Here is a 457,698-nt window from a genome sequence, read left to right as displayed (position 1 = left end):
TCTTATGTGCTGCCAACAGTTTATTTCTTTATTTTCATCGGCCCATTTAAAATCCATGAATGTGCATTTACTCATGTTTGGGTCTTTTCACCTGGAGAGGTGAGTCATGCCCCGAGCATACATATGCATGACCATGGGTACCAAATGCCATTGTGTGCATACTAATGTTGCCTCTTTGGTGCTTCTTATGGGGCATTGGAATAGGCATCCATCGATTGAATCTGACCAGCCCATAGAAATACTTCTTTGAGCCGCCCAAACAGAACTGAGGTTTTGCCAATATCTACCTTAACCTTCAGCAACCTCAGAATATTCTCTTTTTGGGTTACTTTTTGGCAGATATATTTATATGGCGAAAGAAAAGTGTGAACGAGGGGAGTGACCCTTAAGCTGGAGACCGTTAAGTCTTGGCTCCATATCGATGATTCTGCGCTTTATGTAACAGATGGAAATGGTAATAATTGCTGCTCTTAGTTAAATAATGAGTTGTAGGAGTCTTAGGCCTCAAGAGAGCATTAAATTCGCCATTCACCTTGATCTTTGGTACCCATCCCCACCCAGCTTGGATATCCAATGAACTGAAAACCAGTCAAGCAGCCTAGCAGCGAGCGAATCGAAGTGCGCCAGTATCCGAATCTGGCTGACTCTGACTAATCTGTGGCAGCTGGCTCCACTCCACACCAATCCACATCCACTTTACTTGGCTGCAAGCTGGCGAATCTGTTGGTGCGGCCGTTGTCATGGCTCTCAGCATAAACTAAGGGGATTTTCGCGATCGCCGTGTGATTTATGGGAGATGAATGCTGCGGGAATGACATCATCATTGGCCATTCGCCTGGGGGAATGGGATGTGGAGTTTTGTGTATGCGCGAAAGACTCTTCACTGGGGTAGCCGAAAGTTAATTAAAAATAAACTAATTGTTTTTACTCTTGTTTCCTGAACTCCCCATAAATAAAGAGGCACAACGCATCGGTAGCCCTTATTCATTTCCAATTATTGTCGCCTCTTATCGTTTTGAAAATACCCCTGTTCTCGCGTGTCAAAAGGATCTAACACTTAGGAATATGCTAATTTCTGGCAGGGATTAATTCAACCCCCTGCTTGACGAAAAAAGGGACTCAAAGTACTCGAAATGCTTTTAAATTAATGAAACAGTAGGCAGTAAATGAGGCTGATATTTTTAATGTCAAAATATTGAACCGAGGAGTTGTCCATGGACAGAAAGTCATTTAAACGTACAGTTGCAATCCCACGAATAGTGGTGCTGTTTTTAAATATTAAGATGGTCTTATAAATTGGATAAATTTAACCATTGATTCTTCAATGACAAATCCTTAAGTAAACAAAACTCTGAAAAACAACAAAAATTTAATTTTAAATAAAATAACTCTTTTTGATAGTTCTATTAAATGTTTAAATGTTAAAAAAACAACATTTAGAGTCCATAGGATTCATAAATACATATGTGCAGTCTTACACTTACAAGTATTCCAGGCTGTTACAGAAATCGCTTCCAACAAAAGAAATTTACTCTTGACTATTGGATAATATAACTAGTGACATTAGAACTTTTATTATAACTTTTTTTAAAATTAAAATTAAAATTTTCCAAATGGATAAAAAATTAATATTAAAATTCAGATATTTTAATTTTAAGGTACCTATTATTTCGCCATACGACTGTGGCATTTATGAATGTGAAGTGGTCACGCAGCTGTGTGGAGATGGTTGTGGCAGGAGGCGGAGAAGGAGTTGCAGTCGAGGCAAGACTTTCGTAATTAATCTTATTAGTGCGACTGCTCAACTCACGCCGATGGAGATGCGTTCTTATGGAATTGTGCGGCATGTAATCCTTTTAATAAAGCCCGCGCAACGCAGATCGGGCGACACACTGTCAAATTAATCACCATCACAGTGCTGCAGCCAAGAGTACTGCATCTGCAAATGCGACTGCAACTGCAACTGCATTGAAGGTTATCCCAGTGTCTGAGCCCCTCACAATTCTGCAATTAAAGATCGGCGCGACACAAAAGACGCATTTGTGAATGCATCTGTATTTTTGTATCTTCGTATCTTTGCATCTACAAATGTGCCTATGAATGTATAGCTCTGCTGCCTTTGTTGTTTCCATACAATTGATGTCAAACACCATCTTACAGTGGAAATTTTAATATTTCTACAAGAATGAAAACCCAAACATACAACTTTTTCCTATCTCAGAATCATGATCCGAAAACATAATATAAAATCAACATTTATAAACATAAGTAAATAAAACTGTTAAAAACATTCTAACATACACTTAATGATTCAACAAAAACAAATTTATGGCTCAATATGTTACAATGATTTAACTATACAAAAGTATGATATATGTCAAGCATAAAACAAGCTATAATATGTAACACAATTCATTTATTTGGCCAAGCTTCTAAAATATTTTAGATAATTTATATTTTTTTGGAAATATAATAGGAATGCTTTGTTAATATCTAAAATATGAACTTTTTTCTGTTGAATATCTATGCGTTTTTATGAAGAATACAACCCATCTGAAGCCACAGTATCATCTGACGATCATGATTGTCTACGGAATCAGGGACACAATTCATCATTGGACAGAAGACATCGCGAGTTGGAGTGGTTGCCTCAGCATTTGTCTGTGTTTGGTTGCAATGACACCTCCACCTCCAACTCCATCTTCAGCTCGATCTCCTCGAGGCCCTGGCGAACAGACAACCGCCTCATAAGATGCAAATGCAACAGCCAGCGATGGGCATATTGTATATTGTATATGGGTATCAGATTCACTTAACCCAATCCGCAACGGGGTCATAAGTGCAGGGTAAATAAAACATTTTACTGCCGCGACGAACGTGCCGCCCAGAAGACCATAAGATGGAGCTGCATCCCAAGAAGACTGCGGATGGAAACAAATGAAGTGATTGAATGCGTTGCGCAGACGCAGCTGGTTGGGAATCACATATACGTATATATTTATGTAAATATATATAGGAAGAGGGTACGGGAAGCCCCAAATGACAAGAGCACGCGTTGGGTTCCCATTCCCTGGAAGCAAGATTGATTGGATTTTTGTTTCCTTTTCGAGTTCATCAATTCAGACAATCTAAATGAAAATACTCAAAAAACTCTTTTTGATGCTGGTCGTAAGTCAATCTAACACTCCACCAATCGCTTGTTCGTGTAATCGGAAATTGGGAGGAAGAGCTACTAATCAATCAAATGGATGCTCTGGGAAGCAGTTCTTCTTCTTTTCTGCTTATGATCACTGAGATCTATTGCCAAGCCTTAAACGATTTCTTATGCAGCTATTCTTGTCATATTTATTTAAATTATGCAAGGCTTTTGATTTAGGGAACTAAAAACAATGGTTGATTGGGCATTATCTTGCACACACACATTTGAACGTTCCAGCATGTTTGAATCTGACAAATATTGTTTTAAACAACCTTACCATTTGATTTTTTGGTCAAGGGATAGTTTAAGTTCAGTCGAATACTGCTTTTATACATATTTCCCCGCTTAAAATGTTTAAATTTTAAAAAGATGTAATACACACAAAACAATTTTTAGCAATTTTGACTTATATAAACTTAAATGGACTTAAATGAATTATTTTAATAGTAAAATAAAAAAATATAACTAAACAAAAAAAGAGATATCAATATCAATAAAATTACAACTTGTTGGGAGACTTTCTGTGAACCCACATATGTGGTGTTCACTGCTGATGTGAAACAGATTTCCGACGAAAGTGTTTACGTTATGGCGAATCGTATTTGATTTGGTAATAAAACTACATCGAATGTTGAGGGGCGTGAGCATAAGCCATGCAAATATGCTGAGAGGGGAGTGCATAAATCAAATAGGAATTCGTCACAAGCGACAGTTCCCTGTCCCATACTCTAACCCCTCTCGATCCTCAATATAGTGTGTACAGTACGATTTTGCTGGCAGGGACACGCAACATTTGCTGCAAATGAAGTAAGACACATGGGCCTTGGGCAATGCAACTCCAATGCCTTCGTTTTCCAGCTGGAATCGCAATTATTTTCCATTCCAAGCTGGCTGGAGGGTTACTGCTCCTTTAGTTCAACTAGAGCGAAGCTCTTCTTTTCCTGCGCTTTGTTTGTAGGGTGACTGTGGCAAAAGGAGGTTACAGTCGAACCCTATAAACACTATTTTTACTTGGGAATATAGTTATACTTAAAATATAGATTTGTTGTATTTTATATCCTTAAAATATTTCAATATAATAAATGTTTATCAAAATATATCTTTATTCTAAACATGTTCGGGATAGATTCCCCCACTCGGTTTAAAAAGTATATGTAATATTTATTTTATATTTCTTTTTTGATTTCTACTCAATAACTTTTTTTTATATCCTTTCCACAAATAAATGTTGGATCCGTCACTGATTATAAGTATGAAGTTCCTGCACTGGATTGCACAGTCTGCTTCGCAGAACTATTAATATTCGAAAGTTTCACTTACAGAAGCCCCTCTGTAGTTTTCTGCTCCACCTCGATCGCATTGCTTTCTTCATTCTCTCACATGCATCATACGAGAAGAACGAAGAACCTCGAGTGCTCGACGGCGTCGCTGGCTGTTCAAGTGGCATTCTTCAACTGCCATTCTTCTCCTCCGATTCTCCCAATGCTGCGGCTCCCTCTTTTCTTCGCTTTCTGAAGAGGCTTCCGTTCGGCTCTCCAGCATAATAAATCTTTGGTTGGGCGGGGCGATTCTACCGCAGCACTGCAATCGTGACGCATTTGAACTCTGCTTCCCATATTTCCAATCAATACCAGCCGATAATTTCTTCCTTTGCCTCGGTACAAAAACGGTCTCAATTGATAACTCATAAAAGTTAAGCACGCTGAATTAATTTGAGTCTGAGTGGTATTTAAATTTGATTTTGAAGTCCGAGTTCGAGGCTTAGGTGTGTTTAATGGCAGCTCCCAAAATCGATCCATTACGCACTTGGGAACATCTGAGAACACAATAATAGTAACTATGTATATTTAAAGGGAAGAAGTTCAACATTATACTTAATTTTAAAATTTTGAAGATTACCTAATCTATGTAGTTAGTAAATACAATATTTTTAGGATTAAAATATTATCCATTTCCGAGTGATGATAGTATTTTGCCCTCAAGTGTATACAATTCTACATATTTACCAAAAGTGCATTGGCCGCGCCGGCGCAAAGTAAGAATAAAGAGAGGAACATTTTCGGGAAGCTTTCAATTGCTTGACTTTAGTTCTGCCTCCCGAGATTTCTGTGCCCCCTTAAGTATTGCGCTTTTATGCCGGGCCTCTGGGAAATCTGTGCGGCGCATTATTAACAATTCCATTAATTTTTCTCCGAATCTCTTTCGGTTGCTCTAATTATGAAAATGTTCTTTATGCGGCTGCTTCTGCTGGGGTCCCTACTCACTCAATTGATTCAATTATTCAGAACAAATCACAGTTTTTCGATCCGCTTGCTGATCCAACGTATAGATATGGCATTTTCAATTGCACAATGCTGACTCAGGAAAAATAACCTCAATTTGTTCGCTTATGTCGATTAGAGGAAAATCGAATTTATTGCTCATGAAATTGATTAATGAACTACGAAACGGTTGGGAGCATTTTGTGTGAGTTGTTCTTAATAACTAATCCGTTATCAAAGTTTTGGACGTTGTTGCACTTTAAAAAAATCCATTTTTTATGTAGTTTATTTTGATAAATATATTTATTTAGCATTATTCTTATTCTCAAGTTTTTTATTGTTCCCAATTTACAAGAGACCCTTCATCATATGTACATTCGACTATATTTATGCGTATCTGATTGAACTCAAATCGTAACCAATTTGGGATCTGTGATAACCATAAATTGCTTCTTTGTTGCTGTAAGGAAAGTCTTTCTTTCCTGTCAAATTGTCAGTTTTCCCAACTTGCAGGAAGTTAATTTCAGAGCTAACTGTAGTGCTTTCTTTCATTCTATGCCAAGACAATTTTCCATGCTATGGGGTACTTATACTTTTATCTAGTATCTGGGCGATTTCATCAGGCTACTGCAAACGCTCCATTCGATTGATTTGTCTTCCTTTTTTTTCTGTAGCTATACCATTCTTCCCCCATTTGAGAAACGCCCACCCAAGACAATTGGCATTGTGTTTCTCTTTCTGTCTATTCCACATAACAGCTATCTATTGAATGTGTTTTTCGGCTCTGCCCTTTTCTCTTACTACTTCTCAAGATTTAATTGCGACTTTTGTACTTGTCATCGTTTGCGACTCGTTGATATCTATTGGATTGCCTCCGTTTCGATTCGTTTAGATACGAAAGTTTCCGTTTAACTGACAACGCCAAATTTGCGGTTTCTTTCTCAATTGGCTCTATATCACAGTATCTATGGGATCTCTATTGTTTGAAACCAAGAATTCCAAGAGAAATTACATAGATTAAAGAACTTACTTGCCTATTTTCTTTGTATACAAACATGTTTTTTATTCTATTTATTTTCTATTTTAAGCTGAATTTCTATTGTTGTGAGCTGGGCCATTAAAATTAATAAAAAGAATCTTCCCATTTCTGAGTGTCAGAACCTATTCCTCACCTCGTCGATTATCACTTTTCCACATGCCTCTCGATTTTACGGCTAACCGAGGAGATTTGTCGCTGACGGCACGGACCCGGTCTGAAAGTTGAAGAGGCAATAATTGCTAAGATCACGCACAACTCACATAAAATGTGTGTTCCGGTGGTGCGAGTACGTACACATGTGCGGTAGGGGAACTGACTTCCATTTGGGTCAAAATTATCCACCCAGTGGTGCAGTACATCCCCCGTCAATGGATCTATATAAGTCATCACCCTGCGTCACTTCGGTGTGTGTCATTAAAATTCGAAACAAATCAAAACCTTTTCCACTAATGTTAAGTTTACAAAATATATTGCCGTTTCCATTTCCATGTTTATAGAGTGTCAGGCGATAGAATTTATAGCCAACCCCGAGAGGACATTATTGAAATTGAATTTGAAACGCATACGTTCTCCGATTTCCTTCCAAATATGTCAAAAATGCACACAGGGCGGTTTTAAGTATGAGGAATACAAATTGATGTTTCGACTAATTGAATATAGAAAGTCATAAAATAAATCCGAATTTTACCCTTTGCAGGCTACGTAGTTCTTATAATTCGATTTCCAAACAGCCTCCGATATGTGCTGGGAATAAATAAACAAAAAATGTTAACAGACTTTGTTTATCCAGAAAAAAACCTCACACCGCTCCAGTTTCTTTTCCCTTCTGTTTAAAGGGAATTGCAAATGCAGTAACCATAAAAAATCGGGGGAAACTAAATAAATAGAATTACGTTTGCGCCATCAGGACACACTTACGGGTTATCCTGCGTTTGACTTGGCGCACGCGTCCTGCCAAAAAAAAAACTGGTAATGAACCCCCTTGGATGGCAGCTGCCAAAAAAATTACTTCTCAAAGGGCTGCCAGGACCTCCTGCCCCGTTCCGCTGGCTTCGATACCCATCCTCCTGGTCTGCAGTCGGCGGTCTTGTTAAGTCGTTGTTTATCCGCTCTAAAACCCCTTTTGGAGTGAAGCCAAAACAAACAAAACGAAGTCAACCCTCGGACTCTTTTGATATTTATTAACTGGCAAATGGGTTCGAGGTGAGCGGCGAAGAACTTTTATGAGTCGTGTCTTGAGTTATGATTTCTGTTTGCGTCCAATATTTATTCCGAAGAAAGCCAACAATCCCCTGGGAAGTGATTATTTATCTTGAGTTCTTATCAAATTAAAAATTCCGTTATTAAAAAAAGAAGCTTACGAAAAATATATGTGTATGCACAAGCGAAAGTCAGCAAAACGCTGTCCAACAATAAACATTAACCCGGATTAATTATGATAATAAACTATCATTTTCACCCAAAACACGAACCCGTACAAACGCACCAAAACCCAGACAAAAGAATCAGCAACCGGAACTGAACTTGGTAGATCTGTTGGAGCCCCAAAAAGAAAGTTCGTGTGTACGTACAGTATGAGTGATATAATCGTGCAAAACAGTTGCGATCTGTATAATAACAGCGCAGTTATAAGTGGTATTGTCTCTTCCTGAATCATTTAACTTTTAATATCATCAGGGGTAATACAGGTTTGATTATTATTAAAAAATGTAACCCAGTTTAAAGCCATAATATCATGAATATTGATATTAATGATTGCAATATACCAATTCTGTTTTAATTTAAACCGTAGAGCGTTCTATCATTTTTGGATTTGCAAAATAAATCGCATAAATTCCCGATCGTGGTTATCAAGCTATCCTCTGATTGCAATTTGTTGGTTGCCATAAACCAAGTTTGTCGATTTTCTCAGAGTGAGTTATGCAAATAAACTCTGCATAGGTTGGTCTGAGAGCTGAGATCTGGGTGCTAAAACTTTTGCGAAATGCTGTCACAAGAAATCCACATGTCACACGGCAGCACTCCCCTTCTTCTTGTTACAGTCGAGCGCGCTTGGTGAGCTCAGCATAAACTACAAAAAATAACTATAGAGTGGAGAGTCCCGACCAATAAATACCCTTTGAATAGTAAGAATTCATATTTTTTTGTTGATCGATATGAAATTTGGTATGTAAGTAAGAACTTATGTTTTGTCTTAGTTACAAAAATCACTATTCTATTAAACCGCCTGAATCTCATGCTTTAGCTAGCCCATTACTATAGTTTGGCTATCTATGATATCACATACCCATTTTACCCTAAGAATACCGCGCATGAAAACTTAAAAGATGGAGGCCTTATTTGGCATTGGACGAAATCGAAAGACTTTTGCGTGACTGCGACACACGCACCCACGAGCACAAACATTAAAACACGCGATTGTAAAGAAGAGTTGAGGGAATTTTCGTATTTCAATTTATACATAGCTGCAGTTATAATTCTTTTTCTGCCGTTAAATGTGCCTCATAATCACTGTTATGATACTGTTAAACAAAGGTAACTGACAATACATGTAGTTTGAATAACTTTCATCACAATTTGATTCAATTAAGAAGAAGTAATTTGTGTACAGATCATTAAAAATCATAATTATACATCTTTTATGGGCCTTATATAATAAAACTTAGACTTAAATATTTTTTTTATTTTTCTCCAACTGATCACTGTAATGTTTCCCAAGGATAGCCCACGCACCAGAAGAATTCGGCGTCACATCCACCTTACAATTCCGTTGCAGATTGAATAATTTATAATAATTATATGTAGGTTGAATAATTTTCATCACAATTTAATTCAACTAAGTACAAGTAATTTCATTAAAAATCATCATTATACATCTTTTATTCGCCTCAAATAATACAACTTAGACTGCTAACAATAATGTTTATTAAATATTATTTGTTTTTTTCCAAGTGATCACTTTAATGTTCCCAGGGGTCGCCTACGCACTAAAATTCGGCATCACTTCCATCTTACATGCAATTCCGTTGCAGATTTCCTTTTTGGCATTCCATATGCATTGTTCATACATAAAGCTGCATGTTCATATACAATTGTATATATCTTTTCGCATTTGGGGTCGCGGTCGCGTGTCGCCTCTGAGTTGTGCCACTTAAGTACATATGCATGCTTTTTGGTTTGTTTTCGTTTTTATTGCATTATGACATTTATTTATGGCCATTCTCCCACTCGAACTTTGTGGCTGAGACGGAGTGCACGTGCAGGCCAAAAATGCGGAGATGGTTTTGGGGTATGGGAATAAATGTTGGTGGGTGTTAATGGCGTGCAAATGCTTCACCTTCGGGCCTCATCTCTCCCATATGGGTATATGGCTATCACTATCATCCTATCAGCTCCCTTTCCATACGTGTTTGCTTTGGGTTTCATGTTGTGCACTTCCGTTTCCCATTCCCCTGGTTTTCCCCGGTCAAACCACAGAGCTTTCCGGGCAAATGTCACGTTTGTTTGCCCACACCATCATATGATTCTCCTTTGTGATCGGTTCTGACATGGGATTGCATTGGGAGAAATATGCCCAAAATTGTTCCTATAAAATGTTATTGAAGAGTTTGGAGGAAGCTAAACGGCCAACCGCATGAAATGTGTCAGAATACACCAAGGTCTATTCCATTAATGGATTTGCTTTATATCACACTGTATTAATGTTCCATTAATAAAGTAATCTTAAGAAAAAATTATATTCTCATTAAAAAAATTTGTTAATTAAAATAATATAACTATAAATGTTATGTTTAAAACTAAAATATTTGCTACAACCTTTTTTTTACGATTTCTCTCTCCATAGGTGCGATGCAGTTATGACTAATGGTTAGCGGGTGTGATAAATTGCATGTTACAAATCAAAAGAAAACAACATAGCATGTGGAATGCGTCAGACTTTTTCTTTATCGACCCCGTAACTGAAATACAGGGAAATGTGTTTCCCCCCTCATTTCCATTGTTTTATCGAGAACGCAAAACTTGCGTAATGCAATTAAAATACTTGTAAGCAAAACTGAGCTCTGCCCTTGACACAGTCGACTGACGATCAGCCATTCACAATAAAACTGGACGGTGGGTGGAATACCGGGGGGTATGGCAAAAAAACGAGAGAAGCTCATAATTGAAGCTCAACTGCAAAACAATTTCAATTCATTCAAGCCCAGCTCGTAAACCCAATTACTGATCACGACCATCCACGGAGGAGAAGCAACAGAGATGCAAAGTGCGAATTATAAGCGAAAATTAAACCCTCAATTATAAGTTAGTGTCAATGAAAAATAGTCGAGAGTGTCGCGTATAATTTGTTAGAGGTGGTCGCTATAAACAAATAGGAAATGTAATTCAATAAAACACAGTCTGTATTTCAAAAAAATGATTTTTTTTTTCACTAACTAAATTCATTCATAATTGTAAAAATTGTATTGGATAATAAATATTATCTTTATTTTACTTATTAAATAATGGGTTTCATAACTCTGGCTTTAAGAAGATTCCAAAGAGCAACTTTCTAATATATAGATATAATTTGTTAGGCTTCTCTTTCTTTTGCGTATATAAGTAATGGGTTTTATAACTCTTACCAAATGTAGATTCTAAAAAGAAAATGCGTAAGTTTTGTTGAGTAAATGCCTTGATGATTCTAACTTAAAATAGTATTTAATTTATTTATTATACATAATTTATTTCTCTTACCAATAGGAGCATGTTTATGCACCAAAAATATTATTAGGTTGGCTTTTTCTACTATTTTTTTGATCTCTGCAATATTTATTATAAAATACTAATAAGTGAATTCTGCAAAACATAAATGGGTTTCCTTGTTAGACATTGTCATAAGCTAAGAAAATGTAAAAACTGAAATTCCTAAAGAGTTATAGAGAACAGCTGCCCCTAAAACCCCCAAGGGGTTCTACCCTGCAGGTCGGGTATTTATATATACCCATAGGTATACCACTTCTTCCTAGTTCCCCACATTCCTTAGCATATCTGACCTGGCATCTTAGCCTGAAGCTTTATGAGTCCATTAAGCCTTCCAGATCCAGATTGTGACAGGCAACACACAGGCACTTTATGGCCAAGTTATTTTTATTAAAGCGCATATACACCACATGAAATTATAGTCAACTTTAAAGTATGAAAACAAAAAGAAAAAAAAGAAACAAACTAGAAAAACAAAGATAGACTGAAACTGCAAGCTTGGAAATATTTTTTGCATAAACAAGGTGCAAGATAAAAAATCAACAGAGTCTTGGCAGTCAGTTAGTCAGCAGTTGGCCTGGCTTGAATGCTGCAGCAGCTTTCTTAACTTGTGTAAACTTGAAAACTGGAAATCGAGCGGTGGAAAACTGGTTTTACTGACTCGCACTCGCCAAAAGCCCGAAATGAAATGGAAAAAAAAGAAAAATAAAAAGAAAAAAGAAAGACGGGCCATAAGCATAAACGCTGGCAATCAAATGCGGCCTGACCATTCGGACAAAAGAGGTCAAAGTTGATCATGAGCCCCAACTGGAAATTACTTGGCCACAAGCAACTGAGCAATCTGGACGCAAAACTACGAAAATAAACGACATGCAGACCCAGCTGGAGCCGACTAATCCCATCGAGACACTCATAAATAGCCTGGCTTGACACTAATCAGACTCCAGAGTCCAGAGTTTTGTTTTGCCCTGTTTGCTTGTTTACCCGCCGAGCACTTATGATCATCACCACCCCATTCCCCTTGGAATTACCCTTGGATGTGGAGATGCCGAGGATCACCCAGTCCCAGTTCAGTTGGGATATATAAATAGCTATCGGCAGACGGCGCTAAATGCAAACTCCGGCACACAGCACAGCCAGCAGTACGTCGCTTCTCCTCCAGATATGGGTGCAAAAACATTCGGTTTATTTATGGTTTAGGTACACTCCTCTTTGAGATTTGCCTAGACAAATACCAAGAGATTCGATAATGATCAAAGCAGCCATCTCGTTGATGTACTTAAAATTTGGCAAAGGAATGCATGCTTTATAAGGAGGGTAAGAATAACTGTGAAAAATATATTTTCTTTAATTTTAGAAAATTATATATTAGAATAATAATAATAATATAATAACATTCAAATAATAAATAAAAGTTTTTAAGAAATTCGTTCACTTAAGTATAAAATATTAAGGATTTAGTTTGAAAGGTTATGAAGTATGTCATATCTTCCTTAAAATGTATCGCCTTTATTTAAGAAGATAAAATTAATTTACCGATACTGCCTCTTTATATATCTATCCTCATACTTACCATTCTCCAATTTCTTGACTATTTAAAACCAAATAATAATAATGATAAGAAAATGGTTAACTAATTTTCCAATACAACTTCCTGAATACCTAACATGCAAGACCATTAAGCCCATAATGCCTAACCAGCGACATTGTAAGTGCAGTTCTCTGCTTATTTGGTGGCAATGAAAGTTGGAGCCAATTTATGAGACATGAAAGGGGCTGTTCTCCATTTCTGTCCTAATGTCACTGGCAGGAAAATGTCACTGGGCCATTGTCTGTCATCATTCAAATGGCAATGGACATTAAGTCAAATCAAATAGCCCGAAATAGGCATTCCGTCTACCAACTAGGCACGAACCGCGTTCGGGGCGTGTTAACGTGCGTCGTGTGGGTATTTCGGTAGCCTCCCGTTTCCGAAAGTTAATTGGATTCAAGGAAATCGGGAGGCGAACCTGGCCATACCATCACCGTCCACTAAATTAGCGCCAAAGTAGGCATTCACATTTTATGACAGTGAAGTAAACAAAAACGGCGGATGCATCGGTTGTGGGAGATCTGGGGGCGTCTGGTTTGGGAGTGAAAGCACTTGGCCCCGTGCCACCCCCTCCCATTCCGCAGAATCCCCACGCCCATGCCCCGATTCCTGGTGTCGTTTAATGGGCAACTGCATCTCGGAGGGCGGAAAGCGCCGTCGGAAGATTTATGGTTGAATGTAAATCTCCAAACGTGTGCAACTTTGTTGGGGGAGGAGCAGACGGCGGTTCCCAAGAACTGGGCATATATATGTTTGGGCAACTTTTATTATTGAAATTTCTCAGCTTTGTGTTGCACAAATAAATAGAGGGCCTTAGGCCTGGTGTAAACAGTAACTCCCCCCGAAAGGCCATAAATTATTTGAACTCTTCTAATTAAAAGGAATCCTCGCGACTGAGCTCAAAAGATTTTGGTTATGAGTGGGCTCTGGTTACCCTGGTAAACATAAATAATTCCCCTCTTAATTGATGGGAATATCGCTGAGCAAGATGCCCTAATAAAATTTTGATTTGAATTGGATTTGAATTTGAATTGTGTTTCGGGCAAATCTTGAGACTCCCTCAGACCCTGGCAAACAATAAGCCGCCATCTTTAGGTCTGTTAATAGACTTTGGTTCTCCGAATGCTCATACTCCCCAAAATGCTGATGCAGGGGAACTGAAAACTGGAACGGGGCAGCTGTCAATCATAGCGATCCCAGGACGGAGGGAGGGATTTAATTGAATTTAGAAAATCGACTCACTCTGACAGCTCAATGACGTTCCGACTGGCTTAGCAGGCTATGGGCTTGAACAACCCATTTTTGGAGAGTGTAAAGATCTCTGTAGCTTCGTGCCTCCGAAAATCTCTTGAGATTAGTGATATTTCAAGTTCGTTTTTAAATACTTGAGTGATGAGCCCGCAGGAAACCATTTGGAACCTAAAACATATTGAACATTTTTAGAAGAACGTCACCCTTATAAATTCAGATTTGCCAAACATTTACCACTTATAACTTAAAAGTGTAATTTCCTTTCAGGCTTTGACTGAGAACTTTATACCATTTGGTGTTAAGAGTAAATAAAGTCATATTAGTTCTAAGAATTTTCTTATACATATTTTGTGAAAAAGGGCAAATAGAGTTCTGCAGAACAAACATGTTTGTGAAGTTTTTAAACAAGAATCACAATAGTTCTTAAAAAAAAGATTATATATTTATTTTAAACTAATAATTAATTTCTTTAAGGTACAAAAAATCCTTTTTCGAACTTTTTAAGTAGCATTTGGAAAGTACTATATGAAAAGACTGTTCAACTTGGTAGATAAATGTAGGTCCTTATAAAAAATATCGACCTCTTGGTAGATAAATGTAGTTCTCTATACAAAATTCCGATATAATCTTCAATCTGCATCATTCCACTACCTGAAGGCCTACATTCTGTGGCCACTGGAAGTGCAGCTGCTTCGTGATTGGGGTAGCAAATAGGAATGGGACTGCGAGGGGTGAGCCGAGTGCACCAAATAAATAATACATGAAAATCTGCACGGCAACAAATGATTTCCAGAAACATAATGCAGGAACCCGGGCAGCGGATGAGGGGAATTGCAAAATGTGGGCAGGCAGCTGTGCCAACTGCAAAACTGTCAAATAAGCAATGGCGAGTGGTGTTATTGTTGTTAATTATGCCCAACAAAAGCAACATCAACAAACGAGAACGAGTGGGTAACTTATACACTCTGCATACCCTCGAAAATTAAATGCAGCTTTATATTAAAGTGATCGGATGTCGGACAGACGCAACAGGTTTTGCTTAAGTCTCCAGAATTGTATCTGTCACAAATACATCGTTTTTAGTTTAACAAGATAACATATAGCTTTTAAGTGTGACAAGAAAATTAAATTTACTCTAGCGCCTTGATATTTGAATACCTCAAATATTAGCAATTTTATACATTCTATATTTTTAAAACTATTCCAAAAACGTTCGAAAACCAATGCTGAGCCCAAACCAGTAAGACTATTGCTTCTGAATTTGTACGACAATTTCAAACTGTACTAAATATTTAGAATGCGATCTCTAGAACCACTTTTTCAAGATGTGTGTTGGAATAGAATTACATTTGGTGTTGTTTTTTTATAGATCCAGTTTCTCATAGACTTTACAATATTCCCAATTGTTCAGAAAAGCATTTCTATATCATAAAGTTAATCTGGAGCTCTGATTTAATACACCATGTTACGAATGGTGATGACAAATTTTTATTCTTTATCGCCTTTATTTATTCTCAATCGCAAACATTTATATCAGTAAATTCTTAGCCCTCGTAGGTGTTACATAAAGGCAATATACCCCTTGAAGAATGGAGTACCAAAAAAATGAGGGCTGGTAGAGTCAAGCCGCCGGCAATGTCCAGACAGAAATCGGAGTAGGAAAACGAGGTCGCGCCTGCGTCGAACGCTTTTAGAGGAGGCACATAAACGGAACTTTGGGCTTACTTTGCTTTACTTTTCTTTCGAACGGGCACGTGATCGGCGCAATGGCAGCTAATTGCTGTGTCTCAATTTTCAACTCTCGGCCCGAATTGCTTTTGGGTTTGGTCGTCATCGTCGTGACTCATTTGCAGGCCTACGCCGCCGTGAAATGAAATGGATTTAAGTCGAACCGAACTTCACCGAACGGACCTGGCATTCGAATGTATGTTGCATGTTGACCCTCGGCCCGGACTTAGACGTTGCCCGTTTCTGCAGTTTTCTGGGCTGACGGTTGCAGCGGGGGCTGGGGATCGGGGGTTCAATGGTTCAGCAGAGGTCCGCGGTTCAGCTCTATTGTCTGAGTCCGAGTTCGACCGTTTGAACAATCGGTTTGGTGCGCTTTCAGAAGGTATTTCCATTTTAATAATATTGTTAGGTGTAACTAACAATGGTAGTTCTTGAAAACTATAGGTAGTCACTATATTTAAATAATTATTTTTAATATTATATATATATATATGTATTATTATTATTATTTTTAATATAAATAAAATTGTATTAAGAAAGTATACCGTACCAGTTCGTACTTATTTGTGAGTTACACAAAGGTGACGGGTTATGACTCAAAGTGATAAGCTACTTTCTACTTTTCCCAGAATTAGAGGTGTCTCAACGAAATCTTAAAAGACAATTTTGCAAACAACCATTTATAATTACTACAAATTGAGAAATAAAGCTGCTTAACCTAACAAATTGTTTATTTCAGGGACCGAAAACATTCATTGTGAGTTTTATTTTGGAAAAACTCCTGTGATTTTTACAATTTGAAGAGAAAATAACAGTCTATTTACTCTTCTACGCAATGTATCTACGAATCAGCCTAATTGGAAAAAGATATAGAAAAAAATGGTCCCCAAATTATATAGTTATAACTAAACCCCCTGATAAACTTGTGTAGTTGGATCTGCTAGGGTATTTCCAACTTCGGTTGATCAGAAACCTTCCTAGTATTTGAATTTAACCGTCAGCTCTTTATCGTTTTGGTGTTTTTATGTTTTTGTAGCTGGCTTCGCATTCTATTGTCGCTTTGTTGGGTTCGATGGTGTTTATGCGCTGTGTACTTGGAGTTGCTGGTTACTTTGCAATGGAGGTTGGGCCGAAGTTGAACGAACCGTGGACAACGAGTTGTTGCCGTGGGTGCAGTGCCTCCGATATGGATACTATGCTACAATATGTTACAAGTACCTCTGCAACTCGGGATGTGCATAGCTCCTCTTATCGAAGTTCTGTGTGCTCAGATAAAAAAGAGCTGCAGATAAGATATGATTTTGCTTTCATAAGTTGAAGTGACTTACTGAGCTGACTTGTCCATCAGAGAAGTAAAATATTATTATAGGCCTTATTTTAGAAACACCGTCATTGCGCAAAGAAAAAAAGAAACGATAACTCTCACCCATACCCAAATGCAATCGATAAAAAAAGATCAGTGGGCTACAGATAAATATTGATCAATCGCCTTGACTAAGCTAGCCGTGTGAATATGGACAAAGCAACCGACTTATACGGTGGGAAGAATCCCATTTTAAGTCCAAACAAGCTCTGGCCTTATACGCAGAAGCAACTCTTGGCTTTTGTCAAGACATCTTCATTTGCATTTCTTTTAAATTGTTCCCCGCTTTGCTCTCAACCAACATAATGAACTAATTTCTTAATTATTCACGGGAAGTTTCGACAGGTAAGTCGGAACGAAAATGCGATGGAAGACAAGAAGAAAAGTTGGCCAAAGCAATTTTTGCAAGCTTCTGTTTTGCTTGTGTAATTTACTCGAAAATGAGTCAGCAAAACGCTTTCAACGCGAAATAGATCAAATTACCCAAATGGCGTTAACAATTAGCGATGTTCAGGGGAAAAATGGGAAATTCGAGCATAATGCAAGATGTACATATAAAATGGTACGGTCTGGCAAGATATAATAATAATAAGACCCCTGGCTCTGTTAGAGATTTACGTCTATGTATATACGTTTACCCTACCATTTGCCATGGCAACGGCACAGGTGTAGTTCCAGATAAACAGCAAAGCGGATGACACCTGTTCTCCACTCGGAACCACAGGGTCTTTGGGTTGATTCAGCGAGTTGTATATCACGATAATGACAGACCTGCTCGCAGTAACCCCCGCGTTGACTTTGGCCCGAAAAGTGGATTGTGAAAAATATAATTTGTTACCAACTTGCAAGTGCATTCGACTGTGTAAAACGGAGTCGCGTGAGGATGAGGCTTCCAGGGGACGCTCCGCTCCGATGGGTTTTGTACCCGGGGCCTGGGAAAGTGGCAATGAGCCGCTGAGCTGCCCCCCGGAGGAAGTCGCGTAATTGACCTTTTTCGGCTACATTTTTCCATACCACAAAAATAGTTTCTTTCTGTTTTTTTATGCCTGTCAATGAGGCTGGCACACCCATACTATGTACTCTTGCAGTACAGTTTAACAGCAATATTATGTTAATTTCATAGGTATACCTACACCATTTGCATAACAAAAAGGTTGGAACAAGTAGCCAGCAAGTATCTAATAAAATGTGATATTACTCAGCCTACATAGCTATAGATGTAGCTGATGACCAGACAATCCCAACTAATTACAACCATATGTGGGCACCTTTTGGGTAGTGTAAACAATCGCTGCCGAGGCATTCAAAACATTGCTTCTATTTTTCTCACCGAGGGATACGCTTGATTTCTGTTAATTTTATGGGAGATTTTGCAAGGCAACTAAGTGGAAAAAACGACCGGCATTTTTGCTTACCTTAGAGAAAATCCATGTGTTTGGAACGCTCAGTATGGGCAAATAATGATTCGGGGAATTTATTCCGAATTCATCTTACTCTCAATGAATACAAATTATATTCAGAAATTTTTTCCGAACTTTATTTTTGTTATTTCATTTGTAAAGTGATGGGAGATTTTGTTTGACCTAATATATCTACTTTCAATAAATTGAATACTTAAATAAAATATTTTAAGTCTTTCGCTTAACATAATTTTTGCATGATCTGATATTTGTACTTTCAATACTTGGAAAACTTATATAAAATATTTTAAGTCTTTCATTAACTTTCCTTTTGTTATTTACGTATTTTTCGAGTACATTATCTCTTCCCTTCCTTTTAAAGGTTATCCTAATCAATGTTTACTGTAAAGCATTTACTTTTCAATTTGAAATGTTTGTGCTTTCCTCAAAATTCCTCTTTGCCCATTTGTTTTGTTTGAATTTCGCGCTTCATTTGTTTTAACAGAACGCACTCCCATGCACACCGATCTATCGCTATTGTTTGGATTATAGTTTGTCCCGTCGTGTTGGCATCAGTTTTGAGTTTTCGGTTCAATAGAGGGCCTCCCGAGAGCAGCGATCCGAACTGCGCTCACAAAGGTTTCTAATTTGTGTAAATGCCGTTTTGAGGTAATTGAAATTAGACGAACAAAGCGACTGCCTCACGGAAGCACCTAATGCGTGGAAATGGAAGTGGAAAATCCATTGGTCAAAGCCACCGGAAATGCAGTGTCAGTCAAGTCGAGTTTGGCCATCGCTTTGAAGAGGCCGCCGCTTAGGATCTTCAACTTTTTGTGACGGCACGTTCGCCACCAAATTACCAACGACCATCATTCCATCGGCGGACTTGAAAAGCGCGGACAGCTACCGTATTCTATGGGCCATACACCATACACCATATTTTCCATAGACAATTGCACTTTGGGGTAATCCGAGAGCGGCCAAATAACCTCGTTCTTAGCGTTAGTGCTGCGTAAAATGCAATTTACGCAGAAACGCCCAGCAGTGCGAAAAAAGGTGAGAATGCAAAGCGGTCTATTGGCATAAATGAAAAGCAGTAACAATGTACAACACGCGGATTGCCTCACCAGCACCTTGAAGTTTCCCAACTCTGTCATGGTTCAAATCTTTCAGCTTGAAGCGCTGGACTTAGTGCACTTTAAGCAAAAAATAGTCTTTTTAGGTTTTAGGTTTTGTAAAGAAAAAATTAAAAAGAAAATAAATAAATTTTGAAACGATCTGCACTTAAAAGTACGTGGTTTTTTAAAGAAATAAATCTTTGTACTTAAATATTAAATTCTAATAAATCATTTACGTTATGATTCCTGCCGAAAATATCATTTTTTAGTTTATCCAAGACTAGTAAGTACCCTGAATGTTATTTAAAAAAACACCAACATTTTTTTAGTTTTAAAGAACTTTATTTTTTAAGTCTTTTTCTAAAACTTGACGCCTTTTTTTCTTTTACTTTAGAATTAATAATATGTTGGTTGTATATTAATCATCGAAATTAAAATGATTATAATCACCAGTATTTGATTTATAGAAAACGAAACCAACTTGAAAATTTCGAAAATTACACTTTTAGTACTTCTTTTTTTGAACTGCTGTGCGTCATCTATTGAAGTTCTGTAATGGTTCTAACCAATGTACCTTGCCAACATTGTAGGCTCTTCACAGAAGCCTTACGCACTGCACTCATTGCTTAAGTTGCGTTAAATCCAATTAATAATACCATGCGTTTACCCTCGACGTTCCAACCTTATCGTCATTGCCACAAGCTGCAACAGCAACAGCAACATCATCGACAGCAACAACATCAGCTGAAACAGCAGCAATATCGTTGACGGGACACATAGACCAAACGAGAAGCTTACGAAAGCGAGCTGTAAAAACAATTTGTGCTGTTGGGTGGCTTAAAGTTCGAAAGGTGCCTGCGATATGGCGGTGCACTTCCAAGGTAATTAGGGGGAATAGACAGCACGCATGTGCCCATCTATACCTCATGAACTGCACCCTGTTTTCCAGCCAGTCTGTTGCACTTAAAATTCTCAAATGACCGTCTAATTTGTCAAAAGCCTTGCTCTCTTCGGATCCCATTGAGATTTCCGAGTGTTACCATTACCCAGCAATGACAAAGATTCCCGACGAAGACTGGGCTATCATCTTACGGAGCTGTTATGCCATCCATATATCTCTCTTTTGTTCGTTTGTTTGCCTCGAAGTGGTTTTTATGATCTGCCTGGGTAGTAAATCTGAATGCATTAGGACAGGCACTTTTCATGTTTACCAACCTACTTTTGGTGATAATTCTCACGATGTGTGGTCCGAATTTTTGGAAAATTGAAATATCTGCTGGACATGGAAAATGAGTGATCGCCTCGAATATTTTCGAGGCTATTTCTTTATTAAGCCGCTTAACTGGCAGCAGGCTTCCAACTGCGGTCGCATTTCCCTATCGAGTTACTGAATTGCCAACAAATGCCGTTTCGGAGTGGGTTTTCCAAATGGCGTTTCGCCCCCAACCTCCAAAGTGGGTCGTGGCTGCACTTTCTACGGGCTGCACTTTTGGGCCTGCATTTCCTTAACCGCAAGACACTCAACGCCACTCGAGTCGTCACCTTTTGCCCGTAAAACGAAACTTTTGTGTCAATGCCTTCTTTGCCGTTGCTTTTTTGGTCGATTTATTGGTAATGTCGACTGGCAGCAGCCGTTCGCTTTGCCTTTTTTGTGCCTTTTTTGGTCTCTGGCTTTGGCTTTAAGTCGGCTTGGCCTGACCCGCCATCGCCACCAGCAGATTGTTGCTCCAATTCCCCGTCGCTGCTGGTCGAATCGTACATTTTGTTTTCAGTTGTTAAGGCCCTACACATTAAACAGCGAAATAAAATTGGTGGAAAATTATCATTCAGAAAAAATATTGAATGGACAATTTTAAATAAATTGTTTGAGTAAAAACTAAATAAATTAGAAAGTTTTATTATAAGTAGGTACTTTATGGAAAATCGTTACGATAATATAATATTTCTATATATTTATATTTCTATATCTTAAATTATAACCGATATTCTTTTCTCCTTACTTATATGGTCCATCAGACTAGAATGTTTTAGAAATATATTTAGATTTTATAAAAATATTATTTTTATTATATTATTTGTAACTTACAGAGAAGAGTATCTTTGAATAATATATAATCATAAGAACATTCATTGAAACATTTTGCAGATTGTAGCTGTATCCAATTTCTTTTGTCTGCTTTGGACGTGCTTTTCCGTTGATCATCGGAGACATTTCTGCATTGCTGGCAAATTTGTTGTGAATAAATATTTATGATCAAAGGGATTTGAGGAAGCTTGCCCAGATAGAGAGCGCCATTTATCAAACGATTGTCGGGAACACACAAAAAAGATATCCACTATCTAGAGCATACATCGTGCAATCTGCAAACAAGAATAGATATGTATGTTCCTCCAACCCGCTCGTCTGGAATGTTGAAATGAACAAAGTGAATGCATTCCAGTTCAGCAGACCCCATATTTCATGCGGTGCTCAGGGCTTATCAATTTGGGATCGGAACCCGAGCGATCCGAACTCGAACTCGAGCATGCAGTTGTCATTGGGCACTGAACAATTCACCTTTGTCATTGTTTCGGGGGTTGTTCTGGTACCCCCTGCACTTTCGAACGGAGTTTGGAGACCCACTCTTTGGCATTGCTGCTCTCGATTTTGGCGGAGAAGAGAGGGTTGATTGCTTCCCCCGCCGACGGACAGTTGTATTAGGGTCATATTTCACTTGTAGGGTTTCCAGCGAAGTTTCATTTTAATTTTATTGTTCTCGCTGTCCCCCATTCGAGTTTTGCCCTTTGTTTTGTTTGGTAGTTTTTGCTGTGGGAGTGCATTATTCGAACCACCACCGATACCGATGCCACCCTTCTGCGGTAAAGCATATTTTAGTCATACTTTCTACCAAACCGCTCCTCTAGTACAGCCGCATTTTATGGGCCTCGTGATTTGGTTTTCGGTAGTTAACTACAATATGTTTCCAGTTTTATAACAGACTTCACCCCGAGATATTGCAAGTTGGCTTACGTTCGCGTATTTCCGCTTTTGTTTTCATCAAATATTATGTCATGCCTAATGAATGTGTGTGCTATGAACAATATGCTCGATTTTGTGGGCTTGCTGCACATAACCAATTGATTAGATTGGCAATAAACAAAAAAAGTAAAGGGGAGTGTATGAGCTTAGAGATCTTAGCTGATATTTAATTAAATTTAAAAATAGATGAAGTGATCGTTGAATTTTTATGACAAAAACAAAAATGAATATTAAATACATTTTTATTTTAATTTATTTTATTAGTTTTATTAGTTGCCAATGTTAATTCAATCCCAATTTCAATTTTTAAATATTTATTATTATTTTAGTAAATTTTTATTGCGAATACTTATCTTATTTTGTATCACTATTATTCAGAACTAATTTGAATTAGCTAAACCTAGCAATAACTTAAAATATTTAGGGGTCTCATATAAGACTGTCTTCTAAAATAAATTTTAAAACTCTTTGAGCTTTCTTTCCTCCTTTTTTGCTGACTCAAAAATTTAATGTTATTTGCTTTTTTGTTTTGCTTAGTTCTGTTTTTGTTTAGACTGTTTTGCCATCCGCAATATTTGGACAGCGTTAGTGTCAAGTCAAGTGTCGGTCTCAATTTCAGCGAAAACGTGTCCAAACTAGTTTAAGACCATATTTTCTGCTTTGATTGCAATATTTTTCCAAAGTGTTTCGGCTTTCAGTTGAGCGATGGAATGGCCTGGGTAATGGAGACAAGGCACCTGCACAGAAACCCAAACACAAAAGCCACAGAATGAAAAAAATATGGGTATGAGACTGTGGTAGAGTGTGAATTTGCTCACCTTGGTTGCTGTTTTTTCTGCATTCCAAGAATCGGCTTTTGGTGGTTACGGGCACCTTTTCCCTAATCCCGGCCCTGTTATTTCTGCCACGAGTGTTTGACTGGCGATCCCTGCTGATCGCCACAAATCAGGCGCGAGTACGTGCCGGGCATCGATGATCGCTAAGAATCGACTGCAAACGGGCACGTCCCGATGGTCAGCATTTTATCGTCTTCTTTTCGTAAATTTCCCTTCATGAGCCTCCACCAGCCTCATCATTATGCATTCCGACTCCAACTTGGCAAGGGATAGGGTTCGAAATCGGCGGGCAACTAATAAGCGTTTTAGCACAGAAGCCACGTACCGACTTCATAGAGTTATTAGTGCCGTACAAGGCGTCATGGTGATAAGATGGCCAAGGGAAACCGTTTGCGGTCGCCATATATCATGTAAGTGCATAAGTGCATATTCCGCCCAGATCCGAGCAGCCAAACGCTGAATTTTCCCATGGGTTCTGGGAGTGCGTGCTCATTGGAGGAGAACGGCCAGAGGAACAGCGCCGACTGCAGTTGGTCAAATGCCCCAACCACCGGGTCACGGGAAAGTAACTGCCAGCGGATGGGGGAGGAATTAATTTGCGAAAATCTCTAGATCATCTGGAACCCATTTCAATATTCAGACACTGCATTTTGCCAGTATTTGCAGAACGGAAGAGGGAGGAGTTGAAGTCTTATGGGTAAAATTTTACACTACTTGTAGTATCCTAACAATAAGATATATGTATCCTTTTATAACCTACAATTAGGTTACCTTTAATATATTTTTAAAGTTATATACTTATTTTAAATAAATTAATAATAATGTAAATTGTAGCAGTTAGTTGTTTACATTTTCCACTACGGGCAATGATATACTAAGATTACAGGCTACAGGCGAAGAACTTTCTAGACTGTATTTCATAACGAGCTGTGAAAAGTATGGGTTGACGAAAAACCCCACTTAGGCAGCAGGGATTTATGGCCTACCAAATGCCAAATAATGATATACTATGTACTTACGCTCACTTGCCGAGTGTAATGAACTGGCCATAATACAAGTGTTTACGACGATGCCTTCTTCAATAATAATTCAAATCAATGCAGTCAGTTTGTCTGGGCAGTCTGGTAACTGAAACTGTGATGAATAATCAGCGAGTGCTAATAGGCATCTTGGCCGTCTTGCAATCGACTGTTCATCCGTGGACATTCCGACAATGGTCACTCCACTCCGTTCCACCGTAATTAATCAAAGCGAGACCTTGGCAGCAGCATCTTCCCCATCAACAGGTAGTAAAACGCCAAGACGTGCCCCATCAATACGTATCCATCTGCAGTTGTGAAGGTATCTGTATCTTTTTCTTCCTCTGTTTCTGCAGAAAGACGCGGGAGTCGTTCGATTCGTGCGTGACAGAAAGAGTTGAGTTCGAGTTTGAAGCTGAGTGATGCATCACGACGACGATGCATCGCAATGTATAGATCTCAGTACATTAATATCCATGATTTTACAGCTAATGAATGTTAAAATACATATATCAATATTAATTTCATGATCATTAGATGATTTGACATTTATAATATTTGTAAATTTATATTCTGTAACGTCTACAATAAAATCCATGTTGTACATAGCTGCTATTAACTGTGATATTATAATACAATAAAGTTATGGTAACCAATAAATATCCAAAATAATTATTGAATCTCAATCTTTAAAAAAAAACCCCTAACATTAACAACAAAGTATCAACCATCAGAACGCGAAAACCATGATCATTAGATGATTACTGAAAACAATCGACATTTATAATATTTGTAAATGTATATTCTGTAACGTCTAAAATAAAATCCATGTTGTTCATAGCTGTTATTAACTGTGATATTATAATACAATAAAGTTATGGTAACCAATACATAACCAAAATAGTTACTGTATCTCAATCTTTTAAAAACCCCTAACATAAACAACAAATAACAGCCATCAGAACGCGAAACCCTTTGGGTCAGTTGGTAATTCTGTATCTCAAGAACCAGGTGATGTAAGTGAGGGTTCGAGACGCGTTGTGAAGAAGTTGGAAGGCTTGCAACTTGAACCCAAAGAGAGACTCCGCGACCTGAGCTCAGCCAAGGCAGTCAAAGAGAAGCCCGCGCAGAGACTTCCAGCCAACAGATACACACCTCGATCGGAGCCGTTTCAGAAATACTGGTTTTTCCTCAAGCCAGGTTGCTTACAAAGATTTGCTTTCATTTTTCCGTTAAAATTTGCCCAGGTATGGGTGAGTATCTGAGTATCTTGCTCGGTACAGCTGTCGTTGGCGTCAAGGTGAGTTATCTGGTTACCTGTATCTGCTGTAGCCGAATGCAAGAATATCTGTGAGGTACCCAGGTAGCCGAAGACGCAGCCGAGTCTTTGCTCTCTCATTGTGGCTTGGGTTCTACCGACCCCTGCCTCCTCACCTTCTTGGGATTTCAATGGATCTTTGCTGCTATGTTAATCCACTGGCCAAACATCATATGCCCTGGCGAAGAATCGGTCCCATACACACCTGAGGAGTGCGTTGGCAGCTGCAGCTGCGCAGGTAGCCAGAAGAGGTTATTTGATTACTCAACCATTTTTCTTGCCGATTTTCGCCAGTTCTTCTGCGCTTCCTCTGGATCGTTCGGAGCTCAGAGCCACATGTTGCCGGTGAAACCTCACGTAGGCATGTCCGGCACAAATTCTTTTTTGTTAATTTTTTTTTTGCTGGAATTCAAGTCCTAAAACGCAAAATTGAAAAGACATCTGTCGTCGTCAGATCGATTTTTTCTGTCGGGCATTTCCGCAATGCAGACATATTTCGATACCAAGAAATGTTTTGGTTTTTGTATTTTGGAGTACTCAATACTTGAGGATGCATTTAATTGAGCCGAAATTTGAATATTTGATGGCCCCTTGACTTCTATACATATTGATCCCTTTGAAACTCTTGAAGTGAAAGACACTTGAAGGCCGCCTGAAGTTTCTTTTGACATCGGTGGCTTTCAAAATGTTGATATCTTTGAAGAGTCAATTCAAATTTAATTTCCAACGAACTTTGTGTTGGGCTTCAAAACAAATGAAGTATGGAATTTGTTTTATTTTGGTTTCAAGTAAGGTAAGTATTCAGTGTTATACATACCACAGGCTATTATTCTTCACCCTGAAAGGACATCCAGACAGCAGCTGCATCGCATCCATCTGGCCAAAATGGCATATCTAACAGATACCCCTGGCTGCCTTGACATATCAGGCATGCAAATCTTAATGAAGTTCTCTGCGTCGACGATCATAGATACAAATGCAGCTGTGGCAATTGAAACTGCACCTGCTGCAACGAATACACATTTTTTCTTTCCCACTTGCCGCTCGTTTACCCATTGAACTGCTCCAATTTGGTTCATTGACTAGTGCCGCAATCGATTTTGTTGGAAACGAACGAATCCAAAGGCAAGCGTAACCTACTTTCCGCTGATAAGATAATGACGCTTTTCCTCCGGTTACACTTTACAGTAGCGCTCGCCGACGCCTCAGTCAATGACTTACCATTTATATAAACGCCTATGTACCCACAGACAAATGTATTTATGTTTGTCTGGCTCTAGCACTTGTGTACATTTTCATTACTTCTAATAAAATCCACGGAACGGGGGTTACAGCTGTCTGAGATGTCTGGCTTTATATAAGAATAAGGCACCTCCAATCGAACATAACGCTTTCCCAATCCCCATCGCTTATCTCGCCCGTTAAATGATCAACACAGAATTGTATTCGATTTTATTATATTTTTTATTTTAACACAATTGTTGTGTTTGTGTGGCTCTTTCGTTTGTTGTAAATTACAAAATTAATATGTACTCTGTATATAAATAAAGTGTTTCAACTTTTCTATTATTGGTTGGCCTTAGCAGTAATAAATGTCAACTTACGGCTCTTAAGACTGATCTTAGTAGCTACGGGAAAAGACTTACAAAAATACATATCGCAATGATTTATTGAACATTTTCACTTACATATATAAATCTATGTATTGTATATTATACATCCCTTTTAATATAACATGGATATATAGATGCACACGTGTTACGTTCATAATTACAGGAAGAGTTTGGTTCTCCCTCGAGTTGATAAGTTTAAACTAGGTTTTGTTGATTTATACATGTACTAGAAGACAACCCTAAGAACTTATACTGATATTAATAGGGTTTATAGCTCTAGATAAATTAGGTTTAAAGTGTTAACTTAGATATACCGACTTGTCTTATCGAATTTAGTTCAACTTTGATTTTGTGTCTATTTCCATACTAATTGAAGATCTGTCTTGTCGAAGCGCTAATGCGATATAATTCTTCATACTATGTTGTGTAATGCATTTTTAACTAACATTAGTTCTAAAGTAAGCTACTATCTAGTGTTGGTATTATGAATTCTTATGCATATTGATTTCGAATTCGCTTTTTTAGGAATATTTCGGACATTTCTATTTCGATTTATATTTATATTTCTACCCCGTTTGTGTTTCGTTAAATGTGTGTGGAATCGAAGCAATAACAGTTCTGCAGAAATTTGTGGTTTGATCGCAGTTGCTTGGCTACATTAGTGGTTAGCTCTAGTTTAAATAGTTCATTTACGTAAGATCAAGATCACTTTTTGCATTTACAAAACAAAAAACAAAAACTTGTTCCCCAGGGCCCTTGCAATACTCCTCCATAAAAATATATGTATATATATAGTCTACCCACATGGGTATTTATCTCTGAACCGACGTTGGGACCGGCTAGGCCGGCGCCTTGTCCCCGACACTATCAACATCCGTACAACTCTTAGTATATAAAAAGTCTTTTCAATTTCTACGTCATCTTGCCGCGGCTGGCGAGGATTTCTAGATGCGCCAGCCCTGGTCGTCGTCCACATTGGAGTCAGTGTCTGAGGGCTCCTCGCCGTACATATCGGCCAGTTTGCGGAAGCGCGGTCCAAAGTTGGACAGGTAGTCGAAGTTGAGATCGCCGTCGTCGGTGCAGGACGCCAGACTGGACAGGCTGCCGTCGGAGTTGCCGTCACCCTCGTACGCATAGTGCCGCACATCGTCCACCGTGGTGGCGCCCACGTCCCGGTCGCAGTTCTCCTTCTTGTCGCCCAAGAAATCGGCGATGTCCGGTATGTCGTTGGGATCGCGCATGCTACCCTGCAACGCGTACGGATCCTTGTAGAGCTTCTCCTCGTACGGCTGGCTGCGCAGGACATTCAGGTCGTACTCCGTGTCCCGCTCGCCGCCACCTTCATCCTCGTAGTTAATGATCGTTTCGCGTATGTCATCGATGTCCTTTTCGTGCCAGCCGTTCTTCTGCTTCTTCTGCACCACCACGGCCAGAAGGATGATTATCAGCAGGGCCAGGCACACAATGACCGCGATGATAAAGTTGCGATCAATTCCAAAGCTGAAGGCCACGGCCACAGACTGCTGGCAACCGCTGTCGATGTTTCGGGAGTACGAGGGCATTCCCAGGTTGTAGGTTTGCTCATTGATCGTCAGGTTGCGAATGCATCCGAAGAATCCCTTCTGGTTTGGAACGTGCGTCCAATTTAGCTGCCTGCCCAGCCGCTCCAGGTCCACCGGAGTGCCGCCCAGCTGCAGTGGGGCATTTACGTTGAGGAACTCATTGGGGCCAATCGGGGCGCCCAGCGTCTGGCAGGTGGACAGCCGGCAGTTGTCGACCGTCATCTCGATGCTTTTGCGCTGCAGAATAATGTCCAGTTGGTAGGTGCGGTCGGAAACCATCTTAATGTGCTGATGCCGGATGCGAATGGCACCCGAACCGTAGTCCACAGTCAGCACTGGGTAACCATTGTCCAGTTCCAGGGCCAGGAAATCGGAGATGGCCAGCAATGGATTGAAGTTCAGAGGTCCCAGGTACATGATCAGGCCCTGGTCGATCTGGGGCGTGATCTCCAAGCTAATCTGCGTGTTATTGCAGCTGGCAATCGGTTCGTAGAAGGCATAGCCAGAGCCGTAGAAGGCCACGGAGACGAGTTCGCAGTGGGGTCCCGTGAACCCATCTATGCAGTCACACACATCGTTCTCCCCGAATCTCGGAGATCCTCCGTTCAGACAGGGTCTCATCAGAGGGGCCTCGCAAACGCATTGCGCCTGGACAAAAGCATTCACGCCCACAAACGAGGTCGTGTTCGAGTAGATCATATATGGCACCGAGCTCTTGTGCAGCTCATTGGTGCACGACTCCTCGCACTTGAACCGCTCTATCAGGCACTCGTCGATGTTCACCATCAGCATCTGCAGGTCCAGTTCGTTCTCCAAACTATTCTGGTTCTGGGCCACTATTCCGTTGAGCTTCTCGGGAGCGTAGTAGGGTGAGCCGTGGGCTGAGAAGCGCACGTCCAGGGTATGGTTTTCGTTCTGGAGCACCGTGAACACGTCCACGTTGGCCACCGAGGTGTTAAACAGCTTGGACAGCGAGAGCTGCAGGCGATCCTTGAGGGAAAGGGCTTCCGGAGACTGAATGTCTCGCGGCACACTGATAAACTCCTCCTTGGTTACGTTAATGAATCGAATGCTGCCGCTCTTGTCCACCGCCTCCTCTGGCAGTTCTCGGACCACCACTGTGACATAGGCATCGACGGAGTGACGGGGCACGAACAAGGACTCCTCGGTCACCACGAAGGACAGGTCGTACTCTCCCTCTTGGGTGTGAACCAACATAGTGATCATTCCCGTGCTGGGATTCAGCCGGAACTGGTCGTGCGGCAGGTCCTTCCATTCGAAGTACTTGTCCTCCAGATCCCAGTCGTCTAGATCATCCACAAACACGCGACCAATGTCCGTTTCCGGCGCCTCTCCCTTGTAATTGTAGATGAAGATGCGCGACGAGCCCTCACTCATGGCATTATCGTTGACATCGCCAATCACCAGGTGCAGGATGCTCACCGCACTCTGGCGCGGAATGCCCGAGTCACTAATGCGGATGGGGATGAAGTACTCCTTCTGGGCCTCCCTGTCGAACTGCACGTTCGCGTGCAAATAGTCACCGTCCATGCTGAACTTGGTCTTGATGTCCGGCGTGGCCTCGCTGTCGATGCCATAAGTGAAGTTACCCGCCCCCGGAGTGTCATCGTAGTCATTGGCCTGCAGCTGCACAACCAGGCCGGGATTTCGGTTCTCTGGCCAGTAGACGGGCATTTCGTTGATCAGGAATGGCGCGTTGTCGTTGATGTCCTTCAGAATGATCGTGACTTCCTTCAGTTGACTGACCGTGCTGCCGACTCCGTCCTCGTCGTTGGCCTTGATCAGCACCTGCCAGGTCTTGTGACCATTGGGTGGATCGCGATCTAGCGTCTTAATCAACCGCAGGCAGCCACTGTTGTCGATGCTAAAGCGATTGCCATCGTTCTGGTGAATCGAATAGACGATATGCTGGTCTGCATTGCGATCCTTAATGTCCGGATCGTAGGCCTCGACGGTGAGAATGCAGTCGTCGTAGGTGGTCTCCTCCAGGATGGTCACGCTGTAGTCTTGCTTGAACACCGGTGGATTGTCGTTTACATCCTCGATCTTAATGACCACCGTGGTGTAATCATCGTAGATTCCGTCAAAGGCTCGAACCTTCAGCTCGTACTCCGTGATCGTTTCGTAGTCCAGCTTCTGATTGACCGTGATCTTGCCGGTCTTCAGGCCAATCTTGAAGGCGTCGCCCACGTTGCCGCTCTCGATGCTGTAGAGGATCTGAGATGCATTGTCCTCGTCCTCGGCCTTCACCTCGATCACCTCCGTGTTGGTGTTGGCATCCTCGAGCAGTCGCTCCGCCAGATATCTGTCCTGCTGGAAGTGCGGCTTGTGGTCGTTCTTGTCGCCAATGGCGATGCGGAACACCTGGTGACCACGATTTGGCTCGCCATTATCGAACAGACTCGACGGTGAATTATCGCTGGCAATCACTTTAACGTTGTAGAAATCACGCTCCTCACGATCGAAAGTTGTGAGGGCGGTAATATTACCCGTATTGGGATCGATGGTGAAGTACTCCCGATTGTCGGCCAGTTCGAAGGAGACAATATTATTGGCCGCCGTCCCATCCATGTCGAAGGCTCGCACCTGCATCACTGGCGTGCCGGGTGGTTCATTCTCCAGGATCGTGCCCGACTTCACCTCTGTGTAGTAGGGAATATTATCGTTGACATCCTCCACCTGGATTTTGATCTGATGCTCCGTGCCCAGTTCGTGGGTGTTGCGCACAATCATGGTGAGCGTGTAGTCCGTGATGGCCTCGTAGTCCAGAGTCTTTCCCAGGCTAATGGTAACCTCGTTGCCGATCTGATTGAACACGAAAGTGTTCTTGCTGTTAGTCTGCTCTGTCCGCCCGGTGTTTAGCTCAAAGATCACCTCTGGCTTGTCGGGCATATTGGAAACTGCTCGCAAAGTGGCAATCGGATGGGTGAAGTTCTTTAGATTCTCCTTCAGGTAGATGGGTGTGTCGATGGGATTCACGAAGGAAGGTGGCTTGATAGAGGACTCCACCACACGGATGCGGACTTCGATTTCCGCATCCTGCGGCGGATCAGGCACTACGTTATAGGCTCGTACGATTATCGCATAGGATTGGCCGGGTCGCTTGTCAATCGATCGTTTCAGATAGATAATGCCCGACTCCTTGTCGATCTTGAAGTACTGGAAGTCGCGTTCCCTTAGGATCTCGTACTCCACCAAACTGTTGTTTCCATCGTCGAAGTCGCTGGCACTGATGGACATCACCACCGCGTCGGGCTGCAAGTAGAATGCAAAGATAAAGCCAAGGGTATTTAGGGGATTTCCGGTTTCCTTCTGCTAAACCAACTTTCCTGCAAGTTTGCCCAAACCAGCAGCAGGCACATGTCCCTCGACCTTTCCTTTTTTTCTAATGCTACCTGAGCGAAAGCCTAAGTTGAACTGAAACCTTTTCTTAGAAAATTTAACTGCCGACAAAGCATTGCTAAAATAGACATAATTTGTTGGGGTAGTAAAGAGGAAATCAATAAAAGGGAGGCATATAAGGTTGATACCTACATATCTGACAGAACTATTCTTTGGATGCTATTAAAGTTTTCCAAGGAAAGCATAAATGTTTTGAATGTTCTTGGAAACATAAAAACAACTAAAATCAAATGTTTACGTTGATTCTATATTAAGTGATTATTTATTTAAGGCGTATGTTTATCTCCTAATCTTAGAAATTATAAATTTTTTTAATAGTTCACAAAAAATTTTTACATATTTCACAGAGTATTTAGTTTTAATTTAATTTCATAAAATTTTTCCCTTGAGCTACTGTACGATTTTACGAGTTAGCTAAATTTAGTTTTCCTACCTCTGCTCTGCTAAGCCGTTTGGCTGCCCTTTGCTATTTGGCTCGACAAGTTTTTCTAGTTGCTAACATGGAAATGGCGTAGAAGAAAAGGCGCTGGAAAGGGTTTCAAGGTTTTCAGTATCGAACGAACGAGCAATGAACCCGAAACCCGTCTGCAAGTGGTCGCCCTCCTACGCCAAGCGAAAACTAGTTCCGCCCAAGAAGATGTTCGCCCATGAACTGGGCAAGTGGTTAATTAACGCTGCAGAAACTGCAGGACGTGCGACAGTTGGAGTCGCCGTCTAATGGAATGGCCAGGTGGGCAGAGGATGGAGGTTGTTGGTGGCAATGACCCATAAAGGCCAGCACTCAACAAAATACAGAATGGTTTTTAGGTTTCCTACAATGTACTTTAACGATATATTAGAAACAAAATGTTTCAAACAATCTATGCATTTCCCTTTTCTTATGAAGAATATTTAAAATTAAATAATCTAAACTACTAAATAAAGTATATTACATTTTATATTAAAACTTTTGAAAGAATTAACCCTGTACTTCCCCAGGGTGCTAGAATAAAATGATTTTTTCTGCACTCCGAAATAAAAGGTTTTGGAAATAAACGAATTCGTTTGGTACTTCAAAACATTTTCGCATTAAACCCTTGATTTTTTAACAATTAAAATTTTTTTATTTCCCTTGAAAATACATTTTCTAGTTTTTAAGGAAAAATTAAAGATCTTTTGCATTTACGATATTTTCCATTAAAATTAAAAAAATAGAACTATCTTAAAATTATACCCACAGACATTCTGCCACAGCCTAACCAAACTTTTTTCCGCTCTCAAAAGACAATTAAGTTAGGTATGTATGTACATAGTGGGCAAAATGGTAGAAATGACATCACTCTAGTGCCGAGCAACTAACTTGGCCAAGCCGCAGTAATCCGGGGTCCGCGAGCTTGGCCAGCAGTGGCCGGAAGAGAGGGCCAACTCCAAAATCAGTGGGCTGGAGCAACTCACCTGGGCATTTTCCGACATGGACTCGTCATAGCGCGCCTTATTAAAGGCGGGGGCATTGTCGTTGATGTCCTCGATGGTCACGTTGAAGGTGCAGACATCGTCCAGCGGGGGCAGGCCGTTATCCGTGGCCTGGACGGTGACGAAGACGAACTTCTCGTGGATGGGCTCGTCGCGATCGAAGGTGTGGGTGGTGAAGATCACGCCCGTCGAGGGGTTGATGAAGAACTTGGGCCGCTCGAACGGCGACTGGACGAGGCTGTAGCGAATGACCTGGTCGGGATCGGGGTCATCGGCCTGGACGGTGAGCACATAGGTGTTCTCCGGCTGCTCCTCCTTGACCTTTGGAGCATAGCCGGCGCAGTTTCTGAAGGCGGGCTTCCGGTTGTCGCCGGTGTAGGTCGTGTTCGGCGGCGATTGGAGTGCGAGGGCGGGTGACAGCAGGCTGATGGCCACGAGGACGCCCAGGAGGAGTCTCGCGGGGATTAGTCGCCTGCCCAGGTCGCGGCATTTCCGCTTGTGCTGTTGATGTGTCTGTTGCTGGGCGGGATTGATGGATTGGCGGTCGGTCGTTTGGCTCACCGACGACGACATGTTGATGCAGTGAGGCAGTGGCTCGGGGACACACTCGCTGCTGGACACTGTGGGACACACAACACTCTCCTCTAGCGGCGATCCGCCATCGCAAACTCTCTTCTTTTCAGCCGCAGCAGCACTTTCGAGCACTTCTCAGTGAATCACCCAGTATTATTTTGCACTCACACACCTTTTGCTTTTGCCTTAGCTTTATCTCTGTATTTTATTCTATTTGCACTCTTCTTCTCGCCGCTTTTCGCTCAGTGTGCCGTTTGTTTGGACTGCATTTTCATGGCAACCGCTCGATAATTATCAATCGAATTTCAGTTTCGAATTAATACTCGCGTACAGTGCGCGCCCTGATTGTAAACTGACTTATTCCGATTTCGGTGCAGTTGCCTGCCTGATATTTCGTTCACTTTTATCTTTCACTCGTCCGCTTTGGCACTCTCTTTCTACTCCGCTACTTCTCCTCTTTCGCTTGGTAAACAGGTAATACCAGGTAAAAAAGTGGTTACACGCACACCAACAAGCGCGCGCTTTCGTCTGCGTGTGCTTCGGTCCTCTGCGCTGGTATGTGTGTTACCAACTCGGAATTGTTGGTACAAAAAAAGGCACTTTTCGCTGGTATTTCGTTGTGATTCGTACACTTTGGCGAATTATTTCAAACAGAAAGATCGCAAAACGTATTTTCATTCACTTTGATCGTTTTAAATTTCGAAGCCGCGGGAGAAAACCGAACTCGAATCCGCGATCGACGTGCGATTTCAATTTCCAATTCAAATGCACTAAATTCTGTTGCGGAAAATCGCGCAATCGAAGCTCCGCACTTTTCTGCCCGAGAGACAAATTTGAACTGAACTCTTCAATTCAAACTGAAGAGAGGCAAGTTAACGTAAGAAAAACGTAAGTGTCGGCCGAACGTAAGTGTCAGTGAAAAAGGGAGACAGCCTCAGCGTAAGTGTCAGTAAAAAAGCGAGATGCAAGATGGAGAATGGAAGATGAGGAAAATCATGACCGCGGAGTCATCGACGCAAATATACCAAAAATAATCCAGGAGGTCACTCTGAATATATCGATATTTTCACTTAAGTTCGTGTGCGTTGAGGTGGGTGTACTCGCTAGGGTAGGATCGGAAACCGGGGTTCGGAGATCTGCTAACTATTTAAAGCAAGGTCGCTTCAAGAAGAAGGCCTAGTACTCACATCGACGAAAACCGCGAGCTAACCATAGGAGTGAGCGAGAGGCAAACAGGCGGCTAAAGGTTTTCGTCGGGTCTGTTTTTCAGCGCGGTACTCAGATGAGCTAAGGAAATACCAGTAAAAATACCAGATTTCGCGAGTGAATTTTCGATGAACGCCGTTAGCCGCGGCCCAAAGAATACGAAATTTAATCTTTGGCGGTGTTCGTACAGAATTTAAAAATTGAAGAAAAACACCAAAAACGGCTAGAGGAGGTTAGTTCAGATAAAAAAGGACGCCTAATCCAAGCTGTTGCCCATTATGTGGGACTTGACCGACAGGAAGCAATATCGCAACGGGGCAAATCCGCAGAATAGTTGAAGCGCTGGAGGAGATCCACTAGAGAATCCCAGAGGGAAGGAACATGGGACATCGCTCGATCTCCGACGAGCTCTCCATTGAGGACTACACCACCACCAGCTACTTGACAGCTAAAGCGGAGATGGAGGACGCGCCGGCTTCTATAGGGAGGAGAAAATAAGGTCGCCCGCTAAGGGACAGCTAGAGGAGCTGTAACCAGTCATTATTGGCCAGCTCGGAGCTGGACTACAGATGGCGCGGGAAAGTTGGCGAAGCATCCGTGGGACGAGAAGGAAGTTTTAAACTTATAATTTACATAAATAAAAACATTCGTTGAAAATTTCATTTATTTTTATTTTAATTTCTTTGTGCACCAGCAGACTCTTCTTTTTTAAATTGCTCCAATTAATTTGTTTTCCGTTTGACAACAACTCCAGCTGCTTGACAGTAAGAACGCTACATGCAATGCGGGTGAACTTGGAAAACTTCGGTCACACTACAAAGAATAAGATTTTTCGACTAGTGAAACTCTTAGCTGATCTGAGTACTAGGCTGAAGCATACAAAGTAATGGATCTTTAAAAAACTAAAAAATACTAAATATAATTCAATTGCTTTATTGTTAATGTGCCATGAAGTCCACTGCGAACCGCAGTCAAAGACTTTTACATTCCCTAAACTGCTAAGTTGCTTAATCTTTTTTCTAAACTTTTACTTTTTCTGAACCTTTCTAAACTCACTAGTTACACTCCACAGAAAGAACAAATACCTTTACTATTTGCCAACGAAAAAGAAAGCAGTAACACATTAAAAATTAGACAATAAAATGCATTGTAGTAAACTTTCAGCGCAAATAATTAATTTACATAGCTCGACTCTGTGTTTCCTTAATACTACTTTTTTGTTTGGTTTACACTAGCCAGACAAAAATAAAAGTTTATTGTTCAAAAATCAAGTATTTTCTCACAACAATTTAAATTAAAAATGTAGTTTTTGTTTAAAAACAGGAAAGAAACTGGCTCATGAATGGTTTCTTTTTTCAATTGGATACTGGGCTATTATACAGTTGAGTAATAATTACATAGTTAAATATTATTTGCGCAACTGTCCTTAAAAGCATTGAATAAGAAACAATTTTTACCTCTGATGAGTGTAAATTTCACTTTATACATTTTACAATAAATTCAAATTACCCGCCAAAGCGGTTGCCATTCACATGTCAGAGTACGGTGCAGTGGAGTCCGTCCATAACATTACGGCGAATTGCATCCGGTACAGGTACACAAGTATCTCCCATCCCTAGCAAGAAGTGAGAAAAAAAGTGAATCGAATCGTCATCGTCTTGGCCCATTAATTGCGAAGAAAAAGATTGCTGCGCCGAAGAAAACGGTCGAGGAAGAGTTCCAGCGACACCGCAACGCCCCAGCAGTCCACATCGCGATCCCGGCCAGAGGAAAAACGCAGGGCACCGGAAGGGAAACCAGAGCAAGCCAAACAACCGCCCCTGCCCCGATTTCGTGAATCACCCAGTGGAACCATGGAGCAGACCCCGATCACCGATGCGGAGAAGGTGCGCATTGTGTCCGACTTCATCCTGCACGCGCCGCCCGGCGAGTTCAACGAGGTGTTCAACGATGTGCGGGAGCTGCTCAAGAACGACACCCTGCTGAAGGACGGGGCCAGCCACGCCTTCGCCCAGTACAACAAGGACCAGCTGACCCCGGTCCGCATCGAGGGCACCGACCACAACGCCATCATATCGGAGCACAACGATCTGGGTGAGCCTATGCCCATAAATGGACAAAAGCCCGCGATGAGTCACCGGGGTTTTGTTTGGGTTTCAATCGATATCATATAAGTCAAACACTGATAAGCAATTGCATTCCAGGCAACGGTCGCTTCTTCGATCCACGCACAAAGCAAGCCTTCAAATACGATCACCTCCGGAAAGAGGCCTCCGACTACCAGGATGTGGATGCGGATGCCACTGCGGAGCCCTGGAGGGCAGCCCTGGACCTGGAGACACTCGCCTACACTGCCAGTCACTATAGACACGGAGTAAGCTCTGGGAAATCTTCTCTCTGCTTGTGCTAACCCCAGAATTCCCTCCACAGGTCAGCTCTGTCTTTGGAAAGGCGCAGGGCAACCAGATTACCCTGACCATTTGCATCGAGGACCACCAGTTCCAGCCGAAGAACTACTGGAACGGCCGATGGCGCTCCCAGTGGCACGTCAGCTTCCAGGCGGGCAACGGATCCGCCGAGCTGAAGGGCGTGCTCAAGGTGCAGGTGCACTACTACGAGGACGGCAACGTGCAGCTGGTGTCCTCGAAGGAGTGCCGCGAGAGCGTGGTGGTCAGCAACGAACAGCAGCTGGCCAAGGAGGTGATTCGCCTGATCGAGGAGGCCGAGAACGAGTACCAGCTGGCCATTTCGGAGAACTACCAGACCATGTCGGACACCACCTTCAAGGCCATGCGCCGCCAGCTGCCCATCACCAGGACCAAGATCGACTGGAGCAAAATCGTCTCGTACAGCATTGGCAAGGAGCTGAAGACGCAATAAGACCACGAGGTGCAAGCGGAAGAGGAGCGGACACAGTCGACGAAGCGGCCCAACAGTCTTCCACTTGCCATGGCCAAGCGAGCATAGGAACCGATCATCAGCATTACCACCACAACATCCAAAAACGAAGCAGCAGGCACAGGAGTACGAGAATACGAGAGCGAGCAGGCGCCTGCCCAAAATAAAATGTCTGTAATTGGCTATATACATACGAACATATACCTACATATATCTATATATACGGCGTGTATTTATACTGTGTTATATAACGACGAAAGTGCGTATACATAACGGCATATATAACGTTTACGATCGGAGACGATTTGATTGCAAGCATTTGGATGACTTTAGCCTGACGGTGAACGATGCACTGCTGCCTCGTCTGCGTCACGATCGCCACCAATTGTCGCCTTTATCGTTTAAGAAGAGCATTAAACGCGGATTTTATCATGTCCTCTAACCTATGTATTATTCTAATTTTAAACGAATCGAAAACGAGATCTGCGCTCTAGATGAGCCTGCAGCGGGACACCAACCAACCAACCAGCCGACTCTCGACTATTTTAAGTGGTATCATTAGAGCACCCATTCAAGTTTTCTGCTTTCCCGATTGTTCACCACCACCTAGCCTGAGCATGAATATTAACTAAGCTAAACCACTGATCATTTTTGCCAGACAAACAATAACTAAAGACTTTGATTTTATAAAAACACAATAAATTTGTAATTAAAATAACATAACTATACAACACTTAAGATTGCTTGAATTAGTCAAATTTAATGAGAATAAACTAATTGAATCGGAAACCGAGGTCACTTTGAATGCGTTTCGGATTGTTTGGCATTTAGCAGATTTGATTCGGATAGGATAACATTGGAATCCACTTGGGCAGGCTGTTTGCTCAGACTCTCGGGCAGATCGAAGGTGAGTTCCTCGGACTTCTTGAGCAGGAAGCGCTTCTCGGGATTGAGTTTGGTTTCCAGCTCCAGTCGGTCGATCAGCCAGCCTCTGTCCGGCTGATGGGACGCCCAAAAGAAGAGTGTGCCTGGGGAACCACAAGGTGTTGATTATAAGTATCTAATATAAGAATCTAAGGATCTACAAACCTTTGTCCTTGCTGCCCCTTACGGAAACCTCGAAATGCGCCATTTCCGCGTTGCAATTGTTGTTGGCATTGGACAGATCTATGCCCAAGTCCTTGATGGGTTCCCCCAGAAGGTTGGATGCTCCTCGATGGCTTCTCAATGCCTTCAAGGCCAGTTTATAGTACTCGCAGGATCGCACCCGATCCTCCATCTTCCATCTCATGTACATCACGGCGGAAATGGAGGCCACGGCGCCGTAGACGCAAATGTTGCCCAGCGTTTTGTTGGAGGGCATTCTTAGCCGGAGTCGGACCATCTTGATAGGGTATGTTTATTTCAAAAAATCTGCTCTTAACTTGTGTAATATTAGACAATAATAATATTGCCGGGTGCCGATGTTTGGAGATGACAGTTGGTCGATATTCTCTTAGCTTTAAAATAACTGACAAAATTTAAAGAAAATAACTGACTGAAATGAAAATATTTAAGATTTTTTATAAACACTTTTATAAGCACTTTTAAGTTTACCATTTTCGATTTAATAACATAATGTTTTGCAAAGAAAAAGGTTCATCTCTAGAAATGTTTACACAAAATTAATGACAGGAATAAAAAGTATTTCTATAGTAATTGGACTTAGCTAATGTTTATAAAGTCATATCTATAAATTTTTGGTTAAACATACCTTTTTATTAACCAAAATCTGTTCGATAGTTATTTGTTTTGAATAATCAGCTGACAGGTCGTATACTTTATAACCAGGGCTGCACAGTCGCATTCGGAAGATTATACAACTAAACGGGCGTTTTGTAAATAAGTTGCAGTAATTTAACAAATATTCGTCAATTAAAGTGACGATTGGGGAGGAAATAGAATAAATAGCAAACATGAGCAACTTTACGGCGGTTTTCCAGATGTTAAGGCAGCGATTGATAGCCCCAGCGATAGGAAACACGGCACGTTGTTATGCCGTCAAACCGGCGGCGCCAGGTGAGCACCCACATCCAGGTTAAGTAGTTCCCTCTATAACTAATAATATCCCGAACCCAAAGCGAGTAAGAAGAAAAAGCTGGGCAAACTGGGACCCATCATGGAGAAGAAAATCATTCCCGTGGAGACGGATGCCAACAAACTGGTGAACTATGTGTGCGGTAGCAACTACCTGAAAACAGGACAGGATGTCAAGGTGAGCGATTTACATATAAGGATTTCCCAGCATAGGATCGAATATATGTAACCTCCAAAACAGATCAAATCGGATGCGGAGTACCCCGACTGGCTGTGGTCCCTGAACACGGAACGCATCATCCCGCTGGACGAACTGGATCCCAACTCCAAGCAGTACTGGCGACGCCTCAGGAAACTGGCCTTGCGGCGCAACAACCAGCTGTCCAAGCTCAAGAAGTTCTAGACCCCGTAGCCCTAGGTGTTATCGTTGATTTTGGAGACCCGACCCTCGAAGCGACCATGTTGTTTGCCATGCTCTCCTGAGCAACAAGTGTGTAAACACCATGTTTTCTGCAAAAACATACCGCAAATACATATTACAACGTCATACCCTCCTTATCAATAATCGAAATGCTATAAAAGTCATGGAGTTGCGGGAAGTTTCAATTCATTGGTCAAGAAATGTGGAGCGGAACTGGTTTTATAAGGCTGCTCTTCGGGGCAATCCTGATGGTAGCATCCTCATCCGCCCAAGGCAACTCTTCAAGTAAGTAGCTGCCTTCCTTGTACACCGGATTATCCAAGGATCCCCTTGCAGAGAACGTTGTCTGCTACCAGGGCACTTGGTCCGTCTATCGACCTGGTCTGGGCAAGTTCGGCGTGGAGGATATCGATCCGTTCCTGTGCACCCACCTGATTTACGCCTTCCTGGGCATCGAGGAGACGGGTCAGCTGCGGGTGATTGACGCCTATCTGGACCTCGAGGATAATGGTGGCCGGGGAAATATCAAGAGCTTCAACGCACTCAAGCTAGTGAATCCCGTGCTGAAGACACTGGTGGCCGTAGGTGGTTGGAACGAGGGCTCCAAAAGATTCTCTTTGGTGGCCAGTGATCCCCTAAAGCGCGCCAAGTTCGTGGACGATGTGGTCAGGTTCCTGCAGCGCCATGGATTTGATGGCCTGGATCTGGACTGGGAGTATCCCGGCCAGCGTCACAGCCTGGAGAGCGCTGATCAATCGAATTACATAACGTTTTTAAAGGAGTTGAAGGAGGGGTAAGCTAGGCGGGATCTTTGATTAGTGACCAGTTTTGACCTGTAATCTCCTTAGGCTGGAACCTTTCGGTTTCCTGCTCACCGCGGCTGTGGGTTCCGCCCAGTTCTCCGCTGAAATATCCTACGACATTCCGGCCATGGTTCCATACTTGGACCTCATCAATGTGATGGCCTATGACCTCCACGGACCTTGGGACCAGGTTGTGGGCATCAATGCTCCTCTGTATGCCGCTGAAAGTGATGCCAGCGACGCCACCGGTCGGCAGCTGCAGCTCAATGTGGACGCCATTGTCAAGTATTGGCTGCAAGCAGGTGCTCCGCCAGAAAAGCTGATCGTAGGAGTTCCCTTCTACGGACGCACCTTCACCTTGACCACCGCAGAGGGCAACCAGCCGGGATCTCCGCATATAGGAAGGGGAATTGCGGGCAAATACTCCCGTGAACCGGGTGTCCTTGGCTACAACGAACTCTGCGAGCTGATGCAGCAGGAGGAGTGGACCAAGGAATGGGAGCCGGCACAGCAGGTGCCCTACGCCTTCAGGCAGCGACAGTGGGTGGGCTACGAGGATCCACGCAGCCTGTCGCTCAAGGCGCAGTATGTGATGGACCATCATCTGGGTGGCATTATGGTCTGGTCCCTTGAATCGGATGACTTCCAAGGCACCTGTGGCCAGCAGTCCTATCCCCTCCTGCACGAAATCAACCGCGTGCTCTTCGGCGGCGATACACCCACTGGCTTGACCCACGAATCCAGCAAGGACAAGCCCAGTGAGGGGTTCAGTTGTTCGGCTGATGCCCCTGAAGGATATGTTCGTGATCCGGACAACTGCTCCAAGTTCTACTACTGCAGTGGCGGCACGACCAACAATTTTGATTGTCCCAGTGGACTTAATTTTGACTTAAACACAAATAGATGTAACTACTCGGGATCAGTAAAGTGCTGATCTTTATTTTTACAAGCGAATATCTTTAGTTGTCTGTGCTTTTGGGAACTCAGTCAACAACCTTAAGGTTGAGTGGCATGTTTTTGAAGTTGTAAAGGGGCATTCCCGGTCGCCAGATGACAAAATTCTGATCACACTTGACTTCAGCGGCGGGTCGACAGATCACCTGAGCCTCGTCAAAGTACTCTCCCTCAGAGCACTCGTAGTAGATCCTTTCCCCATTGCGGCATTCGTGGTATAGCCGGCAGTCCCAAGAATCCCGCCGGAATCCATCCTGTGGGCAAAGTCCGGAGGCCTCAGTGGTGGGCTTTTCGGTGGTGAGGGCATTCTTGTCCCCCAAAGCAGCGAAGATCACGCGGAGCAAGCCATGACGTTCTCCACATCTGCCCTGAAAGTCGTCCACATCGACGGTCCAGGCCATGGCGCCGCCCAACTTGTGCTTCTGGAGCAAGTGCATCTTGGCCCAGATGCTTTGCGGATTCTCGTAGCTTATCCACTGATCACCTCTTGTGGCATATGGCACCTTGGCCACCTTGTCAAACTTCCTGGTCCAGTTGGACTGCTGCACGCACCACTCATTGTAGGTCATGAAGCCATCACGATGGGATAACCTTGTCCTTTTGCCGGGTCCCTTGGAAGGAGATCCTACCGCCGTCTGGATCCTATCCATGGTGTAGGAACGCACGAAGAAGGGGATGTTCAAGATGAGTTTCTCGGGCGCCTTTCCGTGCCTCTTCCAATATTTAATGGCATCGACAACGGTGTCTCCATATCCGTGCAGTGGAGCATTGTAACCCAGCCGCAGGCGGTAAGCGTCCCGTTCATCGTGCATCATTACATGGACAAAGTCGGAGTTCTTCACTATCCCGGGAATGTCGTAGCTCTCGAGGTTTTCCTTGTTGGTTCGTCCCAACACAGTCACCATGAGAACTAACTTGTGCTCCCGAAAGCTATTGGATGAGGTATAGAACCTGAAGAATATAACACCTCAATTGAGACTCACATTAATCCCAGCTCCTCTAACAGGAGCACAAAGTTCTTTCGGTCCTCAGATTGTCCACCGCGTTCAGTGGGGTAGCGCCAATCGATCTGAACCCCATCGAAACCCCACTTGAACAGAAAAGCTATCAACGAGGTGTAGAAGTTGTCGCGTTTGTTTGGAGAGGCTACCATCCTGGAAAAGTGCTTAGATTCCTCCTGCCATCCACCTACAGTGAACAACACCTTCTTGATGCTATCACACTTCATGTTTTTAACGCCGCTCAGCATGTCTATAAGGATTTTGAAATTTATCCTCATAATTAATAGCTTTGGCTTGGAATTATGTAAGAACTCTTAAACTTTCGATTTTAAATTCTATAGTTTAAGATCCTACAAATATTTGGAAGACCTATATTTCCACTTACTCTTCTCCAGAAGCAGATGTTGGTCGGTGATCTTCAATTCACCGGTCTCTCCATCAACTCCCACACCAGAACCAATGACCAGGTGAGTGCAAAGTCTGGAGTCCAAGTTCCAGTCAAAGAATTGACTGCGTTCTTTGTAATAGTAAGAGGCCAAGTCGTATTGACAGAAGACATTATCTACAGGAATAATTGTTAGACTGTACAAGAAATACTACGAAGAACTACTTACACTCTTTGGCTATAGAACCACAGATCAGAAATATCATTACCGTAAAAACACACTTAAAAGAAGCCATGGCTAAGACGAGCCTAATGAAGTTAACTTGAAATTTGTAAAATTTTTGCCCGATTGCAGATAAAACGAAATGGTCAAGTAAACAAAGTGTAAGTTTTTGTTAAAATTTGTTTCCGGACCAGTAAAAGTGTTTTGAGTTCCGTGTTGTTTCTGAATCAGTGTCATTTGAGAAATGGTAATGTAAAATACTAGTACATTAGAAAAGCACCGATAACTTGATGCCAAATTATACCTCTGTATCTGGAAATATTACATGAGACCTCTGCAGACAAAGCTTATCAAGGGTAGTAATGTTAGAACTCAAAGTCACGGCAATAATTGAACATGGCCTAGAACTTAACCTTCCTTAACACTACCTCAACCATTTATAGGTTCTTGTTGTCATTATCATTATTCCAATATTGATATTGTACCATATGTAGTTGCCTCATGAGCTTTACAGCTGAGTTAGGTTATGTCTGTTTGATGACTAAGTGTTTGTTTGTAAATATTGTTCTTAGAATCTAAATCTAATCAGTGTTTAGCTAGTCATAAATAAAGATTTACTTCATATACAATTCTTGTGGGGGTCCTCTTAAATAGATTTATTTTTTGGACTATTGCAATTTTTGTATATTTTCTTTGGCTGTTTATCTAATAGGGGCAATCGACATGCCACTCCCAGTCGCAGTTATTGGAGGTGGGATTAAAGTACAGTCCCGTGCCGCATTGGAACTCGTACCGGATTCCATCTGCACACTGGTAGTATTTGTTACAATCTCCGCCACTCATACAGTGACCTCCTTGCCCAGAGCTCGATTCATGGTCTTCAGCAGGGGATGGGTCTCGCCGCAGAGGCCGCGGAAGTCATCCGACTCTATGGACCACGTCATGGCCCCACCCAGGTTGCGGGACTCCACCAGCTCCAACTTCAGCTGGATGCTCTCGGCGTTGTCGTATCCGACCCACTCATCGCCCTGGAAGGCATACGGAGCACTGTACTCCTGATCGAAAACCGTGGTCCAGTTATTCTGGCAGATCTCGTAGTAGGCCAGGATACCACTCTGCTGGGTGTAGACGCCAGCAGTTCCAGAACCATTGCTAGCTGCGCCGGGCCAGTTCTGAGAACTATTGGACATTATGTAGCTGTGGCCATAGAAGCCAATGCCCACGATCAGCTTCTCAGCGGGGGCACCTAGCCATAGTACATAATGATTAATGGGATATCCAAATTTGTAAGGTTCCTCAACTCACCTTGAGATATCCAGTAGTCAATGGATTCGGTGACATTGGGCAGCGGAGCGTTGAGACCCAAATAGCCATCCGAAGCCATGTGATAGTCGTAGGTCATCACATTAATAAAGGTCAGGTGCTGGGAAATGCCCGGAATGTCGTAGGAGATAGTGGCCGTCTCCTCGGAGGCACCCACAGCCATACTTAGTTCCAATCCATACTTGTCAAAGCTGTTGGGAGATGATATATCATATTGCGACCCAAAGAATCCTCTCTATAACCATTTACGTTTCCTTAATCTCGCTCAGCAGGGTCACGAGGTTCTCGCGGTCCGACTCGTTGCCTCCTCGCTGACCAGGATACTCCCAATCCAGATCCAAGCCATCGAAGCCATATTGCTGAATGAAGGCCAGGGAGCTGTTTATGAAGGTGGCACGCAAGGCAGGATCGGCAGCCATGGCCGAGTACTTGGTGGAGCCCTCGTTCCAGCCACCAACCGACGCCATAATCTTCAAATTTGTGTTGTTTTGCTTGAGGGCAATGGTCTGGTTTATAAAGGCTGTGCAGAAAAATCAAAGTTTTACTTGGGTTCCTTACCTATATCAATATTTTCTAAGTTTATATTACCCAGTCCATCGTCCAAGTCCAGCCAGGTGTCCAGGGACTTGAACTCTCCCGCATCGGTGATCCCGAAGAAGGCGTAGCTGATGTGGGTGCACAGGAAGGGATCGATGTTGGAGGGGGTGAATTTGCCATCCCCAGATCGGTAGTTGGCCCAGGTGCCCCAGTAACAGTTGATCAGCTCTACAGGATCATAAGGTTCCAATAATACACCGATTTCTGGGAATGCGTCCAAAACTACTCACTTTCGCTAAAGGCCACTTGGCCGAGGCAAAGGCAAAGAGCTGCCAAGGCCCAAATCGATAATAGTTTCATGCTTCACTTAGTCGGTTAACATTAACAATAACTTCGAGCATTATGGTACTCCCTTTATATAGGCCACTCCCTAGGTAAGTTCTTATCGCTACACATCGACATGGTTGATAAATCGCCATTTCATCGCCTATATCTTTACACGTACCACTCTCATATTATATTATGCACATAAATTTTAACGTCTTGAGATTTGGACGATGGTATTCGTATTGTAACACGTACTTTTTCATGGTCCGGAATAGTGGTTCAAAACTGTTGCTAGCTAATCATAAAGCCACTTCGTAGTGAACTCAAAATAAATAAAAAAATATTCTTCTACAAATGTGACTACATTGTTACATTACAATGCATACATTACATCATTTAATGATGATTGATTTATTTAGCTGGAAAATGTATCAATATACGAATGGTAAACATTTATTTTTGCTTTGCTTGTAATTCTTCAGTAAAATGTCGTTACTTGTAGGCGATCTAATTTAACTGGTATATTGATCTAATTCTTTGAAATCGTTTTGAATATGAAACATGTCTGATGAGTAAAAAAGGTATACATTTTGGGCATTGGAAGTTAGGATGGCTTACTACTAACTATCAAAGTTCTCCGATTCTATAAATGAAAGAAGATTGTTAAGCAATACTACATAATATATCACAACTAATTTACGAAACACCCACTGACGAAGTCGTAGGTAAATACTGGTGTTATTCCCTAAACTGTTGAATTGTTGAATTTTGATCAGCTGTTCCATACAAAGTCAACTGTCAGAAATTTCAGCAATTCAACAGCCTAGGGGCTGTTGAAAATTTTGTTTAATTGCTGAAAACCAGAGTTGTCGCTGTTCTCGACTTAAAGTAAGAGTGTAACTCTGGTCACTTGTAAGCATGGAGGAATTGCAATCGTATAAAATGTGCATATGAAGGATATCTAATAGGATGCTGCCTGTTAGCAGTTATATTAGATTAGTTTTTTGGCTTATGTTCGGCATTTTCCTTAATTTTAAACATAATCTTTGATAAACACAGCCTGGCAATTTGACAATCTGACAAACAGCTGTCATCTTAAAATTGAAAATTCAACAGGGAACTTTTAGGGTCGTTCCCTTAATTGCTGAAATTTTCTGTTGAATTTTCAACAGTTCAGCAATTCAACAGTTTAGGGAATACCCAGACTATTATAAAAAAATTGTTGAGACCAAAAATAATTTTCTACCATAGATGTGAACGATATGGAATTTATATGCCTACAAACAAGCTTATCTGTGAAGACTAAAAATAGTGACTTTATAACTTATATCAGTAGTTTTCACTTTTTACTATGCTAACGATCGTTTCTAATAATTACAAAGCGACAAATTAAAGTGTATTGAGCCACTAACGATTTTTGTGTTGGTTGGTTTTTAAAACGGAATGAGTTATTCATATATAAAGAAACTATCTAAGCCCTACTCTTCGTTTGGTTTCAAATAGGGGTTTTCATACATAAATGAATTTTTCATTTTTAAACTTGGTTAGATCAGATTTCTGGACAGCCCCCTATAAGAGACTTTCAAAGTGCAAGGTTTTTTTTAATTTTTAATCATTTTGTCTACCCAATCGGAGTCCCCTTTTAGATATCCCAACGCAGCTTCATGTTGATGGCACGGAGCAGGGGATAGGCCTCGCCGCACTGACCACGGTAGTCGTCGGTCTCCAGGGACCAGATCATGGCGCCAGCCAGGTTGTTGCGCAGGGCGAAATCCATCTTGTACTGGACACTGAGCACGTTGTCGAAGCTCACCCACTGGTCACCGGAGAAGGCGTACGGAGCGGCATTGTCGTAGTCGAAGATGGTGTGCCAGTTGTTCTGGCAGATCTCGTTGTAGCCCAGGTATCCGGTGGAACCAGTGTAGGATCCGGCGGATCCCTCGCCGCGGCACGGTGCTCCCGGCCAGTTCTGGGAGGTGTCCGACAGCTGGAAGGAGCGTCCATAGGTGCCCACCCCAAGGACCAGTTTGTTGGCCGGAGCACCCTGGCTCAGCCAGAAGTTGATGGCGTTCTCCACGGCCCACTGGGGGGAGTTGAAGCCGGTCTTGCCATCGGAGGCCATGGCAAAGTCGTAGGTCATCACGTTGATAAAGTTGACCTGCTGGGCAATGTTGGCGATCTCGTAGGAGCCGCTGGCCAGGGACTCACCGGCACCCACAGCAATGCTCAATTCGTAGCCATAGGGAGCGAAGCTATAAAAGGAATGCCATTAATTAAGAACATCTCAGATCAAGATCCAGTACTCACGCTTCCTTCAGTTCGCGCAGCAGGGTCACAAAGTTGGAGCGATCGTCCCAGTTGCCACCGCGCTGGTTGGGGTACTCCCAGTCCAGGTCCAGGCCATCGAATCCATGGTTGCGCAGCAGGTTCAGGGCGGAGTTGATGAAGTTCTGGCGCTTGTACCAATCACCAGACATCGAAGAGTACTTGGTGGAGCCCTCGTTCCAGCCGCCAACGACGGCCAGGACCTTCAGGTTGGAGTTCTGGTTCTTTAGACCGACCGCCTGGCTGATGAAGCCCAGATCGTAGTCCAGCCAGGTGTCCAGAGACTGAATCTCACCATTGTCATTGATTCCGAAGAAGGAGTAGCTCAAGTGGGTGCATAGACCTGCATCGATGTTGGACACATCGAACTTGCCACTGCCGCTGCGGTAGTTGGCCCAGGTGCCCCAGTAGCAGTTGACGATGCCTGGAATTGGCGAGTTATAAACATGGTATTACTATTACCTCCAAGTTGGTTTCATACTCACGTTCAGCACCAATCACCTGACCAAGGCAGAGTACTGCAAGTAGTGCCAATAACTTTCCCATTGCAAGAAATGATATTTCACTCCTGTTCCATCTTGGTATTTATACCTTTCTAAGCGCACCTTATCACTTACCTTATCACTCTGGTTGACTACTCCACTCCACTTGTCTGACAAATTTATTAATGCACCGTCGCGTGCTTCTTGCTTTTTAATTTTAATATTTATACCACGGACTCGTATCTGTATCTCAAGTTCAGATTCATTTTGTTTACTTTCCCTTAAGTTATAAATTCTATCAAGAGGTGCTTCAAAATTTAAAATTCACTTTAGATTTCTAATCTTGGTAAAATTAGAGAAAATGGGTATACTAAATGCTTTGGGAAGAGTTATTGTTAGTAATTATGTTTCATAAGATTCGCAAAATATGAGTAACTTGTTATTTATTTATTTATTGCACAGTTCCTATGCATTTCTAGTTATAACATTGGTAATGGTAATTAATTGTTAGTTTCCAAACTTTATGAAACCCAAACTGTTTCAATGAATCGTATCATATTTGGTTATTTTAAGGGTTGATAAAAGGGTAACTATAAGTCAGGCATTTTGGCTCTAATGCAGGTGCTCCAGGTGTTCAAACAGACTGGTGCAGTTGTTTGTTGGTAAGGCATACTTTACGTTTTTCACCACCCCCTTCAAACTTGTACTTACACGACTACTTAATAAACTTATAAACTTATAGGTGTCATTAAAATGAAGAGTTGTCCGAATCAGGTTGCTTCCAATCATGAGATTAGATGATATGACCTGCTGAAGTCTATGAATATGAATATAATTAAGCTCTTATCATCCCATAACAAATTTAAATTCTATACAAAAGAAATAAATGGAACTACCATTTGTGAATATCTTGATAACGTCTCTTAGACCTAAAATAGATACCTTATTTAAATATTAAGGTCACCAGTACTAAGTAATAAAACATTGCTCGAAAATATCTTTATTTGATTTTGCAAAGTAAAATCTTTGTGACCAGGTTACAATCTTTTAAATTAATTATTTTTCCACTATTTTCAAGCATATTGGTTCACTGATAACGAGATAAGTGAAAAAAGATTTTCATTAAGTAGTAATAAATTATTTTGAATGGGACGCATATACTCAAGTAGATTCCAATCGTTCTACTTTGCTTTAGATTGTACCAAGTATGATCTCATAAAATAAAGAATGTGTGATTATAATTTGTAAGAGTTCGAAATGGTTCTTAAACTTATTAGCATTAGCGATTAAGCTACGTAAGATAATAAGATTTGATTTCATCATAAAAGGAACATTTGATGACAATTTTCAAAGCAATGACTATTCATTACTATTTGCAATTTGCCCTGTATAATACTAAAAATCGCTTAAAAACCATTAATTCCATTATAGTATGTCAATAAAAAAATAAAATTGTAAGCTCAGCTCAATTTATTTCATGCAAGCTCGTTCATTTCTAAACATTCAGGTTATGTGCTATAAAATCAATCATCCTAAATGGACTTTCACATAAAAACGTTTTGGGATATGTCATTTTCTTAAACATATTTATTGTTTATTAACCAATTCGGGTGAACAAAGTAATAACCTTTTCGGCATCAAATAGAGATTCTTCAACAGTATTGAGTAGAAATGCAAATATAAATAAAATTTCTGCGACCAGTTGAACTGTAAAGCGCTCAGATTAACAATTGTGGTTCAGTGCGTTGGACATTCGACCCATGACTCAGTTGGTCACGTAGATCTCGAACTCCTTGTAGGCCAGCTCCTCGCCGCCGTACGGAATGTAGCAGCATCCGTGGGAGGGCTGCACCTTTCCCACGGTGATGGTGCCATCGTGGGTGGCGCGTCCGATGAAGAGCGGCTCGCCCTCGGCAGTCTCACCGGCGGGTACGGCATTCGGCGGGATGTTTCCGGCCTCCACGGGCACCCATAGGCCACCTCCGGCGCAGAGCACCTCGTATTCGCCATGTCCATGTTCGCCGCCTCCCCAGGCCACATAGGTCACGCCGTGCGAGGGATGCAGCTTGCCGGGAATGAGGTCACCTTCGTGGCGGGCACGGGCGATGTACAGCTGCTCGCTGCTGTCGAATCCTCCCTCCAGGGCGTTGGGGGGAACCTCTCCATTGGCGGCGGGCACCCAGCATCCTGGTCCGCTTCCAGTGGGAGCAGCGAAGCCCATGACGGGAGCCGAAGGAGCAGACTCTGTTTAAAATAAATGGTATTAGTCAACTATGAAATTTGTATAAGAAATAATTATATTTATCAGAAGAAAAGCACACATCCTATTCATTATGGTATACCTAGCCATTCCATATTTGCTATATTCTGGAAAGTTTTTAGCCATTTAAGACTTACAATTGTTTCTTGTCAGTTTTTTCAAAGGAAGTATTTTCACCTAATCACTTGTACCTGAATTCTAACGTTATCATTGGAGTTGAAAATGTTCTTGAATCAAGTTGAACTGGTTCTTAAAATCTAGTTAAATCAAAATTGTTCTCAAAGCAAGAACGAAATGTTATACATTTTGAACGTTTTTCTTAAATATAATTCAATTTAGATACATGCATCTATAATATAGTTCTTAAAAAAGAAAAGTTTGTTCACACATTACCCAGATTATAAAAATGGAATAGATTCTCAAGACCTTTTTGAACAAGAATTAAAAATATTATTTTTTTTCCCCTAAATATTTAAAGAAAGATAGCTAATATACAAAAAAAAATAGTAATTTCAGCTAGCACAGCTGTCTTTGCTACCAAGACAATGGATTCCATAGAATAACCGTAGGACAATACACCTTGTAAACACTTACGATGGGTAAACTAATCAGAGAGGGTAAACACCTGTGCTATTGTTCTGACCGCAAAGGGCTATAAATGAGGTGTAAACTCACCATCCAGCAGCCAGGATCCGCTGGCACCCCATCCCGTGCAGATGCCCACGAAGTTCACTGGGAACAGGCTTCCGGCATCGTAGGACAGGAAGGCGGCGGCGTCTCCTTCACGACCCACCGTGATGACGTTGTCGTACCAGCGCACCCAGAAGCCACGGAACTCTCCGGCGTCCAGGATGCCCGGAGTGGGCACCTCGGCCACCTCGGGCTTCTGGCGATCCTTGCGGATCACCGACTTGGTGTTCTCCCATCCTCCCAGGAAGATCTCGAAGATGGGGCCGTTCTCCTCGGGGGCGGGTGTGAGGGCCAAATGGGCATCCTTTGGAGAACGCACCTTGAAGGTGAATACTCCTCCGCTGGCCGGGAAGAATTGGTACTCCAACTTATCGGGGGTGTTGATTTCTGCAAGGAAGACGTTGAAGAAAAGATTAGTCTACATAGTCATGGGTGAACTGTACACAGTTACGTTTTTGGAGGTACAGTTGCCTCCAAGATCTGTGTGGGATGAAAAAGTTTTGCGGTTTGATTTATCAACCTCAAAAATCTCCGTCAAGTCCCAGGAAAAATGTTGTCATAAAAAACACTTGAACTGGAAAGAATTTGTTGCTATTTATATGTTTGTAGATACATATCTGAATGTTTAGCGTCTGTTTTTGTTTCCCCTTGTTTATTAGCGCTATTCGCATGATGTCATTTGGATCGCCATTGGTTCTTCGCTACAAAACATTCTAGCTAATTCCACTCAAGCTCAATTTCGAGTTCTGAGCCGGCTCTACGGGGCCTCAAACGACAAACATTTGAATGGAGCTATGTAAGGTTGTGCTTTTTGTTTTCGATAGATAGCACGAAATGTTTCCCAAGCAACATTATTTCGCATGACATCATTAAAGGTGCATCTCTCGTCTGACCCTCGGTTCACCCTAGCGGAATTCTTATTGATTATTGCCAGAGTTCAAGGCGTAAACCAGTGACTCATCGCAGATGGTTCGTATTTTTGGGCACATTGCTGTGTAACCCCATCAAGAATCAATTTAATGGGTCACAAATAACACTAAAAAGGCAGTCGAGTATCACGTATTCCCGTTAATTGACTCTACTATAGACGATCACAAGGTGAAAGTTGTTCCAAACTCAAGCTCTGCACATATTTTCCACTGGTAAAAAACCCAACATAGATAAAGAAATTATATATTTTATTTACTTTGGATGTTTCGATTCTAGAAATGTGTTGACACGATTTAAATTTGGTCGTGGGCCAAAAGTTTCGCTCATCCGCGTCTCCCTATGTTTAAATTCACCCAATTATTTATTCCATTATCCAACTGCTCTAGCCACTCCACCCACTTGGGAACTCACCGATTGGCATGATGGCTGCTTTTACTTGACGATGTTCGCTTACTGAGATTCTGATTCAAACTGAAGCAACGGAACCCAAATACCGGCGAGGTAAGCACTGCTCAAAAAACAGAGGCAGTGCGAAAATGAGAAAAGCTCGACAAGCTCTCTCTTGATAAGTTGGGGATCGTTGGCAGTCTAGAAAGTAGTCGACTGTACCACTTGAATTGGGAACATACATATTACCATACTGTTCATGGTCTCGTTTTATCTAAAAAAAATAGTTTTATTATATATTATATAATATTATTTAAATATTAAAAAACTTAACATCATTGATTTAGATAAGAAAATATATATTCTTTTTTCATTCTAATTAGTATTCTGGCTAATCTATAAATACTTCTTAGCTGCTTGGTACGAGTTTGAATTGGGAACTTACAATATAACATAATGTTGTACTGTTCATGGTCACGTTTTATCTAAAAAAGAATAATACTCAAATTGTTTTATAATTTTAAGATAAGAAAATATATATTATTTCTTTCATTTTAACTAGTATTCTGGTAAAATTCTTCTAATCTTTTTGGTATACATAAATAAGAGCAAAATAAATGTTCTCACGTTATAATAATGGTAAAAGTTTTTTCTTTAGAGTTTCAAGTCATTTAATAAAATTCCAGTCTTTATCGAAAGGGTATGTTAGCTTTGTTAAAACTACAGTAGTTTTTCCACCTAGTTTTGTTTAGGGGACGCCTCTGACTCAGGTTCTCAAAAGCTGCTGCTGATGTCATCAAGACCAAACGGAAGCTTTTCAATGCTCTGAGTAAGGGCATGACAATTTTTCATATCGGCTAGCCACTAACAGATTTACATACTTATGCTAAATAAAACAATTAATACATAAGCTAGGAGAATATTAAATACTTTTTGTAGGCTTTGTTTTAATTAGCATTCTTAATATATATTAGGAACCCTTTTAGCAGAAAATATTTGGGAATAATCAAAACTATTGGGTAGGTTAGATTTGAATTTTCTTCGTATTTTCGGATTAACAAAAAATGTTTTGAATTTGTTTAAAAGTTATATTTTAAAGCATACATTCACAACACACAACATATTTACAAGGAGCTGAGAGATAGGTTCTTTTAAGACAGCAATTAATAGATCAAACCCATGGTGTAACATTTAAAATAAGATAAAATAAAAATATAAAAACTTTAGTCTAAGCTAGGGTACCTTCTATTCTATGTAAATTTTTTTTACATTCAATGTTTTCTCTTTTTATTATGCTTTGGCGTTGTTGTCGTCACTTATTTTGGCGTCATGTGCCGGTTTTATTTTGTGTTGTCACATGGTAAACCAAACCAGGGCATCAAAAGCCACTGCCAATGACTTCACCGCAAAGGTCTAGAATGGTTGATGCTGATATAATGATTTCGGCCACAATAAATAGGTTTTCCATTCGATCATTATTTATTTATGGCGCAAGGCTTACAATTTTGTTGTAATATCATATTGTGGCATACTTTTAGGGCGCCACAGAAATAAGTTTTAAATGCTGTGGATCAATATTTTTCAGCTTTACTGTCTTTTATCCATTCCTGTAACGAGGGATTATCTTTCCTTACGTCACAACTGCTTTGTTCTTGGATACTTGGGTTCTCAATGTCAGTCGGTTTTCTTTCGTCTCGCCGGTTGGTCGCACTTTTTTTTATTTAATTGTAAAACGTGCATGCGCAGAACTTCCCGACGAAGGGAAATTGTGTGAAATAAACAAATTGTTATTTGCATTCACAGAAACTAGAAGCCGTGCCAAATTGTCTTGTGATAAGAGTAGATCAATTGCTCACGCCGTGCAACTGGGGGTATTTATATCGGAGACACCTGAACACACAGCCAGACATACTTACTTTGCACAGCGGCAGACGAGTAAACAAACAATTCACTGCTTATAGAAGGCTTCCTTTTATTAATATATCATTTCAGCAAAAGAGCTTAAGATTTGAATTGGTTTTTTGGGGTATTACCTCTAAAAAATAGAAGATAAGGTTCCAAGAAAGGAAATACAGAGGAACTTAACTTTGATACTTAAAGTTTTCTGTACAACGAACATTATTCACTTGAAGTCAATTAGAGTTTAACGTATTAAGGTATCCATTAGTGAAGCTTATTATATAAATAGCTCATGCCGTTTACAACTTACATACGACTTACAGTTATTAAGAATGACACTAGACATATTAGAGCAATGGATTCAGTTATCAACATTAAGCTTAAAACACTCTGAAATTCTATATTTTATTTCATATCATAAATCATATTCATATTCATATTAAATAAAAATACACATGGGAATGTTAAAAATAAAATAAGTTTGATAATAATTTCCTTATCATATAGAGAAAACCGCAATAGGCGATAAGTTACGTAAAGTTGAATGAAATTTGGTATATACCCATGAGAACCTGATTACTTGCGACTCATAAAAACGGAATGAGCAACCGTAAAATAATGCATCATCTATATCTAATCTTCCAGATAACTTCCAAACAGAATGCACTTTTCCCGTTGACGAGCCCCCGAAACGAATACTGCGCAGATAAGCTTTCAGAACAAGTTAACTCTGTTTACACTTTCCCATTTAGTTTTATTGTTCAGTTTGCGTAACATTATGACCTCTGGAATGCTGAACCATCAGCAAGCTTGCCATTCAATTAAGAGATATTTTCATTCGTTAGGCAGAGGGCAAAGTGGAATAAATTAATTCGATTTAATTAACATTTCCGCTGCCGACTTTTGCGACATTTTCACAAGTGTAAATCTGGATGAGTTCACTCAATTGGATCCAATTGGGTCTCAGTACCAGCCTCCAACCACTAAATTTTCTCAAAAGTGTCAACGGCCAATTGAGCTTTAAGTGGCCTAGGGCAATCAACTTGGCATTAACCCCAGATGGAAAGGACTGAGGTTTTAATATAATACATACGATGGTAGTGCTATATTATAAGTGTCATAAAATTATATGTTTCTTTATCCAGTTTTTTAAAATAGTTTTGTTTTTTTTATAATATAGGGTTAACTATAGATACAGATGAGATCTCGTAGTCAACGAAAGGAAAAGTGAAAAAACGCGACCAACGATAACGTCAGATAAACTTATCGCGCATACGCCCTGTGGAGCCACGTGAAAGATGAGTAATTCTTATGAAATCGTCCGACCGGCCTAAAACCAAAACAGCTGAAAACATAAAAATAAACGGAAATGGATGTGTGTGTGCTTGACGAGCCCCCATACCTATAAACTTTACTCGTGCTCTTGTGTTAGTTATAAGTTTGCTTATCTGAGAAATGTCAAAAAACCCGTTTGACTTAACTCTCTCAATCTAAAAATCGGTCTGAAGGAAAAAATACGATCGTGATTGGCCGCTAATTCCCATCGATTTGACTTCGGAACCCTTTGATATTTAATTTTAACTTGTGAATAATGCAACTCCTGTTCAATATTGGAGTTGTCTGCTTGTTGTTCCGATAAGTAATGCTTATCTTTTGTTTATCTTGTGCTTTTTGTATGCAGGCGTATGTATGTATGAGTGTATGTTCGCGTGGTTGCCCAAAGGTCACAGACGAAGGTCGTTGGTATTTCGAGATGAAAACGTGCTGTTGTTTAGGCGAAACTTGGCAGTCTCTTTGGGTAGAGACTCTAGACTGGCATAATTTTCGGAACCGGTTTGTCTGGCAGAAAGTTACATTTCAGATAAATTGGCAAGGGCACCTTGGAAACGATTCAAAAATGCGACAAACATATCCATTAAACGAATCTATGTTAGGTTCCTAAACATTTTGTTTTTCTCTGTCGCCGTTTTTACTGTCAACACGTCACTTTTAAAGTGCAATTGTAAATTGCATTAGGGTGAGAAGGGGGGTTGCGAAAGAGACAGGTGAGAGGGGGGAGAAAGCGTGGACAAAGTTCGCAAAATGAGGAAGTGTGCGTGCACAGAGAGCGAGAGAGAGCCGAAGGATAGAGAAAATGTACCGGTTGACGCACGTCCCAAACTCTCACACACTAAAAACGATCTGGTAAAAATCCCTCTCCCAAATGTAAATGCCATTGTGTGTGTGAAGTAGACTTTTATCTCAGCAAGAGAAACCAGCAACAAATATGGGGTTCGCTCTCTCAAGCACGTTCGCCAACAGCTGTCATTTTACACTGACAAAAATAAGCATATGACGAAGATATAACTATATTCCTGACTGAATATTATAACACAGATCATAAGATTTTCAATATTATGTAGCCTACTTTCTGGCTAACTACTTTTGAACAATTAAGAAGCACCAAGAAAAAGATCGTCCTTTTGGTCAGATGGATTTTAAACTTATTAGTAAGCATTGAAAACGATAAATCATCCGACATTTTAAGGAAGTCTTGTATCTATTTCTCGGAAATGGTATCATATTATGTTTCATTTGTTTTCAACATTCGTATGATTCAATATTTGTAAAATATAAATCTATTAAAAGAAAATATATCGTATTACTTACACAGAAAATTTTTGGAATTAAAATGAATCAACAGTCTTTGGAAAATATTATCAAAATATGCTTGGCTTGTTTTTAAAATTCTTATGACTCAATGCTTGTAAAATGGAAATCATTGAAAAGGGAATATCTCGTATGATATACACAGTAAATTTTATTGTTTCAGTTAAGCAGTATTCAAAATAAAATCTTTTTAGTAGATTTCGGACCCCTATATTATAAATATTTTATATATCCAATGAATATGTCAGATTAAATTAATGTATTGATTGTTTAGTCAAAATTCGCGGACAAAATGTTTTGACTTTTGATTGAAATATTAGATGTGTCGTAATATTTTCGCACCCTAGTCCTAGCAGTGTACATCTCGCCGATAAATGTGTACTACAATCCGGTCGCTCTTTGTGTGGTTGTTATCCAAGTTTTGGATGTGAGAACGTCAGAGCGGAAAAGCGCGAAATTCGCCGAGCGAAAACTATTTAATAACCGTAAGTTGCACGGCCGTGATTAGTCTCGTGGCGCTGCTCGAAGGCGAAAGAACCGACCGACGGTGGAGAAGAGAACGGAAGTGATCGATCCGAGTGATAAATGCAAACAACGCACACTGAAGTGATAAACAAGTGGCAAACATAAACAAAATCATTTCAGTTAAATTGAAATCTCTGCTATCCGCACGCAAATTTGCGAGAATCTCTGATTATAAAGCGACATCTGGAAGCAACTTTCTTTGTCGCAACATGGCCAATCCAGTAAATCCCTCGAACAACCACAAAATGAACGGAAACGGGTGAGTTAGTTTAAATAGTTTTGATCGATTGGAAAGCAGGGGAAATTGCATATACATGTATTGCATAAGTCTGCAGATTGTGCACTGCACTTGCCAAGCGAAGACATCTGTTGTCTAGATACCTGCTTTCACTTTCCTGCCCGCCAGATATCTGGCAAATGTCTCGCTAAAGTGCCAAAACCTTATATATAGCCGCGTATAGTAAATAGTTTTATTTTAGACACCGCTATTCTGCGATTTCGTGCCAATGCCACTGTTTTTATTCGGTTTTGTTTTCTTTTATCGCTTCTCACGCACGCTTACGTTCGCAAATCTGCCGGCGAGCCAAAATATCGTTTTGTTTTATCATCACAGTGTTTCTGCAATAAGTATTAGCGAGTGTTTTTCCACCATATCTAGTATAATTATGTCATGTGCAATATTTTTTCACAGGCGAGTGTGTTAAATTCTATTTTGTTTGGAAAGACCATTACTATTAAAGCGCGAAATATTACATCTTATGAGTTACGTAAAAAAGAACTGACACTCTTGAGGTATCCCTACCGTTATTGCAATCTTTTTGCATCAACTAGGAATTAGCTCTTTCATATTATTTGAGATTTCTAAATAGTATGGAGGTGGGATTTTCTAATGACTATTTTTAATGGGTTATCATTCCTGTTTTAAGATAAAATCGAAAGAATGTTCGTCGCAGTCCTACAAAATAAACATTATTTGAATTACTATATAGAACTTATCTAGTTCAAGGCTTAGAATATTCAGAAAGGGCCTATTCGTATTTTTATGGTTGCCGGGCCATTATTCAAATAAAATTGATATACCATTTTAAGGCTCTAATTGGCTTTAACAGCTTTATTTTAATTTTTAGCAAATTACTTTAAAAGATTTTTTCAATGTAACCCCTTTGTAAACGAAGAGTATGTTTCATATCGTTAGGAAATATAACTAATTAACACTTTAATAAATATTATAAGGGTATACAAACTCCGTCTTCTAATTAGAGCTTTCGTTAATTTTTGCCTTTGTTTTGCTTTCGCTTTGTGTTCACAAGTGTCACTGTTGGCAAAAAGCGTAAATATTAAGTTACCGAAACCCTAACTATTCAGAGCATTAAGAGCTATGCAGAAAAACTTTCAGCGAAATGGTAAGTCTATGATGTTTCGTGTCAAAAGCGCAATATCTATAGGCATTGTAATGCAGTGTAATTACAAGCTAAATACCTCTATAAGTAGGGCCAGTAGTTAAGCACGTGTGTGGACTCAAGTCACATACGAATGTGTTCAGGGGAACCTTTGGAATGCTAGTGGGCGAGAACAGCAACAGGTGCCAACGGGTTACACTTAAAAAAACGCAACTAAATGGTGACTGGTGTGCAGGGCAAACCCAAACCCAAGGACAAACTTACCGCTACAAGAGTTCAGAACATTAAAATGTGTTATCAGTTCCCCGTGTTCGCTTATCAGTCAGTATAACGAGCCCCTCCTTTTGATTGTAGTTTTTATCTGTCAGCTAATTGTTCTGCAATCGTGGCATACTTTCGGGAGAGCCCAAAGGCATTGCATACTTTTAGGTGAGCGTTTTAAGAACTTTTTGTGTAACGATCGAATATGTGGTTCAAAATGTAGAATTAAAACTTTGTTCATGTTCTATGTTTTAACAACTGAGGGTATTGTTGATACATATAAGATGATCAAAGTCTTAATTATACATTTTGAATCACTTATTATTGCTTCGTTTATATAAATTCCATATCAGGCACTGTTATTATTTATGTATATTAACCAAAAATTGAGGGAAAACTGGCAACGCGAATGCATTTTAATATTTTTCACGTGAACCCCACTGGGTGAGGATATTGAATCGTTTCACAACAGAAAGAAATATATTTTTATTTTCAAATTTACCCAAATCCGCTTTTTCCACGTTATTTACTGTTATTAGGGAGGTACGTTGTTTGTTGTTTTGTCAAATAAATTCCAACAAAATGGGGAAAAATAAATCACGATATACATTTACAATTAGATCAGGTCAGTGTGATTTCGATCTGGAAACGACCTGCCTAGACCAGATAGAGCCATAAATAATAAGCAGTTCCAGAAATTCTGTCTATTTCTGTTCCACAAAAACCGCAGCGTTTTAAATTATTCAAAGTACACTTATAAGAACTTTACTAGATAGCCATTAATATTAACAGATTGCTTTCACATACCGACAGAATGCGAAACTAATGTACCTGGGAATTACTTAATATATCTTTCTAGTTATTGTCTGTCACGAACTCTGTTCAGATCATTATGGAAATAAAGTTTTCCGTTTATCGCTAACTTGCGATTGGTCGCAGCTTGGTGGTGTGTCCATGGCGTATACGTAATATGGAACAGGTTAACCCGTTAAGATCTAATTGCAACCAGCTGTCACAGTCACGCTTACAGATCTCTCAGAGAGTTCTGCGAAGAACACGTTGGTCCAGCTAAATTTCTAATTAATCCATTATCAGCCACTTTTCTTATCAGCTCCGACAATAACAGACAGTCAGACAAGGCATCACTTGTAGAAAGATCCCCCAGAGTACAGTTTATATTCAGAACTGACTATATTCACATCTTGACATGCAAATCATCAAGTGTCTGCCCCGATTTTCCAACTTCCAGGGTCACCAATGTTCGTCGAAAAAATTAAATGAGAATGCGATTAGGAGATGCACCAATCGTCGCAGGCTCAGGTGAGGCAAGTTTGTCTGAAACTGATTAAAGAGCCTGGACTGCCAGAGCACGTTCTCTGCATATAGATCAAGTTTACATATAAATGAGTCGCCTGATCTTGTGAACCGCAAACTGCACGATATCAGTCACCCTTTTTTAATGCAAAAATGTGAATGAAAAAATTGTTTTCTTACTCAATGGAATTTTTGAAGGGTTTTCAAAGTAGGAATATTTTTTGCTTTTCAAAATTATTAATATAATATTATTAATGGGGAATCAATTTACTCTTCCGATTAGTAATGTCTTACTTTATAATTAACTATTTTTTTTCATTATTTAATTAGTCACAATATAGTCATTTTTAGTATTGCATTGGTATTGAGTATAATGAGCATTATACAAATTAACAGATAGTTACAATAGTCAGTTCCTCAATAAAACCCGCTTCTTGCGTAAATTGAGTTATTCATATCCTTTGGAGTCATAAAAAAACTAATATGTTGAAATTCATAAAGCCCACTAACAAACCTTATTTAAATGCGTCCATATAAAATTATAAAATTGTTTGGAAAAAATATCGTTTATATTTATTTGTTAATAGTTCAATTCGTACCTTGCAAATCAAATGTCAATTCTAATAATTAGTTTTCAATAAGATAGCACATTTTTGATTACTTCTACTTTAAAAAGCCAATTTTCTGACTATCTTGTTAATGAATAATCTTTCTCCCAAATCAAAATGATTTATATTCCTTACTGCCAGCAATCATACGTTAGTGATAAATAGCAGGGCCTAAAAAACCACGTCAATTCATTTTAGAGTGATTCTATCTTATCGACCTATTTTTTTAAGCTTTTAGAAGAGAGCTCAAGGAAATCGGCGTTAAGTATTTACAATTTCCTTGCCTTGCCCAACAATAAAAAAATTCCATAATAATACCAATAATGCAAACAAGTGCTTAACCAATTGCATAACCCTTTTTTGCTGGCTGTCAATCAATAAATATTTACGCATCAATAAATATTATTTATTAACATTTGCAACTAAAGAGGCAAACAATTCGACCCAATTATCAACTGAGATTGATTCTTCCTTCCGAGGCAACACTTGGTAACTCTGTTCTGGTCGGATCTTTGTGAAAATCTTATTTAAATTTAAATCTCCGACACTGGGCTTGGGGCAGTCGGATCGTTGCCTTCAAACGCTCAACATCGGCGAGGTGCTGTGGAGCAGCGTTTTTGATTAGAACCGAGAGTACTTATATATAATCCGCGCATTCATATAGTAATCAGGTGCACAATAGAGATAGTGGCCGAGTTATAAAAACTCGTACTCAGCTCAGCGAATTGCCAATAATAAAAGTGTGTGAAATGCGAAAACAAACTGGACCTCAATTTAAAAATTCAAAAAAACAATAAAAACAATTGTAATTTAGTGAATTTAAATTGGCATGGAACTCCCATGTCGATGCAAAAACAGAATCCGCTAGCTAAATATACAAAAGCAATTAAATTATAATTTTCAATACAAATTGTTGTGGTTGCTGACATTTTCCCTGATGATTTCTGATAGCTGCTGATATTTTCCCTGAGCTTAATCGTGTTGCAAAAGTCGAGTCGCGCTTTTTTTACTCACCGACTTGCGGTGTCAGTGATCTGTGGTCCCCGGGTACTTAACATTTAAATGGACTGGCTGACAGACATCTTCCACTGAATAAAAAATAAAAGCTTGACTAGTAGTATTTTTTCGAGTCTCGTTTTTCTACTGCCAAATTTACGTTTTGGATTTTAATACGAATGGCATCACAAGTGTTATTAACAAAAAATATATATTAAAAAAAGCGGATCCGAACAGACTTGAAGAAGTACTTGCTGCTGCTAAACCTGTTCAATCCAATCGAATATCAATATCACTTGTTCTGTAACTTTCCTTGGTGTACTTGAAGATTATCACTTTAGAAAAGTAATCAGTTATTTGTCAGTATCCCTGAACTTGGTTGCACACGTACATATGTATATATAGTGTGTGAGAAGGGTTCTTTCAGTTGAAGAGCTTACAGGTGATAATGAACCTGCAATGTCGCAGTATCTCAAGAGAAAATACCGTCAGTCCTCTCATGAGTGGATTATTTCAAAATCTATTTTGAACATTAATGTAATAAACAATTCCTTTGATAATGAACAATCTGTAAGATTAAGTTCAACGCCTTGGATCTTTAAGGTAATCGATAAACCTTTATTGTCCACTCAAAATGACAGATTACAGTTCAAGTGGAATATTATGTTACTGGTTCAAAAAGTTCTTATTTAATTAAGAATCAGATCTAATGTCCCTGATTGTAAATCCTTCTTCTCAATTGAAAAGTTAAATACTTGTGTCTCGAGAGAATAATTTAATACATTGCTTTTTTGCCGCCAAGTGCAAACCTTTTTACGATTCAATAACCTTTTGAAGGTCTCTGTATCGGTATTTGATCCGTTAATCAAAGCACTACGCACAAAATCTAAAACAAGTTAATTCAGCCTGTTGCAGGCTTCTTAATGACATTTCCAGTTTTTGTGTGTGTTTCTTCGTTTTCCTCTCGGATCTAAACATGTCAAACTGTACGTATCAGGTATTTGTTTGAAATTTTTGGCTCAGCCATCAAACGGACCGTGCTTTATTATAGCTAGTTGAGCGATTAACTTAAACGGCAATTATACGAACGCGTTGAATGCCCCACATAATGATTAATATTGTCCTTGAATGTTTTTGGCAAAGTTCTGCTTTCGAGTGGAGTTCAAAAATCGGAATCGAGAGTGTTTGGGCATTGTATTCGCACAAAGACGTCACCTGAGGCACTTATCGCTCCCACCGGTGACGACAATGACGATTTATAATAAAGATCTATATAAACTGGCAAGCATAATAACCCAGATGAATGGTGAGAGTGTAAACGTCCATTCAATAGGCTTAATTATTTTGTTCACGAGCCTTAAAACGCGTATTAAACAATAGTTATTCCATAATGATCTGATACGATCTCTTGTTGCAATTTTATGAGTTATATGGAATTTAAGCAGGAATTGTCGGATTTCGTGTTATGCGGAATCGGAAGTTCCCGTCAGTTAAAGCAAGCAAGAAACAATAATGTTTTGAATTCAATTGTTAACTACATATTTGGAAATGCTCGGCACGTAGGTCAGCTGTTTACCCACTATTTGTCATCCACGGTTATATGAAGTACTGTCAAAAAACGATCTGTAAATTCAATATTTATTTAGTACGTTGAATTTGAGCAAAGCGGAAAGAGTTAAAGTTAAGTAAAGTTTGTCTTGTAGTGCTGCAGTGCGCTAGACAATCTATGATCTAACTGCAATAGAACTTAGAGTCTTAACATTTAAATGCTGAATAGCTTCGCTAATGGAATCATAAATGTTAACAGCTTGTGACGTGCCAAATCAATGATCTATCTAGTCGCACCTGCTAGCTGCTGTCGTCACAGAAAGACATAACAATGGGGTTCTCGGGGTATCGTTCTCTTTCAGGTTCTCATTCCCGTAAGGCTCAATTTAAATTGCACAATTGTTCCGTTTATTTGGATTCCCTTTGTTTTCCGAGCCATAGATGCTTTAACTGGTGTTATATCATCGGACTGTGATGATACCCGATAAAAGTAATTCATCATACACTTAATGTTTTATAAGATGCATATGCATATGTTGTGCAATATGTCGCTTAAACGATTTGTTTATTTCCGGTTTCAATGGAGGAATCAAAATAAAAACTTAGATCCCAAACCTAGCATGAAACCTTCTTTCTGCGCCTTAAATTTGCATCTTGATTACATATATATCCATTTGTTAATCTCTCGAAAGCAATCCTTATTCAGCAAATCAGTTCAATTAAGACTCGTTAGGGTCCACACTACGTAGAGCAAACATTGTGCGAAACGGCGCAATTTCGGTCCATTATTTGGGGTCAGACACGTGTCACAAACACATAATCCGCCTAATTATAGACTTGTATGATAAAGTGGAACTTGATGGATATAAATAAATCGTAGTCACTTTTCTTTGATGACCTCAAATCGGAAATTCCGTGTTTAAAAGGAAATCACTGTGGTACCCATTAAATCTTGGTATATTTAATTACTTAAATTCATGGAAAATTTAGCACACTTCTTATCATCCGTGACCTCAAGTCGGAAATTCCGTGTTAGTATGCAAATCACTGTGATATCAGGCCATAAATTTCTGGATAATTGGTTGCTTAAATTCCTAGAAAATTTAGCACACTTTTCTTATCCTAAGTGGAACATTGCCCATTAGCATTTAAACAAGGCCTAAAATCCCCAAAAAAGCTTGTTATCAGTAATACCTTGGCATTACAGTGGTGCCTTCTCGGCCAAAACAAGGCAAATTTTGCAATTAAAATGAATTTCCAAGCAATAATCCATCTCACAATGCGGGTGTCTGTTAAAACAGCTTATAATAAGTGATATAGTTATGGATATAATTATATCAAGGCTCAGCGGCATGAATATTCATACGACAGTTAACCATATGCAAATTGTATGGGTGTGCCAAAAACCCAGTCGAATGCCCTTTGCCATTGGGGGAAACTCTATGTAATTGACCCAAGCAGTTAGAACTGAGATACGAATCGACTGATCTATTGAGAGATGAATAACTATATGTTCACGAGACCTGTGAGCAGGTGAACCCGACAAATACGTATGTGGCCACTTTGACGGTTTTAAAAATAGACGGAACGCGCCCCCAAAGCGCGACCGTCGATCGAACAGCCCAACAGCCCAACCGACCAAACAACCCCACTTCGCCCCATCGGATTCGATGACTTACTTGGCTCCAGATATCACCTTGCCCCGCCCGACGATCGTTCGCTTGCCGATCGCTCGTCGTCGCACTCTCCGTCGCATTCGTAGATTAATTTAGTTTTATAAAAACGGAATCGAGCGGAACAATTAGAAGTATTCTTGCGCTGACTGGCGCTGGTTGTGCTTGTGCTCAGATCGAATTCACATTCAGGGATCGCGAGCATATCCTGTACGCGAAAAGAATTACCTCAGCAACGCAACATTTTGTATTGTTTTCCCAAGCAGATTGAACAAAGTTACTTTATTAGCCGCGTATAAGTGAAAAGGATGTCCAAGTTATATATCGTCGGTCTGCTCCTTGTGAGCTGGAGTTGCCTGGCAGCTATCTCCCAGGCAAAGTCCTTTGGTTTTGATCTCAGCACCGACAATGATAATGCCATTGCCAATTACGAGGATGATGATGACAAATTTCCAAGTTGGTAAGTTTTCCAATGACTTCCGGACTCTGATCTCCGATCGCTGTGGTTCTAGAGCTGAATATTAGCAAGTTTTCAGCTTGAGTGCTTTCCTTTCCCAGAGCCATAAACGTGACGTGTTGGTTATTCGTGCATTTGCTTTAGCCATATCTGATCAACTGATCAACAGATACGATACCTCGATGCTTTAGACAGGTGTTCACCTAACCAGCACCACCTGGATACTCGGGCTGGAGCGGTTTTATATCCATTTAACCCGTGAATTATTTGCACTAATTAGTGCCGTCAGAGTGTATACTATACTATATAGGAACAAAAGATTATATGCTCTGGCTTACGTAAGCCTCATCCGGGAATTTTCGGCGATGGCCGGACAAAAAAAAAAATTATTAACGAAATTCAAAACAGAGATCCTCCCTTGGAGCTACTAATTTTAGAAAGGGCATTTTCCTCTTTGTTATAAATAAAAGAAAAAAGAAAGTGGTAATGAGAACTAGATTACATTTGTAAATTACAAAGTGATTTTATTATAAAGCATACAATTATAAAATTGGTTTATTTCTTGTTTTTCAGTGAAATCTACTGCACGGGACCCCTATTGCACACTATCCAAACGGCCAACCCAAAACTGTTTGCTGATTCCAAGACATTTGTAGACATGAAACTGAATAACTCGCCCGATAAGACCCTAGCGGATTTTGAAGCTTTGATGCAGGCCAAAAACCAGACACCCACTAGTGAAGATCTTAAGAAGTTTGTTGACGTAAGTATAGGATTGGATTGGGATCCACTAGCAGGAATTGATGAACCTCCACCGTTTTGCAGGAATACTTTAGCCCCAAAGGCACCGAACTGGAAGCGTGGACGCCCACGGATTGGAAGGAGAACCCCAGCTTCCTCGATCTAATTTCTGACCCCGACCTAAAGCAGTGGGGCGTAGAGCTGAATAACATTTGGAAGATTTTGGGGCGCAAAATGAAGGACGAAGTATCGAAGAATCCCGAATACTACTCGATCATCCCAGTGCCCAATCCTGTGATCATTCCCGGCGGTCGCTTTATCGAGTTTTACTACTGGGACTCCTACTGGATCATCAGGGGACTCCTCTACAGCCAGATGCATACCACCGCCCGCGGCATGATTCAGAACTTCCTGTCCATTGTTAATCGGTTCGGCTTTATCCCTAACGGCGGACGAGTTTACTACCATGGTCGCTCTCAGCCACCACTTCTTACCGGAATGGTCAAGTCATACGTGGACTTCACCAACGATGACAAGTTCGCCATTGATGCCCTGGATACATTGGAGCACGAGTTCGAGTTCTTTACGAACAATCACAGTGTCACCGTGAAGAATCACACCCTGTGCGTCTACCGCGACTCGTCTGCGGGTCCGCGTCCAGAGTCCTACAGAGAGGATGTGGAGACGGGCGAGGAGTTCGCCACTGAGGAGGAGAAGGAGCTCCATTGGAGTGAGCTCAAGGCGGCGGCCGAGTCGGGCATGGACTTTAGCTCACGCTGGTTCATCTCGAAAGATGGCACAAATGATGGAAATCTCACCAATCTATGCACCAGTTCCATTGTACCCGTCGACCTGAATGCCCTTCTCTACTGGAACGCCAAGTTGATAGCCGAGTTCCACTCGAAAGCTGGTAACATCAAGAAGGTGACCGAGTACGAGACTAAGGCCGAGAAGATCCTTCAGGTAAGAATCACTTTTTAAAGAAAACCTCTAGTTTGTCCTTCGTCAAAATAAGTTACCCAGAACTTTCTATTAAAACAACCAAGCTATTGAATTTTTAGGGAGACATCTGTTAAAATCTAGATATACATATATTCTATACGTTCCATATTTATAGTTCAGAGGCTCTGTATGTAATTATTCACATGGATTGATGCTGTTAACGATGATTAAGTATGGGTTATTCATTATTTACATTATAGGTTAGGGAGCGCCTATGATTCGCTCTCGAAAGTCAGCAGATATATAATGACAAACTTAGCATCTTGTAAATTTTAAATGCACATTTTTAAGTAAAATTAGTTATGCAATTTAAAATGGGATACATGAAAGTTATATACGTCATCCATATATATAGGGACTTGCAATCTTCAAATATTGAAATATGTGTCATCATGGTGACTAACCATAATATGAATCTTGTTCAAATGTTTCAATACTCCCCGCATTACAGGGCATCCAAGAAGTGCTGTGGAACGAGGAGGCCGGTGTCTGGTTGGACTACGACATGAAGAACGAGAAGCCGCGAGATTACTTCGTGCCCACCAATCTCTCACCGCTGTGGGTTAAGGCCTACAACATTTCCGAGTCCGAAAAGATCTCGGCTTCCGTTATGGCCTACATTGAGAAGAACAAGCTGGACACATTCCCTGGCGGAGTTCCCAACACGTTGAGCTACACCAATGAGCAGTGGGATGCGCCCAATGTGTGGGCTCCGATGCAGTACATCCTGGTCGAGGGTCTGAATAACCTAAACACTCCCGAGGCCAAGAATATGTCGATGAAGTGGGCGACAAAGTGGGTTAAATCCAACTTTAAGGCTTTTAGCAAGGATAGGCATATGTACGAGAAGGTGAGTTCAGATTGTTCTTGGTATATTATATAGGTAACTGCTTAATTTACTAGGATTTGGTTTTTATTTTTGATACTGCGGAGAGTCCCAGATATTTTTTATAAGAAACACATAATATAATTAGCTATTTTTTCATTTCAGTACAACGCCGATCAGTTTGGTGTGGGAGGCGGCGGAGGCGAGTACGAGGTGCAGACGGGATTCGGATGGTCCAACGGGGTGATCATCGAGTGGCTCAGCAAGCACGGACGCGACATTTCAACCGGTGCAGCCGGCGGAGGCGGCGCAGCAGGTGAAGAGCAGCAGTAGAATGAATCTGCAGCCAGGCCAGAACGCAATCCATCAGACATCATTGTCAGAATCATCACAGGCTCAAAGCCAAAGCTTTTTCTCGAAAAATTGTATTTAGATATTTGTACATTACATAAGCATCCATCCAGAAGCGCTCATCAACTGCTCATCGCTAGGCTAAGAAAATGCTCTCTCTCTCTACGCAATATCTATACCTATACAAGCCGCTGTCTATAACCTATATCTGTAACGCGAACCATCGAAATCCCGAGCCAAGCACTACGAACCACAGCACTACAACCACAGTCACAGCACCGCCAGGAATCCGGATCTCTGTACTGTCCATCTTGTCCATGTATTCCACGTCCAGTCCACGTATGCACATATTCGTGTGACTTGTCCAAAATTCAAGCAAAAATCGAAAAGAACATTAAATGTCTCAAAGCAGGCCGAGCATCGCTATCAAGTTGAGGATTCACGAGTAAGTGTCCAATTGGCTCATTGTATTTGGTAGACTTTTGTTTGTGAATGTCAAGGCCATGTTTAGTGTAACCACCACCCAGCACGAGGTCCAGAACACACTGCCCATAACAGACTGATCCATGGTATTTGTCCTCCAAATATTTACTCCCCCTTGAATACTATATACAGGCTACAAAATCCTAACTACTTATTCAAACCTGGCTTACCGGCTTTCAAAATCTAAATATATATTTAACCCTGGCTTATCTAGCATGCTTAAATGCGAGCTTCAAGGAAACTGACCCTACTAACCCGGGAAAATTGTATAAGATCCAATCAAATCTATCAGTTTCCTTTGCTTTACATTTTCCCCATTAATTTTTCAATGTACTGATCTGAGTATTCATTTCTCCCCATCTAGCTACCCGGGTGATGAGCGTTGTGGGCGTGGCAGCTGTGACCATAGTAGCTCTGATAGCAGGCCGTTTTCTATGGTGAGGTAAGCGAAATCAGATCGGAATCTATCTCCGGAGACAGGCTAATTGGCGTTTAATTTTTCTATCTCTTCCGCAGACACTCTGTGCCAAACAACCCGTAATAGCTTCCCAACTAATGTGATTCCCCGTGTGTGTGCGTAGTGTCTGTTGTTGTTTACGTTTTTCGTTGAATGCGGAGATTGCAGTATTAGATTATCATTATTTGGTAGTTGAAGTGAGAGTTGTACATACTGAATTTATATGGGCATGCCCGACATTGTTATTACTTTTAATATCTAGCAAATACCTATACCAATCCTAGCTCCTCGCAACCAAATGAAGACACAAATACAATTGTTAACAATAATTTACAAACTATTTGCGTAGTATTTTTAAATAAACAATAACACAAAATATATGTTGCATGACTTCTCCTTAAATACACATCATCATATTTAAATGCTCCCTCTCTTGCAGGCAAAGTTGGTTCAAGTAAAGATGTGCGGCGACAAACAACAAACATTATTTGTTTTTTATTTGTATATTTGCTTTGAGTTCAATTCAATTATGAAAACTTACCTACGACAAAAGCTAACATAGACAACTCATCGCTTACGTTATATAGAGCACAAAGAAGGTACGGCTTAAACGAAATTAGACATTGGCAAATGGAAAGTGGAAATGACTCGCAACGCAGTGCGGCATTGGAAAGGTTTGACCTCGAATCGTAATCGTTTTATGTATACCGGAGCACAGAACAAGAGCAATAGAGTTTAAGGAGATACCAACTAATCGTAATCGTAGTTCACACATAACACACAATAACCTGGGCTTGGAGCCCGGCCGCCTAGTTGGACTGCTGCTGCTGCTGGCCTTGCTGCTGCTGCGGCGGCTGTCCCTGACTGAAGTAGGGAGCGGTGTTCGGCGTGAGCAGCGTGTGACAGATATCACAGACTCGGGTCACTCGCTTCCGGGGTCCCGATGGCACCGTTTTCGTTAGACACTTATCGCAGTAGATGTGGCCGCAGTGCCGGCAATGGATCTTGCGCACCATGACCGTGAAGTAGGCGTTGCACGTGGGGCAGTTGTTCACGTCATCGTCATCCTGCCAGCGCACCTCCGTATCGGCATGCCGCAGCTCCTCCAACGACATCTGCGGCATAACAACAGAACAAATTGTAAATATTTAAGTGAATAAACCATATTTTTATATCACACACACCTGAAGAGTTTGAGATAGTTTGACGAAATCCTTCTGAACCGTCTCCATGGTAGACAGTTCCTCCTGTAGTGTTTTTATCTTCGTCTTGTAGTCCGCGTTTGTCTTGGCGTACTTCTCCTGTAAAATGTTATATTTGGTGGCAGGCATACTTTGATAACTATAAGTCTTGACTTACATTGGCCTCTTGCAGTTCAATGATCTCCACGCGACACTCGGACAGCTGCTTATTGAGCTCAGTCTCTTTGCGCTCGAGTTGGGTTTTGGCCGTCTCGTACGCCTGCACCGTGACCAAGTGCTCCGTCACCCGGTCCCTGGAAAAGCAGTTCGAACATGAGACACAGTTTACTCTCCACTCAACAGAGACGGGCACTTACTGCAGTGACTTAATATCTAGTTGCACCTTGCGCTTGTAGGCCCGCCGATCGTTGTTGGCCTCCTCCAGCTGGGCCCGCAAGATCTGAATCTCATCCTCAGTGCTGGTGCACTTTTGGCGCTCGTACTCGCTGCTGACTCGTGCCTGGATCAGCTCGCTTTGCTGCCGCAGCATCAGCTCCTGGAGCTCGACGACCGTGTTTGGCAGGTTGATATACTGGTTGTCAATCTCTTGGGACGTGGCCAAATAGCGCCCAGACAGGAAGTCGTTGTCGGCCTGCAACGTCTCCAACTGCTTGTTGACCCGCTCCCGGTCGTCGGTGACGCGCTGGATCTGCTTTATGACCTCGTCCTTGGTCTCGAGAAACTTTTGCTGCATGTCCAGTAGACGCTGCTCGTTGGTTTTCGTCTGGTCGCGCAGGCTTTGTACTTCGCTTTTGTGGGCCTCTCGCTTCTCCTGCCACTGGTCCTCCAGATCCTTGCGCAGCGCCGCCTCCTTGGCCAGGGTCTCCCGAGATTCCACCAGCTGCTTTTGCAGCAAGTCCACCTGCTTCTGTTGCTTGTTTATGTGTGCATTGAGCTCATCCGTCTTCTTCTCTGCCGAGCTGCAGGATTCACAGTGACCCTCAGCCACATCCATGGACGTGGACTTGTGCAGGGCGGATTCTTCGGTCGCCGACTTGGCCTGCAGTTGCTCGTCCTGTTCGCGCAGCTTCACCTTGAGGGCCTTCATCTCCTCCTGCAGCTGCTCAACGATGGAGTGCATCATCTCCACCTCCTCGGAAGCCTGTAAAACGATAGTTTATTAGACCAGTGCAAGATCAGTGTCGGAAACTTACGAATTGCTTGCCATTGCCTTTGCTCGATGCCCGGGTGTCCTCCTCCTGCTGAAAGCTGCTGTTGAGCGAGTCTGTGCCCAGTTTGCGCACGGAGCCCAGCGTCTTCTTGACCTGACTCAAGACCTGCGGCGCTATGCCGCCCGAGGATTCCGGCTGAGGTGGATGTTGATGAGCCTGCGTATGCGTTTGCTGGTACTTGGCAAGCTCAAGCTTGAGATGCTCCAGCTCGCCTTTGTAGTGGGCGGACTCCTCGATGGTGTCCTGCACCAGCTGCTGCAGCGAGGAGATCTCCTCCTGCGCCTTGATGTCCTTCATCTGCAACTCGTTCTGGGACTTGAGGTCCGCCACCACGCACTTGGTCTTCAGCTCGTCCAGCTCCGCCTGCAGCTGGCGGCGCTCCAGCTGGCTCTGACTGACCTCCGCCTCCTTCTGCATGTAGAGCTCCCGCATCTTGGCCCGCTGCGTGTTGAACTCGTTCTGCATTTTGCGCATCTCATTCTGCAGGTGACTAAATTTGTGCTGGCTGGTCGCGTCATCCTCGCCTGCCGATGGAGTTATCGGTTAGTTTCCGCCAGTCCTGGCACCCTGTGCCGCTGTCTTACCATTGGCCAGGTCCGTGGGTTCTCTGGCCTCCGTCCTGGTCTCGTTTTCTTCCATGTTCTATGTTGATGGCCAATTTAATAGTTTATATGTACATATGTAAGCGCAGCAATTAGAACACTTTCGCGCGCTTTAGAACACTGGTTTCCGTACACTAGCGGAATTATCGATAGTCAGTGCCCACACCATTAGGTGATTGGCGCGAAAAAAATATGTTCGTATGTATGTTTAAAAAATAGTTTAAATCGGTTTCCGTTTTGTACAAGATAACTTCTTTAAGAGTCCAACACCGAATATCATCATTTTACTTTCTATTAACCCATAACCCATCATTAAATGGAAACGAACACAAATGTACATAAGTACATATTTAAAAAAAATTTCTTAAGCTCAATAAAAAATATCCACTTGTTATCAGTTACTTTCTAGTCTACCGAATAAATTTAATATTATTCTAGCACAGAGTTATGCTTTGAATGCTATTTAATAAAGCAGCGAGTTCGAGTTAGGCTTACCAGTAATACAAAATATGTTAAAAATAATTTATTTAAACTTAAGATCTCTAAACCTATATTTTAACTTAAAAATCCATTTTCAAATTTTGAAAATGCAGAAACCAAATATTTTACTGCTTTGATATCATCATCATTATTTACCTAAAAATAACAATAGAATGATTAATTGGAGAAAGCAAATTGAAAACAAAATATACTCAAATATATACTCATTTTCTTGGTCCAAACAAAATATATGAAATAAATATATAAGAGAAAACATTTAAATATTGTCTTAAAGATCCGTCCAAATAATTGCACTTAAAAACAGATAAAACCATTCGCATCCCCCGAATACTATACATACTCGTATAATAAAATTAATCTTAGTTGATCAGAAGATCTTCCCTGTTATTTAAGTATTTCCTAGAAAGTGCTTCACCATTTGTGTGTAAGACACAGCTCTATGAAAATATAAATGAGTGCCGGACATGAATGACTAACACCGTCCGTTGACTTAATTTTATGCAAATTATTAAGCGCCAGAAAGCGAGAAAATGCTTAATGCTGATAATTATGCGAGGTAAAATGCCTTATTCATAAGTGCCATCCAGAAGCTAATGAGAAAACATATTTTTAAATAACAACATAAAAAAGCATTTGAGATAAGAGAACTGCGAGTTAACCAGAACAGAACTCGATTTATGAAGCTCGGCTGCTAATGAACGCCAACAACACATAATTATAAAATAATCAGCTTGTGCGCTGAGATCAGTTGGGGTTCCTTGGTGGACCCGTGAGCTCATGACCGGCGATGTCGTCATAGTCGGCAGCCGGAGATTCGTGGCTGATACAAACACATATACGAATACTATACCATTCCCAGCGACAGCGACAACAGCACCGATGTTGGCCAAAATATTTTGCTTCAGTTCTGTTCAGTTCGCATTGGATTCATGAACGAGGCGGTCGGAAACGGGAGGAAACAGCCAGAGCATCGGGAAAACACGCGGAGAAATAAATGCGCGGCGCCGTGGAATCGCGACGGCAGTTCTACTTATAAACTTAAAAATAATACAAATATATAAGTACAATCTCGTGTATATGTGAGCGGAACTCAAGTAATGACGATAAAGTGCCCAATATTTTGAGGTTTTACGGTTCAGCCAGTGAAGAAAAAAGTTCCAACAAAAGAGTTTCTAAAATATTCCAACTTTTACCAAGTTATCCCGGTGAAGTCTTCGACCATGTCGCAAGGCCAAAGCGTAACGCCCATACCCAGTACTCCACCGCCAGGACCTCGAAGGGCCAACCGACCGCCAAGGATCAATATCCACAACCTGACCAGCGGATCGGCGATGAGCCAGGCATCAATGCCACCCAGTGCCCAGCCCCCTTATACAGCTCAGACGAACTTCACGGGCAATGGGACCCAGGGACCCTACTGGCCACCAATGGCCAATCCTTTCGGATCCGGGAACTTCATGACCAAGGGCTACGAGGGCTTCCTCGACCTCACCAAGTCGGGCATGAGCTTCGGCGAGAAGTTCACCTTCGGGATGTATAACAAACTGAGCAACTGGTCGCGCCGGTGGTTCACCCACATCTTCCTCCTTATGATCCTGGCCCTATATAACGCTGGCGGAGCTTTGCTCTTCATGTACATTGAAAGTGAGTTTCAGGAGATTCAGTCTCCATAGACCAATCTCCTTATCGACTTTAGTTCAGCCGCAGATAAGGTGTATCTTTAGCTTTCCTCTAGAGTCAAAAAAAAATTCCATTAGGGTTAAAGACATCCGGACGTGCAGAAGTGCACCGACTTTGTTTGCTTATCAAGCTCTTCGGCAATTGTTTGGAAAATAGTAAACAGTTCAGTTCCCAGCCATTCAAATAAATACACCTGCCGAATGTGTGCGCTGTATTGTAATCGTAAAAACAAGCCCCATCAATTTGGCAGACTGATTCAGTATCCAAGTCCAATGGAACACTCGAATCCCATGGGTACACATATGTGTCTGTATGAATCACAGCTGCTAGGGGATTAATGTGTCGTATAAACAACCAAGACGTTCAGTTGCAGATGATTAACGGGCGGATGGAGGAGTCCCGTCCTAGAGGCTTCATTGTAATAAAGAACTTCTACCAAGTGATGATGATTTGCTGATGAATAGCATTCGAAAATCCAAATCTCTTTGATTTATTGCAGTGTTAAATTTAAGACTCTGTGAATCTGGCAACTTTCCCAGTACAATTTCACTTACTTATTTATGCCAACCTTGACCCAAACCCTCTTCAACTCCTTCCACTTCCAATCTAACTTGTTTAAGACCACTTTGAACCAACCCAAACTCCTGCAGACATTCGAGAAGATCTGAATGACATGGAACTGCAGCAAAAGCAGAAGCAATTCTTCAGCGATATGAGAGAGATGATCAAGGATCCACAAACAAGCTTGGTAAGATTCTTCATTATCTCATATAAAATATCTCGAAGATAATCTATCATTTTGTTGTAATTTCAGGTGTCGAATACAGAAATCGATGGTAAGGTGCTGCGTGTATTTAACGAATATCCTTCGGTGATCGAATCACTAATGAGACAACTAATGCTCAATAAGAAGTCGAATGTATGGACCTTCTGGGACGCCATGGTCTATGCTGCCACCATTTACACGACCATAGGTGAGTGGAACTACAAAGATCCTTCTAGGTGAACTTTCGTAACATCCAAGAGTATTGGAAGTGCAGAAACGCCCACGCCGATAAGATATAGATGTTTGCTTGGGACGCAAGATGGTCTATTTATGTTTATTCTTCTTCATTATTAAGCCAACGAAATATGTGACACAAAAGATGGAAATAGTTTCGGATATTTTTGCGATCGTCGACATTTGCGAGATAAAAAATTTGTGTCTCTTCTTGTGCAGACACAGTTATGGGATCTCTCAAGAGGCTGTGAAATTCTTTGGAATACTGTCACTCCTCACAATTGGGACTTATAAATAACACACGAAACACTCTTTTACCTTATAAATGAATTTCCCCGAATATTCGCTTTACACATTCTTAATCAAAATTTGTTTTTAATTTCACTTTTAATTTGCAAAAGACTTTTCGCGCTCATAAACATGCCATGAAAATGGAAATGAGTTCAACCGAACAAATCTGTGCGGTATAATCAAGTTATGAGTGATTATTCAGCTTGGGAAAACTATGTTTCAAATTCATTGTATGGTTAATTAATGAGTTGATGGCCCTTTAATTCGATTGACTTGTTCTTTGGATTTGTCGAGAAGTTTATCTCTTGCCTGGCGACATGTTTTACTTTCAGTAAGATAAATGTGAAAATGAAAAACATATTTTTTAGTAAATAAATTCTTTTCTTTCGTCGCCAGTTTTGACAAGTTTCCAAGAGAAGAAGCATTAAAAAAATTTAAATAAATCTGCAAGTGTGGAAGTGGAAAACTTTGCACCCACATCAACAAAAAAAGCAATTAACACAAATTGCCAAGTTATTGCCACAATGCGACGACAGAATTTTCTGCTTAAACGTTCGCCTTGTAAGCAGAATTGCAAAGTGTGCTTTGTGAGTGCATTCAGTATAATCAACTTGTCAAAATTGGCACAAGTATAAACAAAACATAGGCCTAAAAACCACTTCTCGATGTGCCTGTATGATCTGGTACTCAATTTGGAATCGAGTCTTTATAATTGGTCTGCGGTTGCTCATGTTCATGACTCACTTGAGAACCAATGCTCACTATATATAGTATTTACTTATTTTTAGGGCCGATATGTCATTAAAACATTACCCATGACACAGTGAAATATTCAAATAATTTGTCTCCTGAATAGCTTATAACATTTTTGGAAAGGTCTCATAAATTATCTCTTGAGTGAGTAATAAAATGTCCGAATTTTACAATAAAGTCTTATTGATTTGTACGAGTAAACAAAAAATCGAACAGATCAAAAACCGGAAAACACTTTATAATACTCAAGCAGAAGCAATATTTGTTAGCCGTCATAAAACTGTTGCTAGTGCGATTAAAATAATACTTAGTATAACCATTCTATGGACTTTCGGAGGCAAAGGCCGGCTATTTTATAAAATGGTGCATGCCCAAATGGAAAACAAATCTCGAAGGCGATTCGGAAATGTTGAATGAAATTGCGAGGAATAAACAAACACAGAATCGCAGTGAAATTCCATAAAAGCGAATACGATCCGTCATCAACGTTTCAGAGGAGAAAGGGATGGGAACTGGACCATCCGACAGTTCGGGGTGAAGATTTAAGGGGATTCCGGAAAGTATCTGATGAAAATTTAACAAAACATTTAATTTATGTGAAATTTCAAAGTGGAGAAATGCTCTATTATGGCAACTATGACGTCAGTGGGGTTCAAGATAAAATAAGAGAAGCCAAGAAAAAGTATTTACAAATTTTGGCACATATAATTCCAATATATTTTCGTTGCGTTTTTGAGAACAGCTGCAAATTAAACAAATTATATGCACGAATCGAACAGCGGAAGGAAACCCCCATACCAAACAATATTGGGGATTTTAAACAAACCTCGCAGAATTCATAAAATTTCAAGGGAACTCGGATGAGTGTGATGCTTACATAAATCTGATACTTTATAATTCCCTAAAACCTAATCGGTAGTGCTTCAACCTTCCGTTAGTCATTCGTTTCTCACACTAATTCGCTCTACTCATTTGGTAGGCTATTAATTATTTCTTTTTCTGAAGGTGCCATCAGTTGAATCAGGTGTTTCTAACACAAAAGAAAATTTAGAATAAATCAAACAGAAAAAATCGAACCAATCGATTCCAGCTTGGGAATTGTTTAAGTCTTATCTTATTCTATTAGATAAACGAGCTGAAAATCTCTTACAACCAATTAAATCTTTGGCTTCCTCAGGCCAAAAAATTCCAACACTTACGAGTGCCGTATTGTGTTTGTTAGGCGATATCTTTTTTAAACACGAGAAATTCGTGACATCATATTATTAATTGCTTTTTGAACGGTTGAAGCAAAGTTATGATTCAAACATTCGAATGCCATTTTAGTAAGACGGCTTTTCTTGAAGACTTTGATCTTCCTTCAGTATTCTGGTTTAACAACTACTTTAACTTCATACAAATGTAAAACCATAGCAAGGTTTTCAAAATAGGGATATATACCATTTAGATTTCAAGTTAAACATGAGTATACATTTTTAGGAAATTTATTTTAGTAGCATTTAGGGTAAAATATTCGATTAGTTGGTCAGCGAACATTACCCAAATGAGCCTTTGCTTACAAACTATTTGGATCTGTACAAAATGTGTGTTGTACATTTCTTTAAATGTTTTAGTGCGGGTCAGATATTGAAAACTACCATCTACCGCGACCACCTCCTCCGCCGCCGCCGCCTCCTCGTCCTCTGTTGAATCCACCACCACCGCCTCCGCGGTTTCCTCCTCTGAATCCGCCACCACCTCGTCCGCCTCCGCCTCCTCGGCCACCTGTTGGAGATAAAAGTTAGTCTCTGTTTTGTAAACATTAATTTTAAAATATTACCTCCTCCTCGACCAAAACCACCTCCACCACCACCGCGACCACCGCCGCCGCCGCCTCCTGAGAAGGCTTTCTTCGCTCCTTTTGGTTGTGGAGGCTTTGGCAGAAATCTTGCAATTGGTAATAACTTTGCAGGGTCGATGTACAATGTCTGGTTTGGCTTGAAACTGTTGGCATACACGTTGTCCGACAGTTTGATGGACACGCTGTAATCACGAACTGTTCCAAAGATTTCGTCTATTTTGCCCACTTGTTCCTTGTTTTCGAGGAATATGGGCGCGTTGAAATATGGGACATCCTGAATACCAACTTTGCACACAAGGTCGTTTTGGCACGAGTAGACGAAGTCACCCAAAGGTATAACTCTCTCCGGGGGTCCTAAAATTAAAGAAAAAGAAAATCTATTAAAGTGTGAAAGACTAGGAAAATTTGGCAAGTTGCCTGAAAGTGGGATAATGGATATTTCAGACGACACTTCCAGACGATGTTTTCTTAATATATCTGAAGAACCATACAAATCGGTCTGGCTACTTATGAGCTTATAGGTATACCATAGTTTTCATGGGAATGTTCGGCGAAATATAAGTAAACAACGTGGTTTCTCTTTGGTCTATTAAAAGTTGTATTAACCAAAGAGGTACAAGTGACGTTGCTATCTTTTTTTACTCTTTTGTTGGGGAGTTCTTTGGGTATTTAAGTAATGCCATCAACATACCATTATCAAACGCTCCACGGCCACCTCCACGTCCACCGCCTCCTCCTCTGCCGAATCCGCCACCGCCTCCTCCTCTTCCAAATCCTCCACCGCCGCCGCCTCCGTTGGATCTGAAGTTGCCGCCTCCGCCTCCGCGTCCGCCGCCGCCACCGCCACCGCCGAATCCTCTTCCGCCGCCGCCACGAGGTTTACCGAATCCCATTTTCAAATATTAAATTATAAATATTGAACACAAAACACGTGCGCGTTCGATCAACCAAAATATTTAGAGACGGACGAAATTTGAATTTCGAAATCGATACATCGATTACTGCAGCCATGTGTTTCGGTATATACTATATGTCTTCTTTGGTATTTTGATGGTCACACTTGACTAAAATGGCGGAATTTTTAAAATTTCTATCCCAAAATTGTTAACTCTAGCAACGTAAAATATAATTGTTAACGATTCTCTGCCCTTTATTATGTTTATCTGTTTTCCACTTTCAAAGCTGAGTACGTTTTTGCCTTACTTAGATACGTTATTAATTTACATAACCGACATGTCAATGTTATGTAAAATACGTGGTCGTGTAAGATATTTGTAAATTTTAGACTAATTGACATCTGTGATTATTTTAAAAAACCGTTTTTATTTAAGTCAATTCGTTTCTATAATGAATCTGATATATTAAATTTATCTACTCCTACAAGATGGCACTCTTTCGAGCGATCATCTAAAGCTTTTTGAGGTCATGTTATTAACAAGCAGATTTTGGGTTGAAAAAGAATTTGAATATAAATTAGCGATTGATAAATTGTTTAGATTTCAGTAATCTAAAAAGCCACTCGTTGCAATTATACATATACAAAATTCCTATTACTCATTTAGAATATATTAAACAAGCACACTAAGAGAGAGAATCTCTCACATCATCGGATGCATTAGATATAGGAGATACTTTCTGACATAGCTATGGCCGAACAGCTGTTGGGATATCTACCAAAAATATAGACAACTGAAATTGAAAATCTTAATTTTCTCCACACTCTCAGCAGTTTGGTGCCAGCCGTGGGCGAGTCTGCTAAATTTATTAAATCGCGTTGAGCTCTACGTGCTCTACTCTATAGAAACAGATACCTAATTTCGTATATGCAAATGCAGTTTTCAAGTACACAAATATAATAGGAAAATAATAGGAAAAGTGCCGAGCCTTAAAGTAAAATCAAGTGCATAAGAAAAGAAAATACGAAACTGCAATCGAAAGTGATATAATTACACAGAGGCATATTTTCATATGCGGAATATGAACGCCTCGTTGGGGAGTTAAAAATAGATGGCTAGAGCATGAGCACGAGCACAAAGATAGATCGCGAAAGTAGCACACGGCAGCGGCTGGAGGGTATGGAGCAGCCAGTGGACGCCAGGCAGCAGCAGCGTCATCGGAGACGCCTGGGACGCAGCCACCGGGAGCCGACGCCAGTGACGGGGGAGGTGCTGCCCCAGGACGACGCCAGTCCGGAGACATCCCCTCCAGATCCCTTGCCTCAGATGGTGCGCATGCAAATTAGACCCCCCGGCACTATGTCCGCCCACGAGAGCAAGATCCTGCGGAAGCGGGACAAGAGCTTCGCCAGCTCCTCGGCACGCAGTCAATCGCAGCCCAGGGAGGCGGAGAAACTGAGCAGTCCGGATGCCAACCATCTCATCAAGCATCGCAGCCTCTCCTCGCCGCGCCACAAGGAGGAGTCCAGCGAGAGCGAGCTGACCACTGGCAGTAGCAGCCGCCGTCCTCTGCCCACCTCTAATCTCGGCCAGACGCAGGACACCCTCAGCCGGCTGGAGCAGAATCTGCAGCGCTTCGAGGACGAACGCCGGCGTTTCGATGCCGAGAAGCGTCTCTTTGAGCGCGAGAAGCGGGAGCACAAGATGCGGCATCGCCAGCAGCTGGACAACGAGGAGCGGAAGCGCCTGCTGCAGAGCTACCGCAAGCTCAGCGATCGCATCCAGCTGCCGCAGGACGAGGAGGAGCGACGGCGGCTCATCCACAGCTTGCGGCTGCAGAGGCACGAGGCGCCCAAGATTCGTGGTCGCAATAGAAGCAGCGGCTACGACGAGTCCTCCACGCAGTTCAGCTCCTCCGATGCGGAGGCAGTGGAAGAGATTCATCAGAGGCCAAGGGCGCCCAAGATTCCACAGGGCTTTGTGGCTGCTCCCATTCGCGGGGCACCACCACCACCACCAACGCAAATGGTGCCTCTAAAACCTCCAGAAAGACTGTCCGTGAGTCGCAACAACTCCCTGTCGCCTGTGAGACCCCAGCGACGTTCCAAGACCCCTGAGCAGCGGGAGCAGATTAGTCGGAAGCACGAGTACGTGGAGGTGGGCGAATCAAGGAACGAAGAGGTAAAGCCCAGGATCTCGGAGGCGGAACAGCAGTCGGAGCTGATGCAGAAGTACATGGAGGCTGCTGAGCGGGCGGCCAAGGCGGAGGCTGCCCTGGCGGAGCAGATCCTCTCGGCGGAGGGAGTGCGTCGCAGTCACAGCTTGAGGTTGGCCGACAAGGAGGAGAAGCCTCCGAAGCGCAGTTCCAGCTTGGAGCGACCGCTGGTGGCCAAGCGATCGGGCAGCCTGGAGAGGAAAGCTCAGGAGCCCCAAGTCACGGAAGAAGTTGTTCTTGATCAGCTTGAACCAGGTGCTGAAACAGGACCAGAACTGGATGTGGAACTGCCCTTGTTACCAGAGGAATCCAAACCGAAAACCGAACCAAAGGTAACCTTCCTGCAGCGCCTCAAGAATCTGTTCCGGCGAAAAAAGAAGGTTGAATGTGAGGATGTCACTGATTTGTCCAAGGAAACTCAGCCGGAGAAGTTGGCCTCCAGGGCCTTTCTATACCACTTCCACCTGGAGGCCCGGCATGAGTGGAAACGCCTCAAGCTGGACTACCCACAGAGGATGGAGGAGCTGCGTCAGCTGCGCAACAAGTGCGTGGCCCACCTCATTCTCCTGGCCATGCTCTTGGGTTTCGGAGGCCTCATATTCAGATACACGGAGGGAGCCGCGGAGAATATCTACAAGTGCGAAGTGCGCAAGGTCAAGCGGGATTTCATCGACAAACTGTGGGATGTCAGTCACAACATGAGGTAGGAACCTATACGGGTTGGCAGGCCAGTAAGTGATCCATTTGTATCTTTGCCAGAGAGGAAGACTGGAAGTCTTTGGCTCGCCACAAGCTGCGCACATTTGAGGATGAACTCAATAACCTGGCCGAGTTGGGGCTGCGACGTTTTCCGGGCCAAAAGTCATGGAACTTTGTCAATTGCTTTATCTTCTGTTGGACCGTGATCACAACCATAGGTAAAAGATCTATGGGAATGGAATTTCGGTTTGATATCCCTTGAAAGGCATAATCATAGGCAAAAGCATTATGTTTTACATCATGTTTGTTGCGTGGAATATGTTTCGGTTGTCAAATAGATATATGTATCTGTACCAAAAATGGCGAAAGCTAATCAGTTTTCGAGAAAGTTACTTTGAGAATGGATTGGATCATTTGATTTTACTTTCTTGACTTGTTATGTAAAAGGGTATATATTAAAACTTATTTTTTTGCTTTAAAAATTTCATACCTTTTTTTTAAGATCTTGTCTAGTTCTTTTTGCTAATACGATAGGTTTCTTAAATTGAAAACTTTACCATCTTATTATGTTGGTTACTGACGTTAATATGGTATATTTCCTCTTAAAATATTTGTTATAACTAACTTAGTTGTATTATTAACCTACGAAATCATCTTTAAAACCCACCTTGCTTCTTGTGCTCCCCAGGTTACGGCCACATCACACCAAAGACGGACTGGGGCCGAGCCCTGACCATCGTCTACGCCATCATCGGCATCCCCATGTTCCTGATCGTGCTGGCCGATCTGGGCAAGGTGTTCACGCGCTGCGTCAAGTTCCTGTGGGCGTATGTGCGTCGAGTGTACTACACCCGCTCCTGTCGCCGGATACGGAAGCAGCAGCAGATCCGTGACGCAATGACCGGATTCAACACGGTCTACGACATGGCCATCCGGCGGCCGAGCATGTTCTTTGGCAAGTCCAGTGTGGACAATGACGAGGAGTCGCAGGCGGATGCCGAGGCAGCCCGTTCGCTGGGTACCTCGCACCCAGAGACGCCCACATCGCCGTATCCGGAGACCTTCGAGGTGGACGACGAGTTCAATCTGCCCGTGTCGGTGGCCACGCTCCTGCTCATCTCGTACATCCTGCTGGGCGCCTTTGGCTTTAAGCTGATAGAGCCGGATTGGGGAAACCTGGACTGCTTCTACTATGTCTTCATCTCGATGTCCACCATCGGTTTCGGCGACCTTGTGCCCGGCAACCCGTTCCTCGTGATGGTCAGCATGATCTACCTGATCTTCGGCCTGGCCCTGACCTCCATGTTCATCAATGTGGTGCAGATCAAGCTGAGCGATCACTTCAAGCGGGCCAGTGCCAAGGTGGGTGCCACCATTGGCATGAATATGGCCAGTGAGTTTGGCGACGAGGGCGGCTCGCAGGTAAACCCTCCATCGGAGATGGCCTCGGTGCACGGTTCGCGGCTGGACAGGATCGAGGAGGATGGCCAGGAGGGCTCTCTGCCCCCGCTGACCTCCATTCTGCGAACACCTCGCCCACTGTCGCCAGCGTTCAGCGGAGTGGATGGCAATGGAAGTGCAGTTGGGGATGGAGAAGGGGATGTCAGTCCACCACCCCTGCTGCCCAGACGTCAGGTTTCCGTGGATCCCCAGCCGCCGGCGGAGGGGGAGGGCAAGAAGAAGAAAAAGCACAGGTTCTTCTAGAGATCTTGGCAACCTCTTCGAAAGAGACTCCCCATAAGGCCAAACTGACAACGCTAACTAGTAAGGAACCTCATAAATGACAAGGCAATTTCAATCGAATTTACCAGAACGCTGTTCTGATACAAAATCTTTTTCTTTTGTTATTTAATTTTACCTATCATCATCTTAGGCTAAGACTAATGTTAATGAAATAAAACACGCGATTTGACAAAGCAATTGCATTCATTTTCTTTATGGCGGAATAGGGAGAAAAGGGGGAAATATTAGTTTTGAAAAAAAAATCTAAAGGATTATACGACTAATTGAATCTACAAATTTCTGTACTTTGCCTATTTCATAGAATCATTTCATGAAATGAGCAATATCGGGTGTGCTGAATGTTTACTTCCGGTTCAACACTCTCTGTAAATTTCGAATAATCAGACATCTCTGCTGATATCATTTCATTGTCTGTGTTGTTTAAACAGAAGCTATTTTTTATTTTATTCAATCGAGAATGCAATTATAGCATAAACATAGTAAGTATTTGTTTATAAATTACTGCAAATGTGAGATCCCTGCTACCCACTTAAATAAAAATACGATTTTATAAATACAAACATGTTTACTGCGCTTTGCGGTTGTAGGTCAAAAGATTAATTGATAGATAAACATTAAAAACATGATTGTACATTTAGCAAAGAACTCTAATATTTGTATTTTAATGTGTTCTTAGGCTGTACCCATAAATATACCTTATTTGATGATTAAATATATGTATTATTAAGTATATTCTTTATTAATCACTTAATTTTTCAATGTTCTGAACAAACCTTCAAGATAATGCAATACTAGTTATAAAGACTTAAAAACTAGCTTTAAAGTTGCTTCAAATTAATTATTTTAATCAATTTACCAAATTTCTGTTAGCCGTTTGATTGTTCAAAATCCGGAATGCAATTATCAAATGGATGTGTGAGCATTACGCTGCTTTTGTACGGGAATGCATTCCGTAATCCTGGCGAAAAGGAGGCGGGGATTTAAATCCGAATGCACTCGGCAGCTGCACATCTGTCGCAGGATGTGGAAGAGGAAGCAGGCCTAGGCGGGGGTTCGCTGAGTGGAGAGAGCCGGTCTCTCTCTCTCTCTCCCGCTCTCTCTCTCTCTTCCCGCTCTCTTGCTGACACCCGACAGGATTACTTTGCTCGGCACATGGCATTCGTGCCCATTCGGCAATCCATTCCATTTCGCCCGAGGCCCTCGCTTGAGTCGTTGGCTTCTGGTAATCGCCAGTTGTTGTTTTGGCAGCGTGCGGCTCGGTCGACGGGATATTTCGCCTTCTCTCCGCTACCAAAAAAGAGGCGCCAAAACCACTCAGTTGGCAAATATCACACGGAACTCAGCGAGCACGAAAGTGTTTGCCGAAATAAAGATTATTGCATATAGTATTATAAGAATAAATATATATATAAATATTTTTGGGTGCCCTTTGAAAGCTAAAACAAACATTCAGTGAGTGCCCCCCCGATCGGTGAGCACTCCCGAGAAAAACAATCGATCGTGTTGGAAGAGAAGAAAGAGAGCGAGAACAGAAAGAGCCGGCTGTCGGCTTCAGTCTTCTGGCCCTCGTCCTCTCGAACACCCCTTGATTTTTTGTGTCGCGCGTGCTACAGTTGAAAAAACTACAATACTACAATACTACAAACTACAGTGGCACATACGCCATACACGCCAGGTGTCTTTGTGTCTCGATTCATCTGGTTTTTGGTTACCCCCTCGGTTTTTGTTTTGCTGCATTTATTCGCATTCCCCTTTGCGTCGAGTAGTCACTTTAAAATAAAACACATAAATCCAAAACAGCTGTTAACCCAAATGACCCTCATTCGGATCATCGGAATCGTGTAGTTGCGTGGAATCCAGCATAAAACCAAAATTACCTTCTGCAACTTACCGCCAAAGTTGCAAAATGTCCGCAATTAACAGTCGAAATCAGAAAATGGAACAACAGGTAAGTTTATTAAATAGAAAGGACCAGGAAAGCTAAAAATAATTGCTTTAAAGCGATTGGCGACAAACTTCTATTTTGGTTTTCCCATTTATAGTACTTATAGTACTTCCTCTAAAATAATTTTTAATTTGACAACATGGGGTCATGCAAAAATAATTTTTATTTAAAATCATAAAGAAGAAAAAGATGTCATTCTTTCACTGTTTAAAAACCTCCAAACTTGGGACGAATCATCAATTGAACAAAACTCAGAGGGGCAGAGGTGTTAAATGAATCCCAGCTGATGTAACGCGCTTTGTCCACGGGCAAATCGCGATAATAATCAAAATATTGAGCATTTAGATTACTAGAAATATATTATAAAAGTAAGCGGATGTACGCAATAAACTAAATTGCTCCCAAACAGTATGCCTGTCATAACGTAGTAAAGCTTTTTTTTACATGTAAGTATAAGTTTGCAAGTGGAAATATATATCACTGATAAAGAACATGGAATTTTAACTTTAGACAAGGCTGATAACCATAAATACAAACTCTTGAACTAGTAATGACAGTATTTTTGAGGAGAGCGATTGTATTTGATCAATATATACATACCTCTGTCCACAATCCTTATACCACCAAGCTCCGAGATGAAACTGTGCACAATGTTTGTTGTCGGTGTCATCATTCTTCCGATCGAATGTGGAGAACCGCTGGCCTTTGTTGTTTCTTAAAGAATCTCCAGCGGTTCCGGAGTAAGCTCCGAGGTATTTCAGGGCGAAGTATTCGGATTCACTGCCAATGAGAAACTCATCGTACTTGGCGAACACATTCTTCTTATATTCCCATTCCTCCAGGTGGATATAGAGTTCGAATGGCTGGTAGGCTGTTAGCCAATTGAGTTTCTCCAGGCCGATGAAGAAATCGCCGTTCGGGTCGCCGAATCCCGCCCTGTAATCACTCCAGTCGCGATAAAAGTTGACCAGTCCATTCCAGCGCCTCTGAATGACCAACCAGCCCAGTCCGGCCAGATTGGAATCGCAAACAACTGGGAAGGCATTGTGACCCGGCACCTGAACAATAAGACTGGTATGGTTGATGTTGTCTTTGGTCAGACAGGATGTGGGATAGATGACACCGCTGTCATTTGCGATGGTATCCTTTATGTGAATCAAGGACTGTCGGCGATCCTCCAAGCTGATAGATTTGATTAAGAGATTAGAACATGAGATTTGCATATTTTTGTACCTACCCAAGCAAAAGCTTATCGATAGCGGCTAGGGCATCCGATGTGGTATTGATTTCCTATTTAAATGGACGACTGTAGAACATGTTTATAAGCATGGGGGTGCCTAGCTCACCTCTTGAAGCTGTATGGAGGTTATGGGATCCGACATTCCTACGGATATACAGAAACCGAAAGCCACAAGGGCTAAATAGGCAGTTAAACAATGCATTTCCGACTTTAATGGAGAGGTTTAAGAAAACTTCTGAACCGATTGCTTGTCATTAACTGACTAAAATATAGATTTTGCAATCGCAACAGGGAGGTAAACTATAAGATAACAGGCTGTATTTATGTATTTACCCCTTAATAAAAAATGTTATTTATTGACTTCCGAATGATAACGAAAGCACAACCCGACAGAACTTTTGATTTCACCAGTCTCATTCGCAATTCAGTAAAAGTTGTTTAATGTCGAGTGCGCCAATAACATTTGGTCGCTGTGTTTTAATGGTATTTTTTAAATTATTGGACATTATAAAAATATATGTAAATCTATATATATAGAAATTCAACCCATGCTCCCGTGCACTTGTGTTTAACTGTGTTGAATTGACCTTAGTTTTTCAAGAAATTCTTTATATATTTGAGGTGGAAAATTGTAAAAATCTCCCAAAATAACAAGCCGTATTAATTTAATATCATAATTAAAACTAATAAATGCCACACAAATATTGCTTTAAAATCAAATAGAACTTTTGGGTCCCCTAGAGAACATTCCAAACATATTAATCCGAGGTCGGTTCACGAAAAATTGAAAAAGCGACTAATGTTAAAGTTGAACCCTTTAAAAAAGTCTTTTAAAACTTTTTCCATTTGACCATGAGTTAAGGGAAGTTAGCAATGTTTTTTTTGCTCTTTTGTTTTCTTTACCAGCCGAATTGTGAAACTCTGGTAGAAATAACAAAAACCCTTTCTTTCTTGGAACAATTGGGCAAAGCAGAGCAATCAGCATTGGCCCAAAAGGGGCCATCAGGCAACATTCCCCGGAATTGTTCACTTTTTGCCCTCGAATCTGACCGCACTAAATGTGCCGCCCTTTGAAAACACCCAAGTGGCCTAACGCCTTTTCCGAATGGCTTTGTTGTGCCCAATTCTTAGTGGCCAGGTGGCCGTCTGTCGTCCTGACAACGGGGTCCAAATAAATCGAAACGGAGCTTCGGTGGTGCAGTTCCTGCAGCCCGATAGGATTGTCATTGGCCCTAATTATGTGGGGTGGCACGAAACTTCCCAATCAACCAAAAATACCCCCTAACACCCACTGGAACTTAAATCGAATCACTTCGATGTGGTCGAGATTGGTTGCCAAGTATTGGCAGTTTTGAATCCTTCGAGTTGGTTCGATTCCGTGCCGTGATGGCTTATAAAGCATTGAAAAGCTATTCACAACTTGACGAGGGTCCTCAATGGAAGGGCATCATGAAAGCATAATGTTAAGTCATTTACCTTACGATTGCCTGCAAGAAATAAAACAATTTACTTCTTATTCAATACTAATTAAACCTTTATTCTTATTAAAATAACTCACAGATAACTAAGGAAATAAGACATTTCCTGATTGCCATTTTGTTCAGCTTATTTAAATAATTCCCTATGGACAGATTATGAAACTATGAAAACAAAGAAAATATGTGGGAAGTATTCTTTTCCCGAGGGAACCTCTTGTTCTTTGAGTCCAAACACCATAAATCTCTTTGAACAATCGTTTTGGGTCATTTTCTCAAGTTAAAGCAAACAAAAATTAACGTCTGCCATAAAAAAGAGGAAAGTGTAGCAGCAAAAGAGGGAGCGCTTGGGCCAATTTACACTTGGCATAAATCAACAGGAAGATATATGGCCGCCAACTCATAAAGTGGTCGCTAAATATACACAAAGGATTAATAAAGTCCTCGGCCAGGACTTCCGCTAACCCAGAATATTCTCGGCTCTCTGTTGTTGGGGTCCTGGGTAACTATGGGCAACTATGACACACAGACAGGATACTCGGGACACAGACAGACAGCCGACAACCGACTAGAAATAAGAACAATACCCAGTATTTGGTATTGTTTTCATGTCTGCCGTCGCCCCTGGAATTCAATTAACTGGGGACGCCTGGGGACACCAAGGGCACAAAATCGATGCCAGCCCGGTGACGGGTACTCGAGCTCCGCGAGGAACTAAGTCACTGGATAATGCCGAGTAATAAGTCACACAATTGTTGGCTCCTCCCACATGTGAGCATAACACCCGGTTCCCCAAATCGTTCAAGCTTTTCTTCACGCGAACCGTAAACAGAAACATTTCGGCCCAAAAACGGATATGACGCACCGCCTTCCACTTGCTTTAGGGTGAACCGCGTGCTTAAAATAATAATATATCATTATAATAATGGGTATATAAATGTTATAAGAATTTAATTTTTAAAGAGATGCTGGTATATGCCAATCAGGAATAGATAACTATATTGTTAGTAATTATAATTATTATTAATATTATTTAAGTGCTTAGGGAATTTAACAAGATCTTGTTTCTTAGGAAAAGACAAGTTGGGCTAAAAATAAAAAACGTCTTATTATAAAATATGACAGCTTATCTCAACACCGTGATAACAAAAATAAATGATAACCAACCTTTTAATAATTGTTTCAAAAACAGTTCTTATAATTTTAGAACCAGCCTTGGTCCACTCTAGGGTATTACCCTTGCTTCATTTAGCTCTACGGCTTTCGCCCTTTGTTTCAATCCCGTAATTTGCGTTCTGTTGCTTCAAGTCCGAGGTTCTTGACCTAACGAGAGGGAAATGCCGGCCAAAATGAAATCGAATTTTACCAAACTTCTCGACTGATGGCCACCAAAGTCAGGGCTTTAATATTTAATAAGTCTCGAAATGGGATGAGACAAGGTATTAAATGTCCATTTGGAGCTGTCATTAGGAAATGATTGATTGTTTCGTTAAGAGCTTTTTATTTCTCTGAAATAAAATACTTTTCAGGTTTTGAAAAAAAGTCATAGCATAACCACAACTATAGGAATAGCCATTTTGTATACAGCATTCACAACTATATGATTAAACATTTCGTGGTAATTTCCCAGTACCCAATTTTCCTGACTGAACTCTGGCAGAAGTGGGAAAAGGAAAACACGGCTTCACTTATCCTTTTCCCAAGGCCAACATTTTAGACAAAGTCAAAAAAGTCCTGTGATGTTTTAAAATTCATGTCGGGCTCTTTGCAAACATTTCACACCTAAGCCCCCTGAAATCCCGAAAGAAGTTCACATAAAATTCCTTTAAAAGAAAATGGCAGCGGGGTATGGAAATTCCATGATGAAAAGAAACCACGTATTGAAAGGAGCTTAGAACAAAGGGGAGCACTCGGGTTACCCAAAAAGCCATTCACATTCAATTAGAGCCAGCCAATTTTGACATATATACTAATAGCTGGAAATAAATAGCAGGATAGAAGCTTTTTCATCAGCTGTGTTGGCTTTTCAGCAGGTCTTATTTCAGTTTATGCTCCTGCCATTTTATTTGGCTCAAAACTGCAGTTGGCAGTTGCCAGCTTAGTGGACAAGCTGCAGACTCCAAAATTCATTACTCACTGGGAACTTTAAGCTTTTGGTTACCAAAAGAGGTATATCACTCAAGAGACAGGAAATATTATGCACAGAAGTTGTACAACCTCTTCTAGAACTACCATATTTTACGTCTTCTTATTTTCAAACTATTTCTGTAAAATACTAAAAAGTCTTGAATTGGATTTCAATCTCGGATTTTGAATGTAACTTGTAATAATAAAAAATGTTGTTAAATTTTTAAAAATATTTATTTTTGTAATATATTAAAAATTCATGTCTTAAGAGAAGAAAGAAGGAAGTTAAATGAAATTATAGAAATTATATGAATTAAATTAGCATTTCTATTTTTTTCTGCGAACATAATAAGAAATTTAACTTCTAAAAAGAAGACATATATATCAATATTTAGTAATATTTATATATATTTATGTATTTTTTGTATTATTTATTTAAGAAATCTATTTTGTGTCGAATGTGAAACTCTGATTTTTTCTATTAAAGTGCCACCACTTGAAATGTAAATTTTAATAATAAGAAATATTTTTTGCATTTTTAATAATTTTTATTTTGTTAAAATAATAAAAGTTTTTGCCTTTAGAAATCTATATTGAATTGAATGAGAATTTCACCTCCTGAAATGTAAATTGTAATAATACAAAATATTGTTCAATTTCCAATAACATTTGCTTTTGTAAAATATAAAAAAATTCGCGCCTTAATAAATGTATTATGAATTGAATGTGAATCTCGGTTTTTTTCTGTTAAAGTGTCACCATTTGAAATGTAATTTGTGACAATGGAAAATATTGTGACGTTTTTGTGATCCTTTTAAATTCGGCGACATGCCTGCCGGAGCTCATTTCAATTGCAGATTCCATTAACTGCAATTTGCCGGCGAGTCGCACCGAGGGCCACTGTAACCGTGGGCGGGAAACTTGATTCAATTTATCAGGTGCAAAGTTTCGGCAGCACCACCAGCCACTCTGGGGAAAGTTTTGCATATGCAGGATTCGAGGAGCAGGAGCAGGAGCACTCTGCATGTTGCAAATTAATTACATCCCAGGGAGCTGAGAACTTTCAGCATGGTTTTTGCCCACCAGACTGCCGCGGATTTTCGCGATTTCGCAGGCTAAACAATTTGCTTTCATCGCAAATATGAATAAATCCGTTTTAATTGCCAAACTTGTGCAGCAGCTTTTTTTGGAGTGGCTTATTTTTGTCATATTAATTTTAATATTTCACAGGAATCTAGCCACAAGCACTTAATTGACAATGGCGGAAATATTGAGCAAATATAAAGGCGAAATATTTTATGGCGTAAATAATTGGCAGGCAACACACAAATGAAAGCCGTTTCCCCTGGATTTGGACTTGTGAAATAGGGAAGACAATAAAGTTTTTTCTGGAAACACAGTTTTCCAGCATATAACCTAAAGTAGCAATACAATATTTTAATAGGGATAATTTCAAAAATATATTTCATTGCTTTTTTTAAGACAAATTGCTTTATAAAATTATTTATAAAAATAGCTTAAGTTGCAATTCTTTGGGAAAATTTGATAGCCAAGCTTAGGAACTTTTTTTAGTGTACTGAAAAAGAACAAATTTACATTGAAATGTCATGTAAGTCGTTTCCTCTGAATTTATACTTATAGAATGGGAAAAATCTACAATAGAGATTTTCCTGGAACACAGTTTTTCACAGTGTAAGCCGCCATAATAAAACTTTATTTTATAGAACATTTAACCAAAAAATAAAAATTTTACAAAATATCCCATTGCTTTTTTAAGACCCATTGCACAGAGGTTAAATCACTTTTAATGTAATTCTATATAAAAATTGGGTAGCCAAGCAGGGGAACTTAATTTTTCTGTGTTCTGAAAAATGACCAATTAAATTGAAATATCTTTAATCGCCTTTTGCACAGTGGTTGTGTTCGTGGTGCGCTTTCACACATGTGGTTTGATGTGGTTTGCTGTGGTTTGCCGTGGTTGCTGCAGCGGAAACTGCAGCTGACAGTTTGCCGAGCTCACGTCACTGATTAAGTGGTCGGGCGGTCTGTGGTTCATCCTTTTCCAAACAGAATCCCTGACCAAGCCAAACACTTTTTTCCCCCACTCCTACCATTGCAATCAAGATGGCTTTTAGTCCTTCTACACGGCTTTATTAGCATTTCAACAAGAATATTCCGGGCTTTATTAGCATTTCAACGAGAGTTTCGACATAAATTAAAGGATTATTTGTGAAATTTCTGCTACTAAATTGTTTGTTATGGCTGATTTAATATTTATGCAAATTCTGTTTGCCCACAACACTGGGCCGATTATTTGCACTCGTCTTTTTCAATTGGAAACTAATTAGAGCAGCTATCTGGTCAACTAATTGGTATGCATAAAGGTATGAAAATAATATGGCTTTGCACGACCAATTTTAAGCGAATTTCCCATGGCCATGCATTTCAATTGGTGGTGATTGGTGAAATCCAATAATGGCTTTTTTGCGAAATTAAAATGGTAGTGGATAGTCGAAGGGCAGCTGAAGGAAACGTTAATACAAATGGCTTAAAAAAGAGGAAGTCGCTGAATTACTTTGCTTTATTACAAAATCATATCTTGGCCATTCCTGGCCAACTTGCCATGTCCTTTCTCGAGTGTCCTTCACTACGTTTTTCTTCTGAGATTCAGGTGGGTGATGGGGATAATGGGGAGGTAAGTTGGCCCCCCATTTGCCATTCACTCAACTGAGATTTTCCTCGCCGCCTTTCTTCTTGTCGCACAAAATGAAAATGTCCGAATGGACTTTAATAGTCAGATTATTCCTTGTTGCCATCTGGCACAAGTCGTCAGATTTATGACACTTGCTTTTTGTGTCATTTTTCTTATATTTGGCCGGAGATTAGAACTTTTTCAAGTGACTTCAGATCGTGAATGGCTGCATAAGAAACTGCTGCAAGCCCAATTGAGCCCGGCTGGGAAAGACCACTTCAATTTGCATTTAAATCAGGCATTTAAGGACCAGAAAAGGCAAATCCAATTACTCTGCCGCCTGTGCCGTTTGCTTACGTTGTGATGACTTCTGTAATATTTATGGCAATTTCGAGTTTCAACATTTGCTGCCTGCGATGGCCCTCTGGGCAAATATTGTTTGTAGCTGTCACAAGCAAATATCTGTATTTATTTAATTTGATTTGCGTTTATTTTGGAAATTAATTGCCAGGCTTATGGGGGGCGGAACTCGTTGAGCAGCCCTCGCGGTGGAAAGTGTCCTTAGCCTTAGCAAGTGGACATCGTACCGGAGTTGTAAGCTAATTAAATGTTCATTATACGCCCCGTTGCCCCGCGGTAACGTCAAGAACCGACAGACCAACAGACACAGCTCCATGGCTGTCCCTCATTTAAAATAGAAATTTAATTAAAAGCAGCGGGGGAAATCATATAAAAATTCTGTTTTCATTTGGGTAATTAAATTGCACTTTGAGTGTCTGTTTACCTCTAAAGTTTCCGGTTTAGGCAGCAAAATGAATTATACTGAAACCGTTTAATAAAAATGTTTATTGATTTAAAAATAAACAGAGAAGATTGCTTTTTATTTGGCAAAACAATTTCAACAATTTGTTTTCCCATTTATCTATATATTTCCCGTTTAAATTGTTAACAGTGAAACCGATTAAGCGATAATAAAAAAATAATCAAATGAAATAACATGGCTTATTCATTTATAAAAAGTTGAAGCTGAAAAGTCTTTAACAGCTTTGGTTTTAATAAAGCTAAATATAATAAGAATCAAATTTATGGTTTTAAAGCTTGATACTTAATTTAATTTTCTTCCAACTGAATGGTATAAGATGTAAATGCTAAATTATACTATATTTTTAAAGCTGTAAATTTAATGTTCTGTGAACGTTACTACTGTAATTCCCAATAATGGTTTCGTTTTCAAATCGAGACATTTTGCGCTAGAAACGTGGGTGGGTTTATAAAAACGAGGCAACCATGAAACATTTATTGCCGTCGACTTTTCGGCGCTAGTGGCAGGCATTTGAAATAAAACGCCGGTCGCCTGGCATTTTCCCTCCGGGCGTTTTTCAGCCTTGTAAAACGGCAGTAAACCAAACATAAAAGAGGAAAATCATCGAACAACTGCGGAACAGGGCTTTTCCGTTCGTTTTGAATCTCTTGGGTGGCTGTCCTTTTTTCCCCCACTAGCTTTTCAGTGGTCGCTTATCCGCTGCATTTGGCTTAAAGCTCCTCTTAATTACACTTTCAGTGCCATTTTTAGCGGCTCTCCGGAGATTTGTGCGTTACAATTCCGGGCGACGAGCTGTCGACATCCGTAAATGGGCTTCCCTTGAGTCTTCAGGCGAAAAAATATACCCTTCATATACTTTTTATAATTTGAAACAAAAAGAAATCAGCATAAATGTATTTATGGAGTGTTGGCTTTCCGGTCAGTAACTTTTGATTGCCCCTTGAAGTGTGCAACAATTAACTCGCTTAAAGTGCTTCATCTTGGCCCCGCCCACTGCGCCCACTTTTCCCCGCTGGCAGGATCCTGTGGCTCTGACTCTTCAACTCATTTTCCTCATTTCCCCCGCCCCCGCCCCGCCGCTTGTTTTGTGGCCTGTGGCCTATGGCCTATGACCCCCCGCCTCTCATTTGCGGCCAGCCTCTGATTGTGATTGTTTGTTTGGTCGTGGTCCCACTGTACCGCCTCCCCCGGGGCCACGCCCCCCGCTGCCAGCTAATTGAGGTTAACCTTAAAGCGGCTCAAAACGAGAACTTTGTGTCGCCTTGGCCAACCTCATCGAATTTACCCCGAAATTACCGCCTCTATTCCCTGGCCTAATTAGTGGTAGACTTGTTTTACTGTTTCCATTGAGATTTGATGCCTGATAAAGCTGGCTCTGTCAACTTGTTAGACCTGGTAAATGGATTGGGTTATCTAAATTGAGCAAACATCAATTAAAATTGTTTAATCTGGTTGTTTAGATAGTTGTCTTTGGCATAAGACATTTAATCATTGCTTAGTAGCAGAGAAATGTGTATTTAAAAAAGCTGATATAAACATAAATTATCTAAATAAAAATCACAACTTAAAGATAGTTAGGTTTCCTAATTTCTGATTTATTTTGAAGACAATATAATCATTTACTCAAAACGAAATCATGTTAATAAAACCCACATCTTAAAGATTTTTTGACTTTCTATTTTCAGATTTTTCTTCCTAAGAAAATTATGACTCATTTTCTACTTAAAGAAAACTAAATTCTTAATAAACATAAAACACAAACAAAAACATCATAATAAAAATCCCAGTTTAAAGTTTGCTAGATTCCCCATTTTCTGATTTATTTTGGAGATAATAAAATCATGGGTTGTAAATCCCAGACATTCATTTGCATAAGTCAAGTCAAGTCAAGGAGGGCACCGATTTCTATAGTCTTCGATGAAAAATCAATTCCTAAAAAGTTTGTGAATAAACCGATGACGAAGGACCTCTGCATACCACTAAATGAGTTTGTGTGGAAAGGTCTTTCCGGAATTGAGGAGAAATGGTCAAGGCAAGTCCTCAACTTTCACCTTAATTACACGAACCACATGGGAAAGCCAAACTTAAACAAAGGCACTATCATTGAAATTGGAACGCGGTCTGTCAAGTTGGAAAAATCGAAGGTTCCACATACGTGATTGATGGGTGTGCAGGGAGTTCGGTGTTGGTTCAAAGAAATGGGAACTCGTCCTGCTGGCCCCTTTCATTTGGCAGGGACAAGGCAACGTTCCCGTCACTCACTCATTCAGTCATTCACTCATCCACCCATTCATTCATCCATCCGCTCGCTGGGCCATTCAGGCATGTCAGCGTTCAGGTTGGATTAGCTCGATTATCGTTAGGCTCCCCTCAGAGCACCATTTCTCCGCCCACCACCCATTTCCCGTACTACCATTAGTTTGCACCTGTAGTTTGCTTAGTTCTTTGACAAGCTTTGGTGCTCTGATTGCATAGGCGTGTCTTTTGACTTTCAGTTGGGAAGGCAACCAATTTAATAATCAAACATTTAGATCTTTATTCAAAAAAATTTATTTCATTCAATATATTATTATAAATTAATCTAATGATTTCCCTTTTATTTTTTAAAGACAGTAACATACAATATTACAACCTCAATGCTATTTAACTTAAGACTATCGATAACACAATCGATTTTTTCCATGGTTTTATAATTTTCGGAAGCATCGATAGTATCAGTGGTTATCGATCGTAAAGCTGAGTTTAGGTGTTATAAACTTGCTTTATTCTTAGTTAAATTGATTACGGATTCCTTTTTCCAATTCTTCCTTTTTCAATTCTTAGGCTACAACTCCTGCCACTTTGCACTGAATTGATTTCCGTGTAATCCTCGTAAGCCCCCCTTTTAACAGCGCCACTGACTGGGTGTGTTTTTTATCGATTGAGCGGGGCACTTGTTCCCTTGCCCCCTCTTTTCTGTTTGTTTTGACACTGAACCACAAACGCAATAACAACCACTGGCAAAAAGAACGCCCCTTGTCATGTCGCAACGTTCCACACGTCGTATGCGCGATTGCATTTCAATCAATCCCATTGCATTCCATTTTTTCCCCCAGCAAAGAGGTCTAATCTCTTTTTTATGCAGTTGCCTCTGACAACGACTTTTGTATTCCCGTCTATAGCAGCAGTAAACAAAAACAGGCCGAGATTGCCCATTAACGATGTCGAATCAAAATTAATGATTTACCTGTGACATATGACAATCCTATTGTCCGATTGACCCAGCCATTAATTCAGCTTTGATAAGACGGAATTAATGGGTAAAGTAATTTGTTGCTGGAGAATTAATTGGTTGGTACAGTTTACGTTTCTCTTTTAATATGGAAACCCAATCGAATTCCCTAATGACATTTGCATATTATAATCGAATTGCGTTGTTCCTTGGAAAAGGGAAATTCAGCTCACTCATCCATCAAGGACCCAAAGGACGATGGGGAACTATTCAAAAATGAGATATTGAGTGAGCACACAAACGACGGATTGTGGCACATTGTTATCGCCCCCTCGTCACTCTTTATAGGGTGGAAAAATGAAATGCTGAAATGGAATTGCACATCGAATTCCGTTTTGAATGCGAGCGGAAAGCATTCGACTTCTGAAAATGACACGACAGCAATGAGCCAAAGTCGAGGAAAAGTCCTGCAAGTTGGCATTGCAGCTGCCACGGCAGCAACATGCGATAGTGTTGCATGTTGCAGCAGCAACTTTCGAGGAGTTTCTTTTTATTGATAAAACTTTGCCCCAGTGACGCCAAGGCAACGATATCCTTGTGTTTGTTATCCTGCGTCCGTGTTTGCATACTATGTATACAAAAAAAGGATGCGTGTCAGCAGGTAGTTCTGAGAAACCGCTCATCCTTGAGCCCATCAATCAAATTGTATATTTAAACTCGTTGTTTATTTACGACCTTTACTGCATGATTTATGAGCAAGTCTAATGGTTTGCTTCTATCTAAATGCAGGATGTGTCAGTTGTTTAAATTATTCAATTCAAATTGCAACCTAATAAGTTGTAAACCAACTAATTAACAAGGAGACGGCTGTCTGCATTCCCACGCACGTCTGCAATTAAAATAATTACTGTCTGCTTAAAACTGTCGTCACTTGATGAATGCCCGTGCAACAGTTTCAAGGATTCGTAATCAGGACTATGACTTGCAGATGAAAGGGAAACTTTTCGTACTCAAGGCAGCGGGCCCTGCTAAGTAGGCTACAATTTCGCGCTTAAGTTTCGCCCGCACGAGGGGAAAAGCGGAAACGCTGTTTCCATAATCTCTGGCTTGGGTTTCTGAGTAAGAATTAAGGGAATCTTAAAACGTAAATACAGGCCAGCTGGGATTCGGTTCGGCTGTCACCATAATTAAATAACAATTTGGCTAAGCCGGTTAAATCGTTGTCCGCAATGCTTTGTCATAATTGCAAGTGAATTAGCAAATCCCTCCCTTGGGGCATGTGCCTAAACGATTGTATCATCCAGCCCATGCTCACTCCCGCCCCATGAATATTCAATCGAATGGTTTTGCTGGCCGACGACAGGCCATATTCATTGGCATTAAATGTGTTCAATGGGTATGGCAAATGTAGCGGAGGATGGAGATTGGAGGATGAATATTCGAGGATGGAGGTTGGAGATGGAACTTCCCGATTCCCTTGTGGCCCGTTGATGGCCCCATCCGTCCGGTTCCGCCGGACGTCTAAAGTTTCCCTCGCATTCGCATTCGGATTGCCATTTCCCAGTTACCGCAGTCAAAGGCACACAGAAGCATTTATATTGAAAGTTCCCAATTGGCTGCGAAATGCCATAGCAGATTTTCCACAATCCCTCACATCCTGCCTTCCGCCAATGCTGTCCAAAAAAACGTTCAATTTCTTCTGCGAAATTAAAGAAAAAGAAGGAGTATTTGTATATACGTTTGAACTAAAGCCGATTAAGTTAAGAACCTTGGTCAACAGTTTTTTGGGTTGCATTGCGACAATATGTTAGGGTTTTATTCGACATGGGTTTTTTTAGCCAAGGAAAAGCTGAAAAGTTTTAGCTGGGGACAAATAAAATAGGTATTTTATTACAAACACTTTAAAAAAGTTTTACGATTACGATTAAAAAAAGGTTAAAAAATTTTAAAATAAGAAAGGTAAACAAGTATTCACCTCCAAAATGTTTATAGATTATAAAAATATATTTTTTTAACAAACACCATTAAAAAGTTTAAACATGGTTGAAGGAGAAAATAGGATCCTAATGAATTTTCTTTGTTTATTTCTTTCTTTAAATAAAAGAAAACAAGCCTTCACCATTAAGAAGTTTATGTCATAACTTTCACGCTGTCGGTTTTTATTTTAGTTTCTTGAGACAACTTTAAGCAACCTACCTATACAGAGCAACCCTCAACTGAATACATTCCCCACATGGTATTTATCTTTTCCTACTCCACCGCAAAAGTCTCTTGCCATTTGTCACTTGCTTTTCGCAGCAACTTTGTTTATATTCCGCACAGTCTTGTCACCTTAAGGAACTTAGCACAGAGACCCCAAAAGAGGTTCCCAAATCCCATGCCAGGACCTCACCTCCGTTAACCTCACGCAAAAACTTTAGCTCCAGAAAAACATTTTTGCTATGCAACAGGAATATCTTGAGCCCAGATTTTGCAGTCATTTTTGTGAAAGTAAATTTATCTAGCAAAAAAAAAAAAGGAAGAAGAGCAGAAGTAATATCTCGTAAGTAGCAAATAAAAATGTGAGAATGTCGGGAACAGAAGGAGGATTTCCATATTGAGGACGGGGGAATAAAAACGAAAACCGAATAACTCTGCCAATAGACCACGACCAGCAGAGCTCGAAAAACTTAACTGTGGAATTGAGCAGGATGTGTGGGGCGATGCTCGTCCTTCGTATGTATTATTTGCCAGGACATGGAGAGATGCAAGGCACGTCTGCGTGTGTACGTTTGCCCCATTTAATGTGCCCACATAACGAGAGTCCTTAAAATGCCGCAGTTTTCGGGGACTTTAAACTGGAAATGCTCATTCGCCATTTACTTAAAAAAACGAGGTGGTTGCAAAAGGTGGGCGGGGCGGGGGTCAGGGGGCGTGGCGGATGGTTAAACGATGAAACAAAAGACCTGGCTGCAATTTCGGCTGAATACCTTAGAGAATTTCTGCACTTTTTTAAGGTCTTTCAACGGCTTCGTGGTCAACATTTTTGTTCGAACAATGGCTTACACTTTCATTAATTAAAATAATTTTTCTTTTCGGCTACTTTTTCGCAACTTAAGCTTATTCCAGTTGAGCTTCAAACTTTGTAAAGCTGTAAAAACTACTGAATCGCTGAATCGTTGCCTGGCCAAGAACAAAGCAAAACTTTTTTTCTTAGCAATAAAAATATTTTTGTAACCATTTGCAACTGTGTGCAATGGGTGAAACTAAAACTTTTTCAATTTTGCATTTCTATTCGCATTTCTATATGCGCAACATAAGCAAAACTTGTGTGTATACATTCGATATAGAAATATGGTTTTGGTTTTTAATGTTTCACGCAAGAATATCCCTCCAGAGAAATGGCACTCATTTTTTATAACTGCTCGTTACCTTCGTGTTCACCACCGCGGCAACTTACAATTATTGGAAAAAGAAGGGAGGAGAGTGAAAGTTGGTCTGGAGTTAACAATGCGTGAAATAATTGGAAAATGTGGCTTTTATTAAGTTGTTAATTTCCAGGGAAAGTTTTTCTTTTCCTTGTTATTTTATAAGCACATTTACTCCAGATTATTTAAGGTTTGAACAAGATTGGTGGACTCTTTAAGTTAATTACTCGAATTATTCCACATTTGTGCTACCTGCATGAATAAAGGAGAAGGCCAGGTCCATTAATATTTGGATTGCCAGCACCTTCGGCTTTATACTCCTGTCTTATCCCTATACATGTACCTCTTTGCAAACAGCCATCGGCCAGAAAGCGCATAGTATGAAGGAAAGTCTATAATTACACTGGGGAAAAGTACGCATTTTCCTTTTCGTTTTGATTTTTACAAGCATTTTATCCAACTCTGTTTGTTTGACCTGCTTGTTTAAACTTTCGATAGCTCTTCCCTCTAATTATTTAAATTATAATAAATAAGTAAAAAATAACATATATATAATATTTAAGCTCTAAAAAAATCTTACTATCACTCTTTTATATGGTAGATTTATGTGTGCAACAAATGTATTAAGAAACATTTAGGATTTAGACGCTGCTAAGTTTAGGCGGTATTAAAGTTTCAGTTTAAATTACTCATACGACAAGTATGCCCATTCATAAACTTATAGTTTAATATTGATTTTATTGTAATTACTTATAAAAAAAGGATGAGCTAAATAACAAGTGTTTTGTGGAAATCTATGCTACTTAGATAAAAATTATTGATTGGTCAAGGCCAACAGTACGTATGAGTAATAAACTTAAAAGCAAATGAGCATATATATATCTTAGATATATCATAGCACAGATGTGGGAAAAGATGATATTCCCAATTTGATATTTAAAGGTAAATATACAAAAGTAATTTATAAATTATTCCCAGTGTACATCCAATGTACTTTCATGTGGTCTTCGTATTCATATTCCCGTGGCAACAATAGCCAGGCAACCAATTCAGTCGTCGCCACCTGCCAACTCTTTGTGTTTGCCCCGCGCAAACAATTCTCGCCGAGCGCCCGCCGGGGAATGCGGTGCATGTGGATCCTGGGAACCGGGAGCCGGGCTCCGTGGGACACACGGATGGAGGTCCTGGCAGGCGGACACATGGACACGGTGCCATCTGATTTGACCTTTCCACGGGACGTGGGCTGCCGGCTGTTTGCTCAATGTCCCGGTGCAGGTGCAGGTGCAGGAGCGTGAACAGGACTTGCCACACTGGAGGGGCAGGTGGCAGGTGGCATGGAGCCTTGGCGCTAACGAGTGAAGTCATGGACTCTCTGCCTGTCAGCCCTCTCCCCTCCATGCGGACACATACCTTCCGACACCCACAAATATGTGGAACAAAGGATTGGAGGCGCCGCAGGCTATGTTACTTTGACTTCATGGCACAGTGGCTCAGGCTTCGTTTACATTAAGTTGAAAACTCAATAGAAGTACAGAAAATATATCTTTAAGTTACACAATCGTACACTGGCACACATAATGATCTGTTTTTAAGAAAATGTGTGTAAAGTTTATGAGTCGATGGACATGAGAATCGAACACAATTGTTGGTTTAAGGCAGCGGTCAGAAGAGCTCTGCTTGGCCTCTGCCGACACACGTACAGCGTATAACAGCAGTCATCGAACACAAATCGATAGGACCGATTAAAGAAAATGTTGTCTTATAAACTTTTACATATTTTCGCAAAGTATTTAAAATACATTTATTAACATTGGCTTAAGATTTTCATCTGACTTAATGATACCCACAAACAATACCAATTGTTTCTTGGGCTAAAAACCTCTGGTGTTTTCCTGGAATTTAACTTAAAAATCTTAGATAAAAGTTCCTAAGTAGAACTTTTATAAATTTATTATATTTCCAGTGTACTTAGTGTGTAGCCCAAGGTGTCATCGCGATTGTTTTCTATTCCTTTCACTTGTTCAGTCACTTGCCCCTTGTCACACACTCTCAGCTAAACTCACACATGCACACAGGGCCGCAGTCAATGTCGTTTGTTGTTGGCTTTTGTTGATATTCTTGTTATTGTTCGGAATTCGCCAACAAAAGGACGGGCATGCAAAGGGAGGAATTACACTAAAAACGTAACTAATTTGCGCCCGAGGATCTCACGCGTCTCAAATGTGTTTTGTGACAGGACTTTGGGTCCTTAAGTGGCTTTGTCGAGACTCGGAAACTTTGTCAGCGGGCTTGTGGCAAAGGAATTTGCACTTGTCAGACCCCCAAAGACGGAAATCAAAGTACTTGGCTGCCACATCGAGCCAAGGAGGAGCAAAAATATGTGCCAAGGGGTCGAAAGGACGGAGACTTGGAGAACCGCAGCAATTTTCTTGTTCCCATTTGTTGCTTTGCCTGCGGTTTTCCGACACACAGATGCCAACTCGCACAAAGGAAGCCTCAGATGCCAGTTGGTTACATGCAATCCTAGGCAGGATGGTCATTAGATGTGGAACAATGTATTGGATCTTAAAGATTCGAAGCCAATAAATGGATACCCAATATATCCTTTATTTGAATTTGAAGTAAAGCAGCTTAATAAATTTAAATACGTTCATATTTATTATATATCGTATATTCCGCATGTTAAATAAGCAACATAAATGTTCAAAGCATAAGTTCAAAAGCTTTTTAGGTATTTATTTTCAAAATTTGCAGGCTTCGATCCTTTTTTTCAATATTATATTAACTTCATAACTTTTATAATGTCTTAATTCCATATTTCAACCGAAAAACTGAGTTGTGTATAACCAATAATTATGTATCAATGTACAAATATCCCTAAAAATACTTATGTAATTTGAACATAGGTTTCTTTTTTCTTTCCTCCCAAATACCAATGATTCAAGGGATCACGAAATTAACTTGTTCCTTAGTCAAGCCGGAAATTAAATTCACCTGACCTTAAACACACAAGCTCAAAGCTAAAACGAACAAAAAAGCGTAGAGCAAAACATGCTCATTATATTTTTATTACAACCCCATATTGAGCAGCATGTTCAGCCATGTGTTAATCTATTTACAAAAACCACATAGAAAGTAAAACATACATGACTGTGCAAAATGAATGTTGAATAGCAATCAAAAGCTGCCAACTTTCACCGCCGGAAGTCGGCCATCGCAAAATTTCATGTGCATTTTTGTCCTCTTTGCAGTCTAAACTTTATTTCAATTTACGCTTCGTCGGCCTGGATCAACTAGTCAAATTTATTTATTTTATTTCGCACGTTAAATTTTTAAGTTTCTCTGGGAAATGAGAAATGACTAACCGCAAAGTAAATTTTCCGTTTCACTCTGCAAAAGAACCGCTTGGTGATGGACTGCTGTTGAAAACTTGTATTGCCGCAAATGGTAGAGCATTTTGTTATGCAGCCAAATCCTTGAGCCAATGTCCGCAAGCTCTTTATCACAGTTTGGGAACACATTTAACCGAAACCGACCCACATCCTCCAGTTTGCGATTGGGATTGTGTCTCCATTGTGAGGAGAACAATGCGAACATGACACGCCCGACATGGTCATGGCTTATGGCTTAATGAAGCGAGCACGTAAATGAATGTCAATATGGCCAAAACCAACAAGGGCAGCTGTGGCAACAAATAACCGGATGGAGTGGCATAGTGGGAGGTCAAAGGCAAGGGGCAAGTGGTGTTGATGCCCCTCGTAATAGTTGCCACGCAGCTTTGACACCGTAGCCCCCGCTCTCTCCAGGGGTTAATGGCCGGATCGGGGAGATGGAGATAGCCGGGCTATATCTATTCCCTGTTGGCCAGCCTGAAAATTGATGAGCATTCTTCCAGGCCATCGGTAATTCGATTTGGCGTGCGTGCGTGAATATAGTTGGGCCAGCAAGTCCTCCAGTTGGACAGCCCTTGCCAAATTCTATTCTAAGTTTTGAAAAATTAGAGCGATTCACACTCGCTTCATCAAGCCTGTGTTGTACAGTCGGAGAAACATATATTTCTTAATTGAAAATTTCAAGTTATTGCCTTAAATTGCTAACTTTGTTTTTTGGCTTTCGTCGTTTTACACACGGGGCGTATGAGTGATAATTTATATGGGCGTCCCCAAAAAGTATGCTATACAAAGTACTTACTTTAATCAAAAGTACAATTAATATTAAATAGGGATTTTTTTTGTAGCCTAGTGCTACTTTGAATGGCAAATTATACTTCTACGAGAGCAAAACGCATGAGTATACATGTACTTTGTACATTTTTAGTGCTCTTAAATGCTGTATTTTTCAGATATTTTAAAATTATAAAAGGCTAAAAAATTAAAATTTTATTTTTTCTTTAAATCTTTTATTCAACAAGTATGCTCAGAGATAAACTAACAGAAAAATATAATTTTGATTTTCCGATAATGGTGTCGGCGGGATTGTTGCTTTTTTTGGAGTACTTTATTTACTTTATTTTTTTCATTACTTACTTATCAAGTATGTATATAAAATAAATAAATTCACGTATGTTTAGTAGGTCCTTAGAAATTTTAAAAAAGGAACCACAAAAAGAAGTTTTTTGCCAAAAAAAAGCCATAACCCCTAACACAACGCGTTAGTTTGCTCACGTGGCGTATGAGTGATGACCTCAAAAAGTATGCTACACAAACATCAGTTAGCTAAGTGTAAAATTAAGTACCAGGTTTTTAGATACTTTTAATGGCTAAAAATATTTTTATTTTTAAAATTCAATTTTAAGATAATAGCATTTATTAGTTCTCTGTGAAATGCTAATAAATCAATGTTTTAAAGGCTTCTTGATTTTATTTCCCCACTGTACTTACCCCAAGTTCGAAATGGATTTCGCAATTTTTGGGCGTGTATTAGTTGCCTTTCGGCTTTTTGGCATGCGGAAGCTCACTTAAGCCGCTGTAATACGTGCATATAATCCTTTATGCCAAAACACATCGGCAGCCAGCAGCGAGTCCTTGCCAACTCAAGAGCTGTATGATGGTGATGGGGTTGATTTGCTTGTCCTGGCCGTTGTCGTATTTGCAAACAACAAACAAGAGGCGGCAACAAAAAAGCCACAATACTTGTACATTGTGATTCTGGGCTGTTTGGCTTGCTGACGCTCTCAATTTCCTTGTTATGCGAACGGGGCGTATGAGTAATCATTTTATTACGCGACCCCAGAAAGCAAGTCGCACTGCGAATATCAGTTGCCAACACATGTTGACCTTTCTGCAATGTACTTGTGTGTGTGTGTGTTGGATGTTCTTTGTGCGACCCCAACATTACGTATACGCAAATTTGTCTGGCCCCAAATTAAAATAAATGCTCTAAGCATGCCCAAAAAGTTGCTGAGAAACATTTGCACATTTCCTCGTTTACGACACTCGTCCTCCCAAAGTCGTATATTTTCGTTAATTCGACTTCCCGCCTAATATGAGTTTTGGTGCGAAATTGAAAAATAACAAAACCATATGATTAGGTATTAAACGAGGGCTTATGGCTCAAGAATATGAACTTTATGGTGATTTTTGGAGTGTTCCTAAGACGCATATCTTTTAATTGGTGAGCCACAAAGATTTATAGTGCTTGAGATGATAATATAATAATTATCCTATTCATTATAATTATTTTAATGGTTTCTTTTAAGTTAAGGAAATGCCTTAAACGTTACTATTCGATTTAAAGACTTATAGTGCTTGAGATAATAATATAATAATTATCATTATAATTATTTTAATGGTTTCTTTTAAGTTAAGGAATTGCCTCAAACACTACTATTCAATAAATTTTTATAAATTTAGTGGGTAGACAAAGGCATACAGATTAAGAGTTTTGTAGGTTTTCTCAAGACGAATATCTTTCAATTAATGAGCCACAAAGATGTACAGCACTTGAGATAATAATATAATATTGTTATTTATTCAAACTAAATTAATGGCATGCTGGCATTTTCTTAGCCTGCAACCTTAAATTAAAATAATGAAATGACTGGGTCGTAAACTTCTAAGCAGATACGCCTGATAACCATATGGCATAATAAAACCTAATGCCTTGCATCATTGACTGCCTCATCGGCTAGCAGCTAAACTTTAAGCATTCGCTGCTTTATAGTTGTTATTTATGTGGGGCCATAAACGGTGTTCCACTTCGAGTTCCCATGTTTCCCCGCCCAACCAGCCCACCGGATCTCCCAAGGCGACGTCACTCGTTTTTTACCCGCTCTGCATTTCCCCCACGGCTTCCTGTACGTGTTCGCTGCTTGAGTTTTCCTTGGCAGCCAACTGATTTCAAATTTTCACATAATCGCATTTTCCCCTATACTCGTAGAGAAAAAGAGAGAAGACCAAAAAATAAAGGGGGACACCTAGTGAACGTGCCCAGGGAGAGTAGATACCTTTGAGATGCGGCCAGCAATTGAAGGAGCTGCAAATCACGGTGGGAAAATGGAACCCCAAGCCACATAATATTTGTATTATTTCAGAGCCACCTCTGCTCTACCCACTCGAAAGCAAAACAAAACGTTACGAAATTCGTAATTGAGCGAAGCGGATAAATTACACGGACGTTGACAAACTTTCACCATGTAAATTGCTCGACTGGGGGTCAGCCACCACATAAGGGGAGCTCTGATTTCTGGTCTTCCATTCTATCCCATGCCACCCCATGCCACCCTATACCATCTCCATGCCATTTCAATACCATACCGAATCCACCCATTGAAGGTGAAGCTTTTGCGCAATACACGAAATCAAATTCATTTAAACTGGCACCGCTGATGACGATGACGTAGGCACCACCCCAAAGCTTTCGGATCTGAATCCGTATCTGTATCTGTATCTCAAACTATATATATATATGTATCTGCAACTGTAAGTGCACGAGTCTGGGGCACACGTGCATGAACAGAACGGGTTTGACCGCCGGCCAGACGAGACCGTGTTCCCATTCGCGCAGAGACTTTGATAGCGTGGACTTCTTATCGTCGCGACCACTTCAAGATGTGGCCAGTGTCATAAATCTCGAGGCAGTTATACCGATTGGTGGTCGAAATTCCAAAGCCCCAGTCCCAGTTGTACCGCGATCGCCGTGGAGCGCAGACATGTCGGTGTCCTGGTCGAAGACTTTCGTGGCCCTCACCGTCGCCTGGCTGAGCACCCTGTGCCTGCTGCCCGTGGCCACCTTCTGCGACACCTCCTACTACGAGAAGTACTATGCGGCCCGTCGCTATGTGCCCCTCAAGCGGAATGCCCCGCTGCTCTTCAACTTCACCCTAACCCTGCCGGATGCAGAGCAATTGGCCTCCTTCGAGCGACCCGCCCTGGTGGGCAACCTGCCGGGATTGGGCTCGTGGCAGGCGGGTCAGGCGGTGCTCCTAAATCGCACTGCCGCCCATAATGTGTGGACGGGCTCTGTGGAGATACCGCAGAACAGCAGCGTGGAGTATCGCTACTTTGCCGCCACCGTTGGCCAGCGTGGAGCCGTGCAAATCCGCCGCTGGGAGTCCCATGTCCAGGCCAGGACCTTCAACACCACCAAGTTCCATGGCAATCGCAGCGATGAGTTTGGACTGATTGGCGGGGAGCGCAGATTGTCGCGTGGTTGGCTCCAGGACTCTGGCAGCATCCTGCAGCTGAAGGTGTTCCACCAGGCTCTCAGTTTGGAGGAGCAGCCAGCGGATGTGGGACGTGGAAAGCTGCGCTTGCGATTGCAGCCCGTGGATCCAAAGACCCTTTCGCCCATCCTCAGTTCCGCACGTGCCAGTGTGGAGTATGTGCGAATGTCCTACGGGGATAGTAAACTCAGGGTGCCGCCGGAGTACGGGGTGCCCTACGCCGCCGGCGACATCCTCATGTTCCACGTGAGCCTGGAGCAGCTGGAGCGAGTGGCCTATGTGGTGGAAGTGTATGCAGAGGAGGCGGAGGAGGGCCTGGTCCGCCTGCTGGGCTATTCGCATGTGCAACCCACCTCCTTCTCCGGCAGCGAGGGCAAGGTCTCCGTGGACCTCATCTCGCCGCTCTGGCAGCGCGTGGTGGGCAGTCTGCAGCTGGAGTACCTACTCATCCGTCCCATGGAGAAGGATGGCTTCGATCTGCGCACCAGCTTTGTCCATTACTGGCGCACCAACTGGACAGCCCTGGAGATTGGCCACCGTGGGCTGGGCAAATCCCTGACGGTGACCACGAATGCGGCTCCACTGATCGAGAACACGGTGGCCTCCATGCTGGCCTCCGCCGAGATGGGTGCCGATCTCGTAGAGTTCGATGTACAACTGACCAGCGACCTGGTGCCCATCATCCACCATGACTTCTCCATACGCGTCTGCATCGACTCCAAGACGCCGACCAGCCGGGCTGACCTGACGGAGGTGCTGCTGAAGGACATATCGTATGAGCAGCTGAAGGATTTGAAGACCTACCAAATAGTGGGCAACAAGATAGTCGAGTATCCGGCGCACAACAATGTGGAGCCGCCGGAGCAGCGACTCTTTCCCACCCTGCAGGACTTCTTCGAGCGGGTGAATCAGACCACGGGATTCGACATCGAGATCAAGTGGCCGCAGCAGAAGGCGGATGGATCGTACGAGAGTGTCCAGACGCTGGACAAGAACCTCTTCGCGGATCGCATCCTGGCGGTGGTGCGGCGATATGGTTGCGGGCGGCTCAATGTGATCAAGAGCTTCGACGCCGACTTGTGCTCCCTGCTGCGCTTTAAGCAGCACATGTATCCGGTGCTCTTCCTGTCCAGCAGCAAGGAGAACTCCTTCACCGATCCGCGGACCAGCACCGTGGAGCAGAGCGTCAACTTTGCCCAGGCCATCGATCTGGGTGGCGTTTCCCCTAACGCTGTCTTTGTCAAGGCGAGTCCGGGACTGGTCCAAAGGGCCAGGGATCAGGTGCCCATCGTCCTGCTCTGGGGATCAGACCTCAAGGATCGCGACTCTATCGACTGGTTCCTGCAGCAGGGACCCACTGGGGTCATCTACGACCGGCTGGATCTCTGGCTGGGCGCCAACAGGACGAGTGCCTTTGGGGCGGAGCAGGATCTGCCCGGCTACTTCCAGCTACAATGCGATCCGGCGCCCAAGGAGCGCGAGGTCAATGCCACCATCGAGAGCATCCTGAGTAACGTTAACTTCCTGTAGTCCCAGATTTCTGTAGCGATATATACTACATGCAATAAACGATCTAGAAAGGACATATCTCGGTATATTTCTATGTAATATATTTATTTATTATATAAAAATATTTGTAATAGAGATTAATGGGGCCATTCCTAAGCTTCAAAGTATTACAATTGAAATATATCTACTGATGGGTTTTTTCAATTGTCTCAGTTTCAAAATTAAATATTAAGAACATAAAACCATGTAGTAAAAATGAACTTGTTGGTTTTACACTAAGATTCCCACCTCTTTTGTGTCCTGTAAGCGAAGAGAATAAGAGAAGCCATTAAACTCAGGATATTTCCCTTGATTTATATGCGCATTTTCAGCGCAACTTTTGACAGAAGCGGCTTTGTTTTTGCGCTGATAAACATGAACGTGAACTTGAAATTTAAATCTTTAATGAAATCATTGCCATCAACATCAACCGCTGTCCCACATGTCATTCGTCGGGCGTTCGTACCCACTTCCATTTGCATTGAGTGGGTTTGTCGGTGGGTAGTGGGTAGTGGGCGGTACGTAGTGGGCGGTGGATGGGGATGATGGATCAGCTTGGTGCTCTTTTTTCCCCCCTTCGGCATGATGCTGGGCCAATTACCTGCAGAGCGATTTGCTGCTTTTTCCGGCGGGGATTGGGGGTATCCATGCATATGCAAATATTCGGGCATTTATTGCGGTCATTTATCCGCTCCGTGGGTGTAAATTCTGTTTAGCAAATTTGTTGCAACTTGAAACTGGGCCGCCTAATTGGATTTTCAGAAATTCGCTTGCAAATTGCTTAGAATCGCTTAGAGAATCACAATATAACAGCGATTATGCCGCAACAAACATGTTTATCAGTTTGAAATCGTAATGATTTGATTTATTATCCTCCATATTACCTTAGGTGGTTCGTAATCTACGTAATCTTTGAGTGATTTAGATTTGAAGTAGCGTAAACAATATTTATTGTACGGGTTTTCTTTGCTTGCAGCGCCAGCTGATGGAGGCCTACATCCGGCAGAAGAGGGCCTCGCCGGGAATGGTCCAGGCCAGTGATCTGCAGATCAACCGACCGATGTCTGGAATGCGGAGCAACAGTCGGGAGCTGCACGCCTACGATGGCCCGATGCAGTTCATCAGCTCACCCCAGAATCCTGACCAGATACTGACCAACGGCAGTCCCGGTGGCATCGCTCCGGTTGCCATCAACACCAGTCGCAACCACTCGAACAACATGCGCAGCCTGAGCACCATCAACCAGGAGGGTAAGTGGCCGCACACTCGAAGAAAAGGTATTGCACTTTGATATACAAACATATGCACTTTGTTCTTAAGCGCTAACATTTAAATATTTCAATCTATTTAAGTACTTGTGAAGTAAAATAATTCGAGTAGCGCCAATGAAATAATTTTTGTCTTTGAAATGTATGCGAATTTATTAGTCACAGGGTGACGTTTTAGCCAAACTAAAGGTCGCCTTAGGCCAACACGAAAAATCCCGCGAGGAGGCTTCACTGTACTTCCATATTTTATTTTATGCAATCACCAACAGTAAATCGAAGTCTTGGTCAGCGATCGAAGTGGGGTACCATGCAAGATGCGCTATAACTGGTTGGGAATTATAGCGTAGCCGGACCGGAAAATTTACATGGCAGTCTTTGTTCTGCTTGAATCTATGATAATCTATGCTAACTAGTGCATATTTTTGGGCTTGCAAAATTTAGTAATACTTAAAAAAACTTTAGAAATATAAGATTTTCGTAATATGCATGAAACTTGTATACCGAAGTTTAAATAATTCTGGGATTTTGATTTGCACTCCTACAGCTGATCTTATAGAGGAGATCTCATCGCACGAGCTGGAGGACGAGGAGAGCAGTCCGGTGACGGTGATTGAGCAGCAGCAGCCAGCCTCCCACAGCGCCAACTCGACGCAATCGCAGAAGCCGCATGCCCGCCAGCATTCCTTCAGCGACAACCTGGACGAGGACGACTACACCAATCGCAATGTGGCTGGGGCAGCTCCAGTGCGTCCCGCCGGAATGGCCTCGTCGCCCTACAAGGATGCGACGCTGGACGGCAGCACCAATGGAACGGGGAACGGGGCTGGCGGGGAATCGGAGGGGGATGTCATCGGGAACATCGACCAGTTCGTGATGCAGCCAGCACCGCAGGGAGTCCTCTACAAATGCCGGATCACCCGGGATCGCAAGGGCATGGACCGGGGTCTCTTTCCCATATACTACTTGCACCTGGAACGGGACTACGGCAAGAAGATATTCCTGCTGGGAGGTGGGTTAATGGATACTCCTTCTCCTCTAAAGTCCCCTTAACAATTATTTCCTCAGGTCGCAAACGCAAGAAGAGCAAGACATCCAACTATATAGTCAGCTGCGATCCTACGGACTTGTCCCGCAATGCCGATGGCTTCTGCGGCAAGCTCCGCTCCAATGTCTTTGGCACGTCCTTCACCGTCTTCGACAATGGCAACAAGGAGAGCACGGAGAGTCCTAGACTCGACCTGGCCGTAATCATTTACGTAAGTATGGCCATAGCTTCTTCGAAATTGAAGAAATCGCACCAGTTACAATACTGTATGCATTGAGGCACTGTTACCTAATATCACATAATATTATAAGGCAGTTCGAAAAGTAAACGTAATAATACCTTTTTACAGGACACCAACATCCTGGGATTCAAGGGACCTCGCAACATGACTGTAATACTGCCGGGCATGACTGAGGACGATCAGCGTGTCAAGATTAGTTCAGCGGATCCCAAACAGCAGGGCATTCTCGACCTGTGGAAGATGAAGGTGAGAGGATTAGGATCACAATCACAAATAATCAAATATTAATTAAACCCACTTTACAGAACATGGATAATATTGTTGAGCTGCATAATAAGACGCCGGTGTGGAACGACGAAACGCAGTCGTATGTGCTCAACTTTCATGGACGCGTCACCCAGGCGTCGGTGAAGAACTTTCAGCTGGTCCACGACTCCGACCCCGAGTATATAGTGATGCAGTTCGGTCGCACCTCGGAGGACGTCTTCACCATGGACTATCGCTATCCACTGTGCGCCATGCAGGCCTTTGCCATAGCCCTCAGCAGTTTCGATGGCAAAATAGCCTGCGAGTGAGCTGGCTCGGATCCTCGCGTTGGCCCGCTGCCTTATGTACAGCTAAATTTCTGGAGATCGGCTACATTTCATGCCAGATCATAGTTGCAAATAGTATCGAAAATCTAGTCACTCGAAGAAGCCCGTCATCAATTTAAGTCGGGATCGATAGAACATCGTTGATATAAGATATGTAGTATATACCATTATGTGTCATTTATTCAGAATGTGCTCACCGATTTTATAGGAAATTATTTAGGACAAGTCCTATAACTTTGTAAATCTTAATGTGCCCCCCTAGCTTAGTATAAGTTTACTTGTAAGCGAACAGAGGTAAATATCATATAAGGTTAATATCAATTTTATAATCAGCATATAGCAGCAAATCAATGACGAATGTAAACTATTGAAAATGCGGATACTATTAGTCTGTAAAAGATAACTACTTACTTGTGCTAGGCTCTAAATACATTTAAGCAGCTATAAATCAAAGAATATATTTTCATTGTGTGTGCGGAAAAACATAACATTTTTATTTTTATAAAGTATAACAGAAAATATATTAAGTTTGATGGCCGAATGAATAATATCAGTAAGAACTGCTAATAATAATAAATATTTCTGGGGTTAATCATCTACTGCTGATCGCTATGCGGAGTCTTTAATTTATCACAAAATAATTAATCACGCAGGATTATATACTTTTACGGCAAGTTAAATTTGTAAGGTACGTTTTCATTATATAATTTCCGGAAACAATTTCGAATTCTAAAAAATATATGGTTATTTAAATTACATTTTATGTCTTTTGGCTATGAAATCTCAATTTAGATATATATAATATAAAAAGGTTAATAGTAATTATTCTCTTGTTTGGCACATTCATTTTCATTCTATTTGGCAGTTGACTTTTTGGATTGCTTTCAGGAATTTCGATTCGATTAAATGCAATGAGCGTTATGTAAGTAAAGCTTGTAAAGTATATATATTCTTGATTAGGATAACTAGCCGAACCGATCTAGCTGACCGACTATCTGTATGAAGATAAGATATCGGAAACTATAAGATTTGGGATTTGGCGTGTAGATTCTCGAGCTTCTTGCGCAGCTCATTCACAAAATTATCATAAATGTGCATCCATAATGGGCCCTATCACCCTAGCACTCAACGTATTCAATGACTAAGTCTTCTAAAGTGATATTGTCCTGAATATGAAGCTCGTCAAGTAATAAAAATAAAGTTCGTCTGCACTTTCCAATAGAGTAGTAATGAATATCTTATAGGTTCCATTATCTTCCTGGTTCGGGACATAACGTGATCGCATAATGCAGTAAAGTAAAAAATTGTAAAAAGAATGGTTGCCAACAGCCATTAAAACGTTTAGCCAGGTACACGAAAAATTAGAAACAACTAAGGCTAGGACAATGACTAGCAACGTGGTGTACACAACACGTCGGTAGAGAATGGCTTCGTAGATGTCCTCAAGATCCAAGTGTTTAACTGGGCGATCAACATGATGATGCGGGCCGAGGCAATGACAATGGTGTTCATGTAACTTATTTCCAAGGGCTGGTCGGAACTGCTTTCAGCAGTAAAGCGAGTGATACAGATATAAACTAATTGGACTCCAGCCAATATCTGCACCTGACGCATGCACACCAGATTCTTTAGATCCTGAAATTGCCACTGGTTTTCTCCGTTGAGTTCTTTGTCCTTTGTTTGTACATTGTCCTTCCTAAAAAAGTATACTAGACAGGTATTTACAAGGAATGTTAAGCCGCTGATAAAACCGGGCTGCGTGATGATGGTTTCTTTGTTGATGAAGTTCCAGCCGAATAAAACCAGGGTATAGCCAAGATATTGACCAACTCCAATCCAAATGGAGGTATAACGAACATTGCAGGGCTGGAGCACCTTTGAGGCCCACTTATGCACCTCGATAGTTTGGATGTGAGACAGAACGTTGACCAGTGAGTACATAAATGACAGAAGCAGGATACTTAAGGCACCTCCTTTTGCTAATAAAAAGCTGCTCCCGCGTAATAAAAGAACCACCGAGATGATAGCCTGGCCGGAAAACGCAAGTACCCAGGTTAAACGGCAACCAAAGGTAGGGATGATTGGGAAACTCAGGATGGGAGTCCAGAACAGGTTCCAAGTAACAGCCAACGGCACGAGCAACATAACTTGTTCTATATGCCCGACTCCATCATTCAAAGCCAGCTGTGCACTGAGCGCAGTAAGTCCGTTGAAACTACTTCCTAGTGCCGACAGGAATACAACAACAACCATTCTCCATATATCTTTACGAATCCCGGGTCTCTCTTTCATCGTTATTTCCTCTCCGATGAATATGGTATTGCTACTTGGAGAATTCATTTCTGCAGCCGACACCATGGAACCTGTTGGTTTGTATGACATAAAAAAGGATAACAAATAATTAGGTTGACCCAAACTTTACATGAACAATATTTTTTAGACAAAATGAATGTATTTATATTTTTCTAAGGCATAATCACTATATTTATTATACCCGTTACTCGTAGAGTAAAAGGGTATACTAGAATCGTCGGAAAGTATGTAACAGGCAGAAGGAAGCGGTTCCGACCCCATAAAGTATATATATTCTTGATCAGGATCACTAGCCGAGTCGATCTAGCCATGTCCGTCTGTCCGTCCGTTTCTACGCAAACTAGTCTCTCAGTTTTAAAGCTATCGGGCTGAAACTTTCCCAAAAGTCTTATATCTTTTGCAGGTAGTATATAAGTCGGAACCAGCCGGAACGGACAACTATATCTTATAGCTCCCATAGGAATAATCGGACAACAAAATTTAAAAAAATTATATCTTTGGTGTTTTTTAGCATATAACCTCCTAAGCTTGGAACTAACATTTTTTAATTAGTTTTGAATTTTGAATTGAATTTTATCGAAATCGGACGACTATATCATATAGCTGCCATAGGAACGATCGGAAAATTTGTGGAAAAATAATATGAAATAAATTATAGCTTCGGTGTTTTTCAACATATAACCTCCAACGCTTGGAAATAACATTTTTTAATTAGTTCTGAATTTCGAATTTAATTTTATCAAAATCGGACGACTATATCATATAGCTGTCATAGGAACGATCGGAAAATTGGTAGGAAAATAATATTAAACAAATTATAGCTTCGGTGTTTTTTAACATATAACCTCCTACGCTTGGAAATAACATTTTTTAATTAGTTCTGAATTTTGAACTTAATTTTATCAAAATCGGACGAATATATCATATAGCTGCCATAGGAACGATCGGAAAATTGGTAGGAAAATAATATGAAACAAATTATAGCTTCGGTGTTATTTAACATATAACCTCCTAGGCTTGGAAATAACATTTTTTAATTAGTTCTGAATTTTGAATTTAATTTTATCAAAATCGGACGACTATATCATATAGCTGCCATAGGAACGGTCGGAAAATTGGTAGGAAAATAATATGAAACAAATTATAGCATCGGTGTTTTTTGACATATTATCTTATACTATTGGGAATATCATTTTTTGTGTTTTTTTAATATAATAATTATAGCTGCAAGGGTATATAAGCTTCGGCTTGCCGAAGCTAACTTCCTTTCTTGTTTATCCTGTTGTAAGTAAAAGCTCACTTTTTATACCCGTTACTCGTAGAGTAAAAGGGTATACTAGATTCGTCGAAAAGTATGTAACAGGCAAAAGGAAGCGTTTCCGACCCCATAAAGTATATATATTCTTGATCAGGATCACTAGCCGAGTCGATCTAGCCATGTCCGTCTGTCCGTCTGTCCGTCTGTCCGTCTGTCCGTCTGTCTGTCCGTCCGGATGAACGCTGAGATCTTGGAAACTATGAGAGCTAGGCTATTGAGATTTGGCGTGCAGATTCCTGAGCTTCTTACGCAGCGCAAGTTTGTTTCAGTAGAGTGCCACGCCCACTCTAACGCCCACAAACCGCCCAAAACTGTGGCACTTACAGTTTTGATGCTAGAATAAAAATTTTAACTGAAATGTATTGTTCTCATCAATACCTATCGATTGACTCAAAAAAAAGTTTGCCACGCCCACTTTAACGCCCACAAACCGCCCACAAACTTCAAAAAATCGTAAGTATGAACGTGGATATCTCGGAAACTATCAAAGATAGAGAATCGAGATCTCAGATTTAGATTTTGTAGCTTTGTACGCAGCGCAATTTTGTCACGCGAATATGCCACGCCCACTATAACGCCCACAAACCGCCCAAACCTGTGGCGTCCACAATTGTTATGCTAGATGAAAAATTTTAACTGAAATGTATTGATCTCGTCAATACCTATCGATTGATCCAAAAACAAATTTGCCACGCCCACTCTAACGCCCAGAACACTTAAATCTGTCTACCGCCGGTAGGTGGCGTATTTAAATCTCGCTTTGCTGCTTGCATATCTCCATTTCCCTTTGGTCCCTTAAGCTGAGTAACGGGTATCTGATAGTCTAGGTACTCGACTATAGCGTTCTTCCTTGTTTTAGATTTGCAAAGGGTCAAATCAGTCTACTCTCCGGGTCCTGACGGAGTCCCTGGATGTGTGCTTAGGTATTGCGCTGAGACTTTGTGAAGACCATTGCACAAACTTTTTACTTTATCTTTAGAAACGTGAGATTTCCCACACAGATGGCTGGAGTCGTTTGTAATCCCCTGCTTCAAAAAAAGGTGAGTAAATTGAACGCATGTAATTGCATAGGTATTTCAAAGCTATAAGCTATACCGAAGCGCTTTGGGAACATTACTACGCCCCATTTGCAACACAGTTGAAGGTCCCTTATTTCCACTGATTTATAAAACTTAGGTCAACAACAACCAACCTTTTGGAGTTTACTTCATTTGTGATAAGTGGTTTAAGAAAAAATTGTCAGACTGATGTGGTTTACACTGATTTCAGTAAGGCGTTTGAATCTGTAAGTCACCCTATTCTAGTCCGGAAATTGGACCTTTTGAGATTCCAGGTGATCTTCCTAGGTGGATCTTAAGTTATTTGAATGGCAGGACTCAAATGGTCATTTTTAAAAACTCTTTTTCATCCCTAATCCAAGTTACGTCCGGTGTAACACAAGGAAGTAATCTTGGTCCGCTCCTGCTTACATTGTTTATAAATGACCTTCCTGTAGGCTTAACGAAGTCACGTACGCAGATGACGTAAAGTTGTGCCTGCAATATAATGATCCCGCACAAAGTTTAGCTTTACAATCTGATCTCAATGCATTTCAAAAATGGTGCATGGATAATGAGTTAAATTTAAATGGTTCTAAGAGTAAACTAATGACCATTTTTCGTGTCAGCCCTCAATATTCAACTTATACTTTAGTGGTTGTGTGTTAGAGAGGATAAAGCATGCTGACGAACTTGGAGTCTATATGGATCCTAAACTTAAATTTTCTGATCACATTACTACCATGGTAAATAAAGCCTGGGGCGTGCTTGCATTTATCAAAAGGTGGTCCAAGGTCACAAAAAGACCTTGCTTATTTCATTAGTCCGACCAATTCTTAATACTTGCCTTACGGGGACTTAACTGGGATACAAGCCTAATACTACCATCCTACTCTAGTAGACTACTTCTAATTAACTTACCATCATTAGCTAACCGTAGAACTGTGCTTGGAATTACGTTTATTAGAAATCTTATTCATAGTGATGTGGAGAGTCCCGAGTTACTGAGTCGCCTGCATTTTAATGTGCCAAATAGATTCACTAGAAACTATATTCCTCTAGTATTAAATCATTGTATCTCTAATTATGAAATGCATGAACCTTATAGAGTACTTTGCAATGATTATAATAGACTATATAACCTAATATCTACTACCGACTCATTGCCTATCTTTAAATCAATAATACCATCCTACTTAGTAACTAATTAGTTTTACTTTATGTATCCTGTCTATTCATATTTTGACCTGTATTTTTAATTTTCCATTGTTATATTGTCTTTTTCTTTGTCCGCGATTTCGTTTACTTGCCACATACTCTCGATTTGGAATTGAGCCATCCGAAATTTCCAATAGAATACTGGCCGAAGATCTTTAAAATGCTATGCGTAACAACATCTTCTAAAAGAGGTAGTATTTGGGAGTGATGAAAGACCAATGCATGATTTTAACTAAGTAAAGAAAAGTGAAGAAAAAAACTGAAAAGTGTATCATATTGTTGGTAATAAAAAATTTCAACCAAATTATAGTCAAGGCCACAATATGCTTTTATATGTATCATTTATTTTTAGTACACGTTCTTACGTTATTTCGGTAAATGCAAGACTGCTAGCCCACCACATATAAATTAGATAATCTATTTACAAAAGAAATATTAGTTGCCCCAATGAAAATGGCAGAGGACCGGAAATCCATACACAAAAGATGTATAAATATCTTCAAAATGAGTATATAATCGAAGTATTGGGATAATAACTAAGTACAACGGAATTATGTGGAGTGCACCACTTTTTCACTTTGTGTTATCTTTATCAGACTCCGTATATTTCACAGAATGTGGAACCTTTCGCTCCATCAACCAAACTCTTGTCTTTTTACATGCTTATACTGATCTTTAAGTCGCGCTTACTTCTGCTACGATCGTTTACGCGGCTTGTGCGAGGGTCGATCCTGGGGCAGTTTGAACTCAAGGGGGTCATAGTCCTCGTACGCAAGCTTCCGCTCTGCCGCCGACTCAGGTAACTTGTTGATTTTCTGCAAACGTGCATGAACAATCTGCAAATGCCGACCGATATAGTCCTCGGCGGGTGCCAAGCGCTGGGCGTACTGCAAACAGGCAGCGGCTTTGGCCAGCCTCTTGCGTTCCACGAACACCACGCAGAGGTTATGCAGGCCCTGAGTGTTGTGGGGATCGTAGTGAAGTATGCTTCGATAGCACTTCTCAGCCGCGTCCAGATCCTTCATGTGGTTGATATAAATGTCGCCCAACAAGATCAGACCCTTGACATGCGAGGCATGATGTCGAATCAGCTGATTTAAGAATGGAACCGCATCCAGGGGTCGTTTTGTATCTGCCAGTAGCAGAGCCAAATTAAACAGTGCACTACGGAAGTCTGACTTCAGGTGTATGGCCCTCTTGAAGAACTGCTCAGCCTCATCAAAGCTCGACTCGTCCATGGCCAGCATGCCCAGGTTAAAGTACACCTTCTCGTTCTGATCATCCTTGGCCAATACTTTGTACAGACGGGAGCGGGACACACGGCGCGCCTCCTCGCCACCCAGCTCCTGCAGGAGTATTGCTGAGTTGAGCAATGCCTGTTCGTGGTCTGGGTACAGTTCGATTGCCTTGTTAAAGTACACCTGTGCCTGCTGGCTCTTGCCCTGCTCCAGGAAAACCACTCCCAGATTATAGTATATATCTGCATTCTCGTTGTCGTACAACAGAGCCTGTTCGTACACCTCCTGTGCTTGAGCTGTGCGATTCAGCTTCATAAGGATGTCACCGCGGTTGATGTAAGCCTGTAAGCCATCGAAGTCAAGTGATTAAGTTGATAACCATGTAACAAATCAAGGGCTCTTACCTGAACATAATCACTCCTCATGCTGATAGCCTGGCGATACAGATGGTCAGCTTCCTCTAGTCGCGTTTGATTCTTCGCTATGAGATTCGCTAGATTGATAAACACGTTCAAGTGATTGGGGGCTATGCGCGCATGGTAGCTGACCCCCGGCTTGGCCTGCGGAAACAGAGACTTGGCCTGAACATAAGCCTGCTCCGCTTCGGCATACCTTTTGAGATTATTGAAGGTGCGACCCACATTGATGTGGGCTCCGATGTCATCGGTCTGTATGCGCACAGCCTGCTGGAAGTAGAGCAAGGCCTCTTCAAACTTTCCTTCGTTCTCCAAAGCGTGTCCCACATTGTTGTACAGCTTGGCGTTGCGCTGATTAACATGCACGCCAGACATGAAAAGGGAATACTCTGTTCGCCAGTCTGAGTTGCGTTGATGCGTTTTTAGCGCGTGCGTTAGGAGCAGGATTGCTAGAGTTGCTTGTCCAAAGCGACTCCATCTGAGACTCCCTCGACGCTGAAGCTGCTCGAAGCCGTAGGCCACCAGCAGACAATAGCCCATCGATGGCATGTACAAAATGCGTTCTGCCACCACAAATCCTACGGGAAAGAAGAGATTCGAGGCTGGGAGGAAGGGCAGCACCATCCAGCCGAGGCACATAATGAGCGTCCGCGATTGGGCCAGATTTCGTGTGAAGCAAGCCTTGGCAACCAAGGCTCCTAGACCAAGGAAAGTGAAAATGGTAATCAAGTTCCGTGCATCTGCAAATCCCTGCAGCATCGGGACAGTGCCTGAAAAAGGAGATCAATTAAATTAAAAATATGTTTATTTTAATATGTAAGCATGTTACTCACCCATTGTCCAGTCGCAGCAGAGCATTGAGGGGCAAAGCAGCAGCCAGCAGTTCAGGTAAATGAGGTAGCCGTAGGTAAGTTGCCTCTCGGGCGTATCTGCTGCAGAGGCTGGATTGTCGAACCGCGTGAAGATGGGCAGCTGGGAGCCCATCACATAGACGCGTCCCACCAGAAGGGCCAACGTAATGCCGGCCAGGAATATCAGACGTTTCCATAGCGTCGAAGAGGACCATCGCCGGATGCCCGAGGGATTTGTCAGCTTTGGTGACTGCTGTTCAGTCTGATCCTCGAACAGGCGCAGTACAAAGTGGCAAAGATGCAGCGGCCGCAGTTGATGCACCACGAACAACTCGTAGACCACGCAGATGCCGGCGATGGTGATGCCCTGCTCCTTGCACAGCATGGAGGCCAGCAGGCAACTGCCAAAGCAGGCGAAAAGCGCCAGCCAATTTGTCCGACGAGGGCAGCCCGAGTCGCCGACGGACTTTGCGTAGCTGAGAAAGGCGGCCAGGAAACAAATGGAAGAGAGCAATTCAGCGCGCCCGACGACGCCAGTAACGGCCTCCGTGTGTACTGGGTGCACGGCAAAGAGCAGCGAGGCCACAAAGGCGCATGTGTTGAGCTGGGAGACTGAGGATGAGGATAGGGCCGAGGTAGCATTACTGCCCGACGAGGCACACTGGCGCAGCAGCAGCCGGCAGACCCGACGCCACAGCAGGCACACCGACAAGTGCAGCAGCAGGTTGACGAGGTGATAGCCAAACGGCTCCAGCGCATGCAGCAAGTAGTTGAAGCGGAACGTCAGCACGGTGAGCGGGCGATACGACTTGTGGGACTGCTCCTTTCGCATCGGCGTGCCCCAGAAGTCGTTCAGGAAGACGTTGCGCAGTGGCGTGTGGGGTCTCAGGTCCTTGTTGTCCCTAATCGCACTGATGTCGTCGAAGACCAGGCCGCACTGGGTGCTGTTGTAATAGCAGGCGATGCAGGCAACGCAAATGCACAGGAACTCGAGCAGGTTGCGCTGTGAGGAGCTGGTAGCCCGTTCCCGTTCCCTCGGTGAGGTTGAGGGTGGTGCTTGCTGATGGGTTCCGTGGTTGGGGTTCGTTGACATGTTGACTTCGCGTTACTTCGTGAAAGGTTTCATGTATCCATAATGGGTCGTTCAGGCGGCGAAATGTTGCATGCAGGGTTTTCCCCAGCCACGGTAGGCAGGTCCCTAGATGTCCTGGAAGGAGTGGGGAAATGGGAAAAACATTAGTTGGTTAAGTACACAGGCATGTATTACTTTTTATTGTTTAAAGTATAGGAAGGGCTTTTTTAAGCTATGCTACATATGTATATACATATATGTATATCCAAAAGGAAATTCCCCCCCGAGAAAACAAACTTGTGCAGTAATCTATATGTAAGGTGTTTGCAACTTTTGTGGATACACACCCAACTCCTCTTACTTTCCGTAGTCCCCCCTGGCGTTACTCACCGATTTCCCTCAATTCAAATTGGTTTTAATGACAAACTTTCTACCGCTTTTTATGAGCACTTCAAGTCCTACAAAGAAGCAAAAACTGATTGCGGAAAAAATCAATTAATGCGCAACAAAGTAACTCCTTCCCGGTTACTGTCCTGGTTACCGACTGCTCACACAAAGGCCCGAAGTTAACAAAGTTGTAACCCGCGGCCCGACGGAGCTCCGGATCCGGACTTGGAATACGTACAAGTACAGAGACGGAGAGCACTCCAGAGAGGCGGAGAGCGCGCGCAAGAGATTTGTTTGCATAAACTGTTGTAAATACTGGGGGAACCCGCCGCTCCTGACCGGGACCATTACTAGGCGGGGCATATCGGTGGGCAGGTTGGCAGATGGGCGGATGCCACAATGTTGCACTCAATGTCATCGATTTTCCGGGCGGGCAGTCACAACAAACCACCACCAAGTAAGTGCTCGTAAAGAGCGCAGTCGAAGTAGGAGTAGGAGCCGGAGCAGGAGAGGATTGAATCTCAGCTGAGGGCAACTTTGTTGCACGACCGACTTTTCCCGAAGGACGACTGGGCTGGCACGTGCTCCGTTTAGCGCTTTCCCATTTTCCCGCCACGAGCGGCACATGCGCGCTCCCGCCTCCTTGCACTTTCACTTGCCAGGACGTCGCTCTTGCTGCTCACAGCTCTCCCGCTCTCCGGGCGCAAATTAATGGTCGTGTGTGTTTTTGTAAAATTACTTTGACCGAGATACGGGCGCCGGAGAAGGACATGGCGAAGGATCTGGCGATGGATGCAGGGCGCTGGAGCTGCAGCCGGAGCCGGAGAGCGGAGTGTCCTCTCCCGTTTTGAACAAGGACCGCCATTACAACGGCGGTGGCCTCACACACACGCACACAGTCACAATGGGAGCAAACAAACCCGATTTGCCAACTTTGTTGCAATTTAGCCATAGTTACAATGTTGCGGGGTCAACTGTTCACTAATCTACAATCCGGGCAGTGCCCATGCCATCCTGTCCATCACGTACTTGTTGAGGTAGTTCCATGACCACAAAATTAAGTTACATTTTTATAAAACAGAGCCAGCAGCGACTTGGACTTGGATTGTTGTTGTGTTATCGATACGCCGATAGGCAGCTTCCTCTTCTCCGCCAGCCATTCACAACGAACGCTTATCGATATGCGGCAATAGTTCTATCGTGTGTCTTCCATCTCTGTCGCGTTTTCCGAAAAAAAAAGTGAGGGAAAGAAAAGGAAAACAGCATTTTTCCCGAGAGATTTCCCAAAGAACCATAACAAACAAGGCGCCATCATGTCCACGGAGGACTTCTACTTGCGCTACTACGTCGGCCACAAGGGCAAGTTCGGCCACGAGTTCCTGGAGTTCGAGTTCCGGCCGGACGGCAAGCTGCGGTACGCCAACAATTCCAACTACAAGAACGACACCATGATCCGCAAGGAGGCCTTCGTCCACCAGTCCGTGATGGAGGAGCTGAAGCGGATCATCATCGACTCGGAGATCATGCAGGAGGACGATCTTCCGTGGCCACCACCAGATCGCGTGGGTCGACAGGTGGGTTTTGCGGCTCTCCACAGCAGTGGAGGTAACCTTACTAATCATGCGTCCGTTTTAGGAACTGGAGATCGTCATCGGGGACGAGCACATTTCGTTCACCACTTCCAAAACCGGATCCTTGGTGGACGTCAACCGGTCGAAGGACCCCGAGGGACTGAGGTGCTTCTACTACCTGGTGCAGGATCTCAAGTGCCTGGTCTTCTCACTCATCGGCCTGCACTTCAAGATCAAACCCATATAAGCCATGTTTTCCACCTTAAACATAGCCTATTTATCAAACGCATTGTATTTTGTAATGGAACCTCTACAATACTTGTACTTGTATTAGCTATAACGTCGTACTTTTGTGTACAGTTTACAGTGAATAAAAAAAAAAAATTGAAGAATAATCCTCTCTTTGGAGCAGATACATATTTAACAGTCAATCCTTACGGTTCGGCATGGTTTTTATGTATTGTTCATGATATATAATCAGAATAAAGTTGTTTGTGTACCCAGCAGCTTATGGAATACATAACGTCTAGAGAGGAAATCGAATTTCAACGATTTCACAAGCGCAAAGACCCCAGTCATAAGCAGAAATTCGAGCTGTACTCCAAAAGGGTCCATAAACATAAATGACTGAGAGAATACGAGATGTTTACAATTGCAAACGGATCGCCCCTTTGAAATCATAGCTTAGGAAGCATTATGAGCCAGTGGAGAGAACGCAGCAGCAACCATAACAAATCGCTCGGATTCTTAAGTAAAGTTCAGTACATATATGGTTAGTCTTTTACATATATGCCAGGAAATCGATCAAAACGCTGAGGCGGCTTTTCAAGCCTTGAAAACAGCCAGAGTGGATCTCTTATTTCAGTGCCCAAGAGCAGCTTAAGCAAAGCAGACCCCAATCGTAAACTGTGAAAACTTGGTTCGTACGGCGATCTGCCAGACTTCATAAACAATCCGAAAGAAATCACTTATCCTCCACAGATTTCATCATGAGTGGCTGGGAGCTAAACAACTGGGACTCTCATTACCAAGATGAGTTTGAGGACCAGAACCCATATAATTCCCAGGATCAATACGATTACCAGGACCAGGACGAAGACCCTTATAGCTACTTCGCCAATAACGACTACCAATATAACTCGTATGGCAATGGAAACTACCAAGGCGGAGGTCGCAACAGATCATCCACATCCCAACCCAAGGCATCGAACTCCAAATCGCGCGGATCTCGTGCAGCTCGCGGAAATAATCCATCTACTTCCCAGGGCACTTTACCGCAGACGGCCCATTCCGGTTTAATACAAGTCTCCCATGCATCGACATCTTCGCAACTCTCAAGCCCATCAAAATCAAACGGCAAATCCATTGTCGTAAACATCGTGAACATTAATCATGAATATTAATTTGAATTGATTTCAATAAAATCACTTGTTCAAATGGTGTGAAAAGGTTTAACACCTTATTTTCGCGATATTTTATTTGGAGGCCAGATTTTTGGGGGCTTAGCTCTGGTTTTAAGTATGTGCAATATATTCAAATTACAATTTATTATTATTTCTCTTTTCGTACACAGCTTTGAATCATTTCATAGTAATTGTTGTCGCATTGAAGGAGTCTTAGTAGATGCATTTAATGTAACACAACATTATCAAAATACGATTTGATTAGGGTAGCAGACCAAAAGAACATTTTAAACAAACATAAACGGAATAGTGTGGTATATGAAACAGATGATAGGTCAATCGCCATACAACAGAGACGATACCGACTATCATGAAAAGTGCTGGAAGAGAATGTTCCCAATAACTACAAGCTACTAAAGCAAATATTCTCCGAGGAAGTGGACAACCCGATGTACTTAACTGACTGGCTATATATAACAAGAAAATTGATAAATAAAACTCAGCTTGGATTTGACGAGCATTTAGATTTAATAAACATGTATAATATTATAGTATATACATATATAACAAAAAAAATATTCTTTGTATTATTTCTAAACAAACACAGCCCCACTACAACCCCACTGGAATCTCACTACCAAGTCACACCCCTCTCTCTAATATTTAAAATGGAACTCAATTAAACGGTTAAACTGATCCAAGCTAAAAGTCCCCAGCAACACATAGAATAATGATTATAGCTTTTTACATTAGAAGTCCTCAAATTCAGTTTTTACATACAATATGTATACAAAAAATTGTTGAATTTACCAGAGCCTAACTGTACTGTAAATTTAATAAAAGGGTTGGTTTATATGTGTGTTCGTCGAGGGTTTAAAAATATATAATTTTATTCCTACTATTTAATGGTAGATTTAAGAATTAGGCGTTACGCAATGTACATATGTACATATGAACTTAAAGTCTCATTACAAATTACTCATACGACATATTAGGTCCCCATTTCTAGTCATAGAACTGATTGATTAAAATAATGTTTAAACAAACAAGGAGGAGTGCAAAGAAACAAATATTTGGCTAAAATCTACGCCAAGTCTATCAAGGGCAAGAGTACGCATAAGTGATATATTATACTTTAAAGCGATATCCCATTTTCTTAAACTTTTTTTTTGGGTGCATTAAATGCCTTATATGCGCACCGAATACGTGGGTGAAAGTATGTGTAAATTTTCATGCGAGTGTGGACCTCCTCAATGTACATAGTTATATTCATGTATATAGAACAGAGCCGAACTGCTGAAACAGCAAATCCGACTGTAAGGATCGACGGTCTTCATCCAGCAACAGCTTTCAGTAGCTTGACGAAGCTGAAAGAGTACAGACGCGTTTTCTAAAATAAAAACTTTAACTGGTTCGTAAAATCTATTTTCAGTTACTTCAGTATAAGCAATACTATTTCATCCTAGAAATCAAGATGAGCGATCGACAACTGGACAACTGGAATGGTGGCCAGGGCCACTGCTACCAATACCAGCAGACAACCTATTCCAATCAAGTGGCTAAGCCAAGCGCGGCGACTTCTAGGCAGATCCAAGCCAACAATCGACGGGCTGCTGTGGAAGTCGAGCACATCACTCGGGCATTGTCCAATAATGCTTACCCCAACGGTGTCACCTACAACTACATCAATATCAACCATAGATATGCCAAGAAGTAATATCTTTTTGAAGAGCAACTTGATGGTTTTCATTTTCCTTAATACGTTTCTGGTACCAAGTTGCTAATAAAATAAACAAAGAGAAACGAAACTATACAAAAGTGTTTGTCCTATGGATCTGGGAATATGCTTACTCCACTACAAAGCATCTTAACCTCAATATATACTGGAAATAAGGCAATTAATACACAAAATTACCATACGATTACTAAGAAACCAAATATTTTGTTTATAATCTGTATATATATTTGATAAATGCATCTTAATGTCTAGCGTGATTGAATAACATACATACTCAAGGTAAAATATTTAGGTCCTTTACATTTGTACAATTCTTATGTATCTAAAACAGTGTATAAAAATCGGTAAATGTCTCACAAACTGGCCAATTCTCTCAACGATTAAGTAAAAGCAATAACTAAGCCTAAGACGGTATAGCGGATCTTAATAAAACTGGTATAAATAACGCAATTGCGAACCGTTTCCAGACTCGCAATCGGTTTGACTTATATATGCTACTAATTTCAGTCTTTGGGGTTAGTACTTTGTGGTCTAAAGTACAAACTATGGGCCTGCAATCGATCCAACACTATAGAAAGCTCTTGTAGAGCCGAATGCGTAGATCTCAGAGTCATAACTGTGGCTGCTGGTGCAGCGCCAATGTGGCGGCGATATTGTTACTGGGTCGCTCCAAATAGGTTCCATTTCCTGGCATCGGCATCGACATTGGCATCTCCAGATGTTGGTGGTGGTGGTTCAGCTGTGCCTGCTGAAGATGCTGCTGCTGTTGCTGCTGCGGGAGTTGCTGCTGGTGGGCGAGTTGTGCCTTCAAGAGACTGGGAGATGCCTGCATGGGTGTATTGCTGGCCACCCCGGCGCTACTGCCTCCAGGACTGGGACCGCCCTCCTTTAGCGGAACACCGATGGTGAGCCGCACATGAAGACCAGACTCCTTGATGAGATTCACCACATCGCCGTGCGACATGCCGGCTATCTCAATCCGATTCACTGCCACTATGCGATCGCCCACTTTGAGCTCTCCACAACGATCCGCCGGACTGCCCGGTATAAGTTTTCCTGAAAAGGCAGATAGGTTAGATAACTAGGTAAGAAGAATTGAATAAGTAACATACCTATTGTCGAACCGTAATAGTGGTTCGATGATGATATAATAACAAATCCAAAGCCCTCGTTTTCATGCCGGCTGACAATCACGTCATATGGATAACGACGCAATTGCGTGCTGACTGGAGCCTGCTGGAGTAGTGGAGTACGGCGCCGACGAAGGATCATGGTCACCTGTCCGCGAAGCGCGGATTCCCCCACCAAAGAGACCACTTTGTGGTGCGATGAGTTCAACTAAATGAATTAAAAAGGAGGATTAATTATGCTTGGACAGACTGGGCCAGGGTTCACTTACCACGTTGATGCCATCTATGCTGAGAATCTCATCGCCGGTGGAAATGCGCTGGTCCTGATCGGCGGCACCACCCGGGACTATGTGACCCACAGTAACCTGGGATCCTTCCTCGGTGCCGCCAACGATGCGAAAGCCAAAGCCCAGAGCCTGGCGCTCCAGGGTAACCTCGGTCAATTCGCACTGGTCCGCATCCTCGGAGGCGTCAAGCAGAGCTCCATTGCGCCAGCTAGGCGAGTGCTGCATCTGCTGCTGTTGTTGCTGCTGGTGGTGGGGAGGATCTAGGTTGGCGAAGCCCACGCGCCTTCGATCGCTGAGCAGCTCGTTGACGCGTCGCTGGATCCGCTCGTTTTGGAGATGCGCCGTCTGCAGCGGCGAGTACTGACCGGTGGTTGCCGACATGGCTGCCTGCTGGGCCTGGACAAAATACCCTGGGCGGTAGCGCTGCGCCTGGCAGTCATAGCAGTAGCAGGACTCGTGGTGAGCCAGTGGTAGAGGCTGCATACTGGGCGGCAACCCGTAGATGCCGCCATTGGCGTCTCCCTGGAGTGTCACTTCCGCTAGACGCTCGCTCAGCCGGCTAATCTTGGGATATGGATCCATGTAGGGTATGTCGTCCAGCTCCTGCAGACTGCTGTTCGACTTGCCCTGGGTCTGCAGCTGAAGCGGTTGCCTGGCCTCTCTTTCCGTCGCTGCCGCATCGCCACCAACACCGTCAATCTCATTGCTGGGCGTCTGAACCCGTGCCCGCCGCGTGTCCACCAAGGGGGTCTTTGGGCGCATGGGCAGCACCTCCTTCACTTGAGTGCTGTACAGATCTGCTGTGGGCGTCTTACTGCGGAAGAGGCCACTGCCAACAAAGTTCTTCCGCAGCTTGGCCACATTGCCCACTTGGTTGAGTTGGGCAAGCGTATTATTGGTTGGCTGGTCAGGCGGCGTTCGCTGAATCTTCACCGCTGTGGGCGTCGTCTGGCTGCACTCCTTCAGCAACTCCACCACATAGAAGTGCGGCTTGTTGCGCACATTCAAGCCGTTGATTTCCAGCAATACGTCTCCCTCCATCAACTGGGTGCAGCAGTTGCGATCGAGAATCTTCTTTACTATCTGACCACAGGCGGAATCAGCAATGGTGAAGCCGAAACCCATCGAGCCCTTCATGATTGAGAAAGTGTAGAGCTCAGGTTTCTTCATCAGAATGAAGCCACTGCTGGCACCACTCGCTTTTTTGGCTCCTTCACCGGACAAGTCCAAGAAATTGTAGTTGCCGTCCATGTTGAGGCGTCGCTGCTTCTCCGACTCCCGTCCATCCACCGCCATGGTGGTCACCACCTCGTTGTTGGGGTCATTTGGGTCAAAGGGCAGCGGGTATCCACGACATACTTCCAGGGATGCCCTCTCGCCGGGCAAAATCGACTGAAATATGTTGACCATGTCATGATGCGTGTAGCCCAACACACAGGTGTCGTTTACATAGACCAGGACATCACCCGTTTGCAGCTGACCATCCAGCCAGGCGGGCCCATTGGGCACCACCGTCTTGATCTGCAGAAACTCCTCCACATCCCCGCCAGCGCTTCCATCGCTTCCCACAATGGTGAAACCCAGCCCGCGTGATGACTTCAGCAGCGTGGTGTTGACACGCTGGCCCTGCAGCTCTGCAGGATTACGGGTGAACTTGTAGGGCAGCTTGATGGGGGCCTCCTCCTCCTGCTGTTCCTGCTCCTCAGCCGCCTCTGTGGGCAGTGTCTCTGGCAGCACAGTGGGTGTCTTGGACCGCTGTTCCTGACGTTGCTGTTGCTCTTGCAACTGCTGCTGTTGTTGGCTCTGCTCGGCAGCCCGTCGCTTGGCCTCCAGCACAGGGTTCTCGTACTGTGTCCGCCGGTTCACATGGTCAATAAAGTACATCCCGTACATGGAGTCCTCTATCTTCTCCCATCCATAGGGCAGCTCATCCTCGCAGCAATCCTCAAGCGACTTCTTCTGATACTTGGAAATCCGCGGATCCAGCCAGTGGGAGGTTCCAGTGTTATGACTGCAAGGGAGTGGATCTAAGATTAGTCATGATCATCGAATGTATGTTTAAGATAGATTTTCACATATTAAGGATTGCAGTTATTTGCAGGACAAGAAGATTGTATTATACTCACTCGATGAAGTAGAGTTCGCCGCGTTCGGTGTAGGCAGTCTCCCATTTGGGTGGAAGCGGTCCCAATCCGTCGCCCGGGTCATCGTTGTTCTCGAGGTGTTGGTGCTGGACATCTCCCACTCCGCACTCGCTGCCCAAACTGCTGTCCCCAGTCTCGCCATTATAGTAGGTGTTTTGCAGCAGGTTCTCTGTAAAATATATGAGAAACTTGATTAGTTACTTATCCATCAGTGCATCTATGCAATGTATTTGCTGCGGAAATCAATCACCAAACCCAAATCGTTCAATGAACCCAACTGTGCAGGTGGGATTTTGGCCAAAACGAGTCGCCGTGCTGGTGGAGTTGAATGCTCAGCCAGCCGCAAATAGTTTGGTGTGGTCTTTTGAAATCGAACCGCACACAAAAGCGAACCCCAATCCCTAGTCCGCATCTCCTGCCATTGGCCATTCCCCGCCAGCCAGCTCTATTGGGGATCCGGTGAAGCGTAAAGCGTTTTCGATTGGGGCAAGCCAGAATTATAATTATTATTAGCAGTTGGCTAAGCCTTCTGGTTAGACTGTGACCTACTTTTCAGGACTACGGCGATAATGGGACGAGATGGCCACTAAGCACTCACAGTACCCCACTCAAGTTGAATGAGTAATGGGGAAATTTTAATTATGGCCGAGCGAAAGAGTGGCCTATGCTTTTGACCAAGGCCGACGTGATTTCGCTTGACAGGTCGTTAAAAGATGATCGTATGATAAGCTCTGCGTATGAGTCAGGTTTCCTCGGAAATCGCTTATGAACCGTGTAAAAACTGAATATGATTTTAGGTAAGATTTGTTTTGGGTAGGGCCAATATTTCTCTAACTGTTCTTGTAATACAAAAATATTAAATGAAGAGAAATCTAAGTATATCTTAGTTATAACATTCTGAAATAATAATCTTCTAAAACTTTTATGAATTATTTGTTCCTATAACTTGTCTCGCTTATGACAGCTTGCATTATAGAAATAGGCCTAAGCCTAAGCCAAATTATGCATGGATGGTCATTAAAAAAATGGATGTAAAGCCGGCTTTGCTGTAGACCACTCGTCGTTAACCCCTTTTGAGGTGCATGCCCCAACCCAGATATACATATGTATATATATACATCCAGCGATAAAGCCATGCGAATAGGGCTAATCGAATGTCGGGACTGTTGGAGATCGAAAAAACCACCTGAGCATCATTCAAAACATATTGCGAATCATTTGCATAGGAAGATGAATATTTATGCCAGACACTTCCAATTGGAACACGGAAATGGGGAGCGAAAGGGAGGGCAGGTGACACATCTTTAAACGGTAAAAGCGCCATCGTCCCGTGTTTGCATGGGGCTAAGGGAGTGCGATAGAGATGGACAGAAGCTCGTTTGAATAAGTACAGAGAAAAGAATTCTAGGTACCAAACAAATATTTGCAGGTTAAATATATGATTATGATTAATAAATAAATTAATGGTATGAAAAGAATGTGCAACTAGGATATTTTAATAATACATCAATCTATGATTTATTTCAATGATATTGAACAGTTCGATTTAGACCAGAAACTTTCATTTGTATAACATTGATATTTACATTCTTCGTATCTTTTTAATAACGTAAAACCCTAATAAGATACTTATAATGTTATAATCATGAAATGTCTATATTGATTGGTATAATTATTTTTCGTTATTTACTTATTTTGAACACTATTCATTTTAATTTAATGAACAGATCGATCAAATGGATATCGCCTGCATTTGGTTCATATAAAATCAATATCATATGTACTAGGCTAGGCTTTTTAAAATAATAAGTACTATGCAATACTGCAATAATATTTATAATCAAAATATAAGTAACAACTAGAATAAATCTAATTTTTCTCTGTGTAGTCTACATGCTTATGCTGATGGAGTCTGTAGAATCCATAGAGTGTTGAAGAAAGGGGTTCTGGTAGAGGGGGGGCGTGGCGGAGGGAGATTTCCCAGCGCGGAAGTTGTTGCGGCACAGTTTGCCCTAACCTCCCACCACCCACTCTGCTTTCCTTTGCCGCTTCGCTCGCAACTTCACTTGCCTGCATTGTGTAAATATTTGTAGAATGCGAGAGCGAGAGGGCGTATTTGATCAACAGATGTAGCACAGAAATAATGCTCACAGCTGTATGTGGAATGAACCAGGGCTGCGAGCACAAACAAGAATCTGAACTAAGTGCTGTTTACCTTTCACCTATCCCCATCCCATTTTGTTTAGCACCCAATATGGCTTTAATTTCCGCTGGTCTTCGTTTATCTCCTGCTCTTGGACAAATATAGAAAAACAAATATGCGGCACACGTTGCTCCAAATCTGCTGGACATGTTTTCTTATCTGTAACTTCTCGATAAGATATGGAAATGTTTTTCTTTCTAATAGATAATACAGGATCGCGAAAAAACATGATGCTAAAATTGTTCACAGAAAAGTATTTTAAATATCTTATTAGCGGAAATGCTTAAGACTCACGCATTTATCTGTATAGACTATAACTTTTCTTTGGTCGAGAATCCCTAGAAAAAAAACCGAAAAAACCTTTAAGTATTTTCTTCCTTTAAAATAGCCCCTGCTCAATCAATGAAAATGGCTCACTCGCCCAAAAAGATCGCTAATCTTGAAAGTCTGTACACAAAGTGACTCATCTGCTGGGAATGTTGGCCCGAATGGATCTTGACATTAAAAGGAAAGAGACGAAAACGAGAAGCAAGGCTTTATATGCCACACAAAGAATATCCATTACTCATAATCACAGGGATTGCCATAGTCAGAGCAGATGATGATGGTAATGATTGACAAACGATTATTTTCCGAGATTGTGGCTAATTGCACACGAGATTCAAAGAGAAATTCGGGGAATCGTTTAGCCAAGATCATATCTGGACAGATCAATCTGAACTCTGATCGGGAGTGCATTAATGCTTCGGTAAAAGTCTAAAAATAATTAAAACAAAACATTAAAAAAGAGCCGGGGAACATGTGGCACAATTGAAGCAGCCACAAACAATCCCCGAATGTGCAGTGCACAAGTTACGTAAAGTCGAACCGAAATACCCGCCAGTTCATTGACTTTGACCCAAATGGAAAACAAAAGTCAAACGAAAAGCTACGCACGCGTCTTACGAGGGTCGGGGGGCGTGGCGGGTCATGAGCAGAGTACCAGGGGGCGTGACGGTAACGGTGTCGCGCTCCCTAAGTACCCCCAGTACTAAAAAAGTAGTATAACTACCTTTACCTAATTGCCAATTTTACCCACTTTGATTTCCTCTACATATCTTTGTACGGTTTCTCAGATCCGTAAAAGTGTTTCCAAATTAACACCGTTTATGCACCATGCACCATTACATAAAACTTAGCTTAATCAAAATAATAGATTTTTGAAACCGTAAATGAATCCATAAAGCTATCAATTTATTTCTAACATTTTTGGAAGCATTTTAATGGATAAATGAAACATATTTATAACCGATCTGTTACAACAGTGCATCCACTTTAAATTGGTTTCATGTACATACATTCGAATTTTCCCTTGTAAGTTGTTTATTCGAATCGTGGTTTTTTGCACGACCTTATGAGCAGTTGACAATATCAGAATTCAAGGAAATTTGTTTCTTGAATTTAAATAAGAGAGAAAGTGAGGTCACTCCAGTATAACTTTCTGTATTTCTTTTTAACTATTTACTTTATCACGTTTATTTTGAAATTGGTCAACAGACTAATAGGTATCTGATAGTCAAGTGCGTTTTAGCGTTTTGGTACCGATTTTCAATGGACCAGAAGAAGGTTTTTCACAAATGACTTCCTCAATTGTCCTTTCCATTTCCCAAAATAGATCTAAATCATCAACTTTGCTTGTGGTTTTTTAAACTTTTTAAATTTGTCCATATATAATGGGTATCAGATAGTCGATTGTGGCTTTTCTTCTTATTCCAAATTGCGACTGCTCCCCTGAGTTTATTTCCTGGTTCTCTTATTATTCTCGACTAGTAAGAACTTAAAAACGCTAAAGTGAAAGCCCCATGTTGCTCCAACTTTAATTTGTATAATTCCCGAGTAACGTCAACATAAATTAGCCAGTAATGGGATGTTTGTTCCGCCGCTTTCTGTCCCGTCTGGACCGCTAGATTTGGATAGCCTGGCCAGTGCAATTTGCCGAGTTACGCAATAAGCACTCCGGGTGACTCCAAGTCGAGGTTCAATTAGCGGAGAAGACTTTGCTTTGAATGCTCCCCGGCAATTACAACGCCCGCACTTGGAATGCAATGCCTCCTGGCAGAGGAACTGCGTCCAAAGACCGTTCCAAGCAATTGATGTCATCGGGCCGTCGATCCTCCCCACGCAAGAGTCAATGTCTTTGTTCTCGCCAGGGGAAAAAAGGGCGGCCCTGTGCGGTCTGTGTCATTTGTGACGACGACTCCTTCACGGACTCCCCGCTCCGCCTAATGATAGCATCTAATTGGCTTTGCTGCTTCGTTAACTTGGCTTACACATGGCACGCCATAAACTAGAGTTATGAGCTACCCTTCTGCTGTCGCAATCAAGAAATTAATAATCGCAGCATGTGATGCAGGGGACAGTGGAGCCTCAACTTCAACTTCAACTTCAATGCCGACGCCACCGAAGGTTCTGCTAATTGCCACTGACGTGAGGCGTAAATGATAAGCAAGTTACAATGTGCGGTGAGGAAAGGTGTGCGAATTCTCCAGGTGGGTGAGTTCGACTAGTCCACGACAAGTTCGTTGCCACCACTTGAGCTGGGGCCATTGAAACTCCTGGGATTCCTGGGTCAGACCCTGGGATAATACCACCCCTTTTGCATTCATCTTATAAAATCACACCTGCTTCACTAATTTAGTTGCTCAACTTAACTCAGACGAACTCGGGCTGCTTAGCAGTCCCCCAAAAAAAAAAGAGGTAACCACTTAACAATGGGACAGAATGGAAAGGGGGAATTAAGCCAAGCGGCAAACGCTTAACAGATGATTCAGATACATACTAACCAACACAACTTGCCCAACTTCCGAAAGCGATTTCCCATCTACACCTAGATGGTGTTATCCAAAATATATACCGAAATGAGCACGAAAATGTGTGGGTTGTGGTTTAAATGGATGATGATGTGAAACTTAAAGAGTGTTTATAAACACCAACATGTTAATATTGGACTGGAAGTTGTGCTCATATAGGGTTATGAAATTCTTAAATATCACATATCGAACTTAACCGCAGGTTAGCCAAATTCAAACACCCATTAGTTGAGCACAAATATGGAAACGCCGTAGCCAATAATTTGGCTGAACGTTTTAATTTAATAGCCCCAATCACACCTACAAGTTTAATGTCGATTGGTTATACTATCACATTCCCACTTGATCTAGACCGGCAATTAGACGACAAAATCGAGGTTACCTATTTCCCCCCGGCGTCCCACTCGTCGGCTCTTAAATAAACCAGCTTTCTGGGTTTCATTCATGAATGTCGTCTTACGATAATTCATTCGCGAGACGAAAGACACGAAACAATGCAACCCACTTGGGCTAGTTAGATGGATAGACTGGATCGACTGGGTTCATGGGGCTTCAAAGTCTTAGCAGCTGTGAGAAAGTGATGACAGGTGTGGATTAAATGAAACGGGAGTAGAGTAGCTAGTAGTAGTACCTGCTGGCCAAGAGGGTGAAACCGAGTGTAATATTGAAAGTCCTCTAAGAACTGGCTAAGAACGAAGACCCACAAGAGGGTTAACAAGAAAGTGGTGTGGAAACATTTGTGGCATTTCTTTTATGGCACGTGGCTGCCCCAAAAGTTCTACCCGCAGCTTTTTGGGAACATTGTGTGCCCTTTTTTTTTAACCACCCGCCGAAAGCAGACTAATTTAATGGCTCTTTACAAGTGCATTTCAAGTTGAAATTGAAACCGAAAACGTAATTGAAACTGAAACCAAAGTGGGAGTGTGTGTGTGTTATTTTTGAACGAATCACTCTCTTGGCCATATGGGGGCGGAAATGAGTCACTTGAGACGAACGCCCTAAATTAGGTTTAAGAGCCGGCCCAGTGCAAATTAATTTTAATATTTTATGAGGCGAAACGAAAATGGAAATTCGATTTGGAGCAGAGGTTCGGGGAATTACATACAACCACAGCAATCTACATAATTGATAGCATCAAGCGACAGTAAATTTGTATTAACATGTTTACATATTTAATCGCCAAATAAACAGAATTTAGCTGTGCTTATCTGGAAACTAAATATCAAATAGTTCTTATTTAGGCAACACTGCTTTAATATGTTCTATTTATATTAATATAAATGTAGTTGATGTTTCAAAAATGTGACTTTACTGATTAGAACTTTTGGAACAATTGGAAATGACTAACTTTGTTGATTTATAATATAAGCACACTTATAACTAGAGATATGTTAATTTTAAAGTTATAACAAATCAAAGAGAGTAGCTGCCATAGGAGATATTGGTCTTTTTCTACAATAATCTCCCAAAATCTACCTTAAAGAGATGTTTTTAAGGTCTTTAACGTTATGGTTCAAGCTATATTTGCTTCCTTACCCTTGCTGCCCTTCAGAATGCTGCTGGGTGGACCGCCTCGTCCGGTGGCTGGGCCTCCATTGACTCCATTGCTGGCGATGCCGATGCCGTTGCTCGGCAATCCGGAGATGAACTGATTATGCACCGACATCTGGCTGTTCAGCGAGGAGGTGCCACTCAAGGAGGCGACATCCTCGCGAGAGGCGGAACTCCCGATTGCCGAGGCGGGTGCGTTGGATTTCTTGAGTGCCGGCGGCGGTGGCGGGCGCAAATGATGGCCACCTGGTGGCGCTAAGCCGGCAGACTTGTCCCCGTTCCCGTTGCCAATCCCCATGCCAATCCCGCTCCCGTTACCAACCACATCTGAGCCAGGGGACAATGTCTGGGAAACTGCGGCAATTTCGCCGACATCGGCATTATCGTCCACGTTGTCGCGGCTGCAATTGAATTTTCTGCTGCTTCCGTTGGCAAGGCTAGAATTTAGATTCGAGTTTCCGTTAAATGTTGCAAAACTGGTCGGAGCGGCAACAGGATGTGGATGTGGATGTGGATGGGAGTGCTGGTGTTGGTGAGAAGCATTCAGAGGCGCCAACTGTTGCGGCTGCTGCTGTTGATAGAAGTGATTGCCGAAGTGCTGTTGCTGCTGTTGATGTTGCTGGTGCTGTTGCTGCTGGAGCATTAGGTAATCGGTGGGCGACTTGGCGGTGACCACGCCCCTGGCTGCCACACCTGCTCCTCCGCCGGCTGTCGCCGTTGTCGTGGCCGTGATTATTGGCATTTTAAGCCGGTTCGTATCTTTAGCTTCTACCACGCTCCCTCACACAATTGAAATGTTTTCAAACAGTCTAGCAACAACTAGCGTTTTTTCCTTCCATTGCATTCGAGTATCTTTATTTAATACTTGTTTTTTCTTTTTTTGTTGTTTTGGTTTCGCTTTGTTTCGCTTGCTGGCGGGAATGTTTAGATAAACTTTGAACGCTTCTTCATTTTGCCGTTTTATTAATTCATTTGTCATTGAGCTTCCATTCCGGTTGGGAGAAGCTGCAAAACAGAACAATCAACAGAGAAACCATTAATTAGCAATATGCAAAGTAATACCAATAAACAATTACCGTGTATATAAACAATGGAATAGTTATAACCACAGTAATAAACTTAGAAAGACGCTATTGTTGGGTTGGCAACGTGGTCATTTATTTTGGAAAAAATAAACTGGACTTAGACCAGGAAATACTATTTAGAATGTGCCATGTAAATAATATTTTATACATTTTAAAGAGAAATGGGTTTTTAAAGTTTTCATTTCTTATCAGTTTTATAAAGTGTAACCCATTGTACACCAAAAATTGAAAACCATTAATTAGCAATATGCTAAGTAATACCCATGAACAATTACCATGTATATAAACAATAGAATAGTTATAACTACAATAATAAACTTATAAACAACGCTATTGTTAAATTTGCGACATGCTTATTTATTTAAAAGCCATCTAATAATATTTTTATAATTTAAATTTGAGTCATTATCAAACATTTTTCATAAGAAAGATTATTCATGTTTTATAATTTTATAACATGTAACCCATAACCCAATGGTGGTAACCATTTGTGTATGTCTTGATTTAACTAAGATTTATGATTTTCTTTTTACACACAAAGACTAAGCTCAAAATTAAAAAAAAAATAAAAATATATTAAGAATGGTATGGTTTTGTTTTTTAAGAAAGCAATGATACGATACCAATTCAAGGTTCTTTTATAGATACAAATCTTAGGGTTTTATTATCCATTAAAACCAAAACTCCTGAGAACCACAATCTATTAAAGTTCTAAGACACTCCTCTGTTTCGGCCTTCAACTATCTTCGCAATTTAAGCTGCGTCGCCTAAGATGCTTTAAGATCATCGCCAGATACTTTGAATATCTAACATTGTTTGGACCCCCAACTCGACCTCCTCCTCCAAGCCGAGGCCCACAGTCCCAGAGCCAACTATCCAGTTGGACAGCTCCAGGCCAGACAAGCTCATTGTTCGGCGGACATTGTTCCAGACTGCAGTTCCAAGTGGTGCCAATCAACAGATTGTTCAGTTAGGCTAGTCACTCGCCAATCCCGAATCCCCCCTCCTCGGACCATTGTTGACATTGCAATTTTACAGAGGTTTGCTTCGACTTTCCCATGACAGACGTACAATTATAATTATATTTCTGTGCATTCCATGGCAAAGTTTTTCTTAAATTTTCGCCTGCTAAAGCCATTTTTTGCGGTCTTCAACTGCGTTATAAAAATTAAGCCGCTCGGTTTATTTGGATGTACATATATAAAAAAAAAAAACTTTCTTTGCTTAATTTGTTGTAGTTAAACTTTTAAGTAAACTGGTTTAAATACTGTTTTCGTTTTAGTAGGAGATTGAACCAATTTTCCCAACTCTCGCTACTTTTAAGTATGTATTTATAAATATTTAATCGAAGTGATGGTTTCCCCGAGAGAAATATGAAAATGTTGACTCACGACACACAATTATGAGCGAGGGGAAGGGAAAAGAATAGGAAAATTAACTGTGCGAAAAAAGGGGCATCAAACACGGCAGCAACATAAAATTCCTCAAGCGAAAAATTTACTCCAATGAGAAAAAAAGCCAGAAGACGATCGACGATGGAGGAGTCGATGGAGGGCAGAAGGAGCGCGGGTGAGGCACCAAAAGAGCTGCGGGCACCGCCAGCCAAGAATTCCAGAACGACAAACAAAACAACAGCGGCGAGAAACGAGTTTTTCAGAGCATGCCACCAGATCGCCAGAAAACCGAAAACTGAAAACTAAAAACCGAAAGGCAACCCCCACAACTACACAAAGGGAAAATAATGGTATGCATTCAAAATAAGTGGCTTTTAAAGTTATAGCCAATTTTGTTTTGATCAATTTTGTAATTTTCATAAGGATTAGTTATCTTATTTTACCCATATATAGAATAAAAGCCTGTCAAACAGTATGGGTTTATCCCTTAAATTATTGTCAAATAAGTTATACAATACAATAGTATTGTATTAAAAAATCCATTAATTTGAAATTAGGAAAGGTGTGAGAAAAGACTATTCTTCATAGGACACTATCTACCAAGGTCTAGACATAGCATAACAATAAGGTATCATGAAGATAAGGTGAATAACATTCACAATTAAGAAAGTTCTTTAAAAAAAATAAAAGTAAGTGACAGAATAAACAAGAAAATTATTTTTGAAGGAGTTCGCAGTTACAAAAACAGCTCTATAACGTTTCTCAAAATGCACAAAACCTTTTAGGAACTAAAGATTGTACTTAAGTTAAACAGTTTTGGTTTCGTATGTCAGCTTGTATCCTGATTTGATTCAAAGTAAGTATTTTGAATATTAGAGTTAAAAGTAAGGATAGTGCAATAAATAGAGATATTTTCTTTCTCTGTACGAACACGTAACAGGAACGATCTGCTTCTGCTGGTACCGATGGTGGTGGTTCCACTTGCCACAAAGAGACCTAAAACCGAGACCTTTTGCAGACCGCAAATGTGCCCAGCCACCTGTCGTTTGGTGGACAGCGAAAACTGCACGGAGCATTAGAGAAAAGCCGCGGAAGGAGCGGATAGGAAAGTAAGTTTAGGCAAGGTAAGGAAAGGAAAGAGGAGCGGGCCACTTTCGAAGACCAGGCGGCGCACGACCAGCAAAAGCGGCGAGTGCAAACCAAGTGAAAACCGTATAGTTAGGCCCACAATTTCACTCCATGGGGAAAATTCATCATCAGCGTTTATGGCCGCCTGAGGTTTTCTGCGAAGTGAGTTAGCTGCAGTTGGATGGAGATGCAAAACCGTTTAATGGCACTTTTTCAAGAAATGCTTCACACTTGTTTAATATATTTTTCATTCGATTTTAGGAACATTAAAATGGGTTTTAAAACATATTTAAAATCTTTAGATTATATAATTAGCACTCAAAAAAATATTCACACTTGATTATATTTCCAAAATCATATACCCTATGCCAAAAATAAGAAATACTAATTATTTTAGGTGCTAAAAACCCTATTAGGCTTAGTAAAATATTTAAAAATGTACTCGAAAACAAATTCAAAATTCACTATATTCCAGTACATGAACGGATTTTTAGGGAAGTTTTTTAAAAAAAACCTTGGTCTTCAGATATTTTTTATTTTGAAATCCTTTTTTAATAACAGAATTCATTTGATTTAATTACAATACATTTTTAACCACTCAAGGTTCGCGGGAAAACAGAGGTATAAGAAATGATATCATGTATAATCCGACGTCTAATTGTTATTATTATTTATGACCCTATGACACAAATAGTGAATTTAAATTTCATGACAAACAAAGACTTTTTTCAAAAATATTGGAATAACACATCAGAACCATTATTTATTAATTAAAATAAACCTTAAGTTATTTCGAATAAAAACTTTAAGCAAATTTATAACCAATCGTGCTGGTCAGCTTTCAACAGTCGAGTGGCAGAAACATGGGCAAATATTTATCTTTTCAAGCACGCCTCGCTAATTGCCATCGATCAGAGATAAACTTTCTATCGAGTGGTGGTCAATGCCATGGGCAAATATTGGAAAAATGTCAATGAGGATAATGATGATAAAAACAATTTTCAGGCACTTTCAAAATTCGCACCTCTTTTTTTCGTTGTCGTTTGGTTGGTTTGTTTATTTATTTGGCTCAAAAAACGGGCCTAAACTGATGATCGTGATCGTCGTCGAACACTTTCCATTTTCATTTCGATTTTTACGTGTTTTGAGTTGAGGTTTTTCTTCGAAAACGCGTATTTCAAACACACACATACACTTGTCAGCACAGAGATGCGGTGGCACTTGTTAACTGTGATATTATGGCCAAGTTTTAACTTGTTATGGGCCAAAAACCTCCTGGAAAACCCGTTGGAATCGCCGAGCGACGTTACACACCTGCGATGCCGAATATAAAAACCAAACGGGTTGCCAACTAATGGCTCGTCTCGTTTTCCACCGAACGCTGCATTAAATTGCAATTCGATTTTCCCGCAACGCGAACCGAACTCCACGGAATATCGAAAACAAATGAAAACTGAGTTGAGTTGGAAAACCTGTTGCTGCTGGCTCACACACACAGAGGCAGCTGCACACCGACAGCAACATTTAAATGCACTCTTCGTTGTCCTTCAAAGGGCAGTGGATTGGCGTGCAATTTCACTAGTTCGTTGTAGATAAACCTCTTATTTAATGATTGTCACAAATAAACTTGGAAATTAACAGGAAGAAAACTAAAAACACGAAACGAAAAACAAAACAGAAAACAAAATAACGCGACGCTCAACACGGTTGCATGGCAGGCAGCTATCGACTGTCGTCTATCGACTAAATTCCCCACGGTTGTGTGACCATGCACCCGATAACCGATATTTGGCGCCTTCTTCTATTTGCCATCGTAATTTTCAAATTCAGCATACAAACAGTAAGCCCTTAGATTTCTTTCAGTTGTAGTGTAACGCGTAACGCTCAATAAAAATTAGAAGTAAACTAAAAATTATCAGTGAACACCATTTGGAAGTGCCACCTAAATTAAATAGCTATTGAAACATATAACCGCCATGGAAGTTGGTGGTAAGAAATGTATAGAATCGACCATGTTTTCTGGTCTTAAACTAGCCATCTTCAATAGTTACCCTAAATAACGAACTTGAGGCTCAGATTTCGGAGGCATTTTGCATCTTTGACACGCATGGCGATAAGTATATTGATACCCGAAATGTGGGCAACGTCCTCAGGTTTTTGGGCTGCGTGCCCACTGAGAAGGAGGTCCAAGAAGTAATCAAGGCCACCGAGTCCACGGATTACCCAGGGGAGACCCATATCCTTAAGTTCATAGCCCACGTCTCCCAACTGCTCATGGATCGCCAGTTAGATATAGTTATAAAGACATAAAAAGGAAACTTTTAGCTTATTTTCTATATTCCTCAGAATGGAACCGGCGTCGGCTGAAAAACTTCTGGAGGCCTTTGAGACCCTAGATCCAGAGAACAAAAAGTATCTTACCAAGGAGTACTTTGGGAAACTGATGGCGGAGGAGGGCGAACCCTTTACCCAAGAGGAACTGGATGCTATGTGGCCAGTGGCCATTGATCCTATCACTGGAAATATTCCCTTTACCTTCTACATCAATCAACTCAGGGTGAGGAACACTATTTACAAGTTCTACTTTTAATATTGATTTTAAATTCCCAGCACAAACCAAAAATCTATGAAATCGCCGAGGTTATCAAAGAGGAATTGGCCCAAGCCGAAAGGGAGAAGGGCAAAAAACCCCAACAAACTATGTTTTAGCTGCGGACCAAAATATATTTCGTTTATTTGTACAAAATTTTGCGTAATGAGAAATGCTTAAACATATTATGTCTTAGGAAATAAATTTATATTTTAGGATATACGTTTTTGGCGCGTATTTTTTTGAAATTTTATCTCCCATTTCCATAGTTCCGCATTTTGAACTATATGGTCACACTCCAGTCCAGTGGTGGAACTATCGGTATTTAGAACTATTTGAAAATGCCAAAGCGATAGTGAATTTATAATTTAAATAAAAACCGTATTTTATATTTAAAGCTTGGTGTGAAAAGTCTTATTCAGTTTTAAGCGATTGGTAAAAATGAAATGTAAAGTCCAATATTCCGAATTTATATTTTAAATATATGATTTATGGTTGTTATTAAACATCGTTGCTATCGATAGGCCATCGCCGCTTTTCCAGCCCTAGACCCACCACCAGAAAAACACGTCATCTTTTCCACAGCCATTCGGAAAAGAACACGTCAGCAGAAAGGAAAACCAGTTGGTCGCTATTGCAAAGGTGGATGAGAAAATTGCGTGAGACGGAACCAGAAAACCCCGAGTCGGAGGCGATGAAGAGGTCCAAACCCGCAGAGCGTCCGAGAAGCGCAGTCGAAGCCCATGAGACGACCTAAAATAAACACAAGTTAAAGCAAGGAAAAGCGATGCAAATCTAAGTGGAAAAGCGCTTTTCACAATTGACCCAGCACACGCAGCAGTTATTGATTTACACCCAATCAGTTAGCCATGGCCCCCACAGCGAATACAGTGCTCATAGCCGTGCCGCGGACAGCAATCACATCGAATAATCTGCCCAAACTGCGCCCCGCCCCCTTGACAGCGGCGCTGCTAAAGGCGGCGGCGGCGACCACGCCCTCCGCCTCGCCGACGCCCTCGAGCTCGGGATACGCATCCTCAACCAACATGGAGGACGACAGCCTGGCTGCCTCGCCGCCCAAGGCCAAGAAGCGTCGCCTAGACCATCTGACCTGGGAGGAGAAAGTGCAGAGAAAGTGAGTTCATTGATCCCTTGTCTATGTGCCTTACCCTTACTAAATCCATTCAACCCACACAGGAAGCTAAAGAACCGAGTAGCCGCCCAAACATCGCGCGACCGCAAGAAGGCACGCATGGAGGAGATGGACTACGAGATCAAGGAACTCACTGACAAGACAGAAATACTACAGAATAAATGCGACAGCCTACAGGCCATCAACGAGTCGCTGCTGGCCAAGAACCACAAGCTCGACTCGGAGCTGGAGCTCCTGCGCCAGGAACTCGCCGAACTGAGGCAACAACAGCAGCACAACACCAGAAGCATCAGCCAATCCATCGCCATCGCAGGCGCTGAGGGCTGTGCGTCCACACACCTTGGATCTGCAGCATCCAAAGCTGACCCTCTGCCGCAGGGTATACAACAGGTGGACACACAGTCGTCAGCGCGTCCGCTGGCGGAGCAGCTGAAGAGCAGCAAGAGCCTGGCCTCACTCTGGAAGGTTGTGGCCCTCTGCCTTCTCTACAAGACCTGCTTGGCGACGACGAAGAGTTCGACGTCAAGCGCCTCGAAGAGTTGGCCGAAAGTCTGCTCGCAGATATCACAACAGACCTGGAAACAGGCGCTGGAGCGAGCAGCCCAGCTGCTGCCGAAGATTCAGGCAACGCAGAGCGACTGCTTGGACCAGTGGTGGGGACCGCAGCAGAGCGCCTGGAATCCGACGGGCATAGAGGTGATGGCCTGAAGGAGGAACAGCAACCGGAGGAGCACGAGCACAACAACAGCATAAATGTGCAGATGTTGGAGATGAATGGAAACCCACAGCAGGCGACAGGAGCGCCAGCCTCAACGATAGCCACAATCAAAGCCACAGCGGCCGCCTCTCTACTACAGGCCACTCCGGACACAGTGTACGGCAACTACGATGCCAAGACGAATTCGATCACCATCGTGATGGACGGCGATGCGGTGCCGGTGAATGAGGCCGTTGAGGAGATCTACTGTGATGGCGTCACCGCTGGCGACGACGCGACGGACGTGATCATGAAGTGTCCGCCGCCAGCGACGTCTCCGTCACAGGTCTACCTCAATGTGGTGAACGCCACCGACGATTCGGACGACGAGGACAGCTTCGATCCCATCGAGCGGTTCCTCCGTCCGCGCGTCAAGGCGATCTCCCCGCTGGCCAAATCACCCGCATTGTCCCTCCACTCGGCCACCTCGGACCATGGCTACGAGTCCATACTGGGCTCACCCATGTCCTCGGCCTTGACGTTGCCCACGGACGAGGATGATTTCTCGTGGGAGAGCAACTTCGACGAGCTGTTCCCCAGTTTGATTTAAGTTTGAAAACTTAGTTCTGTCTCTCTTGTATTGTTAAGTTTGGCCGGCCGCCGTTTGTTTAAGTGTCTTAGTTGATAGGCTGTAAATACAATCTTAATCGAAGGCTTTATATATGATATTGTAGTTGAGGCGCTAAGTTTAGCTGTATGTTTCCATTTATGTTTAACAATCTCTAACCACATAAGCTTACGTTTACTTGTATTGTGCTCAAAGAATTTGCGAAAACATTCGAGAAAAAAAAATACTATATTCAAAATATAAACCAAACCAAACCACAACTACTATTTGTTTTTGTTTACCCTTTTTATTCTAGGCAATATTTTAAAATTTGAACTACGCGTGTGATAAAATTGTCAATCACGCCATTTTTCTAGACATCACGCCATATTTTCTGACGCCATTTCCTCGTAGATGGTGGGGCTTTAAATGTAATACAATGAGTCATTTCTAATTACGCACTATATTATGAGACTGCGCACTGTTGCATTGAATGACTAAAAATAAAATATAAAAATGAAATTAAAACAACACATGTTCCCTGAAGTGAATTCAAATTACTTTTTTAAGAAAGTGCTCTTTTTTAAGTTCAGTATTGGGTATGCTACATATATCTACTTAATACAACATTTAAAAAAATCAAAGAATTTGGTCAAAGTTCCCCTCTACTGAATTGCTAACAAAATTATACCTATAATATGATAGAACATAAATAGTAATTAAACAACTATTTTCGACCTTTCTTAAATTAAATATATTATATTTTATATATAATATTTTTTAACAAACTAAAAAGTTAATGCAATACCTCTTTTTTATTATTTGCTAGAACAATAATCTTAAATCATTAAAATAATTATATTTTTAGATAAAAGCAACTACAAATATCGACCCACCTTAATGAGATTAGAATTCGAGTTCACTTATGAACTAGTTCCGAAAAAGTTGTTTATAGAATTGAACTAGATTTCGGAGCCGTGGTTTACCTGCATAATTTGCAACAAAACAAAACAATCTTTTAAGCAAATAGAGGCTAAGAAGAACCAACTATGACAGAGCCTGCCGAAGAGACCCCTGATGCGGTTATGGAATCCCCCGTGTCACTGCCAATCGCCTCCCAATCCCTGGACTCCGCCGCCATAGAAGAGTTCGACGAGGACAAACCGCTCAAAGCAAAGAAGAAAACCAAGAACCCAAAGGGTCGCCACTCGGAATCCGACCTGGGATCCGAGCTTAAGAAGCTTGCTCAGCGGCGGATCAACGTAGCCGGAGCTCCGAAAATGCCACTCAACGGCTACGTCAGGTTTATGAACGATCGGCGCGAGGAACTGCGTCGGGAGCAGCCGCAGCGCACTGCCCTGGAGCACACCAGGATCATCGGCGAGGAGTGGCACCAGCTGCCCGAGGAGCGCAAGGTGCCCTACATGGAGGCAGCCGCCAAGGACAAGGCCATGTAAGAGGCTACTCCAAGTCACATCTTTCAGAAATTTAACTTATTTCTCTGAATTTCCCTAGATATCAGGAGCAGCTCCAACTGTTTCTCAAGGAACACCCCGAAATTGTGGCCAGAGAACTGGCCAAGGCCAAGAAGGCCACCAAGCTGGAGAGTTCGCCCAAGGAGAAGACACCCAAGGGTGAGTCCACCATAGGAAAGGCGAAAAAGACCAAGGCGAAGCCGCTAAAGCGGCAGAGCGAGGACCCAGATGACGTGCCCCTGGCCAAGGTGAAACGTGCCCAGACACCGCCGCCTCCAACACCTCAAGCGCCTCCGGCTCCTGTTCAGCCCGCTCCCAGCAGCGTGGCACCCGCGCCACGACCCCTGCAGCCTGGCGAGATTCCCATCTACACCAACGAGTTCATCGAACACAATCGTAGCACGGAGAACGAGCTGAGGACACTGCGCAAGGCCAAGACCGACTTGGAACAGCAGAATGCGGTGCTGGAGCAGCATGTGGACAACACAAAGGCCGGTTATGCCAAGGTAATGGGCGAGGTGAACGAGCTTATGGAGGAAAATCGACGCCTTGAGACCTACGTGCGCGGTTTGCGCCAGAAACTGGTGGCAGCTCTCGGTGGAGTCTCTCTGCCTCCTCTGGAGCCCAGTGGTCCTAGTGTGGGCAACATTGACAAGTACATCCGACACTTGGCCGGACTCGCTAATCAGCCAAGCAACGTCACATTAATCAAGGCACGAGAAGCTCTGCGCAAGGTGGACACCGGTTGCCTGCTAAAGCCCTAAAATAATCCCATTTAAAGTTAAGACAGTATTCATAGACATACCCGTATTTATATTATAACTTAAGATAATTAACCCAAGGAAATCATGTATTTGCACGTTATGTTAAACATTTATGGTCAGCTATGGATTCGGTAAACCATATTCCATGCTGAAATAAATAATAATAGATCTAAGAGCGCTCATATCTGTACATGTATTTGCTTATCAGTGCTTCTGAAGATTATAAACCCAAGGAAATCAAGTGTGTGTGTCTGTTTTGCTACATCCTTTTGGTCAGTCATCAGTGGGTGCATCGTTGTCAAGATTGGAGAGGTTCCCGAAGCTGCGATAAGCGGGAAGGCGAGGAGTACGGGGCATGTTACGGATTCCAGCCTTCAGCCCGCCATCGCCATCGAACGAGTTCTCCAGCCGAGGGCTCTTGACGCGACGGTACCAGCAGTTGCGCAGAATATAGTAGGCCCCCATCAGCATGGGAATCAACATTAAGGGGTGGCAAGCTACGCCCAGCACAAACAGAAACGTGGACATCATCAGGTTGATCGCGGCCTCTGTGGGTTTGGGTCGTTCAGATGAAGAGGATCAACATGACCGAGAGCCATTCACTTACGTTCAATACTCCAAACGGTGGTCACTGTTGTGTAGATTGCATTCGATATGGTTTCCAGCATACCATATACCAAGTTTAGCAGCATTTTGAAAATGGATATTCTTATATATCCGAGATGTATAGCTTTGTGGAATGAAACTGGACAACGAAATCGGTTGGATGAAACCGAATCTTACAACTAAAGCTTAGGTTGCTGGGATACACTAAATCAAATCAAACCAAAATGTATAAGTAATCAAAATCATATGTACTTGCTTCTCGCAGCGAAAGGTTATTTTATTATTAAACAAAATAGTCGACTTTTCACTTCTCGTAAATAAACCAAAGCGTGTTTCTTAGTTCTTTTCGATTTTATGTTTCTTAGGAACAGCAGAACTTAACAAAAATAAATTAAAACTTAAAAGAAAATCGTTTTCCGTTTGATGTTTGTTTGTTTCAAAAATTATAAGTTCTAAGTAATAGCATACATTTAAGGTTTTATAACAAAAATAATTTAATGAGATAATAAATCAAGGGCGCAGACTTCAAAAATATTCCATTGAATCAGGGGGCATGGGTCATGCAGGGCAGCCGCCACCGCCCCAAGATCATGGCCATCACTATGGTTGGTCCAACTCTCTCACAGCGTTTGGTAAAAAAATGAAAAACATTGTACAAAGAATATTGGATAGTTCCTTGGCTTTCTTCTTCATCAATTAAAAATACGAATTGCCATTTTCATTTTGTTATTATTTTTAGAAATTTGTGTTCTGTTCTCTTATTGTTTTCAAATGTGTTTCGAGTTCTCGAATCATCTGGTTAAAGTAATCATTTACTTTTCGTGTTAGAGGGGGAGATACTGAATGTGTTGTGTGTTTTGTGTGGTGGCGGGGCAGCCGATTCAAAACAGTGGGTTAAATGAGCCGAGAATTTTCAATCGGAGTTAGTCATTAAGGCCTTCAAGAAAGAATTTAAATTGGAATGCCAGATTCAATGGGGAATCTGGTTGGGTTGGAGATTTTGAAAAGTTTTTGAAAATGTTCAGCAATTTTAAGCTGCATTCATCAGTGCTGCCTGCGCTTCTGTGGCGGTGTTTAGATTTTAAAGGAAACTGCTTATTCATATTACGGACATTCAGATATTGTATGCAAACTTTATGGAACCGGCTCCGGTTTTCGGGCTGCTCATCGTTTGCTGTGGCGACGGTTGTTTGCGTTTGTTTTCCCTAATTCATATAAAGTATAATAATCTCAAACTTGTCGTCGCATATGCAGGTGCGAGGACGACGACGACGATGACGACGTCAAGGACTGCTGTTGCTGCTGCTGCTGCTGCTGTTGGCGTCAGGCATCCGACCCGTTGGGGTTCATGCCCACCGGCGACACCACCATCATGTTGCCCGTCTTGGGCGTGTACACACTTGCATTGGGATCCAGCGTTGAGCCGCCATTTCCGTTGGCGGCAGCAGCGTTGGCAGCGGCAACAGCATTGGCAGCGGCAACCTGAAAGGCAGCAGACACGCTGACCGGCACCATTTGCTGCTGGGAGCCAGGACCACCGCCACCCTGCTGCTGATGCTGCTGGTGTTGCTGCTGATGCTGTTGATGCTGCTGGTGTTGCTGCTGTTGATGCTGCTGATGTTGCTGGTGCTGTTGGTGTTGCTGCTGGTGTTGCTGCTGCTGGTGTTGCTGGTGCTGCTGATGTTGCTGATGCTGCTGATGCTGTTGGTGCTGCTGCTGCTGCTGTTGCTGGTGCTGCTGATGCTGCTGGTACTCCTGCGCAGCGCTCAAACTGAGCATGGGCGAGGACGGTCCGGGACCCGACTGTTGCAGCGGCGGCGTGTCGTTCATGCGCAGAATGCTGCTCGCCGGTCCATGTGGGCCTGTGTTCATGCACAAGTTGTCTGGCATCACGGCCAGAAGTTGGGCAATCTTTGCCTTGAGATCAATGACCTCATCCTCCTTGGAGCGACGATGGTCTAAAGGAGAGAATAATGAAATGAATGAGGTCTCAATCCAACGAATTCAATACTCACTGTCAGATATTTCAATCTGGCGCTTAGCAGCGCCCAGAGCCGAGAACAAGTCCAGCTTGACTCTCGTCTCCGCGGAGAGATTCTTCTCCAGCGTTGCGTTCTTCTCTTGGACGACAGCGAGGGCATTCAATAGCATCTCGGGATCAGGCTGCGACGATTCGCGGTTCCGTAGTTTTGCCTCCAGCATGCGGTACTAAAGATAGGAAATACATTTCTTGAACTTAGCGAACTTTTATATAAAGCTATGTAATATTATTTAACTAAGGAGAGGATCAGTTTGACTTCTTAGGGATTTGCCAAACAAACTAATAGTCTGACTGCTTACCTCTTGTTCCACTTTTCGTCCGTGCTCGACGGCTAGTTGCTTGGCCTCCTCCGTCTGCTTAAGGTCGCCTCGCAGTCGTTTCTGCTCCTCATCCATCTGCTGGCGCCGCTGCTTGCACTGGGAGCTGCACTCCGGACGAGCCGCCTTGTCCTCGGCCACCTTGCGAGCCTTCTTTTCGTTGGCCAGCTGAGAGTCCAGGGATTGTTTCTGGCGGCGCTCCTCGTTGAGTCGCCGCTCCACCGTCTGCAGATTGAGCATATCGGCGTGTCGAGCGTTATTCAGCTCCTGGATGCGCTTCTCCAGCTCGTCGCACTCCTTCTGCTTGGCCTGCAGCGTTGACTTGCTGGTGAGATTGGCGTCTAGTTTTTGGCGCAGTTCGTTTTCGATTTGCTTCATATGGCTAATTTCAGTGCGATATTTCTTCACATCGGCCTCCAGTTTAAGACAGGTTTCGCAGATCTTGGAGACCACCTTGCTGGCCAAGTTGGCGATGGCATTGCTCGAGGTGGAGCTCGCCGACGATGATACTGAGCTGGCGTCGTTATTGTTATTGTTGGCCGTGTTCTCCTTGTCCTTCTCCTTTTGTTGCTGAGCCAGCTGCTGCTGATGGCTGTGATTGTCCTTTGCTGCATTATCCTTCTTGCCGCGATTGCGTCGACCTGCAAATGGAGATAGGGATTAGTCATAATGCACTTTATAACCCGTCGTTGCCTTTCTTACCCTTGGGTGCCTTTTCAGCAGGTGGTGCTGGCTCCACACTGGCCGCTTCCTCGACTTCAAGGTGATTGGCATTTCCGTTGGGGACAGCGTTGCCCGCCTTTTTGTCTGAAAATGGAAAACGAAGAAGGTCTTAATTAAATGAATATTAAAACAATCAATATGATTCCAGCCTTATGCTATTTTTATAGCTATAAAAAAATATTAATTAAAACTGCTTTAAAAACTCAGAAATGTATTTTACCGGGCTACCAAAGATAAGGGAAATGGTGAAACATTTAGAGTTCCTCTCAAGGGAAGCACGTTCTAATTGAACACTTAATTACGTTAATAAATAGAATCGATAAGATTAATAGCTATCTGGTTGCGCTTTTAAAGGCAATCAAATCTAGGTGCTAGCCACTCACCGTGCTTCTCCTTTCCTCCCTGCTGCTGCTGTTGTTGTTGTGGATAGTTGGTGCTACTATCCCAGTCTGACTTCTCCTTATCCTTATCCTTATCCTTACTATTACTTGATGTGGCTGTTACAGTTGTGGTTGCTGTGGCAGCGCCGCTATCGACTTGGTGATAGTTGTTGCTGCTATTTTTACCCCCGTGTCGCGCTCCATTGTTGTGCTCATTATCAGCAGCGTCACCCTTGTTGCGATGCTTATCCTTGTCCACGCTGCGTCGATGGTTCCTTGAACCACCAGCGTGACCATTGGAGGTTGCTGAAAGGAGATATATTAATAGATCATTAAGTGCATGTTTATATTTATATTTCTACACGTCGATGATGTACAACATAATTGTGTGTTTATTGATTCGTGAGGGAATGGGGTCGGTCTGGGGACGGACGTTATTAGTTGTTCGCGCCCTCCTGCTGACAATCGAAATTAGATTTGCATTGCAGCAGGAACATAATGATATGAAGGTAAGGGCTGACAACTCTGCCGACTGTGGTTGCTGTGGGTTAGATATCGCGCGAGGAAGCCTCGCTGGCGGTTACTATATATATATTGATGGATTCGTGGGTTTCATGCGCATACAGAAACATACAAATGTGTCTGGTACAAATTAATGGGTTCGTTCTTTGTTGCTGTTGTGAGGGGCAGCAGAAAGCAGCAGAATGCATTATTACCACCACAACAACCGTCAGCATCGGCACCGTCGGAAGTCGAGGAGGAAGAACGGGCAGAAGAAGTAGCCGGGGATTCGCCGGCCCCCAACTGATGTGGCTGCTGCTGCTGTTGCTGCTGCGTCGCCAAGCTTGCAGCCAAAGCAGAGAGAGCTGAGACGGGAGTGGAGGAAGTGGTTGCTGCACCTGTTGTGGCCGTGGATCCAGCAGACGCCGACGACTGCTTGCCCGCCGCCGCCGTCGTCGACGACGACGAGGATGTGCCAGAGGATGTGGACGCCGCCGCTGCAGTTGCCGCAGATCCCGTTGCCGATGACGCTGCAGAGTACGAGGATGCGGCCGCGTTTGTACCGTCACTCGTACTGTTGTCCTTGCCGCCGCCTCCGCCGCCGCTGCTACTGTTGCTGTTGTGGCTGCTGCCGCTGTTGCCACTATTGTTGTTATGATGGTGGTGATGGTGATGATTGCTATTGCTCGAGCTGTTGCTGCTGCTGGCGCCGGCGCCGCCGCTGTGATGATGCTCATGATGGTTTTGTGCTTGCGTGGCAGTGGCCAAAATGCCATTTGCCGCGTTTGCTCCGGATGATGCGACCAGAGCCGGCGTGGTGGCCGATCCGTTGGCCACCACCACGGTGCTGGATGTGGCTGTCGCCCCCGCAGCCGCCTCCTCGGCTGCCTCCTCAGCGGGCAGAGCCTGCTGCAGGAGCTGCATGTAGAACTCATTGTCCTTGGCCACTTCGCGCTGCTTCCGCTGGCGCATTCGGTAGCCCACGTAGCTTTTGAAGCCAAATCCGAGCGTGACAACCGGATAGCCAATGCTAAAAGCAGAGCAGGAGATGATTACAATAAGGTTCTAATCCAACCCCACGCTTTAGTTAGCCTCACCAATGCGCTGCGAACGGCCGGCAGAGATCCAGATGCGGCATATGGCGACTGTCCTTCCATCGTATGCCCACCTCTAGGTAGACAAATAACATCCAGAGTATTATGGTCGGCAAACAGATCCCCTTATCTGCAAGTAAATGGGTAATCAAGTAAGGAGATGTCCGGAGCACCGACACTGGCGGGGAATGACTCACCTGTGTGCCAGACGTACTGCACCCAAACGTATGTGCTGGCCGCGAAGAGCAGCCAGTGAACGGGTATGAAGAATAAACAGACCAGATCCGACGTTATCGCTATGCACACGAACAGCACGGAGAATGCCTGCAAATGGAATTGGCCCCTATAGAGTTTCACTCAGTCCGGCGATGGATGAAGCCATCTCCATTCCACTTACCAGTCCCTTGTACTTAAAGGAATCGTGCACGGAGCGAAGGAGCAGCCAGAATGGCCACAAGTACTCGAACCGGAACATGAACATGAAGTCGGCAACCATTACGATGGCCCAAAGGATCAGAAACTTCATGTACAGAACTGTTGTGCTGCAAATGGATAGGGAGAAAAAGGGTTAGAAATTGTGGATTGATAGATTTGTAATTAATATTATTATATGCTCTACAACTTGGAAAATGTTTAATCATCCCCTTAGTCTTTATGGTACTCTTTATCTAGAGTTCTGATAACTTAAATATAAGTATTTGGTATACAAAATGCTTGAAAGGCATCAAGAAAGGTGGGTGGTACGACTTTTTTCATAAATAAAATTTCCCTGGCTTTATAAGGTCGACGTGCCAATCAAATTGGCAATTAATTAAAGTCAAGACTGACAGTATCGAAGCAATATAAATTAGTTTAACTTAATTTAGTACTGGAAATCGGTAGCACAATATTATAAGTTTCTTAATTTGATTAATTGGGTACGATACCCACAATATTTTTTTAAAAATTCAACATGCTTTGACTCAAATTGACATCCGTATGCTTTTTAATCAAGTGTAGTGCCCCATTAAGCAATCAAAATGTGAACATGTAGGGGTCAGCTTTGACATGTTTTCAGACCTCAGATAGGAATCAGCATCCATCAATCAGGCAGTAAAAAATGTTTAATGAGATGAGCACAGTCAAAGATTTAGAAATCTGACGAAACAAAACAGAAGCGCTAAGAGGCGGGTAAAATGCCAAAAACGAGTAGCGTCCAAATAGATTCAGGCATAACATCATAAAACAACAGCACTAAGGCGCAATCAAAAAGTAAACAAACGTATAAATAATAAAAAGCGAGAACAGAGGAGCACCAGTTCCTCCACATGAGCAGCACACTCTCGGAATTTCGGTGGTTGTTCTCTTGCGACTCGAGAAATGTGATAATCAAATCATCAAGTTGACTTGGGGGGGCAGTTCGCATGCCAACAAATCGAAAAGTATCTTTATTACCTCAATTAAGAAGTTGCCTTATCGTAGGATAAACAATAATTTAATTGATGGGCTGTGACAAAATTCGATTGGTCTTGGAATTAATAAAGATTTTCAAGAGCTATGTGTAGCACATAAAGATTTAAAGTTTTATTTCATTGGAAATAAACAATCACAGTAGTTAAGGGAAATGTAAAATCGGAAATTTTATTTTAACACATTTCAATTCTATGGAAATAATCATAATCTAAGCAACTATTTGTATTTGTATTGTGTTTTTATATTTTGAAAAGGTTGAGAATCGAATTCTTTGGGTCAAACTAATTAAATAAGAACTTTATCTGCACTAAGTATTACTCATTAAAAGTCTTATGATTATCATATTAATTGAAACAAATTGAGATATAAAGTTTGCAGATAAATAAAACTTAAGAGCACATAGTTCATTTTAATTGCTGTCGTTAAATACTAAAATGGGGAAAAAGATAAATATTTTAATAACATTGTTGCTTTCAAAACGACTACTTTATATTCTTTTTGGAACATGGCTTCTTACAGTATAAAAATCATTTCTTATCATTTGAAAACTCTGACAGTTTCCCAGCAATTGCAGCCCTACAAAACCCTTTAAGAGTAGGAATAGTTTTGGAAAGAACTATCCCGTTTTAAGTCGAATCTTAATGGATTTTTATACTGTTATTAGGCAAATATTAACTCACCTGCCGTACATTCCCTCTGTGATTTTGTTGCGCTTAATCGGCCGCCGAAGTTTGCCGCAATCCGCGTTGCGTCGCTTCATCTTGGATGCGCGGCGTGTGTCCTCCGCTCGAAATGCTAGATCTCCCTGCTTCCCCTGGATAAGTTGGCTCCCCTTCCTTGGCCTCCTGGCTATATGTATATATCCTATGTCCTATATCGACCTATCGACTGCTGCGAACGGATTGAGTCCTCGCTCCACTACACTTCACTTGATAATCAGATGCTGCTGGGGCTCCTGGTATTTCCGGAGGCGATGTCGGCGTGGTTTTGCTTGCTGGTGCCTCTGCTGCCGGCGCGACGGCATCTCATTTACATCTGATGCGTTTGGAAAATGTTTTTCGCCTCCTGCTGAGCCGGCTTTTCTTCGCTTTTCACACTGCAAACAGATGACACAAGAAAAAGAAAAAAAGGCAGGGGATGAGTATGAGAGATGCGAAACAACGAGAGCAAAGACCAGAGAAAACGTGAGAATATGCGACCAATACGATCTGATACGATCCGATCTTCTTGGCATTGAATTCTCTGCCGAAATTGAACAAGTGTCACTACTCCTATTTAAAATCATCAAGCATCTTATATCGTATAATAAGTAAAAGCAAATATGTTATTTTTAGGCCTGCTATTCTGTTGAATGCACTTTCGCTTTGTTGCAAGTGCGGGCGTTTGAAATTCAGAGAGGCGGTTTAGCACTTGAAAGATATCCAAATTTCAACGCCCCAACTATTGCCAAAACAATTTAAAACAATGGCTAAGAAGCTAAACAAATTGACTCATTGGGTTGTTAAGTAATCCATTTCGAAAAAATTATGACTAATTGTCATTTATCAAATGGGCGTCTGCGTAGAAATTGAGAAGTAAAACCATTTCAATTTTGACAGATTTAATGCGAGCTAGGTTATTTCAATTTCAAAAGAGGTACAAAATTTTGAAAAATTTACAAATGTGAAATATAGGTGGTTTTAAATGCTGGTTCTCTTAATTATACAGAGCTTGTACATTTCAGTTATTGAATGGAATATCACCTTCTGATGCAATAATATTTCAGATAAGATTTTAGATTATTCTGATGAAATTCCATGGCAATGCTAAATAAACCTAGATATGCAATCGAAACCTTATATCTATCAAAATAGTCTCTCAATAATAAATTGCTTATACATGAAGATATGCATGAGCTTCTGGGAGATTGAAAAAGCGTTAAAAGCACACCTGTGGGCCAGAGAAAATAAGATTATATGGAGGTGTGTGTACTCAGATACGTGCCAATAAGGCGTTCTGCGAATTGCTGGAGATTGGTGGAATTCAGTTATTTCGGATGACATTAAAGACTCTGAAGTACTTTAGTTTAGGGAAATACCCAAGGGATGAAATGTACTCCAAGGAAAATTTGTATTTGCAAATTGCATACTTAGTCTTTGATAATCACAGGATTATTTTCTTATTTTCTTCAGCAAGTGATATAGGGATTACTTATTGAAATCTTAATTTCCAGTATGGATGTTTTTTTTATTTTTTTCCAATAAGACAGGACACATTTTTGTTTAATTACCAACTTTTGTGCAACTTTAAAACATCACTATTTCAAAAGAAATAACTTTTTCGGTGGTAAAACAATTGCACAGGCCTAGCCAATGGAAAAGCACTAAAATAAATTCTGGTAAAAGGACTTGAAAAATACAAGTGCAGACGGAGAACACGCACACTCACTGGCGAACACAAACAAATCAATGCAACGACGGGTATTTTGAGTGTGGGAGTTGAGTTTTGGGACGTACGGCAATCCGGGAAGGGAAATGCGATGTGCCCACTGCTTTTCAACATGTGGATGTGGATGCTGCCCGGTAAAAATTCGGTGGAACGTGAAATACACTCTCTGTTGCGCCAATACAAGGTTTGATGGATATGGCTATGGCTACAGAGCTCTATGGCTTGGATATGGGATATGGGATATGGAACGGACGTGGCAATGCGACTGCGCCAACTCAATCGGAAGCGGAACTATGCAGATTTCAAGGAAGCAGAGCAGAATCACTGGCCTGGCATCCTTGTGTGTATGTATACGGGTGAAAAGGTTTATAAATAGCATCCAAAAGTGGAGCGCATCCATGGCATGGCCACATGGCAGCAAAAGCAACAGAAACAGAGCTGGAGCAAGGAAAAGAGGAAGCTCCCTTTGCCAATGACGTCTGGTGCTGTTGCTCGAATGTCCTGTTCCTGTTCCCGTTCCCACTTCGGTTTCTCGTCCTGTGACGGACCACAAATGGACACCTGAATGCTCAATGTGCTTCCCTTTCTCACCACCGTTTTCCGGGCTGCGCTCGTATCCGCCATTTTGGAATCCCCGTCTGCATCGGCAGTCGAATATACATAATTGCCCAAAGGGTTGTCTCAGATTGGGCCTAATTTCATTGAGTTTTGCCTATTGGCCACTATACATTTTTTTTAATTATCTCTGTTAAAGTGCTTGCCGTAATACACTAGGTTGTTTAAGTGTCTTTCTTATTATGGTGTTCAAGGTCTATCTTAACTACAAAAGTAAAAGGGTTAGATTCTTTTTAATAGCTTTATTAAATATCCCAAGGTTTGCAAAAATCTAGAAACCATTAGTGGCAGTAAATCGCAATAAAATTAGTTAACCTAACTTAACCCTAACTAGTATAAACTTAAAAATCTTAATGATTTACCAAAGTACATTTCTTTAAAATGTATTAATAAAGTAATCAATAAATTCCTGCCAACAATTTCTTGGAATTTTTATTTCATATGTGGCTACTGAAAAATAAGAAAATTCCCGATTCTTCGGATTGGTTGAGGTCAGCGTCTGGGCTTACATAAATAAGCGCTTCTGTGACTAACCTTTTTAAAAATAAAAAGCAACATTTGACTGTTAATAAATGTTTATTTGGAAAAATGCCTAAGGCTCGGCTGACAAAAAGCCTGGAATCATCTTTATTAGCGCTTGCGCGAAACTAATTTTTTAACCCATTCACTAAGCGTTAAAGCCTATTGATAAGGTTCTTAAAAATTGTTTTGATTATCAAATTTGTTAAATTATATTATTGTATTTTATTATGATAAGGAGAAATGTAAAAATTGTGTTCTTTTAAAATAAACTACATACTTTAGAATTTTGAACCAAAAACAACAACAAACTTTATCGCGAATGACACAGCAATCTTTCCCGAAGAATTTCAAGTGGAATTTCGTCTGATGGGAATTTTGTGTCACCCCTTAGATTCCCAAAAACAGTGTTTCTTTTCCAAAATAATATCTAAAACAATGTTTATGGACCCCAAAATCTTCGTATTTAGAGGTCCCTAGGAAGATAAGGACAAATGAACCCACTCCACAGCAAGATAAGAAAAATTCTCGTTTCTACAGTTACCATATAATTAGGTTCTTTACTTGAGATTATCCGATGAAATGATCGAGATTGTAACATTAAAATGACCCACAGTTTTCAACGGCTCATAAAGTGCACTGATTTCGCTCTCGCCTGTTTTGTTTCTCTCCCCATCGCTCTCTCATGGCTCTCCCTCTCTCTTTTGTTTCACACTTTCCCAATTGCATTTCGTTGGCCAAAACGAGATCGCACTGACACACTCCCACGCATAGTGCACACACACATATATATACATAGCGCTCATCGCATTTAGAAAAGCCACAAAAACAAAAACGAAAAGCGAATCAAGAAAAACAACAACGTCAGGGCGACAAGATTCGACGCGCAACAAAAGGCTAAAGAACTTTGATAAAATGCGGTAATTCGGTTTCTGTTTCTGTTTCTGCTTTTTGCATAACTTGGGCGAATTTGGCGATAGCAGGGGCTCCAATAATGTTGGGCCCTCGGTTTTTAATGGTTGGGTAGGGTTCTTATCGGGTGTAAGTAGCAACTAGATAATAAATAAAGCAAATAAATAGCGAAATCCATTCATGCCGGTTGGCTTGATCACCTTCGTATTTTTTTCCGAAAATAGCTAGAATAAAACAAAACATCTCTGTGTGCGTGTGTGGGTATGCATGTTTGTGCAGGCGGAGAGCAGCAAAAACAAAAACAACAAAAGTGAAGGAAGGGAAAGGGGAAAATGTGAAAAGTTGCTTTCGCTGAGCTTTTCAAACAGCATCCACATTTTAGCCCAGGAAGCATCCTTTTCGGCTCTCTCTCTCTTTCATCTGCTTCTCCGCCAGGAAGCATCCTTTTTGCTCTCTCTCCCTGCTCTGCCAGCGCCGACTGCGGTTACGTATGCACGAGTGTGTGTGTGGTTTGTTGGCGGCTGGCACACGTACAGGGACACCTATGTATACACCTATATGTTTCTTTTTTCACACTGCTCACCTACACGAACACTACGATATACAGCCAAAAAGCACTGCAAAATTGCACACGTTTTGTTCAGTATTTTGGGCTCGCTTTTGGCATTTTCATTCGCACACAGTGCGCTTCTGATTATTTCACTCGTTTTTTCACTGGGATTGCTGCTCAACTTATTTACTTTCGAGCGGATTTCTGATACAATTTGCACATTTCTAACAAATGCGCTGTGTCCGTGAGCATGTGTATGTGCCTCGGCCTGCGTGCCTGCTGTGTGTGTGTACGAATAGATTCTTTGGCACCCGAAAATTTTTCTCTTTTTTTCCACTTTGACAACTCCTGGGATGCTTACACTCAATTAGCACTGCATTTTCTGTCCGCGTAACCGTAACCGTTTCTGCACAAATATTCCGGTGATCGTATCGATTAACTTGCGTTTTGTATATTTTAACACTTTTACTTCGAAATTGGAGATGGGACAAAGTCGATGCTTGTGAGAGGCCGTCGATGCTTACCGTAATTTGGTTATATCGATGTTTTCTTGCAACTATCGATAAGCAGATTATCGAATAAAATTTAAATAATTTATTAAAGTAACTTGATAACTTTAACAGTTAAAGCGGGCTATCCTTTGGTATCCTATTTTTAAACAACATGTGTAGGCTTGAATATCTTCCCTGGGATAATAAGGTAATATTTGTAGAGCTTCTCTAATTGGTGGAATTGCCTTGTAGAAAATGTGCATGTAAACTAAGGTTTTCGTGTAAAATGTTTAAGAAATGTAAAATTAGACTATAGCATTAAAAATATACTTCAAACAAAAAATTAGCAAAAATAAGTGAAAAACAACACATCAACCTCAAGGAACCAATTCTTTTGTAACTAACTATAGAATGAAGAGTATTGAACTTTTGAAATCGTGTCGCGGAGATGGCAATCTGAAAAAATCCTTCGATTCAAAAAGAGAGCTTCAAAAAAAAAACACTTTAAACTTAATATTATTTAATTATTTTCGTGGTTTTGCCGGATTTTGAATGCACAAGGTTTTTATTCGATAATCGACTGTCAGCCATGTCCTAAAATAAACCAAGCAAAAGGAAAACATCGTTTGGTTTAGAAATTCGGTTTGCGTTGACACGAGCGGGTTTCCAAACCGTAGTTGTCTACCGATCCGTTTCATTTAAACTTATAGAAAAAAACAGTTATAAAAAAACTAAAAAAAATATCACATTGACCCCGACGTGATTTGAACACGCAACCTTCCGATCTGGAGTCGGACGCGCTACCGTTGCGCCACGGAGTCAGATGCGGGGAGGGGTGTGGAATATCCCTTATAAGCGAAAGATCACAGGATCAAGACTTCAGTAAAACCCGAATTATAACGGTACCAAATAACTCAACAGCATCGGTGGTTCAGTGGTAGAATGCTCGCCTGCCACGCGGGCGGCCCGGGTTCGATTCCCGGCCGATGCAACCAATTTTTTCACTTGTATTGTTTTTTTTTATTAATTGTAAGGAATTTCCAAGGGACATATTGGCCCGTTTCCGAATATTTTTTTATTGCTTGTCGAAATTTAATATAATAAACGATCTCTCTCAATTTCGAGGGGAACGGCAAACTTTTTGTACTTTAAAATGATCGAATGGCTTAATGTATTGTGACGAATGGACGAAATATATAAAATCATACACATAGAAAGGTGTCGATTAAACTTTTAATTAAACATCACTAGAGACAGTGGCGGATCCACGGGGGGGGAAATTAGGGAAATTCACCCCCCCCCCCCCCCCCCCTTGGAACCACAGAACCTGAAAATTTTACTTGTTTGCTAGAAAAATATTCTCTGCAAATATTCTCTGTAACCACTTTGTTTACCTAAAAATTGGGATGGATAATTTTTGTTTTATAATTTGTACTGTATTTCTCTCGCAATAATAAGTTTGAACCCCAAATCGAAGAATAAGTTCAATTTCCCCCCCCCAAGAATCGTCTCTGGATCCGCCACTGCTAGAGAACTAGTTGTGATAAGCTAACGAAAAATAAGTGAAGATCGTTAGAGCTTAGTCTAGTAGACCCTCAAGCAGAATGGTTCTCAGGTTTTCAACAGCATCGGTGGTTCAGTGGTAGAATGCTCGCCTGCCACGCGGGCGGCCCGGGTTCGATTCCCGGCCGATGCAACTTACTTTTTTACACGCCGAGCATCGGAAAACACGTTTTATACCTCGATTTATATAAAGAGATGTCCAGTCTGAACCATTTTTTAACGCAAGGAAAAGTTTTGCTGTTGCTCAGGTGAACATTGATATCTTTCTTGGTTTTAAGGACTGTATTAGACAAAACTGCAAATATGAACTTCTAGTTTTACGCATTATTCTATGAATGCCAGTTGAAATGTCAAAAGCACTACAGAAATCATTTCTACCAAAGATGGTTGCATTGATGTACGCAATTAATTTTGACCTGAGCTATACATTCATAATGTTCTGACGCATTTATTAAATATTACTACAAACACCACAAAACACAATCTAACTAAGGGCATATACACCAGATAATAAAACCAGTAAAAGAAAAATCTCTTAATATCATAGACAATTGGATTGTCAAAAGATCTTGGGTGGAAGAGATCTTCGGCTCTTCCCAATGTTTAAACATTCGTCGAACTTGTTATGCAATTTTAGATATCTTAAATAAAAGATTGTTTTCCTATGCATCGTAGCGACTGATCGTCGATCATACCATACCTAAGATCAGTGTAGTTTAATTTTAAAAAATTAGAGAACGGAAAAGTGGTGATAAGTAAACGCAGTGTTAGAAGATCATGGGCCCTGGCTCCAGTAGAAACTGTAAAAAAATGGTTCTGCAAATTTCAAAAGCATCGGTGGTTCAGTGGTAGAATGCTCGCCTGCCACGCGGGCGGCCCGGGTTCGATTCCCGGCCGATGCAACATAATTTTTTTTTGGGGTCTTACACAATCTTTTAGAAATAATCTTAATTAAGTAAAATTCAAATACACTGGCCCATTGTGCACTGTACATCGGGGGTACAGTGGAACATTGGTCGAACAGTTGTTCGTAGACTCCGTGGCGCAACGGTAGCGCGTCCGACTCCAGATCGGAAGGTTGCGTGTTCAAATCACGTCGGGGTCAACAGGTTTCATTTTTATTTTGTTTGTTTTCCAAAATAAATGTCATCTTTAATTAGCTGTAAGTTAATTTAAAAAATCTTTTGGATCATAACAAAAAAAATATAATTTAAATTTCATTGCTATAAATCCTTTTGCAAAGCATAAGTTTAACGCGCCGTTAAAATACACATGCGAGTGATATTTTTCAATTTTTATTTTATAGTATTTGATAATATAGGTATATTTGAATTGTACATTATTATGCGTGTACCTAGAATCTGCGCATTAGAAACAATCTGAGTTTTAAATATACTCTTAAAACTAAATACATAACAAAATAATAAACATTTCAAGTTTTGCGATTGCTGATTTGTTTATGATTGGGCTTCTTCTTCCACACAAGCTCCCCTGTCAATTTCCTGTCCATACAATCCGTATTCTTTGCTAATTATTTGCTATATCTGTGTGTATCTGTTGCTCCACGTAGTCCTTGGTAGTTGTGGTTCCTATTGTACGATAAGTTAAATTACGCGAAGTGAACTGAATCTGATTTTAAAAGCGACCGCCCCACTTTAGTCAACAAATGCTGCGTAATCTCAGGTTAAAAATGGTAAAATTTTTGCATGTATGGAGTTACACTTAAGTTACTTGGTAAGGAAAAATCATAAATTACAGTTTCTCTTGAATTTGCTCAAAGATGCGTTTGTTTCCTTGTTGATCTGTCTGTCGCCTATGCATCGGCTTCGCTTGCGACATCGGCGGAAGCAGCTTGTGTTTTGGGTTCCTCCGCAGATGGAGCCTCCGTTTGGAGTACAGCAGCCGGCGCTGGAACCGATTCCTCTTTGGGCGCAGCCTCTGTGTGAATGACTTGCGGCTCCGGACGGGGCGGAGAAGCTTCCCTCGAGGGCTGAGCTTGGGCCTGGGTAACCGCTGGCGGTGGCAGCTCGTCATACAGGGGCGTGCAGGCGGCTGAAGCATCCGTTTGGGATTTCTGAACCGAGGAATCGCTCGACACGTCAGCTGGCTTGGCAAAGTTTTGGTTCTCCGCAGGAACCTTATCCTGTGGCGGACTGTTCGCGGACTGAGATGCGTTTACACCAGGCTTCTGGGCCTCCATTCTCGCCTCGTAGTCCTGAAGCTCCTGATCCCAGTCCTCCTCGGTGTCCACCCTAGTGTTCGCAGGGGGCGCTCCCGTGTTGGTGTTTGCTAATGCCGCTCCAACATTTTTCGGCCGGGACTCAGGCTCCGGAGTCGGCTTGCTGCCATCGTCCGTGGAGCTTATTGAATGACGATTGCTGTCGTCTCGTGAGCCGCGTCTGTTTCCAAAGCCTGGACGTTCCCGATCTTCGCGCGGTCCTCCGCGACCGCCTCTCGGATTGTTACCGCGACGATCGTCCACCATTTCGCCTCCGCGATCGCCACGGAATCGATTACCGCCAGGCCCACCAGGACCGCCACGCCGCTTAAAGTTGTTTCCGCCCTCGTCTTCATCGTCGCTCCAACGTCCGCGTCCGCCAGGGCCACCACCGCCCATGCCACGGCCTCCGCCACCGCCTTGGCCACCACGTCCGCGTTGGTTGTCGTTGAAGGGATTCCGAGGATTAAAGAAACCTGTAATTAACAAAGCATTATTATGCCGAACCAGACTGTATTGTGAAAGGGAGAAAATTAAACATGTTGTGTAATAAAAATGTACTTCTTTATACCGTATCTAGAACTGAACTTTTTAGTTTTAAGTTAAAACTTTTAATATTTTGTTATGTGCAACTTGATTTCTTCATATTTTTTTTAGATTTGGTTTTTAATTCGTCTTTTGCAGTTTCTTTACTCTAAGCTAATTAAACTTTATTCAATACTAGTTTAATTCAATATTCAACATTCAACATTTTTGTACACTTGTTAACAAATTAATTTGGTTCAAAATATTCAATAGAAATGCCTGCCATGTCTTCTCATTTTAGAATTAAAATTCCATCTCAATCCTCGTTTCTCACCTGGTCCCTGCTGTCGTCCACCTGGGCCGCCGTTGGGTCCCCCACCTCCTGGTCCACCACCACCTCCTCCTCCTTGGTTCCGCATGAACATGGGCCCACCGCCATTGCCACCATTACCAGGTGGTCCGCCCATACGCTGGTTAAAGGAGGCCGGTGGTGGGATGCGCATCTGCATCAGGCTGGTGGGCTGGTTGAATCGATTATGATTCATGTTGGGCGGGAAAAAGTCGCCTCCAGGGCCGCCGTTGTGGTTTCCACGTGGACCCATTCCCCGAGGTCCACCCGGTGGTCCACCGCGACTGTCAAAATCTGCAAGGCAATGGTAGTTTAGTTTCCAGAACAGTTTATTCCTTCCTATCTTTACTTACCCATAAAGTCCGGCCTTGGCATTCCGTGATCAATAGGATTTAGGTTGAGTCGCGCTCGTGCCTCGTTGAAGGCAGCATTTGGTCCAGGTCCAGGTGCAGGGCCAGGTCCTGGACCACCTCCGCCGCCACCATTTTCGGCGCGCCAACGTTCTGCCGCTTCGACGACGTCATCTCGTCCGCCCCAACGCGAACTTCCCGGTCCCCGAGAGCGATCCCTCTCCCGGTCTCGCTCTCTGTCCCGTTGCTGGAACATCTCGTTAGACAAGGTCGCTGGTGACAGCTCAACATTGTTGGGCGACGGGTTAAAGTTAGCTTGCGGCTGCGGCGGTGGAGGTGGGGCATCCTCCAAATCCATCTCAATATCCATTTGATCATCGCTCACGTTGCCACTATTGGCCGACGACTGGCCTCCGCTGGGCATGGGCGGTGGCACGGCTCCAGGTGGTGGGAACGGAGCTCCGGGTGGCAAGCCCATAGGATGCGGGGGTCCCCCGAGGCCTGCAGAATAATGGAAATAAGTTTCAAGATCAGTTGTAGGAGATTTATAGCTACCTGGAAAGACAGGCGGCATCATGGCCGGTGGCATCATCATCGGAGGAGGCATATTGGTCGTTGGCATCATCATTGGTGGCGGCATATTTGTTGGCGGCATCATCATGGGCGGCGGCATATTAATGCCCATGGGCGGGGCCATAGGAAATTGTCCCCTAACCATGCCCAATAGTCCCGGAGGAGGTGGTGCTCCAGGACCAGGTGGTGGGCCCACCGGGCCGACTGGCCCAACCGGCGGCGGTTGGGTCGTATCGATGCCAAAGATCAGACCTGGTGGCGGAACACTAACCCCCGGCGCAACAGCTGCCTCCGCAGCAGATGGACCCTTATTGTCCTTGCTGGCATTCTTTGCTTGGTTGATCTTCTGCTTCATTTGGATGGGCATGGTGTCCTCGTCAAACATGCCACCCTCCTCCAGGGCGTCAAAGTCCGTATCCGCACTAAGTTTGGACCAAGGAATGTAGGTTACACCCAGCTCTAGATCCCAGAAGTCCTTCCACTCCTTGCTTTTCACACCCTTGCCGGCCGCCCACGAGATGGTGATGGCGCGTCCCTGCAGTTTGTGGTTTTTCAGCGCTTGCATGGCCTTGTGGGCGTCCTGCCGCCGATTCATTACAATGAAGGCGCATCCGCGCGGCACAATCTGGTCGATGCTCACTATGTCGCCATACTCGCCGAAGGTGTCAGACAGCTCCTCCTGGTAAACAAGCTTGGACAGGTGGCCCACCCACAATGTAGTGCTGCACACTGAAAGTCAAAAATAATTGAACACGACATTAGGATTTAATAAATAAACGTGTTACAAGCTCGTTTGCCTTGTTGAAGGTGTGCGTGCCAATTATAATCTTGTTGTACTATAAATACATATCTTGACACACTAATTAGAATGTAACAGGCAGGCATCTGTTTGACAATTCGATCAGTTGAATTTAAAAGTAATTAAAAGTGGAATATATTTTTGGGTTCCTAAAAACTCTACTCTTAAATTGATAGACTGGTTGTTTTGTACATATGTTTAACTTGAAAATGGTCTATATATCGTTTAGCCAACCTTTAAACGAAGTATAACTACGTGAAATCCAAAATACTCTATACGTTTAGTTATATCTACAACTCGAATTGAAAGTGTTTTTTCTTTTTTTTTGGAAAGGCTTATTTAAAAACGCTCTTTTTTTTTTTTTGAAATTTAAACAAAGTACATTGTGCAATTCCGATGACCTTTGTCACCAGTTAAAATGTCAACCTGATTGGTTATTTTGTAGTCCTATCTAAATTGGCCTATATTGCTGTTTTCTTCCGAAAACCATTATGTAACCCTGTCCTAACATTTATCTACTCTCTGAGAAATCGAAAAAACTCTGTGGGTCTCGCCGATATAATGATAAAGTAATATTTATCTAGAAATTGTATATTATTTAATGTTAATAACAACTTTTTTAGAATGAACCATACTTGGTTCTTAAATAAAAATAATATTTATCTCTCGCAAAACTTTGTGTATTAAGGCACCATAAAAAAAACATACATATGACCAATTTTACGACTGGAATTTTTCGAATGAAAATTTTCATTTAGATTGATGTTATAATGAAGTATAATGCTTATGTCATTCTCTTATCTTTTTTCAGGTTTTTAACTAATTTCTTTTCATAATAATTAATCAGCTTTTTATCACTTTCATAAATGCTTTTTCAAATTTCATCCGATTTTTTCACTTTTCAATTGACATTATTTAAATAATAGTTTTGGAATTAAAAACTTGAATTCTACGGCAAAAAACCTTTAACTTAGATCTGTATAATAGGTACTCCTTATGTTTAAGTATGTAAATCGGGAATAGTCCCAAATAGATTGCTCGAAAACGCATATTTTTATAGTGAGGGGAGTTAAAAAGATGTTCCCGATACTATGATCAAGAACCACTAAAGCAAAACACACACACACGTCAACAGAGACAAGGAGCTGCAGAGAAAAAAAGTCTTTTAAATTAGTAAAAAAAAAAAAAATTAAAATTAAAAACGATCGATAAAAACGGATCTCAAAGAGCTTCATTTTCAGAGCCTTTTGAGACCCATTTTTCGATTGGTGCTTCATAGTTACCACTGAGGTGCTCCTTTCTGATGTCCGGTAATCCCTTCTTGCGTCGCTCTCGCTCGTGCTCGCGATCCCTCTCCTTGTCCCGGTTGTTCCGGTCCATGCGCTCCCGGTCTCGCGATCCTCGACGACGGCTGGAGCGAGGTGATCGGCTGCGCGATCGGGAGCGAGAGCTGCGTCGCCGTCGGTCGTTGCCGGCTCCTCCTCCTCCGGCACCTCCAGCTCCACGTCCACGGGGAGATCTCGAGCGGGTGCGACTACTCCGGCGGCTACGCTTGTAGCGATCGCGGTCAGGCGTCGGACTGCGTGAATCGGCTCCATCCAGGTTGATCACCTATCGGAGACGGGAGTGTTGGCAAGAAATTTGAGAGAAGTGATACGTGATAAAAACGTTAACATTTTGGTAAGCATAAAAATTGATTGGGTCCGGGATGGCTGGTGGTTGAGGTATGGAAAGGAAACGGGATTGGGATTGGGAAATGGATAAGTGGCTAGCCACAGTGGGGGAAAAACGATATTATAGACTGAATAAACTGCATTCTTTGGCGTGTGTTGACGTGTGGTTCTGTTTCGCTTTAGACTTTGGTGATTCTTATAGTTCTTTCGGACTAGTTGGCATTTTGCGTTTTCGAGCAACATTTTGATTTACATATTAGGAACTTACCAAACGTTGTTATAGCATCGGGTACCGGGTTGTTCCGCCGGACATTACGTGGCATTTAAAACCTTACCTTTGGCTTCTCTTTAATATATTTTTTTTACAATTTAAATTTTCATTTACTTATTTAAATATTGGCAATCGTTAGGGACGTTCATATTGATTCTAGAAACTGGTTAAGGGATTGCCCAAAGGCGTCTTATTTTTCACAAAATAAAGTTAGTTAAAGCAATCCCTAAAAACGGATTGCGTGTTTTATAGTATATGATGATAGGTATTAAGTATATAGTTTAAAACCACCCCGTTTCAACTTAGTTGGACTCGAACACGCCGATACTCTATCGGTTATAACAACATTTTGGGCACATTAACCGGTTTAACTTCACGTCAGCACAAGGCAAATGGCATCTACCGATTACAATCTAATATGTTTATGCTTTTAACCAGCAATGACAACATGGCCGCAGTGAAAAGCATACACACAAGTCCCCAGGAATTAAGATAGATAGGAATAGTTGAAAGTTATACCTCAATGGTCTGTTGCTCCGATATAAACTCGACATCCTTGTTGAGGTCCATGCTGTCGTTCATGTTGATGTTCATGCCCATGCCCATGCCCATTCCCATGCCCGGCGGCATACCAGCATTTCCCTGAAAGTATATTGTTATGACAACAGGGGTAACCATGTAAATTAAGAGAAATGTACCTTCATTACGTTCTGGAAATGCTGCTGCAGTGCCTCATCCGGATAGCGATGCTTCTGGTTCTCCTCCTGCTGCTTAAACTTGTGGAAGTTCTGAATCGTCTGCAGTTGCCGCAGCACATTGGGATCATTCAGCAGCTGCTTGATGTTGTTGTCCTGCAAGAGTCGGTCAAGGATATTTAATTAAATCGGTTCAACCAAGAGTAGCTAGCAATAAACGAAAACTAAAGCGACTAAAACTAAACCAAAAATATCTAAATGAAGGGTTAAATGGGGCTCGCCATACGTCTAACAGCTTGGATGAAGTCGGCGGTGAGTCGTCGCCCATGCAGTGGTGGTCATCGGCCATCATCTGCATGCCGTCATCCTCGTCCTCGATGATCTCCCGCACCTGGTAGTCAAGGTCGTGCGAGCTCTTGACGTACTCCCGCTTATGATGATGCGACTTGCTGGACTTGGACGAGCTCGATGCCCCCGACTGGCGCTTGGAGTAGTGCTGCTCCGAGTAGTGGCGCTTCGAGCTGCTGCTGCCACCGCTAAACTTCTCGTGGCCCAGCTAGCGAGTGGTGAGGTGCGAATAGTGTGGTTAGTGGGCAAGACATGAGAGACAGAGAAATGTAAATGCAGCAGAATGGTAGATGGTGGGTTAGTTAGCCATAGTCCAAAACCAAATAATCCTAAAAGCCTGCACCAGGAGCTTAACTCACCGACAAGTCGGGCATGGCCCCGCCCATCTTATCCTCGCCCACGGAGCTGTTCATGCTGAGCTCCATGGCGGAGCTGTTGAGTCCGTTGGGTCCACTGGATATGTCCGCCAGGCTGAGAGCTCCGCTGCTGCTGGGACCGGGACCATTTCCGCCACCCTGTCCACCACCAACGCCCACCGGCGGCATCTGGTGATAGATCGGATGGTTGGGGTCCGCCAGGTCAAAGATCGGTTGGATCACCTCCGACTTGAAGACGTTGTTCTTCTGCCACAGGTTCAGCACACGGATAATGCGGCTCTTGTCCTCCGGAGCGCAGCGAAACAAGTTGGCGAAGGTCTCCGTGAGGTTGCGCTGAAAGCGCGGAGCGAACAGATCCTTGTCCATGCCGTACTGGTGCCGCGACTGGCGCACTATCGAGTCGATCACGTACAGGCCGGGCACCTTGTACTCCGGCTTGCACTTCAGGATGAACTTCTCCACGCTCTGGACGACGTGCTTGTACAGCTTGATGGCCCGCATCGCCGACTTGGTGATGGCGGCCATCTTGGCCTTGGAAATGGGCGGCCGGCTGTCATAGAGTCCGGAGAGCTGCAAGACGGAAGGAGTTAGTACAGGGTACACATATGAAGTTTCTACGGGTTTGCTGGGACATCTGGGGTTATCGTTATCGGGTGCTCGCGAGAAAGCAACCCTGGTCGGGAGAAAATTTCGGGGCTCTTCCTGCGCCCCCGGGAGGATCTCTAGTGTTTTCCTGCCCACCTAGTCCTAATCCCAATCCCGACTTTGAGCAGGAATTGTATAACCACGCCGGCTCTATAACTCACCTCATTGCAAAATGCTCTATAGCTTACCTCATTGTTAAAGGCAACCACTGTTTCCATGTTCGATTGTTCGGTTCACTCACGGCGCGCACACACAATCTTTAGTTTTGCATACTTTGGTTGGTCCACACGATCGTTTGACACTGGTCAAGCGCAATTTTGTTGACTTTTCTGCGGATTCCACGGCTTTTAAAAAAACTTTTTACAAAGCGTGAAAAAAATGGCTGCCCTATTGCCTCGAGCGTTGCCACACCTGTAAAGTTGACAATTTCCATGGCATTTTCAGAAACTGTGCTGTTAGGCGCATGTTAACAGCAGTGTGACCGTCAGCGGAATGTAACATTTCGGTATTTTTTCGTCCTTGAAAATTGAGTGATTTAAAATCCATGAAACCAACATATTTGTTAAAAGTATTTTAGTTGCGCTTTCTATTCGTAATGAGACTGAACGACTGTATATCATTTTTATTTTTATACTCAGTTATCCCATAACTAGACTAACTACACTAGTAAAGTTTGTTGTCTATAACCTATCAAAAGAAGACATTTTTTGTCTATAATTATAGATTTAATATTATTTCACTTTTGAAATGCACATCGATAAAAAAGAGTATATACAAAGAAACATATTTAAATAAATATAACGGTCCGTTATTAAGTTTTCAAAACGTAGTAGCCCTCAAATATACCAGACTAACTTTATATTAGATTTTTGGTATATTTTCAAGATGACGGGTAGGTATTTTCCTGGTTGGTGTTCATGGTCACACTGAGAGGCAGCGAATTTATTTTCCCCGATTTTCCAACAAAATATTAAAATAAACAATTTGGGAAAGATATTTGAGTTAAACTTTGTTAATAACTACAAGTATTAAATCATGTCGGCCGATGTGCGCGATATTCTGGACATGGAGCGTGCCAACACGCCCGAAGTGACGAGAGATTCCTTTCTGGCCACCAAGAAGCGCAACTTTGAGCGGTAAACAAATGAATTCACATGTTTTTGGTTCAAGATTTATTCAATTTAATTTATTTTAGGACCAAGACGGCATCCCGTCGTCCGGAGGGAATGCACCGGGAGGTGTTCGCCCTGCTCTACACAGACAAAAAGGATGCTCCTCCACTCCTGCCCACGGACACGGCCTTGGGAATTGGAGCCGGGTATAAGCAGACAAAGGCTCGTCTGGGGATGAAGAAGGTGCGCAAGTGGGAGTGGGCTCCATTCTCGAATCCGGCACGCAACGATTCAGCCGTCTTTCATCACTGGAAACGGGTCACCGACAATTCCACCGACTATCCCTTCGCCAAGTTCAACAAACAGCTGGAGGTGCCCTCCTACACGATGACAGAGTACAATGCCCACCTGAGGAACAACATCAACAACTGGAGCAAGGCGCAAACAGATCACCTCTTCGACCTGGCCAGGCGGTAGGCTGCATTTCTCTTGTTCATTAGCATAAATCTCATCGTCTTTGGTTTCCAGATTCGATCTTCGTTTTATTGTGATGGCGGATCGCTGGAACCGTCAGCAGCATGGCGCCAAGACCGTGGAGGAGCTCAAGGAGCGCTACTATGATGTGGTGGCCCTGCTCGCCAAGGCCAAGAATCAGACTAGTGAGAAGAAAGTATTCGCTTATGACGCCGAGCACGAGCGGCGGCGCAAGGAGCAGCTCGAGAAGCTGTTCAAGCGCACCACCCAGCAGGTGGAGGAGGAGCAAATGCTCATCAACGAGATGAAGAAGATCGAGGCCCGTAAGAAGGAGCGCGAGCGCAAGACGCAGGACCTGCAGAAGCTCATCTCGCAGGCAGATCAGCAGAACGAGCACGCATCGAATACGCCCAGCACTCGCAAATACGAAAAGAAACTGCACAAAAAGAAGGTTCATACCCAGCCGCGGCCCTCCAAGGTAGACTCGGTGGTGAATGCCATAGAGATCGGTAGCAGCGGCATTAAGTTCGCCGACCTGCGCGGTTCCGGGGTCTCTCTGCGCTCGCAAAAGATGAAGCTACCGGCGAACATTGGTCAGCGCAAGGTGAAGGCCCTCGAGCAGGCCATTCAGGAGTTCAAAGTTGGTGAGTGCTGAGCGCTGAGACATTCGCCCTCTGGCGCTAACTGGCTTGTTCTTTGTAGATCCCGCTCCGCCGCCCACGGAGGAGATATGCACCTCCTTCAACGAACTGCGTTCCGATATGGTATTGCTCTGCGAGCTCCGCACGGCCCTGTCCACCTGCGTCTACGAGATGGAAAGCCTTAAACACCAGTATGAGGCCGCCTGTCCGGGGAAGGTAAGTCGCTAGACTTTATAGACCGCAATGCATCTTAACAAAGGTGGCTAATTGGTTTTCCCCCTAATCAATGCAGACGCTGAACATCCCGCCCTCACTGGTGCCCATCAAGACCGAGGCCCTGGACAATAGCACAAATTAATTAAGTTAACGCGGCCCGTTTCCACTCAGATTCTCCAGACGCCGTGGTGTGTGCGGCGTGCTAATCATTTGTAACCCGTTTTCCACTGTCCATATTTGTGCATTTGCGCTACTCCCAGTCCGCATGGGGAAATAAATGGATAAACAAGAAAATTGTTTTGCGGCACACTCAATGTGAAAATCAAATAGCCCACGGCCAACGTTGGCCAAGCAGATGCCATGTCGAGTGTGAGAACTTTTTCCACAGTGCTTGGTTGATTTATTTTCCAGCTACATAGCCATGCTCCTCGCTTAGTGGCTCTTATTTGGGTTAGGTCGGCCAGCAGAAGCGCGGTATGCGATCTTTGGCGAGCCGAAAAAGAGAATCGAGCCATGTTCAATTCGACGTTGTGCCTGCCCACACAATTCGGATATAGATGCAGAGGCGGAGGCGGCAGTCGTCTGTCCATTCATCGGACCAGTATTTGTGAATGAACCGACTGCGAAGGCAAACAAATACACAACACCCCAGACGAAGCAAAAACGAGAAACGGAGAGGAAAACGCATATGAAATCATTCTGTTGGCGGCTCGACCTGCCTTACCTGAGCGTAGGCCGCTCAGTCGAGTTTCAGACGTCGTCGGGTTCAGTTCGTGGCAGTTGATTGCGCTGGAAACACACAAAACAAAACAAAAGTTCTGTAGCTGCCCCATGCAACTCGAAAACCAAGTACGTCTCGGCTCTGTGAAAATGCAAATGCTAATTTGACCAAATACTCGAGTGGCTCAGTGCACAGTGCTAGTGCTACCTGGTCGTCGCTGTCGTCGTCGTCGTCGTCGTCATCATCATCATCCCTCCCTACCTAGCCCTTCGAAACTCTGGGAATCCTGGCGGGGGGCAACACAAACAACAACGCATCCGTTTCCGGTTCTTTCTGTTTTCTGTTGATTGTATTAGCCATACCTGCTGCTGCTGCCGCTGCAGTCGCTGTCGTTTTTCATGAATGAAATTTTAATTTCGTGTGTGCGCGAGTGTGCCTGTGCCTGTCCCAGTGAGTTGTGAGTGCCGCAAGTCCAGTTTGAGCCCAAAAACTCGAACTCCAGCGGTGTCAACTGTCGGCCCACCGATCGCATTGTCGCCGGTGCACCGTGAAGATCTTTATCGCATTTTAAATATACAAACGTTCTGGAGCAGGCAACGCAGGTAGAGAACGGAAACCAAACATCGGGGCCGGCCAGGTTAATGCGGTTTATTGTTCTATGAACGCTGCTGGTACCATCGCTCTGTTTAAGTTTCGCACGCTGATAAAGAGGACCTCCAGGCCCAGCCCAGCCCTCAGAATGTGGCCAAAGCTCAGGTGAGTCGAGACTCGTTTTTTGGGTTAATGGTCGCTCGCCCACCACGCTTAATGCGATAGAAATCAGACTGATCGCCATTTTATACACACTCTCTAGAAAATTAGCACCTTTTAATCTAATAATAGCTGCGGACTCGAAGGCAACCCAATCGTAAACTTAACTCAGCCGCGGGCTCGCATTAAAATTCAGAGATATAATGATTTCAATCAGCTAAAAGTCATTTAACGCCGCCCAGCGCATGGCACTTCCGTTGTGTGTTCGTCTCGAATTTCGTATAATTTCACGGGCTAATGTTTTCCCAATTCACCTGGCTTTGCCCACGCACATTTCGAGGGCTCTGGAGAGCAGAGACAGTCAGACAATCGAGGAAACCCACACGCCGAGGGCTCCACTGTTTTCCCCGCTCGGTTTACGCGCAATTAGCGCTTTGTTGCTGCCTTCTCCAACCTCTTCTAATTTCATATAACTCATCATTTTCACAGCGGGCAGCTCTGGATCTTTGGGTTCAACTTACGGCGACAATGGGGAATACGAAAAAGAAAAATAACTTTTTATTTACATTTCATTTTCGAACGCCCACAATAACAATGAAAGCAGAGGGGGAAGAAAAAAAGAAAGAGATTGCTCATAATTAATGTTTATATAATTTTTTACTGCTTTACATGCGGCTCATTAGCCGCCAGGCTGTTGGATTTCGGATGCCATAGACGCTGGGTTTCTGTTCTTCTCGGCAAGTTCGTTGCCTAAGTCTTTTGTTTCGCCAACCGTGGGCGACCGCCCGATGCGGGACAAAATACATATATATATATCCAAGAAAAAGAGATAAAATAAGAGACATTTGTGCTACTTACTTGCCGCAGTTGCTCCACAACCAGTTGCCAAATTTGGCAATGGGAGCGCAACAACAGCTGAATGCTGCCCACTTACTTTTTGTGCTCAAAGTGTGTCGCTGTCATCTGACAATGATCCAATGAGCTAATGTTTCTTTGGATCGCAAGAAATACAAAGACGAAGATGATGCTTGGCTGACTAAGAATGGGACTGTTAGGACCCTTCTCTATAGGGAGGGCAGTTCCACTATTTTCTGGCAGTGCATGGCATAACTTATACAGCCCCATTCACTTAGCATACTCCTCCGCAGCATCCGAGCAATTTCTTGCCATACAACTTCGGTCTGCGTCTGGCATTTGCATTCGTGTGTGGGCAGCTCTTGGTGTGGGCTAGACCAAGATCTCGAGCTTGGTGGTATCTATCTGCCAAGTGATGTCGCATAATATGTTTAATTTAGTTTATTTTCCAAAACCATTTTCCTGCCCTGTCGGCTTTCTTCACCGTTCCAGATTTTCCTCCCAATTTTTCATTGATTTTTGATATCGAGCCAGCAGCGTTTTCCATTTTTTATTGGCTTTCTGTGGCTGTTTTGGCTCGACTTGTCTCGGCTTTCGAAATGTCGCAATTAACAGTCGATTTAGCATTATGCACATGCGTTGGCGGTCCCGCGTCTCTCGACTGGATTTCCCAGATTTGCGTGGGCTGTGAACTTGGTTTTTAGGTTTACTGTTTGCTCGGATGTGGAGGTGTTCGGGGAGGATAAGTAGGGATATGGCAAAACACCAGGTTCTTCAGAGGTGTATATCTCTGGGCGGGGCTACTGATAATGAAATAATGGGAATTACATATACCTAAATGTTTCATGAAAAGAATTTCCTAATCTATGGATTAGAATTTTATTAAATGTGTTTATATGTAGAAATCTATCTTGATCTTGATTTTTATGAAAGGGATTTCGTAGAACTTTTTGTGTTTAAATGCAGAGGTGTTCGGGGGGGATACCCTACATACAAAACGTCTAGAAAAATACTTTTTTAAAAGTCAAGATTCGGCAGAACACCAGGTTTTTTGGAGGGATATATCTCGGGGCGTGGATACCGAAAATGAAATAATAATAATAATAAATATACTTAATTTCTGAATCATTGGACTAGAACTTAATTAAATGTGTTTTTTTTTTTTATATGAAACCATCTTGATCTTGATCTTCAAAATAGCAATTTTATGGAACATTTCGGTTAATAAACAAAACATTTCAAGCGTAATAAGTAACCAACTTTATTGGGGATATAAAAATGGAATGATAATGGTTTCTTGTTTTACCCAATATTGGCACCATATACACATTTGGAAATATATATTTAAACCTAATAATTTCTTCCTGTCCTGTCCGCTATTATGATGTTTTCGTTTATTATATAGTATGGCGATCGTTGCACGTTAAGAATATTTAAACACCCTTATAAGCATTAAATAAATGACCCAAAGGCAAGTGAAATGGGCTGCAGGAGCGGACCGAGCAGAACCCAAACAATGTCCATAAATTTCGAGCTCAAATTGCTTTTAGTTGTTCGCAGCGGCTGCCGTCGGCCATATTCATATGCAAATGGCATACAAAAAAGTAAAAAAAAATAAAGAAGTCAGGCACACTCGGATTTTAAAACAGTTTTCGGGCCCAAACGAAGGCAACAAAAAATCCAATTTAATTTAAATTAAACACAGCCTGGTCCAAGTTCATTCATGTTCATGTTCAGCGGAGGCTGAGCGGGCCATAAAGTGCAAGATTTGGTAAATAAAAATGAAAAGAAAAATGCAAGCGGACAAAACCCGGCTTAAGTGGCTTAAATTCCGAATGGTCGAATGGTTTGTTTACCTTGCTCCAGGGGAAATCGCTTCGAAGCGGTTCGGATTAGCCAACTGTTCTTCCCTCGGATATGCACCTTTTTTATACTTTTATTTTTCCCAATTTTGTTTTGTCTTACATATTGCCCTCATCAAAACCAGCCAACAAAAGAGACAACTTGCAGGCAAATGCCTTTGCATTGCTGTCAGTTATTGGTTACTTTGTCTGCGATTTGGTTAATTGTTCGAGTGTCGGTACTTGGCCGAGCAGCTGCCCACGTGTGTGTTCAATTAAAAAGTAATTTGCCCAGCACAGGCAGCTTGGCAAACAAAGCAAAGGCAGTAAAAACAGCAACATCTGAACGAAAAAGCAGAAAAAAACAGCCAAAACCAGAGACGACAGAGTGCCACCCACACGTTTCCGTTGACTTGTCGTCGGCCCACTCTTAAAAATAATACTCACTAATTTTATTTCTCGGATTTGTTGCTTTTGTGTCGTCTGTCGTTTACAACCGAAACAAGTTTGTCAGACCTGTGATTTGCAGTTCGCTTTGACAATATTACCAGCTATTTGAAAATACCAGCGAACCCACATAAAAACAGATGTTGTTAAAAGAAAAGATATGCTATACATGTAAGTTAAGGCATTTGGAGTAAAAATCCACTTATAAATTAGCTGAAATCAGTCAGATTATTCAAATGGCTTCCCTTACAAGTAACAGCTTACTTATTTTTTAAAAAAGATTATACTTAACATTTAATATCTGGTAAATTTAACTTTTGTCCATTTTAGAAGTTTGAATTAAAGTAATATCAAAAAATTAAACACTACACTAATATTCTGACATCATTTAAGAACAATAATAAAACCGGGGTTCTGAATTATATAGACTTTATATCTTCCTTAAGCCAATACTAATTTATTTTTATAAAGACCATGGGTCTCAGTTGAATGTTAAAAACATTTATGATTACTCATCACTTGTTTGCAATTTACAAACCTCAACTAAACTAAATGTTTATCAAAGCAAAAGCGTAGTTTTCAGTTTGTTTTTAAGATTTAATAATTGACAATACTAGATTAAAACCCGACAGCTTTTGCCACCGTTTCAAATGACTGTCAAATAAATAAAAATAAAGTAAAAGTCGTACATGTATTGACTCATAAATGTATATGGAAATATAATATTTGAAATCCTTGTCTAAATATCAGCATCCGCTTCCGTCTTAAAAAATATAAAGACGATTAAAAGAGTCCAGTCATTCAAGCATTCGATTCTCGCTCCTCGAGAAAGGGATTCGGGACCAGAGGACCAGTATATCATCACAATTAAATCCCTTTAGCAGGCTTCCCCACACAATCCTGGGTTTTCTGTTTCCTGTGCCCTTTGTCTACTCGTTTTTCCCTTTTCGGCATGCTAAATACCCAGGCAGACCACAATGCTTGATGTTGGTGTGGCTACTTCAGTTTCGAAAGCAGCTGTTTTGGTTTTCCAATTTTTGTTTCTTCGATTTTTATGTGCCTCACGTCTGTGGTTGCCACTTTTGCGTGACATTTCGACCTTTGGCTGGCTTTGGCAGCAACTTTTACTATTTCCATGCTAGGCATAAATTTCATTTGCCACACACACACACACACACAGTGTGTGCCGCATTTCGATGCGCTTTCAACACCCGAACAATGCCCCAGCAGGTTGATATCCAATATGCCCCAAACCAAACCGAAATATAATAAAATAAAATAGCAATTTCGCCTTTGGCCTATGCAACATGTTGCTGTCATTATGATTAGCTACATGTTGCCTAATTTGTTGCTGCAGCTGTTTTTTCTTTTTCTGCGGTTAAAGCTACTTAAAAATAAAAGAAAAATATTTTACGAATAAATAATTAGGCAACACAACAGCAGCTGACGCCAAAATTGCACTCCACAAGTTGCTGCACCGGAAAAAATGCAGTTTACTAGTTAAGTCGGGTTATTTATATATAATAATCAAATTAAAAGTCTCAAAATAATTATTTTCTAAGTATTGGATCTAATAATTATAATAACCATGCCCAAAATATAAATTATCTGTCGTTATACTAATCTATTAAACTGAAAGAGCAACTACCATTCGTTTTCCCCCCTATCTACAATTACTTGCTATCTTTTTCGAGCTTTTTTTCTCATTTATTGCCAAAGAAGGCGAGCTAACGAAAAACGCGTTTTTAATTGTTCGGTGGCTTATCGCATGTTTTGGCCATTTTGGGAGCTCAAAAATGTTTAGCAAACGGTTAGAGGAATAAAGACAAGAAACAAAATAATAATTTGTGCCAGTTAAGCCTCAAGTTATGTGCAAAATAAATAAGAATCGCTTTTTTTTACGATTTGTTGTTAGCGAATGATTGAAATTTTCAATCAGTTTTGAAGTTTGTGGCGAGTTTTCAGAGTCAGCTGCAAGATTTATGTACATATAGCACACACTCACACCCATTTTGCGGCGTCATTATCATATCGTTGTATCTCCCGATCTTCATGCAGCATCATCAGGCAGCACAGTCGTTCCGTTCCGTTTCAAAGAAAACGTTGCAATGCCGTTACCAACGCCATCCACTTCCAGCCATATACCATATATGATATACCATCGCACAAGATGTGTGCATGTAGGTATACCAGAGGGTTTATTTCCGTTGACGTGCCTTAATTTCAGCCAGTTTGGGTCTGGCTCTTTGGCTCTTGCCGCATTTCAGTTGTTCCTGGTGTTTGGCTCTCTGTTTTTGCCCAGATGATGATAATGGCTACGCCGATGACGATGGCGCTATGAACCGAGCGCCTACACAGCAAACAGCGCAGATTTAGAGATCTCAGAAGAAGGGGTTTCTTAGCTAAGATACATAAATAAAATCTACGTAAAATAAATATATCCCAAGAAATTATTTATAGAGATCTAAAATGATCGCCACTACAATATATTGGGATAGCTTTTGAGGTTATAACTATTTTTATTTATTTACTAAATGTAAGAGGATCTTTAAGCTTGATCAAAGTATAGCCTTATAATTGGTTTCACAAGCAACCCTCTTAATTTTTAATGATAAAGACACAAACTTAATAAAGTAATTTCTGTTAACTTAAAGTAATCAATAATAATTTCAAGGACTTATTAAGGATGATATCCTTAAGAAGAAGGATCTTAAAAACACATTTAATTTCTTTCTTCTGTCTACTATATTGATTACTAAAAATATACCTTTTTTAGAGAAATATACAAACTTAAAAAAGTAACCTTAAGTAATCAATAAAAAATATCAAGGACTTATTAAGGATGATATCCTGAAGAACAATGTCCTTAAAAACACATTTCATTTCTTTTCTCTGTCAACTATATTGATCACTAAAAATATACCTTTTTAGAAAAATGTGATACAATTAAGATATATCTAGATATATGTAGACTTAGAACTTTAGTTTTTGAGATAACATTTTAGTGTGGACTATTATAAAACACCATTAAGAAAATGTATGAAATATTAAAATATATATAGCGTAATACTTATTATAGGTCATTTGAAATTCGCCTAGAGCCCGACTTGGCCACTTAGATGTGTGGGAGCAGGCAGCTCTTGAATAATCAACCCAAACTGGCGTCTCCAGTCTGCACACATAAAGGTGACGGGATGGCGACGATTGCTTTTGGTTTTCTTTCGGATCCAAAGATTCAGAGGAGCCCAACTGGTTGCGGTGGCTTGATTAGCGAGTCCGTGCTAAGTCCAAAGCCAAACAGTCGCCGAAGAGGCAGCTAGTTGGCCGATGGACATGGGATGTGTTTTGATTGAGTGCTCCTGCTGAGTCACCGGCGACAGGTCAGCGATGGTATCTGGGTTCTCGTATCTGGGAACTGGGATCTGGGATCTCCGCTCCTGGAAGGTGGGAGGTGGAAAGTGTGAGGCGGGGCATTTTATGCATAATTAGCCACACTGAGGACGGTGAGGAAACCAAAAAATCGGACAGGGGGACAGCGGAAATTAAAGGCACTCAAACGTTTCGAATCGTTGACCAGTTAGCGTGACAGAGGTGGAGTTAAGCTGAGCTGCATTTTAAAATATTTTTATTGTTGAGGATGTGGCCGGTGTGTACGCAATGGTCAACACAACACTTGACTCGATGTTTGTTGCACAGAAAGAAACATTTATTAATCTAAAACTATTCCAATTGAATATATAAGTGACTTAAAAAATATTGATTCAGATATAAATTATGAGAGCTGGTAATTGATCGGAAGTACAACTTAGTTTAACTTTTCAGTCGGACCATTCCGCATTCCGTTTTCGCTTTTGTATGGGGGCAAACGGGAAAATTCATGGGATTGTTGCTGAATTCCCTTGTGAGTGGTAAGCATGGTACTCACTAGCAATGTTGTGAGCGCCACGCTTACCGAAATTTCTTACCGCAATCGCGAGTTTTGAAATACTTATCATTAAACCAAAGTTCAGATTAGATTTATCAAATATCATTTCAAATGTTTGTTCCATTAGAAATAATTTAGCAAATATGTTTAATAAAAATCATTAATTATCCAATTACCATGGGTATTATGAGCAATTTGATGGCAATTATCCTGCCCTTTTTTTCCTTGTGTGATGTAACCAGCAAAACTCTGATTTATTTTGACCACGTACATATGCAAAACCCATTCTAATGGAACCGGCGAGCCAGTGTTTCCTCTGCCCATGTTTGGCCATTGTACTTTAGTTGGCAGTTACGCTCTGATTTTTGAGCCTCCACCTGTTATTGTTTGCCTTTGGCTCTGGCTTTGCACGCTTCCCTGATGCTGATGCCCTGCGGTGCGTTGGCAATTGTTGTCATTGCCCAGCAACAGAAACAGAAACGGAAATGCCGCCTTTTGTTGAGCGGAAATGCAAAATGATATTGTTCGCCAGGCGGGCAGTGGCAAGAACCCAAGTTGATATGATTGACTTTGAATGGGTCTCGGGTTGCAATGGATTGCCCTGCAGCTGTAGCTATCATTTACCATAGGCCTCACTGACAGACGCAGATGTCATTGGAAAGTAGCATCAAGATCCCAACGCCCAAACAGAATGGCAGGTCGCCCACTTGGAAGCCCTCTGTCTCCGATTCGCACTCCCTGTGTGGGCACCTAACAAATGCAGAGCCAAACAAGCAATTATGCAAAGCATTCACGTATGTCTGTGTATATATCTCTAAAGTTAGATGCTCAGTTAGTACATAGGAATAGGTGTTCAGCCGGTGAGGAAACCGCGAGGTGACCGCAGAGGAGACAGGCTCCGCAGGTTGCACACCACGCGGAGATTGGGCAGGTTCTGGGGATTGCGGCAGAAGCGATCCCAGCCCTTCCAGTACTTGAAGCCCTCGCGTTCCTGGATCATCCTGGCACAGGCGATGTCGTCGCCTATATCGTCATTGGAGAAGTCTAGAAATAAACAGAATTTTAAATTTATAACAAGTCCTGACGTAAAATTAAGTTAACTTCTGATTTAGTTATTAAATATTATTAATATATATGATTTGTTTAATTTGAGCCCGATCTTTTCTTTACCTAGAGATTAGATATAAGTATTAACTACTTTTTATTTTCAACTTAGAAACTAGAAATCTAAATAACACATGATTAAAAAAATTTGATTATTTTGCGAAGAACTTTAAATGTCTCCGGCTTAACTAGTTTAATAAAACCTCGACTTTAAACACCCACGCTATTGGATATAACTAAGAAATCTAATAAAGTTAACGGAGTTTAATGTAGACTACAAAATGAATGTTGCTTTTAAACTCATTAAGTGTTGCATATATTTATTTCTATTATCCATTGCTGTTTCTAAAATAGCCTTGAAATTAAATTTAAGTAAAAAATGTTAGATGTCATTTTGGATGTCTAAAAGTATGCAAAAATATATTATAAGCTCAGTAGTAGAATGATTGATTCAGAAAAACGAATATCTTTTATACACTGCATTCTTTTCTATTTCTGTGGATCCCCCAGTAAAATATAACTATTTTTACCTTCACATTTCTTATTGCACTGTCCTCCCTTTCGTCCTTCGGTGCAATAATCCCTGCTGTTGATCTGGAACAGACCATAGTTCTTGCTTTCGTTCTCCTTCGTCGTTATCTTCCTGGTGTCCAGGTAACTCTCGTGCTCCACCAGGCAAATCCCTATCCAGAATATCTTTTGTTATATACTTCTTAACCTCAAATGCAGATCACTTACAGTTCGATAAGAAAGTTTTATCAAAGTTGTAATTCTCCACTAGTACACGGGTTAGTTCGCATCGTTGATATTTCTTGGATTCCACTTGGTTTGATCCCAGCAGCAGTAGGATGAGCACTGGTATGAGCCACAAACAAAGGGTTTTCATATTTGGCTGATCTAAAAGTAGAGGCCCATCATTTAGACTATAAGCTGCTTAGCAAAATACGATACTCATTATACATGGATTTACTTAACCATTCACCTGAACAGTTCAAAAAGTTCTGCTTTGCGCATAATTTTCGTATTCTTCTATATGCACTTTCCATTTGGCAGCTATAACACCTGATTTCAGCTCGATGAATACATACAAACTACGTTAGATCGTGCATTTAACGATCTTTGAAAGTGTTAAAATACTTCTGCACACTTTTTGGGGAAGATTCTTTAGCAGCTTTTTAGCTTTTCACAGCTTTGCATGACATTTCTTCTTTTTAACACCAAACAAGAAACTCTGATTTCTGGTTAATTATAAAGCCACTAACAAATTTGCATTATTTATGCCTTTGCTTACCCCCACGCGATTGAATGGCCTTGTATGATTATTGTTTTTGCATCTTGGTTTATTATTATCAGTGTAAATATCAGTCATCCTATCTAAAGATATGACTATTTAAGATCTAGGCAAATACACGCACAAAAATATACTTGTTGTAAAGGCATTATCTGGTTTAAAGTACTACCAATTGGCAATCATAACTTAACATTTTATACATTTTATTGTTTAGTTCTTATAGTTCTAGCACTACAATGAAACATTCTAAACAATATATTCAGGTTGTATAATACGCCTAGTTGATTACGTGTAATTCAAGCCATTAAACTGGGAGGCTTAACGACTTTCATTTTAAGTAAGCATATCATTTGTATGTAAATAATAAATGGCAAAGGCATGATCTATACACCAATAAACACACTTTTCAAGGTCACCGCAAACCAAAAAGCAAATTCATGTTTTTGGGCTTGTTCTAAACATTCTTAAATTGAGTATACGCACTGTACACGTTTCACTTTTTCTTCAAGACTCGCATGCAAGCGAATGTAATAATGAGATTGGGATTACTTCCTCTGGCAGAACACTTTTACTTGAGCAAACTGTTTGTTCACTTTGTTTACCTAATTAACGCAGAACAACAGCGATCTCGGCAACAGGAAACGAGTTTGCTGGTGGAAAGTATGCGAGTATCTGTATCTTCTACACCGTTTCGTGGGTTTCGTTTTTGCGATGGCGTGCTTTCAAATACATATGATTTGTACAACCGATCGGTTTCGGATCCGATGAGAAGCTAGCCCGCCGGTGCGACGCTGCTGACCCGAGTTTAAGTACTGAACGCCCAAGTATTTCTCAGATACAATTGCGACTCAGTTCGCATTTGAGTCGAGGTAATTCTCTCCCAAAACGCCGATCGCCGAGCACAGCCCATGTGAATTTGCTCGGCAGTCTGATAAAGCTGATAAGGTGCGCGGTTGTCACGGTTGACTTGCTACCTGAACTCTCTGACAAATCAGATAATTTAGGGTGACTCGGAGAGGGGGTAACAGACTCCCCGGGTTTCGGGTGGGTCTGTAATTCCCAGAACTTTTTTCGTAATATTTGCAATATTAATCAATTGAATAAGAAAAAGTTCATTGATCCAAACATATCATCTTTATTTATTTTATCGGTATTTCACGCAACTTTATTTAGCAAACGATAATGCTTTATGATTACCAACTATATTTAGATTTTCATAAGAATTTTAATAATTATCAAAGTGTGCGAAATAAATTCCCAGGTCTTGGTATAATAAGTAGAGATAATCTATACAAAAATGCCGTATAAAGTCATTATTTAAATTATTGCTGTCTTTATTAGCAACATTTATAATTAAAAATTCCCTTCCCAAACATATTATTGTTTAATAAAGTGAAAGCTTTACTTTTCGATGCGGGATTCCAAGAAACATATAAAATGAATATTCTATATGATACTTTTAATTTGTCAAAGGTGAGCGATTAGCATTCGGGGAAAAACACAAGCTTTGCAATAGCTTCTGCAACTGATAGCGTGAAAATACTGAAAATATTTTAATCACGCTACAAATAAATACACATTTTTTCAGACATAGTGACTTAGGCTTTATATGATGATTTAGTAGCTATGCATAGAGTTAGTTAAGGTTAAGATCGAGTAGAAAAGCAGTCCTAGCAGCGCGAAACATCGGGCAGCGTGCGCCCACGACATTTGCTCATCCATCCGGGCCAGGCCTGAAATCCGTGGCGGTTGAAGATCTGCATGGCACAGCGTGAGTCATCCGAGATCTCGTCATTGAGGAACTCTACAATGGAAGGGGGGTTCAAATTCATATTTTTTACGTGGGCGTTTTGGGGAATGCGGACTCACCTTCGCATTTGATGTTGCATATGCCTCCACGACGACCTTTGCGACACCAGTTTTTGCTGTTGATCTGTGAAATTTTCGGGATTAGCATAGACTGGTCCAAGTAGATAGGGAGATATGGTTAACGCACCTGGAAAAGTCCATAGCTGACGCTCTGGTTGGGCAGTTGCATGGATTTTGACGTACTGCGTCCACTCTCCGCCTCCACTAGACAAACCCCTTAAAATAAGAGAAAGGGATTATAGATGTGCTTATTCTTACAAAATTATAATATTTTGTCTTATCTTATAATAAATACATTTGTTTTTCACGATTTACAACTGGAACTTGAGTTAAGTAGGTCATTATACTCTTTATGGCCTATAAAACTTTATTAGGGTTCTACTGCAACACAATATAACGCGCGTTCAAAAAAAAGCTTTGTTTAAAATCCTATAAGATATAAATCCATAGTCCTGAAATGCTTCTTTAATTAACAACCTTAAAAAATTAAAAAATTATATTGTTTATTGGGGTTTTACTGTAGTACGATATAGGGTTTCCTATTTCCTATATAATATAATTCCGATATCAAAAAACTTGCTAATTTATTAAAAATCTTTAAAACTTAAACTTTTTTTAATGTATTGGCTATGAAACACTTTTAAAACTTTAAAAAACTTTTACACCAATGCCTTCACTAACCCTATATTTGGTAGAGCTCCATCTTTGGGTTAGTTATATTCAACTATACTTACAATTGGACAGATAACTGCGGGGAAAGTCGTGACGCAAGAGCTCCTTGGCCAACTGGCAACGTGTCAGCAGCTTGGACTCCGTCTCCCACTGCGAAAGCAGGAGAAGATTGAGAACCAGGACGAGGGCACCACCTTTGGGCAGGTGACTAGCCATTTCGTTACAGGGGTATAGATTGATTGGGACCACTGCTAATCCTTCGGTTCGGAGAGATTCTAGAGCGCTTCCCTCCGCGGCAACTGCGAGTACTGGGCACTTTGCTGCGGAATTATTTCTACGGCACTGGATGCGTAGCGCCCGAAATCTGGGTTTTTAAAGCCTCGCACGCAGTTATTGTTTTCTTCTGGAAGTGGGAGGCGGCACTCGGGAGCGGTCTGATGATATGGGAAAAATGTACGGGTTACTCGCCTATAGGGGTGACTCATATACTAAGCAATTGTCTTTAAAATACATATTTTCCTAAAAATTTGTTTAGCTATCTCTAGGAAATATCTGATATAAAATCGTAAAAAGTATATATCCTTTTTTTATAGTATCTTAGACAAATAAGATCCCAAGACATATCTCTCAGTGCATTCAATAAATCGCTTTGATTGCGTTAAGCTCTAAATTGGCAAATTGTCTTGCAGAGATAACAATGGGAATCTTTAGACCGAAACGCATCCACATCCACTGGATGCTGGACACAGATGCACTGCGTGGGTGTTTGTGTGTCAGAGTGTCAGTGACAACTGCGGCTTGACCTAAAAACGCACGATCTGATGATGTGCGAGGGGTGTGGGGGAGTGCCAGAGCAAGTGCATCCCTCCCAGCTTCCAAGTGTTTTCGCTTTTCAATGCTTGTCCGACTAATTTCCATGAAAATTTTTCCATTTACAGCCCAATTCTCATGCTCTCGCTGCTGTGCGCCCTGGCAGCGGCCAGTGACCTCAAGGATCTGCTAGAGGACAGCACCACCACGACCAGCACGAGCCCCTCATCCTCATCCTCGCCATCGCCCACCACGCCCATCGCCTATGTGGTATCCGCAGCAGCAGTTCCCGCCCCTGTTCCCAGGGAAAGGGGAAAGACCAAGTCCTCATCCGGAAAATATGTCAACAAGAGCGCTCCGAGGAAACGCAAGGCAGAGCAGGTGTCCTCGTTGCCGCTGCCCGTGGACGACAGCCTCATGGAGTGGAAGTGCCCCAATATCACGGGCACCCGGAACGCGGAACTCGAGTGCGGATGCGATCTGCCACACACACTACGGTGCAACATTGACCTGCACGGAATGTTGGTAAGGCCTTTTTTAAAGAACTTCTAGATTACTTCTAGATTATATACTTTAACTTTCCAAGTTCTGGAGTTAAATAAGAATTTCCTATTTTGAAAAGTTGGAAAGAGTCATAAAGACATAAATATTTTAACATAAACTAAAGCATACTGTGGCCAATAGATTCCAAGCAAAATAAAAATTACTTCCATTTAAGATTTATTTTTTAAGGGCGGCTTTCAATCAGAGAAAGTGTAAAAAATAAAGGAATTTCAACTTGTCGTAAAATTCCAAAGACATGGGTAATGATTCAAGATGGGGACTATTTTTAAGCAATGCCGTCATGTATTGAGAGTCTGTTTCAGCGAAAATATTAAAGATAGGTCCAATTATAAAAGCCTCATCATTTAAAATGTCTGCAGACATCGGTTTTTGTATTCTGTGATGAAACACAAGATTGTATGGGACTTTGGCTCAGGAGGATCCAATTATCATCGAAAACTAGAAGTGGTTCATGGAAAATTTTTGCTGTGTACCTGTGTTATTTGTATCGAAATAGTCTGATCAATTTAAAAGTTAGCTATTTTATAAAAAAAATTAAACATTTGTCTAAATGTTTAACTTTGACCCCGACGTGATTTGAACACGCAACCTTCTGATCTGGAGTCAGACGCGCTACCATTGCGCCACGGAGTCCTGTAAAATCCACAATGATTCTTTAAACTAATCAATAACTAAAGTTTATTGATCAAAAACCTTTTAGAAAAACTGATAAGATAGGTGCATTCAGCTATGAGAAACCCTCTTTCTCGCCACGTTTGTCTTTTAAATAAATACAAAAACAATAGCTTGATTATTTGTGTACCTAAAAATAAGTCATCTGATAAAAAGTATCGCATTCAATCAGTCAGATCAAGACCTTTAAGGTTAGGTTATGATACAAAAAAAAAGTTTAAACTTCCCATATTGACCCCGACGTGATTTGAACACGCAACCTTCCGATCTGGAGTCGGACGCGCTACCATTGCGCCACGGAGTCCTGTGAGTGTTGCACTTCATGTTTGTGATGATCAATTTATAATCTTTTTATTTAATTAACAAAAATATGTTAAATAATGATATGATAGGTATAGGTTCCAATAATAGGCAAAAAAATCAAAACCAAAATGTATGCTACCGGCCTAGCTAAACGTAGTTACTCCCTAACCTTATCCAAATATATATATCTTCATAGCTAACTTATCTATATCTTTGATTTCGATTTTACAGCTCCTGGCGGACAGGCTTCGGACCTCTCCCTACTCGATCTCTTTGCTGGACTGTTCCTTGCGCAACGTGACCTTCCTGAGCGACGCCAAGATCTTTGATGGCGTTTCGCTGCATGGCCTGGTAATCTCCTCGGGCGAGATCAAGCGGGTGCACAAGTCCGCCTTCCTGGGAATCCGCGGACCTCTGCAGGCACTTGGTCTGCCCGGAAATGCCCTGATGAGTGTGCCCTGGAACGCTTTGTCCACGCTGGGAGCCCTAGAGCGTCTGGACTTGGCCAACAACAAAATCAAGGCATTGGGCACCGCCGATTTTGTGGGTTTGACCAGCCTGGTCTATCTGGAGCTGAGCAACAACCAGATCTCAAGCATTTCGCAGCGCACATTTGGGAATCTTAGGAAGCTGGAGGTGCTGAAGCTGGGCGGAAATAGGTTGGGTGACTATGCCCAGAGCTTGAGATCACTGAGCCAGTGCTTCAGTCTACGCCAATTGGATCTGCAGGCCAATAACCTGAATGGACCGCTGAGTGAGCAGACTCTGCCTGGAATGAAGAATCTGGAAAGTTTGAATCTCAATCGGAATCTGATCAAGAGCATCCAAAACAAGGCTCTGGCCAATTTCTCGAGACTGGTGAGCCTCTCCCTGCGCCACAACCAAATCGATGTCCTGCAGGATCACGCCTTCTTCGGCTTGGGAGCTCTGGACAGCCTGGATCTGAGCTACAACGGCATCGTGGCCATCTCCAGTGCCTCGCTGCAGCATTTGTCGCGTCTGACCGTACTGGATCTCACCCACAACTTTCTGCGAGCACTGACCTCCGACTTGATAGCACCGCTACCGTCTCTCAGGGAGTTACGGCTGGCGGGAAATGATATCTCCATTGTGGCCCGGAATGCGATGGACGGAGCTCGGGAACTGGAGAGTCTGCAGATGCAGGAGAATCCTCTGTCCTGCGACTGCAGCATCCGGCCATTTGCCGAGTGGTTGCAGGAGTCCCAGCTCCATTCCAGCCTCAGTGCCTCCTGTGTGACTCCGCCAAGGCTGGAGGGAGCTCCGCTCCTCCAGGTTCCCGTGGAGACACTCAGCTGCGACATGGACAACGTGGAGAAGGATAACAACAACATCATGCAGCACCTGGAGACGCTGGCCAAACCCAATCAGACGTCGCCCATCAAGGATCTGTCGGAGGAGGTAAGGGTTGCTCTTTGTAGAGCTAAATATCTAACATATCTTAATTAAAATGAGGCACTATTTAGTTACTTGACTTATAAAAAGTTTAGAAAATACCTTAATAATAATAACTATCCATTTATAAAAATTCGGTGTTTATTAAAGCAGTAAAACCCATTTAAAGATCTTTATTAAGGTTCCATTCAGAGTTCCTAAAGTTTTTCTTATCACAAGTTCAAGGTCTTTTTATACTATACTTTATATATACTACTTTACTATATTTACTGTATGCTATTTACTCAGCAATTTGTACTATTTACTACTGCTTTCAAAAACCATTATAAACTATTATAAAATAATAAAAAAAATACAAAATGTAAAACGAAATTCTCTACCCACAGATTATTCTACACGAGCTGCATTTCTCGGCGGACTACGGCCTGATCCTCACCTGGCTCCTGAATCTTAGCAAGAAAGACTATATGTGTGATGCAATTTTTGTCTACAAGGAGGAGCACATAAACGAGATTCTTATAGACAATTCACCGGTAATTAGCTGAAATAAACTAAACATGAAGTACAATTTTCTGATTCTTTAATATTATCATTTATAGATCCATTGCGAGAGTAAAGTGGTCAATGGTCAGAACACAGTGAGTGTCATAGTGCCGGACAGTTCATCCCTGGAAATAGGCGAGAGGTGAGATTGCCTTTGTTAAATTACCTGATTAAATTACTAACGTTAACCATTCCTCCTTCAGCTATCGCTTTTGTCTGGTGATGATCCAAGAGAAGAAACCCGAGGCGGAACTGAACATCGGTTGCTCCAACATCACTCAGCTGGAGAGGAGCAGTCCGGGCTCCGTTCCCGTATCCCGTCAATACCAGCGACGTCCCTACTACACGGCCAATGAGCTAAAACCGGAGGCAGTTCACGAAGCTGGTGAGGATTACCAGCTGAATCAGCGTCGTTTCAATTCGGTGGTCGGAAGTCAACCGCAACAGACTCAGCAATCCACTTTGCTGCACAGTTACACGGTGATTGATTCGCTGAACAAGAGTTTCTTGCCGGGATTGGGCCTTGGAGTGCTGGTCACCTCCGTGCTGGTCCTGATCTGGGGAGCCACTAGGATTCGGCAGACGGGTGGGAGTGGTAATGGCAATGGCAGCAGGAATAACGATAGTATTGGCAGCAACAGCAGCAGCATGCACAATAATAATAATAACAGCAGGCCGGGCACTCCAACGGCCACCACTTGCTACGCCGCCTCGGATCACATAGCCCGCCTGGCGGATGCGGAGAATGGGACGCGCTACCTCAAGCTGCAGGCCACGACGAGCCTGTGAGGCAGCAGAAGCAACCAGCAGCAGCAGCAGCAGGATGTTGCACCTGCCCACTCAAAAAACCATGTGATAGTACGGTTCCGACTGTACCGACTTGAGTAGTTTGTAAGCGATATGCATACGTAGCCCTAAGGTCCACTGCACTAATCCAAATAGTTGGCCCACACTAACCCACTCGTGCCATAAGCTAATCGATACGTATCCCGAAACTCCCGTATATCAAAGGAAAATGTACAGCTGAGGTCGAAAGAATGGCAATAAAATCTATTCTCCGAAATTGTATACGATCCAAAATATTAAGAATCCTGATAGATCAAGATCGAGATAAAGTAACATCATGTGGACTATCCATTTCAATTCAAAATACCTCTTAATTGATAAAGTTAAACTATAAACTAATCGTTTCCCTTTATTCTTTTGACCGCCGCTGTAACAACTTTCCCAATCGGAGACCCCTCCGGTCTCCGCAAGAACTAGTGTTAACTTAGTTTACGCCTCCTTATTGTTAGGAATGGAGCTCGTAAGTCATGACCCCTTAGAATTAAGGCTTTAATAATTTATTAACAAATTCAAAGCACACAATAGAAAAGAAAAACATAACATCAAGTAAATAAAAGTGAAAAGAGAAATAAAAGCCAATTGCAATCGAATCGGAGTTCCTAAGGTCACTTAAGCAATTTTTCGGGGGTCTATTTTTGGGCAGGTTACAGCCGAAAGGGCGCATAATGCTAAGTGGGCTATTAACCCCACAACCATGACGTTGCGTTTGGCACGAACATATGCGATGTGGAGAGCCGTCAACCGAATTAGTTAATTTCCATTCAAATGAGCTCATAGCTCATCCCTTGCTCCCGGGGGAGAGTGTTTAACCATACGTGTTACTCTATTTTGTCCCTTATCATTAAGGGGTATATTCTATTGTCATACATATAGGGAATTTTTAATGCTTATCCAGAAATCAAAGTTGACAAACACTGGAAACGGACTCTGAAAGCCCCCATCCTTTGGACACCTCCCACTTGTTTCCACTGGGTTTCTGTTGTGGCCATCCGCTGATATGGCGACGGTCCCTCGGCAGCGCCGTTGCTGTTCCGACTTTCTGGCTAACTGGCCAGTTATGGGTCAGTTGTTCTTGTTCCGTGCCAGTCGTCGGGCGACAACAATGACCACTCGACGCCGCCAACGTGACAGCATTTATCGATTTTTGGCTACCCCTGTGGAGCGCTAGGAGCAGTCTAGGAAAAGTTACAGCCTCGCAGACCCTCTGGGTCTGATTAACGGCCTTCACATGAGCATGCTGGGATTCGTCTATCTGGTTCTCATCCTGGGTTGGATACTGATCGTATTGTTCCTCAAGTGCAAAAAGTCCTTGGCAGCTCCCTTTCGCTTTGGCGAAAACTACACCGATGCCATTGCCGATCCAGGTAGGGTTCATTTAAAAGAAAAAATATAATTATAGTACATATATAAATAAACATTTTTAACATTTATATATACTCACATCACAATTCTTTGTCTATGAGTATTATCCTGACATCCATTAGATAATAACCCAAAATAGTAATTCATATCGTTCTTATCAGCTAGCTAAAATTAGAATCAAATTAATAACTCAAGTGTTTGTTATATTATCAGAACGACGTCCCTCAGTCCATGTGATCCAGCTGCAGCAGGATGATGTGGAGCGCGAAGATCATTATATGAACAACTTTCACCGAAACACGGAGAATCTGCAGCGGTACTCGCATCGCTCGCAACGCTCCACCTTGGAGGAGCGGACAATCGAAAGAACATATCCCACGGATGCGGTGATAAATCCTGCTTATATGCACGATGAGGACTATGTGATCAATGGTGAGTTTAGGTCAGGTCTTCTTTTTTTCGCCAACTAGTAATGATTTGTATCTAAAGCCCCACCACCATCCTACGAGGAGGTGATGCGCCAGCCACAGGTGTATCCTCAGGTGCGCCACAACAACCACAAGATCAGCGATGCTGACATCTAGCCCATATATCCCGATTATAAAATTGTATATAAGCATGTATACTTCGTCTTGGTCATCTGTGATTAAATTCTTTTTGGTTTGTTCTTTTATTTCTCTTGCACCCAAAAAACATAATCAATTCGATTGATTCAACTTAGGTGGCCTGCGCCCTCTTGCACAGCGAATAATAGTTTTACATAAAAAATGTACAAAATGATTTTACATAGGTATGGTTATGATTAATGATTACAAACAAACAGTCAGTCCACGTGTGCAGTTGTTACAGATTGTAATTGTAAATAAACTAAGAGTGAAAAATATTAAATAAAATGTGTAAAAAAAAATAAAACATTTTCCTTTGCATTCTTTTGGCTAAATTAAGTCGCTAAATTCGATATATATCTCGTACATACAGACACCCAAGCTTGTACATATTGATACATAAATGTGTTCCCACGTGGCCCAGTGTATTCACAGTTCTAATTACTTCAGTTGCGGTTCATGCCGTTGGCAATCTACGGGAGCACCTTGTGCACGCTGTGCATTTGTATGAAGGCCTCCAGTTGCGTGGGTATCAGACCCTTGAAGTTCAGCCGATTGGTGGCGATGGTGCGGGCAGCCAGGCACTTGAGGCTGGTGTGGGCATTCTGATGGGCGTGCAGCCGATTGGCCAAGAGAGCTGCAAAGTGAAATCGTTTTAATAGGGTCAAGTGGAATCCTATTTAATAACTTACGTTGCTTGCAGGCCATGGCCGCTGTCTGTCCCGCCGCATTAACCGCGTCCAAGTGGGCTCCTGCCTCCACGAACAGTTGCAGGATGCGCGCCATCTCCGCCTGGCGATCCTGGGCGGTATTTATCTTGGTGACTAGGATGTGCAGCGGGGTGTTCCTAGCCGCATCTACGGCTACCACAGAGGCGCCGCAGTGAACCAGAACCAAAGCAGTTGCATAGCAGGGGAATCTGTGGTGGAAACAAAAGGTTTAGTCTTGAAATTTAACATCCATCAATCTTAGTCCTACCGGCACATTTCATTGGTGTAGAACTCATCCACCGGCATCACTCCGTTGACTGCGATGTGCAGCAATGTCTGTCCGTCCTGCAGACGAGTGTCGTTCTGTATGAACTTGCGCACCACCAGGAACAGCTGCTGAATGTGCTCCTCGTCAATGTGCTGGTCATTTTTGCGTCGCGCCAAATGGGTAACGATCTTGATCAGATACAGCGCCGTAATGCAGTTCTGATTGTTCTGATCCTGCCACAGTCTGGGGCAAGTGTTCGGCTTGGCTTCCTTAATTTTAAACTTATTGTTCTCGATCTCCTGCTGGCACTTGGCCAAAACCGGCAGAACGTGGTCCAACGTAAGGTTGTGGGTCTCTACCCGCAAAATCTGAGCGAATAGCTGGGCAAAACGTAAGAGATCGCGATCCACCGAAACCTGGCAAAGATTAAACAAAAATGATCATAAAGTCGACCTATACACATATTATGTATACGTTAAACTCACATTATTACGCATTCGTAGATCTATGGCGTAGTTCCAAAGCACCTGGCACTGGTAGAATCTGCCTTGGTCCGCCATCACAGCTCCGCGATAGATGATTGCCTGAGGCAACTCCGGATTGTTGCGACCCAGTATACGCTCCCTTATGGCCAGCGATTCCATGTGAATGGAGTGGTGATTCAGTTTGATGGCATACAGTTCGGGCAGGTTTTCAGTCTCGAACCAATTGTCGTAGGCGGGCACCGTGGGCTGAACTTTCTTGCGAATCACACCGCGTGGATTGCTGTAACGCAGCTGCATGGCCCTCAGCAGATAGCTGTACGCCTTATTCACATCGTATTTGGTTTTGTCATTCGCATAGGTGGCTCCCATTAGCTCCAATGCTGTGATCTGCTCCTCTAAGCTCATCAGTCCTGGCCGCTGGATAAATGCCTCGAGAACATCCTCATTGAGTCGCTCAGCTGCCTGCAGGGCGGGTGTGATTCCCAGTTCATTCTTTTTAAGAGTGGCTCCATGATCCAGCAGAGTCACCACCACATCCAGGTGCCCGCTCTCCGCCGCATAGTGCAAGGCAGTGGCTCCACACAGGGCCTGATCATTGGCCCTAGATCCATTCTGAAGCAGGGTGTTTACCACCAGGTGGTGACCCTTGTAGGCGGCAATCATAAGCGTGTTGTTGTTGAACAAATTCGTGGCATTTACGTCAGCTCCATTATGTATGAGGAATTCGACGATGTCCAAGCGACCTGTGGGGGAAGGTCTTATTAATAACATAGTTCAATGTATATAGTTTGTATTTGGGATATTAATCCTAATACGGATTGGATGGAGACACCATCGATCGATTCTCACCCTCATAGCAGGCAGCTCTCAGCGGCGACGACTGCGCCTTGGTGTTGTGATTGATGGCCGCTCCCGCTTGGACGAGCATCTTGACAATCGGCAGATGCCCCATTCCGGCAGCCACCCACAGGGCAGTGGCGCCGTAGACCACCATTCCGTCAAAGATGACATTGCACTCCCGCTCCAAGTCCACATCGTAGTGCGATAGCAGGGTCTTGACAAATTTCACATTTCCCGACATCGCGGCCATCGTTAACGGGGTCAGCGATTGTCCATCTGGCTGATCGAAATTCTGGGGGATAGAGTACAGAAAATAGAACGTTAGACACGGGGGGAAGTAGAGAACTTATGATGTGCGTGCGCAGCCGTTTCACAGTCAAGGTTGGACGAAAATAGTGCGTCGCAAGTGATAAATGTAAGGTATAAGATCTGTGGGAAAACGTGCATGCTTTCTTTGTTCTTTGTGCTGTAGCTTTACATGGGCGAAAATCGGGCAAAACAGCAAAACATCCAGGCCAAAGTCCATAAACTTGGCGCAACTGCGTTGTGCCACGGAAATAGCAATAGCAGCATCTGGATCTGGGTCAAGAAACTGCTGGCCAGGGACACTCACCGCCGGATACGTGATGTAGTTGGTCACGGGCAGCGTGTCGTTAGCTCCTCGCCAGAATCCGGCTCCTGGCCAAGCGGACTCATACCAGCGCTTGCGAGTGCTGCAATTAGTTTGGGGAAAATTGGATTGATTTGAAGGCTTTCCTTGCTGAAGCTGGGAATTAATCCATCTAAGTATTACCGATACAGCTCCGCGTGCATGGCCTGGAATCTAAATTTTAACTGGCAGCTGCCTGGACAGTGGAGGCCCGAGCACCGAGCAAAAACTCGATAAAACTTCGCCAGGCTCACGATTCCATTCTCAACCCTAAGTTTGCATACGCTGCCAGTTATTTTGGGGGTTGAATCGTATCGAAGGGAAACGAAACGCATCGAGAGGGAGCGGTAGATCCTGCGCAGGACCAAACAGCTGTTCGCGGAGAGAGGTCCTTGAGGGTTTGTTTACCGCCCGCAGCTGTTCGCCTGCATTCCTGTGAGCCATTTCTCAAAGAGAGAACGAGACAAACAAGAGGGGGTGTGGAACCAGAGTCAACCACATTTCTACACAGCAAACAAATGTTGATATTTTGTTATATCAATAAAACATATCTGATTTCAAAAATATCAAATCTATTTATAGGGAGAGGAATGATTGTAATAAAAATGTTCTAGCTAGGATAGATCTCTAACCATAATCATAAAATACCTTATTTTGTATCAGGGTTTGAACTCAAATTTTAATATTCATTTCTAAGAATATTTTGGATCAGCATCAGCAGCTGAGTCATATTCGAAATAAATGTTTAATACAGAAATCGTTAACCTATATGCCAAATGTGATAAGAAACTGCCTTTTTTCCTAAGAATTATTCCATATAAATAGAGGAACTACTATAAAATTGGATCAAGAGGTTAAATAAAATGAACATTTTTTTCTGTTTGTTAATCTTCAATCAATATTCAACATCTTTAAATATAATGCAATGGAGTAGCATTATTTATGAGACCTATGTATGCTTTTCCAAACACTTCGATTAGATTACGACGCAGCAACAAAGGTGTCGAAAACATTTTGTTAATAAACAAATTAATAAAAACGCACGTTTGGGATTTCAGGAAACTGCAAAGCACTCGGGGTCTGGCAGCAGGCCAGTTCCGTGTCCAGATAGCCATGCCACCCCTGAGTAATTGGTTAAAGATGGACCGAGTGTCATCCGTTTGATATACAATTGATTGTAAAAGTGACTTTAGGCGCCTTAAATAGGGTTTTCCTCCCAATTGTTCAGTCATTAATTGCCTGCGATTTTGCTTGTCTTTTTGGCAGGCATTAACGTTATAGAAACACAACAGGTTCTACTACTATATTCCCATTAAGAAGATTTCATATTCCTAAGATGAATGTTTCCCATATTTCCTCGGTTCAAAAAGTACGAGTATAACCAAAATATAATAGTTGTTGAAATTACATTTTGGTACATATATCAAAACAAAAAGTGATCAGATTTTATGTTCTTTTTCTTGGTCAAACAAAGAATTCAATAACAATTTTTTTTAGTTTAAAAATCTTTCTTTATCATCCGTTTGCGGTTTTACAATTTATATAAGAAAAATAAAATTGTAAAAATAAAATTTATTAATAGGAAATATAAAATTAATGAATATTATATTTCCCGGTTAGCTGGTGTTCCCTGTACAACGGGAAGAACACTATTTCTCTTTCTCTCACTCGTTCTCTCTCATAAACAATGACAAACCAAGTAAATACCTAAAGCTAAAAACCAGCAATGGAGCGTATAGACCCGCTCTATTCGACAGCAGAATTTGTTTTTACATATAAACCGAATAATACGTATACATGCGGCGGCGATTTTCATTAATGACGCAGTAGTAAATTAAGACAATTACGCAAAAAGGCATTCCATTAACAAGGTGTCTCGTCCATCGGGTACTCACTGTATTGACCAGGTGGGACTGCATCGCCCGGCCGCCAACGGAGTTCAGAATCTCGACGAATCTCAAAATCTCGCCACTTCGGGACGCCAGGTGAAGGTTGTTCAGCTGGGAGAACTGCAGACGCGGTTCTTTAGGGAACTTCGCACGAAGCTCCTCGGAGATCTCCACCAGCATTCCGTGGGACATGTTGATGTACCCGAAACCGATCGGGTCGAATATAAAAGTGCGCTCCAGCACTTCCACCGGATCCTCTTCCATTCTGGCCGAGAATTTTTTTCATACAACTGATCGAGATCACAAGGAATGGGAGCTATCCACGGGCTCGGTGTTTTTATGCGCGAGTACGGTCACACTTAGCGATACACCTGCTTAAGTGAAAGCAGTGACTAAGCGATAGTTGCACTTGTCAAACTATCATCAGGACTCGTGTTTTTATATACATATAAATATTATTTTTAAATAGACCAAAATTCAGAAATGATGATAACTGATCACTTTTGCGATTGCTGTGCACAATGCTTAAATTGCATTGGCAACGGATAAAGTTTTTTCAAACGCATTTTTAATAAAAATAAATTTGTTTATAAGTCAAAAACTTATGGTATGACCAATTTAAAATAATTAAAAATTGTCTGGTGCAGTTCTTGAAGTAACATATTTTTGCCATCGTGAGGTATCATGGGCGTTCAGCAGAGCAAACCTGATCGCTAATTACTTATCCAACAGTGATCAGTCCCAATCTACGTTGATTATTTTTCTATTTATTTGTGAGTTTTGGAACTGTGGATATACAGGGTTATTCTTTCAGATCTTCGATTCTTCAGAATTTTGTAAATTTTGGAACTGTGGATATACAGGGTTATTCTTTCAGATCTTCGATTCTTCAGACTATTTTTTAGGACGCAAACTGGTGTTCTCTCGTAATATGGAATATTGCAAAATAAGATTAGGCATGCCAAATAACGACTTTACTCTTAACAAAATATATTAAACCGATAGTTTAAAGTATAAAAGTAAATATGAAAAATTTGAAATCTATATTCTGTAGTGCATTCAAACAAATATATATTTTGAAAGGACTTAAATACCGATAGGCAATGTTAACAGCACCCCCACTCGCTGTTAACGAAATGTAATCGGCAGGTGAGCTATCGACCGTCTGTCATCTCTAATTCGCGAACCAACTGCGAACTCTATTTTTCTGTAATTCTTATTGAAATAAACCAAATTGCAAAATGTTGGGCCGCAGCAGTGTGATTGCACGCAACTTCTCCCAGTCGATGGTTCGCCTCAGCGGACACGGCGGAGTTCCCGGCGAGGTGAGTACCGGAAAACAGGCGCTACCCGCGGGTTACATAATATCCGTGACCACATTAGGATTGGGTGGAAAATCAATCCTAACACCGGAAAAAAATCTATAATTTTGCAGAACCTGCCCTTCGGACTGACGAACAAGTACAGGATCACCGCCCTGTTCACCATCGGCTGTGTTTTGGGCTTCGGATCGCCCTTCCTGATCGTCAGGCACCAGCTGCTCAAGAAGTAAGGTGCTCCCCAGGCGACAGCAACAACAAATGTAAGGTTAGTTTGGTCGATTCTGAATGTGTATTCCATTTATCATATAATTATTTACTTTTCAGATGTAGCGTTATCTGGTAAAGCAGCCGGGAGGCCATTTCAGTGTGTTACAGCTTAAATTTAAGTCAAAAGTGGAAACGAAATAAAGTTACCCGTAACCGTAGAACCGAGCGATGGATGTTTTCATTTAAAGGATGGTTATATTATAAGGATCATCCGATTGGAATGACTGCGCATTAATATGTGTATCTAGACGTGATAGGACCATGGATTAGTACCCAAGTCATTTAACAATATCATATAGAAACTATCTTCCTAATCGTGTTCCTATCGGTTAGCAATGAATAATAATCTAATTCAATGTTTGTTTAAATTTTAAAACATAGTCATAGAGTACATCATTCATATGTATCATAATAACCCTGTTACTTTTCAACATACCCAAAACAACAATGGCAATAGTAGGCGATAATTCAAAGCAAGGAACTTGTCATTCAGACGTTGGAAATCAGGGAGTCACTTCTCATTCGCTAGCTATCAAAGAACTTAATATTTTTGTCTCAAAAAGCTTTTTAAAATTTAGTTATGTGGTCCTCACTTCGTAAGCCCATTAGCCAGATATGCGGGCCACTAAAGCGCCATGGACACGGATATGGAGGAGGTTGTCCCGGAGCGGTAATCTTACCAGTTTTACCCATGCTTAGCAATCTTAGAGCTTCTATAATCTTTTACAGAATTTGCCCTTTGGCTTGGATAGCCCGATGCGCTTCACATTATGCTACCTCATTGCGGGGATCGTCGGATTTGGAGCTCCGTTCCTGGTTATCCGCCACCAGATGCTGCGTAATGTCACCGATGAACCGTAAGTAGCAGCGGAGTGATCCGAAAAACATCTCATCCAACACGTTTGCTTTACAGCAAGGAGGATTAAACCGAAAATGATATTAAGCACTTACTCGTTAATAAAATATTAAAGGCATTGCACTTGGAATTTATTGTCGTATCTAATTGATAACAATTGGCTTGGTGGTTTTCTTTTACTTTAGCTAAAAATAATTTTCGTTCGAAAGATCAGTACAAGGATCAGCACTGTCGGCGATCAAGGAAATTCGTTAATTGACTAGGCTATCACTGGGACAAGCTACAGCTCCTCCTTGCCATCAAAGTCGTACTCCTCCTGGACGGGCGCCTCATCGCAGTAACTAGCCTGCTCCGAACAGATCTTGATGTCGAGATCGTTGCCGAGCTCTTCGGCCTGGAAGGCCTTTACGAAGATCTCATCGTTGTCCTCCAGCACCTCGTTGCAGAAGTGTCCCAGGCTCTTGTTAAGATCGCCGTCTTGCACAAAGTCCACCAACGAGGATTCGGGATTCATTTGGCCATTGACGATCATCTTCAGGAGTGTGAATTTACCATTGCTCTTGTAGGTTGCCTTCAGGTAATCTTCCATTTTTTCACCTAATAGAATGAGTAATTGAAAACAGGATTTAGTAGATTTCATAATAATATAATAATTTAAAAACTCGTTTAAAGGTTAGACTTAATAACTGCGTGCACGTTTAAGCTTCTGTTATATTTAATACGAACACTAGTTTAGTGAAAATACAACGTGGAATCACATATTGTTATAGAGCTTATGGGTGCATTAAATTGAGATAGATATGTAGATATACTCACAAATACCCTCCATCAGTTCGGTAAGGTACATCTCAGATTTAACGAGGCGGACCTTCTTGCTAATCGAATTTCCCTGGGCATCCAGGCGGAAGCCACTGACATCGGCCATCTTATGGGAATCCTCCTTGGCAACGGCCTCCTCCAGTTCCGTCACCACGGCCTTGCACACTATAATTAATAGAATCCCGTTTACATGGTTCCAGGGCCAACAAGTGCAAAGCCGCCTGTTGCTGATTTATAAAGGTTATTTCCTCACCGTGACACTTGACCTCGCGGGAGGTGAAGCTGTATCCTTGGGCCAGGGCCAGCAGGCCGAACAGGACTAGCGCCTTCGTCAGCATATTTTTAATTGATCGATTAAATATTATAATTGTGAAAACTAATTGCAGCCACCACGTCAGCACAAGCGCGTTCCGTTTGAAAGTGCGGCGTTGATAAAGTCGTGTGCTGTACTGTATATTTGCGATGACTTAAGAGCGACGTGGTCCTTAATGTTTTTTGGCGATAAGTGGGGAATTCTTTTAATTTATAGCCAAGAGGAGTCGGCGGGGGGTGTCGGTGGTTCAGGTCAGTTGTCAAAATAACTCTAGTAAATATTTCTGAGAAACCTTATAGGTAATATAAGCTAATATCGATAGGCCTTATCAATCGTCACATTTAGTTCTAAAATATTTTTAAGGTTACCAACTCTTGGGAATTTTAGATGAATTGGTTTTCAAAAATCCATTACATTCTAAATAATTTTTTTATGAACCTTAACTTTTATGAACAATATATATAAAATATTTGAATGTATTTATGATAAAACATTTAACGTACAAGTTCCCATAAAATTGCTCTAAAGAATATTTATCTATTCCAAAGTAATATTATTTTATACCAAAATGATCAAACATAATATTATAAAAAATAGTATCCTTTTTTAATTAGGGTTTTATTATGTATTAACAAAGATATTTATTTAAGTGAGTAAGTATGATTTTTGAAAACCTTTAAAATATCGATAGTTAAACTGCGCGCCAAATTCAAATCTCTGTCTTTCTCGCATCGCAGCAAGAAGAATGTGCAACTATACAAATTTTCGGGAGAGCTGCGCTATGTTCATCTCGTGTTTTCTCTAGCTCTTGATCGAGAACGTCTGCCATCTTGAGATTATATAGTGTGCTGATAACTGAAGAGTCAGTCCAAATGGGGAATTGCTCGCGAGTGGTTGCACTTGCCATAAAAGGGCAAAGGCAATAGAACCGCGTAAATAGCCGCCAAAACGTTCGGAAATTAAAAGAAACCCACAAGTCGGTCGCGTTCAGCGATAATTTCTACATACTCTTATTAACCATTGTAATTGGCGTTAATTAAGTGTCGTGTATCTCGCTCTCTGCGCGTGTTTCTCTTTCTTTTTCCCCAGTTTGTTTGTAATGTCGATCATTTCTAGACGTCTGTTCGTTCGGTTAATTGATAAGAACGAATTGTAGTCGCACTTTGCCATATTTATAAAGCAAATCCGTAGAAAAACGGAAGTGCAGCGAAAATTGTTGCTATACCTTTTTTTTTGCTTGGGTTCAATTTTTTGACCCTGCTAAACGAATGCGGTGATAAGAATTCATTCATTATTCTTGCTAAAGAATACTTTTGGCTCTTGGGTGAATTTAAGAGAGATTTTATTGCGGTTTTATATAGATTTTGTTTAGATTTCAGTATACTCTTAACTAATATATTCACTGGTCGTTATTTTATTATAAGCCTTTATGCAAATAAAAATCATGCACAACGGCACCTCTTTACACAGTAACCTATCAAGCCCTTTTTTGAACAGAAGGCATTACAATCAGGTTGATTACAGTTGGCCCGTTTCTGGCGAACGTTGGTGTTCACATCCTGGATGAGATTTCTCTGAATATCCTGCTGCAGAGGATCCTCCGGAATAGATTGAGCCTGCAGTGCGCAAATTGCAGCTAAAGTAACAACCAGGATAATAGTGATCTTCATCGTGTGATATCACATTTAGAACTGTTTACCTGGTTCAGCTTTCAATTGTCTTTTATAGTAAAGTTAACCGCTACCGGTTTATGATAATAAGTCTAATTGTTGTAAGACTTGGCAAAATGGCATTGTTTATTTGAAAATTATGCGGAAAACAATATATACGAATGCAGTTTCCGATTAGTGCATAACTAGACACTGACAAATTTAGTCGTTATATGACATTGTAAATCTAAACTTTAGATTCTAAAGTTTAAAAGTTCTAGCCTAAAATCTGTTATTCCTTTTTTTAGTAAACAAAAAATGCTAAACTTTTTTTTTCATTGCTTTAAGGCTCAAGCCACCAATTAGAAAAAACCAAAAATAACGATTTTGATCATCATGTTGAGTTCTTAAAGGATACTTTATGTTGTTTTAACAGCCTTTTATAACAAGTTTAATCCACTCACCTTTAACTAAAGGATATTACCTAATTTTTCTTTTTTGCATAAAGGACCCATGTCTTTTCTTTATGATCGCGTTTTACTAATAGCATAGTCGGAGCTTTTTTTTTTAGATATTTTTCTTGAATACTTTAATTTTGTAAATTGATGGATTAAATAGATCGTATATTTCTAAGATATTTACAATTTTTGTATAGTTTAATATTTTTATTTTGATAGTTTTCCGGATGTGTGTATTTCGACCAGACTATCCAATCCAATCCAAATCAGTGACGGCACACACAGACGGCCTTGTCGCTGCAGTAGCCTCCTTTGAATCCCTTGGCAATACAGTGGGCGGCACAGGCGGTATGGTTCCAGTTCCACTTGGAGAGAAGATCGCAGGTAGCCCTCTTCTGGCGACTGTGCTCCACCACCTCCTGGTGGACTTCCTCATCAACCAGAGGATTAGCCGCTGGAATCTGATCCTCATCAGGAACGGGCTGAGCCTGCACCAAACAAGCCACCAAAGCCAGGGCGATAGCAAAGAATACGAAGAACTTCATGATGGAATATCAGTGGAGATACTGTTGTGGCAGATCGTGGTTCTACTGGGTTTATATAGCGATCCGGCAGCCAGATCGATTGGCCCAGGGATCCCCATCGGTGAATTTCTTTTCCATTGTCTCTTCTGCTATGCAGGAACACACGTCTCGGGGGTTTTTAATTTTTTCAGATCACTGACAATGGGTGAAACCCTTGACTGGAGTACAGTTTTATTTGCTTTGCCTTGAGAATATTGACAGTTTTTCATATTTAACAGGAAAATATTATTGGCAAAGCGAATTGTTGCAATAAGTCATGATTTTTTACGGCCCTTAAATTTTAGGCAGTAGTATAGCGAATGACATGTATATGACAGAAAGCTAAAGCCGCAGATTCTTTAAAAATAAAACGCATTTGAATCCATAAGTAATACAATTTCAACTTTATGTCACTCCCGAATAGTTTAAATTCGCTGATCTAGGGGAATCCGTAATCGTCTCGATTTCTAGCTAACTGTTTAATTGTGTCCCACTCAAAGGGCTGCGCACACAGATACACAGTTACTCTGAGATACTCGAACACTCGGATACGCAGATACATAAACACAGGCGACAATAAATAATTTCTACCGAAAAGTCTCTTCATAAAGCCGGGCAAATAAACAAACAAGAATCACACAATGATTAGTTGGGCACTCAGCGGCAGGGGCGGGTGCACTCGTATCTGAATCCGTATCTGCGCGTACGTGTATCTATATCTGTATCTGCATCTGGTTCTGAACCCAGTTGGGCTGAGCCGACAATCCCGATCGAATCCCACGACCGAGGCTTTTTCAGTCGCTCTGCTCCTTGGTTGCCCGTTGGCCGTTGCCTGTTTACCTTTGTTATCGACCAGGTTGTCTTGTCTTGCATTTTGGCGTCATACTGTCTGCCAGTCCACTCCACTTGAGTTTTAACCCCGCCCCTTATAACCGTCTAGAGTCTTCTTCGTTTACCCGTCCTTACACGAGGAGAAAATACATATATCAGAAATTCGTAACATCAATTTTGTGTCAGACAGTGTATTTATTTTCTTTGATATAAACTTAGTTCATATAAAATATGTTTAGGACTAGGATTCAAAATATATTTTAGCTTAGTAAACTTTACTTTTTAGTTTCGAACTTTAAGCCCAAAATAATTTTTACGACATCTAAAGACAAAAGTGGTCGTAATCATAATTTTAAGCAAATGGAATATGCGTTGCTTTTGTAAGAGGCTACATCCCAAATTTCGTATTTCTAGCTCCTAAAGGTCCCAAGATATTATCATTAATATGGACATGCTACAATAATAATATCGTTAGGGATTTTTTTCCTAGTGATCTCCGAAGAAGACCACAAAACGGAGTGTGGCACAGCCGAAAACAAAGGGGCAACAGGGGCGGGTGTTCGAGGGGTTGGGGTATAAAATTGGGGGATAGGAGGGGGCAGTTATCGCCGCCGTCAGACTGTCTGGCAGGTTTCACACCGAAACGGAGACGGAGACCGGCAACTCCACTGCTCCTCGCTCCTCGCCCCTCCTCATCCCCCCCATCGAAATCCTCACCAGGCGGACTCCTTAGCCAGCGGCTCTATAAATCACAGGAGCGGGGCCCTCGACGGCTCACGTTTTACCCTGACCCCCCCTCCTCCGCCGCCCCTGCCCCTCCCCCGCTGGCTGAGCAGCTGGTGCAACTGTTGGCCGCTTTGTTTTAGATGTTTTTTGTTGCTTTTGTTGGTGAGGCAACCTCTTGAGATGCACAAAGGAAGATAAATTTCACACGCACACACAAGTGCTCTCTCTGTCTGCCGGTGTGTGAATGTGATCGTTTTTATGCTGCCACAGCAGAACGTCGCTAAGTAAAACAATTCTACTTAAGAACAGAAATCGATCTTCTCAAAATCACTTAAAATTATTATTAACTATATTCTTCGACTTTATCAATGAGCCAATGTGATCTTACAATTTCTAGGGACTTTAATTGATTGTAAATCATTTCTTATTATAACCATTTTGTTTTTTCATTAAGTGGATATTACATTTTTTTAAATAAACATCCATATTGGTAATATCATTTTCAAGTTATGCTAGTTTTAACAGATTTTAAAGCATTATGCAATAAATTTTGTTGGCTTGCATCCTTTTATGGTTACTTTTTAAATGTACGTTGAGAGAAAGATCTGAAGAATTCGCGGTTAATTTTTTTTTGTAAAAATGGAAAACCAAGTAATTTCAACTTTGAAAGTAACGTTCCTAACAGAACTAATTAAATACATTCTTATAAAATTCGAATCCTTATGCTAGTTCCAATGTAATGATATACTGATGATTAATTGAATCCCTCATTAAGAAATCATCTAAGAATTATTAGAAATGCACTGGTTTAACCTAGCTCTGCAGTTTAGTGGTTTGTCTTGGGAACGTTCCACTGTATTGGACGTCCAGTCTCCAAGAGTCGGAGTGGCAAAGATAAGATATTGGAAGCGACACGCCAGACACTCTGGCGGCGACGGGATCCCGCTCTCTCCGCCGATCTCTCTGCGTGATTCCGATTCTTCGCCCACTACCACTACCTCTCCGGGGCCTCTCTCTGGGGTTTTGGGCCACTCCACTCCAAGGCAAATGGCCAGTCTTGTGTGGGACTCGGCTACGAACGGTTGCCTTTTTGCTCAGTGTTACTCGCCCCTAGTTCCTCGCTTTTTCTTGATCGTTTTCGGGCGGTTTTCCAATCGAAACGAACCAAAAATCGCACACATAAAGAGTCATTATATAAACAGAAGATCTACAACACCTTAATGCACACGCACACACCTCTCTCACTATAAATAGCCCACGGAAATCGGTAAATAAATAAATCGGAGAGCGGCAAAGTAAAAGTTCTAGGAAGAAAATCTAATTGCGACTTTGCGAAAAAGATGGTGAACTAAACGAAAAACGTTGATTATAATGAGAGAAACGCACTTAATATAAGGAACACTCGTACTTAAAAAATCCGTGACCACAAGAACAGTTAATTGAAGAATTCAAGCTGCAAAAGTGAAATGTTGGCGAGATGTATTTTGTTTCTCACCTGGCTGGCGGTTTGCAACGCGACTGGGAAAACGGACGATCAGTTGGTAAGTTTTTTCAGAAAAAGTTCTCAACAAACCATATAAAAAATGCAATTTGTCAATCCATTGAAGTAAAATGATTATAGATCATAGATCATCCTGGATGATGATGATTATAACCAAGGAACCATAAGTACATACATCATATCATATGTGTACATATGTATATGTTATGGTTATTTTCAAACCAAAAGAGGGATCTTGAACTATATAACTTAGTAAGTTTATAAGTACAGTATGAAGTAGGATAGTCCTTGATTGAGGTATCGAACTCTAAGCTCAACTTTTAATCCCATGAAAATTATTGTGCTTGTAAGCATACCCTGCCAAACTTTCTGCCAAGACTTTCATATATACAACATGCATACATGTGTAAAAATGATCACTTCGTAAATCCTAAGAAAACACTTGAATATTCCAGGTATCAAAGGTACCAAAAGTCAGACAAAGAAGAAGCTGCGGCCGTTCTTCTTCTCCTCCTCTTTCTCCAGCTTGTACGCCGCCGCGCTGTCTGCCAAACTCCGAGAAGAGAGTCTGCCGGCTCCGTTCTCCTCGCCCTCTCCTCCTCTGATCTTCTCTTCTCCTGTCTTCAGACCCACACCTTGATTTTTGTTTTTGTTTCATCTGACCGACGGACGAACGTGTTTCTTGTTCCTGCAGAAAAAAAAAGAAAAAGAATCATAAGAGGAGGCGCAAAAAGGAGAACACAAAATGGTCACAAGTTAAAAAGCGATTTCTGTTCCAGTCTTTTGGCTCCCCTTATTCCATACCCTTTTTTAAAGGGTTATCATAATTTAATGCCAAAATATGCTGAAGAATTCGCGTTCTGTTTGCTTCATAGTGCAGTGCTCAATTTGTTATCCCCAGCCTTAGGTCAGTTTTCATGTCTTAAAGGTAAGCTAGCTAGGTTATAACATATTTCTATAGCAAATATGAAGAAGATAAGAAAACAGTCTTTGGAATGATACATGTTTCTTTAAGAGCATCCCAGCTTCGTCCTAAAAAAGCTACCAGCCCTTCTTATTTTAATTCTACTTTTTTAAGCTTATTTCTGCCAATGCCACTAAGCTGGCTGATGATGACAAAGTGTGAAGAAGTATTTAAAGTGTGGAGCTTGTTCTCCCCGTGATTCTTCTCCGCCTATCGCAGCCTTCTCTTCGCCTCCTCGTTCGGCGAGCGGCGTGAGAACTGTCAGTCAATAATTTTGTCGTTATCTTGGTAACAATCCTTGAGCTGTCTCCGTTTATAATTTGTGGCCCAGAGGGCGAAAAAAGGGCGGGGGAAACAGGGTGCCCATGGGGAGATTTTCAATCCAGGCACGTTTTCGGGATAACGCCCTATTTAGAACTTAGATGATGACAAGCGAAACAGTCATTTGCATTCCCCATTAGACATTCCCAAAAGCAGGGGTATTGCAACCCATATTTCGAGAGGGTTTTTTAATACTTATAGGATTATAACTTGAAAATGCATTTATTGGTATTTAGCTTTTCAGAACCCAAATTTGCTAATTGGCTAATGAGTTATTCATGTTCAACATTATAACCAGATGTGCCCCACACCCCAATTCTAGGTACAGCAAACCGATCTGCCGATTGCAGCAATATTCTCTGTATTTATACACTTTGTCCGATATATGTCTGTGCCCAGTCGGGAGTCGAAAATCACCTGCGCACTCCGGTTTCCAGCGCGTGCTTCGCTGATCACAAAAAGAATTCGAATTGTTTACAGACATTCTAAATTATTTGTGTATATATGTTGGGGCAACAAGATAACACTGGGACAGGTATTATTTGTGCTTCTCATAATTGTATAACATTTCTTGTCGAGCTTCTAGTGTTTAGTATCATTGGGGGGATATCATATTGATTTTTGTTGAGTGTCTACATAAAAGCATTAAATTACTAAGCTGGTTTATGAAGTTCTGATAGCCATAATACCTTCTTCTTCATTTGATATTATGTGGAATTTATAAACAGCTTTCTCTTTCTGCCCGTAATACCTAAATATATATAGGTTTATCTATGCTTTCAAAAATATTTCAAGTAATTATCTTTTATGAAATTTTAAGTTGGATCTTAAAAACAAGTGCATTTGCCAAATGATCCGAAAATGGTAATTTCGTTGGACTGTAGCTGCAAAGCTCTCATACTTTAACTACCATGAGCACCTCAATTAGTATGCTCATATCTTATCCGAAACATGTTTCAGTTATGGGACATTTAGATGGCTTGACGCATTTCACTTTTCAATAACAGCGAAAACTAATTAATGTCCGAGCGACACGACAAATAAATATCTGTGGGCTGGCCGCAGCAAATTGGCGACAAAAGGCGCTGCAATACCATATCCCAAAGTGCTGGGCCTCCCCATCTATATATGTATAATATATATACTTAGATACAGACATATAGATACAGATATCTGCGATTTACATACACGCGTATGTGCGATTTTCTGGGCTAAACAAGAATTTGCGCACTCAGCAGCAAGTTGGTCGAGAGCCATAATTTTGGTGCGGATTTCGGGGCGTTCGAGTTATGGGCCTGACAACTTTGATTTTCACATTAGCCGGTTGGCGGGCAGGGGGGCATTGGGCATCGGACAGCCCACCCCCAAAAACCCCTTTTTTGCGCCCCCCTCAAATGCGCCGCCCCTGCCAGACGTTGCCAACATTCGTATTCCAGTCAGCGGCAAAGGCCCAGACGCTTGGCGACTCGCAGACCTGGCCATAAATGCAGTAAATCATTTTACGCGTGTTTGCCAAAGGGGGAGCGGTACGAGCAGTACCCCACCCCCTCTGGAGCCACAATATAGCCGAGAGACCTGGACTGACACCTCCTCCTCCCCCTTCCGATCTTCACCTGCAGATGAAGCTCCCCGCCTGCGCGGCCAAACAGGGCGAGTGCGATGATAACGAGGGTCCCGTCTGCGGCACCGATGGCCAAACCTATCCCACCAGGTGTCATCTGCTGCGGGCGCAGTGCGGCGGTCACCAGGTGAGCCTCAAGTACAGCGGCTCCTGCAATGGTAAGTACTATTAGATCATCTTTATCTATAGACATTTTTTAAGTCAGGCGATGTATCCCTAAATAGCTTCCAAATCTTTAATAGCTCTTTAATTAACCCACTCTCAAAAAAAGAAGCTGTCACAAAACCCTTCTCTCGAACTCAAAATTGAGATAAAATTTATTCAATCTCAAAAACGTTTTCAAGACTACTCTAGTATATTTTTTAAAATCGCTTCACTTCAAAAAGGGAGCTAGTGGGCGCTTCCGTCTTGATCTCAAGAACGTTTCTACTCGAATAAGTAAGAAGACGACTTGTGAAACTGATATTGTGTTCTTAATGCTTTTGGATGCCTATAAATTCCTAATATTCAACTTATTCTTAATGATTAGACTTCTTATTCACTTTTAAGACCAAATATAATCCCTTGTTGATATATGAAGCTTTACAAACAATCGAAAAAGTTGAATGACCCTAACGAAAGGATTTTTATTTAACAAAGGATTTAATGTTAACCTTTACTCAAATATTTTCTTTAGACTAAACAATCTAATCCTTCAATCTTTTACCATTTTAGCCTGTCTGGAGGCGGTGAAGTTCGCTCGTCGTCAGCAGGAACGTGATCCGGATTACTTTGTGCCCCGGTGCCGGAAGGATGGCAACTTTGCGGCGATGCAGTGCTATGGGAACAACGGATGCTGGTGCAGCGATAGTCAAGGTAGGCCCATCGAGGATGCCACCAAGCAGATCCGGCGAAAGGGGAAACTCCGCTGCAGGGCCAATAGACGCGGTCGTCGCCGCCTGGCATCGCACCAGATTGGCTATAATCCGGACACCTCGGCCTCCAAGGGAAGTTCCGAGGCAGGATCTTCAGCCCACCGACCCTGCAGCAAATCTGATCGCTTGCTGTTCAACACTAACCTGATGCGCATGTTCCGAAACGAGGCTCAGAGCTTTTTCCGCCAGCCATCTTTGTCCGACTCCCACATCCTGGAGTGGAAGTTCTCCAAGCTGGACACGAATGGCAACAAGTTGCTCGACCGCCAGGAGGTTAGAGAGCTGAAAAAGGTCCTCAGGCGGGTGAGTAATTTGATTTCTTTGGTCCCAATGACCAATTAATCCCTTTCGATTTTTGTTAGAACGTTAAACCTCGTCGATGTGGACGCACCTTTGGGAAATACTGTGATGTTATCAAGGATTCGAATCTAAATTGGTTGGAGTGGAGCATATGTTTTACCAAGGAGTTTCATAACCGTGAGTAAATCTGAATTATATGGAATGGGAATTAAAAATGTAGCATGTTATGGACGGAACTTTGTGATAATAGTAACTTTAAAAATTAAAAAAAAAAAAATAAGGGATCATCTTATAAATTTAGGTTTAGGTTATTTTGTATAATAAATTATATTTCTTTCATATTCTATTTGAAATGTAAATATATCATTTTGCTTATAATACAATTTTGAAAGTTTTTTGTATGAATAGTTCCATTTCTCTAATAAAATGTCATTTAGGATTTAATTACATTATAGGACAGTTATTTATTACAATCTCAATCTTCATTACATTCAAAAGAGTTTATTTTAGATAGAATACTAACTTTAACCGCATGTACTTGGATTTGCCAAGCGGGAAATCATGATCCATCCATCCCAGCCTTTAAACCATCTCCTCCCATTTGTGTCTCATCTAAATCTAGGTAGTGCTGTTGTAAATCTTCTGGCAAACAGTGCGGCCACCGCCCCACCCCACTCCACCCACTATAATATCCACAACACGCACGTCAATGACCATCACCGAGGTCATACCAACACCATCGTCAGTGGAAGCAGTCCGCACACGTACTCCGAGGATGCGAGTGGCAGTGAGGAGCACGAGGACAACTACGAGGACAGCGCGACGGGCTACGGAGGCGAAGAGGACGACTCTCAAGGATCGGATCTGCCCAGCTCCCGAACCCACATCCCATCATTATATAGTACGTAGATTTGTGTGCAAGCTAACCCAATTCCAAATCGTTTTGATAACGAAAAGATTAATCGATCTTAAGAATTTTCGAACTACTTTTTGTTTGTATCCCATCATTATCCGATCCTATATTATCATTATATAGGTAGTATGTTGACTTGTGTGCCAACTAACCAATTTCCAAATCCTTATGATAATGAACCACTATCCAAAACATAATGTTCTTATCCATTTCCATTAAACTGCATGTCAGCATTTTTAAGCATGAAATAAGATCCGATTGACCCTCATATCATACAATTTTCCTTCTGTGTTCGTTATCATTCTGCATGCTTTCAAAGGGCAGAATAAAATGTATGTTAACGCGCAAATCTTTACAGTGCTCAACTCGAAGCCAGAGGCGGCCAGTCAGGACATAGAGAATGACTCCAATTGCTGGATGGATCAGTCGGTGACGCTGGAGGAGCAGGGTGTAAGCTATGCCACGTTCTCACAAAGGAAACTTTTTAAATTTTATAATTTTTCTACAGCACGGCGGAAAGAACGTGTTATTCGTGCCCCAGTGCCTGCCGGATGGTCGCTATCAGCGCATCCAGTGCTACTCCTCCACATCCACCTCGTACTGCTGGTGCGTCAACGAGGATACGGGCAAGAGCATTCCGGGCACATCGGTGAAGAACAAGCGGCCTCAGTGCGACGAGAGTGTGGTGGTGCGACCCATGAAGGGATGCACCGAACCGCGGAAGACGCAGTTCCTCAAAGACCTGAAGGCCTACCTCAACACCTCGCTCCTGCCCAGCAGTACCACCGGGTAGGTTTATTTTCTTTTAAAAAGATTATATTTAAAGCAAATTTAAAACAATGTTCTTTGGATCTATTCATATTTTTATAGACGTATCCTATTAAAGACGCTTATATAAAAACGAAAGATATAATAGGCAGCTCAACTACTATTATTTAGGAAAGGAGTTCTAATATGTGGCTCTATACACTAAAACAAATTTTTAAATAGGCTTCTTTGTTTTCTAAACGATAAATATATATCCCAAATATATTATTGTAATCTAATAAATTATTATTGATATTATTATCGATCGAAATATAATAAAATCCATATTATGGCACTTTGCAGCAGCAATTCCACCATGTGGAAGACGGATGACGAGCGGATTGCCACGCTGAGCTTTGTGTATCTGGACAAGAACAAAAACAAGTCGTGGGATCGCCGAGAGTGGAAGAACTTCCGCGATCTGGTCACCAGTGCCAGGTGAGTCGCCATTGTCTATCCATCTATATCCCTATTCCTAAATATCATCCCATCCAACAGCAACTTGCGCAGGTGTGGCAAGAAGATGCCGCGCTACTGCGATGTCAATGGGGACAAGAAGATCTCGCTGGCTGAGTGGCTCAACTGTCTGCAGGCAACCCCGCGGGAAAGTGCCACCACAGCCAAGCCGGCACAGTCAAGTGGGTTATCCTTACCGAAAATATCTAGGCTCAATACTGACCCAAGACAAATTCCAGATGAAACGGCCAGTCCAAAATTCCAGGGGGTTAATCCGGTGGAGCGATATCTGAAAGATTAATTGGGAATAGCGATTCCCTAACCGTGCTGCTGCTGCTACTACTACTCATTAGATGTCGTCGTGCCATGACACACACAAAACCACACGAAAACACATCCTACACATCCACAATAGGGTGGGTCGATTTTTTGGATTAACTCTGAAAATGTAGACATTTTTGCAGTTTTATTTTTTTTTGAAGAAATATAATTTCTAAATGGAGTTTTTGAAGATCCTTATTAAAAGAACAATACGATAAACCTTAATTTATAATTTTCGCCACTTTTTTATTTTTTAAGCATTTAAATTGTAAGATTTTTGTTTCATTTTAATTACAAAAAAATGGTACAAGAGACTTAAACGAATATGTAACACACTAAAATGTAAAAATGCAACAATACTGGAATATCTGATAATTAGTATGTCATCAACTGGATCAGTTAGGTTTTAACTGTTAAATTGTTTGTCTATAAATTATACATGTTCTTTGGTTTTAAGAAAGTTTTAATATCTAAGCCCAGAATATGTGGTCCATAAAATCGATTCACCCTTACGCTCACCTACACACAGACACATTCCTAGCATTAGATTCTATAATTTACATGTGTATGTTACTAATTCTTAATTAGTGTTGTAAATATTATCGGACATAAATGTTTAAGCTAAGCTACAAGTTTGGTCAAATCGGTTTTAAGGCTAGTGATGTTTGGCGCTAATCACATCCCAGTGTAAAAGGCGCAGTGGCAGCTTTTTGATGTCGATTTCCTTCCATGGGATAACTCGCAGCAGCTGCTTGGCGGTGTAGAAAAGCAGGAGGATCACCAGCGTGGTCACCTCCATGATGACGAAGTGGGATATGGACGTTCCGATGTCCAGCCAGGAGCCCTGGTTGCGCACCAGGAACAAGAAGTTCAGGCCCATCACATCGCAGATGAGCAGCAGGCAAATGAAGATCTGTTCCTCGTGCTGGCGCACAAACTCGCTCTGGGCATAGACAACCGACATGTTCAGGACCACCGGCACCAGTAGCTTCAACAGCACCAGACCCATGATCGCAAAGGGGGCAAAGTGGCTGAGGTAGCAACGAGCGATGTTCGGGTCAAACGAGCTGATCGAGGCTATGTTGCCGGATCCGAAAAGCGAGAAGAAAGTGTACAGCAGCAGGGTGAAGGCCAGTCGAAGCACTGATTTCTCAGCCTGGCCATTCTGCGCCTTCAGCGAGAGACCCAGTTCCAGGGCCAGCAACTGGACAAACACAGCTTCATAAGAGGTACACAGTGTTGCGTACAGGGATCCCAGATTAAAGCCAATCTGGGCGAGACGCTGCTCCAATCTTGGCTCTTTGCTCAGCACAATGGATGTGAAAGCGTATATCAGGAACATCCAGCTACACAATTTAATGGGAATCGGTGTCTTCCTTCCGATTGTGTGAAGATAAGCACACAATATGGTTTGCAGCAGGATCAGGGCATTGCAGTATTTGGTGTGATTTTTGTAGCTTAATCTCGCCCTCGTATTCCAAAGTGAGCTTATGAGGATCGTAATAACTCCAGCTGCAAGCAGGTATCCATTCTGGTAACCCACTGACAAAGGCAGCAGGGGAAAGCAGGCCAAGATCAGGACCAATGCCAGCCAGGAGAAGAACTCCCTGGACTTTGGTGGAAAGCTAGACCAACCATTGTAGCAGGCGAAGACAAAGAAACCGAGCGAGATCAGGCGGCGCTCGAAGAAGGTGAAGACCATCAGCTCCGCGCAGGCAATGATCAATATGAGCTGCCATATTGTGGTCTGCAGGGCGGGAACACTGTACGCCGATGCTGGCGAGGAAGAGAAGTTGAGGTTCCAAGGCTGCAAAGCCTTCAGCCAGACGAAGTTCGGGAGCAGCAGGTAAAAGGATATATCCAGCGGTGTTCGTTGGCTTAGCAGACAGACCACTAGCAGGATCACATAACCTCCCAGGCTTAGTCTCACCAGCTTTGTGTTCCTCTCGAGGATCAGCTCCACTTTGCTAGCCCTGTTCCTGGACAGCAGGCGATACAGGTAGAACATCCATCCCAGGAAAGTGGATGTGGTGCTCAATAAAAGCGCTCTACGGTAGTATCCATGATAATAATCGATTCCCTCAAGAGCTTGCGACATGATGACTTGGCTCTTTGCTATAGAATGTAAGTACTCTCTTTTCTTGTGCAGTTTTAGGATTTCTTCCTTGTATGTCTTGATTGCATCAGATGGGAGAACTTCGAACTCCGATAAGACCCCTGCGAAAAATCCTTTTTTGTGCTGCTTTTGCAGAGCCGCATACTGCTCCAAAAGCTGCAGAGCGTTCAAATGGGCAGATATGGCCTCGTACTCCTTGCTAACATTCATGTAGCCCACGGGCAACGTTCCAAAGTTGTTCATTGGCGGTGGGAGACCCACCAATGCAGACATCAAGGGTGTGAGCTGTGCTTGCTCCAACTCGTACATCGGCATAGCTGGACCTTCGTTGTTGGGCATAAAGGTTCGACCTCCAGGATTGGGGGCCGAGCGGGAAACTCCGGCGCCCCAGAGGATAAAAGGAGTGTCCGTTTCATGGGGGGATCCAGCGCCGTGGGCACCTATACAAAGAAACATTAGAATATAAGTTAAAGATCGAGCTATGTCTTGATTGCATACCCGAGTCAGTCATTCCATGATCAGCGGTCATCAAGTAGGCAGTTCGCTTGTCGGGAAACACCCGCTCGAACTCCTTGTAGATTTCGTAAACTCCCTTTTCCGTCTTGTCCACAGTCTGACGGAACTTTGGCGCCCCCGGCTTGTGGACATGCCCGGCGGTGTCCAGTCCCAGGAGGTGCAGAAAGAAGACCACGTTCTTGGCGTGCAGCAAGGATTCGCCCTTCCGCTGCAGCAGGAACCTAACCCGCTTGAACACCCACTCGTCCTGCTCGTAGGCATCGTAGCCCGGCGAAAAGTCCAGCTCGTGGTCGTAGAAGCGAAAGTGCATTTTCCCGCTGCCGGACAGATGGGAGAACACACTGATTACATCTTCGGCGCCCCAGGCATAGGTCTGTGAGCTACGGTTGAACACCGTGTCGAAGTCAATGGGGTTCTTCTTCCAGCCACGCAGCACGGCCGATGGATCCTCGTAGAGTCCAGCGATAAGGGTTATGTGTCCTGGCCTGGTTTCTGTGGGCACGCGGGTGCGGGAAATACCCACCAGGCCCTCGCGCAGGAAGATCTCACGCAGGTGCGGCACATAGCGGCAGTTCTCCTCGAAAAAGGAGTCGGCGCGGAATCCATCGGTCACGATCAGCACCAAGCGATTCGCCGGTGCCTCCAAGCCATAGTACAGAGGATGCTTCTGCGGACTGAGGCCCGTGATCACCGGCGAGCGGAAGTAGATCACGAATATGGAGCCCAGGAGCAGTACGTGGACCACCAGGGCGTAGGCAATCCACATCTCGGCCGGAATATTAATATTTGTATTTGTTTTCAAATGCCAATCAGCTGTCAGAGGGGGTAAATGAGTAAGTACTCGAACCAAACTGGAAAGCAGTCAGTGATGCCCGATTCTTGGAACTAGTTGATGTAAATGTAAGATGTATACTGACATGTAAAATAGCTATTTTTATGTGTCAATGTAGGTAAACTTATTTCTATCAATTAATGTAAACAATTTTTCTATTTGTTCAACTTTTGAATTTTGGTAAAATTACTGGATGCTGCTTTGGTACTTAATAAACTTAAGTTATTAGTAGACACCGGTTTATATTTGGAAACAATTATTTTTCATTAAACTATAATTATATTTAAGGTTGAAATTATATATGATTGGTCAATGATGTTTACAAAACCATTTTACATATAATCTAGCTACTTCTAGCAAGCCATTAAAATGAAGACAAATACCGCCAACAGAGCAGCACTGCTGTTCCGATAGTCCTCCAGCTGTTTAGCTGCGTGCCATCTCTAGCTGTAAAAATGTCAGCGGCACGTTTATACGGAGGTTTTCGTCTATTTTCCTCGAGCGCCGTGCAGCGCAATGCCGTTGGTGGCAAGAGCCTGGTGGAGGCCGTGGCGGTGACCAGGAGTGGCCGCACCATTGTGGCCTGGCACCCGGACACGCCTCATCCCTACGAGAACACCCAGCCGCTGCCGAAGATCGCCGAGATTCAGAGCTCGGCGGTGGTCAAGGAGTCGGCCCTAAAGACGGCGATGCAGGCCTTCAAGAGCAAGCATCCCGAGGTGGCGCGCCAGGAGCTGATGCAGCTGACGCACACGACCAAGCACCGCTGGTTTCCACGCGCCCGCGACAGGAAGGCCAAGCAGACGCCGATGGACCGGCCGTATCTGTAGCTTTCCCCACTCAGTACATTGCATAATGTTCAAATAAATTCGTTCTCGTTTAATCCATACGCTGGCGCTTGATGAATACATTGAGCAGATCGGAAATTGGAATTTCTGCGGGCGGCTGGGCAGGCGGAGGAGGTGCAGAATTGTTCCGGTGCTGCGGAAAAGTGGGCATCATGCGGGGATCGCAGGCTAAAGGCAAAATAGTTGCGTTGTTAGGGATAATCATTTGTCCACCTATGTATGTATAAGCGCAACTCACCCACTGGCGGATCCACAAAGTACTTGCTATTCAGGCACTCCTCGGCAGTGGCTCTGGTATTTGGGTTGTAGATAAACAAAATGTTCAGGAGATTCCTGCCCGATTGGCCAATCATGTGGAACTTGGTTTTAAGATTATTGTATGGCTGCTGGCTTAAGGTAAAGTTTTGCACGGCAGGCAGGTCGGCAAAGCCAGGCCAAATGGACTCCGAGGGGGCTCCCAAGAGATCTATAATCATGTCCAGCTGAGCAATCTCCGAATTGCCAGGGAGCAGTGGTTTTCCGAGCAGCAGTTCACCCAGAATGCAGCCAAATGCCCACATATCCACCGCCGTGGTGTGCGTGCGGCAGCCCAGGAGCAGTTCCGGTGCTCTGTACCACAAAGTAACCATCTGCGGGGTCATGGGTTTCGGGGGATTGCTGAACATACGGGCCAGGCCAAAATCAGCTGGAGATTGGAACTGGGTTAGCCAAAAGTTGACATTCAAATAATTCCTCTACTTACCAACTTTGATGCATCCCTTGTCGGTCATCAGGAGATTGGATACCTTCAGATCCCTGTGTATCATGTACCGCGCATGAAGGTACTTCAAGGCATTTAGCACCTGCAGCGTGATGCACTTGACCTCGGACTCTGTAAAAGGCTTCGCCATGTTGTCCAGCACGGAAGCCAAGTCCTGTTCGCAGAAATCCATCACCAGGAAGATGCTGTCCAGGCTTTTACCCACAACCACCTCTCGCAGGCGGACAATGTTCTCATGATTACATTGCTTCAGGATCATAATCTCGCGGAGTCCGCTGACGGGTAGGCCATCCTTCTCCTGATCCATGCGGACCTTCTTCAAGGCCACAATCTCATTGCTGCGAGTGTCACGTGCGCGATCTGTAGAGGATTGCAGGTTAACAAAGTGGGTTAACTGCCTCTTCAACCCAACTTACAAACAATTCCGTAGCTGCCTTCGCCCACGCGATTTAGTTTCTCGAACTCGGAGACAGGACGACAGCGGCCAAACTGAAAAAAACCGCTTATATATTCAAAATTCTGGAAGGGATTACCTAGAACGTACTATATTCTGCTCGGGAATGGGCATTGGAGTGCCGCTGTTCAGCGACATGAGGAAGCCCTTACGGGTAATGGGCGCCTGGGGATCCGGAGCCGGATTGGTGTCCATATCACTCGACTTTAAGCTGGACATGATTCAGGAAACCGGCATTTATTTACAAGACAAGTTGGAAAATGTTTACAATATTGTATTAGAGATGGAGGTTCTTGCCCGATAACAGCCTGCGCTTTCGATAGCCCATTAGAACTTCTAAGGTTAATCGGTAGCGCGTTTGGCGTGCATTTATATAACTTTTGAAATCTGTTCTGGGAAAATCGCCAACCGACAATTACCTAAAATGTATGCTCATGTTTTGTAATAGCTACTAATTGAATCGAAAACAAAGGCGGCTAGAAACGCCGGCACGACTTATGAAAGTGAAATTGCACCAGTTTAAAGAAATTTCAAATGCATGTCTTGGACATTAAACTCGTCATCGCAGCCCATACGCATGTGTGAAAATCTGCGCGCAAAGCCACCACAACGGCGGATTAATTATCACTTTGAACTTGGAGCTGTTCGCCGATGGCTGTTGGTATAAAAGCTGGATAACCGGCATCGGACTGCATCATTCGGTTCTGCAGAGACCAACCAAAGCCAAAGGGATACCAGCTTTTAATCTTCGTTACGCCGGAAAACTCGTATATCATCTACAACATGCATAAGAACACCATTTGGTACGGAGCCGTGCTCTTGGTCGTCTACTTCACACTGGTCTTCTGCGAGGAGACGAAGAACGAGGAGCCACCGGCAGAACTGGATAACCAAGCGGAGGACACCTGGGAGAATCTCGGTCGGGAGCTGATAGAGTTCGAAGGACGCACCCGTCGCCATCGCCACCACATGTGGTGTAAGTAAAATAAAAAAAAATATAGACTTCATAAGTGATAGATCAGATAGTTTAAAAAAGATTTTTTTGAATTGGAAATTCTTTATTGTAACTAACAATTCAAGATTACCTCTTACAAAGTTACGAAATAATAATCATTCAGAAACTTGCATACGCAAATATCATATCCTAACAATCTTCAGATGTTATCAAAAAAGCCCAATTTATATAACAATTAGCGATCAAGTATTACCATTATTTTGATCGTTTGGTATCAATATAATCATACCTTTTGGGCGTGAACCATCGCACTTTCTTTGGAAAGTTTCCCCATAGATTTGAACCAAGCCAGACGCACCTCATCCAAATTGGACGATCACGTATTGCTCTCAATTAACACTTTTCACTTTCAATCTTGGGCATTGATATTGTTTAATACATATTCGTGAAACCCTCCTTAAAATGTAGAATATCGAGCAGTGAAAGTGTCTCAGATCTGATGCAATGGAAAATTATTTAATCATCTCCATGTTTGTATATCTTCTATGACAGATCGCCACCTGTGGCCCATTGCCATTGCTTACTGGATCAAGGTGAAAGTGGTGATCGTATCCTTCTTCGTGGGCAGCGCCATTTACTTGGGTCTCCGCTACTTCTGGCCTCATGCCAGGTGCAACCAGGAGATCATCCTGGATCATCCGTGAGTGGTTTTCTATAAAAGGTATATGATATTTGACAATTGATTAATATTTACTTTTTCCCATTTAGTCCTTCATCCTTCTCCCATCACGATCACATTCCCTACTCCCTGGATCACGATCACTCGGATCACTATGATTCCCCCACTTCCTTTGACTCCGGCGCCAGTTTCGAGCCCTATTCCGGCTATAGCAGCTATGCTGGATCGGACATTGTCTCCGATGTGCACGGCGACTACCACGGCGATTCTCCCTCGGGTCCAGGCCCAACTGGCCCCGTGGACACCCGTCGTCGCGGCAGGCGTAGTACCAAAGATCAGGCCCATTTGATCCAGGATGATGAGCAGCAGCAGGAGGAGCAAGTGGAAATTGTGGATGAGGAGATTTCAGAGAGTGTGGCTCGCCAAATGCCCGCTGAAGAGCAGTAAGTTAAGGATTTTTAAGTATTCACTGTATGTGATTACATGACTTCGATTTCTCTCCAGGATTGCCGACTTCATGTTCGCCTTCTTGGGTCTGGACTCCAAGGCCTGTCGTCGTCGCTTTGTCTGTGAAATGGAGTTCCGTTCCAAGCTGAATCCCATGACCAGCATGGCCTTCCGCATTGTGGGCCGGGGTTTCTTTGAGAAGTACACCAATGCCAGGAATCCTGAGGCCAGGGCCACCAACTTTGGCGAGTGTGCTGCCGTTAATCCCGAGTGCATCTTCGTGGAGAACGATAACCCCGAGGAGATCCCAGAGACGGAGACGCATCAAGAGGAGCAGCAACAGGAGGAGCAGGCGGCCACCGAGGAATCCGCCGTCGAGGACTCCGAGAACGAGATCAACCTGCAAGCTGAAAGGCGACATGCCAAGCACAAGAATCGCAAACTCAGCTCCGTTGCCGAGCACATCCTGACGCAGTAGAACAGCCGTGTTAAACTAATCTATTTATTTGTATTTATTTATTTTAGCTATAAGAGTGGATAACGAACACAAATTAAACTTGCCTCAATCTATGTATGGAAAATGAAAAAATTACAAAGTCTTTCTTAAATGCAATTCAAAATAAAAGTTTAAGTTACAACAGGGTTAAACACAATCTCACAGAAAACAAAACCGAATGAATACCTACCGCGAATACCTCGAAATGTGACTAAATTGATCAACTAATGCGACTATCAGTCGGGACTAAATCTTCTTGGTCTTTTTCTTCTTGATGGCATTTATCTGGTCGGCCATCTGCTCGATCTCGCGCTGGTTGATCGGCTCGTTCTTGCGCACCTGCGCCTTGCTCTTCTGTCGCTGGGCGAGATCGGCGGCCACGTCGTTCAGCTTGCTCCACACAAAGCTGAGGAAGTTGGTGGCCAAATCCTGCTTGAAGAAAGCAATGGCCACCAGGCCGATAAGCACCAGAGCCGAGATGGAGTTCTGGTTAAGATCGGCTTCAGCGGCGCGCACCTCCGGCTGGAATTCCAGCTGGATGAACACGGAACCCCGATCAGCCACAAATGTAGACGATGGCAGCTTGTAGGTGTAAGTTTTATCAGACAGTGTGGACTGCAGCTCGACCACGTAGCTCTTGCCGTCCAGAGGAATGCGAGGGAAGTAAACGGTGATGCCCGGATTCAGTCTGGCTTTAGGATTCACTGGAGTGCCCACCCGCTGTGAGAATACCGGGGAATCGGAGTTTCCTTTGCGGTACATCACAATGCGCAGAGTCTTGTAGTGGTCGTTGAGTGTGGCCGTCACCCTGGCAGTGATGTCCACAATCTTCAGGGGACTAATAGCCACCAGGTTTATGTCGCGCACATCCTCGCTGCCCACCTTCACCGTGTGCTGGCCGGGAATGGATCGCTCAACGTTTTCCTTGTCGGGCACCACACGAACGGAGTAACTGCAGCCGGGTTGGAGGCCTCGGATGCGGTACTGTCCGTTCGCCTCGCTGGTGGCCTCTTCTTGCTGCTGGGGGCAGCCCTCCTCGGCGGTGGCCTGCACATTCACGCCGGCGAAGGGATCACCGTTTAATGAAGTCAGCGAGCCAAAGATGGAGTAAGCATAGCGCTTGCCACTGCAAGATTTAGGATTTGCTTAGAATTTGCTTAAGAATTACCTGTTATTTGTACTTACGTGAGGGTTACAGTAACAGTCTCGCCATCTTTAATCTCAATCATCTTGGAGTTGGGCTCGAATTTGTATTCTTTCATCATGGGTCGCAGGTAATATTGCGATGGCGACAGGGAATGGAAGTTAATGGCACCATTATCACCGGTTACCAGGTTTTTGCGATAGCTCTCGCCTCCGCTTAGCGAAAGGAGGACTCCGCTCAATGTCTGACCAGCTTCATCCTTGACAATCACGGATATCTCGCATAGTTTGTGGGCGCTGAACGAAGCCGACTGGCGGTTGTAGTCGCTGAACACATACGACTCCTTTTCGGCTTTGAGGTCAAAGGCCAGAGACTCTTCAATGGGACCAAACTTAAATTCTCCAGTGACTGAGGTAAGAACTTCCAGGCTCTGCAATTCAGGCTGATCGGGGAAAGACAGTGTGATCTTGGCATCCTTAATGGCAGGAACCACCTTTCCACGCAGAATTAAACCCCTGGTGGCCACAAAGTTAAAGGCAATATCCACACAATCGCTGCTTCCGACAATCTCCTGTTGTTGTGGCGCAAACAGCAGGACATCGCTCACCGGTGTAATGCGAAGAACCTGTTCGGGCTTTAGATATGTGTCATAACGATAGGCGAACTTGCCATCTACTTTGTGAGACTCAGCAGTGGGTGTGATGACCTCCTGTCCCACCGACTCCGTTTCGAGCACAAGCTTAATGGAGTCAGCAGTGGGTTCTGTGGACAGAACGCGAACGCCAGTCTTGTGGGCCACTGCATTGATGATCAGGGTTTGAAGCTGATCAGGCTCCGGAGTGATGAATTTGCTGGGAAGCGAGCTGTCATACGTGTGGCAGCCTTCCAGCTTGAAATCGTAGCTTCCGTACTTGTTCACGCAGAATGTGTTCACTCCTGAAGCAATCTTTAGGGTTTCAGTGGGCGCCTTTGGCTCAGAGGGTCCAGTAATGTGAGTGTATTTCATCTTTAAGGAGAAATGTGCCATTCAGTAACTTTAAGTTTTTAGTAATATTACAGAACTTACCAATGCCCGATGACTGGAGATGATGGACACCTCGTAGCCCTTGTGCACAAATGGCGGCGCATCTTCTTCTGCGGAGGCAACGTTCAGAAAAACGCGAGTTGATTCGTAACAAAGATTTCCTTGTGGGATGGTCAGTTCATAGGGTCCTGGCAGCATATCCTTAAACACGTACTTGCCACCTGCGATTCAAAAACGTTAGTTGGTTGCCAGAAAATCGTTTTCTATGATAAGAATTAGTAAAGCGGAAGACTACCTTGAATAAATCTAAGCTATTACGCCAACTATACTTTTATCTATGTTTGTAATCTATGATACTTATCAGCGTCAAGTGGCTATGTGGTAATTTGAGTCAGTAATATGGCAAGTAAAAAATGTCAAAAATAAAGTAATTTCTTTCATACCAAACTAATTATAAAGTTCTTTCGTAATTGTCATTGCAATTTCTCAATAGAACAGACCTCTACACTTTTCCGGAACTTTCCGTCGGCCTTTTATGATATGTTGCTTAAAAAACTTCCCCTTATTTCTTCTGTTAAGTCGAAGTATCAAACTTGCAACTGAACTTATAGTTTCTAAGGCTTAATAATTTAGAAGAATATATACAATGTCTTAATTAAGGAACCTTACGATGAGCTTTGGCCTTCCACTTGTTCTCCGTTGGCTGACCGGTGGCATCCAAGGCTTGTAGAGTGACCTCGGCGGATGTACAGGTGGCGGTGGCATCAGACAGACACTGGAGTTCGCCGCGAATCGTGGCGCGCAACTGAGAGAAGGTAATGCCGTTGACAGGTGCATCGCGCACCTCCGTCTGCTGCTGAACAGGGAAGAACTGGACTCCAGCCGCCTTGTCGGCATCCGTGGTGAGGACTTCAATGGTATATTTTCCCACAGGGAGGAAGGCACACCAGCTTCCGGTATCGGCCTTTGTAATGGCCGTCGTGTGGAAGGTGGAGCCGGTCTTGGTCAGTCCCACATTGTGTGATTTCGGCGAGACCACCTTTCCGCACACCTCGTAAGCAGATGGCACAATGGTGGGCAGGGTGGCGGTGTTTATCTGAGCCTTGACTTGCAGGGGAGAGAACTGTAGCTGGGAGGACCCCACTTCGATGTTGACAGTGCCCGCCTGAAGGTTCTCCAATGTATACGATCCCTGGGCATCAGTTTCGGCCACCTTCTTTCCATTTACTTTAACGACCGCCGACTTCAGAGGAGCACCACCTGCTGAGGATAGAACCAGACCAGAGACTGTGAAGCCTGTGATCTTGAACTCCTCTTTCAGTTGCAGCGTGTCCTTGCCAACTTCTAATTCCAAAGACTCGGGACTCAAGTGGAGCTTAAGTTTAGAATCCAGGTTGATGGCCTTCAGCAGGTATTTGCCGGAGGGCACATTCTTAAAATTGTATTCTCCGGATTTGTCCAACTGGGAGAAGCATGAGGCTGCAGATTCGTAGACGCTATTGGCACTATTTGCCGGCGCTGAGGAGGATTTCTCGCATTTTGGCACTAGAGATTGCTGAAAAATTGATAGTTTTATATTAATAAATAATATTAATAATGAGTACTATAATATCAATTAAATTGTATACAAAATTTAACAACTTTCTTATCAATAATGAGAATAAGGACTTACTCCTTTCTTTTTGTAGAGGGCCACACCTAGATTTCCGGGAAGCTGTGCGCTAGAATCGAAGCGACCGACCACATCGAATCCGGAGACCACAAGGGAGTTAGCCGGCAGCTCGGTATTACCACTGACAACCACCACATTGTGCTCCGCCTTGGAGAAGTGCCACCGCGAATGGGAGGCTTTGACCACATATTTCCCGGGAATAATGGGTGTGAAGGAGAAGACGCCGCTGGCATCGCTCTTGGTGCGCCGAACCTCGCCCTGCTCCGAATGGAGTTCAACGTCCACGTCACGGGCTCCGCCGCCAGTGGCGAGGGCCACCTGACCGGTGATGCCAAAGCCCTTGAACACAAAGTTCACATCGCGACCCTGGCTGCAAACGTCCGTCTTGCCGTCAAAGTTCAACTCCACCTGCTCCGGATCGAAGCTCCATCCCGGCGGCGGTGAAATGCTGAGCAGGTAGTCGCCCTTATCGTAAATGGGCAGAAAGTAGTACCCATTCGACGGTGAGCAATCCGTCTTGTCCTTCAGGGATCCCTGCTTGGTCAGTCTGCGAAGAAGGTTGGAATTAGGTTAATCACATATCTGCGGGTTGGTTCATTTATTATTCAATTAGCGGCCACCATGCGCCGAAAATCTTATCAGGTCATCCCCGTTCGAAGGGAACAACTACTTACAGCTTGATCTCCACCCGGGAAAAGTCGATGTCGGCGTGGCTCTTAATGAATCCCCCGCAACCGACGACTTCCACCTCGCCGGCGTGGGCATTTTGGAAAAGTTTAATTAATAAAATTAGGAATACGCCGGAAAAAAACCTCATTTTATTTTTTGACTACGTGCCCAGAGTGACCAGGGCTGCACTTCGTATTGAATACGGGCTACAGTATGACCGTATATATATACCATGCTGCTAACGATAGTATACCACATATACTTTTCAATTTTAAAAAACTACCGCCAAAATACTAATAAAATAACGGTTTACAATCTTCTTGTTATAACTAATATTTTATTATTTAATTAATACTAATATGATTTTGCTTAGTTAAAAAACTAAAAGATCGTTTTAAAACTTTTCGCTTTCATTTGGAATTACAATAACTTTTTTTTTAGAACTTACATACTTCATTACATTTACAATTTGGCATTTTTGTGTTCTTTATCTTAGTATGATTTGTTCATATTGTATACTCTCTACAACATCATTGAAAAGGCGTTTAAAACATTATATCTGTTACCGAACACTATCCGCATTATCGTTTTGGTTTGGTCATTGAATAAATGCGATCGCCCGATAAAGTGGATAGCATTATCTTTAAGCTTTTGCCATTTGGCGTGTCGACATTGAGCACACTTCGTTGAAACAGATAATAGCTTGTCGTATATTAATTATCGGAACCAATTTCCATCACCCCAGACCGAGATAAAGACACACACCCAAATGTACAAATGTACGTACATCATACATGGATGAGTGTGCGAATCAATCCGAAGTAAACCGATCTGAGACCTCAGGCCCGCGATATAGTTGCAAAGATATTCATTTCAAGCATCGTTGGGGCTGTTGGGGTGCTTGTCTAATAAATTTTGTCGATAAACGACTTGCACATAAAGAAACCACAATATGGAAGACACTCTGGGACCGAGATCCAGAGTCTCTGATCCAAACAAAGCCCAAGAGCTTGGAGCTCTGACACATGCTGTTCTATAGAGGGGATGGAACTCATATAATGGAATGACTGTGTGTCTGTACATTTGCAACGTCAATTGCCCGGCATTGACTTTGAAAAGTGCGCCTTGAGATCGTCTTGCTTCTTGGCTATGCTCGATTATGTGAGTCTCGGACTAACCCTCTGTGTAAACACGTGATATGTGTATCTACAAAATCATACAAGGTGAAGCATTAAATGGACCTAAATTTGTATCTTGGGAGGGGAGTTAGAAACTTAAATTTGTTGAAAAGGGAGTTCAATTATGTATATGTAAAGCTCTGTGGATTATAGAATGTTGTTCAAAGATCATATTTTAAAATATTGCTTTATATGCACTATATGACCTAGATTTGAATCTTGAGAGGGGTGTTGAAACTGAAATATGATAGATGGTGAACTGAAATTATTATATTTAACGCCATTTTGATTTTCAAAAGCCTATATAAAATCTTTTTCAAGGATTATATTTTTAAAAATGGGTTTGATTTGTTTGAAAGACTAAATTAAAAAATTAAGATTAATGGGTTAATGGCAGCACCGAAAGCGTGTGCCACTCTGCTCCCCGCTGTTTTGGCCTACCTGTCGTCGCCGGCGATTCGAAACTAATTAACGCCGGCATTTGCACCATTCCCGGTCCACTGAGGGTGTCGGTCAGATTTACGATACCCTACTTTTTGGCAGCCGGCCGGACAGACAGATTGTCGCGACGGTGGCAGATCGGATCGGATCAGCATTAGGTTTATGTTTATGGCTTCCCTGCTTCTCCCGCAATTAGAACCCGTACTTACCAATGGCGGCGATAAGCCGACGAGCACGCTTAGTTATAACAAATACGATTTTAATGAAATTCTAAAAGTACAGTGGCTTATCTACGGGTTTTGTCAGCAATTCGACGGATTTCGGAAGCCAATTAGCTGCGCCTCGGGGATCGAAGTTCGGGGATCTGTTCAATGTCAAAGTCATAAAGGGAGCCTCAACAAAGCAAGCCACAAGAAAAAAGAAACCCTAGGGATGTGAAGCCCAATTGCTTACTGTGGTGCAGTTTTCAAAAAGCAATCAAACAACCCCTATTCAAACCCAGGGGGAGGTTTTAAATACCCGAAACACACATTTAAAAAGAAATAAAGGAATCAATGGAAAACACTGCGTAAAAAGTCAAACATGCTTTGCTACTTACGATCGACAAGGGTAACCGAATGACAGTATATATTGACTAAGAACAATTTTAAATACAAGTTTATTTTAGATAATTTTAAAATCTAAAATATAATTTAAAGGGGATACAAACCAGGGGGATGCATAAATAAAGGGAAAGCATTATCTTAACTCGTCTAGAAATTATGATAAAACTCAATGAAACTCTTAAAATACTTTAAAATGTGGGACTATCATCCCGTTTGCATCTTGGAAAAGGTATATTATTGATGCATAAAGAAAGGGATAGCATAATCTTAACTCATATTTTGCTCGAATCAAGTTGAATTGGCGGTAGTTATGTATGTACATTATATATCTCAACAAATAAACTATTAGTTCAGTCCGTAGTGTATACTTAAAAGATTTTAAGTAAACTCAATTTAACTTTTATCTTCTCACCATTTTCTTCTAATATTGAGAACATTGATACCAAAATGTACTTACACGGTTCTTAAGAACGAATTTTCTCAATTCAAGAACAATGTTTTTGGATAAAAAATGACTGAAGATGGAAAAAATTTTCAATTTGTACGTTTCGATCTTGGCTAGTATCTTTCTGATATCATTTAAAAGAATTTTAATTTTTTTGTATGTTATGGTCCTATATTCTTTATCCAGTGCCCACTGTACCACCAGAAACACCACCCCCGGGAGAGCCTTGCGAAAAATTAATTACACAAAGTAAATAGCGCAGGCGCCCTTAAGTATGCCCCGCATCCTCGACATGTGAGAGAGGGAGATGGGCCGACTTGCTCTATCTCGCTTGCTCGTCTGCCTGCACGCGCATGAGAGATCAAGTGCCGTTAGCTCAATTCAATTCAGTTCCCGTTCTCAACTCAATTCAAATCATTCTCTTTCGAACCGCCGACGCGAACAGACGTTCAAAAAAAACCGGTAAAATCTGAGATCGAAAGCGAGCGCGTGCGTGCGTGCTCAGCAGAAAAAAGTAAACCGTTTCAGTTACCAAGTTACCAAGTAACTACCAAGATCGAATTTCGCCATCGGGCCAATTACTAAAAATATAAAGTGCAGCTCTTCGTAAACACTGTGTTTTCGCATGGCTTTTATCTCCGACAAGAACTGATAAAACGAGAAAAATATCTCGCGAAACTCGTTCTCGCAGCTCTCTTGTGCAAATTGCCGATCGCGGAAGGGAAAAACAGTCCACAGCGCGAAGAAAATCTGCCCGTCTAGACAAAGAATCATCATATCATCTCTCAAAAGGGCATCGCCAGGAGTCCGAGAGGTTTATCTATATAGATGTTACAGTTTATCAACTGTTTGTGAGGGTGTTCCGAGTGCTTGTGTTATATGGTACATAAATAAAGTTCATATATAGTGTATATAGTGCGACAAAGCTCGAGTGCGAACAGCTGCCGAGTGCCCTTGAGTGGGTGGGCAAGATCGTCATTAATATCATCCGTATCTGGAGGCCCCGGCCCCGGCCGCTCTAAGATCCGCAGTGTTCATCAATTATGACTGCCGAGACCCTCAAGCCGTTCATAACGCCAACGAGTGCCAACGATGGTTTTCCGGCCAAGGCGGCCAGCACGGCGACCGCCCAGCGACGCACCCGCCAGATGATCCCCTTTGTTTTGGGGTTCATCGGACTGGGTCTGGTCGTTGCCATTCTAGCTCTAACGGTAAGCAAGCCCGAGAAGATACCACAGTCAACAGATCTGCCAAGATCAAATATTGTAAACCATTAATTGCAGTACTTTACATACCAAATATTCCCTTTATTACGGCATAGCAATGTTCTATATCTAAACTAAGTACCAAAAGATTTATCTCACCAATCTCATTTTAAGTTATAGATACAGTAATATTTTTTTTTTATATTAATAATATTATATATGTTATTTGTTACGATAAGATAATATTATCTCTTTATAATTTTGAAGTTTAACTATAACTTAACCGTGACAATGCAGAAAAATCTCCTCGGCCCGATTTCGTTTCGAATTTGTACTGATTTACTTAGGAATTCTAGCCGAACTTCTCCCTTAGAGATGTCTGTGTCACCCAGATTGTATTCGTTTTTATAATGTTTTCATTGTATCTTTCAGTACCATAGATAAGGTTTTCTGCCATTTAGTCATGAGTAAATTTGATTTTACTACTTTTTCTTTCTATTTAATACCGCATTTATTGTTCAAAAATATCATTATGAAATATCTTTATTATTATTATTTATATCTTCATTATAAAGAACTTAATTTGTTGTTACCGTGTGGCAATCAATGATTGGTTCGAAATTCAAAGGTATCAGTTATTGTGGGGTGTTTCCCAGAATAAAGATACGAATGAGTCGTTATTGGCTTTGTTGTTAAATGATATCTTGGGCGTCGTATGACCGTTTTAGGTAATTTTTTAAAACCAGTTAAATATCCCACAATCATTTTAAATTATTACGCTGAGCAAATATAGCCAGTTGACAGGAGTTTTGGCTTAGTTTTAATCATAATTCCCAGAATGGTTTATTTTGTTAGTTAGAGAAAATAATTTATGATTATGACGACGGCATGCGCTATCTGTCTGAAACGAGTTTTATTTTCAAATTCGAAACAAGATTTTTTTCAGTAAAGCAAAAAGAGCCCATTTAGCCATGAACTGCCCTCTAGACTCCTATTCTTCGGAAATGTTTATTTCAGTAGCTTGCGAATAAGTATAAATGCAAATTGGACTTTAACAACCGTTCAACATATATAGACACCCCCGAAATCGCAATCTAAAAATGAATATTTAACCTCTGGCACGCTTCTGCTTATAGATCTGTTTGTCACAAAGTCATTGTTGATGCCAAATTAAAAACGAAATACCCCCCGAATGCATAAATTGAAATGAAAACAGATTTTATGATCCGTGACCGTCGCAGATAGGTTAACTATAATTTGGCATGAAACTATATTTAGAGCAGAAGAGTCGCCGGTCTCTTGGCTGATCAATCGATGTCATCACCGACACGTCTTTAGGCCAAATCAGCTCCTAATGATCCGGCCAATCCAAATAAAGCGGATGCAGATGCTAGAGAAATGTTTATCGGTACATGTCTGTTTTGTTTTCGTTGAACCAATTTAAATGCCACTGGGGATTTTTCTATTCATGCACTCAAAACCGATAAATCTTTGACTGGGATGTTGGGTCATGTTTTTCTGTTTTATTCCGCTGATAACTTTGAAAATGACTCTACGGAAATGCGGATTTGAATTGCAAAGAATTAAGATTCTAGTGCTGAATCGACCGCTTCCTTAAAAAATCCCACATGACCCACTCAACTTTGGTTTAAGTGAACGGAAATCGTACAATTGACAATTGACTTGTAAATGATTGGCTTCAGCCACTGACGTCTGCCATAAGTTTGGTTTTCCTCATAAATCTCTGTTAAGTCTTGAAGTTTTTCTGGGTTTAATTCAATTTTGCTGCCCCCTTCCAAATCACTGACATCCAATGAAAGTGACCTCAAAGCATGACCCTCATCATGTGGAGGCCTCTGGGAAAGTGACACACTGCAGGCGCTACGATCGATCTACAGATCGGTCGATAAGCCCTAATGGAAAGTGGTTTACTGGAATCCGTAACTCAAGCCACGAGCCTCAAACAAGTTTCTCGGGTCGCCGTACTGCCCATAATTTATACAAGAATTCAGTACAAGTTTTTATTTGTACCTACATATGTGGTGGCTCAAGTTGAGCCATTCTTTTCTGATTTCGGGTGCCAGTGGAAAAATGAGAAGTGTCTGTATATAAGACTTTTGCGCGGCCCGAATGTTAATGATCCATTAAGCAGATTATGTGCCTGAGTGGTGGCGTTGTCGGAACCGCGACGTATTCCCCCAGAAAGTCTCGTCTCTCTTCTATCTGTTTGTTCAGTTATGTTTTATATATTTTCGGGTGTCAAAAGTTCGCGGCCCTGGGTGTTATATGACGAGCTGATACACACACTATAGATGTTTAATTGGGGCTGATTAAATTGATTGCCAAAGTGCTGATGGCTGAATGATTAGAAACGAGTTGCGATAAGTCTATATCAATTGAATTACTTTCCAGATCTGGCAGACATCGCGGGTCACGCATCTGGACAAGGAGTTGAAGAGTCTGAAGCGAGTCGTCGATAATCTTCAACAGCGATTGGGCATCAACTATCTGGATGAGATCGACGAGTTCCAAAAGGAGGTGAGCTATCTCAAGCATCATTTTTTGTATTTGCCTGAGGCAAATAAAGATCTCACATTGTTTACAAAGTCGGAAATAATTTTGTTATTCCCAGAGGCGAATACTTGAGTTTTTAATGGGGGTATAATGGTCTGTTGTGTAATTATTAAGGTTTGAACAATTTGTTTTTATGCGGTTTAAAGATTTTATTGAATTTTTTTTTAGCTACATAAATACACATGAGGTACTTTTTAGTCGGTAAGGCAAGCGCTGCTCTTTAAAAAGAATGCCAGACATACTTTGTGGTTTTTGTGTGGGACCGAGACAAATATTTATAGAAATATGTGCTAAAATATAATTTCGGAGCGATTTCATCTGTTTTTTTTGTTCTTCAGCTGTTTCTTAGCTCCCTTACAAAATGCGTGTGGGGAATTGTGATAATTTATTTTTTTTATAATGTCTCTTTTCCCAGAGAAACACTTAATTAAAGTATGATATACATTTGGCATGGATAAGGCGCCAGCCGGTCCGCGTAATTTATGAGATACAAATCCTCAAGTGACAAAAGGCAAAAGCCCCAATAATTCAGGAAAACTAGAAGAGACTATCCGTAAATATAGTCGTTCAAGGCGAGCGATTGCCTTCGGTTTTATGTGACGATTGATCGGATCTCATCAAATGGCCTAATGGCCAGAGATCGTTTCAAGATTTTAAGATTTATTTATATTTTGATGGCTGGGCATCTGTATAGGCAATTCTCTTGAGAGTTGTTTTTTCGCTTTTAAATATATATGTACATATATATATTATGTTTCTGAGGAAGGCGCCATCAATTAGGATGATGACGAAACAGCTTTTGCTGCGGGCGTGTGTCTAAAAATGAACGTCCCAAATGAATGTGAGATATGTGCCAGGACTGTGCCAGCTGCAGTCACGTACTTGGCCAAGTGTTTTGACCCAAAATGCTGACCCCATCTCTTCCTTGCAGTACGAAAATGCGCTCATCGACTATCCGAAAAAGGTGGATGGCCTCACGGACGAGGACGATGAGGATGATGATGATGGCCTGGATCCCATGGCAGTTGGGGAGGAGGACGACGACGATAGCTATAGCTCTGTAGATGATGGCGTCTCAAGTTATGACGACTACGACTATACACACTCTGAGACCACGCCCACTTCGAAGACCACAGCGGAGACTGCCGGCGAAACTGATAGTTCCTCATCCGCCTCCAATGATGACAATGTTTTCGATGACTTTACCAACTATAATGCACACAAAAAGAAGATCGAGAGGTGAGCATGGCGGAACTTTTCAGGGATTTTAATTGGTCTTAAAATAATATTTGATTTTCCCCCACCACAGAAAATCTCGCTCGATTGCCGATGCTAGCAATGAGCAGCAGAATATTCAGGGAAACCACACGGAGCTGCAGGAAAAGTCATCCAGTGAAGCTGCTTCCAAGGAGAGGTGAGAAAAAAGTTATTTGAAAATTAAGCGACAGTCAAAATAAAAGCCGTAAAAATATAAAACAAATAAAATTATAGGCATTTAATACAAATACCACATTTCACCACAAGAAATTAATTAAATTTCTTGCTTTTCAATGAAAGGAAAAATCTGAAGTTAGTCTATTTGTAATAAAAATGTAGTTTAAAGACAAAACATTTAATTGCCTTATAAAAATTAAGTTTATTAACAAATTTAACATTAGCAAATTTAATTTTTACTTAGCTAAATAAGGTTCATTTTAATAAAATAATAACTAAAAAATATTTTGTCGAATAATTTCTTATAGCCATTATAAAAAAATCCTACATTTCAAACAATAACCAATAAATTATTAATAAGATTAGGGTAAAATAAGGTTAATATTTAACTACCCTAGTACCTATTAAAACTTATCTTTCATCTACAGCTCAACTACCCTTCATCATCGTCGCAGAATGCATTCCCGTCATCGTCACCTGTTGGTCCGAAAAGGTGTGTAGTCCAGAAAACCGAAATACAATTGGCAAAAACCGAAAACCAAATCTCAATTCGCACCTCTGTTAATTTCCAGGTGAATCTCTAATTTCAGCCAGATCCCAGGACTCGAAGCCAGCCGCCCATTTTCACCTGAGCAGCAGAAGACGACACCAAGGAAGTTCGGGTAGGATTCTTTATCTGACAAGGCTTAGTTGTCCACTTTAATAAATTTCCCTTTTAAAATTCGACAGGCTATCATGGAGACATGTATATCGGAAATGATAACGAGAATAACTCTTATCAGGGACACTTTCAAACGCGCGATGGCGTCTTGACGGTGATGAATCCAGGCCTATATTACGTATACGCCCAGATATGCTATAACAATTCGCACGACCAGAACGGCTTCATCGTCTTCCAAGGAGACACTCCCTTCCTGCAGTGCCTGAACACGGTGCCCACGAATATGCCCAACAAGGTGCACACCTGTCACACCAGCGGGTTGATCCACCTGGAGAGGAATGAGCGGATCCACCTGAAGGACATCCACAACGATCGCAATGCCGTTCTGCGGGAGTCGAATAACCGAAGCTACTTTGGCATCTTCAAGGTGTAATGTGTAATGTGAGATTATCCGTGGTCAAAACAGATAGTAACAGCTTAAGCTTTAGTAGTCCCCGCGACTGCTCGTGAATGCGATTCATCGCCAGCGTGGATCCATTAGTTCGTAGTCCCTAGTCTTAGTCACTCATAACCTAATCTCAATCTGAATCATATTTCATATTTATTTTGTATATACTCCTTCGACTTTAACTGTACGCTGAAAAAGTGAATAAAAAATATAGTTTAACTTAAGAAAAATGTCTCTAAAACGTTGGTTCATATTAAAATACGATGAAAAGTTGGGGATTTACAATCTGAAATATTTTTATTTTTACTTAGATATTTGTTTAATATACTGCATTCAGCCGTATAGTTTTGATTCCATTGCTTGTTTGCCTGGTCCCAAATGAAATTCCAGCATGTGGTGTTCTTTATTAAAAATCGTAATAGGAGGTTCGTCAAAGGGCCGGGGAGAAGCATTGCAGCTGGATAATATCCGGAGCGGGAGCTCCTGTCCCGGGCAGCATCTGCATCATTGTCATGGTAACCACAGGAAAGCATCGCGCTCCGGATTTCCCCCTTTCCTTTTCGGGCACCTGGAGAACCAGGCCACCCGGTTCCCGGAACTCCGACAATTGGACCTTCGAGGAGGGGAACGAATGACGGAGATTACCAGGGTCCAAAAGTACAGTCATCAGTTTATACATAAATCACGCATACACATAGCATGCACATGAAAATATTATGCTGTTGTTGTGATAAGCTTGATTGCTCTAATAATCAATTATCAATTATCAAATAGATATTGTGTGTTAAAATAATTGACACAGCAACTAAGACTTGTATTGATAAATTCCTTTTAAGTAAGGTAGGTTTAAAAAATATATTTTATTTAATAACAATAGTACTTTGACCCAATTATATTTAATAAAGAAAAGAAAACTTATTAAATTCAAGTGCATCCCTTAAAAATGGGTCTATTATACATTTAAATTATAAGTGGAAATCGCATTAAATTTCATAAGTTAAATCCCATTTAAATCATTTTATTGTAATAATAGGATCTTCTCACCGCGGCTTATAATAGCTAATAAATCAAAGTATCACATACTTTATGATTTGGAGTGGTTCTCCTCATTACTCCACGCACATAAACATTTTTCGAGTGCTCCAGGCATCGTTATTTTGTTAGTAAATGCAATTCAAGTGGGATTATTTTCCAGTAACGTCCACCCCAGAGGCGAATGTCGATTGCCAGCGCCGGAAATAATTGTATGGCAAATGCAGGCCGATTGGCGAGCGGGCGGAGTAACAGGTGGCTGGGAATGGGCTGGTAAATGACTGGGCTCCTGGTTATGGGGAGCAACAGTTCGTTCCCGGAATCGGTATGTGCTCTCGGCCTGGCCAGAACGTACGTACAGAACGTGTGTACATAATCCCCAGCTGCAGCTCGTCACATGTTCCTGGCCATGCGCACTGGCCGGGAAATCGAACCCGGACCCGAAATCGATGGGGAAATGCCAGTCGGTCGGCCGGGAAGCTTTCGCCTATTTACCTGGCTATTCCCTTTTTACCCCTCGGATTTCATCCGCATCGAGGTGCATTTATTTTTGGTTGCACAGCCAGATAATTTACAGTTCTTTTCTGGTTTCGGTGCAGTGCGGGTTGACTTTTACTCCGTATCGCAAGTATCGTCCTGGCTGGCCGATCTGCAAGAACTGGGTTGTCCGGAATGGTAAGTCAACAAATTATGTGTACAGTCACCATGGCAGTCAACAGGTGACAACTAAATATATTTATAAGAATGTTATATGTCAATACTAGAAATATGTTTTGATCAACTAAGTCATATGCCAAAGATATTTTTAGTTGATTGTTGGTATTTTTTTAAACCTTCGTTTCCCGCAATTGTAGACTGGTTACAAATTCTTTGTAGAAAACCATAATTTGATTAATGCTAAAACTAATTATGATTTGATTAAGAATATTTCATATCATTAAATTATCACTGAAAACTGGATGTTGAATTAAGCTTTTAACATAAGAATTAAGAAACGTAAGGGGCTGATACATTTTTGTGATAGAACTCTGCTTGAATTGACAGAATGTTTCGATCAACGCTGTGATTCGAAATATTATTCTTTCTTTCTATTACGCAGCTTGTACAATATATTAAATTTGGTGAATTTGGGTTATAAGAAATATGGGTTATAGAAATAAGAAAGAATTTGGATCTAAAATAAATAATTTCAAATCGCTGGGTTTTTGGACATCCTTTCCTGAAGAATTCCTTTTCTTTGGTTCGATAAGACAATGAAAACAGCGAACTCTTTAAAAAGGATACCCAACGTGTAAAAAATTCAGATTTATTTATTTTACTGATATTTTTATCGGATTTCTTTGGACTTACCTTAAAAAATATCAAAATATAAATCACCGGAACTCCTCGCCCCTTAAATATGTACATATAATTTATTATAGTTCATATATATATATATCTCCAAAGAGACCGAAAAATGTACTACTGATTTTCTATAGCAGTCTATAGGAATCTTGAATATAACACGTACTTAAAGTAGATTTTGGCAAGAGTATTGATCTTAGATATGTTTCTTGAAACATTTTGAGTAAGGTCCGAGTGGTTAGTTTCTGGGTTTCAAGACTCCTTCTTCTCGCCCAACTTGGCCTGGATCTCATTGAGGGTCTTGCCCCTCGTCTCGGGAATCAGGAAGAGCACAAACAAAAAGGCGGCCACCGCAAAGCCACAGAATATTCCAAAACAGGCGGCAGCTCCGATATGGAGATTCAAAACCGGAAACAGCAGGGTAACGATGAAAGCACACAGCCAATTTGTAGTTCCGGCTATCGATCCTGCCAGTGCTTTAACATCCTCCGCGAAAAGCTCGGCCATCATCACCCAGGGAATGGGTCCGAATCCCATCGAGAAGCCGATGATGAAAGTGCAGACGGCCATTAGGGCCAACCAGCCGACTCCAGACGTCATCAGCAGGCCAAAGTAAAGGGCCATTATAAGGGTGCTAACACCCATCATGGCAGAAGAAATGAGCAGCAATAACTTGCGACCCAGTCTTTCGATCAGTACGATCGAGATCACGGTGGAGACCACCATCACCACGCCGACTATAATCGTAGAGAATCGAGGTTCCAGTGTGGATCCCGCTGTCTGGAAAATAAATGTACTATAGAAAATGATCGCATTGATGCCGGTCATCTGCTGGAAGATCATCAGAAAAATGGAGAGGAAGAGGCCCTTGAGCGTGACCTTTCGGCAGAGCAATTTCCCCGTACTGGTCGCCTCCTTTTGGCCCTCGGCGGACATGTCCTTCAGCTCGCCGCTCACATCCGCATCCTTGCCCCGAAGGAATCGCAGTGATTTCTCCGCCTTCTCCGTCTTGCCCTTTTGGGCCAGATAAACAGGCGATTCCGGCATCCACATAAACATAAGGAAATAGATAATGGGCCAAATGGCACAGGCAATGCTGAAGTAAAGGGTGTTCGCAAAGGCACCCACGATGAAGGCATACAGAACGCCATTAACGATCAACAGCTGAAAGAAACAGCCCATGATGCCGCGATACTGGATCTCGGCTATTTCGGTGGTGTACATGGGACCCGCCACACAGAAGCCTCCGCCGCAGAATCCCACCACGAAGCGTCCGATCAGCAGCATGGATATGTGCACCGCCAGAATGATCAGCAGCCAGCCGATGAAGAACGGTGGCAGCAGGCTCAGCATCGTCGTCTTCCTCCCGATTTTTCCGATGAGCACGCCCACCGGAATGCAGGAAAAGGCGGCTCCCAGGGTCATCAGGGATCCCACCAGTCCCCATTCCGTTGTGTCCGGGTAAAAGTCGTAGGCCCCCAAGTACTTGACTTCAGTCTCCACGGGTCCCGACCATCCGATAACTGCGCCCAGGCAAAAGGCGCCCATGGCGCCGATTAAGCCCACAATGAACTGAGTGGCTTTTCCCATTTCTGGTTAAAACAATAAATGTGTTGTGCGTATTTAGTAGTTTGTTTTTGAAAACTAAATAAAAGGTATATCATCATTGGTAATGATTGATTACAAAACAAGGGAGAAACCTGTAGTCGATGGCCTCGACTATCAGATACCCGTTACTCAGCTAGACTGAGTGCGAGGGAGATGGAGATATGCAAGCAGAAAAGCGACTGTTCCCAAGATTTCACACCACACCACTGCGCCACCTAGCGTTGATTTCTTTATTTGGTTTTAACTTTTTAATGGTTGCTCCGATTCAAACCATTTGGCATGTATATAGATATTTATAATCAAAACATAATATCATTTATACTTTATCAAAGTCTTCAAAAATGTAAGCAGGCAATGTAGACAGGTTTTAGTGTCATGCGCTACGCAAGAACCTCAAGAATCTGCATGCCAAATCACAATTTTATAGTTTTTATGGTTTCCAAAATCTGTCCTGATCAAGATTATAGAAAATAATATTTTTATAGGGTCGGAAACGCCTTCTTCTACCGGTTACATACTTTCCGACGAGTCTAATATACCTTTTTACTCTATGAGTAACGGAAATACATATAAATATAATACAGTCAGGACTCTTTAAGATAATGTCATATGTTTTTTCCATATTTTTTCGATACTTTCAAATTCTATAATAGTATTATTTATAGAATTTGTTGAGATATGAATGTTCACTATTTGATAGTATTGAATTTGTCTTTCGCCGAAGCTTGGCTGCAGCTGAAAGCTTTCTCTCCGTGCCTCCCTCCTGCCTTCCCCCCTTTTTCCCCGTTTCCAACTCCCACACACGAGGACGAGGCTCCCGAAGAGCTTCGTGTCCTGTCGGTCCTCGCGGGTCCTGTATAAAACATGGAAGCTCCAGAGACTGGCCGACACTCTTGGTTCCGCCTTGGGTGAGCACAGAGGTGATACAGGTACAGTGGCTACTGGCTAACAGCGACGAGCGCTTCCTTTGTGGTTCTGGCGTAGGCGTGACGCCATGTTGTGAAAAGTGTCTGGCAGAAAAGTTGAAAATTCGCACGGAAAACTGCACTCGAACGACGCGAAACAAGCAAACAATATAATAAAAGCAATACAAGTGAGTTGAGAAAAGTGCAACTTTTTCGGGCAGTGTTCTGTGTGCGGAGGGCAGGAAAATTACGCAAATGTTGCAGAGGATTTTCCATTTCCATTGATTTCGCTGCTGGTGGGCGTGTGCATACGTATATATATATTTTTTATGCGTGGGAGCAACAACCAGAGGCAAAACAATTGCGTATAATTTATTATTTGCAACTCTCTGGAATTCGCTAATTGGACAATGGAACTGCGGAATTGTTTGTTGGCCTGTTGACAAAATACCTCGGGCAGTTGCCTGAATAAATGATACATACACACATGCTGGCAAAAAACTTGGCTAACAAGTTGCTAGCCTCCCCGAGGACAGGACATCGCCTTTGTTGGCTTTAAATATTTAAAGCCTGAAAGCTTTTTCCGGCCCCCCTAATTAGACTCTTCCTCTGCCGACAGAATGCATTCACTTAGTCCGCCGGCCAAAAGCCCGATTCAATTTGTCCCAATTTTCACAGAAAGGATCTGGCATATAATACGTATATACATATAGAATGGTAGTATCCATGGTTGCTGCGACAAATTCAATTAGGGCGCTAATTTAAATGCCCTGCTGGGTCGCATTTGTTCGGTCTGGAAATCAGATTGCCGGGGAGGAGATGCTCTTCCACTGAAACTCGATGAATTATTAGCACTGACTCCGTTTGATGTAGGGAAACCCGAGAAGACACAGGCATCACTCAATATTAATCATACGCCCCGTGAGGCTCTGGATGCTCTGATTCCCATGCTAGCCCGCATTTCTTGAAGTCTTTATTTCCCGGAACTTAATGTACGGGTTGAAAAGCAATGGCTTTATATAATTCATGCGTCCTGAATACAGATTTGAAACGCCGAACCTTGCAGAATAGTTGTTCTTAATAACTTAATTGACTGCACAACTAAATCTTATTTATTCATTTTGAAATTTGTTTGTTCTTATAATTTTTGGAGAGTATGTGTTCCATATATTTAAAAATTATTATTATCTAATGCTATTTTATAGTTAAAATCATAAGCTAACAAAAGGGGGATTATAGAGATATAGCATTAAGATATATCTAAATGATAGGGCAATCATTTATTATTGTTATTTTACAGTGATTAATATATTATTTAGAGCATATATTATATTTTTTTGTGGGTTTTCGAGAAAATGGTTCATATTAGCGGCTTGCCACTTAATATTTATTATTTTAAATATTGTTTTTGCAGATGAAACTATTTTATATTTAATCATTTTTTCAATTTAAAATTGCATTGTGGGTTTAACAGCACATATGTATTTATATTAATCATACGCCCTGCTGGCCACTAAAACTGTTTCGTTAGTAGATAGTTCTAATAATATTTAGCTTCCGATTTTTATATTATTATGAACCTTTTTTTTATAATGCTACATAAGATTTTCAAAAACAATCAATTTATTAAAAAAGGGAATTCAACAAAAATAAATATTAAGTGTTGAAAAAGCATAGATTTATATAGGAATTTTATTAAAGCTTTATGAAAATAATACTTTAAGATATGTAAATCATTTAACTTGATTCTATAACATAACCACTTTTCAAATTTGAGTTAAGTTGAGAGACTTTAAGCATTCTGAACCATAGAAGAATGAGTTTTAATTTTCCGATTCATACGATGTGATACAGAGTAGCTAAAACGAAATCCTCTGAGCAACTTAAGTGCTCCGCAAGTTCAGAGGGTCTGCAGCTGCATCACCCCGAGCAACAGGCGAGTGTCTTGAAAGCAAACCCCATTGCAATTGAAGGGAAATGAAATCTGCTCTATGCAGCTGCGTTTAATCTGGATTAGAGCGGAGGCACAGACACAAAAACATCAACAACTAGGGGACTGGTTGCCTTAGACAAAAGCCAGTCAAGCAGCAGTAATACAATGAGGGGGCCAGCACCGAACCCACAGAACAGCTGGGGGCGAGACGCAAATAGGGTTCTCCACCAGGACGGGAGTGGCCATAGAAAAGCGCTGGAAAAAGCCAAAGAAAAGCGAATGAAAAGCGACGGCTGCGGCTGCCTTGACATTTAATGGAAGGGAGAAATGAAAAGCAAGCGTGGCCACAGGTACGAGATAAGTGAGAAGAACTATGGAGCCGAGTGGTGGGAGGCACTATGTGATTACCATATATTTTCCTTCCAAGTCCCACATACATTCTGTTCTCAGAAATGCGTAGCATACTTATGTGCGCCACCATAAAACCGAGAAAAAATCGCAGAAAAGTGGAGAGAAAGCGTAGAGAAAGCGGAGAAAGACGGGATGAGCATTTCAATGGCAGTTGGCATCCGAGCAGCAATTCAACTTTCCCATAATTGTCAGCCTGGCTTTTGTCAGCGACCAAGAATGCCAAAGGTTCCCCCTCTAATTTGCCAACAATGCTGGATATTTGCAGGCACATTGGAATTTTATTGATTTATTTTATATGCCCTGGTTGTCCTTTCTATATGCATGATGCTGAGGGATTTGCTTCATTAGTCAGTCACCGTGAGATGGGCAGATTACTCAAATACCTTCGGCAGGATACTATATAGTCGGGTATTTGGGGTACCTGCTGCTCGTTTGCATAATTAAGCGGGGAAATATGGAATTTCACACGCCATCAAGTGGCCGCGAAAAGATGACACCTGATACACACTCACAAATACCAGCACAAGCTCCACCCACACACACATACGTGCAGAGAAAGGACCTTTCTTTAAAGTGCAAATGTAATTAAAAGTTTTTACGCACCTGTCGGAAACGTGTCGGGCATTAAAATCCCTTTCAATGCTTTTTTTTCCACCGTTTAACTGGTTTTTCTCTAACACAGCTTTTCCCATTTATATTAATCGATGGAAAAAGTTTCACCATTCAAGGGAGTTTTTTCTAAAGCCATAATGCTTTTTGTATTAAGTAATAACATTCTCAATCTCTTGAAAATGATAAATAATTATATCAAAAGTAGAAAAATTATTACATTATTATTATTATAGTACTCAAGTATTATTTCTTAAAGAGTAAAGTAAAGTATTATTGCTTTAATTATTATAATTATTATCATAATGAAAAATTAAAGTGTTAATGTAAGACTTGTTTAGTTACTTATCTTAAGTTAAAAACCTACTTTTGCATTAACATTCGGTTAATAAAAAAGCTCTGGGGACCAAAAAGAAGATCAGTTTTAACCAACATATGGATTTATGGATAATTTGTATATAGTTATAATTATACTCCAGAGAAATCAAGCAATATAAATACACTTACATACCTTATTATGAAAACTAAAATAAATATAGCAACATACTTTAAGTCCATATTTAAGAGCATATATCTTAGGTCAATTATTAACTTTCAATTATTATCTTTGTATAAATGTTTTGATCAATTATGTTATAAGTATTCAAAGCTTATTATGATAACTTATTAGCTTATTATGATAGCTTATTATGATAAGCTTATTATGATAACTAAAATAAAAACCAAATACATTTTTTATGACCATATGATGCCACAGCATATAGGTCAATTATTTATCTTCAATTATTATCATGATCATTATTATGATCATTTATGTTGGAAGTATTAAAAGCAAAAATTAAAAATATCAAAATTTACATAAATTATTATGGAAAACTAAAATTAATATCAAATAAATATTTTAAGACCATATGATGCCACAGGATATAGGTCAATTATTTATGTACAAGTATTATCTTCATTATTATAACAGCATTATGTTTTTATATGGTATTTAATTTGCTAATAATAATTATTATATCATATTACTTTGTATCCATACTTGCAGATTTAGAACTAGAGCCCTAGTGACCGAGCGAGAGTGAGGAGGCAGCAGCTAGCGAGGCAATGGCCATCCGATTTGTGGTGGTGCTCCTGGCGGTGGTGCAGTGCATCCAAGCGGTTCCGCAGCGCACCGCCGCCTTTTCGCTGCAGGCGGCAGTGGATGAACTGCATCGGCGGGAAGCGGCCAAGTACCCACTAAATGCCCCACCGCCGCCAACTTTGGATGACTGGGACGAGGGTGAGTGAGATGGGGTGGGCTGGCGTGGGAATATCTGGCGGGAAATTGAATTCCCTTGGGGAAAAGCCAAGACCTTCACCTTTCCGCACACGTTAGCTGGCGTAAGTTAATCAAGCAATTCCCCCAAGAAATTTGAACTTTGATTAACCTTCAAGGCAACGCAGGGAGGGACCTTTTAAACGCTCTTACTTTGTAGTAGTTTGTCAATATTTAAAGCATACCCTGTATTTGTTGATTAATTACCCTGATTTTGTTGAACGAAGAACTATGTAGCTGGATAATTGATTATTTATAGGTTATTTATATCCTTTTATTGTTTGTAGCGAGCAATGTGAATGTAAATCAATCTAGATAAAGGCTTGAAGCTGTGGTAATATAAATTTCAATTATAGTGTGCCCAAAAACCAGAAATTCTTTAAAAATATGTGGTATAATTCACAAAGGTATTTTTTAGTGCATATATAATGGTAAACTTATCTTAAGTTTTGTTTATTTTTATTAAAGATCATCTTCCGCTTAGGAAAACATAACACACAAGCCTTTTAATCTTAAACCACTGACGTTTTCGTGTTCAGTGATGCATTTTTGTATCTACTTGCCAATTTTGAGATATAATATTTTGTTGATATAATATTATTATTAGATTTATGTGCCTGTGGCTTAGGATGGTCTGTCGACCGCTTGTATATATAGGTTACATAAACGCAGGTCGTGGCAGAAATCTGAAAGTGATATCCATCGCGGGCAGATGGAGAAGGCAGGAGAAAAAAAAAATAGGAAACCCGCATGAGGAGTGCACGTGCCTTGGATAGCCGAAACCCTAAGCACAGATTTTCCGGATTTTCCCCCTCACAGTCACATGTACCGATGTTACTTTTCCTTTTCCTTTCTATTTTGGCCACACCAATACCACCTCCCCCACTCCCCGCACAGATGGCGATTTATTTGGCAAGAATAGGAATCGGAATCGCCATCGAGTTAATAAGGCACTTGGCAAGTACTTAGAACGCGACGAGGACAACTACGGTCAGGATCGCAACATGGGATTGGGCCTGGGTCTGGGATTGGGACTAGGATTCGAGGACAACGGCGATTTGGGGCCCAGTAATCTCCAGCTGGCCGAGGAGAAGAGAAAGCGCTTCTCCTCTTTTCGGGAACGTGACGAGCAGTTCGGTAAGTAAGAACTACGGCACTCAGAAGCACGCACCATGAAATGGATACCCACTATGACGGTCCTTCAAATAGCACAGCACCTTAATCACTACTTTTTGTATTATATAACTATGGTATTATATTTCATTTTATTATTTCGATTGCTTACCTTGCGATACCTAAGTTTAATCGATTTAATTGGAATAGAAGTAGTAAAAGTAGATTCGTCAAGGTTCAATCACCACCTCAGGATATATGTAGATACATTTACAAGTTTTATTTTTTAAAACTCCCTACTTTACGATACATAAGTTTAATCGGTTCAATTGGACTAGAAGTAGTAAAAGTAGGTTCGTTAAAGTTCAATCATCACCTCAGGATATATGTAGATACATATGTATACAAGATCTATTTTTTAAAACTCCCTACTTTACAATACCTATGATCAATCGGTTTAATTGGACTAATTGTAGTAAAAGTAGGTTCGTCAAAGTTCAATCATCACATCAGGATATAGAAATATATACAACATTTATTTTTTAAAACTCCCTGAAAGTTGAAAGTTAAAATAAATATAATAAGCCATTCCCATTTAATTTAAATCAGTTAAATGTAAAATGTAAAAACAGTTTAGAAACTTACTTTGCACTTAAAAGATATATTTATAAAAAATATTAGTAAAGTATTAGTAAAGTATTATAATTTTTAAAATCAAATTAGAAAATGTAACTTTGAAATGATCATAAATTATTATTTTCGTGTGTATATTATTGTTTCTACTTTATTCTGCTTTCAAATGTTTCTATCATTATGTTTACTTTATTTGAATGCCCTGAATAAATTGCAATGCTCTTAAGGGAATGAGCCCTAATATTTTACGAAAAGCTTGATTGAGAGCCGCACTAATAGAAAGTTTTAGCACCTTCTTAGAGTGGCTACTTTTGAATGCGAATTGCCGAAAATAATTTATGGGTCCCAGTCCTTAAGTGCTATTATCCTGACCCAAACTGTGGACAGCTAACCATGCGAGCATGTGTCCACTCGAGGCTCAAATGGTAATGGCGGGAGCATGGAGTGGATAAGGCCAACAATGGGCTGGCTAAAACCACTTAGCTCCGATTAACTTGTGAGTGGTGAGTGGGAAGATGGCAGAGGGTCCGCTCCAGAGTCCCGATGATGAATGCAATCAGCTGGAAGCCGCTCAGAGCCGACAGATCCTGCCTGTCTTCCTGTCATTTGATTTAATGGCCGGCCCAACCAACAACTTGATGCATGTCCTCCACACAAACACAAACCCTTGGCCAAGATTTATCGACAGGCTTTCTGGTTTTGCCAAGGTCAAAGTTAAGTCATTGCTCATTGATTGGGCGAACTAATGGTCGAAAATCAAGATATTTATCATGTTTAAAATCTTAGTATAATGGAAAACGTATTTCATTGAAGCTAAGATGGGATAAATGTTATACAAAGCAGGGGTTTGTTTTTATGTGCAACCATTTTCAAATTAATTTTCTAAATCGAATTTTCTTTTTGTTTCTCCACTGCATTTGAAAAGGAAAAATGTACTTTATCTAATTTGATATATTCTTTTGAGTTAATAATACTTTTTAAGAAATATCTACTAAGTAATTAACAAAATATTATTGCTTTAAATTAAATATTTTTTTTATTTGTTCACAAAAGTATACTTAAGTACATTTAATATATTCGTTTGAGTTGATAATACATTTTGAATAAATATGGCTTTATATATATTACCTACAAGCTAAATAAAATAATATAATAATGACATAATAATATATTATATACAAAATGCTATCCTTACTATCTTTAGCTATAAAGAAGCTTAAAAAAACAACTTAATCAAAACCGATGAATTTTGCAAGCCTAAATTCTGGTTAAAAATTCTGTAAATTAGTAAAAACAATTGCCTAACCTTTGATATACCTTCCCACACAATCTCTTCCAGATGGACCCGTACCCTCGGCCTTCCGGGAGCGCGAGAACCAGCCATTGAACGCAGAGCCCGCGCACAATGAGCTGACGGAGCAGTTTCTGCGCGAGATCGAGGAGGCCAGGGATCGGGATGCAGTGCGTCAGTGGTGGCACCACCTGGACCAGGCCAAGAACCAGCAGGAGCCAGAGCCCCAAGATGCCGAGCTGTTCGAGCAGAAGAAGCGAATGCGAGTGCCCCCGTACTACCTGTTGATGCAGAAGAAGCGATCCTATCCGGTTCTCCCATGGCTGCCCTACAATGGCGACAAGAGGAAGCGTTTCCCGGTGGCCAAGAGGAGCACCACCAATGCCAATCCGGAGGCCCCGCTGGGCAGAACCGATGAGCGAGTGGCCCAGGAGCTGAGCGAGCTGTTTGGCAAGCCAGGTGAAACCCAATCGCATCCCGAGGAGAAACGCAAGCGATCGGCGGATGAGCAGCCAAAGGTGACCACTAATTTACCCGAATCCCCGCCAGCCACGGCCACGGCTACGGCTGTGGGCGACATGCGACTGGAGATCAACTTCCAGCGGGTGAATGTCACGCCCAAGGAGGCAACCACATCTGCTCCCACGGGCGCTGGTGAAATGGTTCAGCATGGTGGACATGCCGGTCATCATGGTGGTCATGTGCCTGGAATGTCACCCGAATATCGCCACCGGAAACGCAGTGATCACGCACATGGTGAGAATGTCGAGGATCCGGAGGCAGATGAGCACGACGAGGAAGGTGAGGAGAGTTCCGATGAGGATGACCACGACGAGTTCGACGAGGAGGATGGCGAGGGTGATGTGGAAGCGGAGGAGGCGGAGGAGCGAAGGCGCAAGAAGAAACGGGCTGCTGCCTCTTTATCCGGCGGTAATGATGGCTCCAAGCGCCTTCATGCCCCCACTGTGGGCCACCTAATGCTCCGGGCCAAGAAGTCCATCGATTGGTCGCAGTACTTTGGATTGGATCGCAAAAAGAAGTCGGTGCAGAAGAAGGAGTGAGTACTGCATATACACTGAACAAATTCCTTAAGTTCATGGTCAATTTAAATATTTACCCCTTGGTTTTTATCCCTTCTAGTTCCTATTTATATTAAATATGCTTATTTTTGTTCATTTAATTAAAAAATACTTCAAATAAATAGTAGGTATTTAATAACTTCTACCTTTGTTTTAAATATTTTCAAATTAAATCATGTAATTTAATATGTTTAGAATTGAATATTTAATAGCAAATTTAAAATCTATAGAACGATATTTACTTTTACTATATACTTGTAAGTGTATTTCATAGGACATTTTCAATTCCAAATGCATATGTATTTTAATTTTTTTTTGGTATCAATTTTTTTATCTGTGTATAGACTTACATTTTTAAAACAGTTGCAAATTGTTACTATTAATTAATTCAAATTTATCACAGGGACCTGAAGAAACGCAGCGAAAATGACAGTAGCGCCAATGACGATGACGAGGACGACGATGAGAGTTCCGATGCGGAGAAAAAGAAGCGAGACTTCGATAACGAGAAACTGGACAGCATGGACAAGAAGCTGCAGTCCATCGAGGACTTCATCATCGACGAGACCATCAAGTATACTGGAGCCCACGAGGGTCTGAACAGCAAGGATGATATTCGTCGGATCAAGGACCATGTCCTTTCCCGTTTGGCAACCGCTTATAGCCTGGAGAAGATGCGTAGGGCCCTGGACAAGCTGAGGAGATCGGTGGACAACGAAAATCATCTCATGCGTAACACCATCGAACCGGAATCGGAGGAGAATGCATTGGATTCTAACTACTGGTTGACCAAGAAGTCCGTGAAGAAGGAGCAGGCCGAGCAACTGGCGGAGTAAGTAAAGGAAAATATCTCAAATATATTAATATAATGGTTTCCAATTCTCCAGGGACTCAAAGCGCCCCAAGGACATGGAGAAGAAGAAGCGAAGTGGCTACCTGCGCTACCCGGAGCAGCCGAACACCATGGACGAGGCTCTTAGCCTGGGCAGTGCTCCCTACGAGACCCTAAACGACGCCTATCTGGGCAACAAGAACTACATCGTGGGCTCTAATCAGTGCCCCATCATTGAGTCCATGGCGGAGCGCTGTCGGGGCGTGGATCTCATCTCCGGGGATATCAACCAGGAGCTGCTGCCACTCTGCGGGGTTCACCAAATTTGCTACTTATGTGTAAGTACTCTTTGCCAAAAACAAACATTTGTTCTTGAGTTAGAAGATTTTAAATAATATTAAGGATGTCTGGGAATATTACATTATAATAGGGGAGTCCCTATACGCGAATTCTTCGGAGAAATAAGATTTAAAGTTTTATACTTAATTCTTAGGATGTATAAAATCAAAAATTGTTTATCCGCGAATTCTGCACCTCAAATCAAATAAGATTAACGCTTTAGATAATATTTAAAATTTTGCTAGGAGTAAAAGAAATAATAGGGGAGTACCTTTATCAAAACGCGAATTCTTCAGAGAAATGAAATCTTTGCATATTTAAAATTTAAAATTTGTTATTTGTTAGGAGTTAAAGAAATAATAGGGGAGTACCTTTATCGAAACGCGAATTCTTCAGGGAAATAAAATCTTTGGATATTTAAAATTTAAAATTTGTTATCCGCGAATTCTTCAGCTCAAATTAAATAAGATTAATTTTTAATTTATAGCCTACATTTCTTCTTAAATTGAAAGAAAGTAGATAATATTTAAAATGTTGCTAGGAGTGTTACATAATAATAGGGAAGTACTTACATATATCCAAACGCGAATTCTTCAGAGAAATAAGATTAAAAGTGATCTAATAAATTCTTTGGATATATAAAATCCTAATTTTAATTTTTATACCGCAAGATCTTTAGATCAAATATATTAATAGGAAATCAATTTTAAAAACTTAAAATATACCTTATAAATTAAAAATATTGGCTTAAGCTAGTATACTACTAAATTCAGCTGGTTGAAGTTTAGTTGCTATAATATTTTGTAAGCCCTCCAAATTCTATAAATAAGAATTACTAAAAAAAAAATATTCCTTTTGCAGGGTGCCTCGCAGGTGGCCTGCGACTATCAGTATTTGGCGGAGGCGGATGGCATTTGCGGCGACAGCAACGAGTGCCAGTCGGCGGCCCGCTCCATCCTGATGATCCTGCGGGGATCCCCCGGCCGGCAGCTGGGTCCTCGGGAGTGCTTGAAGAACCCCTGCTTGTACAGGGCCATGCGGGAGATCGGACTCTAAGCGGTCTACTCCAGATTGCCGCCCAGCGTTTTCCTAACGTCTTTTTGTGTGCGTTTAAAAAGAAAAACAAAAATCGAAAAAACTTAAATGAAATTGAAAAAAACCGTAATGCAACCCCGAGAGAGAAGATAAAAATATGAGCCCAAAAAAAAAATAAAAAAAAATCAATACAAACCATGCTGAACTAGCGAAAATCAAACAATTGATTCAAAACTAAATAGTCGTCACATATAGGACATAATATTTTGATGGATTTTCCTGTCCGCCCCTCGAGGCGGCAGCAGCCAACTAGAGTTTACCAGATACCTAAAGAGATACATAGATATATATATACACAGTTCTGATTCAGTTCATCGCAGTAGACGCCCGATTGAGGCCCGATTGATATCGTTTTAAATGTTCAGTGTGAAGTGGACTTTTTCGAAACAAATTTTATGGGTGTTTAAGTGTACAAACGTGATCGTAACCGAAACATACATATACATATGCGTAACCAAGATATACAAGTAATTAATCCAAAAGCAGCTTTTTAAGTAACTTAATTCGCTTGACATTCCATGGAAAGCAGAGCTCACATTGGCAGCTAGTCCTTCAGAGTCAGAGATAGAATTAGAATGCTTCAATTCGGTTCGACTTGGATGTGCGTACACACCACATCTGCAAACACACAATATATAACGATTTTAGCCTACAGCGAGGAAAAAAAAGTACTCGTTGGAGTAACTTACTATCTGAGACTTCTCTCTCGCCCCGCATTACTTGTCTACTCTTCAGATGAACATATACATAAATGTGTTTCAACGTGCTTACAATAAATGGACATAACTAAGACAAATATTTAAAGCTCTAACAAATCTATAGATGTGATTATTAATATACAAGGAGTTTAATAAATGTGTAAATCTTTTAGGGCAAGCATATACTTATACCAATCTGAACAACAGCAAGACGTTTGGTTGCGAAATCAAAATATTATTAATGTATTTACATAAACGAATATATATATTTGAACTTGATGTATATGCTACAGTTTGAAAAACAAAACACACAAAAAAAGCCGTATTTGAAAATATTTATTGCTATACAGTTATCATAAATGTCGAATATAAATATATCGGGGATAACCCAAAGATCGATGGTTTTTTTCTGGGATTTTGGGTTAGTTTAAAGACAGCTGGGTATTCTTTGTCAGAATTTTGTTTTCATTTGGTTTGCATCTTACAAAATCATGAGCATAAATGTTTTCCTGGTCCTTCCCACATAATGGATCCTTTTGAGCGGCTTGTGGTGCCTGTTGAGAGGAAATATTATAACATTCCAACTCTAAAACGCATTTCCTCTCCTATTTACCGTCGCCCTGGACTAAAATTGCCTCTTCTTTTACTGCAAAGCATCCGGAAAAAGTGAAGAAAGCTATGAAGGACTAGTGGAAACTTTATTTGTACTCACCTTTCATAACATTTAATTAAAGATATTCAAAATCTTAAAAATTTGTTGTTTCATTTAATTGGCGGTAAAAATTTGAATTTGAATGGTAGTGCGCCCAATATGGTTTGAGTCTCCGCTGGGCTTTAAAGTGCACGAATCAATGCTGCCCATCAACACAGTTAGCGAATGCACACTCCAATATCGATATATAAATATCAATGTTCCGCCATCGATATATCAATAGTATGCAAATTTTGCCCATCTCTATCTAACAACCACTCTGAAAACAAAAACTTTGCGCGTAATAAATATTTTTATAAATAAATTAAACGCAATTAAGCAACCAAAAAAACCAGTGAGCTAAAACTGGTGATTAAAAAGTGTTTAAACAAAGGCGAGCAAACACAGATTATTCTTATCACATTTCGCGACCTCAAAAGTTCCCACCCTCTGGTGAGTAAGAAGAAGAGCGAGTTATTCGCATGACTCATCGCGAAACGAGTTTTTATCAAATTTGTTTTTTCTGTTTTAATACGAATCCGCTTGACGTCACCGCATTGCAGGGCAGGCAAAGATGAAAACCCCCGTTTCCGCAGCTGCAAATTTAAGTAACTCGAACGCAGGCAGTGCCGGAGCAACCGCCGTGCAGATCGTACCGAAAACAGAGCCCGTCGGAGAAGAAGGTGCCCCCATGTCGTTGGACTTCCAGACGCCCAACCTCAGCTCATCCACCCCCAATCCCAACAAGCGACCGGGTTCCCTGGACCTGAATGGCAAGGGTGCCAAGAACAAGCGCATTTTCACACCGCTCGTCATCAACTCACCCGATCTGCAGGCCAAAACCCTGAACACACCCGATCTGGAGAAGATTCTGCTCTCCAACAATCTCATCCAGACCCCGCAACCGGGCAAGGTGTTCCCCACCAAGGCAGGTCCCGTCACCGTGGAGCAGGAGGCCTTCGGCAAGGGTTTCGAGGAGGCCCTGCAGAATCTGCACACCAACTCGCAGGCTTTTCCGGTCGTCAACCCCACGCCAAATACCACAACAACTGCGACAGCCATGACGGCTGTGAACAATGGCATCAGCGGTGGGACCTTCACCTATGCCAACCTCTCCGAGGGCTTCTCGGTGATCAAGGACGAACCCATTAACCCAGCCGGTTCGCCCACCGTCAGTCCCATCGACATGGAGACGCAGGAGAAGATCAAGCTGGAGCGCAAGAGGCAGCGCAACCGTGTGGCCGCCTCTAAGTGTCGCAAGCGCAAGCTGGAGCGCATCTCTAAGCTGGAGGACCGAGTGAAGATCCTCAAGGGCGAAAACGTCGATCTGGGTAGCATTGTAAAGAACCTCAAGGACCATGTGGCACAGCTGAAGCAGCAGGTGATGGATCACATTGCCGCCGGTTGCACAGTGCCGCCCAACTCGACGGATCAATAACATTTGGAGTTGTCCGCCGGGGAGGAGGAGGATGATCAGGAGCACGTGGCACTGGAGACCAAAGCCCCATCGAATCAAGAGGTTTCCGAGCAGCCCATGCCTCTGGAGCTCTTCCTAAGTGCCACTACGAATGCCTTGGAGCTGGAGTCCGCTGCCTCTCAGGACATCTCCCTCAGCAACAGCGATCTTCTGGAGGAGGATAGCGAAAACGAACGGCCTTTGGTGCTCTACATCCTATCGGACGATGCAACCTGAAGTTTGGTGCCTTTCTTGGTCTTAGCTGCAATATCTGAAATGCTTCTTAAGTGTTTTGTTTACTTAGTTATTAGGAATAAGCTACCATTAATCAAGTATTATCTGTGTTGAACGTAAGATAATATGTAAAGTACTTTAAAAATCTACGTATATATATTTTCTGTACTTGATATATACATAAAAAAATTAATTCTACGCCTAAAACTAATTTATTCATCATCCTCCTCCTCATCGTCGTCGTCGTCTTCCTTGTCATCCATAGCCTCTGCCTCTTCCTCCATGGCGCTATCTGCCTGCTCCTCATCGTTCACATCATCTTCGACGTGCAGCTGGAAGCCATCGCTTTTGGTCCACGAGCACTTCATGGTCAGGCGGAATTTGGCCATGGGTTTGCCCACCAGCTTGAGGATTCTCGCCTGTTCGGGCGTCAGTACTTTGCCCTCCTCGCAGACCGTGTAGTCGCTGTACAGCGTTACAATACCCTTCTCCAGCTTGGTGGGCAGGCCCAGTGATCGCAGATGCGGCTCCATGGAGTGGGCAAAGTCCTCCAGGGGACCAGCTGGCAGGGTGACCGTATCCGTGGCCACAAAGCCACTGCGGGCATACTCCACGGCCCAGTAGTTTTCGGCCCAATCGAGCACTTCCTGCTTGGATTTGTCCGTGAAGAGCAGACCCACCTGGCCGGTCAAACGCTTGGAGAGCTAGTTCAGATAAATATAATTAAAATCAGATATGATTTTTATATATATTAACAAGCTATTACCTTGTGCAAATCCGACTCCACTTCCTCGCTTTTGGTGCGACCCAAGCCAATCTGCATCACGCGGTTCTTGCCGAAGATAAAGCGTGAATTCTTTTTCCACTCCTGTCGCAGATCCTTGAGCAAGCTATTCCTCATATTCTGCACTTGGAAAACGAATATATTGGGGTATTTGCCCACACAAAAGCGAATGTCGTCCACAATTCGCTGTTTCCAAGCCAGACCCTTGCGGTCGGTTTTGGTCAGGGAAACTAGGGAAAAGAAGATACCACTCATTAGATTTGAAAATCTTACACCTGAATATCCAAACTCTCACCTTTCTTATCACGTTTGGAGCGCGGCATGTCTGTTTGTGTTAAAAATCAAACTTTTTCGTAGCTAAAACCAAGAAATAATTCCCACACAACGTAAACACGTGCGGCTTGCTGGAGATGGTAGAAGTGTGTGCTATCAACTATCGATAGTGGTCTTGTGTATCGGAATTCCGAACCGCGCGGGTTGGGTTGGAAAATTCCGGCAAGCCCATCCCTACTCCCAGTTTCGACGTTTTCCAACACAGCTGCGCGTTAAGAAGAAGAAGAAGAACCTTCAGGTCCGAGCCGTAAGAGGTGAATTAACTAATTAATAAGTGATTGCTCGTTAAAAACTAAGTTAAACTTGGAGTGCTGTGAGCCCAGGGAACACGCAGATAGTCGAAAAACGCTTGAAAACCTCGGCGCAGTGAGTAAATTCAGCTAGTGCGTCGTGTGTCGGCTTGCGACCGCCATATTGTCGGCGGATAGAAATTTTCCCCGAATAACTGCGCCGCCCACGCACTTTATCGATTCGATGGCCTCCTAATTGGATGCCAGCTGCCCGCGGGGCCTTCAATATTGCGTTGCGTGATGTATTCGCATTGCGAAAATCCCATTACGAGTGGAAATGGACGTAGCAGTTTTTCATTACCGCAAGCAAATAGGACGCCGATGACGTAATTTTCTCCGTCTTGTTCTTTGTGAGCTGTAGTAAAAAGTAGAGATGGGCGCGTGAGCGAAGTTTGTGTCGCGTCAGCCACGAGTTGGGGAATCACAAAAAATATTTATTTATGTGAAAATATTTTTATGTCTATAAGATATTTTGGCTTAGTAATGGCATTGTTATAAATTTATGGCAGTTTCTAGAACTTATAAAAACTCCTTTAAAGTTCTCCCATCTTTAGTTTTAACGTTAAGAAAATGCTGTCTAATAATCAAAATTTCTTAAATTCTACTCCTGACTTAAGTAAAAATTAAAGTCTTAGTATTGCTAATTTTACAAGTATAAAAAAACTAACAATTTCTTCAGGTCCACCTAGAACTTAAGTTCGAAATACCCATCTTAACTTCACGCCCATAATTGACGGCCCTTGCTCACGACTCGTAAAAAGCATAAGTGTCGCTGATATCGCGTTTCCATGTGTGAGTGCACGAATTCAATGAAATCCAAATTAGAATTAAGGCAATTTACCGCACCCCCTTATCAGTGGCATACATCTCGCGATTAGTTTCCTCCTTGCGGAGGCCATAAAGTCAAGATAAAAGCGTAATCTGGCAGCGAGATAAGCGCACGAAAGTTTCAACAGGTTGGAAACGAACTCTAAACTATTGCTTCAAGAGCTGATAGCTACGCAGACTTGATAATAAAAGCTGGCTCATTTTTGTGAGCAAGCTTTTTATCTACAAGTTCGTAGAAGGCTGTTAATTAGTATATATAAAAATTGTATCTCAAAGTTTGGTTTTCTAAGTATCACCTGCACACCTGGCAACATTACTTCCGCGGGCAGGTTGGCAACCCTGAAGCTCGCTCCCTCTCTTTGGCGGCGCATGTGCCGCTGTGTGAGTGTGGGCAGAGAGCAAAAGAGAGAGAGGCGAAACACAGATACAGCGGCGCGCCGAATGTGTGCAACCTTTGCCGTCCGTCATTCTCATTCGTTCGTTGGTTGTTCGTTGTCGTTTGCCGTTTCAGTTTCAGTTAATCGAGAATGTAAGTAACATTTTTGCTGGCCCAGAGTGCCTTGTATCTATGTGTGTGCGCCTGCCAGTGTGCGGATTGGAATTATAAAACGGAAAAAATTGCTAAAATATCCAAAGGAGAAACACACGTGTAAAACCGCCCATGAGTAATCACTTACATGCATCTATACTTCGGCCCGCAGGCAAATCGAATTACCTCCATCAGGCATCGATCCAAAGTTGAAAAAAGAAAAAAAAAATTCTACGCAAAAAGTAAAAAGTGTGAATTTGTGCAAAAAGAAAAAAAGAAAGAAAAGAACATTCCCGAATTGCCCGAGTATTGGTGCATGTATGTGATGCGGTGAGATTCGCTTGTAGCTTCGTATTTCTCATCATCATCATCATCAGCGGTTCATCGGTTAAGTTGTAGGCGGCGGACATAGCCGACTTCTATATATACGCATATATAGTCAGCTATATGTACACACAGTACGGCAAGAAAGATAGATATATATATATATCTCAACTTGGATGGGGACACGCGGTTAGGTGGGTTTGCTGGCCAAACTCAACACACTTGGCGGCCGCCTGTGGTAGATACATTTTGGCCGCTCTCTCTGCGGTGTTCTCTGTTCTCTTTTCGGCTCCCCGCTCTCTCTCTTTCTCTCTCTTCGCCCAACCCCCACACCCCCTTTCTCCCGATTATTTTTATAATTCTGTAGCGCCGCACTTGGAAACACGATTGGCGGCCCCACCAACACCATCTCAGCAAACCCAATCCCCACCACACCACCACCACCACCCAGAACGCACCAACACACACACACAAACGCAGCGAAAGGCACGCACACAGCCCCCAGAAAAGTTAGTAACTTTTTCGCCCCATGTAGAGCCGTACTCGTATTCGTATAGCGGTATCTACAGTGTAGAGGAATTTCTACATCTCAGGGGAGAGGATTTCTGGGGGTTCTTAAGCTACTGCGCATGCTGTGTCGGCCGGCGCAGATAAAGTTTAAAGTATCCAAAAGTACCGACATGGATTTTGCAAAGTTCTCTAGCCCCGGAATTGGCCTAACCATATGGATTTTACCCTTTGAAAGGGTGTATCTAAATAACACCAAAATCACCTCCTCCCACCTGTAAATTTCCCCCCTGTTTACCAATTTATTCATTCAAGCAGATGAGCAATATGCGTGGTTGAAACAAGTTTTTTTTTTCACTGGCCTTTTTGATTTAGCCGCTGAAAACTACAAACATATTTGTGCCCATTTAGGGGAGTGTTACGTTAATTTACGTTACGCCTGGCTTAATGTTTTGGCATTTGCCGAACAGCCAGCGAAACATGTCAATTGACCTAAAAACGCGTTGGCAGACCGCACCCACCCTTTACCCTCCTCTCCCCTCCCCTTGCCACGCCCCACGCCGCCTATTGTTTTGACAAAGGGTCAATGCTTTTTCAATTTGGAGGTCGATCGCAAAACAAACACAATTTGCCTTTCATATGTTGAAAACATCTATCAGATGATTTCTATGTAACTGCGCAGCATTCACTATTTAAGTAAAGTATCTACAAGTTTTAACAGGTTTCAACTTCAGTATCTTTTAACACACTTTTAATTATTAGATGTTTGTTTATTTATTTCAAACTTATTTTTTTCTTTATATTTCGATCTCTATCTCTTGGATCTTTTTATTGGCCACATGTTGTGGTCGCCGTTAGCCAAGCTGGCCTGTAAATCCAATTGAATGGTGTATTTGCGGAATGGTCGGTGGTGGTGCTTCTATGACGCCTAGGTGCCGAGATTTTTCCATTTCAATCATCGGCTGGCTGCATTAGCTGGCATTCTTTTGCCTGGTTTTCGAGGTTTCCGCCGGGGCGGGCAAACAAAATGTTTTTTGTCCAGAGCGCAAGTTGTCTAAAAATACCAGCAACGCCCATGTGCATTTCCACACACCGATTTTCACCCCTCTTTGGGATGACTGCTGGCTTCCAAGCTTTCTCCCGTTTGGGCGGAAATTAATCGATTTTCTTTCCCTCACGTCCCTATAAAAAAAAAAAGAAAAGCCCAAGCCGGAAATTGATCCTACGTTGAAAGTTTGTTTAGATCCTATCGCAAAATTTCTAATTGGATTACGTGCGAGTGGATTAATGACTGTTGCATATTTCTCAGTTTTATTCTTTTCGTCTTTTGTGTTCTAATAATTACAACACGTCTAATCGATAGAAGTTCACTGAGTGGGCAACTAATTGAGTGCGTCACTGTGCGGGGAATACAAACAGACAGTCTTTATGCACGTACATAAATATCTATCTTTGGCACACACACAAAAATATATGAAAACGCATTAAGGCGAGCCGACTTTTGCTCCATTTCTCCCTCTCTCTTTTTTTTATTCATGGTTTATTTTTATCGCTGTTGTCGAACTTGTGTTTTTTCACATCTATCTGCCAGATACTCTCTATATCTCTATCTCTCCACCTTCGGCCTTCCATAACCCATAAACTGGGCTCTAAATAGTTGCGCACAGTTGTCACACGTGCGGCCATGTCCCCAGTTGTGCTGGCTTTTTCCTTTTTATATTAGCCATTCCGTCAGCGATTAGTCAATAAAGACCTGCTGCGAGTCCATGAGTCATCGCAGCTTTAAATTCAACACTTTCGTCAAGCGGAAGCATGACAACAAACTAAATTCGTACGATATACCCTGGAATACTTGGTGCAAGTGCATTTGGGGTATATCGGAATAATTGCATACCCATAAGTAATAACTATTACCAATACAAATTCCCTTAATTCGATTTAACAAGTATAAAGAATAACGATCCAGTTCTTTGAACACGGCATACTACTAAGTATTTATGAATTGATTGTATTATAGTATTCATGATATATGATTTTATTATAAAATATTGCTATTTTAATATAGAATAGAATAGGATTTCACAAAAGCATTTAAAAATATACATTTTTTATAAGGTTCATATAGTCCCAATATACCCCTTAAATGGGTACCTCACTTTACAGAAATTATTGACCAATAAAAAATTCGCAGTGTTGTGTAACTACTGCTGCCTGTGGAATTCAAGCTAAATAACAGCCAGGTAGTCCGCAACAGAAGTCTGTTAGTCAGTCAGGTGTTTTTGTAAAAGGCCAACTGCCAAGAGCCGTTGGCCGAGATAACGCTTAAAGGTGGCCTCACCTACATTTCTCCTCCACTAAAAAGTAACCCACTACTAATACTCTTGTTTACGATTTTATTTATTGCAGAAAGCCATCGTTAGCAACTTTTGAGCGGCATATCGAACTGTGTGGCGTATTTTATTAGTTTTGTGAAGTAACCGATAAAAAAAATCAAACAAAATGTCGACAGTCGATAAGGAAGAGCTGGTCCAGAAGGCTAAACTGGCCGAGCAATCAGAACGGTAAGTTTGGAGTACTCTAAATATGATCTTAACATGTCGCAGAATTGCTAAATTATTTTAGTAGCCTGCTTAATAGTTTAAATTAATTAAAATGAAGAGTTTTTATGTTCTGAAGTAAATAAGCAATATATATTTTAGACAGAACAATATTTGTTGCAATATCACAGAGTTTTCAATTGTAAATTTGTTCGAATATCACGTCGTGATATCATAATTGTTTTATAGCTCCTTAAACACTTCGTAGTAAGACTGAAGTTCTACGGCCTTGTTTATGAAAAGCTATTTCTGTGCTATGCCAGATTAAATGTATTTTTAATTACTAATTGAGTGTTCTTTTTACAGCTACGATGACATGGCCCAGGCCATGAAATCCGTCACAGAGACTGGCGTTGAGCTCTCAAATGAGGAAAGAAATCTGCTCTCCGTTGCCTACAAAAATGTGGTCGGTGCCCGCAGGTGAGTCGATCAATCAATCACCGCTTGATTGATGTCGCGCCGTAGATTGGAGTTAACCTGCTAAACTGTATGTTTTTCTTCTCCCCCTGCCCCCATCTCCGGGTGTGTGTTTAACATGCCCAAACCAGGTCATCGTGGCGTGTCATCTCCTCCATCGAGCAGAAAACCGAGGCATCCGCTAGAAAACAGCAGCTCGCCCGTGAGTACAGAGAGCGTGTGGAGAAGGAGCTGAGGGAAATCTGCTACGAAGTTTTGGTAAGTGATGGTCCACAATTCTGCGCAAGTCTCTTTCTGACGGATTTATGGGGTTGTAATTGGTCCATCTAATTATTTTTTATACCCACAACTCACTTGGGTGTTCATCTCAATTTGCGGTGATGGAGCTGGCAAACCTGTCAGCCTCCTAAATATATATATTATGTATATGTATATAAAGACCCCCGCCCTTGGCAAGCTTAGCTGTCGGTCGGTCGGGCGTCTTTTCCAGAGGGTGGGCCCTGTTCTCTGCTCTTCTTCCTTGCTCTAGTGAAATATAAAATTTGTTACAATCAATAAATCTATTTATAAAATGAACATTTTCCACACATTTTCCCCACACACAAAGGTTTGGCTTGTGTGTATATGGAATTTATATTGCCATACACGGATCAGAAAATAGACCACGGCCAGGGTTGAACTTGGGGTTTCTCCCCAACCATTCGATTTCCTTTGATTGGGGCTTTTATATTGGATTAAACTCAACGCGTGCTTGATGGATTTTTAAATGGAAAATGAGCCGGAACAGCCAGTTTACCATATAAGCCACTGGGCTTATTTGATTAATTGTAGCGGTCGAGGCGCGTAATTGATTGGAATTTAATTGAAATGCTTGTTCTCTTTCACTTGCAGGGACTTCTGGACAAATACCTTATTCCAAAAGCCAGCAATCCCGAGAGCAAGGTGTTCTACCTGAAGATGAAGGGTGATTATTACAGGTATTTAGCCGAGGTTGCCACAGGAGACGCACGCAACAGTAAGTATCTTGGAGAGGAGCACCCAATCACAAACACCCAAATCCCAATGATACACCCCAAATTATACGATATAACAAACTCTTTTATAAACCAAACAAACAAATATTCTTGCAAACACAGCCGTTGTCGATGACTCGCAAACCGCTTACCAGGATGCATTTGACATTAGCAAGGGTAAAATGCAGCCAACACATCCCATCCGTTTGGGTCTGGCCCTTAACTTCTCAGTCTTCTACTATGAGATTTTGAACTCGCCAGACAAAGCTTGCCAATTGGCTAAACAGGTTAATAGCACATACTCTGAGGACTTGGCTCGTCAAATCGAAATGTATGGCAAGCGAGCAAAAGGCACACAAAAATCTAATCACTCTCCATCGATATTTAAGAACTTTTACGTTTCCCTTTTTTTACAAATGGTTTTCCTAACATTTTGGTATTTGTTTCTTACTTTTTTACATAACTGAATCGTGTGTAAATCGTTAAGCCGTCGTTGAGGACTCGAAAAAAGCCTATCAGGAGGCGTTCGATATTGCAAAAACCAAAATGCAGCCCACACATCCAATCAGATTAGGTCTTGCACTCAACTTTTCCGTCTTCTATTACGAAATTATCAATTCACCAGCGAGGGCTTGTCACTTAGCTAAACAGGTTCAGTTCAACTTATACAAGTCTCTTCTGTGTATACCCAATAACTCGCTTACGAATACTAATCATCCGATGAAAAGATACAAATTATTGTGTTGTTCTGTGACTAAACCGAGTAAGAAATCCAGCGACTAATGAACTAAATGAGCTTTAACCAAGTCTAACACCAGGGCGTTTCAAGAGTTAGAAAAAAGACAGAATTTTAAGACAAACGCTATCACATTTCCCTAATTAATGACTATTAAAATGTTAAACTTTTGGACTGTTTAAACTTCCAACTTTTCCACTTCTGTAACATGTTGAAAACTAACTTTAGCAACTATTTTTTTTAGCAGACATACTTTTTGTACTCTACTGAAATTCCAAACTTTCTGAAACGCCATGTATGCTCCCACTTTTCCCCCGAACTGCATGAGAAATGCCAAAAACTTTGCCTGTGAAATATTTTATGCGGCCTTTGCTGGTGAACACTTTTCGTTTTTTATTTCGTTAAGGTCAAAAAACATACACTTTTGTTACTTTTATTTTGATTTACACACTCTGCTTTCAAGTTTAGTTCGATGAAGTTGTTTTAGTGAAGCCAATTATGAATGTATGATGAACCTAACGCCACTTTGAAAATGCTTTTGTTCTACCAACTTGCATTCGCCTTGCCAAACATTTCCTTTGACACGAAGCCTTTGAGAATAAGCACTAATACAAATCCCTTTTTAATTGGCAACCTATGCAGGCGTTCGATGATGCGATAGCCGAGCTGGACACACTCAACGAGGACTCCTACAAGGACTCGACACTCATCATGCAGCTGTTGAGGGACAACCTGACCCTCTGGACGTCCGACACCCAAGGCGACGGCGATGAGCCTCAGGAGGGCGGCGACAACTAACCAAACAACTAAGCAAATGTTTCCTTTTTGACTATGCAAATATTATTCAGTAATACAAACAAACAAAAACCAGAAACAACAAAGAGAAACAAATATTATAAAAACGCAAACAAAACCAGCAAAGCAAAACAATTTGAAATGAAACGATAATCCAGGCGAGAGAGAGCAGCAGGCAGGCAGGCAGAAGGCAGAAAGCGCGAACATTTGAGACATTTACATACGAATTGAGGGCAGGATGCTTCACAGTTCATTTGGGGCCGATGGGCCGGCATTTGAGGCTGTTTCGCCCGATTTTCACGGGTAGTTCGTGGCCCCCCTTTATACATATAGTCAAAATGTATGGGAGGAGATGCCGGTCGATCTGACTCAAATGTAGCCACTGCAACTGCTTAAGAAATACAGAAAAATACAGCATCGCTGTGCGGGCCAAGTGAATGCGGAGTATTTCGGAGTTTGGATGGATATTTCCGGTTTTTGAATCAAATTAATGTAGAAGATATTTCGCAATCGAGTGTTTTTCTCCCCCCCCCCCCCCAAAATCGAAACGACCAAACTCTGGATGCTCCGAATTTGTTCGCCCTGGCGATGCCTCGTGTGGATTTCCTCCTTACAAAACAAAGAAATAAATAATATTCCTAACTGTATACACAAGAAATGAAATGAGATAATCGGTTATTATACATGTTTTTTGCAAGAGTCTAAATTGATTATTTAATTTTCGTATGGCAACCAGAAACAAATGCAAAAGATACAGCAACAACAGCAAGAGCAACAGCAACCAAGCGAACCAAATGAGAAAAACAAAAATAAAAACAAAAACTTATGTATTATTTGTAATTCTTTTTCTAAACAAATAAAACCAAAAAAAACCTAGTTTCCCCGTTTTATGTTTTATTTCAATTCGAAATTGATTTGATTTTCGTTTTTCAACCTCCCCCCACACACACAGAAACAGAAGCAAACACAGACACACACAGACAGGGCTGCATTTATAATGCATGTGCGGAAATCGGTTCAAATCCCATGAATCAGGAACCATATCTGTTAAAGGAACGTGGAGAGAACGGAAAAGTACAGAAAAAATATATAATTGTTCATTGCTATTTTTTATACATGTCTTACATAAAACAAAAGGGTTAAATCTACAATTGCAATTTCTTTGTTGTTTTTTCTTGGTATAAACAATTGTGAAAAGCATAACTCATATAATACATACATATAACCAGCTGTCTGTCAAATGAATTATTCCAAATCGAAATGGAAGTCTAATTAACCGGTAGCGGAAGTCAAGTCATGTTTATTATTTTATGTGCAACATGGCGAAAGCACGAGTTTTATTGTGCGCAATGTGTCTGCACAATCTTCCAATTAATTTCGTTGGTTGGGCGCAACTATTCGAAGTGTGTAGGCCCAGAGAAACGTTTCCCCCAACTAAGAAACAGCCATCAATTGTTCCTAAAATCTGGCGTTTGTTTCTCAACGATTCATTTTATCGTTCGAAAGTGTTTTCGACTTCTTCAATATATATGACAATTGCAGCCTGCGAATCAGCAATGGATATATTAACAAAACAAAAAAATATTACATGAAGATCGAATCAAAATACATAAATATTGTGAACTAAAACTATTCAAATTTTTCATTTAAATACAAGAAAACTTTGCATGTGTATTGAAAGAAAATATATTATTGTCCAACAAAACGGTAACATACAGAACATATGTATGTATGATACAAGTAAATGTATATTTTCGCAATTGAATTTATCGCTATATTATGAATGTGAGGAATATAAATAAAAAACAACCAAAAAAAATATATATTTAAATAAATGAAACACTTTTGCCGCAACGCTAATAAGTCGAATCCCAGAACATATAAAATAATAATATTGTGAAACTGCAATACATTCATGAAACAGAGAAATTAACAAGCAGATGAAAAAAAAATACCGGGTGTAGGCGTAAATTGTATGCATATAACAGAGGCAAAGATTGATGTATGAGTGGAATATTTAAGTTTATTGAAATTACAGTTTCTTAATTACCAACAAAAAAACCAAAAAATTAAATAAATAATACAAAAAAAACCAACAGATCGATTTTTATTGGAGTTTACTTTTGAATCACAGTTCCCTTATGGGAAATGTCAAAAATTATAAAAAAAGGCCAAAGATATATAGAAAAAATTGCTAAGCTTATAAAAATGTTAAAAATTTAGGAGCAAAATTTAATTTGGCATGCATTCAATTAAATTTCGAGTATTAACTAAATTAAAATCATTGTAAGTGGCAGCTTTGAAACAAGATATCCTGATATACAAGTTTCTTGTTTTTCAAGTTGTTTGGAAATTAATGGGACAATACCAAAAGGGCGTATTTTTCATGGGCCACAACCTATAACTCTTTTTCCACGGAGCACCACCAAAAACCGTCTAATCAGACAAAAGGTAAAAAATCAAGGATAATCGATTGATTTTTAAGGATTTCTCGTCCATTAGTTGACCATTCCAAGGACCGATCACCGTTGTACACAAAGTCGTTCGGGCGATCTATTTTCTGAGCCGTATGTAATTTCTTCATTTTTAGAAACACTTAAACTCTATTCTTTTACAGCCATAAAGAAGTTGTTTTCTTAAAGAACAAAAAAAATGTTAAGCTTCTTTTTATAAAGTCATACAGTGATTCCGGTGATCAAAAGGACGATGGCCCTGCTAAAGAGAATAACCAAGAATATAGATTTCCAAAACCATGTGGGCGACACATACCAGTTATTACAAATTTGCACAGTGGATTTCTTAATGCCAAAAACTTCTCTGAAAAAATTGCTAGAAAGAAAGAGAAGGATGATCCCAAAAAGAAATGTAGGAAAAACCTTGATGAGCTCCGAAAGAGTTTGAAAACATATCAAGATGTTCTCGATTGTGCACATCCTATTAAGCCTTATGTGAGTTCTTCTATTTTTTTTATTTGACACAGAGAAGATAAAAGGTATCTACAGTTTTAAAGAATTTTCGTATATTATAACATCTTAAAGTATAGATTTTGCGACATATATTTTTAGGATCTAAAAAGAGGTAATTAAATGTTTTATGATTTTATTTAATTTATCTCCAAAACAAGATTAAATATAGCTTATAAAGACATTTTGTGTAAAATAATAGCTTAATGTATAGATTCTTTGACGTATACATATATTAAAGACCTAATTAGTAGCATTTTAATATTTAGATAAGCCCCAACAAATCAGTTAAAATTTAAAGTGCTCCGATCATAAATCATATATTTTTTAGATCTAATATCCATTTTATTTATCTTAAAAAAAAATTAAAGATTTATAAGATAGCTACAAAGACATTTCGTGTAATATACCATTATACCCAATATGTATTATTTAAATATTTTGAAAAATCCTTTCAAGCCCACAAAAATCCGTTAGAATTCAAAGATCTCCCATATCGATATCCCTCATCGCACACCCAACCCACCGATGAAAACAGCTCCAAAATTTCCCCCATTCCCAGCGGTGAAAGCTCGCGAAAGCTTTTACTCGCCCAGTGACTAACAGCTGATCAACAGCTGACCGACTGTGGGCTGAACGTAAACAAATTGCTTAAACGCTATTTTCCGCTCGTTGCTACTCGCGAAAAGTCCGTTCATAACAGATAGAATCCGCTAATTTTCAATCTTAAACCAAAAAAAGTGGATAAAATCGTATTGCGGTTAGCAAATAGGGGATTTTAACCATCCAAAGTTTGCATTGCATCAGTACGCACTCACGGAAAGCCCGTGACTGTGTGCGTGTGTGTTGTGTATGCGTCTGGCCTGAAGGTCACCTTGAAACGTCAAAAGCAAAAGCGAAACTTGTGAATACCGCCTCCGAATATATATCGCTAGTAACTGAAAAGCCACGGAAAGGAGCAGTAGTAGTATTTATAGCCCATTTGGATATAGGCCAGCTCTCCAGCTGCGTGGTTAAAATATTTTAAAAAGAAATACTGATAAGTGGTCAATAGGGAACCATACCTTCCCGAACCCATAGTGCATAACAGTTGGTTGTTCCTAGTGTGTGTGGTGCTTTGTGAGATATCCCTTAATATCCGAGATACAGATATAGTTAAAAGAAAACATGAATTCCGAGATTAATCAACGATTCCTGGCCCGCGGCTCGCAGAAGGACAAAGGATTGGCGGTCTTCACCAGCGGCGGGGATTCCCAGGGCATGAATGCCGCCGTGCGAGCCTGCGTGCGAATGGCCATCTACTTGGGCTGCAAGGTGAGTTGGTGACCTCTGTCAAGTACTTTCCGCCCCCGCAGCATCGTGTAGCGTGTACCCAAACCCCAAAGAACCCGCCACCAACCCCATGTGAACTCCAGAACTTTACGTAAAACACCTGGTAATTTGCTTATCAGCTGCCATTGAACCACATAGGCAATCGGTCTGTTAAGCCAGTTAGATAATCTCTAATCGGTGCGAAAAGAAATTCAAGAATATATGTGTATATGCACATTGACATTGGGTTTATTTTCGGTACTTTCACATGCGATTTAATTCGGCTAATTTGTTTCGTTTTTTGTTGTCGCTCTTGGTTTCGTTTCGGTTTATTTTCCTTTTCAAATGAGTTCTTACATGTTATAGGGAAATTCAGGCTGTTAAGCACTTTTTTTGCCCTCTAAAATAGGCAAATAATTTGTCAATTGGTGCCCAATTTAAATTGATTAAAATCTATTAATTCAAATTCAATTTATTGGGGGTCAAAAAAAGTGAAATTAATGACACGCGCCGAAAGGCAATTGTCTAGCTTTCCTATATTCAAAAGTTTAATATGTAGGTTATGAGTATGCTTTGTACTTTTTCTATTTAAATGGCGCCTAAGCGGTTTAACTAATCTAATCGAAATAATCAAAAGGTGTCATGGCATCATTATTGTTTATATTAATTTTTCAGACTTTGCTTTGGAGCTTTAGATTTCGATTTTTAGAGACCACATTTTATAAGAATTAATTTTGTTCCCATTAACTTGACGGTTATTTAAAAGAATACAATTTAAACTTTTCCTTAGCAATGTTTTAATTTAGTAAAATTATTTAATACATTTTTATGTATAAGACACATTTCATACAAAGTGTCATTTTGTCAACTTTTATGGGTTCTTAAATAATGATTTTTCCTTAGTCTTATACAAATAATAATCTAAGCAATGTGAAAATTAATCATAATTATTTTGTTGGGAATTTCATTAACATTGTATGCTGAATCATCATGTTAAATTGTGCTAATGATGTCATGCGCTATAAAGATAACTCTTCTGGTTTTCATAATTTTTATAAAAATTTCGAATCTCTGCCAAGGTCTACTTCATCCGCGAGGGTTACCAGGGAATGGTTGATGGAGGCGAGTGCATCCAGGAAGCCAACTGGGCCTCGGTCTCTTCCATCATCCATCGTGGTGGCACCATTATTGGATCCGCCCGCTGCCAGGACTTCCGTGAGCGCCAAGGTCGCTTGAAGGCTGCCAACAACCTTATCCAGAAGGGCATCACCAACCTGGTGGTCATTGGAGGCGATGGCTCCCTCACCGGTGCCAATCTGTTCCGTCAGGAGTGGCCCAGCCTGCTGGATGAGCTGGTGAAGAACAAGACCATTACCACCGAGCAGCAGGATAAGTTCAATGTGCTGCATATTGTTGGATTGGTATGTTATAAAGGGGGTGTTTTTTGGATATAGATACTTATAGGTATTTATTTACAGGTCGGCTCCATCGACAACGATTTTTGTGGCACGGACATGACCATCGGCACGGATACGGCCCTGCACCGCATCATCGAGGCCATCGACGCCATTTCCAGTACCGCCTACTCGCATCAGCGCACCTTCATCATGGAGGTCATGGGTCGTCATTGCGGGTAAGTTGATTCTTATAAAATTTTGAAAGCGAATTCGGGCTGCCCCTGCATTAGCCTAAGTGTCAGTGATTAATTGGGATTTTAGCTAATATCCTGCCACGAATATCTCTAGCTATCTGCCGGTGGTAGCCGGCATTATCTCCGAGGCAGACTATGTGTTTCTGCCCGAGTCTCCCCCACCGCAAGATTGGCCCGATCGACTTGTCCTCAAGTTGGAACAGGCAAGACCAAAAACGGAAATCTGTTGAGTGTCGTCGGCTCATTCGTTGGCCCATTTCTGTTTTTATGGCAAAAACACCCCGTCGATCGATCTTAGTGTCCCCATCCAACCCCAAGAAAAGAAACCCCCTTTCCCCCACCCCTTTGACTAATATCTTGTAATGTATTTTTGCAGCTATTTAGCTCTTGTGGGCGGACTGGCGTGCGAGGCGGATTTCATTTTCATTCCCGAAATGCCGCCCAAGGTCGATTGGCCAGACAGGCTCTGCTCTCAGCTGGCCCAGGCAAGATGCAGCTCTATTAACCATTTCTTCTGCACTGAGAAAATCGCTATAGTATCAGGAATACAATCTCGACAGCTCTTGAAAAAAATTAAGAATATATAAAAGTTTAGAAAAAAGAGAAAAAGCCTATTCTGTTCGTTTAAATTTCCGTGATGTTAAAAAATAATATTTTAAAAGTCCATATATTATATTATGATCTTTAAAAAATTTGGATCTTCTCTTTTAATGTTCCTAAAATCTTTAAAATATAATATTCCACATTATATTTCGAACTCTAATTAAAGAACGAATATTGCTATTATATTATTAAAAGGTAGTTGTCCAGATATTATTCCTGTTTTTCAAAAAAGTTTTATACTTCAGTGCAGTTGTCGTCGCTTAATTTAGATTTCAATGCCTAAGTAGTACGCTGGTACCTTAAGTACACTATTTTTTTGAAGACACTGATTTACAGCGATACATTCTACACACAAGCTTTATACTATATATTCTGCCTATTGCACACACGATTTTTTCTCTAAATACGAACAAAGATACGGAATGTATTACGCACAGTTTTTGTCTGTACCAGCATATCCTAATCATATTGTAACTAATCTTAAGTTTATCCCAGACAGTCCCAATCCGTAAATAATGATCCTCCCCACATTTGTGACACATGTTTTATTTTGTACTTAATCTTCTGTTTTTTAGTTACTTAGCCATATCAACTGCCATAGCCACCGAGGCTGATTTTATGTTCATTCCCGAGGAGCCGGTGTCCGTCAATTGGCAGGACGAGATCTGTGCCAAGCTCCAGCAGGTCAGGCCTAGAGTCCTAGCTATCCAAAAAATTTCTCGTTAATACTTTGTCTAAATTACAAGTTTTCAAATTTTTCACTGCTTTGTTTTTGGCCTTTTCGGTGTGCCGAAATTTCCATGGCAATAAACGGCTTTAACAGCTATTTGATTTACTTGTTTGGGTCTTTGGGTCTCTGTTTTATGTACTCATGATGTCACTGAGTTCCTGTATTAACTTTCCCAACTCCACTAACGCTCATCCTCGTTTAATCGATCTGTAATTCTTCATAAATGTTATATATCTCAACTTACTGCGACTTGTGTGATTTTTATTGTAGCTATATGTTTCAAATAAAATCCTTTTCCACTAGAAAGAATGAAATCATTCATCGCCATTTTTCTCAACATTTTATTCATTTGACTTTTAAAATATGTGTTTGAAGTACATAAGCTTGCTGATACACACTTGGTTAAACATACATATCACACATCAAAAGCAAAGCCTGCATAAAATATTCGTACATCGTAGTATAGATGATGTCTATTCATCTAGCCTCTTCATAACTTGTTTGTGCTGTTGTAGTTATTGTTTCATCCAACAACAGAATATTCTATGTGTATCATAACATATATTTTTACTGATTTCCTAACAGGAGCGTTCTGCTGGCCAGCGCCTGAACATCGTGATCGTGGCCGAGGGTGCCATGGATCGGGAGGGTCATCCCATCACTGCCGAGGATGTGAAGAAGGTGATCGATGAGCGCTTGAAGCACGATGCCCGCATCACGGTTTTGGGTCACGTGCAGCGCGGTGGCAACCCCAGCGCCTTCGATCGTATTTTGGTGAGTAATTGCCTTAGGATTATCTAAAATATATGATTTTTATTACTATTCCCAATCAAAGCTTCGCAATCCTTGGTATTTTGTTTTGTTGCATACTTTTTAACACCAACATAATTGTAAACGATGCAGCGTTTCGAAGTCTGAGGCTTAGATATTAATTTATCATTTTGGAGAAATAATAACCTTAAACTAAAAGTAGATTTATCAGAAAGATGCGATTTTATGACTGTACCAAACAAAACATCGTTATACTTGATAACTCCATTTTTGTAGCATACTTTTGAATGCATAAACTGGCATTTTGGTATTAAGCGATGCAGACATTCAAATTCTGTGAGGTTAAGATATTCACTTATCGTTTTGGAGAAATAATAACCTTAAACTAAAAGTAGATTTATCAGAAAGATGCGATTTTTATGACTATACCAAAACAAAACATTGTTATACTTGATAATTCCATTTTTGTAGCATACTTTTGAACGCCTAAGCTGGTATTTTGGTATTAAACAATGCTGCGTTTTGAGTCTGTGTGGCTTAGATGGTCTTTTATGAAATATTTATTATTTTGGAGATACTATAAACTATAACGATTATATGCTTCTTTCCCTTGCAGGCCTGTCGCATGGGTGCCGAGGCCACCTTGGCCCTGATGGAGGCCACCAAGGAGTCGGTGCCGGTGGTCATCTCCCTGGATGGCAACCAGGCGGTCCGCGTGCCGCTGATGGAGTGCGTGGAGCGCACCCAGGCGGTGGCCAAGGCCATGAAGGAGAAGCGCTGGGCGGATGCCGTCAAGCTGCGCGGTCGCTCCTTCGAGCGGAACCTGGAGACCTACAAGATGTTGACGCGCTTGAAGCCCCCCAAGGAGAACTTCGATGCCGAGGGCAAGGGTATCGAGGGCTACCGCCTAGCTGTGATGCATATTGGAGCTCCGGCCTGTGGCATGAACGCGGCGGTGCGCAGTTTCGTGCGCAACGCCATCTACCGTGGAGATGTGGTCTACGGAATCAACGACGGTGTCGAGGGTCTGATTGCCGGAAATGTCCGCGAGCTGGGCTGGTGAGTTCAAGATCTGATTCCCTATAGAATAAACTTTAGCTTAAACCCCTTCCAGGTCCGATGTCTCGGGATGGGTTGGTCAGGGTGGCGCCTACTTGGGCACCAAGCGCACCCTGCCCGAGGGCAAGTTCAAGGAGATTGCCGCTCGCTTGAAGGAGTTCAAGATCCAGGGTCTTCTGATCATCGGTGGCTTTGAGAGTTACCATGCCGCCGGACAGATTGCCGATCAGCGGGACAACTACCCTCAGTTCTGCATCCCGATCGTGGTTATCCCATCGACGATCTCGAACAATGTGCCCGGCACAGAGTTCTCCCTGGGCTGCGACACTGGTCTGAATGAGATCACAGAGATCTGCGACCGTATCCGTCAGTCGGCTCAGGGCACCAAGCGCCGAGTGTTCGTCATCGAGACGATGGGTGGCTACTGTGGCTACCTGGCCACCTTGGCCGGTCTGGCCGGCGGTGCTGATGCCGCCTACATCTACGAAGAGAAGTTCTCCATCAAGGACCTGCAGCAGGATGTCTACCACATGGCCTCCAAGATGGCCGAGGGCGTCTCGCGCGGTCTGATCCTGCGCAACGAGAAGGCCAGCGAGAACTACAGCACGGACTTCATTTACCGCCTGTACTCGGAGGAGGGCAAGGGCCTCTTCACCTGCCGGATGAACATCCTGGGCCACATGCAGCAGGGCGGCTCCCCCACCCCATTCGACCGCAACATGGGCACCAAGATGGCCGCCAAGTGCGTCGACTGGCTGGCCACCCAGATCAAGGCGAACGTGGACGCCAACGGAGTGGTCAACTGCAAGGCCCCGGAAACCGCCACCCTGCTGGGAATTGTGTCGCGGCAGTACCGCTTCTCGCCCTTGGTCGAACTCATTGCCGAAACCAACTTCGAGTAAGTATTTTTAGTGTTGGGATTGGGTATTATCATCCATTACACAACAAAATCTGATAATAGTATTTCAACAAGAAGAGATATCTCAGGTTTTCTTGCATAATTAAGATTATATAATACTTCTTATAAAGGGGGAAGATTTTTTGGTGAAGGATTTAACTAATCCAATTTCATGCATCACACAAAAAATTCTTAAAAGTCTTGTATCAAGATGGGATATCTCAGGTTTTCTTTCATAATTAAGATAGATAATACTTCTTATAAAGAGGGTACATTTTTTGGTGAAAGATCTACCGCTTGAAAGAACGATTTAACATTAAAATCTAAACAGAACAATTTAAAACAGAACTTTAAGATTAACTTGGTACAATAGTACCCCAAAGTACTCCAAAATGAAAAATTCTATATTCTTTTTTCCCAAAAATAGATAATATATAATTATTGTATCATTTTGTAAAAATATTAAAACTAATTGGGATTACCAATCCTTCTTCCAGCCAACGCATCCCCAAGAAGCAGTGGTGGCTGCGCCTGCGTCCCCTGCTGCGGATCCTGGCCAAGCACGACTCCGCCTACGAGGAGGAGGGTATGTACATCACCGTCGAGGAGGAGTGCGACACCGACGCCGTCGCCTAAGCGGACTCGGACTCGGATTCGGATTCTAATTCCCCACTTCCGCTTACCGCCTCCATCGCTGCATCGAAGCATCCATGTTCTCCTATCCGCACCCTCGAATCTGTCTCTGTGTTCGCTTTTTCAGTTGTTTTGGCACCGCATCCAATCCGTCTTATGGTTTTAACTACGATCTGACGAAGAGGCCCATGACAGCAGCACATACGAAAGTATTTCATCATATCTACAGACGCATACAATACGCACAAATACATAACTTATTTATATTGCCCGCCAGTTGATTTTCTTATGATTTTCCCACATATCGTGTATTCTTGAACCCTTGTGTCTCGAATACTGAATAACGTTAATAGTTGATTCTACATTGCAGCCGTTCCGAAGAGTATACGGACCTGTTAGCGGACCCCGTTTCGTATGTTATCGTAAATTGTTGGTTCTTCAGCCCAACTAAGTTAAATGTTAAAGTATTTACACAAATTACCCAGTCAACGGAACAAATTCTATCTGCAAAGTGTTTTTCGAGTGTTGTTATCGAACGAAGCAAAGATCTATTTGTATCGACGTGCTAAATACATAATCAAAGACCTGTAGGCACACTTTAAGCCAGATATGTGTTTTAATGAGTTTCGGGCGGTGAAACCTGTATTCCAGTTTTACTTTCGGTTTGCCAAAATGGACCTAATATTAGGATTTTTAAATTTAATGGTTATAAAAGAGATTGGTCAGTCTTCTACTGTTATTTAGGAATAGCCTCAACATATTTTGGCCGAAAAGATTTCTATGACAACCCCAATCTACTTTTCCCTGAAGATTTTGAATAAGCGTTAGAATGTGAGAGTTTTGCTGCCAGTGGAAACCTTTTATTACCCACAAGCGAATTCGGATGTATCCAAATATCTGAGTAGAAGCTGTCTAAATGTTCCACAAGGGTAATTGTTCTCCATGCCAGCAGATTATATGTAATACATAGACTATCCATTAGTATTTTTCAACAGATTAGCCAGTGCTTTATGGCTATTCCTACCATATGCAGTAAAAACAACTACATTCAAAGTGCTGCAGTGGATGCCGATCATAACGAAGAACCGATGACTCCGCAACCGCAATGTTTGTAAACTATCGGTGCAATCGATGTGGCCATCGCTCATCGGCCAGCTCTAGCCACTTTGACTTTTTTTGCCACGGATTTGTGTATGTAGTTTTAATTGTGCTCGAAAAAACTGACTTAAAGTGGATGTCAGCGTAAAGAAATTGCGCCCGAAAGTACTAGAGATTTTAGTCCACAGTGAAGTGCGGCTGAAAACGATGTTAATGCACTAGTTCCACTTAGTAAAACGGGTACGAAGCCAGCTCGAAATCGAGTTTCGAGAAGTGCGTAGCACGAAATTTCAAAGAAATTTGTACGGGGGGGAAAGACCAGCAAAGAGACGCTATATGTGTATACGATGTGGTATTAATGGATATACTCGCTCTGTTTTCTCGTGTATGCTCCATTTTTGCAGCAACTCCAAGACGCTGCTGCAAACGAATTCTGTCCATTGAGAAGCGAAGAGCCACTGGGAAGAAATGGTGTCCACCCGCCAAATGTGCAGTGGAGGCGGTACGACCGCTTCGGAGGGGGTTCCCCCCTTCGGCGGCTCGGGATCGGGATCTGGAGTGGCCATCGGATCGCCAGTGGCAATCGGATCGGGATCCTCCGGGCCACAGGAGCCCGCCGAGACGTCGTCCGCCAATCGAACCTCCGTCCTGCGGCGAACCACCAGTTATCAGGGTCACCAGAGCCTGGGATCTGGGCAGGTGACCTCGCCGGCCAGCCTGGCCTACTCCGCCAGCGTGGTGACCCGCCACCACTCGTACACCATCCAAATGCAGCGGCAGAGGTCACCAGCGGTCAATCTGTTGGATCTGCCCAACGAGCTGCTTGAGAAGATCCTCAGCTACACGGACTTTAAGAAAGTTTCAAATCTCAGATTGGTAAGTGCACTGATACCAAGACCTCAGGGGGTGAGCCCCTTTGGTGCCACCCAAAACGTTGGCTATTAAATCAATAAAAAGCAATTTGCCCAAGTGCAAGCGTGGTACCGTGGGCCGCCCGGTTATCCAACCAACAAACTACCTGCACTTGTATGCCTGTTTTGATATTCTGCTGTTATGTGCATTATTTTCGCCATGCGTCGCACTTCCCTCAACGGATTTCGAATTTCCCTTGGCAGGAGGCAATTAAAACTTTGTCACGAGGGCACATGCACTTGCAATTGTTTATATTTAGCAGCGCACTCGGCATCTTGACTTCGGTTGGGGGGCAGAACGGGCTAATAAAACATATATTTTAACAGGTCCATTTAGGGGTTTCCACATTTCTGTAGAATGCCTAGCAGCCATCTAAGAATAAGTGTTTTAAAACCCACTAAATGAATGCCATTTCTCATTAGAAAAGTCATGTGCTCTGGGTTAAAAGATAAACTGACTCTTTCAACGCAGAAAATGAACCTAAAACTGGAACTCATAAGATAAAATGCCATTCGAATCAATGTTCAGTTCCACGGACTTTTTTTTAAATTTTTATATCAACGTTCTATGAGGATTTTTTGTTAATTTTCTCAACCTATTTATTAGTATGTTTAGTTTAAGGCTCTACAAAATGTATACACGCACACTTTAATACAAAGACACTATTATTTTCAGTAAATATGTGAAATGAACATATTCTCCTATCACTTTTCAAAAAACACTTAGTTTAGAGTGAAAATACACTTATTTTTAGTACCAGTTAGGGGTACCTAAATAATTATAGTTAAAACACCTAGAAAAATATAAAAAACTTTGAAGAAAAAAATAATATTTTAAATCATGAATCTTATTACAATTGTATTGGATATAACTGGGTCTTAAATATTTTTATTAATTTTTTATTACTCTTACATATTGGTCTAAAACAGGAGTATTTTCGGAAATGTCTAACGTAACTCAGTTACAAAGTCACAATTAGCGTAGGTAAAAAATAGTTCCATTGATGGGTTTCGAGGAACTGCTCGAGTTCAAGGTCCTGAGGGTAACTACACTTCGTTGTTTGTTTCTCGTTGGCATTTTTGCCTGCACCCGCGTCTCCCTTCCACAACGCGTTGTGTATGTATGCATGGTTATTTGTTGTAGGTAGCGGCGACAAATGTAATCTGATATAATTTAATAACAGGCAGAACCACTAGCTGGTGAATGGATGCGGGCACAGCAGCCGAAAACGAATTTGAAATCTTAGCTTAGCCCAAAACCCCGATCATTTTTATCTCTGTACCCCCTGCTAACTCGAATCCCGGATGTGCTTATTTGCAGGTGTCCCATCGCATGAACGACATTTGCATGGCCATGCTGAACGCAGCCTTCTCCAGGCAAATCAAGACCACGTTCAGCCGCTTCCAGTCGATCAAGGCCAGCATGCCGCGTCGGGAGTCCGCCCGTCGCAACCATCCGCTGGCCTGCGAGTGCGACATCATCGAGACATGCTACATGCGCCTATCCTTGCTCCAGATGTCCATGGGCAAGCACATCGAGCGGGGTCACTGCTGCTTCTTTCCGGGCGCCGTAAGTCCAGCAATTAACCCACCCATCTCCGCAAGATCTAATCAGAAGGGTTTCCACTTTCAGATTCTAGACGAGGTGCAGACGATTCTCAACTATATCAGTATTACGCCCAGGCTGCAGCGACCTTATCGGGTAACCGACGAGCTCTTCGATCTCTCCACCATGGCCATGGAATACTTCAAGGACCGCATAGAGTCCACGCTCCCGGGTCTGGCGTACTTCAACAAGGACTTCTACACGCTGCCCACCACCACAAAGCGACGTAAGAGTCCTGATCTTCCTCTCTCCTGGTTGCCCTCAAACTAATCCTTGTTTCCACCTCACAGCCACGCTTGCCATCAGTTCAGATCTCGAGGACAGCGCCAGCAATTCGCCGCCACAGAACCACATGGTGCTCCGAAAGGGCATCCGCAAGATCAAGCAGGGCATGAAGATGTACAACAACCAGCTGTCGGTGCTGCGCACCGAGCTTCGCAACTGCAAGCGCAAGGCCGCCGAGCAGAGCAAACAGCTGGCGGAGCAATCGAACCTTCTGGCCGAGCAGCAAAAGCAGACCCTGGAGTATGCCAATCGGCTGGACGAGAATGACAAGAAGAATGAGGAGATGTCGCGAAAGTTCTCCACTCTTTTGCAGGTGAGTGAAGACGGGATCTTCTATAGATTGACATTGATTCTCTTTTCTTTTTGCAGGAGCTCAACAAGTGCAAGACAGAGCTGCAGTTTTGGCGGTCCAAGAGTCCGGCCATTCCTGCCGTGTGCAGTTCGTGCAATCAAAAGGTGGCACCTGTTGTGCCGCCCGAGGATTTCCAAGTTCTGGTTAACCAGGGTGTGGATCCCGAGCACTTTATCATCATCAACGAGGATGTGGATGCCGAGAGCGATGTGAGTGTGGGCGAACTGAAGGAGTTTGCCTCGCCAGACGAGTCCACCACGGCCAAGCTGCTGGCCGTGAGCACCGCGGCCAAGAATCTGAAGCGCAAGCTGCCATCAGAGAGCCAGTCCAATGCCATAGCGTCCACCTCGAAGGCAGCGGAGGTTGCCCAGTCCCAGCTGCTGCCGGTGGCCACCGTTAACGGAGGAGCGGCCAAAGCTTTGGGCGGCTACTCCCCGAAACTCTTCTACGGCAATCATCAGCGCAGCGGCGTGATTGTCAGTCCAGTGTCCAAGAATCTGGCGGTGGCCACGCCATCGGATAATGTGGCGTCCGGGTCAGAGGCTCTCGAGGAGCCGGAGGAGGCGAAGAAAGCACGTAGAGTACAAAAGGCCAACAGATATGTAAATACGCCCGGCAAACGCAGTAAATAAGCATTAGGACTTACGCATATACACTTTACATATTTTTTACCACTTATTTACATATAAAGCGTGCATGCCCTCGTTCACCTGACCCCCAGGATGCGGGTTTGGGTCCGGGGCATGCGCCGTAGTGTTAACGGAGGAATCAAATTAATATATACACATATATCTATTAATGTCAAATGCATTAGGCATTTCGAATATTAATCATTATTATTATTATCAAGTACAAGAAACTTGTCTGTATGTTCTTCGGTTTTAACGCCCCGCGAAAAACAATTCTAGTTAACCACCACACTACACGAACAACACACGAATCCCGTAGTTATTGGCAGAGCAAAACAGATAATAATAATTTAAAAGCAAATTAATTTTAACTAAGAAAAACAACAAAAAAACAAAAACGGCAAAGAAATATTTTAAATAAAACTTTAAAAGCAAAGTCTTGGTGTCTCAGAAAGGAAAGGGTTTTTAATGGTAAACAAGTATGTACTTAAGAACCTAAGGTTACAAGAAGTTCTTATCATAAACTAGTATAAATGACAAGCAACTTGTATAAAAGATAATTTATTTACAAGGTCAACAAAAGGTTTTAGTTTATAATTTTTGGGAGCGCTCTTTGCCAGCCAGTGGCTTATTCCGCTCATCCCAAAGGGTGACTCCATCACAGGCACAGATTTTCTTGAAGTTCTCCAAAATGCCAGCCGAACGGGCAATTATGCCACAGGCAATCCTGTGGGGAAAACAAGTCAAGTCAAATAATGACAAGGAAAAGCTTGATGATTCACTTACCTCTCCCCGGAGTTGCCATCGACCAGGCTCTGTTGGTTGCCACCACATCCCAGGTCATCCGCATTGGCTGTGAGGACAACGGCTCTGCCGATGATGTCCCAGACCTGCAGCACTGGATCCACAAATCTGAAGGTGGCCCTGCCACTCTCATCGGCCCGAATGTTGCCCAAATCCCCGGCATGACGCTCCTCTGCCCCAGCTGCGGGGCTTCCATGTGGCGACTGGCGGGGATTGTAGTGATCTCCGACGGAAGCGCAGCCGAAGGATGTGTCTCCGCTCTCGTGGATGTGTAATCCGTGTAGACCAGGCATCAGGCCGTCCACCACGCCATCTACCACCACTCCAGGCTCCTTTGCCGTAATGGTGGTGAACCGAACGACTCCCTGGATCGGCGTTTTGTCCACCACACTGCCGGTGGTGTTGATGAGGGCCACCGCCGACTGACCCCCGAATCCCGAGAGGACGGCCTTGCGCCCGGTGGCCTCTATCTTGTCGTGAATCTCTGACCAGGGTCGCTGGGTCTGCACAATCACACGGCCCTCCTGGGTGTCGATCTCCACCTGACCCACGCCATCCAGCGCCGAACGGAGCACTCCGACGTAGGCCCCGTCGTCTTTGCGCATTTGCACTGCAAATTCAATCTACACTTTAACATGGAAGCGTGTTTTCCGTTCCGGAAGGTGGATACTTACCTTAATGGAGCTCATTTTGACGGTCAAAGTGCCGACTTGCAATGATAAACAAACTTTGGCCCTATATTGCAGTGTGACCAGATGACCAAAGCTCAATCAATAAGAAGGAATAGTAGGGGGATTCTTTGAATTAAATTCAAAAATCAATATCGTTTTTGGCCAAGACGGTTACAGGCCAAAAATATGATTTTAAACTGATTACTAAATGATGAAAAAATTGTTTGTCATTTTGGAAGCAAACGAAAAATTAAATTATTACCTAAAATGCTTTATTATATTATTTTTTTTTTATTTTTAAGCTGAATGATTCTATTATATGAAATCTATTAAATTTATAAAATATTCCTTTTTGAAAGTAATTCTTCCTAAATCCTTTATTGGGCTTTTAAGAGTATTATTATCATCTGACAACTGAAAAAAAAATCGGCTATATATTTTTAAAAAAATTCACGTCCTCCGATTTTTTTTTTAATACGCAGACAATGGCGAAATAACTGATAAATAACCATTAATATTTTAACACATTTTGGAGTCTCCTAAATATTTGTCTGATTAAACGGCGTTGCCAAACTTTTTCATTAAGCATTGCAAAGCGTCTCTGTTTTGAGCGCCCGATTCAAATTGGTAACCCCAAAGTAACTCAGATGTTAATTATTCTAATTTCTGTGCTAATTTTCGAACCTGTAGCTCCATTCACTTCATATTACGCTTTAAAATTTTTTATTAACTTTTCTTTATGGCCGCCGACAGTTTTAATCAATGGCCATAAAGAGTATTTTTAAGCCCAATGCTGCTAATTTGTGCGAATTGAGAGCGCTAATTAAAGTCCCCAAAAAAACCTAATCGACAGATGCTGCTTTAGTTGTGGTTAAGAAAAACAAAACGTGCATCCAATATCGATGAAGCGTTTCCATGCGCGCCAATTTATTGCAGCAAATTGCGTCTTTGACTTTCATTGTGCAAAATAAATTAATTTCACTTGGGTCCCCGTTATTGATGGCAATTTAAAAACAATTGAGAAGTATTTAATATTGCCTTCAATTGAAGAAATGTAAAAGGAAGCACTACAAAAGGGAATAATAACAAAGCCGAGTCCAGTCAATTACCAAAAATTCGGCAACTCGGCACATGGCTTTGGTCAATTAAGATCTCAATTAGCACCGCATTTGGAGATTGAGATCTTGAGATGAATGGAATCGGTAGACAACAATTAGTCAGCATTAGAGTACCGTTACTAGGTTAAAGACTATTTTATTTCAAATCGATTAGGTCCACACAATTTTTTGGGTAGAGTGAAACCAAAAGATATGCTCAGGTTGATTTAGTCAAGAATTTCAATCAAGGGTTTACAACATTAAGGGGACTGACCCGCAGGAACAAAAAATATAGTGTTTGAGCAAAGACACTGAGTTTTTTTTACTTATATAAGAATTATTGCCTTTGTATATTCAGAATGGGCAGCTTAAGAGTTGTCTTTATAGAAGAATGCGATCTGCAATAGGCTAATTGCTTAAAGAATCATGATTGGAAGGGGCGAAAAACCAAGCCTATAATGGGTGTACCAAATATTAATGTAAAAAATAAAGTAATTACTACAATTAAAGTTTACTGGTTCAATGATTTAACATGCTTTTAGAAAAATACGTGAAATAGAATAATCATTCATAGTTAGATAGTGCATCCTATGGATTTAAAATGCTTATAAGGTCCACCCTATCCATGGATCGACGCCATATGCCCCGAGCCACTCTGAAGAGCGCCTGGCGCCCACACACAGGAAACGCAGGTGCGCTCTGCAAGTACTCTCTTTAGTAGCTGCTCTTTGGGGCAGCGACTAACGGCAACAGCTGTTCTTGTTGATAAATACCAATAGGATTCTTTGTTGCTTTTTTTGAAGAGCAGCAAATGCAAGTCAGCCTCCGAAAAATACTTTAGACTGGAAGCGAAAAACGAGAAAGTTTGGCTAGATGAGTTAGCCTGGAAAAGTGCGTGCCAGGGCAAATTAGCCTTGCCTTTGTTTTTATTGCATTCCACAAGACGACGCACACACACACGCATTGGGGGGCAACCAATGCGGCATTGGTATTTGTGGGGCCGAAGAGAAGAGCGCCAATTGCATTGTTGTTGTTGCTGTTGCTGTTGCTCTTTTGGAGCCGTGCGGGCGGGAGCGAGAGAGAAAGAGAGAGAGCGGGAGAGGAGAGAGAGCGATATAACGGGCTAGCTAGTGAGTTTTAATATTAGCATTGCGACCGTTCGCTCACCAAATCAGTATTTTTTGTACTTTTGGCGTTAAAACACATGTTCAGCGTTTTGTGCGGGAGTGTAAACTAATCTGGAAGAGCAGCCACAGCAACAACAAGAGAAACAACAACAACAACAACAACAGCATCATCAACAGCAGCAGAAAATTTTAACACGTTGACGGGTTTTCCTACTAGTGTTTATCGCGAGCGGAAAAGCTTAATTAGCGCGTACTAGCGAGACCCCGAAATCTTTTTTCCTCTGGGCCTTTACGTCTTTGAGTCTTTGAGTGTGCGTGCCAAAATTTAAATACGTCATCGACGCGCGCAGCCTTAAAACAGCGAACAAAAAAAAATAAAAAGAACTGATACACACACACACACAGCCGAGGGAAATATTGAAATCAATTGCAGGAGCAAGCAAACAAAAGTTGAACAAATTGAGGAAAAAAGTTCCATAACAACAGAGCAGCAATTTGAATTAATTAACTTGTTATTGTGTAGCAGCATTTCTGCTTATTTGCCATTCGCCACGAAGCGCGGCCACACAAAAGAACGTGCCAAACAGCTGAGACGAGACTCAAACGGAGAGTAACGGAACGTCGAGCAACAAGTGCAGCGATAGCAGCAGCAGCAACAACAACAACACAAAGCCCTTTCAATTGAAAGAGAGAGAAAGCCAAGCGCTATACATACATATGTGTGTGTGTGCACTGCAATAAAAACACGAGTACAAACGGCAGTTTGTTGTTGCCACAATCAATTAGAGTGATAGCAGCGGGCGGCAGAGGAAAAAGCAGCGCAGCAGCAGCATCCGCATCAATTGCTGGCAGCAGCAGAGCATCACGGGCAGCATCTTCGGGCTTCGGCTTAATTCCGAAAAGTGTCACTGTGAGCGTAGTTGCTCCCGATCCGCGTTCCGCCTCCGTAATCGCAAGTGCTTGTTGTTATTGCCGGACTCGTCCGCCGCCATCCGCGATCTGGGATTCTTTCGTTGTATTTGTAGCGCGCCGTCGTCTTGATTGGAACAACGCTCCGTAGTACATTTTTCGTAATTCTTCATTTTTTTTCCTACTGATTCCGAACCGAAACTGGTGTATCTGTAGTTTCCCGCTAACGGCGAAAATTCACACAACTCATTGATATTTTAACCTCGTGTCCGCGTTGGCTGCCGCTCGACCAAGGTTCTGCCGCACAAAATGCTCGTCTCTTTGGGCTTTTCGAAGCCTCGCTTCGTCGGACTAAAAGTGCTCCTCTAGCACGCTGAAAAACACAAGTCCGGCCAATCCTAAAAAAAACAAGGAAACCTACAAAAAAACCCAAAACTATCTATACAACCCATTGAATTGGCAGCCAAAGTTATCACCACCCACCGTGCACACCGTTATCGTTATCGCGTTAAACAGAATCCACAAGATAAAAACAACGTTCCGTTCCGTTTCGTCGTAAATACAGTGCTAAATCGTGTGAACACAGCCATCAACAAAAAAACAAAAACTCCCTAATTCGCCTAATGAAAGACGAGAGCATTTTTTGTGTGTGAATAATTAGCCCCGAAAAAAAACCAGTTCGGAGCCGCAAAAAATTAGGCCCGCAATAAAAAAAAAAGTGACGATCCAAGAAACAAACTGGCATCTCGCCCCGCTTGATATATAACACCCCAATACAAACGCAGAGCCCGCGATAACACCCATACTAGAAAAAGAGCGAAAATCCAATCCAGCGAATCAACTTCACAGTAACGTCGCAAACTCAGTGCAAGCCAGAGCTAAATCGTCGAGCAAACCGAGTAGTTGTGTCTAAAAGCGTTCCAAGTCGCGCCGAAGAGTTATAACCAAAAGAAAGTAACACCACCCCCACTAAAAATCTCGTCATCAGTGATCAGTCTTCAGCGCCAATAACTGCGAAATAATGTCAGCCTTCTGACAGTGTCCTGAAAAAAGAGAATAAGGAAATACAAAAGTTACATAACTAACTTTGAAAATCCAAACCAATCCAATTTTTTTACGCAACCGAAACCACACAAGTGTCCCTAGCTTCAACTGCTAATTGGAATGTCGCATATCTGACAGTGACCAAATAAAAAACGACGAAACCCAAAAGCTACCCCCCCGAAATAAATCCGAAAAGAACTCAAACAGCGAACTAACTTCAAAAGCGTCGTGAGGAAATCGCCCAGGAAAACTACCAAGAAGCCCTGAGTTATCAGTGATATATATTATATATTCGTTTCCAGCGTCAACAACTGCTATATAATGTCCGTCGCCATCTGACAGTGGTCCAAACAACCAGCGAAAAAGAGCTAGAGAGGAATCACAGCAGCTAGACGACAAGTTTCACCAGAGCGAGTGAAACCTGTACCGTAGGAACCAATCCAAAACATTTGAACTTGCAAACCGGGCAAACCGATTCAGAAATAAATGGAGAAATCTGAAATACGACTGCAGCGCATGTCAAATGAATATCAGTCGCAATCGAGCTATATGTATCTTCGGACCAAAATGCTGTTAAAAATCGAAAACACCCTACTTCGAAGCCATCGTCAGCGCGAGACCACCGGTATCAAGAAACTATACAATTCGTTTTTCGTATTGTTTTAACTTGCCCCGGCCACCCCCGACCCTCCCAAAGGCCCCAAGAACACAATACGCACAAAAGCAACAATTCCAATTCCACTCCAATTGTGAGCCAAGTTAGAAAAAGTTACAAAAAAAAAGAGATATATAAAGCAAGTTATACATGTTTTACCTATATTAAATACATATATATTATATGAATAAACTAGAGATATTATTTGGTTGTTAGTAGAACTCACGTCAAGTGCATATTGTTAGCCCTCGTATATCCAAGTGCTGTGCGACGAACGATTTAGTAAGTGTGTCATATGAGCATTTTGAACAAGCCAAAATGTTAACCTAAGCAAGTAATCAGTAAGTGTCAGTCGATCAATAAACGTTTTCTACTTCGAATATTACTATTACCATCAATCATACTTTGGTTGCATTTCGCGTTGCACCGAAAAACTTGAGCAAAATTGCTGGCGAAAGGACTCCGGTCGGAAGCTGTGTTCTCTACATTTCGGTTGGACACAATCACTCCAATAATTCAGGCGGCTATCTATCAAAACAAGGGGGATAATAAAGGACTAAGCAGAAAAGAACGCGATTCCAACGCCGTTTACTCACTTACCGAATGGCGCTTTCGTTTCTATCGCAAAACTCCGGTCTGTTGGATTTACAAAGCATATTTGATCCACAATATACGCATCATCATCAACAACAACAACAACATTTGAGCCACCACCCACAACATCACATTCAACCACAACAACAACAAGAGGAACACATTCAACAACAGCGCACCCTTTCAACGAAGTTCGATTTGAACCTATTCAACGAATTAGACCAAATGGAATTCAACAACAATTTAAATAGAGATCAGTATCAGAATAACAACATCAACAACAGTGGCAATAATCAGAACACCAACAACAACACCAACACTAATAACAGTGTAAGTGAAAACCTTAATCAGGTGAGTTTAAAGGCCACCAACGGTGTAGTTTCCCTGTTTTCATTAGGACGCAGTATTAGATATCCAGCATTGACATTTGTCACTAACTAAAAGTAATATTTAAAAACGATCTATCGATCTCAAAGTCTCAGAACTTAGATGGAACTAAAATCTCTATTTCGAGAGTTGGTTCGTCTTGCTTTCAAGAACGTTTCTTCTCAAAAAGTGTGAAGACGAAATATCAAGATGCTGCGTAAATGTTCAATTTCGCAAACACAGTAAAAACAAAGGTTTACAGATTTCTCATAAAAGTGGGTTAAACACCTCGCTCGAATGATTCGTTTTAATGAAACGTTACTCTCAGTGTAAGGTATTTTTTCATGTTAAAAAACCAAATAAATACGAAATTCTACAGAATCCAGATAGTTATAGACATAAATGTTTATACAACTGTTTTCCAAGCTAACGTTATTTTTATTTTTTATAAGATTCCCTACAATCGAGTAAGAAAACTAAATCTGTTTGCCTTGGGGCAAATATAAATATATAGTTCAATTGCTAATTATACTATATGGCGGGGTGTATCATATAACAAAGTTGTGGTAGACAGATAGAGGGAAAAACAACAGAACAGCGCTTAATAAAAAGTTGCAAATGTTACGTCAACAGTCCCCGCCTCATCGCCGAGTCGATATTTGTTTTCTTGTTCCCTTATTTTTGGATGTACATACGTTTAAATATAGCCACAAGTTCTGGGTCTTCTTTGCCCAGCTCTTCAAGCTGAAACGTTTTCCGTTTGTTTACACACATCGAGCGTGTTCGAACTTATCTTTCAAACGCATAAATGTATGGAATCAAGCCGAGTGCGAGTCCTCATCGGCAAATAAACATGAATCGATGGGTGTTTTTACCCACTCTCTCGCCCAAAAAAAGAAACAAAGAGGGATTGGGGAGAGCTCACGAGAGATTTTTAGCGACCTTATCAGCAAGGTTCGAACCCACATATATAGTAATCCAGCTGGACTACAGAGATAATGCTGAGAGGGCATAGCCTCGTTGGCGGCTAGACGCGCTTTGTGGCTGCTTCTCAGATTCCGAATAGGTTCTACACTTGATTACGGCGTCGAAATTCAGTTTTCGAACTAAAATCCCTCCGTTTCGGCTTTCCAGATCCAAAACCGCCACTTCATCAGCGGCTATCATCACCAGCATATTGGTTCGGATTATGAGCAAGTGATCAACTTTGTTGACTCGCCGCCAAACTCTGAGGAATCGTGGACAGGTAAGCCAATGCCGCAATCAGTTTACCCATATCAGCGGGCTATGCACCACATCTCATCTCGATTATCATTATCATCTCCTCCCACATCCAATGATCTCGTAGAGAGCAGCTCGCTAATCGAACAAATTACAATTGTCGTAGACGCCCAGTCGAAGGACTCGCCGGGACCGCAGATCATCGACGTGCAGACCATTTACCTGAACAGCGGCTCACGCAAAAGACGAATGGATTGGGACTCTTTGGACATTGTCCAAAGCGAAAACTCACCCACGGCATCGCAGAGCGGCGAGCTGCCCACCAAAGTGGCCCATCAGGAGAAGGACAAGCACAAGCGGGAGAAGCACTCTGGTAAGAATTCTACCAACCCATCATTCACTGTAAATTGCTATAGTAGAAACCCATTTAGTCATACATATGATGCTTTCCTGGAGTCCAAGCATTATAATATACCATTATTTACCACACACTAGTGCTATAAGCTTAGTTCCTAACTGTCTGTGCAGATAATAAATTGGGATCAGTCGGAATTCCCCACAGTGACTAATCGTCATACATATAAAGTCCCCTTACCAAACTTCAGTGTTATCACCAAATTACGAAGGCCTTCGTTTCGATGCCTTACGAATTTCTAAAATGGAGATGGTATTTTCTCTGATATTTGATCAAGCTAGTACAGTATTTCATTTGATCCTAAGTAAAGACAAGAAGCTTGATAATATTTTCCTGCTAATTTAATCCCCTGCTCAAAACAGGTCCACCACAATCATATTAAAGCCGAAAATTCTATTGAAAAAATCAAAATTAAAATGTCACACTCTCGTCTAAAAGCTAAAACGAAAGTATTAATTCAATACACGTACAAAAGATAAAATTATACAAAAAAGTGTCATTATTATGATCGCTGTTCAGTGAATTATCTTGGTGATTTGCATAAAATGTAGGGTGACCCACAATCAATGAAAGCAAGAAGCAAGAATGAAAGTAGCCTCGATCGGACTTGATGATTCTTCCTGGGACTGTAGCTGGAATCTGGGAGCGAGTCACAAACCCGTTGCCCTACCGCGTGTGCAGGCAAATTAGAAGCCGCCGTAATGGATAAACCCGTTTTCCAGTAGCGCCTCTTTGATTATACAGCCCTGTACAAGTACGAATATGCATATCTATATATATATACTGGAATGCTAGACAGATGTACCCAATCTAACGACTAATTCGATCGTAAGTCCATAAGACAAACGTGAGTCTTTCTGTTGTTGGGTGCTAAGTGACGTATAAACAATGGAATATGATCGCTAATTAGTCTGTATCTATCAGACATTGGAGTTATACGACATATGCGTGAGATCGCAATTAAAGGTTGAGCTCGGAAAAGGGTTCAACACTCAGTTGTGAGTGTTTGTAGAAGTTGAGCAAACTTGACGCAGGTGGAGTGCACTTCGAAAGACGCAGTCTTTAAATAGTTTCATAAACTGATTAACATTCGACCGATTTTAATTTCGGAGCATCGGTAGCCGTAATGAAATTAACAGATTGCGATGGTTAAAACACCGCCATAAAAACGTAATTAACTTAGCACCTCCGCTTGTGTTAATCAATAGGAGCTTTAATAATAGAATGCCAGTAATGAAATAAAAATCTTCTCTCAGTACTTTTCCAATGGGGCCCGAACAAGCCCCTAACCGAAACCCTTTAAACCTTGTAGATATGCCCTCGAGATTGCTCCAAAAAAATCACGCAGGGTCCCCGGACTAATTACCCCGAAACGAGTGACTGGCACACTGATACACTTCGGAACAAACAGATTTAGGTAGACAGGCTTGTGTGGGGCACCCGACCATATAATTTGGACTCCAATCTAGTGCTCGGCCCCTCTCTCGCTGATGGCTTATCATCGGCCAGGCGGCACTCGGCGCAGATAAGACTAAATGCTAGCGTTTTGTCGTACGAACAACAATCCGCTATTAGGAAAAAAAAACCTTTTCAGAACTCCACGATTATAGGGCGAACGTCGAACCACCCACCGATCTTAGATCATTCGACGGGCCTAATGGCCCCCTGCTTTTGTCCCGGCTTTTTCCCACATTCGCACATTTATATAAGCGAAGGCTATAAGATGATATTGAAGCCATTTCCCCTTGCCATTTGTCAAGGGAACTAACCGGGAGCATCCATTCTATTTGGTGCGCGCCTATGTGTCCACATTTACAGATACTTTTAATCAAACAATTGACTGTGACACTATCGCGAATGTGAAATGCGACTGGGCAGCGGCAATTCGATGTGCGTCATTCGGGTCTTGGATAACTCTGAATCAATTGTGATCGAGATGTGTATTGTCCGATAGAACCCACACATCCAAATTTTCAGTCTGTAGACAGATTAAATCAATTGACGAGGCATCACAAAGCATGTATTCATTAAAGTACATATTTTTTTTCGAGGAATTTTGTAAAGGCAATTAAAAGTAATGGCTTTCAAATTCTAGGTTGTATTGGTTACTTTACATTTAAGGAAGGGGGTTGGAATAGTACACGTTTCGTAAATTAATCAAAATCTTTTAAAGATAAGATGAGTTTACCTAAGTCTCAGCTTTCTTATCGCTAGACCAATGCGCGGAAAAATCAGTTCTTTAAGTGTGGGCACTTAGATAAGGTGGATATTTTTGGTCTACTCAATTGAAATGTTCTTTATTTAGATGCACATGGTTATAACTGAACCATCTCTGAAATATTAATACTTCAAAATTCCTCACAAGAACATATTTAGACATTATAACATTATAATAGGGGACCGGTCTTTAAAATAGCTTTAGCTGAAGCTGTATACAATTATAGTTACGTGTTTATTAATTAATTATAAGTTGGCCTTACAAATGTCGCATGCTAAAAATTCCTCACAGAATTTATTTTGGCCAAGACACAAGTTTGACGTCAACGGTTTAAGGTCGTTGATGGTTGTCGAGAGCGTCACTCTGTGATAACAGTTCAAATCTAAAAGAAATCGCAAACGTGCCAGATATGGATGGAATTATAGTTTTTGGTATTCTTCGAATTCCCAGGTCGCAGCAGCTGGAGTGATGATATTGGCTTCGATTTGAACGCCGAGTTCAACAGCAACTCGTACTTGAACAAGTAAGATAAGCCCCCGAACTGAATTCAATCTGAGCTAATTTACGTTTACCCCCCCTTGCGATCAGTGAGAACTTCCTGTCGTTCTCGCCCACGTTGACCACCCTGAAGCAGGAGCCCCAGACGGAGCAGATCAAGCCGAGTCCCAAGGTTTCCCTGGACAATGCCGTAGGATCGCCAGCCGTGGCCATTGCCAAGTTGGACGAGGCCCAGAACTCGCCGAAGCAGGCTGCTCCGGGCCAGGATTCGGCCACAGGATCGGGACCGGCTGGCAATGGCAAGCATGATGTGAACTCTGGGCTCATCTGCGGATGTGGCTCACCGCAGGGTTCGCCATTGGCCAACACAGAGTACGAGTTGAACGAGAAGGGCAAGCCCCAGCAGCAACTCAGCGTTTTGGATCCAGCTAAAATCGAACTCGTCTCGACCAATGGAGCTACCCATGCCGAGGATCACAAGTAAGTATAACAAATTCTTAAAGAGGAAGAGGGTTGCAGAAATAACACATAAAAGTAGTTACTTTGAAATTCCCAAAAAAGAAGTACAGTCTTATTTGTCCCTCTAAAGATCGTATTAATATATTTATAATATATAATATATATATCTATATATATAAGTAATATAAATGAAACCAAAATCTTTAATAAGCCCTACCCAAACAAATTTCTGCCACACTTATGATCTAATATTAGCATACAATACTAGACTACCAGATGATAATCCCTCCCTTGCTCTTCCAGATTTCAGTACATTTTGGCAGCGGCCACTTCGATTGCCACCAAGAACAACGAGGAGACCCTGACGTACCTCAACCAGGGCCAGAGCTACGAGATCAAGTTAAAGAAGATCGGCGACCTGTCCCTGTACAGGGATAAGATACTGAAGGTGAGTCCAAAGTCCCTGTCCGCAGCCTCCAATTGAGCCGGAGAGTCATGTGATGCGGTGAATTATTCGACTGTCGAGTGAGCGACTTGGTCATCGAGTCTGTGCGACCGAATGTGTGTATCTGGGGGGGCTCAATTGATTTTAATAAGCCCCAATTAAGCCGGTCGACTTGAGAGATCTGACTAGGAGGCAAACAAGCCCAAACCCAAGCTCCACCATGTACATGTGAAATCTGCGTGTCCGAAAAAAAAAAACTTTCCGAGTGACTTCACTTCTTGCCACCACTCACAACACCCCCATCTCCCCCTTTTGGACTTCTATTGCAGAGCGTGATCAAGATATGTTTCCACGAGCGCCGCCTGCAGTTCATGGAGCGCGAGCAGATGCAGCAATGGCAGCAATCCCGCCCTGGCGAACGCATCATTGAAGTGGACGTACCGCTCTCGTACGGCCTCTGCCACGTGTCGCAGCCACTCAGCTCCGGCTCACTGAACACCGTCGAGATCTTCTGGGACCCGCTGAAGGAGGTCGGCGTCTACATCAAGGTCAATTGCATTTCCACCGAATTTACCCCCAAGAAGCACGGCGGCGAGAAGGGTGTGCCCTTCCGACTGCAGATTGAAACCTATATAGAAAACACAAACAGTACTAACACCAGCGGCTCGGGCGGCAGCAACAGCAGCGGCAGTGCCAGCGGCAACAGCACCGCCAGCGGGAACAGTGGCTCCACTGCCCCAGGATCTCCGGAACGGACTCCAAATGGTGGCAACAATGCCAAACAGGCGGTCCACGCAGCTGCCTGCCAGATCAAGGTGAGTGGGGAGTGTCCCTCAGCGAAAGCTCTCTTGAGCGGACAGTATCTTGTCCGTATAGAAAGTCTCCAATGTTGCCTCTTGTTTTGTCCGTAAAAATGTATAGATTCGTCCTCAATTTTGTTTTTAAATTTCAAATATAACTAATGAAATATTATGGAGAGTTAGTAAACAGAAGCTAGTTTATGAGGTGTATGTACCTTTTCTGATAAAAAAGAACAACCATTAAAATTTATAATTTGCTTAGGCCTATAAAATTAATCATATGTGTGACTAGCAGCTATACTAGAGTTATATGCTTTTTATTGTTTTAAACGTATGCTATCTTTAAGATTGTCAAATGACAAAGATAAGCGGGAATTTCCTATTTGAAAAATATGTAAACGGAGACTTTAAACTATATCGGCTTGTCCGCCCAAGAGAGCTGTCCGCTTATCTCCTACCTTAAGTCCATTGAAATCTTATATTAAATCTATAATATTGACAGGTATTCAAGCTAAAGGGGGCTGATCGCAAGCATAAACAAGATCGGGAGAAGATCCAAAAGCGTCCGCAATCGGAACAGGAGAAGTTCCAGCCCAGCTACGAGTGCACCATCATGAACGATATATCCCTGGATCTGGTGATGCCTGCCACCACCACTGGCTGCTACAGTCCCGAATAGTGAGTATTTAGATTCTCCAGAGAAGCGTAGAGCTACATGTAGAGATATTGTGGGGGAGAGTGAATCTCTCCAGCTGGCATAGCTTCTGCTCCAGAATTTAGCAACAATTTATTTCGCTGCGCAGTCCCGCAATCTTCCAATTGAGCCCGCAAATTTTTCCACAAGTCTTATTTATGTGACAGCTACGGCCCGAGCTTTTTGATTTACGAACCAACCGACTGCAGTCCCAACCATTTACATAACATCCAGTTAAGATCAAGTGCATATTACGTATCACGTAGATACTTGTTCCTTATCTATCCGTACAGTGCGGTTCAGAGCCCTAAGGTAGGGTCGCGAACATGTTTAGATAAAGTACCTAACATATCTGCTACATAGGTTAAGGTTAGAAGGATGCATTAGGTTTCATTTATATTTCATTCAATCAATTTTGCTATGCCAAGTATTTACGGATTCATACAACTACATTCATTTTAAGAATTTTGTTTTCAAGTAGTATTTTCTTTTCAAGTAGTATTATGTAGGAAACAAATGGCCTGCTCTAATATTTTTCTTTTTTTTTAACAAAAAGTAAGGAATAGAAGTGAATTCTGAAAGGATCATCATTAAATTTGGTGGAGTGTTTTCCATTCCTTATTGGGTGCTAGTAGTACAGTCTTGCTTTGCGTGGGAACTGAAAAATCTTTGAGTACAAAGATCATATGCATATTTATTAATTTGAAAAATAAACAAACAATCCAAACACACTTTCGACTTTGTGGTATCATTAAAAGTGTGTATTGCTTAGAATCAGACAGTATAATTTCTATAAGGGATATGCCATAAAGGACTACCTTTACCTATACCATATGAGCCATTGCCCTACAATTACGAAACGCATTTTCCAGTGGAAATTCCCCATAACGAGTGGCAGAGGAAATCATTTAGTTTGTCATTTGCATGATCGCCAAATCATAAAGATCAATCGAATTGAGAGCGAGTATAGTAGATAGATATATGCGGAGAGTGCCCCTCGATTGGCGAGAGATCGGTAGAAACGGGAGAAAGAGATATAGTGAGAGGGTAGAGATCTCGAGAGATCTTTTGAGCACCACTGAAGGATCATTGGGCACTAAGAGATCAGGTAAGAGCATTTGGCACCGTGGACTTTGTTGTTTTTGCCTCTGCTCCAAGCTATTTTTAGTTTAAAGTTGCTTTTAACCGGTTTTCGGTTTTCGTTTCTGCTCAATGATTTTGTTTGTTTGCAGGCCGAGCACTATAGATAATAATGGCAAATGATATGGGGATTGTATAAGGTCTTGTTTTGTTAGGATCGATTATATCGATCAGCGGCAGAAAAGCCATCCTACAGCCGGGCATTATCCATTCAAAAAACCGGAAATGACTGTGGCGGGGGTGGGGTGGCAAAAGACGAAAGTCTGGAAAAGTTTCCCCGATAGAAAGGCAGCCATATAAAATAGTTTCCAAACGGGTTTGAATGGCCAATCAGCCGCAACAGGGCGTATCGGGTGGCTTGTAAACAAGGCGAGTGGTTCACCGAAGAGCAAACCAGATTCTGCGGGCAGCGGGGCGATGGGAAATCTGAAATGCGAATTCCGCGATGGAGGAGTCCCTCGCATTCGTGAACATGCGCTTGCATCTGAAGGATCGTCGCTCCTGCCAACGCCAGATACAGAACGAGCTCTATTGGATTTGTAGGATCTGCAGGAACCGGTTCCAGACTGGCTTATACTAATCCTTACTTTATACTACCTCTTTTGCAGTATGAAACTCTGGCCAAATTCGCCCGTGCACATACCCAAGTACGATGGGATGCTTCCATTTGCGCCAAGTGCACCATCGCCGGCTACCAGCAGCAGCCCCATAGCCATCAACTCGGTGACGTCGACCAACTCGCCCACCCTCAAGCTGATGGACGCCACCAACATGGTCTCACCGCAGCATGTGCCCGCCGACATGGACGACTTTGTAGGTGTCATCGCCCCACTGCCCCCCCAAAAACAAAAAAACAAAATCAAGCGAGTTAACTAACTAAACAACCCTTTATTGTCCATATCAGAACCAGAACATAATGCCGGAATCGACGCCCTCGCAAGTGACGCAGTGGCTGACCAATCATCGCCTCACATCCTATCTCTCAACGTTCACACACTTCTCGGGAGCGGATATCATGCGGTATGTGATCCAGTACATAGGGTTTAAGCAATATGTAGGGTAGGGTTTTAGCACGGTTTTTTAATTTGTCATCTAAAATTTAACAGATAGTTCTAAGTACTTATACTACTAAGTACTAAGACTTTCTTCTTTCTTTTCTTATATCATGTCCTTAAAGTTCTTAGTTTATAAGCAAGACTTTAACTAGTTTCAACTAGTGACCCCATTTTATAGCCACTCATATTAAAACTCATATACCCACAAATATATTTTCTAATCAAAAAGGTTTCCTGATAACCATTGTTTGTTATACCCACTATGATAACAGTTACAACGCAAAAAACACTTATATAAGTTTTGAAAGTTGGTTAACTCCCAGACAATTTGTCAACAAGAACACCTTTGTCTGGCAAACTAAGAGTACTTGAGTTTTTTTGATTACCATTCTATTGGGTAGGGCTATTTAATACAAAGTTTCAATCAGTTAACCACTATTTGGGTAATCTTGTTGACTGACATCTAAAATATAGCCAAACGAATAGCAAAGAACTATAGGATACCATGATTCCACAAAGAATTTATAGCGGACCCTAAACTCTTTTGATTATTATATGACTTGATAAGATAGCCGTCCTACCGCATAAGATACTTGAGTGGTTGCTAGTTATTACCCTGTGGTTTATATATGGGGCTTTTATGGCTTATTTATGTATAAAACTGCTATTTTTATCTCGCTCTGCAACGCGCATATTTCATATTTGTCTGGCTGTGATTTATTTATATTCTGTGATTTATTTATAGCATGTCCAAGGAGGATTTAATTCAAATCTGCGGCCTGGCCGATGGCATACGTATGTTCAACATTTTGCGCGCCAAGTGAGTGTTTATATTTTTGGGAATTTAAAAAGCTTTTATTAATCTATCTATCTATCTTCCTATAGGACCATTGCACCCCGGCTAACGTTGTATGCAAGTTTGGATGGGTGCAGCTACAATGCCATCTACTTGCTGTCGAACACGGCCAAGGAGCTGCAGCAGAAGCTGTTCAAGATGCCGGGCTTCTATGAGTTCATGGCCAAGGCCAGTGCCCAGGAAAATGGAGCCGGAGGAGCTGCCGCGGCTGCCGCCCTGTTCAACAACTGGGGAATGCACTCCAAGTACTCGGGCAGCGGATCCAACATATTCAACGACGCCAACAAGAGCTGCGTGTACATATCGGGGCCGTCGGGCATCCTGGTCACCGTCACCGACGAGGTGCTAAACAACGAAATCAAGGACGGCAGCCTCTATGCCCTCGAGGTGCAGGCCGGCAAGGTGATCCTCAAGCTGATCAACAAGCAGGACAACAATTAAGCGATCTTATGGTTACGTAGATCCACTGTAGTAGACACCACCCGAGCAACCAAGTATAGTTTATAGCATTTACACGCAGTTCGATTAGTACATCGAAATCGTTTTCTATATAAGCTTCAATTTGTATGAGATTTCGCGCAGCAATTTTGAACAAGTAATAAGCCAGCAACCCGAAAACCTTGTTCCCCAACAAAAAAACAAAAAAAAACCCCAAATCTTCGTTAAAAAACTAGTGCAAAATATTTAAGATTTCGTTTTCAGTCCTCACCTTAAGTTTTGTTTATTTTATATGTATTTTATACCACCTACGATATACGACTACATATGCACATTTAATTCTCCGATGCGATTGCATTTCGATTCGTTCTTCTCTACTTTTAATTTCTTCTATTTCTATGGCGTATGCTTATCACTTATATAACGATTATATATTTGTTTGTAGAACCCAACCAATATCAATTATTTGAAGTAGAAAGAAAAAAACCCAAAAAAAAAGCAACATAAATTTACAATAATGATTATTATCTTCAAGTACAGTACCACGAATACAAGAATTGAGCAATTGTTTCGAAGCAGAGTTCAACTAGCAACCAAACAACAACTTTTGTATGTGATAGAAGCAATAAAGTGTTATCCACAAGTGGACTGTCAAAAAAAAGGGCTATGTGTTTTAAATATATATTTGGAATGGGTACTGGAGCCAAATGTTTGAAAATGGGAATCGGATTTACATTCTAGGACTTTGATTTCATGGAGCACTAAAATAAATCGATAGAAGTCTGTTTTGTGGGGAATCCCCTAAAATCTTTTTCATTAATTTAGTTCGTGTCTCGATTTGGCCTAATATCTTCCAAATTTAAAAGTATTCAAAATTCGAAAACAGATGGATGGTTTTTATATCATAATACTCTTTTACCTATTTTTAATCTGCTCGCTGGGTGAGTTAAACAAATATCACGGAAGATAATCTCTTAGGATATTGTGTAAACTTGACAGCATGGGAAGTGCAGGGCGATTGTCGCATAGCCCAGTATATGGTGGAGCAATCGAATCGCATTTTCACCTATCGCGATGCCAGTGGATCCCTCCATCTGCAACGTAGGGAAACTGTTCCATCGGGTGTCACTCTATGCATGTACTGCAGTCCCACGGATATGGTGGAAACCCTATGCCAGGACAATGGACAGTTTTCAGTTCCGCTCCCCATGAGTTGTTACAATCCAATGAAACCGATGACAACGCGGATTCGGGATAGCGAATGTTCGGGTAGTTTATATGCCGTGGGTTATACGATAGACGGCAGGAACCTAGAGCTATATCGCACCTGCTTCGATGCCGGTCAAGGAAGGGTCTTGTACTCCCAGAGTGATGTCTACTTCAAGACTTTTTGTAAGTGCACCTAAAAACCATTCTTGTTATATCTCTATTATAATAAAAGTTTTAAAGTTCCAAGGAGGCCCTTCGTGGACTTTGTAACTGATGAGATGTTCAGCCCCCAGGAGGCCGCCGCTTATATGAAATCCAACATATACTTCGCCTTCAAATGCATTTATGGGGATGGCCAGTCCTACTTGCCAAATCCCCGCTCCCTGGTGATCAATCGAGGGCACATGGTGGCTTCGGCGGACTTTCTGTTTGCGGATCAGATGGGCAGTACCTTTCGCTACCTGAATGTGGTGCCGCAATTCAAGTCGATCAACGATGGTAACTGGGAGAAAATTGAGAGATGGGTGCGAAGTCAGATTCCGGTGTCAAGCTATTTCCGTATCAAGTCCGGCGGCATTGGCATCCTGAAATTGCCGGATGCCAGGGGCTTCCTTCAGTCGGCCTTCCTTGCCGGCTCCAAGATTCCAGTGCCCGAGTGGACCTACAAGGTGGTGCGAGATGCCAGTGGTAATGGGCTATACGTCTTCCTCACCTATAATAATACCTTCCGAAGGGAGAGGCCACCATGCCTGGATATTTGCCATCCACTTAATTGCCCCTTGGGTCTGCCGAATAACCCTGATGAGGGATTCACCTTCTGTTGCGATCCCAAGCACTTTCCTCTCTAAGAAGGGAAAAAGTTATGCATATTTTATCGGAGGACTATGCCAAATTGTCCTGCGTAATAATCGGCAGATGAATAATTTAGTATTTTTATTTAACAGACGCACATGAGCAGAAAATGGCGAAAGTCCTTTGCCAAGGGACATGCACTGCAAAAAAAGGGTTTAATAAAAGCATACGATTATTTGACCATTTGGAAAATTCCTCTATTTATTTAATATAAAAACTTATAGATAAGGTGGACCAAAATCCTTGTAGATATATAAAATACAGTCATTTTTTGGCTTAAAAAATGAAGACAGCACTTCTTTTGTTCCCTAAAAAATATTGAAAAGTGTTACGATTGATACACTATTTCTTAAAAGACCTTTTCCGATAAACGTTTTTTTCCATATTGAATATTGGATAACTACACTCAATTTTAATAATTTAATTACCCTTGCTTAAACCACACCAGTACGATTAGCCAACAATTAGAACCCTCTAACGACTTTTTAAATGCTTTTAGGGGAATCATATAAAAACTTGACCAAATCAATTATCCTTAAGTTCAAACAGAAATGAGCAACAGAGTGGAAATCTTTTACAAGGGGCAGAAGGCCCTTCTGAACGTATTCTCGCTGTGGCCCCAAAACGAACGCCATTGGAGAATCTTTCATCAGGTTAACCACGTGCATGTGATGGGATTTTGGGTGCTGCTCTTTGATCTCCTGCTCGTGATGCATGTGGTGGGCAACCTGAGTTCCATGTCCGAGGTTGTGAGGGCCATCTTTGTCCTGGCCACCAGTGCGGGACACACCACCAAGCTGCTGAGCATCAAGGCCAATAATGTGGAACTGGAGGAGCTCTTCAAGAGGTTGGACGAGGATGATTTTCGACCAAGGGGCGTTGAAGAGGAGTTGATCATGGCAGCTGCCTGTGAAAGGAGTCGGAAACTCAGGGATTTCTATGGTGCTCTCTCGGTGGCCGCCTTGTCCATGATCCTTATTCCCCAATTCGTGGTGGACTGGTCCCAACTTCCACTGGGCACATATAACCCGTTTGCCGACCATCCTGGTTCAACCGGTTACTGGCTCCTATATTGCTATCAATGCCTGGCCCTGACCGTCTCCTGTGTCACCAATATAGGCTTCGATTCCCTCTGCTCCTCGCTGTTCATCTTCATCAAGAGCCAGCTGGATCTTCTGGCGGTGCGACTGGATAAGATGGGCCGGTGGAGCAGTGCCGGTGGCTCCGTGGAGCAGCAACTGAAGGAGAATATCCGGTACCACATGGCCATTGTAGAGTTGACAGCAACTGTGGAGCGCCTTCTTTGCAAACCGATTTCAATGCAGATCTTTTGCTCCGTATTGGTACTCACTGCCAATTTTTATGCTATAGCTCTGGTAAGTAAGAAAAAGATTTTGAAACTAAATAGCCATATAGTTAGAGTATTTACTATATTTACGATCTTGAACTTTGTACTAACATACTAAACACAATTACCAAAAGACAAAAATCAGCTAATCCAAAGTAATCAAGTTAGATGTCCATTGCAACCTTTTATAAACGGTATTAGCATATGATTTTTTTTTAATTTTATCAACTTATTAATCCTTATTGAAACATTATCATCAATGATGTTGTTGATGATTCTATTACAAAGTATATAGTTTTGTATTTATATAAGATATCTAGGTCTGGTTACGAAAAAACGGTGAGGGCCTTTAAGAGCTGAGAGATTTTAAGAACGTTAAAATATCTGCTAGTGCTATAATATAATATATATATACTGACTGCATTTAATGCGTTGCATTTATTAGGTCCTATAAATACAATTCAGAATAATACAATTACACTTTAAAAGAATATAAACGGAAATTTCCATATACATAGTTGTCCGACGAGAAGCTGGCGCTATTTAAATATATTACCTATCAGGCGTGCATGCTGAGTCAGATTTTTATATTGTGCTACTATGCCGGGTGGGTATAACTACATTCCAAATCTATTTCAGATTAGTAATCTCTTTCCCCCCTCCACAGAGAGGTAACACAGCGCAGCTTGGACCTGCCCCATGAGCTTTACAAAACATCTTGGGTGGACTGGAACAAGGATTCCCGTAGGATTGTCCTGCTCTTCATGCAACGCCTTCACTCGACTCTGAGAATTAGGACCTTAAATCCCAGCCTGGGTTTCGATCTAATGCTTTTCAGCTCGGTGGGTTATTTTCGTAGTTCTACCGTTTTGTGCACTGTAGCCAATTTCCATAATGAGCCTCATTAGCCGCTTGGGTTTGTGGCCTATAAAAGGCTTTCCATGAAGGGGCTTAGCAGGAAAAGTGAAAATCGTCAGCATGTCTCAGCATCAAATGGTAACGGAAGACTTTTACAAGTACCAGGTGTGGTACTTTCAAGTTCTGGGAATTTGGCATCTTCCCATTTGGGCCACAGATGAGCAGCGTCGTTTTCATTCCATGAGATTTATCATTATCCTGATTATCCTTTGCATAATGCTACTGCTCTTTGCATTGGAACTGCTGAGTAATATCTCCCAAGTGCGGGAGATCCTGAAAGTATTCTTCATGTTTGCCACCGAAATATCCTGCATGACCAAACTATTGCATATGAAGTTGGAGAGACGTAAGCTCGATGGTCTGGTTGAGATGATGATGTCCGAGGATTTCGCTGTGAAAAGTGAGGAGGAAAGGTGGATTTTGGAATCGGCTAGAAAGGCGGTTGTTCATATGCGGAACTTCTATGGCATCACGTCCTGGGGAGCGGCTTTGCTGATCCTTCTGATTCCCTGTTTTGCCAACTACGAGGAGCTCCCGCTGGCCATGCTCGAGGTGTGCAGCATTCAGGGAAGGATCTGCTATGGCTTGCAGTACCTCTTCCACACGATTTCCTTGCTGCCGACCTGTGTCCTGAACATAACCTACGATTCGATGGCCTTTTCCTTGCTTTGCTTCTTAAAGGTTCAGCTCCAAGTGCTGGTCCTAAGATTGGAGAAGTTGGGACCTGCAAATTGTGACCTAGATCATGAGAGGATCGCCAGGGAGCTGCGTGAATGTGCCGCTTACTATAACAAAATTGTGCAGTTCAAGAATCTGGTGGAGTTATTCATTAAGGTCCCGGGATCCGTGCAGCTCATGTGCTCTGTGCTGGTACTGGTTTCCAATCTGTATGACATGTCCACCATGTCCGTTGCCAATGGGGATGCCATCTTTATGGCCAAGACCTGCATCTACCAACTGGTAATGCTCTGGCAGATCTTCATCATTTGCTACGCCTCCAACGAAGTGACTGTTCAGAGTTCCAGGCTTTGTCACGGCATCTACAGCGCCCAGTGGACGGGTTGGAATAGGTCGAACCGACGGATTCTTCTGCTCATAATGCAGCGCTTCAACTCACCGATGGTCCTGCACACCTTTAATCCCACCTTTGTTTTCAGCTTGGAGGCCTTTGGTTCTGTAGGCCAGCTGAAAGGTTCTTATTGATTGGTATAACTAATAATATTTCTTTTCTTCCAGATTGTAAACTGCTCTTACAGCTATTTCGCTTTGCTGAAGCGGGTCAACAGTTAGATTACGAAAAATTGATAAAACAACCTTCGCATAATGAGAAGCATTCAGTGGATGGATATTCCTTCAAGATCTGGAGAACAGAATTAGATGAAGTACTCATTTCTTAACATGAGACCTTAAAAAGTAGAAATCAAAGAAATTTAATATTAAAGCACTTTTTAGTAGAAGTAGCTGATTGCAATTGTGTTCTTGTCGAAAGTATTTATAAAAACTCTTAAAACATAAACAACTTTTATAAAAAAATGTAGTAAACATAATATACTTTGAAGCTTTTAGAATGTTTTTATCGTTGATTCTAACGTTTTTATTTTAAAAATTGGCGCCATATGGTCACACTGAAAAATACCAGATTGGCAGCGGGAAGAAAATGGTACGTAAGATAAAACGACCTACAAATGCCTTAACGCGTTTAATCTGCTGACGGACAAAGATTAAGATGTCGGAAAACGCGAAAAACAATAGCTGCCTGCATTGCAGCGTATTCAGTACGAAATACCAGTACCAGGAGATATTCGATGAGTTCGGAATCGAGCTGGGACTGCAATCCCTGCTGGCCAAGCACTTCCAGTTCGATGTGTTCCCCGATCCGCAGAAACAGCAGCTCCTGTGCGAGGTGTGCGTCAACAATCTCATCCGCCTGTTTGATATTGATGAACTGGAGAGGGAAAGGGATGCGGCCAAGCAGGTGGTCCAGGACCAGGTCCAGGTCCAAGTTCAGGATGAGCTCCCCACGCAGGAGGAACCAATTATCACTACCGAAGTCCAGGCATCTCCGCCAGCTGCAAGACCCGCCAAGAAAGAAGCGCCTCCAAAGCCTCTTGCCAAGGTTCTGCGTCCTGTGCCCATTATTCCCCCTAGGGCACCAAGTGCCCGGTTGAGGAAATCAGTAGTTCCAGCTACCCAGATAATACCTAAACCAGCTCTATCTCCTGCGATAGCCAAGGAGCCTTCGCCGGAACTTCCTACTCCTAAAAGTGAAGCCAAGCTGGCAGATCAGGAACAAATCAGTGTCCTTATGCAAAACATCCTGGACGAAGACGAGGCTATTGCTAACGACGAGTCCATTGTTGAAGAGGTGACCTGTGAAGATGCCCAGTTCCCAGAGCAAACGGAAATCGCTGAACAAATGGTTCTCCTGAACAGCGAATCCGTTGCAGAACCTAATCTGGATGAGGATGTATACATATACGAGCAAGAGGGTTTGTTTTATATAGTTGCTCCTTCTAGAAAACATAAGCTGCAACATTAAATTTTTATAATTAGATATTTTAGATCCAAATTTGGAGGACGTGAAGGTCAAACCAATGGTCCGTCCATCAAGATTGATAGCTGAAGCAGAGGAAAGTCAAAGTGAAGGAGAACTCGATGAGGGAGAGCCCAGCAATATAGTTCTCTTTAACTTCGTTGATATCAAAGAAAGTAGGTAGAGTCTGCATAAAGAATTACGCAACCATAACCCTTTTAAATCTTATTGTTTGCAGAGGATGACATTCATGATATTCCGGAATACTTGTCCACCGTTGTAAAGACCAGCTTCGAGAAGCTTACATTTGAGTGGTGTACTGTGTGCAAGCACTGCTCCCTGAAGTGTCCCACATTTGAAAACCTTTTCAGTCACATTTTGAAGACCCACAAAACCCGAAGAGATGTCTTTCAGTGTCCCATTGAAGGCTGCAGCAAAGAGCTGAAAGGACGCCAATTCCTAGCCATGCATCTGGTTCTTTTGCACGCACCCGTGGCTGAGTAACTAAATTATTATTATTATACATCAGATATTATCTAATTAGAGTTTTTGTCGTTAGAATTCCAATTTATGGATGCTGTCCGGAATGTAAAATGACATTTTCTAACATTTTGCAGTACAACAAACATTCTTGTGCTCATGTTATCAAAAAGAAGAGAGGTATTCGCTCGTTTTGTGAAATGTGCTCCCTGGAGTTTCCATCCTGGAAGCGGTAAGTTGTCTTCTCTATTTTAAAAATGCATAATCGATTATATTTTTAAAATCTCAATTACAGTTTCAATTTCCACAACCAATTCCACCTGGAGAAGCACAGACCTCGCGCTTGCTTCGTCTGCGATTTTGCCAGCACCAACATTGATGAGCTTTTCCAGCACTTGAACTACGCCCATGAACCAGTGGGCACCTTATTTTGCGACCTGTCAGTGGTTTGAATTATTTCTTGTCTTTACCATCTAATGCTGTTTTTCTTCTAGTTGCGACCGTACCTTCCGGGATCCCGCAGTTTTCATGGAGCACAACAAGTCGCATGCCAATGTGAGCAGCACAACATACTCTTGCGGGGAATGTATGGCGAACTTTGAGTCCAGAGGTCGATTAAATGGGCACATGGTAATATAACATCTTATTGCAAACAATTTATCCAATATTTAATTGGTTTTTATATATTTTAGAGGGCAATGCATGGCAGCGTTATTAGCTGCGAGCTCTGTTCCCGCGAATTTGCCACCGAAGCCACATACAACATTCACATGAAGAAGCATCTGATCATTGAACGTGATGTTCATGTGTGCGGAAATTGTGGTTTTTTAAGTGACAGCCGCGATACCCTGCTTGCTCATGTGGATTCCGAAAAGTCTCCCTGTTTTGGTACCAAGAGATACGTGGAAATTCTTCGGGATGCTTACATCTGCGAGTACTGCTCCTCGTACTTTAAAACCAAGGAAAATCTGCAAGCCCATCGGGACTCGGGAGTTCATAAGGATGGATTGTACTGGTGCCAGCCCTGCGGCAAGGACTTTCCGCACATGAAACTGTACCGCCATCACCTGCGCAATTACCAACAGCTCCGCTCGGACTCGACACATCGCAAGCTTGAGATTTGTGTGTACTACATGTGCGATCAGGAGGTAAGACATCCTACATTTTGTCATCAAATATGGGAAACTAACTGAATTTTTGATCACAGAACTGCTCAGAGGCTTATGTGAACTGGAACTCCTTGTACACACACAAGCGACGCACCCACGAATCTTCGAAAAAGCAGGCGGAGAAGAACTCCAAGACTGCCCCAGAATGGATTTGCCAGTTTTGTCTCAAGGAGTGCCGCTCGAAGATGTCCTTGTCCGTTCATGTGGCAAGGAGCCACAATAATGGTAAGTGTGGAGTTTCTTTTTAAATTAAAGGAGTTCATAATTAATTATTATACTTTTCAGACAACGTGGTTTGTCCTTTGTGCAAGGCTTCTTACAAAAGCCAGGAGGCTCTGGCCAAACACCATGCCTATTGGCATGAACCTATTGAGTGCCCGGAATGTTTTAAAATTGTCAAAAATCGAAGGAATTATGACACTCATGTTAATGTAGTGCATTCGAATAAGAAGCGCTATTCCTGCAGTGTCTGTCAGAAGGGTTTTTATCACAAGAGTGAAATGGAGGCTCATCAGAAGGTGACTGTAATATAACCTATTTATAAACGTTGTTAATAGTATCCACGCTTTCCTGCAGCTTCATGGACAGTCATACAGCTGCGATCAGTGCAGTTTCACCACCAGGAACAAGAAGTCGCTTTCTGTTCACATCCTTGGTCAGCACTACAAGCGTTTTGCTTTTGAGTGCAAGGAGTGCAAGAAGAGGTTTGGACGTCGACAGGGTTTGAATACCCACATGCAGCGATCTCATGGTGCCAAGTTAATGTGCCGTGATTATTTCGAGGAAGGCTGTGGACGCACCTTTGCGAACAGTTCACAGTTAAACGTTCATGTCCGAAAGGTGCACAAGGGAATCATTTTACTCCAAGAGGATGTGGTCGAAGAGGATGAATATACCGCCGACGATATGCCATCGACATCGAAAAAGCAATGCATTCGAATCGGCGATGACAACGTTGAATTTATAGAAGAGGTCGGAGATGATCAGGATGGCATAGAGATGGAAGAGGGTGAAGAGGAGGAAGATGAGTTCATCGACGAGATACCAGAAGAAGACACCAAGAATTGAGGCTGACAAATTTCGGTGATGTAAGACTTTTTGCTAAAGCAGATTTATTTGTTTTGGTTTTCATTTGTTTGCTACCAATTAATTGAACACAAATGATGTCCGAAAATGACATTAATATGTTTTCCATAGTACATAATACATAATTCTAATGATAATGTAATAACTACATTTAGGCTAGGTTTAATTGCAATTAACTAGCCAGAGTCTGGCGGAAGCAAATTTGATTTATTAAGCGTTGTAGTTTGGTCATTTAATTGCTGAAGATTGTGTGCGGAGCTTACCTGAAAGGGATTTAAAGTTTAAAGAAACGATTACAAAACAAATTAAGGTGAATTTCCAAAACTTACTGGGCTAATTGGTGTTATAACAATGGCGGTGCGCGTGGCACACTGCAGCAGGGCTGTGTCCTCGGTGGACTCATCACAGTCGCCATCGGCATCCGCGTCCACGTCCACTTCCACCCCAATATCACTGTCGATCTCCCAGGAGGGGAAATGATCCAATTCGCCCTCACAGTTCAGATCCTCCTCCTCGAAGTCCTCGTACTCATCGATTAGTATAACTAAATGGGAGATTTGTAAAGTTTATTCAAGCTCTCTTCTTTTTGTTGAACAAAGAGTTGTTGTAAAACAGAAAATTATAAGTGTACTAATAAAAGAAAAACAATTATAAGGATAGGTTTAACTTTTTTTTTTGAGTAATAAGAGTAAAAGATTAAAAAAAATAATAATAAAACCAATTTCTAAAGAATAGCCATATGAAATCCTTTTAAGTATTTATTCATGTTATTTTTTGTTCGGCAAGCAATTTGCTAATTTTACTAGTAATCCAAGTTAAATAATAAATTCTAGGAAAACAATAGTTAACTAATTTTTAATTACTTGAACTATCTGGCGGCGTTGGCTTAGCACTGCTGTCCAGGGACTCGGCTCCCTCATCGGGTATGTTGATCCGCTGCTCCTGCTTGCTATACGGCTCCGATGTGGATCTATGTAGGCTGAGATTGAAGATGTTAATACATATAAGTATTATAATATATAAAGATCGATATTCACCTTAACGTTACGCGTTTTTTGGTTCTATTCTCTAATTCAGTCATAAAAACATCATTGTGCTGCTGCTTCTCAGACCCCAGCTGATATGAGTTGAGCACGGAAGACTGAAAATATAGTTAATATTTAAGATCACTTAGATGTTATTGCTTATAAATACTATTATATTACCTTTGTATTGGTCGCTGTATGCTGCATGTGCGGCGGCAAGGGGGTTTGTGTGGCGATCGCATCGGTTGTCGTCGTCAGCGTTTGCGTGGATGTCAGGGATCGCAGCTCGGAGCCATCTGTGGCCGAGGCATTCAGCAAGGGTGTGGTGGTCACCTGCTCCGGATGCACACTGAGTGCCGCGGTCCGTTTCCACACATCGATCATCGCCAGGTTGTGGGCGTGGTGCAGGGGTTTGTGGCTAGGACTAATGGAATGTATTTTGGGCTTGGCTGGCAGCGGAAGAGCCAGGAATCTATCACGATCCTCCATGTACGCCTTGATCAGCACGTCCAGCTTCTCTTCGATATCAGCCACCTATTGGGGGTTATGGGAAGGGTATTATATGATATTAGAATTATTTTTTATCAGATGTTGCTCACCTGCCGCTCGACTTTAACCACGCGGGAGGCTAAGCTTATTTTGGATGCATAGACATCCTTGGCCTTGGAGCCTTGTTTGCCCAGGATTTGATCCAAGCTGTGGGTTAGTTTTGGGTTAGTTAATACAGGTTAATCAAGGGGATATTGTTGTCTAACTCTCACCGCAAATGTAGCATTTTAACGCGACCCAACAAGTCCACGTGTCCTTAAATAAAAGAGTTTTTTACTTAGATATGGCAAAGAAAAAGGAGAAGATTAATGTTTTAATAACTCTGTTAACTATCGTATCACAACCTATGGAAACCATAATATAACTTAACTAATTTCTCAACATTGCTTTAATGATAGAGTTTTAATAAAAAAATTTTAATAAGTTTGTAGAATGATCCTTTGGGATTTATTTGTATTAGGGTTATATATAGGAATACCTATAATATTATTTCTAATCAGAACTTACCGGCTGCATACTGCTCCATGACATCCTTAACGTCGTAGGGTTTCAAGGCCTCCTTGAATTTCCTTCGCGCCACAAAGTACTTGAGCTGTTGGTTAGACAAGTGCCCGAGTTTTAGATAAAATCCTCAGTAATTCAGGGTATCCCCGGGGTCTGGAGCCTCACCTTGCGTATAAACCTGATGGCGGTTTTGTGCCGGTTGGTTAGCTGCGTGCAGCGCGGCTCGTCCTCCTCATCTGCGGGCAATTTGTGAATCAGAGAGATTGACTTTTGCGTTAGGTTTGGGTTGCTAGCTTCGCTTGTTGGTTATTGGTTTGGTTTTTTTTTGGTTTTTTTTTTTTGGATATGGTTAATCAAGTCAACGTCAACGCAAATATACAACAACACATACAAAAGTACCGTTACACACATATATGGAACAATTAGTAAATACACATGGATTATCATTAATATATATAGAGATAGAGAGCTTAGTTAGTTAGTAAGTTAGATAGTAAATGCGAGGCCGAAGGATCCTCCAGCCCAGATACTGAAGCAAGCGTTGTGGTGTGAGGTGTCGCAGTGTGATGGAAGGGGGGGGGGGAGGGTCTGGATACCAGGTCAGGTGGGTCAAGGTGGTAACAAATACCTACATCAACTACAAATCAAAGGGGGAGATACTCTATTGGTGGTAGACAGCATGCAACCCTAGCGCAGGCGGAGGAGATACTTTTCGAGATACTTTCGGAGATACGTTTCTCTGGTTAGCACGCACTTGCCACTTCGATCGTCGGATTTGGGTTGCTGAATCCGGTCTCCAGAAAGTGCGATGCAGCCGCAAAAAAGCGACCTGTCCGTCCACTGCCCGGACTGGGATTCGGACTGGAAGTGGGACTCCCACTGCCCTCTTTAAGGGGCAGCGGCAAGGTGTTGCTCCGCTGGCAAGTATCTTTGTGGACCTCTTCCTCCTCCCGGCCAGCCTCCAGATCCCGATCGTCGGCCGGAGCCACCCGTGGATTGCGCAGCGAAAGCGTCGAGCCCAAGAAGTTGCCATGCAGAAAACCGTAGAGCACCACCGGAATGGTGAGGTTTCTCCAGGAACCACTCGCAGCCTTGGCCTGCTCCTCAGCCTGATCCCCATCCCCATTCCGATCCTGATCCCGATCCCGATCCCGATCAGGAAACTGGGCCAGGGAGCCGGCACTCGAGCTCAGCTGGCAGTTGGCCAGCGACGCAGGCTGGCTGGCTAAGTTAGGTTAAGATTTCTGGATTATAGGACCCATTGGGACGGGGGGAGTAGTAGTCGTGTTAGGCAACCAACCAACCAACAAACAACATCAATTCAAAGTTCAATCAATCTTATCTCTGGGATGCATTGGATTCACAACATTGACACAACCACAACACTCAAATACAATAATAGTGTGATATAACAATCGTTTTATCTTTGGTTTTTTTTTTTTTTGGATAATCGTATTGTAGGACCTGGGGGAGAGGACCTTGTAGACTTACCGTCTGAATTTTTAATATTTTTTAAGCAAGTGGTTTCAGCAACTGAATCTTCGCTGAAACTTGGATTCATGGATTTGCCGTTTTGTACTACCTCTGCAAAATTTCAAATCAAACGTTAAACTCGACAATCAAAACTCCACTCATTGCGAATCGGAACAGCGTTTCTGTAATTGTAACTGGAATCGGAATTTTGCCAATATATATCTGCGATTCGAGAGACACGGTACGGTACACTCTATATATGGGTCGTACAATATTGGACCATTTAACACGATTGCGAGAACAAATCAAAAGTAATGCGCCACAGTGAGAAATCAAAACATCCAACTTCTAGGAACAACAACGAAAACTTAATTCTTTAAGTGGTTAATTGTTTTTTTTTTAGATTAGTTTAGTTATTGCATTTGTTTGTTGGTAAATTTAAGAAAGACTTCGGTCTTGATGGGAATTTATTTTGTATGGGTTAATGATTGTTTATGGCCTACAACGAATTTTATATTAAAATTGGATTTACCCTATCGAATCGAATATTCAATTTAATTTATTTATAGGAAGCCAGATGGCCTATCTAAATTAAATTAAATTAACATTTTTAGTAACTTGTAATTATTATTAAAATTGAAATATTATTATTATAACTTTTTTTTTTGTATTTGTTGTTTTACTTTAAATATTAGTAGAACATTTGTCAATTTTTTTGATAATGTTATAAAAACAATATCTTTTCAAACAACGAACAGCAAAAACTTAATCTCTTATTAATGGTTGCCAAAAAAATAATTTAATTGCTTCATTCGAAAACATTTTTAATAGACTTGCAGACAAAACAGGACTGTAATATTTCAATTATTATCGCATATAAACTGACTAGAATGCTTTATTGTTTGATTAATGAGTAGTTTATTGACAATTTATTTAAGTGGAATTTATTGCAGAACGCTGCATGCATAACAAAACAAAACGGAGGAAAGCATATTTTCTTGAAATAAAACTGGCCTTAGATAACATTTTTAAGGTTCGGTCAAGCCAAATGTTTTTAAATTTAACACGTGATATATTTCCAAGTCATCTTTCTTATAAGTGACGATTGTTTTGTTGTAAAATTTTTGGAACTGTGTAAATAGCCAAAGAAATCTTGAGTTTTCTGCTATTATTTGTTCAACAATAAAGTTTGAAAGAACAACATGCTTGGGCCGAACAGTGCGTTTCGTTACTTTAAGGACAAGTTGGGCTTTTACTTTCAGAAATAGATATTTTTATGTTTTTTAAGGGTTCTTTTGGGATAACTTTAAACATTTATAGTTTTAATTACTTTTGTAATAAAATAAAAATATAATTAGAGTGTGTTTTTTATAAAATATGAACAAGTTTGCAGAAGTTTTGCACAAAAAATGTGATTGTGGGACATTGTAAATTAAAAAAAAATCTTTTTACGATTTAAACTTTAAGAAAAATCGATGTTTCTGATATGTCATGTGAAATGTTAGAAGTTTTTCAAAAACCCCGCCTTACAGCCTCGAAACGCACTTTTGTATCCTCGAAAGCTGTGTGTGTGTCTGTGCATGTGGGCTGTGTGCAAACAGAAATTCGCAATGGAATGGAAATGGGAAACATAAACGGAAATCGGAAGGATCCGCCCAGGGTGGCCCACCAACTTACCCAGATTCTCCACGGACGCATTGATGTCCCGGATGGTGCGGGTGTACCTCGTGGAGGCCCTCGACGAGCCCGGCGGCTTGGACACTCCGCCGCCGTCACCTCCGCCCGGAGTCTGGATCGTCTGGCTCTTGTGCCGCCGGATGGTGGGCAGCCGGGCCACGAAGGATGTGTTGTGCTTAAAGCTGGAGGACGCCCGTCTGCATCGGAGGGGGTGGATAGAAAAGGGTCTTTCAGTCAACACTCAAATATTAACACTTATCAGATAGTTGTATTTATAGTACGGAGATAGGTTATCTGGCAAATATTTGGTTAACAGGATACGACTGTGGTTCAAAGTTAAGGTGTAGGTGTGTAGCCGTGTGTGTGTTTTGGTGTAATTGCGCGTACATACATACATACATAGAGGGGTGAGGGTAATAATATTTAAGATTGGCATTTTGGTGCTGAGGCAAAAACATTTAATATTAATTCCAACAGTTACAAGAGAGAAATGAAGTGCTAAGGAGTCGATGAATTTCCGACTACTTTCCAGTAATTCAAAGTAAAAGCATCGCTTAGTATATCTCTGATAAGCTATCTCCTGTTTCTCTACAAATATTGCCATATTTCATCTGAGTGTTTACTATGATTCACCTTTTAAATACTGTTTCTATTGTATTTGTCTTTGGAACTAATATTTGAACATTAGTTTGTAAGGCAAACGGAATTTCTAAATAACATGTTGCACATACATAGAAGACTATTTAAAATTATTAACTTTCCTTAAAATTATACTATTCGAAATATATAAGGATAATATGATATATGCGTATTACAATTGTTTGAATATTTATGAATATGTTACTTAAATAAGATTCATTATATAGGTATCATTCAATTTTATAATATTATACATTTTCATACCATCGGACTGGACTGTATCTTTACATTCTTAGAACGATGCTTTGATCTTTGAAATGCGGGGCTGTGGGATAAGAGAGGTCGTGGTGCCAGGGTCAAAAATCGTAAAAGTTCAGGGAAGGAGTGAGTGGGTGGATAGAGTCTTTATTTGGCATGGTTTTAGGGGGTAAAGGAGCGAAAGAGAGAAAGAATCGAATAAAAAGCTTTTCACTCATTTGGCTTCATTGAACTCACGTGTTAATTATAGATTATACACACATTTATATGCATTTTTATGGAGTTTTTTGGGCGCGGGGCAGCAGAACACACAAAATGAGAATCAATTCGTATCACATTGATTAATCGTACTTCGGTCATTGGGAAAAGTTTCAAAAATTTAGCAAAGAATTCTTTCGAATGCAGCGAAAGACAGAGATGGAAAGACGAGGCGACAGAGCGAGAGCGACAGAAAGATAGAGAGATAGATAGAGACTGGTGCTGATGGTAAAAAAGCTGCGAATTAACTTGATTCGATTTAGATTTTAGATGTGGGAGGCCATGTCTACGGATGTGGGTGCTTTTAGGGGGCTGAGGAGCACCGCCCGTACAGAATGATTGGCAGATTGCTTTGAGTCTTGCTTGGCTTGATATTGATTGCTTTTTGTTATGGTTATCAAGTTTTACCTATATTCAGTTATGTTTTTTAATAATCGCTCCCAGTTTTCAGAACTGAAAATGTTTACAAAAATTATATTATCTATGGGAATAAGTAAATTATATAGAACTTAAGTGATTAATCGGGTGGAGAGAAAAAAGACGGATAGAGAGACAGTCGGGTGGGTATAGTTGATTGGGCTACACTCTAGATATATGCTGAATACTTCTAGTTCTACCTATGCTGAGTGTTTCAGGTTGATCAGTGTTCTTGTTTTGTACACATGTTAATGGGTTTTCAAAATTTCCAGCTTCATGTCCTGAGCTGTAGCCTGGCCGTTTACCGAATTCAGCGCCTTTCTATGCGCTTCTCACAATTTCTAGCTGGCCAGCTCATAGACACACCTTTAAGTTTTTTCTTTGGTTATGCACACCAATGCAGATTGTGTTCGTGTAAGTGAGTGTGCGAGAGTTTGGGACTGTGTAAGTGTTTTTCGTTTCTGTACAAAAGTCGTTGAGCTTCTCCTCTGCAAAATATCCCCAAAAGAGACTTCAGTTTCATACAGATGTTCCGCCCCACAAAGGTTCAGTCGAAATTGATTCAATACTTACGAAGCCGGCGGACTGGGCAGGGCAACCCGGTGGATATTCCACGTGGCCACCGACACGGAATGCTCGTCGGCCGCATAGCATCGCCACACGGCTTGGATTAGAGTGGCCGCCGGCTGGCGACGCCGGATCATGTGCTTCTGTCGCTGCTGCTGCTGCACTTTCAGAGCAAATCCACTTCCAAGGATGCCCTAGAATGAGGTACGATTTGAAAATAAAGTGATTGAAATTTCATATCATAAATATCCAACACTATCATTATGTTAAAAAAAGCTAGAGTACATAAAGGTAGTACCGTTATTATTATATCAAACTACAATTTGTTAAGATACTTTGTAAAGTACACAAGTAAATGATTTTTGATAGTACATATATAAAATGACTTACCGCAGGAAGAGCGAAGAAGGAGATTCCCAGAAGAGCACAGCAGGAGGCAATTAACTTGCCCTGCCAGGTGATGGGCACCATATCTCCATAGCCCACTGTGCAGAGCGTTATCTGGAACAGCGAATAGTCTGCTTATAATCAAAATATTTACTAGAGATTGTAACAACTTACCACTCCCCACCAGAGGGCCTGGGCGAAATTGCTAAACTTGTCATTTACGTCCTTCTCCCACATGTAGACCAGGAATGATGCAAAGATTAGACCTAAGAACCCTATGTACATGGTTGTTATCAGCTCCTGCATGAAGATATAACAACAAATATATATAAGTGGTCTTTATAACACAAGTTGTTTTTCATGTTAAATTTATTAAAGCACTTATAAAGTGTATTTATTTGATGATTAAATCGCCCTTGATATTACTATCTATTTATTATCTTTATTACTATTATCAATTTCAACGTTAGAACATTTGAAGCCCTTATATATTGTCTTAAAAGTGCTTGACATAGAAGTTTAGTTATACGCATTGTTTTTTTTTAACCTATTATAAGGCATTAGGACTTGTTAGATAAATGTCTAGCTAACCCACCTGTCTATGTGCGTATACAACCGATCCGAGCAACTTCCAGGTGCCGCCCCGTCGATCCATGCGCACCATCCGAAGAATCTGAAAGAACCGGAGGCCACGTAAAGCACTCGTGGCGAACACCTGGCCCGAGGTGCCCATCCCTAATACTACAATTGAGGCTAAAATGGTGACGATATCTGAAACATGGAAATCCATTTTAGTTTTATAAGACTCCTGTGTTGTAAAGTTAGCCCACCTATAATACAGAATGGTCGCTTCACGAACTTCATCCGACCCAGGCATCCCTGGTATCGCGATCGGCAGCCCGATGACCACAGTCGAGCTCCGAATTCCATCGTGAACCAGATGACCACCAGGATCTCCATGCGGAACAGGATGTAGACGGCGTCGTCTTCGTACTCCTTGATGGTGGAAAACACACTGAGCGCCAGGCAGGTGAACACCATCAGAAATCTTAACGGAGACAGGGAGAATTTAAATTTAATTTTAAAACCTATAAGGTATATTTAGAAAATATTATTTTTAGAAAAAAGCTGAAGAACTTCGAGTTTATATGAGTTACATGTATTTTTAACAAAACTTCAAAATAAATTTAATCTTTAACAACATTTTTTCTATGTTGAAAAACGAACTTATTATTTTAGTGCAAAACTGTTGTATCTTTAAAATAAAATTGAAATGTAATAAAATATTTTAAAGCATTTTCGAAGTGTCAATTCAATTTTTTTTTGTATATTTTGTTTATTATGGAGGAACCTTGTTTATATTTTAGCTTTTACTATAAAATAATGTGAAAGTTGTGGGGAAAATATAATACGGAGCGAAATAACTCAATAATAATACGACATTTCATCAAAACAAGTATCTTCTTATCACTTTTAGTTGCACTTATAAAAGTTCCGAGAAAGATCAAGTGGTATACATATTAAAAATGGTATCTGGAGTGTACTTACACCATCACATGGTAGAAGATGGCGTGCAGGCCGCGGGGCCGCTCCAGGAAGTTGTAGAGGCGACTCTGGAGGCGCCGGTAGCGAACATCGCGGCGGGTGCCGCGGTTGTAGTTCAGCGGCTTTCCTAGGAGTGACATTCGCGGTTGCAGGATTCGTTCCGAGTTCGGCCTGCCCGGTCTACATTTCCTGTAATCGAAAAAGATCCTCTTAGTTTTTATTTTTATTGATTTGAAATAGAACCTAAGCTGTTATTATGGTTTCTAGTGTACCCCTTGTACCCCCTTATGTCGTAGAAGGCATATATATCGTTGTCCGGATCCATTGTGATCTCATTCCACCCGTATGCGTTCTCGGTAAATCTCGGCTAATATTTTTTTGACACTTTGGACACGTCTGGCTCGAACGACGATTGAACCGCAACTCGATCGATGGCTGAGCTTCGGCCGGTTAAAAAACCTTCCCTAACAACTAGACTTTCAAAACCCCATGTGTAAATTTTATTAATTATCTACATAAACAGTTTTTTCGTTCCACACACCTTGCATTTTTACGATAGCCCAAGTCTGCGTAGACCTCTATTTGATTTTATTTTAATATATACCCTATATACCCAAGTATATTGCACCTCGTCATCAACAAAGTGCCATAAAATTTCGCGTATTTTAGCGACGTTTTCGTTTTGGTTCTCCTCCGTTGTGGGCGGGTCAGGTTCGCTTTAGTCACGATCTCCCGACTTTGTCTTTGCCCAACGTGCTGCCAAACGATCGTACGTCATTAACATTAGGCACTTGCCATACCCATACCCCACAAACAACCCAAATATGGGTGAGTTTTGGCAATTAGTTCGGGTGTGCTGGAAAATTACCAGCTCAAGGGAGAGTTCCATTGAATATTGATATTGGAGTCCAGAATTCCTTCAAAGAATAAAAAATAATATTACCGGAACAAAAAAAAACATAGGATCGCATATTAAGAACAATATTTCTTAGATCGTAAGGTAAAAAACATTTCCCCTTTTTCAATTTTCAGAAGGAATTTTTATACCCGTTACTCGTAGAGTAAAAGGGTATACTAGATTCGTCGGAAAGTATGTAACAGGCAGAAGGAAGCGTTTCCGACCCCATAAAGTATATATATTCTTGATCAGGATCACTAGCCGAGTCGATCTAGCCATGTCCGTCTGTCCGTCTGTCCGTCTGTCCGTCTGTCCGTCTGTCCGTCTGTCCGTCTGTCTGTCTGTCCGGATGAACGCTGAGATCTTGGAAACTATGAGAGCTAGGCTATTGAGATTTGGCGAGCAGATTCCTGAGCTTCTTACGCAGCGCAAGTTTGTTTCAGTAGAGTGCCACGCCCACTCTAACGCCCACAAACCGCCCAAAACTGTGGCTTCTACAGTTTTGATGCTAGAGTAAAAATTTAAACTGAAATGTATTGTTCTTATCAATACCTATCGATTGACCCAAAAAAAAGTTTGCCACGCCCACTTTAACGCCCACAAACCGCCCACAAACTTCAAAAAATCGTAAATATGAACGCGGATATCTCGGAAACTATCAAAGATAGAGTATTGGGATTTCAGATTTAGATTCCGTAGCCTTGTACGCAGCGCAAGTTTGTTATGCGAATATGCCACGCCCACTCTAACGCCCACAAACCGCCCAAGCCTGTGGCGCCCACAATTTTTATGCTAGATTAAAAATTTTAACTGAAATGTATTGGTCTCGTCAATGCCTATCGATTGATCCAAAAAAAAATTGGCCACGCCTACCCTAACGCCCACAATGCTTAAATCTGTCTTCGGCCGGTAGGTGGCGCATTTAAATCTCGCTTTGCTGCTTGCATATCTCCATTTCCCTTTAGTCCCTTTAGCTGAGTAACGGGTATCTGATAGTCGAGGTACTCGACTATAGCGTTCTTCCTTGTTTTATAGTTAGTTGTTCAAATCTTGATTATTAAAAGAATGTTTATAAATGCTCATGGCGGAACTACACTCAGGGAAAAACACCGTGCTAAAAACAAGTACAAACAGCCTTGATTTAAGTAAAATTGCATGCTTAACATTTAAGAACGTTCGTGCTCAAAAAATTCTCATATTAAGCACATTTTGGAGTTTTTATGTCTGCCAACTCTAATAATTCCCAACTGTTTATTCTGAAAGTACTCAGTATATAAGGCGCATAAATTAGGTAGTGTTAATGCCCGTGAGCGGCAAGTCGTAAGTAAACTTAAAATAATAATATTATTTATATATATCTCGTTTATTTCGTTTCAGTTTCCAATACTTATTTCTCTTACTAGCATAAAATAAAAACTCATTTTAGTTTCATAATATTTATATATTGATTTAAGAATTATTCGTCCTTAAATCATGCCTGCAAATTTCTTACTTTATTATTAAATCGTTCTTGTTTTTAGTCCAAATATGACTTGATTTAAGAATTATTCATACTTGATTGAAGACCGAAAGGTTCTTAAATCTAGTATTTTCGGTCTTGAAAATTCGTGCTCAAAAGTAGTATTTTGTTCTCGCGTTCTGTGTTTTCCATGCTTGGCGAAGTTTTGACACCGAAAATACTAGGTTCAAGCACGAAATACTTGATTTTTTTTCTGAGTGTACCAATATTTTTAGCATAGACAAACTATAACAAAAAGGAAGATACACATTTTATTATTTTATTGGAAACGCTTATTTAACGCTTCTTTCAAATTGTTATTCTTAAGTAAATATTTCAAGTTTTCTCTGTCTGAGAAAACATAGATCTTATAACAAGGAAATCCCAATAAATAGCTTTTGTTATCCATATTGATGCATTTGAAATGCTATTTACTAACAAAACAAAGAAAGACTAGACAAGGAAAGATTTATATTGGCTCATCTTCAATTTACTTTATAAATCAATGCAAATTTGATATGAATCAGCTAAAAACACAACTACCGATGATAGACACGCTAATTGTTGTGATTTCTCTAACCAGAACGTGTAGATTCCTCTACAAATGAACTACATACATTTTATACTCATGTGCGTATAAATATAGCTACAGTGTGGTTTTAAAATTTTTATTTTTATTTCCCTTTATTATAACTCATTTATAATAACCTAATAAAGTAATACTTATCTAGACAAATTTAAAGAGATAATATTTCCTGCGAATTCACTCCCAAAAATATGATGAAAATATATTTAAAAAAATACTTTTAATTATCATTTATGGTCCATTCTATAACCCCAAATAAACAATACAGTTATAATGTCTTAAATACTTCATGTTTAAAATTTAATCTTAAATAAATTTATGTAAAAGAATAAGAGTATATTTAATTTAATTGTATATTACAATAATATTTATTATTAATATTCACCTTTTGAAAATACTAACAAGATTTTTGAAAACATATTAGTAGATAATTTTAAGAATTCTGGATACTTATAAATAATTTTTTAAATGGCCGAAGTACTCGAGCCCTGCTCATTTCTATGCTAAATGGACATATAACCATCATCGATTGTTATTACTCTGCTAATTTTATGTGGGAAGCTGGAGAGCCAGTTCTCAGGTTTCTTTTTTCAGGAAACTTTTCAAAGCTTCACCGAGATAATTGTGCTGAAGTCGTTATCGACATATAGATCGCGAAAGCTCCACGCTATCCACGATCCATGGAAATGCGCTTGTGTTGCGTTGTTTTGATTCCGCTCCATGACTCATATCTTATCTTCCAGCGATCCCCAACGGAAAGTGCTGCCCATCACCATAAAACGAAGATAGTCGGTAAATTTTAAAATTGTTTAATGCATTCTTGCTTGTTTTTTTTTGTATTCTTTTGTATTGTATTTTGTATTTTATAGTTTTGTATTTTATAGTTTTGTATTTTTGTGTGTGTGTGGCTTAGGTTAGGCAGTAATTAAAATATACGATGTGGGTGCGCAATAATGTTCGCTTGGCCGTTTCTCAAGAACGTATTTACAAAGTGGTTGGCTGGGGAGAACAGAACAGCATTAACAGTAGCAGTAGAGTACGTTAAGTATAGATGAATCGCGTACAAGATCACAAATTGTAGCACCAGGCGGGGGCAATGCTAATCCTCTCCAGCTTCGGGAAGGATTACGGGGGGCCCTTAACCCGCCTCACTTCTTGGCATCGATGATGATCTCGTCGCCCGACTGGATGTTATAGCTGTACAACTGCTTGTTGGGGAACCTCATCTCCTCGGGCCCGAACTCCTTGTAGTCCTGATCCAGATAGTAGAGCCGCATCTTATTAGGCGCCAGGCTAACTAGTTTCTCCAGCTTCACCTTCAGATCGTTGACGGTCAGATATATGTCCACGAACCGACTCTCACTGACATCGTTGTACGTGAACAGGACCTTGACCCGCTTGTCCGGCTTCAGGCTCACATTCACCAGGGGATCCAGCTTGCCATGGATGCGCTGGAGCTCCTCGTACCGCTCGGGTCTCTCATCCTCCGGCTTGTCCATATAGTAACGCACAAAGGCCCTCTCGGAATCCACCCGCTCATCGCTGCTGATCTTGCCCCCGCCATTGAGCATCTCCACATTGGGCAGTCGGGCTATGAGCAGCTGCCTCCTCTCGTGCTCCGTGCACTCCAGACTCTCCCACAGGGGCCAGTGTTTCACGCGGAGATTACGTAGCTGTCCAAACTTGGCCAACTGATCAATGGCCGTCCAGCTGTCCAGTTGGGCGGAACTGAGATTCAGTAGCCTCAGACTGGGGAAGTACTTGTGGGTCTCGCCGCCGCTCTCCTCGGCCTGCAGCGTTCGTATGGGACAATCGGCCAGGACCAGGGCCTCCAGATTGGGAAACAACCGGCCCAGCCGACAGATCTCCTGCCAATGCTCGACGGGATTGCCGGTGAAGTGCAGGGTCTTGAGGGCGGGATGGGCCTTGGTTATACGCCGCTCCGTCTCCTCGGGCGTTTCCTCCTGCTGCAGTCGCTGTTCCGCCTCCTCGGCATCGATCAGCACCTGCCTGTAGTTGTTCAGGCTGAGATGCAGTTCCTGCAGCACGGGCAGGTGCTTCAGCAGTGTGTCCACACAGGCCCAGTCCAGGTAGGTGCCATTCAGCACCAGGCTCTTGAGATTAATCGTCGGGGCCGTGGGCAAGGTGCTAATCGGACTGGCCAGCTGGTTCTTGCTCAGGTTGAGGAACTCGATGCGCGGCATGTGCTCCAGAATGCTGAAGACCTCCGACCAGTCGCTCAGCTTGTTCTGGGCCAGATCCAGTTCCCTAACCCGCTGGCACTTCTCCCGGATGCTCTCGAAGTCCCCAGCCGAATCGATGTCGCAGTCATTGAGGACCAACAGTGCTGGCACACTGGTCAGGGGCGATAGCCGGGGTATGAAGATGGAGAACTCCATGCGTCCGCCGCACTTGGTGACCGTAAAGTCATTGGGCAGGTCACTCCGCTTGTGGAGTTCCGGTTGGTGGGCATTCTCGAATTCGCATTCTGCGAAATACTTGCGCTCCAGCGCCTCCAGCAGCGAAGGCATGGCGAAATGCACTTCCCTCGGAGGGGTATAGTTTATATGGGATGTGTGTTTAGATGGGGTTTTTTTCTTTTTTGGTCCCCCCCCTATTGATTTTCCACTTTTCCAAGCTCATACGAATTTTTCCTAGCCCGTACCGTTCTGTGTGCTGGCTATGATGCAATTTTTCAGTTTTGCGCAGTTGCAGTCTTCATTGATTTTAAACAAATTATTGCGCACGTTTCGTTGTATTTGTTTTCTACTGTTAATTATTGCGCACTAATTCGAGTCTCTTTTTTTTGTTGATTTCGAAGTGCTTCAATGTTAAAAACGTTTGTAACAAAGAAACCCAAAGTGCGTTGGTCTGGGCTTGATTTTTTTTTTCGAAACTCTCCTCCAGCTTAGATGCGTTTTCCCTTTGTTGTCGTTTTGTGTGTTGTTGTCGCTGTTAACCTTTGTCGCAGTGGCCAGCTTTTCCGCTTTTCTGGTTTTCTGCTTTTCCACAACGCTCTCTGTCCGCTCGCAGTGCCACCAAACGCTCAACTAACCACCGAGAACCGCGAAAACTCCTCGGCGGTGCAGTGGCTATACGTATATAGTGTATATGGGTGAGTCGTGTGCTCGTGTTCGGATTCGGATTCGGATTCTGGCCTGTTTAGTGCTTTTAGTGTGTAGGTCGCTCGACATGCGCACAGGAGCGGTTCGGCGCTATAAAGGGGTAATCCCACTGAATTTTGGTTCCTGGAGGGGGAGGTTTCACTAACCCACCTGCGATAAGTTCTCGTCTGATGTGCGTCCGAAATCCGATCAGACAAGAACTTATCGTTTAATTTTGACTAAGCCCAGAAAATACTAAAAAAAAACCAACCCTGGGGCGTACTTCTCACGGCCCCCTATTTTAGGGTTTGAAGTCACCCTGCATGAACAATACAAATTACGAACTAAATATTGTGAAATAATAAACAAAAAATGATATCATTAATGATATTAAAGAGAGCTCTCGTAGAAGTTTAAATACAACGCAGAACTCTTTGTTTATTATAAAATATTTTTTATCTTAAAGAAACAAGGGCTTAAGGCATTAAAAACAAATTAGAAGATTGTAGAATTGTAAGTAGTATACAAAGATATATATTGTTCTTGATTTGAGAACATTCGTTTTTAAAAATCGTGTAAGTACATCAATTATATCAATATAAGAACGAAATGGGGAGAAGAGAAAAGTTAAATTGAGTTTATTTAACAACTTTTCATAAAGTTTACTTTTCTAACTGGACTAATAGTTTAGTTGTTGAGATATACAATGTAAATACCACCAATTCGTCTTGATTTAAGCACAATGAAAACATTTTCATCTTCAAAAATTTCGATCTCCTTTTAAGAACATTCTGAACTTAGATTAGAACGTTAGAATTCTCTCTATGTTGTATTTCATAAATCGACTCTTTGTGGGCCCAATTTTGGGCGCTGCGTACGTCCGCCCCCCATGTAAACGATTTGACAGCGACCTTGCCGACAAAAATAAATACGTTGTTTCAATTACGAAATTTTGTTTAAACTAAGACGGCAGAACAAATAATTTGTTTGGCTTGCTCTCGCTTTTTTTTTTTGGGGTTTCTGGCGCAGGCCAGAGCACAAATAGAATGCTGAGCAGATGGGCAGGGGAAATATTAAAAATAAATAAATACATTTACAATGACCTTGTCCCGTGTGCACTTGACAGGTGCCCTAGAAAATACACAAAAAAATTAAATAGAAATAGATAATACATTCTTTTGGCTGTCAAATTGGGCGCCCCAGTTTCACCCGTGGAAAGTGAGTGCGCCTCTGGCGGGCCGTGAGGAAAACCAGTTATAAAGTCAATGGTCATGCCACAGTGGGTACTCGTTACGAGTGACGCACGGCCAATTGTGATGACGAGTGACACTAGCAATTGCGAATGGCATGGGGCAATGCAAATAAATAAATTAAATAGATTGATTTAAATTTTGTGTGACCTTGCAGTTCATAAAGTGCCGTTACATGGGGGGTAGGAATTGCATGTCAAAGGGGTTCCACTTTACAGCTTGAAAGGTGCGCAATAGAAACGCGAGAGATCGGAAAGAGAGAGGGGGGTGAGCAAGGGGAGCAAATTGAGAGGGGTTCAGAGAGCAGGAGAGCAGAGCGCACATTTACAACACACAAAGCTCGCTCTCTCTCTCCCTCTCTCTCTGTATCCCCCACTCAGCTGGGCCTTGTTGTCCCACGAAAACAAAGCAAAAACAAACAAAAGGGGGAGAGTGGAAATCACCACTCACATGTTTGTTTGCATTACGGTGCTTTAACGGACAACAAAAAATTACGCAGCATTTGTGCTGGAGCTTTGCCAGCCACCAGCTGATTGTGTTTTGGGCAGAAAAGCTCCCCCACCCCCAACAGGCTCCCCACCAATTTGGACCCCCCAAAAAGCTTTCGCGCCATGTGCAACACCAATCAACAAACAAAGAGCAAACAGATGGCAGCACTGTGTCCGCTCTTTTTGTGCTTTTCCTTTGTCATTGGGGGGCGTAATGGTTTTAGTTGTTGTTACACCGTCACCATATCGAAGGTTTCGCTATACGGTGAGACCTCGATAAAGAGTGCGACTAAGTTTAAAAAAATGTAAAATTTATTTAACAGCTAAAAACGTTCCGTCTTTAAAGTTTAAACGCTCAGAAGTATTATTACTATTTTAGTTATTAATAATAACTTAATCGCAAGCTCAAAACAATAAAAATATTAAAGCTATTATGCTTTTAAAACTAGGTCACTATATATATTTTTTAAAATTCTGTTTTCACCTTTTTATATTTTCTTTTTCAAAATGGGACGACCTTCAGAAAGAATGAAGATGGATCTATCTGGAAAAAGTTGATTTGTTATGCTGTATATTTGCCTTTTATTTGTTTATATTATGCTCAAAATATTTTGTTTGATTACTTTTTAAGAGCTTCAATATAGAAGATACATCCTGTGGATGTGTACAGAACCAAAATAAAGAGATATCTCCGCTCATTTGAAAATCCGATTTTTAGATTAAAAATAATGCTCATAAGCTTGTTTGTGCTAGTAAATAAACATTTTTTTACTTAAGGGAAATAAAAGCCAATCACTTTAAGAATTGGATTTTAAGATATATTGCTTTAAAAATAGTTTTCACAACTTTGTGTGAGCAAGTAAATTCAAGTTTACTGAAGTGGAAGTACTATTATTCCAAGCTCACTTTAAAAACTCAATTTCAAATTTAAATTAAATTCGCTGGATTTCTCGTTACTGAATTTCAACTGCATTGGCTCTGTTTTTTTTTTCCGCCACCGTTCCGCATGACTGAAGACAATTTGCGAATATTTCACTGTGCAGACGGCCATAAATATGCTTGATAGATAAAAGTGCTTGAACAGAGTACACACATGCAAGCTAATATTCCGGATTGACAGCCGGTTGCAGATTGGTCAATGCCTGAGCTGGGTTCAATCAGGTTCCAGCGATATTTCGCTTTCCATTCTTTGCCTATTGTAGTCGTATGAAAAGCATTTTGGGAACATGAGGAATGGAAAAGTCAAAAATGTTGACAGCTTGAAAAATACCTGTATCATGCAGGGCATACATTTTAAAGTACCTTGAATTTTGCTTAAAATGGGGGCATTATAAATCAAATAAAATGGATTGCTTATTTACTTACAATCAAATGAAGGATATATCACCTTTAGAAAGGTAAATATGTGTACATTAGCATATTTAGGAACTATTAAAATTATAAATAAAATCAAACCAATATTTTGTCAGCAATTGGAAATACTTAGAGTACCTTCTATAATAATAAAAACAATTATCTTGCTAAGATTTATAAATACAAAACTGCAATCTTCTTAAATTCCTATTAAAATTTCCCAAGAGGTATAAAGAGTTTCTCAAACACACTTTGTCATCAAAAAGCATTAAAAGCCACGTAGGGAAGTGAACATTCACTGACCATTCCTATACCATTCTCTTTATGGGGCTCTTAACCCCAGAAGTCAATCACTTAAGTAGGCCTGAACCTGGCCATATAGCCAAGATGAGGACTCGTGTGTGTTTGCATCTATCAAGTCATCAATTATGTCGACGACCCACATCGCTCATTAGCTATACGCCACATGCGTTTTTTTTTGTATACATATATACCTAGCCGATTCCAAGCACCCCTAAGTATCTATATTTAACCAAAATCGTTGAGACTTTTGCGCTTAGACTTCTTGGCATTTTCGTTCTGTGCGATAATAGTTGAAAATATAATTTGCTGTTATGGTTTGCCGGCGAAAGTAGACGGGCGAATAAGTCATTTGTCAATAGAATTTTCATTCCATTTGACTTTTCCCCAGTGACCGGTCCATAATTCAGTCCGGTCCTCTGGGCCACAGGTCATTCGGACCATCAACATCGTATATTATATCATGTATCACATATCATGCATCATGTATATCAACCAAATTTATTATTTGCTGATCTATATGCGCATTGATTTGCCTTTATTGGGGCCTTTTTTCATGAAGATGGATGCGTTTGGAGGTAATTAGGAATTCTCTGTTGCTTTGCAGCGGTATAAATATTGCTTTTATGGCCACAGAAAACGCTGGCTTTTGTTTACACATGGGATCGGCGCAAAGGCCTGGTATAATCCAGCCCATTGAATTTTCAAATCGATTGCGTCAATTAATGCAGAAACTAGACGAGAGTTTTTGTGGGTGGGTCGTAAAGTTTCTAAAAATTGTGCTGGTGTCTGCGACGTTTAACGACTTTAAAGCGAATGGCACACACAACCTCAGAAATGGCAGCGTAAACAATGATATGAAATGGCACAATTTTCCCTGGGCAGCATCTTTATTTCTCATCTCCTTTGTCTCTCTTGAAGTCTAGACGGTTTTTTGAATTATTGCACGATGTTTCCAGTGTCAACAGCATCCACTCTCTGTGGTTCGGAGTAAATGTGTCTCGACGGCGGCTAACCTTGCGTATGAGTAATTTCATTATGATTAGCCGCCATGGGCTGCATTTGAAATGAGGTTTGCGGGACCATCCAATGGTTTTGATATATGAACAGTTGGGAGTCACATAAGAAGACCATAAAATAATGGCTGTCACAATGTATTAATATTTTGACATGCCAACCTATATTTCTTGGCTAAAAGGGTTGGCTTAAAATGTTTCTGTACATCTTTTGATAAGTATGAAAAGTGGGGAGTAGTTGTAGGATATCTTTTTATATAAATCAAATTTAATCACCCATTTAAGCATTTTTTTATTGTAAAACTCATCTTTAAGTTTGCAACTTGTATCATTACCCTAGTTTCAGTTGACTTTAAGAACATAAGATTCCGAGCTATAGTCATTCTGCAAATCTTGATATAATGTTCCAACCTTTGCTGTTCTAAAATGATATGATGACTGTTACTCGTTGACATATTTCTCAGATGACAAAAGCTTGGGTCGTAAATTCTGGAAGGGAGAAGCAAATCAAAGGATAGAAGAAAAAACCATGTTCCCCCGATAAGAGCAAACAAATTACACCGATGACAAGTCAATATACACTTTTTTTACTTTCGATCAGCGATTTTTAATTCCATTTTATCGTTGTGGCTGTTATGCTCTGCTTCTTCACGCCTCGACTAATTTGTTTTGGACCCCGAGAGCGGGGTTACGGGGTGTTGTGGGTTGGGTCCAAAGGGTGCCTGTCAACTAGCAGCGTTAATTTAATATGCGACATTTGCACTTTTCGGTCAGGCACCACCACCGTCCCCAAGACTTTGGTTCATCGGTTACGCTATTGCCGGCGGTGTCATGTTCTGGGAAGTCGAGGACTCGAGAACTGGGGGTTTGGGAATGGGTCTGGGTTTTCCTGGGGAGGTGTCTCTGCGGTTCGACCCTCCAGCGGCAGCAGCAGATTGCGTTGGCAGCGCAAAAGTTCAATTTAAGCAATGCACTTTATGCACTTTCGCTGGTCTACCAGTGGGGGAAATTGTGGGAAAGGGGGAAAGTCAGTCTGGTATATTGCTCATCGTTTGTCATCATGACGATGATGACGATGATGGTTGCCATAGTTGAGCATCACGCATTTTTATGAAATGCAAGCACTCCAAGAGAATCTCTTTTAAGGAGTGGCGGGTGTAATGAAAATCGCTCACTTTTATGAAATATGAATTTTGCGACAGTCAGGGACAACGATAATGAATTTATTATGCAAATGTGGAGTATATTCTGTATGCCTGTAGACTATGTGTAGCTGCAAGGATCCCATACTCCGGATTACATAGTTTTTGCTATTATAACTAGACGACTTTAAATTTAAGAATGTAAATTAATTAACAAAACATTTAAATACCATTTAACTAATTCGATTCAAATGAACATTTGAACATATTTAACTTTTTCCTTGCTCAAATAATCCGATTAAAATTTTACATGCATTAATGGTGGCATTAATATTTAAATGTCCATCCGGTTAGTTATATAATATCTTTTTTATGTAACTTATATTAATTAAATCTATTTAAAGCCATATTACACTTTTTAATGCTCTTTATAAATTCTGTTGCTCAACTGAATGTAAATGAATATTCTGGTTAAATATGTCTGAGAGTGCTTTTTGAGTATTTCTGCTTACAATAATCCCATATTTTTTCTCATTCAGATCATATTTTTGCTTCGCAGAAGGATTTCGCATGCTCGACTGCCCCCATCCACTGCCATTCCATGCTTTTCTCTGTTATCAGCTTAAAGTAACATTTTTATGGCCGTAATACTCGGTTTAGTCACTGAGAGCCAGTCGCACCCTCTTAGCCTTGATAAGGCTTATGCTGGCTGGTTGGCTTCGCCAGAGTTCTTGGGAAAGTTTGCAGATAATGCCAGGGAATGTCTCGTATAACAGTCAACTTGATTAGGCTGAAAATAGCTTAACTGAATCATTTGTTCAATGGGTGGGGGAGAAAATCAACGGCGGGCGGAGAAAGTGGTCTCCAAGAAGGTCACTTTGCACTGCCTTTAAAACCCTTTCTTGGTCCGCAATAGTGGCTCATTACGGGCAATTAGTAGACGTCCTTTGGCAGGCGTGGGCGTGTCTAGTCGGTCAAGCAAACAGAATTATTCATAACCCATAGTTGCACTTAAAAAAAATAACAGAGAATACTGTTGCAAACAGAAAAACTGAAAACAAAGAAAACCTAGCTTCAAGATAAGATATTCAAGAAGATTCTTTCTTAAAATCAAGAGCAAAGTGCTCTTAAATTGATTTTTTGATAATTACTTTTGAGTGCACTGAACAAATTAAAGGAATTTTTTTTTAAATAAACTTCAAATTAAAGTAAATAAAAAAAAATAAAATATAACTTAAGTTGACTGACGACCTAAGCACCTTTTTCTCCAAGTGTATGGGTAGCAAGCGAGTTGTGTTGGTCTCGGTGTGCAATTAATTTGCTGGCAATAATGAAATCTGGGACAAAATGCTTGCAAAAAGGAAAATCGTTGACAGTTGACTTCATGCAGCACTCAGTCCTTACCTCCTCACCAAACCCCCCCCCCCAGATTTTTCCTTTACATTTCTCCATTTTTCTTGTGCATATGGAAAAAGTTTCCTCGTGTTTTATTTTCCTTGGCATTCAATAGTATAATTCCATTCGCCAGGTGTGCGATTCTGAGTCTGTTTGCAGAGACTTTGCCGTGGCCTACATAGCAACCCTGGCAGATGCAGAGTTGCCAAGGTGTTGGCGGTAAATCCAACTCCATCCGCTACAGTCCCATTACATATATGTATCTGCATATCAATCGCCAGCAGGCGCAGACTGATACTGTGTAGTGTAAGGCATTATAGATAATACCCAACTCCCGGCCACCACCCACAGTTCCAGTTTCTTCTCCTGGGCCATGTTTTTAATCAAACTAAAATGCCTGGCAACGTCGAGTGTATATTCTCAACTCCCACTCAACTGAAAAAGGAGCAAGGTAAGGGAAATGATTTCAATGGAATGGGGATTCCCCGGACTCGGGTTTTTGATTTGCTTAGGGATGAGTGATTCATGGCAGGACTTGTTTACACAGCACTCGATGGCAATGCGGTTTCCTGCCCTTAATTTGTTCACTTAAATTTATATATGCAAATTGGAAGATAAGTATGAGAATGCATTCCATGGGTTGAAAGTATATTTCATTAAAGATTTCTGTAGAAATATACCTTAATATATAATTTAAATAGGTTTTCATATCCGTGTATTGTTCTTTGCCTGTGACCTAAATACTATAAGATATGTGTTTGCTAATGTGTGGCATTTCTTCAATCCTATGTTCCTAACCAAATTTTAGAAATATATAAATACATATTATAAAATTATGTTTATATGTTAAACATTAAATAAATAAACGAACTTATCTTTTATACAAAACATTAAAAAATATCTAATGGGATACTCATTCCAAGAATCCTACGGTAATTATATAGTAAAACTTTATGTTTATTTTGTAAACATTAAATATATGATATAAGGGATATGTTATACAAAATATCATAATTTAATGGGATAATCAATCATATTGCAGTTAAAGTTGATTGAGAGCCAGTCAATCAGTGTGATTGCGCATCGGTTGCATCTGTCGAAGAGGAAATGCCGGTTTAACCGTGTCAGACCTATTTTCCCAGAACCCAGACCCTGATTACCCTGCACCTAATGCCATTAACCCATTATCCATGCACCTGCCAATAGGCCCCCCCCCTGCCTTTTGGCCTTTATTTTGGAATATCTCTTTGGTGGCTTTTGGCCCACTTCGATGGCGTGTGACACTGATTAGACCTGCTCCGCTGATGATGATGATGATGATGGTGATTGGTCTGGGGATTATAACCATACCGACTTTGTACGATGGCGTGCCAAAAACGTATCAATGAATCACTTTAAGTGCGCTAATTTTACCCGCCCTATTTGCACTTTCTCTTTCCCCTTTCACTGCTGAAATTTATTTTTGGTGTTTGTTGATTTAAATTGTTAAGATCTTAATGCCATTGTTGCTGGCGGTACTTGTTGATGCTCTTTCATCAATCAAATGTCCGCTGCCCTGCAAGAACAATTGCGAATTTATTGTAATTTGTTTGAACAGCTGCCAAAGGCAAACACCAAAAAGGGTGGTGGGGGGTGTAGGGAGGGGGCGTGGTCACCATTGTTTGCCAAGGGATTAGGTTGGTTTGACCGAGGACTCCAAAGTCCTCGGGTCCTAAGTCCTGAGTCCTGAACATCGTGTACGTGCGGACACGCAAAAATTGTTTAGCAATGTCTCTACTAATGATAATTACATTCGACGTGGCCTTGCTCCTTTCGAGGGGCGGTTCTTAGGATTGGGGGGCTAGGAGGCCTATAAGCCGCTTAAAGCGTTCTTCGTGACACAAACTCACCCGTAAATCCCCCCCTTTAGATAGCCAACAGCAGGCATAATTTTAATTATCGCCAAATTACGTTACATTCTCAGCAGGCTTCGGCGGGCAATTATTTTACTTCCACATATTTGATTAGCTTCACATACAGTGCGTTTCGTGACAAAAACGAACCTTTAAAGATGGTATCGTTTCGGGAATTCAGCAGATCATCAACATTTTTCAACTCCAAAAAAACCTATTTCTTTTATTTGTAAAGAAAGTGTTTCATAAGTAATGACAAGTATAAGATGATATATTTTAAATGGATACCTTCCAAAACAATTACTTTAAGCAAATATATTTGGAGACATTTTTAAAAATAAAAGACAAATATATTAGTTACAGATAGCCTTTAAATTCCAATTCCCTACAAATTCTCTTAAGATTTTCCTCATCTTTGCTTTATCTTTAATATTCATGCACACCATCATTGCTCATAGTACAAAAACAAACTTTTCCCTGCCAGTCAAAAGTCAATATTGCCCTAGAAGAATTTAATAATTAGATTTTCCCTGGCTTCACTCAATCGGAAAACTTCCCCGGATCGATGATTTGTGTAAAGTGCCAAACAATTTACACATTTTCCTTAAACTGACATTTTTATAAAGGTCACCCGCTGCCAAATTGATTAAAAATATTTCAACTATTTTATGGTTTTCGGCATGTTGTTGCTGGAACTTTTTCGCTGCCAAGTTATTGGGCCAAGTGACAATGGCCAAAATGCAATTTATATTGTCAGCAAAATATCCCGCCACACCCCCGCACTTTTCCCCCTTTGTCACTTTATTACGTTCCACATCAAGAGACGGGAACTGAGATATATCGAGGGTATGGGTTGAATATATATATATAAAGATATATGTGAAATGGAGGACCCACCGCAGCAACGCTTGGCAGCCATTGAAGTGAGTTAATTATTCAAAGTTGCTCATACGCAACGTTGTCGCTGCCAGCCATGCACCATATACCCCGATATGCATGCACCATCGCCATAAAGATCCATATAGTACCATATATAGTACCACATGTAGTGCGACTCGGGTTACGTAAGAGATGGCTTGCCAGGAATTGGCGGCATCTCTTGAGCTCAAATTCCCATTCCCATTCCCGTTCTCAGCGTTCTCACATTGTCCATTCTGCTAGATACTCGGATCATGAATGTTAAATAAGCTGAAATTGATTGACAATTAAGATTTCGCCGTCGCTTGAAGGGGATATCAGGTTGTGCAATAAGTTGGCAGGTGGGTGGCAGGCGGGACAACAGGTAGCGGTAGCCAGCCCTCAATTAGTTCGTTTATATAGCTTCGTTTAATTAATTAACAAGGCCCGATTCGCCTGGTTATATATGTATCTTTGGGGCTATGGAGATTGGTTTCATTACATATGATACATTAGTTGGTAATGTTGTAAAAAGACTTCGGTTATTAACACAGAAATCCACCAGGATTAAAGATAAAAAAATATATTAAATAGATTGGTTACATTTCGATGTATCATAACATTTATAATGTTGTAAAAAGACTTCGGTATAAACTTCGATATAAAAATATATTAAACAGAGGGGGTTTTCTTTATCCAACAAGTTACCTAATGCTTATTTTTGGGATGCCAAACATTTAAGCGAAAGAGATATATCTTTTGTATACCGACTTTATATGGTATACGATAAATTTCTGTTAATTATCGGTTATTAAAAATACAAAATGAGCAATTTCTAACTTGTTAAACTTAAATATACCATGGATTCCAATGCCTGACCTTCCTTACCACCCTATTTAATTCCTTTCACTTGACAAATCCTTGTCGCCTCTTTCCAAGGCAATAATTATATAATTGTATCATGGGAATCATTTATAGTTATAGATATATATATATCTTGTTTGCATTGCTTGAGTGCTGGGATCGATAATATTGATTTGATATTTGCACGACTTATTGCTATTTTCCCTTTCTTGGTGCATTATGGCGGGGTTTTGCAGGGCGACCAAGTGATTTGAGAAAATATTTGCACTGTTTGTCATTACACTTGATTGCTGGCAATCAAAAAAGCTCAAAGCACATGTCAGTTTTTCCGGAACACCTCGAATGGAAATTAAGCCAAGACGCCGCGTGAAAAAGGGGGGGGGGGGATTTATGGGGATTTCCACAAAGGCCAATTCGATCTATTAAAAAATGTGTGCTGGCATCAAAGAAATTGCGTCTGCTGAAATCAAAACAAAGCCAAGACATATGAACCACTTCCCCTAATCTTTTTTGAGGCCTGACAAAAGTTAGTTTGGCGTGAATAATTCCACTAAATACAATAAAAGCATTTTGCGCCTGCGGTAATAAGAATTTGCATAGAAATGAAAGCCTCGCAGCCGGAACTGTGCCACAAAAAAGCAAAAAAAAAACATAAAAAAGGAGGGGAAAATGCAGAAAAAATAAAGAAACGTTGATGAGTTTGCGGTTAGAGGAAAAGAGGGACTGCCTGCTTGTTAGGGGCTGTTTTCCCAGCTCCTCGGGCCGCGGATGTAAATAATAAAAAGCACATTAAACAGCATTTTCTTTCATTTCGAAACGAAAACGAAACAATTCCCCACACAGAGAGATATGTATATAATATAGTACATACGGACTGACCGCTCGAAAAGTATGCTACACTTGCGGCTGGCGACGCTTTGACACTTGGGCAGAGGCAAAGGCAGACGAACTACTTAGAGTGGGCCACGGTCCATTTTCCGCATTTCCCATGCACTCTAAAGTCCATCGGGGTAGTCGGGAAAACTGGTCGGCTTAGGACCCCGCTGCTTATCCCCCCACTTGGAAACTTCTGCCATAAATATTCTTTGTTTCCCTTCTTAAACCCCTCATCTATTCGCTGGGAATTTAAATGTACCGGCTAATTCGCTCGATAGCTTGGCAAAAATAAAAGTCCATCAGCGATTGGAAAAAGTGTTTATCGGTGATGACTTTCATCGAATTCATTGGCATTATTTGGACAAAGGTTCATTTTTTTTGGTCAAATAAAATTCTATTATGATGAAGAATGCTTAATGGCCAGAAGGTGATTGATGCTACTTTTAGATGATGATGAAGGAAAAAGTTCATACAATTTCAAGTGATTTCTTGAAAAAATCAATCTCTATGATTAGCTAATATAGGTAGAAAAAGCATTTTGCTTCCCTACATGACTTAAATTTACTTTAATCTTTTTCATGGTATCCCAAAATATTTCTTTTTCATTTTATATGGTTTTGTATTTTGTTTAAAGAGAAATGACAATCTCTTTTATTAGGCTTTTCTTCAATTTTAATTAATTTTATTAATATCATATAATTTTACTAATATCTTATGTTTTTATTTTAGCCTTTTGAAGATTTTTCAAAAATATTTTCAAAGACAAATACTTTGTATTTTTCTTTCGTCTAAAGATTTCTTTCATTATTTGGATTTTCCTAATTTTTATTTTGTTCATATGTTTTTTTATGTGGTTTAAGTTTATTAAGTTCTTGGTATTTATTTTGTTTAAGAAGCGTATGAACATTTTTTCTTTGGGCTTACTTAAAAATTAATGAATTTTTTTCTTTCACTTCGTTTTACTATCAACATATGTTTTCCCTTGACTTTTTGAAGTGTGCAGATTTTGTTTTGACCCGGCAAGCTGTGGTCATCTAATTTGGGTCCCCAATCTCCTCGAGGGCATCGCAAGTTCGTTGGGGAGTCCGGTCTTGTTTCGTTCTGCAGCAAAATGTGGCAGCTGCTACTTGTGCCACTTGCTGCTGCATTACTGCCACGTTCCGTGCGCTTTTCCTCCGCCTTTCCCCCGCCTTTCCCACCCACTCCCTCCCCTCGACGCCTTTCATTTTCATGTCCAATTTCCACGAGCTGCGCCTAAAAGAGCTGCTGCCTGGCTGCACTTGAAAATTTAGCAGTCTCTGCGCCACCTGACTGCTGCCAGTTTGCCAGTTGCCATTTTGCCAGCTTGGCTTTCCCGCTACTGTCTGCCACCCCTTTTTTTGGGTCGGGTGGTTTTGTGGGGGGGAAATGTGAAATGTGAAATGAAATGAAATGTAATCCAGTGTCATGTGCCATGTTTATTTGCCTGCTGGCTGCGGAAACTCCTTCTCCCTGTGGTGGCTGTGCCAATTGGGTTTAATTCGTTGAATGCTTTTTGACAGATTCCAAAATTAACTGATACCACACTCGAGTGCTCCGACAAAGCCAGCAGAATGTTTGCCAGGCGATGCCAACAATTCCCAAAATCAAATTGATAGTGCACAAACAAAAATAAAACAGTTTAAATCATCTCAATAGGTTGATATTTTTCGTTATAAGCATTTTAAATTGTGTTCCTTTGCACTATCATATAACTCAATATTAATAATAATCATATTATCATTATCATACACCTCAATCTTAATTATAATCATATTTAAAATTTGAAAATGATTCCAGTTGCATTAACATATATTAAAATGCCAATCTTAGTTATATTTATAACAAAATAGAATCAAACTTGTAATAGAAAATCAAATTGATAGTGCACAAACACAAAAAAACAGTTTAATCATCTCAATAAAATTATATGATTCACAATTAACACTTTTAGATGAGTTCCATTGCATTTGCATATTTTTATACCTTAATATTAAATATAATTATATTGAAAACCTGAATAAGATTTAAGTTTCATACAAAACTTTATCTTACAACAACTGGCAATATAAATAAACTTGTAACAATAATTCCTAAAATCCAATTGATAGTGCAGTTAAACAGTTAAAATCATCCCATCTCAATAATATTATATGATTTGTAATAAAAAATGTAAATTTATATAACTTATATTTTATTTTTAATTATTAACAAATTTAAAACCTTAGAAACACTTATATTCAATTGCCTTAACATACATCCAAAAATGAAACTGAATTATATAGATATATAGATGAAATATATGTCAACTCATTTTTATTCATCTTAATAAAATGATATGATACGTAATAAACATTTTAAATGGGTTTAATTGTATAAGCATATTGGTATACCTTAATTTTAGTTCTAATTATACTTAAAAACTAAAAATGATTTAAGTTCCATAAACATATATAAAACTTGATCTTCATCACTTTTAAATTCAAATAGAAATCAACTAGTCATCAATAAAACCTTTTTCCAAGTGTCTCTAAAACCCCAGAAAGTTTCTCATGTGGCGCACCCCGAATTTCCCAACTATTTTTTCGGCTAGTTCTCGGTAATCATTTGGTCTACCTGAAGTTTGCCAAACTCTGATCCGATTAGGGTTTCCTTATGCTTGCACATTCTCAGGATTTTGGGGTGCGGAAAAATCGGGCTAAGCTGATTTAACGGAGGCGAATTGCATTGCCTTGTTCGAAGTTTTTGGCCCAACAACTTTTTTCGTAAGCTCGGTCCGAGCGAATTTCAAATGCAAGTCAAGTAATCAGAAATTCAGCCAGCCTCTGGGTATATTTGCATTTCAGTTTCTCTTTTCTTTAAGCGGCTTTGCCCCGCTTCGTTATACTCAATTTATAATTAATATGATTTAAACGAACTGGGAATAATTGATTTCGAGGTTAAGAATAAGATGAAAAGCGGAAACCCCCAAAAAGGGGGAGTAAAGCGGGGGGAGGGGCAGGAAGTGAAAATGAAATTTCACAGATAATAATTGTTTTCGTTGTGCAACCCAAAATCTCTTCATCAGCCCCTTGAAACCACCGAAGCATAAGTTCGAAAGTTTTTCTTGCAGAAGTTTCAAGGAGATTTCAACTTATTCGACGTTTAAGTCAAATCTATCGAACGTTTGCTTTGCTTTTGGAACGGTAATCAATTTTGATGGATATCCTATTTATAGTAAGTGCATTGATTGCTCCATAATAATTGATGATGATGATAACTACCCGTATAAGGTAGATACATTTACAAATCTTAAAAATGAAAATTCATTCATTTCATTTTTTTTTTTAATTATATTTCATACCTCAATAAAGCGTTTAAAATATTTGTGTTCTTTTCTAGAATTTTAAGCAACCGTGTGTGCAACTTGTGGATAATTAAGTTTGATTGAGATGAATCAAAGAGCACAAGATCAAAAACATTTAAATTAATTAAAGCAACTATTAGACAGATTTGCCATCATCGAAGATTTGTTTATTCTGGCACTCACTAATTGACTTATGAATTCCAATGAGATGACTTTGGTTTGAGCTTATCGGCAGGCAAAACTATTTAAATATAGATACCTGAGCCGATGAGGGCTTACTGAAAATTGAAATAGATACGTTTGCCATGCCGATTCCCATTCTCGGGTATCTGGATCCAAAACATTAGCATAATCTGCTGACCTATGATAGATGGCTGGCTAGGGTCATTTGCATAAGCTGATGCCGCAGTGCAGAAGCAATCTGCTAGGGAAAATCCTGCCCATATAGCTGCTTATATATGTTTATCTGTTTGTATATATACATATCGTATTTATGCAGATTTCTAATGGCCAAGTACAACAAACGGAGTCAAGTGCAGATTTCCTTTGGCAGCAAAACCACTTCCGACAGTGAATTTTGATGAGCGACGAAGTGCAGTTAGCTGGATGGCTAAAAATAAAGTGCGGAAAAGTATGGAAAAGTGCGGAAAAGCTGCGGAGGAAATTGAAAGAGCGCTGGCTTGCAACTCGAGAGACTTGCTAAATATGCAAATTAATGAAACCAAGCCAAAAATGTTGCCTGCAGGTGAGTTTTCCCTTTGAACTATTTTCTGCCGCCATTCTGATGGCGCTAACAAATGTTCAGAAACGCGGCTAACAATGTCATAGAAATCTATGGGGCGTACAAGGAGGTTTCGAGGGGGTTTTTCCGTGGAAATTTGTCGCCAACCCTTGACACAACAAGCCTCAATAACGACTAACTGGAAAAACAAAAGCCAAATGCTATATACCAAAAACCAGAAGCCAAAGGACGAACAGCGAACTGCACTAATAACTAACAGGCAGCCATAACAATACAAACTGAAACCACAGGGGAATAGTTCTAATAAACACTTGAAAACGTGTTCTGCTTCTTGGCCCACTCACACACACTCAAACACAAAGTGACACGTGTTTTTAGCCAACCCAATAATAACTGTGACCGCATTGCGTATACGTCATGTGTTGCAGTCAGCAGAAAACCATTTGATTTGAAAACAGCAACTACAACAAGAGTGCTGTAAACTGTGAACTTTTCCATTTCCGGTGGAAATTCATTTTAATTGCAACAACTAACACAGACAGTGTGTGCTGTGGCTTTTTAATTAATGAATAGTTAATTCTGGCAATGGCAAATGCTGGCTCTCATTAACGCGATATGCTGGCGAAATATATTTCGATTGCTAATTGAGTAATTTGTTTGCCTGGCATTTCATTTCATTATGATTGAATTGCACTTTTTTTGTAAGCATTATTTGTTTTGCTAATTGTTTTTATATTATTTGTGGTGCAATATTTAAAAATAACACTTGTTTATGGCAAATAATGGTTTATTTTTTTTAAGGACTCACTGAACTGAAATAAGTGCCAAATGTATTCTTAATGAGCCTCTTGAGGATTTTTAGTCTCCATGGATCCCGGAAAATCAATTGAATGGTTCCTCTGTATGAATGACCAATTTCCCAACAATTCGTAGAGCAAATATTTAAGGATGTCGATTTTTAAATACCCTTTAATACACGGTATGTGGAATAAAATTATTTAAGTTCGAGAAAGTATAGCAACACACTATCTAAAATAAGAATTTTTTTATAAATCATATAGCTAACATAAAAGGGTGACGATTTTGAAGGACCTCCTAACATTTTAAGAAAATAAATATAACTTTTTAAATGTATTACGTTATATTATCATCAAAAGTATGAAAATTAATATTCATTCATATTAAAATATACTACTTGAAGTAAAGACGGTTTTAATATTATTATTACTAACCTTATAGACAACTATAACTAGTAACCAGATAATAAATACGGCTTAATCAATAACCCGCTCATTTTAAGAAAGGAACTTATATATTTAAAATTTACGATATTTTATTATCATCGAAGATTAATAATATTAAATAATATTACTCAAGTTCTATAAGGTATAATAGTACACCATCTGAAATAAAAACAGTTTCACTATTTTTATTACTAGTCATAAGAGAATAAAAATGGTTTTACTATAACTACAGCCAGATAATAAATTCTATTTAATCAATAACCCTCCCTATAGCATTTTCTAGCTCCTTTCAACACTTTTCCTTTCTATCCCCCTCCATAAAAAAGCCTTATCTAAGGAAAAACATCTATTGAACTAGCGTTTTATAGGCTGTAGTTAGACGGATGGATGTCTTTTAATGCTAATAAATTATTTTCAATGCTCCATCACCTCAAAGTCCTATCTTCACGTCATTTGTCATTCCGTAATGGTGGCGATATAAACGTTATCGAACACCCCGACTAGAAATGCCTCATATTGTATGTTTGTTTTCATTCCGTGTTCGATTCTAATCGTCAATATAAATCACTTAGCACATTGCCCGCTATCGAATTCTGCCCACGCCACTTAGCAATCGGTCGAAAATTAAATGCTATGAACTATATGTACACACATAGAGTTGTTATTTGCCTTTGCTAATTAACCGCACCGAATGTGTTTTTAATATTTAATAGTAGGTATGTGGGCAATCAAGGGAACTTTTAGTTTAATATTTACCCTAGCTTAAACTGTACTAATTAACTGGTTTTTAATTACATCTGGTGAACGAAACGATTAATATGTGTCCGTAAGGTAGTGCTAATTGCTGGTGAGGAACGCCCACGGGGCGCGAGGGAATTACCTGAAATTGATGGTGTTCAGATCCCGTGGGCAAGTACTGAAATTGTAAATTTATACCAAAGTTGGTGGCGCTTCAGCTACCTGAAACCTTCGATTTCTACATACATACACGCAAAAAAATTGTATGGCTAGAATTAATCAATTACGTAACTTTAAGAAAAGGTTAACAACTATTAAAAATAGTTATTGGGGCTTTGATTACTATTTAATAGTAAAACTACTGTAAAATTGTAAGTTGTGAGTATTTTATGGTGGCGTTGGTTACTATTTAATAGTAAAACCATCGTAATAAGGTAAGTTTTGTATTTTGTTGTTGGGAGAGTAACTATTTCGTTGGTAAAATTGACAATTCGATGGGCCAGAACATTTAATTTATTATATTAGTCACTTTTACCTAATTTTTAATTTTTGTTTTTTTGTGTATATGGGAATTGTTTTGTATGTTTTTAAAGATACTTATTCTTGTTATTATTATATTAAATGAAATTTGTGTTTTAATCCATTGAAGCCTTTATTTAAATATTATTTAATAGTAAAACTACCATAAAATGGTAAGTTGTGTGTATTTTGTTGTTTGGAGAGTAACAAGTTCGATGGTCAAACTGACAATTTAATGGTTTGGGACCATTTAACATTTATATTGGTCAATTTAACCAAGAAATTTTTTTGTGTGCACATATACCTGAGGAAAGAATATGTGCCAAAGCTCGACACTGATTTGGCTTAAACGATAAAGCCAGCAGGACTGGGTCCTTTGTGCCCAGTTCGCAGCAGACCATCGGACCAGGCCAAGCATAACAGTTTAAATGCGAGCAGGGTCTATTAAAAAACCAAATGGAGTACACACCGGCACATATCCAGTTGGATGATGGGGCGGATAAGGTGGATAAGGGGGGTCCATGGGGTCCTCGGGGTCCTCGGTAGCGACATGCCAACACAAAAGCCAACATGCAATTTATGAACAGCTTTTTGCTGGCGGGCCCAAAATGCTCGTTTGAAGCTAACGAAACGCTCTATTCCTGTTCTCCTGGTCGAGGAAAAGCGACGGGGATGGGGGCAACTTTGGCAAGAAGCGTAAAAAAACATCAAGTACAAGAATGCCATTTGATCAACGGGCAGCCAACGAAGCGGAAATGCCCTTTCAATATGCAATTGGCCACTCTCGCGATTTTTGGTCATATTTTTTGTGCATTTTTTGGCCCACTGGGAGGGATTGGCAGCTAAATTATTCAGTGTGAATTTAGCAGACGGTAGTTTCTATGCATATTTTACCAGAAATTCAATAACAGGTTTCTACTAAATGTATTTTTCCATTTTACAAAATACAAACTATTCTTTGTTCTGTTTTTCAAATATGAAAAATAAATGAGTCAGCCAATAATTTCTTGAAACTTTTTGAAATTTTTCAAAGTAATGTATTTTTCTTGCTCTTTCTAATATTGTTATACGTTGAGTTATTATTTATTTAATAAACATTGCATTTGTTTAACAAATGCCACAAAATAACTTCATTACAGCAGATCAATTTGGATTAAATATTTCAAATTTCCCACCTAACAGTAAACAGTAAATTAATCTGATTTTATGCCTTTAATTGGATTACCAAATGGGAATAAATACCCACACAAACTTTGTAACACAATGAACTGATGTCTCATTGTGGTGTTAACAATTGTGTATCTAAATTATGTTATAATACCGAAATTTTGTATAGAAATGGAGGCAATTAAATGAGTATTGGAGTATGGTAGCTATTAAAGTTTATTGTTGGCGAGCAAATTGAAACCGATGGAAATGAATTAAATAAATCAATTGAGTACTTCCTAATTCCATTTCTAATTGGAGGGAGTCCTATCTATATATATATCTCATCTTTTGTAGGTGACAAGCTCGCCAAGTGAAGGAAACTTTTTGCAAAGGGTAAGGGTATGTTTGCACGTAAGGATAGATGAGGCAGGTCCTTAAGCCAGGGGGTCTGAAAGTTGAGGGCGGCGGTTCTCAAGGGAACCCAGTGAAGTCGTGGCACGTTCTCTGCTTGAGGTTCTTTTTGCTGAGCCCATTGTTTGTTGGGGGCAAAGTGCACAGCAATGGAGATCCAGAACTCTCTAATTTACAAGACTCATGAATTTATCAGGCTCGCAGGCCTAATCAATATCAACAGAGACACGGTAATTGGAGCAACCAGCTCTTTGTTCGTTTATCGACAAACCCAGACAAGGAATTTTTAAAATTTGTAAAGAAAGTGCAGTGCATGCTGCATCAGAGCATTGTAATCTATTTATTTATCTGTGCATAACCAGGGACTAGAGAGCATTTTAAAACGGATTTTGTTAAAACTTTTATACAATATATTCAGGAATGTTTTTTAAAATCAGCTTATAAAATAATCACGCTTGAAAATGCCTTTACAAAAATGCTGTCCATGAGAGCGAGCCCCCACATGTTATTATTAAAGTTATTTAAGCTCGGGTTTCGGACCCCAATCCCAAACTTTTTCACGTGGCATCCGTGATCCGTATCTCACGGAAGCCGAAAAATGTTTGCCTGGGGTGAAGGGAAATTATATGTGTGCCAGGTCAGGGAAAGTGGAAAGTGGAAAGTACCTGGGTCTCGACTCCACTGAAGTGTTGGCATTATTTTTCGAAATATCGATGCACGGGGCTTCAAGTGCACTTTTCAATGCTGCATTTATTACGGCCGCAATGTTGCAAAAGTTACTCATTTTCCACCGCCCACCGCCCATTCGAGTGGTTCCCCCGTTTAGTTTCCATGTTTCATATTTTATGGATGGCCGCAACAATAGGTGGCTCTGAAATTGCTTTCGTGCCGAAGGCTGCAACTCTCTTTTCGGGCTTCTATTCCAAGTTCTTTACTTTTTTTCGGCAATTTAATTACAGCTCTCTTGTGTCCAGAAAATGAGGGCTTTGTATTTGGATTTGGAAACTATTTCGTTAAGGGCAACACAGAGGGCTAAAATAGAAAGTTTACCTTCAACCGTTTTCTGTTTGAGCTTAGTTTTCGTTGGGTTAAAGAAATGGTTTTGTTGGGAAAAGTAGTTTTTGCGCTTTCTGCACAAAAATGGCTTTCGATTTGTGGGCATCAAACTAAACTTAAGTCATGTAGTTATTCTTTGTACAACTAAATACATATGGAAAATTGAGTGGATTTATTTTCAGTTGATTTTACATTATCTAAAGAGCTTAAATATATTTCATATTAAATTTCCCTTTCAGAAAGGTTTATCAATGCGTCAAAAGACCATCCATTCGAATCCCCCAAGTGCTAAGCTTTATTTAAGCCCTTATCCCTTGGCTTTTCGCCCCCTTTTAGCCCACTTTTGCGCCTAAAAGTATGCCACACATTTTGTTGTGTTCCGATTTGGAAGGGTTGGCCTGCGTCCACCCAGATTCCTGTTCCATTTCCCTTTTTCTGGCTGGCCAACAAACAATTGTCCGCGACCTAGAGCGAAAAGCAAATAATTTTGGCAGGGAAATGTCACATTTTATTGTTTGCTCCATCATATTCGGCCAGGGAAAGTGGAAATGTGGCAAAGTGGAGCAGCAACTTCGGTCAAAGTCAGCGGCATTCCATGCCACGGGCTAATAAAAGTGCGAACCTGGCTGGGGAAAAGGAAAGTTTCGCCATGAACATTTGAGCAAAACACGACCCAATTCCAGACGTGCCTTATCGCTGCCTTCTTCGCGTCGGGACTTCCCAAACAAAAGAGCACCCCCCCAACGGCAGTATAATATTACGAAAATGAAAACAAAAATGTGTCACGAATCAAGACTAAGGACTGAGCACCGCGAACTAAAAGTCGTCAACATTTACAAGTTATTATGTAGATTATGTGAAATTCCAATGACTTTCGGTAACCCATTTGCCTGGGCTGGGAAAACCCCGTAGTTTTCCCCAATTAAGAGCTATATCCGCGACTCTGGGGCACACGCTATGTTAAATCAATTATACAAATTGCACACCCCCTTTACTTCGGCCCAGTTGGAAATCAATCTGATAACAATTGAACATAAATTTTGGGCCCCCTTGCGAGTCCCTTTCCCCCAAGTGTTTTATGCAAATTTTGATAAGTACGCACACGTGATTAACCACTTGGAGAAAATAACAAATTTGGGGTAATTGCATATTATCGTCGATAAGAATCAGTCTTGAGTAAAGTACAGAAATACTTTGCAACTGTATAGCTTAAGAACTAGCACCAAATATTTGTGGAATGCGATATTATTATTTAAATAAATCATTTGTAAAAAAGCTTTTTGTTGTTCAAATAAGGGTAAATACATTTTTAACGCTTTAACTTTTAGCGATCATATTTCATTGTTCCTAAAAAATACGACCTTTAATTTATGATTTATTATTAGTTAATTGTATAATTTAACTCTTAAATATGCATCGACTTAGGAAAGTTCATGTCATAAATTTCGGACTTTATTAAAAAATATGACTTCGTTAAAATATATACTTCTCTTCAAGATCTTTGAAGTATGTTGTGGAAAAAATTTAAAATGGAACTAAAATTCTATCGAATAATTACAGTTGGTGATAAGATATATTTTAGTAAATCTATAGAATTCTCGTTTTATTATTACAATTATTACAAATCTAATTGGGACAGTAAATGCAGCTTATTTAGTATACGTGTTTTCAAAAGTTTTAACATTTTTCAATTTTGTTTAAGTATAGATACCTTTTTGATTTATTTAAAAGTCCATAAGAACAAATATAATAATAATTTATAGGCAGAAGGCAAAATTAAATTTTTTTTTTGAAAACGTTACACATTTTTTCTTAGTGTATGCAGCACCCTGTTTATGACAGGGTGTGTCTCACCCAATAAGGCTGTAAAAGGGGAAGGAATATCGGCACACAAATTAAAATCGAAAATAAAGTTGGGCGTAAATTTTCAATTTCGTGCAAAATGATGGGAAAATTATATTGAAAATTCAGCGTCGGCAGCGAGTCAGAGGAACTCAAGAGCCCCACCCACCACGTCATAACCGCCCCCCCAGCCCCCGAAGAACTAACCTTAACTGTTTGTGAAGGGTTTTCCTGGCCGCAAAAGCCGACAACGTAAAAAGTTTTCATTCATCAAGGCAAATAGCTTTGAAGTTGCCACGAAGAAGTTCTGGCGTGCCGAAACTGAGATGGAAATTAACTTATAAGTTGCAACAGCGAAGTTTGATGGTCTGTTCAGCTAGCGTCTTGTGACGTCATCTACATAATTACGTATACGCCGCGTTGGTTGCTGCTGATTCTGCTGCTGCTGCTGCTGCTGCTGCCATTGAATGTCATAAAAATGTGTTTGAGGTAAGGTTAACAATAACAAATAAACACGCGTCGCTGTGTGTGTGTGTGTGTGTGTGTGTATCTGTGTTAGCCCGTATAAACACACATGCAAATGTGCAGAGAAGAGGCGAAAAAGAGAGAAACGAAATTGTAAACAAACATAAAGTGTTGGGCCCAAGGAAATGTAAATGTATATGTGCATGTGGGCTTCTATTCATTTACAAAATGCTGGCAATAAGACCAAGATGACGGCTACGACGTAAAAAAGGTGAAGGAAATCCAGGCAGGAGCAGCCCCTCCCCTTTCCCTCAGCGATTTTGAAGTCTAAGGCTCTTATTTACACGTGTGTGGGTTATACTTCCCTGAAAGCATCAGGTGGAGAAAGGGAATAAACCCGGCCATATGCCAAAGTGAATGTTTTATATTATTGAAGTCGACTGGCGAAAGGCGAAATGTATCTATGCCATTCGATATCCATATTGAAATGGAACTTTTCACTCTCCGTAGGCTTGTCTATTTTTATTTCAATTATATCAAAAATGCAAATAACACTTATCGAAGAACCAGCATTAATAATTGTTCTTAAAATATAATTTTTACATGGCAACCGTAAATGATATTTTTTTTATTTGCAGGTATCATCATAGAGCTCTCTTGACCTACCTTAATAAAAACTGATCTGAAAATATGCCTAACAAATTCTTAACAATCCCAGCTCTTTAGTTATTAGTTTAGTTATTAAAGCCAAAATAACTAAGTAGCTTAGTTAGTAAAATATTTAAAAAAAGATTTTAGATGCTGTAAACTAATAATACTTAGAATTCAAAATTGTTTTTAAAATAATTTTAAACAATACAACCGCAAATGTTAATTATTTTAAATGTTTTGTTTTATCATCATAGCTCTTTATAACGTATCTTAATAAAAACTCAACTGAATTTATGCCTAACAAATTCTAAACAAACTCAGCTATTTAGTTATTTTCGCTTTAATCATAAATAAAATACTTTAAATTAATTTACCTAAAAATGAAAAATGATGTTTCCATAATGTATAAATTTTCCCTGTATTTTTGGCTTTAGAAATCAGCAAATATGCAAACCGCGATAAATTTGATTTGGCTAATATATTCAGGGTTTGTGTTTACCCGAAATGGCGACACCCCCGGGAATATTTCCCCTGGGTTTACCCCATGTATGGGTAATGTGAGATGTTGAACCATTTAAATGCCAGCGAATGCTTTTCATTTTTGCGATGCTCTCGCAAAAATAATTTCAAGTTGCTTCATCTCGAGATGAATTCTGCTGCCAGCTTTTGTGAGACATATCATCCTTATATGTGTGGATGATATGAGGCAACAATTAAGTGAGAACGAAACTCTTTTGCCCCGGAAAGAGGGGGGAAAAGCGAGAAAAAGGAATCGGGAAAGCGTTTTTCCTAGCGAAAATTATGTATACATGTGCGAACACATCAGCATAATTCCAAAACGTCTGCACATACATATAAGTATATACATACAGGACGACGAAGGAACATGTCTATTTGGCCTCACTTCTGGCCTGGTTCCATTTCCCCGCCCCCTCAGACGCGTGTGGGCGTGTTCATAATTTATTTCTGGGTAATTGACAGACGGGCTAAATGCTTTACGAGTTTAAGAGAACCCCGAATCCTGCGTATTTCACCTTTAAAGAATCTCCTCACTCGCCCTGTTAAATGGTGCGTACACTTTCACACTCAATTTGTGATCCTTCCGGGCATTATGCTGGTGGTTTATTAATGTCAAATTTATGTAAATACTTCAAAAATTGACAGTCGTGGACTATCAAATTAATTAATGCCCCATTGGGCATCATTGAATAGATTACCCGCTGAAATACTTGTGGTCAGCGGCGATGGGGGAAATCGGCGAGTTCCTTTCCGAACTTTTTGTTTTCGACTGACTTTCGGAACTCGTGCCGGTGCAAAAGTTTTCATTTCTTCAACATAAGTTTTCCGGCTCTTTTTTCTTGCTTTTCCTTCTGAGGAATTTCCCAAAGAATGCAGCGGGAAATGCACAAAAGTGAATTAATTCTGGCCGAAGGTAACTGGCGATGATAAATAGTTGCCGAGTCAACGGAAGCCTGGCTATAAGCAGAGGCATCCAGTCGACTATTTCTGGTAATATGTCTTATTCCACTTATTTTCCATTCACTTTCCAACTGGCCCGAAAAACTTTTTCTTTTTCATTTAAGAATGATTAATAAAGGCGAAATATTGTCACAATGTGATTTATTTAAAGCCTAAATCATTAGAGGCAGACTTTCCGAATATTGCCATAAATAAGGTCTGGTATAAATTGGTCCAAATGCATGTTGATTAAAATTACATTATTCAAGATTCCCAAACAGCCAAACTCACATTAATTTTTGATTTATTCCATGTTGCCAAAGTTTCTTGCATTACAAATATTTCTTTATATGTCATAAATTGCTTGAAATATTCAGATTACACTTTGCCTTATAAGGCTATTTAGATTTGATTCCAAGTAAAATTAAAGAAATATTCGACTGATTCACTCAATTTGGCCATTTAATAATCTTTTTTGCATTGAATTTTCCTTTGAACTTGCTAGAAAAAAGTCTAGACTCTTATAAACATAAATCAAATTTGATTAAATGAAAATCTCTTTATATTGGTAATGGCAATGAAGAAATTATTATGCCTATATTGCTCACTTTTTAATCTGGCATGCCAAGTTCATTTTTATTTAATGAAACACTTTATTATGGCTTCAGAAAATTTCTGCATTTCTCGCAATAATTCTTAAATTTGTATACGCTTAAATTTGTATACTTTTTCATAAAAGAAACTTTGATTAAAATGTCATTAATCCACCATACTCAACGAACAACCCTCGCTTGTAAATCATCGATTTTGGATTTATGCGATTATGCAAAAGTTCTTCACAATTACTCCCCCACCATCAATTAAAAATTGCTTAAGGGCTAAACATTTTGACGGGTTTTGATTAACCCAAATAGGTTTCTGCTGACGATGGAGATTTTTATGGATCCGAATACTTTGTAACTTGGCTGCAAATCCAATTGAATTCGCATTCTGGTTAACGACACATTGATTCCCCTCGGAGTCATTCGCATTTATCAAGCGAATGCAGTTTGACAAGTTCGTTTTCGTTGTGCGCTGGGCAAGAACTTGTTGTCAAAGTCGTTATTATACACTGTAAATTCACTGGCTTCGCCAAAATCCAAAAGAGAATAAGAAAAACCCATTCAAAGCTACGGTTTTTTGTTCATTAATTTTTATCAAGGGCTACTTACTTGGGATTACTTTATCTATGCATTCGTGGGTTTAATCAATGAATGCGGGCATTAATCCGCAACCAAATATTTTTTCTGTCTCATTCATGGCTTGATTACTCCCACTTTTGACCTTCATGGCCTGGGTTTACATTTAGATGGGAGCTTTGCGTTTTTTACAGCACAAAGATAGCCTGGGAAATTGGAAGTTGGGGGTCATTCGTTGGCAACATCCCTGACATTTGTCAACTGTGAAATGGCCAAGGAAGCTTAGCCTGAGCTAACCAGGCCAGCAGATGGAATTGTCTCTGGGATTAGCCGGGAAGCAATCGAACTGATTGTACAGCAACTGTTGCCAAGACGGGGGGCTATGGCATATAACATAGATGACCAGATGTCTGATTGATGGGTGCAAACGTGTGAAGTGCAGGCACCCAGAAATCGGCCTTGGGCCGTAGCCAAATGTTTTGCCCTTGTGGGTGGCTGGTGGGTAATTGATTTACCAAATGCAAATGTCATTCCTAACCCTTCAATCTGCCGGAGAGCCGGAGTTGTGGCCCCAATTTGGATGTCAGCCAGGCGATATAATTTCAGGCACGTACACAATCCTTACCCCCTTGTATATATACATTGTATCTACAACCCCCTCTGTTTTCATTGCTTTAAATTTGTGTCTCCGCTTCAGTTTCTGTTGCTGTTTCGGTTGTAATTGCCATATCGCAGTCTGAAAGGGGGCTAAGTAAATTGGTTTGACAACCGCAAAGGGCACGTGGGGCGCAGAGCAATATACCCGCCCAATAGGCCGAGTTTCAGTTTCAGTTTTGGACTCCCTTCCCTTCAGTTGACAATCCCCAGCACGTTCTGCCCATGAAAATACTTTTTCTGACCAGGAATCCAACACGTTTCAATACCCTGTGGATGGTCTATTATAGTTCTGCCTCAGTTTTGTCAACTATTTTTCAAACTTAGTTGCGAATTAAAGGTAATCTCATTTACAATATGACGGCTGCTTTAATAGTGAAAATGTCACAAGGTATTTATTTATATGCCTTAATAAAATATATTTTTATGGCAGTACATAAGACGGAATATATTTTAAAATGAAATTTTTGGAAACATTAATTTTTTTTGATAACAAAAATATAAATCACTACTATTTTATATTTTATCTAAAACAAACAAATTTTAAAATATATTCCGTCTTATTATATATATATCTTCTTTGTAATAAACTTAATTTTGTAATTTTTTATTTATTAAAAAATGTTGGTTTTCAAACTTTAACTTGTAATTTTTAATAAATGCAGATATGTTTTGTTGCTCAGTGATATTTAATCATCTGAAAATTGCGCCTCTAGTTAATGTAAAAAAATTCACCAAGTAGTGGGAGGACTTTATCTTAAAGTGTCAATTCGACTTTAAACTGTCTTATAGTTGTATGTTTTATGACTGCGATAAGATGTTCATATGGGATTTTCCAGGCTAGCTGAGATAAATGGCATTCCTAACCGAAGCAGATATCATTCTGACATAATTTCTTTAAGGGTATCAACAGTTTCATTTTGCCAAAAGCAAGTTTTGATTAAATTTAAACACTCTATATATCGGAATTTTATGAGCACATTTCTGTTGTCGTTGGCGCTTACTTGGCGCATTCTTTGGGAATTATTAATGATGATTCGGGTCTACATTTTTCGTTACTCAGCTCACAGGTTGCGATTTATTTTTGCCCACTTTTTCAGTATTTTCTTTACTTACAAATCAATATCGAGCATAGGAACTGCGATGGATCTCTAACGATAATTTGCTATGTTCTGCTGCTGGCCAAGAATGCTGCACAATTTGCTTTAACGAGCCGTTAACAACTGAATATTTGGATATTTAAATAAAATCTTATAAATACGAATGTGTTTTGTGGTGTATACAAAACACCCGTGCCTCGCACGCATATATTTATATAGATCCCAAATGCAGGGGCAGACATATAGAGCTGTACTATATCGAATAAAATCGGACGTTGTTTCCGCCGCCAAAAAGATCGAAAAACGTTTTCCAACAAAAATAAACGCGCTCCTTCGCGTAAATAAATTCTCAACAAAATTTGGTAATGCATTATTTGCAATTTACTTAGCCTGGCATTATTTCTATTTGTTATTTGTTTAAATAAGTATTGCACGCACCTTTCTGACTGGATTTTTGCTGTTTTGCGTTGGCTGCTTAACTTGTTTGTTTACCCACACAATACGTTTTGGCCGAGTATTATTACTCTTATTTTCTATTTGGTTACACTGCTGTTTGAGCGTCACAGATACACTGGCACACAAAAATACACTTGTTATTTTACGATCTTTGTTTTGGGATTTATTTGTATATTTTCTTTTTTATTTTATCCCTCGCCGCGCCGCATTGAGTTTTGAACTTGATAATTTTCACGCTGCGAACAGAGGCTATTATCGCCGTCCGCCGGCTTCTTATCCACTGGATGAGATCGCGGAAAACCGACCAGAAGTATCTCAGAGAACGAAACGTAGCGAGACGTAAGCTGGCGTAACGTAACGTAACGCAGCGGAGCGGACACGTAGCAGCCAGCAGCAGCGTTGGCGAGCGAGTGAGCGGAATCCAAAATGCGTTCGATGGCAAAAAGTAGCGACGTCGAACATCATCGTCGGCGTTAGAGTCGTCATCGCTCGTTACTTGTGCGAAAAAGTGTTGTTTTCTGCCAAAAGATGCCGACAAACAATATCAACCACCCGCCCTGTTGGCCCGTTGGCCTACGTCATCGTTGCGGCCAACATGTCGCATGCTCGATGTTGCGGCTCGAAACTGTTGCCTTTTGTAGGTTGCTGGGTTGGTAGGTCACCGCATTTGTATCTGTGTGTTTGTATCTGTATCTGTGTATCTGTGTATCTGTGTAGTCGTTCCCACTCATAAGTTCATTAACGCAACAGTTTCGTTCGCTTGTATCCGTTACCGTTACAAGCCACCACCACCAAGCGACCGAGCAAGTTAACCCCCCTGAATTTCGGGGTAATTGCTTGAGGCCAAAACAGCAAATGCGTATTAATGAATCCGCTCAAAGTGCACGTGATGCCACAAGTTCGGTTTCGTTTGGCTTCTTTTGTGCGGTTTGTTATCCTCGAAAGGGTTCGGTCCGGTTCGTTTATTTACTGTACTCGAATATAATGGCATTCGCTGGACTAAAGTTAGTTTTGGAAGGGTTCGTAGTCCCAATCCATCAGTAAATACTAATAAGTCCTGATTGAAAGGGTTTCGTGGTATATCCTTGGCTTTTCTAGCCGTGCTATTCTATGGACCTGTGTATCTAAGCCGAAAAATGCAATTATTTTGATGAAGTAGGAATAGATATGGGACTGGCAAGGACAGCTTTTCTAGGAAAGTATTATCTTCTTTGAATTTATTCTAGATATAACAGAAGGCTGAGAAAATAAATAGAGCCTCAATATTAATTGATGATGAAAATTCTAAAGTAAAACATGATTTCAGATATAAATACTGTAAGATATTTGTTCTGATGTCCCATATATTTTTAATGAAAGTATTATCAACTTATAACTCAGTTTTTTTCAGTAAACATTTTCAGCATTTAAGTGGGGTAAGCTATTTGTTTTGATGTACCAAATATTTTTAATGAAAGTATTATAAAATTGCGGATTGGCTTGTATATAATTAAAAAACTCTGTTTCTCCAGTTACACATAAGGATTAACGTATTTATTTATCTGAAGTACCACAAAAATATTATTATTTCTACCAGTTTTCTAATAAAAATGGGTAATATTTCTGTTTATTTATGAAGGCATAAAGTTCCCTTCCATTCGCGCCAGCAGGTAGTACGAAACCCCGAAAATACGCATTCCCCAAAACTGAAAAATACCATTTGGCTCTTAATGAGTCGCCAATTTGTTGTTGGCTTTTGTAATGGTGCATTTGTTTTCCCTCCGGTTGGCTGTGCGTTTGAAACTTTCATTTCCAGTCCGTAAAATATGCAACTAAATTTCGGTTTCGCCAGCTGGGCCACGGGGTAAAACAACTATTTGTAATTAATTTGTGCATGTGACGAGCGCATTTATTGCCGGAATTGCGACGCACGCGGCAGATGCTGTCCGTCCTTCCCGGCGGCATTTAGCGGCCGTTTTATGGCCATCTAATTAACTGGTCGCAGAGCACTGGCCAAATCCCAAATTAATTGGGAATTAAACGGGCGGCGTAAAGTTCCCATCGCTAAATGGGGGGCCATAAAACCAGTATGCAAATAATAAAACCGAATCCCGAATCACATTGATTCCATTCCCATACCCATCCTCTTAAGCATGAGCAATAAAATCGCATCCCATCCCCAGGATGATGAGCTTTTGCTCATTCAGCTCGACATCCTCCCAGAATCGTAAAAGAAATATGAAAAGTCGGTGCCCATTTCCTCTGCTGAGCCTGCGGCATATACTATATTTAACAATCTGTTTATGTGGACTATGTTTGCCTTGCTTTATGCTCTGAAGTCAGCAAATCTGTACTTTTATGTTTGTATTTCAAAAATGACCAGGGAGATGGGGTTACGGGGATTCCAGTGATGGCCGGCCACTCGAGACAAATGTCCTTTTGGCCCCAGCTGCTGCTTTATTTTTGACCAACTAGAAAATTATGGCTGATGAGGGAGGTATGTGGAATGATGTATACCCTGGGGTGCGTTGGCCTAATCCAGGCATAATAAAATTGATTTTTGTTTTCATTGCGTTGAAAAAGTCAAAGGGTAGCGATGAATGACCCTCTTATTGGTGGCCTTGAACGCTAAACATCTTTGGGCGTTTATTTTTATTTGATCCTTAAATTGACATTTGAATACATTTTAATGCAAACTTTTATAAAATTGGAGAATCTAGGATTTTTATAGATATTTTTGTTGCATCTTTATTTTCTTTTGTTTTTATTAAGTACTATTTGATTTATAAACTGACATTTAAATACATTTTAAACGTAAATTTCTATAAATTTTAGACATCAGATATTCTCTAATGCTTCTTTAATTATTGTTTTTTTTTTTTTTTTATAAATATTTTTTTATTGGTACTATATTATTATTATTTTTACACACATCCTAAGATATATAATTTAATCTAACCATTACCAAATTAATTCAATGTAAGCGTTCACCAAATTGTTTATCCCAAGACTTAAGATAAATCCTCCAACTTCGTGTCGATGGCGATAAATGGAAATTAGTCAGAGGATTTGTAACTTGGCCAACGAACTTCGTGTTCAGGCTAATCCGCAAATCTAGTTCCCATTCGATTAGCCAGCATATTTATCACTAAGTAGCCGAAAAGTAGTTTGTCTAGGCCCATTTCCATTCACCATGGCACCCCGAACTCGAAATGTTCTCTCATTGTTATGCGTGCTATGCACAATTTTTGTGCTTGTGGTATTGTTTGTTTGTTGCACTTAGAAAATTATTTTTCAAAGTTTTGGGAAAGTTTGTTTGGGAAAAAATAAAAGAACCTCTTTCTAAGTATATATAGTATTTTAGGATAAGCAGTTTCTTGTTTATAAAAATATTTACTGGGAAAGAAAAAGTGGGAAGCTTGCTTAACTTTTCTCAGAGCTAATTAAGTAAGCTTAGGTATTTAATTTCAAGTATTTATTTTAATATTAAAAATCTTTACTTTAGAAATTTATATTTTATTTTTCTTACGGGAAATTGTATGTCCTTTTCGAGTGGAGTTTTTTTTTAGTGGATGGCTGGGCGTCGAGCACATGCGTGCGATTTATTTGCTGTCACCGCAAACACAAACATCAGCGCAGATAGGCACACATTTGTATATATATGTACACACACAACCACTAACAATGACTTTCGCACCCTGGGCCAACACTTTGGGCCACAAATTAACCCAAGCACGTAGGTCGCTTAGGCGGCCTAATCAAATAGAAGCGCCCAAATCAAACAACAACAACTGGCGGAGCAAACGCAGCTACACGAAGAGCTAAGTAAATATATGGGCTTCACACCAAAAAATATTCAGGAGTGCGACTTTCGCCCCCTAAACGAGGTTGAAGATCCTGGGCTAAACTGGATTCCATTGATTTGCAACGCATTTTTATTTACACAGATTCATCCTCCTGTCACTCAAAATCTATTTTATTAAAAACCAAATATATTTGTTCCAAATAGTATTTTGAAAAATATATAAGGATAAAAGTCCTTATTGACTTAAATTAAAATCAGACAATTGGAAAACAAGCAATCACTTTTTTAAACCTTACAAAGAGTATTATTGGATCAAAATGTGCGGTACAATATGTTTTTCTGAAAATCAAAAATGTGCAATTTAAGAATTTATCCAATATATTTATTTAGATTCCTTAAACAAAATATGTGGATAAAGCATTTAATATTCTTAATCTTTTCACAGTTTGCAAAAATATTGTTAATGTAGATATTTGGTTTTTTATTTATAATAACAAATGATTTATTTTAACTTTGTTAGTAAGTAAGTAAGTAAAAATAGATAACTAAAATAAATATATTTTACAATACACGGTTCAACAATTTGTAAAAAATATAATGTTATTCAAATGAGCTTTCATTATGAATTGAATTTATTTGTTTTGTTGCTCATTTTGTTATTCTAATTCTGGCATATACATTGAAATACAAATATTTAGGTTTTATTATAAAAAGCACAAAAAATAAAAATAAAAACCATAAATAATAAACACATTTATAAAATTTTACTTGATCCCATTAAGCACCACTGTAATTCAAATATGAAAGTTATAAAGATTTTTTTCGTAAAAGCTTTAAGTATGTCTTCTGTAAATGTTAAAAGAGATCACTTAACAGTGGCTGGCTGAGCAGCTAACAGAGGCTCGGACTCTGGTCATTAACAGCATGCAGTATACACTGCTTTATCGACCTGCTTTTTGGCCCGCTGGTGATTAGGTTTCTGTTTCCTTTCCGTTCGCACAACACCCATTCTTAAGTGTGCCTCGCCAGCAGGTGGTTAGTGGGTGGTGGTGGGCGTTGGGGTGTGGTTGGGTGGCCGGAGGTGGGTGGTCGTATTAATTAGACCCCCCGCCAGTCCGATTGGCCCGCTGATCTCATACAGAGCCGCTGAGTGCTGCGTAAATTGAGTGGCTCTACATGACGAGTGGCGCTTGCGTTGGCCGCCTTTGTTGCCGGTTTTGTTGCTGCTTATGCTTTCGCCTCGGCTTTGAGTGGCTGCCACTTGAGTGGCGCTAAAGTCGTGGAAAATGAGCCATCAACAGCTGCCGCCCCGGGCCTGTTTGCTCGGGCGAAAGGAAAACGAGGGGTACATTCAGAAAAACAAGGAGCCATGTATGTTAATTTAAGTAAATTAAGGGGAAAAGAAAAGAGGAAAATATAATATTTTTTTAATTAAAAATAAATTGTAATAACTATATTATTTATTTATATATTATTTTCTATCATCATCCTTTTTTATATCATTTTTTAAGATAAGTTAATAAATTTGAAATCTTGCAACAAGATTTTTTTTTTTAATTTCTAGATCTGTGTATTTTGACTTCATTAAATCTTGTGGAAGCATGTCTCTTAGTAAAGTGGTGTAAATAGGGCAAGTTTCAAACCAAAAAAGGGTCTATGCCAAAATACATTTCAGCAAATCCTTAATAATATGCAAGTTCTTATTAAAATAATATATTAAATAATTGTAGAATTTTGTTAAAATAATGGGGATTTAGTATGCAACTTAATACATTTAAATGTTGTTAATTAAATGGCAATATTTTAAACTTAGTTTTAAAATTATTAATCGTATATTATGGGTCATGACACTGCTTTATGGCATTATGACACTTGCTTAACTTTTGACTGAACTGCTTGATTTATTTAAAAAAGAACCGCTCAACATTTTATGAATTTATATATGGAATCAATGCAAACCTACATGTTAGCCAATTTAAATCCATTAATTTTTTCTAATCTTAGGTAAATGTCATATGGCCTTTATGTTATGGAAAATTAAAGTAGGATCACCTTACTTTAAAATAGTAGTTATGATTTTAAATAGTTTAATTAGGTGATCCTTTTTTTCCAGTGCTGACTGGGGGGAACAGGCAACAGGCGAGCAGTTGTTGACATTCTTTTCAGCCTGGCTGTTGACTAGACGCCCCAGCACGTGCTGTCGCTCCGCTCCGGTTCGTCGCCTCGCCGCCCCAAGTGAGAGCGGGACAGAGAAACGCGAGCGGGACGCAGCTGAGCATGCATATTTCATGGCGTTAGTTCGGTCCCCGGACCCCTTTTCTCCCCTTCCGCCCGCAAACCTCCGGGCAGAGGAGGTGGATCCACCGGAGCCACAACATCATTACAAACAGCCCGGCACTGGGTTTACTTTGCTGTTTCGCATGTCGTTCGCCTCATTTATTTATGCACAAATATCCCACAGAAGGTGCAGGTGGTGAGGCAGCCACAGAGCCACGGCGACAGCAGCAACATCAACGGCAGCAGCAGCAACATCACGGGCAGCAGCAACAGCAACAGCTGGAAATGTTCAATTCAATCAGTTTAAATCTCCTCGCTGAGTCCCCAGGAAATGGGAATTTCCCTGATTTTTCTGCCGCAAAAGTTCTTATTTCAGGACTATAATATGACAGTAAAAATGTGCTGTATGTATATTTTATTGTCCCGACGCAAGGGGGTAAAATATACTTGAAAACAAAGTATTTCAAAAAATGAAATTAGTGTCTTTAAGATACTTTTTAAGCATTGCAAAAGATTTTTTTTTATAATTTTTAAAAGGGAAAACTAAGATAAAAATTAAAAAAAGAGTATAAAATGAAATGAGCTTAAAATACTTACTTATGTACATATGAAATATTTTATAAAATGCTTTCCTCTCCAAAACAGTTTTTAGTTATGCAAATTGAAACCGCATTACAAATTCTGATGTCTGTTTAAATAAATATATGTAAATATAAATTTCCATACATTTATAGTTTTAAAACCTTTATTTAGTTTAACATGCGAACTGGAAAAAGGACTTCATAACTAAATATGATGATATGTCCTTTCCTTTATTTTAGGAAAAATAATAGACTTTGATATTGTAACGTTTATTTATAGCCCACCCACTCAGATTCCAATACTTAGGCCCCAAACACATGTTTATCTGCCGAAACTTTGTCGTGACTGAAATGCGAATGAAACTGAAACCAAGAGCAAAGAAATAACTTTTCGACGCCGGCTTTAAATTGTGCTTAAGTGTAATATTTGTTTATTTTATTGCACTGGAATGTTCCTCTTACATCTAAGGGTTCTTTATTTTATTTTTACGTATTTCTCTTACGCACTAAAAACAGTGACAAATCAGACCCAGGATTGTGTTGGCCTTCCCTTACGTTTCGTACTCAAGCTGCCTCGTATTTTGGTTTATTTTCGTCTTAATCTGCGTAAATTGTATTTCATTTGATTTCATTTTTCCCCCGCTGAGTGGGTGATTGGGTGGCTGGGTGGCTGAGTGGGTGGTTCAGTGGCTCAGTGGTTCAGTGGGTGGCTCAGACAAAGGGATGCCGCGTGCGCCGCTTGGCCTTGATGGGGTACTCGTAGCCCTCGAAATCGTCGTCCTGGTCGTCCTCGTGGTTGTGGTGGTGGTGGTGGTGGCTCCGGCTGCTGTGGTGCTTCTTCGGCTCGTGGTGGTGCTCCTTGACCGGCACCGGAATGGGCAGCGGGACCTTCTTAATGACCGTCTTCGTGTGCACATGTGTGTGGTGCTTCACCGGCACGTGTATTCGGATCCTGTGAATGGTCGAATGGCCCATGAACATTGTTGCACAGCAAAAAAATATATAAAGCGGAGGAAGGGAGTCTATCAATTGCACTCAGAGAAATTATGTATACTTTAATTAATTATGTATACTTTTTGGTCTACTGAGATTTTTAGTTATTATGTTTTTTAATTGAATTGATTTCTTTTAATTTTTGGGCAAGGGTAAAAGTAACAAAAATCACAGAACAGTCACTTGTTTATGTCTAACACGTTTGTAATTCACTTTCCATTGTTTTTTTGTATAAATAAAAAATATTTTAATTCAGTTGCTTTGAAAAATATTTTTCTAAATCGAGATATTTCTAGTATTGTAAATTTTTTTAAATTTGTGAATAGTTAGTTTTGCATTTAAATATTTTTTTTATTAATTTAAAAAAAAAAATTTATTCAGTTGGCTAGAAATATATATCTTTTAAAACTGTATATTTTTATAATTTAAAATATTTTCTGCCTAGCTAAAAGGTTAGCTCTCCCTTTCTGTATTCAGTTGCTCTTAAAAGAAAGGTATTTCTTTAAATGCAAGACCAATAATTTTTTTTATATTCATTTCCTTTTTTCTTATATAATAAATTCAGTAGTTCTTTAAAGAAAGGTATGCCTTATAAGGTAAAATATATATCTCCCTTTTGTATTTAACTTGCTTTATTTCTCAGTGTGGTCGTTAAGGGGGCGTGGCTGGTGGGCAGTTACTTACTTCAGCTTGTCGCTTGATGGATGGCCGTTTGCCAGTGCGAACATCATGCATGTGATGAACAGAAAGCTTAATGCCTGCAACGGAAACAAGTATAAAGATTACGATTGGGTCGCCAACGTAAAGAGGTTATCGCCCCCTGTTTTTCCCCAAACAGCTCATAAACATCCGAACAATACAATTAGCATAATAATACGCATCCAAGGAGCTCATCTCCCTGTGCTTATTATTATTGGCAGGCGGATCTAACGATTCATCTCCAGATTCCTTTTTATGTGGGCGTGACAGAGGCTGTCAGCCGCACAGGAAGGACCATTTGGGCCCGGTCAACTTCAAATTGGTTGAGGCAAAAATAAAGAAGCATTTTTCTACGTTTGCTTCCTTGGAAAATGAAAGACCTCAAGCAAGACTTAATTTTTGATGATAACTAGAGTTGAACAAAGTTATGCGATAGTCTAGTTACAAGGCATAAGATAACCATTTCAGAAAAAGGATATTTTAAGACATTTTTTTCTAAATATCTATCTATTTCTCACACACAAAATATGAATATAATATGGTTTTTCTTGATCATTCAAAAATTGCCATTATAAATTTTAATATCGTAGGTATATAAAAAAATTTAAAAATCCTTTTGATTCATTTCTTATCTTATTTGAAGTCCCTTACTAAACAGTTCACTAATATCTTTTCCATAAGCTTATCACTTGGTTGGGAAAAATATTTTCTCAATTTTCCGACCTTTTCACAATCACAAATTAAGTCCCTTTCACTTTGTTGGTCCCTTTACTATTTCACAAATGTGACTTTCCCTTTGTTGCACATTTTCGTTCAATTAACCGTTTATGGCCAACCTGAGAGTTCTTTTCATGTTTCCACATTTGGCGATCATAAAAAACAAATTAAGTTTTTGTGGTTATTGTCATTTTATTTTTCCGCCTTGTTTTATTCATTTCCCGCGCGATTGGAGTCAATGAGTTCGTTGCGAAATGAAAGCGTTTTATTTGCATATTTTTCGTGCACTTAACGCGGAATTATGCGGGGACTTTCTAAGCTGGATTTAAATTTAAATATTTATTATTATTGACTTTTTTTTGCATGCCAACACAAATATGTATTTTTTTGAATGTTTACGCGTGCCTCTTCATTGTTTGCTCGTTTCGAAAATGTAATTAACACTTACTCCTTGGGGCAAATGCATTGTTATTCGCGATGATACTCTCGTTTTTTGTTTATTTTTTGCTATCTGCTCGATGTTGTTTAATTGGATTAAAAGTGCGGATTTCGGCAAACCATCGTCGACGGGCGTAGAAATGGAATTGCTCTGGGACGCGGCGCCTGCATCCGCTTAAATATGAGGCAAAAAGCGAAGAAAAAAGTTATGAGCTACAGTGAAACGTGCCACAAACGGCCGAGCTTGCAGCACTTGCAGCCACAAAGCGGTGACGGTGACACGAAGTTGCTGAGTTGGAAACGAAGTAAAAACAAAAACATAATCAACTTGGCCCCAGGAGCCGGCGGAGGGGCGACGGAAGTGGCCGGTCGGCGGGGTCTTGGCTTAAACTCGGGCTCGGACTTGTGGCCATGTTAACTGCCGTCGACCAAATCGGTTGGGTCTGGTCGACTTGCCAAAGGCGCTGCAGCAACTCTGGTCATTACAATAACAATGGGTTAATCCAAATATTTTGTTTGAATTTTTCATTGGGCTTTTTTGCTTTAAACAATTTGTTGTAACTAGCAGTATATAATAGAATTCTTAAAACTATAACTTAAATAACATAAGAAAAATTCAATGTAACTTTACAATATATACAATTGGAAACGGAAAAAGGTCAAGCTCAAATGATCATTATTTGAGCATTGGACTTCCCACTTAGTCAAGGAGAAACGTTCTTGATATCAAGACGAAGGTGCTCTGTTTCTCGATATAAAGAAATTTTGAATGCAAGATGAATGTAATCCCAATTCTGTTTTTCGAGATGAAATTGAAATCACTTCATCTCGAATTTTCAAAATTTAAGAGAGATATTGAGAACGGTTTTTTTTGTGTGAAGCCATCAAGACGACAAAAAAATTAAAATAGCCTTAAATAGCAGTATTATAATGATAGTAATTAAGAAGTATTTATATTCGATTACAAGTAAATTCTATATTTTCTGTAAGGAATATAGTCATTTTATATTATAAAAGGTTAAAATATTATAGTTTCTTTAAGTACCTATTTTATTTACCAACTGAATTAAAATTTGTATTAGAATGGTATATCATTTTTATTACAATTCCATAAATTCTAGCAAATCATGATTTAGTAGGGTATCTAGTTATCCCGACTTGATAGTGAAAACAAACGCTGCAAATAAACCGAGCCAAAGCCAAAAAGCAAACCCAGAGTAACCAGCAAAGTCAGACGACAACGGCCATCCAGAAACTGAGGCCCAAAGCCACAAGCTCTCGTACCGCCTGTCCCCCTCTCGCTCGCACTCGCTAGTTCCGCCGGGGCGACGGAAAAGCCGCCGAACATGAAGACACTTTTCCGAACAAAAGTGCGAGAGCAAGTGAGATGGGGCCACGTGTAATTGAGGCCTGTGCCTGAGTTAAACGCAGCGATTATGTCGGTCTGCCCGCCTCCAGCGGTCGGAAAAATGAGGGGGCGGCCCAAGGGGGAGGGGTGCTGGCGCCGGCAGCCATTTGCAGTTGCAGTTGCAGTTGCAGTTTTCAGTTTCATTTCGCAGTTTTCAGTTGCAGTGGCTGCCGCAGTGGCAGTGGCAAGGATTTGGCCAGCTTCCTGGTTAGGCATTTCGACTCGCATTCGTTTGTCGCAAATTGAGTTGTGCGCTGAAATATGTCGTCGTGTCAACCGCAATTCCACAAAGAGAAAAAGTATCTGAAAGATTCAACCTATGATTGATTGGATCTTTCAGATACTTTTTCTTATATCTAAAAGATTCATCCTATGATTGATTGGATCTTTCGGATACTTTTTCTCCTAAGCGTTTCAAATTGCCATTTATTTTTTAAGTTGACAAGTAGGTGATTTGGGTGGTAATTAATCGGTTTATTAGTCGTAATTCATTATATTCCTGCTTGTAAGTAAGTACTTGTCAGCCAGATGTATTTAATATTATTGGGGTATTTGCACATACTAAAATAAATTTTTAGAATTTTTAGGGTACTTGCAAATATTAAATATTGAAATAGATGTAGACGATTTTAGTGGGTAAAACTTATTTTCTACATGTTCTATTATTTATGTTGACAGCTATTATGGAAAAAGATGCACATATATATTCAACAATAAATTGGTACTTAATATTTGAAAAATATTTAAAATGGTAGGAACCTAGGTCGGAAAATAACGATAATGATAATAATATTTAAGATGATCTTAAATCTTAGACCTACTTATTTACTTATGTTAATAAAATTTATTTATTTATATCTTAGCTTGAAAAGAATTCTTAGAAATTTATTGAAACAATATCTTATATCTACTTATTAACTTATGCTAACACAATTTATTTATTTATATCTTAGCTTGAAAGTAATAATTATAAATTTATTAAAACAAGCCAACAAGATAAACAAAATATGACAATATAAAATCTACTTTAAATTAATTGCGTGAATCAAGATCGTATTAAGATTCTATTATTTTCAAATATTTAAAATGTTACTGTACATTTAGATTTTTTTTAATATATTTGTAATCTCAATTTAAGATTAGATTTTATAGCAAATATTTGGATTGGTAATTTAGATCCAATTTATTTTTAAATATTTGAATTGCAAATTAAACCAAATTTTTCGCAGTGCACCTGCACCCGCTCCGACCTGCATTTGATAGCAATTTAAATGTGCACCGCGATGGCAATCCATTTGATTGGCCATTCTGGCCGCTGGGCCCGAATCGTAGGTACTTTAGCCATAGCCATGAATGTAATGCAGGAAGCGCTCCATTTCGGCCATTTCTACCATTTCGACCAGCTAATCAACTGGTTTCACTGGCACGCCGCGATTGCATAACAATGACAAATCCAGACCGGCACGACACTTGGTCATTGTCTTCGCCTGGATGGAGACGGGCTCATCTAACATCCAACTAGTTTGGCTTTTCTGGCCGCTTTTTCTGCACTGTTCCGCCTGACATGATATAACTGTGATACCACTTCCATGGCCAATTGTTGGTGGTCGGCGAGGAAAGTTTTCTCCTCGCGGGGTTCCATCGCCAGAAGTTGGGCAATTAACACACACATTTTGATGATATAATCATAAAAGCGAGATATTTGATCGGGCCATTTGACCGGTTCGGGCCACTTTTCCAGCATGATCGCGCAATTGCGAAAAATTGTCAAAATTAATTGCATACAAAGTGGCTCGATTCGATGTGGTTGTTGGTTGCCATGGGGTCATTAGCACCACATTCGCGTGGCTGATGGCACCATCAGCTGAAAAGACTTTTCTATTAATAAGCCAAAGAAAAATCGAGAGTGGCGAGTATAAAAAAAATATATAACAGACTTAACGATATTAGTATTATTAAATCTTCACAAAATAGTTAATATTGTGACCGTTTGAAGACAACAAGCTTAAACACATATATATCATTGATAATAAGATATAAGATAAATTCACGGTATTTATAACTGCATTAAAACAGTAAATACTATTACATTTTAAAATTATTGTTTAATTACTACATGTACTAAAAAAGCAAAGTGACCTAATATCTCGGTCTTTATATTTCTGAAAAAACTTTCCCAAAAATAAACCGTGATAATTTCTTGGGCAAGTAATTATTGTTGAGCATTTTATTAAAAGATTATTCCTTTAGGAAGGCGGTTCATATTTTTACTACCACACAATTTTTAGTAAAAAAGCATTCGCCATAAAAAAGCATTCTCTAAAAAAAACAATTTAGCCATGCATTTCAAAAATTAGGGGTCACAGGTGGTTTTTATTTTTTTTTAGAATACATTAGTTTATTTAGTAAATTTTCACTATTTAAAAAATTTTGTTTTTGGCAGAAGAACATTTGTATTGTTTATAAAAAAATAAGCTTTATTTGAAATAAATTGTTTTTAGCAGTGACCATTTTATAATTTAAAAAAAAAATCTACCAATGTCGAATACTATTCTGAGTGTATTTAATTTGGCTTATTTGTTTCTAATGTCAATATAACTTTATCGACTTCTAGAGCTTCAAGAAGTTCGGCTTAACTTTTTCAACTAAAGACGTGCCTTTCATTATGTATTATTTTAATATTCTGTTAACTTTTGTGAGTTTAACTGCAAGAGTGCAAGCCAAGTTGAAATGTTTATGCATATTTTACATTTGGCACAAGGCCAGGGCGAACTTTTCGCACCCTGACCAAAGATGAATATTGGAGATGGCCAGGGGCGAGGCCGCCAATGCAAACGAAAGCGACGCTGCCAAATTTGCTTAACCTGTTGTGCCCGCGGCCTTTCACTGCGGAATGGATTGGCCGGCCCAAGGATTATCCAACCGAAAGCCAAAGCCCCGGAAACCGATACATCTGGCCAGGTTGTCTCGCCACTTCCTTTCGCAATAAATTTTCACTTAACTATGTCGATCAACGCCGCATATGCGATTGCATACAGCATGCAACATGCAACATTCATGTGCAACATCACCAGTCACCCCTTTTCCGAATTTTCCGACTTTTCCGACCACCACCCCATTCCGGTGGGTGGGTTTTGGGTGGCTGGTTGGTTCACTATTGTGTGTGACACAATTTTCCAGTTTACCAGTTACGCCTCGTAAGTTTAATTGACGGAAGCGCGTTAAAATTGCAGAGCCAAACCAGAGCTAAATGAAAAAAAACATGCTTGGGGAAAATCAAAGTGGAAACAAAGTGAAAATTTGTGTATGCATTATGCATTTGCATACGCCAGTCGGCAGCCGCCAGAGTTTCCCGCTTCATTTACCCATTTGTAATTGATGACCATATTAAAGAGTTCGATCGGGATTAAGCTTAACTTTTGACCAGAAAGCGAATCAGGTTTCGAAAGAAGGAAGGCTGATATAACGCTTTTCACACGCTTTTCCTTAATTAAACAAATACGAGTTTTTATTATATAGCTATAGCTGTAAGTGTCGTTAATCGCCAATTAATGTTAGCATATGTATCTAAGGAATTTTTGGACTGGTAACTGATTAAACCACCTAATTAATTTGGCTGCGTAACATTATATCTATGTTTGTTATAAAGTCAGTTAACAGATTTATTTTTGTAATAGTAGGCATAGGTATTTAAGAATGCCTTTGGGTTAATCAAACTAGTTATTGCCAACTATACCAACTTATAGTCAAAATTATGGGTATGGGTATACTTGGGTAGCATAGTAATTTTTGTCGCAAGATTGTTAAAGGAAATGTTAAGACATTACACTAATGGTCTTAATAACTTGTGTGACAACTCATTTATTTTTAATAAGTGTCAAAACAAGCCTATAGTTTGTTAACGGAAGTACCAGTTTCAAGTTTAAGCTTTGGTAATGGTTTTGGGTTTATTAAAGGGAAAACTAGCACAAAACATTTTAAAAATAAAATACATTTTTATTCACTTGCTTTAACTTTACTTATTTATAAAGATCTTAAATTCCAAGCTTTAAAATAAAGCATCGTTGTGTTTGACCCAACTATTCCAGTATAATCTGAATAAGGTAGATAAATTCAACCTTTTGTCGCAGCAGCATCAGCAATTCCTTAGACGTCCTTGAAACTGGGATTCCCATCTGCCGGTGAATCAATTGCGAAGATTTAAGGATAAACTTGGAGTGTTTCTTGCATGGGTAACTATTTGCCCTGCTGACATCATCAAAAGTGACCTTGCCACAAGAATCGCAATAGGAATAGAAATCGGAATCGGCAACTTGCCTCTAAGTATGTATGTACAAGTGGCCATAAATCTAGTGCTGACCACATGCGTACGTGTGTGTGATTTCGTGGGGGGGCTAAAGTTTTACTTTGGCTAAAACATGGATTTGCCTTTAACGGGGCACGCAGGTGTCGTTGTGGTTGTTGCCACTCTGCTGTTGCGCATTGAAAAGCAACATACAACATTCTCGACTCTTGTATGCAGCACGTTTTTATGGCCTCAGAGACTGAGAACTGAGAAACTGAGAATGCCGATTGACCAACATGGGGGTGCATTAATTTATGGCCATCAAAAGCGAGTTAGACGATTGAGCATTTCGGTTTGGCCCCACAAGTTTGCTGTACTTAGCAGAAATCCAGCTTACTTGGGTCCACAAGCCGACCGCAGTGTTTTGGCCTTCTGGAGACATTTTCCTCCGCCCAGCGGGTTTTCCCTCCATTGCCCCATGATCGCATACACTTGACTGCAATCGACCTAAATAACATGGGAATTTGTGTAACCATTCCTCTAGAATGACTTTGAGTTAGCTTTACGAGGTTAGTCCCCCTGATTTATTTACCTCCGGCTTATTTAACTTGGTGCTTATGTGTGTTTTCGGTCTTAACAAATGTAAAACTTATTTAAAAGCATTTAAATGTCATGCAAATTTAAGTTTACATATACAAGTGTGATGCAGGAATAGCTTTAAACAAAGTTCCAACCGAATTTTTGTGACCTTTAGTTCGAAATTGAATTTAAAGTTAACCAAGTGTTCAATATTCCATCCGTTTAAATTTGATACCTCGGAATTAAAGTATATTTTACTTACAAGCTGTTCATACTCCCATTGAATGGTTCAAAATAAAGTCTATGTTAATATATACATATGTAGGTATACAATATTATTTTATTTAATATACCTATTAACATATACGTATTTAGGTATCTAATATTAATTTATATCATACACCTACCTTGAAGCTTAACATCCTTACCATTAAGATCAGTATTAAAATAAGTATTATAAAATATACTATATTGCTTATATAATTTTTAACCGAGTAACGAAAATATCCAACGTATGTTTAATACCCGCCTGTTGATCCTGCAAAATTTTTCGATTTCTTTAAATAAAGATCTGTATATGTTGGCTTAAAATTCAACCTTAAGAAGCTGAAAAATTGGATAATCTTACTTGATACCACTTGAAAACCCCAGATGTCTCACTGTTAGTTTCGAGGATGGCTGATTTATAGCCACTTTATAATGGGGTAACCCCTTTGTCCACTTCCGTGCGAATATCTCGACACATTTCCTGTCTTTGATGGCCAATGCCTGCACTTCCCATCCGAACTGATTGACGTTTTATTAATGTGGATTATAAACGCATCGAACAATGCCGTTGGCCAATTAATAATATTTTTAATTGGAAAATCGGCATAATAAAGGCCATTAAAAGTCGTCTTCTCCCCTGACCCGCCATCCATCGATTTTCCCAAGTAAACGCTTTTGAAAATGTTTTCTTTATGATTTTCTTTTGTTTTCTCTTTTGGTTTGGTGTTGTTTTTTTTTTGTTTCGTTTTGTATAATTCAGATTACATTTTATTGTTAAGAATGAATTGAATTACTTCGGCTCTTTGCCGATCTCTGCATCTTCAATAGCGGCTTGAAAGGCATTTCCAGCACTTTTTTGTCGGATATTCTGGGATTTTCTTGGTTTCACCATTTGATGCTTGCCTTTTTCTGGGTTCTGTGTTGAATCATAATAATCGTAATAATCATAATGCAGAATGACATAATATATATATAATCTGTTCCATATATATGCGTGTATATGTATCGAGATTCATATATATATATGTGTGTATATATAATTCGATTTACCTAAAAACAATTTACAAATATATAAAAACGAATTCACCTAGTAAACTAAAGCTACACGTGTGTGTGTGAGTGATGTGTTGTGTTTGTGAGAGTGTGAGTGTGTGATAGTTTATAAAAAATGATTTCCTCGCCTTTTTCTGCACGTGGTAACATATCTTTTATTCCTGTTTGATGGCTAATGTTTACTCGGTCTCTGTTTTTATGCAACATTCGTGTGCCTCCACCTTTGTATTTGTTTACAACCGATCTACATACACAAATAATATATCGGTTTATCTGTTGAATTCAGTTTTATTTATGTTCGTGCCCTGGCATTAAAAAACTGAATAGTATTGTTTGAAATTAAACGTGCTCTGAGTCTATCTGCCGAAATATAAATAACAAAGTTTGCAGACCAATGGATGTTACTCGTACGCCACGTTTTACGATTGTGAAATGTCATAATGTTGTTTAAAAGAGTTCGAAATACTTAAGAAGTACAGTGGTTATTGGGTAAGAAAATAAATTAACTTGTTTAAAAATAAATAAGGTAACAGTAAAAGTATCACTGTACTTCGTATTTTTTAATTTACCTATAAAAATAGCAATTATTTTTGCAATTATTGTAATATAAAATATTTTTAATAGCTGGAATTATTCTACAATACTTCCAGATAAACAACTGCTAATTGTGTAATAAAAAAGTCACATTTTTGTGGAAGTAAATATAATTTAAAAAAAAACTCTGAAAAGCAGTTTAATTAATTGATTACTTCAAAAAATTACAAATATAATTCTTTCTAGCCAATATTCACTGTACCCCTTATTTCTTTCGACTGCTTTTTCGTATTGCTTCTTTGTGCACCGTAAAAAATGAATGATTTTATGCAAATGTGTGTGAGAAAGCTCCTGTTTGCACTTGATAATTTGTAACTGTCACTCGCAGCTTTTCCCATTAGCCTGTGTGAGTTTGTGAGAGTGTGTATCTGTGTGTGAGGTGTGTGTTTATGTGCAACAGTCGGCCTAATGCTACTTAATCATATATATAATATATAATTTGCCTTCTCTTCTTTATAAGTTTTTTGGTTTTGTATAATTAATTGTTTACCTCTTTCGGTTTCTGTTATTTTTTGTAGATCCAGAATTCCCCTTTCAGTTTATAGCTTCTGTTCATTTTATTTCACTTTTTAATATGGGACTTCTGATTTTTGTCGGTTTCTCTTGTTTTTGTTTTTCTGTTTTATATAAATGTAAATATCGTAACATAATATTTATGCCGTATATATGCTAAATTTAAATTTAAATGTACTCATTTTACACCTTGTCGAGTTCGCGATCATCTGTTATTCTTTAAAAATTTAACCGTTTCTCTCTCTAAAAACTTAGCATACAAATTTAACAATACATATATCATTTAAAGATACATTTATGTTTTTCTTGCCATCGACCGCTCGAACCAACTTAACTTCAATTTATATTATAGATTAACTTTGTGTCGTCGGTTTATTTAATGAATTTTCTTTATTATGGGTAATTTTTAACAAAGTTTTTGTTTTTTTTGGGGATATTTTTGTTTTGAGTTTGAAAGCTGCTCCCTTGCTTTGTATAAATTAAAACTAGTTTTGTATTCTCTATATTGTATATATGGTTTGTATATATATAAAGTACTTTAGGTTTCTTTCTTTTTGTTTTTTGTTTTGTAAGGCCAAAAATGTCGAACTTAAATATGTCCAAATCGATCGATTACATTAACATACATTTTGTTTCAATTGAAATATTCATGTCCTCGTCCCAGTTCTATGTAAGCTAGTGTAAATATTTCTCGCTTGGTTTTGGGGTAAAGGATTTTGAGAGAATTTGCAAAATAATGTTGTTCTTTTTGTGTGGAATTCGCAAAATGTAATTTATTTCATTTGTTTTTAGTTTTTGTTGTATACATTTTATTTATAATTTTCCTTGCTATAATTAAAGTTAATTAATATTTATGCCTGCCTGCTGAAATTTCCTCTTGAATATTTACCAAAAAATGTTTTGATTAAGCTTTAAATTTAGTAAAAGTGTGGGTTTTTTTGGGGGAGGGGGCGTGGGGCGTTAAGCAAGTGGGCGGGGCGGGATGGGGGGCAGGGTTTATTTAAGACACACCAATTATCACCTACTATCCAATGTGTTTGTTGTTGTTTCGTTTACTCTAAGTTTAACTAATTTATGTAATGTAAGCATGTGTGTATATGCGTGTATGTGTGTGTATGCGTGTGTGTGTAACGTCTTTGTATAGTCAGTCAGTTATATAATTGTATATAGTTAAATGTATCAACCAAAAAAGTTGCCGTTTGCTTGTCTTTATATTTTTTTTATTTCTGAAGATTTCTTTCCTTTTTTTCTCGATTTGTGTATTGAACTCCATTTGAATTTCTGCCAGGATCTGCGAAGGATGGGGGCGGGGGGAGGGGCGTGGCATGCTGTCGGGGTCGGTCCGTCAGTCTGTTTTGGTTTTCATTTTATTTAAGTTTAAGTCTTAGAAACAATAAAAGTTTGTAATTATGCGTAGGATTTCATATCAAAAGTTTTTGTTTTTCGTTTTATTTCACTTTATTTTTACTAAACCTTGGAACCGGATTGGGATTTTTCTATCATGTATATATATATATATAGATATATATAGTCCTATATATACGTGTGTGTATGTACGTAATTATGTTATATTTAAGAAACTAATAAAAAGTTGTTTTTAAACAAAATATTGCATACTTTTATGTGCTTGCTTGAAATTTTCTGGTTTTCTTTCGATTTCTCGCTCACTTTAACTGCTACTTTCTTCACCTCCTTAACTTTCTTTTTTGCTTCCTAATCCTTAATCTTCTCTCTGTTTCCTTTCTCTTCGTCTTATGTAAAATGTAAAAACGTAACGGTAAATTGTAAATATATTGTAATTGCATTAATCAATATAATTATAAGAACACATTTTCCGAGATATTCGATTTAGTTGTTTACAAAGAAATAATGTTGTTGGGCATATAACCGATAAGACATAGTTATACATACAACTGCAGTATATATAATACACATACTTTAGTTACAACGTAAGGCAAAGACAACCTAGGCGGGATCGGAATCGGGATTCAAATGGGGGTTAACGTTAACCGAACTAAGGTTTTAATGGGGGGACCCATGGGTTCTGGTTCTGGAGTATGCGGTGTAGAGAATTTCGCTTGGTTTTAAGTACTTAGTCGATCTGATTTGCTCGGGTCTGGATATGAGAGTTGGGAAGTTACATGCATACTTGTGTATAGAGTATAACCTCGAAAATCAGAGTTTTGATGCCCCTTGCTCGAAATGCAATCGGTTACGGTTTCGGTTTCGGTTCTCTACGAAGCAAAAGTCTTAACTGAGTTAACAATATTTTTGAAATATTTTCCCTTCCCTTTTTGCGTCATCCGCTCTGTCATATATAATATATATATGTATATAGATAGAGTTCTTTTTAAGTGAGTCCTTGGCGAGGATCACATCCTTGGTTGTATGCTAGCTTAAATCATGATAAAGTTCTCTTGTATCTGCTGCAATCGCAATCGCTATTGCAATCGCAATCGCAATCGCAGTGCAGTGCAGTTTTTTACGCAAATAATTATTGTTGCCGCATCCTGCGGCCCTCAGTCCTCGAGCAGCGGTGGCTGCTGCTGTCCGGCAGGGGGCGCCACCGGCGGCAGGACACATCCGGTGGCAGCCGCATCCTCGGCAACGTCGTCCGCGGTCGTCTCCAGGAACGGCTGCTGCTCTTGTTATGTCAGGTCCTGCTGCGAATCTATCGAGAACAGCTCCTTGTAGAGCGCCGGGAATACGACGTTCGGGTGCTGCAGCTTGAACTTGCTCAGCGATTCCATGTGCAAGATGGAAATGTCGCTAGAAAATTGTACAAAAATGTTGCGTTATCAGTATGTGTGTTTTTTATAAGGATACCTTCCTAACAAGTGCTTTAAAAAATTATTATACCAATATATTAAAACTTTGTATTCTACTCAATCTTTTGGTTGCTAAGAATAATATCCTAATAAAAGGATTTTATTATAATGATCAATGCTTGTATGAGTTTTTATAGGTATATTTTAGCTTTGGATAGGGAAAATTACATTACCAAAAATAATCATTTAAAATCAATATTGAAACCAATGCATGGGCTTTAGAACTGTCTAAATGAGTAGTATCCATAATTTTATATGATTTATTTAGAGGTTATAAATTGAAAAAAAAAAACAATTATTTATATATAAAACTATCCTTCTGAAGCTAAGAATCAACGTATAGTAAAATCCACTTTAAGGATTACCATAAAATTGAATCTCATTTAACTTTTATAACTCTAAATAGATTTGCTAAGGTAAATAGAAGATCTGTAGTAATATACAATTACGGAAATTCGTATACATGTTAGTGTTAGATTTTTAAGAAAAAGCTTATTCTTCAGTAGGATCTATTCAATTCTGAATTTTTTGTAGAATCTAACATCGTTACTGGTATAATTTTTTTAGATATTGATCTAAAAAGCACTGTGACTATCCCTTCTAGTAACCTACCGGAAATTGGGTATGTTGTTCAGCAGTGTGTCCAGCACGGTGACATCGCCCTTGAGCGGCGCATGATTCGTTTCCAGCTCCTGCCGAATCGCATTCATGCTCAGATTGAAAAGCCTCTGTATTTCCGTATTACCACGCACTCCATTGCGTTCTAAAGACAAGAGATATTAGATATGGGTAGATGAAATAAGAAATAAGATAATCCCACCTGGCCAGAGCAGCACTAAGCTCTGATACAGCGCCAGTTCGGTTTCAGTCAGTTTGAGTTCGGCTATCGACTTGGCCGTTTGGAAGATGCGCGACACCAGACGCATCTCCTCCGAGTCGGATGTGTAGAAGGCCTCCTGGGGCAGCATCACATCGCCGTAGAGAACCGCGTTCTGTGAGAGATCTAGCAGTCTGGACATGCGAACAATCGCCAGCTCAAAGGAGCCCGTCTTCAGCAGTAATATCTGGGGATAAACGGGGAATTAATAACCTATTCACTGTACTTAAAGATACTATCCTCACCTGATCGTCCTGACTCAGGCGCATGAATCCCGGTATTAGCTTAGCAAATTCGATTATGTTCTGTATCATTTGTGTAAGCTTCTCGGCGCAGTCCAGCCAAAGTTCCTCTTGGCCCAGATTCTTGTAGTAGAGAATGCGCGACACATCCTGCACAGCAATAAATAATGCAATTTGTATTTATTCAAGGTATACTTTCAGGGTTTATAGATAATATCTTACCGGCTGCTTTCGGAACATGTCGTGCACAGCTTCCAGTTTGGTATTTGTGTTGGCATGCGCCTCCGCCAGCGTCTTGATCAGCACATCGTTGATATCGCCATCCGCTAAGAAGGTATAGAGAAATTATTATTGATGATTTTAAAAATTTTATAGGTTATAAATAGATTTTTTAATATATTTTATAAAGGCTTCATTCGCCAGTAAACCCTATTTATTCTTTTTTTGGTATATCTATGTAGATCTTCGTACTAAATATATTTCTTAACCCGAAACTAATAGAGAGTATAAAGAATTCCTGTAAAACTGCCTGTTAAAGTTTATTATTAAAGACTTGACAAATTTGTTAAGCAATTAAAAAAACCTTATCATAAGACATTAACACGTTTTAATATTAACGTAAAGTCCCTTGCCTTTTAAAGGAAGTAGATATATTTGAAGGCATCATATTTTTAATACTTTTATTGTTATTGTTTTTTTCTTTTTTTTTAAATACTCCAATTGAGCTAGTTAAGACCATATTTCTTTAAAAAAAATGTTATGAACACCCAATTAAGTATAAATCACATTGGAGTAGAGTTAAGAACATTACTTATAAGTATTCTTTATAAAACACGAACTAAATAATATTATATTTTTGAAAGAACTTTAGTACATGGAATCCAGAGGAAATATTTATAAAAACCAATCCTTTTTAGCACACTTTTTGGGTAATCCCCTGTGAATACAACCCCACTCACCGTGACTAATAAATTCGGGATCGATTATTGTACTGCGCGGCTCGTAGGTGGTGCTGTCCACGTAGTCCGCCGAGATGTCGTACTGCATGGTCTGCTGGGGCGTCACGGAGGCCGAGTATCCGTAGGGACTGCCGTAGCCCACCTCGTTGTTCGAGTAGCCGCCGCTGTAGCTGAGTGACAAGAAGGGCATTACGGGTCGGGATCGGTGATGGCGGGCGGGGGAGAGAAGAGCAGACGAGAGGAGGGAGATAAAGAGCGAGGTCACCAGGTGGATAACGGTTCAAAGGTCGAGGGGTCAGGGGCAGTGGCAGGGGTTCAGGGGCGAATCAATATGGGGGGTCATTCTCATATCGGTCATACTGCACCTGTTGTAGTTGTTGTGATGCAGCTGGTCGCTGCTCGAGGGCGTCTGGGTGTCGTAGACGGAGCTGTCGGGTGCCGCGTCACTCTGGGCCCTCATCTGGGCCTTGTGGAAGCGGACCTCGTCCTCGACCTTCTCGCGCTGCTTCTTGGACATCCTGCCGAACTTTACAGCTGCAAATGGGGGTGTGGTCAAGGGGGCGGGATTAATACATTAATGTAGTGCTGACAAAGGTCACTGGCACCCAGGGAGCAATGAGGAAATTCAATTGGGAAGAGATATGTTGAGGGAATTTATAAAATACTTTGGCTCAAAAAGGAATCCATAAGAAAACCAATTGAACTCCCTAAGAATTCCCCTGAGTGCTCTGCTCAACACTTTTTACAGACCATCACGACTCATTCCCAGTTTTAGGCACTTTTGCAGTCTACAGTATTGACAGCGGTTGCGATTAACGCGGTCCACCACACATTGCTTGTTGCGCGGACACTGGTAGTTCACCACGGAGCTCTGCGACCTTCGGAAGAACCCCTTGCAGCCCTCGCAGGTGATCACGCCGTAGTGAACGCCGGATGACTTGTCGCCGCAGACTTTGCACGGAATTATCTCAATTTGAGCTGCAAAGATAGGATGCGAAATAGTGTGTTAGGGAAGGTTTTTAAAAATATTTAAATAAATATATGAATTAAAATATTCAAGGATCCTAAATAATTATTAAAATACTCATGAATGTGTATAGCTTGAGAGTATTTGCCCCTAGTTATATAACAAAACGAGTTTACATACATTTCGAATCTTTTAATGATATACAGTATAGTTATGCCCATATGACACCTGCTTAAACTTGAAATAACTCACTGGATTAATTTATGGAAGTCAGAATTATGAATTCTTAAAATGTTCTCAAGCTGTAGAAATCTTATTAAGGAATTAGGTTTGTACCTTAAAAAATTGTAAAATGTTTTTACCTTGATTATATTAAGATTTATCTTTAATAAATAAATATAAAGTTTCGAAACCATTACAGCATTTAAGGCATTATGTTCATCCACTAATATCTTGAAGTTGGGGGCCTCAAGTAATTTCCGATAGTGAACGCCCCGCAATTACAATCAATAGATTTCCCGATGCCAGCCTATCCATTGTCGGAGTTCAGACAAAGCCACTTCGACCCCAGAGAACTATTGCGCAATATTGTAATGTTTTATCCATGCAGCACAATGCAGGCGGTACCTTAAGCCACTTGTCTGCCCAGACAATAAAGAATACCCATACCCATACCACAGCTGCGGAAAAGGGAGGGGGGATGGTCGGAAAGGGAGGGAGATAGTGCGACAGCTGTTCGGATTTCCCTTGCAATCCGCAATCCTTTCAGCGGTGATGCAATTTCCTGATCAACAGCAGTGCACCATCGCATCGCTGAGAACTGGTTCACGAAGAGAATTAAAATTTGCCGCAATTTACACTGGCCGGCACAAGGCACAAGTATTCTTGGCAATTCGAGAGTTTTCATTTATGTTTTTATTTAACAATCCCACCAGATTAAATCTTAAATTTTGAATATTAATATATAGCTGAAAACCAGTTTTTAATCAACACTGATTAATATATGTAGATAATTTTGAATAACGAATCTATAACTATGAACCTTATTAGAATTTCCATAACTCGAAGTTCCTTAATTTAAGGTCAAATAAAAGTCAGACAAGATAGATAGATAGATAGATAGATAGATAGATAGATAGATAGATAGATTGATAGATAGGTAAACATATAGATAGAAAGATAGATAGATAGATAGACAGATCAATCCCATGTAATGCATTCTATAACTCTGCCTCCATTATTCCATATTTTTATCTGGCAGATTTTCTCTGGACTTAGTACGATCATATTATTTAAATCAGATATTAGTTTTAGATACAAACTTAAGATTTATGAAAAGTAAGAAAGACTTGTAGATAAATCAAGATGAAGTTCTTGAGATTTCATCTTTAAAATCTTTGAAAAACATTTTATTGATCAATCACTATCCCATGCATCTAACACTGGATTCAGTCTTAATGTAGCCCCAACTTTTGCAGCCCAGTGTAGACTTAAAAGCCAGTATGCGAGAGCGAGAGAGTGGAGGAGCGAGGGAGAGAGAGCGAGCGGGCAGATTGGTCTCGTCTGGCGGCGGTATTGTGTAATCTAGGCGCTTTGCCTTGCGTATTTGTGTTTGTGTTTGTGTTTACCCACGAGGATGAAAGATGCGCGCTGGACCGAACGCACACAACTACAACGGCCGACGCAGCAGCATCCGCAGCAGCAGCGACGCCGGCAGCGCAGTCAACGTCGGCAGAATGGGGGGCTCACAAAAAAAAAAAAAACAACAGCGCAGCTTGAAAAATGTGCCAAGCGCTGACGCTTTTTTCTTTTTCTTTTCTTTTTTTTTTGTATCGGATCGGAGAAATGTGTGACAGATGATGAGTGAGTGAGTAACCCGACTGGCTTTGTGTGAGTGAGTGACTGAATGTTTTTCAAGTGTCAATGAACTTTTCCCACACGGCAGTATCTCACACACACACACTCGGATGCCAACAGCATTCTCGGCGAGCGAAGAAAAAGAAAACAAAAACAAAATCGAAAAGAAAGTTCTCTGCGCCGGAGACTCTCTTCGATTTCCCCTCTCTTTCGCGTGGGGGCTCTCTCTTAGATCCAAAGAGAGAGAGCCACTCTCTTACGTTGCAATTGAGCGGGCAGACAGATATTTAATTATAATAGAATGTGTGTCGTCATCGGTAAAAAGGGGTTTTAATGGGGGCTTTTAAGGGGGGCTTTCGGTGGTGTGAGGCTGGACTCACTTAAGCCGCCTTAAACTTTTATCGTTCTCGCGCATTACGAAATACAACTCGAAATACTTGCACGGAAAGTGCAGTATTTGTAAGGCCTTTCCCCCGAAAACATATAAATCTTTATCTCAAGTACCAGAGGAATGTGCGTGTTTATGGGTCTTCAGACAGATAAGTCGGGGGGTAACTGCACTAAAGAGCGAGGCAAAGAGAGGGGCGCATTTACCGTTATGACAAGTAAAAGCTTCAAAACCTTACAGGCCATTCCCACTCATTTGTATGCAGTTCAGGAAATCGATAACTCAGGCGACAGCACTTACTCACTTACCTTTAAAGGTGGAAATATCTTTTTTCGGCAAAAAAATATTTTGTTTCTATGTATCTTTAACCAGTAAAAAAGATATTCTTTAGCATACTATATTTTAAATCCAATATTTTTATTGGCACCAATTTTAATATCTTTTTTCCACCTCAAAAAATTAAAAAACCATTTTATTACTAGAAGCCAAACTGTCTGGCCGAAACTTACATGGTAACAAGTCACCTCTGGGCAATTACTTGTCGCCTACGCACATTTTCGCCCGCATTTGGGTTAACAAATATCAGGCGCAAATATTTACTTAATACCCGGTGCGGAAAAGTGTGTCATGAAATACATTTTATTGTCTTATTTGGCATTTTTTGCGTTGTGTACTTTGACGGCGTGAAAACAAAATGTATGACATACTTTTCACAAAATAAAGGCAAATATTGGGTGAAATTGTTTGCAGATCAGAGGTAAAAGGCAGGAATAAAACATTGAATTTAGTCTACGCAAACATAAATATTAAATGCATAAGAGTTTTTGGTAAATTTTTAAACCAACTGCGACTGTTTTATTAATTGTTCGCGAGTGGCACGAACGCCTTTGCTCAATGAAAACGCATCCATTCAATTATTAGGTAATTCCACATCATCACGTACACGCACCGTTGACGGGTATAGAAAACAAGTTGCAACTAATGAAAACTGCATTTTGTGGTTGATCAACCAACAAGTTTGCAACGCCTATTTATATGCAGCCTAAAATAAAACAAGGAAGAACGCTATAGTCGAGTACCTCGACTATCAGATACCCGTTACTCAGCTTAAGGGACCAAAGGGAAATGGAGATATGCAAGCAGCAAAGCGAGATTTAAATACGCCACCTACCGGCGGTAGACAGATTTAAGCGTTCTGGGCGTTAGAGTGGGCGTGGCAAATTTGTTTTTGGATCAATCGATAGGTATTGACGAGATCAATACATTTCAGTTAAAACTTTTCATCTAGCATAACAATTGTGGACGCCACAGTTTTGGGCGGTTTGTGGGCGTTATAGTGGGCGTGGCATATTCGCGTGACAAAATTGCGCTGCGTACAAAGCTACAGAATCTAAATCTTAGATCCCAATTCTCTATCCCTGATAGTTTCCGAGATATCCACGTTCATATTTACGATTTTTTGAAGTTTGTGGGCGGTTTGTGGGCGTTAAAGTGGGCGTGGCAAACTTTTTTTTGGGTCAATCGATAGGTACTGATGAGAACAATACATTTCAGTTAAAATTTTTATTCTAGCATCAAAACTGTAAGTGCCACAGTTTTGGGCGGTTTGTGGGCGTTAGAGTGGGCGTGGCACTCTACTGAAACAAACTTGCGCTGCGTAAGAAGCTCAGGAATCTGCACGCCAAATCTCAATAGCCTAGCTCTCATAGTTTCCAAGATCTCAGCGTTCATCCGGACGGACAGACAGACGGACAGACGGACAGACGGACAGACGGACAGACGGACATGGCTAGATCGACTCGGCTAGTGATCCTGATCAAGAATATATATACTTTATGGGGTCGGAAACGCTTCCTTTTGCCTGTTACATACTTTCCGACGAATCTAGTATACCCTTTTACTCTACGAGTAACGGGTATAATTAATTGCCCACCAAAAGCGGCTCAATAAAATAAATTCTGAATGGCCAACGGCAGCAAACAGTAAAAAAAAAAAGAATATGAAAAAAGCTATGCGGAAAACCGCCCAAATATTTTGCATATGCAATTTATTTGCACTGCCGGCGGGGCTTTCTTTTCGCACTGCTTCTGCTGGGTGCAGCAATAACCAGAAGTCAAAATTAATATGTTCTTCTTTATTGCGAATGCATGCCCGCAAAAAATGCAGTTCGCCAAGGGGCGGCAGAAGACGAGTAAAAAGTGTAAAAAGCATTCGCACATGCATGTGTGCACACTTGCATACGAAAATTAATATGCAGCGACATGTGCTAACGAAAAAAAACCACATCCATATATATATGCATGTAGAAAAACCCGGGAGATCGGGCGGGACGTAAGGTGGCCATGGGCGGGGGCAGGGGGGCCGCCGGCCGCAGGGGAGGGGGCTGCTGCATATGAATTGCAGCTTTTGGCACTGCGGCGAACGGCAAAGTCAAATAAAATAACAATAACAGCGCCCGAAACTATAGCAATGATATAAAAAAAACTCACACATAATATCTCACAAACAGTCTGACCAAATGCAGGAAAAAAGGTAATCATTTGTTGTGGTATAGGGTTGTTTAAAAGTAAAAAAAAAATATATTTCCTTAGAGGCAATAAATTTTGCAAAAGTTAATTTTACAACAAGTACAATACAGGTTGAATTGTAAAAAATATAAAATATACGGAAAAAATACAATTTCCTTAAATATTAAAGTTTGAAAGGTTTTTACCCATACACCTTAGTTAATGGTAAACTAAACTTGATTTTTTTCTAATCGTCGATTTGAATCGACTAACTTTGATTTTATAAAAATGTTTTTTCTCATCTCTCTTTATAGAAAGGGTAAGCTTAAACAAATTTTTATTTTTAAAATTAAAATCTAATTTTAATATAATATATAACATAGCATAAGCAATGTGTATATATAATATATACAATAAAATTTAATAAAATGTAATATTTTAAAATAATTGTATCTTTCCAATGTTTTCCTAGTTTTCAATGAAGGTAGTGCGTCATTGCAATTTAGTTAAGATTTACTAAAAAGAAAAGCTTGGTAATATTAATCACGTTCAGTGCTATCACCATATGCACAGATGTGGATTAAGATGGGAAAAGATAGAAAACAGGGTACGAATACAACTTTCCTAAATAAATAAAAGATTAACGGAGTTTTTCCGGCTAGATCTATTCTGAATATATAGATAGAAATGGCAACCCTGGTCAGAATACAAAAATTTAACAATTTAAGGTCTCACAGGAATCACTTCCGTTGGAATGCTTAAATACATCAATTCAAATTCCAACTGAACAACATATTTCGTTGCACTTCTGCCAATTTGCAACCACTATGCTGAGGCAAAGAGTAAAGCACAGTAGATCTGTTCTTAATATATAGATAGAAATGGCAACCCTGATCTGAATAAATAAATAAAATCTGTTAAAGTCTCACAGGAATCACTTCCGTTGGAATGCTTAACTACATCAATTCGAATTTCAACTGAATGATATATTTCTTGTGCTGATGCACTTTCCACCCGTTTTCAACCACTGTGCTGAGGCAAAGAGTAAGGCACAGTAGATTTTGAGTTGCCCATGTGGCAGCGCAGTCGGCTTTGCTGCGACTGCGACTGTTGTTGCTGCTGCTGCAGTTGCTGCTGCTGCTGCTGCGACTATTGCACAAGTTGCTCGTTCGGCGACGCTGCCGGCAGCGACGTCGACTGCGGCACGAGCGCGCCGCGTCGGCAAATCGCAATTCGCAACTCGCATTCGCAGTGGCAAAAAGCAGCTTCGTAAGTGGGTCAGCTAGCTGTGGGGTCAATGCACCAGCCGCCTGCCTTGTGGCCAAAAGAGAGCCCCGAAGAGAGCGCCCAGCTCTCTTCTCTGGCTTTGTTTCTCTTCTGCCGCCGTGTTTCATTCTTTTGCCGCCAAGCAAATGCTAATAGAAAACTGGTTTTCAGCTTTCACAAAAAATAAAAAAAACACTAGGGTCAGAGGGGGTGGGGTATTGGCTTTAAGGGGGAGCCTTTTAGCCGGCTGTGCGAAATGCCGTTAGAGAAGAAAGAGCATTAGCATTAGCATGCTGGCTACGTAATTTGTCGCTTTCTTTTCGGCCAGCTCATTGTTGTTATTTTCTCCTAACCCCTACCTAACATTTTATTCGCGAAAGCTCCGTAGAATGCCGTTAGAATTTCGTAAGATACAAAATTCATTCATCTCAAGATACACATAATATATATTATAATAAGGCAGCTGGGGCTATAAACTTTGGGCTAACGGACCCGTACGAATTCGGTTCTTTTTTTGGCCACATGATGAAGACGTTGGCTTGGCATTTTTGTAATGTTTACATTTCGCACTCGCTCTGTCTCTTTCTCTTTTCCCCCCTCCGTCTGCCCTCTCTGTCGCACTGCCGGCGTACGTGACGCGCTGGTTCTTTTGTTGCCAACAAAAGAATTTCTCATATACAAATTTTTGACTGGGCCCACAAGTTTATTGACCCACGGAACAAAATAAAGAGGAGGCTGAAGAAACAGCGCAAGAATTTGCCGTTTTTAGTCGATTTTAATGAAATGCTAAGCATTTTCACCAAATGATGTAATTTCTCTTCGTAATCCGATCGCTTTCTATACGGTATTTCATACAAAGTAGCGAAGTGAATGACCAAAAAATACAAATGCACCTCAATTAGTCAGGTCGATGGATACATGACGTATGCGCAATTTATTATATTGCTTACCAAACATCACGTATACGCCGCTTCACGTGATGATGGCAGGCGAGAACAATTGCAAATATATTGGGGAGAAAGGGGCACAGAGAGTGGGTGAAATTTACTAGTTTTCTCCGAAATGAATCACAGTTTGGTGGAAAATTTCCTTGTAAAATGTCGATTTAGATTTACAGCCAATTATATGCCGAGTTCGACACAAAAAAAGTTTGTTTGCATTTCTACACATATTATGACTTAAGTTTACTTGGGGAATATTAAAATATTAAGTATAGAATAATATGTATGCAACTGGAAATATATTTTTTCGGGAGATTCGATTTCAAGACCCCTTTTAGATTCCTTAGGAAATATTGTGTTATGCATAATATAGTATTATTTGTATATTTTGGTTACAAGTTAACTTAATATTAGGATTATTACCAAGAAGATAAATATGCATATAAAGATTGTGCTTATATGCTTCAAAGAACGTAAGCAAGTTTTCAAATCTTAAGATTGCTTGGGGAATACTACAAAATTAAATACAGAATACTGGAATTTTATTTTTTCGGGAGATACGATTACAAGACCCCTCTTGGATAACTTAGGTAATATTTTATTACGTATAATATGGTATAGCTATATAGTTGCTTCCATATTTTGGTTACAAGTTAACTCATTGATAAGATACTTAACATCAAGCTAAAGATACATGTATAGATTGTACCTATGTGCTTTACAGAAGGTAAACAAGATTTTAAATCTGACTGATTGCTACATTAAGCCACATTAAGCCTTAAAATCGCCTGGAAAATTCCCTGAACAATGGTCTCAGCCACCGGTTCCCATAAGTAAATGCATATTTATGTGCCTGACATCGACGAGTGTGTTTACCCCGCCCCGAAAACAAATACCCCAACCGCGCCGCAGCATAAAAAGTAGGCCTGCGGCATTATTTATGCACGCTTCAAATGCACCAGCTACGCTGCAGCATAAATGAAACTCAACAAAAAAATACAGAAATATATAGAAAAAACACCTGGAAAATACCTTGAAAACCTCAAAAGCCACACACAAAGCTTGTAAACTGACTTCTTTGGCTGCTGATTGTTTTTGCTTTTTTCGGCTTTGCGCAACAAATGCACTTAAGTAGCCAATTATTTATGGTATTTAAGTGTTTTGACTAAAGCATCAACTTTTGCCGTTTTGCAGCTTGCGATTTGGCCAAAACAAGAATTTTCAAGTTGAGCCAGCCCAAGACAGACTCGAAAATCGCACACAACTGTCTGTGAAAAATGCAATCTGTGTGGGGGAAAAAAGAGTTCTTGAGGAAAATCCATTCATAGTGGTCGTTGGGTTGATGGAAACCAGGCAAACTCGTTTTTCCACCATTAATTAAAATTCGTTTTTTTTTCTGTTTTTCGGCTGAAATGTCTGCAAAATTAACAACAACCATTATAAAACCAACAACGATTGCAGTTTGCTACTGAAAAAAAGAGGCAGAGGAAAAACCCGAAAGAGCGAGCGAGAGGGGCGAGTGAGGGAGGGAGACGTGGCGAGAGGCAGATAAAGTGCTTCTATCCGCCCTGTTGGCTGTACTGAAAATGCCGCTGCCGCTGGCGTCATGCAAATTGTAATCAACAAACAACAAAATTTTCTGTAGAGTTGAAAACTATTCTACAGGCACAGTGAGCACTCGTCTTTAGATGGGCAATGTGTTCTTAAAAGTATCTCAAAGTATTTCAAAGGCCTTAACTTTATTACTTAACAGAAACCCAACAGTAACTATTTATTTATTGTTTTTATTTTTTAAGCCCCTTAACTAACTCTTTAAAGTAATTAAAATCCTCATCTGCTAAAATATCTGAAATTAAACACATCTAATAACTTTTTGGTATCTATTATTTATTACTATATGTATTATTATATGTTACTATAGCAATAGTCATGATAAAATTATGTTTATATTTTCTTCTGTAATTCCAAAAAGAACCATAAGATCTTTCAATGTTAAAATTATATAATATAAACAGATTATTGAGTATTACTACATTTTAAAATTTATCAATCTTATATATTTTTCTAAATTTCCAAAAAAGGATTAGAAAAAAAAATGTAATCCTCTCGCATCATCTTTGAATTATAACCAAGTGTTAAATACATTAGTATCATTACATCTTACATAATTGTAATTTTAAACATTTTGTTAATAATTAAAAAGGAAGCTACATCAAAAAGAAAGCAGGTAAAGTTTTATTGTAGTTAGAGGGAAATTGTTTTATTGCAAAGGTACATATTATTCGCAAAAGTAGATTTCAAATAAATTTACATAAATTAAAGTTGTACTATTCATAAGAGATCAAATAATTTCAAAGGTAGATAAGTTGCATTACATTTAAAGTTCATTTATGTGGGGGAAATGAAAATATTTTGATAATGTATTGTAAATAAGATCACTTAAAAATATTATATTTATTATATTGATTATATTATTGTATTTATTTTTCAATTTTTATAGAATACCTTTTTAAATATCTATTATTATGTAGTCCCCTGAAATGGAGTTGTATCTTTTGGTGGCCCAATGTACCTCCACTGTACTTTGCTGTTGGACCAGCAACAACATTCATTTTGTTTTTCCACTTTTCGCTGCCAACTTCACCGACGCCCCCCTCCCCAGCCCGCCGCTCCCCTCCTTTTTGGGCCCCTCTGGCCCCCCGAAACCCCCCCGAGCCCCCTTCGCTTCATCATGCAACTGTTCGCGCCGCGTCGCACTAATATCCGTCCTTGGCTCGTCTGTTCAACTTTGTCCCAGTTTTTCGCATTTTGTTGGCGCGCTTTGCCTCCACAAATGTTGGCGTTGCATTCTGTCTAAGTGTGTGTGTGTTCGAGTGAGTATCTGTGTGTGTGTGCTTGGAGCTAACCTGCAATTGTGTGCGTGTTTCGTGTGTATATACGTATGTATATTTGTCTATTCATTTGGCGACGCGACTCAAATGCAATGTCTGTGAATCTGTTTGTGTCTGCATTGTGGGGCACATGCAATCTTTTATTTGCTGCCTATATATATGTGTGCATATATATATGCACACACTCACAAGTAATCACGCGAATATACAGATACACACATATAGTATCCCCCAGATATATACCTCGTATATATTTGTGACAAACTCACGCACAAAACGTTAAACTATGCGAAGAGTTGCATAGATAAGATACGCAGCTGTGGGATAATAGTTGTCTGTGTGTGGGGGGGGGGGGGGGGGGGGGGGGGTGTTTTTCTGGGGGCTGTTGCATTGGGTGGATGGTTCAGGGGGGAGGAGAAGGGGCAGGGGCCCACTCATGCATCGCATTTGATGTCTGCTTTATAATTACTAGAATAATATCATTTAATTTATTTTTTCGCCGCTGCCTAACATAATGGAAACGTTTGTCATTTCGGTTATTACATTTTTTCGAAAGCTTACTTTATTGAACGGATGTTCATTATATGCTCTCGTGGTGTATAGTGCATATTTTCACATTCGAGAAACTGCCATTAACCTAATATTACAGACCGTTAAATTATACTGAGAAGTTCCCAATTCATATGCATAGACAGAGACTATAAACAAAAACTCAAAGGATTCGTTGTAAGAAATAATAATAATATTAATTCGTTTGAAGAACTTATTTGTTTGTGGAAGAAAAAAACTACTTTAAGAATATGTATTTACCTTTAAATGATATAACATCAAAACCATATCCATTTTATTATTTTCTGTGGTTTTTGAATAAGGCTGGATTAAAATTTCAAACAGATTTGCTAAAATATCTCGGAATTTTTTTTTCATTGTAAGGATTTTGCAACCTGTTTTTTAAATAGTACCTTTGATAACATAGCCTTTATCTATAGAACTTTCTGGTTTCCATTCACCACTGAAAGTCTAGTATTCTATTTTGAATTCTTGTCTATAGCTTTCGTATATAGCATTGAAGTTGCGGTGGCCTTATGACACACATTCTGTGGTTAAGCTTATCTCTTGTATATGTAAAAAGTCTATTTTTGCTTTACTTGTACGTAAGGCTAGACTACAATAGTTTGTGGAGAAAGACAAAGAGATAGCGAATGCTCCATCTCTGTCGTTGATCATAGTCCGAAAATAAACCTAAAACAATCAATCGTTTCAGATAAATCGAATCGAAGCCAAACTTTAAGCGTGCCGCTGAATCAATATACCATATCTTCCTCTAAATCAATTGATAATTCCCAGACAATTCGATGGGTGGGTCTGTGGTTCTGACAAGTGGCCGTAAATGTTCCCTGTCACTTGTCACTATCTGCACCATTATGTTTCCCAGGGGTCGTTGAACCCATCGTCTGCTCACTCATATATTTGGCCACACTGTTGTTCTTACAAGTTTCCATAAATTATCAGAATAAATAAATATATGGTTTCTGCATTTCATGGTTTTCTAGGACACAAGCGAATGAACTTTTCGGGAACAATAACAACATCAGGGAAAATAACACATTACTCTATTTGCTTCCAGCAGACAGACCAGAATATTTCAAAATATTTGCATGCTCCACATACGGAATCTATATGGATACATGGGGGTGGGAATTGATGGGAAATTCCAAGCCAAATTTAGTTTTTTTTTTCGAATTGGAGAGATGCCTGAACATGCTCGCCGAAATTTGTGTGCTTAAGTGCGCCCATATTCATTACAAACATCTGTCAAATAATGGGTATTTGGCAGGAATTTAAATACTCTGGAGTTCCTGACGCTTTTATACCATGTGAAAAGTCTGGGGATTGTGAGTACGAACTATCATTACTAAGATACTTTTCTTACTTTTAATATATCCATTGGTAAGCACACATTTAATTTAATAATATAGCTTAATCAAGGCTTAAGATCAACAAAGAGTTATAATATATATAATAATATATCCATTGGTAAGCACACATTTAATTAAATAATATAATTCAATCAAGGCTTAAGATCAACAAATAGTTATAGATATATGTTATAGATATCTGTAAAAGATACCTATACATATATGCAACACTTTTATAAGAATATCAATAAATTGGAAAAATTGGTTAAAATAATAATGCATCATGTTATACGTATTGGAATATTATCTTAAAAATCATAATAAATTATGCAAAATAATATAAACGTGTTAAATTCTAAATTTCTTTCAAAAAGTACTAAAAAAAGAGGGAAAATAAATTCCTTTCCAGCGTGTATTATTTTCTGGACCTGTTATCAACATATTATTTTATACATATACATTTCTAGCACATTGATATAAAGTTTTGTTATTGTTTTAATAATTTCGGAGAAATCACAAGTTTTACTTATAATTATTTTTACTGTTTCAGATTAGTTTTTATGAATACTCTAGTAGTTTATTATATTTTGTAACACAGATCAGATTTCATCTTACAAGTTTTCTAATAACTCCGCATTAACTGATCATGCAGTTATGGTACAATCCTATTTATAAGCTTTTATAGCCGTCCAGTCGAAAAAGGAAGTCAAAAGTTCGGCGACTTTTCTACGATGGGCAATTAATACGGCATTTACATGAGCGATAGAAGCCGTAATCGTGGAAATTCACGCAATAATTGTCAAACAAAGAATTTCCCTCTTTCTCTTCCTCTTTCTCGCACTCTCTCTCTCTTTCTCCCGTTCGCTTTTATGGCTCCAAAACTTTGACTGCATAAATAATAATTTCGGTTTGTTTGAAAAGAGAAATAGAAATGGGGGAGAAGTGGAAAAAGCCATAGAAAGTAGTATTGCCCATTGTTTGTTGTGTTTTTTTTGTATTTATTTTTTTTTGATGTTGTAATGTGCGTGGTTTGGGCAGCGCTGCCGGCGTCGCCGTCGACGTCGACGCACGCTCCCGCATAACAGTCAACGAACGCTCCGCTCTTACGCACTCTCTCCCACTCTCCCACTCCTGCTCTCCCTCTCTCTCACACTCTTCCCCCATTTCAGTTGCTCTATCAGAAAGTGCGTAAGTGTGCGTGCGTGCGAGTTGAATGACCGCCGAAAATAATTTTTTCCTCGATTTTAGACTTTTACTATGTTGACGCTTGGCGATGATGATTGTGGATGTGTGAATGTGTGACTGTATGGATGTGTGTGCTTTGGCGCTTCTCGCACAGACACACAGAAAGAAACTACTCATGCACAGGGGCCCTTGAAAGGGGGGTTTTGGGGGGCCTAGAACTAAGATTTTTTTGTCTTTTGTTGGTAATAAATTGTTAAATATTACAAAATTTAATTTTATAAATTTATTTTCTTTAAAAATATTTTGTTTATTAACTATTTAATTAACAGTCATTTTTATACCATTTTAACCATAATATGAATTTAAAAATTATATTTCAAGCCGAAGGACTTTAGCTTTCAGCGCCCCTTCTTTTTTTAAATATTAATTTTAGTATTATATACTAGCTTTAATTTGTTAAAATTAAATAAAAAATAAATAAATAAAATTATATTTATTCTGTAAGAATTGAGTAATATTAATGAAATTTCTTTTTCATACCAACATATCTATAATATCTAAAAAGTATTTCAAAAATCCACTCCTTAGTCTTAGCTTAACCTTATAGAAATCAATTTCTCGAAACCCCCTTCTACGCCCCTGTGCACACGCACACTTTCTCAGGCAGTCAGAAATTTTGTAGCTTCATAGTTTTTGGTTTTCGTTTGTTTCGAGTGTTAAACGGGCGTTCGCACTATCTCGCAGGGGCGTTGGGTGGCTAGGGGGGAAAGGGGGCGGGGCCGGTTTGGGCTTGCATGGGTCGCTTTTTTCCACACATTTCTTTTTGTTTTATTTGGTACGCATGTGTGTTTGTGAGCGGACTACACAATCAGCCAAAGCAACAGCAGCATTTCACTTTAACAAAACTTTTTCGGTCTGGCGTTTTTGAATATTTTTTTATTGTTGCCACTTCTCTATCTTTCTCTCTCTCTCTCCCTCTCTCTCTTCCCCCCTTTCTTCTTCCAAAGGGCCAATGTTGTCAACTCTTTCGCTTTTTAAATTTCATTTTTGGCCGCTTTCTGTTTACGCCGCAAAATTTCTTTCTTTCACTTTGCCTACGTTTCTATCTGTTTCTCCGAAAGAAAGGCAAAAACAGCGAAAAAGTGAAAATTTAAATAATAAAATAAGAGTGGATTTTGCGGAAGTCATAAAGGCAAATTGCATGCCAAAAGTAACAGTGACCGGAGTGAAATAAATCTGACCCCCCTTCGACACCCATGCAGCTGCCTTAATTACTCACACGCAACTTTGAAAACCGGGGATAGATTGCTGGCCGCGATTAAGATTTATGTTAGAAATAATATCCTCCTTGCACCCCACCAAAACCCTAATTGCAATCGCAGTTGACCCGCTAAGGGGTCAAAGCACCCCAATTAAATACGTATTAATTTGGTCGTCCCCCTCAAACTTTAGGTCCTTAAGTCCATTACATTAACCCACTGAAGTTATAGTTAATATTTATACTAAAGTTTGGAAACTTTACTTTTGTTAAGGAGCACTAAAAGTGATGTACCAAAAAAAATGTATATCTTAACTTATCAAATGTTAACTCATTATTAAAATATCACAAATTTGTATATCAACTTAAGAATATTATATGTTGATGATTCATTGATATAAAAGATCCATCAGGAAAAATATTGATCCTGTAATATTCCTAAAAAATGTTTGATTTCTTTTCAAGACGTTACTTTCTTTTCCACCTAATTAAAAGTTCCAAAAATACAATTAAGTCAATTTTAAAGAGCAAAAAAATAAACAAATCTGCCCAATAATATTAAAATAAATGATACAAGCTAATTAACTAATACCTACGTACAAGCCAAACGCATGTTCGAAAATGTGCAATTCATACAACATCACTCACATAGTAAACTATTTATTTATAAGGCTTGTTGAAACTTTGTTGGCATTACAATATCATATATATACGTATGTTTTTATGACTGGTCCGCGAATTTTAATTCGCAAGTTTCTTTTCCATTTTATTTTATTATGATCTCCAGCTGTACGCTTTTTATGACCACCATGTTACATATACAATTTGTATCTTTGTATCTTTGGCAGGGGCAAGAAGAAAGGGTCTGTGGCCGTCTCTTTCCTGTTCTCTGATTGCCATTTCGAATTAGTTGAATTGTCAATGCAAAAAGGCAACAAGCCACTCGCACACCACCGCAAAAACACACGCAAGTGGCTTTGGGTTTCGTAATATTCATTTGGCTGTCTTTCTTCATTTACGAATTTCATGGATTTCCCTTAAATAATTTTTTTTTTGTTGCTGCTGGTTGAGAAACCCAAGTGACTTTCACTGCCAGGCCAACGAAAATACAAAAATACAAAAATAACGAAAAAGACCAACTGACTGACTGACTGAGTGACTCTGCCACATAAAACCAGCAAGTTAACTGGATTTCATTAAATTTATACTTTATTTTGTTGTTGCTGTTTTGTGTAATTCTCTTGTTACTTTTAGCGGGATGAAAGTTCACACTTGTCGGTTACTTCATTTGCTAACTTTGGGATAACTGAATAAAAGATAGATTTATTTAAAGGACTCACAATTGCTTTGACAAAATGTATGCCTAAAGTTTGCATAATATTTTTGAAAGCGGAACTAACACTTGTTATTAAATTTAGCCTGTGGTTGGGATTATGGCAGTTTAAATATTGTATAACTTTATAAACAAGGTGAGAAGATATGTACTTCACATATGGCTTTTAAAAATATATATTATAAATAATAATATAATTTATATCTTATTAAGATTTATAATATTATATATTATATTTGATCATATATCATAGGTATATATATTTTATCCTATTAAAACTGGTTTTTTTTAATAATAATAGATCTTAAAACGTTTGATCTTTAAGTTTACTAAGCTTTGGCTTGTTCATTGTCTATTTATTTCCATTTTCGATTAAAAAGTTTTTTGAGAGCCCTGAATAGTAAAAAATATAATAATATATCAAACAGCTTCCTTTTTAAAAGTGGTATTCATTTTTTCATCTTATAATTAATTTTATCAACTTTATATTATCTAACATCTATAATGTTTGATACTTCATTTCGCAGGATATTTCCAACAAGCGATTATTAAAAGACCGATTTCGATTTAAAAATTGTAGTTTTCTTTTAATAGAACCGCTTGAGTGGTTTTCTTCCACTGGCGATTGGACGTTTTAATAATAGTATTTTTTTATTTAAGCTTTTTTATATTTGTTACCTTTTTTACGTTGGACGTTTTAATAATAGGATTTTGTTATTTCAGCTTTTTTTACCTTTATTACTGTTTGTACTTTTAAAAATCTATATCGTATATCATACAAATTTGGTCCTATACCATTTTCATTGGAGGGTTCTTTCAACTTACGAGTATATAAGGACTGATGTCGATTTAAAAATTGTAGTTTACCTTTAATAGAACCGCTGGAGTTGTTTTGTCCCACTGGCGATTGGACGTTGCTTTGACCGAGGTTGTTTGCGTGTGCTTCCAGTTTCGAAGTGACGCTGCTCCACATGTCAAACATACGTTGCGTATACATAATTATTAATGGGAAATGCGAAGCTTTGGTGACGTTTGTAACGTTTGCTGTTGCTGTTGTTGTTGCTCTTGTTGCCGCTGCAGTTGATTGGTGAAATAGTTATGGTTATAGTTGTGGCTACGGTTATGTACACTTGCTATCAGTTGTTGCAACCGCCGATGAACACGGGCACTCACACAGACGGCCATACGCGGCGTATGCGCAATCTTTTACTTTTCTTCTGCTCTCTGCAGCTGAATGAATTCGATATTTTGGGGTTTTTTTGTAAATATGTAAAACGTTGTATACAGTATTTAGTATATAGATATATATATATATATAACTTTATATGTAGCTGCCCTTCGGATCCAATTGTATTAGCCAATCAATCGTCTTATTGCACTTGGTCTTTAGCTTTTAGTCCGCAGATTGATTTTAATATTTTATGAATGAATTTTCAGCGCTTTTCGCATTCAGTGTGAATCAAGAACTATCACAGTGTGTGTGGGTGTTTTTTTTTTGTTTTTGTTTTTGTGAGACGGGGCGGGGGGCGGTGTGGGGGGGCTTGCCAATCGATATATATATGTGTATATATATTTTATATATTTTATATCTATATGTATGTATATAATGATCTAACGTTGTCAGGCCTGTAGGTACTAAATTGTTGATGTTGTTTGGATCTGATGTTATATGTTGCTGCTGCCGCTTAATTATCTGCTTATTTGTCTGTTTTTTTATTTTGTTTATCAAACTATTTGTTAATAAGACACTTGTTCGCGTATGTATTAAACTTGTTTTAGTTATCTATCGTTATCGCTATCGTTATCGTTTATTTAAAGCAATTCTCTATGATTTGATAATATCTATTTAAATCGAACTTGCAACTTTAACCCTTTTGCAGTATGTGCAGATTGTTGTTGTTGCTGTTGCTGCTATTGTTGTTGCTGCTGTAGCTTTTGTTGTTTTTGGTTGCTTTGGGCAGTTGTTGTTGTTGTTGCTGCTGCTGCTGCTTTATCACTTTCACTGCGTTGTTGTTGTTGCTGCTGCTTCTACGGTTGCTGTGATTTTTATTGTGTTGCTTGTTGCTGTTGTTGTTGCTGCTGCTGCTGCTGCTGGTTTCCTTATTGTTGCTGCTGCTGCCTTTGTTGTTGCTATGCTCATTGTTTTGTCGATTTCTCTGTTTTGCTTGATTCCAAATCAAAATTTCCAAAAATACGAAAATTTCACGACAATTAATTCCGGAAGACATTTAGGCGCAATCTGTTTCTCATCGATTCGAACTGTCGCTGCCTTGGAAACGTTCATCTGTTATATTCAATATGCGTCTTTTATTCAGGCCCTTGGCTTGAACACTTTGATGTACAAAATGGTTTGGCCAGTTATGTAAATACTCTTGCTACGCACTGTCAGCCATGGCCAAATCATGGCATTCAGCATATTGCACGGGAATGGTGTCTGCAGGGGGGAAATCGATATAGAAAAACGCACGATCTTCGATTGGTCGATAACCAAAGATCTTCGATTGGTCGTCAACCGAAGATCTTCGATTGGTCGATAACCAAAGATCGATCGATTTGAGACCGAGTGTGTGTGTGGCGTTATTCATTTAATTACTATTTCTTTGACTCTCAGTTATAAAAATGAGAAAATAGGAAAACAACAGTTTAAGATAAGCTCGACATTTTTTAAGATAACGAAATAATAAAAAAAAAATCTCTTTATATATGTTCTTCAAATTCAGTTCAATTACATAATATTAAATGTTCTTATTAACATCTTAGTTGACATTTAAACTTAGTAGAAGCCTACGTCGAAAGTCAAAAACACAACTATATTATCATCATATCATACTATACTATCCACCCTCATCGCAATACATAAAATAAGTTAAGTCCCCAAACCTTACAATGGAAACTTTAAAGTTTTTATAGATCAAAAACGTGTATTATACCTAAAGACATTAAAGTACTATAAAATCAGATAATCCTAATAAATCTATAATCCTCTAGTAACAACATATACCAGATGGTTAAACTAATCCTTTCAAGCCCCGTCTATACCAACCTATGTTTTTATTTAATCCAACAGATACAGCACATGACATAATGTATCTCATAATTGAAAACCCATATTTTGCCCGTGCAGGCTTCGCGATTCAGGAACTGTGCCGAACCCCAAACCCCAAACCCCAGAGCATAACCCCTAGCTCTCCCTTTTTTCGGGTGGCAACTCCCTTGGGGCCGCTGATGACTATGTGGACATGAACATGGAAAATCGATAGAGAAATGGGATTTAAGGGTGCCCAGACAGACGGCGGGGGTTCGCTGTGAAATGCAGCGCATAAATCTCGTCGCCTAGCATAGTGGGTGTGTTCGTGTGATAGTGTGGGTAAACATAGAAAAAAGTTCTATGACCCAAAGCTCAAACACACACACACACCTACAAGCACATGCACAGTGGAAAAACGAGCGACAAACGAGCCGGCAAACCCAATGAATATAAAAACATTTTTACTTTTCTCTCTCTTTCTTTTTTTTTGGGGTGGCTAGGGGGGGGGTAGGGGGGTGTAATCACTTTGTTGGTGGTTTGGGGGTGGCTTTGGGTGGCCATGCGGAAGCCTCTGGCAGACATATAAAATACGTCACCAAAGCGACAGCAACAACACTGAAATTGTGCCAGCTCAGAAACAGAGAGAAAGAGAGAGAGAGAAAGGGACAGGGAGCGGGAGCGGGAAATTTACATATAGACAAAACGCAAAGAAAACGCTGAAAGGAAAATGAAAATGAATAGCCCCACCACAGTGGAAATGAAAAATTCTCTCGCAGCGACAACGAACTTACTAACGGTACTAAAGCTAACGAGCCGGTCAAGCCGATGATGAAGCAGGGCGAAAGAGAAAGAAAGAGAGAGAGAGAGTGTGTGCTGAGAGAGGGGGCAGTGGGGCGGTGGGCGGCAGAAGCCGAAGGCGGTTACAGTTACAACAGCAACAGAGCGACAGCAAAGCAGACGACAAAGTTTACAAGGCAGCGCTGCCGGCGTCGCAGTTGCAGCGCTGCTGTTGTGTTGTTGTTGCTGCTGCTGCTGCTTCTGTTGCCGTCGCAGTACGTTGACGCCGACGAAAAAGACCAATGACCTATGGGTGGGCCATGCCGCTGCCCCCACTTTTCCGCCTGGGACTTCTGCTTAGGCTGTTTTCCGCTTCTACACGGCCAGAAAGGCAATACGAAATGATGATCGGAATTGGTAAGCCCTTTGAGTCCTAATTCTCTATCATATCTGTGTAGTAATGATCTCTTAACCTCATACATATGTAATCATGTAATCAAAGGTAACCTCCTCAAATTTCCATTTCCCTATCAAATCTATATAGTTATGATCTCAGAACCTCATGAGTTTCCTCATAAGAACCTACTATTTAGTAATAATTATTAGTAATAATTTCATAACTATTAACATTTTTCAAAAGTCTAATATTTTTCTTGTAAGATCCTAGCTCTTTGTTTGTACATCTTAGATAAAATAAATTCCTAACTCTCTGTTTATAATTCTTAGATATTTTATATTTATAAAGTTGCTTAAAGTCATCAATAACGTATTATAAGTATGATAAGTTTTCATATTCGGTATCTGTTATATTTTTATAAAAATAAAGTCCTAACTCTTTGCTTATAGTTCATATATCTTTTTCATTTATCATTATCTTTGAAACTATTAAAATGTAATTGCTTAAAAACATTAATAGGGTATTAATTTAAATAAGTTTTCATATTTGGTATCTATTATTTTTCTAAAAAATAAAGTCCTAACTCTTTGCCTATAGTTCTTATATCTTTTTCCTATATCGTTATCTTTGAAACTATTAAAATGTAGTATTAAAATTCAGTTTACTATCAGATCATTTTTTTATGAAGTACTTAACTTTAATATCTTCTTTTTAAAAAACAAAAAACAGTGTTTCAATAATATATATTAATATAAATGATATCTCATCAAACGTAAACTATAATTCCCAAAAAAAATATCTCCAAGAACGGAGCTGTTGGAATATTTTCTCTACGTGCTTCCCCAGTTGTTGTTGTTGCTGGGGTGGCACACTTATGGGGCGACACATGGAGTGTGCGAGTGTGTGTGCCGCCCGTGTGTGTGCTTAGCAATGTTGTTCCACTAACGGTAATGCAAACAGTCGACTAAAAAGGCAGGAGAAGCAGCCGAGGCAGCAGAGGCAGTGGAAAAGGAGGCGCAGAGTGGGTGGTGCTGGCGACGACCGACTTTGCTCTGCTCTGAACTCGGCTGAACTGAAAAGTCGGTGCAAGCACTCGTACTGCCGCCTCCAAACTGCTTCTAACGACAACAATAACAATTGTTGATAATCATAAGTTGCCACAATGGACACAGACAGAAAACTGCAGCGGCAACAAAGGGGCCAGAAGCTGTGGACAAGAAAAGGGCATAGCATCTCGTGATTCTGTATTCGGTCTCCTAAGATCCTAAGACAATGGGCCCAGAAGCCCCGAGTAACAGATACCAGGAGCCCTATAAAAATTGCGAAAAGCTTTCAGCTGACAGTTGGGCATAGTTCCTCCAAAAAGGGGTTGTTAATTGGGGGAAACTATTTCCTATATGGGATGGCCAAAGGGGACATAACCGTTGTTAGAATCACTTGGTTAGAATCTGAGAATTATACTCAGGGCATCCGGTTTATAGAGAAACATCAGTTGAAACTATTTAATCCAAATATAATACATCCTATCCTCCTTTTAAACAAATTTCATAAGATTCGTAAGATAATCAGTAAGATCATTCGGCTTAGTATTCCAAGGAGTACTATCATCTTTAGACCCTAAAGTTCTTTTAAAAGTGGAAACTAAACAAAGGAATCTCTTTACTTTTCTTCTCTTTTCTACTCCATTTTCGATTATAATACTAACTTTTGAAATATCATCTGGGTCTATATAATCTATAAAAAATATTACCAAGTTACTTGGTGTTTATTAAGATTGTGTTTGACTTTAAAGTGTCGTTGAACTTGTAGTTCTCAGACTTTAAGCCAAAAAAACTACAAAATATCGAACTGTTCAATTAAATTTCATCGCCTTGCATTTAGTTATTCAAGTATTAGGCACGTGTACTTAATAAGCCCCCAAGTGTCAGAACCTATAGAGCACCTATAAAACAAGCAAGCCTAAACGATGTCATAAATTTCCGTTTCCCAATCATTAAATCCCCGATCGTGTGATATATCCGAAAACTGGTGGTTAGCTATCCAATTAGAGGCAAATAGATTATTCCAATAAATTATCCAATTTGCGAGGGCGACGTGTTGCGATGAGGGATTTTCTCGATGGATTTTTATTTTTGTTAATAATATTTTGTGTTATCCTTGAGCCACACACACACACACACACTTGGGCTGATGGAACGTACACATACACGGAAATTGGCTTTGTTTTTGTTGCACAATCTTTTGGGGGGAAAGGTTGTGGGAGGGATTCTCCTGGGTTTTTTTTTAGGGAGTATTACGTCACTGGCACTTCCGTTTCCGTTTTGTGTGTTTTTATTTTTTATAGCGAGAGAGAGAGAGAGAGAGAGGGCGCGCAATTGCAGTTGCAGTTTTAGGCACGATGTGGAATTTGAATGCACACGATATTGATTGATTGACTGGTACTGTATATATAGCGATATCCTATGATTCTGTTTTGATCTGAAACCGAACAAACTTCATCTGCCGCCGCATGTTGCAAGGCTCTTATTTTGTATCTCTTTCATTAGCACACACTCGCGTTTCGAAGTTTTGCCTTTTGTGGAGTAATCTTTCTTCTTCTCGATTTGATTTTCGGGGGGTTTTTCTCGGCAGAGTGGTTAGAGGGGGGGTGGTGAGGCGTTTTGGGGGATTTGGGGGGCAAAACGCATAGGCACACGCACAGACACAGACACACGCGCGCACACACACACGAGCGATGCGATGGGAAATAAAACGGTACAGAGTATAAACAACAACAACAAATAATTAATAATAAAGATACAACGCGCCACGCATCGTAACCCGCCGCCGCGAAACGCTCAATACGAGGTGTAGCTGAAGAGTGCCGCAAAATGTTATCGACTGTTCGTTGTCGTCGTGCGGCGGCGGCAGCGACGCCGGCCGCGCTGCAGCAGCGCCGCAATGCGGCAGCAGAGGCTCCCCAAAAGAGCGGCACCGCGTTGGAGTGAGAGCGCAAGAGAGAGAAGTGGGTATATGTGTCTCTGTGCCGATGACTTCTTCTTCCTTAGTTCGCTGCCCCAACCCCCCGGCCACCCGCCGCCGCCACTCCCCACCCCTGCTTTTGCAACGTCCGCTTTGTGCCGTTCATTCGCTATGGCAACCGCTCGCCAGCGAAAGAGTCGACAATCAGCTGTTATCGCGGGGGCTCTGGCTCTCCTCTCTCCACTCACCTCTCTCTCGCTCTCTTCTCGCTCTGAGGGGAGTTACTGCGCTTCTCTTTGGGCCAAAGAGAGAAAGCGGGAGCTTTTGGCGCTTCCTTCAATTAGCAGGTCAATTGCTTTTTAGGCCAAAATGTGTGCACTGCAGTTGCAATTTAATTGCACTTCTTACTTTTCAACGGGCGACTGGGCCAATTGTCTCAAAATGCCTTTAGCGGGTCGGAAGTGGAAAATTGGCCCTAAATTATACCGCCCGAGTCCTGTCAACAAGCATTCGGTTATTGAATTTTCTCTGTGGGCCTTTAATAGGGCTGATAAAATGCAGGAAAGTGGTTACATATGGTTGCCTTTAAAGCGCCATAAGGTAGGCAACACATTTTAACATTCAACAAAAGCGAGTATCTCGTAGTCGGGCATTGACTACAGAATCTCTTTTACATATAGAAATATCTTCTTAAAGTATTTTAAAAATTCTTGAGCTAATAAAATTTTACTTTAATGTAATACAGTCGATTTTTTCAGGCTCGAAGTCCCCATAAGTCGAACTAGTTTTATTGGCAATAGGGAGTATAAAATGTCTTTTAAATTTTCAAGTCGATAGTGGTTCAAGTTATGGAAGTTCGGAATTCTTAGGCAAAATATTTATTCAATTTCAAGGTTCAAGAAAATTGTAAGAATCTCCCTGTTTAAGGAAATATTAAAAATAAATCTATTCTGTGATTACAATTCATTACAAAAAAATGTTAACCAATAATTTTATAACTTTACATTTTTATTTACTGCTTCCTGCAGCAACATTGCATTTCCTTAAAATTGAAAGTATACAAATATTTAAATAATAAAGTATTGTATAATATCACAAGTTCTTAAATAATGCAGACATAAAAAATTGGGTTAAGTCTCATACATTTTTATTAATTTTAAAAATATTCAACCCATTACGTTGGCCACAAAATATAAATAGCCAAAAAAATCACCGAGCATCAAGGTGAACTGCACACGGAGTTTGCTGGCCAATTAAAAATGTTAAAATTAGTTTAAATCATTTTGCAATTTGCTTTCGAAGTTTGCCAAAATGAAAAGCATGCGAAAAAATCAAAAATAAAAAAGTAATTTTCCATGCAAATGTTAAAAACGCGAAAGAAACAAACTTCACACAAGTTATAAATTAATATTTCGCTAACGTTAATTTATGTATTTTCGTAGACGTTCGATACTAAAGCCATTAACTTTGCATCTCGCAGATACAAAGATACACGTGTGTGCAGCATAATTTGGATTTTGCATAGACGAGAAAGAGATGAGACGGTTGGGTTACGAAATCGCCAGGCAAAATCGTTGAAGTTTGGCAAAATCGAAAATATGATAATGAAACTTCGCCGCGCTCGATTGGAGACGAAATCTCATGCGGCGCTGACCTGGCTAATAGCCACGGATCCAATCCAGGTCCAGACGACCGGCCAATAAGCAGAAGATTCATGCATGAAATGCAAAGCGTTGTCCAACCAAATTATAATGAACCTGGCTCCGATTCATATGGGAAATTACAACAATAAGCCCCGCCAATATGCCCCTTCGCAAAAGTGATAGTGCGAGTCCCAGTGGCGCAGATACATATCTCGTAATCCCCCGATTGCGAGATCTTCGACGGCGGCGACAGAAACGGCGAACTGCCAAAGTCCATCGACCACGTTCAGGGTCGCCCCATCCGCAGAAAGGTTCGGATGAAGAAAACCTTTATGTTTTTAGATTTACATTTTTTTTGCCAACTACCATTATGTGGGCTAATCATTGTCAAATCCGCTTGTGAAGAGGAGGGCTCTGAACGGGTTTTAAAAAAGACTTAAATCATTTTGGAAATTTCACGCCACAGGTACTTTAACAATCAATAATTTTTAAATTCCCTTGAAATTAGAAATTAGTTTAAACATGCATTCCAAATGGAAAAATACTGACTTAAACATTTTTGGAGTTTTAAAAATAACTCTTAAGTGGGCGTATTATATTTATTATTAAGTCATATAAATGTAAATTGTATCTGTAATGCCTGTTTAGTAAAAATATAAAATGATATATTAAATTACATGTAAGATATATTTTTCAAGAAAGGCTTTAAATTATAATACGGTAGGGTAACGAAAAACATTCGGTAACTGTAAAGGAACTTCTATCAGAAAAGATCGATCGTTCAGCTTCTGGAATTGAGAAAGCAGAAAATCTGAACACAAATCGAATGATCTATTCTCGTTCTAGTGGGTACAGCAATTAGGTAACCATTCATCGCCACGATCATCAATCACAAGACCAGAATATCCGACGTTTTGGTCACCGCCCCAGCCTGCTAATGAGCCATGCATGTGGACACGGAGGCCCCCAGAGCAAAGATATCAACAGAAGCTATAAAATATAGATCAATCTTGGCCGAAACTGTAGGGCTTCTGCATGAGAAGTCGTGTCAGTGCCTGACACTCATTTGTAGTCATCAAGTGAGCCAAGCCGAGGGAGCAGAATCAAGTCGCTGGCCCGAGGCGCTACCAAATCAATTTTTCAGCTTAGCCGCCCCCTCGCCCTTATCCCACTCTCAGCACTGAAAAAAAAACCATTTACTATAGTTGTAAGATCTTAAGATTTTATTCTATCCCAGAAAAGACTTTTAGCCGAACACATGAAGTCAAAACAAACCATTAATACTCCTTTCTAAATATAATATATTATAGTATTAGGACCTTTCTCTATAAATGGTATACCGCAAATATCCTTTAACCGAATATTAATATTCTGCTAGCTATTAGAAAAAATCTGTGATAATAATAAAAGGTGATACTATCTCCTGATCCTAACTCTAACCTATACTCTTATCAAGTATCCCTTGTTCTACGAGTATTCTAGTCTTATATCTCTCTTCTTATATGGATAGAAAATACCAATCTTTATGATACATTACAATCATATGATATGATATATTTCAATTCCTTTTAAACGTTAATTCTGTATCTTTAAAATGTATCTATGATACCTAACCATCATATGATATGATATTAATCCAACTTTTGTTTCAGTGCATAAACGTTAATTCTGTTCTAGCCAGATACTCTTGGGCTTGGGTTTCGCTCTCAGTCCGTCCCGCTCGCTCCGTTCGAGACTTCATTCAGTTAACTGTATAGATTGTAGTTGACGTTTTTACCGCTAAGGTTCGTGCTACGGTAAAAATATGAGGAGTCGAGCAGAAGAACGGCGGTGGTGTTGCTGTATCTCTTGGTGTTGCTGTGGTTCTTGCTGTTGCTGCTGTGCCGCAACAGCAGTAAAGCGAATATGCCGAGGCAGGGAGAAACGCAAAAACAGCTAACAGAACCTAATGATAAAGAACACCATCTAGACTTGGCCAAAAGCTAGTCAGCCTAGCAGCGGCTTATTTAGTATGTCAAAACATGTTTTTGTTGCTGTTGGTGTTGCTGCTGTTTGTTGACTATGGAAAGTGGGACACATGCCCGTAGCCGCTGGTGTTGCTGTTGTAGCTGTTGCTGCTGCAGCCACACAAAGGTGAATAGCCAATAAATCGAGGCTTGTAAATTGAAATTCTTTTTAGCATGGGGTGTGTACACTGTACACTGTACACTGTGCCCTGTTCACTGTACACAAGTACACCTGTTGTGGCTGTTGCTGTTGCTCTTGGTGTCTTGGTGTTGCTGCTGTCGCTGATGTGTTGCTGATGTGTCAGCCTGTTAATTGCCGCTGGATGCTTGCGCAATGAGCGAGCGTTCATTTGCATAGCTCGGATTCTGGCGGGAATGGGAAGAGAGCGGGTGCTCTATGGGGATATATGTGCGATTATCGGAGCCATCGCTGATCGTCGGTGGTCGCTCTGGGTGAGTGCTCACTGTGGTTAACCGACTGTTGTTCTTCTGCACTTGCAACAAGTGGAATTCTCGATGCTTGCTGGGTTTTATGGGGTGTGAACGCATCATTTGAGGAATCCTTGACTTAAGATCTTTCAATTACTTGCCATAATCACTCATGACAGTTAATGAAGAATTCTTGTGCGAGTGTTTTATGTAAAATCTGAGGAAAATGCTAAGTGCTTATACATACATTATGTATTACGATGTGATATCAGAACTATGGGCTTACTTGTATGTCTCCCATTATTATTTAATCAGAATGTATGTTCTTATACTCCAATTTCAAGTGAATATTTAATATTTGTTTGTTTATTGCATAAATATATTTCCGAAAGGGTGTTTTTATATTAATTTGTGACAAGAAGATCCCTTTTCACACACTATATTAAATATCAAGTAAAGGGTTATCCACCCGTTAAAACTTAACCCTTTCTTTAAATGTGAATACCTTTTGCAAAATATGTTGATGTACACATTCAGTGTGGCGGCAGAGTGCCGGCAGAAAAAAGATTCTACCCCTTGGTTAGCACTTGCTGCTGCCGGTGACCACTGGTTTGACTTTAAATTTTAAAATGATTTAAATATACTTAAATATTGGGTATCTAAGAAGATGCTAATTCAAATATTCCTAAAGAGGGGTTATCTATAGAGATGGTTCTGGTTTCCTTTAAGTAAAAATTACCTGTCATGGCGCCATTGCTGCTGCTGCTGTGTTCTCTGCTGTTGTCTCTGGCCGATGTTGCTGCTGTGGCACTGGCCGAAGTGCCCGGTGTTGCTGATGTGGCTGTTGATGTTGCAGCGGGCTTCTGTGGGGCCAAGGGCGGTGGAGTTCGCTCCTTGGACCGCTTCAGGCTGCCCTCCTGACTGGCATTGCTGGCCATGTTCTTGCACACGGAGCTGATGTTGCTGATGCTGCTGAAGCTACTCAGACTGCTGAAGCTGCTGGAACGGGCCAAGGCAGGTGGATCCGAAAGGAATTTCACCTGCTGCTGCTGTTGCTGTTGCGATTGCTGCTGCTGTTGTTGTGGCCGCGACTGTGCTGGCCTGGTGGTGGCCAATCTTTTGGGTGCCGGCGGCTCTGGTTCAGTCTCTTCCTCGGTCTCGTCCTTTCCCTCCATTTCGAGATCGTCGTTGTCCAAATCCGGCTGGACAGTGGCTATAATGGTGCCCTCCTCGTTGGCCTGCTCGAAGCAGACGTCCAGCAAAGTGGCTCCTCCGCCGGCTTGCAACCCGGCTATATCCTTGAGATCTATCCAACTGGCACCCAGTTTATCCGCATCACTGAGGGGCAGACTCAGCACCCTGGTATCGCCCTCATCCACTATGTGAAAGGATTGCGTGGGCTCGATCTTAACGATAATGGGCTGATTGGCCAGTATCTGGGCGGGTGGTGCACTGCCCAGCAAACTGGCCATGTTCTCCTCCTCCTCGTCGGCGGCCTCCAGTTCGCTGAGCTGCTGTTCTATCTGCAGATAGGTGCTAGAGCTGGAATTGGAGCCCAGGCCAGATTGGGGCTTCAGTACGTCCAGTTTGAGGACGGTGCATTTGTCGGTCTGCTGGTACTGATGCTGCTGCTGGGGGCGTGGCAGGAGGGCCAGGGCGGGGGCTCCCGAGGAAGCAGATCCACCTCCAGATCCCGATCCGTTTCCCTCCGAGATGAAGGTTAGAGGGGGAGAAGTGCCCGTGGATTTGCTGGTCATGGACACGCCACTCCTCGCCGAGTGGATCAGGTGTGGCACGGCTGACGAGGCACCACCACTGGCACCTCCACCACCACCAATGCCACCACTTCTCGCCACAATGGTGGTGGAGACGGGCAGCGGGATTATCGAGATGGAGGGCACCTTGCTGCGCAGATTGGCCACCGCCGCCGCTGTGGCGGCATCGGTACCGATGAACTGCGGTCCGCCGCTGGAGGATTTGCTGCCGCCGGCGGACTTGGCCTGCTGTATCAGCAGGAGATCTCGCGGCCTATCCGTTGTGGCGGCCGTTTCTTCGCCAAAAGTATCTCAAATGTCCCAGCTCTTAGAACACTAAACACTAAACACTCTCTCGTACATACACTTTCACTTTGGTTGATTGCTTAATTTTCTCCCTTATTTATTTACTTTTTCTTTTTTGTTTTTTTGTTTTATAAGGTGTAGAAGCACAACATCGAAATAAATTTGAAAATCAGCCTTACGAAAGTGCACTTAAAAAATTGTCGACGACTAAACAAGTTCATTCATTCTGCATTTGCCTCGATTGCTTGTCAATTGGTGTAGATACCCCTGGAGAGGGGTGGTTAAATGAGGTGGGGGGAGGGGGGATGGGTGGCTTGAAAGGGGGTTTCTCAGGGGCGTAGTGGGGTCTACAGATGCACCTGTGCGTTTCGTTTCGTTCGGTTTCGTTTTAAGTTCGTTTTGCAGCTGGAAATACGCGTCGTATACTTAACGTAACTTTGTGCGATGGCCAGAGTTTGAGTTTGCGTTTCAGTTTAATGCTTTGGTTTTTGAGTACATTTTGGTTAGTCTTTCTTATGGTTATTGTTTATTTCATTTTGTTAATAACTATTATGCAGCAATTGTGGCTGTGTTTTGATGACTGCGCCTGTTTCTGTATCTGTGTCCTACGCTTTTGAACGTTGTCATCCTCGTTTTCGTGTCCTGCTGCTGCGGTTGTTGCTGCTGTTGCTGTTGCTGTTGCTGTTGCTGCTGTTGCTGTTGCTGCTGTTGCTGCTGTTGCTGCTGCTCCTGCTGCTGCTGCACATGCAACGCGTCGCCGCTGGATGGCTGCAAGGCTGCGCTGCAGCATTCGCTTTTGCCAGCGCCATTGGAACTCGACCACGTCAAAACAGTTGGAAGTGTGCCTCGGGTTCTGGATGTGGATATAGATGTGCCTGTGGATGTGGCAATGTTGCTGTTGATTTCCCACATTGCGGCACGCAACCCTATGCAACCACCACCTCGGAAGCCACCTCCATCCTTGCAACAACAACAACCACCAGCTGTGTGTGTGGAAAGTGGCTTTAATAATCGATTTTTCAGCGGCACACTTGGCAATCAATATTTGGCAGGCACTAGCATGTAGCTTTCGCTTTTCCAAAAAGATATTGTATCTTTTACTATCCTTTATTATCCTTTAATTACTGTATACACCACTTATTTATGCAGTTTATTTCACTTATGTTTTGGGGGTTGGAAAATGTTGAGATACACTATTTGAATTTATCTATTTTCCTATTTTCACTTTCCGATTTTTAAGGGCTTATTGCACCGCGCGCGTTTTTTGTGACTCCTTTTTTTGCGATTTGGAGTAGCAGCTGACCGGAGCTGCGTCCTTTACAGGAATGTGTCCCAAATTCGAGTGCCACAAACACAGTTCGTTCTGCCGCTGCACAAACTTTCCGTTTCGTGGGGGTTGCGCCTCAGTTTCTGGGAAAATCCTGGCGTTCGTGTGTGTGTGCGTGTGTGTATATCCGCATGCAAGTTGAAAAATGGGACTCGCTGCGAACTGCTGGCGGAAAATAGGGTTAGTAGGCATAATGCCAAGTGCATAGCCAGGAAAAACTGGAAGCCACGGCACGAGGGAAAACGAGCACAGGCGAACGTTGTTGCGCAGCTTTTCCACCCTTAGATTCTCTGTGGGGTGGGAGGGGGCGCACAGGCCAGGGAAATTCCCGGCGTGGTGGGAAAGAGTCACGGGAAATTTCTGCACGCCCGTGGTGGAAATTCCAAGGGCGGTAGAATTTGAACCGGTCTAATGTCTTTGCAACTTAACCTTATGGTAACTTCTATAGCCTTATGATACTTGTTTAAATTTCGACTGACTGATTCAATATATTTAAATAAGATTTTTTTAAAAAAGGATCTCAATCATATTTTATGAATTTATGTTCTGATATTCCATTGGTAGGTAGTTTAACTTTATTTAAATAAATCTAGTCTCTTAGGCTAAATAAAGCCAGTGTCATGTGCTTCCTTAACTAATCCTCACTGAATGAAGTTAATAAATATCTATAAGTCTTCTTAACTTCACTCAATCAAAAAGAATATCTTTTCCTTCAAAATTTTTTGTTTGGGATGAGAAAAAATAAAAAAGAACTTCAAAACAGTTGTTAAATGTAAGTACTTTGATTAAAAGTAACATTTAGAATACTAGGTAATTATCATGTTCAAAAAACAGATTTTATATCTTTAATTTATTTATTGTACTCTGTTGCCAAAAGTTTAAAACTTAAGGTACAGGGAGGAATCGGCCATAGTTGCTAAGACTTTCGGCCGGACTAAATTGTATTTACAGGTTTACTTAATAACTAGAATTTTACATATGGGTAGGAAGAGAAGGAGATTAACAATTTAAATGAGTTGAAGTAGGTTAGCTGATTTGAGAAAGTTAAGAATTTGCTGGATATTTTCATATGAAGGGTTAATTAAGAGATCAGATAGTTTTATATTTGAGTTACTAGGTCTATGCGTTTGAAATGCGGTGCAGTCGTTGAGGATATGTGAGATCGATATGGCGTCTGTGGTGCAGAATCGGCATTGGCTGTTTATTGGCTGGGAGAATCGGTATTCGTGTGTCAATTTTGTGTGTCCTAGCCGAAGCCTAATGATCTTGGTAATTTCTTTCCTTGGCAAGCTGCAAAGTTGTGTGTTTTTGGCGTAGTTGTTGATGCTTATCATCTCTGGGTTAATGGCTTGGTACCAAGGGGATGCTTTCTGTTGTAGGTTTGTGTTGTTTTGAAGTATATTCGTTTTTAAAAGTTTGTTAATGTCCGTGCGGTTTAGATTTGGGATGGAAATTAGGGGTGATCTTGTTGCATCTTTCGCTGCTGTGTCGGCGCATTCGTTACCTTTGATCCCAATGTGACTAGGGACCCAGAGTAACATGATTTTTGGGGCGAGTTTTATGATTAATTCCCGGATCGATGTAGTGTAAAATGACACGTTGTTACAATTAAGGACAGCTTCCAAGGTTGACAGTGAATCGGAACAAATGCAGGTTTTACCTCTTTTCTTCTCGGCTATTTTAACAGCTTCCAGAATCGCGATTGCCTCTGCTGTGTATACTGAGGAGTAAGTTGGTAGGACAGCTTGCTTGATAATTTCCTCTTCTGTGGTAACTGCTAGCCCTATTATTTCTTTGTTTTATGTCCAGGAACTTTTTCAGGTAAATATCTTTGTTCGTAGTCGATTTTTTGGCACTGCTTAATTGGATATCTATTAAGCTTGTGTCCATAAGCCAGGGTGGTTTTATTGATTTGGGCTTGTAAGGAGCTTGGGTTGGGATATCGAGGTGTTGGCAGCTATTAATGCATTGGTTGATGGTAGAGTTTCTGTATTTTTTATTTTTGTTTTTGGAGATCCGCTGTATGATTTGGTTGAGCGGGGTATCTTTGGCCTGAAGAATAGTGTGGATTGATTTTGCTTTTAGGTATTCGGTTCTATTTTCTATTGATTGGATGTTTGCTTCAAGGTAGAGGTTATTTGTTGGCGTAGAGCAAAAGGCTCCTAATGATGTTCGTAGTGCGGAATTTAGTAGGGTTTTGATTGGTTTTAGCATAGATTTCTTTGACGTGCCGTATATAGGAAGGGCGTAATCTATCTTAGAGATGCATAGGCTTTTAACGATTTCGATTAAGGTATGTGGGTGGCTATTGTATTTTCCGCTGGATAAGCATTTTATTATGTTTAGGGATTTGTCTATTGATTTTTGTAGTTTCTTAATGTGGGGCTTAAATTTATATTTGTGGTCAAAATGTAGTCCTAATAACGACAGTTCCGTAACCGTTTTGATGGTCGTATCTTGTGTTGATACCTGGCATGAGCAGGCTCTCTTCCTGCAAATGTGGATGTGCTTGCATTTTGAAACAGAGAGCATTGCTCCTGATTTTTGGCACCAAGCGTTGATTTCGTTAAATAGGTTATTCAGGTTTATCAAGACATTTTTTTCTCGTTTTAAATTGATAAATATGTTAAAGTCATCGGCGTATGCTGTGTGGGTAAGGTTTTTGTATTTGTCTAAGATATCGGAGAGGCTGTTGAACGCGATAAGGAAAAGTATAACCGAAAGTGGGGATCCTTGCGGTATACCGTTGTGTAGTGGTTGTATCGTCGACGTGCTATGATTGGCTCTAACTCTGATTTTCCTTTTTGACATAAAGTGTGACACGTAGTTGGTTATTATTGGACCACAGCCCCATGCCGAGAGTTGGTTAATGATTGTGTGTAGCCCTATTTTTTCAAAGGCTTTGGCAAAGTCTAGGGATATGATTGAGAGGTGTCTCTTTTCGTTGAGGGCTCTGTTGATAAGAGCGTCTGCGTAAAGCAGACAGTCCATAACGGATTTCCCTTTTTTAAATCCGAGTTGTCGGCTACTTAGTAGTTTGTTGGATGTTGCAAACCACCATAGCCGTTTCGAAATTATTTTATCTAATGTTTTTGATAAGCATGGATTGAGGGAAATAGGTCTGTAGGATTCTATTAAAGTTTTGTCAGTTCCTGATTTGTGTATGGGGATAATTATGCTAGTTTTGTAGGTCTGAGGAATGTGTGACTTTAGGATGATATTGAAGAAATTTATGATTCTCATTTTGACCGAGTTTGCGACGTGTTGGATCATTGGATAATTTATTTTGTCCTGTCCTGGTGTTTGACCTTTTAGGCTGTTCAGGGCGATTGAGAATTCTAAAAAGTTTATATCTTGTTCCATAAATAATGCTGAATGAAGTTAATAAATATCTATAAGTCTTCTTAACTTCACTCAATCAAAAAGAATATCTTTTCCTTCAAAATTTTTTGTTTGGGATGAGAAAAAATAAAAAAGAACTTAAAAACAGTTGTTAAATGTAAGTACTTTGATTAAAAGTAACATTTAGAATACTAGGTAATTATCATGTTCAAAAAACAGATTTTATATCTTTAATATCAAACTTATATGGTGATTAACCAAGCTAAATTAATAAATTACCATGGTTAATGTACTTAAAAATAAATATTTTACCTTTAAAAATAATATTATTCAAATTTTAAATTATTTCCCTTAAAACAAAAGATATTTAGGTACTGAAACAGATCAAGAACCCTTCTTAATATTAAATGGAACTTGTTTATCACCAAGTCAAAGCTCTCTGAACATTGGTATATACAAAATCCAGTACATTTACTCTTTTAAATGTATATACCTTGAGTAAGATCTTTGATAATTAAAGAACCAAATTTCCAATATCGTTAATTAAAGCTCCCTGCAGCCAAATGAGCTGCTGATGTCTGTAAAAACAAATCCCAGAACAGCTATGACCACAATGACCCCCAAGTGACTATCCGAAAAAAAAGGGAAGAACAACGCGGACTCGGGCATTGCCCAACAGAACAAATTTGGACTAATCGCCTAACTGGGCACCAACCTAACAGATCGGATCGGTTCGGATCGGAGCCATCATTAGTAGGTAGTGGCAGGCAGTAGGGCCATCTATAAGGGTGGGGGGTTCGCCGATGAAGGCGAACCGAGAGACCGCCGTTACGGTGGATTCGGAGCCAAGAGTCAACCATCGGCATTAATATTTCATGTTTTTCCGTTGCTTAAATCATGTTAGATTTATTTTTCGCTGCCTTCAGCCGCCGCTTGCGCAACAACAATCAAGAGCCAACTGGTTCTGCCAGCGTCTTGCAGCTAAACTTGGCTAAAACACCGTTGGTTCTAACGTGAACGTGAAAATGTGTGCCTCACCGTTGTAAACTTCTTGTTGTGTTGCCTCATCTATTGCAAGTCTGTGCCGATTCTAACCTGTTTTCTGCAGAAACTCTCCGAAAAAGTCCCGTAAGAAAGTCCCAGTTATTCAAGAGGAAAAACCTGTTACACGCAACTGGCTCAGAGAGCTGATTGCCAAGAAAATAACAAATAACAAAAAAGAAAAAAGAAAAAAGAAAAGAAAAGAACAGAACAGAGCTAAGAACCCAGGCATATAGCCACAATAGCAGCAGAAACAGCAACAGCAAACACGTTAGTACCGTTGCCTCGGATTCTTTGTTGCGCAACTGTGTTGCAAGATTAGCTGCGACTTCCAACTGGTTTATTGCAGCCCCACTGTCGATGAGGCAACAGTTGGCCGGGCCATTACTGTTGTTCTGCTGGCACAACTGCCAACTGCCAACCGCCACTACCACTGCTGCCTTGAAGATGTGGTAAAATCTTTTGGCTAGAATCGGAAATCCAGCAGCAAGACCGGCATTGCATGTCTTGCAGCTCGACTGCATATCCCATCCATTTATTTGCGGCTATTGAAAGCCGTTGCCTTTTATAATCAATTAGGTTTTTTTCGTATTTTCTTAGCCAGCCTAATGATTCCATTAGTTGGTTATAGCCAGGCAAGGCTGTTGTCTGAAAATATCACCAGAAATATTTTGATTGCCAGAGAAACTTGGCTTAAACATTAAAAACCGAAGTGGTAAATTCCAAAAACCTTCAATAAATTTGCAGAACTTAATTGGCAAGAAAAATATGCGGCAGAAAATAAGTTAAAGAAATGGTATATCAGAAGGTGGAAATTTGTAATAAATAAACACCTCTTAAGGAAACATGATATATCATAATGATATGAGTCATCTATAAGTTGGCCTTAATTTGCATAAGTTTGTTTGTAATTTGTATTTATAAACATCTTAAGCCTTACATTCCTAAATAATATGAAAAACATATAATAGGTAGGGATTAAAAAATATGAAAATCTTAAAAGAATAGCATTACTAGCCGTAGACCTATGTATAGAACCCCCTATTTACACTAACCTCTGATGGTGCTGGGCATGTTATCCGGGTTCTTAGCTCTCATCAATGGATATGGACTTTCATTCATACACTCAAACTAATAGGATCAATGTCAAGGCTCTGAACTCATCACTCGACCAGATCATGATCGTAAAATTCGCGAATTAGTTCGAGTCGCTGAGATGGTATCGTATCAAACGGTTTTCAAACGGTGAAATTAGCCGGCGAAGGTGATGATGCGGCCGGCGGAGTGGAACGGATCAGGATGATGGAGACGGGGGTAATCCGGATTGGTAGCGATCCGATGAGAGAGCCCAGAATCCGAATGGACTGGACTGGACGTGGGGACAAACGATTGCACACTAAATGGCCAGAGACCGAGTCGAAGACCCGTTGCATCTCCGATGATCATGATCGCCATCATTATCATCTTGGGTTCCTCTTCATTGGATGTGGAATCATCGTCCTCTGACGGGAACCTGTGTGCGGAGGCGAGCGGGAAAAACAAGCAGAAGCCCAAAACGAAACAGAAACAGAAACAGAAGCTCAGCCGAGAAAGGAGAAAGGAGCTGCAAGAAGTTCCCACCTCAGCACACGCGCTCACCAACACACCTGCAAAAGGGGGGCGCTCACCACAATTCCTGCTAATTAAATGCGTGATCACTGCCCAAAAATATCCGCGCAGCAACCAAAGAGATACAGTCCCGCCTTCCTAAGTGGGATTGGTACTTGAACAGCATCTTACAAAATATTTAGATAAGAAGAACATTATGATGGCCTAGTACCAGGCAAAATAAATGATTTCCTGCTTAAGGTCTAGAATTACCTAAAGACAATAAATGCTGACATATGTATCTAGCCAAAACTTAATTCGGAATACCAGTATTGGGCTTAAATGTTATTCTCTTAAGCCGGAAATAATATTTCCATGCCTAGTAAGGTATTTTCAAACTTTGATGCCTAAAATATGTACTAGCAAGGCCAAGGTTTTCTTAATTCTAACTATACGAACCAAGCTATCTTTAGGTTAAGAAGTTCTTTCGAATGCTTGTTAAACAATTTAATCAGCTATTTAATAAACAGGACAAAAGAGTTCTGGTAGGTTATTACTAAATGTATTACTAAATGTGAGCATAGAGCTTAGCAAACTCGGGATACAAATTAAAGATACAAATAAAATCGAAGTGTATTCTTACAGATACAAATGAAATAGAAATATGAGTTTGATTTATGGATGTTGGCCTGTATCGACTGGTAAGAGATACACATGCCAGCGGAGTCATGCGTGCATTTCATCAGAGATGGGATGTCATGTCCGAATGTCCGAGAGTCCGAGAGTCCGACTGTTACTCCGAGTGATACACGTAGGGCTCGCAAGAGTCAGGGACCCGAAACCCGTGACGTTACTCTCCAAGTATCTGTGTATCTTTGGGGCCCGTCATCGGATCGCAGTTCGCTCAGTTGCACCTTTAATCGCTGAGCAAACAGGAAGACTTCTACGGTAAACACACACACACTCACGCCCTGTGGAGAGCGGGAGAGAGCTGGAGAGAGGGGAAAAACAGGTTGAGAAGTACCGCTAAGCGGAGGCCCCAACTCTCCGAGGTCAACGAACGTTCTTAGCGCTCAAGAATGAAGGAATCAAAACACACGAAAAAACCCCGAGAGAGAAAGACAGAGAGATAGGGAGAGAGGAAGAGCGTAAGAGAGAGTAAAGAAAGCACAAAGAGAGAGAAAGCCAGGCGATCGCTTTAAGAGCGCAACAGGTAAGCGCTGCCACCAAAGAGAGACGAGATAAGCACAAAGAGAGATGAGACTGTATCTGTATCTTTTATTGTATCTTTTTGTATGCACATGCACTTTTGAAACGAATTTATCTGTTGCTTACAGCTAAATTAAAAAGCTTACAAAAAGTGTATTTTTAGCCGCAGATTAAAAAAAGAACAACAAATAAAGAGCGAGGGAGCGCAACAAAAGCCGCTTTGTAACTGTCTGTCTCATGACCAAAAGAAACCGAAATTCTTATTCTTATTGCTCAATATTTGGTAATACACACTCGCGGATACAGATATATTTACAACTACAGATACATATTCATTCGACGTGCAAAAGCCATTCAATGTAGCGGTATTTTGTCGAAATTTTCAGAGTCTCGAGACGAGTACAAAGCTCATTGACCTCGAGCTCTCTCTCTGTCTTTCCTTCTTTCTTTCTTCTCTCTTCTCTCTACTGCCACATTCCCTTGTAACAAGTGTGTAATGAGCGGGGTATGAGGGCCTGATTTCATTTTTTTTGTAATTTTTGGGCGTTTTAAGATGGGCTTTCAGCTAACACAAGTTTCCAGCATTTTCGGTTTTTTATTTCTTCCTGTGCGACTCTTGATATTCTTTGTTTTCCTGGGGAACTTTGCTTTAATCTGGCCAGTTGGGGTATTTATCAATAAACCCACAAGCGAATTACTTAGGATGTGAGGAAGGAATTCAGCGGACAGCCTGTTGATCCCGTTTGCAATTGCTGGGCCATGATTGGTCAGTGGATTTGTTTCCTACCAAAGGACAACTATTCCCATTGGCTGTTCACTTTTTCTCCTCCCTCTCTCTGTGCTTTGTTTTCGATGTCCTTTTGTTTCACAACCGCCTGTTGCCGTTTTAAATACACTCTCTCTTTACAGGGGAATATCCGGAACTAAAAGATAGAATATCTGGAAAAACTTTGAAATTGGCGTCTCTGTATTTTTAAATATATTGATTCTTCTTATATCTTCTTCTTGTATCTTCTTATATTTAATAAATTGTAATCCGGCGGTTAAAAAATAATTATTGGGTTGGCAAGAAAGTCATGTCGTTTTTTTTCAATATTTTCAAAGATGATTTATTTATATCAGGACTTATAATTAATCAATTATGTATTGGCCGTTTTGTTCGACCACTAATGACCATCTCTCGGGCAGCTGCATAATTCCGCGCTCGAAGAACTTTTGGTCTTTTCCAGCAAAGAATCGAGACAAGTGGTTTTCGACAGCCTCATCTGAATCAAAGTTTTTACCATTCAAAGAGTTTTGAAGAGAGCGAAACAAATGGTAATCTGAAGGTGCTAATTCCGGACTATAAGGTGGATGTGGTAGCACTTCCCAATTCAGCTCCGTTAATTTTTGCCGAGTGACCAAAGATGTGTGGGGCCTAGCGTTGTCATGGTGAAAGACTATACCCTTGCGATTAGCTAGTGCCGGCTCCTTTTCTTTAATTTTTTCCGCCAAATTGGATAGCTGGCGACAGTACACATCTGAATTGATGGTTTCATTCCGTCCCAGCAGCTCAAAGTGCACTACACCCTTCCAATTCCACCAAACAGACAGCATAACTTTCCTCTGATGGATATCGGCCTTTGATGTGGCTTGGGCTGGCTCATCTTTCTTGCTCCATGATCTTTTTCGTTGGACATTATTGTAAACAACCCACTTTTCGTCGCCAGTAATGATCCGCTTCAAAAAAGGATCGTTTTTAATCCGTTGCAGCAGAGAATAGCAGATGTTGATACGCTTAGTTAGGTGAATTTCCTTTAAGTTATGCGGAACCCAAACATCGAGCTTGCTTACGTAGCCAAGTTTCTTCAAATGGTTTTCAACCGTTGTATGCGACACACTGAGCTTCTCTGACATCTCCCGCGTTGAATAGCGCCGGTTTTCATCCAGCAAAGCCTGAATTTGTTCGTCAAAAACGGCCGATGGTCGACCAGAACGTGGGGCGTCTTTAACTCCAAAATCTCCAAGCCTGAATTTGGCAAACCAGCGCTGACATTGGCGATCACTCATGGCATCTTTACCATACACTTCGCACAATTTTTCGCGAGCTTCGACCGCTTTTTTTCCTTTTCGGAAGTAAAAAAGCAAAATATGCCGAAAATGCTCACTTAGGTCCTCCATGTTTAATTTGCTATAGCTTCCACAAATGTTATCGAATAATTACCAAATTTTCGTCGATAGTACCTAAGACAATAAGCTTTAAAACGATACTAAAAAGTGTGACCCTGGTGCTCGATTAGTCGTAAATAAATTAGATTAAAAACGATTACTAAAAAAAACGACATGACTTTCTTGCCCACCCAATATATTAAATGTCATACTAGTGACAACAACGCTTTTTAAAATTTATAAAATCGGTATTTTATGTTATATATTATTTATGGTAAGTTATATTTTGAAAGTTTAATTTCAAAAATGGTAGTAATAGGCCGTCAAACATTTAAAAATTATTATGTATTTGTAAGACAGAAGGAAAGACTACATTCATACACAAAATTATTCATTCTTATTACTTAATTAATTTGTAAATTCTGATACAAAGATTCAACGAAAGTGTATCCAAAGACTTGCTGAAACACCCACACATTCCCATAAGCTTATTGTTGTCGTCACTCATTTTAGGAAAATAGCCATCCTGCTGTTTAATGGCATTTTCATTTGGCCCAATGTCCTTTGGTTCTGCAGCAGCAAAGCAACAGTTTCCGGGTATAAATAGGTCCTGTTTGACTCCAATTCCACTCAGTTCGACTTTGATTCGAGTCCTGTGCGTGGAATATTCTATTGTGTTGTGATTGTGCTTGTGCTCGCTTGGTAATAAAATAGTTTTATTTAAAGAAATCTTTCTAAAATCTTCTTAATCTTTCTAAAAAGCAACCAACGGTTGTTCCAGCCCTATAAAAATATTTGTAGATGTTTTAAAAATGTAATATAAATATCTTGTGCTATCTAGAATATTGGTATCTAACATTTTTCCAAATTCCCTGCTCCAGTTATCTACAACCCAAGCTAAGGCAACAATGTTGCGGTTCAACGACTATCAACATTTTTAATTTGATTGCCCGACATTTCCATCGATGATTTCAAGATCATGTTTTCTTCGTTCTAAATGCATGACAAAATGCAGTTGGAAAATGGGTACACCTATATGGTATGAATGCTGCACACGCGCTGCAGATCGAGTGATATAGTTAATTTGCGGTATTTAAAATATAATCAAGCTATGCGAGTCAGCAAGCATAAACAATTAGAGGGCACTTTCCAATTTAAACGGAATTTTGTTGGTGATCAGCTGCGATCCGAGTGCATGCCCCCTGAGTTAGCCCCCTCATATCGTGCTGGCCCGGTGGGATGGCCAATTAGGGAGCTCCATGTTCCGACAACTTGCCAACACATCCCTTATCGGATTGGGTATACTTTGGTATAAAAGCAGGGCTCTATCCCAAAAGCCCTAGTTATAGGACAAATATTATCACTGCCGCAATTAGGTGACCCATCCAGTGTGAACCCTTCCAGTGGCCGAGGTCCACCCTTGTGTTTTCACAGCTGGCAGCGTTTCTCATCGCTTTTCCAAGCGATTTTCCATTCTTTTCCTCACCATTTTCCTTTCCAGCCATCACCAGAAGCCCCACAACATCGGAAGTGTCCAAGTTTCTATTCCATTATATTGTTCTCCATTTGTTTTTCCTATTTTTCCGCAGCGGTCAGACGGTTGACGTTCCCATTTGGTATTTCAATTTAGCCCAAGTCCCCGAAAAATGGAGCTGGCCTAGCGAGAAGTCCAACAGGATTAGGCCAAACTCATTGCGAAACGAAGCGCTAGCAAATAAATTTATAAGCCCTGATTGCGTGCGACAATTGCACAGTATTTACGTCAGCAAGGGTTAAGCGCAGAGATTGCAGCATGGACTTCAAGGAATACCGCCAAAGGGGTGAGTGTTGGCCAAATCTGGGCCATAAAGTGCCCAGCGGCAGACGCAAGTATGTAAATACCGGATGGAAATCCAATACAACGGGGCGTATATTTGATTGGCCCCAGGGCGGATTTGTCCCGGCCGTTTGTCTTCGTTTGATGGCCTGTAACACATGGCCCAGACACAGGGGGGCAATCCTGGCTAACCAGTAGCATATTTTCAAATCAATTTTTATTGACATTTCCCCAGCTTACATGGCTGTTTTTGTGTAAGGCATGACGATACTAATTATTCGGTGCTTATTATTACAATGTATGAAAATTTCCAGCGTAAAGAAAAAACGAGTAATATTTTTTATTTTATTTTCTTTTCATTAATCCTGATTGTACTAAAAGATACAGCCAAAATAAGGTAAACAGGGAATTTATTTTCAAGTGTTTAAAAAAGTTTACTACTGGCAAAGAGTTTTGCAAAGCTTAATTGATTTATTTAAGTAAATAAAAAGTAATAATCATTTCTATTTTACTTTTCTAAATTTTTAAATATTTTTTGAAATGCATATTTGTTAGGACATAATAAAAATAGATAACTAACCATTTATAAAAATCTTTAACCAATCAAAAAAAGTGATGTTGTCGAAGTATACTGCACTGTAATGTGATGAAACTTTTTAATATATTTTTAGGCAAAGAGATGGTCGACTATATAGCGGACTATCTGGAGAATATACGGGAACGTCGTGTCTTTCCGGATGTGAGTCCCGGCTATATGCGTCAACTACTGCCGGAATCGGCTCCCATCGAGGGAGAGCCCTGGCCGAAGATATTCTCGGATGTGGAGAGGATCGTGATGCCCGGCATAACCCACTGGCAATCGCCGCACATGCACGCCTACTTTCCGGCCCTCAACTCGATGCCCTCCTTACTGGGTGATATGTTGGCGGATGCTATCAACTGCCTGGGATTCACCTGGGCCAGCTCGCCGGCCTGCACTGAGTTGGAGATCATAGTGATGAACTGGCTGGGAAAGATGATCGGTCTGCCGGACGCCTTTCTCCACCTGAGTTCCCAGAGCCAGGGCGGCGGAGTGCTGCAGACCACGGCCAGTGAGGCTACGCTAGTTTGCCTGCTGGCAGGACGCACTCGGGCCATCCAGCGATTCCATGAGCGACACCCTGGCTACCAGGATGCGGAGATCAACGCCCGGCTGGTGGCCTACTGCTCCGATCAGGCGCACTCCAGTGTGGAGAAGGCGGCACTAATTGGTGGGTCTATCAAAACTTTTTAAAGGTTTTTAGATACCAGGATATATGTACTTATTTAGTATATTCTGACTAAGGACTTTTTAGATACTAGGATATTCAGTATTTAATTCCCATTAATGTACCAGGGTGTATGGCCTATTATATTTTTTTGAAACCAGGATATACAGCTTAATAACCTTATAGATTATACCCCTTTAAATACCAGGATATATGTTACTTATTGAGTATATAATTCTTAACCACTTTTTAGATACAGTATTAAATATTTTTTGTAGATAAATGGTTGTGTCGTGCCTATTACCCTTTTAGAAACCAGGATATAGAGTACTTTATACCCTTTTAGATACACCAAGGTATATAGTACATATTGATTATATAATTCTTAATAACTATTAAAATACTAGAATATATAGTATTAAATATCTTTTTAGGTACCAGAGTGGGTAGTACCTATAATCCTTTGAGATACCAGGATATACAATTAGATACCGTGATCTATAGTACTTAATACCCTTTAAAGACTTGAGATCCCATAATTTAAAAACCTTCCCATCTTTCCCTTCCGATTTCTATGCAGAACTTTGAATCGTTAGTTTCCAAGTTTATAATCCACTTACCCACCGACCTCTGCCTGAGATCTATATATCTTTTTTAAACAAAGTTGGCTTTATGCTGATGCCATTTTGCAGCCATACTATCTTAACGTCGGCTCACTCGACCATAGCAGCTTCATCGTTTAAGCCGCTTAAGGCCTAAGCCACACTCCCGTTCTTTTTCCGCAGGACTCGTGAGGATGCGGTACATCGAGGCGGATGAGGACCTGGCGATGCGCGGCAAACTGTTGCGCGAGGCCATCGAGGATGACATTAAGCAGGGCCTGGTCCCCTTCTGGGTGAGTGGCAGTCTGTCAAAATTAATTGGCCCGCCTTCTGCAGCCAGCTGATTCCTGATTCTTGATTCCCGACTGGAGACCCCAGATTCGCGACTCCCACTGGAGCCAATTAATACATGTCAGCATTTAAGTGTCCTGCGGTGGTTTATTTTTAGGTCTGCGCCACACTCGGCACCACCGGCAGCTGCAGCTTCGACAACCTGGAGGAGGTGGGTGTTTGGGGAGTAATTAAGGGGAGCAAGAGATAGTCCAAGGGCCTTAATCAACTGGCCACACAAAAAGATACTAGTGGTGATATTCAAATATAATACAGGCTTTTAGATATTTAGCATAATTTAGGATAGGCAATATATTTAAATAACAAACTTAAAGTTTCATAAAAACAGGAACATACAAATTAAATGTGTGGAAATGTGTGAAAATTCGGTATTTAGAAACAATATGCTTTATGGTTTATTTACTTTGAAAAAAATTCAAAGTACATATTTTTCGCTTTGTTTTTCACTCTGAATGAATGTCATTTAAATTTTAATATGATAACTGAAAATTTCACAATTTTGTTATTTTAAAGACTTTAAACATTTTTCTTAATATGAAATTATTTATTCTAATGTCAATACATTTTTAAAATATAAATTACCCATATTGAATCTTATATTTTCTACCATGACTCACAAATTTTAAAACGAAAGCATGAAATGTACCTTTTGTTATTGTAACCCAACATTTTGAATAAAATATTTTACGAGCTTAATTAATTATAGTTTTTAGCAGCATAGGTTCGCGATACAATAAAAAATTTATTTTTAAATATCTCAATAATTCCAAGCTCGATCCGAATATTTATAATGAATATTTAAATTCATTGAATAGATAAATTAATATTTTTTCTAAATTTTGATAACGATTTGTACTTTGTTTAGTCAAATAATCAAGACTGATAAGACAATTATATGTTTGAATGAGTTTAATAGCTTAAAAGTTTCAGATTAGGTACTCTACTCCATCAAGATATAATAATGTTGAAGTCTTCCTCCAGATCGGCTTGGTGTGCGCGGAGCACCACCTGTGGCTCCACGTGGACGCGGCGTACGCCGGCAGCGCCTTCATCTGCCCGGAGTTCCGCACCTGGCTGCGCGGCATCGAGCGGGCGGACTCGATCGCCTTCAACCCGTCCAAGTGGCTGATGGTGCACTTCGATGCCACCGCGCTGTGGGTGCGCGACAGCACCGCCGTGCACAGGACCTTCAATGTGGAGCCCCTGTATCTGCAGCACGAGAACTCGGGCGTGGCGGTGGACTTCATGCACTGGCAGATCCCGCTGAGTCGTCGCTTCCGGGCCCTCAAGGTGTGGTTCGTCCTGCGATCCTACGGGATCAAGGGACTGCAGCGCCACATCCGCGAGGGCGTGCGTCTGGCCCAGAAGTTCGAGGCCCTCGTCCTGGCCGATCACCGGTTCGAGCTGCCCGCCAAGCGGCATCTGGGATTGGTGGTCTTCCGGATCCGGGGCGACAACGAGATCACCGAGAAGCTGCTGAAGAGGTTGAACCACCGCGGCAACCTGCACTGCATCCCCTCGTCGCTGAAGGGACAGTATGTCATCCGGTTCACCATCACCTCGACGCACACGACCCTCGATGATATCGTCAAGGATTGGATGGAGATCCGGCAGGTTGCCTCCATTGTGCTGGAGGAGATGAACATCACTATCTCCAACCGCGTCTATCTCAAGGGTAAACGCAAGTCCTACCGCCTGCAGTAGTCACCGTATCTGCTTCCGTTCCCGTTCTTGTTCGTGTTTCCGTTTCCGTTTCCGTTCATGTTTTCAGTTTGATTATGCACCCCGATCCACCGGAAATCGTTGTTTTGACCAACATGCGGTTGAGCTTTGCGTGTATTGTTCAATTTTTGAGTTATGATATTGTTTATTTTTATTTATAAATATATTCGTTTTGATAAGACTGTCGGCATTAAGAAGTAAGGGGAGCTCACAGAGAACTGAATGGGATTCAAAGTGAGAAAACCATGTTCTGAAAAATGTATATAACAATATCAGACAACATCTATCGATGTTACTTTATATATTTTATGGTTTTGGGGTTTAAATATCTATAGTTTTTTAGTTAGCTTTTGATTTCTTTTAACTGAAAACCAAGGTCTTAACCTTCATGATCCCATTTTGTTATTCCGCAGAAACCAAGGAAAAAAATGAAGCCTTCGGCTCGAGTCTTCTGCTCTCGAATTCTCCACTTTCACCAAAGGTGGTTAATGGGTCGTTTGCAGCCATCTTCGATGCGGATGAGTTTCTGGCCAAGACCTATGCGGGTGTTCGGATAGCGGTAAGTCAGTGTAGGTTAGCCAGGCAGCCAAAACTTGGACTTACGATATTCCAGCACCAGGAATCCCCATCGATGCGACGTCGAGTGCGCGGCATCCTCATGTCGGGCAAGCAGTTCTCGCTGGACTCGCACATGGACGTGGTGGTGCAGACGACCCTGGACGCAGGCAGTGGTGCAACTCGGACCGGCTCCACCAACTCCTATGGCCGCACCACATCCGCGGCGGTCCAGGGAAACACCGAAAAGCAGGCGAGCATCCAGGAGGACAACGAGGAGTCGCCGGAAGGTATGAAGCCCAGGTAGAGTAGTCGGCCCTTTAGATGTATCGCCAGTGCTAGATTGCGTTTGAGAGACCCCAAGGCGTATTCAGACCAGTGACGTCTATAACTGATTTTTAAGATTTGAGTTCTTAAATTGCTTACGTGTTTCTAGAAACTAAAGTTTCCTCATATTTCAGAACACTTTCTAGTTTTCGGCAACAATATATAGTTTTATATATTTTGTAATATATATTATAAATATTTTTACAAATTCCATAATAGTGTTCTATCTAACATGTACAGTTTACATTGTACACTGATTAAAAACGTAGTAGATCCAATTATTTAATAGACAATTTAGAATATTTTAATTTTAATATCATCCACTGCGTTGTTGCTTATAAAATTGAATACATGGAAGTATTAAATAGAAAAAGTGTAGTTATTTTAGGATTCAAGACATTGATTTTAATATTTTGTATCTTATTAAAAATATAAATAAACAATATATTATATAATACTTTCCGTAATAAAAATTTTTGCAATTTGGATATTGCACTAAAATATGTTTTGTATAAAAAATTGAGTTGCAGTTATTTCACATAATTATAACTAAATGTTTAATTCAAAGTGCAGATTTATTTTTACAATTAAATTTTTATTAAAGTGTAGGAATCTTATCAGGTTTTGAAAAGTTCAAAAAGAATGTGTCAGAAATGGAAATTAGTAAAAGTGACTTCACTGGTCAAGATTTTAAAAGTCCCTCCTAACCATTTCAGTTATTCTTGTTAAATTTCCAGAATCTGAATTGCTGTCTCTGTGCAGGCCCAGTAATATTCCCACCAACGACCACGATCATGACCACGACCACGACCACGACCACTCCCTGTCCACTCCCAGTCGCAGTTGCAGCTCCAACTCGCACTCCTTGACCCACTCCCCGCCGGCGAACCTCTTCCGACCCATTGCCCTGTGTGGAATGACCTTGCCCACGCCCCTGCCCAGAAGCGATGTCACCGTGTCCGTGGACAGCCTCCTGACCCCCGTCACCACCTGCAACGTTTACCACGGCAAGCGCTTCCTGGAGCCCCTCGAGAGTCTGGCCCAGAGCAGCGCCTCCTTCAGCAGCAGCATCTGCCGCCTCCCGACGCCCCTGACCACGCCCACCCGCGAATCACCAGAGGATCCCGACTGGCCGGCCAAGACCTTCAGTCAGCTGCTCCTGGAGCGCTACTCCTCGCAATCCCAATCCCTGGGCAACAACTCCTCGACCGAGAGCAGCAGTCTCAGCGGCGGTGCCACGCCCACACCCACGCCCCTGAGCAGCCTGGATGAACTGGTGACCCCACTGCTGCTGTCCTTCGCCTCCCCCTCCTCGCAGCCCATGCTCTCCGCCCATGGAATCGGGGAGGAGGGGCTGCGGGAACGGGAAAGCGACTCGGATGCCACCGTTTGCTCGGCAACCTCCTCCATGGAGTCACTTTAGTCATAGGTTATTAACTTATAAATATGCTTCCTTAGTTCTATTTGATTAGAAGCTTAAATAGAATCCGAAATATTGGATCGTTTTTAGGTAATTTCATTTTAGAGACTTTGCCTAAGCCCTAAACTGGAATTTTAATTTGGACTTGAGAAAATATGGTTTTAAGTAATGAACCCAGCGGTGTATTATTTATATTAGCATTATTTATCTAAGCATTATTTAAGTTGCAAGCCCATATATAATTTTATTGTTAAGCAAATGTTTAACAACATTTTAAGGTATATCACTTGACACCTCAGTTTCATTGTACATAAGTGTGTTTGGGGAGAAGGGAAAGTCATCCAACGCTGCTGTGCAAACAATCAATAATGCAATCAATCGTCGTACGTAATATCCGTAAAATATTTATGCCCATATCTATATCCAATTGTAAGATAACTGATTAGCGGTCAAGTTAAAAAACAAAAAAACTCCAAAACTTACCGGCTTACATATATCCACACTTAATTAATGTCAGAGTGATTAAAGTTTCAAAGTTCCAGTTAAACTTGACGTGAATTTGTTTTATTGTGTGGGAAAACTAGAATATCTAGCTGGACTACCTGGGTTTTTCCATATTTTAGCTCTTTAAAATACAATTTTTTTTATTCCCAAAGAATGGAAAAATCAGAGGCTTAACATTTTATAAGAATGTTGTTATTTTATTGTAAGTGTTTATTGATATCATCCGGACGCCAGGCCCTTGAATCCTGAAATTATCCTTGGCCTGCCAATGGACACAGGTTTTAAGTCGACGGGCAATTAGTCTCTCCATCAGTAAATGCCCAGAAAAGTCAGACACATCCATTAGAAGAACACCATGCTTTCTTCGTCGGGTGATAGTTCGCGAGAAGGTTCACCGTCAACTTCGCTGGTTATGTCCTCTTCTGTCGCGAAATCTTCATCGATATTCTCAATAATCGGCGTCGTGTCTGCCCAGGTGGCAAAAAGTGGAGACCCCGTAGTTGTCGAGGCTCTCGAAGCGACCCGGTAGACAATCTGGGCATAGAAGGTCAGCAGGAAGATGATGATGAAGTCGTGGAAGAGGATGAGGGAGGCCAGCAGGTGATCGTTGAGTCGCATCTCGGCGAAGCGTCCACCGTTGATCGTCTGTGCATGGTACATCACGAACTGGTGGCAAAAGTATAGGTCAATCCCTACCTACAAGTAACCCTTAGAGCTAAAACTTCTTACCAACAGCACGATAACGCTGATGAAGATCTGGAACACTACGAAGGAATAGGGCATAGCGATCAGAATGTGCATCATGACAAAGAAGATGGTGACGATCAGAAAAATAAAGGCCATTACAAACAGGATTACAACGTCCAATGTAAGATCGTGCTGGGGAAAATTTTATCAAGAAGAAGCAGAAGAAAAAACAACATAATCCTTACTGGTATTATAGAACCCAGCAGAACGAACAGGAAGACCAGTAGCACGCAGATGAAAAACCACATTATAAGATCTGGCCAAAGAGATCGGGCCACCAGAGCGAATATACCTATAATCACGAACTCCACCTAGCCGATGGAATCGAAATGGGAGATCAGGCAGAATTTGTTCACGGAATACTTACTATCAGCACGGTGATCAGCCAGTTGAGACCAATGATGAAGCGGATCTTCTCGAAGAATATGAACAGTGTGACCATAACCATGGCCAAAGCAAAGAAGATCACACTAATCCAGTAAAGATTAATGAAGACCAGGGTTATATCTGAGCTGAAAGGTCAAATGATATAAAAAAGGTTCCACAGCATCTTCCCACTCACATTAGGCTGACCAGGAGCCACTGCAATAGAGCCAGAACCATCCAGGCTATGGTCACCATATAAACGACACAGGCGAACTTCCGGCGGGCCTTCCTATAGGCCCGCATCCTCAGTCGGCGGTCCTCCATGGAGTTGTGGGCGTGGCCCGGGTTTTGTGTCGGAGTAAGGAATACAGAAACCAACGGCAACTACGTTCAAACTTAATGGAGAAGTCAAGGCCTTAGTGATATAAGGGTAAGAGGGTTTATATTTAGATTTTTTCAAAATTTATATTCTTTTTATCATGATCTTCTTTATAGCACCCTGCCCGATTTTGTGAATTCCAGAACAACCTTTTCTAAATAGGTTGTGTTTTCAAAAAAGGGAGTACTTAAATACTATATTTTCTGTGAGGACTTTATAGAACGCAGATATCCAGGCCTTTTTAGTATTGCTTATTAAGCATATTAAGTCACAAAATTGAAAATGGCAGTTACCCAGTTACACAACATACTATATCCGCCATATAGTTTTACCTTTGCAGGCCTTTTACAAGCTGCAAGGGAGTATTCAAACCGCAAAATCAACCAAAAGGTAAAATCCAACTTATCGCGATCCCGATGGCGGTCAGAACAGTTGGCATTTATTTTTCTGATAGTTTGATGTTTTTTTTCATAAATTTAGATGTGAATCGAAACAAGCCACTCCAGAAACAGTTCCAGACCTAGAGCGTCTGTACATATGTTGCGTGAAAACCCCCAACCGCGCCGGAAGAGTTTGATAGGACCCACATACAAGGTGACCATTATTATGCTCGTCATCGGGCAGATTCAGGTCTCGGTGGCCATGGAGATGTGAGTAGTGATTCGCGGTCGTGGCTCTGCAGCCTTTTGATAGGTCTTCCAATCCATCATCCCGCCCTCCAGCAAGCCCCTAAAGGACTTTCTGGCGGAACGCTACTACCTCAGCCTGGTCCAGTTCCTCATCAGCTTCCTGTCCATCCAGCTTTACGGTTTCTTTTACCATCTCATCGTTAAGAAGCCTATGTGGGTTCGGGTTTTGGCGGGCCTCTGGACGGTAAGTGGATAGTCTAAGCCTGTGTAATTCGTATGTACCTTTATTTTTGATCCAATCTTCAGTACGAGGTGAATACCATGTCGATCATGAAGCCCGCCAAACGAGCCCCGTACGTAAGCCTCATCCTGTCAGTCTTCCTCACCTTCCTCATGATGATCATCAGTGTAATATACGGCAACAAGGCAGTCAAGCACCAAAGAGGCCTCTTCGTAGGTAAGAAATGTGCTATGGCCACCGACACTCACCTGTTTCACCTCAGACCACCCGGAACAAGGTGATCCTGTGGAGCGAGAGGATATTCGTGCTGACTTGCTTTGGCATCATAGTATGCGCCGAAATGAAGCGCGTTACCATAGAGTTTCCTACCCTGCTTGTATACACCATGATCTCGAACGTGGTAAGCGTCTCGAAAATGTAATGACACTTATGTTTTTAAAATTCTGACAGCTTAAGATGAATCTTAGTTTAAATAGGTATACAAATAATTTAACAGCAAGTTTTTACATACAATACATACATCTTAATCTGTCACTTTACTATGGTTAGTGATTCCAAAATTACAATGTAGCTCCCATTCTTGCCCCACAGTTCGTCGTAGTCTTTGCCGCCTCGCTGCGAAGGCCCCATTTCTATCACTACGATTCAAACGGGGACTATATACTGATCGGTCAGCTGTACTACCTCAACTTCTTCGCCCTGTACATGGGCTACGTATGGACGACTGCGTCTTTTTTGGAGCTGATGGGATGGGACGCGAACGTTGAGGGTATATTTAAGTACCTATTTTATCGACAAGAAACCGAGTGAGCGGGACGCATGCGCGGACTATCGGAACAGCTGGGACGGACTGTTTACGCGGAACGAGGCTTCCTCCTCTCAGTTGCTCAGTGTCTCGATGTGTCGATGGGACAAGTTTGTCTGGGTGGCGCGACTTCAGTCGTCTTGATTCGATTCGGATTGCCGGAAAATCGATAATCGCAATTTAACCATCGTCGCTGAATGTAAATAAATGGCTTTGTCTGTGAAACGTTTTTTAAAAAGTCCTGCGGACTTCCTTGGACTGGTTATAGTGTATGTGGAATTATGTATTTTCAATTGGATTACGTACACGTATATATAATCGTACATATGCAATACACATTTAAAGGGACTTCTGGTCTCGGCTACAATACATAAAAGTGTTAGGTGTAACATTAAGTTTTAATAATTACATTCTTAAATAGAATATATGCTAGAAGAAATTTTTTAGTAGGTTTCCATTTTGATTTTCCTCTCCTGTTCGGAAAGACCACAAAGGTTTCCGTCCCAGATCTGGTTGTTTGGTCCTTTTCCGTTTCGTATCCGTGTGTTTACCTCACTTCTTGGATGCCTCTAGTGCTGCGGTGCCTGGGTGGCTATGGCCTTAGTTCCTCCACCACTACTGTCACTGCTAGTTGGCCAAACGGACACTAAAAGGGGAGAACACATTGTTAGATGTTTGAAATAGCTTTATATTAGAATCGAGATGTGGTATATCTAGAAAGTTCCCAATCATCGAACTATAAACCCCTCTATAAATATTTACTTCTTGAAAATAAATGAGTCACTATATTTCTTATCAAATTCCAAACTCAGCGTACATAATAATTATACAGTGATTTCATTTTGAAAATGGTTTTCTTTGATGAATAACTGATAACGCCTGCCCAATAAAACGATTCATACTATAACTTACTATTAAATAACATACTGTTAAATAAATTGAAGTTGGGGAATGATTTCTTAACAAATGAATTTTCTTATAAACCTTAAACTTTTTCAAACTTGCTACCAATATTGCAATCAATAGGTAGAAATATTTTATCCCTTTCCATAGGGTTTTTAAGAATCCATTACTTGTCTTGTTTTAAAGTCAAACTAAACGAATGCTTTTCATTCTATCGTGTACGATCCACACACGTATACAACGAGGTTCTAATCTTCCCACATATAGACTAAACAAATATAATGATAATTAACACTTAGGACAGACACAGAAACAACAATTACCTTCAGAGTTTTAGAGTTGCTTAGCTTAAGACGTTTATAAAATATAATATACAATTGTAAGTGTATATAGTAGGAGCCGGGTACACACGTACACTATCGTATTTAACGATCAATCTGAACCTTAACCTTACTGTATTGCATTTTTATTTTTTGTTGGCTTTGCTTTAGTTTTTTTTCTGTGTGTGTTTAATTGTATCAATTGAAAAGCGACACTGCAAGTAAACAGAAATTCACAACGGGTTGTCATCAGTATGAGAACGAGTATCTGTTATTGGATTGGTTAGCTGTGGGCCACATGAATTAGTTGGTAGAGAACCTCGACCACAAGTTGAGCAAGATTAGGGCGTTTGCAGGGCGTCGAAGTGCGATATTAGACATGATAGAACCAAAACCAAACCAGCCACCTAGCTATACTACTTCTCTTCTGCCTGATCGAGAAGAAACCGCAACCAAAAGCCCCAGAAAGCACAAGTCGAAGCGGTATAAAATAGGAAAACTCACCCAGCACTATGATTAGCAGCACGACGGCGATGACGCCCATGATGATCATCATCTTCATGTTGGCCCACCATTGCTTGCGCTTCAGTTTGCCGGCCTGCTGCTCGAACTGGGAGGCTCCCTGCTCCAGCTGGTCCGCCCGTTCGCCCAGCTCCGACAGCTTCTGGTCCCGCTCCAGGACCTTCTCCACGTTCACCCGCATGATCCCCACCACCTCGTCCACCTTGGCCTGGGTCTGCTGCAGTCGCTTGTTTGCATTGTTGTTGCTGATTTGATGATCCCCGAATTGGTTGTAGTGGTTGTCATTTGCGTTCGGCGGCGGCGGAAGTATGGGAAAACTGTACAATATTATGTGTTTTTGTGGGGGATGCTTACACTTATGAAGAGCAGCAGATAGATCGTTCAGATACAGAGCACAAAAGCAAGAGTCTTGATGGACATACGTATATCATTTATATGTGGGGATACCCTTGTCCGATAAGAAATTATCGTTATTACTTTCGGTCTATGGAGGCGTGTCTTTGTGTGGCTATACAAATTTACCTTCAAGATTTATGCGACATATATACTGTAAATACTTTCTTTCTTTACAAAGGTGTTTCATTATAAAAATAATAATTAGTTTATAGCAAACGGAAAAAAGGCCTGACAACGCTTCGAACGTTTTTCTTTTTTAGAACTTAAATTAAACTTTCTACCGGTAAAACATTTTAGGTGATAACTTAATTTTAAGGTCCGGTTCACCATAATGGTTTTTAAAATGACTTAAAGTGAAATAGAAACGAATTTTTGATAATTAAATAAAATTCATCTGAACTTGTACGTATTTGCATGTATAATGCACTAGTAAAAAAGAAACTAACGTTAAAAATTGTTAAAAGGTTTTGAAAAATAAAAATAAAAAATTCTCAAATTGAAATGGTTTTTTTTAACAAATATTAAAGATCTTTGTAAAGTGAATCTTTCTAAAACTCAATAGTTTTTTCAAAAAAGAAAAGATATATGTTAAATATGTTTTTTAATTTTAAGGCGTGCCGTGTCGTGCTAAAAATACAGTCACGCGCCCATCTCTATTATGACGCGGCCGGTTTTCGGGTTTTCTTCCAGCGTTGCGACGCTGGTTCGAAATTCTCCGCTGCCGTCTTTATAGAGCGAGCGTAAATCTTTAGATCCCTATACTTGCACTATGGCCGTTCAAATGGTTCAAGAACAGTCATATCCGGAGCAATTCTCATCGGACTTCTCTTGCCTCTGTGCTCTTATTAGATGGAATTCCACCACTTACTCGTTGTTGTTGGATCCGGAGGGGGAGGGGGCTTCGTTGTTCTCCATTATGAAGTTTCTGCGGGGGGAAAATTAACCAATTCGCTGTTTTATTAAGTAAAATGCAAGGTCCGTCACACACGCACACCCAGAAATAGGTAGTAACTAGAAATTGCAGAAAACAAAAGGCTGCGACCACCTTATCTGCTTGTTGGAATGATTCACTCGGTTCCGAAAGTCGACACCATACACTACTTCTGGGCGATTGGGGAACTTGTTGCGCTCGGCAATGCCAACCAACTCTGTTTACTTGGGTGAAAAATGAAAAAAACAACGCCCAAGCACTCACCACGTCAATATGCCTCTAGAATACTGCTGGTTATTTAGGGTTTTCAAAGGCTACGTTATAATAACGCAATAATTTCTTTTATAAATATCAGCTTGTGATCAAAGTGTGACCGTTTTTATTTTTTCAATACTATGCATGGAAAAATTTAAAATCCTGAATTATAAAAAATGAAGTTTACTTATAAATTATATTTAGGTGAGTTTAAGTATAGAAATTATAGTTTAATAACAAGAAAAAAAAGAAAATGTTTTAAGTATCCAGCAAGAGATCACACATATTTTCCTTTGAACATATCACAAGTCTTAAAAAAAGGAACCGCACTAAAGCGATGACTCAAACCATGGAGAAGGGTAGTCAGGGTATGTCAAAATAGCGTGTAAGGTGTATGTAGATATATCTACATACGTAAAACTACATTACATTATCTAAATGCCTAAAACATATTTTAAAATTTTTAGAATTGTTATTACCAGATCGGGAAAAGTATGAATCATATTCATGAAAGAGGAGAAACAGGTGGACCCTTAGTTCAACAATAAACATCAAGATAAAAAAAATGTGCCTTAAAAAATTATTGTAGATGATAGATGGTATATTGTGCATTGTATGATATCTATCAATTCTTTCATAGCCTTTTGAAATATTTTATGATTAGGGCGTTTAATAAGCCAGAATTTTAAATCTTTTTATATGTAGGAGATTTGTATATAAATATACTGGTAGATCAAAGGATCTTTAAGAATTCTTTTACCGATTTTTTGAGAAAGACCGAAGGAAACCAAATTTTAAAGACTCTAATATAATTATTTATTAAACAACTTAAGCGATAATATATTAGAACCGATTGTTAAAACCGCCTCAGAGAATTGCAAAAATATAACTAAATACTTATGGTCTTTTGGAACTATTCCAATTTCAGATAGAAAACCTTAAGGGAACTATGGAAAATGCATAACTCGCTGGTTTCCAAGTTGCTGCTGCGACTGCTGCTGCTGTTCGCCCTGGTGACAGCCGCCTCTATAGTGGTGCTCACAAAATGCGGATTCGACGAGATTACGGCGAGGGAAACGGAACACAACAACCCCAGTGAATCTAGTGGATTTAGTTATGCGCTAAGTGAACGGGAGGCGGAAATTGAGCGGCTAAAACAAGAGGTTTTGGGCCTTCGCACTCAAATTCTGTTTCTACAAAATAATCGCAGTGCTGCCAAGATATCCAATGGCAGTCTCCAGCTGCAAGAAACCACCGTGGGTCCACCAACCGCTCCACTGGGTCACCACTACGACTGCAGTAGTTATATTCGCAAGCAGGTGGGTGCCGCCGAAATACTGCATGGACTGCCGCTGAATAATGAGTACGAGCTGATACCCTACAATCACTTCACCTTCACCCGGGTATATCCCATCGATTTGGGACTGGGCAAGCGGGTGGTGGAGAAACCCATTGGCTATAGACGTCGAGATCTCATCGAGGCAGTAAACAAAGCCCTGGAGAGCCTAAACAGGAACCATTCGGCGAGGATACGAGCAAAGGGAGCTAGCTCTGCCGGAGGTTACCCCTCGGATGTGATTAAATATACTTTGGATGACTTTATCGAGGGCATATATCGTAATGAGCCCACCACAGGCACCCAGTACGAGCTGTATTTCCAGAGTGTTAAGCACCAGGCGAGTCCTGTGAGGAGGGCCCTAGTCATGCGACCTTTCGCTCCCCTACAAACCGTACAGCTATCGGAGTTATCATCGCATTTGCATAATGGTAGTGCAGATCCAAGTCACAGTCCACCCGTTATCCATGTGATACTGCCCTTGTCAGGACGTCTGCACAGCTTTCGCAGCTTCCTGCAGATGTTCGCCAAGCTCGAAGATCGTCGATTGGAACTCATTGTGGTGTATTTTGGTACAAACGGATTGAACCAAGCCAAACGATTGGCAGGCCGATCCCAAAGGACACAGTTTCTGGCCCTCAATGAGACTTTTAGCAGGGGTAAGCACAATGATGCAATATTTCCTTAGTTTTTTAATGGTAAATTCAAAAAGTCAAGATTAAAATATAATGAATATTTTTTCTTTGGTCTAATGAAATTAATCTACCGTAAAGATATTACTTAGTTCCTTCTTATTGTTTTAGTAAAGTTATTATTTGCTGTAATAATCGTGGCTATATTACTTACAGCCAAGGCTTTGAGACTGGGAGCCGAGCATATTCAACCTTCAGGAGAGGATGTACTGCTCTTTATGTGCGACGTTGACATTATGTTCACCACCAGATTTCTTGAGCGCTGTCGCTGGAACTCCGCTCCAGGCAAAAAGGTAAATGAATTTGCTATGAAAGACTTAAAAAAGAAACAGTTTGTATTTATATATCATTATTTTCCCTATAATACATAGGTCTACTACCCGGTGGTCTTTAGTCTATACAATCCCCATGTGGTATACTCGCTGCAGGGCAAACCTTTGCCCGGCGATGAGGAACAGCTGGTCATCTCAAGGGACACGGGATTCTGGCGGGACTTTGGCTACGGGATGACTTGTCAGTACCGCTCGAACTTCCTGCAGGTCCGGGGCTTCGATGAGGAGGAGATCGTAGGATGGGGTGGCGAGGATGTGATGCTCTACCGAAAGTATGTGCGCTCGAAAATCAAAATCATCCGGGCCACCGATCCAGGAATCTTTCATCGCTGGCACACTAAGGTATAACAATACTTGTTAAACTTTGTTTTATATATATTTTATGGTTTTCTTTATTTTATAGATCTGTTCTAGTTCGCTGACAGCCGATCAGTACCGCGCGTGCATACGATCGAGGGCTTTAAACGAGGCCTCGCACGCCCAACTTGGCTTCCTGGCTTTCCGGGATGATATAGCAGCCGCTAATGCGGCCAAGATGATATCGTGATACCCGACTATCCCCCATGTATCCCTAATCGCTTGGCTTTTCTATCTACGGCGGACATTCAAGTGTGTGTGAAAGGATAGCAGTGATACAGTTTAAATATCTAGGCTACTAATTTCGTACCTATAGACATATTTCATTGCTCGAGTTCTAATATTTAGTTTTAAAATCCATTAAATATTTTTTTCATTTCTTATTTTCATCAACTACGTGTTAAATTTGACTTTTTTTTAGATAGAATATATAAGTATTTGTGATATTTCTTAATTACTTAAGTTTCGTACTTATATCAAGGTTTCTGTTGGCTTGCTTTTATTAACTATTTCAGTATAATCAAATCGTAAGGAACACTGCCACTTTTTCACACATGCAAACACGCATACTGTAGGCTATAAAGTTTGTACAACTTGAGACAATAACTCGTATTTAGCAGAATCGTTGAATTAGCTTAATTGTTGATCTTGTTGCGCCCCCAGAGAGCCACACACAAATACGAAACGCACTGTACACACCACACACATCACAAATTGTTCTTCCATGAAGCAAACTAGATGCAATCTCCAGAGCCCAAGAAACTATATATTTCGAGTACCATATCGAAATCGTATCTCAAACTGAGCCTAACAAATCTGCCAGACTGTTGCGCGCTTTGTAAAAACTGAATTAAATCGTTTAATTAAACTTGTCGCCTGGCTGTTGTTTTTTTTCATGGGTTGGTTATGATTTTGGTGGACGATGCCAACGACCTTTGCCTTGGGTTCAGTGAGCAGGCTGCCGAAGAAGGTGATCCATAGCGCCACCTGCGGTATTCCGGCTCAACCCCCCACCATGACTTTATATTTTTTGGTAAGGTAATTTGTCATGCTTTGATAGCTGAAATTCTTTTACAGAAAATTGATTTGCAGTAAGGGTTAATTTTGCACATCCAACCGACATTCTGGTTTTAAAAACAAGGAAGAACGCTATAGTCGAGTACCTCGACTATCAGATACCCGTTACTCAGCTAAAAGGACCAAAGGAAAATGGAGATATGCAGCAAAGCGAGGTTGAAATGCGCCACCTACCGGCGGTAGACAGATTTAAGCGTTGTGGGCGTTAGAGTGGGCGTGGCAAAGTTTTTTTTGGGTCAATCGATAGGTATTGACAAGACCAATACATTTCAGTTAAAATTTTGTATCTAGCATGAATATTGTGGGCGCCACAGGCTTGGGCGGTTTGTGGGCGTTAGAGTGGGCGTGGCATATTCGCGTGACAAACCTGCGCTGCGCTCAAGCCTACGGAATCTAAATCTGAATTCCGATTTCTCTATCTTTGATATTTTCCGAGATATCTGCGTTCATATTTACGATTTTTTGAAGTTTGTGGGCGGTTTGTGGGCGTTCAAGTGGGCGTGGCAAACTTTTTTTTGGGTCAATCGATAGGTATTGATGAGAACAATACATTTCAGTTAAAATTTTTATTCTAGCATGAAAACTGTAGGAGCCTCAGTTTTGGGCGGTTTGTGGGCGTTAGAGTGGGCGTGGCACTCTGCTGAAACAAACTTGCGCTGCGTAAGAAGCTCAGGAATCTGCACGCCTAATCTCAATAGCCTAGCTCTTATAGTTTCCAAGATCTCAGCGTTCATCCGGACGGACAGACAGACGGACAGACGGACAGACGGACATGGCTAGATCGACTCGGCTAGTGATCCTGATCAAGAATATATATACTTTATGGGGTCGGAAACGCTTCCTTCTGCCTGTTACATACTTTCCGACGAATCTAGTATACCCTTTTACTCTACGAGTAACGGGTATAATGATTTCAATAAATTAAGTTACCTATTTCAATAAATATTTTTATTACTTTCCCCATATTTGAATTCAAATTTAAGGTACATTATAAATATCTATAGAAGTTCTGATTGTATAAAACTTGTTTTGTCTTAACCATTTCTAAATATGCATTAAGTATTGTCTTTCACCTATTTAAAAAATAATAATTTGAATTATTTTATTACCTCAGAAATTTACTTTATATTTGTATTCTGATAAATGCAATCATTTATATTTATTAAATAAATTTTAACAAGGTTTTTCCCTCAAGGGCATTCACAGACTCTGGGTAACCCCAAAAGATTTCTTAATTGGAAATGTCTTCAGGTGGAAAGCCTTTTCATGGTCACGGTCTTGGATTATGTAAGCGCTGAAAAGTGTTTTGTTCCAGTTGGAAGTGGAAACGCTAATCTCATGCTGAGTCTTTGACTGAAGTCTCTGTGAATCACCGCCCGAGAAGCCGGATTAATCCGCGATAATTTCACAGGAGTGTTCTGCTGGGCATTACGCAACAGACGCATAATTAACCCGCTTCTCGATGAGACAATCAAGGCGTTTTTCGGGCACATCCTCTCTGTCATTCTCCGAAAGCCAAACTGACCATGAAACGAGAGCCACCAAGGTGTTGGAGCAGGCCAAGTGACAAATCGACGTCCCAGCCCAGTCCAAAAAAATAAAAAAAACTCACCGGGTGCCAACACCTTAGCCACGAGTGCCAGCGAACCACAGCCATCAGCACAACCACCGAAAACCAAAACCACCTCTAATAGCCACGATGATCCGGGGCTGGGATCGCGGTTCAGTGCTCTCGGCTCGGGCAGAACCCAGAGCTTGGGTTAGAGTTGAAATAAATACGGAGCCATCCGTTCCGGCCAGATCATTCGCGGTCTGACGCCAGTTCGAGAAGCTTTGGCTCGTTGTGATACAGTGTGAACAGGATATCTTCGGTCTTACCCCCCAAAATTGGAGAGGCACATCGAGTGCCAGGTGCTAAATTTGTGATCGATTCGGTGGAGCCAAGTGCAGCGGGGTCACCATGCGTGCTATTATGTTGGTGAGTTCTGAAGGCGTGGAATTCTCCGCTAGCATCGGGATGCAACCGGAATACCTAAGAATATCTATTTCAATTTCCTGGGATTCAATATAGTGCTCATATATTACATTTTCACTTCTGTGCAATTCGTTGAACCTATTTTGTATAGCGACATAATTTATAGTCGGGTTGTACAGTATTGTACCTCAGGTGAATCCTTCCATAACGATATAGACAAAATCCATTAGACTTAAAGATGATTATTCCCCTTTTATTAATTATACTTACCCACTAAAATATTTATTGTCTCATTAAAAAAAATGACATAAAGTGTAGTTCTTCGGAATTCGACTGAGCTAGAAAAAGTTTACACATTTTTTAAGAACCTTTTAACCTTAAAAAGTTTAATAAACTCATGATTTTTGTAATGGTTTATATTTAGTATTATTAGACAATAAACAGTCTCATTCAAAAAAATGATGTTAAGTGTAGTTCTTCGGAATTCGACTGAGCTAAAAATACTTTACATATTTTTTAAGAACCTTTTAGCCTTAAAAAGTTTAATAAATTCCTGACTTTTGTAATGGATTATATTCCTAAAATTTAACGGTCAATTAGGCTCTTCAGTAATTCCTTTAAGCACCAAATAACACATATGTAAATAGTGGGATTTAGGAAATTTCATCTTTTAAACACTGTGATATGGCAAATATGTAGATAATAAATGTTTAAAATATTGGGATTTAAAAAAATTCAACTTTCAGAAACTGTGTTAGAGCAAATATTGCCATAATAAATGTTTTCTTGACTTATTAATTTATATTCATATTTTTATATTAGTCGTTCTCAATGCACGAAACTCTCATAAATCCTTTCTTTTATAAATCACTGATCGTGCACTACATTTAATTTATTGTACATAACAAAGAACTACCCTAAGATCTTTTTAAAAGACCTTTGCAGAATGGAAAATAAATCCATTTCTGACAGCCATTCTTTTCCTCTCAAATGAGATTTTGAATAACAAAAGTTAAGCAAGGACAATCCGTCTTGAATGGATAAACATCCCCCCTAGTTTACCCGTGGGACTCTCCAAAAGTGACCTCGAAATAGTGTTATGTAACATTTGTAGAACACATTATGCAACCCCTGAAATATTACGATTATGTTATGTAAATTTGGCTGTACCAAAAAAGACCAAATCCAGTGCCCCATTCATAAGTTTTCGATGGCAACGACCCGGTCTCAGGAAAACAATTTACCACATTCATATGGTACTCGCTCGAAATATAATTATTCTAATGAAGTTGGCCAGAGTCAGTGACAAGTCGCGTCGATCCATTCCCCACATGCCTAAGCCAACACCATCGACCCGGCCGGAAGTTGTTCCTGATGCTTGGCTAACAAAGCGTGGCGGCCAGCTAGCAAAATATTTTCCATGATTAACTCTGCTTGGGCTGGTCATTCTCGAATTTTTTTTCGGCTTTAACATATGCCAGTGGAGTTATGATTCCGATTCCGAATCCAAATCTGATTCATGCAGCCATGAGAGGGGCCCAGAAATGATGTCAATGCTATGGGGCCCACCCCGAGTACTTGGTGCTGGGCCAGAAGCATCTGGCCTGGCCCAAAACCCATTGCATAATCGCCGGGGTAGCTGATCATATTTCACGCCGACTGGCCACACGGCGATGTCGTCCATTTTGCTGGTGCTCATCTGTGGGCGGAGGGCGCCTCAATTACGATCGGAGGCTGCCATGGTAGCTCTGGGTTTTGGCCCAGTTGGCCCCTGAACCGTGAGATATGTATTGGCTGGCTGATTCCCCGGCTTAGCCGATTGCGATAGGCCCCGTACTCAGCGGCAATTAAAGCCAATCAAGTAATGACGATCGCGCTTTTCATACAGAGAATAGAATATCACCTATGGACCATATGTATGTATGTTAAATTGATTGCTTTTAAGGGATCTTATCTATTGCTAGAACTAGATCACTGAGTTTAAAGCCAAATAAACCAAAGTGGTTCACATTTTAAAACCCTATTTATTTATACAATTACCTATTATTCACATTTAGAACTGTGTGCTCTTTTTCTAAATCTTCTATGGAATGATATCACCACGCTATCACCACCCTATTCATCGTGAATAAGAGTTATTCATGATATAATGCTTTAAAAATGATTAGAGATGAAATGCAATAACTAGTTAGTCATAGTCATTTGCAATAGTAATATGTTAATTAAATTATTATGAATAACGCAGCTAAATAGAAAATCATTCATTTACTTATAGTTTAGATATTAAACCTAACATCATTTAAGAAATAAACCACAACTGTTTTGTATCATTATGAGAAACTTTGCTTAGACTTGAATCATGTTCTTGATAATCCCAATGATTAACTGATATTTATAATTCTTGCTAAAATTATCCTTTTTTCAGTTATCCTGCCTGACCCTGCTCGTCTGTGTCCAGTCAGCAGTGACAGGACCTGAAGCTCGTTCAAGTGGGAACTCCAAGGATCAGCAGCTGGCCACTGCGAGCGTTGGAATCATTGACTCCGTGCTCCGAGGAAAGAGCCGTCAATCACGCTGCGTTAGATGTTACGAGGATCGGGATAGGGATCGGTACTATAGCGGATATTCCAGTCGAACTGGCGACGATATGCGCGGCAGCAGTGCCTGGTACTATTCCGGTTATGATGATCGTAGCAGCAGCAGCAGGGATCGGGATTACGACCGTTACTACGATCGCTCTCGTTATTACGACGATCGGTACACTCCCAGGACCTACGATCGGTACGAGGGGCGTGGCTACGAAGATTACAGAAGGGGATCCGGCTATGGAGGGTCCTATGATCGGGAGCGAGGTTATGGTTACGACAACAGGGATCGTTACTACGGTGGTGATCGCTACAGCGAGGGGTCTTCAAGAGGTATGTTAAATTATACTCTTCGGAATGTAAATTATCAAAAAAAATATTGAGTTTAAAGTAAATTCTTTACGGTTTTTATTATATGTCCCTCTACCATTTTATTTCGATTTCAGATCGCTACAGCGAGGGGTCTTCAAGAGGTACGTTTAGTTATCCCTTTCAATGAGTAAATTATTTTCATAAAAAAATATCTTAATGAAATGAAGTTAATTATTTTTTGAATTATATATCCCTTAATGATTATACTTCGATTTCAGACCGCTACTACGATCGCTTCAGGTCCGGCGGCTATGAGCGCTACGATCCGTACGATCGCTACTACTCCAGGTATGATTTTCGCAACTATCGCCCTTGGGATGAGACCTACAGGTATCGTCGCACTCTTTTGTGTATATATGTTGTTTATATCCATGTTGTCAGCTATCTATGCATTGTCGGCTTTCTATCTCTGAGTTCTTTTCGTTTTTACTCTCTACTTTCATACAACAACTGAACAACACGCAAAACAACCATACATGTACAACAACAACATGAACAATACACCACACAACAACTACAACAACACTGTGGACACTGCGGATGCTCCACGGCTGGCCAATCAAACCATTCCAAACCAAATCAAATCCGTAATGCACTCCAAAAACTGCCACTGCACTCACTATTTTCCGCCCGAAAAACCCGTATCCGCCCCGTTGACAACCGCTTCCGCTTCCGCTGGGCCGACAACTTTAAACGGATCATCAGGGGCCAATCCGGTTTCGATAACTCCGGACGTGGCTATTACTTTGCCACCGATGAGGACGAAAGTGACAGGAGTCGAGGATACGGAGGATACTCCTATGCCCGACCCTCCTCCTCGATGAGTAGTTCACCCTGCGGCCGAATCTCCGGAAATTGTCCTTATGCCGGCGGCTCCAAGGTCACCTCCTCGGCCATTGGCAGCGACAGTTCGCGAGTGGGTGGCCACACGAATGTCCTGGGCTCGGAGGGAGGTCCCGGCAGCTGGACCTATCTGGGGGATCAGGAGAAGGTCGGGGGCAGCAGCGGCAGCAGCAGCGGATCTGGCGGTAGCAGCAGCAGCAGCAGCGGCAGCAGCAGCGGCTCAAGCGGCAGCGGCGGCAGTCGGGAGCGGGAACGGGAACGGGAGCGGGACAGGGAGCGGGATGCACAGAGGTAAGTTGCAGTGGGTGCTGCCCCTGCAACAGCAACATCAGCGCACTCAGACAAATAAGATAGCCTTGACTTTGAGTAACTTCATTAAATGAAAGAAACAATTAATTAGAGGAATTTTCTTACTTTAAAGTATTTAGATCCATTCTCAAAATTCTTTCCCTTTAAAGTATACCAAATCCCTAAAACATCTTTTACATTTTTGTACACAAACTAGCGATAAGTATGGACCTAGCGATAAATCATGGTTCACTTTACCAGGATCGTTAGAATGGAATCATTCATCTTTATCAAAAATCGTTTTTTTATTAATATGTACTCCCGTTCTAAAAAGTTGTCTCCTCCAAAGTATACTGTCTTAAAATAATTACCATAAATTCATGCTGGACCCATTTATATGGAGATACCTATAAATCAGAGTAACATTTTAATTCTTCATCAGAATTCATTTTCATTTAGCTTTTAAATGGTTCTTCCTGTATTTATAAAAAATAATGAGGGAACTAAAGATATATATAAGCATTGTGCAACGACAAAATATCAATTTTCTAATATCCCATCGAATGATTGTTGGGATATTTTGTAGATAGTTCCTAAATGTATATACAAAGTAATTGTTTTCTCAAAAACGTAATAGAAGTTCCCCAGGAATTCAGGGCTATTTATTTGTGACTGAGTGTATCCACACTTATTCCCCGCACGGAATTGGCTTCGGAATCGGTCACGGCATTAAGATAGGCTTGCCCTCTTGTCGCCCCTTGTAGCTCTTCCTATGGTGGCCGAGCACGTCCTCTAGGCGTCAGCTATCTGCTCGAACGGGACGCGGACACTCCGTCGGATGGAACAGGAAACACGGCGAGTGCCGCCGGAAATGGTGGAGGCAACAGTGGTGGTGGTGCTGGTGGTCAGAGCATGCCCATCCCAGCTGCCCAGACAGCCGCCGAGGGAAGTTCGGGCTCGGCTGGCCAGTAACTGGACGAGGAGCCAGAACCAAATCCATATCCCGATCCAGGAACGGATGCAGTGCAGCGGCTGGGAGGGAGGCCCACCCGGTGGGCGTGGCCGGGCTTAGTGTAACCTACCGTCCGTATTTATGTGTAATTCGTAAGCTAAGTCTCCAAAGAAACTATTTATGTGTGGCACAGCTTTGCTCAAATAAACAATTTTCAAAGATCCTCAATACGAGTTGCTTTTTTGTGGAGGGTAATAAGAAACAAGCAGTATTTTTAGTTGGAAGTACAGTTTACTTTATTGTTCATGTGGTTCATTCTTAGCTAGGAGGTAATACATTTACTTTTATTATTACAATAAACTTTCTTTTTGAGAGACCCAGAGCCTGATTAATAGATTTAATTAAATAAATTAACAATAAATAAATAACAAAATAATATTTTGAAAATATTAAGAAGAAATGGCCAAATAATGAAGAGATGAAAAAATAAAAAACAAAGAAATGAATATTAAAAAGTTTAATTACACTTAAAAACACAAAAAATTGGAAAATCATAAGTAAACACAAAAAAGTGTAAATAAAAGTTTTAGCAATAAATAGCTAAGCAATCTATAAAAAAAATAATAAATAATAAAATAATAATAAAAAATAACAAATAAAATAATTTATAAAATAATTAATAAAATAATAAATAATAAAAAAGATAAACGTATACACTTAATAAAGAACTGAAGAAAAGAACAAAAAAGGAATTGGTATTCCCAACAAACAATTTTGTATTAAGTGGTACACACCAAAATAAAAAGAACTAAAAATAAAAAAACATACCAATTTTAAAAATATCAAAGAATTAAATACATACCTAACAAAAATACAAAACAAATACAATATGAAGAAAATAATTTATAAAAATAAAACACAAAATAGGGGAAACAAAATAAAAAAAGTTAATTTAAAAAAATACACCTAGTAAATACTGAAATAAATTATAAATTTATAAACGTAAATTAAACTATTTTTGGATAAACACAAATTAATGAATATAAACAGCAAACAAAAAGACGGAATCAATTAAAAAATGAAGCAAATATATTAAAAGATAATAAATAAAGTACAAAAATAAATACATAACTAAAGCAAAAACGGGACAGAAACAAAGAAAAATATTGGAATAGACCGCCTCAAAATAATTTTTAAAAATAATAATTTTTAATAATAAGTACTGAAATAAATATTCAAAAAATTAAAGGGTTAAAAATAATTTTTATTTTAACATAAATAAAGAGTTAAACAATAATTAGATTAAGAAAACATAGGAAAAAACTTCTTAAAAACAATAACAAAACCAACCACATTAATTTGTTTCAGACAAGTTTATGAAATCTTTATAAAAGAATAGACATAAAATGAAATCTGTCTACAATTAAAGAGTGAAAGAAATATTCAAGTAATTGAAGGGATACAATAATATTGAAGTAATGAAAAGGAAAAAATAAAAACTTTTATACAAAACAATCAAAATACCATAGACATTGATTTTATAAAATACAAAAATGTAACATCAAAACAAAGTTATCAAATAAATCAAAAACCATTAAAATTTACTGAAATAAATCACAAAATAAATAAAAAATGGAAATATAAAAAATTATGATTAAATAAAACTGAAACTTAAAATTTTAAACTTGTTTAACATTAAAAATCGAAATAGAAAATAAAAAATTATACAATTTTGAAAAATACTATAATTTATGAAATAAATAACAAAACAAATACTTAAAAAACGTAAGTGGTCGCAAAACAAAATTAAAAAAAAAATGTAAACTAAAATAATACGTAAAAAAACTAAAGCAAAATAATAAAAGTAAAGTACTTACCAATTTCGAAATAATAAACCGAAAAAATCACGCAAGTATCCTAAAAACAAAGCAGTAAAAAGAGAAAAAAAAGTACACAAACTCTTAAAAAAATAATAATCACAGAACATAACGTTTCGATCAATGAAAACAAAATCAGAAATGAAGAAATGGAAGTAGAGCTCGGGGAACCTCATTTATAAAACAATCATTTTTTAACAAAAACACGCTTCGCTATTGGCAATATACATTGAGAAAACTTTCCTAATGGTTCTTCTTTTACTTTAGAATTATTTAAAATGGAAACCTTCATCAAGGATATTGTTAGACCAACAAATTTATAGCTTTCAAATTGATTTAACAAAAAACGTCAACAAAAAAAAAAAGGAAACTAAAAAGGCACAAATACATTTTAAACTAAACTTGATTTTAAGTTTGTAGTTAGGTTCTATATAGAATTTTTGGAAGATATATACTTTTGTTGGTATTGGGTTGATCATGATGAAATGCCTATTTTGGAACTTAATTTTTGAGTTTTTTTAATGGAACATATCCCTGCTCGTAGATTTTCTTGCATCAAATTCCAATCCTAAATAAGCTCATAAGAAATTTCCATATTTTTTGTGTTCTTGTAGTATTGGTGGACGTCGTGTTGAGTGTTGTTGCTGCTCTCAAATGTTGATATGTATATCATTTTAAAATGATACTTCTCAAATATATTTCTTTAACGCATGTTGCCGGGGGACTCTTCTTTGTTGCTTTGCATAAAACACAATTTTGAAGGCCTTCATTTCCACACAATTTCTCCTTTTTATCAATTTTTTGGAAATTACACATATTTGCTATAATGTTTTAGTGCTGTCGGAACTAATATTGGTTTTATGGTGACTCGTGGGTTTTCTGTTTACTAGTTGAGTCTGAGTTTGATCTTTAATCTATTTCCTGTTGCTTTTATCACAACCAAAGTTATATACTGTTGTGAGCTTTAAGTGTTTTTTGGTGACAAGCAGTTTAACTATAGCTTAGTGCGTGAATTCCTGAGATAGGGAAACAAGCTGATGTTATTTATAATTCGAGCACTTTCACAAATCTCTTAGTACTTACAGATTTCGTTCGAAGAACTTTTCAATTGTGATATAGTTTTTAATTAACGAACGTACTTAAATGAACGGCTAACGCCGCCACACAAAAATGGTGGCGGCTCAGCGATCTTTGAGACCGATGTCGTAGCTCTTTGAAACTTCAGACTGAACTGTGCCGTAATGCTGATCCGATCGGTCTTTTATACTGTGCTGAAAATCCACCACCAAAACACCACCATCGTTAACTGTTGGAAATACTTTCGCATGACGCAGGCGTGCCCGCAGAGGGGGAATGAAAAAATATTGGATGGGGGTACGATTCTGGATACTTGGGAACCGAGAACCGGGTGCGTGCCGTTGGGCCATAACAATAATAAAACGAGGGTTAGGCTCAAGGAATGAATTGAATTGGAAATGGTTTTTTCATTTTTATGCTGGTATTTCAGCACTGTCCCCGAGATCGCTTTACTTCTACTTCTTGGCTCTGGATTCCGATTCCCGGTGGAGGGTTACCGGGTTATCGAGTTATGTCACCCCCAGTTCGAACGACTTTGCCTTATGGGAACCGAACTGATCTAGTGCTACCAGTTGAGTGCATAGTAATTAGTCAAGATTTCTCTCGTTCGCTTTCTCACGCTCCTGGGGGTTTCTTTTGGTCCTTCGGCGAAAATTCTCCATGAAAGGTGTTCACCCAAAGGTTTTCTCAAAGAACTGATAACAAAGCACTTGGATTTGGATTTGTATTTGGGCAGGGGTATAATAACATTAGGGTGGTTTTATGCCAGCTCCCGTGTCAGTTTGCCAGCTACTGGTAGTTCAGTTATGCTGGTTGCATTTAATTTCATTTAGGACTCTTGTGGGATCATCAATTGGGCATGATTTGACTACTGGCAGTATGCGGGCTGAGGATGAGCTAAAGGTGCAGCTGCAGGGGGCGAGGGTTCCTTAAAAATATGGGAGATTTTTTAAAACTTAATTGGTTTGTAAACTTTTAAAGCTATATATGTTTTACTTAGTGGGATAAAAATATAATTTAACCAAATAAAAAATTGTTGAGTATAGTTCAAATGAAAAACACAAATAATATGGTTAGCTTAATTTCTTTTATACTTTGCTGTTAAACTTAATATATTATTAAAGATATATATCATTATAACTTTACAAATTCGATCAACAAAAGATAGATAAACATGAAAGGAACCAAACAAATAATTCCTTTGAAGAAATATATCATCGCCTGCTTAATTAAACGTTTGCTCTATTTATAAACCTAATAAACTTGATGTACAATTTGTTGGCTGCAACTAAGTGTTGTTTGGTATAATTGTCTTGTTTTTCCCCCACTAAACGGTTTTATCTATAAATATGCTTAGTAAAAGAAAAAACACTGGCAAGTCTATTAAGGTTTCTACATTGGTATAATAAGTCTCCAAAAACTATCTGAGAGCGTGTTCGCTACCTGAGCAACACAACTTTTGGTTTGTAGGTGGGTATCAATTCCGGAGATAGCACATCTTATCAATGAGACCATGCTGATAAAGACTGGGAACTCATCGGCAGGCAGGCGCACTATGCTTCAGTTTAGTTCCATTCCGTTTGGATTATAGTTCGTGTATTTTTTGGTTCCGTGATTTTCCTGCTGTTGGGAAAATGCGTCGGATTTCCTTCTGGCAGCGACCAAAGGTGACGCATTTCGCCTTTCTGGTCTTCTTCGTGTATATTTTCCTTCTCGTCAGTTATAAATTCCTACAAGTGAGTGTGACAAATTAGATTCCATTCTATTAGCTACAAATAGGCTCTGTCAAAAACACATCCGGAGCTCCTTAGCGTACTTAATGGTTTGAATAATTAATATTTCGCTTTGGGTAGCACGAAATAAAATAAATGCATACCTAAATAAACATGGTGTTTTCATGTGAAAATGCTGTGAAGGAAAAATGTGAAAAATACATGCACAGTGTGTTAGGTTTTATGGAAAAAAGTTAAATGTGTTGCCTAAATTGCTTAAATTAAATGTGAAACCTTAGGTAATTCTTTGAACATTCTATAATTTCATATTATTATGCAATTTTCCCGAAACAACATAACTTTGGTTCCGTTTCTTGTGGACATGATTTCTGGAAAATAATATATATAAAAAACGTGTTAGATGTACATCAGCACTTCTCTTATAATATACATGCTCAAAAATAGTAGCAATCAAAAAATGTTATTCTTTAAAAGTAGAATTCTATAATAAACAAAAATAAATATCAAAAGTAATAAAATGTTTGGTAAATTAAAATATAATCTCTCTCGGAAATCTCTAAAAATAAATTCAATTTTTGGTTTGTATAGACTTAGACATATAAGTACGAGTACTGTAGACCTAAAAAACGCATTAAGCTTGAAGCAAATTTGTATCTAAGCCATGCATAAAAAATAAACAAATTCGGGAACGTCAAGATATTATCTTCAAATTTCCGTATAGTATTAGAAAATTGGCCCACTGTGCTAAAATCATTTTAGCCGAAGCATCAAGTGGTCAACGCCTGCGTTCACTTTCGATTCCCCTGCCCAAGACGAATGTATTAAATGTGGCAATTATACATAAACATGTGTCCGAATAAAAGGAAAGCGCGTCTGTGTGTGCTGGCATGTGGCTATGTATAATTGATATATTTTCATTCTCGATAATAAAAGTGGAGGATGTTGGCCGTATTAACTTAAAAATAGCATGGAAAAGCGGCGCTGACTCACTCGAACCGGCAGACATGGACATGGACACTCCAATCGGGAGACAAGCGTACAATTTATTAAGTCCCCCCACCACCCACGACCCATTCAACCACCTCCCACCACCCTTCACCCACAGTTCCACGCCACCCACCGCCCACTTTTGGGGGCAGGGAGTACTCTTACAAGGCCCTCGAAGCTCTGCCGCCGCGCTGCTAATGCGCAGTTGCCGCGCTGCCGGTGAGTGCCGCCATTTGATGACAGCGCTTGTGGACTGAGGCGCCAGTTTGATGCGAGGCGTGCGTTGATTAACTTGTTGCATACGCGTCCTGGAGAAAAGCGGGAAAGCGCTTTCCCCACCCCCTCGTTAGTGCACGGCGGAAAAACTCCTCAATATGCATTTAATCCTTGGAAATTAGGGCTATCCAAAGGGTTACGGTCGATGGAAGTTTATCTATTTTGTTTATGTGATAAGAGGAGATCAGAGATGTGATTTTGTTGCCAGTGAAAATTTTGATTATTAAAAAAAACCCATATCTAGTTCCACTTAGTTAGTTAGGTCCTTACCTATCTTGACTTTTAAGTTGGCTGACACTTTATAATATAAGTAAACCACCGAACTCAAGACTTGTAAAATCTACGAGTACTACGACACCGATTACCATATTAAAGATCACGTTAATGATATTAAAGAAGGAATAAACTCATCTTTATCAAAAAATATTTAATAATACCAAGATTTGACTCTCATATTTTTGCACATCAAAAGTGATATATTCAACGAATACCATACCAAGGAGCCTACAAATCCATAAGATACCCCTGGTATAAGTCAGAAAAATAATAATAATAATAAAAGTAATTTTTAGCTTAGAAGAAAAAAACTCAATGGTATCAAATAATATTATATTATACTAAGAATCAGTGCATTTCATATATCAAATATAATATAAACAGTTTATTTTTGATAAAAGTGGATTCTCCGTTGACTTGAGGGATTAAGCGCTTTGATTTATCACTTTATCACCAAAGGCCAATCGTATCTATTTTCTCCCAGTGTGAGTGAGCCATAATTATTTGCGTATTGTGGGGCGCCAAGTGAACTTGTGGCTGGGTCGGTCATTGGGGTGGTGGCCAAAGAATGCCGAGGACGGGCGGCATTCGCAGTGGCAGTCGGCGGTGATGACACTGTAGGGACGCCCCCACAGAAAATCAGCAACAACTACACACACGTGCTATCGCTAATCGATGGCCGGCCATCAAGAGCACTAAGCAAATAAGCAACAGGAGCCGCTTGGGGTGGCCTGAAGAGACCCCAAGTCCGAGAATCCGTAGAGCCGAGACCCAAGACGTCGGCTTCTCGGTCGGCGTTAACGCAGCGCGCAGCTAGAAAATAAATAAACAGGTTTAGTTCAGTTGCCGTCGGCGATTCCTGAGGAGCGGAGTCCCGAGCGCTGTGTCTCCCCCACTCGAAAAATGCTTGTCGTCCAGGAGAACCGCTTCCAGCATGTGTACTTCGCGCTGTCCGCCCTGGTGGCCACCGCCATGCTCGTCCTGGTCTACATATCCATGCGCTCGAGCCTTGTGAGTGTGGTGGAATATTTTTTTTAGTCCTTTAGGGATCCCCTGACTCATCCTTTGGCCCCTCTTTTCTTGCAGAACGAACGGCTGCGCGAGGATCTGGCCAAAACGCAGCGTCAGTTGATCTTCGAGAGGCCAAATCCGCACTGGGACTACAGCAACAGTTGGCGCAGGATAGGCAACACCACGCTCAGACATGAAATATACTCGGCATACTTCGATGTCAGGACGGATATTATAGGTAAGACGGTAATAGACGATGGGAAAATGTATTATCCTGTGAGCTTCGATAATATGATCCTTCAGTTCCTAGGATGTTAGTTTAATCATGTTTCTTTTCTGAATTCAATATTGTTTTGTTTTGGTGACCCTGGTTTATCATTAACTAGTCTATATTCTTATGCCCGCTACTTTGTCCACATGGTAAGCTAGAAATATAATATATTTTTATAGGAAATATAAGAAAACTTAGGGTTTAGAACGACGAAGAAATGAAGACAGGAATATCGGAAAACTAATGACAGATCGGGGTCACCAAATCATCAATTTTGTAATACAGAAAAGCCTTAGAGCTTAAAATGTTATTTTTTGAATTTGTAAGTCCATTAATTTAAAAACTTCTCATAAATATGAATTAGAAGGTAAGATAGAAATAGTTAGTAACTTCATTTAAAACCAATTTATTACTTCTAAGACCCAGAGGTAATAGTTTTGATTATTTTAATCGGATAACTCATTGTTTTTATGTTTTTGTAGCGAATGTCCGGCTGGATGAGGAGCAGATGACCATAGGATCCCTTCGTGTCTTCGCCGTTCTGCCGGAGCGTCTGCGCGACTCCTCGGTGAACTGCATCGTGCGCTTCTCGGACTTCACCAGCCAAGAGATCGTGGCCGAGGAGGCGGGGGCCATGCACGATGTGCACAACAACACCTTTGCGGCGTGGAGTGTCATGTGTCCGCTGCACGCCTCCCGCCGCGCCCCCCTGCGACTTCCCCAGGCGGTGGCCTTGGCCTACGCCTCCAACCGACTGAGTCATCTAAGTCCAACCTTTATTCAGATCAGGTAAGGAACGCTTTATATCATGCATAACAAGTATCTACAGTTTAATTTTTAATAACTGGGTCTTCATAAATCAAACATCAATGTCTCGAATTTCCCTATAGCTTAACTTTCTTTAAATGTTATACATTACTTATAATTTCCAGTAAATTATAGTAATTATTATCTAACCATAAGATGTTAGAAGTGCAAGCTTTCAGAGGGTTTTTTAACCAGCAGAAGTCCTTCAGCTCGCCTTAGATGATAGATTAGTTTTTTTTTACAGCTCAGAGTTTTATTACATTATTACATGGCTAAAAGTTTTATTACATTAGATACATCTTAATTAGTATTTAAGAACGACTTATAAATGACAATGTTGTTCGATTTGTAAGTTTTGTGGGATTTGATAAGTAGTGGGTAGATCACGAACTTAATTATATTGAACAACTCCTTTAGAAATCTCTAATTTTTGCCTTTCTTGCTAAAGAGTTTTATTCTAATAACCAGAAATTGGAGTGTACTCTTTTGTCTTAATTAATCAAGAATTAATTTAAAATAATCAATTGGTTGGCTTAAGTAGTTTTAAAATTTTAAACTGTAATTTTAGTTTTGGCTACCCTGTTTAACTATTTTTTTATGTACTTCCCTAGTTATCCCCGCAACATGACCAACTTGTTTGGCCGATCCCGTCCCGCGATCTCCGTGTGCGTTGGTCCTCTGCAGGAGAACTACTCGAATGTGCTCCGCCTGGTGGAGTTCGTGGAGATGTACCGTCTGCAGGGCGCCACCCACTTCTACTTCTACTACGTGGAGGCCACCGAGGAGGTGCGTCGCGTGCTGGAGCACTACCAGCGGATCGGGCTGGCCGATGTCTTCGAGTGGAATGTCCAGGCCCACCTGAAGGATCTCCACTACGCCGGCATAGTGGCGCAGTTCAATGACTGCGTCTACCGGGCCAATGTGGTGGATAACTTCCGGTATGCGGCGGTGGTGGACCTGGACGAGGTAGTGATGCCGCTGAAGCACAATTCTCTGGCGGATTACCTGCGCCAGTGCGACGAGGGACGCACCGCGGGCTTCGTCTTCCGCAACGTCTTCTTCCACCGGCGGGACAGCAACGACACCTTCAACGCCCCCGCCCATGTGCTCAATAGGCTGCTGTACACCCAGTCCAAGGTCAGGAGGACCCTGGAGGTCCTGCCCGCGTATGTAAGGAGCAAGGTGGTGGTCAATGCCCGAGCCATTGTGGAGATGGGCAATCACCAGGTTTATCGATCTGCCCCTGGTTTCGCCGATCATATGGTCCATCCCACGGTGGGATTACTGTTCCACTATCGTGACAAGTGCATCAACTGCAAGATGGTGCTGATCGTCGACTATACGGCCCGGAGATTTGGCTCGCTGCTCTTCGATCGAGTGGACAACACGTGCCTCGAGGTTTTCCTAAACCGCGGCATCTGCGATCTGGTGTAGCCCTGCAATCTGTGGTTCGATCTTCGACAGACGCCCCCTAAAAAAACCAGAGATCTCTCTGGTCAGTTGATCTCGTGGCCTCCGCCCGTCGACATGCTAAAATTCTGCTCGCTGCGAAGGAGCAAGGAGCCTGCGATTCCGGCTCCCAAAGTTGCCAAGAGTGTACGACAAATTAGAATATAAGTGCTAGCTGTTCGCCTCTAAGTGTTATGCCGTAATAAATCGTGCTTTAAGTGATTTGTGATGTAATCCAAAGTGTTTGGTTTCCATTTCTTTATATATGTATTACCACCCCAAACCCTTTAGTCATCGCTGCGACTGAAGGATGTCCCGCTGAACGACGCCCAACTGCTCCAAGTGCTCCAGGCTCAGCGGGAGCGAGGTCCTTTGATTTTGGCCCTGAGCAGGTGAGCAGTTTGGATATAGCAAGGTATTTTTCGCGGAGGTCAGAACTTGCCATATTTCACTTTCAGTGCGGGGACGGGGAATCAAGCGAAAACTTGCCGGAAGTGCGGAACCCCCTTTGAAAACCCACAGGTGGTCGAAAATGGAACAACAGGTGAGCCATAGGGGGTGGCTTTTATTACAGCAAGTCCCATAGCTAACCGCATCCTGCCTGCCTTCACTAACACCGTGTAAAATAATTGAATTTATTAAACATCATGGGCTCGATGACGACCAACGCAAAACTAATAAAGTCCAGTTCATAAACAACTATACGGTAACATTTCCTCCCCTAATTGCTGATGTCACACAAATCAGACCAACCAATCAAAAAAATTCCTGACAAGTATTCTCTAGGGACTTTTTATCACTGCCGAACACTTTTAGGGGTCTAAACATACATATGTTCTACATTTTTGTGGCTCCCTGGAGAGTAAAAATTCCGTTTTACGAAAATTAACACATTGGTGTTCCAAGTACACTATACGTAATCTTCCAAAACTTTAAAAAGATTAGCTTCTATAAGATATTTGTTTTGATAAATTCGTTCTTAAGATTAGTTATTAAATATATTATTATAAGAATATGAATTTAAATATACCCGTCAATTGTGCATCATAAACCATTCTCTAAGTAGTGATTCCTAGGTCTTAAAAATAGAAACGATTTATTCCGTATATTTCAGTATACCAACTCTAGTTAGTAGAAGAGTTTGCTAATAAGTTTACCCTAAATGGAAAGTTGTATTCCTCTTATTCATAAAACCTGCCCCTGCATAAACGAAAACAAAACCATAAACTGTTTAGTGGGAAAAGAACACAGCAGAAAACAGCTCGCTCCCTCGCAAATGGTATTGGAAAAATAATAACTAACAGTGCACGCCAAACCATTTCAAAACGAACCCCTTTCAGGGACCTTCCCCCTTTCGAGGCACCCCCTTCCAAGCCCCTCTCCCTCATTTAACCCCCTTGACAGCGCCCCTGTCCATCTGTTGGAGCTTGACGACGCGAACGACGCGCCGATGACAATGACGCTGGCATTATGTGTTTACGGCGGAGTGTGACAGGCGGGGGAGGGGGAGGGGGGACATGGTGGTGGAGGGGGTCCCGGGAATCAGGCAATTCGGGGGAGGTAAGACCCCCGCTTAACGGAAGGGGGCTCAATGAGTGGTCACTGCCTAAGCCGGCAAAAACGTAAAAACCAACTAAAAGTCAACATACAATGCGAGTGGCGCTCCAGAAGTTGTTAATTGGTATAGGAAAGTTTTTAAAATATGTGGGTGTTATGACCTACTAAAGGTATTTACAGAAATATATTACCTAAAATAAGCTTATATGGTAGTAAAAATAATTGACAAGTCTGTTTCACACAATTATCTTTAGAGAATGTCTAAGTATAGTGATGAAATATATTTTTTTAATGACTTTAGTTAAATACTAATATTATTTTCTACAGAATATAATTAGGCGGTGATATGCGTGTATACATTTATGACTTACAGCTGAGGTTAGGGGTGATATCAAAGTGTTGGTCAATTAAAAAAATATATATTTATCACTTTCTGGAAATCTGAAAACATTTCCCTTATCGACTAGAAACTGAGAACTCAAAACTCTCCCTCTGGCCACATGCACTGCCACCCGCTATGTCGTCATCGTCATTCATCGAGTGCCTCCACTCCAGACATATGTCTGTGCCCGTCCAGCAGTGACTATATAGCATGAGTGATATAGCCCCATCCACAAGAGTCCCAGTTCCGATTCCAGTTGTAGTTCAGTCGCAGCTTCTGCCGCTGCCCTAAACCAGATGCGCACATGCGGCGGCACAATGCACTGACAATGATTGGATTCTTTTGTTCTGTTTGCTGGCCAGGCCTCTCCGTTCTTACTGGCCCCCCTTTCCCCTGGCCACCGCCACCCCTGCCCTGCTGCGCCCCCACTCAAACTGACCCCCCGACCCTCGCTGTGCATTTGTGTGTGAATTTATGCATACAAATTTGAAAAATATCGGATCTGTGGTTCGTGCCCGCCGAACGCAGAACGCAAATCGGGGGAGCAACGACGACAAAGTCACCGAGAATAACAGAAATTTAGGGGTACGGGTCTTGGAATACCCTTGATGTTCGTTGTGTGATAAAAAAAAAATATTTATGGAATGATTTTTATAAAATTTGATATTGAACCTTCATTTGGTGCATATGTTCTTAAATAAAATGACATTTTTTTATATTTTTTTTTATGATAAAAGTATTGTTTATAAAACTAAGACTTATATGGGAATTTTAAGTACTAGTACCATGAATATCAACCTATCAAATAAAACGACAGTTATTATTTTGGATGATAAAAATATATACCTTACTTTAGTGATGCGAAGATACTTTTTTTCAATAATACATAAAACATTGTTTATAAAACTAAGTCTTATATGGGAATTTAAAGTACTAGTACCATGAATATCAACCTATCAAATATACCGACAGATATTATATTGTATGATAAAAGTATATACCTTATTTCAGGATTGCGAAGAATATTTATAATGTGTTTCTTTTCAATTAAATGATACTTTTTCAATGATACTTAAAAACATTGTAAGGTTAAGTATGGAAAATGAATCTTTCCTTCAAAATTAAAGTCTTTAACCGCAATCAGTACGGTTCTAAAATATACAAAGATGTATTTTTAAAATATATTGTTGAATACTTTGGGACACCTTTATAAGATATTATATTGGATGATAAATATATATAACCTATTTTAGTGATGCGAAGAATATTTATAATGTGTTTCTTTTCAATTAAATGATACTTTTTCAATGATGAAAAATTTTTCCTTTAAGATTAAAGTCTTTAACGGCAATCAGAAGGGTTTTAAAAGATACAAGGATGTATTTTTAAAATATATTGTTGTGTACTTCGGGACACCTTTATAAGGAATCTCTGTGGCGCCCTTGATTATAAATGAATTTCTGAATTGTGCTCACTTTCACTTCCCTCGATTACTGGGTATCCGTAGGATTTTAAAATAATTTACAAAGATATCTTTTCTGTGGCACCCTTGATAATAAATGAATTTCTGTGCTGTGCCCACTTCCACTTCGAACTACGAGACCAATACTCCCTTGGGACCCTCGAATACCGGGTATCGCCATGGCAAAACATCAACAAGTCACGGCTCTAAGCCGGCTACAACTACAACTACCAGTGCAAACAGCGACCAGTCCTCAGTCCTCACCCACCACTCGACGCCGACGTCGCTGTCGACGCAGACGCAGACGCCGGCAGAGGCTGAGGCTGAGGCAGAACCAGCAACAAGTCTCTAATCAACAGGCGACTTTTGCTCTCTGCGCTGCTGCTGCTGCGCTGCTTTTGCTCTGCTCGTGCTCTGCTTTCGGTCTGCTTTTGCTCTGCCTGCTGCTGGCGTGCTTTTTGCCTTCGGTGTGTCGGTGTTATACGATACGATACCGTATTCCCCCAGCGATTTAGTTACTACAGAAGTTTTGCCAAGTCAAGTTGTCGCGAGCGAAAATCTATATATTTTTGCTAGCTTTTTTTTGCGGGGCGATCAGTCAAGTTCAGTGGCGAAAAAAAAGATAAACCATAAACATTTAGAACGGGCGCGTGAAATGTATTAACTACCAGCTACCGTTGGGTGCAAAAAAAAGAACGTAATACAATCAGGCCAAAAAAGTGAGTTGACCGTTTTATTCGTATTCTAAGCCCCACTATTCGAAAAAAAAAGAATCCGTTCAGAGCTTGAGTTTGGCGCCCTTTTTTCGTGTCACTGGGCCAAGACGCTATTGACCCAGTATACCCACTTAAAGTGTCATACCTTCTGGGCTGCGTTACGTATTTAAATCAATCGAATGGTCTCCGATTTAAAATTCAGCTGATAGGCAAATGCAGAGCGAATTTGGGTTAATCATTGCCTGTGTGCGTCTGGTGATAATCATAGCCCAAAAATGGCACAAATACCGCCTTATTTAGATCTGTCTGTGCATATATATCTTTATAATTTGTTTTAAATTATACAGTGCAACCCTTTTTCCCCCAGTTGGTCACAGTTCAATTAAGTCTCTAATGACCGGATGCCAGTGTTGTGAGTGTGTGGTGCATGCAAATGAAGCCGGTATTGTGAATGTCCCGGAATTCGGGTTTGATTTAATAGTGAAAATTATATTTTTTATAATTAATTTCGCCCCCAGTGGGTCAGCCCGAGTGGAATTCGTAATTCAATTGGCTGTCCGGCACTCCCCGAGCTGGCTCACGATTAATTATAATTCTCAATTCGGCATTCTTCTATCGCCGAACCGAAAGAAAGCCAAGGCAAATAGCGAACACTGTCTATGTACTACTATTTATTCTGCTTTTGTTTACCGCTACGCTATATTTTTGATAAGCCTCAGCTGGCGAAAAGTCAAAATTTTTGTTATTACCCCATGTGTGTGTTTGGGTTTTTTATTTGCCCAGCCAAAACACAAACAAAAGTTATTGTCAATTGCTAGAGGCGATAAAAAGACACTAAAAGAGCGAGAAGGAACGAGTCTGATGGTGCCAGGCGCAAACTAGAAAATGTTTAAGAAAATATTATTTAGGCTGGCTGGCTCGGCCATTCATGAGACCATTAAAAAGTCTAAAGAGCTCTACTACCACTTTACACCAAAATTTTATTTCACATTAAATCGGAAATGCCTTCTTGAGTACTTTGGCATGGCTATAAATAGACTGAAATCAATAGGTATTGTTACCAAGAACCTTTTAGAGCGACAAGCTCTTTGTTTACTTCAATCGATTATAAAAGAAAGGCGACCTAGTTGAGGGCCTCGCCTAAATTTTTAACCACCAGCTGTTCTTTGTCCCAAGACAACTTACTTATAACTCGAACACGATTTAACGAAATTATCGTCATCATTCGGTGGTGACTCAATTTAGTGCGGTCATTGGCTCGGGAAACACTCCTCAATCAA

The 457,698-nt window shown here is 40.9% G+C and overlaps 69 protein-coding genes and 7 non-coding genes across 145 annotated transcripts; 41 read left to right on the top strand and 35 right to left on the bottom strand.

The window, feature by feature from the left end:
- Positions 1-27,533: 27,533 nt before the first annotated feature.
- Positions 27,534-35,335, bottom strand: LOC119549200 (DE-cadherin). 2 transcript variants are annotated; one of them, XM_037857030.1, is made up of 2 exons: positions 33,915-35,335; positions 27,534-32,333 (listed from the first exon to the last, which is right to left on the bottom strand). In XM_037857030.1, the coding sequence occupies exons 1-2, from the start codon at positions 34,503-34,505 to the stop codon at positions 28,440-28,442; spliced, it is 4,485 nt and encodes a 1,494-aa protein (XP_037712958.1). In that variant the 5' UTR covers positions 34,506-35,335; the 3' UTR covers positions 27,534-28,439. The 2 variants fall into 2 exon arrangements, with proteins under 2 accessions (XP_037712958.1, XP_037712959.1); XM_037857031.1 differs by lacking the exon at positions 33,915-35,335 and adding an exon at positions 32,408-32,492.
- Positions 35,336-37,321: 1,986 nt separating this feature from the next.
- On the top strand, positions 37,322-39,051 carry LOC119551251 (F-actin-capping protein subunit alpha). Its single transcript, XM_037860496.1, has 3 exons — positions 37,322-37,805; positions 37,916-38,085; positions 38,142-39,051. Exons 1-3 carry the CDS (start codon positions 37,565-37,567, stop codon positions 38,589-38,591), a joined length of 861 nt encoding a protein of 286 aa, XP_037716424.1. The 5' UTR covers positions 37,322-37,564; the 3' UTR covers positions 38,592-39,051.
- Positions 39,052-39,336: 285 nt separating this feature from the next.
- Positions 39,337-40,123, bottom strand: LOC119551252. Its single transcript, XM_037860497.1, has 2 exons — positions 39,699-40,123; positions 39,337-39,637 (listed from the first exon to the last, which is right to left on the bottom strand). The coding sequence occupies exons 1-2, from the start codon at positions 39,991-39,993 to the stop codon at positions 39,405-39,407; spliced, it is 528 nt and encodes a 175-aa protein (XP_037716425.1). The 5' UTR covers positions 39,994-40,123; the 3' UTR covers positions 39,337-39,404.
- A 324-nt stretch (positions 40,124-40,447) lies between these two features.
- On the top strand, positions 40,448-41,243 carry LOC119551350 (39S ribosomal protein L54, mitochondrial). Its single transcript, XM_037860669.1, has 3 exons — positions 40,448-40,667; positions 40,730-40,863; positions 40,927-41,243. Exons 1-3 carry the CDS (start codon positions 40,565-40,567, stop codon positions 41,086-41,088), a joined length of 399 nt encoding a protein of 132 aa, XP_037716597.1. The 5' UTR covers positions 40,448-40,564; the 3' UTR covers positions 41,089-41,243.
- A 12-nt stretch (positions 41,244-41,255) lies between these two features.
- On the top strand, positions 41,256-42,863 carry LOC119551348 (acidic mammalian chitinase). Its single transcript, XM_037860666.1, has 3 exons — positions 41,256-41,391; positions 41,443-41,899; positions 41,955-42,863. The coding sequence occupies exons 1-3, from the start codon at positions 41,307-41,309 to the stop codon at positions 42,841-42,843; spliced, it is 1,431 nt and encodes a 476-aa protein (XP_037716594.1). The 5' UTR covers positions 41,256-41,306; the 3' UTR covers positions 42,844-42,863.
- Positions 42,814-44,709, bottom strand: LOC119551349 (chitinase-like protein 3). The gene is made up of 4 exons (XM_037860668.1): positions 44,479-44,709; positions 44,250-44,426; positions 43,847-44,114; positions 42,814-43,793 (listed from the first exon to the last, which is right to left on the bottom strand). Exons 1-4 carry the CDS (start codon positions 44,543-44,545, stop codon positions 42,893-42,895), a joined length of 1,413 nt encoding a protein of 470 aa, XP_037716596.1. The 5' UTR covers positions 44,546-44,709; the 3' UTR covers positions 42,814-42,892.
- A 381-nt stretch (positions 44,710-45,090) lies between these two features.
- Positions 45,091-46,733, bottom strand: LOC119550289 (acidic mammalian chitinase). Its single transcript, XM_037858880.1, is given in 6 exon segments — positions 45,091-45,329; positions 45,332-45,718; positions 45,778-45,986; positions 46,045-46,315; positions 46,384-46,560; positions 46,623-46,733. Coding segments are annotated over 6 exon segments (1,266 nt in total). The 5' UTR covers positions 46,693-46,733; the 3' UTR covers positions 45,091-45,177.
- Positions 46,734-48,247: 1,514 nt separating this feature from the next.
- On the bottom strand, positions 48,248-49,549 carry LOC119550152 (acidic mammalian chitinase). Its single transcript, XM_037858663.1, has 3 exons — positions 49,470-49,549; positions 48,967-49,408; positions 48,248-48,911 (listed from the first exon to the last, which is right to left on the bottom strand). The coding sequence occupies exons 1-3, from the start codon at positions 49,528-49,530 to the stop codon at positions 48,302-48,304; spliced, it is 1,113 nt and encodes a 370-aa protein (XP_037714591.1). The 5' UTR covers positions 49,531-49,549; the 3' UTR covers positions 48,248-48,301.
- Positions 49,550-51,023: 1,474 nt separating this feature from the next.
- Positions 51,024-53,873, bottom strand: LOC119551081 (C3 and PZP-like alpha-2-macroglobulin domain-containing protein 8). The gene is made up of 3 exons (XM_037860244.1): positions 53,758-53,873; positions 52,402-52,803; positions 51,024-51,710 (listed from the first exon to the last, which is right to left on the bottom strand). Exons 1-3 carry the CDS (start codon positions 53,765-53,767, stop codon positions 51,232-51,234), a joined length of 891 nt encoding a protein of 296 aa, XP_037716172.1. The 5' UTR covers positions 53,768-53,873; the 3' UTR covers positions 51,024-51,231.
- A 4,908-nt stretch (positions 53,874-58,781) lies between these two features.
- On the top strand, positions 58,782-72,106 carry LOC119551644 (trehalase). 7 transcript variants are annotated; one of them, XM_037861076.1, is made up of 8 exons: positions 62,951-63,060; positions 66,873-67,066; positions 67,637-67,826; positions 67,889-68,767; positions 69,258-69,656; positions 69,798-69,948; positions 70,831-70,903; positions 71,363-72,106. In XM_037861076.1, the coding sequence occupies exons 2-8, from the start codon at positions 66,915-66,917 to the stop codon at positions 71,379-71,381; spliced, it is 1,863 nt and encodes a 620-aa protein (XP_037717004.1). In that variant the 5' UTR covers positions 62,951-63,060; positions 66,873-66,914; the 3' UTR covers positions 71,382-72,106. The 7 variants fall into 7 exon arrangements, 5 of the variants coding, with proteins under 5 accessions (XP_037717007.1, XP_037717004.1, XP_037717005.1 ...); XM_037861077.1 differs by having other exon boundaries at positions 63,046-63,060; positions 66,896-67,066; XM_037861079.1 differs by lacking the exons at positions 62,951-63,060; positions 66,873-67,066 and adding an exon at positions 58,782-59,065.
- LOC119551643 (rab GTPase-binding effector protein 1) lies at positions 71,411-74,053 on the bottom strand. Its single transcript, XM_037861073.1, has 6 exons — positions 73,921-74,053; positions 73,319-73,860; positions 72,482-73,266; positions 72,283-72,418; positions 72,108-72,224; positions 71,411-72,038 (listed from the first exon to the last, which is right to left on the bottom strand). The coding sequence occupies exons 1-6, from the start codon at positions 73,973-73,975 to the stop codon at positions 71,733-71,735; spliced, it is 1,941 nt and encodes a 646-aa protein (XP_037717001.1). The 5' UTR covers positions 73,976-74,053; the 3' UTR covers positions 71,411-71,732.
- Positions 74,054-75,370: 1,317 nt separating this feature from the next.
- On the top strand, positions 75,371-85,733 carry LOC119550053. Of its 3 annotated transcripts, none has more exons than XM_037858511.1 (4): positions 75,371-76,083; positions 76,770-76,867; positions 76,934-77,093; positions 84,502-85,517. In XM_037858511.1, exons 1-4 carry the CDS (start codon positions 75,660-75,662, stop codon positions 85,515-85,517), a joined length of 1,698 nt encoding a protein of 565 aa, XP_037714439.1. In that variant the 5' UTR covers positions 75,371-75,659. The 3 variants fall into 3 exon arrangements, with proteins under 3 accessions (XP_037714439.1, XP_037714438.1, XP_037714437.1); XM_037858510.1 differs by having other exon boundaries at positions 76,740-76,867; XM_037858509.1 differs by lacking the exons at positions 75,371-76,083; positions 76,770-76,867; positions 76,934-77,093 and adding exons at positions 81,732-83,817; positions 83,874-84,031 and having other exon boundaries at positions 84,502-85,733.
- Positions 79,654-80,956, bottom strand: LOC119550054 (probable H/ACA ribonucleoprotein complex subunit 1). The gene is made up of 3 exons (XM_037858512.1): positions 80,695-80,956; positions 79,983-80,357; positions 79,654-79,927 (listed from the first exon to the last, which is right to left on the bottom strand). The coding sequence occupies exons 1-3, from the start codon at positions 80,894-80,896 to the stop codon at positions 79,797-79,799; spliced, it is 708 nt and encodes a 235-aa protein (XP_037714440.1). The 5' UTR covers positions 80,897-80,956; the 3' UTR covers positions 79,654-79,796.
- A 1,071-nt stretch (positions 85,734-86,804) lies between the features above and the next one.
- Positions 86,805-115,544, top strand: LOC119550445 (protein king tubby). 2 transcript variants are annotated; one of them, XM_037859119.1, is made up of 6 exons: positions 86,805-87,504; positions 112,664-112,937; positions 113,500-113,964; positions 114,021-114,211; positions 114,350-114,487; positions 114,547-115,544. In XM_037859119.1, the coding sequence occupies exons 1-6, from the start codon at positions 87,463-87,465 to the stop codon at positions 114,814-114,816; spliced, it is 1,380 nt and encodes a 459-aa protein (XP_037715047.1). In that variant the 5' UTR covers positions 86,805-87,462; the 3' UTR covers positions 114,817-115,544. The 2 variants fall into 2 exon arrangements, with proteins under 2 accessions (XP_037715047.1, XP_037715048.1); XM_037859120.1 differs by lacking the exon at positions 86,805-87,504 and adding an exon at positions 112,472-112,579.
- LOC119550446 (fibrinogen-like protein A) lies at positions 87,647-88,989 on the bottom strand. The gene is made up of 4 exons (XM_037859121.1): positions 88,848-88,989; positions 88,739-88,791; positions 88,102-88,683; positions 87,647-87,850 (listed from the first exon to the last, which is right to left on the bottom strand). Exons 1-4 carry the CDS (start codon positions 88,941-88,943, stop codon positions 87,709-87,711), a joined length of 873 nt encoding a protein of 290 aa, XP_037715049.1. The 5' UTR covers positions 88,944-88,989; the 3' UTR covers positions 87,647-87,708.
- On the top strand, positions 109,428-111,737 carry LOC119550443 (glycerophosphocholine phosphodiesterase GPCPD1). Its single transcript, XM_037859118.1, has one exon. The coding sequence runs from the start codon at positions 109,627-109,629 to the stop codon at positions 111,667-111,669; it is 2,043 nt and encodes a 680-aa protein (XP_037715046.1). The 5' UTR covers positions 109,428-109,626; the 3' UTR covers positions 111,670-111,737.
- Positions 115,545-121,214: 5,670 nt separating the features above from the next.
- On the bottom strand, positions 121,215-125,822 carry LOC119550489 (protein O-mannosyl-transferase Tmtc3). 3 transcript variants are annotated; one of them, XM_037859180.1, is made up of 5 exons: positions 125,714-125,731; positions 124,688-124,772; positions 123,208-124,432; positions 122,363-123,144; positions 121,215-122,300 (listed from the first exon to the last, which is right to left on the bottom strand). In XM_037859180.1, the coding sequence occupies exons 3-5, from the start codon at positions 124,316-124,318 to the stop codon at positions 121,416-121,418; spliced, it is 2,778 nt and encodes a 925-aa protein (XP_037715108.1). In that variant the 5' UTR covers positions 124,319-124,432; positions 124,688-124,772; positions 125,714-125,731; the 3' UTR covers positions 121,215-121,415. The 3 variants fall into 3 exon arrangements, with proteins under 3 accessions (XP_037715108.1, XP_037715105.1, XP_037715106.1); XM_037859177.1 differs by lacking the exon at positions 124,688-124,772 and having other exon boundaries at positions 125,714-125,822; XM_037859178.1 differs by lacking the exon at positions 125,714-125,731 and having other exon boundaries at positions 124,688-124,851.
- Positions 125,823-125,878: 56 nt separating this feature from the next.
- On the top strand, positions 125,879-126,650 carry LOC119550490 (protein mago nashi). Its single transcript, XM_037859181.1, has 2 exons — positions 125,879-126,258; positions 126,320-126,650. The coding sequence occupies exons 1-2, from the start codon at positions 125,998-126,000 to the stop codon at positions 126,500-126,502; spliced, it is 444 nt and encodes a 147-aa protein (XP_037715109.1). The 5' UTR covers positions 125,879-125,997; the 3' UTR covers positions 126,503-126,650.
- A 383-nt stretch (positions 126,651-127,033) lies between these two features.
- Positions 127,034-127,658, top strand: LOC119549717 (myb-like protein H). The gene is made up of 2 exons (XM_037857951.1): positions 127,034-127,174; positions 127,237-127,658. Exon 2 carries the CDS (start codon positions 127,245-127,247, stop codon positions 127,656-127,658), a length of 414 nt encoding a protein of 137 aa, XP_037713879.1. The 5' UTR covers positions 127,034-127,174; positions 127,237-127,244.
- A 1,940-nt stretch (positions 127,659-129,598) lies between these two features.
- Positions 129,599-144,878, bottom strand: LOC119550491 (membrane-associated guanylate kinase, WW and PDZ domain-containing protein 2). 2 transcript variants are annotated; one of them, XM_037859182.1, is made up of 6 exons: positions 144,192-144,878; positions 139,546-140,565; positions 132,940-133,126; positions 130,796-132,824; positions 130,509-130,734; positions 129,599-130,452 (listed from the first exon to the last, which is right to left on the bottom strand). In XM_037859182.1, exons 2-6 carry the CDS (start codon positions 140,300-140,302, stop codon positions 130,007-130,009), a joined length of 3,645 nt encoding a protein of 1,214 aa, XP_037715110.1. In that variant the 5' UTR covers positions 140,303-140,565; positions 144,192-144,878; the 3' UTR covers positions 129,599-130,006. The 2 variants fall into 2 exon arrangements, with proteins under 2 accessions (XP_037715110.1, XP_037715111.1); XM_037859183.1 differs by having other exon boundaries at positions 144,482-144,878.
- Positions 144,879-145,020: 142 nt separating this feature from the next.
- Positions 145,021-145,979, top strand: LOC119551117 (dynein regulatory complex protein 8). Its single transcript, XM_037860300.1, has 4 exons — positions 145,021-145,156; positions 145,215-145,452; positions 145,514-145,724; positions 145,778-145,979. Exons 1-4 carry the CDS (start codon positions 145,144-145,146, stop codon positions 145,874-145,876), a joined length of 561 nt encoding a protein of 186 aa, XP_037716228.1. The 5' UTR covers positions 145,021-145,143; the 3' UTR covers positions 145,877-145,979.
- A 356-nt stretch (positions 145,980-146,335) lies between these two features.
- Positions 146,336-148,495, top strand: LOC119551096. Its single transcript, XM_037860275.1, is given in 3 exon segments — positions 146,336-146,892; positions 146,955-147,276; positions 147,279-148,495. Coding segments are annotated over 3 exon segments (1,527 nt in total). The 5' UTR covers positions 146,336-146,626; the 3' UTR covers positions 148,218-148,495.
- A 674-nt stretch (positions 148,496-149,169) lies between these two features.
- On the top strand, positions 149,170-150,694 carry LOC119549425 (SWI/SNF-related matrix-associated actin-dependent regulator of chromatin subfamily E member 1-related). The gene is made up of 2 exons (XM_037857507.1): positions 149,170-149,667; positions 149,730-150,694. Exons 1-2 carry the CDS (start codon positions 149,264-149,266, stop codon positions 150,451-150,453), a joined length of 1,128 nt encoding a protein of 375 aa, XP_037713435.1. The 5' UTR covers positions 149,170-149,263; the 3' UTR covers positions 150,454-150,694.
- On the bottom strand, positions 150,624-151,245 carry LOC119549426. Its single transcript, XM_037857508.1, has 2 exons — positions 151,061-151,245; positions 150,624-151,001 (listed from the first exon to the last, which is right to left on the bottom strand). Exons 1-2 carry the CDS (start codon positions 151,143-151,145, stop codon positions 150,727-150,729), a joined length of 360 nt encoding a protein of 119 aa, XP_037713436.1. The 5' UTR covers positions 151,146-151,245; the 3' UTR covers positions 150,624-150,726.
- A 63-nt stretch (positions 151,246-151,308) lies between these two features.
- On the bottom strand, positions 151,309-163,087 carry LOC119549424 (macoilin). Of its 3 annotated transcripts, none has more exons than XM_037857503.1 (11): positions 162,952-163,087; positions 158,248-158,663; positions 156,513-156,657; positions 156,313-156,439; positions 156,119-156,245; positions 155,237-156,051; positions 154,524-154,826; positions 154,120-154,224; positions 153,400-154,058; positions 153,075-153,267; positions 151,309-153,017 (listed from the first exon to the last, which is right to left on the bottom strand). In XM_037857503.1, the coding sequence occupies exons 2-11, from the start codon at positions 158,325-158,327 to the stop codon at positions 152,383-152,385; spliced, it is 3,189 nt and encodes a 1,062-aa protein (XP_037713431.1). In that variant the 5' UTR covers positions 158,328-158,663; positions 162,952-163,087; the 3' UTR covers positions 151,309-152,382. The 3 variants fall into 3 exon arrangements, with proteins under 3 accessions (XP_037713431.1, XP_037713432.1, XP_037713434.1); XM_037857504.1 differs by lacking the exon at positions 162,952-163,087 and adding an exon at positions 162,624-162,900; XM_037857506.1 differs by having other exon boundaries at positions 151,312-153,017; positions 155,420-156,051.
- A 743-nt stretch (positions 163,088-163,830) lies between these two features.
- Trnaw-cca lies at positions 163,831-163,902 on the bottom strand. The gene has a single exon. It is a non-coding gene; the product is annotated as a tRNA-Trp (tRNA).
- A 99-nt stretch (positions 163,903-164,001) lies between these two features.
- On the top strand, positions 164,002-164,072 carry Trnag-gcc. The gene has a single exon. It is a non-coding gene; the product is annotated as a tRNA-Gly (tRNA).
- A 634-nt stretch (positions 164,073-164,706) lies between these two features.
- On the top strand, positions 164,707-164,777 carry Trnag-gcc. The gene has a single exon. It is a non-coding gene; the product is annotated as a tRNA-Gly (tRNA).
- Positions 164,778-165,475: 698 nt separating this feature from the next.
- On the top strand, positions 165,476-165,546 carry Trnag-gcc. Its single transcript has one exon. It is a non-coding gene; the product is annotated as a tRNA-Gly (tRNA).
- A 131-nt stretch (positions 165,547-165,677) lies between these two features.
- Trnaw-cca lies at positions 165,678-165,749 on the top strand. The gene has a single exon. It is a non-coding gene; the product is annotated as a tRNA-Trp (tRNA).
- A 174-nt stretch (positions 165,750-165,923) lies between these two features.
- Positions 165,924-173,869, bottom strand: LOC119549922 (SR-related and CTD-associated factor 4). Of its 3 annotated transcripts, XM_037858252.1 has the most exons (10): positions 173,656-173,869; positions 172,805-173,392; positions 172,384-172,653; positions 172,101-172,253; positions 171,922-172,044; positions 170,742-171,069; positions 168,642-169,388; positions 168,090-168,587; positions 167,722-168,030; positions 165,924-167,338 (listed from the first exon to the last, which is right to left on the bottom strand). In XM_037858252.1, the coding sequence occupies exons 1-10, from the start codon at positions 173,683-173,685 to the stop codon at positions 166,458-166,460; spliced, it is 3,927 nt and encodes a 1,308-aa protein (XP_037714180.1). In that variant the 5' UTR covers positions 173,686-173,869; the 3' UTR covers positions 165,924-166,457. The 3 variants fall into 3 exon arrangements, with proteins under 3 accessions (XP_037714180.1, XP_037714181.1, XP_037714182.1); XM_037858253.1 differs by lacking the exon at positions 172,384-172,653; XM_037858254.1 differs by lacking the exons at positions 165,924-167,338; positions 167,722-168,030; positions 168,090-168,587; positions 170,742-171,069 and having other exon boundaries at positions 169,163-169,388.
- Positions 173,870-174,387: 518 nt separating this feature from the next.
- Positions 174,388-176,204, top strand: LOC119550006 (DNA methyltransferase 1-associated protein 1). The gene is made up of 5 exons (XM_037858428.1): positions 174,388-174,603; positions 174,663-175,052; positions 175,108-175,697; positions 175,756-175,910; positions 175,987-176,204. The coding sequence occupies exons 1-5, from the start codon at positions 174,503-174,505 to the stop codon at positions 176,050-176,052; spliced, it is 1,302 nt and encodes a 433-aa protein (XP_037714356.1). The 5' UTR covers positions 174,388-174,502; the 3' UTR covers positions 176,053-176,204.
- Positions 176,205-176,649: 445 nt separating this feature from the next.
- LOC119550156 lies at positions 176,650-195,100 on the top strand. The gene is made up of 6 exons (XM_037858667.1): positions 176,650-177,387; positions 190,324-190,720; positions 191,966-193,153; positions 193,534-193,680; positions 193,747-193,832; positions 193,894-195,100. Exons 1-6 carry the CDS (start codon positions 177,290-177,292, stop codon positions 194,477-194,479), a joined length of 2,502 nt encoding a protein of 833 aa, XP_037714595.1. The 5' UTR covers positions 176,650-177,289; the 3' UTR covers positions 194,480-195,100.
- Positions 185,227-187,655, bottom strand: LOC119550157 (lysozyme). 2 transcript variants are annotated; one of them, XM_037858670.1, is made up of 4 exons: positions 187,447-187,655; positions 186,292-186,450; positions 186,084-186,236; positions 185,227-185,493 (listed from the first exon to the last, which is right to left on the bottom strand). In XM_037858670.1, the coding sequence occupies exons 2-4, from the start codon at positions 186,437-186,439 to the stop codon at positions 185,303-185,305; spliced, it is 492 nt and encodes a 163-aa protein (XP_037714598.1). In that variant the 5' UTR covers positions 186,440-186,450; positions 187,447-187,655; the 3' UTR covers positions 185,227-185,302. The 2 variants fall into 2 exon arrangements, with proteins under 2 accessions (XP_037714598.1, XP_037714597.1); XM_037858669.1 differs by lacking the exon at positions 187,447-187,655 and adding an exon at positions 186,536-186,712.
- On the bottom strand, positions 188,502-189,627 carry LOC119550158 (lysozyme). Its single transcript, XM_037858671.1, has 4 exons — positions 189,448-189,627; positions 188,841-188,929; positions 188,714-188,777; positions 188,502-188,648 (listed from the first exon to the last, which is right to left on the bottom strand). Exons 1-4 carry the CDS (start codon positions 189,599-189,601, stop codon positions 188,515-188,517), a joined length of 441 nt encoding a protein of 146 aa, XP_037714599.1. The 5' UTR covers positions 189,602-189,627; the 3' UTR covers positions 188,502-188,514.
- Trnaw-cca lies at positions 191,321-191,392 on the bottom strand. Its single transcript has one exon. It is a non-coding gene; the product is annotated as a tRNA-Trp (tRNA).
- Positions 191,664-191,735, bottom strand: Trnaw-cca. The gene has a single exon. It is a non-coding gene; the product is annotated as a tRNA-Trp (tRNA).
- A 644-nt stretch (positions 195,101-195,744) lies between the features above and the next one.
- Positions 195,745-196,912, top strand: LOC119551611. The gene is made up of 3 exons (XM_037861021.1): positions 195,745-195,900; positions 196,112-196,330; positions 196,388-196,912. Exons 1-3 carry the CDS (start codon positions 195,765-195,767, stop codon positions 196,480-196,482), a joined length of 450 nt encoding a protein of 149 aa, XP_037716949.1. The 5' UTR covers positions 195,745-195,764; the 3' UTR covers positions 196,483-196,912.
- LOC119551607 (protein fem-1 homolog B) lies at positions 196,540-201,684 on the bottom strand. 2 transcript variants are annotated; one of them, XM_037861013.1, is made up of 7 exons: positions 199,600-199,725; positions 199,420-199,519; positions 198,816-199,098; positions 197,967-198,709; positions 197,482-197,897; positions 197,196-197,422; positions 196,540-197,140 (listed from the first exon to the last, which is right to left on the bottom strand). In XM_037861013.1, the coding sequence occupies exons 1-7, from the start codon at positions 199,617-199,619 to the stop codon at positions 196,977-196,979; spliced, it is 1,953 nt and encodes a 650-aa protein (XP_037716941.1). In that variant the 5' UTR covers positions 199,620-199,725; the 3' UTR covers positions 196,540-196,976. The 2 variants fall into 2 exon arrangements, with proteins under 2 accessions (XP_037716941.1, XP_037716942.1); XM_037861014.1 differs by lacking the exons at positions 199,420-199,519; positions 199,600-199,725 and adding an exon at positions 201,351-201,684.
- Positions 201,685-202,507: 823 nt separating this feature from the next.
- On the top strand, positions 202,508-203,099 carry LOC119551614 (cytochrome c oxidase subunit 7C, mitochondrial). 2 transcript variants are annotated; one of them, XM_037861027.1, is made up of 3 exons: positions 202,508-202,669; positions 202,780-202,926; positions 202,991-203,099. In XM_037861027.1, exons 1-2 carry the CDS (start codon positions 202,586-202,588, stop codon positions 202,894-202,896), a joined length of 201 nt encoding a protein of 66 aa, XP_037716955.1. In that variant the 5' UTR covers positions 202,508-202,585; the 3' UTR covers positions 202,897-202,926; positions 202,991-203,099. The 2 variants fall into 2 exon arrangements, with proteins under 2 accessions (XP_037716955.1, XP_037716954.1); XM_037861026.1 differs by having other exon boundaries at positions 202,780-202,931.
- A 311-nt stretch (positions 203,100-203,410) lies between these two features.
- LOC119551613 (cytochrome c oxidase subunit 7C, mitochondrial) lies at positions 203,411-203,919 on the top strand. Its single transcript, XM_037861023.1, has 3 exons — positions 203,411-203,603; positions 203,663-203,790; positions 203,847-203,919. The coding sequence occupies exons 1-3, from the start codon at positions 203,514-203,516 to the stop codon at positions 203,857-203,859; spliced, it is 231 nt and encodes a 76-aa protein (XP_037716951.1). The 5' UTR covers positions 203,411-203,513; the 3' UTR covers positions 203,860-203,919.
- Positions 203,897-205,205, bottom strand: LOC119551609 (protein seele). Its single transcript, XM_037861020.1, has 3 exons — positions 204,862-205,205; positions 204,606-204,773; positions 203,897-204,386 (listed from the first exon to the last, which is right to left on the bottom strand). Exons 1-3 carry the CDS (start codon positions 204,944-204,946, stop codon positions 204,070-204,072), a joined length of 570 nt encoding a protein of 189 aa, XP_037716948.1. The 5' UTR covers positions 204,947-205,205; the 3' UTR covers positions 203,897-204,069.
- A 593-nt stretch (positions 205,206-205,798) lies between these two features.
- Positions 205,799-217,895, top strand: LOC119551608 (SPARC-related modular calcium-binding protein 2). 5 transcript variants are annotated; one of them, XM_037861017.1, is made up of 11 exons: positions 205,799-205,897; positions 210,403-210,689; positions 213,554-213,713; positions 214,270-214,772; positions 214,832-214,946; positions 215,392-215,670; positions 216,041-216,132; positions 216,191-216,471; positions 216,793-216,927; positions 216,988-217,127; positions 217,185-217,895. In XM_037861017.1, the coding sequence occupies exons 2-11, from the start codon at positions 210,615-210,617 to the stop codon at positions 217,244-217,246; spliced, it is 1,842 nt and encodes a 613-aa protein (XP_037716945.1). In that variant the 5' UTR covers positions 205,799-205,897; positions 210,403-210,614; the 3' UTR covers positions 217,247-217,895. The 5 variants fall into 5 exon arrangements, with proteins under 5 accessions (XP_037716945.1, XP_037716944.1, XP_037716946.1 ...); XM_037861016.1 differs by having other exon boundaries at positions 205,802-205,943; XM_037861018.1 differs by lacking the exon at positions 205,799-205,897 and having other exon boundaries at positions 210,132-210,689; positions 216,796-216,927.
- On the bottom strand, positions 207,179-207,611 carry LOC119551612 (defensin). The gene has a single exon (XM_037861022.1). It carries the CDS (start codon positions 207,571-207,573, stop codon positions 207,295-207,297), a length of 279 nt encoding a protein of 92 aa, XP_037716950.1. The 5' UTR covers positions 207,574-207,611; the 3' UTR covers positions 207,179-207,294.
- On the bottom strand, positions 217,712-220,725 carry LOC119551606 (GPI ethanolamine phosphate transferase 1). Its single transcript, XM_037861012.1, has 2 exons — positions 219,881-220,725; positions 217,712-219,822 (listed from the first exon to the last, which is right to left on the bottom strand). The coding sequence occupies exons 1-2, from the start codon at positions 220,662-220,664 to the stop codon at positions 217,922-217,924; spliced, it is 2,685 nt and encodes an 894-aa protein (XP_037716940.1). The 5' UTR covers positions 220,665-220,725; the 3' UTR covers positions 217,712-217,921.
- Positions 220,726-221,155: 430 nt separating this feature from the next.
- LOC119551849 (39S ribosomal protein L42, mitochondrial) lies at positions 221,156-221,619 on the top strand. Its single transcript, XM_037861423.1, has one exon. The coding sequence runs from the start codon at positions 221,186-221,188 to the stop codon at positions 221,558-221,560; it is 375 nt and encodes a 124-aa protein (XP_037717351.1). The 5' UTR covers positions 221,156-221,185; the 3' UTR covers positions 221,561-221,619.
- On the bottom strand, positions 221,595-223,080 carry LOC119551848 (cyclin-dependent kinase 10). The gene is made up of 5 exons (XM_037861422.1): positions 222,883-223,080; positions 222,755-222,827; positions 222,321-222,698; positions 221,817-222,263; positions 221,595-221,746 (listed from the first exon to the last, which is right to left on the bottom strand). The coding sequence occupies exons 1-5, from the start codon at positions 223,009-223,011 to the stop codon at positions 221,610-221,612; spliced, it is 1,164 nt and encodes a 387-aa protein (XP_037717350.1). The 5' UTR covers positions 223,012-223,080; the 3' UTR covers positions 221,595-221,609.
- A 495-nt stretch (positions 223,081-223,575) lies between these two features.
- LOC119550516 lies at positions 223,576-225,380 on the top strand. The gene is made up of 4 exons (XM_037859225.1): positions 223,576-223,768; positions 224,300-224,447; positions 224,516-224,869; positions 224,931-225,380. Exons 1-4 carry the CDS (start codon positions 223,576-223,578, stop codon positions 225,349-225,351), a joined length of 1,116 nt encoding a protein of 371 aa, XP_037715153.1. The 3' UTR covers positions 225,352-225,380.
- LOC119550515 (nodal modulator 3) lies at positions 225,362-230,065 on the bottom strand. The gene is made up of 6 exons (XM_037859223.1): positions 229,884-230,065; positions 229,210-229,756; positions 228,207-229,092; positions 227,580-227,758; positions 226,555-227,519; positions 225,362-226,495 (listed from the first exon to the last, which is right to left on the bottom strand). The coding sequence occupies exons 1-6, from the start codon at positions 230,024-230,026 to the stop codon at positions 225,616-225,618; spliced, it is 3,600 nt and encodes a 1,199-aa protein (XP_037715151.1). The 5' UTR covers positions 230,027-230,065; the 3' UTR covers positions 225,362-225,615.
- Positions 230,066-232,961: 2,896 nt separating this feature from the next.
- Positions 232,962-239,093, top strand: LOC119551648 (protein eiger). Of its 2 annotated transcripts, none has more exons than XM_037861083.1 (7): positions 232,962-233,758; positions 236,165-236,290; positions 237,258-237,565; positions 237,636-237,740; positions 238,189-238,253; positions 238,351-238,422; positions 238,490-239,093. In XM_037861083.1, exons 1-7 carry the CDS (start codon positions 233,591-233,593, stop codon positions 238,852-238,854), a joined length of 1,209 nt encoding a protein of 402 aa, XP_037717011.1. In that variant the 5' UTR covers positions 232,962-233,590; the 3' UTR covers positions 238,855-239,093. The 2 variants fall into 2 exon arrangements, with proteins under 2 accessions (XP_037717011.1, XP_037717010.1); XM_037861082.1 differs by having other exon boundaries at positions 238,333-238,422.
- Positions 239,094-240,440: 1,347 nt separating this feature from the next.
- LOC119550243 (histone acetyltransferase KAT6A) lies at positions 240,441-254,526 on the top strand. 4 transcript variants are annotated; one of them, XM_037858815.1, is made up of 7 exons: positions 240,441-240,576; positions 247,760-247,993; positions 248,927-249,166; positions 251,115-252,123; positions 252,549-252,977; positions 253,033-253,315; positions 254,178-254,526. In XM_037858815.1, exons 2-7 carry the CDS (start codon positions 247,819-247,821, stop codon positions 254,370-254,372), a joined length of 2,331 nt encoding a protein of 776 aa, XP_037714743.1. In that variant the 5' UTR covers positions 240,441-240,576; positions 247,760-247,818; the 3' UTR covers positions 254,373-254,526. The 4 variants fall into 4 exon arrangements, with proteins under 4 accessions (XP_037714743.1, XP_037714744.1, XP_037714741.1 ...); XM_037858816.1 differs by lacking the exon at positions 240,441-240,576 and adding an exon at positions 243,754-243,782; XM_037858813.1 differs by lacking the exon at positions 240,441-240,576 and adding an exon at positions 243,757-243,946.
- Positions 241,295-242,903, bottom strand: LOC119550244 (facilitated trehalose transporter Tret1). The gene has a single exon (XM_037858818.1). It carries the CDS (start codon positions 242,833-242,835, stop codon positions 241,498-241,500), a length of 1,338 nt encoding a protein of 445 aa, XP_037714746.1. The 5' UTR covers positions 242,836-242,903; the 3' UTR covers positions 241,295-241,497.
- A 1,538-nt stretch (positions 254,527-256,064) lies between the features above and the next one.
- Positions 256,065-257,688, top strand: LOC119550403 (transcription factor AP-1). Its single transcript, XM_037859059.1, is given in 2 exon segments — positions 256,065-256,253; positions 256,364-257,688. A coding segment is annotated over 1 exon segment (1,119 nt). The 5' UTR covers positions 256,065-256,253; positions 256,364-256,374; the 3' UTR covers positions 257,494-257,688.
- LOC119550404 (mRNA turnover protein 4 homolog) lies at positions 257,620-258,729 on the bottom strand. The gene is made up of 3 exons (XM_037859061.1): positions 258,570-258,729; positions 258,257-258,504; positions 257,620-258,194 (listed from the first exon to the last, which is right to left on the bottom strand). The coding sequence occupies exons 1-3, from the start codon at positions 258,595-258,597 to the stop codon at positions 257,703-257,705; spliced, it is 768 nt and encodes a 255-aa protein (XP_037714989.1). The 5' UTR covers positions 258,598-258,729; the 3' UTR covers positions 257,620-257,702.
- Positions 258,730-258,743: 14 nt separating this feature from the next.
- LOC119550405 (14-3-3 protein zeta) lies at positions 258,744-267,519 on the top strand. Of its 2 annotated transcripts, none has more exons than XM_037859063.1 (7): positions 258,744-258,861; positions 263,492-263,646; positions 263,989-264,102; positions 264,231-264,357; positions 264,991-265,114; positions 265,600-265,763; positions 266,491-267,519. In XM_037859063.1, the coding sequence occupies exons 2-7, from the start codon at positions 263,585-263,587 to the stop codon at positions 266,644-266,646; spliced, it is 747 nt and encodes a 248-aa protein (XP_037714991.1). In that variant the 5' UTR covers positions 258,744-258,861; positions 263,492-263,584; the 3' UTR covers positions 266,647-267,519. The 2 variants fall into 2 exon arrangements, with proteins under 2 accessions (XP_037714991.1, XP_037714990.1); XM_037859062.1 differs by lacking the exon at positions 265,600-265,763 and adding an exon at positions 265,236-265,399.
- Positions 267,520-268,870: 1,351 nt separating this feature from the next.
- On the top strand, positions 268,871-277,864 carry LOC119550401 (ATP-dependent 6-phosphofructokinase). 7 transcript variants are annotated; one of them, XM_037859055.1, is made up of 13 exons: positions 268,871-268,929; positions 268,986-269,094; positions 269,146-269,210; positions 269,261-269,591; positions 270,819-270,920; positions 271,997-272,338; positions 272,396-272,550; positions 272,663-272,771; positions 274,487-274,675; positions 275,289-275,731; positions 275,787-276,629; positions 277,127-277,215; positions 277,633-277,864. In XM_037859055.1, exons 1-13 carry the CDS (start codon positions 268,886-268,888, stop codon positions 277,659-277,661), a joined length of 2,850 nt encoding a protein of 949 aa, XP_037714983.1. In that variant the 5' UTR covers positions 268,871-268,885; the 3' UTR covers positions 277,662-277,864. The 7 variants fall into 7 exon arrangements, with proteins under 7 accessions (XP_037714983.1, XP_037714982.1, XP_037714981.1 ...); XM_037859054.1 differs by lacking the exon at positions 272,663-272,771 and adding an exon at positions 273,747-273,855 and having other exon boundaries at positions 277,127-277,864; XM_037859053.1 differs by lacking the exon at positions 272,663-272,771 and adding an exon at positions 272,945-273,053 and having other exon boundaries at positions 277,127-277,864.
- A 561-nt stretch (positions 277,865-278,425) lies between these two features.
- On the top strand, positions 278,426-282,518 carry LOC119550884 (F-box only protein 28). The gene is made up of 6 exons (XM_037859871.1): positions 278,426-278,600; positions 278,765-279,236; positions 280,593-280,841; positions 280,905-281,103; positions 281,168-281,475; positions 281,532-282,518. Exons 2-6 carry the CDS (start codon positions 278,829-278,831, stop codon positions 282,144-282,146), a joined length of 1,779 nt encoding a protein of 592 aa, XP_037715799.1. The 5' UTR covers positions 278,426-278,600; positions 278,765-278,828; the 3' UTR covers positions 282,147-282,518.
- Positions 282,519-282,688: 170 nt separating this feature from the next.
- LOC119550885 (copper chaperone for superoxide dismutase) lies at positions 282,689-283,771 on the bottom strand. Of its 2 annotated transcripts, none has more exons than XM_037859873.1 (3): positions 283,622-283,771; positions 282,930-283,570; positions 282,689-282,870 (listed from the first exon to the last, which is right to left on the bottom strand). In XM_037859873.1, the coding sequence occupies exons 1-3, from the start codon at positions 283,634-283,636 to the stop codon at positions 282,735-282,737; spliced, it is 792 nt and encodes a 263-aa protein (XP_037715801.1). In that variant the 5' UTR covers positions 283,637-283,771; the 3' UTR covers positions 282,689-282,734. The 2 variants fall into 2 exon arrangements, with proteins under 2 accessions (XP_037715801.1, XP_037715802.1); XM_037859874.1 differs by having other exon boundaries at positions 282,930-283,557; positions 283,622-283,638.
- Positions 283,772-285,907: 2,136 nt separating this feature from the next.
- LOC119552094 lies at positions 285,908-288,497 on the top strand. The gene has a single exon (XM_037861876.1). It carries the CDS (start codon positions 288,282-288,284, stop codon positions 288,459-288,461), a length of 180 nt encoding a protein of 59 aa, XP_037717804.1. The 5' UTR covers positions 285,908-288,281; the 3' UTR covers positions 288,462-288,497.
- A 522-nt stretch (positions 288,498-289,019) lies between these two features.
- LOC119552093 (upstream-binding protein 1) lies at positions 289,020-300,310 on the top strand. 5 transcript variants are annotated; one of them, XM_037861875.1, is made up of 13 exons: positions 289,020-289,395; positions 290,545-290,656; positions 290,759-291,004; positions 293,715-293,787; positions 293,853-294,242; positions 294,525-294,669; positions 294,996-295,481; positions 295,969-296,144; positions 297,711-297,839; positions 297,909-298,113; positions 298,205-298,320; positions 299,101-299,175; positions 299,241-300,310. In XM_037861875.1, exons 1-13 carry the CDS (start codon positions 289,054-289,056, stop codon positions 299,650-299,652), a joined length of 2,907 nt encoding a protein of 968 aa, XP_037717803.1. In that variant the 5' UTR covers positions 289,020-289,053; the 3' UTR covers positions 299,653-300,310. The 5 variants fall into 5 exon arrangements, with proteins under 5 accessions (XP_037717803.1, XP_037717801.1, XP_037717799.1 ...); XM_037861873.1 differs by lacking the exon at positions 297,711-297,839 and having other exon boundaries at positions 289,020-289,374; positions 290,798-291,004; XM_037861871.1 differs by lacking the exon at positions 297,711-297,839 and having other exon boundaries at positions 289,020-289,374.
- Positions 300,311-300,398: 88 nt separating this feature from the next.
- LOC119550908 lies at positions 300,399-301,848 on the top strand. Its single transcript, XM_037859897.1, has 3 exons — positions 300,399-300,590; positions 300,649-301,041; positions 301,099-301,848. The coding sequence occupies exons 1-3, from the start codon at positions 300,536-300,538 to the stop codon at positions 301,704-301,706; spliced, it is 1,056 nt and encodes a 351-aa protein (XP_037715825.1). The 5' UTR covers positions 300,399-300,535; the 3' UTR covers positions 301,707-301,848.
- Positions 301,849-302,261: 413 nt separating this feature from the next.
- Positions 302,262-303,966, top strand: LOC119551624 (odorant receptor 46a-like). Its single transcript, XM_037861047.1, has 3 exons — positions 302,262-303,086; positions 303,577-303,665; positions 303,726-303,966. The coding sequence occupies exons 1-3, from the start codon at positions 302,262-302,264 to the stop codon at positions 303,964-303,966; spliced, it is 1,155 nt and encodes a 384-aa protein (XP_037716975.1).
- LOC119551623 (odorant receptor 46a) lies at positions 303,919-305,357 on the top strand. Its single transcript, XM_037861046.1, has 2 exons — positions 303,919-305,152; positions 305,213-305,357. Exons 1-2 carry the CDS (start codon positions 304,037-304,039, stop codon positions 305,264-305,266), a joined length of 1,170 nt encoding a protein of 389 aa, XP_037716974.1. The 5' UTR covers positions 303,919-304,036; the 3' UTR covers positions 305,267-305,357.
- Positions 305,358-305,702: 345 nt separating this feature from the next.
- LOC119551619 (zinc finger protein 62 homolog) lies at positions 305,703-309,260 on the top strand. Its single transcript, XM_037861032.1, has 10 exons — positions 305,703-306,465; positions 306,530-306,685; positions 306,748-307,009; positions 307,069-307,221; positions 307,285-307,428; positions 307,484-307,619; positions 307,682-308,137; positions 308,197-308,383; positions 308,444-308,676; positions 308,735-309,260. The coding sequence occupies exons 1-10, from the start codon at positions 305,703-305,705 to the stop codon at positions 309,224-309,226; spliced, it is 2,982 nt and encodes a 993-aa protein (XP_037716960.1). The 3' UTR covers positions 309,227-309,260.
- A 106-nt stretch (positions 309,261-309,366) lies between these two features.
- Positions 309,367-353,527, bottom strand: LOC119551621 (potassium voltage-gated channel subfamily KQT member 1). 11 transcript variants are annotated; one of them, XM_037861036.1, is made up of 19 exons: positions 353,112-353,527; positions 318,547-318,732; positions 317,829-318,046; positions 317,594-317,769; positions 317,173-317,298; positions 317,002-317,112; positions 316,618-316,805; positions 316,036-316,080; positions 314,473-314,669; positions 312,077-312,547; positions 311,488-311,558; positions 311,326-311,410; positions 311,031-311,073; positions 310,869-310,965; positions 310,450-310,803; positions 310,282-310,385; positions 310,108-310,223; positions 309,574-309,788; positions 309,367-309,507 (listed from the first exon to the last, which is right to left on the bottom strand). In XM_037861036.1, the coding sequence occupies exons 2-19, from the start codon at positions 318,681-318,683 to the stop codon at positions 309,421-309,423; spliced, it is 2,841 nt and encodes a 946-aa protein (XP_037716964.1). In that variant the 5' UTR covers positions 318,684-318,732; positions 353,112-353,527; the 3' UTR covers positions 309,367-309,420. The 11 variants fall into 11 exon arrangements, with proteins under 11 accessions (XP_037716964.1, XP_037716965.1, XP_037716961.1 ...); XM_037861037.1 differs by lacking the exons at positions 312,077-312,547; positions 353,112-353,527 and adding exons at positions 312,814-312,906; positions 318,816-318,883; XM_037861033.1 differs by lacking the exon at positions 353,112-353,527 and adding an exon at positions 318,816-318,883.
- LOC119551622 (tubulin-specific chaperone cofactor E-like protein) lies at positions 322,319-324,848 on the bottom strand. Its single transcript, XM_037861045.1, has one exon. It carries the CDS (start codon positions 324,054-324,056, stop codon positions 322,674-322,676), a length of 1,383 nt encoding a protein of 460 aa, XP_037716973.1. The 5' UTR covers positions 324,057-324,848; the 3' UTR covers positions 322,319-322,673.
- A 6,723-nt stretch (positions 353,528-360,250) lies between the features above and the next one.
- Positions 360,251-371,235, bottom strand: LOC119549406 (uncharacterized histidine-rich protein DDB_G0274557). Of its 2 annotated transcripts, none has more exons than XM_037857463.1 (3): positions 369,551-371,235; positions 361,449-361,522; positions 360,251-360,723 (listed from the first exon to the last, which is right to left on the bottom strand). In XM_037857463.1, exons 2-3 carry the CDS (start codon positions 361,493-361,495, stop codon positions 360,483-360,485), a joined length of 288 nt encoding a protein of 95 aa, XP_037713391.1. In that variant the 5' UTR covers positions 361,496-361,522; positions 369,551-371,235; the 3' UTR covers positions 360,251-360,482. The 2 variants fall into 2 exon arrangements, with proteins under 2 accessions (XP_037713391.1, XP_037713390.1); XM_037857462.1 differs by lacking the exon at positions 369,551-371,235 and adding an exon at positions 362,629-362,727.
- Positions 371,236-371,370: 135 nt separating this feature from the next.
- On the bottom strand, positions 371,371-406,032 carry LOC119549404 (probable nuclear hormone receptor HR3). Of its 2 annotated transcripts, none has more exons than XM_037857458.1 (9): positions 404,716-406,032; positions 376,974-377,201; positions 376,589-376,757; positions 376,224-376,393; positions 375,487-375,590; positions 375,268-375,414; positions 374,966-375,209; positions 374,758-374,908; positions 371,371-374,086 (listed from the first exon to the last, which is right to left on the bottom strand). In XM_037857458.1, the coding sequence occupies exons 1-9, from the start codon at positions 405,731-405,733 to the stop codon at positions 373,966-373,968; spliced, it is 2,352 nt and encodes a 783-aa protein (XP_037713386.1). In that variant the 5' UTR covers positions 405,734-406,032; the 3' UTR covers positions 371,371-373,965. The 2 variants fall into 2 exon arrangements, with proteins under 2 accessions (XP_037713386.1, XP_037713387.1); XM_037857459.1 differs by lacking the exon at positions 404,716-406,032 and adding an exon at positions 393,603-393,732.
- Positions 405,898-407,528, bottom strand: LOC119549405 (putative uncharacterized protein DDB_G0294196). The gene has a single exon (XM_037857461.1). It carries the CDS (start codon positions 406,946-406,948, stop codon positions 406,586-406,588), a length of 363 nt encoding a protein of 120 aa, XP_037713389.1. The 5' UTR covers positions 406,949-407,528; the 3' UTR covers positions 405,898-406,585.
- Positions 407,529-418,202: 10,674 nt separating this feature from the next.
- Positions 418,203-425,276, top strand: LOC119549106 (histidine decarboxylase). Of its 3 annotated transcripts, none has more exons than XM_037856845.1 (8): positions 418,203-418,510; positions 419,178-419,756; positions 420,539-420,648; positions 420,804-420,857; positions 421,688-422,381; positions 422,842-422,987; positions 423,042-423,286; positions 424,048-424,190. In XM_037856845.1, exons 1-8 carry the CDS (start codon positions 418,483-418,485, stop codon positions 424,052-424,054), a joined length of 1,863 nt encoding a protein of 620 aa, XP_037712773.1. In that variant the 5' UTR covers positions 418,203-418,482; the 3' UTR covers positions 424,055-424,190. The 3 variants fall into 3 exon arrangements, with proteins under 3 accessions (XP_037712773.1, XP_037712772.1, XP_037712771.1); XM_037856844.1 differs by having other exon boundaries at positions 418,205-418,510; positions 423,048-423,273; positions 424,048-425,276; XM_037856843.1 differs by having other exon boundaries at positions 418,206-418,510; positions 423,042-423,273; positions 424,048-425,276.
- Positions 425,277-425,404: 128 nt separating this feature from the next.
- LOC119549108 lies at positions 425,405-427,264 on the bottom strand. 4 transcript variants are annotated; one of them, XM_037856850.1, is made up of 5 exons: positions 426,544-427,264; positions 426,349-426,493; positions 426,167-426,296; positions 425,964-426,113; positions 425,405-425,900 (listed from the first exon to the last, which is right to left on the bottom strand). In XM_037856850.1, exons 1-5 carry the CDS (start codon positions 426,669-426,671, stop codon positions 425,683-425,685), a joined length of 771 nt encoding a protein of 256 aa, XP_037712778.1. In that variant the 5' UTR covers positions 426,672-427,264; the 3' UTR covers positions 425,405-425,682. The 4 variants fall into 4 exon arrangements, with proteins under 4 accessions (XP_037712778.1, XP_037712777.1, XP_037712780.1 ...); XM_037856849.1 differs by having other exon boundaries at positions 426,167-426,292; XM_037856852.1 differs by having other exon boundaries at positions 426,349-426,488; positions 426,544-426,681.
- LOC119549109 lies at positions 426,956-428,426 on the top strand. 4 transcript variants are annotated; one of them, XM_037856853.1, is made up of 6 exons: positions 426,956-427,116; positions 427,207-427,376; positions 427,449-427,599; positions 427,662-427,808; positions 427,859-427,996; positions 428,188-428,426. In XM_037856853.1, exons 2-6 carry the CDS (start codon positions 427,264-427,266, stop codon positions 428,404-428,406), a joined length of 768 nt encoding a protein of 255 aa, XP_037712781.1. In that variant the 5' UTR covers positions 426,956-427,116; positions 427,207-427,263; the 3' UTR covers positions 428,407-428,426. The 4 variants fall into 4 exon arrangements, with proteins under 4 accessions (XP_037712781.1, XP_037712783.1, XP_037712782.1 ...); XM_037856855.1 differs by having other exon boundaries at positions 427,859-428,013; positions 428,188-428,330; XM_037856854.1 differs by having other exon boundaries at positions 426,972-427,116; positions 427,181-427,376.
- Positions 428,427-428,469: 43 nt separating this feature from the next.
- LOC119549107 (chondroitin sulfate N-acetylgalactosaminyltransferase 1) lies at positions 428,470-435,318 on the top strand. Of its 2 annotated transcripts, none has more exons than XM_037856846.1 (5): positions 428,470-428,670; positions 432,657-433,723; positions 433,913-434,049; positions 434,128-434,430; positions 434,492-435,318. In XM_037856846.1, the coding sequence occupies exons 2-5, from the start codon at positions 432,685-432,687 to the stop codon at positions 434,633-434,635; spliced, it is 1,623 nt and encodes a 540-aa protein (XP_037712774.1). In that variant the 5' UTR covers positions 428,470-428,670; positions 432,657-432,684; the 3' UTR covers positions 434,636-435,318. The 2 variants fall into 2 exon arrangements, with proteins under 2 accessions (XP_037712774.1, XP_037712776.1); XM_037856848.1 differs by having other exon boundaries at positions 428,479-428,600.
- On the bottom strand, positions 428,667-431,879 carry LOC119549111 (synaptobrevin). Of its 7 annotated transcripts, XR_005219385.1 has the most exons (5): positions 431,738-431,879; positions 431,411-431,467; positions 430,129-430,463; positions 429,628-429,839; positions 428,667-429,047 (listed from the first exon to the last, which is right to left on the bottom strand). XR_005219385.1 is itself a non-coding variant. In XM_037856857.1 (4 exons), the coding sequence occupies exons 2-4, from the start codon at positions 431,455-431,457 to the stop codon at positions 428,971-428,973; spliced, it is 459 nt and encodes a 152-aa protein (XP_037712785.1). In that variant the 5' UTR covers positions 431,458-431,467; positions 431,738-431,878; the 3' UTR covers positions 428,667-428,970. The 7 variants fall into 7 exon arrangements, 6 of the variants coding, with proteins under 6 accessions (XP_037712785.1, XP_037712788.1, XP_037712791.1 ...); XM_037856857.1 differs by lacking the exon at positions 429,628-429,839 and having other exon boundaries at positions 431,738-431,878; XM_037856860.1 differs by lacking the exon at positions 429,628-429,839 and having other exon boundaries at positions 430,129-430,391; positions 431,738-431,878.
- Positions 435,319-436,896: 1,578 nt separating the features above from the next.
- On the top strand, positions 436,897-442,653 carry LOC119550509 (TATA-binding protein-associated factor 2N). Of its 2 annotated transcripts, XM_037859214.1 has the most exons (6): positions 436,897-437,500; positions 439,923-440,415; positions 440,529-440,555; positions 440,673-440,784; positions 441,160-441,588; positions 442,350-442,653. In XM_037859214.1, exons 1-6 carry the CDS (start codon positions 437,483-437,485, stop codon positions 442,555-442,557), a joined length of 1,287 nt encoding a protein of 428 aa, XP_037715142.1. In that variant the 5' UTR covers positions 436,897-437,482; the 3' UTR covers positions 442,558-442,653. The 2 variants fall into 2 exon arrangements, with proteins under 2 accessions (XP_037715142.1, XP_037715143.1); XM_037859215.1 differs by lacking the exon at positions 441,160-441,588 and having other exon boundaries at positions 440,673-440,742.
- A 4,434-nt stretch (positions 442,654-447,087) lies between these two features.
- Positions 447,088-452,529, top strand: LOC119551945. 2 transcript variants are annotated; one of them, XM_037861634.1, is made up of 5 exons: positions 448,506-448,556; positions 449,223-449,774; positions 449,850-450,012; positions 450,528-450,834; positions 451,464-452,528. In XM_037861634.1, the coding sequence occupies exons 2-5, from the start codon at positions 449,667-449,669 to the stop codon at positions 452,284-452,286; spliced, it is 1,401 nt and encodes a 466-aa protein (XP_037717562.1). In that variant the 5' UTR covers positions 448,506-448,556; positions 449,223-449,666; the 3' UTR covers positions 452,287-452,528. The 2 variants fall into 2 exon arrangements, with proteins under 2 accessions (XP_037717563.1, XP_037717562.1); XM_037861635.1 differs by lacking the exons at positions 448,506-448,556; positions 449,223-449,774 and adding an exon at positions 447,088-447,227 and having other exon boundaries at positions 451,464-452,529.
- The last annotated feature ends 5,169 nt before the right edge of the window (positions 452,530-457,698 follow it).

This window comes from Drosophila subpulchrella, chromosome 2R (genome assembly GCF_014743375.2).
Source record: "Drosophila subpulchrella strain 33 F10 #4 breed RU33 chromosome 2R, RU_Dsub_v1.1 Primary Assembly, whole genome shotgun sequence".
NCBI lineage: Eukaryota > Metazoa > Arthropoda > Insecta > Diptera > Drosophilidae > Drosophila > Drosophila subpulchrella.
The sequence above is the reverse complement of the archived record's forward strand: the minus strand, read 5'-3'. Positions and strand labels throughout refer to the sequence as shown.

Coding starts and splice junctions, on each gene's coding strand:
- LOC119551081 (XM_037860244.1), bottom strand. Junction 51,711..52,401: donor CGGATCCTGGCTGCTGGATG/GTGAGTTTACAC, acceptor TATTTTAAACAG/AGTCTGCTCCTTCGGCTCCC.
- LOC119550443 (XM_037859118.1), top strand. CDS start 109,627: ATGTCGGTGTCCTGGTCGAAGACTTTCGTGGCCCTCACCGTCGCCTGG.
- LOC119551251 (XM_037860496.1), top strand. CDS start 37,565: ATGGAGCAGACCCCGATCACCGATGCGGAGAAGGTGCGCATTGTGTCC. Junction 37,806..37,915: donor ATCGGAGCACAACGATCTGG/GTGAGCCTATGC, acceptor ATTGCATTCCAG/GCAACGGTCGCTTCTTCGAT. Junction 38,086..38,141: donor CCAGTCACTATAGACACGGA/GTAAGCTCTGGG, acceptor TTCCCTCCACAG/GTCAGCTCTGTCTTTGGAAA.
- LOC119551252 (XM_037860497.1), bottom strand. CDS start 39,993: ATGGTCCGACTCCGGCTAAGAATGCCCTCCAACAAAACGCTGGGCAAC. Junction 39,638..39,698: donor AAGGGGCAGCAAGGACAAAG/GTTTGTAGATCC, acceptor GTGGTTCCCCAG/GCACACTCTTCTTTTGGGCG.
- LOC119550908 (XM_037859897.1), top strand. CDS start 300,536: ATGGATGGTTTTTATATCATAATACTCTTTTACCTATTTTTAATCTGC. Junction 300,591..300,648: donor ATTTTTAATCTGCTCGCTGG/GTGAGTTAAACA, acceptor TAAACTTGACAG/CATGGGAAGTGCAGGGCGAT. Junction 301,042..301,098: donor TGTCTACTTCAAGACTTTTT/GTAAGTGCACCT, acceptor AAAGTTTTAAAG/TTCCAAGGAGGCCCTTCGTG.
- LOC119550490 (XM_037859181.1), top strand. CDS start 125,998: ATGTCCACGGAGGACTTCTACTTGCGCTACTACGTCGGCCACAAGGGC. Junction 126,259..126,319: donor CAGATCGCGTGGGTCGACAG/GTGGGTTTTGCG, acceptor CGTCCGTTTTAG/GAACTGGAGATCGTCATCGG.
- LOC119550491 (XM_037859182.1), bottom strand. CDS start 140,302: ATGCCAATAATCACGGCCACGACAACGGCGACAGCCGGCGGAGGAGCA. Junction 130,735..130,795: donor GCATAGATGGCATCAACGTG/GTAAGTGAACCC, acceptor TAATTCATTTAG/TTGAACTCATCGCACCACAA. Junction 130,453..130,508: donor CTATTACGGTTCGACAATAG/GTATGTTACTTA, acceptor CTGCCTTTTCAG/GAAAACTTATACCGGGCAGT.
- LOC119551608 (XM_037861017.1), top strand. CDS start 210,615: ATGTTGGCGAGATGTATTTTGTTTCTCACCTGGCTGGCGGTTTGCAAC. Junction 210,690..213,553: donor GGAAAACGGACGATCAGTTG/GTAAGTTTTTTC, acceptor CTTCACCTGCAG/ATGAAGCTCCCCGCCTGCGC. Junction 214,947..215,391: donor TACCAAGGAGTTTCATAACC/GTGAGTAAATCT, acceptor ATCTAAATCTAG/GTAGTGCTGTTGTAAATCTT.
- LOC119549406 (XM_037857462.1), bottom strand. Junction 360,724..361,448: donor CCATCAAGCGACAAGCTGAA/GTAAGTAACTGC, acceptor GACCATTCACAG/GATCCGAATACACGTGCCGG.
- LOC119551350 (XM_037860669.1), top strand. CDS start 40,565: ATGAGCAACTTTACGGCGGTTTTCCAGATGTTAAGGCAGCGATTGATA. Junction 40,668..40,729: donor CGTCAAACCGGCGGCGCCAG/GTGAGCACCCAC, acceptor CCGAACCCAAAG/CGAGTAAGAAGAAAAAGCTG. Junction 40,864..40,926: donor AAACAGGACAGGATGTCAAG/GTGAGCGATTTA, acceptor CCTCCAAAACAG/ATCAAATCGGATGCGGAGTA.
- LOC119549717 (XM_037857951.1), top strand. CDS start 127,245: ATGAGTGGCTGGGAGCTAAACAACTGGGACTCTCATTACCAAGATGAG.
- LOC119550445 (XM_037859119.1), top strand. CDS start 87,463: ATGTCCGCAATTAACAGTCGAAATCAGAAAATGGAACAACAG. Junction 114,212..114,349: donor ACCTGGCCGTAATCATTTAC/GTAAGTATGGCC, acceptor ACCTTTTTACAG/GACACCAACATCCTGGGATT. Junction 114,488..114,546: donor TCGACCTGTGGAAGATGAAG/GTGAGAGGATTA, acceptor CCCACTTTACAG/AACATGGATAATATTGTTGA.
- LOC119550053 (XM_037858509.1), top strand. CDS start 82,022: ATGAGCACGAGCACAAAGATAGATCGCGAAAGTAGCACACGGCAGCGG. Junction 83,818..83,873: donor GATGTCAGTCACAACATGAG/GTAGGAACCTAT, acceptor TATCTTTGCCAG/AGAGGAAGACTGGAAGTCTT. Junction 84,032..84,501: donor GACCGTGATCACAACCATAG/GTAAAAGATCTA, acceptor TGTGCTCCCCAG/GTTACGGCCACATCACACCA.
- LOC119551945 (XM_037861634.1), top strand. CDS start 449,667: ATGCTTGTCGTCCAGGAGAACCGCTTCCAGCATGTGTACTTCGCGCTG. Junction 449,775..449,849: donor TATCCATGCGCTCGAGCCTT/GTGAGTGTGGTG, acceptor CTTTTCTTGCAG/AACGAACGGCTGCGCGAGGA. Junction 450,835..451,463: donor CCAACCTTTATTCAGATCAG/GTAAGGAACGCT, acceptor GTACTTCCCTAG/TTATCCCCGCAACATGACCA.
- LOC119551623 (XM_037861046.1), top strand. CDS start 304,037: ATGTCTCAGCATCAAATGGTAACGGAAGACTTTTACAAGTACCAGGTG. Junction 305,153..305,212: donor GCTTGGAGGCCTTTGGTTCT/GTAGGCCAGCTG, acceptor CTTTTCTTCCAG/ATTGTAAACTGCTCTTACAG.
- LOC119550054 (XM_037858512.1), bottom strand. CDS start 80,896: ATGGGATTCGGTAAACCTCGTGGCGGCGGCGGAAGAGGATTCGGCGGT. Junction 80,358..80,694: donor CCGTGGAGCGTTTGATAATG/GTATGTTGATGG, acceptor CTTTAATTTTAG/GACCCCCGGAGAGAGTTATA. Junction 79,928..79,982: donor TGGTTTTGGTCGAGGAGGAG/GTAATATTTTAA, acceptor TATCTCCAACAG/GTGGCCGAGGAGGCGGAGGC.
- LOC119549425 (XM_037857507.1), top strand. CDS start 149,264: ATGACAGAGCCTGCCGAAGAGACCCCTGATGCGGTTATGGAATCCCCC. Junction 149,668..149,729: donor GCCGCCAAGGACAAGGCCAT/GTAAGAGGCTAC, acceptor GAATTTCCCTAG/ATATCAGGAGCAGCTCCAAC.
- LOC119550884 (XM_037859871.1), top strand. CDS start 278,829: ATGGTGTCCACCCGCCAAATGTGCAGTGGAGGCGGTACGACCGCTTCG. Junction 279,237..280,592: donor AAGTTTCAAATCTCAGATTG/GTAAGTGCACTG, acceptor GCTTATTTGCAG/GTGTCCCATCGCATGAACGA. Junction 281,476..281,531: donor AGTTCTCCACTCTTTTGCAG/GTGAGTGAAGAC, acceptor TTCTTTTTGCAG/GAGCTCAACAAGTGCAAGAC.
- LOC119551607 (XM_037861014.1), bottom strand. CDS start 201,608: ATGGAAGAGGATCCGGTGGAAGTGCTGGAGCGCACTTTTATATTCGAC. Junction 198,710..198,815: donor GAGAGCTGCCTGCTATGAGG/GTGAGAATCGAT, acceptor CTTCCCCCACAG/GTCGCTTGGACATCGTCGAA. Junction 197,423..197,481: donor TACACCAATGAAATGTGCCG/GTAGGACTAAGA, acceptor TTTCCACCACAG/ATTCCCCTGCTATGCAACTG.
- LOC119551619 (XM_037861032.1), top strand. CDS start 305,703: ATGTCGGAAAACGCGAAAAACAATAGCTGCCTGCATTGCAGCGTATTC. Junction 307,222..307,284: donor GAGTTTCCATCCTGGAAGCG/GTAAGTTGTCTT, acceptor TCTCAATTACAG/TTTCAATTTCCACAACCAAT. Junction 308,138..308,196: donor ACTACATGTGCGATCAGGAG/GTAAGACATCCT, acceptor TTTTGATCACAG/AACTGCTCAGAGGCTTATGT.
- LOC119549108 (XM_037856849.1), bottom strand. CDS start 426,671: ATGGAGGACCGCCGACTGAGGATGCGGGCCTATAGGAAGGCCCGCCGG. Junction 426,293..426,348: donor GGCTGATCACCGTGCTGATA/GTAAGTATTCCG, acceptor TCCATCGGCTAG/GTGGAGTTCGTGATTATAGG. Junction 425,901..425,963: donor TCAGCGTTATCGTGCTGTTG/GTAAGAAGTTTT, acceptor TTTTGCCACCAG/TTCGTGATGTACCATGCACA.
- LOC119549404 (XM_037857458.1), bottom strand. CDS start 405,733: ATGACCAGCAAATCCACGGGCACTTCTCCCCCTCTAACCTTCATCTCG. Junction 375,415..375,486: donor ACATGTTCCGAAAGCAGCCG/GTAAGATATTAT, acceptor ATTGCTGTGCAG/GATGTGTCGCGCATTCTCTA. Junction 374,087..374,757: donor AACAACATACCCAATTTCCG/GTAGGTTACTAG, acceptor ACAATTTTCTAG/CGACATTTCCATCTTGCACA.
- LOC119550489 (XM_037859177.1), bottom strand. CDS start 124,318: ATGTCAACGAACCCCAACCACGGAACCCATCAGCAAGCACCACCCTCA. Junction 123,145..123,207: donor CTGCTGCGACTGGACAATGG/GTGAGTAACATG, acceptor CTCCTTTTTCAG/GCACTGTCCCGATGCTGCAG. Junction 122,301..122,362: donor TGAGGAGTGATTATGTTCAG/GTAAGAGCCCTT, acceptor GATGGCTTACAG/GCTTACATCAACCGCGGTGA.
- LOC119550158 (XM_037858671.1), bottom strand. CDS start 189,601: ATGGCTAGTCACCTGCCCAAAGGTGGTGCCCTCGTCCTGGTTCTCAAT. Junction 188,930..189,447: donor CCGCAGTTATCTGTCCAATT/GTAAGTATAGTT, acceptor TCTTATTTTAAG/GGGTTTGTCTAGTGGAGGCG. Junction 188,649..188,713: donor ATGCAACATCAAATGCGAAG/GTGAGTCCGCAT, acceptor CTTCCATTGTAG/AGTTCCTCAATGACGAGATC.
- LOC119551621 (XM_037861044.1), bottom strand. CDS start 318,868: ATGGATCCGGACAACGATATATATGCCTTCTACGACATAAGGGGGTAC. Junction 311,411..311,487: donor CCATCAGGTTTATACGCAAG/GTGAGGCTCCAG, acceptor TCTAACCAACAG/CTCAAGTACTTTGTGGCGCG. Junction 311,074..311,325: donor CATGGAGCAGTATGCAGCCG/GTAAGTTCTGAT, acceptor CTTTTATTTAAG/GACACGTGGACTTGTTGGGT.
- LOC119550446 (XM_037859121.1), bottom strand. CDS start 88,943: ATGCATTGTTTAACTGCCTATTTAGCCCTTGTGGCTTTCGGTTTCTGT. Junction 88,792..88,847: donor CCTCCATACAGCTTCAAGAG/GTGAGCTAGGCA, acceptor CCATTTAAATAG/GAAATCAATACCACATCGGA. Junction 87,851..88,101: donor TATAAGGATTGTGGACAGAG/GTATGTATATAT, acceptor ATATATTTCTAG/TAATCTAAATGCTCAATATT.
- LOC119551648 (XM_037861082.1), top strand. CDS start 233,591: ATGACTGCCGAGACCCTCAAGCCGTTCATAACGCCAACGAGTGCCAAC. Junction 233,759..236,164: donor TTGCCATTCTAGCTCTAACG/GTAAGCAAGCCC, acceptor ATTACTTTCCAG/ATCTGGCAGACATCGCGGGT. Junction 237,566..237,635: donor CACAAAAAGAAGATCGAGAG/GTGAGCATGGCG, acceptor CCCCCACCACAG/AAAATCTCGCTCGATTGCCG.
- LOC119549426 (XM_037857508.1), bottom strand. CDS start 151,145: ATGCTGCTAAACTTGGTATATGGTATGCTGGAAACCATATCGAATGCA. Junction 151,002..151,060: donor CACCGTTTGGAGTATTGAAC/GTAAGTGAATGG, acceptor CCAAACCCACAG/AGGCCGCGATCAACCTGATG.
- LOC119551643 (XM_037861073.1), bottom strand. CDS start 73,975: ATGGAAGAAAACGAGACCAGGACGGAGGCCAGAGAACCCACGGACCTG. Junction 72,225..72,282: donor TTGAACTGCAAGAGGCCAAT/GTAAGTCAAGAC, acceptor AACATTTTACAG/GAGAAGTACGCCAAGACAAA. Junction 72,039..72,107: donor AACTATCTCAAACTCTTCAG/GTGTGTGTGATA, acceptor GTTATGCCGCAG/ATGTCGTTGGAGGAGCTGCG.
- LOC119551611 (XM_037861021.1), top strand. CDS start 195,765: ATGAGCATGCTGGGATTCGTCTATCTGGTTCTCATCCTGGGTTGGATA. Junction 195,901..196,111: donor CGATGCCATTGCCGATCCAG/GTAGGGTTCATT, acceptor TTATATTATCAG/AACGACGTCCCTCAGTCCAT. Junction 196,331..196,387: donor TGAGGACTATGTGATCAATG/GTGAGTTTAGGT, acceptor TTGTATCTAAAG/CCCCACCACCATCCTACGAG.
- LOC119551624 (XM_037861047.1), top strand. CDS start 302,262: ATGAGCAACAGAGTGGAAATCTTTTACAAGGGGCAGAAGGCCCTTCTG. Junction 303,087..303,576: donor ATTTTTATGCTATAGCTCTG/GTAAGTAAGAAA, acceptor CCATATACATAG/TTGTCCGACGAGAAGCTGGC. Junction 303,666..303,725: donor ATATTGTGCTACTATGCCGG/GTGGGTATAACT, acceptor CCCCCTCCACAG/AGAGGTAACACAGCGCAGCT.
- LOC119550157 (XM_037858669.1), bottom strand. CDS start 186,599: ATGGAAAGTGCATATAGAAGAATACGAAAATTATGCGCAAAGCAGAAC. Junction 186,451..186,535: donor GAACTTTTTGAACTGTTCAG/GTGAATGGTTAA, acceptor CTCTACTTTTAG/ATCAGCCAAATATGAAAACC. Junction 186,237..186,291: donor TAAAACTTTCTTATCGAACT/GTAAGTGATCTG, acceptor TATTCTGGATAG/GGATTTGCCTGGTGGAGCAC.
- LOC119551644 (XM_037861076.1), top strand. CDS start 66,915: ATGTCCAAGTTATATATCGTCGGTCTGCTCCTTGTGAGCTGGAGTTGC. Junction 67,827..67,888: donor ATCTTAAGAAGTTTGTTGAC/GTAAGTATAGGA, acceptor ACCGTTTTGCAG/GAATACTTTAGCCCCAAAGG. Junction 68,768..69,257: donor AGGCCGAGAAGATCCTTCAG/GTAAGAATCACT, acceptor CCCGCATTACAG/GGCATCCAAGAAGTGCTGTG.
- LOC119551849 (XM_037861423.1), top strand. CDS start 221,186: ATGTCAGCGGCACGTTTATACGGAGGTTTTCGTCTATTTTCCTCGAGC.
- LOC119551613 (XM_037861023.1), top strand. CDS start 203,514: ATGTGGTCCTCACTTCGTAAGCCCATTAGCCAGATATGCGGGCCACTA. Junction 203,604..203,662: donor GAGGAGGTTGTCCCGGAGCG/GTAATCTTACCA, acceptor AATCTTTTACAG/AATTTGCCCTTTGGCTTGGA.
- LOC119549109 (XM_037856853.1), top strand. CDS start 427,264: ATGTTGCGTGAAAACCCCCAACCGCGCCGGAAGAGTTTGATAGGACCC. Junction 427,377..427,448: donor GTCTCGGTGGCCATGGAGAT/GTGAGTAGTGAT, acceptor CCCGCCCTCCAG/CAAGCCCCTAAAGGACTTTC. Junction 427,997..428,187: donor ACACCATGATCTCGAACGTG/GTAAGCGTCTCG, acceptor CTTGCCCCACAG/TTCGTCGTAGTCTTTGCCGC.
- LOC119549200 (XM_037857030.1), bottom strand. CDS start 34,505: ATGTCGTCGTCGGTGAGCCAAACGACCGACCGCCAATCCATCAATCCC. Junction 32,334..33,914: donor CCATGTCGGAAAATGCCCAG/GTGAGTTGCTCC, acceptor TTCTACTTGCAG/CCCGACGCGGTGGTGATGTC.
- LOC119550006 (XM_037858428.1), top strand. CDS start 174,503: ATGTCGGCCGATGTGCGCGATATTCTGGACATGGAGCGTGCCAACACG. Junction 175,053..175,107: donor CTCTTCGACCTGGCCAGGCG/GTAGGCTGCATT, acceptor TTTGGTTTCCAG/ATTCGATCTTCGTTTTATTG. Junction 175,698..175,755: donor CATTCAGGAGTTCAAAGTTG/GTGAGTGCTGAG, acceptor TGTTCTTTGTAG/ATCCCGCTCCGCCGCCCACG.
- LOC119549106 (XM_037856843.1), top strand. CDS start 418,483: ATGGACTTCAAGGAATACCGCCAAAGGG. Junction 419,757..420,538: donor GGAGAAGGCGGCACTAATTG/GTGGGTCTATCA, acceptor CTTTTTCCGCAG/GACTCGTGAGGATGCGGTAC. Junction 423,274..424,047: donor CAACGAGGAGTCGCCGGAAG/GTATGAAGCCCA, acceptor TTAAATTTCCAG/AATCTGAATTGCTGTCTCTG.
- LOC119551614 (XM_037861027.1), top strand. CDS start 202,586: ATGTTGGGCCGCAGCAGTGTGATTGCACGCAACTTCTCCCAGTCGATG. Junction 202,670..202,779: donor ACGGCGGAGTTCCCGGCGAG/GTGAGTACCGGA, acceptor ATAATTTTGCAG/AACCTGCCCTTCGGACTGAC.
- LOC119549922 (XM_037858252.1), bottom strand. CDS start 173,685: ATGGAAACAGTGGTTGCCTTTAACAATGAG. Junction 172,654..172,804: donor GGGCCATGCCCGACTTGTCG/GTGAGTTAAGCT, acceptor ACCACTCGCTAG/CTGGGCCACGAGAAGTTTAG. Junction 168,588..168,641: donor GATGCCGCCTGTCTTTCCAG/GTAGCTATAAAT, acceptor ATTATTCTGCAG/GCCTCGGGGGACCCCCGCAT.
- LOC119550509 (XM_037859214.1), top strand. Junction 440,416..440,528: donor CAGCGAGGGGTCTTCAAGAG/GTATGTTAAATT, acceptor TTTCGATTTCAG/ATCGCTACAGCGAGGGGTCT. Junction 440,785..441,159: donor CCTTGGGATGAGACCTACAG/GTATCGTCGCAC, acceptor ACGGATCATCAG/GGGCCAATCCGGTTTCGATA.
- LOC119551848 (XM_037861422.1), bottom strand. CDS start 223,011: ATGTCCAGCTTAAAGTCGAGTGATATGGACACCAATCCGGCTCCGGAT. Junction 222,828..222,882: donor CCATTCCCGAGCAGAATATA/GTACGTTCTAGG, acceptor GGTTTTTTTCAG/TTTGGCCGCTGTCGTCCTGT. Junction 221,747..221,816: donor CTTTGTGGATCCGCCAGTGG/GTGAGTTGCGCT, acceptor TTTTGCCTTTAG/CCTGCGATCCCCGCATGATG.
- LOC119549424 (XM_037857503.1), bottom strand. CDS start 158,327: ATGAAGCGACGCAACGCGGATTGCGGCAAACTTCGGCGGCCGATTAAG. Junction 156,440..156,512: donor CCTTTAAGTACAAGGGACTG/GTAAGTGGAATG, acceptor TTCCATTTGCAG/GCATTCTCCGTGCTGTTCGT. Junction 156,052..156,118: donor CGGCCGTTCGCAGCGCATTG/GTGAGGCTAACT, acceptor CTCTGCTTTTAG/CATTGGCTATCCGGTTGTCA.
- LOC119550243 (XM_037858815.1), top strand. CDS start 247,819: ATGGCCATCCGATTTGTGGTGGTGCTCCTGGCGGTGGTGCAGTGCATC. Junction 247,994..248,926: donor TTTGGATGACTGGGACGAGG/GTGAGTGAGATG, acceptor CTCCCCGCACAG/ATGGCGATTTATTTGGCAAG. Junction 249,167..251,114: donor GGAACGTGACGAGCAGTTCG/GTAAGTAAGAAC, acceptor AATCTCTTCCAG/ATGGACCCGTACCCTCGGCC.
- LOC119552093 (XM_037861875.1), top strand. CDS start 289,054: ATGGCGCTTTCGTTTCTATCGCAAAACTCCGGTCTGTTGGATTTACAA. Junction 290,657..290,758: donor CTCTGAGGAATCGTGGACAG/GTAAGCCAATGC, acceptor ATGATCTCGTAG/AGAGCAGCTCGCTAATCGAA. Junction 299,176..299,240: donor TTCAACATTTTGCGCGCCAA/GTGAGTGTTTAT, acceptor ATCTTCCTATAG/GACCATTGCACCCCGGCTAA.
- LOC119551117 (XM_037860300.1), top strand. Junction 145,453..145,513: donor CAACTGCTCATGGATCGCCA/GTTAGATATAGT, acceptor TATATTCCTCAG/AATGGAACCGGCGTCGGCTG. Junction 145,725..145,777: donor TCTACATCAATCAACTCAGG/GTGAGGAACACT, acceptor TTAAATTCCCAG/CACAAACCAAAAATCTATGA.
- LOC119551612 (XM_037861022.1), bottom strand. CDS start 207,573: ATGAAGTTCTTCGTATTCTTTGCTATCGCCCTGGCTTTGGTGGCTTGT.
- LOC119550244 (XM_037858818.1), bottom strand. CDS start 242,835: ATGGGAAAAGCCACTCAGTTCATTGTGGGCTTAATCGGCGCCATGGGC.
- LOC119550885 (XM_037859873.1), bottom strand. Junction 282,871..282,929: donor GATGGCAACTCCGGGGAGAG/GTAAGTGAATCA, acceptor TTTTCCCCACAG/GATTGCCTGTGGCATAATTG.
- LOC119552094 (XM_037861876.1), top strand. CDS start 288,282: ATGGAGAAATCTGAAATACGACTGCAGCGCATGTCAAATGAATATCAG.
- LOC119551609 (XM_037861020.1), bottom strand. CDS start 204,946: ATGCTGACGAAGGCGCTAGTCCTGTTCGGCCTGCTGGCCCTGGCCCAA. Junction 204,774..204,861: donor CCGCGAGGTCAAGTGTCACG/GTGAGGAAATAA, acceptor TATTAATTATAG/TGTGCAAGGCCGTGGTGACG. Junction 204,387..204,605: donor CGAACTGATGGAGGGTATTT/GTGAGTATATCT, acceptor TCATTCTATTAG/GTGAAAAAATGGAAGATTAC.
- LOC119550156 (XM_037858667.1), top strand. CDS start 177,290: ATGAACGCTGCTGGTACCATCGCTCTGTTTAAGTTTCGCACGCTGATA. Junction 193,681..193,746: donor TTCTTATAGACAATTCACCG/GTAATTAGCTGA, acceptor TATCATTTATAG/ATCCATTGCGAGAGTAAAGT. Junction 193,833..193,893: donor TCCCTGGAAATAGGCGAGAG/GTGAGATTGCCT, acceptor TTCCTCCTTCAG/CTATCGCTTTTGTCTGGTGA.
- LOC119550405 (XM_037859063.1), top strand. CDS start 263,585: ATGTCGACAGTCGATAAGGAAGAGCTGGTCCAGAAGGCTAAACTGGCC. Junction 264,358..264,990: donor AAATCTGCTACGAAGTTTTG/GTAAGTGATGGT, acceptor TTTCACTTGCAG/GGACTTCTGGACAAATACCT. Junction 265,115..265,599: donor CACAGGAGACGCACGCAACA/GTAAGTATCTTG, acceptor TAAATCGTTAAG/CCGTCGTTGAGGACTCGAAA.
- LOC119550515 (XM_037859223.1), bottom strand. CDS start 230,026: ATGAGGTTTTTTTCCGGCGTATTCCTAATTTTATTAATTAAACTTTTC. Junction 227,759..228,206: donor GTGGAAGGCCAAAGCTCATC/GTAAGGTTCCTT, acceptor TTTGAATCGCAG/GTGGCAAGTACGTGTTTAAG. Junction 227,520..227,579: donor TCTCCAGTCATCGGGCATTG/GTAAGTTCTGTA, acceptor TTCTCCTTAAAG/ATGAAATACACTCACATTAC.
- LOC119551348 (XM_037860666.1), top strand. CDS start 41,307: ATGTGGAGCGGAACTGGTTTTATAAGGCTGCTCTTCGGGGCAATCCTG. Junction 41,392..41,442: donor CGCCCAAGGCAACTCTTCAA/GTAAGTAGCTGC, acceptor ATCCCCTTGCAG/AGAACGTTGTCTGCTACCAG. Junction 41,900..41,954: donor TTAAAGGAGTTGAAGGAGGG/GTAAGCTAGGCG, acceptor TAATCTCCTTAG/GCTGGAACCTTTCGGTTTCC.
- LOC119549405 (XM_037857461.1), bottom strand. CDS start 406,948: ATGTGGGAAATCAACAGCAACATTGCCACATCCACAGGCACATCTATA.
- LOC119551349 (XM_037860668.1), bottom strand. CDS start 44,545: ATGGCTTCTTTTAAGTGTGTTTTTACGGTAATGATATTTCTGATCTGT. Junction 44,427..44,478: donor TGGTTCTATAGCCAAAGAGT/GTAAGTAGTTCT, acceptor TTATTCCTGTAG/ATAATGTCTTCTGTCAATAC. Junction 44,115..44,249: donor ACATCTGCTTCTGGAGAAGA/GTAAGTGGAAAT, acceptor AAATCCTTATAG/ACATGCTGAGCGGCGTTAAA.
- LOC119550404 (XM_037859061.1), bottom strand. CDS start 258,597: ATGCCGCGCTCCAAACGTGATAAGAAAG. Junction 258,505..258,569: donor CTCCAAACGTGATAAGAAAG/GTGAGAGTTTGG, acceptor TCTTTTCCCTAG/TTTCCCTGACCAAAACCGAC. Junction 258,195..258,256: donor TGGAGTCGGATTTGCACAAG/GTAATAGCTTGT, acceptor TATCTGAACTAG/CTCTCCAAGCGTTTGACCGG.
- LOC119550152 (XM_037858663.1), bottom strand. CDS start 49,530: ATGGGAAAGTTATTGGCACTACTTGCAGTACTCTGCCTTGGTCAGGTG. Junction 49,409..49,469: donor TCAGGTGATTGGTGCTGAAC/GTGAGTATGAAA, acceptor CGCCAATTCCAG/GCATCGTCAACTGCTACTGG. Junction 48,912..48,966: donor CTGCGCGAACTGAAGGAAGC/GTGAGTACTGGA, acceptor TTCCTTTTATAG/CTTCGCTCCCTATGGCTACG.
- LOC119550401 (XM_037859054.1), top strand. CDS start 268,886: ATGCATTCAATTAAATTTCGAGTATTAACTAAATTAAAATCATT. Junction 272,551..273,746: donor GTCATGGGTCGTCATTGCGG/GTAAGTTGATTC, acceptor TCTGTTTTTTAG/TTACTTAGCCATATCAACTG. Junction 275,732..275,786: donor AATGTCCGCGAGCTGGGCTG/GTGAGTTCAAGA, acceptor AACCCCTTCCAG/GTCCGATGTCTCGGGATGGG.
- LOC119551606 (XM_037861012.1), bottom strand. CDS start 220,664: ATGTGGATTGCCTACGCCCTGGTGGTCCACGTACTGCTCCTGGGCTCC. Junction 219,823..219,880: donor TCATGGAATGACTGACTCGG/GTATGCAATCAA, acceptor TTCTTTGTATAG/GTGCCCACGGCGCTGGATCC.
- LOC119550516 (XM_037859225.1), top strand. CDS start 223,576: ATGCATAAGAACACCATTTGGTACGGAGCCGTGCTCTTGGTCGTCTAC. Junction 223,769..224,299: donor CCATCGCCACCACATGTGGT/GTAAGTAAAATA, acceptor CTTCTATGACAG/ATCGCCACCTGTGGCCCATT. Junction 224,448..224,515: donor GAGATCATCCTGGATCATCC/GTGAGTGGTTTT, acceptor TTTCCCATTTAG/TCCTTCATCCTTCTCCCATC.
- LOC119549107 (XM_037856846.1), top strand. CDS start 432,685: ATGCATAACTCGCTGGTTTCCAAGTTGCTGCTGCGACTGCTGCTGCTG. Junction 433,724..433,912: donor CAATGAGACTTTTAGCAGGG/GTAAGCACAATG, acceptor TATTACTTACAG/CCAAGGCTTTGAGACTGGGA. Junction 434,431..434,491: donor TTCATCGCTGGCACACTAAG/GTATAACAATAC, acceptor TTTATTTTATAG/ATCTGTTCTAGTTCGCTGAC.
- LOC119551622 (XM_037861045.1), bottom strand. CDS start 324,056: ATGCCTTCGCTGCTGGAGGCGCTGGAGCGCAAGTATTTCGCAGAATGC.
- LOC119549111 (XM_037856857.1), bottom strand. CDS start 431,457: ATGGAGAACAACGAAGCCCCCTCCCCCTCCGGATCCAACAACAACGA. Junction 430,464..431,410: donor TCCGGATCCAACAACAACGA/GTAAGTGGTGGA, acceptor AATATTGTACAG/TTTTCCCATACTTCCGCCGC. Junction 429,048..430,128: donor GCTGCTAATCATAGTGCTGG/GTGAGTTTTCCT, acceptor CTCCCCTTTTAG/TGTCCGTTTGGCCAACTAGC.